This window comes from Rana temporaria, chromosome 2, assembly GCF_905171775.1.
Source record: "Rana temporaria chromosome 2, aRanTem1.1, whole genome shotgun sequence".
NCBI classification, from domain to species: domain Eukaryota; kingdom Metazoa; phylum Chordata; class Amphibia; order Anura; family Ranidae; genus Rana; species Rana temporaria.
In genome coordinates, this window is record NC_053490.1 from 154,025,456 (window position 1) to 154,602,171 (window position 576,716).

Below are 576,716 nucleotides of genomic sequence, written 5' to 3' on the forward strand. Positions count from 1 at the left end.
ATATCTGGTGCCACAGTAGCTTGAACGCATAGCAGCCAGACATAGTATCCAGGGTGGAGGGGGTGGTCAAGGGGCTTTGGGGGGCGCATCTTAGATCTGGGGGGACAAAGCCTTGCTTTAACTTCCAGTGTTCCTGATGACTGCCATTTCTTAATTACATTCCGAACAGAGGATATTGACATCTGAAAACGCTTTGCTATCTTCTTATAGCCTTCTCCAGCTTTGTGAGCGTCAACTATTTTCAGTTTCAGTTTTCTAGACAACGGCTTAGAAGAACCCATGGTGCTGATTGTTGGGGCAAGGTCAGATGAGTCTGGGCATTTAAAACCTTTGAGATTGACATCACCTGGTCTTCCCAGATGATGATTGAGAACAATCCATGACACTGGCAGGTCTCAGGCCCCGTACACACGACCGAGGAACTCGACATGCCAAACACATCGAGTTCCTCGGCGAGTTCAGTGTGGAAGCCGCCGAGGAGCTCGGCGGGCCGACTTTCCTCATTGAACAACAAGGAAATAGAGAACATGTTCTCTTTTCGGCCCGACGAGTTCCTCAACGGGTTCCTCGCTGAAAGGTGTACACACGACCGAGTTTCTCGGCAGAATCCAGCTCCGACCGAGTTTCTGGCAGAATTCTGCCGAGAAACTCGGTCGTGTGTACGGGGCCACAGCTTTGCAAAGGGGACAGTGCATGCTATAAATTCTGCAGGGTGCCCAAACGTTTGCAGACGCCATTTTTTTGTTTTCTGTAATTTTGAAAGTGTAAATGATGGAAATAAAATCTAACTTTTTTTTACATATTATAAGAATGTCTAATCTGTAATTTGATGCCTTTTGGAGTATTTTCCATCTTTCCTTGGCTTCGTTATGCACATTAATACAAATTTTTACCTGGGGTGCCCAAACTTTCAATCCCCACTGTACATGATAGGGTTATTGAATTTGAACATTATCAGGTCTCAAAACAATCATACAGTATATAAAATAACAGATTTTTACTGATTTCCTTAAGAATAGCAGTTGATACTTTCAACAAACGTAAACACACATGTGCAAACACATCTCTGGTTTAATAGGAGAGTTGGGAGATTGTTGTGGAATGAGAGCAATTGGTCTTTAACTGGCTACCCCCATATACACAGACTGGGCAGGTAAAAATGTCAGTCAAGCCTAAATTAATGGCAGTTATGTTGTACCAGTTTTAACATTTAAATAATACAACATTTCAGAGATAATTAAAGTGTTAGCATTTCGATATTGCTTAAGAAGTTGAAAGGAATAATAATAAATCAAGCTATTTGTAATATGTATTTTTTTTACGCACGAGTTATTACATTATTTTTACTTCATCTTATGTGCTTTGTGAAATATATGTTAGTTAATGGTTTAGTTTAATATTGAGCTCATTAAACAAACATTTATTTTTATTATAGAAAAATCATTCAAAGAATTAGAAATGCACTAGTTTGTATTCGTTGCAACAAATGTCTCAAAGAAAGCCTATCAGTTAAAATGATGAATTTTAACCTTTTCCAATTATTTCAGTGAAGAAGTAATTTATATTCTTCAGACTCCTGACTACTTGTTTCCCATACCGATGCAAACATTTGTACTTTTAAAAGATGTTTTAAAGGTCTGGTATACTTTTCAAGGACATTTTGCAGTCTGATTTTGGTGTAAATTGTCTACAACAATCAAGTCTTTATGGTTCACAGTGTGCAGTGTTTTTCTTTATACAGTACATGGTACGCACATATGTATCTATTTAAAAAACAAAACACTAAAATACTGTACTTAACCACTTGATCACTGGGCACTTAAACCCCCTTCCTAACTAGATACATTTTCAGCTTTCAGTGCTCTCACAATTTGAATGACAATTACTCAGTCATACAACATTATACCCATATGAAATGTCTGTCCTTTTTTTCACACAAATAGAGCTTTCTTTTGGTGGTATTTGATCACCTCTGGGTTTTTTATTTTTTGCGCTATAAAAGAAAAAAGACTGAAAATTCTGTAAAAATAAAAAAAAATTCTCGTTTGTCATATTAGCAGGTTATTTCTCACACACAGCATATGCATACCAAAATTACACCCCAAAGCACATTCTGCTATTCCTCCTGAGTATGGCTATACCACATGTGTGAGACTTTTACACAGCGTGGCCACATACAGAGGCCCAACATGCAGGGAGCACCATCAGGCATTCTGGAGCACCCAGACCAGTTCTGACATTCCTCTCCTACATGTAAAAAATCATAATTTATTTGGTAGAAAATTACATAGAACCCCAAAACATTATATATGCTTCTTTAGCAAAGACCCTAGAGAATACAATGGCGGCCATTACAACTGTTTATCTTGCACTGTATTTCCGCAACAATTTTTTGAACGCGTGTTTTTAAAAAAAAAACTGTTTTGTGCTTAAAAAAAAAACCACAAAACAGTAAAGTTAGCCCAATGTTTTTGCATAATATGAAAGATGAAGTTACGCCGAGTAAATAGATATCAAACATGTCACCCTTCAAAATTGCACACGCTGGTGGAATGGCGCCAAACTTTGCTACTTAAAAATCCCCATAGGCGACGCTTTAATTATTTTTAGTAGTTACATGTTTTTAGTTACAGAGAAGGTCTAGGGCCAAGATGATTGCTCTCACTCTAACGTTCGCAGAGAAACCTCACATGTGTAGCTTGAACACCGTTTTCATATGTGGGCGGGACTACGTGTGCTTTACACTTTTTTCCCCAAAAATACATATTTGTATCACTTTTATTCCTATTATAAGGAATGTAAACATTCCTTGTAATAGGAATATAGCATGACAGGTCCTCTTTACAGTGAGATATGGGGTCAATAAGACCCCACATCTCACCTCTAGGCTAGGAAGCCTGAAATAAAATAAAAATAAAAAATTATCCTGGCTTAGATCGTAGCGTTGTGTATTACAGGGTATTGCGGAGTATTGGCAAGGTATTGGAGTATTGCATTGTATTGCAGAGTATTGGAGTATTGCAGAGTATTGTGCAGGGTATTGCAAAGTATTGTGCAGGGTATTACAGAGTATTGGAGTATTTCAGAGTATTGTGCAGGGTATTGCAGAGTATTGCGCAGAGTATTGCACAGAGTATTGTGCAGGGAATTGCGCAGAGTATTGCGCAGGGAAATGTGCAGAGTATTGCGCAGGGAATCGTGCAGAGTATTGCGCAGGGAATCGTGCAGAGTATTGCTCAGGGAATTGTGCAAAGTATTGCGCAGGGAATTGTGCAGAGTATTGCGCAGGGAATTGTGCAGAGTATTGCGCAGGGTATTGCAGAGTATTGCTCAGGTAATTGCAGAGTATTGCGCTGGGTATTGTGCAGGGATGGATGGCTGGATCTGTGACTGCAATTGTCACAGATCCAGCCCACAGTTCGGCTGCTGCCTCCGCTGTCTCTCCCCCTCTCCTCTCACACTGTACCGATCGGTACAGAGAGGGGAGGGAGGAACCGGCGTCATCACATGACGCCGGTTTGTTTACAAGTGATCGCTCCGTCATTTGGAGCGATCACGTGGTAAACGGCCGCTATTAGCGGCAATTTACCGTGATCCGTGATGCGCCGGGTCTAGAAGATGATTCCGGGAGTGCGCCCCAGGGAGCGCGCAAGAGCAGGATTCTGGGAGGACGTCCTCCCAGAACAACTCGACCGCACTGTAGACGTCTTTTGTCTATAGCGCGGTCGGCAAAAGGTTAAAGTGGATGTACACCCCATTCATGAAATCTGACCTAGGCACATCTATCGGTAGTGCTTACTATCTCTCTCCAAAGCTCTGAGTCCCATGTCTTTTTGCTGCTTCGTTTCCTCTGTTAACAGCATAATAATGTCTCACAAGTTCTCCGACACAGGAGATAAAAGCAGCTGGGAATTTGTGTCGGAGAACTGGTCTATTTACAGCACAGCTCTGCATGTTTCTTCATTCCTTTGCCTTTCCTCTAATCAGCTATCACATGGTGTATGCATACCTCCCAACTTTTTAAGATGGGAATGAGGGACGCAGGCATAGGACACACACCTTGCCGTGCCCACTTAATGGAGAATTGTACAAAAAACAAGATTGGTTAAAGTGCTTTTTTTTACCACTACTATTCTTTATATTGGCTTTTGGAATTTACAAATGCAGCAATTTAGAAATCGGATGAAAGGTTTAGCACTGGGAAAACAAATTGATAGAAAAAAAGTGCATTTTATATGGATCAGACCAAAATGAGGGACAAATTAGGAGCAATGAGTGACAGAGGGACATTGCTCCAAATCAGGGACATTTGGGAGCTATGTGTATGCCCAGACTCCACACCCACTGCTAGAACAGGAAGAAACATTTCCAACATGATGTTCACTTTCTAAACAGTGTAGAAAGCTGAAGACAGCAGATATACAAATAAAACTTATGTAGGGAGATTTGTTTAATCTCTGTGTTTCATCTAAAGCTGTTTACTTCACGGGGTATATGTGAGGGTTTACATCCATTTTAACCACTTGCTGACCAGCTCATGCACATTTATGGTGGCAAAGCGGCTTATTCCCACAAATCGCCATACCTGAATGTCGGCACCTTTAAGAGCCATAGCAGGCGCACGTGCGCTGCATGACGGGGGATCCGATGCGCGTGGCTGGCGGCCACGATGTCCGCTGGCCACCCGTGATCACAGGCACAAGAGTCAGAATGGGGATTTGTATGTGTAAACACACAAATCCCTGTTCTGACAGGGGAAGAGAGACAGATCTTCTGTTCCTAGTAATTAGGAACAGCGATCAGTCTCCTCCTCCAGTCAGTCCCCTCCCCCTACAGTTAGAAATATTAATGAGGGAACACATTTAACCCATTGATCACCCTCTAGTGTTAACCCCTTCCCTGCCAGTGACATTTATACAGTAATCAGTGGCTATTTTTAGCTCTGGTCGCTGTTTAAGGGCACTTTTGCACTGGGGAGGACGTTAGCGGTAAAGGGCCGCTTGTTGGCTGCTAGCGGGGTGCTTGCAACCCCCACTAGGGGCCAAATAAAGGGTTAAAAGCACCTGCAAAGCACCCGAAAGATGCTGTTTGCAGGACTTTTTTTTTCGCCCTGCCAGATGCTTCCCGATGAGAACGGTCTGGTGGACCGTTTTCATCGGACCAAACCGGTGTGTGGGCCTCATCGGTTATTTATCCATAGGTTAAAAAAAAGCAATCTTGTTTTAAATTTAACCAATGGATACCTAACCGAAAATAAAAGAACTTTAGTAGGCACGACCATCAGTTAAAAATCCACGCATTCTCAGAATCAAGTCGACGCATGCTTGGAAGCATTGAACTTTGTTTTTTTCAGCACGTCGTTGTGTTTTATGTCACCGCGTTCTGACAAGATCGTTTTTTTAACCGATGGTGTGTAGGCACGACTGACCATCAGTCAGCTTCATCGGTTAACCAATGAAAACGGTCCATCAGACCGTTCTCATCGGATCGACCGATCGTGTGTAGGCGGCCTGAAAGCACTTGGACTTTTACACTGGGGCTGCAGGGGAACTATTTTTCAGGCGCTTTACAAGCGCTATTTTTTTAATTAGCCTGAAAAACGCCCCAGTGTGAAAGGGGTCTAAATATCAATGGTCCAAGAAAAGTGTCAAAAATGTCTGATCTGTCCACCACAATGTTGCAGTCCCACTAAAAATTGATGATCGCCACTATTGCCAGTAAAAAATAATAATAATAATAAAAATGCCATAACTCTATCCCCTATTTTGTAGACGCATCACCATTTTATGCAAACCAATCAAAATACACTTATTGCAATTTTTTTACCAATAAATTTGTAGAATAATACATGTTGGCCTAAACTGATGAAGAAATGTGTTTATTTTTTTAATTTTTTTTTAATTAGGATATTTATTATAGCAAAAAGTAAAAAATATTTTTTTTTCAAAATTGTCTGTCTTTTTTTGTTTATAGCGCAAAAAAATAAAACAGAGGAGATAAAATACCAAACAAAGCTCTATTTGTTGGAAAAGAGGACGTAAATTTTATTTGGGTACAGCATCACATGATCACACAATCGTCAGTTAAAGCGGCGGCAGTGCCGTATCACATAAAATGGCATGGTCATTAAGGAGGAAAATCTTCTTGGGCTGAAGTGGTTAAAGCGACAAAAGCTTCCCTCCGGCGCATAATGCGCGTCACCAGTTTCCGAAAGAAGCCGAACGTCGGTGCGCAGGCACCGTATAGCGCCGTATAGAGCCGACTCGCAGTTCGGCTTCTTTCGGAAACTGGTGACGCGAATTATGCGCCGGAGGGAAGCTTTTGTCATCACGTCAATCACTTAGGGCCAGATTCTCAGAGACTTACGTCGGCTTATCAGTAGATACGCCATCGTAAGTCCGAATCTGTGCCGTTGTATATTTAAGCGTATTCTGGAAACCAGATACGCATAAATTTGGCTAACATATGAGCGGCGTAAGTCTCCTACGCCGTCGTATCTTAGGGTGCATATTTACGCTGGCCGCTAGGTGGTGCTTCCGTTGTTTTCCACGTCGAATATGCAAATTAACAAGATACGCCGATTCACGAACGTACGTCCGTCGCAATTAGTTATGCCGTTTACGTAAGACATATGCCGGCGTAAAGATAAAGCAGGTCTCTAGGTGGCGCAGCCCATGCAAGGTATGGACGTCGGAACAAGCGTATCTTTTTACGTCGTTTACATAAGTCGTACGTGAATGGGGCTGTGCGTAGGTTACTTTCACGTCACAGGCATTGAGCCGGCGTATCTTTGGGCGTAAATACGACGTGATACTGAGCATGCGCACGCATGCGCCGTTCGTTCGGCCATGCATCCAAATGGGGTCACGCTTAATTTAAATACAACATGCCCACGACCTGCCTTCTTTGAATTACGCACGCTTACGCCGGCCAATTTACTCTACGCCGCCGTAAGTTAGGACGCAAGTGCTTTGTGAATACAGCACTTGCCTCTCTAAGTAGCGGCGGCGTATCGTAAATAAGATACGCTACGCCCGCACAACGTAAAGCCACCCTACGTGAATCTAGGCCAGAGTCTCTGAATAGGAACACCCACTCCCGCGGGATCCACTACACGGAAGCCGGGGGGGGGAAATATCTATACAGCGGTATGTACAGTGAAAAAAAAAAAAACAGCATACTGTACATGTCGACAGTATGCTGGATGGAATGGTATATATTTGTTTTTAGGGTGAACCTCCGCTTTAAAGTGATATTGCAGATTCACTATAAAAAGTACTACATATCATTTATATTACAGGGATCTTATTTCTATTCTGGAGATAGTGGGAAGGTCTAAAGGCAGATACAGTGAGATAAGAATTGAGTGAGAGAAAAATAAATATTTACCTACAGGTTAACCATTTCAGCCCCGGAAGGATTTACCCCCTTAATGACCAGGCCATTTTTTGCTATACTGCACTACGTCGATTTAACTGACAATTGCATGGGCATGCGACGTTGTACCCAAACATAATTGATGTCCTTTTTGGTTTAATGCTATCCCACTACAGCGCATGCACAAGTAACCTGCAAGGGGGACCTCAAGGTTTCAACTGCCAATGGGCCTCCATAGAGTTTAATCTGGCACTGAAAAACACCAATAAAATGGTGACCGTTGTGACAATATGGAAAATTAAAGCAGCTGGTTCCTGATGTTCTAACCTCACAGTGGAGCTTGTTTATGAAACCAATGTCACAAAAAGTTGTTTGACATTGTTCCTCTTTATAAGTGCAGTCTGGTTAAAAGCTGCTGCTGTTTAATTTTTATGCTACACGCACATTCACATAAAATATGAAAATATGTTCTATGTGCATGCGTGGGTAAACGCTGATGTACAGTAGCACAAAAGTCCCTGCGTTTACAGGCATGTATAGCTATTCACTTCTATGACCTGTTGTACACCTCACCTGCAGCTCCCCAGGTATGTGAAAATGCCATGTTATTACCCTAGGCTTATTTTATAACTGTAAACGTTCTTGTGCATGGGACATTAGGGTTCATTTTGATGGGTATTGTTTTCCTTCACTTGATTTGCCTTAAATCGATGTACAAAAACCTCTGCGTTTACACGAGTACAAGGGCATATAGCTAATTGTTATGGATGGCTGAACGCAGACACTGTGCCCAAACTCTGCCACTGTGCCCAACTTTGGTTCCCCGGGTTTTGATAAATGCAGTGTATTTTTTTTGCTTGACATATTTTTTGCTTGTAAACGTCTGTATGCATTAGTCCATAAAGCTCATTATGATGGGTATTGTTTTCCTGCATTAGATATGTGTTTGGAATGCACATCAAATGCAGGTTGACAAATGCTATTGACATAAAAGGAGCAGTATACATAGGAAGCTATGTATTTTTTTTAGACACAGCAAACCTAATTGAGCTACGTCTGACAAGAACACCATAGACCTAGACCTTTACCTAGTGTTATTTGTTTGAGGTATTATTGCTACATGTACAAAAGCTAAAAAAAAAGAGGAACACCATAGGAGCTGACAGCTGCAGTAAATTACATTTTATCAGTCTTTTTATTGTATGGGTTGGGAAACCGAAAAATGATTGATTGCCTTTGTCAGTATTTCCATTTTTCCATTTCGCCAACTTTTATACAATACCCCAGTATTGGATTTGAAGTATCACTATCAGCCTTTTCTCCCTTACTGCTGTCATAACTAGTTTGCTGGTGCCCAGTTAGGGGATTTATGCATTTGGAGTGAATAGAATTCAAATAAAGTTAATCTGATTGTTCATCTGTAAAAAATGAATTTTGATTGGTTGCTCTGGGGAGCTCTTTGCATTCTGTTTCTTTTTATATATAGCCTAGTAGTGTGTTTCGTACACTATCAGCTCTGCTACATAGCCAGATTCCATTAAGTCACGTGATGTTGTCTGTCCTCTTGCTCACTGAAATGCTGCAATGCATTGTGCCAGATATTGGTGTAGATATTTGAAGTAGGAAACAAAAATGCTTTTCCATGCCAGACAAGAGTATAAATATACTACCTAGATTAACAGAAAACAATAGCTAGAAGAGGAAGCAGCAAAACACTACTACAATGTCTACTGCCAGTGGCGACTGGTGCTCAAAATCTTGGGGGGGGCGCAAACAAACTGAAAAATTCTGAAAAAAACCCCATCACTTGCAGCCTCACTGTGCCTATCAAACACCACCACTGTGCACATCAAACACAGCCACTGTGCCCAAACGCTGCCACTGTGCCCATAAAATGCTCCCACTGTGCCATCAATTGCTCCCGCTGTGACATCAAATGCTGCTACTGTGCCCCTCTCAAATGCTCCCACGGTGCCATCAAATGCTCCCACTGTGCCCATCAAATGCTGCTACTATGCCATATCAAAGGCTCCCACTGTGCCCCATCAAATGCTCCCACTGTACCATCCAATGGTCTTACTGTGCCATCACATTCTCCCACTGTGCCCATTAAATGCTCCCACTGTGCCATCAAATGCTGCCACTGTGCCCCATCAAATGATGTCACTGTGCCATCAAATGCTCCCACTGTGCCCATCAAATGCTCCCACGGTGCCATCAAATGCTGCTACTGTGCCATATCAAAGGCTCCCACTGTGCCCATTAAATGCTCCCACAGTGCCATCAAATGCTGCTACTGTGCCATATCAAAGGCTCCCACTGTGCCCCATCAAAGGCTCCCACTGTGCCCCATCAAATGCTCCCACTGTACCATCAAATGCTCTTACTGTGCCATCAAATTCTCCCACTGTGCCCATTAAATGTTCCCACTGTGCCATCAAATGCTGCCACTGTGCTCCATCAAATGCTGTCACTGTGCCATCAAATGCTCCCACTGTGCCCATCAAATGTTGCCAGTGTGGCCCCCGCCCGCCGTCAGCAAGCAGTGTCCTCCATGCTCAATGTCTTCTCCCGTCCTCTCTTCCCATCCTCTGCTATGATTGGATGCCCGATAGGCATCCAATCACAGCACCTGTTGTCTCAGCCAATCAGGTGATGGGTAACAGACCCGAGCACCTGATTGGCGGAGAGGCGGTTCAGTGTTAAGAAAGTGAATATTCATTCGGTTTTCTAACACAGCTGGGTGAACAAGCATGGCACTTGCTGTTTACCTTTTCTGTTTATCTTTTTTTAAGTCTGCGGCTCTAATCAGGTGCTTAAAAAAGAAAACGGTGCTGTAATTCAGGCGCCTGAATAGAGGGGTGGTAGCGGCAGCCATAGATAGATTCATGCAATGCATGAATCTATCTATTAGTGATAGAGGGGGTGGCAAGAGAGAGGGGGTGGCACATGTGCTCCCTTATGGACACACTGCCACTGTCTACTGCTTCCACTTACAGGGGTCTTCTACTTGAAACTACGTGTTTTGTTTGACTAGTCAACAGCTAATATCTTATGTAAAAAGGAAAACTTTCAGGAAGCCTCTTAGGACTTCTGCTCAAACTTTACAGTTGACATATTTAATAAACAGATTTTGGAAAATGCGAAAATAGAACAGCATGATTTCAAAAAGAACATGTTAACATACCACCAAGTGATGTAAATGTTGAAAATAAGCGGGCCTATCTGCAATTACCCAACCCTGCAGTAGATTTAGGCAGCCACACACAAAGTTAACTGCTCAAATTAGTTGGCAAATCTTCAGGAGCTGTCTACTAGAGAAATCAAGCCAGCTGCTCCTGTGATCATACTGTATAACTAGCTACTGCTCAGTTCTGTTTTCTTCCTATAAATCCACACCTGCAATAGCTCCAAAGATAACAACGAGAAGTATAACTTAAAGAAAGCAAACATAAAACAAACAAGCAAAAAATATCATTTTAAAAAATCCTACTAGGCAGCACACTTCTTATTAAAAATACCTTTGTGACACTTTATTTATCATTGTCAGTATAAAAATATGAAACCCTGTTATGCTCACACTAAATGACATTTTGTTTTATATCTGGCTTATATAATAACAATGATGTGTATCGTAATTTATTAAAGGTATAACACTGTTCTGCAGACTTCTTAGTGTTTTTAGCTGTACAACAATAAAATCCATTGATAATTTACTTCTGTTAAAAGTCTGCTGACTCACTATACTGAATGACATACAAAGAGTAGTTGTATGAGTCATTTTAATGGAAGGCTGTAACTAAGGTACAAAGCAGTTTATATTTATAGTTTTTCACCGAAATATGAAAAATTCAAAGATCAAAGTCGATAGCACAATGGGAATCCAAGAAAAAGATTGCAAGTAGGAGGTAAGGAACTAGTGCAAGATTTAGTGCATATAAATCAAAATCTAATTGTATTTATATATATATATATAGATATAGATAGATATCTATATCTATACAGTATATAGCTATATATAGAGATAGATAGATAGATAGATAGATAGATAGATAGATAGATAGATAGATAGATAGATAGATAGATAGATAGGGACACCTGCCTTTACACGCACATGAACTTTAATGGCATCCCAGCCTTAGTCCGTAGGGTTCGATATCTAGTTGGCTCACCCTTTGCAGCTATAACAGCTTCAACTCTTCTGGGACGGCTGTCCACAAGGTTTAGGAGTGTGTCTATGGGAATGTTGGATCATTCTTCCAGAAGCGCATTTGGGGGTCAGGCAAGAAGGCTCGTAGTCTCCACTCTAATGCCAAAGGCATTCTATGGGTTAGAGGTCAGGACTCTGTGCAGGCCCATTCAGGTTCCTCCACCCCAAATGCACTCATACATGTTTTTATGGACCTTGTTTGTGCACTTCTGCGCAGTCATGTTGGAACGGGAAGGGGCCATCCTCAAACTGTTCCCACTAAGTTGGGAGCATGAAATTGTCCAAAATATCTTGGGATGCTGATGCCTTAAGTGTTCCTTTCACTGGAACATTCGGGCCAAGCCCAACCCCTGAAAAACAACCCCACATCATAACCCCCCTCCACCAAGTGATTTGCACCAGTGCACAAAGCAAGGCCATAAAGGCACGGATGAGCGAGTTTGGGATGGAGGACCTCTACTGGCCTGACCTCAACCTGATAGAACACCTTTCTCATTTTTTTATAATGTTTTCATTCATATATATATATATATATATATATATATATATATATATATATATATATATATATATAGAGAGAGAGAGAGAGAGAGAGAGAGAGAGAGAGAGAGAGAGAGAGAGAGAGTGACAATAGAAGGAAAAGGCACAGCAGTATGGAGCATGTTTGCTGGAAGTCGGCCATACATGTGGCACACACCCGGTGCAGTGGATGCCATTTATTATATATAAAAAATTGATGCATCTTCCAAATTGTCTGTTTATTTAACAGTGTATGACATGATCTTTCGACAGATGTACACTTAAAACAATAGCGCCTGAAAAGCGTCTCTCAAGCCTCCCAAGTGTGAAAGCCAGAGCGTTTTCACACTGGGGCGGTCGGTGCGCTTGCAGGACCAAAAAAAAGTCCTTCAAGAGGAAGAGTGTATACACCGCTCCTAAACCGCCCCTGCCATTGAAATCAATGGGCAGCGCTGCTGAAGCACCTGCAAAGTACTTCGGCAGCGGCGCTTTGCGGGCGGGTTTTAACCCTTTCTTCGGCTGCTAGCGGGGTTAAAAAAGGCCAAAAAGTGCCGCTATAACAGCAGTAAAGCGATGTTAAAACTAATAGTGGGGCCGCATTAGCGGTAAAGCGCTAGCAGTGTGAAAGGTCTCTTATGCCGCGTACATGTTCTATATCTAAAGTCCGATGGAATTCATCGGAACTTCCGATTAAAAAACTCAGATGGGGCTACACACGATCGGAAAATCGGAAAAAGGACTTTTTCCATCGGTAATTCCAATCGTGTGTACAGGGCATTAGAATGTACATTGGTGAAAATTGTACAGTAAAACCTTGGTTTGCGAGCATAATTAGTTCCAGAAACATGCTTGTAATCCAAAGCACTTGTATATCAAAGCATTTTTTTTTACAGGGTCTAAAAGAGAAGAGAGGCACCTCTAAGTGTAGCAATATGTTGCTAAATGTACCTTCATTAAATGTAACCATATTGCTACACTTAGAGGCTCCTCTCTTCTTTTTTATACTCAGTTGTGACATGACGCTACTCTTATATCAAGACATCGCTTGTATATCAAGGCAAAATGTATTAAAACATTTGTCTTGCAAAGTTTTACTGTATTTTTATCCCACATCAATTTAATGTGGAAATGTTATTGTGTGTACCGTATTTTTTATGTAAATCGAATAAAATGTTGTACTTTTTATAATTTTTTTGCATTTCTTATCCAGCACCACTCTGTAAAGTCCCATTATTTCATTATTTCATATGTTCAATTGATTTGATTGCTATATTTCTGTTTCTATTGAAAATTCATGTTCATTTTACACACAGGAATCACAAATACAAATCCACACAGAATAAGGAATACAACACTGGTACCAATAAAAACAGCAAGTTTTTTTTTAATGTAACAATAGTAAACCCAAAAATATCCCAGAAACATAAGAACGAAGCTGTATTTCACGTCAAGAGGCGCTTTATCATAATATTATTATTAAGCATCTTTTTGCATGAAACACGTTAACAGCTACTCTCTTCTCATGTTATGGTGATGTTTTTGGACTGATGTATTGATACAATAGGATGTTAGTGTTTTACCGATACCAGTGTGTGGTCATCTATGTATGATTTTCTGATACTCTCTGGTTGCGAGCTGGACCTGCAACTGTTTTATCTTATGGCTTAAACAGGGTGGACTATTTAAGGAAATCGGCATTGTATTCTATATTGATTTGTTGAACAAAGCTATGATAAGTGCAAGGCTCAAATGTATGTTATCTAGTAATATATTTATGTTCAACTTCCTTCATCATACAAACTGTAACTTTCTTAAGTCCATCTAGATTTCAGTCATGTGCTCAAACTGGGGTGCAGTTACATGATCAGTCAGACATTTTCCAAAAGCGCACTGTCCTGCTGGGCCTCTATCCATGTCATCTGCTGCTGGACTTTCTGATGTCAACTACCTTGGGTCATCTTGCACCCCAGACTCCCTTTAAGGAGCTCCAGACTTCCACTCTATACTTCTATGCACTAGACCATGCATGGAATATCTTAGCAGTATTTTGCATGTGTGGTGGATTGGATTGCTACCCATGCATCATAACATGAAGTACAGTACAACATAATACTAAATTACCAGCTTCCCAGCCAACTGTCAAAATATTTTAGGTCTAAATAGACAATGAGCACCTCCCCTTTTAATCAGGCACATGTGTCTACTTAGCTAGTGCAACAACTGAAGCGCAATAGTAATGTGGAAACTAACTCACTCTCTCTCTGCCCATGTTCCAGAGCCACCCTGGGTTAGTCTTACATTTCCTGACAAGTTTGGCTGTTTTTTTTTTTTGGACCCTTCTACCCGCAAAATTGCTAGGTCAAACATGCACCCTATCCAGTACTACCCCTGTGTCCTCCAAGGCATTTTGTCACAGCTTACAAATTTACCAAATTAAAGGCTGGCCTGTCCCTTAAAAATAAACTGCATAATTTTGGAGCAGAACATAATGGCCAAACAGATACATATCCAAAATGTAAAGAATATCCTGGTCTTTAACCACCTCCCACCCAGCCTATTATAATATGGTTAAGCTGGACCACCATTGTCCCAGATAAATGTCGTATGCTGTGTGCCTTGTGCATATCCTAGAGGTCATGTAGGGGCATGTTCTGGGTCCAGTGGACACTGCAGGATACAGATCTTTGTACCGAGCTGGCCATGGTGCCATGTAATCGCTGTAACCAATCACATAAGTCACATGTCATGGCTTCTATTCGTAGCAATTAATTATGTACTACTGTGCACTCTGTGGTTGGTGACAGTGATAACATGGTACAGGGCCAACCACAGCACACCTGTACCAAGTGATCACTGTGACCAATCACAGCCATAACAATTGTACATAATGGCACATGAATGGATGCTAGTCATAAAAGAATATTGCTTATTCAGTGATCATGACTGTAATAAGCAATCATAGTTCATCTAACACTACATTTATATCTAACACTACCCGGTGCACAGGGTGACAAAGCTGTTGTGCAATAGCACTGCTGTTAAATTAAGTGGATAAATAATGGATCTAGTGGCAGGGTCAACAGGTTATAAAACAGAGGGAACAACAAAAAAAACACTAATGTGTTACTGCTAGTGACAGACTATATCATATACAGTATAAAATCGTTACTCTTTTAATTTTACAAGGGAATTTTCCCTTGGCTTATTGAAATAGGCAAAGCTCTACAGACTTCCATCATTCAATCATGTGCAAGCACAATACTGTTTTTATGTTTTTTTCTTGCATGTGATTAGGTATTCTTTGCAAAGTGAATTTTCAACAATTCTCTAAGCTAAGTTAGGATTCCTTTAAAAAGTGAAGATTTAACCACTTCCATACCACGTCATAGGAAATGACAGCGGCAGGAACCCCTTGCCGATCCGGGTGGACGTCATATGATGTCCTGTGTTCCCGGCGATCTAGGGCGCGCGTGCACGCCGCCGACAGCGCTCGTGACCTGGCACGGGTGCCCGGCGGCCACGATTGCCGCCGGGTGCCCACGATTGCCGGTTATCACGGCAGGAGTGTGGATCTGTGTGTGTAAACACACAGATCCACCTCCTGTCAGTGGTGAGGAGACCAATGTGTGTTCCCAGTACAGAGAAACACACATCGGTCTCCTCCCCTTGAGAGTCCCCTCCCCCCTACAGTTAGAACACACCTTAGGGAACATATTAACCCCTTCAACGCCCCCTAGTGGTTAACCCCTTCCCTGCCAGTCACATTTACACAGTAATCAATGCATATTTATAGCATTAATCGCTGTATAAATGTGAATGGTCCCAAAAACGTGTCAAAAGTGTCCGATGTGTTCGCCGCAATGTCACGGTCACAGTAAAAAATCGCAAATCGCCTCCAATACTAGTAAAAACAAAAAAAAATGCCATAAATCTATCACCTATTTTGTAGACGCTATAACTTTTGCGCAAACCAATCAATATACGATTATTGCGATTTTTTTTACCAATCGGCCTAAACTGAGGAAAAAAAATGTTTTTTTTTAAAAAAAATTGATATTTATTAAATAAAAAAGTAAAAAATATTGTGTTTTTTTTTAATTGTCACTCTTCTTTTGTTTATAGCGCAAAAAATAAAAACCGCAGAAATGATCAAATACCACCAAACGAAAGCTCTATTTGTGGGGGGAAAAAAAACAAAGATTTAGTTTGGGTACAGTGTTGCATGACCACGCAATTGTCATTCAAAGTGCAACAGCGCTGAAAACTAAAAATTGGTCTGGGCAGGAAGGGGGTGAAAATGCCCTGTATGGAACGGGTTAATAAAGCGAGATCAGAAAATTCAAACACAAGAAATAAAAGAGTTGTCTAGTGTCTGAGAGTCCCCGACACCACATCCCTAAGATTAGAAATGTATGACAGGAGCAGAGATGGGATTGTAAAGGTGCCAACACAAATAAATGTATAAAACATTAAGATTTCATATAAAACTAACATGAAATATCCATATGGCTTATACAGTGATGATGCAGTAACTTCATTTCTGCATGTTTCACCAGACTATGGTTTCTTCAGGAGACTTTACTGCATACAAATAACTACAGATTCAAAAGAAATTAAATTAGTTACTATTCATACAAATGTACTTTTACATCGAAGTGTATACACTAATGAACACTTGATTACAAAAAAGTATTAAACACAATGCACACAATAAGTCATTATTGGGGGTTCACTTACCTGCCTTATAGCACTGGAGTTCATCTAAACCCACAATATGAATAAATCACAAGGACAATAATAAAGGAGATATCAGTTAGCAACAGGGAGGGAAATACATGGACCACCTATAGATCTGCTAAGGAGGAGAAGTAAATGGTAAGTAAAATCTATATGAAATGTAAACGAACCAGATAATTCTAAAATATATTATCATTACAATAACATACCTTGATGGATGGAGAGGAGCCTTGCCAAGGGGGACATCCAAAGAAAATCACCTTTTCCCCATGTTGATGAGGACAAAGGCCTCTTCCGAAAAACCCTAGCAAGTGGTGTTGGGGTCTGAGGGTGAAGGGTTTATCGGGATTTGGAAGACCCGTTTAACAACAGGAGTACATCCATATACTGTTCCCCCATGTGAATGAGTGTGGGTTACATAATACCTCTACTTGGGGCTTCTTTTTCAGGGGGAACTTGGGGGAACTCAGTTCCACCACCTTTGGCTCAGACCCTTTGGTGCCTGCTCACCACAATCACGTGTAAACACAGAAGTCTGGTTTCTGTGTTTACAAGTGACAGCTCTGTACTCTGTGTAACCCCCCTGAACTCTGCACTCTGTTTGAAATGCAATCCTGGTATTTAATGCCCCTTTAAGACCTTTCTACTGTTGGTGAAATCTGAATGGGGTCGTAGTTGAGTTCCTGCACCTATTTTCTGAGAAAAAAAGCTAAATTTGCAACCTTTAAATAGACATCCAAATGTTTTATAAGCCCTTTATTTAAAAAAAAAATCCCCAAAAAATTCCCTCATTGTAAATCCATTGTGATTCATGTAATCTAGCAATTCAGATCCACTTTAATCATAATATCTGATGACCACCAACAACCCCAAAAGAAAAAAAACATTGCCCCCAAAGACACATCCTGTGTGCTTGCTTGTTATCAACCAAATGCCAAGTGTGGGGAATGACAACTGTTATATAAAAGGCAGTAAGGTCTCCAGGATGACATAGTTGATTTTACAGTATGGTCAATGATGGCACTGATGCAGGCATGATCACAAGTAAATGTTGGGAAGTTCGTCCTAACACCTGAGCATCCAAAGTTCAGTCCATACTTGTGTTCGGAGTGAACCTTGAAATAGCATTGTCAGAAGGATATTGTCAATAACAGCATACATAATTCTTTCAATGCAGGTTTCCTTCAGTACCCAAGATGTTCATCTGAACATCTGAACAGCCAAAATTTGGTCCAAAATTATGTTTGGACTGAACTTTGAGCTCATCCCCTAGTGTTCATTTTTATAGCTTAGATCGCTGTATAAATGACAATGGTCCCAAAAAAGCGTCAAAAGTGTCTGATGTGTGCACAATAATGTCGCAGTCATGATAAAAATCACAGATCATCGTCATTACCAATAAAAAAATAATAATAAAAAAATGACATAAATCTAAACCCTATTTTGTAGACGCTATAACTTTTGCGCAAACCAATCAATATTCCCCTCTGCCCCAAAGCACCTTGTCCCCATGTGGATGGGGACAAGGGCATCTTCCCCACAACCCTGGGCTGTGGTTGTCGGGGTCTGCGGGCAGTAGGCTTATCAAAATCTGGAAGCCCCCTTCAGCAAGGGGGCCCCCAGATCCTGCCCTCCCATGTGAATGGGTATCAGGTCCATAGTACCCCTACCTATTCACCCAAAAAAATTAGTAATAACCACACAAGACAGGAGACGGAGCGTTTTAAAAAAAATTTGGGTCGGCGGGTGGCGTGATTGACAATGGATTTACATTGAGGGACACAATTTTTTTTATTTTTTTAATAAAAGATTTGCCAAAAACTGTCTTGTGTGGTTATTACTTTTAAACACTTTTTTGGTGAACGTGTAGGGGTACTATGGACCTGATACCTACAGTATTCACATCCGGGGGCCCCCTTGTTAAAGGATGCTTCCAAAATTAAAGAAGCCCCCTGCCCGCAGGCCCTGACAACCACAGCCCAGAGTTGTCAGGAGGAGGCCTTTGTCCTCGTCAACATGGGGACAAGGTGCTATGGGGTGGGGTTCCAAGATCGTGTAACGGAGCAGCAGAACGGGGAGATGCCTATGTAAACAAGGCATTTTCCTGTTCTGCCTAGTGACAGGACAATGATGTACTGCTCCCTGTCATTGGGTCCCTTGTAGCCTATCCCCCCACAGTTAGAATCACTCCCTTTGCCATACTTAACCCCTTCAGTGCCCCCTAGTGTTCATTTTTATAGCTTAGATCGCTGTATAAATGACAATGGTCCCAAAAAAGCGTCAAAAGTGTCTGATGTGTGCACCATAATGTCACAGTCATGATAAAAATCACAGATCATCGACATTACCAATAAAAAAATAATAATTAAAAAATGACATAACCCTATCCCCTATTTTGTAGACGCTATAACTTTTGTGCAAACCAATCAATATAGGCTTATTGCCATTTTTTACCAAGAATATGTAGAAGAATACATATCGGCCTAAACTGATGAAAAAATAGTTATTTTATATATTGTTGTGTGATATTTATAATAGCAAAAAATAAAAATATCACTTTTGTTTTAAATTGTGGCTTTTTTTTTTGTTTATAGCGCAAATTAAAAACTGCAGAGATGATCAAATACCACCAAAAGAAAGGTCTGTTTGTGGGGGAAAAAAGGACGACAATTTTGTTTGGATACAACGTCGCACGAATGCGCAATTGTCAGTTAAATCGGCACAGTGCCGTATTGCAAAAAGGTCAGGAAGGGGGTAAATTCTTCTGGGGCTGAAGTGGTTAAACCTTAGCTCATCCCTACCTATTAGAACACTAGAAAATGGTATTTCAGATTACTAAGTTATAAAACCTGACAGTTTTTTTTAATGAGGAAGAGGATCATGGAACATTATGCCTTTTTGTGAATGGTTCACTTTAGTGGTGCCCTTAAAAACAAATAGGTAGATTCACAAAGAGTTAGGCCGGCTTATCAGTAGATAAGCCGACCTTTCTCTGAATCTACGCCGGCGTTTGTTTAAGTGTATTCTCAAACAGAGATACACTTAAACAAAGCTAAGATAGGGCGGCTTGCGCCGTTCTATCTTAGCTTGCAATGTTTCTGTTGTCCGCTAGATGGCGCTTCCATTGCGGCCGGCGTATATTATGTAAATGAGGGGATACGCCGATTCACGAATGTACGCCAGGCCTACACCGTCGCATTACGTCGTTTACGTAAGGGATAGGCCGCCTTAAGTTATTCCACCTATGAGGTGGAATAACAATGTTAAGTATGGCCGCCGTTCCCGCCGCGAGGTTCGTATTATTTTACGCCGTTTGCGCAAGTCGTCCGCGAATCAGGATTTACGTTGTTTACGTACACGTCGAAATCAATAGGCCCGTACGGCCTACTTAGCCGCAATGCGCACTGGGAAATGTAGTCGCCCGGCGCATGCGCAGTGTCAAAAAACGTCAAAAAACATGAGGACCAGCCTTATTTCCATACAACACGCCCCCCTCCAAGTCATTTGAATTAGGCGCCCTTACGCCCGCTCGTTTTTAAGGCTACACCGCCGAAAATTAGCAGGTAAGTGGTTTGAGAATCACTACAAAATGAGCATCAATCTAATGTTAAAAAAAAAATTTGGGTGAACTCCCGCTTTAACAGGCTTGAGTTCAGGTTGTAATAGACATTCGACTTCCCACAGAAGATTGCCAGGAAATAACTGTCATGCCTCGTACACACAACCAGTTTTCCAGTTGGGAAAACTGCCATGACAGCTTTTGCCTGGGGAAACTGGCCGTCTCTATTCTCCATGGCAGTTTTCTTGACAGGAAATCTGAGAACATGTTCTCTTTTTTCCTGTCGCGATTCCCGGTGGTCTTTTTCCCAGCAGTTTCCCTATGGGAAACACTGCGGTGGAGCATACACACGGACGGGATTCCCGGCCAAATCTCTCATCTCACCGATGGAAAAACCTCTGGTGTGTACAGGGGGAAAGTGACCGAGCAGGTTCTCGGTTTTCCCCCCAGGATTCCCGGATGACTTTTTACCGCTGGGAATCCTGATTGTGTGTACGGGGCATAAGTGTAAACAGACTTTTTTTTTAGGTGAAGCTGAAATGTGTGCTTTTAAATTTAGAACCCTGTATCTCTAGATGTATCAGTCATTTGTACATGCTGTTTTCACTGTGTTAACCCCTTATCTGCAAGTTGATTTTAGGTCTATTTGACCAGAGACTCATCATAACAACATTGTAACTGATAGAGATAGATATACCTCTAAAAGCATGAAAAGCTGGAAGTTTGGCGACTTCTTAAAGACACCAGTATTTCACAATGAAGATATTATTTGATGAAGGCCTCAATATATGTATATGATCAGTTGTAGAAGCACATTGAAGCATGCATACTTCACAAGGGTTATTGCATATCTACCTTTTTCACTGGTTTTGCCTGTAGTATTGGCAGAGTTTGAGGGGTCTCAGGGGTTGCAATGGTTACCCCACCCATGGTCCAGGGGGTCCATGTGGCCTCCCTGTCACATTAGGATTTACACTGCGTCACTAGGAAAAAGCGCTTGCCTCATCACCCTGTGTAGGTAATTCAGTAAGCCCATCCAGGCCGAACCACTGGTCCTCTGAGTTTCTAGTTTCACCTACACAGGGTGTTGGGGCATGTCCTTTCCCCCAGTGGCACACTTTCTGCTCAGCGCCCCACCCAGTCCAGTACAGCCCCCTCCCTCCCCGTCCTGCTCAGTCCTGTTCAACCCTGCTCAACCCTCCATGACAATGAGCATGCACACAAGGTGGGGACAGGCAGGCGACACTCTGAGCTACCAGATGAAAGCAGTGGGCTTAGTATGTGAATCTGGAAGTCAGAAAGTTTGCTCTTTTACAACCCAGGTCAAACTTTGTATGCCTCTAGCCAGATATTTTGGAGCATTGCTTATTATTTCAGACATTTTGGGCAGAGATTTTTGCATTAAAGGGCTGGATAGAGATTGTGGAAATCCCTCTTGGGTAGAGCTTTCAATGCTGACAAAGGTGATACATGCTGGCGCTGTGTGTCGGGACCTCATGTTGATGGACTGACAAATTGATGCCACTTTATTGAGCATTGTGACCTTGTTTGTATCATACAAATAGATAAGATTTGCACGAACACTAGGTAATATTAAATTAAAGTAAAAAACAAACAATGAATTATACTGTGCTTTTTTAAAGAGCTATGGCCTATTACTTGGTTGACCTTTGGTTATACTTAAACTTTAAATGTTTTCTGTGATCTTTGTAGACTTTGGCTGCACAGTGGGAGCATATTCCCACAGAAATTAAGTATGTTTTCTAGTTCAAAGGTATGGGAGGCTCTATAAGCTTTGTAATGTTTTAACAGTAAACTTTAAGATAACTTGTATATCATGTCCCTCTTTGGAAAGTTTAAATGTATTGAACTGTAAGGGGATAATATATAGTAATGAGTCAAATGCATGGGTTTAGATTCAAGGTAAATACACAAACGTAAAGATCTGAACACTAATGAAGTCAATAGGAATTAAATGTTAAAAACAGTAATACTCTTTGTTTTTATTCTAATATACAAGGGGTTGTAAAATGAATGGCATGGGACCTTTAGCAGGGAGCAGCAATTTAAAAAAAATGCTTAAAGGGACACTAAAGGCAAAATTGTTTTTGTTTAAAAATAACAAACATGTTATACTTACCTCCGCTGTGCTGTTCGTTTTGCACAGAGTGGCTCCGATCCGTGTCTTCTGGGGTCCCTCGGCGGCTGTCTCTGCCCCTCTCGCAAAAGCTTTCCACGTTCATGCGAGCTCCCTCACATAGTGAAAAGCTTTTGCAAGCATGCTCCCGTGATACAGCGGCGGCGATAGCCGCCGACTGTATCACTCGGCCCTGCCCCCCGGCGTGCCGCGTCATCCGCTGTGATTGACAGCAGCACCAGCCAATGGCTGTGCTGCTATCAATCCGCCCAGCCTAGCCAATCAATGGCCAGGCTGGGAACCGAATAGCAAGACGAGAACGCACGCGGGACTTTCGAGTGGAGAGGTAAGTAAAACAGGGGCTTGGGGGGGGGGGGGGCGGTGCTATCGGATGTTTTTTACCTTAATGCATAGGATGCATTAAGGTAAAAAAAACTTTTACCTTTACAACCCCTTTAAATAAAAAAAAGAGCAAAATTATTTTAATTAACATTCTTGGACCCCACCTAAAAATACATACCAGACAATTATTCTTAACCACTTAAGGACCTTGGCTGCTTTTCAGATTTGGCGTTTACAAGATAAAAACTGTTTTGTTTTGCTAGAAAATTACTTAAAACCCCCAAACATTATATAGATTTTTTTCTAACACCCTAGAAAATAAAATGTCGGTCATTGCAATACTATTTGTTGCACCGTATTTGCGCAGCGGTCTTACAAGCGCACTTTTTTTGAAAAAAAATCACTTTCTTGAATTAAAAAATAAGACAACAGTAAAGTTAGCCCAATTTGTTTATATATTGTGAAAGATAATGTTACGTAGAGTAAAATGATACCCAACATGTCACGCTACAAAATTGCGCCCGCTCGTGGAATGGCGTCAAACTTTTAACCTTAAAAATCTCCATAGGCGACGTTTAAATAATTCTATAGGTTGCATCTTTTAAGCTACAGAGGAGGTCTAGGGCTAGAATTATTGCTCTCGCTCTAACGATCGCGGTGATACCTCACTTGTGTGGTTCAAACACCGTTTTCATATGTGGGCGCTACTCACGTATGTGTTCGCTTCTGCGTGCAAGCTCGTCAATAAAAATCTACTGTTAAAAAAAAAACAAATTTAATGATGTGTCAATTAATAGAGATCTGTATTAATTTGTAACTTGTATAACTGCCCAGAATTTAGCTTTCAGTGTATTTAAATTTGGTGAAATAAGTACTGTGAAGCTGATTTAGCCTCAATTATCAAATCACATGCAAGCAGAAATATATATATTTTTTATTTCTTTTGCATGAGATTGGGTATCAAAAAGCCCAAGAGCTTCAACTTAATAAGTTTGCACAGTGAGCATTCCCATTTCCTTTAGCAAATCAGCCTGGATATATCTGAGTTTTTCAATTACTGAGTAACTTATCTGAATTACATTTCTATATAAGTTATTGGTGCTATTTTTTTTACGTGCCTTTCTAAGTCTGCAAAGCAGGTATGTAACCATGCCTATTGTTAATATAGTTCAGGTGAAAACATAAGCTTCACTGTTAATCAAATTATAATTTTCTTGGCTGTAGATAATGATGTTACATGTCACAAATTTGTTTAGTATTGATTCTTTGTCACAAGAGTAAAAGATCATAAACTGTAAGTGTATTGTGTGTTGATCATACACCCCTTTTTAAAGGCTTTTATGAAAGACCTATGTCCATTGATCACTTTGCTTCATTTTTGCATAGTTTTCTTATAGCATATTCTGAATGTTTTGCTGTGAGAACGCTTGTCATATCTGTCTGGTGCCAGTTATTTGTACCAATTCAGAAGTGTCTGTATTACTGGATTGGGGGCATTAGCTTGCATGCATGGACTTATGTTAGTGGTCCATTTACTCTGCAAAACATGAAATTTGGCAGCAGTATATAAATTAACGAAATGCATTATATTGGAGGATATATGTCAAAGTTTTAATGCAAATGTTTAAGAATCACCCAACACACATTCAACTAAAGCAGTATTAATCCCAAAAGCAATACTGTATTATATTACAGCTTAACCGCTTAAGCCCCGGACCATATTGCATAAAGACCAGAGCACTTTTTGCGATTCGGCACTGCGTCGCTTTAACGGTCGTGCAACGTGGCTCCCAAACAAAATTGGCGTCCTTTTTTCCCCACAAATAGAGCTTTCTTTTGGTGGTATTCACCTCTGCGGTTTTTAGTTTTTGCGCTATAAACAAAAATAGAGCGACAATTTTAAATTTTTTTTTATATTTTTTACTTTTTACCATAATAAATATCCCCCAAAAATATATAAAAAAAAAATGTTTTACTAAGTTTAGGCCAATATGTATTCTTCTACATATCTTTCGTAAAAAAAATCGCAATAAGCATTTATTGATTGGTTTGCGCAAAAGTTATAGTGTTTACAAAATAGAGGGTAGTGTTATGTCATTTTTATTAATATATTTTTTTTACTAGTAATGGCGGCGATCAGCGTTTTTTTTTCGGTACTGCGACATTATGGCGGACACTTCTGACACATTTTTGGGACCATTGGCATTTTTATAGCGATCAGTGCTATAAAAATGCATTGATTACTATAAAAATGCTACTGGCAGGGAAGGGGTTAACACTAGGGGTCGGGGAAGGGGTTAAGTATGTTCCCTGGGTGTGTTCTAACTGTAGGGGGGGTGAACTCATTAGGGGAAATGACTGATTGCTGTTCATACATTGTATGAACAGACGGTCAGGCATTTCTCCCCTGACAGGACCGGGAGCTGTTTGTTCACACACACAGCTCCCGGTCCCCGCTCTGTAACGAGCGATCGCGGGTGCCCAATGTCACAATGTAGAGTATAAGATTTCCTATCATCTGTGCCCAGTCTTGCCACACAGAGTTAATTCAGCTCTGAGCAATCCTATTGTATTGTTCAGTGAAATAAAACGGACTTACAGAGAAAAACCTTAGTCCGTTCCGCCCCCTTGCTGTGAGTGACAGGTTATTTACATATCTAATGCACTAGCCTGGAGACAGGAATTATTTTCCTAGTTGCGCTAGATCTGAGGGGAAGCTCCGAAATAAGGAAAGCTCTGCTGATTTCTATCATCCATTCATGTGCAAGCAAAAATTCATTTTTTTTTTCATTTTCCTTGCGTGTTCCCCTCAGTCATTGGCTGCCAGCACTGATCGGATGCTGGTCTTCCAGCATGCTTATTCAACAGGAGTCAGTCATTAGCCCAGCTTTTTTTAGACAGGCTACTGTACACAACAGGCTGAATGTCGGCTGGTCTCTGTTGAACCGGCAGATTCTACCCAATATTTGGCCTGTGTGTACCAGCCATATAATTAATTAAAGTGGTGTAAACCCACTCTCATCCTTTCTAAACTACTGCCATAGTGCTGATCTATAAGGATCTATAAGGATGTATGTATCCTTACCTGTCAAATGTCTCCCTTCTGTCTATTATAAGAACTGAAAAACTGCAGATTCTGTGGGTGGATCTGTTGTCTGGAGCTCAGTGGGTGGAGTTGTGATGTCAGTAGACTCCCCGTCCACCTCTACACTACCCTTGTCAACATGCATTTTTTCCTATGTGTTCCTTACACTGAATTCTGCTATGATCACTAACATCCAGTCAAAATCCAGAAAAGTAACCACATGACTTCAGAAATGGAGTGGGGGTGGGAATTAAAAAAATAATTCCTGTCTCCAGGCTAGTGCATGAGATATGTAAATAACCTGTCACTCACAGCAAGGGGGCGGAACAGACTAAGGTTTTTCTCTGTAAGTCCGTTTTATTTCACTGAACAATAAAAGAGGATTGCTCAGAGCTGAATTAACTCTGTGTGGCAAGACTGGGCACAGATGATAGGAAATCGTATACTCTACATTGTGACATAAAAAAAATTCAGGTTTACATCCACTTTAAGTTGTATTATAATACATTATTGCTTTTGGGATTAATACTGCTTTAGTTGAATGTGTGTTGGGTGATTCTTAAACATTTGCATTAAAACTTTGACATATATCCTCAAATATAATGCATTTCGTTAATTTATATAGTGCTGCCAAATTTCATGTTTTGCAGAGTAAATGGACCACTAACATAAGTCCATGCATGCAAGCTAATGCCCCCAATCCAGTAATACAGACACTTCTGAATTGGTACAAATAACTGGCACCAGACAGATATGACAAGCGTTCACACAACAAAACATTCAGAATATGCTATATGAAAACTATACAAAAATGAAGCAAAATGATCAATGGATATAGGTCTTTCATAAAAGCCTTTAAAAAGGGGTGTATGATCAATACACTTACAGTTTATGATCTTTTACTCTTGTGACAAAGAATCAATACTAAACAAATTTGTGACATGTAACATCATTATCTACAGCCAAGAAAATGATAATTTGATTAACAGTGAAGCTTATGTTTTCACCTGAACTATACAATTTAACAATAGGCATGGTTACATACCTGCTTTGCAGACTTAGAAAGGCATGTAAAAAAATAGCACCAATAACTTATAAAGAAATGTAATTCAGATAAGGTACTCAGTAATTGAAAAACTCAGATATATCCAGGCTGATTTGCTAAAGGAAATGGGAATGCTCACCGTGCAAACTTATTAAGTTGAAGCTCTTGGGTTTTTTGATACCCAATCTCATCCAAAAGAAATAAAAAATATACATATTTCTGCTTGCATGTGATTGGATAATTGAGGCAAAATCAGCTTCACAGTACTTATTTCACCAAATTGACATACACTGAAAGCTAAATTCTGGGCAGTTATACAAGTTACAAATTAATACAGATCTATATTAATTGACACATCATTAAATGTGTTGTTTTTTTTAACAGTAGATTTTTATTGAATTTCTTACTGTGTACACAAAATATCAAGCAGTGTTCACAATGTAAAAATAGTCCAAATTGGGTATCAAGTATTAGGCCCCGTACACACGACCGAGTTTCTCGGCAGAATTCAGCCAGAAACTCGGTCGGAGCTGGATTCTGGCGAGAAACTCGGTCGTGTGTACACTTTTCAGCGTTCTCTATTTTCTCGTTAGTCAATGTGAAAAGTCCACACTGAACTCGACGAGGAACTCGATGTGTTTGGCACGTCGAGTTCCTCGGTCGTGTGTACGGGGCCTCAAACTTACTATAGTAACATTATTACAAATGCTTGAGCTACAAGTAAAGATACAGAGTCTGACCTCAACAGGAGGTGTGGCCTGTCACCCCATTTGGGTTCACACTGTGAGCAGGCTTTCTGTGAGACTAATAGGGAGTAGCCCACCTTGGACCTTGTTGAGGGTCTCTGGAGATAAGATGTACAATAAGTTCTCTTAGTGCCGGTTCACACTACAGCGACTTGGGATCCGACTTGTGTCGCCCCCAAGTCGCACAAAATGAGGAATTCCATTGAAGTCAATGAGAGCCATCTTAATGTACACTACTGAAGTCTCTCCGACTTCAGAAAAGGTTCCTGTACTACTTCAAGGCAACTTGTACCCATAGATTTCAATGGAAGATGCCTCCAAAGTCGGATCACTGTCTTAACTGGAGCAACTACAGGAAGAGAAAATAGTTTTCTCAGGCAAACCCCTCCCTCCCACAGAGCTGATTATTGTTTGATTGGTCACTGGCAAAGTCGCCAGTCCTGGAGGCAACTTGAATTTGCGTTGTAAGTCACTCTAAGTCGCGCTGAAGTCTTCTCGCAAAGTCACGCTGGAAGTCATGTTGCCCCTGTGTGAACCGGCACTTAGTGCAGTATTATCAACCAATAAACAAACAATACACTTCTCTTTTAGTACAGAGTAGTACACACATGATGATTACGCTGAGGTTATTTGCTCATGTTGTCCTTTTCGGTTCTCTGGCAAAGACCACACCTAATAATGGGTTTTACCACTAGATAGATGGTTGGGCTTACATAAGTGTCAGGAAAGACCAATCATACATCATAAATCATAAATGTGATGAGGCATAATGAGAAGTTCTCCAGGTCTCCCATTGTTTATGGAAAGCTAGAGTTCTTCTTTCTTTATAGGCAAGCATTTTTTCCATTGTATATTGAGACTTCACTCTAGAAATTACCTCTTTTTTTTCTTCAATTTTTTGGGGTGTTTGAGAGCACCATTGCTTTGCTATGGAGATACAGGCTGCGAACAGGATATGGATAACAGGATATGGAGGAAAGTTTTCAATACCGAGGCTTAATAAGGTGAGTGCAGGGTTTAAGGCATGTTTAGTTTTGGTAGTATTTTGAAAAAGGAAAGAGACATCTGTCCAGAAAGAATGTATTACTTTACAGCTCCAGAGTATGTGTAGTAGACTGCCAGTAGATTGGCAATCTCTCCAGCACAGATGTGTTATATTTGTGGCCATTTTGTTTAGGTCTAGAGGTGTGAGGTACTATTCATGCAATATCTTTTGCGCATTGTCCCAATGATCTACACACTGGGTCGGACTTACCATTGGGCTTAACTGGGCTCAAGCCCATGGGCCCCACCCAATTTGGGGGCCCCGCCCATTTACGTTACATTTTTTTCAATAATATTCCAGTCATTTATTTTTTAATTTAAATTGTGTTGATTGGTCTAGCATTTTTACCTGTTCTAGGGACATTGATCATTTTTGACCTCCGTCCAAGTAGACAAACTTTCTTTCCTTTATTAGCTATTAGCTATTTTTGCAATATTATGCCCAGTGTCTGTCCTTTTGCTGGAAGTAAAGGAAACAAAAAAGGAAAAAAAGGAGGGCGCACCGACCTAGTGTGATACTGATTGGTGGATTTTATTAAATAAATAAAAACAAATCATAATACTCACAAAAGGAGTGTTAAAAACAGGCCTTGAATCACAATGCAGCAAAGAACCAACACCATCGGCATAGCACGATATTGTTTCGATCCGTGCATCTGCACCACTTACTGAAAGCTAGTATCTATTGAGACAAGTCCTTTGGTGAGGAAGCACTGCAGACCTTTTAGCTCTGAGGAAAGGGGTTCTCCCCTGAAACGCGTCAGCCCTAGCCACGGTCACGGATCGAAACAATATCGTGCTATGCCGATGGTGTTGGTTCTTTGCTGCATTGTGATTCAAGGCCTGTTTTTAACACTCCTTTTGTGAGTATTATGATTTGTTTTTATTTATTTAATAAAATCCACCAATCAGTATCACACTAGGTCGGTGCGCCCTCCGTTTTTCCTTTTTTGTTTCCTTTAGTTTTATGAATTCCAACGATTCAGAGGAGGGCTGCAAGACTTTGGAAGATACCTTTTTATTGAGTTGCTATTGAGTTTCACCTTTTCTTCAAACATCTTCCCTAAAAATACTGGAGCGCAGGAGATTTGTCTTTGTATTGGTTTCTTTTGCTGGAAGTGGCATGTTACTTTGGCTCCAATAGCTGGATTTGCCCTTTGAAAACATTGCACTCTGACTAGTGTCAGTGCTTTTTTGTGCCCATGCGCAGTATACATCATGTCCTTCGGGACAACGCTATGTTTACTATTGATGACTACGCGTCATCATTATGCGACGCAGTCGGGATGACGTCATTATGCCTGGTCATTCTTCTGCGTATGTGCGGGCATCCGAATGACACTATTTATAGCTGTGGCGGCTACCAATGGACAGACGTGATGACTCCTACAGTGGAATTATATGACCCCTCTCCATCTGATCGTGGTCAGAATCGTGATCTCTATTTTTATTCTCAGTTTATCCAAAATTGTGTAGCTCTAATACATAGCTTGTGTATGTATAATTTTGTTCTATTTAAAGTAATATATAGAAGGTAGGGCCCGAAAGTGACTCAAGCTCAGGGGCCCCCACCACCCTAAGTCCTGCCCTGTCTACGCATGCTGAGGATCTACTATTGTATTTTATAGCTAATTGCCATTGATGCAAAGTGATTTTTTTTTGCAATTCTTGTTCCCATTTCACCATGTTGGGTAGTTTAGATTGCATATACAGGGGGTAGCAAATTTGTGAAACAGGGATATCCTCTTGTGTCATTAAATGTGTTTTTAAATGCAAGCAATGTTAGTACCTGAATTTCACCCCCTGCAACTCCAGTACAGCAGGGTTGGAATGTGAAAGGAGGAAGCAGAACAATAAGCCAATCCATTCATGTTTGCAGACAAGATGCATGCTGATAGGAAGAGAAAGCAGAGTGACAGTGAAATTATATTACTGTGCTGCTCTTTTCACTGTCCTGTCATAGGCAGAAGGTGAGTCTAGGACAACCTGGGCTCAGGGGAAGTGGGTTGAATAATGCTGGCCCTCAGAGGACATTTTGTGGTAGAAAGAAGTACTGTTCTGGAAACTGCACTGAAGGCAAATATTGCTGCAAAATTGGTTTTGTCATTATACAGTATAAAGAAAAAGTGCAGCGCAAATAGTGAAAATCTAAACTAGAATTCAGTACATTTTACTGCGATTTTAAGGCTCCGCTATAGGCGTATCCAGTGTGAAAGGGGTCTAATGAAGAAACATCAGTGGCTGTCCTAGCTTCATTCAGCAAGAGCCCACAGCGTAGCACTCGCCGCATGTCACTGGAGAGCACATTGAACACATTTTATAAGTGGTCAGAAACGTGTAAATAACTCATGAAAGAATACAGTTACGTTAAAACCAAGCACATCATTGTTTTTCTTCTGAAATTCCCAATAAGTTTGATGTGTCACATGATCCTCTTCCTATTAAAAAAACAAAAGTTGGATTCAAAATGTCCGACTTCAAAATGGCCGCCATGGTCAACACACATCTTGAAAATTTTCCCCCTCACATATACTAATGTGCCACAAACAGGAAGTTAATATCACCAACCATTCCCATTTTATTAAGGTGTATACATATAAATGGCCTACCCTGTATATTCATGGGCATTTCATTTTATCTTGTTTTTTGCTGGTGTTCTGATTTTATAACTAGTACGTTTCTCTATTTTTTTGTAAATTAAACCCATTGTTTATTTTTGTGTAGGGCTGTGAATACAGATACATAATGCATTGCATAGTATTGTAAAACCACCTTTTAAAATATACAGGGACTTTTGATTACATGCATGGATTGGATAAATCAATGGAAACGTAGCCCTTTAACACCTTTCTTGATTGATTAACTTTGGCAGGTTACAACATACAGTGTGATACATTATCTACTTCATTATTAAAATTGTGTAAAGATGCTGATGGAGATGGCAAGTGTTTTGCTCAATTTCACTAATGATTATATTTAGAATTAATTATACCCCAAAAATGTATTTTTGGGTGGGCATTAGTGGGTTGATTTTATCACCATTTTGTTATTATAGGATTCTGAGATAAACCATGTCTCTTTCCCACAGCTGGGCTCCATTCAAGAAATTGCTGTGTGATTGAACATGCCAGCAAGCACATTAAACAGAAATAATAGTTTTGAGTGGAGTTCCTCTTTAACTATCTTACATAAAAATGTAGCAGCTAAATGATTACTGAACCACAATCTCACAAAACTGATTACCTAACTACCGTAAATAAAATGAAATCACACAAATTAGCCATTCAGAGCCCGAATAGCCAATTACAGCATTTGTGCGGCTGTTCTAATAACTCTCATAAAATTGTCAGAAACAAAATAAATTAAATTATAGCCATTTTATTCTTTAATTGCCATGGTGTCATGAAATGGTATTTGTCATATAGGCTCTAATGAGCATAAAATACATTTCTCAGCACTCATAATAACATGTAACTATATAAGAGCTGCCATGTTGAATATTCGGGGAGTTAAATATAAATGGCAGTCTTATAACACGACTAATTCATCTGGTACAGCAAACAGCATGCTCAGTGGAATTAGTTTTTATAGCAATGAATATGACTATTCTCAGACAAGACTGGGGGTCATATTTAAAATAAAAATGTATTTATTAGAACATTATAGTATTATTATAGTAGTAATATAACATTTCATTTGCTAAATGGTTGTATATTATACACAAATGCTATGGCCTTTTTTTCAAAAAATATTTTTTTTAAATGTTTTTATCTTTTTATCTAAGTGCTGCTAATCTCATCCAGGTAACTCCAGCCACTTTCTGTCTCCATATATTTACTCTCATGTCAGCTGCAGATCATTGCTCTGTACCAGCTTCCTGAAGGCCATGAACCATGCCTGCAGAATGTGTGTCTGCACATCCACCTGCAAGCTCCACCAGGGGTGCATGTGACAGACTTATATTGAAGGGAGCATACATGGGAAACAGTTGTCACCCAATAGTACAAGTACTTGAACAAGGACGTTCATGACGGGGTCTCTAGGTATTATTTAAAAAGAAAAATAGTATTTAATTAAATTTCACATTATACAAAATATAAACTACTGTTCAAAATTCTCATTTATAAAAATATAATTTCCCCTATTCCCCCTCCCCTCACCTTCCCCGTCCCACATCCATTAACCACTCCAATACCAGGCACTTACACCCCCTTCCTGCCCAAGCCAATTTTCAGCTTTCTGTGCTCTTGCTGTTTAAATGACAATTGTAAGGTCATGCTACACTGTACCCAAACTAAATTTTTATGATTTTGTTCCCACAAATAGAGCTTTCTTTTGGTGGTACTTGATCACCTCTGCAGTTTTTATTTTTTGCTAAACAAACAACAAAAAGAGGGTTTCTTTTGCTATAACATTTTGTAAATAAGTATGTTTTCTCCTTCACTGATGGGCACTGAAAAGGCAGCACAGATGAGGTGTCACTGATGAGCACTGACGGGCACTGGTAGGTGGCACTGATGGGTGGCACTGATATGCAACACTGATGGGCATTGATAGGTGGCACTGATGGGCACTCATGGATGGCACTGGTGGGCACTGATCGGCACTGACAGGGACTGATAAGGCAGCACAGATGAGGTGGCACTGATGAGCGCTGACGGGCACTGACGATGGGCACTAAAAGGCTGCACTGATGGGTACTTTTGGGTGGCACTAATAGGCGTCACTGCTGGGCACTGATAGATGGCACTGATAGACATCACTGACACTGACAGACATTGCTGATGGGCACAGATTGCCATCTGCCTGGGCACTGATTGCCATCTCCCTTGTGGTCCAGGGTGGCATACATTTTGGGGTACCTTTGTGGGCATCCCTGGTGGTTTGGCGTCATCCCTGGTGGTCGTGGGTGGGCATCCACGGGGGGGCTGCGCTGATAAACAATCAGCACAGGCCCCCCTGTCGGGAGAGACACCGATCGGCTCTCCTCCACTCCTGTCTGTCAAACGCGAGTGAGGAAAAGCCGATCAGCGGCTTTTCCTGTTTACATTGTGGTCAGCCGTGATTGGACCCTGCTGATCACATGGTAAAGAGCCTCTGTCAGAGGTACAGAGGTACACCGAGATCGGTGTAGTGGTGTGTCAGACTGACATGCCTCACGGGCGCGCGTCGGCAGTTATCCTGCTGGACGTCATAAGACGCCCAGTCAGGATAACAGAACCACTGCAAGGCCATCATTCTGCTATAGGCCTGGCGGGAAGTGGTTAAACATGTGTCATAATCGTGCTTAACTTATTCCCTCCACCTCTCTTTTTTTTAATTTCCATTATCTAAGAGTATTTTTTGTACTTGCCGCGTACACACGATCGTCCTTCCGACAACAAATATTCTATGTGAGCTTTTGGTCGGATATTCCGACTGTGTGTACCCTCCATCGGACATTTGCTGTCAGAATTTTTGACAACAAATGTTTGAGAGCTGGTTCTCAATTTTTCCGACGGCAAAAGTTCCTTCGGAAATTCTGATTGTCTGTATGCAATTCCGACGCACAAAAATCCTACGCATGCTCGGAATCAATTCGATGCATGCTCAGAATCATTGAACTTCATTTTTCTCGGCTCGTCATATTGTTGTATGTGACTGCTTTTTTGGCGATCGGAATTTCCGACATTTGTGTGACCATGTGTATGCAAGACAAGTTTACGACGTTTATGTTAGGCTTTTCCCGGCGTAACGTTGCCCCTGGGTATATGAGGTGCAAACAATGTTAAGTATGGCCGTCGTTCCCGCGTCAAAATTTATAAATTTACGTTGTTTGCGTAAGTCGTTAGTGAATGGGGCTGGACGCCATTTACTTTTACGTCGAAACCAATGACGTTCTTGCGATGTCATTTGGAGCAATGCTCCCTGGGATATCTTCCGGACGGTGCATGCGCAGTACGTTCGGCGCGGGAACGCGCTTAATTTAAATGATACACACCCCCTACCCGCCTAATTTGAATTAGGCGGGCTTGCGCCGGGTGATTTACGCTACGCCGCCGCAACTTTTCAGGCAAGTTCTTTGTGAATAAAGCACTTGCCTGAAAAACTTGCGGCGGCGTAACGTAAATGAGATACGTTACGCCCGCCCTAAGTTACGCCATTCTACGAGAATCTGCCCCCAAAAGTCTATATTTTTGTATAGATTTACTAAAATTCTGATTTTAGTGCTGAAATATATTGGTTCACCTTGTCTGCTATTGGCAATGGTTATTGGATGCTTTCTTGCTTATTAAATGATTTAATCAGGTTCAAAAATATTTAAACATACAAACATGCAATGTTTTATGTATTAACCACTTGGTTACTGGCCCATAGTCAAAAGACGTCCTGTTTTTAAAGATGGATATCTCGGGAATGGCAGCAGCTGCTGCCACAACCGAGGTATCCATCTTTAGTGCCAACGGTCCTGTAAACGATAACGGCGGTCTCCGCGGCGCATTCGCCGCAAGATCGCTGTTATCCCCCCCCTAAACTGGTGCACTTAGAATCTGGTGGAGCTTCTAACTTTAACTTGTTCAATTAGGCTTTCACAATAAAACCAGGAAGCTGATTGGTTTCAGTACAGAGATGCACCAGATTTTGCACGCTTCAGTGTTAGTAAAGAACCCCCACATTAACTAGTTGCAATAAGATGTGAGCTCATTAATAGCAAGGGCCATTGCTATGTTCAACCTCTTCCTGCCCAGCGTATAGTCATATGACGTCTGCAGGAACCTTTCGTCCCTCCGGGCGGATGTCATATGACGTCCGGGGATTCCCTGCAGTGAGGAGAGCGCACGCTCGCCGCATCACCTGGGACCTGATGTGTGTGTCCCGCGACCGAGATGTCCGCCGGGCACCCCTGATTGCTCGTCACTGAGCAGGCATGTGGATCTCTGTGTATAAACACAGAGATCCACGTCCTGTCAGGGAGAGGAGACCGACGGTGTTTCTTGTACATAGGGACACCAAACGGTCACCTCCCCCAGTCAGTCTCCTCCCCCCACAGTTAGAATCCCTCCCTACGGAATACATTTAACCCCTTGATCGCCCCCCAGTGTTAACCCCTTCCCTGCCAGTCACATTATTACATTTTTTAGTGCATATTTATAGCACTGTTCGCTGTATAAATGTGAATGGTCCCAAAATACTGTCAAAAGTGTCCGATCTGCCCGCCGCAATATCGCAGTCCTGACAAAAATCGCAGATCGCCGCCATTACTAGTAAAACAAATATAATAATAAAAATTCCATAATGCTATCCCCTATTTCGTAGCCGCTATAACTATATATCAATAAACCCTTATTGCAATTTTTTTACCATATGTAGAAGAATACATATCGGCCTAAACTGAGGAAAACATTTTTTTTTTTTTTTTTTAAATTGGGATATTAGCAAAAAGTTATAAATATTGTGTTTTTTTTTTTTTTTAAATTGTCGCTAGTTTTTTCGTTTATAGCACAAAAAATAAAACCTGCAAAGGTGATCAGATACCACCAAAAGAAAGCTCTATTTGTGGGGAAAAAAAATTATCAAAATTTATTTGGGCACAACGTCCCATGACAATTCTCATTCAAAGTGTGACAGAGCTGAAAGCTGAAAATTGGCCTGGGCAGAAAGGGGGTGAAAATGCCTGGTATGGAAGTGGTTAAAGATGTATATTATACTGAATGCTCATCCTGCCAATTGTAAGCATGATGTCATGCTTTAGTGTACTTATCCATTTCTATAAAATAGTGTATCCTGTTGCTAAAAGTGTCCTGAACAGCCCGATTGATTCCTTTTTTTTTTTTTTTGCCCAGCGTCCTTTTTAACTCACACCAAAATGATGTGTGTTCTTACAATACTGATCTAATAAGCAGTAGAGGAGTACCATGTTAGCCAGAAGAAAATGCAATTTGTCAAAAGAAAACCAATAAATGGCTGTGTAAAGATGATACTTTTATTGACTGTATGATGTTATTAGATAAGAGGCTTCACAAACACTTCAGTCTACACTTCAGGCAAAAAAAAACTCTGTATCACTAGTGTTTCTATGGAACACCTTATAGTAGATAAAACAAGCGCTGCATTATCTGAATATATAAATGTCTTTAAATAAATAATCAACAACATTATAATTTATTGTGCTTACAGATAGTACGAATAGCTTTTAAATGTAGGAATTTAGAGATGTAAAATAATGTCAGCAAAGCAATTAATTCTTCTTAAAAATAAGTAGCAACAAAACTGCTTACTGATGATTCAACAAAAAAATAAGTTTTCTGACTACACAGGTTTATAGTTGTTCCATTTAGCAATTAATAATCCTAAATATAAATATGGAAAACAAAAACGTACTGATTAGTGATGGGCAAATCTGCCCCTGCTTGATTTGCCAAAGCCTTGATAATCTTGTTTAACCAGTTAAAGTGGAGGTTCACCCAAAAAAATAAATTTTTAACATTAGATTGGGCCTAATTACGGGAAGCAGAATCGGGTGTTTTGTTTAAAATCAATGCAGTACTTACCGTTTTAGAGATCGATGTTCTCCGTGGCTTCCGGGTATGGGCTGCGGGACTGGGCTTTCCTATTTGATGGACAGCCTTCCGACCGTCGCATACAGCGCGTCACCAGTTTCCAAAAGTAGCCGAACGTCGGTGCGCAGGCGCCGTATAGAGCCGCACCGACGTTCGGCAACTCGTGTCGCACTGTATGCGACCGTCGGAAGGCTGTGAATCAAATAGGAACACCCAGTCCCGCAGCCCATACCCGGAAGCGACGGAGAACATATATCTCTAAAACGGTAAGTACTGCATTGATTTTAAACAAAACACCCGATTCTGCTTTCCGTAATTAGGCCCAATCTAATGTTAAAAAAAAAATTCGGGTGAACTCCTGCTTTAAGGACCAGCCGCTGAAGTTGTACTGCAGCAGGTTGGCTCTCCTGGGTGAATCGCCATCATTTTACATGGGGCACGCACCCGGCATGATAGGATTTGCTTCAGAACCGATCAGTCTCCAGGCCCAGACCAATGATTTCTGGCCTGGACCTAGTGATTGGTTCTGGTGAATAAAATGCTTCCTCCACCTGTGTAATGTAAACACAGGCAGAGGAAGTAACGCCACCTCCATCTGTGGAACCCTTTTCGGTTCCAGAGCGTGGAGAGAGAGGACATCTAACAGTGAGTTGCACCTCACTGATCCAGTACATGTAGGCACACCTTTCACCCCCCAATCGCCCCCCCCCCAGTTAACCCCTTCACTCCCTGTCACTCCGTCACCATGCATTTTTCAGATTCTTCACTGATCACTGTACTGGTGGTACGTTAGTGAAATTACTAGTAGGCCCAGGTAAGTCTAAAGTACCCCTTATTAAACCCCTAATAAAAGCTGAACCCTTTGATCACCCCCCAGTTAACCCTTACACCCCCTGTCACCAGTATCACTAATATAGTATACACATCTCTTTTCTGATCGCCGTCGCTGACAACCAGGAGTTTTTTTGCCTGTGAGTTGCACTAGTTGTACCAGTAAATTGAGAGGCCAAAATGTCCAGACAGAGGTAAACTAGTGAAGAGGCCTACATGTTACTGAGCATGAGATGAGAGCTAAGGGGAAGCCACCTCACTGTCAGATTCAGGCTCAATATATGGACCGGTGGAGAGCAGTGGCACCCGGACACATAGCTCTGATGACAGTAGTAGTCCCTGCTAAGGTCAGGCGTACCCAACCCAGTGCCGGCCCAAGACATTGTGCTGCCTGGGACCAAGAATAAAGAGAACCTGTCATGGCTCTATACATGTATAAAGAAGTATAAAGAGGACCTGTCATGGCTCTATACATGTATATAGAGGACCTGTCGAGACTCTTTACATGTAAAAGAATATAAAGAGGACCTGTCGTGGCTCTATACATGTATAAAGAGGGCCTGTCATGGCTCTATAGATGTATAAAGAGGGCCTGTCATGGCTCTATAGATGTATAAAGAGGGTCTGTCATGGCTCTATACATGCATATAGGCGTATAAAAGGACCTGCCATGGCTCTATACATGTATCCAGGAGTATAAAGGGACCTGTGAATTGCCGGCGGCCACAATGTCTTTTGCGCAAACTAATCAATGTACGCTAATTGTGTTTTTTTTTTTTTGTACCAAAAATATGTAGAAGAATACATATTGGCCTTAACTGAAGAAAATTGTTTATTTTTCTAAATTTTGGGGATATTTATTATAGCAAAAAGTTAAATAATATATATATTTATAGCACAAAAAATAAAAACCGCAGATCAAATATCACCAAAAGAAAGCTCTATTTGTGGGAAAAAAGGACATCAATTTTATTTGGGTAGCGGAGCTGGCGGAACGGGCTGGCGGGCATCAGTATGCTGCCCCCCTAAAAGTGCTGCCTGGTACCCATGGTACCACCCGGTCCCATCATAGGGCCGGCCCTGACCCAACCCCATACTTCTGTTTAGGTGCAAGAACCGCAAGGCTCTCGTATGGAGCAGAGAGTCCGTACTAGTTGCGCTAATCCTTCTGGTGAACTGGCAAGCACCAGGGGCCTAGTACATCCTGGTCGTAGTAAAACCAGCACTGCAGTATCACTTGATGTGGCAAGTCCCATAAGTGCAGTTCAAGCTGGTGCGGTGGCTAGCACAAGTAGAGTCCCGTAGCCACCAAGAGTTTGTACACAAGCCCTTAGAGCCCATAGTGCCCTTCCTACTGCATATGCCAACCCTAATTGGAAACCCACCACTTCTGCAGCTCCCGTAATTCAGGTGGAATCAGTTGATTTTACGTCACTTGATTTTTATTCACTTTTTTTCACTGAAGCTCTCTATAGATCTATTGTGGACCAAAGAAATTTGTATGCTAGTCATTTCATCGCCGCTAATACCCACTTGACACTTGCCAGAGAATATAAAAATATTATCGTTTCCGAATTTAGGACCTTTCTAGGCCTATCCCTCCTCATGGGCATAACTAAAAAAAGTACGTTGCTGTCATATTGGTCCATGGACCTAATTCACCTTATGCCCGTGTTCTCTGCTTCCATGACCAGGATGCGATACGAGCAGATCTTGCGGTTTATGCATTTCAATGACAATGAACTCTGTCGTCCTCGGGGTTACCCTGGATACAAACGGCTCCACAAAATTCGGCCCCTCGTAAACCACTTCAACCAACAGTTTGCAGCCTTGTTTACTCCCGATCAAGTTGTCTACATTGATGAGTCCCTGATTACATTTTCTGGCCGCTGGTCTTTCTAACAGTCTCTCCCCAGCAAGCGTGTTAGATATGGGATCAAGTTGCATGAGCTCTGTGACAGGGCAACAGGCTATACATATAGTTTTATGGTTTAAAAGGGAAAAGACAGTCATGTGGAGCCCCCCAACTGCCCAGACTACATAGGGAGCACTGGCAAAATTGTTTGGGACTTGGTGTCACCCTTATTCAGAAAGGGGGACCACTTGTACGTGGACAATTATTACACAAGTGTACCGCTTTTTAGTCACCTTTTTGATTGTGGAATTGACAGTTGTTGCATCTAATCGCTTGTAGATTCCGGACTTAGATGGGGGAGAGAACCTACTTTAAGTGTAAAAATTTGCTTGCAGTGAAGTGGAGGGACACACAAAATGTTTTCGTTCTGCCCTCCCCTCAAGCAGATACGAAAGTTGAAATTCCACCGGCGACTGGTGTTATTGTGAAGCCCCTCTGTGTCCATGAATACAACCTTAACATGGGAGGGCTGGACCTCAATGACCAGATGATTGCGCCGTACTTAATTGCCCGCAAGGCCAGACGCTAGTATAAAAAAAGTGTCTGTATACTTATTCAAATTGGCTCTGCTAAATGCTTATGTGCTATACAAACCTTTAGAAAGAACTGTATCCTTCCTAAAATTTCATGAAGAGATCATCACAACCCTTCTGTTTACAGACGGTGCTGTGGCCCAACTTCCCAATGCAATGGCAAAGAGAGGCATTTTCCAGATGTCCTCCCTGGTACCCCTGCCCAAAGAACACCCCAAAGTGTCTGCAGAAAACCCAAATTTAGGCGTGACACCTGCTTTTACTGTCCCTCCTGTCCTGACAAACCTGGTCTCTGCATTGGTGAATGTTTCCATCGCTACCAAACACTAGTGGAGTATTAGCGTAGGGTAATTGGGAAAGTTTACAGTTAAAATAACAGTGCAATAAAATTGTTGTTTTATTTTTCTTCTCTATCTATTGTTCTCTCTATATTTCTCTCTCTATTGTTCTCTCTCTATTGTTACTGTATTTTATTTTATTGTATTTTCTTTGCAGGTATGTAGTTTGCACAATTTTAAAGCATGTCATGTTTGGCATCTATGTACTGGGCATAAGATAGTGTGTTTTAGTGCATTATACAGTGTAAAAAAAAAGTAAATATATAGGGCCAGATCCACAAAGCACTTACGCAGACGTATCTCGAGATGCGCGGCGTAAGTGTATATCTGCGCCGACGTAACTATGCGTCATATCCACAGAAATAGATACGTCTGAAAATCGGCTTCTTCCGACCGATGTAACTTTCCTATGCCGGCGCATCGTGGGCGTATATATACGCTGGATGCATCTGGCACTCCCATTGATTTCCTATGCAAATATGCAAATGAGGGAGATACGGCGATCCACGAACAAAACGTGCACCCGACGCCGGCTACGCACGCCCCGCGTAAGTTGTACGTCCGGCCTAAAGTTACCCCTCATAAAAGCAGGGGTAAGTCAGCAGCAGACATGCACAGGTCAGCCGGAGAGCAACTGCAGCAGCACCGTTATGGACGAGCTGAGCATCCACACTTGCAGGACAACAATCTGTATGCCAACATGCCAGGGGCATCCATGGTCATAGCTATACTACTGGCTTCACAGGCGCGTAGGAGGAGGGCATGGGAGAGGATATACCGACCGCGCATAACCGTCTTTGGCATGGGGGATTCAGAGGTGTATCGCATCTTCAGATTCAGCCCTGATGCCATCCTGGAATTAGCCACAACCCTGCATGATGACCTCACCAGCCAGACAGATCGCTCACATGCAGTGCAGCCACTGGTCAAGGTACTGGCAACACTCCATTTCCTCGCCAGCGGCTCGTTCCAGCGTACAAGTGGAGTTGTGGCTGGGATGGCACAATCCTCCATGAGCAGATGTGTGCACCAGGTTGTCCCCGCAATCCTCAGACGCATGTCCCACCACATCATCAGACCCACCCAGGAGCATCTGCGGCAGAAGGCAATGCGTGATTTCTACAGTATTGCAAGATTCCCACGCACCATCGGGGCCATTGATTGCACACATGTGGCACTGCAGCCCCCCCCCCCCGTGCCACAGAGCACATATACCATAATCAGAAGCATTGGCATTCCATCAACATACAGGTGATAGCCAATGCCAAATCCCTCATATGGCACGTCCGTGCCAAACACCCAGGGTCCAGCCATGACAGCTACATATACCATCAAAGCAACATCCCAACAGAATTTGACCAGAACGTGTATGGGGACAGCTGGCTGGTTGGTGAGTGACATGGGAGTCAGGCATGACTGTCCGACCCCATGATGCAGACATCACGAGGATCACATGCATGGCTAACATCCTCCTGTCTTTTCCCTTCCAGGTGACTCTGCATATGCATTTGGGGCCCATCTCCTGACTCCATTCCGGAATCCCCAAACCAGAGGAGAGATAAAATACAATGATGCACACATACGTACCCGTGCAGTGGTGGAACGCACATTTGGCCTCCTGAAGTCCCGTTTCCGATGCCTGAATAAGTCCGGGGGTACCCTGTTGTATTCCCCCAACTTCGTGTGCCAGATCATCGGTGCATGTTGCATGCTGCACAACTTTGCCGTGAGAAAGGGCCTGGAGCTTGACATATGTGATGACCTGACCCCAGAACCACACAGTCCCCCCCTGACCGAGGCTACCCATTCTGCTGATGGAACAGCAGTCAGGAGGTGGCTCATGGAACGCATCTTTGCACGTTAAACACACACATTTATCATGACAATGCACGCATGCACACCACTGTGGTCCCTAGCTCACACACACACCACATCCACATCACATTGGATTAGCCAAAGTTCACCATCCAGGACTTGGGAGCAGCAACGCCACGCCAAGGCCCCAATTATGTCGCTGTCCATTCATACCACATTCACACGGTCGTGGGGATAACCTCTCCCCGACGACCCAGGGTGACACACCTTAGTGGCAGGTATGTCACCCCCACACACCAGTCACACTGTAGCCTGCACTACTGACCGTGTGCTGGGTCTACAAACAAAAAAAAACATAACCTGAGCATGTAAAAAATAAAAAATAAACTCATAACCTGAGCATCCAAAAAAAGAAAACGCACTCATCTGCCCTGTCGTGGCCCACGCCTGGTGCCACGGCCCCGGCTCCTTAACTTCATGGTGGGAGCCTCAGGTGGAAGGGAATCAGGAGGAGGAGGAGAATCCCCTGGTCTCGCCAGGGCGATGCGGGTAAGAACCGCATTGGTCTCGGCCTGCAGCAGCCTTGACTGCCTCCCCTCCGCCTGGATGGCAGCAGTATTGTCCTGTACCGCCTCTGCCAGGGTCTGGACCTCTGCCACGAGGCCTTCTGTGGTGGCCTGCAGATCCCCCAGGCAGGTGACCACAGCAGCACAGTTGGCGTTGACATCCTGGATACTGTCATTGATGTTGGCAGAGGAGGCCATGCTGTCTGCCACTCGCTGCATCTGGACGGCAACCTCACCCAGATGTCAGGTCTGGCGGGCCTGTTCCCTCTTGAGATGTTCTGGGAGGAACTCAGGCACCCCCCTAGTCTTCCTGGTAGCCTTCTTGGGGCCAGGAGAGGCTTGGGGCCGTCTATAAGGGGAGCCCCTTGAGAGGGAAAACCTGTTGGGTCACTGGATGACACAAAACATTCACATGTTGGTGGAGCCACACACTTGTCACATGTTCCCTTCCACCCCCTCACATGCTACACACCAGATAGAAGATAAAACACACTTACCTGTACTCAAGGCCTCCTCAATGGAGTCAAAGCCCTCCACTCCCTCCACTTGATGCCTGTGGAGACACTGGGCAACCACCTGCTCATCAGGAGTGAGCGTCATAGTAGTGGCTGGTCCCCCTCCAGTGCCACTGGCATGACTCCTTATCTTGGCCAGCTTCCCTTGGACCAGGCGACGCAGGTCATTGATTTTTTTCTGGATGTCCTTGGAGGACCTGACCTCGTATACCAGGGCATTGACCTCTGTCACAATCTGCAACAGGATCTGAGCCTTCCTGGCCTTAGTGGTGTCGCCACTCTCTGCACCATGGATGTACACATCATACCTGGACATGGCCCTGATGATAACATCCTTCTCCTGGTCCGTAAAATTCTTCTTCCTCTTGTCCTTCTCAGTAGCTGGAGCAGACATGGCTCTAAAACAAACAGCAAACAAAAGTACCTTGCTTCAGGGGGGGGAAGAAGCGGATGTACTTTTGCACTCGACGGGCACATGTCTGGGCGTATTTAGGCCCTGGGCGTTACGCCGGGCCTAGTTGTGAGCATGCGCAGAGGGGTGCGGAACATACGTCAACCTCACGGCGCATGCGCCGTTCGTTCGGCCCTTCATTTGCATGGGGTCACCGTTCATTTAAATGGAACACGCCCACTTCCTTCCTACTTTGAATTACGCTGGCTTAGGCCTACGAATTTACGTTGCGCCGGCGCAACGTTGGAAGCAAATGCTCTGAGGATAAGGTGCTTGCCTCTCTGAGTTGAGCCGGTGTAGCAGAAATGAGATGTGCTACGCTGGCCTATATATGCGCCGATGTACGTGGATCTGGCCCATATTTTTTTTGTATAAACACAAATTGTCAGAAAGGACTTACAGTAGGGGTTCAAGTGGTTAGAAGAGTGAGTTGTGTGTGGCATAAGCTTCTAATGCTGTGCATAAAATGCCAGGACAGTTCAAAACCCCCCAAATGACCCCTTTTTGGAAAGTAGACACCCCAAGCTATTTGCTGATTTAGTCCACGAAATATTTTGCCACAATTTTTTTTTTTTTTTACACAAAGTTGTCACAAAATTAAATATTGCTCACACATGGCATGGGTATATGTGGAAATATACCCCAAAATACATTCTGCTGCTTCTCCTGATTAAGGGTATACCATATGTGTGAGAATTTTGGGAGCTTAGCCGCATACAGGATCCCGAGAACCGATTTACTGTCTTCAGGTTTTCTAAGGGTGTAAAATTGTGATTTCATTTCTTCACTACCTACTACAGTTTTGGAGGCCATGAAATGTCAAGATAGCAACCCCCCCCCCCAAATGACCCCATTTTTTAAAGTAGACACTTAAGCTATTTGCTGAGAGGCATGGTGATTCCATGGAATATTTTATAATTTGCCACAAGTTTCGGGAGAAAGTTTTGGGCATAAATGGCCAGGACAGTTCAAAACCCCCCTAATGACCCCTTTTGGAAAGTAGACACCCCAAGCTATTTGCGGATTTAGTCCATGGAATATTTTGCCACAATTTATTTTTATTTTTTTACACAAAGTTGTCACTAAATGATTTATTACTCAAACATGGCATGGGTATATGTGAAATTACACCGCAAAATACATTCTGTTGCTTCTCCTGAGTATGGGGAAACCACATGTGTGGGACTTTTTGGAGCCTACAGGACCCGGAAAACCAATCACCGCCTTCAGGCTTTGTAAGGGCGTAAAATGGTGATTTTACTTCTCATTAACCAATTACAGTTTCGGAGGCCCTGAAATGTCAAGATAGCACAAACCCCCTCAAATTACCCAATTTTGTAAGGTAGACACCCTAAGGTATTTGCTAAGCGGTAAGGTGGGTATTTTGGAGCTCTCATTTGTTTTTGAAAATTAAGAAATAAAAGGATTTTTTTTTTTTAATTTTCAAAACTTTGTGACAAAAACCGTGACCTGCTAAATACTCAACATGCCTCTCAGCAAATAGCTTGGGGTGTCTACTTTCCAAAATTGGGTCAAGTGGGGGGTTTGTGCTATCTTGGCATTTCATGGCCTCTGAAACTGTGATAGGTAGTGAGGCCTGAAATCAAAAATGTACACCCTTCGAAATCCTGAAAGCAGTGGATGGTTTTCGGGGTCCTGTACGCAGCTAGACTCCCACAAAGTCTCACACATGTGGTGTCCCCATACTCAGAAGAAGTAGCAGAATGTATTTTGGGGTGTCATTTCACATATACCCATGACATGTGTGAGCAATAAGTCATTTCAGTGACAACTGTGTATAAAAAATAAGTTTTTGTAATTTTTCAATCACTTGTGACAATTTTTTTTTATATTCAATGGGTTCAACATGCCTCTCAGAAATGTCCTTGGGTTGTCTACTTTTCAAAAATTGAGCTTATTGGATTTTTTTTATAACAAAACGTAGAAAATATAATGTTTTTATTAAAAAAATAGTCTTTCTCTTTTCAATATTTTTATTGAAGTTTTGTAGTACAATAATGACATTAACAATCCATATAAAATGTCCCCTTGCAGGCCAACATAGCCAGGCAAGAGTAATAAACTAGAAAAGAAGAGATCTCAAACAGGGAGATTAAATTAATAAGGCACAAATATATCTTCAAAATTTAACTTAATAATTCTTATGAAAAATTGGAAAAATGTTGCCTTTTTTTATTTATATATCGCAAAAAATAAAAATCTCAGAGGTGATCGAATACCACCAAATACCACCAGAAGAAAGCTCTATTTGTAGGGAAGGACGTACATTTTGTTTTGGTACAGCATTGCATGACTGCGCAATTACCAATTAAATCAGCGCAGTGCCAAATTGTAAAAAGTGCTCTGGTCATTATGGGGGCAAATCCTTCCGGTCCTTAAGTGATTAAGGTTCAACCTAAACTTAGAGAAATATCACATTGAAGTCTTGGTGTTAAATTCTGGCCATTTGTATGTCTCAATGACAGAATACACTGGTAGTGAATATCTCCATTTTTTTTTCTTTTACATTTAGCTCTTTTACAACTACTTGAAGACCAAGCCTCTTTTGTTTACAAGCTTAAAGTGGTTGTAAACCCTCACCTATACCCAGTGAAGTGAACAGCCTCAGATGATACGCAGAGATTAAATGAATTTCTACATAGGTTGTACTTGTTTATCAGCAACTGTCTGATCTCTACACCCTTTCAAAAGTGCAAATCATGTTAAAAATCTTTCTTCATCTGTCAGCAGTACATGGGGAATGGTGGAGAGACTGCATTTACAGTGTGTGAGAGCTGATTGGAGGAAAGGAACACACCCCCTCCACACAGCAGAAGAACTGTGTTGTAAATAGACAAGCTCTGTTCTGAGACCCCACCCCTCCCTCCTGACACAAATGTATCATGTCAGGAAAAATGTGTCAGGAAAACTTCTCAGAAGTGACTCATACTGCTCACAGAGGAATGAAGCACCGGAGCGAAATTACACTTAAACATTTGGAGAGAGGTAAGTAAACATTACAAATATACAGTGCTGTGAAAACAAATTTTAATATTACACAAAGATAACTTGAGTAAATCTAAGATGCAGTTCTTAAATCATTATTTCATTTATTAAGGGAAAAAAGTTGTTCAAACCTGCCTGGCCCTATGGGAAAAAAGTAATTGCCCCCTCTCATGCTGAATTACGAGTGAACTGTGATTAACCAATAACCACAATTTTTTGGAAAGCTGAGTTAGATTTCACTTGCCACACCCAGGCCTGATTACTGCCAGACCTGTTGAATCAAGAAATCACATAAATAGAAGCTGTCTGACAAAGTGAAGCACGCTAACAGATCACAAAAAGCCACACATCATGCCACATCACTAAGGATAACAAATCCCACGCATTGCCCTGCTGCAACAATGGCATATCCTGGAACCACTGGAGCAAAGACAGCACACTCGCACTTCAGGTATGCGTAACACCAGTGATTGGGGTGATTTTGACCCATCGGATGACATGACCACCTGATGCTACACAGCTTACGTGCAAGCCCTAGTTTGCTTGCTTGAGCCCAGCTTGTCAGCCTTTTATCCCCAGTATTAGTCGTGGCACAGACCGCTGAAGCAGTGTTCTGCTTTATCTCTTTTTATTACCTACCCTCCTCCCGGAAACCCTTTACCTTTGTTAATTGGCAAATACTGACTTGTTCCTATTTCTTACAGTCTAACAGTTAACACCCACTCACCATCAGCGGAGCTACTTACTACATCTTCAAACTCCTGAATCTATGAAGAATCCTTCAGGATATTTCTTCAAAAGTAAGTCTTCCAGTATATACACCAGCACCTGCACACCCACTCAGCATAGAAGACATGACCTACAGCTCATCTTCACGCTAACAGATATAACTAAACCCAACTCTACCGCCTTTACCGACACTTATAACATGCCTATGAAAATAGCGTCACTCAATGTAACAAGCTTAAATCACCCGGGGAAGAGGTACTCCCTCTGGTCCGAGGCCCCCCAAACTCCAAAGCGACATACTGTATCTCCAAGAGACTCATTTTTGTCAGGACAAAGCTCTAAATATGTCCCATAAAAACGTCCCTCAATTTTCTTTGCAAACTCCCAAAACAAAACAAAAGGAGTGCTAATAGTGATCAGAGACACAGTAGCGTTTAAATTGATACTACTGTGGATCCACAGGGGAGGTAACTTTTCCTGTTGTACAAAATGAATAACACGACCTTTACCATCGTCAATGTTAAAAAATGCCATGATCCCGTTGAGAAACAAATCCACATCATATCATGGTCGGATCATGCACCAATCTCCATGTGTTTAGGAGACAAACCCTCCACTCCTTTGCCACCAACTGGAGGAAATATCCGTACCTAAATGTGAATACCCACTAACACAACTGTAATACAAGAGCACCTGAAAAAATATTTTGACATCAATATGCCTTCAGTTAGCAACCCAACTATTATATGGACAGCCCACAAGGCATTTATTCAAGGTGTACCAATTCAAATTAATGCACAAGTGAATCGTCAAAGTACGCAGAAATTAACAGAACTGTTTAATAAACTTGAAAAATTGGAAACGATAAATAAATCAAACCCCACACAATTCACTAGCGATAAAATCTTCCAGGCCAGGAATGATCTAAGATCTCTCCTTAACGCCAAACCAAATCAAACACAAAAGAGCTCAAAATAAAATCACCCACATCTTCCATTCTAATACAAGAGACAAGATGTATCACTCCAAAGATATAGCAAATGCATTCAGGGCATTCTACCACAAAGTCGCAAGCCATGTTGTTCTTATACCATTATTATCAAACATAAAACTGCAGGAGGTATGAACTTCCCAGACACAAAAAACTACTACATAGCAGCGATACTAGTTCAAATCAGACATTGGTTTAGGCCCACATTCAACAAACAATGGCAATTTATAGAAGAAGCTTTCGTACAGAAGGCAACTTAAGCTCTCTTCTACTGGCCCAGACATCTCAACAGAAACCAAAAAAAATAGACCACCCAATGATCTCAGCCACAATTGAGGCATGAAGATTTTTATTTCAAAACACATCTCTATCAGAAAACAGCCAATCCATATACAGGTATACCCCACTTTTAAGTACACAATGGGGTTTATTTACTAAAGCTGGAAAGCGCAAAATCAGACTCACTTCTGCATAAAAACCAATGAGCTTCCAGGTTTTATTATCAAAGCTTAATTGAACAAGCTGGGGTTAGAAGCTCATTGGTTTCTATGCAGAAGTGAGCCTGATTTTGTGCTTTCCAGCTTTAGTAAATAAACCCCATTGTGTGCTTAAAAGTGGGGTATGTCTGTACCCTCCTGTAGAAGTATTCAAATTCATACTTCCCAATCCATCTCTAAAACACTGGTCACAAATACAACATCTCTCACTGCAGGAAATAATGCACAACAACCAAATAATTTCATTCCAAAATATACAATCTAGACACCTTATAACACAAGGTGTGCATATTTACAGACGCATATCCTCATACCTACAAAAAGAAAACAATCCCAACAGCTAAAATTCCTACCAAATCATGGTCTTTCTTGACATCCAACTCACCCAAAATGAAGGGAATAACTCTTGTGTACAACCTACTACAGAACACAAACTGTTTTTTTTTTAAAACATCAACGTATCAGAGATGGGAAAGAGTTTTACAGACCTCCTTCTCGGATTCCCAATGGCACAATGTCATACAACATAACCATGGGGCTTCCAAATGCATTACCTATTGGGAGTTATCACAAAAAATCCACCAAAGATGGTATCTCACCCCTGTACAAATGCACAAATTCGCAAACCTAGATGATGACTCGTGTTGGAAATGTGTTGGGGCCGAGTCCTACATTTAGCGTCTATGGACACCGAATGATGGACTTGGGAGCACGCCCGCAAGGTAACCCCCCGGGAGAGCGCTTCTCCTAGGGTGCTATCTGATGCAGGTAGAAGCCTTGAGAGCCGCAGAGGGACCCCAGAAGTCAAGGTTTGGGGCCACTCTGTGCAAAACTAACTGCACAGTGGAGGTAAGATATGCTTGTTATTTTTTTTAAATCAAACCTTTACAATCACTTTAATGTCATGGCAAGACTAAAGCCCCGTACACACGATCGGAATTTCCGATGGAAAAAGTCAGACAGACTTTTTCCATAGGAAATTCTGACTGTGTGTATGCCCCATTGGAGAAATTCCATATACTGTAACATGTTCTAAACTTTGTGCAAAAAAAAAAAAAAAAAAAGAATGTGTTCTATTTTACTCCGATGGAATTCCGTCTGAATTCTGATGTGCTTTTGACTGGGCAAAAGCCTGATCATGTGTATAAGGCATCAGAGTCTGGTCAATTGCTTAAACGTGCTTTCACTATGGTTAAACAATAAAGCTTTTCATGCAACCCTGTTGAGGCCTGGTACAGAATAGCTGGCTGTAATGTCTTACCAGTGGCCCTGGGCACTTTCTTTGGTTTTATCTGTGGTTATAGCTATTGATAGAATGATCTAAATAATATAGGTGCCTCATTTCAGACAATCCTACAATCAGTCACACTGTTAGTGGTGAAACAATCTTAATTAGAAATATTATTAGATATACAACACATTTCCAATGATTTACTTCTGCTTTGTCAGGTAAGTAGAACAGCTTTTTAAAGAGAACTTCACACTATTTCAAATAATAGTTTGTTAAAGTGAAAATAAACAGAAACGTGTTAATTGCCATAATTTATTCACATAAATCATATATATCATCGTACTGTATTTTTTTTAAATCCTCTAAGTACTTTGGCCCAGATTCACAAAAGAGATACGACGGAGTATCTCAGATACTCCGTCGTATCTCTCAGAGTATCTTTGCGACTGATTCATAGAATCAGTTACGCATAGATAGCCCTTAGATCCGACAGGTGTAATTGTTTTACACTGTCGGATCTTAGGATGCAATACCGCGGCCGCCGCTGGGGGGAGTTCGCATCGTAAACCAGCGTCGGGTATGCAAATTAGGAGTTACGGCGATCCACGACGGTTTTTCGCGTTCGCTACGTCGCTCCTAGTCTAGTTTCCCGTCGCAAAGTTAGTCGTCATTTTTGGTGCCTTAACTTTACACAGCACACGTATGTGCTGTATAAAGTATGGCCGTTGTTCCCGCGTCGAAATTTAAAAATGTTTCCTTCTTGCGTAAGACGTCCGGGAATACGGAAGTACGCTACGCACGTCGCCGTTCGAAAAAATGACGTCACAAAGCACGGCGGGAAATTCAAAAGGGAGCATGCGCAGTAGGTCCAGCGCGGGAGCGCGCCTAATTTAAATGGCACACACCCCTTTGAATTACGCGGGCTTACGCCGGAGGCCGCCGGCGTAGGTTTTCATTGCAAGTGCTTTGTGAATCAGGCACTTGCTATGAAAACTTGCGGCGGTGTAACGTATCTACGATACGTTACGCCGCCGCACTTCTACGTGAATCTGGCCCTTTATTCCTGCAGCACTGGTGTGTGGTCACATGATCTTTCCCTGTTTGACATCTTCAGGGAGGGGCTTCTATTAAGTTGCTGATGTATGCTCTTTACAGTATGAGTTTGTGTCTGGCCACTCCTGTCACATGACTAAAAAAAAGAAAAAGAGTTTTTGAAGAGCAATTCTAATTAGATTATAATTATCAAAAAACTGCTTTACAGCTAAATCTTTATTGAATGGGTTGCAGTAAAGGAATTTGCACAATTCCCTCTAATAACACTGACAGTGCTGACAGGGGAATCAGTAGTTGTCTTCTCCCAGCAGGGGTCAGGGACTGACCAGGGAAGCCATCCCTACCATCTCTGCCTGGGAGGGAAGGCACCCCCCACCGGAGAAGACAGTGATTACTGTTAGTGGCTATAGCATTAGTCACAAGAGAATCCAGCAGGCTGGTTGTACCCAAGTTGACCAATAGATCCACTTGGTACATTCTGCCTGCCCTTTAACGGGTCAAATTATTGAATTTTATTTTTGAACCTTGTATGGCCGGCCTAAGGCAGGTCCTTCATGGAAAAGCATTATTAGCAGATCAGGTCTCAGGGAAAGCAAAAAAAGCTGAAGACCATTCAGCAACTTCTCTTAGTAGTACACCAGTTTATATGCGCCCCTGGGAGCCAAGCTCAGCTCTGAGCATGCACACTAATTCTGATATGTGCCTGCCCATAACAAAATGTCTAGTGTTTCCTTTGTGTCATAACACACATAGGCATATGACTGTACCAATCTTCATTTGTTTCTAGGAATCTTGTGTTCCTTACACAGTGACATAATTAACCAAATATGCTCATGTCTATTTCTAAACAAAGATGTCACCCGCAGTACCCCACCCTTTTCTTTAGGTTTTAGTAGTCGGAAAGGAAACCTGTTCTTTGACACATGGGAAGTGGAGTGTGTTGACTTACCATGTTGCTATATTGTGTCATTTGTTTGACCTCTCACCCCTGTGGACTTATCACTTTTTGCCGTATTGTAATTATGTTTGATACTTTATTCACGTGGATTGAATATCATTCCTCTGTGTGTTTTATGATCCTCCTAGACACTGCTATGTGCATTTTAGTCATTGTCTTACCTATCTGTATTTATTTTCACCAGCTGTAGGATAATTTACCACTTAGATTGATTTCTTTGTCATATTTGTTATTCCTTTTACCGCACAGGTTTGCATTTTTATTTTAGTTTGTTTACAGCTTAGGAATGTACACACACTTTCCTTAAGTTATCCTTGAGTTATCTCCAGGTTTTTGATATTTTCAGCGCTACACATTTGTTCACAAGTGGCGTGTGTTGGCAGTTATTCATATTTTTACTTTCAGCAGATATGCAGACATTGGACATCATAATTGACATAGATATACATTGTTGGATGATGTCATCATGCTTTGAACTTGTCAAAAACTGTCTGTGTGTTTATTTACACTTAGCAAACTGTATACAGTATTGTTGTGAATTAGTAGGGGTAATATGAACCCCTTACTCACTCACCTAAGGAAGAGAGGAAATATTTTGGATACTCCCTTATTGTTAAAGCCCCCTGCCTGCAGACCTCCACAACCCTCATCAACATGAGGACAACATGATTTGCAATGTACCTTCCCTCTCCTTATCTGCCAGGCTGAAGACTCAGATAACCGTCTGGTATGGATTTTGGGGGGACTTTATGCTTTTTTAAAGTTTTTTGTGAGGGGGTTCCCCCTTAAAATCCACATCAGACTTGAAGGGTCTGCTATACAATTTGGGTGGACTTCCAACATTTTTTTTTGTATGGTGTCTTCTTATTTATACAAGACCTGAAGGGATTTTTAAAATGATCTGTGGCTTCTTTACTTATATGGCAGGAATTCCTGGCTATGTTAATGAATGGAACCAGTTACGTCACCAGTTGTTCAGGACTCAGTGGTGTGCTTAACAACCATTAACAGTGGTAAAGTGGGAAGCCAACATGTATAATAGCAGCATTATTATGCTGGTAGTAATACGGATAAACATTTGGGCATTTGACCTAACACCTGTGGTGCCAAGGTTCAGTCTTAGCTTGTTTTTGAACAAAACCTTAAGATCATCCCTACCTGGGACCAGATGACTTTGAAATGTAATAAATAGTCTTGAACTTTTAAACTTGTGCTGCTCTGGTTTCTGCCTGTATTCTCCTTAATTGCTTTCAGTGTCTATGATGGAAAAAAAATCTCTCACTTGCTCTCTTAGATATACGGAGTAAGGGAAATGCAATAGGGTCAAAAATATCTAAGACCCCGTACACACGACCGGATCTGTCCACTGGGATTTATCCGCGGATCAGTTCCAGCAGACAAATCCGGTCGTGTTCACGGCCTAGCTGACATTTTTCAGCGGACATTTGTCCAGCCGACCGTTTTCAAGCGGATAAAAATTTCTTAGCATGCTAAGAAATCTATCCGCTGGAAACCTGTCCGTCGGACTTATCCGGTCGTCTGTACAACCTCACCGGATAAGTCCGACCGATCCCCATCCCTCGCATGTGTCGAAGTGATTCGACGCATGCATGGAAGTATTTACCTTCCAGGGTCGCGCACGTCGCCGTGTCATCGTCGCGGCGACGGCGCGGCCAAGTCACCGTTTTCATCGGATATCCGCTCGTGTTTACAGGGCCTAAATGGATTCAAAACTTAACATACTTCAACCAAGCTGATTACATTTCCCTGTCTGAAACAGTTAAAAAGTGGGAAAAAATATGCTCACAATCTGCACAAGTAATGTAATAAAAACATTAATTTTGCTTAAATCTTGAATTTCTTTGCTCACTCCACAGTTTGTGTTCAGCAAAGACAAGAACCTAACCTAAATGTACTGAAAGTTTAACATATAAAGCAGTTGTTTTGTGCTACCTTATGCACCACAGCATGTACAATATTTTGAAAAACAACATATATTTGAACAAATCCAGAACAAATTAGAAACAGTTTGGAAAGATTAGTACAATTCAGTACTGAGGATAGACAGCATGTATCAATTTAAATATGGTCTATAAAAGGTATATTGCAAATGAATATTTTATAAAAAATACAAATTCTGGCAGCATTGTATGTGTAATTATGACAATGCAGCCTTCACAAAGAATATGTAATGAAATTATTAAATAAAATGTAATTAGGTACAGGAGTACTAGCTCGTTCCATGTGAAGTTAATATAGAATCATTAGAATTCTCCAGAGCATTTTGTTGCTATATCGTCCATTTAATTAGGGGCAATATGTATTACATTTTATTTTTGTTACATGTGATGACTGTCAAAAATAAACCTTTTTAAATGGCTATTTTACTGTTGTAATACATCCTGCACTCTCACTAATAAGCTGCTGTGTTTATGTAGATCACAAAAAAAAAGTAATTGTTCAATTTTCTATGTTCTGTTATTGTTCTGACCCGTGGGAGCTTAAATATAAGCTTCTTTTCAAATGAACACACAAATAATGTGGAATTACAGATGCTTGGAAATCTAAACCTTATAAATATACCTGTTTTTTTTGTTTTGTTTTCTTTTCATATTATCTTTATGCTTCTAGTCTAGCTAGTCCTATGTCTCCTCTATAATATCCAATTTAAATCTATGTGTGAATTGTATCTTTACTCTGTGGCCAAAATTGTCATCTATTGATTTTGCACTACTGGACTGGATGTTAAAACTCTGGAGTGCTACAAGCAAGCTAAATAATAGTGTGTAGTTAATTAACTGAGTATGACAAGACGATCCAGTAACTATGAAACGTTAAATGCTTCTAATCATGACTAAATGTGACCATGCAGCTTGCTCCATAGGATTAAACTGTTTTAGTTTCAGCATTCATTTACAATATTCACCTACCATTCAGGTGATTGTGGTCACGTAGATAGCACAACTATGGATTGACCACAAATGGACAATTGTCCCACTGAGAAAGGAAAGGAAGAGCTATCTGCCTCAATTCAATCAAATGCCAGTCCCCCAGTGCACACAAGAATTGTGTCATTGACTTACCAGGGTTGATTTATTAATGGAGTAGAAATCGATCATTTAAAGCAGAGGTCTCCAAACTTTTCAAACAAAGGGCCAGTATATTGTCCTTCAGACTTTAGGAGGGCCGGATTGTGGCCAGCAGGGGCAGAAAATCAGTGACAATAAATATGGCTTTAGGATTAGTTGACAAAAGGAGGAGGAGTAGTGCCCCCATTAGTAGGAGAAATAGTATCCCATCATTGGTATTGGTGGAAGAAATAGTGCCCCATTTGTTGCTGTCAGTGGGAGGAATAGTGCCTCATTAGTGGAAGGAATAGTGCCCCAAGGGCCAGATAAAGGCTAGCAAAGGGCCACATCTGGCCCTCAGGCCACAGTTTGGAGGCCCCTAAATAAAGCATGAGAGGGGAGCAGTCTTTCGAATCACAGTTTTGCAAACACATGTTTATATATTTTTTATTTTTTTACATGTTATTTAGGACTGCAAAATAAGAGGATTCCTTTCCTAATTCAACAAGGCAGCTTCAGTACCTTACCTGCCAGAAGGTTGTTTACAAGTCCTGTTTATTATTTCAACATTTCCTCTGAGCCCTTAAATTGACAAAACATGGTGCCTATAGAGTATTGGATCAGTGAAACAGATCAGGTGAGCTTCCAATGGAGTTGAAAAACCATTTTTCAAGCCAAGATAAAAGTCAGTTGAGACAATGCAGCAAACTGTCACTGATCGTCTGTTCCCTCTCATCGGAAGCAGCGATCAGTGACGGGTCACTCGTAGCCACACCCCGTAGCCACACCCCCTAATGGTTAGAATCACTCCCTAGGACACACTTAAGCCCTTCAGCGCCCCCTACAGGTTAACCCCTTCACTGCCAGTGTCATTTTTGCAGTAATCAATCAGTGCATTTTTATAGCACTGAGTGCTGTAAAAATGACAATGGTCCCAAAATGGTGTCAAAAGTGTCCGATGTATCCACCATAGTCATGTTAAAAATCGCTGATCGCCACCATTACAAAATATTAATAAAATATCATAAAACTATTTTGTAGACACTGTGGGGCAGATCCACGCACAGCGGTGCATTATTCCGCCGGGCGTAGTGTATCTAAGATGCACTACGCCGCCATAACTGACCTTTTTTTTAGAATCCTCAAAGAATTTGCGCCGTAAGTTACAGCGGCGTAGTGTATCTTTGGCGGCGTAATGGCGCGGCATTCAAATCTCTGTGATGGGGCGTGTTTTATGTAAATACGTTGTGACCCGACGTAAACAACGTTTTTTTTAACTGCGCATGCGCCGTCCGTGGGGGTATCCCAGTGCGCATGCTCAAAATTAAACCGGAACAAGCCAATGCTTCCGACGGTGACGTCATTCTACGCAAATCCCTATTCGCGAACGACTTACGCAAACGACGTAAAAAATTCAAATTTCGACGCGGGAACGACGGCCATACTTAAAGGGTCACTAAAGGAAACATTTTTTTTTGCTGAAATGACTGTTTACATGGTATAGAGACATAAAAGTTAACTGATTCCTTTTAAAAATGATTAAAAATAGATAAAAATCAATCATATAATGTGCCTCTAGTTTCACTTTCACTTTTAAACTGGTTTCATGTTTCTGTGAAGTAGAGAGAGACACAGACCAAAAAAAAAAAAATCCAGGGCAGTGTTTTGTTTTTAAAATGAATCTGATTGGTTCTGAGGAGTTTTAGACACACAGCTTGGACCACAGTGAAAAGCTGCCATGAGATTCTTCATAAGGAGCCAGACATGCAGGAAGTGTGGAGATCAGAGCAGAATTACAGCTACTTCAAAGCAAAAACAAACACTGAGGACATGAAACCAGTACTGCAGTAAGGTAAAGGAAGCTATTTAGCTAAAAAAATATTTTCCTTTAGTGATCCTTTAACATTGAGTACGCCAGCATATAGCAGCTTTAACTATAAGCCGGAAAAAGCCGAACGCAAACGGCGTAAAAAAATGCGCCGGCCGGACGTACGTTCGTGGATCGCCGTAACTAGCTAATTTGCGTACTCGACGCGGAATTCGACGGAAACGACACCTAGCGGCTGGCAAGAAAAATGCACCTAAGATCCGACGGCGTACTAAGACGTACGCCTGTCGGATCGATTCCAGATGCCGTCGTATCTTGTTTTGTAGATACAAAACAAAGATACGACGCGGGAAATTTAAAATTACGCCGGCGTATCAATAGATACGCCGGTGTAATTCTTTTGTGGATCTGCCCCTATAACTTTTGTGCAAACCTATCAAACGCTTATTGCAATTTTTTTATCAAAAATATGTAGTAAAATATGCATCGACCTAAACTGAGGAAAAAAAAATAGTTTTTTTGTATATTTTTGGGGGAGATTTATTACAGCAAAAAGTAAAAAATATAGAATTTTTTTCAAAATTGTCGCTCTATTTTTGTTTATAGCGCAAAAAATAAAAACTGAAGAGGTGATCAAATACCACCAAAGGAAAGCTCTATTTGTGAAAAAAAAGGATGTCAATTTTGTTTGGGAGCGATGTCGTGCGACCGCGCAATTGTCAGTTAAAGCGACACAGTGCCGAATTGCAAAAAGTCCTCTGGTCTTTGGCCAGCCAAATGATCTGGGGCTTAAGTGGTTGAGAGAAGTTTCAGGAAAAAATGTATTTTTAAATAAAGAACTGTGAAGCAAACTAAGGGTCAGTGCCCATCAATGCAGGCTAATCAGTGCCCATCTGCAGATTTATCATTGCCATGAATGCAGTCTCACAGGTGCCATGAATGCAGCCTCACCATTGACACGAATGCAGCCTCACCATTGCCATATATGCAGCCTCACCATTGACATGAATGCAGCCTCACCATTGCCATGAATGCAGCCTCACCATTGCCATGAATGCAGCCTCACCATTGCCATTAATGTAGACTCACTATTGCCATGAATGCAGCCTCACCATCGCCACAGTGCAGCCTGATCGATGCCCATCTGTAGCCTCGGAAGGGACAGGGAGGGGGCGGGATGAGCGCCAACAGATTACATACAGTAGAATCTCTTGTTTATTCAGTGGCCTCTTTAATACAAAGTCCCGCCTCCTATTATAGACAGAACAGTCGTCCAATGCCAACCCAGGAGATGGGACTTCCTGTTACAGAGGCCGCTGAGTAAACAGGAGATTCTCCTGTATGTAATCTGATGGCACTCGTCCCTCCCCCTCCCTGTCCCCTCCACGGCCACCAGAACGATAATTATAGTATATATCTTTTGTACTTGAAGATTCGTTGGTGGCCACAAAAGATATATACAGTATCTCACAAAAGTGAGTACACCCCTAACATTTTTGTAAATATTTTATTATATATTTTCATGTGACAACACTGAAGAAATTACATTTTGCAACAATGTATAGGAGTGAGTGTACAGCTTGTATAAAAGTGTAAATCTGCTGACGTCGGACCATAGGACGTCTATGGTGCTCCCTCGCGAAATTGTCAGAGCTCGCTGGGTTCCGCAACACGGATAACGGTAAAGGGCCAATGATATCGTTCCTTTACCACGTAATCGCTCCGTCAAATGACAGAAAGCGATCACTTGTAAACAAATCATGTGATGACGCCGGTTTCCTCTCTCTCCTCTGTGTACCGAATGGTACATTGCTAGAGGAGAGGGGAGAGAGCAGATGGCAGCAGCGCTGCTCTGTGACAATTGAAGTCACAGAGACAGCCATTCCTGCCCATACCCTGCCCATACAATGCAATACAATACCCTGCCCATACCCTGCAATACCCTGCCCATACTCTGCCATACCCTGCCCATACTCTGCCATACCCTGCCCATACTCTGCCATACCCTGCCCATACTCTGCCATACCCTGCCCATACTCTGCCATACCCTGCCCATACTCTGCCATACCCTGCCCATACTCCTCAATACTCCGCCATACCCTGCAAAACTCCGCCATACCCTGCAAAACTCCGCCATACCCTGCAATACTCCACAATACCCTGCAATACTCCACAATACCCTGCAATACTCCACAATACCCTGCAATACTCCACAATACCCTGCAATACTCCACAATACCCTGCAATACTCCACAATACCCTGCAATACTCCACAATACCCTGCAATACTCCACAATACCCTGCAATACTCTGAAATATGGGGGGTGTATAATAATAAGGGAGCGCTAATAGTAGGTGATAAATTCCAAATTCTAGCTTGAAACAATATATTAACTATAAGGTCAACAATATAATAGTGATTTAAAGTGCAAGTGCTTATATAATAACAACATCAAAAATAGGTGCAAACAGGTCCAAAAAATGCAGCAATGGTCACTAAATGTAAGCATTAGTAAGTCAATGCATCAAATGGTTGACTTGAGAGTAGACACCATCACCACGGAACAGATATCAAACTGGCGACACCCGGTAAAAGGTAGAGGTAAATGCCTACTTACCAGAGCACCATGACCCTTCGTTTGAAAAAAGGATTAGGTGGAGCTTTAGTACAGTTGGTGGCCTAAGGTCTGTACTGGTACCTGGATGGGACTGGCCAGGAATGGACTCCAACAGAAGAAATTACCATGAATAATATGAAGAAAAACGGGCCAAAGTGAAGTTCTGCGATTTATTGTAAAACAGATTAAAAACAAAAGCCAAATGGCTGCTTACTTGTGCAAGTGCGGAGACCTTGGCACTAAGGAATGAAGTGTGTTACAGCTAGATGTGACGTGGAGCACCAGCTGCACTGTGTCTCACTCTCGTGGGTAGGTGTAGCGTGTGTTCCACCATCTCTCTGTGCAAAATCTGGAAGTAGCTGAACGTGACCAGGACCGCCTTGACGTATGTTTCATCTATTGATGTAGTCAGGAAGCTTCCTGGTCACATGATGGGTGAAGTATTTATAACCCTGGGCGAGATGTGATTGGTTGTACGAACAACACAAAATAAAAGTAAAAAAAAACGGCAGAGCCATCTTGTGGACGAATTTGGCTACTGCAGGCTAAGTAAGACATAGAAATTAAAAGTAAATAAATCGTCAGAGCCATCTTGTGGACGAATTGGGTACTACAAGCTATGTAAGACATAGAAATTAAAAGTAAATAAATTGATAGAGCCATCTTGTGGACGAATTGGGTACTACAATCTATGTAAGACACAGTGGGCCAGATTCAGAGAGAGATACAACGGTGTATCTCCTGATACACCGTCGTATCTCAGAGTTAGGCCGGTCGTATCTATGCGACTGATTAATAGAATCAGTTACGCATAGATATGCCTAAGATCCGACAGGTGTAACTGGGGGAGATTCAGAAAGAGATATGACAGCGTATCTCCTGATACGCAGTCGTATCTCTGAGATCCGACGGTCGGATCTATGTGACTGATTCATAAGAATCAGTTACGCATAGATCTCCCTTAGATCCGACAGGTGTAAGTGACTTACACTGTCGGATCTTAGGCTGCAATCTCCCGCCGGCCGCTAGGTGACGCTTCGGTTTTTTATGCGACGAATATGCAAATTTCGATTTCCGCCGATTCAGAAACGAATGCCCGCCCGTCGCTTTTTTTTTTACGTTGTTTGTGTTCCGCTTTTTCAGGCGTATACTTAACCCTGCTATATGCGGCGTATCCAATGTTAAGTATGGCCGTCGTTCCCGCGCCGAGTTTTGAATTTTGACATCATTTGCGTAAGTCGGTCGCGAATACGGATAGACGTAATTTACATTCACGCCGAAAACAATGACGTTCTAGCGACGTCATTTGGAGCATGCGCACTGGGAAAAATCGCGGCCGGCGCAGGCGCAGTACGATCGGCGCGGGGACGCGCCTGATTTAAATAATACACTCCCCCTAGCCGCGGAATTTGAATTCTGCCGGGGGAGTTACGATCCGCCGGCGCAAGTTTTGAGGTAAGTGCTTTCTGAATACAGCACTTGCCTCAAAAAATTGCGCTGGCGGATCGTAAATAAGATAGATTACGCGGATCTAAAGATCCGCTGATCTATCTGAATCTAGCCCCTTGTGTTACACCGTCGGATCTTAACTGCAATTTAAAAATGGCCGCTGGGGGCGTTCTCGCTGATTTACGCAGAGAATATGTAAATCAGCGAAATTCGCCAATTCACGAACGTACGCGGGCCCGACGCAGTGTTTTTACGACGTTTACATGAGGGTTTTCCCGGCGCATAGTTACCCCTGCTTCTATGAGGTGCAGCCAATGTTAAGTATGTCCGTCGTTCCCGCGACGAAATTTTAATTTTTTACGTTGTTTGCGTAAGTTGTTCGCGAATACAGATAGACGTCATTTACGTAAGCGTCAAAACCAATGACGTTGTTGCGATGTCATTTGGAGCAATGCACGCTGGGAAAATTTCCGGACGGCGCATTCGCTATTCGATCGGCGCGGGGACGCGCCTGATTTGAATAGCACACTCCCCCTAGCCGCGGAATTTGAATTCCGCCGGAGGAATTACGATCCGCCGCCGCAAGTTTGGAGGTAAGTGTTTTGTGAATTACAGACTTGCCTCTAAAACTTGCGGCAGCGGATCTTAAATCAGATAGATTACGCGGATCTAAAGATCCGCTGATCTATCTGAATCTGGCCCTGTGAGTCTTGCTTTTCACAACATATCTGCTGGTACATAAATTATTTTAAATTGTTTATAAAACAATTATTAAAAATTAATTCTAATATAAAAAGGTGCTAATATAAAAAAGTGCCAATATAAAAAAGAAAATTAGTACCAATCCCTAAATGAATTCTCTAGAAATCAGTAAAAATTGATTACTGTACCTCAACATTAAGAACTTACTCATTAGTTAAAAAGCAGTTTAGATCAACATCTATGTTCAGGGCTGCCGGTTGGAGTGTATCTAAATTATATAACCATTTTGTTTCATTTTGCAAAATAGATTTTTTGAGGTTGGTTCCTCTCCAAAACTTTTTAACCCTATCAATCCCATAAAATGTGAGTAATGTGGGATCTTGATTGTGAAATAACCTGAAATTATTGGATATGCTATGTTTCGGACACCCTTTGACAATATTTGCGATATGCTCATTAATACTTGTACATAACTTACTATCCACCAGGTCCACCCAGACCCCCTAGAGGAGGCTATAGAGGCAACTTCATGGTGTAATGCCTCTGTCATTATTCCTCTTGTTTCTCACTTTCCCCAACATGTTCTCACTAATTCTCAGGAAGATTCTTGTTTCCAGACTTCGTTTGACCAATGCGCCGCGTCACTTCCGGTGCGCGCGTGTTTGCGTTCCACCCTGGAACGCGGAAGTGCGCCTCGGCGTTCTCCGCCTCCCTCACACGCTGGCTGCCTATTTAAACCTTCAGACATGGACGCATGGTGTTCCACTATTCTGGTAGGACGCCTGCCGCCTCCTGGATTCCTGAACCTTGCTCCATCTCCTGGATTACCAGACCCTGAACCTGGATCACGCCAGTCTTCACTTGACGTTCAGACTCATTCTACCTTGAACTCGGGTCACGCCATTACTATCTTAAAAGACTGATTCAGCTAACCGCAAGTATACTGGTTACCAGACTTATGTAGCATTTTTGCCGGCACATGATATTCTCTGACTGAACGCTAATTATTCATATATACCAGAGAGTGAAACTTTAACCTGAACATGTGTATTCACTGACAAGCCATTTACTATTGCTACAAACAGATACTGACATATGTCATTCACTTCTACCTCCTGCTGCATTAGATACATACTGATAGATCTCAATATAGTTCATAGGAGGTCTGTTTAGTCCTAACTGCCTATGAAGGAATAAGCAGTGACTCATTATTGTAATTAACTGCCTATGAAGGAATAGGCAGTACTTAATAAGATACACTTGTGTTCCAACTGAGGTTGTGATGAGCTGATTCCTGAACTCTTTTAACATTACAGAGAGTGACTAACGGGATCTTACTGAGAAACCTCTGCAGCTGTGATCCACAGTGTTATTCTTATTTTCAATATAGCGGGGTCTTTACATAATAGTGGAACCCAAAAATAAAATAAATGGATCCAGCAGAGTTAGCTAACCATATGATTGGACTTTCTCAACGAATGGACACTTTAACTGCTTCTATGAATGAGCTTAGACTCGAAAATGATGCCCTCCATAATCAAGACTTCGCCCAACCCAGGGATAGGCCAGAGCCAAAAGTTTGTGCACCAGAACCATTTTCTGGTGAAAGAAGACAATTTAGACAATTTATTAGTTCTTGTAGACTTATGTTTGAACTTTGCCCTCGGACTTACTACTCTGATAGGATAAGAATTTTTACTTTAATTTCTTACCTTAAAGGTGAACCTAGACTATGGGCTGACTCATATGTAGAAGAGCATGGAGATCTTCTTGGTACATTCAATACCTTTCTAGACGAGATGTCTCTTTTATATGAAGATTCCAATAAACAATTAACTGCAGAGAATACAATTCGTAACCTCAGGCAAGCCAAGAGACCAGTAGAAGATTATATATCTGAATTTAAATGCTGGAGTCACGATACACTATGGACTGACATCGCTCTCAGGAACCAATTCAGAATTGGCCTATCTGAGGCTCTAAAGGATGAAATAGCTCGAGTAGAGTTACCCCCCTCTTTGGAAGAATTAATGCAACTTTCCGTTTCTATAGATAGACGTCTGCGTGAAAGGAAAGCTGAACGCTCTCTCTTATACCCTACTGTTCCCTTTAAAAGATCCAAATCACCTCCCAAAGAAGTACCTATGGAGCTAGGTTCTATAAGAGGTCCTCTATCTCCCGCAGAAAGACACAGACGTAGAATAAACAACTTATGCATGTATTGTTCTGCACCAGATCATGTTGTATCCACCTGCCCTCTACTCCAGAAGAATACTCAAGGTAATCTTACTAACATTTGTATGCCCACTTCTCAAAGTTCCTTCACTAATTCCTATATTTATGTTACTCTTATTTTACAGTGGGACCAAGAAAAAATTCCTATTAAAGCCATGGTGGATACTGGGGCTTGTGGCAATTTCATTGACTTTGACATTGTACACTATAATAAAATTCCTTACATCCGTAAAGCAACACCATTGTCCGTCACCTTTATTGATGGTTCATGTGCTTCCTCTGGCCCAATATGTACACAAACCATCCCTTTAAGGGTCTCGTGTATGAGTCAACATACAGAAGAAATCTCTTTTGATATCATTTCTTCCCCTCTTTTTCCTATTGTTTTGGGGTTACCTTGGTTACATCTCCATCAACCCAAAATCAATTGGTCAACTAGATCCCTAGAGCTACAGCCTACTCATTGTAAAGAGTTCTGTTTGCCAGTTCTATCATTCTTAGAAACTAGTACACAGAACTCTAGTCTCCCTACGTATTTACATGAATTCGCAGATGTCTTTTGCAAATCTAATGCTGATGTTTTACCACCTCATCGCATTTATGATTGTCCTATAGAGCTAATTCCCGGTAGTACCTTACCTACTGCTCGTATCTATCCTCTTTCTCAACCGGAATTGGTTCATCTGAAGGAATACATAGACGAAAATCTGAAAAGAGGTTTCATCAGGCCCTCTACATCACCAGCAAGTGCTGCAATGTTTTTTGTTAAAAACAAAGATGGATCTCTACGACCCATCATAGATTATAGATCCCTAAATAATATCACGGTGAAGAACCGTTATCCTTTACCACTCATACCAGAACTCATTGAAAGACTTCAAACATCCAAGATCTTCACCAAATTAGACCTCAGGGGTGCCTACAATTTGATTCGGATTCGTCCGGGCGACGAATGGAAAACTGCATTCAAAACCCGATATGGCCTTTTTGAATATCTAGTCATGCCTTTCGGTCTCTGTAATGCACCTGCCACTTTTCAATGGTTCATCAATGATATATTCCGCGATTTACTTGATGTATGTGTCGTAATATATTTAGATGATATTCTAATCTATTCCGACACCTTGCATGATCATCAGAAACATGTCAAATGGGTTTTGGCCAGATTAAGAACACATTCCTTATATGCTAAATTGGAGAAATGCGTTTTTAGTCAAAGTACTATTTCTTTCTTGGGATATCAAATCACCCCTTCAGGTATCCAGATGGATCAGACCAAAGTTGACACTATCCTTTCTTGGCCAGTTCCTAAATCCAGAAAAGCTCTTCAACGCTTCCTGGGTTTTTCTAATTATTATCGCAAGTTTATAAAGAATTTCTCCTCTACAGTAAAACCATTGACCAGTCTTACTAGTTCAAAAGTTCAGTTTTGTTGGACCAACGACGCTCAAAGATCTTTTGATCTATTAAAACAATCATTCACCACTGCACCTATTCTTCAATTACCAGACTCTACGTGCCACTTTACTTTAGAGGTTGACGCTTCTCATTTCGCTCTAGGAGCAATATTATCTCAACGACCTTCTTTAACAGAAACTCTGCATCCTGTCGCTTTCTACTCCAGGACTCTGTCACCCTCCGAAAAGAATTACCCCATCGGGGAAAAGGAACTGCTAGCCATCAAGGATGCACTCACAAATTGGAGACACCTGCTGGAAGGAGCTCTGCACCCCATCGCTATACTCACAGATCATCGAAACCTTCAACATTTAAAAGCATGTAAGACTTTATCGGCCAGACAGGTTAGATGGAGTCTTTTTTTTGACAGATTCAACTTCTTTATAACTTATAGACCTGGTTCTCAAAACACCAAAGCAGACTCCCTTTCTCGCATGTATGAAGACCAAACAACAGAGATACCACCGGTCTCCATCATACCACCTTCTCGCTTCATCGGAGTTACAACCTCATTTAGGGACTTACTATTACGTTCCTTTGCTAATAATCCACCATCCCTACCTTATGACCTCACAAGACAACCTGATGGTGTCTACACCTTTAACGGTAAACTCTATGTTCCGCCTGACCTTCAAGTTCAAACCCTCAAACAATGCCACGACGCTCCATTAGCAGGACACCCTGGTCTCAACAAGACCCTCCATCTTCTCAAAAGAGATTACTGGTGGCCTCACATGGTGGAATCTGTTCAAGAATATGTCCGATCTTGTGTGACTTGCGCCACCAATAAGCACTCTAGGAAGCCTCCTTTCGGACTTCTTACTTCTCTTCCTGTACCAAACAGACCTTGGGAAATAGTCTCTCTAGACTTCATTGTCGATCTTCCTAAATCACAAGGTGCCAACACAATTATGGTTTCAGTCGATCTTCTGACCAAGATGGCACATTTTATACCATTAAAGAAACTACCTACATCTTTACAGACAGCAGAGGCCTTCATTAACCACATCCTCAAACTACATGGCATTCCAAGTCAGATTATCTCTGACCGAGGCACACAATTTATTTCCAAATTTTGGAAGGCTTTATGTAAATCTCTTCAAATAGACCATCGTATGTCTACCGCATACCATCCTCAAACCAACGGTCAAACTGAACGTGTAAATCAGATTCTAGAGCAATATCTTCGATGCTACTGTAGTCACCTCCAGGATGACTGGTACCAGTTGCTTCCTTGTGCTGAATTTGCCTATAATAATACTACCAGTTCTTCCTCTCAATTTTCTCCCTTCTTCGCTAACTATGGCTATCATCCCAACAGTCTACCAACCTCTATTCCATCTAATAATGTTCCAGCAGTAGAAGACTATCTCACCACCATAAAGAATACCCTCATCAAATTAAAATCAAATTTATTGGCCGCTCAGAAAAGACAGAAAATATACTATGATTCTCGTAGAACACCTCCACCTCCTTACAAGATTGGAGATTTAGTCTGGCTCTCTACAAAGAATCTACGCCTCAAAGTTCCATCAAAGAAACTCCGTAGACAGTTTACCGGTCCTTTCCCTATATCACATATAATCAACCCAAACGCTGTCAAATTAAAATTACCTACTGACTGGAGAATACATCCATCTTTTCACGTTTCACTTATAAAGCCTTATATTCCCAATTCCTTTCCTAACAGAACTCCACAACCTCCTCATCCAATTGATGTCTTAGGTGAAACGGAATATGAGATTGAAAAGATAATCAATTCAAGAAGACGTGGTTCATCACTACAATATTTAATTCGTTGGCTCGGTTATGGTGAATCAGACGACTCTTGGGAGGATTCCTCAAATATTCATGCCCCAAGATTAATTAGACAATTTCACAGCAGATATCCTCAGAGACCATCTCCACTTGATGTTACCACTAGGGCCCCCTTGAGGAGGGGAGTATGTAATGCCTCTGTCATTATTCCTCTTGTTTCTCACTTTCCCCAACATGTTCTCACTAATTCTCAGGAAGATTCTTGTTTCCAGACTTCGTTTGACCAATGCGCCGCGTCACTTCCGGTGCGCGCGTGTTTGCGTTCCACCCTGGAACGCGGAAGTGCGCCTCGGCGTTCTCCGCCTCCCTCACACGCTGGCTGCCTATTTAAACCTTCAGACATGGACGCATGGTGTTCCACTATTCTGGTAGGACGCCTGCCGCCTCCTGGATTCCTGAACCTTGCTCCATCTCCTGGATTACCAGACCCTGAACCTGGATCACGCCAGTCTTCACTTGACGTTCAGACTCATTCTACCTTGAACTCGGGTCACGCCATTACTATCTTAAAAGACTGATTCAGCTAACCGCAAGTATACTGGTTACCAGACTTATGTAGCATTTTTGCCGGCACATGATATTCTCTGACTGAACGCTAATTATTCATATATACCAGAGAGTGAAACTTTAACCTGAACATGTGTATTCACTGACAAGCCATTTACTATTGCTACAAACAGATACTGACATATGTCATTCACTTCTACCTCCTGCTGCATTAGATACATACTGATAGATCTCAATATAGTTCATAGGAGGTCTGTTTAGTCCTAACTGCCTATGAAGGAATAAGCAGTGACTCATTATTGTAATTAACTGCCTATGAAGGAATAGGCAGTACTTAATAAGATACACTTGTGTTCCAACTGAGGTTGTGATGAGCTGATTCCTGAACTCTTTTAACATTACAGAGAGTGACTAACGGGATCTTACTGAGAAACCTCTGCAGCTGTGATCCACAGTGTTATTCTTATTTTCAATATAGCGGGGTCTTTACACATGGGCAGACCAGCACCATATCAGAATCAATATCAACAGGGAAGACCGGCGCCATATCAGAATCAATACCAACAGGGGGGGCAGGGGGATGGAGGGGCTGGAGGGAGCCCTACAATATTCCACCACCTGCCCCACAGTATTACCAGAGAGACCCCTCAGAAGGAGAGGAAAGAGAGGAGGCGGTAGAAAAAAAGAGAAAAAAGACACAAATAAATGCAGGACTTTTTAATTTAGCTGCAGTAGAATTTTCAAATGAAGAAATGGAGGTTCTAGCACAGGGACTCAAGTTTGCACGAGATACATTTCTAGCTAAATTTGAAATGTATATAGATATATAAAAATGTGCCCGTAATATAAACATTAAAAAACATTTTAGTAGTCAACCTACAGTTCCCCTGCAAACTACTGAGGAAAATTAATTTAGCCATAGTGGTCTAAAAAATAATTCTGTATTCAACCCAAAAAAAGGCACACATCATTTTATTTAAGTTTTCAAACATATGGTCCAGGATGAAGTAAAAAAAAACTAAAAACCAAGAGGTATAAAAATAATACAAAAGTCTGGGAAGGAATCAAGAATTTAGAACAAAATAAAAATGTGGTGATACAGGGGGGGGGGATAGTTATATTGACCAAAGAAATGTATAACACTGAAGTTATGAGACAATTAAGTGATACCAAAACCTATAAAAAAAATTAAAAGGGGATCCCACCCCAAAACTGAAAATTGCATTATCTAACTGGGTTCAGAAAGGAACAAAATTGCATATTTTAAATAATAAAGAAGCCAAACATCTGGCACCCAAAGCACCTATCCTTCCTGTTCTATATATTGTCCCTAAAATCCACAAATACTTAGTGGGATTGGTTCTCTCTTTTCTAGGATTGGAGAATATTTAGATCTATATCTCCAACCTTTGGTTGTCCAAGGCCAATCATATCTCCAAGATAGCAAGGAACTTATTAATATACTTTCCAATACTAGTATTAATTCCAATATGTTTTTTGCTACAGTGGACGTAGATTCCCTATACAAATATCAAACAAAAAGACGGCCCTTCAGCCATAAAATGGGCCTTGAAAACACAATCTAAATGAAAATCATCAGAAATAAAAATGTTGGTGGAAAAACTAGAACTGGCCATGACTAATAACCATTTCTGGTACCAAGGGACAAACACTACGATCAAGTAAAGGGGGGCGCAATGGGGGCTCGTTATGCCCCCAGTGTGGCCAACTTGGTCCTTAATAAATGGGAACAGGAACAGATCCATAATCATGAGTGGGAAGGCCTCAAATTGTATAAAAGGTATATAGATGACATTGTACTGTTATGGGAAGGCTCTGAAACCAGCCTAGTGAATTTTGTCAGTATGATGAATTCCAACAAATATGGATTAAAATTCACAGCCATATGGAATAAAACATCAATCAATTATTTGGATTTAGTATTCACTAATACCAATGATTGTATCACCACACACACTTTTTTTAAAGAGACTGACCGTAATGGTTATGTACCTATACATAGTTGCCATCATCCCAAATGGCTTTTAGCTATCCCAAATCGACAATACATGAGGATCAGGAGAAATATCACATATGAATAGGGAAGACCTCTTGGTAAAAAAAACCCAAATTATTATTCAAAGCAGACATGGCTTTCTTGACAGGCTTTAACCGCCAGTACAAGGAAGTGGAACAAATATTTAAAAAACATTGGCCAATTTTGTTAAAAGATAAAGACTTACAATTAGTATTACCTGCAAAACCACAATTTATTTACAAAAGGGCACCTGGACTGCGAAACAGGATTGCACCCAATATCCTTGAACCTCCAAAAGCTTTGTCCACTTTTCTTGACAGAGAGGGTTTCTATTATTGTACTCGTTGTAAAGCCTGAAAAACGTCTAAAAGAACTAAAATCAGTAGTAACTAAACATAATTTAAAATTTCAAAATCAATTTGCTAATTACATGCGATTCAGACAATGTCACATGTGTTGGAGTGCCCCTGCCCTAAGCAGTATGTAGGGCGCACTACACGTAAGTTACGTACAAGAATTAATGAGCATACCACAAATATTGTCAAAGGGTTTCCGAAACATAGCATATCCAATCATTTCAGGTTATTTCACAATCAAGATCCCACATTACTCACATTTTATGGGATCGATAGGGTTAAAAAGTATTGGAGAGAAACCAACCGCAAAAAAACTATTTCGCAAAATGAAACAAAATGGTTATATAATTTAGACACACTCCAGCCGGCAGGCCTCAACATAGATGTTGATCTAAACTGCTTTTTAACCAATGAGTAAGTTACGTACAAGAATTAATGAGCATACCACAAATATTGTCAAAGGGTTTCCGAAACATAGCATATCCAATCATTTCAGGTTATTTCACAATCAAGATCCCACATTACTCACATTTTATGGGATCGATAGGGTTAAAAAGTATTGGAGAGAAACCAACCGCAAAAAAACTATTTCGCAAAATGAAACAAAATGGTTATATAATTTAGACACACTCCAGCCGGCAGGCCTCAACATAGATGTTGATCTAAACTGCTTTTTAACCAATGAGTAAGTTCTTAATGTTGAGGTACATTAATCAATTTTTACTGATTGCTAGAGAATTCATTTAGGGATTGGTACTAATTTTCTTTTTTATATTGGCACTTTTTTATATAAGCACCTTTTTATATTATAATTCATTTTTGTGTTGTGAATAGCAAGACTCACTGTGTCTTACATAGATTGTAGTACCCAATTCGTCCACAAGATGGCTCTGTCGATTTATTTACTTTTAATTTCTATGTCTTACATAGATTGTAGTACCCAATTCGTCCACAAGATGGCTCTGCCGTTTTTTTTACTTTTATTTTGTGTTGTTCATACAACCAATCACATCTCACCCAGGGTTATAAATGCGACACCCATCATGTGACCAGGAAGCTTCCTGACGACATCAATAGATGAAACGTACGTCGAGGCGTTCCTGGTCACGTTCAGCTATTTCCAGATTTGGCACAGAGAGGCGGTGAAACGCACGCTACACCTACCCACGAGAGTGAGACACAGTGCAGCTGGTGCTCCACGTCACATCTAGCTGTAACACGCTTGATTCCTTAGTGCCAAGGTCTCGGCACTTGCACAAGTAAGCAGCCATTTGGCTTTTGTTTTTAATCTGTTTTACAATAAATCACAGAACTTCACTATGGCCCGTTTTTCTTAATTTTTTTCATGGTAATTTCTTCTGTTGCAGTCCATTTCTGGCCAGTCCCATCCAGGTACCAGTACAGACCTTAGGCCACCAACAGTACTAAAGCTCCATCTGATCCTTTTTTCAAACGAAGGGTCATGGGGGTCTGGTAAGTACGCACTTACCTCTACCTTTCACCAGGTGTCGCCAGTTTGATATCTGTTCCGTGGTGATGCTGTCTACTCTCAAGTCAACCATTTGATGCATGGACTTACCAATGCTTATCGTTTAGTGACCATTGCTGCATTTTTTGGACCTGTTTGCACCTATTTTTTGATGTTGTTATTATATAAGCACTTGCACTTTAAATCACTATTATATTGTTGACCTTATAGTTAATATATTGTTTCAAGCTAGAATTTGGAATTTATTTATCACCTACTATTAGTGCCCCCTTATTATTATACACCCCCCACATTGCTAAAGTTGTTTTCACACCACTTTAGGGGAGCAGCTTCTTTAATATATTTATATTTTTATTACCATAGCGCAGAGTTCTCTATTTATTCAATAATCTGCAATACCCCGCAATACTCTACAATACCCCACAATACTCCGTAATACCCCGCAAAACCCAGCAAAACTCCGCAATACCCCGCAATACCCCGCAATACTCTGCCGTACTCTGCCGTACTCTGCCGTACTCTGCCGTACTCTGCCGTACTCTGTCATACCCAGCCATGCTCGGCCATACCCAAAGCCATAACTTTGTGTTAAAAAAAGTGTTTTAACCACTTCCCACCCGCTGGCCGTCATATGACTTCCTTGACTTTGTGCGGGGATATCTGAATGATGCCTGAAGCTACACGCATCATTCAGATATCAGCTTTTTTAGCCAGCGATTCCCTATACCATAAGAATGATCATAGCGGCTATTCCACCACTTGATCGTTCTTACGGGAGGCGAGAGGGGACACCCCCCCCCTTCCACTGCCCTTCGGTACTTTTTTTTTAAAGTGCCCCTGTCCCCGTGTGCTCGCATGCAGAAGCGAACGTATACGTAAGTCCCTCCCACATATGAAAACGGTGTTCGAACCACACATGTGAGGTATTTCTGCAAATGTTAGAGCGAGAGCAATAATTTTGGCCCTAGACCTCCTCTGTAACTCAAAACATCTAACCAGTAAAAAAAAATTAAAGCGTCGCCTATGGGGATTTTTAAGTAGCGAAGTTTGGCGCCATTCCACGAGCATGTGCAATTTTGAAGGGTGACATGTTGGGTATCTATTTACTCGGTGTAACTTCATCTTTCACATTATGCAAAAACATTGGGATAACTTTACAGTTTTTTTTTTTTCAAAGCACAAAGCTGTTTTTTTGCCCAAAAAACGCGTTCGAAAAATTGGTGGGCAAATACGGTGTGAGATAAAAACTTGCAACAAACGCCATTGTATTCTCTAGGGTCTTTGCTAAAAAAAAACATATATATATATATATATATATATATATATATATATATATATATATAATGTTTTGGGGTTCTATGCAATTTTCTAGCAAATAAATGATGATTTTTACATGTAGGAGAGAAATGTCAAAATTGACCTGGGTGCTCCAGAATGCCTGAAGCTACAGTTCATTAAGAGAACCATGAATTCCAACATGTACTGTGACATACTAAAGCAAACCATGATCCCCTCCCTTCGGAGACTAAGCCGCAGGGCAGCATTCCAACATGATAACGACCCCAAACACACCTCCAAGACAACCACTGCCTTGCTTAAGAAGCTGAGGGTAATGGTGTTGGACTTGCCAAGCATGTCTCCAGACCTAAAGCCTATTGTGTATTTGTGGAGCATTCTCAAATGGAAGGTGGAGGAGCTTAAGGTCTCTAACATCCACCAGCTCCGTGATGTCATCATGAAAGAGTGGAAGAGCACTCCAGTGACAACCTGTGAAGCTCTGGTGAACTCCATGCCCAAGAGGGTTAAGCCCAAGAGGGAGTTACAGCCTCTTTTTTATGTTTATTTAAAGTCAGCAGCTACAAAAAGTTTAGCTGCTGGCTTTTTATAAACATACACTTACCTGTTCCAAGGTCCAGTGACGTGCCGCCGGGAGCTTCGATCCGGTCCCCCTCTTCACCACTGGCGCCTCCATTGCAACTGTGGGCACCCGGCCATGACAGCTTTTGGCTTCACGGCCGGGCACTCACTGCGCATGCGTGAACGGCACATCGCTCCCTGAGTGGACAGGCCCTCGCCTGGGACCTGTCACATGTCCCAGGTGATCGCCTACAGGGAGGGGCCGCTAAAAGGCGATTTGACGTATCACCTTAGTGGTCCCTGGGCGGAAAAAGGAAGTGGGACAGGAAGTCCCACTCCTACTGAAGGGTGTACTCACTTTTGTTGCCAGCAGTTTAGACATTAATGGGTGTTGAGTTATTTTGTGGGGACAGCAAATTTGCACTGTTATACAAGTTGTAAACTCATTACTTTACATTGTAACAAATTGCAACTTCTTCAGAGTTGTCACATGAAAAAGTATAATATTTTCAAAAATGTTAGGCGAGTACTCACTTTCGTGAGATACTGTATATCCAAATTACCAGTGAGGCTGCATTAACCCAGAATGCGGGCCACACTTGGCCCACGGGCCGGACTTTAAACATGCCTACTTTACAGTAACCATAGAACAACATTAAGCAGAATTCAGAAAATGCAATTGTGTTCTATTTTGCTAAATGCATGTATTAGATAAAAATTGATGTTTTTAATAAAGCATAGACTTTCTTCTATTTCTACTTGACTTCTACAAAATTCTCTATGTTTGTAGGCTATAAGTAATAGTAAGACGTGTCCCTATGTTTATTTTTATATATATTAGGGCTGGGGAAATTAAAGATTAATTCCTCGATTAATCTTAACATTTTTTGATCGATCAAAATTCTTGATGTCACTGGACAGCCTGCACAGTGAGACTTACCCTGCTGGATGCAAGCAAACTGCACCCATTGGATTGAGGTACCTTTGCATCTGTGGAGCAGGAGGATGCATCAGGTTCCATCAGGGGAAGGGGGCAAAAAAAACCATCGTTTTCCTGTCCTTGGCAGTTTTGTGCAGACAATTCTTTGTGTATCGTCAACATCTGTTCCGTGCGAAAGACTATTCAGTTCTTCAGAATATTGTCAATAAAATGCGATCATGTCTGCTTCCAGAAAATGTAAACACTCTGGTATGTCTGCATGACTGGCTAAAGTGATGCCTACTTGCCTACTATAAAGTGACAGTCAATATACTAGATACGTTTTATAATTAAAGTTAAACTAACTTTAGACGTTTTAGAATAAGATATTAAATAAGTTTAATAAGAAAAAATTACTTACGTCAGTGCTACAATTTTAATATAAAACGTATTTGTGTGAACTGTGAAGTTAAGTCATGGATTGTGGAAACTAACTAGTGTCGGTGATTGTATATAGTGTATACCACATTTACCACTGACTAATGCAGAGTTGCAATGCATGGAGATCAGCTAAAAGTAGTTGGATCTGTATGTGCATTATATTTAATCAAAATTAGTCGATTAAACGATAAAAAAAATCGATTAATTAAACACGAAAATGTTAATCAGTAACAGCCCTAATATATATATATAACATGGTAATATATCTAACATATGCAGTCAAAAAATAGGTGTGAGTCAACAGAGCTCTACATGCTTGCATCACAGGAGGTAAGCCATGGATTAAAGGGATTATACATGAGAAGCTGTCAAGATATTACACTTTTGTGAGATCAAAGGAAGCAACCAGTGCCTTTGACTCTGCCTGTGCTCTGTCTCTCTCATGATGATCAATATTATAACTAACATAGAAAAGGGAAATTCAAAATTGTGTCTTCAAAAAAGATGTATTCACAAATGAACCCTTTCATGACCAAAGGTCATTGATGTCTAGATCCCCAAGCTAAATTTAGCATGTAACTTGACAATAACCTTATGAATAATTTGCATGCTTAAATAAATGTTATATATTTTTAAATACTTTTTTTTCATTTATTATTATTTCTTTTAACCACTTAAGGAAAGTATTTGCGCCCTTAATGACCAGGTCATTTTTTGTGATGCGGCACTGCGTACCTTTAACTGACAATTGCGTGGTCATGCGACTCTTTTTTCCCACAAGCAGAGCTTTCTTTTGGTGGTATTTGATCAGCCCTGCGTTTTTTGTTTTTTTTTTACTTTTTGCTATAATAAATATCCCCCCAAAAAATGTCAAATAACAAATGTCTTCTTCAGTTTAGGCCGACATGTATTCTTCTACATATTTTTGGTAAATCGTAATAATATATTAATTGGTTTGTGCAAACGGTTTAGCGTCTACAAAATAGGGGATAGATTTATGGAATTTTTATTATAATTTTTTTTTTTTCCTAGTAATGGCTGTGATCAGCGATTTTTAGTGGGACTGCGACATTGCAATGTACAGATCGGACACTTTTGACACATTTTTGGAACCATTGACATTTATACAGCGATCAGAGCTAAAAAAAAGGGGTTAACACTAGGGGGTGATCAAGGGGTTAAGTGTTCACTAGGGAGGTGTTTCTAACTGTGGGGGCAGTGTAGTGACTGGGGGAGGAGACAGGTCGCTCTTCCTAATCACTAGGAACAGACGATCTGTCTATCCTCCCCTGACAGAACGGAGATCTGTCTGTTTACATTGACGGATCCCCATTTTGTCTCTCTCAGGAGTGGCACACCTTGCGGCCGCCAGCCACACACCATGGCTCTAGTGTCGCACGTGCCCCCTAGTGGTCTTAAAATGGTCTTAAATTGGCTGACGTATCATGACGCTGATTCGTCCAGAAGAGCCAACTTGCCACAGTACAACTGCGGCTGCTGGTCTTTAACCACCTCAATACCGGGCACTTTCACCCCCTTCCTGCCCAAGCCATTTTTCAGCTTTCAGCGCTGTCACAATTTGAATGACAATTGCGCGGTCATGCTACACTTTACCCAAATTTTAATTTTAATCATTTTTTCCCCACAGATAGAGCTTTCTATTGGTGGTATTTGATCACCTCTGTGGTTTTTATTTTTGCTATGAACAAAAGAAGAGCAACAATTTTAAAAAAAGCAATATTTTTTACTTTTTGCTATAATAAATATCCCCAAAAATATATAGAAACGTTTTTTTTCCTCAGTTTTGGCAAATACATATTCTTCTACATATTTTTGGTAAAAAAAGTTGCAATAAGCGTATATTGATTGGTTTGCACAAACGTTATAGCGGCTACAAAATAGGGGATAGATTTATAGCATTTTTTTTTTGTTTTTTTACTAGTAATGGCGGCGATCAGCGATTTTTATTGTGACTGTGATATTGCAGGGGACACACCGGACACTTTTGACACTATTTTGTGACCATTCACATTTATACAGCGAACAGTGCTATAAATATGCACTGATTACTGTGTAAATGTGACTGGCAGGGAAGGGGTTAAGACTAGGGGCAATCAAGGGGTTTAATATGTATCCTAGTGAGTGATTATAACTGTAAGGGGAGGGGACTGACTGGGGTGGGTGACCGATCTTTGTCCCTATGTACAAGGGACACAGCATCGTCTCCTCTCCCTGACAGGACATGGATCTCTGTGTTTACACACAGTGATCCACGGTCCTGCTCAGTTACTGGACAATCGCGGGTGCTCGGCAGCCATCACGGCCGCCGTGCATGCGCATCGGGTTCCCAGTAATGCGGCGGGAGCACGCGCGCCCCCTAGTGGCTCTGCAAGGCGAGGACGTAATATGACGTCCTCTTAGAACAAGAGCACTATCGTGCCGCCGTCAATTGACAGCGGCCAGTAGTAAAGTGGTTAAGTGGTTAATATTATAATCCTATATATATGTCAATTACAAGAATTAAATACATTTAACTGCTTGATGCGGAACTGCGTCCCTATAACTGACAATTGGGTATTTTTTCCCCCCCAAATTGAGCTTTCTTTTGGTGGTATTTGATAAACTCTTCATTTTTTTTTTTTATTTTTTTTTTGGGGGGGGGGTTGTGCTATGAACAGAAAATAATAATTATTTTTTACTTTTTGCTATAATAAATAACCCACAAAAAAATGTAAAATGTTTTCATCGGTTTAGTCCTACATGTATTCTTCTACATGTTTTTGGTAAACAAAGGCCTCTCTGGATACCTTAGTTAATATTGGGGCTATCAGGTCTACATATCGGTTATGCACCTCCAGGGGTAATCATCTGGACCGGGGGATTTACTTGTTGCCAACGAACTGATCGCTTCTCTTACTTCTTCCTCCGTAATCTCCACAGCCATTCATTTTGCATTTTCTCTTGTTATTAGTACTCTGTCCTTCTCCTATCATCATCTGTATATGTTAATGAGGTGGCATACATTTTAACATAGTATGCATGGAAGCATTTCAGTATTTCTTCTAATGTACAAACTAATAACCCCTGTTCATTCTGTATCTTAGAAATAACTGAAGATGTCTGTTTGGCTATAAACGCCAGTAGTCTACTAGCCTGGTTACCCTGTTCAAAAAATTTCTGCCGTAGAATTTTTTTTTTTCCGTTTAGCTTTTGTCTTTATTTGACCTTTATATAACCTTAGCAGATTTTCCCATCTTGCCTGATTTTCACTCGAGGTGCTGGTTATAAACTCATCCTCCGCTTTTGTACACTGTTTACCCAGTTCCTCCTCTCCTTGCTTACTAACATGTTTAACATGTGATTCACGTGCTTCCCTACCGATAGGGAAGCACGTGACGTCACCCGCGGCCATCCATCGGACTTTGTTGTTTGTCTGCATACACTCCTGGCACTGGACATAGTGCCTTATCATGTGAGTTTGATATTTGTCATAAAATTTTAAATTTTTACTGCGGAGAAACACTATGTTCTGTCCTTTTTTTATTATCATCGGATTCCATGCCTGCCATCTATGCTGACCTGTCCTGAGAGATCTATCCCCCTGCCTGGTCTGTACTGGAGATGTGCCTTGTATACACCCTTGTGGGAAAGCGTATTTTGACCCTATCTAACAGAGGGTCACAGTTGTGAGGTGAGCGGCCATTGCTATTGTTGGTGGAGGTGTCCTGCTATCCCACGCTACATCACCTGCATGCTTTTTACTGTCAGTCACTTTTAAAAGGATCACCTGTATGACTTTTATTTGGACTTTATTTTAGCGCTGCACTGTCTTTTATATATATATATATATATATATATATATATATATATATATATATATATATATATATACACACATTACATCTTATAAAAATATTTGTCAAGAGTGCCCATACTCCACATCACCAACCAATGCTTGATCAGATATGTAGCAAAGAATCACTCCCAACCTCAAAACCCCCACAAAAAAAAACAACATAAAAAAGAGGATAATTAGAAGCTATATTACTCGGGAAGGGGAAATGGAGGTAGGGATCCCCCTATCCTAGCATTTAACAAAAGGATCAAAAGTAACCCCATAATTTGTCCCATCCACAATTACAACCCCACCCAATGGGCTATAGTGGAAGGGGACAAGAACAAAAAAGGACCTGGCAAGGAGAAATAGATTTAAACTATTGTTAATATGACAATTAATGTCCCATTCCACGTTGAGTCCCAGGGGACTATAACACTGAATGTCATATATCCACCTGGTCTCTCTGCGGGAGATATGTCTCTTAAGATTGTTCCCCCCTTCCAATTTGGAACACATTTTTTAATGGCTATAACCTGAAGTACAGAGGTATCCCAATGATGAAGATGGCAAAAATGCCTTGGGATACTGTGTCTTATACCTCCTATGTGACCTCCCGAACTTACCAGATCACAGAATTCATTACTTGCAGCACTGTGGGGGTCATATATCTCTTGAGGTGCCCCTGCAGGTTTCAATATGTGGGGCGTACCACCAGAGCCCTTAATGTCCACATAGGCACCTCTCTAATATTAGGAGAGGCTTTATAGGACACAGTGTCTCAAGGCATTTCCAAGCATGATCAAGTTGATCAAGCATCTGATAAAGCACTAGCTATATGTTTATAGTTTAAATACTAATAGTTGCACAGTTTAGCACAGAAAACAGCCATTTAAGGTACTTTTTTGAAGTGCCAGTAAAAAAATTGGTGCTGTATTTTTTGCCATCTTGCCAGTAAATTTCACTTGGGGGGGTTGGCAACACTGTGTGAGGTTGACCAGCCATTTGTCACTAGTTGGCGAAAAGGGCAGTGGTCTGACCCATGTTCGTCACAAGTAGCACTTGATTTCACATGTATTTTCAGTTAATGCATCATTAATAGTATTTATTGTTCTACAAAGTACTGACCCAGGAGGGATGAATACAAATGCACCCCACACTTTTCACATATGTATTTGTAAAAAATATTGAAAACCATTTATCATTTTCCTTCTACTTCACAATTAAATGCCACTTTATGTTGGTCTATCACGTAAAATCCCAATAAAATACATTTTTGGTTGTAACATGACAAAATGTGTAAAATTTCAAGGAGTATGAATACTTTTTCAAGGCACTGTATTAGAGTATTTAACGAGTGCACAAGTATTAACCATTTCAGTAGCTCTTTGTTTCACATGCATTTTCAATGAATGCATTATTAATGCATGCAAGCATAATTTATTTTAGCACAAGGTATATATTATTTTTATTTTATTTATTTTATTGTAGTAGTCTATTCCTATGGCATAGGTGTATATAATTCACTAGATACTTTATATTGTTTATTAGAGCAAGCACCACATTGGTTATAACTTTTTTCTTTCATGTGTGCACATGTGGGGACACATACAGGTAATGTGAGCAGCTGCTCGCTTTTATAGCACATTTTCAAGGATTTTCCATTAGCATCTTAATAATATTTATTCACAAACAAAAACATTTTTTGGACTCAGAGGGGGTCGTGGTAGTGCATAGTATGATCTATTCCTCTTTACACTGGTATAAACTGTAGTTTCTATAAACATTCACTTATAATCAATCTTTTCAATGACACCAGAGTGCTGATTTTCACATTCTGGAACAACATGTCCTTTGTTTAGTTGTGTATCAGACTTGGGATGTCAGTGCAGTAAAAATATAGAAGAACCTACATCCCAAGTAGACTATAGTCTTATTTCCCTTGTTAACATTTCAGAAAACATTGAATATTTACATAATTTCCATTCCTCATTTTCCTTCCAACTAGATATTTAAAGTGCCTCAGGTTTCCTTTCTTAAGTTCTTAAATGGGTAAGAGGCCAGTGATGTCACCTGGTGGCACCGCCCTATGTGACATCACCGACCCGGCATGCACAGGTATATACACATACAGTTGTGTGAAAAAGTATTTGCCTCCTTTCTGTTTTTTATTTTTTGCATGTTTGTCAAACTTAAATGACTCAGATCATAAAACTAATTTTATTATTTAACAAAGATAATCCGAGTAAATACAAAATGCAGTTTTTAAATGATGGTTTAATTTATTAAGGCAAAAAAGCTGTCCAAACCTGCCTGGCTTTATGTGAAAAAGTAATTGCCACTAAACCTAATAACTGGATTCTCCAGCCTTGGTGGCAACAACTGCAATCAAGCGTTTACGATAACTGGCAATGAGTCTTTCACATTGCTGTGGAGCAATTTTGGCCCTTCTTTGCAGAATTGTTTTAATTCAGCCACATTGGAGGGTTTTCCAGCATAAAGGGCCTGTGTAAGGTCATGATACAGCATCTCAATTGGATTTAAGTCCGGGCTTTGACTAGGCCACTCCAAAACGTAAATTCTGCTTTGCTTGAACCATTTGGAGGTTGACTTGCTTTTGTGTTTCAGATCATTGTCCTGCTGCATAACCCAAGTGCACCTGAGCTTGAGGTCACAAACTGATGGCCGGACATTCTCCTTTTAGGATTTTCTGCTAGAGCTCAGAACTCAAGGTTCCATCAATTACAGTAAGTCGTTCAGGTGCTGAAGCTGTAAAGCAGCCCCAGACCATCATGCTACCACCACCCACCATGTCTGACTGTTGGTATGATGTTCTTGATATGAAATGCTGTATTAGTTTTATGCCAGATGTCAGGGGACGCACACCTTCCAAAAAGTTACATTTTTGTCTCATCAGTCCACAGAATATTTGCCTAAAAGTCTTGGGGATAATAATGATGTTTTTTGGTAAATGTGAGGTGAGCCTTTGCGTTCTGTTTGGTCAGCAGTGGCTTTGGCCTTGGAACTCTCCCATGGATGCCATTTTTGCCCAGTCCCTTTCTTATTGTTGAATCACTGATCTTATCTGAGACAAGTGAGGCCTGCGGTTCTTTAGATTTTGTTCTGGGTTCTTTTATGACCTCCTGGATGAGTTGTCGTCATGCTCTTGGAGTAATTTTTGTAGGCTGGCCATTCCTGGGAAGGTTCAGGGCCGGATAAACAAGGGGGCTGATGGAGCTGCAGCTCCAGGCCCCTTTCTCAAGATAGGCCCATTTGCCCAAAAAAAAAAAAAAAAAAGATCGACTTTGGGGGTTGTAGCTCGACGACCAAAGGTCACAGAAACCCCACATTTGGGGGGTAGGCAGTTGAATACCTACTCCACAACTGGTCAAAATATGGGACGGCTATCATTTATGGTTCCGGAGATACGGGCCTGCTTGCACAGCCTGTCAGAAGTTACATTCAGAGCGGCCAATATAAATACAAGCTGACACACTGCAGCAGACTGATAGGATCACAAGGCTTATAATAATTATTTGTATATTACTCATGGTAATTAACCCCTTGCCACCCAGGCCAATTCTGTCACTTCTCTACTACATGTAAAAATCATAATTATTTTTTTGCTAGAAAATTACTCTATGGTGGTCTTTGCACTTTTTATGTTGCACGGTATAGAGCTGCACGATTCTGGCTAAAATGAGAATTGCAATTTTTTTGCTTAGAAGATAGATCACGATTCTCTCACCATTCTTGCGGCGTAACATCATCTTTCACATTAAAACAAAAAAAAAAAGAAATGGGCTAACTTCACTGTTTTGTTTTTATGGTTTTTATTATTCATTGAAGTGGGCAAATGCAGTGTGACATAAAATATTGCAGCAATAGCCATTGTATTCCCTAGAGTCTCTGCTAAAATATATATAATGTTTGGCGGTTCCAAGTAATTTTCTAGCAAAAAATATTGCTTTTTAACTTAAGAAACAAGTGTTGGACTTTAAGTGGTTAAATTTCCCGCATTTACACACAGAAGTTTGATCTAAGAAGGAAGTTAGTTACAATGTTTCATTTTGTTTACAAACTTGGCAGACTGCCCAGATTTTTTTCTTTACACACAGAAGTTTATCCCTTTGATCTATGAAGGAAGCGTTAGTTACAATGTTTCCTGTTAAAAACTTGGCAGACTGCCCAGATATTTTCTTTTGATAACTGAAAGTCTCTCCACTTGTTATATGAAAGAATCCGCAAACTCTGCATTGGAGATCGTCAGGGGGGTTGAATAGAGATCACAATTTTTTAAACGATTAATTGTGCAGCTCTAGCACGGTATTTGCGCAGCAATTTTTCAAACATGTTTTTTTTTTAAAAAAAACTGTTTCATTCATTAAAAAAACACTAGTTAGTTAAGTTAGCATGATTTTTTTTGGTATCCTAAGTGATGCTTTAATTTTTTTTGAGGTTACATGTTTAGAGTTACAGAGGAGGTCTAGTACTAGAATTATTTTTCTCGCTCTAATGATCATGGTGTATGTAACCTGTGTGTATCTGGCTCTGATACTACCGGTGCCTACCCAGCCACTGACTAGTATCTCTCCCCAGCCTGTCCCCACACACCCTCTCACCTGCTGACCTGTGGATGGGGGAATCACTCCTGCAGTGTTATTGTGTTCTGCCAGTGAGTACAATGATCAGTGTTGCTAACTATAGCTGGCAGCACTGATTGTTTTGGGAAAAACCTAACAGGCTGGTTGTACTCAAGTCTATTAATAGATTGGCTTGTGTAAAACCAGCTAGCCCATACATAGATCGACTATGGCTGGTCTCTGCATAATTGGCGTAATTTCAATCTATGTATGACCCGCTTAACCACTACGCAGTCCCTAAATATCCTTCCACTCCTGTACATAGTGCTCACTGTCATACTCTCCACACTCCTCTCCTGTACATAGTGCCCACTGTCATACTCTCCACACTTCTCTCCTATACATAGTGCCCACTGTCATACCCTACACACTCCTCTCCTGTACATAGTGCCCACTGTAATACCCTTCACACTCCTCTCCTGTACATAGTGCTCACTGTCATACACTTCTCTCCTGTACACAGTGCCCACTGTCGCACCCTCCACACTCCTCTCCTGTACATACTGCTCACTGTCATACCCTCCACACTCCTCTCCTATACATAGTGCCCACTGTCATACCCTCCAAACTCCTCTCCTATACATAGCGTTCACTGTCATACCCTCCACACTCCTCTACTATACATAGTGCCCACTATCATACCGTCCACATTCCTCTCCTGTACATACTGCCCACTGTCATACCCTCCACACTCCTCTCCTGTACATAATGCCCCATCATACCCTTCACACTTCTATCTGGTACGTACTACCCTCTGTCATAACCCCACACTCTTCCTGTACATACTGCCCATTGTCATACCCTTCACACTCCTCTCCTGTACATAGTGCCTTTTGCCGTACCCTTTGCACTCCTCTCCTGTACATAGTGCCCACTGTTAGACCCTCCACATTCCTCTCCCTCACCTGCACATACTTCCCACTTATATACCGTCCATACTCCTCCCCTATGTCGCTTACCCACAAAAACAGTTCTTTAAAATTATACTGAATATCCTCAATGTTACCAGCTCTAGAATGGACACACTTTTGTTAGTTCAACTAAAGGAAATCTCAGTTCTCATATTTGTTCTGCCCCATTATTAGTACTTATTTAATTTTGTGATTACTACTATGATGTATAGAGGAACATCGGGGATCTCAGCTACTCTAAATATAGCACTTATATAAAAAAGTGTCCCTGAAAATATTTTTTAAATGTTGGCAACTGTGCACTTAGGCACTGCCCAAGGGCCACTGGGTCAGTAGGGGCCCCATGAGAGGCTCCTGGGATCCTGTGATATTAAAGTGGTAGTAAACTTTCCTGACATTACTACTTTTTAATTTCAATAAATTTTTATTGAGATTTATCAAAAGGGTTACAGTCATGACATATCAGTAAACATAACCTAAGCCCCAGGAGACAAATGATACCATTGTGGGGTTACAATAAAGCGAAGTTAATAACAATCTCTTCCGGGGGGAGTAGACAGAAAATGGGGAAATCTACCTAACTAACCAGCTAGGGTACCGAAGAGGACCTAAGTGCCTCTATAGTTATTACTTAACACCCAAGGGGCCGGACCTAAGAAAGATCCGGGACCCAACCCTCGACACCCCAATTGGGAACCAACTGTGCCAAGTGAAAGGCCCCGAACCTTTATCCCCATCCCACACCTCTCACTAATGTGGGGAAGGAACAAAAAGCCCTCTAGGGATAACAACATAAAGACATTCCCCCAGAAGATAACAAAAACAAAGAGCAATAAAACTCTAGGGCTATGACCCTCAAAGAGTTGTTCAATTAAATTGTAAATAAAACTAAGTCTAATAGGGAAAGCATAAGAGGTAAAGGAGAAAGGACAGAGGAAAAGGAAACAGAGGTAAGGGGGTCAAGGGGAAGAGGGCAGTTAAATGCCTAATACCATTTAAGAGCACAATCTGACCTATACAGGTACAGGGGTAAGAGGAATGCCAACATAGTTAGCCCAAGGGGCCCAAGTCTCACGGAATGCTTCGGAGGAATCATGCAGTATGCTGGATAACTTCTCCTGAATCATGATCCATGAAACTTTTTGTTTAACCACTGAGATGAGTGGCCTGGGTTGTTTCCAAGACTTAGCAATGGCTATCTTCGCGCTCAGTAAGATAAAGTGAACCAACTTTTGTGTGGGTCTGTCAAGGCGTGGTATTTGGGCATTCAGGAGGGCCGTATTGGGAGCCCCAGTGATCCGGTACCCAGTAACTTTGGAGATAATTTTGAAGATAATTCTCCAAAAGGAGCGGATTCTAGGACATTCCCACCATATGTGGGCCATGGTGCCCCGCAGCAGACACCCCCGAAAACAGAGGGGATCCGCAGAAGGGAACATGGAGGCTAATCTGGAGGGGGTAAGATACCACCTAGTGAAAACCTTCACACTAGCCTCCATTAGGGAGGCGCTCTGAATGCCCTTGAAGGATCTGAAAAAAGCTTTGTGCCAGCTCTCTAGGCTCATATTACTTTGAAAGTCAGATTCCCAAGCCTTCATATAAGACGTTTTGTCTGTTGGGTGAGTGAGGGCCGAGTAGATCACCGAGATGCCTCCCCTCCGCCCCACGGCTTGTCTACACCAATGTTCGTATGAAGTGAAGTCAGGAGGAAGGGGTCTGGACTTCCAGATGCTATGTAGATAATCAGAAATTTCATTAAAGCGACTCCTCTCCGAGTCAGGAATTTTCAAAGTATGAGTACAGTAGTTCAGGGAGATGGGACCGCTGGAAGAAAAATAATGTCCTATCCGATATAGCCCCTTGTCCAGCCACCATTGGAACTGAGAGGGTCGCATGCCCGGTGGGAATTCAGGGTTATTGAAGATATGAGCTAGAGGATGGGCAGCTGATGTCAGTCTGGCATTGTGTCTAAGGCTATCCCACAAAGCAAATGATTGGGATAGAACTGGGGAGAGGATGGAAGGGCGGGATTTGATGGGGGACCAAAGGTGGTAGTCAAGGGGAGCCGAGGGAATAGCTAGTTGTTCTATATTTACCCAATCAGGTACATTGATCTTGGAGTACAAGGCAGAGAATTGAGCTAATCTAGCCGAGAGATAATACTTATGAAGGTCAGGTAGACCCAGACCCCCCTTGCTTCTATGGCGGATTAGTGTGTCTTGTGGCACGCGATACCCCTTTGATCCCCATATGAACTTTAGCAGTTTGCTTTGTAAAGATTTTAGGTGATTTCTTCTTATGGGGATGGGGAGTGAGCGAAACAAGTATAGTATTCTAGGGAACAGGGTCATTTTGACTGAGTTTATTCTTCCCAACCAGGAGAGATTAAATCTGGACCATATTTTAAGATCAGCCTCCATTTTCTTATATAAGGGGGGGTAATTAAGATCGTATAGAGCCTCCGTCTTTGCGGCCAGAGCAATTCCCAGATACTGGATTGAGGAGTCATTCCAGCTAAAGTTAAAGGATTGTTTAAGATCCAGAACTAGTTGTGAGGGCAGAGATATATTAAGGGCCTGTGATTTAGAAAAATTGACCGATAGGCCAGAGATTTTGGAGAAGTCGTCCAGAATGTGACATAAGTTGGGGAGGGTGGAGACAGGAGAGGTTAGGAACAGCAGTATGTCATCCGCAAAGAGGGCACATTTGTGAGTTTGATCTCCACACTGAACTCCTGAGATATTGGGATTCTGACGTATGGCTATCGCTAAAGTCTCAATTGCTATAGCGAAAACTAAAGGGGACAGGGGACAACCTTGTCTGGTACCCCTTCTAATCTCAATGGGTTTGGAGTAATGTCTGTTAATTCTAACTAAAGCTCTAGGGTTTGCGTATAGGGCCCTAATAATGCCTAGAAATCTAGGTCCAAATCCCCACATCTCAAGTAAATTAAAAAGATAGGGCCAGGAAACAGAGTCAAAGGCCTTCTGCAGGTCCAGTGACAACAAAAATCCTCTCTGGGGGGTCCCCCCCGCCCAATTGGTTTGCAAAATCGACGCTAGGTCTATTGCTCGTCTAATTTGGTCCGGGCCCTGTCTGCCAGGTATAAAACCTACCTGGTCTTTGTGTACGTACTGCCCTATGAACCCTGCTAATCTATTGGCTAGAATTTTGGTGAGGACCTTAAGGTCGTTATTAATTAGAGATATCGGGCGGTAGTTTTTAACGTCTTCTGGGTTTGTGTCCGGTTTAGGAATGACCGTTATAAAGGCTGTATTAATCTGGGAATCCAGAGGATCACCCCTGGTTTTGGAATTAAAAAACTTAGTCATGTGTGGAGCCAGGATATCCAAGAAAGTCTTGTAATAAGGGATAGACAGTCCATCTGGACCAGGGGCCGACCCAGTTCGAAGACCCTTGACTACCTCCATAACCTCCTCATCTGTGATTGGGGAATCCAAGATATCTCTGTGAGCCATTGACAGGGTCGGGATATGTAGTCCCTCTAGGAATTGTGGCGTTGAACCAGCAGTTAGCCAGGTGTGGGGTTCATAAAGGCGTGAATAATAGCCTTGGAAAGCCTCTAGGATTTTGGATGGATTGGTTGTAGGAGGATTACCCCCTATTTTTATTTTAGGCATAGAAATCAATTTAGTTTTAGGGGTAAGTTTGGCAGCAAGAAGGGGGCCTATTTTATCAGCTTGGGTGTGGAATTTATGTGTACCCCACCTAATTGATTTCTCAGCCCGGGTAGTAAGAGCGAGATTGAGCGCCAATCTAGCGTTGTCTATATCCGAAGTGGAGACTCCAGACGGGCTTTTTTTGTGTCTGGCTTTAAGGGAAATGTATTCCGCTTCCAATTTGCTTATTTCAGCAACCCTTTCTCGTTTTAGTTTCGTAGAGATCTGAATGAGCCTCCCTCTAATAAAGGCTTTGTGGGCAGCCCATATCGTTTCCTCAGAAACGTCCCCTGTATCATTAAGTTTAAAGTATTCTGTCAAGGCTAAGCCTATCTCCTTGACCCTGACTGGCTCAGACAGTAAGGACTCGTTCAGTCTCCAAAACGTACGTGATCCCTCCCAGACCCCTAATTTAAGAGATATGATTACTAAGGAGTGGTCAGATAATACAGTGTCCCTTATGGAGGCAGACAGGATCGCCGGGAGAGTGGAAGATGGGGTGAGGATATGATCAATGCGTGCATAGGACAAGTGTGGATGAGAAAAATGTGTATAATCTCGTGTAGAGGGGTTGAGTTCCCTCCAGGTATCAGCTAGGCCATTATCATGCAGAACTTTTGCGAATTTGAGGCTTTCTCTTGTAGGGCGAATCAATCTAGACCCAGGTGGTTTAGTTTTGTCTAAGCCCTGGTCCAGGGCTGTGTTAGAATCCCCTCCGAACACAATGGTGCCCTCGAGGTCAGGAGACAGGGTATCAATCATTGTCTTGAAGAATTTAGCTTGTCCCCTGTTAGGGGTATAGTAGGAAACAAGAGAGAATAACTGATCCCCTATCCTACCTTTAACCAGAATAAACCTACCCTCTGGGTCAATGACATCAGATAATTTGACAAAGGCACATTTCTTGGAGAACAGTATCGCTACTCCTTTGGTTTTGTTTTCAGCACTGGCCAGATAAAATTGAGGAAAATGTGGGTGGAGGAAAGTAGGGCTATATCGGATAGGAAGGTGGGTTTCCTGCATCATGACAATGTCAAGATGCATAGATTTGTAAAGGTCCATTACCTTCCTCCGTTTGATCTGAGAGTTCATACCCTGAACATTATGTGAGGCAATGCGAATATTAAAATCTACCTGATTAGCCATGAGGTAAAGAGTCGGCACCGCGGCTGGAGCAACCCCCACTCACCAACAGTAGTCTCGAAAAGAACGAAGTCAGGAGGGCTGTACCCCTGAAGGCAGTCAGGAGGAGTGAAGCACCTGTAGGTGAAGAAAATCTTAGGCATGTTTGTATACAATTAAGGATCATAGGGTGAGGTGAGGGAAGACAGGAAAGAAAAGAGCAAAAAGGAACTCCCTGAAAGGAGAAAGCAAGCGCTGGGGGGGAGAGGCCCCAGACGCCCAGGAAGTCAAACACAACATCAGCTCCTCTGAAATCAGAGGGAGCTGTCCACCCCTCGGAGACCATAAGGTATCCGACGGTTGGCTGGAGGCGCATTAGGACCAGGCAGGAACCAGGCGCCCAAAAATATATTATCGACCTGAATAAAATTGCAATGAACAGTACACATCAAAAAAAAGAAAAAATAATATACCACTTATGTGGAATTAACGATCCCAGGTAATCGCCCCAGACTCCCCCCCCCCCTCAAAGAGTGGGTCAAGGAAAGCCTGCGCCGACCACCAGCAGGTACTAGCTTAGGAACAGCTTGGGAGAACTAGATAGGTAATATGACCTATATATGAAATGGAGAAGGAGAAAAAAAAGACCAAAATAAGAGAACATGAGGAAAAAATCCAATCGGCCTATCAGGCCTAACCATTGCTCAAAGAGCAAGCAAAAAGGAGCTCGGTGGTGAAGCGCAAAAGTCACATTTCAGGTAGTTCCATTATCCTTGGCTTTCTTGTTCTTGTTCTTCAGCCACAGGGGGGATGGAGGGCTGGTAGGGATAGCTCTTTTGTTGGATCCATGACCCACGCTGGAAGTGTCCATGTCAGCTTCTTGAGCTATGATTTTCAGTCGCAGTAGCAGATTTTCCCCTTCTGATAGGGTGGAAAAGGCATATGGTTTGCTATTGAGAGAGAATTTGACCGCAAATGGGAAAGCCCACTTATATTTGATAGATTTCTGGGTTAACGCAAGAAGCAGGGGTTTCAGAGACCTTCGTCTTTGGATGGTGGAAGGAGATAGGTCCGCAAAAAGTTGTACTTGATGTCCCTGGCACAATATGACCTGAACCGATCTTGCTTGTCTCATGACTTCCTCCTTGACAGAAAAGTGATGTGGCTTAGCAATGATGTCCCTTGGAGAGCCATCTTTCCTAGGGGCTCCTAGGGCCCTGTGAGCTCTGTCTAGTTCCAATCGCTGAGGGGTGATGTTGGGAAGAAGATTTTTGATTAGGTCCTGCACTGCCTCAGGGACATTGATGACGGTTTCAGGCAGACCTCTAATCCTAATATTCGACCTCCGTGATCTATTTTCGAGTTCATCAATGCGATTCATGGCAACTTCCAACTGGTCTTGAAGTGTTTGCATATGACTGAAATTCTGTGAGGTAGCTGCAATTGTTTCCTCCAATTTGCCCTCAACAGCTTCTATCCTAGTGCCTAATGAGTGAAAGTCAGCCTTTAAATCACCCGTAATTTTGGCTGCTGTTTGCGACAAGCCCCTGTCTAATAAAGATGAAAATTTCAAGAATAGTTCCTCCATTAGGGTAGGCGAACCCAGTGATAGTGCGTCATGGCTGAGGGGACTATGCTGAGGTGAAACCATAGGTCCCTGAGGTGTGAGGAAATTTTCAGACATTATGGGTTGAATCTGAGCTCCATTGGTGTCTGGGGAAAGATGGTTCATATGTGGGGAAATTCCCAGGTCTTCCTGTTTGTTTTGCGGGGGGGAGAAGGGCATCACTTGCCTGAGAGATCCCTGGTCAATGAGGCTGTGCTGTTGTGCCTGTGTGAACCACGCGGCGGCCATCTTGGATTCTCCTCACAACCGTTCCACATCTCAGAACGGCAAAAGTATCCGGATTTCAGAGTACCCTGAGGTACCAAAATGTGCCCGCTGTCCTGAGGGCTGCCTGTGTGGGTTTGTAAAGCTCGGGGGCGTCTGTGTACCGAGCTACGGGCGCCGCTGTTCCTGCCTGGTGCGGAGCTCACGGCTCAGTCAGCCATCGCCGTTGCCCGCGCATGCGCACCCCGCGACATTACTACTTTTTAGAGGCCCTGGGGTAGGTTATGCCACAACGTACAAGTATGCACAGCATATTAGCACATTAGGGTACACTTAAATTTTCAGACTGAGCCCTCCAGTGCTGCGCTGTGATGAATCATCCGGGCCCGGGCACATCCATCTTCACCCGGTCTTCCTTCTGGGTTCTGTGCCTTTGGTCACTTGCCTTGGCCGGGCTGCGTTCATGTCATTACCACACATTTATTTATTATTTATAAAAGGCCCCACCAAAATCCTCAGCACCAGGCCCATGATGTTCTTAATCTGTCCCTGGGAAGGTTCACCACTGTTTGGCTTTAAACCCTTCCTATACCAATACATGTACATCAACATGTAATGTTAATGTCTAATCTGTTCTTAAATGTTTTAGATTGTGGCATGATGTGTGGATTTTTGTGATCTGTTAGCGTGCTTCACTTTGTCAGACGGCTTCTATTTATGTGATTTCTTGATTAACCACTAGCAGCGCGGCTCCCAATCTCTAACAGGCCGTCTTTTTACGGCCGCCCCTTTGCTCGTTCCCCGTGCGCGCTCCCGAGCGCGCGGCGGGGAACTGCTGTGCTGGCCGTGTCCCTTGGACACAGTCAAACACAGATCGCGGTAAATAGCCAATCGCAGCGGCTATTTACAGAGCGATCTGTGCGGCCAATGAGAGATGATCTCATATGTAAACATATGAGATCATCTCTCATTGCCGACTCTCCCCTCCTCACACAGACACCGCGTGTGAGGAGGGGAGAGCAAACGGAGAACGAGCGATTAGAAAAAAAAGTGACAAATCAGTGCCCCAGTACCACAGTGTCCCCCAGGACCACCTGTGCCCCCAGTACCACAGTGTCCCCCAGGACCACCTGTGCCCCCCAGTACCACAGTGCCCACCAGTACCACAGTGCCCACCAGTACCACCGTGTGCCCACCAGTACCACCGTGTGCCCACCAGTACCACCGTGTGCCCACCAGTACCACTGTGTGCCCACCAGTACCACCGTGCCCACCTGTGCCACCTGTGCCCAGTGCCCATCTGCCACCTCAGTGCACATCTGCAATCAGTGCCCACCTGTGCCACCTCATCAGTGCCCACCTGTGCCGCAGTCAATCAGTGCACATCAGTACCCATCCCATCAGTACCCATCTCAGTGCCATCTGTGCCGCCTCATTGGTGCCATCTGTGCCGGTTCATTAGTGCCATCTGTGCCGCTTCATTAGTGCCCACCTGTGCCGCTGCATCAGTGCCCACCAGTACACAGGCCTCATCGGTGCACATCAGTACCCATCTCATCTGTGCCGCCTCAGTGCCATCTGTGCCGCCTCAGTGCCATCTGTGCCACCTCATCAGTGCCATCTGTGGGCATTTGTACTTTACTTTCCTGGCTTGTTAGGGTCTCAACAAATTAGATAGGCCTTCAGTACATCAGGTTTGATCAGATGTGATAATTTTTTATGATTTGCACTATAGATTGTAGACTCTAAAACTTTCACACAGACCAAATAATTTCCAAAAACTTTGGGTTATTTTTATCAAAGATATGTAGCAGTATAAATTGTGGCCAAAATTTATGAAGAAAAATTAATAATTTGCTAAATTTTATCACAGAAACTAAGAAAAAATCATTTTTTTCCCAAATTTTCTGTATTTTTTCATTAATAGCGCAAAAAATAAAAAACGCAGAGGTGATCAAATACCACCAAAAGAAAGCTCTATTTGTGGGGAAAAAAGGACAAAAAAATCATTTGGGTACATTGTTGCATGACTGAGTAATTGTCATTCAAAGTGTAAGAGCACTGAAAGCTGAACATTGGTCTGGTCAGGAGGGTGTTTAAGTGCCCAGTATGGAAGTGGTTAAACAGGTCTGTCAGTAATCAGGCCTGGGTATGGCAAGTGAAATTTAACTCAGCTTTCCAAAAAAATCTGGTTAATCACAGTTCATTCATGATTCAGCATGGAAGGGGGCAATTACTTTTTCACAAAGGGCCAGGCAGGATTGGACAGATTTTTCCCTTAATAAATGAAATAATAATTTAAAAACTGCATCTTGCATTTACTCGCGTTGTGTAATATTAAAATGTGTTTGATAATCAGAATCATTTAATGCTGTGTACACACAATCGTTTTTTTCCGATAAAAAAAGTCCGACTTTTTTCTTCTGAAAAACGATCGTGTGTGGGCCCCATCTGACTTTTTTCCATCGGTGTAAAAAAATAGAACATGTTTTAAAATTTTCAGATGAAAAAAAAAACGTCTGTGTGGAACTCCATCTGAGAAAAATCCTTGCATGCTCAGAATCAAGTCGACGCATGCTCAGAAGCATTGAACTTAATTTTTCTTGGCTCGACGTAGTGTTTAACATCAACGCGTTTTGTACGTCGGAATTTAGTCTGATAGTGTATAGGCAAGACTGATGAAAGTCAGCTTCATCAGAATTCTGACGAAAAATTCCATCGGATTTTATTACATTGGAAATCCGATCGTGTGTACGCGGCATAAGTGTGAGAAATATGCAAAAAAAATAAAACAGGAAGGAGGCAAATACTTTTTCATATATACAGTGGCCCAGATTCAGGTACGACTTGCGCGGGAGCAAGTGTGATTTGCGCCGCGCAAGTACGGATTTGCTCCCAGGCAAATTTGCGGGTGACCCAGAAAGCAAGCTAAGCCTGAAATGTGCCATTTTTGCAAGGAGGCAGTTTCTCTGCCCCGGCGCAATTAAGGGGCAATTTTGCTCAGGGAGCAACTTGCGCTCTCATGGTTTTCCCTCAGCAAATATGCAAATGAGGAACTGCCACTGATTCATAAACTTGCGCGTGTGAGGAGCATTTTGCTCCCAAAGCGCGCAAGCTGTTTGGCCGGGGCAAATTTGCACTTTCTAAAAGCAGGGGCAAGTTAGCAACAGATGGCCACAGGTCAGCTGGAGAGCAACTACAGCAGCACCAAGACGGACGAGCTGAACAAGCAGAGCACCCACACTTTCTGGATCTCACATCTGTGTGCCAACATGCCAGGGGCAGCTACAAAATAAAAAAAAGCTCATAATCTGAGCATCAATAAAAAAAAAAATCAAAATCTGAGCATAACCAAAAAACAAGCTCATAATCTGAGCCACCAAAAAAAAAAAAAATGGTCATAAATTATTTTTTTCTTTTGGACATCCTTGGCCCAAGGGTGCCCCGGCTCTGGCTCCTCAGACGCCGTGGTGGAGCATGGGGTGGGGATGGAGGGGGGGGGAGCATCAACCCCTACTTCATCTCTCCTGGCAGGTGGTGCCTGCAAGCCCTCCATGGCGTTGGCCAGGCGGTTGAGGACGGTGTTGGTCTGTACCAACATCCTCATCTGCCATGTGGTGGTGATCCTCAACTGCCGTCGGGTAAGTCTCCCCTCCTCCCGCACAGCAGCAGTGTTGGCCTCCACCGCACCTGCCAACCTGCTCACCTCCGAAGTTAATAATGCAGTGGCATCCTGCTGTTCAACCAGACAGGTCACAATGGCTGCGCAGTTGCCACTAACATCCTCCAGGGTCTCATTCTGTCGGTCCCCCCGGTCAGCATGGTGGGTGAGGGCCTGCTGGACAGAGGAGGAGGAGGATGCCAGGCTGTCTGCCACCAGCCTCGGGTCTCCCATCATCTCCCCTATATGGTTGGTCTGCCGGGCCTGCTCCTCCTGCAGACCCTCACGGAGGCTGAAGGGTACACCCCTAGTTTTAGAAAGAGCCTTCCTTGGAGGAGAGGCTGGGGCATGAACTGAGGGAGCAGAAGGGGAGGGGGTCACACAGGAGGGAGTGACACTGGAGGGAGGGACACTGGAGGGAGGGACACTGGAGGGGCTTGCCCTGGAGGGGGATGATGTTATGGTCGGGGGGTGGTGGGTTGGTCAGGGATGGTGGGATCCTCCTGGAGGGACACTGCTTCCTCCAGATTGAGGATAACGGCCTCCTCCACCACTTCCTCCTCCCTAGATGGACTCTGGCCGAAATCCTCCTCCACCAACATGCCCAGGATCTGCAGAGGGCCTGACTGCACCCCATGATGTTCTGGGGATGGCGTGGGTCGCCCTACAGCCGACGACGGCCCAGCCTCATCATCAACATCTGTGGATGACACAAAACAAAAATGTTGCTGGAGCAACACACTTATCATATGTTCCCCTCTACCCCCTCCCATGATACACAGCAGATATGAGAAACAAAAACTTGTTACATGTTCCCTTCTACCCCCTCATATGTTCACTTCTACCCCCTCCCATGATACACAGCAGATATGAGAAACAAAAACTTGTTACATGTTCCCTTCTACCCCCTCATATGTTCACTTCTACCCCCTCCCATGATACACAGCAGATATGAGAAACAAAAACTTGTTACATGTTCCCTTCTACCCCCTCATATGTTCACTTCTACCCCCTCCCATGATACACAGCAGATATGAGAAACAAAAAACTTACCAGTCCCCAAGTCCCCAACAGTGGAGTCATAGCCTGGCAGTCCCTCCACCTGCTCCAGCGCTAGACTCTGAGAGATGACCTCCTCCTCCGGATTGAGTCGCACAGAACAGGCTGGTCCTCCTCCGGTGCCCCTGCTGTACTTTTTAATGAGGAAAATTTTGTCCCGGACGCGACGCCGCATGTCCGTGAACTTTTTCTGGATGTCCATCCAAGTCCGGTTCTCAAAGCCCAGGGCATTGATGTCTAAGGTTATCGCCTCAAATATTGCCCTCCTTTGGGCTACAGAAGTATTTTGGCGTTCAGCGCCATACAGAACAGCAGTATAGCGCGTCAGTGCCGCCAGCATGATCTCCATCTCCGCTGCCACAAAATTAGCCTTCCTCTTTTTTTTTTGGCCGGGAGGTGCCATCTCGCAGCAAAGGGCAAAATTACCTTGCTCAGGGGGGGGTGGAACAAGCAGGATGTAATTTTGCACAGGACCTGCGCAGGTCTGCCCCTATTTATTTGCTCAGTGCAAGCAGGTGGGCAAAATTTGCCCTGAAAATAGGCGCAAACCACTGCTGAGTGGAAAAAAGATCATTTGCATAGGGCACACCCACTTTCACTTGCGCTGCCTTAGGCCCTGATTTTTGCCTTACAAAGGAGCAAGTTAGCAGACAAAAGGAATCCTGAATCAGGTGGCAATCTTTCCAATTTGCCCCAGCGCAGAGCAAATCAGCTGCTCTTCACATGTGCAACTAATGGGCAAATCTACCTGAATCTGGGCCAGTATATATATATATATATATATATATATATATATATATATATATATATATATATATATATATATATATATATATATAGTTGTGCTCATAAGTTTACATACAGTGGCAGAATTTATGATTTCTTGGCCATTTTTCAGAGAACAGAAAAGCGTAAACACAGTTGATTGATAATAAATGGCTTCAGGCAAACACTAGGAAAAGTTTTCGTGTTATCATTCATATTCTCTGAAAAATGGACAAAAGAAATCATAAATTCTACCAGGGTGTGTAAACTTATGAGCACAACTGTATATATATATATATATATATATATATATATATATATATATATATATATAGTATCTCACAAAAGTGAGTACACCCCCAACATTTTTGCAAATATTTGATTATATCTTTTCATGTGACAACAATGAAGAAGTTACACTTTGCTACAATGTAATAGTGTCACGGTCTGGAGTCAGGCTCAGAGGCCAGTAGCTATAGCAGCAGAGCAGATTTTCACACAGGTCACCCTGGCTGATGACACAGGTTCATCTGAGGTGCGTGGTATGATTTCCTCCCTGGAGGAGTGGAAGAGGACTCCAGTGGCTATCTGTGAAGCTCTGGTGAACTCCATTCCCATGAGGGTTAAGGCAGTGCTGGAAAATAGAGACACTTTGGGCCCAATTTGGATATTTTCACTTAGGGGTGTACGCTTTTTTGCTGCCAGTGGTTTAGACATTAATGGCTGTGTGTTGAGTTATTTTGAGGGGACAGCAAATTTACACTGTTATACAAGCTATACACTCACTACTTTACATTGTAGCAAAGTGTAATTTCTTCAGTATTGTCACATGAAAAGATATAATAGAGTATTTACAAACATGTGAGGGGTGTACACATTTTTGTGAGATACTGTTGTAGCGCTACCCCCTCAGGAGCCGCTGGTTAGATTGGGACGGCATGCTATGTTACCTCTGTGATGTGACTAGGGATGATGATGATGATGATGCAATAATGTAATGTCCAAACAGCAGGGTGTCGCTCTCTGTGCTTTTATTTCTCGCCCAACATGGCAAACAACAGTTAACTTGAGATAGAAATAGGTTGGTGAAAGGAGAATTTGCAGATTCAGGCCTATGGATAACGGAAGCAGTCCTGCCTTCAATGGGACTCACGTCGCCACTCCAGCCGGAGTGGGTAAAGTGTACCTGGACAGGCCTCTCACACCGACCTGGCAGCCAGAGCACCACTCAGAACTTTTGAGAAGGAACAAGTCTCTGCCACTGACTTGGCTCTAACAGGCCCTCTACTCAGGAACGTAGATAATAGAGTGAATCCTCTCAGCGAATATAATTTGCCTGAATCTCCCTCAGGTAGACTTCTTGATTTTGGGGTCACCGACCGACAAGTTGCAGCATACACCTTCTCAGTGTCCGGTTACCCAGATCCCCGATGGATTATCTAAGCCCTATTGGATCACCTGCCTCCGGGCTCACCTCAGATCGACTCCCCACCGAACAGCACAACTCGCTTGGGATCTTCTTCATAGAATGTGGGGACCCAGTACGTCACTGGGGCCCCTCTGCAGCTTCAGTTGCTCCGGGCCATGAGGGCCCAGAACAAGAACTGGGAACTACATGTAGCACGTGCGCCCCGGCCTGGTAGGCCATCTCGCTGGGGCCCATGATGTGCGCACACCCTAAAGGTGGTGCGGCATCCGGAACCAGGAACGGGCGAAAACGAACCTCACAAAATTGCGTCTGCCTAAGAAATACCCTCCCCCAGCATGCCCCGCAAGGGAAACACTCCTCTGATTGGCTGCTGAAGAAAGGCGCCTCTGCCTGGCCTCCTCTGGTGCCACCTGCTATCCAAAGATGGAAATGTATCTTTGGAACACAAAATTAACCCACAGGACAGCCCAGCCTGGCAGAAACCCAATTTAACCAAATCAACATGGATGAGAGCAAAGTAACTCTCTCATCCCCCTCTAAATTTAACATAGCACCTGTACTGAAAGTACACAGGCGCTACACACTCCCCCCACTTGAAATGACACTGTCCCCAGTGTCCTAACTAAGGCATTCAAGCCTGAATGCCGGCCTGATCTGCATGACAGCAATAGAAAAGCAAGAAAAATGAATGTATAACTTTGAGATAGAAAATATTAGCTTCATTGAATACTACAAGAAGAACTATGGTACTATACAACACTATAATAAGAACCATGACATTACACATCTCTATCTATCTAATCTGCCCCAGTCTCCGACAGCGTTGATAGTAGGTCAGCAACCTGCAAGAAAAATAAAGAACATACACACAGCAAAAATATATATACTCTCCTATATACAATCTCTAAGGTCAGAGTTGAAACTGCACCCTCCAGCCGGAGTGTGACATTTCCCTTCCTTCCAGAGAGACATCAATAAGTGCTAGACATCTCCATCTTCCCTCTCTGAGTTGCAAGAGAAAAAAAACAAAATGTAAATATATACAGTAAGTCTCTGCAGTAGTATAAAAAAAGTTGCAGAACACTGCCCCTGGTGGTCAGTGCGCTGGTACTACACGGCAGTCCCCAGTTCAGTTCAAAATGCACAGCAAAAGAAAAGAAACACAGAACATGACATCTTATTCGCTGAACTTCTTCTTGATGCTTCAAAGAAACCGGCAAGACCCTATTCTAAATGACTGAAATAAACCCAGGCCTAAGATCTGCACATACACCAAAATGTGGATCCGGTGGGTCAAACAAAAATTAACTTGAATAGGGGCAAGGGCCCTTGTCCAGGTCTTCTTCAAAAGCAGCAAGTTGGAGGTTATAGGCATGAGGCCTATCTATAGTAACGCGGGTCAGGCAATGAGACAATGTCACCTCTTGAATTCGTGGAGGACACAGAAAATACCCGATCGTCTCTTCCAAGGCACTTTAGAACCACACGGTCACAAAAGATGTAGCGGCCTGGGCTCTACTCTCTGAGACAGCATTCAAACCTGGGGTTCAGGTGAGCAAGGTTTAAGTCTGTACTCTTGACGAGCCTGGGCACATTCAGATGAGACCATATTTCGTCATGGTACCAGCTCTCTCGTTCCCGGTCAATCTCAAAAAGCAGGGCTGGAGGCACGTACAGGTACTCCCAACCATAATTAGCAGCAACTCTGCGCATAACGACCCGCTGGAGACGGCCAATTTCGACAACACACGAGGGTCTCCGTGTCCCGGCAGCATAATAGAGTCAGGCGCCCGTCTAAGCACAGGCACTGTGGCGGGTATGGGGTTGGTGATAGTAGTAGAAGCAGGAACGGACCCACCAACTCCCCAGGTCAGCTGCGGAACACTCGGGTTTGAAGTGCTGGGCACGCTCGGTGCGCTCTGGCCTGAGCGCTTCTTCCTTCTTCTTGTTTGGAAGGCCCGAAATCCCCCATAGCCTTGGGACTCCAGGAAAACTGTCTCAAACCAGTGTTCCATTTCTCCGTCATCCGACAGGGACTTCAGTTCAGAAGAGTTGTACTCCTCCGCAGGCAGGTACTTGGACTTCTTGGACGGGACAGTAGGCCAATCCGGAAAACGGGCAGGCAGGTCTCGACCGCAGCCACGGGAGACCTGTGTAGGGCCCTCACAGGGAACAGCACGCCATACCAAGACCACATTAGCGGGGTAGCCTCAGGCACAGCTTTGGTCTGCGTGCTCGACACACCAGTAACGCAGTCACTCTTCCTCGTCTCATCAAGTTCGCTTAACTCCGGAGAACAGGATGGTGAGGTAGCTGAAAGCAAAGTCATGGTGGACGAGACAGTGAAATTTTTGGCGTCAACAGCCTCTGGCTCAACAATCTCCACGGACGGGGAGGGCTCCGGCCATGGGGTCTCCTCCTCCGCGGTCACAGTCCCGGAGATCCAGTCCACCCTGTACTCCTGGGGAGCTTCGGTGGGCGGCTGAACCTGAAACAAGTACGCCCGGCATCGGGCGAAAGGCAGAATCCGTACGGCCAGCTCCGTACAACGAGGGCAGGACAGTCCAATGGCCTCCGATCCCCCGCTGGAGTATAGCACGAACTTTCCATCGGTGTGCATCCGGATCCCCGTGTCAGTAAGGGGTACTCCGGCAGCAGAGACTCCCGGGGCAGTCATCGGGGGTCTCAATTGCTGGAAAGACGTAGATGGCACAGAGGGAGTAGACATCTTACACGTGGTCTCTCTCTCGTAGGTGGGTATCAATTGCTGGTTTGGTGCGAAACTTTGCCCTACGTCTCATGCAGGGGTGTGTTGCTCCTCCCACTTGAAGAAACTTTTTTTTTTCTTCACACGTGGCAGACGCACACGGCTTCACCGCACGTACGCCCAAGTCTCCGTTACCTGAGGTTAACTGCTTCTTCACCACACAGTAAACACCCGACAATTCCTTGCTCTCGATAATAAAGTTGAACTCACGAGCCTCCACGTGTAGCGCTACCCCCTCAGGAGCCGCTGGTTAGATTGGGACAGCATGCTATGTTACCTCCGTGATGTGTCTAGGGATGATGATGATGATGATGATGATGATGCAATAATGGAATGTCCAAACAGCAGGGTGTCGCTCTCTGTGCTTTTATTTCTCGCCCAACATGGCAAACAGTTAACTTGAGGTAGATAGAAATAGGTTGGTGAAAGGAGAATTTGCAGATTCAGGCCTATGGATAATGGAAGCAGTTCTGCCTCCAATGGGACTCTAACTCACGTCGCCACTCCAGCCGGAGTGGGTAAAGTGTACCTGGACAGGCCTCTCACACCAACCTGGCAGCCAGAGCACCACTCAGAAGGAACAAGTCTCTGCCACTGACTTGGCTCTAACAGAAATAGAATTTGGAGTGGAACCTCTGCCTTCTACTCAGGAACATAGATAATAGAGCGAATCCTCTCAGCGAATATAATTTGCCTGAATCTCCCTCAGGTAGACTTCTTGATTTTGGGGTCACCGACCGACAAGTTGCAGCATACAACTTCTCAGTGTCCGGTTACCCAGATCCCTGATGGATTGTCCAAGCCCTATTGGATCACTTGCCTCTGGGCTCACCTCAGACCGACTCCCCACCAAACAGCACAACTCGCTTGGGATCTTCTTCATAGAATGTAGGGACCCAGTAAGTCACTGGGGCCCCTCTGTAGCTTCAGTTGCTCCGGGGCATGAGGGCCCAGAACAAGAACTACGCGTAGCACGCGCGCCCCGGCCTGGTAGGCCATCTCGCCGGGGCCCGTGATGTGCGCACAACCTAAAGGTGGGTGCCGCACCCGGAACCAGGAACGGGCGAAAACGAACCTCACAAAATGGCGTCTGCCCAAGAAATACCCTCCCCCAGCATGCCCCACGAAGGAAACACTTCTCTGATTGGCTGCTGAAGAAAGGCGCCTCTGCCTGGCCTCCTCTGGTGCCACCTGCTATCCAAAGATGGAAATGTATCTTTGGAACACAAAATAAACCCACAGGACAGCTCAGCCTGGCAGAAACCCAATTTAACCAAATCAACATGGATGAGAGCAAAGTAACTCTCTCACCCCCCCCCCCCCCAAATTTAACATAGCACCTGTACTGAAAGTACACAGGCGCTACACTGTATATATATATATATGTAGCGCCTGGCAGGGCTGTCTTAATGAGAGGGCACACCTGGTCACTGCCCAGGGGCCCCAGCTGCATGGGGGGCCCCTGCCCTTTCCCCAAAGCAGCTGGCCCTTGAGCCCGGGCTGCTCCTCTACATGCCAGATATCCCCCAGGCACTCTGACCCCTCTACACCCTAGATATTCCCCACCTCATACCTACTTGATTTCTGTTTACCTGCACTGTCTCCATTGTAGGGGCCCCAGAGCATTACTTTGCCCAGGGGACCATGATGCTATTAAGACGGCCCTGGTGCCTGGTTACTTCAAAGTACCAGTGCTAGTTAAATTTAGAGGGGGATCAGAGTGTTAATTTAACTCTGATCCAGTTAATGTGTTAAATTTAGGTCTCTGTCTCAGCTTGGCTGTGCTGTGGGCTTATTCTGTTGTTCCTGGGGTGCTCTTCCCAACCCAGGACAATAGGTGGCAGTAGTGGAGTCGAGGTTTGGGTGCTCTTCCCTAGCAGCCAATCAGGAGGGAGTGCCCTCGCTGTGCATGCTGTGGGAGAGTTTTTATGGGACAGACGCCATTTGGTCTGGGTTCTTCTTCGAGTGCGGCACTCACCTTTAGAGTGACTGCATCACGCCGCCCCAGTGTTATAGCCTTCCGGGCTGGGGTGCGCGTGCCACACGGTGTTCCTGGTTATGGGACCATGTTGGTCCAGAGCATTTGAGCTGTGGCGGGGAGCCGAGTGGTCGACTGGGTTCCCAATCGTGAAGATCCCAAGCAAGATAGCTGTTCGGTGGGGAGTCCATCTGAGGAGAGCCAATGAGAGGCTGGCGATCCAATAGGGTCTCGACAAACCACCGGAGATCGAGGTATCCGGACACTGAGAGGCTGGTCACCTGTCATTCTGTACCTGAAAGCAACCTGAAGGAGATCCGTAATTCTATCGAGGAGGTTCATCTCCAGAACCACAATAAGGAGGGCATGTGGCAGAGGCTTTTCCCTGAGTACATTCCAGGAGGGTCTGTGGCAGAGACTGTTCCCTAAAGGTTCCAGTTCATTGCAGGAGGGTCTGTGGCAGAGACTTTTCCTTAAAAGTTTGAGCGATACTCTGGCTGCCAGGTCAGTGAGAGAGGCCTGTCCAGGTACGCTATTCCCACTCAAGCAGGAGTGGCTCAAAAAGTGTTACACGTGGGAGCAGGATTGTTTCCCTATTGCTACACCTGAATCTGCAATTTTCGTTCTCCTTTTAACTCTACCTTCTTCACCACAAGTTTTATTGATTTTACCCGGCTGGGTAATAAAGAGCACAGAAAATACACCTGTCGCGGACATTCCATTACTGCTATATGCACCATACACCCCTAGGAGGGCGGAAGAGCCACGAGGTAACGTGCCACCCAAAACAAACCAGCAGCTCCTCCGGGGGTCATGCTACATATATATATATATATGATTAATTGCACCCAGGTGAATAACACTCAATGCATGAAATATAAGTGCAACTGTTGATCACCAGCCTTCACCAGCTCGCACCCGAATACAGTGCGCACTTACCAAACAAATGATCTTATGAAGCATCAAGAGTGTAAATAGGGACAACCGCAGGTTTCAATGTGAGAAATTCCTCTCAAATACCTCACTTCACAGGGTAGAGCTCCATTTATATGTCCCCAAATACCAAGGACAAAACACAAAAAATGTGCCTCATAGTGCAGTATTTATTAAAAAGGGACATAGAAAAAACAGGTAAAAAATTCATAAAACAATTGTACCAAGCCGCTAAACTGACATAAAACACCCCCACCCAGACCTCCGATGTGGTAGCGCAACGTTCTGGTTCTGAAATCCTACCCATCGCAATTCACATAAAAATGCATCGTCAGGGCCTCTAACGTGTGCAATAGTGGCCATACTTATGTAGTTCAACTAGGGAATGTAAAACACCTAACTTCGAGTCCAGCGCCATTTTCTTGAAGACCGTAACATGTCATTTCTGGTCTGGCGCCATTTTATTATAGAACCAGGAAGTGCTGTGAATACATAACTATGATTGCCTATTAAGCGCTAACTTCTTATCTGAAATAATAAAAGGAAAATATTACTTGGTACCTAAGGTATCTAGGATCTTTGTTATATACTTTTTACCAAAGGTTCAGAAAGATTGTGTGAACCCACCTGGCCGCCCTATCATTAGTGGGATAGGGTAACTTACTGCCAGAGTGGGTGAGTACATAGACTCTTTTCTCCAGGTTCTAGTTATCAAAATAGCTTCCTATTTAAAAGATACAAAGCAGGTATTAAATGAACTGAGTGATATTTCGGTAACTGATAGGATGTTTCTTATAACAGCAGATGTGTCCTCACTGTATACTAGTATATCACACAGGGAGGGCATGGTGGCAGTGGAATACTATTTGAAACAAGCTACAGACATCCACCTTTTCCAACAAAGATTTATACTAGATCTGTTAAACTTTGCAACAACTCATAATTTTTGCTGGTTTTACAGACAGTGGCCCAGATTCAGGTAGATTTGCCCTTTAGTTACACCTGTGAAGAGCAACTGATTTGCTCTGCGCTGGGGCAAATTGGAAAAATTGCCACCTGATTCAGGATTCCTTTTGTCTGCTAACTTGCTCCTTTGTAAGGCAAAAATCAGGGCCTAAGGCAGCGCAAGTGAAAGTGGGTGTGCCCTATGCAAATGATCTTTTTTCCACTCAGCAGTGGTTTGCGCCTATTTTCAGGGCAAATTCTGCCCAGCTGCTTGCACTGAGCAAATAAATAGGAACAGACCTGCGCAGGTCCTGTGCAAAATTACATCCTGCTTTTCCCACCCCCCCCCCCCCCCCCCTGAGCAAGGTAATTTTGCCCTTTGCTGCAAGATGGCACCTCCCGGCCAAAAAAAAAAAGAGGAAGGCTAATTTTGTGGCAGCGGAGATGGAGATCATGCTGGAGGCACTGACGCGTCATACTGCTGTTCTGTATGGCGCTGAATGCCAAAATACTACCGTAGCCCAAAGGAGGGCAATATTTGAGGCGATAACCTTAGACATCAATGCCCTGGGCTTTGAGGACCGGACTTGGATGGACATCCAGAAAAAGTTCACGGACATGCGGCGTCGCGTCCGGGACAAAATTGTCCTCATTAAAAAGCACAGCAGGGGCACCGGAGGAGGACCAGCCTGTTCTGTGCGACTCAATCCGGAGGAGGAGGTCATCTCTCAGAGTCTAGCGCTGGAGCAGGTGGAGGGACTGCCAGGCTATGACTCCACTGTTGGGGACTTGGGGACTGGTAAGTTTTTTGTTTCTCATATCTGCTGTGTATCATGGGAGGGGGTAGAAGTGAACATATGAGGGGGTAGAAGGGAACATGTAACACGTTTTTGTTTCTCATATCTGCTGTGTATCATGGGAGGGGGTATAAGGGAACATATGAGGGGGTAGAAGGGAACATGTAACAAGTTTTTGTTTCTTATATCTGCTGTGTATCATGGGAGGGGGTAGAAGGGAACATATGAGGGGGTAGAAGGGAACATGTAACACGTTTTTGTTTCTCATATCTGCTGTGTATCATGGGAGGGGGTAGAAGGGAACATATGATAAGTGTGTTGCTCCAGCAACATTTTTGTTTTGTGTCATCCACAGATGATGAGATTGGGCCGTCGTCGGCTGTAGGGCGACCCACGCCATCCCCAGAACATCATGGGGTGCAGTCAGGCCCTCTGCAGATCCTGGGCATGTTGGTGGAGGAGGATATCGACCAGAGTCCATCTAGGGAGGAGGAAGTGGTGGAGGAGGCCGTTATCCTCAATCTGGAGGAAGCAGTGTCCCTCCAGGAGGATGGATCCCACCATCCCTGACCGACCCACCACCCCCCCGACCATAACATCATCCCCCTCCAGTGTCCCTCCCTCCAGTGTCCCTCCCTCCAGTGTCCCCCCTCCAGTGTCACTCCCTCCTGTGTGACCCCCTCCCCTTCTGCTCCCTCAGTTCGTGCCCCAGCCTCTCCTCCAAGGAAGGCTCTTTCTAAAACTAGGGGTGTACCCTCCAGCCTCCGTGAGGGTCTGCAGGAGGAGCAGGCCCGGCAGACCCACCATATAGGGGAGATGGTGGGAGACCTGAGGCGGGTGGCGGACAGCCTGGCATCCTCCTCCTCCTCTGTCCAGCAGGCCCTCACCCACCATGCTGACCTGGGGGACCGACAGAATGAGACCCTGGAGGATGTTAGTGGCAACTGCGCAGCCATTGTGACCTGTCTGGTTGAACAGCAGGATGCCACTGCATTATTAACTTCGGAGGTGAGCAGGTTGGCAGGTGCGGTGGAGGCCAACACTGCTGCTGTGAGGGAGGAGGGGAGACTTACCCGACGGCAGTTGAGGATAACCACCACATGGCAGATGAGGATGTTCGGACAGACCAACACCGTCCTCAACCGCCTGGCCAACGCCACCACCTGCCAGGAGAGATGAAGTAGGGGTTGATGCCCCCACCCCATGCTCCACCACGGCGTCTGAGGAGCCAGAGCCGGGGCAGCCTTGGGCCAAGGATGTCCAAAAGAAAAAAATAATTTATGACCATTTTTTTTTTTTTTGGTGGCTCAGATTATGAGCTTGTTTTTTGGTTATGCTCAGATTTTTTTTTTTTTTTTTTTTTTATTGATGCTCAGATTATGAGCTTTTTTTTATTTTGTAGCTGCCCCTGGCATGTTGGCACACAGATGTGAGATCCAGAAAGTGTGGGTGCTCTGCTTGTTCAGCTCGTCCGTCTTGGTGCTGCTGTAGTTGCTCTCCAGCTGACCTGTGGCCATCTGTTGCTAACTTGTCCCTGCTTTTATAAAGTGCAAATTTGCCCCGGCCAAACAGCTTGCGCGCTTTGGGAGCAAAATGCTCCTCACACGCGCAAGTTTATGAATCAGTGGCAGTTCCTCATTTGCATATTTGCTGAGGGAAAACCATGAGAGCGCAAGTTGCTCCCTGAGCAAAATTGCCCCTTAATTGCGCCGGGGCAGAGAAACTGCCTCCGTGCAAAAATGGCACATTTCAGGCTTAGCTTGCTTTCTGGGTCACTCGCAAATTTGCCTGGGAGCAAATCCGTACTTGCGCGGCGCAAATCACACTTGCTCCCGCGCAAGTCGTACCTGAATCTGGGCCAGTATTATCTTCAAATCAGTTTTCCCCAAGTTTAGATAATCTCTTAATGTCAAAGTGGGAACTTGATGGCATATATAACGCAAGATAGAAACATATTGCGTTTATAAACGGTATATACATGATATCCTGTTTATTTGGAAGGGAGGCGAGTTATCAATATTGGATTTCATGAACACTTTGAATTCTAATGATCAAAGTATTAAGCTAAAATTTACACATAGCCATAGATATAACCTTTTTGGATTTGACTTTAATGATTCGGGATGGCCACATCCACACTAATTCATACTTTAAGGCCACTGATAGGAATAGTTATATTCCGTTAGATAGCTGCCATCATCCCACATGACTTTGAAATATTCCAAAGGGCCTATTTATGAGGATGCAGCGTAATTTCCATGAAGAGTCTGATTGCATTGAACTTATCTTGAAAGAAAGGTTTATGCAAAAAGGTTATTCAGAAACTGTCATTAACAATACCATTGAACAAGTGAGACAGATGAACAGAAAACTATTATTGGCACCTAAAATTAATACCAACAACAAACGCTTGTTTTGTCCTTTTATCACCTCCTTCTTCATTCAATATATGAAGATTCAAAAGATTGTCAGTAACAGATGGGATGTGTTGAAAGCAGATCCGATTCTAGGTACATTTTTACCTGAAAATCCTGAGGTGATTTTTAGAAAAGCGAGTAACCTCAGGGATCGTTTAGCACCAAACATTGTTGATCCTCCTAAACATATTTGTTTTTTTCCTTAACATGAAAGGTTTTTTCTATTGTAATCGTTGTGTCATCTTTACAGCAGCGAGATGACGTCACAAGAAAATAGATACTTTTGCATTTTCTGTGACAAGGAAAGAATACAATATAGAAACTTTTATCTTTTGTGAAACCACGCATGTTACAGTGTACATGCCATAAACAATATGTAGGAAGGACTAAACGTAGATTAAGAGACTGCTTAAAAGTGCAAGTATACAACAGCAGAACAGGATAGACCAAACATAGCTTGTCTATGCATTTTCGTAGAAAACACAATAGAGATCGTAGCAATCTAAAATTTGTAGGCTTTGCCAAGCTATAGCCCCATTGGAGAGGACGCAACAAAATTTGAGAAATATACAAAATGGAAACATTTTAGTTAAAATCTCACGCACCCCATGGGCATAGAATGTGATGTTAATTGTTTTATAGATACAAGTTAGAGCTATAGGCCTGGATTTACAAAGCACTTACGCCGACGTATCTCGAGATACGCCACGTAAGTGTAAGTATGCGCCGTCGTATCTATGCGCCGTGCCCATAAACTGAGATACGCCTGAAAATAGGCTTCATCCGACCAACGTAACTTTCCTACGCCGGCGTATCGTGGGCGCATATTTACGCTGGCCGCAAGTGGCGCTCCCATTGATTTCCTATTCAAATATGGAAATGAGGGAGATACATTGATTCACGAACATAGTTGCGCCCGGTGCATAATATACGTGGTTTGCGTAAGTCGCACGTCTGGCGTAAAGTTATTCCCCATATATGAGGCGCAACTCATGCTAAGGTATGGACCAGGGAACACAGCCGTCGTATTTTACGTCGTTTACGTAGTACGTGAATAGGGCTGGGTGTAGGTTACGTTTACGTCGTAGGCAATGATCCGTCGTATCTTAGGGAGTAGTTCCGACATGATTCTGAGCATGCGCACTGGGATACGTCCACGGGACAACACATGCGCCGTTCGTTTTAAGTATTTGTATGGCACTCGGCCCATCATTTGCATGGGGTCACGCCTCATTAGCATGGCTCACGCCCACTTCCACCTAGGACGGCTTACGCCAAGGGAACCCAGCGCAGTTTGGGAGGCAAGTGCTTTGTGAATTCGGTGCTTGCCTCTCTGCGCTACGTCGGCGTAGCGTATATTAGATACGCTACGCCGGCATAAATATGCGCCAATGTATGTGAATCCGGGCCATATTCTTTAAATTTTTCTTCCTTTTATGCTATTTGTATCTCACTATGGGTAGACTCTTTATAGGATATATAAAAAATACATTTTTATATATAGATTTGTATCCTTTAACCCATGGGTGCTCAACCTGTGGCTCTCCAGCTGTTGCAAAACTACAATTCCCATAATGCCTCAGCCTTTGGGAGACATGCTTGTACCTGTCAGCGGCTTGCAATGCCTCATGGGAATTGTAGTTCCGCAACAGCTGGAGAGCCACAGGTTGAGCACCCATGCTTTAACCACTTGCCGACCAGCACACGACTATATACGTTGGCACAATGGCTTGGCTGGGCAGATGGACATACTTGTACGTCCCCTTTAAAAACTGGAATTGTGGGTGCACGCGCCCACCGCAAGCTCCGTGAGTCCGACCGTGGGCCCCGCTTACTCAATGTCCGTTGGGATACCCGCGATCGTCTCTCGGAGAGGAAGAATGGGGAAATGCTAATGTAAACAAGCATTTCCCCACTCTTCCTGTAGTGATCAGTGTCGTGTCATACACAGCCCACCCCCCCTACAGTTAGAAGCACTCCCTAGGACACACTTAACCCCTTCAGCACCCCCTACTGGTTAACCCCTTCACTGCCGGTGTAATTTTTACAGTAATCAGTGCATTTTTATAGCACTGATCGCTGTATCAATAAAAATGGTCCCAAAATGGCGTCAAAAGTGTCCGATGTGTCCGCTATAATATCGCAGTCCCGATAAAAATCGCAGATCACCGACATTACTAGTAAAAACAAAATATTAATAAAATGCCATAAAACTATCCCCTATTTTGTAGATGCTATAACTTTTGTGCAGACCAATCAATAAACACTTATTGCAATTTTTTTCCCCAAAAATATGTAGAAGAATACATATCGGCCTAAACTGAGGAATACAATAGTTTTTTTATATATTTTGGGGGGATTTTTATTATAGCAACAAGTTAAAAAATAGCTTTTTTTCAAAATTGCTTTTTTTCAAAATTGCTGCTCTATTTTTGTTTATAGCGCAAAAAATAAAAACTGCAGAGGTGATCAAATACCACCAAAAGAAAGCTCTATTTGTGGGGAAAAAAGGACGTCAATTTTGTTTGGGAGCCACGTTGCACGATCACGCAATTGTTAGTTAAAGCGACGTAGTGCCGAATCGCAAAAAGGGGCCTGGTCTTTGGCCAGCCAAATGGTCCGGAGCTTAAGTAGTTAATATACAATATGTAGTTCATCTTAGGTTATATTTTTAGTTGTCTGTATCAGATAGTATTCAGTCTATCATATGTATTATCCTTGTGTTTATATATGCTATTATGATAATCCATGATGGCTTTTACTATTCATATTTTTTATAGTGTTATAATCATATAGGGGAATTGCATTTATTTTATTTTTTACTTCCTGGATGTTAAGATAGTGTGGGATTGGAATTTTATATTCTGGCCTTCTAGAAAATGGCACTATCCTGTAAATTAGCCCTTAAAGTGGTTGTATAGTGTTTTTTTTTTTACTTTTACCTACAGGTAAGCCTATAATAAGGCTTACTTGTAGGTAAAAAAAACATCTCCTAAACCTTTACGGTTTAGGAGATATTCCCCTTGCAACGAGCCGCTGACTGCAGTGGCGCATGCGCACAGGGGATTCTCGGCAGACATCCAGGCCTTCCCGGAAAGAAGTCTCACGCGCGAATGCGCGGGAGTGACGACATTGCGGCTCCAGCCACTCACAGTGCTGGAGCCACGATACCCGGAAGACATGTCAGCTACCTCGGCGTGGACCAGGTGAATGTCCGACGCCTCGTTCTAAGGTAAGTATTTCATAATGAGCTAGTATGCGGTGCATACTAGCTCATTATGCCTTTTGCCTTACATAGGTAAAAAAAAAATTGTCAGCAAGTATACAACTGCTTTACTAGGCATTCATCGTTATGTTATTACAGTATTCACACCACTTCCAGGTTCTATAGTAAAAAAGCGCCGGACCTGAAATGACATGTTGCAGAAGTTAGGTGTTTTACATTTCCTAGTCGGACTACATACAGTATCTTATCAAAGTTAGTACACCCCTCACATTTTTGTAAATATTTTATTATATCTTTTCATGTAGCAACACTGAAGAAATTACACTTTGCTACAATGTAAAGTAGTGAGTGTAAAGCTTGTATAACAGTGTAAATTTGATGTCCCCTCAAAATAACTCAACACACAGCCATTAATGTCTAAACCGCTGGCAACAAAAGTGAGTACACCCCTAAGTGAAAATGTCAAAATTGGGCCCAAAGTGGTAATATTTTGTGTGCCCACCATTATTTCCCTTCCACTCCTCCATGACGACATCATGCAGCCGGTAGATGTTAGAGACCTTGCGCTCCTCCACCTTCCGTTTGAGGATGCCCCACAGATGCTCAATAGGGTTTAGGTCTGGAGACATGCTTGGCCAGCCCATCACCTTTACCCTCAGCTTCTTTAGCAAGGTAGTGGTCGTCTTGGAGGTCTGTTTGGGGTTGTTATCATGTTGGAATACTGCCCTTCGGCCCAGTCTCTAAAGGGAGGGGATCATGCTATGTTTCAGTATGTCACAGTACATGTTGGCATTTGTGGTTCCCTCAATGAACTGCAGCTCCCCAGTGCCAGCAGCACTCATGCAGCCCCAGACCATGACTTGACTGTAGGCAGGACACACTTGTCTTTGTACAACTCACCTGGTTGCAGCCACACACGATTGACACCATCTGAAACAAATAAGGTTATCTTGGTCTCATCAAACCACAGGACATGGTTCCAGTAATCCTAGTCTGCTTGTCTTCAGCAAACTGTTTGCGGGCTTTCTTGTGCATCATCTTTAGAAGAGACTTGGTTCTGGGACGACAGCCATGCAGACCAATTTCATGCAGTGTGTGGTGTATGGTCTGAGCACTGACAGGCTGACCTCTGCAGCAATGGTGACCATGGTGAGGCCTGTTCTGAGTGGAACATGTCCTGTTAAACCTGCTGTATGGTCTTGGCCACCGTGCTTCAGCTCAGTTTCAGGGTATTGGCAATCTTATTTTAGCCTAGGGCTAGGCCATCTTTATGTAAAGCAACAATTTTTTTTTTTTCAGATCCTCAGAGAGTTCTTTGCCATGAGGTGCCATGTTGAACTTCCAGTGACCAGTATGTGAGATTGAGAGCGATTACACCAAATTTAACACACCTGCTCCCCAGTCACACCTGAGACCTTGTAACACTAACAAGTCACATGACACCCTGGAGGGAAAATAGCTAATTGGGCCCAGTTTGGACATTTTCACTTAGGGGTGTACTCACTTTTTGTCATATGTGAGTTTAGCAGCTTGGTACATTGTTTTATGCATTTTATACCTGTTTATTCTATGTCCCTTTTTAAATAAATACTTCACTATGAGGCACATTTTTTGTGTTTTGCCCTTGGTATTTGGGGACATATAAATGGAGCTCTACGATGTGAAGTGAAATATTTGAAAGGAATTTCTCACATTGAAGCCTGTGTATGTCCCTATGTTACACTCTTGATGCTTCATAAGAACATTTGTTTGGTGAGTGCGCACTGCATTGGGGTAAGAGCTGGTGAAGGCTGGTGATTGGCAGTTGCACTTATATTTCATGCATTGAGTGTTATTCACCTGGTTGCAATTTATAAGAGTGGTAACAATATTAAACCATACAAGTTATTTTCTTTTTCTGGCATATCTGGAGTTTTTAGAGATAAAGAGAAAGGAGAGGATACATCACACTCCACGGGATTGGCATTATCAATACGTGTTTGCTGCACTGAATTGTGTAGCCACAAATTCTGGTAAGCCTTCAATCCTTATGGTGGTTGCATACCTTATTTTGCATTTATTGACCTTTAAGAATTATCACAGCGCTGCACATTTTATGTTTATTGCTTTGGAGGACTGAATATATTGTTGTTATTTTGTTCAGTCTATTTACTAACTTCTCCTTCTAGGTAGGCTAGTTGCCTTGCTGTCCCACCAACTTTACAGCTTCAATACTTTGAATCACTGATCAAAAATTAGTATGCAGATTGTAGTAGTATATGTGATTACTACACAGATAAGGACATTTCTCTAACGTTACTGAAACTCATACTTGTTGTGGGTCACTAAACTAGAAGGTATTGATGCCAGTGTGTGTGTGTGTGTGTGTGTGCGGCAGCATGACAGGTTAAAGTGGAAGTAAACCAGGAGTGGTTTGCCATAATATGCTAATATGCACAGCATATTAAAACATTATGGCAGAGTTATCTTACAAGTGATTTATTTTTTTTCCAGCACTGCGATTTCAGTAGTAAGTGTGATATTTTGCTGAACTCTGCTCAACCATACTGTGATCTCACTTCATATGTGACATATGCTCTGTACTTCGCTAGCAAAACTGTGACTGTTCATTAAAGCTGAACTCCAACTTTATTTTCACTGGAACTTAATGGAATGATCATTCCCAGCATAGAACATAACTCTGTACCATGTTGCTCTGTTGTCTGCAGGTCCCCTGATATTCTGAGTTGTGGTACAAAGGCATACCCTCCAACTTTCTGAGATGGGAATGAGGGACACCTATTAGCAAAAGTATGTCGGAATAGGACACACCCCTTGTCATGCCCCTTTAAAGGTAAAAAACTAAATATTGTTTGAAACCACAGGTGTTTTTTAACCACTACTATTTCTTTATACTGGTTTTTGGAAATTTCAAATGCAACAATTTAGAAATTAGATGAAAGATTTAGCAGTCCATAAAACACTTTTTTTCAAAGATAAGTGGTGCATTTTATATACAACTATATAGATCAGACCAAAATGAGGGACAAATGAGGAGGAAAGAGGGACTTTTTTCCAAATCAGGGAATGTCCCTCGAAATCAGGGACAGTTGGGAGCTATGCAAAGGTACCATGTGTGACTCTATATATCCTGCTCAGTTCCTTCCCCAGCCACTTCCTGCAGCAGCTAGAGTTTAAAACACTCCTTTGTAGTCGTTCGGTCTCTGTAAATTATGTAACTTACTTCACAGCTCTGCAGGTGGGTGGGACTCAATACATCCTAATTAGCGTTCAATCCCGCCTAGTCACACCTACAGAAAGAGTCCAGATCTCCCATGTCCCGCCTCACAGATCACAGCATTGTTCAAGAAGGAAACCCCTCCATACACAGCCTGTTCTGAATGCTAGCTGTGCAAGATTGAATGGATCACAATTAAGAGCTCCCATCAGTTAATCAGCAGGCTGTCACTTGTCAGGCTCCAGGAAGATCTGAAAACCCTTGCTTCCACTTTCCTGGCTTCCTCAGTCACTTAAAGCTTCAGCCACTTTCTGCATATCGCTTTAGAGTCGGTTCACACTGGGGCGACACGACTTTGGGGGTGACTCGGCAAGGCGTCCTGAAGATGACTTCAGAGGCGACTTGCAAAATTACTTCTGTATAGAAGTCAATGCAAGTCGCCCCGAGCCGCCCCCGAAGTCGTACAAGAACCTTTTTCTAAGTCGGAGCGACTTGCGTCGCTCCTATTAGAACGGTTCTATTGAATAGAATGGAATGCGACTTGTCGGGCGGCTGAGTCGCCTGATGAGTCGCCCCAGTGTGAACCGGCTTTTACTGCTCGCACGATGCTGGCCCTGTTTACACTAGATCTGGGTACACACTAAGGCCTTGTACACACGATAGGATAGCCAGAGGACAACGGTCTGAAGGACCGGTGTCTTAGGTTAACCTATGAAGCTGACTGATGGTCCGTCGTGCGTACACACCATCAGTTAAAAAACACGGTGACGTAAAACACAACGACGTGCAGAAAAAACAAAGTTCAATGCTTTCCAAGCATGCGCCGACTGGATTCTGAGCATGCGTGGGTTTTTAACCAATGCTTTTGCATACTAACGATCGGTTTTGACCTATCGGTTAGGCGTCCATCTGTTACATTTTAAAGCAAGTTCTCATTTTTTTGACCGAAGGTTAAATAACCTATGGGGCCTACACACGATCGGTTTGGACTGATGAAAACGGTCCTTCAGACTGTTGTCCTCTGGTGATCCTATTGTGTGTATGAGGCCTAACAGTTTTTTTTTTTGAAAAGCCTGTGGCGTGCAAAACACAACCCAAAAACTTCACCCGGTGCAGGGAAAAAGTGCACACACATAAGGAGGTGCAACAAAAACCTGTGACGGGTGCATCGTCAATAGGCCCTCCGAAGAGGGCCTGACCCTGATCCCCCGGGGCGCAAGGCTCCTGACAGGGACTGAGGTTGTCAGTGGTCCATGCAGCCGAAGCCACATGAACCCATCCAAGGCCCATGTAGCCGAAGCCAGCACGGACACAACAGTGAGGCTCCCCCGAAGGGAGACCCCATGAGAGCAGGCGAACTAAGCCAGAAGGCCATGTCCACCCACTCCCAAGACGTTCAGGGCAGGCCCGAGGACCAGCACCCTACTTATCACACATAAAGTGCAGTGCACCAAACAAAAATAAGTGACAAACTAGACAAACACGGGGAAAAATAAAAAGAAAGTGGGGAAGAAGGAAGATGGGAGAGTGAGGTAAAGTGACCAATGTGCAATACATTGGCCGGCCCTCCGGCCAGGAATCAAAAATTCCTCTGGTCCTAGCCAAAAGGCCTGGCCCTAGAGGCAGGTGCTAAAAAAGTGTGTGTGGAGATAAGTGACCAAAAAGGTGCCACACGTTGAGTGTCCCTCACACACTCAGTGCAATGTATGGCACCCCTGGACTGCCACTCCAGGGGCACTATCTCCACAGGCTTTTCAATGGACCCTGGTCCACGGCCCGGACAGCCACGGCCCCCTCCCCACCTCCACCAGAAAGGATCAGGAGCTACCGGAGGCGCACCTCTTTCGCTCCCTACCTAATTAAACCCGAGAGGTACTAGCTGCGCAGCTCCGCTTTCCCTCTCAAGGAAACTGGTAAGGCGGGTTAGGAACCGCATCAAATCCAGGCCAGAAGGCCAGGGCCCCGGCCTTCCGCTAAGATCTCATGCCTCTCTGCTCTCAATCAGGAGCACCCTTCCAGATGGCTCAGACTCGACCAGTGGCCTGCCCCCAGTACTGTCGGGTAGCAAAAGCATAGCCCCTGCTGAAACCATCCTTCCAGGTGCCTATCACATCTTTGGATTGCTTCAGCCCTCTACTAAAGAAGTACTTCAGCGCTCCTCCGAAAACTGATAAGAACAGATACTACACTTGATCTTAGCCAAAAGGCCGAGAAGCGATTATAAGGTCTTACTCACTATTGAACTTTAACTTAATGTCCATTCATGTAGCGATTCTCCCATCAATTTATTATTTGATTTTGCTATTTCACAGTTTATTCCCTAAAATAGGTCTATTTTGGCTTCACTAATTAATTTATTCCAATAACTTATGCATTTTTGAGTCACTAAATGACCACGGGTGAGAGCGCTTCTATATATATATATATGTACATGTATACACATAATAGAGAATTTTTTTATTATTATAATTATTTCTTATTTTTTAAGTGAGACTATACCTATACATATATGTTGTGGTCTGATTTTGAGAAACTTTATAAGTAATTTTATGGGTATTTCTATTTTTATATATTTGTTTATCTTCATTGTCATTTCATTTTGATTTTCATTTATACACAGGTTTTTCACAAATCAATATGTGTTTTTCACGCTTTCTCCCTTTTTTACAAAGGGACACACTTGAGGGAGGTTTAACCCATATTTCAGCTGTTTAAAGTGCCGTTTGATTTACTGCTTGATTAACTTAATTGATTCCTCCCTGCTGTAGGCAGGGCTTTTCATCACATGATTGTATGTTTTGTGTATATATTTCATTTGTAGTGTGAACCTTGCTAGCCATGACTAAGCACTGACGCCAGTGCGAAACGTTGGCCATACTGATTTTTGTGGGCTTGCAGTGACTGTATGCACAGTTGAAAATAAAGACATCTCTTTTAAAGAAAATTTTGGAGTGCGGCTGTCCAGCTTTTGTTCTTTTGTTTTTTTGCTATTACCGCATTGCCAGCACCCTGGTGGTTCAACAACCCCTGATCATCACAAAACTCACCTGGAGCGGTGAGAATTCTGTCTGTGTGTCTACTCTGGATTGTGCATCCTTGTTCACCAGCTCGGGAGCCTCTGTCAACGGGAACCTAGTGTTGACACTTTGGAACCACCAGTCTCTTCATGGAACACAGTGCACCTTCAAATGCAGCCACAGATTCGGTTTTTAGCAGAACCCTTCAACCCTCGGCCGAGAACCCGTTCCGATTGGGAACCTACACTGCCTCGGCACCCAGCCAGGATAATGGGGCTTCACTTTTGGCCATGTTCCGACTATTGGAACAATCTATGGCAAAAGAAATTAAGCTGTATTGGGACACTCACTTCCTTTCCAACTACATCACGATGCAGCAAATCCCCCGGGGACTACGAATTAAAAAATTCCCCACCACCATATTATCCAATGAGACATTACAACAAGAGTGGACGGATACCCTTAACACCTGCTCTTTTGCCTTAATGAGCATTCTCATCAAATCCAATCTTGAGCAAGTTAGCTCATTGCAAACCGAAATGTCAGCGGTTCAAAAAGATCTTACCATGCTGCAAACACATCCAGATTTTGCCGATTTGGACAGCAAATTAAATAAAAGATTGGATAAACTTGAGAAATTCGTCATCGACACAAAAAGGGGCAAGCAACTGAGAGACCGTGCCGACTACGAGAGCAATAAAGTTTATATACGCACGCATGTTCCTTTTCAGTCCAGACGCCCTCGCAAGAATAGAGCAAAGAAGGTGAGCTTTTCCGACATCGAGCACGATGTCGCATATGACACTTTGGTTACATCCGGATCCGAATCATCTCCGGACCGTCCCGCACTAACACCAAGTCCGTTGTCGGACGATGATATACAACCCAATGGACACCCTCACGGAACCAAGGACACAAAGAAGCGAAAACCCATCATAAAAAGACAAGAAGGGGAGGCAAGAGATCCAAAGGCTACACGCACCCCATACGCTTTACGGGGAAACAGAAGGAAATAACCAACAACGTTATCAACATCTCTAAAAGAGACTTAAACCCAGATGAACTCCATCTACTATCGAAAGGCTTGAACTTTTGTCCGTCCAACCATTTTAACTTGTTTGGTACCATATTGGACGTTAATAGATTTGCAAGAAAATTAACCCTTAAGAAACATTTTTTCAAGCCACCTATAGACGAAGTCAGTTCATCAGGAAGCAGCTTGGAGCTGGGTGAGTTGGTCTCTTCTCCTATTCTGTTTAAGGATGTTTGTGGTCTTCAAGACCTAACTGATTTACTCATTGAATCGGACCCCTGCCCCGTGGATCCTGTGGATGATTTGATTTCTATACCTTTCAAATTACAATCTCGATTCTATCCACTAGGGTCCAGGGGCAGTGAACTCGATCTATATCAGAAGTTAGTGGAGAGAGACCTGACTCATCTGGCTCACAGCTGCCTTAATGTCCCACACTCCTCCAACTTAACACAGCTCGAGAAAAAGGCTTTGATGTCCTTGAGCTCTGATAAGGATGTAGTGATCCGAAATGCGGATAAGGGGGGGGCGGTGGTTGTCATGGACTCTTGCCTTTATAGATCAGAAGCCATCCGACAATTATCTGACACATCCACTTACACATGTCTCAAAAGTAATCCCACTATGGAGTTTACAAAAGACTTGGTTTCTCTTCTAGACAGGGGGGTAGCCGCAGGCATTTTTTCTGAAGCTGATAGTAAAATGTTTATCCCAGCATATCCCATAATGCCGGTCTTCCACCATCTGCCAAAAATCCACAAGGGACTAGTTCCCTTAACTGGTAGACCGATTGTGGCAGGCATCGGGTCGCTCAACGAGCGCCTCGGTGAGTGGGTGGATGGCCGGCTGCAGCCACTTGTGTCTGTTCTTCCTGGTTACCTAAGAGACACCAAACATCTTTTGTGCAAATTGTCGGGGGTTCCATGGCAACATGGTTACAGATGGATGAGTTACGATGTATGCAGTCTCTACTCTAGCATCCCGCATGATCTAGGTTTACAGGCAGTATCTCACTTTTTGAAAGAGTCGGGTCACTATTCATTAGTCTTACAGGAGTTCATTGTTTTGGCTCTTAAATATTTGTTAACGCACAATTTCTTTATGTTCGACGGGGTCTTCTACCTCCAGAGGTGCGGGGCTTCCATGGGGGCTAAGTTCTCACCTTCCCTGGCCAATTTGTACATGGGATGGTGGGAAAAGTCCCGCATCTTTGGGGGTACCAGCCCCCGTCGTTCAGATACAGTCATCTACTGTCGCTACATCGACGATCTGCTCCTCGTCATTTCCGACGAGTCTGCAGATCTAGATGAGTGGCTAGTTTATCTCAATGACAATGAGCTCAATCTTCGGTTTACAGGTAACCTACAACCTACTACCATTGAATTCTTAGATCTAAAACTCACTGGGGCTGATGGTATTATTTCCACAAGTTTATTCAGAAAGAGTACTGCAGGTAATGCTCTGCTACGAGCTGACTCATCTCACCCTCCGCATACTATTAATAGTATCCCCTATGGGCAGTTCCTTCGCCTGAAAAGACTTTGCACCTCACCTGTGGATTTTACGAGTGAAGCTCTTGAAATGGCTCATAGGTTTAAAGACAGGGGATACTCTGCCACTGTGGTCAACAATGCCCTTCGTAGGGTTAATGCCATTCCAAGAGACTCACTTTTGGACAACAGGAGATCTAGATCTAGATCTCCCAACTCCATGAACAATGAGCCAGCTCCGATCTTTTCTACCTCTTACAGTATGGAATTTTACAAAATTAAGCAGATCATTATCAAATATTTGCCTGTACTGTATAGTGATGCGTCTTACACATCCATTCTGTCGAAGGGTATTAAGACGGTCAGTCGTCGAGCCCCCACATTGGGGGGGGTTCTCTCACCTAGTCTCTTTGAGTCCAAACCCACTTCTTCAACTTGGTTGGACTTTGTGGGCACCTTCAAGTGCGGCACCAATGGGTGCAGATACTGCCCCCTAATGGGAGCTGGTAAAGTCATACGGTCATGCTCCAGTGGCAGAAATTTTTACATTAAGCAATACATAAACTGCAACACTAAGTTTGTGGTTTATGTAATTACTTGCAACATCTGCAATGTCCAATATGTTGGTAGGACCATTAGAAGACTACGTGACAGACTCAGTGACCATCTGTACGACATTGACAAAAATCACAATACCAATGTAGCCAGGCACTGGAACAACGTACATGACAAAAACATTTCCAGCCTGTCCATACAGGGTATTGAGAGGATTGTGTGTCCGGTTAGAGGGGGGGACAGATTCAAACTTCTTTGTAAACGGGAGGTATATTGGATATTTCACCTCAATTCTAGACAGCCTTGGGGCCTCAACTTTGATTGGGATGTTTCCCATTTCCATGATTGAGAGTAACATCTCTCTCCCCCCCCCCCTCCCCTCTGCTTGGCATACTCACTGTTTTTGTCCTCTTTTTCTAATGTATTTATCATCACACGTACATAACCATGTTCCCACACCCAATATTATACTTGTCATCTTGTGGGAACACAAAGTGTCTTTTTTGATTTGTTGAGGCTCTATTACTTGTTCCTATGGTTTACACCCAAGTTGTTAATGGTAAACTCATTTACATTACCCACTTGCTGCTCACCTGCTGTTTATTTCGGCAGGTGGGCTACCATACGGGTTTCAGTGTAACTTCCCCAATTTAAGTTTGAGACTACATTCATATTTACATAATTATGCAATTTTGCTCACCTTTGCACTGTCCATACTTTGCATATCTCATTCACGAACAGGCGGGTCACCATATGGCTCTTGGTAATAATTTTTATCAAGACACCATAAATTAATATATGGGTTCTCGTGTGGCCTGTTAATATACAGGGTACGAGGGCTCTACGGGGGTTTTGGGAGGGGGGGGTTTTTTGTCGGGTGAACATGCAGGTTATGCATTAAACATTATTTTTAATCAGGCATTAGCGGTTGGATTGATGCCATATCTGGAGGTGATAACATATACAAGTCTTCTTCTACTGTAATTGGAGACACATTACACAGCTTCACCTTCACCAATATTATTAGTGCATCCTGCATCATTTTTCATCTACCTCTCATAATATATCCCCCCCCCACCCCTAGGTTCAATTAGCGCTTCATTATGAAGCATACACATTTCTATACAATCTATGTTACACATCCCATATTCATATGGGTATTGTATTCGTCCCTCATTATACATATACTATATAAAAACCTATTTTAGATATACCTATTCGCAATTTTGCGTTTTTATACCTCTTTAATCTTTGTTTCCTTTTTCTTTATTTTTCCCCTGGGTTTTAGGAGCAGTACGCTATACTGGTTTCATTGTATGGCTGATGAGGTACCATTATAGACAGTTTGACTTATGTCGACCCTTGTCCCTTGTCATATATAACCAGGTGCCACACCATTGCACAGGTTCTCGGGCTTTTTGCGCACTTGTTTATTTATCTGTTTGAATTTCTTTTCTATTCATGTGCTAGCCCCGTTCCTTATAAGATCCAATTGATTGTCCGGTTCGGTATAATAATCTTTTTATTTTTATTTTTAATATCGATGATTGACACCGGACTTTCATGCAGGATCATATCCATACTTGCTTGTATTCTTATTTACATTTGCCCTCGCGACTATTATGTCTTTTTAACGTATAGAGATGTCTATTCACACTCTTTACTTGTGCGAGGTCACTCACACAGTTCCTTAACCGGATAATAAATAAAAAAAAATAGTAATAAAAAAAAAAAAAAAAAAAAAAAAAACCCAACACTTATATGTATATGGTCGCTGGTCTGCTCTTTCAGAGCATAACCAGCTTCTTTATTATGTATACTCTTACATTCATGTATTAGACCTCTGAATGGATAAATATTTAGACAGATCGATTGCACATTACCACACTTGACCTCAGACTTTTGCACTAGATCATCATCTACCTAATGGTAAAATAACCGTTACCATGTTCATCACGATCACATTTATTGGGTAAGGCACCTTAACAGATGTTGTCATTACCTGCATGATGTTCACGCACATCATATCCATATGATTTTGTTTTCACTGACTCATTCATTATAAGGTCTTACTCACTATTGAACTTTAACTTAATGTCCATTCATGTAGCGATTCTCCCATCAATTTATTATTTGATTTTGCTATTTCACAGTTTATTCCCTAAAATAGGTCTATTTTGGCTTCACTAATTAATTTATTCCAATAACTTATGCATTTTTGAGTCACTAAATGACCACGGGTGAGAGCGCTTCTATATATATATATATATATGTACATGTATACACATAATAGAGAATTTTTTTATTATTATAATTATTTCTTATTTTTTAAGTGAGACTATACCTATACATATATGTTGTGGTCTGATTTTGAGAAACTTTATAAGTAATTTTATGGGTATTTCTATTTTTATATATTTGTTTATCTTCATTGTCATTTCATTTTGATTTTCATTTATACACAGGTTTTTCACAAATCAATATGTGTTTTTCACGCTTTCTCCCTTTTTTACAAAGGGACACACTTGAGGGAGGTTTAACCCATATTTCAGCTGTTTAAAGTGCCGTTTGATTTACTGCTTGATTAACTTAATTGATTCCTCCCTGCTGTAGGCAGGGCTTTTCATCACATGATTGTATGTTTTGTGTATATATTTCATTTGTAGTGTGAACCTTGCTAGCCATGACTAAGCACTGACGCCAGTGCGAAACGTTGGCCATACTGATTTTTGTGGGCTTGCAGTGACTGTATGCACAGTTGAAAATAAAGACATCTCTTTTAAAGAAAATTTTGGAGTGCGGCTGTCCAGCTTTTGTTCTTTTGTTTTTTTGCAACAGTTTTTTAGTGGGTTGCACAAAAAAAAAACCTGACAGCTCTGGTTGGAGACCCTGTACTAAGCATGCAAGGTTAGTTTAGCGATCTCCCCTGCTTAGCTATTGTGTTCTGACAGGGGGACACCCCCACGCCAGAACACTCAGATCAGCAATCTCTGCCATTGAGTTGGTCAGCTGCTGGTCAGACAGACCGACATACACATGGGCAGAATGTCTGACCTTTTTTTTAAACTGGCAAATGTCTCCAGACATTCTGTCCGTGTGTACAGGGCTTATCTCTGCCAATTGAGAAGTGTTGTGGGGCTATGTTTCACTAACTTACTGCTTTTGTTTCTTTAAATCACACCTAAACAAAACAAAATATTTTGCCACTTATAAGTTCCTAGACAGTAGTGGCTGCATACGTTTTTTTTTTTATTTGGCTTTTTCCTTTTAGTCTTATTAATCATGTGAATAACATACTTGCTGCCCCTTCATATGTACTATAATTCCTCTTTTATATCTATAGAGGCAGTCATGGTTGCCACACAGGCTGGACATGTCTGTCTTTGTTCAACTCTATTACATTGGGGATTGGAAAATTACCAGTTTATATAACAAAGATAGGGTTCTTTGTGAACGTTTGTAAGTGACAATTTCTAGAAAGATCAATCAAATATCTAGTATTTTCTGTACTGGCATGAAAAAGTTCTTAAGCCGGAAAGTGAAAATGAATACATTAACACACCTAAGAACTGGTAGACTGCAATATTTAACACTTTGGGTTTTGGGTTTAGATAGGCTTCTATAGAGCTTCTGCGATACAACATATAGACTAGAAATATACTTGTGGAAAAAGGCATACTGTACATAGGCGGACATTAGTCAATCTTTTTGGAAAATGTGTGTTTGAGCTAAACTGTTTCTAATCATTCTATAGCATGGTCCACACTTTCTAGCTTTGTGTGTATACACCATGGCATCACATAAACAGTTTGATTACAAACCTTAAATCAATCAGTTTAAGTGATATGAGGGTCCTACTGTTAATTTGTTTAAGTGACTTTTATATTGTTCATGAAATTGGTAACACTTGATCTGTGCTTTTTCTGGAATTGAAATCAATGGCTGAAAGAAAGAAAATGTATGGCTGGTATATTCCACCTACTTGTATACCTTTACAACACCATCACATCATTTTTATGCATTTTTTAACTACGGCTTTACATTTTCATTACATTATTCACATTTAGCTTTCTTTCAGATTTATTACTTTAACTTGGTGCCATAAATTCAGATTGTTTTGTCACAGTTGTAGACATTTATTATTTTTAAATATACAAGAAAAGTACTATTGAAGAAGGATAAGGCACCTAATGTGGAGTTTTCTGCTCTCTTTACAAAGTCATTCATTCCAGGTGTAAGGTTTCAAAGTCTTTCAAGTGGGTTCTTTCAAAACATGGTTTATAGCATTTGAGCCTGTGCATTAAGATGTTTCCAACACTAGCACAATTGTGCTTCCTACTTTCAAGGACTAAAAGTGGTTCAGATTACAGGTGCTCTGTATGTTGCTTGAAATGAAGCTTAAAGTGGATGTAAACCCACTCTCATCAATTATAAACTACTGCCATAGTGCTGAACTATAAGGCTATACATGCCTCCTGCATTTATCCTTACTTGTCAAATGTGTCCTGTTTATCAGTTAGAAGCCCCCAAAAACAGCAGATTCAGTGGGTGGGTCTGTTATCGGTGCTTGGTGGGCGGAGTCATGATGTCAGCAGACTCCCTGCCCACCTCTACACTCCCCTTGGTCAGAGCATGCACAGAGAGGCAAAGTGCGTTCTTGGTAAAAACCGAGCGCGCTCACGGCCCCCTGTCATTTCTGTACACACATCCATCTCCAGTGACAGTCTGGAATGATCGGTGCGACGGAGGGTAAGCTGTGAGCACCGATCCTCCCTGCATGACTTTTCATCATCTGCTTCTCTCCCTCCCGCGGCTTTCACCTGAAAAGCCATGCAGGGGGGGATCGGTGCTTACAGCTGACCCCCCCTCGCACCGATCATACCCGACTGTCCTCAGTCTTTCTTCAGCGCTGTGTCCTCCTCCGCCCCCCTCATCCCTCTCCGTGTGACCCCGCTGTGTCTTCTTCCTCCTCCACCCCCCCCCTCGTCCTGATCTATATGCCTACATCCCCCACTGCCCCACTGACACAACAACCGCCCCCCCATACTGACACGGTCCAGAGCCCCAAGACCACTAACACCAACCACTACCCCACTGACACCGACCACTACCCCACTGACATCCTCCACTGACACCGACCACTACCCCACTGACACCGACCACTACCCCACTGCCCCACTGACACCGACCACTACCCCACTGACATCATCCACTGACACCAACCACTACCCCACTGACCACTACCCCACTGACACCATCCACTGACACTGACCACTACCCCACTGCCCCACTGACACCAACCACTGCCCCACTGACACCAACCACTACCCCACTGCCACCGACCATTACCCCACTGACATCGTCCACTGACCAGTACCCCACTGACACCGTCCACTGACACCGACCACTACCCTGCTGACATCGTCCACTACGCCACTGACATCGTCCACTGACACCGACCACTACCCCACTGACACCGACCACTACCCCACTGACCACAACCCCACTGACACCGTCCACTGACACCGACCACTACCCCACTGCCCCACTGACACTGACCACTACCCCACTGACACTGACCACTACCTCACTGACATTGTCCACTACCCCACTGACCACTACCCCACTGACCACTACCCCACTGACCACTACCCCACTGACACCGTCCACTGACACCCACCTCTACCCTGCTGACATCGTCCACTACCCCACTGACATCGTCCACTGACACTGACCACTACCCCACTGACATCGTCCACTGACACCGACCACTTCCCCACTAACCACTGCCCCACTGACACCGACAACTACCCCACTGACCACTGCCCCCGACAACTACCCCACTGACATCGTCCACTGACACCGACCACTACCCCACTGGCACCGTCCACTGACACCGACCACTACCCCACTGACATCGTCCACTGACACCAACCACTGCCGCACTGACACCAACCACTACCCCACTGACATCGTCCCCTACCCCACTGACATCGTCCACTGACACCGACCACTACCCCACTGACATCGTCCACTACCCCACCAACATCGTCCACTAACACCGACCACTAACCACTGCCCCACTGACATCGTCCACTGATACCGACCACTACCCCACTGACCACTGCCCCACTGACACCAACCACTACCCAATCCCACCACCCCCTTTCCCAAAGCACTGTGAAAAAATATATTTAAAAAATAAAACCCCACCCTCTCAGCAATAGTACAAAAATAAATTGTAAAAAAAAAAAAAAAAAATGTAATTGTAAAAATTTATAAAAATAAAAAAAATCCAAAAATCCACAAAATCAAACTTTTTGGGGAAAAAAATATTAAATTGTAAAATAAAAAAATTATCTGACACTGTCCACTCTCCTGACACCATCCTGCACTTACTACCCACCACTGTACACTCCGCATTCCTGTGATTCGCACCGCATTGCTGTTCAGATCACATGCGATGTCTGTGCGATGCGATTTCAGCCATACAAACTGTATAGCTGAAATCGCATCACATTCGGACCAAACACGCACAGGACCCTTTTTTTGGTCCGCACCAGAATCGCATGAGTGTTCACACCTATGCGATCCGATTCATGTCCAAACTGTCAGTTTGCAATGCGATACGTGTCGCACAATTGCTGTCCCCGGCGATGACGTCATCTCCTCCACCGCAACCATAGCATCCCAAAGCGTGCGCTCCAACGTGCGCTCCGGCATCCCTGCGAGCACATCTGTGCACCTCCTCTCCACACCGCATCGCAAGGACAAAGCAGGTTTGATCTGCTATACAGCACAAACACCAGCGCTGTAACAGAGACCGAAGGGACATCCATTGGTTGTGCTCAGACGTATCGCTGGACATCATACTTATGCCTGAATCTACATAATTACATGTGAGTGCTTTTATTACATTTTCTAGTAAAAGTTTTGCAGTTTTACTAAGTGGCGCCTGCTTTCTCTTGTTGTTTTTTATTCTACAAATGTCACCTGACTGCTCCCACCAAGGCTCGGTTCACACTGGTGCGATTCGGGAACCCTGCAAATCCACTGCGGGTTCCCACATCGCACCCGACTCGCACAGCAGTTCACACTGCCAAATGCGAACTGCTGGGGAGTGTCATATAATGGTAATGACACCCCCATTTCAGATCACACATCGCACTGCGAACTGACAGTCAGAACATGAATCGGATTGCATGGGTGTGAACACCTATGCGATTCTGGTGTGGACCAAAAAAATGGTCCTGTGCGTGTTTGGTCCAAATGAGATGCGATTTCAGCCATACAGTTTGTATGGCTGAAATCACATCGCATGTGATCTGAACAGCAGTGCGGTGCAAATCACTTGCGATCTCGCACAGTGCACTACTGTAAACCAGCCCTAAGTTCATTCAGCCTTACTGGGTGTAAGTATAAAAAGTGAGAAATCCACCCCTCCCCCACATAACACATCCTGGTCATATAGGAATGTTGCATATGTGATCAGGTGACCTCAGACACACACACTTCAATATAACAATAAGAAGAAGAAGAAGAAGATCACTCAAGCTCGAACTAAATACATCTCCCATATCACTTGTCTATGTATATTCTGATGGCTATTCACTGGAGCATTTCCTTATGACACTGAACTGTGAATCATCCCATATTTTGAAAACATTTAATCAAAACACAATAAAGACAGCCAATCCTGGGAGATCTGCAGAGGAGAGGAGAGGAGGAGAGGGGAGGGGGATGTGAATTGTGCACATTTTACAGAAGCTGTGCATGTCTGCAAGCTAGTGCACAAGATATGTAAATAACCTGTCACTCAAGCAAGGACTTTGGTCTTTATCTGGAAGTCTGTTTTATTTCACTGAACAGTAAAAAGAGGATTGCTCAGAGATGGATTAACTCTATGTGGCAAGACTGGGCACAGATGATAGGAAATCGTATTCTCTACATTGTGACATCAAAAAAACAAACAAAGTGCAACTCCCATCCACTGCAATGTAACCTCCCTCCATGATTGCATACTTACATTGCAATCATGCTTGTGGTTTCTTGTGTTTGTTTACATTACACTGCCAATCTGTAATGTGCTTTATGCGCTTGTGCAGTAGCTTTCCATAGGGTTCTGTGGGTCATTTCCCCGAGCATCCCAAGTTAAGTTAGTAGAGTGGCAGTGGTGGTGGGCAAATAGGATAAGTGTACTATGTTTAAAACATGCACTTATCCTTTAAGTTGCTGTCTGTATGTAGGTTTGCCAGGGTCATATATATAATATTTATTGGCACTGCATGTCTGTCAGTCAGTGGGCCTGATTTACCATCTGCAAACCAGACCAGATTCTGGGTACTTGATTTTTAGTAAATGATGTACATAAGGCAAATTCACTATTGTGTACATGCTCCAGTATCTGGATGGATGCCAGGCAGTTGTGCCATACTTGGAATCAAAGCAGGATTACTTTTAATATTTACATCAGTTAGCTTTTATGGGACAATATATCATAAAGTGTGCACTGGAATTACTAAAGGTAGCTGTAAAAAAAAACACTTATGCCGCGTACACACGACAGTTTTTAATGTCCTAGACAACACAAGGTTTTTCTCTACGTGATTCTTGTCAAGCCTGCCTTGCATACACACGATCGTGAAAAAAAAATGCTTGAGCAAAGCGCGGTGACATACAACACGTACGACGGCACTATAAAGTGGAAGTTTCATTCAGATGGCGCCACCCTTTGTGCTGCTTTTGCTGATTCCGTGTTAGTAAAAGTTTGGTGAGAAACGATTCGCGTTTTTCAGTCTTCATGCTTTTCAGTCTGTTACAGCGTGACGAATGTGATATCTCCATTACAAACGCTAGTTTTACCAGAACGAGCGCTCCCGTCTTATAACTTGCTTCTGAGCATTCATGTCTTTTCCCGTCCTTAAAGCCTACACACGACCATTTTTCATGACGTGAAAAACGACGAGAAAAAATAGAGCATGTTCTAAATTTTTAATGCCCATTTTTCACGTCGAGAAAAATGCTCTGGACCGCGGACCGTTTTCATCAGACATGTCCGCTGGGATCATTTGGTCTGATGGCTGTACACACCATCAGACCAAGTTTCCCGCGGACAGGATACGCGGTGACGTGGCCGCGCCGATGACGCGGAGACGTGTGCGACCCTGGAAGGTCAATGCTTCCACGCATGCGTCAAATCACTTTGACGCATGCGAGGGCTTTCGGCCGAGCGGACATGTCCGGTGAGTCGTACAGACGACCGAACATGTCCGACGGACAGGCTTCCAGCGGACATGTTTCTTAGCATGCTAAGAAACATTTGTCCGCTGGAAACCTGTCCGCTAGGCCGGGAATCCGGTCCAGTCCGGTCGGCCGTACAGACGACCGAACATGTCCGCGGAAACTGGTCCACAGACCAGTTTCAGCAGACATGTTCAGTCGTGTGTACGAGGCCTAATGCTTCTAGCATTAGTAAACAGATCAGAAAGTATATTATATTTGTATTATATTTGCTTGCTTTAAAATGTTTTTATTTTTTTTCTCTGTCATTTTTCTGTAATTTCTTCAGTTATTCCTGCTTTCCATACCTAGGCAAATTATGTCATACATCCCAGGAGTCTTCAGGAGAGGAGGAGGGGTTTTCTCAGCTAAGCACACCCTCCTTCCTCCCTGAGCTAGGGGCAGATGGATTCCAGGAAGTAAATGCTACATGAATCATTTGCCCTTTCTTAAAATAGCCACAACCAGAAATGCTAGATGGTGCTTTTCAAAGTAATTTCTCAGCAAAATAAAGCATGGAGACATGGTTGGATGGGGGAGTTTGCTTTGAATATTAAAAATGTATCAAATATAATTTTTGGTTTGTGATGTTTAGATGCAATGTAGTTTCCATTTAAGGTAAAGCAGCGATAGTGACTGCCTGCTTTGAGGGGGAACTTAGGTGCACATACAACTGCATGCACTCTTTGTTTGTAAAAATGTACAGTATGCATAATTCCATACCCCGTTACTAATGATTGTATGTTGTCATTTTAACTCACACATACCATGCCTTTATCTGCCCTGGTTCACACTGATGTGATGCAGGAAACACAGTGAATTTTGTGCATCTCCGGCATTGTAATCGCACGTCACCCATGTGATCTGCTGCTGGTGTCAATGTTAGATTAACGACACCCCAACAGCTCACAAAATGCAGTGCGATTGTCAGAATCAGATTGCATGGGTGTGAAAACCCATGTGATGTAATCCACATCCTAGAACAAAAAGGGTCCTGCACCATTTTGGTGCAGATGCGATTTGAGCCATCCAAAATGCATGGCTCAAATTGCACCGCACAGACATCCCATGTGATGTGCACAGGAACATGGTGCGATTCCTGTGCGAATCAAATACGGTGTCCCACAATGCACACGTGTGAACCCAGGCTTAGAGGTGCATTCATCTTTTCATCTTAATTTGAGATGTTCTTGTCCCCTTATAGATTTTTGTTTTCCTTTTTTTTTTTCGTGGCAACACATTCCATTCATCAACATATCTGCATGTAATCCACAAAAACTCTTATTTGGATGTCCAGTGCTCACCACAAATACAGACTATAAAATAAGTATGGAACAAGGGTGTGGAGGCAGGTGCTTACTTGGGGTGCTGATGCTGTGGTTAGTTGCTGAGCTGCCCTGGTGGGGATGGGTACAAACGGGTTCTACATTTTCTTGTTGGTTTTTTGGGTTCTGCCCTCCACCTTGTTCTGCTTATAAAAAGAGAAAAGGTTGGGCTCAGAGAGTGAAGGGATTGCATGGAAAAGGATTGAGAAGATGTAACCTATAGCAACCCGTGAACTGCCCACACAGGAATCTACCTCACCAAGAAAAGATATGCCTGCATAGTTTGAGATTTGTTAGTTAGGAAAAAACATGATTTTCACTATGAGACTGCAATGTTGCAAAAGGTTCAGTAACATATTTTAACTGGTCTGAAGTTATTCAAAGGGGTACATGGCATATCTAGAAGAACGGTGCCTGTAAATCACACATAGGTTTGAAGGAACGAGAACGGAAGACCACCACAGGTTAACTCAGCAGGAGTTGGAGTAAGGAGAGTAGTTGCTATGGGTAATCATGGTCTGGTGGGAATGTAATAGCAGCTAGACAGTGGAGAATGTTAACATACATAGATGACAGGTCCTCCATTGGTGAGCGGATTGGTGCGCTGGCTTCCTTCCTAGTGGTCGGCTCTACTAAAAGTAATCAGGACCATGCCCACAGTACGGAGACCCCACAAACCTAGTTGCTGAAGGAGTTAATTATCTGCACACATGAGGTCCACACTAGTGCATGGTGGGACCCCATTCTGACACTGGGAGTGAGGTTGCAAGGGTAAGCTGAACTGGTGGAATAGGGCACCGGCTCAGCAGTGGCCCCCTCTAAATGCTACATTCGGGAAGATAAGGTGTGCAGTGACATTGAACAGGACGTTTCACAGCGGAGCTCTGTATGTTACACAGCTGCACACAAAGTAGTGCCTCATACACACGACTGGTTTTCCCATCGTAAAAATTGCGATGAGAGATTTTGGCCGGGAATCTCTTCTTTCCCGTCAGGAAAAAATCCTAGCGGGAAAAACGTTCGTTTGTATGCTTTTCCGACTGGAAAAAACGTGCATGCTCAGAAACAATTTGACGCATTCTCAGAAGCATAGAACTTCATTTTGTCGGCTTGTCGTAGTCTTTTATGTCACCGTGTTCTTGGTAGTCAAAAGTTCACCGGACTTTTGTGTGACCGTATATATGCAAGGCAGGCTTGAGAGGAATTCCGTCGGGAAACCCATAGTTTTCATCTTTGTCCAGGATGTCTGAATGAATAACATTTATGTTGAGCTTTACTACTCTGTTACATTACACAAAAATTTCACTTGTGTGATATCTTTTTAATTAAAAGACTATATTTTGGGCAAATTATGTAAAAGTTGCCTTTTAAACTATTACAGGAAAATGCAAGTGGATGTAAACCCAATTTTCTTATTTTTTTTTTTGCTGTCACAAGGTAGAGTATAAGATTTCCTATCATCTGTGCCCAGTCTTGCCACAAAGAGTTAATCCAGCTCTGAGCAATCATCTTTTCTTTTTTTAGTGAGATAAACGGACAAACAGGGGAAAACTTTTGTCCGTTCTTCCCCCTTGCTGTGAATGACAGGTTATTTACATATCTCATGCACTAACCAGAGACAGGCATTATTTTTTAATTCCCACCCCCACTCCTTTTCTGAAGTCATGTGGTTACTTTTCTGGATTTTGACTGGATGTTAGTGATCATAGCAGAATTTAGTGTAAGGAATACACAGGAGAAAATGCATGTTGACAAGGGGAGTGTAAAGGTGGGCAGGGAGTCTACTGACATCACGACTCCACCCATCAAGCTCCAGACAACAGACCCACCCACAGAATCTGCAGTTTTTCAGTTCTTATAACAGATAGATTTGACAGGTAAGTATTCATGCAGGAGGCATGTATATCCTTATAGATCAGCACTATGGAAGTAGTTTAGCGTGGGTTTACATCCACTTTAACTATTCTGACTAATTGAAACCTAGGAAATAAAAATGTAACCACATACAGTATGTTACCAAATTAATATGTCAGGTAATGTTTAAAAGTTAAAGGGTGCAGAATCAAGACAACTCCCAAATAAAAATGATGCTCTAGGACTCAATACATAAAGAAAAAAGGTATTGGGACTAAAATGTTTTATGTTTACGCATACCTGGCAACTCTATTAAATGGGAAAGAAGGGGCACCTCAAGAACAGACTGTAGGGCAGATCCACATACAATTAGATGGGCGCAGCGTATGTGAGATACGCTACGCCGCTGTAACTTACTTTTGGCAGCTTTGAATCCACAAAGAATTTGCGCCGTAAGTTACGGCGGCGTAGTGTATCTCTCGCGGCGTAACAGTGCCTAATTCAAATCGGCGAGTAGGGGGGGGCGTGTTTCATTTAAATGAAGCGCGTCCCCCCGCCGTCCCTAAATTTCATGCCGTGCATTGCGCTAAATGACGTCGCAAGGACGTCATTTTTTGTGACGTGGACGTAAATTACGTCCAGCCCGATTCACGGACAACTTACACAAACAAAAAAATGTTTTTTAAATTATACGCGGGAACGACGGCCATACTTAACATTGAGTACGCCACGAAATAGCAGCTTTAACTATACGCCGAAAAAAGCCGACTAGAGACGATGTAAAAAAATGCGATGGTCGCTCGTACTTTCGTGGATCGTCGGAAATAGCTAATTTGCATACTCAACGCGGAAAACGACAGGAACGCCACCCAGCGGACGCCGAAGTATTGCATCTTAGATCCAAAGGCGTATGAAGATGTACGCCTGTCGGATCTAACCCAGATGCCATTGTGTCTTGTTTTGAGGATTCAAAACAACGATACGACGCGGGAAATTTAAAAGTATGCCGGCATATCAGTAGATACGCCGGCGTACTCTTTCTGTGGATCTGCCCCTATTTATTTAAATAATAGGCCCTTACAATACCCCCAATAATGGGGACCAGGGCTTATTAATGTGCAGCAATGATCACTTTAACCCACTAAAGCATTTCTCCCTACTAATTTCCCCTTATATTAACCTTTAAAAGTAACTAATACAATAATCTAAAGCAGGGGTGTCCAACCTATGGCCCAAGACAGCCATGAATGCGGCCCAACATAAAATTATAAACATACTTTAAAATGTTGATTTTTTTTTTGGAATCGTTTTGTTAAAATGCATTTACAATTAGCGAACACATGTGTCCAAAAAAAAAATGTGACAGTGTCTCTTTACTAGACTTTTCTACGTGTTCTCTTCTTCCACGTTTCACAATCACGTCTTATTCATGTCATCAGTTTTTGGAAGCATCAATATTTGTGAGCAACTATTCTCAAGGATGAAGCACACGGAGTGAAAATTAAAACCAAAATATCTTATGAGCATCTTGAGCATTCATTGAAAATGTCTTCTATATCCATCCAACCAGATATTAATGTGTTAGCTTATCATAAACAGCATCAAATAGTGTTCTCATTTTATGTTGCCCTCTTTAACAATATGTATGCAAGCGCTAAAAGAGGGACATCTGAGGAGGGATGATGGAAAGAGTTCCAGAAGGGGGACAGTCATGTCAGACAAGGGATGACTGTGATTTAAAAGGGTAAATCCACTTTCGTTGGGGAAAAAATAGCAAATAAAGAAAAAATAATATAGCACATATAATTGCGACACTAATAATTTTGTAATTGAATGCTAGTAAAGGTTACCTTTCGTTTTCAATCTGCAGCTCTGTAATTGTCTGAGAATGTATTGCAATATGGTTACATGGAGTTGTTCTGTTAAGAATGTGTACTGACCACTCCCCAGAAACATAGGGCCAGATCCACGTACAGCGGGCGCAACTTAATTTTTGGGATTTAAGTTACACCGCCGCAAAATTTCTACCTAAGTGCCCGATCCACAAAGCACTTACCTAGAAATTTTCAGCGGTGTAACTTAAATCCGTCCGGCGCAAGGCGTGCCCAATCTAATGGGGCAAGTCCCATTTAAATTAGGCGCGCTCCCGCGCCGGATATACTGCGCATGCTCCCGATGCGATTTTCCCGACGTGCTTTGCGCGAAGTTACTTTGCACCGAGTTTTGTGAATCGCGCCGGGTAAAAAAAGAGATGCGGCGGAAAAAAAAAAATAAAAAAAAACATTTGACAGCGTCGCGGGAAAGAAGGGTCTGCTTTTACATGTTGTACTAACTTTACACTTTGTAAAAGCAGCCCTAATTTTGCGTTTGCAAACTAACAACTTACGGAGACTTCACGAAGGGAAACCGCTTCGTGGATCTCCGTAAGTGCTAATTTGCATACCCGACGCGGAATTTCGACGAGAAATGCCCCCAGCGGCGGCCGAGGTACTGCATCCTAAGATCCGACAGTGTAAAACTATTACACCTGCCGGATCTTAGGAATATCTATGCGTAACTGATTCTGTGAATCAGCCGCATAGATAGAAACAGGTATACGACGGCGTATCAGCAGATACGCCTGCGTATCCCTTTTGAGGATCTGGCCCATAATTTCCTGCTTGTGTGATTGGCTCACCAATTTTCCCAGAAATCTGCACTAGGATACAGGTCAGATTTCAGGCATCCCTTGCAACAAAAATTTCATTTTTGGAGAGATACTTTCTAAAGGGATGCAGGCCCAGCAGATTTGCTCATCAGTGCCCTGCAGCTGCACATCTGACAGCTAATTATGAAACCACTCCCATTAGACCCACTCAGAACAGAAGCAGAGACAAACACACATGGATTTCTTCAGAATAACAAAAAGTAGGAATCTGCAACAACGTTTGTTATACTCCTTGCAATGTACATCGATCACCCAGAAGGGAATGTTTTTTTCTCAAAGTTACACTTTATGCAGAATATTGGCATATTATATTTAAGCATTTGTACACCAAGCACATATATTTCCCTGTGAAATGTAGTATATACAGTACATAGGAGGTTAACGTTTTGTTCACGAGTCCAGTTGAATAACAAAACAACATCTTAAAGGTGATCCGTGTGTTTCAAATAAACCAGAATATTTTGTCTACCCTCAGATGATTATCGACAGGAGAGGAAAAGCCAGCAGGAAGCTCCTGTATGAATAGATATAAACTGAACGGCTAGGTTTATAAGACAACAGGCAACACTTCCTGTTCCTTCCTGCTACTTTTCCTCCTTTTGTTGATGTAAAACCGTGTTTACATTTGACACGAATATACATCTTGAATCAGCCTCATACATAAAATAAATAGCTGTGTTGTAGAATAACCGAATGTTGTGACAACTGATTCATTTCAGATATTATTTTAAAGCGCTTTCATTTCTATATCTATGCATTTAGACTTGCAAATAGATCAGATAAAATTCCCCTTTTCATTGTAGCATACACAATCATAACAGTCTTCATACATCAACTATGCTATCTTAAAACAGCAGGGTTCAAAATAAATGCCATAAGCTGTAATGTCTCAATAGTTTGCATTTACAGGCAAAACAGTTGCTGAAAGACAAAAACAAAATCAAGTTTTCAAAAAAGAAACATAGTGATGTAACAAGTTTTCTGCATTGTAGTCATCATAAAGTCACTTTAAATGTACTCACCTTTCTTATGACCCCCTGCCACCATGGTCCACCGACCACCTATAATGGGCACCAAGATTGTTGTGCAAGTTTGGGTTTTATGCATGTTGAAATCTGCCTGGGGGTTAAGCATGCTTCTTTTTGTCCCCAAGGAATAGTATACCTACCAACTTTCTGAAAGGAGATAGAGAGACACCTTTTAGTACAAAGTATGCAGGTGAAAGATATACCTCGGCCATGTCTCCAATTACATTTGACCATAAACAAATAATATGCAAAAAAATGGTTGGTTAGACCCAGAAGAATTTATATACTGGTTTTTCAAAATAACAAACCAAATTATATAGAGCAGTCTTTCTCCACTTGTTATTAGTCAGGATTCGTGTGAACAGAAAGTTTGGACAGAGACACAAATAAAAGAAGAAAGAATGTGGCATACTAAAGCTGGGTACACAGTGGCTAAATATTGACAAATATTAGCCAGTTCAACAGAAACCGTCTGACATTTGGCCTGTGTGTACATCAGCTTGTCCATCAGCAGCCATCTGAATGGCTGGTTTGTGTCGAATGGGCATGCTGGAAAAACAGCAGCTAATCAGCATCCAATCAGCAAAGGCAGCCAATGGTGGCAATCGCTAACTGGTGTGTTCTGGTGGGGGGTCCCTCGTCAGAGCAGAATAGCTTCAGTGGAGAGATCACTGTACTAACATTGCATAGTTTTTTACAGCAAGCACCTACTGTATGTTTTTTTTTTTTCAGTCAGCCCGCTGGGTTTAACAAAGGAAAACATACAATATGTACCAGGCTTTAGCTTATTTAACACAGAGAGATGCTCTATACAACAACATTATTATTGTTAATAACAATAATACCATTAAAGCGGTTGTAAACCCCCCCCCCCAAAAAAAAAAACTGCAAGACATAGAATACTAGCTCATTATGAATTACTTACCTTAGATCGAAGCCCCCGAAGCTGTTCTCGTCTCCCCCTCCGGCCGCAGACATCTCTCCAGAAGTTTACTTCCGGTATCGCCGCTCCGGCACTGTGATTGTCCGGAGCGGCGAAAAAATCACTCCGCGCATGCGCACAGGAGCCGGCAAAGCTAGCATTAGCCATTGAGAAAACCAACATTTTCAGTGCGCCTGCGCTGTTGTCTACGGCGCGCATGCGCCGTAGACAAGGGTGTATTCCTTTTGGCAAATATCTCCTAAACCGTGTAGAACAGAGCCTTCAAATGATGAATTATTGAGAGTTATGCAAAGGCACTTGGGCCTGGAATTTGGCTACAAAGAAACTGGGTGCTGTACTACGGGGAGGTAAGAAGAATGCAGTACATTTTAGGGGTAAAGTATGCAGTACCTCCAATTCTGGTAAGACAATAATTATATTCTGTCTCTTGCTACACAGAGATAAAATGTAGACTAAGTATCATTTTTTACTTTCTATTATCTCACTGTTTAAAGGGAAGTAAATTCATTTTTATATTTTCTGTTAACCTTTTAAATGCAAGCAAAAAAATGAAGTATTATTGTATACAGTGGGAAATGGTACGGTTTTCCACATCACTGTTGGAAAAGTAGAATTGTATGGCTCAATAAGTGTGGAAATGTGCATCGTTTGATATGTTAGTTATATGTGTAGTTTGGGGTCTGCACTGGTTTTGGAAATAGGAAGGAAGCAAAGCAATGATGAAGATAATTAGCTATGATAACACCAAGAGAACAAGATTATCCAAAATAAAACTTACTTCTAAAGTGAATGCTGTGTGAGCAGAGTTGACACTGCATGAGAAGGAGCCAAGCACTACATTAGCAAAAAGCATGAGCAAATCACATTTTACAACCCCAAATAAATCCATGGACAAGGATGCATCTTTAAAGTCAAATGGATAATGGCAAGTGCAAGGAATTATCTAAAGCTGAACTCTAGGCAGATATAAAAGACACAAATTAATGCAGCTTTATAATCATTAAGACATCACTAAATGTACTTTTTAAATGAAATAACACCAGGAAAATTAGACTACTGCTGATACGGACAATAAATATCCAAATCATTATCACCTTATGCTGGGTGTGTGTTTCAATTACAAAGAGAATATACACTGGTCTCCAACTATGAATACCTCATTCAAAAGGTAATGTATACAAGTCTGATATTATAAATATATCCAAAAACTGTTAGCTCTTTATTTGTTTAGCATACTGTTTTCGATTAAAATAACTTTAAATACACTATGTGGGGACCTGCATCAAAACCTCTATATATTCAGTGTATGAAGGTCATTGTAAACGTCAGTATTGTATTTGCCTGAAAAAAGTAATGTGCACTATTACCAGAATACAGAATACTAAACACTGGGTATAAGGCCTGTGCACATCCAGATACAACAAATATGAACATTAAGATAAACCGCCAAATACGTGTATGGGGTTGATTAACTAAAACTGCAGATTGCAGCTTGCATAGAGACCAATTAGCTTCCATTTTTTATTTATTTTTTGTCAAAACTTGAGAGCCCATTCACACAGGGGCAACACGACTTCCAGCACGACTTTGGGAGGCAACTTGGAGACGACTTGAGTATAAATCATCAGGCAACTTACAAGGCAACTTCAAGTTGTCTCCAGGACAGTACAAGGCAACTTCAAGTCACCTCCAGGACAGGAGGCTTTCCAGTGGCCAATCAAACAACAATCAGCTCTGTGGGGGGAGGGGGAGGGAGGGGTTTGCCTGAGAAAGGTATGTTATCTTCCTGTATTGTTGCTTCAGTTAAGGCAGTGATCCGACTTCTGAGATGACTTCCATTGAAATCAATGGGTACAAGTTGCCTACAAGTCGCCTAGAAGTCAGATTGAAGTAGTGCAGGAACCATTTTTGAAGTCAGAGCGACTGCAGTAGTGTGCATTAAGACGGCTCCATTTACTTACATTGATTTTCTCATGCAGCACAACTTGAGGTGACTAGGGGCGACTTGGGGTAACTTGAAGTTGGATCCAAAGTCGTCCCTCTGTGAATGGGCTCTAACCGAACAAGCTGAAGTTAGAAGCTGATTGGCTACCATGCACAGCTGCACCAGATTTTCCATTCTCCAGTTTTAGTAAATCAAATTGCAAATTATAAAAGAAAAGCTGCGCTAAAAGAAAATAAATATAAACCATTAATCGTGGTACAAAAGAAAATTACAATCAGTACACCACTAAAATTGATGAATAGTGATTGTTTCCTATGAGGAGACATTACTGGACGAAGCAGCAGAGGAGTCTGATTTACACTATGGAGAGCCCTTCTTCACTTTTTTGAGTACATGACCAATGCTAAATCTTGAATGTCCGGTGATTTGAGCCTACCTGGTCTACCTTCTGTCCAACTCCTACGAGCTGCTGCTGGATACAGATCCAGATAGTGATTGTGACAGACTCACCTGGGACAGAGGCTTTTGGAGGGACTGAATGCTAGCCTCTTGCCTTGCGATCATGGGCCCTGGCATTTGGGGGAACGGTGCTCTTTGTGAGCTGTATGCCTGCAGATACAGCACAGAGGACCAGTATCAGAGAAGGTCCTGCTGGGATGTTCTGGTTACCTCCTATTTAAACTGTATATAAGGTTGTATTCTTGGTTCTATTAAACACTCCATGTTCATCAGACAAACAAGTCTCGTCTCGTTTTGGTGCTTGTGAGCAGCTAGAATATCTGATATCTATATCCAGACTGATAGGAAGCGGTATATGACGGAAGCTCTCAAGCGGAGTGTGGGACATTCCGTTACAGTGATCAACATTACAGGCTTATCCAAGCTTGCCTTTCGGTAAGCATGCAATTCATGTGGTGGAGGTGCACGTTTGTTGGTGGTGTTTCTATTAGGCGCTCACTATCTACATTTAACAATCAGTGGTGTTTTTCATCAAGCATTTATCTCTACTTGTATGGGACAATTGGATCATTCCTCTTTGCTCCTCTGAGGACTGCTCACTATTCATCAATCTTAGTGGTGTACTGATTGTAATTTTCTTTTGGACCACGATTATTGGTTTATATAAAAAAAAAATTAGCCCAGCTTTTTTTTTATAATTTGCAATCTGTATATCTCACGTTTGATCTGCTGCTATTTTCTTTATATATTTATTTTGATAATAGGTTAGCACAATATTTTTCCATTTATATTTAGTAAATCAAACCCTGATATATTAGGTTCCTGAAGGGTTAAAAAAAATGCCAACTTGAGTGTATCATCCAGGGAGACCTCAATCCATGTAAGATATAAGAGTTGTATGTTGTCAAATAATTGGTGTGGTCTCTCAATGGATGTCTAGATCCTAGAAACAGGAAAGATTACAAAAAAAATTCAAACTCTGGTCTGTCTAAATGTATATAGTTGACACTGTGTAAGGGCAATAGTAAGGGTTGAAAAATTCCTGCATGTTAGATAGCATTTCATGAAAATTCCTTTGCATCATATATGCATCTATAAAGCTTTATACATTTTCTACTTATAGTCTATTAAAGGTAGGAAGCTGAAATCGTAAAAAAATCTCGGATTCACAATGTAAACAGCGAACAGGCTTGCCATGTGAAACTTAGAAGGACATGTCTATACAGCTCCGACAGACAACCCCACACGCACTTTGTAAGATACCTGCATGTTTTTTGTTTTTTGCTTTATCAAAGTTGATTACATCACTTGTAGCCAGCATTCGTGCCATTACATATTTTTCCGAGGACTGTTTCTGTATGTGGATTGTTTTGCATAAAGGAATCACATTTTTAACAGAGCGACAAAACTGTTTTGCATGTAAGACTAGTAGAAATCCAGAAAATATACTGTTTGCTTTAGTAGTTTCACAACTTCAGACCTCCATTTGTTTAACAGACTATATGCAGAAATTGTTTGAATTTTTATACACGCACCAGCCTGTGGAAAGAAGTATGGGTGCTAATGTTATAACCTGTGATTTATATTTTACTGGATTTCACACATGCTTGTAACTTCATATATGTTGCAAAGGTTCATTTGGCTATATACACTGTCAGATACACCATGGTTTAGTAGCAATCCTGGTTATGTTTCCTGCTTCTAGGATCCAGACATCCTACTGTATATATCCATTGAAAGACTATAAACATTTGTGAATTTACAACCTTGGGTGAAAACCCCACAGGATGACCAGGAACATTATACAGTCCTGATCAAAAGTTTAAGACCACTTGAAAAATGGCAAAAAATCATATTTTACTTTGTTGGATATTAACAAGGTTCCAAGTAGAGCTTCAACATGCAACAAGAAGAAATGAGAGTGAGACAAAACATTTTTTGAGCATTCAATTTAATGAAAACAACAAATAAACTGAAACAGGCTGTTTTTCAGCTGATCAAAAGATTAGGACCACACCTCCAAAAAAAAACCTAAACCCCCCAAAACAGAAATCCAACTTCCAAACATGAACTCAGTAATGAGTAGCTCCGCTGTTATTGTTGATCACTTCAAAAATTTGTTTCGGCATGCTTGATGCAAGTGTTTCCATGAGGTGAGTGGGAACATTTCTCCAAGTGGTGAAGACAGCCGCACGAAGGCCATCTACTGTGTGGAACTGTTGTCCATTTTTGTAAACTTCCCTTGCCATCCATCCCCAAAGGTTCTCAATTGGATTTAGATCAGGGGAACATGCAGGATGGGCCAAAAGAGTGATGTTATTCTCCTGGAAGAAGTCCCTTGTCCTGCGGGCATTGTGTACTGTAGCGTTGTCCTGTTGAAAAACCCAGTCGTAACCACACAGACGAGGGCCCTCAGTCATGAGGAATGCTCTCTGCAACATCTGGACGTTTGACGCCCCTGCACTTCCTGAAGCTCCATTGTTCCACTGAAGGAAAAAGCACCCCAGACCATTATGGTGCCCCCTCCACTGTGGCGCGTAGAAAACATCTCAGGTGGGATCTGCTTGTCATGTCAGTAACGTTGGAAACCATCAGGACCATCAAGGTTACATTTTTTCTCATCAGAGAATAAACCTCTTTTCCACCTTTAAATGTCCCATGTTTGGTGCTCTCTTGCAAAGTCCACATAAGCAGTTCTGTGGCATTCAGGGGAACAAGGTTTTTGAAGACGTTTTTTGTTTTTGAAGCCCTTCAGTCTCAGATGCCGTCTGATGGTTATGGGGCTGCAGTCAACACCAGTAAGGGCCTTAATTTGGGTCGAAGATCATCCAGTGTCTTGATGAGAGACCCTGCTTATGCAGTTCAGCAACCCGACCACGTTCAAAAATGGAGAGTTTTTTTGCCTTTGCGATCACAACGTGTGACTACCTGACAGAAAATGACAATGAATCCACATCTTTGCACAGATTTGGCCTTTTAAAGGCACGTGGTCCTAAACTTTTGATCAGCTGAAAAACAGCCTGTTTCAGTTTATTTGTTGTTTTCATTAAATTGAATGCTCAAAAAATGTTTTTTCTCACTCTAATTTCTTCTTGTTGCATGTTGAAGCTCTACTTGGAACCTTGTTAAGATCCAACAATGTAAAATAAGATTTTTTGCCATTTTTCAAGTGGCCTTAAACTTTTGATCAGGACTGTATATATATATATATATATATATATATATATACATATATATATATATACATATATATATATACATATTAGGGATGAGACATTGCCTGTTCGATTGTTCGTCGAAATTCAAACAAAACGGGTCGTTCGCACCAAATTCGAGTGACGCGTCACGGCCCATAATTCACTGCGGCATTGTGCGCTGATGATTGGCCAAGCATGCACTATGACCCGCATGCTTGGCCAATCACAGCGCGCAAAAAACGGAGAGCCATAATTGGCCAAAGCCAGGGTGGCTTTGGCCAATTATGGCTCAGGGCTTTAGCACACGCCCCACACTATAAAAGGCAGCCTGCAAGGCGACCTTGTGTAGTGTGTTGCGGCATTGTTAATGAAAAGATCAGTCAGTCAGAGAGAGAGAGAGAGAGTGTATTTTTTACTAGATAGATAGAGCAGGCAGGCTAGTCAGTTTAGTTAAGTTTACAGTGTGTAGAGGATATATGTACATCCCAGGAGTTGTACATATATTTATACACTGTATAGTTTAGCTAGATCAGCAATTCCTATTTGTCAGGCAGTAGATTGTGCTAGCTGCAGTGTTCTAACGTGTTGTATTGCCCGTATGCTGTATAGTTTGCACCTAAACATACTTGGTGTTACTGCACTTGTGCTGTATAGTTTGCACCTAAACGTACTTGGTGTTTACTGCACTTGTGCTGTTTAGTTTGCACCTAAACGTACTTGGTGTTTACTGCACTTGTGCTGTTTAGTTTGCACCTAAACATACTTGGTGTTTACTGCACTTGTGCTGTTTAGTTTGCACCTAAACTTACTTTTTGTTTACTGCACTTGTGCTGTTTAGTTTGCACCTAAACATACTTGGTGTTTACTGCACTTGTGCTGTTTAGTTTGCACCTAAACGTACTTGGTGTTACTGCACTTGTGCTGTTTAGTTTGCACCTAAACGTACTTGGTGTTTACTGCACTTGTGCTGTTTAGTTTGCACCTAAACGTACTTGGTGTTTACTGCACTTGTGCTGTTTAGTTTGCACCTAAACGTACTTGGTGTTTACTGCACTTGTGCTGTTTAGTTTGCACCTAAACTTACTTTTTGTTTACTGCACTTGTGCTGTTTAGTTTGCACCTAAACAAACTTGGTGTTTACTGCACTTGTGCTGTTTAGTTTGCACCTAAACGTACTTGGTGTTACTGCACTTGTGCTGTTTAGTTTGCACCTAAACGTACTTGTGGTTTACTCCACTTGTGCTGTTTAGTTTGCACCTAAACGTACTTGGTGTTTACTGCACTGGTGCTGTATAGTTTGCACTTAAACCTACTTAGTGTATACTGCAAGTGTGCTCTGTAGTTTGCACCTAAACCTACTTGGTGTATACTGCAAGTGTGCTTATTAGTTTGCACATAAAGGTACTTGGTGTGTACTGCACATGTCCTCTGCAGTTTGCACCTAAAGCTACGAGGTGTGTGTACTGATTTTGTCCTCTTCAGGCCATTATAATGTCTGGAAGGACAACAAAGAGAGACAGAGAGTCACGAGGGCAAGCAGGCTCTGCATCTAGAGACAACAGTGCTGGTGGTGGACACGGTGCATCCTCTTCAGCATGTGGCCGTTGCACACACTCGTCCTTCTTTTTGGGAGCTATGCCGGGTTGAGCCTCAACATGCAGACAAATTGGTAGAGTGGATGACCAAGCCATCCTCATCCTCGTCCTCATTCTCTCTCACCCAGGCTCAGGGTACTTTGTCTGGCAAATTAGCTGCCAAGGCATCCTCTTCCCTCTGCTCAATGGCATCACTTACTCCTTCCCTAGTCCTACCATGTCCTCCTGAGGAGTCCCCCGAACTGTTTCAACACAGTGTTGGGTACATGCTGCATGAAGATTCGCAGCGTTTTGAAGGCTCCGATGATGGAACACAGATAGAGGAAGGCAGTAATGTGAGCCCAGAGAGAGGGGGTGCCCGAGAGGGACAGCAATCTGGCAGTCATGTTCCCCCAACTGCAGCATACTGCCAGGTTTTCGACAGTGATGGGAGGGGATGATGAGGTCAGTAATGAGTAGCTCCGTGGGTGCCTGATAGGAGAGCGGAGGAGGAGGAGGAGGAGGAGGAAGAGGAAGAGGAGGAGGAGGAAGAGGCACAGGCACCAAAGAGGCAGGATGCCCTCCAGGGGCCAGCTTAAGGGCAGCACACCAACTGCATTACATCGCAGAGCTACGCCTGTGCAGGGCGCTGCTGTGTCTCAACGTTACTGCAAAAGTTCTTTGGTGTGGGCCTTTTTTGAGACATGTGCATCAGATCGCACCGTTGCTATTTGCAACATATGTCTCAAGCGTATCTCGCGTGGCCAAAACATCCCGCGCTTGGGCACCACATGCTTGACCAGACATATGTCGACCTGCCATGCAGTTCGTTGGCAAGCATACCTGAAAGACCCACACCAAAGAACAAAGCGGACCTCCCCTTGCCCCTCATCAGCTGGGATCTCCAACCCTACTATACTCTCAGTCCTCTCTGAAGCCTGCACTGATAGGACTGAAAGTGTAGAATTAGGTGTGTCACAACCAAGTAGTACATGCGGGCAATCTACTATCGGCACACTGATGTCAGATTTTACCAGCCAAATTTCCCTGCCCCAGATGCTGCAGCGCCGAAAGAAGTATTCTCCCAGCCACCCACATGCCCAGCGGTTGAATGCTAGCTTAGCAAAATTGCTAGCACTTCAACTGCTGCCTTTTCAGTTGGTAGATTCTGCCCCCTTCCGTGAGTTTGTGGAATGTGCGGTACCTTAGTGGCAAGTTCCCAAACGCCACTTTTTCTCACGGAAGGCGATTCCGGCTCTCTACCGCCATGTGGAAGGCAATGTCCATGCCTCGCTGGACAGGGCGGTCAGTGGTAAGGTGCATATTACTGCTGACTCATGGTCCAGCAGGCATGGATAGGGACGTTACCTCTCTTTCATGGCACATTGGGTGACTCTGCTGGCAGCTGGGAAGGACGCAGGGCAAGGTACAGTAGTGTTGGAGGTTGTTCCGCCACCACGCCTCCAAAACACTCCTACTGGTTGTGACACACCTCTCTCCTCCACCCCCTCCTCTTCTTCCTCTGTGGCCTCTTCCTGTGCTGATGTGTCCTCGGATCCAGCCGTGCTCAGTAGGCGTACGAGGGGCTATGCAGGAATGCAGGCAAAGAGATGCCATGCGGTGCTAGAGCTGGTGTGCTTGGGAGACAGGAGCCACACTGGGGCAGAGGTTCTGTCAGCTCTGCAGGGGCAGGCCAGGAAAGTCTGTGTGCATTTCCGAAGGTCATATAATGCCACTGCTCGGCTGACAGACCTCCAAAGGGAATACAACCTGCCCAAGAACCGCCTAATCTGTGACATGCCCACCAGATGGAACTCTACATTGACCATGCTGCAGTGGCTGCACACGCAGCAGAGGGCCATCAATGAGTACCTGTGCCAATATGGCAGCAGAACTGGGTCAGGGGAGCTTGGTTTTTTTCCCTACACCAGTGGGCCTTGATCAGGGATGCATGCACTGTCCTGTCACCATTTGAGGAGGCCACAAGGATGGTGAGCAGTGACAGTGCATGCATCAGTGAGACTGTCCCTCTTATTCACATGTTGGAGCACACGCTACGTAGAATAATGGACAGGGCCCTTGAGGCAGAACAGAGGGAGGAAGAGGAGGACTTCCTCACCTCTCAAGGCCCCCTTTATCCAGACAGTGGTCCTGCTTGCCCGCCTAGCACACAGGAAGGGGAGAAACAATATCAAGCAAGTGGACATTGATGGTCAGACTTTAAGGCCAAGGAAGTATGGTTTTGTAAAAATATATAATTTAATAGCATATAAATAAATTAAACAGGATATACATAAAATAAATAAGTTCAAGAAAAATTATCACAAATTCATCAACAGCAGATGACCACTGTACATTCCTCCGAAGTCGCCAACGCACGTTTCGCCGTGGGGCTTCTTCAGGGCGAGAATGAGGAATATAGAGTTAGCAGAGAGATAGAACTTCTATCTCTCTGCTAACTCTATATTCCTCATTCTCGCCCTGAAGAAGCCCCACGGCGAAACGTGCGTTGGCGACTTCGGAGGAATGTACAGTGGTCATCTGCTGTTGATGAATTTGTGATAATTTTTCTTGAACTTATTTATTTTATGTATATCCTGTTTAATTTATTTATATGCTATTAAATTATATATTTTTACAAAACCATACTTCCTTGGCCTTAAAGTCTGACCATCAATGTCCACTTGCTTGATATTGTTTCTCCCCTAATATTATTACAGATGTGGCCCATGTGAGTGCTATCCTTGTGTTTCCAACTTAATTTTCTTTTTTGTCCCCCTACGCCCTTTTTCTCTCCTTCTCTCCCTTTCCTTTCTTCTTTCTTATTTCTCTTTTTTCTCCCCTTTTCTTCTCTCCTCTCTACTCTTTCCCCAGGTTCTTTAACCAACCCCTCCCCTCCTTGAATCATAGCACACAGGAAGGAGACGAGGAGGAGGAGGAGGATTGTATCATCAGCATGGAGGTGGAGCCTATCACTCAGCATCAGCAGCAGCAGTCTTCAAGGGATCATTTACAGTCCCAAGGAACCCATGGACTTTTACATGGCTGGGATGAGGTGGCTGCGGATCCTGTCATCCTCAGTGACCCAGCGGACTGTGCCCAGAATGCCTCAGCAAACCTACGCTGTTTGGCCTCCCTGATCCTGCAAAGCCTTGGGAAATCGATGTATGAGTGCTGCCAGCATTACTGCAGAGGTTGAAGGGATGGGGGGTCAGCCTTTCAGTGCTCAGACCATACGCCGCACACTGCATCAAATTGGTCGTCCCAGAAGGAAGCCTCTTATAAAGATGATGCACAAGAAAGCCAGCAAACAGTTTGCTGAAGTCAAACAGACTAAGGACATGGTTTACTGGAACCATGGTCTAATGAGAACAAGATAAACTTATTTGGCTCAGATGGTGTATAGCAGCCCTCAAAATTTCCACTCGCCTACTAGCATTTGGCGAGTGGATTTAAGCTGGGGGCGAGTGATGACAGGGCTGCATGACCAATCTCCCTCCAATCTGTGCCTACACTTAGAGTCCCAATGAGATTGGTGGCCGAAGAGAAAAGGTGCATGCTCGGGAAAAGTAGTCTGTTGAGCCGCGCACAGGCAGAGCAGTACACATGTGCTCTCCTTAGAAATTCTCATTAAGCCATGGGACCTAACAGTATGACCTCTCTGAGCCTGCCCCCCTCCCCCAGGCCCCGACCAATGTAGCTGGAGAGCAGAAAGTAATGAGTGAGGTGGAGGATTGCAAAAATTACCACTCCGGTGCAGCGCTCACTGAAAGTTGCCCTGACATGAGAGCGGCAGCCTTCTAGTTTGCACAGTTTTCTTCTCCTTGTGCTCTATGCTCTGTGTCCAACAGTTTAGCCTGAGCACTGTGAACAGACTTGTCTCAATGTGTGCTGTGCGCTGTCAGTGTGTGCTGTGCTATGGTGTCAATGGCTGTGCAGTTGTGTGGATATCAGCGCTGGATTGTACTCCCTCCCGCTGTGCTGCAGCTCCTCTCCTCTCTGCCAGCCTGAATAAAAGGGGGAAGTGGGGACATGCAAGCGTGGAGCTGCACACACAGGCTCCTGATGATGAGATGAATGGGAGAGAGAGAGAGAGGATGGATGGGAGTTGCAGAGGAGACAGCAAGAGAATGGGGAAGAGACCCAGTTCTAGTGCCCTGTCCCTCCGGTCTGCCCCCAGTGCCCTGTCCCTCTGGTCTGCCCCCAGTGCCCTGTCCCTGTCCCTCTGGTCTGCCCCCAGTGCCCTGTCCCTCTGGTCTGCCCCCAGTGCCCTGTCCCATTTTGTTAAAGTTGTTGTTGGTAATATTTAATTTTGTAACTTGATTCTGCATAAAACATTGTCATTCCATGAGATAATCTACAAGGGCGTGTTTACGGGTGCAATTAGGCGCAGGGCAGTGTATGAATTAGGTGGGGCAACTGGTGGCGAGTAACTCTTGGCCTGGCTAGTAGCTCAGGGCTTGAAATTTTGAGCCCTGGTGTATAGTGTGTGTGGTGGCAACCAGGTGAGGAGTAAAAAGACAAGTGTGTCTTGCCTTTAGTCAAGCATGGTGGTGGGAGTGTCATGGTCTGGGGCTGCATGAGTGCTGCCGGAACTGGGGAGCTACAGTTCATTGAGGGAACCATGAATGCCAACATGTACTGTGATTTACTGAAGCAAAGCATGATCCCCTCCCTTTGGAGACTGGGCCACAGGGCAGTATTCCAACATGATAATGACCCCAAACATACCTTCAAGACGACCACTGCCTTTATAAGGAAGCTGAGGGTACTGATGGACTGGCCAAGCATGTCTCCAGACCTAAACCTTATTGAGCATCTGTGGGGCATCCTCAAATGGAAGGTGGAGGAGTGCAAGGTCTCTAACATCCGACTGCGATGTAGTCGAGTGGAAGAGGACTCCAGTGGCAACCATTGAAGCTCTGGTGAACTCCATGCCCAAGATGGTTAAGGCAGTGCTGGAAAATAATGGTGGCCACATAAAATATTGACACTTTGGGCCCATATTTTCACTGAGCGGTGTACTTACTTTTGTTGCCAGTGGTTTAGACATTAATGGCTGTGTGATGAGTTATTTTGAGGGGACAGAAAACTCCTCAGTTATTTTTTTGTAACTTACATTCTGCATCTCTGAGACAGGAATTGAAGAGAATTTTTTTTGTAGTACACAGACTACAAAATAACAACCTGGCAGGGGATTTACATATTTGGGGTGTGTGTGGGGGGGGGGGGGGTACTGTTATATCATTACAAGTCAGGCAATTGTGGCAAGCAAGATTTTAAAAAACTTTGCTCATCTTCATAGCTAACTGAATACTGTCATATATTCAGGCAGGGTGTTACGCTCAGAATGCAAGGATCAGGAGTGCGTTACGCTCAGAATGCAGGATTAAGGTGTGCGTTATGCTTAGAATGCAGGGTTCAGGACTGCGTTGTGCTCAGAATGCAGAGATCAAAAGTGAGTTACTCTCAGAATGCAGAGATCAGGACTGTGTTGCGCTCAGAATGCACAGATTAGGAGTGCGGTACAATCAGAATGCAGGGATCAGGAGTGCGTTGCGCTCAGAATGCAAGGTTAAAGAGTGTGTTATGCTCAGAAGACAGGGTTAAGGAGTGTGTTGTGCTCAGAATGCAGGGATCAGGAGTATGTTAGGCTCAGAATGCAGAGTTTAGAAGTGCGTTACTCTCAGTATGCAGAGATCAGGACTGTGTTGCGCTCAGAATGCACAGATCAGGAGTGCGGTACACTCAGAATGCAGGGATCAGGAGTGTGTTGCGCTCAGAATGCAGGGTTAAGGAGTGTGTTATGCTCAGAATGCAGAGCTTAGGAGTGTGTTATGCTCAGAATGCAGAGTTGAGAAGTGCGTTATGCTCAGAATGCAGAGATCAGGATTGTGTTACGCTCAGAATGCAGGGATCAGGAGTGGGTTACGCTCAGAATTAAGTATTGAGGGGGGTGATGTGAATGGTGGTAGAGGACACTGCTGTGGGGGTGGCCCTATCCCATCCCTCCCATAACATCCTACCTGTGCACACAGGTGGACAGGGGGCGGGGCGGGAGCTGGCAGAGTTACTTTTCATATTAACAAGCTGGTGATTGGTTGCTTAGAACCTAGCAACCAATCACCTGCTGGTTAACTTGAAAAGTAAACTTGGCCCGCTCCCCCCCCCCCCAGCTCTTCGCCCTGAGCTGTGCTGGCTCTCGCTCCTTGCTGTTCACTGATGACAGCAGCTGAGGAGGGGGGAGAGAGGAGGACACAAAGTCAAGGCAAAGGAGGCTGAGGGCAGAGAGAGAAGGCAAGGGTCGGCGGCGCAGACCCGTTCCAAGTCTACCTGTCACCTACTTGCGATTGCCAGGTAGCCCACGATCGATGGGTTGCCGACCCCGGTAATGTGCAATATGTGAATTGCTGTGAAAAACTGTAGAAAATGATGATGGATCTGCCTTTGCTGGTAGACGTGATTGTCAAGGGATTTTCATTGTGGGACTTTTTTTTATAGACTTCAACAGTCTTTTTTTTTCTTTTTGTCTAGCATGCAGCCTTGCTGGCCAAGAAAAGAGGACAGCAACAGTGCATCCCCCTCCCCTCCTGAACCATATCAGGTCATGGAAAGGGTACCTTGCAATTATTCAGACACTTCAGGGTGTCTGAATACCTGCCCCCTTGCCTCTCACTAAGGTTCCTCTTGCTGACTCATATGTCATTACAGGACACACAAGACAACAGAAGCAGGTATTAAAAAGGAAGGTGGGAGGAAATCCAACATGTTAGAGTTGACCCCAGAATAAGAAGTCTCCTTGTCGGAACACAAAAGATAAGCAGGCAAACAGTTGTACTAACTTTGCATAGTTACTACAGTGAGATCCTCAGTTATTTTTTTGTAACTTCCATCTGCATCTCAGGAATTGAAGTGAATTTTTTAAATAGTACCCAAAGTACAAAATAACAACCTGGCAGGAGATTTACGTAATGCCTCTTAAAAAGCTTAACAAAAATTATAAAAACATTTGGAATAACCACAGTGGAGAGAAGATTTCAGAAAAATGCTGATACTTTGCAAAGAAACATAAAAAATGACAAAGCGAAGAGAAGATTTAATAGAAAATGTGTATACGTTCTTTTGAAGAAACAATTTAATATTGGTGGACATCTTCGCTACGTGCTCTCTTGTTGTGTTACTTTCAGGCCCAACCCAGTGTGATTGTGTAAGAGAACTCGCAGGGGAAATTTTTACAATTATTTTTTAGACATGTGCATTTGTTTTCGTCCGAATGCGTTTTTGTCCGAATTTTCGTCCGAATTTCAGGTATTTTCGTTATCATTTTAACAAATGAAAACGAATGTGCAGAATACGAAAACCGAAAGATCCGACATAAAAAAATGCTTTATTTTCATTCTCGTTGCAACAACAGTTCGATATAGATAGGAGATTCTACATGACGCTGACAATAACAATCTGTGTCTATCGAACCTGTGGTTGAATGTGCCTAACCTTAACTCTATTAGTCCAAGATTATTCTACCTAGAGAGAAAAGATTCGACATTAGAAAAGATTCAACATTTTAGAGAGAAAAGATTTGACATTATAGAGAGAAAAGATTTGACATAGAGAAAAAAGATCGCTGCTGGAATTGGGTGGGGAAAGTAAAATACAAATAATGATGATGATGAATGTTATTGGCTGATTGTAACCAAAGAGGAGGAGCAGTAAAATAGCTAGAACTAACTTGACAATTCAACATGAACGACGAAGATTCGACAAAGCATCAAATCTGTCATTGAAGGCTTATGGTGTCTGTCGAAAGTTCTAAGAAGATTAGATGGAGCAGCTAAACTGAACAACGCCGCAAACGTACATTTCCAGTCAAATGCTCGGCCCATAGACTAAAGAAAATTTGTAATGTTGGTTGACTAGTAATAATAATTAAAAAATATATCTATTACAGTCATACAACATTAGAATTCTACTTCAGCTAGCTTGTAGGCGGAACATTCGTCCGGAAATGTATGATTGCAGCATTGTACAGTTTCGCTGCTCCGTCGAAACTTCTTTGAACTTTTGACAGACACCATAAGCCTTCAATGACAGATTCAACCTTAATTCATTCAGATTTTCAGACAAATGTAATTTCTAGCGAAAAAAATAAAAAATAAAAGCGTATTTCGTGAGTAACTAAAAAAATTCCGAAATGAAATATTTCAGTGTGCACATGTCTATTATTTTTATGATATTAAGCCTTATATATTCCTGCAAGAGTAATGCCGCGTACACACGATCATTTTTCAGCATGAAAAAAAAATTTGTTTTTCAGCATGTCCAAAAAACAACGTTTTCCCAACTTCATCATTAAAACGACGTTGCCTACACACCATCGTTTTTAAAAAATTATCTAGCAAAGCGCAGAACAATACGACGGCACTATAAAGGGGAAGTTCAATTCGCCTTTGGGCTGCTTTAGCTGATTCCGTGTTAGTAAAAGACGGTTCGCACTTTTTTGTCTGTTACAGCGTGATGAATGTGCTTACTCCATTATGAACGGTAGTTTTACCAGAACGAGCTCTCCCATCTCATAACTTGCTTCTGAGCATGTGCAGGTTTTTTACGTCGTTTTAGCCCACACACGGTCATTTTTTACAACCCGAAAAACAACATTGTTTAAAACAACGTTAAAAAATGCAGCATGTTGGAATTTTTTTTTTACGTTTTTCAGAACCTGAAAAAATATGTGTAGCCCACACACGATCATTTTAAATGACGTTTTTGAAAAACAACATTTTTTTAATTCCGAAAAATGATCGCGTGTACGCGGCATTAGTGCTTCCAAGTTTTTTTTTTTTTTGGGGGGGGGTTATATTATTATCAATCAGGCAATTGTGGCAAACAAGATTTTAAAGAACTTTGCTCACCTTCATAGCTAACTGAAGACAGTCATATACAGGCACTCATTGCAACAGGAAAAACATCTATGCCCAGGCATAAATAGTACCCTAAAAGCCTACGTAGGCAGAAAAGAACAAAGCACATGTTAAATACTGCACACTAAGTTAAGTATCTCTCTTCTCTGTCTTACAGTATCATATTTATCTGAAAGGAGGAGTTATGTTTTATTATCACAAGAACACTTTGACAGAATGAAAAGTTTTTATTTTCTTTTCTTCATCTGTGAAACTAAGAAAAAGCAGGGAACTGAACCATAAATGTCCAGACGCTTTATGATGTGCACAAAGCTGTAGGAGTTTATCTGTTGTAATGATAATCTGAACAAGCTGCTCAGCACTGCAACTGGTTATATAATTTGTTGAGGGATTTGGTGTGCAGGTTTGCTGTTCACTAAATATTACTGCTTATTTATAACAGGACTTGATTTTAGTTATTTGCCCTCAGTGGCCACTAAAGTGCAACTTCCATGGTCCTCTGTGGCTTCACTGTCTTATACACTTTATAAAAAGCAAATAAAACAGGTAATTTCAATGTAAAGATTTTTAATTCCTTATTGTATCATCCTGGTGGGCTCACATTAGGAAAAAAAAATGTATTATTATGAATAAAGTGATTTATTTCAGGTCAGTAACTCAGATGTTATGGAAGCTGGAGATGTGCATGATAACTAAAGTAGCAGTATTTTTAGAAGGAGGTCAGAAATGACAGCGATTATGAAGGACAAAAAGGGGTTAATTTACCAAATAGACTCTGCACTTTGCAAAGTGCAGTTGCACTCTGCAAGATCAGTTGCTCCAGAGCTTAGTAAATAAGCAGAAACTCTGCTGACTTCCATCATCCGATCATGTGCAAGCAAAATGCTGTTTTTTTAATTTTCCTCTCACATGATTGAGTGCTGTTTTTTTAATTTTCCTCTCACATGATTGAGTATTCTTTTCAAAGTAAAGCTTTTTGTGTTTACTAAGTCCTGAAACAACTGCACTTGCAGTGTCCAGCTGCACTTTACAAAGTGCACAGTTTTTTTTTGCCTTTAGTAAATCAACCCCAAAGTCTTTAGAAAGAAACAAGTGATACCAAATAGCTCCAACAGTGATTCTGGAGTGAACTGGAGCCCATTATGCAAATATTTTTCTGGCGTGTCATTAAATTTGTAAAATGAGTTCCAAAGGACCATCTAATTAGTTAATTTAATGGAGAGAGAAATCATTTCTGCTGCTATAGACACGCCCAAAGACAACAAGAGCTCCATCCAGTGTTGCCAACTATCATTATTTTTACTGGCAGCCAGTAAAAAAACAAGCACTTTTCTCCTGCCAGTAAATGGCAGGGACAGGAAAGGTTGCCAGTAAAAGATATGGCCTAAGTGTAGCAATTTGTTGCTAAATGTTGTACCTTCATTAAATGTAACCATATTGCTACACTTAGAGCCGGTTCACACAGGGGCAACACGACTTGCCGAGCGACTCGGTAAGGCGATCTGCACACAACATCAAAGGCGACTTGCGAAATGACTTCTGTATTGAAGTCATTGCAAGTCGCCCTGAAGTCGTCCCAAAGTCATACAGGAACCTTTTTCTAAGTCGGAGCGCCTTGAGGCACTCCTATTAGAACGGTTCCCTAGTACAGAACAGAGCGTGACTTGTCAGGCGGCTAAGTCACCTGACGTGTCGCCCCTGTGTGAACCGGCTCTTAGAGGCTCCTCTCTTCTTTTTTATACTCAGTTGTGACATGACACTACTCTTATATCAAGACATTGCTTGTATGTCAAGGCAACATTTCTTAAAACATTTTGCTTATCTTGCAAAACGCTCTCATACAAAGTTACTCTCAAACCAAGGTTTTACTGTACCAGTAAAAGCTTGGCTGTGCCAGTAAACGTTGGGTGTTGTGTCAGTAAATTTTATTCTGGTAGGTTGGCAACATTGACTCCATCCCTATGTGTGACTTGTGGTGACAGGACAGGATCCAATGATGATACCTCTACCAGTATTGCATGAAGGGCCTACTATTTGTGTGTTCCTGCTCCCTCTCTGTGTTAGAAAATAGTCAGGGGTCCACTGGACCACTTTACCCATTCACCGAACTAAACGGCTCATGCAAAGTTGTAGATTGCCTGGGTAAATCACACTTATGTTCTGACTCACTAGACCTCGTAAACATAAATTTAGGAAGGGAGTTCTGAGGAAGCACTATGCTGTGTTCAGTTCTTAAAAATTATGGTCAGCCGAATGCACTAATACATGCAAGTACTCAGCAAACTATCAGCTTCCTTATTATAATATGAGCACTGGATGTAAATCTGCCTGACTAGCTAACAAAGTTCTTATGTCTCCCACAATTCTTTTAGAGAAACTTGTAGAGCTGAAAATAATATATAGAAATGAAGCCTTTTTTTCTGTTCTACTCTTTTATAAAGTGCTCCTACATTCTGCAGCATTTTTAGAGAACACAGTACCAATCATAAAAATTCCTGACTCCAAAGGAGCTTACAATTTCATAAATATATGTTTTATTGCCATATATAAAGCAAATCTTACCATATATCTTCCTAAGAAGTATATCTTCCAAACATGCATAGCCCCAGCTTCAGTGTGTATGACTCACAAAATATTAGTACGTATGTGAGCACTGACAAGTTCCACTTGTCATCTTTAGGATCATTCATATTTCAAATGACATAACGGTAACAGCAAGCTGCTATATATTGTGTGCTCTGGTTCTTATAACCTAGCTTACTTTTAGTATTGGTGCATTTAATAAATCAATAAAATAAATGTATATGTCTTTATTCGCATATATATATTGATTTGAAGAGACCCTGTCAGGTCTCTGGAGGCCATTATACTTACCTCTTCAGCAGCCCATGTTTCCTATGTCCCTTACGTTCCAGCATTGCAAACCCCATCTGTTTCTTCAGCATTCGATGCTTTGGATGCTCCTGTCTCCCACTGTGATTGGTGGTTTCTTCCTCTGACTCCTAAGTTTCTACAATACTCGCCAGTGGCGTATGGGTTGGAAGAATGAGCCATGGGGACATAGACATCCAAATCTCCCACAAGTGTTGAATGCTAAAGATACTGATCGAAACTGCAATGCTGGAACATAGAGGGGGTATGTCAAACTGGTTGCCATAGAGGTGAGTATAATGTTTCTTCTCTTGCAAGTACCTGACAGTAAAATATCTTTAGAAACCTGGCAGGGGCATTTTTCAAAAAAGGATTTTGCCTTAGAGTACACAAACAGAAAGGTTAAACATGTCAAACTTTTTGGGGTTTGCCCACTGTCACTAACTGACATACAACAATAGGGGTCTGAAGGCCTTGCAAGGTGGCTATCTATAGTGTTAGCAACCCATATTTGAAGTACTGATTTGTATTACTGACAAAGGAGTATTTTTAATTGGTGATAAAAACCATGGGGCATTTTTATGTATCTTTTTCATTTTTGTTGCCTGTCATACACCAGTATTAATACATCAGATAATGACAAAATTATAGAATGCGTTCCTCCTGGAAGATGGTATTGCTGTATTTTCGGGAGCCTGATGCCAATTCTTCAGGTCTTTAACATTAGAGTCAGTGCAGCTGCTATACCTGCCCCTTCTCCTGCCCAATCACAGAAGACTTTGCATTATGTGAACTCATTCACAAAGGCTCCTGTGAATGGACAGCAGAGCTGCTCTGTGTGCCTCTCTCTCCTCTTTCACAGCAGAACCATAAGCCTGTCAGATATAATAAAGCTAATTTCTGGAAATTCATGCACCTCCTTGGACTTAACTCATAGGGGGAGATTTACTAAAACTGGTGCACAAAGAATCTGGTGCAGATGTGCATAGTAACTATTGTCAAAGCTTAATTGTACAAGCTGAGGTTATAAGCTGATTGGTTACTATATGCAACTGCATCAGATTCTGTGTGGATCAATTTTAGTAAATCTTCCCCATAGTGTGCCTTTTTTTTTTACAAAGTGGCTGACTTGCTGGAATTCAGCATTAACAAGTGAAGTTTGCAATAGAATTTATGCTCCAGTATCTGAATGTTTATGCTAGTCCTTGTGGGGGAGGCTAAACTGGGAGCACTGGTTCAGCCTGCATGGTAGCCAATCACCTTCTAACTTCAGTCTGTTTAATGAAGCTTTTGGCAATAAAACCTGGAAGCTGATTGGTTTCTATGCAGAGCTGCACCAGACTTTGCACGTTCCAGTTTTAGTAAACAACACCCAGTGTACCTTGAATAAAACAGTGATTATGACTTATGTTTTGGGTCTACCAAACCACTGTTAGCATTTTTGAAATACCAAGTAAAAAAATAAAACTGCATATGGCTATCAATAAAGGAGACTAAAAAAGAAAAAGAAAATGTATGTGAAAAAAAGTCTCAATGAACCACACATGTTGGGGTACAGTACTGTGCATGCACAGGTTTTCGTGCACATGCATAAAGGATCACATACCAGCTGGTGTACAAGATTCTATATGATTGTACTTGCCTGTACATATGCTGTCTTTTTCCTACAGCAGCATAACATACATTTTTCTTTATTTTTTCCAATACCATGCTGCATATACATTTTATTTCTAAGCAATTTCCTGCTTTTTATGTAATAACAAAAAAATTGTGGCAGTAGAAACATTCCAATTTGTCACCTTCTACTATAATCCAGTCTACTACCAACAACACAATATTGCCAACTTGATATGAATTTTTTTAAGACACATGTTTATTAGCTACATGACATCACAATACAGATAAAACAAAGTTTTATGGCCAAACAACATTAATCATCTTAGGAAAAAGCTACTACTCCTCCTCCGCTTCAATGAATCATGACAAACTCTATTCCCTATATGTTAAAGTGACATTAATCTCTGATTTAAAAAAATAGAAGAAAATAAAAATTCTATTCAAGTATGCCCTAGACCTGAACTCCAGGCACAGCATTTTTAATTTGAATACACATTCAGTATATTCCTCAATAGCAGTGGCATCATCACTGTTCTGTACATTGCCTGTGCAGAAAGCAAAACAGTGAAAGGTACCCAACAGGCTTCACCCACCAGAGGATGGTTGCAAAAAAATCAAGGAGGGGGCAGAGACAAGACCAGGCAACCTGCAAAAGGAGGAGGAGAGCAGCAGTGAACGGTCTTTATTACAGGAAGTTCAAGCACAGAGCCAAAGCTTCATGCTGGATTACTGCATAGATCTGGAAGAAATAGACTAAAGCAGGGGTCCCAAACCCCAGGGCCGTGGACCGGGGCCGTTCCGTGGCCTGTTGCTGACTGGGCCGCACAGCAGGAGATGAGTGGAGACCGTGGTCCGCACAGTGTTGTCACAGACCGCGGTCGCCGCTTATCTCCTGCTGCACAGCCATGCCCGTGTTTCCTCTCCCGGCTCCTCTGCCCGCCCGGCTGACAATGACATCCTATCAGCAGGGCAGGAGGTGGGAGGAGCTGCAAATCAGAATGGGGAGCCGGGGGAGGACACACATACTGTTAACAGGCTCTACCCTGCAGGTAGGAGTCCTGAGTAGGGAAGGCAATTGATGTTAGAGAGGAAAGGAGGGCATGGGCCAGACTTCAGGGGCACTGTAATGTAAAGTGGCCCTTTACAGTGTAGTACACTTTTTATCACAGTGCCTCCTTTACATTACAGTGCACCCTTTACAGTGCAGTCCATTTTATATCACAGTGACCCCTTTACATCACAGCCTCCCTTTACATTGCACTGCCCCTTTACAGTGCGGTCCCCTTTATATCACAGTGCCCCCTTTACATCACAGCCTCTTTACATTACAGTGTCCCCTTTACAGTACACTTCCCTTTATATCACAGTGACCATTTTATATCACAGTGCCCCCTTTACATCACAGCCCGCTTTACATTACATTCCCCTTTATATCACAGTGCCCCCTTTACATCACAGCCCCTTTACATTACAGTGTCCCCTTTACAGTACACTTCCCTTTATATCACAGTGACCATTTTATATCACAGTGCCCCCTTCTTTACATCACAGCCCCCTTTACATTAAGTGCCCCTTTACAGTGTGGTCACCTTTACATCACAGCCCCCTTTACATTACAATGCCCTTTACAGTGCAGTCCCCTTTATATCCCAGTGCCCCCTTTGCATCACAGTCCCCATTTACATTACAGTGCCCCTTTACAGTGCACTCCCCTTTATATAACAGTCCCCCTTTACATTACAGTGCCCCTTTACAGTGCAGTCCCCTTTACATCCCAGCTCCCTTTATATCACAGTGGCCCCTTTACATCACAGCCCCCTTTACATTACAATGCCCCCTTTACATTGCAGTCCCCTTTACATCACAGCCCTCTTTACATCACAGCCCCCTTTACATTACAGTGCCCATTTAGAGTGCAGTCTCCTTTATATCACAGTGGCCCCTTTACATCACAGTCCCCTTTACATTACAGTGCCCCCTTTACAGTGCAGCCCCCTTTACATTGCAGCCCCCCTTTACATCACAGCCCCCTTTACATTACAGCGCCCCCTTTACAGTGCAGCCCCCTTTACATTGCAGCCCCCCTTTACATCACAGTCCCCTTTACATTACAGTGCCCCTTTACAGTACAGCCCCCTTTCTATCACAGACAAATAGATTACAGAGCTATTGGGCAGTGGATGTGTATAGATTGTTTTTGAAGAATAAGGTTATTGTTTAGTTTCACTTTAACTCTGGTTTACGGTGATCGGTTTACCACAATATTCATTTCACAACTTGTGAGGCCAGGGAAAAGAAAGATAAACGCATCTGATTATAAAGTGAGCTTGCTAGGTATGTAACCATATAACTGGAAATCTAAGGGGGAAGAAATGTATTTTTTTACACATTACGATATACACATCTTAAAGGTATTGAGTACATGGTAACAGCTGCACTAGAGGCCACTGACACACTGTTATAAAATAATGACTTAACGTGAGTCTTTATGATACCGGCTTGAAGAAGAACGCAACAAAAAAAGAGAGAATTATAATCATAATCATTCTTCTATAGATAGAAAATAAAACAAGCCCGCTTCCAGCATAACCCCACACAGAAAGTTCACAATATTCTGTCTTTAAAGTCTAAACATCCTATTAAACTACTGCTTATAATCATCTGCTTTTCAAGTTGAACTCCTGGAAAAGCAAGTATTGTCTAAATACAGAGGCGTATGTATTTTTTACTGGAAGCTTGGCATGCTTTGTATATTTATTTCACATATGTGCAGTAATCCAGTGGAAAACCTTGCCTTTGTGTAAGAGCTTCCTATAAAAAGACCAGTCATTGCTGCTTGTACCAAAGGTCGGCTACTAATCCTTTCTCTACTTGTGCCCGTGTATCTGCCCTCTCTTCTAGTTTTCTGCAGGCAGCCTGTAGTGGGTGGGCCTGCTAAGTCACAAGTCACACCAACAGCCCAACATTGATGAGGTCACTACTAGTTTTATAAGATAGATATGATATAATACAAATTTGCAGCGCTAGGAAAAACATGAATATAAAAAAATATATAGTAAAGCCTAGTACTCACCAAAGGTGGCCCATCCATTAGGGGTGCACAAGCGTGCCCCCCCCCCCCCCCATCCATGCATCCAGACCTCTGATCTACCTACAGGCCACCGGACTATGGTTTCCAATGGTGGAGGATATAGGAGGATTGCTTTCAAACCAGTGGAGACCTATGTGAGCATTGGAGACAAGGGGGAATCAAGGCTAAAGCCCCATACACACTATCAGTTTTCCTGCAGGTTTTTCTCTTCAGGTGTAACAAAACCTTCTAGTGCAAGGGCCTGCCTGATTGCATACAAATTGAAACTCTTAGGCCTCGTACACACAATAGGTTAACCAGAGGACAACGGTCTGATGGACCATTTTCATTGGTCCAAACCGATCGTGTGTGGGCCCCATAGGTTATTTAACCTTAGGTTAAAAAAAATGGCAACTTGCTTTAAAATTTAACCGATGGATTGCTAACCGATAGGTCAAAACTGATCGTTAGTACTCACAACCATCGATTAAAAATCCATGCATGCTCAGAATCAAGTCGACGCATTGCGGAAGCATTGAACTTAATTTTTTCAGCACGTCGTCGTGTTTTACGTCACCGCATTCTGACACGATCAGTTTTTTAACCCCTTAACGCCCGCCGCACGACTATTTACGTCCACAAAATGGCACGGACAGGCAGATGGGCGTATATACACGTCCTTGCCTTCTAGCGGGTGGGGGGTCCGATCGTAACCCCCCCCGCTGCATGCGGCGGGCGGATTCCCTTGGGTCGCGATCCGGGACGACGGCGCGGCTATTCGTTTATAGCCGCTCCGTCGCGGTGGCTCCCCGGAGCTGAAGAACGGGGAGAGCCGTATGTAAACACGGCTTCCCCGTGCTTCACTGTGGCAGCGTATCGATCAAGTGATCCTTTTTTATAAGGGAGACTCGATCGATGACGTCAGTCCTACAGCCACACCCCCCTACAGTTGTAAACACACACTAGGTGAACCCTAACGCCTACAGCGCCCCCTGTGGTTAACTCCCAAACTGCAACTGCAATTTTCACAATAAACAATGCAATTTAAATGCATTTTTTGCTGTGAAAATGACAATGGTCCCAAAAATTTATCAAAATTGTCCGAAGTGTCCGCCATAATGTCGCAGTCATGAAAAAAATCGCTGATCGCCGCCATTAGTAGTAAAAAAAAAATAATTAATAAAAATGCAATAAAACTATCCCCTATTTTGTAAACGCTATAAATGTTGCGCAAACCAATCGATAAACGCTTATTGCGATTTTTTTTTACCAAAAATAGGTAGAAGAATACGTATCAGCCTAAACTGAGGAAATTTTTTTTTTTATATATGTTTTTGGGGGATATTTATTATAACAAATAGTAAAAAATATTGCATTTTTTTAAAAATTGTCACTCTATTTTTGTTTATAGCGCAAAAAATATAAACCGCAGAGGTGATCAAATACCACCAAAAGAAAGCTATATTTGTGGAAAAAAAAAGACGCCAATTTTGTTTGGGAGCCACGTCGCACGACCGCGCAATTGTCTGTTAAAGCAACGCAGTGCCGAATCGCAAAACCTGGCCTGGGCATTTAGCTGCCTAAAGGTCCGGGGCTTAAGTGGTTAACCGATGGTGTGTAGGCGCGACGGACCATCAGTCAGCTTCATCAGTTAACCTATGACAACGGTCCGTCGGTCCGTTCTCATCGGATGGACTGATCGTGTGTACGCGGCTTTAATGTTTGACCTCATATTAGATGGTTTTGGTAAACCTGAAGAGAAAAAAACCTGCAGGAAAACTGTATGGGGCTTCACTGTCTGCTGTGAAGTGCAATGAGGCCTCGTACACACGACCGAGTTTCTCGGCAAAAACCAGCAAGAAACTTGCTGTTTTTTTTTTGCAGAGGAAACCGGTTGTGCGCACATTTTTCGACGAGGAAACTGTCGAGGAACTTGACGAGCCAAAAAGAGAGCATGTTTTCTTTTTCCTCGACGGGAATGGAGAAAATTGGCACGTCGAGTTCCTCGACAGCCTAACAAGGAACTCGACGAGCAAAATTATGTGTTTCGTCCGTTGAGATCCTCGGTCGTGTGTACGAGGCCTCAGCGTTTGTGCTGCTTATAATCTGTCAGCCTGTCCATCTGGTGAGTGTTTTTTTTGCTTTCTTGGTGGAGGAGAGTTCACAGTGTTCCTGGTGTTTTTGAAGCACTTTAATGGTGATATGAAAGATGGATGTACATTTAGGTAAATCCTTGATTTTTGCTGTTTTGGGACATTTATTCATTAATAACTTGGGACTTTATCACTATTGCACTTTATATGTTTTTTCTAGCTTTTCAAATTTCTATTAAATTATGTCAAGGGGTAGAAGTGTATTACACCTTTGTTGCTAGCAGCTAAAATATTTTTTATTTTTTTTTGCTTTAAACGCTGACTACTATATATATTTTTTTTATAACAAGATATTAGATCTCTACTGTAGGACAGTAAGACACAAGTTGGATTCCAAGTCGCGGTATTGTGAACCGGCACTTAGGATATCAAGAAGTTTTATTTGCTACATTTTATGTCAATCATGTATGTAAATATCATCATGTACCAAGACTTTATGAATTAATTTTGTTATTGTATGAATTTTGTATATGTCAGCTCTTTTTATTCTGTCTATACATTATAACTGCAATTTGTCATTGTGTACTTTTACGATCATGGAATGTTCAATTACAACTATTTTGAATACATTTGAAATCATGTGCACCCTATGTATTATCTTAGAAGTGATTCGCCTCCTATAAAGTCCCAATGTATTTTCTCTTGTATATATATTTAGGGATGGAGGCATGTCTCTTTTGGTGCTTCAGATCACAATATCTTTTTTTTGTGTACAGGCGGGAAGTGTATTTCCTCCGGGAGGTAAAGTTCAAAGGTCTAGTAACATCAACATTTTTTATCACTTCTATTAATACCCTTGAAGCAGTATTAAACTCATACGCAAACATTTAGTATTTTGCAGCTTACCAACTCTTACTGTAGATGTGATGGCTGCATTTGTTTCCTTTTTATGCTTTCTTTCTTCTATTTTTATCTGGTGATACAAGCTTATGCTCTCAAGCAGTGTTGATGATCAGCTTTTATTTATTCATGTAAAACCTTCAAGCAAAAAGGAAAAAAAATACTCTTTGCTGTAACTGATTATAAAGTGTGAGCTGGAGTATGACTTCAATTTTTTAGTGTAATTACATCTGCTAATACATTTAACAGTGCCCCCCCCCCCCCGGACCGACAATGCTACTGTCTGCTCTGCCTCCTGTTCTCATTCCTCCAGAGTTGTGACCTCTGTGTGGGTGCATTTCCCAGAACTCACACACCATGCATTCAGGGACACACGTCTCAAGGCTGTCTCCCCAAACGCATCAGCTTGCCAGCTTAGCGGGTTGTTGTTGGAGCATGCGTATCCTGCACTGTATGGCATCTTGTGGTTCACACTCTCTTACAGGTTTTAGTTTTGTAAGTATCCATTTGTACTAGTGTCTCATCTCTCAATAAATGTGTGCTAACGCACTAGGTGCTTGCACCTTCCTGTCTGTTCTTTTGTAATGTCACATTAGATTTCCCAATCTGAGGAGGGCTGCATCGGCCAAGCCTTTTGGATTTGTTTTCTTATGCCGCGTACAGACGGTCGTTTTTTGTGATGAAAAAAAAACGACGTTTTAAAAAACGTCATTTAAAATGATCGTGTGTGGGCAAAACGTTGTTTTATGTCTTCAAAAAAATGACCAAAAAAAAATTCGAACATGCTCGAATTTTGTGTGTCGTTTTTCAAAACGTCGTTTTTGTTTCACAGAAATTGACCGTGTGTAGCAAAAAACGACGTTTAAAAAACCCGCGCATGCCCAGAAGCTAGTTATGAAGTGAGCTTCAATGGAAAAAAGTGGTGAAACGTAACCTCGCTTTGCTAGAGCATTGTGAAAAAACGATGGTGTGTAGGCAACATCGTTTTTGAAAATGATGTTTCAAAAACTTTGTTTTATTTCATGATTTAAAACGTCGTTTTTTTTCATCACAAAAAACGACCGTCTGTATGCGGCATTATAGTTCCATCCAACTGTGGAAAACCTCCGAGCTCTGGAAGTGACTGCTTCTTTTTGTGTTGCTACATTTATCATCATGGAAAGATTATAGAGAATTAGCCCCCTGTTCTCACTAAATGTAGCTTTGAAATCACGCTACTTAAGCATGATTTCAAAGCTGCCAGTCAGTGCGATTTCATGTGCAGCTTGCCGACATCTGTGCGATTTAATGCACAGATGTCAATGCAAGTTGCACATGAAATCTCAAAAAATAATGCAGGCATAGGTGTGCACAGCCTATTGCATTAGAGTGTGCACCATAAAGCGGAGTTCCACCCAAAAGTGGAACTTTTGCTTAATCCACTCCTCGCCCCCTTACATGCCACATCAGGAGGAGTGGGACTTCCTGTCCCACTTCCTCCTTCCGCCCAGGGACCACTAAGGCGTTACGTCATATCGCCTTTTAGCGGCCCCTCCCTGTAGGCGATTACCTGGGACACGTGACAGGTCCCAGGCGATCGCCTGTCCAATCAGGGAATTTGCGCATGTGCAACGGGCTGGACGCGCAGAGTGTGCAGCGGCGCGGCTTACCTTTCGCTGGATCCACAGGCAAGTTACTTACCTTGTCCCTGGATCCAGCGATGCCACCCCGCTGTGTGAGCGAGCGGGACCTCCTCGCTCGATTCACAGTCTCTCCGTGTGCTGCCGATCTCCGTTCCCTGCGACGTTACGACGCACGGGAGCGGAGAACGGCGCCAAATTCAAAAAAGTAAACAAACACTTTACATACAGTATACTGTATTCTTATAGATTACAGTACTGTATGTAAATAATACACACCCCCCTTGTCCCTAGTGGTCTGCCCAGTACCCTACATGTACTTTTATATAATAAAAAATGTTCTTTCTGCCTAAAAACTGTAGATTGTCCAAAAGTGTCCCTTTATGTCAAAAATGGTTTTAGATCAGCTAGAAAACAGCGATAATAAATTATAATCACTTGCAGAATTGTGCGATAGCGATTTGTGGGGAAATTCGTTATAAAAAAAAAATAATAATGACAGCGACAATTCTGCAACTGAGCAAAATTCAGTGATTTTGAGTTGATTAGATTATTGAATAATTTTTATTATAATTATATTATTATTTGTTATAATTATTTATAATTATTTATTATATTATAATTTATAATTTTGTTTTAAAAAAAAAAATCATACCCGGGATGCCTACAAGACTCTTGCTTGGTCAGATTTAAGTGAGTTATTTCTAAAAATTACAGGCCTACAGTATAAAACGCCAAATTTCCTTGCAAAATACTTGTACCGCTTTTGGTACGTAATTCCAGACAGAATCATACCGACCAGGGAGGTTAAAGCTCAAACACACATGCATGAGTGTGTGTCTACATATATAGGACACCGGCACATTGATCTTCCTGAAAGAGACTGTGAAAGAGAAGAGCATAGACACTTCTCTTATGGCAGAGCAGGCAAGAGGTAGATCTTTTACATGTACCTGCTGCTACACAGAGCGATAAAACTAATGCGCATGAGGTGATTAGAATGTGCCTGGGCACATCCGGCACACCCTGTGGGTGTGCCACTCATAGGCACACCATGCCTATGAGTGCAGGAACCTTTTTCAAATCGGTGCAAGTTGGAGTCGCACCGATTCGAACAGTTCCATAGGCACAAATAGGGGGTGACTTGCCATGTGATTTTGAACTAGCAAATCACAGGACAAGTCGCACCGGTGTGAATGGGGCTTTAAAGTGTAACCTTGTCCTAGACACTCTACTAAATATCAAGTATTACACATCTACTAAATCTCCAATTTTATATGTCTACTAAATTCTCAAACTGCAGGTAACTTAAAATGAAGATATGAAATAAAGAAAAATGGTACAGAATGTGAGCGCACAGCTTTAAATTAGATGGAGGCAAATTTTTGGCTTGTGGTCAGAAGCACAATACTCTCTGTGATCCTTTTGTGCAGTATGTACACACCTTTTACAAACAGCATAATTACTATATTCCTATACAATATGAAGTATACACATTCAAGATTTGTTCAGAAGCTAACATTGGTTCTGACCGTAACAAATGCCCATACATTGATTAGCAGAGATTTTGGATGGATGGTGGACATGGCATTGTGGCCACAAACTTTGCATGCAGCAGTTGGACCACAGCAGGCCATTCATTTACATTGAAAGCTAAATAAGAGGGCAAATAGCCTGGGAAGAAGAGGACAGGGGCTGGCGAGGGATGTGACCGTTGCTTCACTGAAGGATGGAGGTAAGTATTTTTCGGAATTTAGTTCAAATTTAAGAATGGCGGCTCTAGTCATTTATAGTCATGATTCCTCACATTGTCAAAGCACAATTGCAAAAGAAGAAACGTAGTTGTCCACAGCAACAAGACACAATTTACCTTGATTTATTATGCACTGCAACAATAGAATCATTATATTTCTAAGGGCAACAATCAACTCTAATTGATCCAAGCATTTTAAATAAACAATAAGGTATACAGTATACTTTTAGTGGTTACATATGAACTCAAGATGAAATCAGTACAAGATAGATTTGTCTTAAAAAGGTCACTTAATAAAAATTGTGTTGTTTAAACATACATAAAATGGCATATATAGTTTGTCACAAGACAAGCAATCACCCTGATGTGAACAAGTACCTGATAAACTCACTTGATGGTGACGTAACGCGTAGGACGTAATAGAGGCAGTAGCGTACCGGAGGTGATATAAGCGGGTGTTTAATCCCGGTCTATTATTGTATTGTGTCATTTGAACGATTTTAATCTTGTGAAGCCTCGTACACACGACCAGTTTTCCCAGCAGGAAAACTGTCAGGAGAGCTTTTTGCCAGGAAAACCGAACGTGTGTATGCTTCCTCGCAGTCAAGAAAACAGCCGGGAATCCCAGCAGGAAAATAGAGAACCTGCTCTCTATTTTCCCGGTGGGTATTTTTTTTTTCTGCCAGATCTACTACTTACTTATGGGAAACACAGCTCCATGGCAGTTTTCCTGTCGGGTTCTCGGATTTCCCCTCGGTTTTCTCAGCAGACTTTTTACCGCCGAGAAAACCGAGCTTGTGTACAGGGCTTAAGTGTAACCTTAATTTGCACAAAATCAGTATCATAATCTATACTGCACCATGGGAGGCCTTCTATACCTTTCTTCCTAACATGTACACATTTGTATGAGTAATCCTGATTCTTAAAGGGACCAGAACCATTAATACTAAGTGTATCTGAAGCTACTACTGGAAGATCCCGAGTGCACAGGAGATACCGCATAATAATCCATTATGGATGGGTGATGGTCATTTTGCACATATTATACACATGAAGGTGAGAGTTTAGCGAGCACAGAGGTGGCACGTGTGGTTATATTCAGAAGCACTTGTGTCCGTTTAAGAGGTGTGAGACTTTAACCACTTAAGGACCGCCAAATGCCGATATACGTCGGCAGAATGGCACAGCTGGGCACAATCACGTACCTGTACGTGCTTTTTAAGTGCCCAGCCGTGGGTCCCGTGGACTCGATCGCCGCCGGAGTCCCGTGATCGGTCACAGGAACTGAAGAACAGGGAGAGGTGTGTGTAAACACACCTTCCCTGTTCTTCACAGGGGCAGTGTCACTGATCGTCTGTTCCCTGATATAGGGAAAGATGATCAGTGACGTTGCAAGTCCAGCCCCGCCCCCCTACAGTTAGAAACACACATGAGGTTACACGTAACCCCTACAGCGCTCCCTAGTGGTTAACTCCTAAACGGCAATTGTCATTTTCACAATATTCAATGCATTTTTATAGCACTTTTTGCTGTGAAAATGACAATGTTTCCAAAAATATGTCAAAATTGTCCGATGTGTCCGCCATAATGTCGCAGTCACGAAAAAAATCGCTGATCGCCGCCATTAGTAGTAAAAAAAAAATATTAATACAAATGCCATAAAACTATCCCCTATTTTGTAAACGCTATAAATTTTGGGAGCCACGTTGCACGACCGCGCAATTGTCAGTTAAAGCGATGCAGTGCCGAATCGCAAAAAGGGGCCTGGTCCTTAATCTGCATATTGGTCCGGGTCTTAAGTGGTTAAGAGCACTGAAGAAACCTTGCTATTGAGGATGATTACTTACGCATTATACCTCATTGATTTATTTATGATTTGATGTATTTTTGCATCATTAGTCACATTGTTTGGATCTACCTTGTTAAATTGAATTTGATTTGTTGTGACGCATTTAAAATATGTGATTTATCTGCTCTTTTGGTTAAGGTCTTACGGGGTGTGTCTAAAAATTTTGGTGAATGGAATCAGAAAACAAACAAAACAGGTTTGCAAAACCTGCGCCTTATATGATGCTCTTTAGGCAGGGTAACAGAAACAAGTCCGGAGGTGCCAGGTCAGGGGAGTACGTGGTTGATCAAGAACAGGTATGCCCTAATGATCCAAGAATTGGTGCACACTGATTGAACAGTGCGCAGGCACGTTATCGTACAGGAACATATTGGACACACATGGAAATGAAATCTCCAGAGGTTTCCATTCGTTTTGTTTTCTGTTTATCTGTCAGCTTGTGCGGCACAAACTGGGAAAAGATCTTCAGCTTACCCAAATATTTACGGACGATGGTGCGCACCGTGTTCTTGCTAATGTCCAATTTCTCCGCCATAAATCACAGAATCAGTCACCGATCTCTTGCCAGCATTTGTCGCACTCGCTTGATCATGTCTGGGGTTCTGCTTGTCGACCGGCTGACCTGAACATGGCTCATCCTCATTTGTTTCCTTCTCGTTTTGAAAGAATTTGAACCAGTCACAAACACATTATCTGCTCACGTCTTACGTCCTGTACACTTGCACCGACGTGTCATGCGAATCCGTTGCAGTTTTCCCCAATTTGAAGCAGAACTTGATGTTCACTGATTGCTCCATTGCACTGTGACCCTATCTCTCACACTCACTACGTTTGACTGCCCACAGTGGGTTTACCCTGATGGTCACATGTACTCACATGTACTCCACGCTAGGTGGTGTTTCTCAACATGTCTCTGGATAGCGATGTGCATGTGCACACACCTGGCCCATGTTGCCATTGACATATCGGACCATTCACAAAACTATTTAGACACACCTCCTATAACAACCTCAACTTCACTAAAGATTTTACTGGCTGACAGAACTCAACAAAATAGTACAGAAGGCATGAAAACGCACATCAACGTGCATTAGATGTTCCCAAAGATGCAAAAAAATGCACATGAAAAGTTGTGAACCCATCCTTAGTGGGGGACATTTGATCCAGTGACAATTGTCTAACAGAGAAATTGCCATCACCTTGGGAGATTTCCTCTAACGTCCTGCTAGGAAGAATCACGTATACATAAGTAGGGGACATACACCGCCTGTGCACAGTGGCAGTGTATATTTATTAGCACTGATTATTGTATTAGTGTCACTGGTTCCCACAAAGTGTCAAAAGTGCCAGTTAGTGCCACATTATCAGGCGCAATAATGCAGTCCTGCTACATGTCGCCGATAGCAACTTTACCAGCTTAAAATAATTAAAAATAAATAAAAATGTCAGTATGTACACCATAGTTTGTAGATGCTATAACTTTTGCGCAACCCAATCAATATGCGCTTATGGAGATTTTTTTTAACCAAACATGTGTAGCAGAATACATATTGGCCTAAATTTATGAAACATGAAATATGATTTTTTCATTTTAATTTTATTGGATAGGTTTTATAGTAGAAAGTAGATTTTTTTTTTTTTTATCTTTTTTGGTAGCACACCCTGTGTACATCGCACTTTTTACTTTTGGTATATGGCTCTCTGCAGCACTGCAAGAATTGGAGCCCATACTTATGATCACTTGGATACCTTTTCCTTTGGGAATTATACATGTGCTCCTGGTCCTCCTAGGGGCCCCTGTTACCGCAGCTCCCGAGACAGACATTTTTAACAGCCCTCGTTCTTGAGTTTCACATATTCTACATCCAGCTGATATATTATTGATGCATCCGCCCCTGAAAAAATGAAAAAAAAAGTCCACGAAACGCATAAGTCTCATATAGATGCATCATGTTTTTATAGACGTTTCAATGTGTCCCTTTTTTCATTCAGCTCTTACTACATCATCCTACTTTTGAAGTGATTTGGGAGGACAGTTTTTATAAGCCACTCAATGCAATGTGCCATGTTCTTCATGTATACAGTATATGGTTTGCAACATGTTATTGATGTGTTTACAATCCCATGTATGTACCTACTGCTATATGTCATGTTACTCATTGTTCCAAGAGAATATATATATATATATATATATATATATATATATATATATATATATATATATATATATATACGCTTTTCAAACATTAACGTGGTTGTAAACCCATACTGACCACTTTAACCTACAGGTAAGCCTAGATTAAGGCTTACCTGTAGGTGCAACAAATATCTCCTAAACGGTTTAGGAGATATTTGCAGAAAAGACTGAACTGATGTCTATGGTGCATGCGCGCCGTAGACAACGGCGCAGGCTCTCTGAGTGTGCCGTTAGTGAAGGCGATCATGACGCCATCACGGCTCTGGCCAATCACAGTGCCGGAGCCGCGATACCTGGAAGTCACTCGCGTATCATGGCAGCGGCGGGGGAGAGGAACAAGAGTCACTTCGGGGGCTTCGATCTCAGGTAAGAAATCCATAATGAGCTAGTATGCTATGCTATGCTTTCTCTTGCAGGTTTTTTTTTAAAGAAATGTTTTAGAGGGTTTACTTCCTCTTTAACTAGCCATGCCGCATATGCCTCACTCAAAGGGGTTGATTTACTAAAGGCAAATCCACTCTGCAATTGCAGCTCTGAAATGAGGGGAAGCTCTGCTGATTTTATTATCCAATCATGTGCAAGCAAAAATACTGTTTTTTATTTTCCTTGCATGTCTCCCTCAGATCTACAGTGACTGCACTTCCAAGTGCACTTTCAATGCAAAGTGGATTTGCCTTAGTAAATAAACCCCAAAGTCGAAATCCTCCTCTTCTTATATATAGATACAGGGATGGAGGAGTATGACCCCAAACTTCTCATTTAAGATCCCCAAACTCCCCTCTTTAGTACATTTCATATATGTACAGCGATGCATGTCCGCGCCATTGTCAGTTCAATCATCGCAGTGCTGTATAGCAAAAATGGCCTGGTTACGAAGGGGGGATCATCCAGAGGGCAAGTGAATATGTACCTGCAATAAATAAATGAAAATAAATAAAAGCAGAACGATGAGCTCCTCGCTGTGCTGTTTTTTCTCCTATCACTGCCCAATCATAGTCCGGGACAGGTCCAGTACAACCTGGGCTCAGAAGAAATGAGTTGAATGATGCTGGTCAACAGACTGAGATGCATCTAATGCTAGAAAAAAAGTACTTTAGGGGAATCTCTGGATTGAAGCTGAATATTACAGCAACAGTTTGTTTCGTTATTATATCTTTTAATAGGTTATTTCTTTTTGGTATGCCTATGTTTGGCTAAAGTTTTACTTAAACTTGTATAAACACTTCCATTTTTACGTGCAGTTTATGAGTTATGTTTACATATAAATATATTTCCTTAACTTCAAAAATATCTCGTAGACCTATTTGACATCAATTTTCGTTAGTCATTCCTTAGTATGAAACATAATATTTAATAGGAAAAAATAACAAAATGCACAGTATGCTTATTTGTTATGAATGTATTTTAAATATATTTTTGCTTATTTGCTATGTGTTTACATTTACATATATTTGCAAACTTCAATTGCATCGTGTAGACCTATTTGGCATCAATTTTCTAGTGATCATTGGTTATTTCTTAGTTTAAAAGATAAATAGTATTAGAAAAAGAAAATGTTCTGCCCTCTTTAATGTATTTTTAAGTCTTGTATTGAAATGCATGAAGTGCATTTTATTGTAGTATGCTGACATCTAGTGCAAGTTTCTGGCAACTGCAACTTGTTTACTATGTGATTTTGGTTTATCCCTATGTCCCTCTCTCCTGTTCCGTGGTAGTTAGTTTAGTCCTAGCTAGACGCTCCCCACTTATTCCTGTTCCCTGAGTCAATGGGCCAGATTCACAAAGGGGATACGACGGCATATCTCCTGATACGCCGTCGTATCTCTGTTTCTATCTATGCGACTGATTCATAGAATCAGTTACGCATAGATATCCATAAGATCCGACATGTGTAATTGTTTTACACTGTCGGATCTTAGGATGCAGTACCGCGGCCGCCGCTGGGGGGAGTTTGCGTCGTAAACCAGCGTCGGGTATGCAAATTAGGAGTTACGGCGATCCACAATGGATTTTCGCGTTCGCTACGTCGCCGCTAGTCTAGTTTCTCGTCGCAAATTTAGTCGTCGTTTTGGGTGCCCTAACTTTAGTCAGCAATCGTATTGTTGTCTAAAGTATGGCCGTCATTCCCGCGTCGAAATTTAAAATTTAACGTTGTTTGCGTAACACGTCCGGGAATACGGAAGTATGCTACGCGCGTCGCCTTTCGAAAAAAGAACGTCACGCCACGCAAAGACGGGAAATGCGAAACGGAGCATGCGCAGTAGGTCCGGCGCGGGAGCGCGCCTAATTTAAATGGCACACGCCCATTTGAATTGGCCCGCCTTGCGCCGGATGCCGCCGGCGTAGTTTTCATCGCAAGTGCTTTGTGAATCAGGCACTTGCGATGAAAACTTGCGGCGGTGTAACATATCTAAGATACGTTACGCCGCTGCGATTCTACGTGAATCTGGCCCAATGTTAGCTATTGTAAGAGACGGCTCAGGGAAGTCATTGTCTTATTACACTTGAAAAACATCCTTTGCACTACACCTGTCTGAAGTAAAATTGTGTTGGATTCAACTTTTTTGTCTTTTTGAAGAGTTAAAGTGGTTGTAAAGACTGAAGGTTTTTTTTTACCGTCATGCATGCACCTTCTGTGTGTCATACCTTTTAACTTGAAGCTGAGAATGAGGGACACTTTAGGGGGAGAGCGACCTGTGGCACGCGTAGTGCGTCACAGCTAAAGTGGGCATGATTTAAAAGTGGGTGTGATTAAATGTTGATGGCTGGGAGGGGACAGTTGTGGCATGTGAGGGTTAAAGGGGGAAAACGGGTGGAGTGGAGGCGATATCAGGAACCAAGGTGCGAACAAACCATAATTAGTTATTTATTTAATTTATTAAAGTCGTTTTTTTTTTTTACATTTTTAACAGCCCTACTAGGGAAATTTGGGGAAATAGCAGGGCAAACAGAGAAGCAGGGAGCTGTGGCTGTGGGCTTGTATAGTGTGCAGCCTGGGAGAAAGAGCAGTAGAGGTGCGGGGAGTGGCAGTGGGGGAGAGGCTGACAGAGTAAAGGGAAGTGATCACCGTCCAAGTACAGGTGGAGTAGCAGGGTTTACTCACAGCTCATGGGTGCCCTCCATCAACCTGGTTTAACTGGCAGCACTGTACGTGGAACCCCTTTAACTGGCGGGAGACTATTGATGCCAACCACTGCAATCAAGCATTTGCGATAACTGGCAATGAGTCTTTCACATTGCTTTGCAGAATTGCGCTTAGTGCGCCCACCCCCCACAAAAACCACCACACTTACACGCACTCGAAATTGAGTTAACATGCACGCACTTTGACCACGCGGTCTCTAAAAAGAGAGGCGAAGGACTAACGGGGCTGGTTGAGCGGGCTAGATCCTCTCACTCCCTTATAGGGAGTCCCTCGCCCCGTTGGGCTTCAAAGCAGAGCAGGTAGGGCGGGCTGTGTGGGAGGGACCCCCTCACACACCCGCCATTGCCACCCGGGGCATGGAGAAAGGTGGCAGATTGCCTCTGGGGGAGGCCTGCCTACTCCCAACTCCTGCAGTCAGGCTCCTCTCTCGAGTACACGCACAAAATACACTTAAAAAAAAAAAAAGAAGTTGCTTTGGCCTTTGAACTCTCCAATGGATGCCATTTTTGCCCAGTCTCTTTCTTATTGTTGAATCATGAACACTGATCTTACCTGAGGCAAGTGAGGCCTGCAGTTCTTTACATGTTGTTCTGGTTTATTTTATGACCTCCTGGATGAGTCGCCGTCATGCTCTTGGGGCCATTTTTGTAGGCCGTGTGTATGCTCAGGAAAAGCCCTGCTCTCTATTTTCTCGTCGGGTTTCCCGGCAGAGTGTTTCCTGCCGAGAAAACCGGCTCGTCATAGTCGATTATGTCACCGCGTCCTTGCCATTCAAAAGAACAGCAGGTTTTTTTGTAGCCGTGTGTACACATGGCTTTTCAGGGCAAGCCTGCCAGGAATCCCGACTTTTTTTTCCAACGGGATTCCCGGTTGTGTGTACAAAGCTTCAGAAATGTCTTTGAAACCCTTCCTAGACCAATACATGTACATTACTTTGTTTCTAATCTGTTCTTGATTTGTTTTAGATTGTGGCATGATGTGTGGATTTTTGTGATCTGTTAGCGTGCTTCACTTTGTCAGAGAGGTCTGGCAGTAATCAGACCTGGATGTGGCAAGTGAAATTTTACTCAGCTTTCCTAAAAAAATTGTGAATAATCTTAGTTCATTCATGATTCATCATGGGAGGGGTAAAATTACTTTTTCACACAGCTGTTACTTAATGGGGTTGATCAACTAAAGGCAATAATACTGTGCACTGCTAGTACACTTGCCCCAGAGCTTAGTAAATGAGGTAAAGCTTCACTTTGCAAAGAATACCCAATCACACGCAAGGAAAATAAAGAATAACATTTTTACTTGTACATGATTGGATGATAGAAACTAGCCCCATCATTTCAGAGCTTCTAGAGCAGGTATATGCAATTAGCGGACCTCCAGCTGTTGCAGAACTACAAGTCCATAGAGGCATAGCAAGACTTTGACAGCCACAAGCATGACACCCACAAGCATGACACCCAGTGGCAGAGGAATGATGGGACTTGTAGTTTTGCAACAGCTGAAGGTCCGCTAATTGCATATCCCTGTTCTAGAGCAAATGCACTTAAAGTACAAAACACGATTTATTTAATTCATATTGAGTATTCAAAACAACCTTTTCAAAGTCACTTTGAAAAACACTCCCCTAGCATTTCTATTTGTGACCATTTTGAGTAAGGGCAGATGATTTATGAAACATTTACTTTCTGCAATCCATCTACCCTTAGCTCAGGTGTGCAGGCAGTAGGGCGTTCAACTTCTTAGATGAGAGAGCAACTCCTCCAACCAGCCCCCCTCCCCCCCCTATCCAGGTGAAAGAAAAATAAATGCAATGAAGACTCCTGGGATGTATGATATAATTTTGGCCTAGGTCAGCAAAAGGAAACAACTGAAGAATTGTAAAAAAATAAAAAGTTTAAAACAAGTAAATATGGTACACCTTCCTATCTTTTTTTACTATTTATAGCAGCATAAGGGTTAAAATTAAGAGTATAGGGCCAGATTCACAAAAGGGATACGACGGCGTATCTGCTGATACACCGTCGTATCCCTGTTTCTATCTATGCGACTGATTCATAGAATCAGTTACGCATAGATATCCCTAAGATCCGACAGGTGTAATAGTTTTACACTGTCGGATCTTAGGATGCAGTACCGCGGCCGCCGCTAGGGGGGAGTTTGCGCCGTAAACCAGCATCGGGTATGCAAATTAGCAGTTACGGCGATCCACAAAACTTTTTCCCTTCGTTACGTCGCCGCAAGTGTTAGTTTGCCATCGCAAAGATTGGGCACCTTTTACAAAGTGTAAAATTAGTACACCATGTGAAAGTATACCCGTCTTTCCCGTGTCGCTTTTGAATTTTTAAAAAAAAAATAATTTCTGGCGCAAGTCTTTTTTTCACGTCGCGATTCACAAAACATCGGCGCGTCGTAATTTCGCGCAAAACACGTCGGGAAATTTGCGTCGGGAGCATGCGCAGTACGTCCGGCGCGGGAGCGCGCCTAATTTAAATGGTACCCGCCCCATTTGAATTGGCCCGCCTTGCGCCGGACGGATTTAGGATACACTGCCGCAAATTTCCAGGTAAGTGCTTTGTGGTTCGGGCACTTAGACAGAAAATTTGCGGCGGTGTAACCTAAATCGGTTACGTTACGCTGCGCCCGGGCTACGTGAATCTGGCCCATAGTTCCTCTTTAACTTCAGTTTGTCTTATTTGGCATCCGTTTTTCAGTGATTATTAGTTATTCCTTAGTTTAAAACATAAAAAGTATTAGAACAAAAAAAAAATGTACTTTTATTTGCTATGCAATATAGTTATGTATAGTTGCTATGTATATATAAAAATTAAAGGATGTATATTGGCGCTAGAGGGATGTTAACAAAAGTACAAGTGCAAGCACAAAATCGTAGGCATAGTAATAGAATCAGACAATATAAAACCCTAAAGGGATGGGACATAAAAACATGATTAAAACATTAAAACACAATGTCATTCCAGTCCATGGAGGAAGTACATAAAAGTTTGTAGGCAAGCACTTGGTGGCCACATCCTGCTTACATCCAGGTCATACAGATGACACAGTCTGCACGCGAGGCAGCCACGGCACCTGGATGATCCGGAGAAGCTTTGTGACGGACGGTTCATATATTATATCATGCCCCATTGATCTACCATCTTGCAAGTTGCTAATTGTCTTGCCTTGCAATACATCTTTGCTTTTAATTCTACACTTAGTCTACACCCCTCTGTTCTCGCTATATATATATATATATATATATATATATATATATATATATATATATATATATATATATATATATATATATATATATATATATATAGGCATACCCCACTTTTAAGTACACAATGGGGTTTATTTACTATCGCTGGAGAGTGCAAAATCAGGCTCACTTCTGCACAGAAACCAATGAGCTTCCATGTTTAATTACCAAAGCTTAATTGGACAAGCTGGGTTAGAAGCCCATTGGTATATATATATATATATATATATATATATATATATATATAAAATATACCATATATACTTGAGTATAAGCCAAGTTTTTCAGCACATTTTTTGGTGCTGAAAATGCCCCCCTCGGCTATAATCACCTTTTTGCGCCTGGTCGCTCGGACTTTGGGGACCCGGTACCGGCCGGCCAGAGGTCCCCTGGACCCCAAACTTTTCACACATATAGCCCCACTCTTTCTATACCAATGTGCAAAGTTTTTTTGTCTGGGGGACCTACGGCCGGGGAGCACTGGGCCGGGGAGCACCGATTTTTCAAAGTCGGGCACCCCTTCCATAGACTCCCATGTTAAACGGTAATTTCTCTGGTAACTTTGGGGGAAAGGTACCAGCCGGCCATAGATCCCCTGGACCTGAAACTTGGCACACATGTAGCCCCAGTTCTCCTCTAGAGGTGTGCAAAGATTGCTGTCTGGGGGACCTAGTATATATATACTTTATGTACTAGGGCTCTTCAAAAAGTTTCCACATAAGTTTAATATACTGTATATATATATAACTTTGCTTAAAAAAGTGTGGAAACTTTTTAAGGAACACGCATATATTTTCTGTATATGTATATTTGTTATGTATATATCTTATGCATATGTTCTATACATATACATTATGCATATTTGAAGAGTATACTGTATATTTGTATGTATATTTGCTATGCATATATTTTATGTACCGTATTTATCGGCGTATAACGCACACTTTTTTCCCCTGAAAATATGGGGAAAATCACGGGTGCGGGTTATATGTTGATACTGTACCTCGGCTCGGAGGGGAAGGAGGGGGACGAGTGACGCCGAGCTCCGCGGGAAATTATCGCGCCGTCTCTCCTGTTTACTCAGCACACGTCACACACACATTCCCGCTTCCGCCACCGGCATTGGACCAGTGTTCTATCAATCACAGAAGCTGGTCCAATGCCGATGGCGGAGGCGGGACTGTGTGTGTGACTGCCGCCGAATGAACAGGAAATGACGGCTCGGCTCGGATGACAGCTCAGTGATTCCCACGAGAGAAGGTGAGGCTGCATTTGGGCATAGGCTGCATTTGGGCACAGGCTGCATTTGGGCACAGGCTGCATTTGGACACAGGCTGCATTTGGGCACAGGCTGCATTTGGGCACAGGCTGCATTTGGACACAGGCTGTATTTGGGCACAGGCTGCATTTGGGCACAGGCTGCATTTGGGCACAGGCTGCATTTGGGCACATGCTGTATTTGGGCACAGGCTGTATTTGGACACAGGCTGCATTTGGACACATGCTGCATTTGGGCACAGGCTGCATTTGGACACAGGCTGCATTTGGGCACAGGCTGTATTTGGGCACAGGCTGCATTTGGGCACAGGCTGCATTTGGGCACAGGCTGCATTTGGGCACAGGCTGCATTTGGACACAGGCTGCATTTGGGCACAGGCTGTATTTGGGCACAGGCTGCATTTGGGCACAGGCTGCATTTGGACACAGGCTGCATTTGGGCACAGGCTGCATTTGGGCACAGGCTGTATTTGGACACAGGCTGCATTTGGACACATGCTGCATTTGGGCACAGGCTGTATTTGGGCACAGGCTAGGCTGCATTGAGGCTGCAGATGGACACTGACCACAAAATTAAAAAAAAACATTTTTTTCCTGAAACTTCCCTCTGAAATTGGGGTGCGCGTTATACGCCGGTGCACGTTATAAACCGATAAATACGGTATACTTTTAGGTAATGTGTTTGCAATGTGTGAGTTTGTATATATATATATAAAACATGTAATTTGCTATTTATAAATAGTTATGTTTATTTTCTATGTTTATACATTTGAATATTATATATGTGTGTACATGTTATGTATATTTTGCTATGGATATATTTTAGGTATATTTACAATATATAATGTCATCTGCTATTTATAAATAGTTATGTTTATTTGCTATGTTTATATATTTAAATATTATATATGTGTACATGTTATGTATATTTTGCTATGCATATAGTTTAGGTATATTTACAATATATATATATATATATATATATAAATATATATATATATATATATATATATATATATATATATATATATAAAATGTCATTTGCTGTTTATAAATAGTTTTGTATATTTGCTGTATTTCTATTTTATGGATATTTACTTATGTATATTTGATAAGTTGAGTGCCATCTCGTAGAGTTATTATTGTAATGATTATGAGTTAGTATAAAACATAATGAATAGTGATGTGACGTTAGATGTGTGTTGTGATCCCTGCACTCTCCTCCTCCTCCTCGCAGTGAGTGTAGTAGAAGTCACCCAGTGGACTTAGAAGACAGCCTTGTCCTCTCCTCCCTCCCATGTCAGCCCTCACCGATCTAATCAATGACACAAAGCACTCCCAAAGCCTCAGACGCCCATCAAACCTTCCCTTCCCCTTGCGATTGGCGGGCGCGGCACCGGGGGCGGGCGCGTGTCGCGGGCCGAGATTGGCTGGCAGCAGAACAGTGTCAATGTTTAAGCAGCAGCGTGAGGTGAATAGAGTCAGTCAGTAAAGAGGCATTTGGAGCTGAGGCTGGACGCTAGACAATGCGGGATGTAAAGGATTAAAGCTCGCCCAGCCAACTGTTGCGTCGCTTGGTCCCGAATGGATGTATGGCTAGCGTGTCCCCGCCGTGTGAGGAGCGCCTGGGGAAAGTAGCTGTGTGCTGTCAGCTGCAATGAGTCTGCAGAGGGGAAAGCAAAGAGGCTTCTAAGAGCTGCTACTACTGCCTCCTTCTCCTCCTCCTCCTCGCTTGTCTGAGGAGAGACAGGCATGAACTGGCTAGTTTGGAAGTGACCAGGAGCTGCCCATGGTGCTGGGCTTGGCATTTGGGGGGCAAACTGGTGGTGTTGTCTGCAGAGAGGTGAGGAGACTGAGGAGAGGAGAAGAGACTGAGGAGAGGAGCCCCAGCCAGCAGTGCTCAGCCCATGTAGAGAGGAGCAGTGAGGAGCAGACACTCTGTGCTCTCTGAAAAGGTAAAAGCTTTCCTCCTTTCTCCTCATTCACCATGCTGAGCATCCTGTATGTTTGCTGCCCACCCCCCTTCTTCCCCTAACTGGATGTGACTCATGTACTTCATAAACATCTGCATTCTGTGTGTGTCATTCATATGTTAAAGGCCACCAATCCCACCTACATGTGTCATCTACTAGGTAATTACTTTATGGAAAACAAATAAAGATATAATAAAGAAAACAATTAGACCCCTAGTGGGCACCCCTTTTCAGAAGGTTTTTTTTTTTTTTTTGTATTTTTTTTATTACTATTATTTTTTGTTATATATTTCTATGTTTTTCCATCGCTCCAATGAATCCAAGGACTGGCCGTCTTGCTATGAAGTGTATTTGTCCTGTTTTCCATTTGTGCATCCAGCCATGCTTTGCCTGTTGATTTGATCTAGTGTAGGGAAGAAGGAACTGAAAATGAACTGAATAGGGCTGCCTGTAAGCCAATGCAGTGACAGCGTTTCTTGGAAATAGCCCCTATGCTGTGAAAAGATGGTATTCAAAAGGTGATGTGATAGGAGGGTATTAGACACCAGCATTGCTTCTTTTTTTTTTTTTTAAACCCTCCAGACCTGCTAATTGTCATGTGCAGGATGCATTTTTAGATTCCAGGTTTCAATGCCTTCCCTGCCCACCGGAGAGTTTATTTTTTTATTTTCGGCGTGCAGTTGTTTGGAATGATGCGAGCGGAGGTTACAATTTCAAACAAATCATGTTTATTGCAAGCCGGTTTGTGCATTAATGCATCTTTAATAGAGAATTCAAATTGCTAGTAATGATAGCAGAACAATAACGTTGAGAAGATAAGGATATTTTACCTTGATGTTCTTCTTTATGGCACAGCAGGGATATAGTATTTAAATGGTTGATTCCAATTAATATCTTATTAAAAAAAAAAAAAAGAGGAGAGAGAGAGATTGTTAGCTTTTGACAGGATTGTGAAGAATTGTCTTTCCAGCAGAAAACAATCACTGATTTAACCCTGCCAGCCTTCTCTGCCATGGTCCATTTGCTGCTTATCTAACTGCAGGTGTTTTTTTTTTCTTCAAATCAACAGGTTCAGAGAGCTGAGAAGAAAAGGAGAGTGAGGCAGAGAAGTCTCTTCACGTTTGGGGATGTACCTTTCCGTTTTATTGTTATTTTTCTTGTGGGCTCCTGCCCTGACTTTGAAAAACTTGAATTTTTCTGTACCCGAGGAGGCGGGAGCTTCCACCATCGTTGGCAACCTAGGCAACGATGTAAAGGTTGGCCTTTCGGAAAGGGGCAAAAAATCAAACTTCAGAGTCCTGGAAAACTCTGCACCAAACCTAATTGATGTGGAGCAGGATAGTGGATTGGTGTTTACCAAACAACGGATTGACCGGGAGACCCTATGTCGGAGAAATTTAAAATGTCAAGTGACCTTGGAGGTGTTTGCCAACGATAAGGAAATTTATATGGTGAAGGTGGACATAACGGACATTAATGACAATTCACCATATTTTCCTTCGGAGCAAATCGATATTGATATTTCAGAGAATGCTTTTCCAGGAACAAGGTTTCCCCTTACCAGTGCCCATGATCCAGATTCTGGGGACTATGGCTTGAAGACCTATGTTATCAACCATAATGGACTGTTTTCATTGGATGTGAAGTCCAGAGGAGATGGGACCAAATTCCCTGAGCTAGTTATAGATAAACCACTAGACAGAGAAGAGCAAAGTCACCACAACCTAATCTTGACAGCTTTAGATGGTGGCAATCCACCAAGATCAGCCACTGTGCAAATAAACGTCAAAGTGATAGATTCCAATGATAACAGCCCTGTTTTTGAAGCCCCTTCATACATGGTGGAAATCCCAGAAAACTCCCCAATTGGTAGAGTTGTCATTGACCTCAATGCTACAGATGCAGATGAAGGGTCCAATGGTGAGGTCATATACTCTTTCAGTGGCTATGCGCCAGACAGGGTTCATGAACTCTTCTCTATTGATCCCAACACAGGGGTTATCCAAGTCAAGGGGAATCTGGACTATGAGGAAAACAACCTGATTGAAATTGATGTGCAAGCACGTGATCAAGGCCCAAACCCAATCCCTGCACACTGTAAAGTTACAGTTAAAGTGATAGATAAAAATGACAATGCTCCATCTATTGGCTTTGTATCAGTCCGCCAGGGAGCAATTAGTGAGGCAGCACCCCCTGGCACTGTTATTGCCTTAGTGCGGGTCACTGACAAGGATTCGGGGAAGAATGGACAATTACAGTGCAGGGTCCTAGGCAATGTGCCTTTCAAATTAGAAGAGAACTATGATAATTTTTATACGGTCGTCACAGACAGGCCTCTTGACCGCGAGACACAGGATGAATACAATGTAACCATAATCGCCAGAGATAATGGAAACCCTCCTTTAAACTCCTCTAAATCGTTTACAGTTAAGATTCTAGATGAAAATGACAATCCACCCACTTTCAACAAAGGACTACATGTGCTACAAGTATCTGAGAACAACATACCAGGGGAATATTTAGGTTCTGTTGTAGCACATGACCCAGATCTTGGACACAATGGCACAGTTTCCTATTCTATACTGCCGTCTTATGTTGGGGATGTGTCAATTTACACCTTTGTGTCTGTAAATCCAACCAATGGTGCAGTTTACGCTCTTAGATCTTTTAATTATGAGCAAACAAAGTATTTTGAATTTAAACTTCTTGCAAAAGATTCAGGCTCTCCTCACCTGGAAAGTAATGTTACTGTGAGAGTGACTGTGCTGGATGTTAATGACAATGCACCAGTGATCTCTTTACCTATCCTGCAAAATGACACTGCAGAAATCCATGTCCCTAGAAATGTAGGTGTGGGGTACGTGGTGAGCACAGTCAGAGCCATGGACAATGATTTTGGAGAAAGTGGACGACTGACCTATGAAATTGCTTATGGGAATGAAGAGCACCTGTTTGAAATTGATCCCGTGACTGGTGAGATTAGAACTCTCAATCCATATTGGGAAGACGTTTCACCAGTTGTAGAACTGGTGATTAAAGTGACTGACAATGGGAAACCGGCACTCTCGGCTGTGGCTAAACTCATCATTAGGTCGTCTACTGGATCTCTACCAGAGGGAGAGCCCCAGGTCAATGGCAATCATCATCAGTGGGATATGTCTTTACCACTTATTGTTACGCTAAGCACAATTTCTATAATACTGTTGGCTGCCATGATCACTATAGCTGTTAAGTGTAAAAGGGAAAATAAAGAAATCAGAACTTACAACTGCAGGATTGCAGAATACAGTCACCCCCAGCTTGGGAAAAGCAAGAAGAAAAAAATCAACAAGAATGACATTATGTTAGTCCAGAGTGAAGTAGAAGAGAGAAATGCCATGAATGTTATGAATGTGGTAAGCAGCCCCTCACTTGCTACATCTCCAATGTATTTTGATTACCAGACCCGTCTCCCACTCAGTTCCCCTCGCTCAGAAGTGATGTACCTGAAACCTACATCTAACAATCTGACTGTTCCTCAAGGCCATGTTGCCTGCCACAACAGTTTTACTGGACCAGTGAGCAGCACAACTGAGACTACGTCAAATCGGATGTCTATAATTCAGGTACGGTCAACACTCATGCACATGCAGCTAAGGTTGAATAGTTTCTGCCTGCTTGAGTATGTGACAAGCTTTGTGCTACTTGGCTTCTCAAGCTTAGTTATTGAGGTCTCATCTGATAATGATTATGAAAACAAACAAGATGTACAGCCAGCATATCATTTCCCCCTCCTAATATGAAAGTTCAATTTGTGGGAAGCATTTCCAGTTATTAGCAGTATGTGTGTTGGGCATGATCCTGTTGAAAGTATTAGACTGATGCAATTTCCTGATGTGCAGTGAATATCCCTTAGATGTAAATTGTTTTCCCTTTGTTTGCTTTATAGAGAAAATAACCCCTGTTGACAGTATGTTTTGTGTTCATTCTTTGGCATTCAAACATTGAGATCCTCTGTCAGTTTTTCAAATATTATCAAAGCTTGGCTGAGTGAGGCTTTGCGGGTCCTTCTGAGTGACAACATGTGTACTGTAACTTCCGCTCTATTATCCATATATGAGAATCACAGAGATACTACAAATACATATATTTATGTTCAGGGAACTTTTATTTATAGCTTGTGTGTCAGCAACCTCTAGATAAGGCAGAAAGCAGCTAACTGCATGTAAATGACATGGCTATAGTCTGCCATGGAAACAAGGTCATCTTTAGCCTAAGCTTAAATTCCACAACTGGTAGATGTCAAGGTGAGCCGAAACAGTATACAATATTAACCTTGAGTATGTTGTGTATTTTCTTGTCAGCTTAGGTCTAGTGGTTTAAGTTCATTTTGTTGTTAATGATTAGAATCAACAACATGTCAGTAGGTGCTGGTATAGTATGCAACATGTATGTCAGACCAATCTATATGTGTTAAAGATTGTCATAGAATGCAACATGTGTGCAAAACTAATCACAGCCTTACACTTGATAACTGCCATCACCCACATCAGTGCATGCAGTATGATTGTACACTGACTGACAGACTGTATATAACAAGGCTGCCTGCAAAAGTAGCAGATCTAACATGTAGTTTTCAGGGCTGGCAGCATAACTAATAACTGTACCTGGCTACATTGTGTAATATGCAAACACATTGCATACTGTTCTTCCTCTCTGCCCATATTATTATTATTAATATGATTATTATCATGGTAATATATAATACTTGCTAAAAATATGTAACCAAATGGCTTTGATTCATAATTTTTATCTTTTTATCTATTTGTAAATATAATTTTATTCAGTTCTAAAAGTAACTGGATATCATTCCTCTCTGCCTCCATTAACTGTTAAGCTGTCTTTCTATCTTTCTGTCCACCTACCTAATTTGTCTGATTGCAACTAATTCTTATCTATCTATCTATCTATCTATCTATCTATCTATCTATCTATCTATCTATCTTACCAACTCCATCTCTCTCAACTGTCTCTCTGACACTCTCTCTCTCGTTTTATTTATATTCTCTCACTCTTGTCTCTGTGTCTGTCTCTCTTCTCTCTCTCTCTCTTTCTCTCATTCCTTCTCTCTTGTCAATTTCAAAATCAATCCAAATTCAAATATGCTTTATTGGCAGGACCAAATACATTTTAGCATTTCCAAAGCAGTGGAGTTTGTATGAGGGGGGGGGGGGGGGTGTAGCTATAGGGCTACCCGGGAGGGGGTTTGAGGGGTAATATAAATTTGGAGTCCATCTAAAGGATTATTAAGTCTATCTCTCCTTTCTCTCATACCACCCCACCCCAGAATCTATCTATCTATCTATCTATCTATCTATCTATCTATCTATCTATCTATCCCTCTTCAGGACATATATATATATATATATATATATATATATATATATATATATATATATATATATATATATATATATATATATATATATATTTGAACAACTCCAGGATTGATCGATCTGTCTATCTATACCTCTCCAGAACCCAATCTATATATCTTGCCAACCCCAGGATATGTCTATTTGTGAAGCACAGGAAAATAAATTGCCATGCACCCATATGCATTGGTCATCTTGTATGCATTGGTCATCCTGCTGACATGTTTTAAAAACAGATACAAACCCTGACATTCACTTAAATATTAAAGAACTCTCTGCACTTAATGTACAGTTAGAGCTGGAGATGCATGTAAAGTGGAACATTACTCTTTTATGGCTCTAGATAATAGTAAAGGGTCCATTTTACTTTATTAGGACAGGGATGAATCACAACATGTTGTATGCATGTCTGCATAACAAATCTCAGAAATGTGTAAAAATGCTTTATTGTACTACAAATGCATTCGGAATAGAACAGACTACAAATTTTGGAGCTAATAGTTACGAAATTGGCTATGCATTAAGCTGCTGCTCTTTTATTAATTTAATCCTTGATATTGGACTTGTGACTTATGGGTGGTATTGATCTTAATCTTAAGAGTTACGACTGTGATGGTGATTCATTCCTTTGATGATGTACTTCACTGTACCGTATGTGTAAACATTGTAACTCAATGCATTTAGACAGTTCTGTTTGCTCTAAAACCAGCCTGGCAGTCTTTTCTCATTCTATTATAATGGATAAGTAGGGGGGCTCAGGCATGAGAGCCAGTACTGACAGTTCTTATTTTATATCTAACTAATTAATTATTGACAAAAGATCCATCTGCCTGTTAATCTCTCACAGTCTCTCTGTCCATCTTTTTGTCTGTCTATTTGCCTTTATAATCTTTTTATTTGAGAATATATGTGCAGTAGCTAACAGCAACCATTCAGATTTAAAAAAAAATGCAATTCAGATTTTTTACCATATTACCTCAATTGCTTGCAATGACTTCACTTGAGCCTGATAATAAAATGTATGGTACTAGTGAAACAAAATCACAGCCCTCTTTTGTCATTGCTTATTGGTCATTTTTATATTTAGATGATGAAAGAAATGGCAAATAATGCAATTCTTCCTTCTCTAGCTAGGTAATATCATGTCTGAGATCAGTTAACTCACATCACGTGTATCATGAATGTACATATCATTTGTACTGTACCGGAGATGTAGAACAAAGTATTCAAGAGTTGTAGAAAATTCAATTTTATTCCTTTTGTAGAAAGGCAGAAAGTTATACTCATTAAGTGCTGCATTTTTCAAAAGTTATGATTGTGACACAATGTTAATGCTAATTTTAGCACACATCATAACTGGCCGGTTGTCTTTTGTTAACACTAATGATTGTTTGAATAATAAACATAGTCTTATCCCACTTGTCATTGGCACATCCTCATGTAGTCATCAGGGTGCCTGTTGCTTATGAGTTAGGCACATATCCTTGCAGGGATTTCTTAAAGGTAACCTGCATTACATGTATTTATATAGTGCCAAAAATTTACACCGGACTTTACATACTGTACATTCCCATCAGTCCACCCCTTCAAGGAGCTAACAATGCATATATATGCGCACACACATACTTGGGACAATTTGGAAAAAGAGCCAGTGAACATACCAAACCACAGCCCTTTTCTGTATGCTGTTTTTTGGTCATTATTTAAATAATAAAGGAAAAGGCAAATAAAGAAAATCTTCTCAGTCTAGCTGGATAATATTGTGTCTGAGATCAGTTAACCTACATCAAGTGTATGAACATGGGTATCATTTGTTCCAGAGATGTAGAACAAAGTATTTGAGAGTTGTAGAATATTCAGTTTTTTTGCATCCACACCAGTTTAATCTTTTGCTGATAGTCAGAAAGTTACACTGAGTACAGTATTCTTATGATATTAAAATTGTAACTCAGTGTTGTACATTTAGATAAATTTAGCCTATGAATCTACCAGCATGTCTTTGGAGAGTAGGAGGAAACCGGAGTATCATGAGGAAACCCACACAAGCACAGGTAGAACAAGCATACTCAATACAGATAGGGGTTGATTTACTGAAATTGGAGAGTGCAAAATCTGGTGCAGCTCTGCATAGAAACCAATCAGCTTCCAGGTTGTTTTGTCAAAGCTTAATTGAACACGCTGAAGTTAGAAGCTGATTGGCTGCCATGCACAGTTGCACCAGATTTTGCACTCACCAATTTTAGTAAATCAAGCCCATAGTGTCTTGATTGAGATTTAAACTGGGGACTTGAATACTGCAACCACTAAGCTGCTGTGCTGCCCTTTATTTAGAGCTCTGGTATCAAAAGCTATATTAGGTATGGAAGTTGCTGTTATTTGGAAGGTGCTTTCCAAAACCACCCTTTTCCTGACTTCCCAGAATAAAGTTGTAGATTATCTGCATGTTTGTTTCATGTTTGGGGCCTGATATGTTGAAGCCAGTGACTGTCCAATATTAGGATTTTTTGAAAGTCGTCAACTAAAGCAGCCTCCCCTTTTTTCCTTAGTAGAGGTTTTACTTTTACTACGTTTAAGGCTCTTTCACACGGAGCGGATCCGTATGGATCCGCCCCGTGTGTGTCCGTCGGCTCAGCGGGGATCATCCGTAAATCCCAGCTGAGCTGTCGGCGGACAGGGCGGTCCCCGCACACTGTGCACAGACCGCCCTGTCTTTCCTCCGCTCTCCCCTATGGGGAATCAGATGAATACGGACCGTGTGTCCGTATTCATCCGATCCGTTCCGCCAGACGGAAGAAAACTAGGGTTTTCTTCCGTCTGAAAAAGTGGATCTTTGCGGACGCGGATCATTATGGACGTAAACGGACTTGTAATAAACGGTCCGTTCGTCCGCCCGTGTGAAAGGGCCCTAAGGCTGAAGACTATTTAATCTTTTAAAAGCTTACATTTTTTTACATTGTCACTAGTGTCCATATGACACTACTGATCTGTAAAAGAACAGTGTCTGTTACTAAAATATAGCTGACTTATTTAAAATATGTTTTCCAATATCGACAATAATGCATTAACCTTAACGTGATTATTACATTTCTTGGTGTACTAGTCACCCTATTTATTATTGATTGTCATGTGTGGGTTTTGTGAATTATGATATTACAGTATATATGTTACTGTTGATTTAAACATTGCTTCTGTGTCAGATCAGCTCATATATAGTAAAAAGACAGTTTAAGCATGAACTACAAACAGACCACACATGATCATTAGAACCATTAGAACCAAGAAATAACTGGAAAATAATATTTTATATATTTTTTTCGAAGTAATATAAACTTTCATACGTTTGACTTCTGCTCATTTGTCTTGACTGCATCTTTAAATCCTTGTTAGGATTCACACTTACTGTTTAAACTAAACTTTTTTCATCTATATGAAATTATAGCATTTAATACAAAGGGCAGTAAAGCCTGGAAACCAATTTAATGTTACTGTGATGACATCAGACCAGGACATATGTGATTCTGACTGGCTGCTATAGGCATATAATTTTTAATATAGATTTTGCCCTTCCAAAAGATTTATGGATTATTCTGCTTGTTTTTGCTTAAGAAAAACTGAAAGTTGAGATGATCTGCACTGGTGTGTCTTTAGTATATTGTCATTGCATGCTATGGATATTGTTTTGGGTTTGTTCACGCCTGCATGCTAAAATGCATGTGGTCTGGTGTCCATTATGCAGAGTGTTGGTGGTTTGCATTGGTGCTAGTTACCGGTACTTTTTTCCCCCCTCTCTTTTTATTTTTTATTTTATTAAAGTGTCAAAAAATTACTCCTCATTCAAGTATATGCACTTGTCTGCAATTTTTGCAGTGCACCACAACCCACCCCAATGCATTGCTGTTGGTGTGAACCGGAGACCAAGAAAACAATTGATTGCTTATGTTCTTGTCTTGAGACAATCTATGCAGATCAGTAAAGCTCAAAAGAGATAGTGTGAACTACCCCTTGTTCATTATTCATTGAATTATATTTATAAATCTTTAGCTATACCTACAAAAATAATCATCCTAAAATAAAACAAGTGTGCTTAAAAAAATGTGCCTTTAGTTATCTGAAAACTGCCAAAATACAAAAATGATTTTCTGATGATTGTTTTTTAACTAGGTCATTGTTTACATTGTTTTGTTTTCCCATGATTTATGCATTGAATTGTGGTTTTCTGTATATTGTAACACACCCTATTGTGATTGCCCGAAATATTTGCACATTGTAAATATATAACTTCCCAATTTAAAACACTAATGCTACTTTTCCTACTCCACATCTTTTATCACTGAATTACTCTTGCACCAAAGTTAACAAAGTAAAGCCCAGTTGATTTTGGATTGAGTGGTAAGGGGTTAGAACCTTTCTAATGTTTTTTTATGCTGCCTTAATTTTGGTTAGTAAGATTTAGGCCTCCTTTACAAAGCCATTCAAGGCTGTAAATCGCCAACAATTAGCGTACTGCCATGGTGGAAACAGCCAGGTAGTCTGTAAAAATCAACGTCTCTTTGCATAAAAATGCACATCTGAGGTGTTTCATGCTGTTATGGACATATAAGCAGCCCTAAAAAAAAAGAAAAGGGGGGGGGGTATTGACCCTTAAAGTGTTACTAAACCCAGGACCCTGCATTCAATATACCTGGTCTCCCACAGTACACAGAACATGGAAATGAAATTTATTTAGTAAACATAAGTTGCTAATTACCCTTTCTCATCAGCAGTATATAGTTACAAAGTTGGTGAGGTTAAAGAAAAGACACCAGTCAATCCAGTTCAACCTGTGGTCACTGAGTGTGCTTGTGTTTATGTCAATAGTACATTGTATAACCCTGTATGTTGTAATCCTTAAGGTGCCCATCTACTAGTTTTTTTTAAACTATTGATGATCCCTGCTGATATCACTGCTTGTGGAAGAGAATTCCACATCCTTAACGCTCTGACAGTAAAGAACCCTATATAGCTGTCAGTGTCTGGCTGAGCACTGGTTAAAGCTTGCAGTAGGTGTTTTTCATTCTCCTCTGACATACCTATGAGGCTGCATGACTCCTGACCCTCTGTCTGGACATGATTGACTATGGGCAGATCAGATGCCTCCCAGCAATACACATCAAACTGAGCATGTGCAGAGTGCCTCCAAGGCTCTGTTTTATCAGCAGTTGGATTGGGGACAGTAAATGAAGGGGATTATCAGAGAAGACAGGATCAAACTGCCTTTTTACACAATGCGCATGATTAACCCCTTAGGTTCCACAGTGAGTATAACAAACATGCTTTACTGCACACATAGATTGATTTTACTGTTGTGGGTTTAGTAACACTTTAAGGTCAGGAAAGTTCTCACTCCCTTCTCACTTCTCATTAGATTGAACAGAAACTTTTAGCTCTGAGTGTTGTGGGCTTTAGGCTGACTGATTGCTGTGGTCTACATTGATTTGTCTATTGTTTAAATTATAAAGGTTTCTAAGGCCCCGTTCACACGTGCAGATACTGGGATGATCTGTTTTTGGACATCCGCTTGCTCAGCGGGGATCGCTCAGTTAATCCCCACTGAGCCAGCGCATGACTAGTCCGTCTCTGCACACTGTGCAGAAACAAACCGGTCAGATCTCCGCTTTCCTTTATGGGGGGGATCGGATGAAAACGGACCGTCTTTCAGTTTTTATCTGATCCAATCCGCAGACGGATGGAAAAATAGTGTTTACCTCCGTCATCAGTTTTGGAGCATTGCGGAGACTGATGTCATTGGATGTTCATCCGCTGACATCCGCTATCCCATAGGGATACATGTATGTCCGTTTTTCATCCAAAAACGGATTGATGAAAAATGGACATACGGTCCACCCGTGTGAAAGGAGCCTAAGTGTTCATACTGATACAGAGGTGTGCATTTACACATAGTTCATAATTCTTTACTGTACAGTAGTTAAACTATTGCAGCTAGCCTAGAATAGAACAAAGCTTTGTTACATCTATAATAATAATTAGGCATCAGAAATAGCACTGGGGGGTGGGTTCCACACAAACACATCCTGGGAATTCCTGGAAGTTCGTTGGCTTACTCCCACCATTAGCAGATTTTGTTCTTAGATATACTTTGGCTTAGGCAGCATCCCTGCAATGAATATTGCCACCTATCTGCATGGTATTTCAGAAGCAAGACAGACTCTTTAACAGAATGTTTCATTTAATGCAGCCACAATGGTGAGGAGTGATTAAAGGTGCTAGTGGGGATCAAATTGGTTACAATACGATTAACATGAAATATTTTCTATGGGAATTATACCCTAGCATATGCAGTGATATTCTGAAAAATCCATCACTATGTAAATGGTTTCCACATCACAGAACTGAAGGCATTCAGAATACTGATGTTGAAGGGAAGACAATCCTGCTTGCACTACTTGCTGCTTTCCCAGCTCTTCAGAGCTTCGATAGTCTAATACTGTTAATTTCATTACTCTTGTCCAGGAAGATAAATAGCATGTTTTGTAGAAGCTTTCCTTTAATCAATTCGAACTTCCTGTAAGTCTTCTGTCACCGGGCACCATTGTAATAAAATGCAATAAGTTTTATTTATTTTGCCATTATTGCATTAGGCTGGATATTAAAATGCATCTTATTTCATTTCCAAGATATCCTTTAGCAGCTTGTTGTATACCCTTCAGCGGCTTGGGTTATGAAACAAGAAGGATGCAGTTTAAAACAATCACTGCATCAATAACAGTGGCTAGAATGAGAGGCAGATTTGAGCATGGGACATTAAGCTTTAAGAGGAAAATTAATTGCTTGTTCTTACAACCATCCAATCCTAAACCTTCAAGCGTGAGATCAGACCGGACTACAAACCTATATGAATTTTACTGTCAGAAGGGGCTTGCAGAGTATTTATCTGCACTGCATCACAGCCCCCTTTAGCTTGCAAAAGGTTAAACAGTTAATGCACCTTGGAATTGAAATTGATCTAACCCTGCTAAGGGCACATGTGCAATTGCTTCTGATAAAAAAAAACAGATTAGGATTTAAAAGGTAGCAATGCCAACAGCAGAATGTATGGTTATATATTGGGAATTAAAAGCAAGAAGGCATCACCGTGAAAGAGTAATGAATTTGAGGTATAGTAATTTAATTACTGTAAACAAAAAAAAAAAAAGGATAATTAATGTGGGTTGTTAGTACTGTGCTGGTTTGTAATATTAATGACATATAAGATTTCAATTCACATGTGCATTGTTACTGTGTTTACTGCCATATATATATAGCGTGAATTTGTTTTGTGCAAATCCACTTTATTCTAAGGGCTTAATTGACAGTACATGTTGCTGTCTCGTATGTCAGCTGTTGAGCTGCAGCCTTTCATGTTGTAGTGCAGTCTAATGCTCCGCAGTGATGTTTCTGAGACAGTGGATATACAGGATGAGATGGTACAAATGGATTTCAGATATCTAGCTGAAGAGAATACCTTATGGCAATATGAGGTATTCTCCCAAGTATATAACTGTGTAAATGAGTGATGAAGTACTAAGGCAGTGAACTGCTATGTCAAAGCCAGTAGGTGGCAGTAACAAGCTAATCTTTTCTCTTAGACCTTCTTTAAAAAAAAAAAAAAATGAAAACGAGAGCGAGAACGAGCAAGAGAGACAAGAAATTAAGTCAGTCAAAGAGAAGAACTGAGAGTGAAGGTTGGCGTATGGCAAATGGAGGATCAGAGGATTTAAGGCACCTCTAAACTGTTGAATTTTAGCAACTTCCAATGTGTTGCGTAGCTTTGGGTCTGTTGCCGTCTTCCAAATGTAACGTTTCGTAGTGCAGATTCTTCTGTATCCTGTGAATGAACGACTGAAGTACCAGCAGAGGCAAACACAAGGGCTGCTGCAGATTGCAGAAATAGCAGCATTTTGTCTAGGACTTGGGAGGAAAATAGCAGATGGGGGAAAAAAATCAACTCGTATCCATGCCTTTTCAAAGAATTGCTTGTGCTTTTCCTGCTTAGAGCCTTCTCTATTATTTTACCTACAAGATCTGTGGCATTTATATGCACAGCAGCTAAGGAGAATTAATAATCCCGGGGACTGCTTGGATAACTGTGTTTTGTTATTCACTGCATCTCTCTTGCAAGGATGCCAGAGTAAGTAAAACCGATTCACCTTCACAACTGCAAAACATCACCATATATACTCTTACATCTTTACAGATTGCATTTTGTACAAAAAGATGGTGAATTGTCTGAGTCACGGCTGAATATCGAAAACTATAAGCTCATTGCCTTGAAATCAAGATATGGAATATTTATCTAGAAGCCAATTTGATATTGTGCATGCTATGACTACGTTCTAACTTATTTCACTAATGACAGCTGTTTTGTTGTTGGAAATGAAATTGAATTTGTAAGATGTTTAGTGCTCTTCATCCAGAATAAGCACCAGTCACTGCGGCTCTTGCTTTAATGTGGAGTCCATTGGGAATCTGCAGCTATTGATTGCTTATGTTCGCCACTCACAATAATATTTGCCGAACATACCTTAAATACTTGTGAAAATGAGGACTGCTTTAATCCTGATTTTTTTTTTAGTTTAATCGTTTGTTGAAGACTGCGGGGAGAGGAAGTAATAGCATGTCAAAGATCGGCAACAAAATGAGAGAGGAACAGTCAAAGCAAATCTGGCTATGAATGCAGTAACTGTTCTCTATTCAACTGTGATTTCAATCTTCTTTTTTTTTTCCTACCGTTTTTTTAATCTGTGCATTCAGCATGCTTTGCCTGTTGATTTGTTCCAGACTGTAGAACGAAAACTGGAATTTAACTGAATACAATTGTCGGTTGTAAGCTGATGTGGCTGTTGGCCTTAAAGAACAGAAAAAAAGTCTAAGAATGAAATGACTAAACCAAGCCGTGATTGTAATACTTAGCAATTGATGATCATCTTTGATGGGTCCTTGCATTTTGGATGTGGTCCAGATCGTCTGCAAATCCACACAGTGTTTAATATTCATGAATTTCTGCTTGCAAATATAGCTAATGTGATGCAAGTGACAGTTGTTTTAAAGGCATAGCTGAGTGACAACTTGGCATTTTGTGAGTGCATTTTTTTTTTAATAGCTTTTTTCTGTTGGAAAGTTTGCAGCCACTTTCCCAGCCTGTCCCTCTAAACAGAATGTTTTTATGCAAGGCACCACTTTTTTCCCTCAAGCTCCTCAATCATACATCAGAATAGAACGTGTAAACTGCAATCTGTCTAATCTTCTTTGGATGAGATAGTTATCATCTGCTTTAAACCGTCCAAGATTGAAATACTTGGATTTCTTGGAAAGTGAAATCAATCTCCTAATGCTGTCATAACTGCCCTCATGTGGCAGATCACTGGAGGCTTGCCTTCTCTATTAGTTTTTCATCTGACTGTGACTTTAGTGACAACAAAAAATAGCTAACTGATAAACAGCCAGTGTTTGGGATGTGCCGCTTTGTCTTTTTTTACTTTTTCTATTGGGCTTCTGTTCAAGCTTTGAAAACGTTGAATTATTCCATTTCAGAAGAAGGGGGGTCAAGAAATGCCATAGGCAATATTAACGATGCACAGCTGGAGCCACCAGAAAGAGGCAAAAGACCTAATTTTAGGGTGCTGGAGAACTCTTCTCCTCACTTATTGGATGTTGATTCGAACAGTGGGTTACTGTTCACTAAGCAACGGATTGATCGGGAAGCTTTGTGCAAAAACATTCTTAAGTGTGTACTTTCTCTAGAAGTTTTTGCAAATGAGAAGGAGATATGTATGATCAAGGTTGAAATACTTGACATAAATGACAACTCTCCTAAATTTGCATCTGATCAGATTGATATTGATATTTCAGAAAATGCCTCACCAGGTACCAGATTCCCTTTAACAACAGCACAAGACCCTGATTTAGGAAGTAATGGCCTAAGGACTTATAAGATAAGAGGTGATTCTGGCTTGTTTTCCTTGGATATTAAATCTCGAGGGGATGGTACAAAAGTTCCTGAGTTAGTTATTCAGAGAGCCCTGGATAGAGAAGAACAGTCTCATCATACACTTATTCTAACTGCCTTTGATGGAGGTAACCCTCCAAGATCAGCCAATCTGCAGATAAACATTAAGGTTATTGATGCAAATGACAACAGTCCTGTTTTTCAATCAAAATCATACACTGTTGAAATAGCTGAAAATTCACCATTGGGTAAAATGATTATTGACCTTAATGCTACAGATCCAGATGAAGGCTCAAATGCAGATATCGTCTATTCATTTAGTGGCTATGCATCTGAACAAGTATGGGACTTCTTTACTATTGATTCTCAGACTGGTGTGATACAGGTTAAGGGCAACATTGATTATGAAGAAATTCAGATGCTTGAAATTGATGTGCAGGCAGAAGACCAAGGACCAAACCCAATTCCTGTGCATTGCAAAGTGACTGTTCTAGTTACTGACATAAATGACAACTATCCATCTATTAGCTTTGTGTCTGTCCGCCAAGGAGCAATTAGTGAAGCCTCTGTTCCCGGTACTGTTATAGCCTTAGTTAGAGTTACTGATAAGGACGCTGGAAAAAATGGCCAATTCCAGTGCTGGGTCTTGGGCAATGTCCCATTTAAACTTGAAGATAATTATGACAACTTCTATACAGTCGTAACGAGTAGGCCTCTTGATCGTGAAATACAAGATGAATACAATGTAACTATCATTGCTAGAGATAATGGCAACCCCTCGCTAGATTCTACAAATTCTTTTACTGTAAGGATTTTGGATGAAAATGACAACCCTCCAAGTTTTTCCAGATCTATGTATGCATTGCAAGTTTCTGCAAATAATATCCCTGGAGAGTACCTTGGTTCAGTTCTTGCACAAGATCCAGATTTAGAGCAAAATGGAACTGTGTCTTATTCTATATTTTCCTCATATATTGATGGCGTGTCTATCTCAACATATGTGTCCATTAACCCAAGGAATGGAGCAATTTATGCCCTAAGGACTTTCTATTATGAGCTAACAAAATATTTTGAATTTAAAGTAATTGCAAAGGACCTAGGCACTCCACATTTAGAAAGCAATGCCACTGTCAGAGTATCTGTTCTAGATGTAAATAACAATGCACCAGTCATTATTCTACCCAGCTTACAGAATGACACTGCTGAAATTTATGTGCCACAAAATGTAGGCATGGGATATGTTATTAGCACTGTTAGAGCTATGGACATTGACTTTGGTGAAAGTGGGCGAGTAACTTATGAAATAATTCAGGAAAGTAAAGAGAACCTCTTTGAAATAGATACAGTGACTGGAGAGATCAGATTGATCAACCCACATTGGGAGGATATTGCCCCAGTGGTTGAACTAATAATCAAAGTCACCGATAATGGAAAACCATCACTTTCAACTGTGGCAAAACTCATCATAAAGGCAAATTCAGACTGTTTAGGGTGTTATGATGATGACAATGTAATTGGAGAACAACGGGATTGGGATATTTACTTACCTGTTTTGGTTGCTCTGAGTGCAATTTCTATAATCCTTTTTGCGGCAATGGTCACAATAGTTGTTAAATGTAAAAAGGAGAACAAAGACGTTGGATCCTACAGCGGTAGGACAGCCTACACCTCTCAGCCTAAATTGGGGAAAATGAAAAACAAGAAGATAAACAAAAATGATATTATGCTTGTCCAGAGTGAAGTGGAAGAAAAAAATGCAATGAATGTTGTGAGCTGCCCATTACTAGTCACATCTCCAATGTATTTTGATTGTCAGTCCAGACTTCCTCTCAGTTCCTCTCATTCAGGCGTTATGTATCTTACTCCTAATTCTAATGAGACTGATCCTGAAGAGAATGCAGGATGTCAAAATCAGGACAATGACACAGGCCCAACAAGAATGGCATCTGAAAATTCTTCTACCTCTACTTGGATACCATTAACTAAGGTAGGGATGAAATTATTTCATTAATTACTCATTGCCAGCATAGCTATTGATGGCCCTATAGTTCAAATACCGACTGTATGTCTGTTTTCACTACATTGAAACTGCTCAATTACATAGCAGTGGGCCTGTTACATGTATTTATTCTTTTTATTTCACAGAGAGAAAAAGCTTGTGTTATCTACTTGCAACCACATAACAGAAACTGTTACTATAAAAAAGAATCTCTTTCTTCAAAGTGAACTTGTCATGTAAGAAAACTAGTTACCCCCTTAAGGTGACTGTGCATGCCTTGTATTGTTAGCAAAACATCTTTTGTTCTCTCAGGGAGCCATCGGTTGAGAAATGCTCCTCTGTACATTATTCTTATCATGGGCACCAAGTTAGAGTTCTTGCATTGTGGAATGTCTAGGGACAGTGTTGGAACATCTAGATCAAGGAGAATGTTCAAATCAAACATACAATGTGTTGCTTACTGCTTCAAATATGTATATGCACATATTATTACATGCTCCTACAGTGTATGTATGAGGACAAAAAATAAATAAAAAATTCAGCTTGGATCTCCAATACATGCACATTTTCCTATATGCTGGTTCTGAAAATGCAGTCAGCTTCCAACTTCCTGTAATGAGCTGACAGCACTTCCACAGCTGCATTGAATTCTCAAGCAGTGTTGTCAGTCCTGCCTATTGAATTGTGTCAGCACTCCTCATCTCCATGGGTCCTCCTTGTTCAAATTCTCAGCACTCACTTCCTTGCTATACTAACTACCTGCTGTTTCTTCTCCTCTCTATTTCAGTGCAGCAAGGGCAGCGTTGCCTGTCCATTAAGTTAGCAGCTGACTGCATTTCTAATAGGATCATCTGGTATTTTTTATTACTTGCAGCATTTATAAATGAGACATAGGGGGAGATTTACTGGAGCACACAGAATCTAGAGCAACTGTGCATGGTAGCCAATCAGCTTCTAACTCCAGCTTGTTCAGTTAGGCTTTGACAATAAATCCTGGAAGCTGATTGGTTTCTATACAGAGCTGCACCAGATTTTGCAACCTTCAGTTTAAGTAAATTCCTCTCATAAGGTGGGGAAATATGCATGTATTAGAGAGCTGTGCTGATTTTTTTTTTGTTTGTTTTTTTTCTTAGATTTTGACCACACTTTAATACAAACCTATGCGTTGCCCATGCAGGGCTATTTAATCAGATTCACTTTAATGCTGACCCGCGCAGCTATTTTAACTCTGTTCGGCTGTCAGGAGTAAGGAGAAGAAGCAAATTGGAGCTTGCACAGGGCTAAGGACTCTTTCCCCGGCCCCATGTGACAGCGCTGGGATGAATGTTCATTTGGTCAACATGCGTCCGTGACATCACATCAGCATTGTCGTGCAGGAAGAAGGCCAGAGAGTCAGTCACATGACCACACCAGACCTAGAAATACTGAGTATGGCACTTCACTTCCAGAGGCCATCAATTACTCCCTTTTCATTATCTCATCTGCCATAGCAACATAAAAAAATTAAAAGCTTTATCACAGCAAAGAGGTGACACAGAGTGTTCCTTTTTTTCTAACTGAATAAACTTCTATAGAATTTAACAACTATGAAAAGAGCAACAACCCATAGCAACCAATACCTCTCCCCTTGCTAATCTGGCTAAAGCTGACCACTAGGCAAATAGACTCTACACTTTGCAAGGGAATGTTTTGCTCCTTGGTGAATATTCACTGTCTGTGTAGTCATGTGTAAGTGATATTTAAAAAGAAATAAACATTTTGCGAGCACACGTTTGGATGATGAAAGGACATTCACTAAGTTCTGGGGGAAATTTATCTTGCAAATGAACAGACTATTTGCCTTTATCAAATCAATCCCTCTGAGATGCCCAGTTGTCACACTGATCCTGTGATATCAATAATTTTCTCCAGGAAACTGGCGTTTTCAGAAGGAGGTCAGCAATGACAACCCCTGTATTTCTGCTAATACAAGTTTCTTTTAAAGAATACAAGGAGGAGAATTTTTAGACCTCATTTTAATGCTGTGGGTACTTTTATGAGAAAACCATTAAAGTGTTTGTTAATGCACACTTTGTAGTCACTGGCAGCCCCTCCAATATATTAACCTCCCTGGCGGTATCCCCGAGTGTGACTCGGGGTGGGTTTTTCTTGCTGCGATCGGTATCCCCGAGTCACGCTCGGGGTAGACATGCAGAGCCTGCAGCGTGCGCTGGCTTACCTTGTCCTGGATCCAGCGATGTCACCACGCTGTGTGAGCGAGCGGGACCTCGCTCGATTCACACAGCGTCCTCCTGTGCCGCCGATCTCCATTCCCTGCGACGTTACGACGCACGGGAGCGGAGATCGGCGCCAAATTCAAAAAAGTAAACAAACACTATACATACAGTATACTGTAATCTTATAGATTACAGTACTGTATGTAAAAAAACACTCCCCCCTTGTCCCTAGTGGTCTGCCCAGTGCCCTACATGTCATTTTATATAATAAAAACCTTTCTTTCTGCCTGAAAACTGTAGATTGTCCATAGCAACCAAAAGTGTCTTTTTATGTCAAAAATGGTTTTAGATCAGCTAGAAAACAGCGATAATAAATTATAATCACTTGCAGAATTGTGCGATAGCGATTTGCGGGGAAATTCGTCATAAAAAAATAATAATAATGACAGCAACAATTCTGCAACTGAAAAAATTTCAGTGATTTTGATTTGATTACATTATTGAATAATTTTTATTTTAATTATATTATTACTTGCTATAATTATTTATAATTATTTATTATATTATAATTTAAAATTTTGTTTTTAAAAAAATGTCATACCCGGGATGCCTATTAGATTCTTTGGTCAGATTTAAGTGAGTTATTCCTAAAAATCACAGGCCTACAGTATAAAACGCCAAATTTCCTTGCAAATAATTGTACCGCTTTTGGTAAGTAATTCCAGACAGAATCATACCGCCAGGGAGGTTAAGGCAGAGCACACTGTATATATCTTTTACAAAAACGAGCATTGTAAATACCTATTCAGATCTGTTTTCAGGCTGGTCACATGACCCGCGGCCACTTTTCAGCTCCGATGGATGGCTTCTGCAGGAGGGGCCGTGATCTCCCTCTGACGTCAGCCGGGGAGATCACATGGCCTTTTAGCCTCTCCTGCAGATGCTTTGTCTCGAAGCTGTAGAGAGGCCGCGAGTCACATGAACAACCTGAAGACAGCTCTAAATAGCCATTTACAACGCTCGTTTTAGGAAAAAATATATACAGTGTGCTGTGCCTTAATATATTGGAGATGCTGCCAGTGACCATTTAATATTTTTTGGGATATGTACTAATAGAGGCGGAGGAGGGGGCCAGGCTGGAGAATGAGACACACAGCAAGGAGCTTACAGGGAGGAACAAGGGAATGAGGGGAAGAGATGAGAGCAGAGCAGGGCTGCGTATGACAAATTGATGCACTCTGACCACGGCTCAGCAGCCCTGATTTTCATGGCCAGTCCAAAAAGGAGATACAGGAAGTGGCAGATTCAGTTTTTTTTTTACAGTTAAGAGGGGGGCAGATTACACAGCACAAGCACTGTGCTGTTTAATCTGCTTTAAAGTGGATGTAAACCCACTCTCATCCTTTCTAAACTACTGCCATAGTGCTATATGGATATACATGCCTCCTGTATGTATCCTTACCTGTCAAATGTCTCCCCTCTGTCTGTTATAATAACTGAAACAACTGCAGATTCTGTGGATGGATCTGTTGTCTGGAGCTCGGTGGGTGGAGTCGTGATGTCGGTAGACTCCCTGCCCACCTCTACACCCCCCTTGCCAACATGCATTTTCTCCTATGTATTCCTTACACTAAATTCTGCTATGATCACTAACATCCAGTCAAAATCCAGATAAGTAACCACATGACTTCAGAAAAGGAGTGGGGGTGGGAATTAAAAAATAAAGCTCAAGCTAGTGCATGCGATATGTAAAAAACCTGTCATTCACAGCAAGGGGGAAGAACAGACAAACGTTTTCTCCTGTTTGTCCATTTATCTCACTGAAAAAAGAAAAGAGGATTGCTCAGAGCTGGATTAACTCTTTGTGGCAAGACTGGGCACAGATGATAGGAACTCTTATACTCTACATTGTGACAGTAAACACATTGGGTTTACATTCACTTAAGGGACCGGGATATCATTTTGGAGTTAACAAATGCTTTAAGGCTACTATTGCTGACCTTTTCCTTTTGAAAAATGTTGGCTATAATACTGACCCCCTGGTCTCAGTACTTTGTATGGGATTTATCAATTCTGTCAAACATCAAGCCAATGTTAAAACTTGAGCAGGCAGACATATTCTGAGACAAGTATACTGTGATTTTACAAATTGAGTCAATTATTCCTCCCTCTGCTGCTTCAAAGTAGTACAGAAACAATATAAAACCTACTTCTGACCTCTTCGTAATTGGGATTTTTTTTTTTTGCAAACCTTTGTAAAATTGTCTCCATTTACTGTCTAGGATTGCAGGCATAAATACATACAATGTTGCATATACTTTGCTACACTGCTGTGCTCATATGCCAAGATCAGTGCATAGTGCTGTTCACTTTTTTTTTTACAAACTTTATTGAAATATCACACAAATATTAAGATTAAGTTCAATTGGCTGATGCATGGTGCAAGGTTGTAGACCACCTTGCATTGCACTGCGCTAAAAAGTATTGCATGCAACACTTTTTCCAGTGCACACCATCACAATGCAATGGTGTAAACCAGTGTCAAGCCAAGTGACAACTCCCTGTGTACATTTAGACATGGAGGCTGAGCCCGGCCCCGGCCCCTCTCTCTGTTGATTAGCTAGCCAACTTCGATTGACAGCAGCAGGAGCCAATGGTGCCGTTACTGTGTCTTAGCCAATGAGGAGGGACAGTCTTTAGCGGGTAAAACATTTGTGAACATTGCTGGAAAGAGAGGGGGCTCAGGTAAGTATTAGGGGGGCCGAGGGGGGGGGGGCTGCACACACAATGCCTTTTATCTTACGGACCGCCTGCCGTCATTTTACATTGCTATTTTGAAGAGGGATATCATTGTTATGGCAGCACCTAGCTACCATAACCCCAGTATCCTCTTCTTCAGCAGGCCATCCGCTTTAAGATAAAAGTGGTCCCTGCGGTGAATTCGCCACAAATTCACTTTTATCGGTGGGGCCCTCCCCCTGCTCTCTGGTGCCCTTGGCCGCTTACCAGAGCTGTCAGTAGCGGCAGAGGCGATTGGGTTCTTCTCCCTGGCTGGGTATGGAGACGAGTGAGGGGAAGATGGTCCCCACCCGTCTCCATATCATTGCGCTTGCAAGACCGTGATGACTTCACTCCCGCACAGGCATTCAGGAGCCCTTGGCTCTGGCACAGTATGCTGGACCCTTAGAGCATTTGTGCCAGTGACGTCTCTAAGGCCCCGTACACACGATAGAATCTATCCGCAGATAAATCCCATCGAATGGGTTTCTGCGGATAGATTCTATAGTGTGTACACTCTGGCGGATATTTATCCGCGGATATTTCCGAATTCCAGCAGATAAATATTTGTCGACATGCACAGAATATCTATCTGCTGGAATCGGATCCCACGGATGGATCCGCTCGTCTGTACAGACTCACCGGATCCATCCGTCCAAAGGGATTCCCCGCACGCGTCGTAATGATTTGACGCATGCGTGGAATTCCTTATATGACAGCGTCGCGCCCGTTGCCGCGTCATAATAGCGGCGAAGGCGCGACACGTCATTGCCAGAGGATTTCAGCGCGGATTTCAATGCGATGGTGTGTACACGCCATTGCATAGAAATCTGCTGAAATCCTCGAGAGGATTTATCCGCGGATACGGTCCGCTGGACCGTATCTGCGGATAAATCCTCTCGTGTGTATGGGGCCTAAGGATGCACGTTTAGGAGATATTCATTTTATCTATGGGTAGGCCTTATTATAGGCTTACCTGTAGGTAAAAATCACACAGGTGACTTTACTACCGCTTTATGAAGGAGGTAAGCAGTTCTATGCCCTTTTATAATGGTTACATTAAAGTGGACCAATTGTGAATGATTAATCCTGGAACAGAAATTCTTTACGCCACACATTTAACTGGAATAAGTATATTATGAGATGTTCATATCAGAGTTTCTGAATATGAAAGAATATGAATATTTACATCTGCCTAGATTACTGTAGGATTATGCAATATTTAAAAAGAAAAAAGGGAATTAAATAGATGTAGCACATAAAAACTAGTTACCATTATAATCTATGCAGGGCCAGATTAAGAACATCATGGGCCTGGTGCTGAGGATTTTGGTGGGGCCTTTTAGGCTGCATTCACACCTCCGCGACAAGTAACGCCGCGTACGCGGCGTATTTTGCCGCGAATAGTGTAACTTTTTTTTTACAAATCCTTCCTATTGCTTTGTATGGCCGAACACCAATGCCGCCTGAAAAAAAGGGTCCGGGACTTTTTTTCATGCCGCAGGTGTACGGCGTCTATGAGATGTGAACCATCTCATAGACAGCAATGGGAATTCTCCCCTCCAGCGGCACGAGCGGCCGGCGTCGGGCGTTTTGTCGCGGAGGTGTGAATGGGGGGTAATAAATAATAAATAAATGCGTGGGAATGACATGAACGCAGCCCAGCCAAGGCAAGTGACCAAAGGCACAGAACCCAGAAGGAAGACCGGGTGAAGATGGAAGTGTCCAGGCCCCGCCTGATTCATCGCAGCACTGGAGGGCTCAGTCTGAAAATTGAAGTGTACACTAATGTGCTAATATGCTGTGCATTCTTGTACGTTGTGGCATAACCTACCCCAGGGCCTCTAAAAAGTAGTAATGTCAGGAAAGTTTACTACCGCTTTATTATCACAGGATCCCAGGAGCCTCTCATGGGGCCCCCTACTGACCCGGTGGACGGTGGCCCTTGGGCAGTGCCTAAGTGCACAGTTGCCAACATTTAAAAAATATTTTCAGGGCCACTTTTTTATATAAGTGCTATATTTAGAGTAGCTGAGATCCCTGATGTTCCTCTATACATCATAGTAGTAATCACAAAATTAAATGAGTACTAATAATGGGGCAGAACAAATATGAGAACTGATATTTCCTTTAGTTGAACTAACAAAAGTGTGTCCATTCTAGAGCTGGTAACATTAAGGATATTCAGTATAATTTTAAAGAACTGTTTTTGTGGGTAAGCGACACAGGGGAGGAGTATGGACGGTATATAAGTGGGAAGTATGTGCAGGTGAGGGAGAGGAATGTGGAGGGTCTAACAGTGGGCACTATGTACAGGAGAGGAGTACAAAGGGTACGGAAAAAAGCACTATGTACAGGAGAGGAGTGTGAAGGGTATGACAATGGGCAGTATGTACAGGAAGAGTGAGGGGGTATGACAGAGGGTAGTACGTACCAGAGAGAAGTGTGGAGGGTATGATGGGGTAGTATGTACAGGAGAGGAGTGTGGAGGGTATGACAGTGGGCAGTATGTACAGGAGAGGAATGTAGACGGTATGATAGTGGGCTCTATGTATAGGAGAGGAGTGTGGAGGGTATGACAGTGAACACTATGTATAGGAGAGGAGTGTGGAGGGTATGACAGTGGGCACTATGTATAGGAGAGGAGTGTGGAGGGTATGACAGTGGGCACTATGTATAGGAGAGGAGTGTGGAGGGTATGACAGTGAGCAGTATGTACAGGAGAGGAGTGTGGAGGGTGCGACAGTGGGCACTAAGTACAGGAGAGAAGTGTATGACAGCAGGCACTATGTACAGGAGAGGAGTGTGAAGGGTATGACAGTGGGCGCTATGTATAGGAGAGGAGTGTGGAGGGTATGACAGTGGGCACTATGTACAGGAGAGGAGTGTGGAGAGTATGACAGTGAGCACTATGTACAGGAGTGGAAGGATATTTAGGGACTGAGTAGTGGTTAAGCGGGTCATACATGGATTGAAATTACGCCAATTATGCAGAGACCAGCCATAGTCAATCTGTGTATGGGCTAGCTGGTTTTACACAAGTCAATCTATTAATCAACTTGAGTACAACCAGCCTGTTTTTTTTTCTTAAAACAATCAGTGCTGCCAGCTAAAGTTAGCAACACTGATCATTGTACGCACTGGCAGAACACAATAACACTGACGGAGTGATTCCCCCATCCACAGGTCAGCAGGTGAGAGGGTGTGTGGGGACAGGCTGGGGAAATATACTAGTCAGTGGCTGGGTAGGCACTGGTAGTATCAGAGCCAGATACACACAGGTTACATACGCCACGATCGTCAGAGCGAGAACAATAATTCTAGTACTAGACCTCCTCTGTAACTCTAAACATGTAACCTAAAAAAAATTAAAGCATCGCTTAGGATACCAAAAAAAATTGTGCTAACTTAACTAACTAACTGTTTTTTTAATGAATGAAACATTTTTTTCCAAAAAAACATGTTTGAAAAATTGCTGCGCAAATACCGTGCTAGAGCTGCACAATTAATCGTTAAAAAAATCGTGATCTCGATTCAACCCCCTGACGATCTTCAATGCAGAGTTTGCTGATTCTTTCATATTACAAGTGGAGAGACGTTCAGCTATCAAAAGAAAATATCTGGGCAGTCTGCCAAGTTTTTAACAGGAAACATTGTAACTGACACTTCCTTCTTAGATCAAAGGGATACACTTCTGTGTGTAAAGAACAAATCTGGGCAGTCTGCGAAGTTTGTAAACAAAATGAAACATTGTAACTAACTAACATTGTAACTAAATTTAACCACTTAAAGTCCAACACTTGTTTCTTAAGTTAGAAAGCAATATTATTTGCTAGAAAATTACTTGGAACTGCCAAACATTATATATATTTTAGCAGAGACTCTAGGGAATACAATGGCAATTGCTGCAATATGTTATGTCACACTGCATTTTCCCACTTCAATGAATAATAAAAACCATAAAAACAAAACAGTGAAGTTAGCCCATTTTTTTTTTTTTTTTAATGTGAAAGATGATGTTACGCCGCAACAATCGTGAGAGAATCGTGATCTATCTTCTAAGCAAAAAAATTGCAATTCTCATTTTAGCCAGAATCGTGCAGCTCTGTACCCTGCAACATAAAAAGTGCAAAGACCACCATAGAGTAATTTTCTAGCAAAAAACAAATGATGATTTTTACATGTAGTAGAGAAGTGTCAGAATTGGCCTGGGTGGCAAGGGGTTAATTACCATGAGTAATATACAAATAATTATTATAAGCACTGTGATCCTATCAGTCTGCTGTAGTCTGTCAGCTTGTATTTATATTGGCCGCTCTAAGGCCCCGTACACACGACCAGTTTCCTCGGCAGAATTCAGCTTCCGACCGAGTTTCTGGCTGAATTCTGCCGAGAAACCCGGCCGTGTGTACAATTTTGCCGAGGAAGCCGACGAGGAGCTCGACGAGGAAATAGAGAACATGTTCTCTATTTCCTCGTTGTTCTATGGGAGCTCTCGGCCCGCCGAGCTCCTCGGCGGCTTCAGGGCTGAACTGGCCGAGGAACTCGATGTGTTTGGCACGTCGAGTTCCTCGGCCGTGTGTACGAGGCCTGAATGTAGCTTCTGACAGGCTGTGCAAGCAGGCCCGTATCTCCGGAACCTTAAATGATAGCCATCCCATATTTTAACCAGTTGTGGTGTAGCTCTTCCCATGCCTACCCCCAAATGTAGGGTTTCTGTGACCTCTGGTCATCGAGCTACAACCCCCCAAATTCGATCTTAGAAAAAAAAAATCTTAAAAAAAAAAAAAAAAAAAAAATTTTTTTTTTTTTTTTTTTTGGGCAAATGGGCCTATCTTGAGAAAGGGGCCTGGAGCTGCAGCTCCATCAGCCCCATTGTTAATCCGGCCCTGAATCTATGAAGCTATTCACATCAGTGCATTGCATTAAATGGCATTTTTTACGAATCCCACTTGCTGCGTTTTGGTAAAAAAAAAAGTATGACATTATAGTCTATAGCAAAGCATGAAAACCACACAAAAAATGCATGATGTGTTTTTAATCAGTGTGTGTGTGTGTGTGTGCACCTGTTTTTTTGTTTTTTTTTTGTCACAAGTCCAAAAAAAAAAAAAATCTTGCAAAATGCACGTAAAATTAAACTTGTGTTGTGTTACATTTAACACAATGCATTTAAAATGCACTCTGAGTAATTCTGGCCATACATTATACAGTTTTCTTACTCAATTTCCTTTGGATTTACCTTCAACTATGTAGTGCAAGAGCCTGCCTGATTGCATACAAATTGAAAAGTGTTTGGGTCTGATCTCATGTTATATGGTTTTGTTAAATCTAAAGGAAAGTTGTACAAGAAAATTTGTTTAATGCATATCCGGCCTAAAATGCATCGCACCATGGTTCACACATCTACGACCTGCTGCGGGTGTCAATGTAAAATTAATGACACCCCCAGATCAGTTTGCAGATCACTGTTTGAACTGTGAAATGGTACAGGAATTGGATTGCATAGGTGTGAAGAACCATGCAATCCGATTCCAGTGCGGGCAAATAAAAAGGGTCCTGCACAATTCTGATCTGAATGAATTAGCATCACATAGACATTGCATGTGATCTGCACAGCATGCCATGTCTGTGTTCCCACCAGTGAGACCCCAGCCATAATGGGATGGTGTAAATGGGGCCCTAGCAGGATACAACCGTGATAACGAATATACATATGTGTTGTCAAGCAGTGCAGCACTATGAAACTCCCTCTAATCTCAAATGTTTATATATAAATATAAACATATTAGGTGACAAAACCATGTGAACAAAACAAAAAAAAAAGCATAATGCAAAAAAAAAAAAATTCTCAATGCTACCTTACCTTATTATATAAAAATCTGGCATTACAAAATATGCTTGCTGTATTCTATAAAACTGTGTATCAGAATTTTAAATGTGAATTAAATTCCAATCCCAAAACTAGTACAGTAAATGAAATGTGTGAGAACAAGTGCTTCTTCCACATCCCCACGTGCCAGCACTACAGTTTACCTCCTGCTTAGTACTCCTCCATCCACCAATGCGCAAAATACTCACCAGACCTGCAGACACTTTATGTTAGTGACTGGGTCTACAATTGCTTGTTTATTGTAACATCAAGGATCCCTCTGCTCCTCTTCTTCAGCTCTGCACCAATATGCATACAATTAAGACTAGGTTCACACTGCTGCACTGCAAATTTGTTCAGTTTTTTGTCCTGTTTGAGGTGCGAATTTACCGCAAATTTACCGTGATTTTACCGCAAATTTCAGGAGTTGGACATAGCTGCAATTGATGTTCTAGCCAATGGAATCATAATATTAAAAAAAAAGTGTTAACTTCCTGTGTACTTCCTGTTTTTTTTGTGGAGAGTAGTGTGGTGGAATTCGCACATATGTGAACGGCACTAATGTAAAACAATGTTATCTAAAATGACTCGGCTCAAATTCCCAAAAGAATTCGCAGCAGTGTGAACATAGCCTCAGACAGAAAGGGGACATAGAATCTGGTATAGCTGTGCATAGTAACCAATCAGCTTCTACGTTTTTATTGTCAAAGCTTAATTGAACAAGTTAAAATTAGAAGCTGGTTACTTTGCACAGCTGCATCAAATTCTGTGTGCACCAGTTTTAGTAAATCTGCCCCCTAAGATTTAAAAAAAAAATGTCATTCTGTTTTATTGAAATATTCAGAAATAAAAGCAGTGTACACTTACATTTAAAAGCACCCTTTTACTGGCCCCCGGATGCTGCATCAAACAGACCATGGACATCTCCCCACACACTACTGTATACAAGGATGCCGGCGTGCGCTCCAAATAACAGTAATGACCTCCTGACCAAAGGCCCTCACCTTGCTTGACAGTATACTGTTCTGTATGTTAATATCTAGGGAGATATTTGTATTTAGCTACTGGAGGGGAAATCATATATCTACAGACGAAATACGTTTTTTTTAACCCCTTCACGCCTAAGGGTAAAAAAAATACTAATGCCTAAGCACAATTTTGCAACTTTGACTTGTGTTAGTAAAACCGTACATATCATCACAACTACCGTATTTATCGGCGTATACCGCGCACTTTTTCCCCCTTTAAAATAAGGGGAAACTCGTGGGTGCGCGATATACGCCGATACCCGCTTCCCGCGCTCAGTTTGAATGCCTGCGCCGACATATACCGAGTGCAGTACACTCGGATACATTCGGCCATGCTCGGCTCGTTGTGTTCCTCGTCGGGCTGGTTTTCGACGAGAAACACGTTCGTGTGTATGCTTAGAAACCCGCACATGCTCAGAAGGGTGGTGCCAGTGGAATCAAACTTCCCCTTTATAGTGCCGTCGTACGTGTTTTACGTCACCGCGTTTGAGAACGACGAGATTTTGTATTGACAGTGTGTACGCAAAGAAAGCTTGTCAAGGTTCTCGACAAGCCTAACAAGGAACTCGTCAAGGAAAACGATGTTTCATTTACGACGAGTTCCTCGGTCGTGTGTACGAGGCCTCACTTGATACTACCTGTCACTGACCTAGATCAAACTTTGATCTTGGGTTTTTTTGCTTTACTTTTTTATTATTCATTATTTACACACAGTTTTTTTTTCTGCAAGGAGAGAGAAAGATACAATGTACAATGTATCTTTCCTCTCCATTTATATTCAGTCTGCGTGTACTAGCCTTAAAGCCGTTTGTTACTCCAACATTTCATATTCCTGATATGTGCCTGCTGTACCATGTACTTGTATGGAGCAGTATACTATTCTCTTTGTATTGCTTCCTTGTATGTGATATCCGTGGTGTTCCTGACAGTCTCTCTGCTTTCTTATTAAAAACTGACCACACTAAGCAGAGAACACGTTGTGGTCAGTTCTCTAGCTATGCTGGGAACTCAGTATGCTCTCCTCCAATGATTAGACTCATCCTGACAAGCCCCCACTGCACAGCCATTCACTGGGAAGCTCAGTGTACTGCTACTTCTCACCCCAGCTCCTATGCACCTGCAGAATGTGATAATTTATAAAAAAGCAAAAAAAGGTATTCATAAGTTTTTTTTTTTGTTTATGTCTATATGCATATGTTTTGCCTTTCATTTCTATTTTAAACTGAATGGGCTGTTTTACAAGATGTTAGTTTACAATCACTTTAAAGTGGATATAAACCCAATTATTATTCTTTAATTAAGGCTTGTACCTTGTAAAGTATAGGATTTCATGCCATTTGTGCCCAGTCTTGCCACAAAGAGTTAATCCAGCTCTGATCAGTCATCTTATCTTTTTTTCAGTAAGATAAAAACTAATACACAGAGAAATAGGAGTCAGTTCTTCCCCCTTGCTGTGAGTGCCAGGTGATTTACACATCATGCACGAGTGTGAGAGAGACATAATGGGGTTTAATTACTAAAGGCAAATATACTTTTCACTACAAGTGCACTGCAAGTGAATTAGGAAGTGCAGTCGCTTTAGATCTAAAGGGGAACATGCAAGGAAAATAAAAAAAACAGCATTTTTGCTTGTACATGATTGGATGATAAAATCAGCAGAGCTTCCCCTCATTTCAGATCTTCCCCTCAGATCTACAGCAACTGCACCTCCGAGTGCACTTCCAAGTGCACTTGTAGTGCAAAGTGGATTTTCCTTTAGTAAATCAACCCCACTGTGTGTTTCAGATCCCCCTCTCATTTATTCTCCAGCTCTCCCAGGACTGGCTGCTCCACACCTCAGCATGATTGGGCATGTTGAAATCATGTGGTGACTTTTCTGGGTTTTGACTGGATGTTAGTGATCATAGCAGAAGTTTAGTATAAAGGCCCATACACACAATCACTCTTTTTGACAACAATTGTCTGACGGACCTGTTTGATCGGAAAATCCGACCATGTGTACACTTTATTGGACAAACTTTTTCACTTTTTCATTGGACAAATGTTCACTGTGCAAACAGACAAATGTCCGATGGAGGCTAATCCTATCGTGTGGACTTTAGTCCGATGGACTTGTGTACAAAGTACAAACATGCATGCTCAGAACCAATGCTAAAGATCAGCCAACAATAGCAGAAGTTGCCCACAGGGTGGCGGTAAAGAGCTGAAAAAACACGTGATTTGGTGAAAGTTGGCTGAAAAAGTCCTGCCGTTGTGTATACATACCAAGTTCATGGCCAACACCCATTCGGAGCAAAATCCACGGAAAAGTCTGATGGAAGTCCGATCGTGTGTATGAGGCTTAAGACATACACAGGAGAAAATGCATGTTAACAAGGAGTGTAGAGGTGGGCGGGGAGTCTACTGACATTACGACTCCACCCACCGAGCTCCGGAAAACAGACCTACCCACAGACTCTGCAGTTTTTCGGGTCTCATAACAGACAGAGGGGAGACATTTGACACGTAAGGATACATGCAGGAGGCATCTATATCCTTATAGATCAGCACTATGGCAGTAGTTTAGAAAGGATGCGAGTGAGTTTACACCCACTTTAAGTCTATAAGAAGCAAAAAGAATAAGTTAATAGCACTTTTAGTGAACACTGCCAGTAAACAAATGCTTTGTAAATATGGTCAGTGATGATGGTTTTAGTCAGCAGATAAGAAGGACGTTTGGCAGGCTGCACCTGTATATTTTCTGAAATGTAGACTTTATACTATTATGATGACTGATGTAAGGATGATGAAAAGTCAGATAAGACATCAAGCCCAAAAATAGCTCTGAGGTGAAGTGTCTAGCTTCAGTTGTGCTCAGATAATTATGTTTTAATCCATCCTACAATGTGTTGGCTATTGTGTGATTTATTCGGCTAAATCTGACTGGTCCTGGGATATAGTAGGAAAGCACAGCTAGACCGCTCTTTGAAACAAGTTGATTTATTAAAGGAAAATAGGCCATTCAGTTGCACTCTGCAGTTGCTCCAGAGCTTAGTAAATGAGCAGAAGCTCTGCTGACTTTCGTCATCCAATCATGTGCAAGTAAAAATGCTGTTTTTTTATTTTCCTTGCATGTGATTGGGTACTCTGCAAAGTGACGCTTTACCTCATTTACTAATTCTGGAGCAACTGCCTGTCTATTTGTCTTTAGTAAATCAACCCCAAAGTACCACAGGGCAGCCTGTTAAGCATTATCTTGAAACTAGTGTCTGAACATTTGGATATTCACAATTTGGCTACATTTTTGAAAAGCAAGTTTGTTTAAATTCATCCAAGTGCGGAATAGCTGAGCTACTCATATGTGTATACTAGAATGTCTGGTGGGTAAAATGCCTTTTTACACAACTTGTATTGAAGCCATTTAGCAAATAAATAATTTACAATTACATTCTGTAAGCATCTTACATTTTTGCTTGGAGAGAACAAACTGCTTTATAAAGTAGTATGTGTTTGGGAATTCTCTATAACTAATGTCATTTTGTTAAGTTGAATTATTACTAAGAGAGATTTTACCAATTTAAATATGTGATAACTAGCAAGCACACACTGGAATGCACTAAGATGTCAGATACACTTTTTTTTTCACCTACAAAACACGTTTATCTTAAAGATATTTTAAGCATCAGTTTATAAAATAAGAAACAAGGGGGTGATATTTCCAATGACATATGGGATGTTATTGATGTTAACTATAGATTATTTACTGATGCTTGTTTTAATTAGCGAGATGGATTAATTACCAGTGTATCACTTACAGTATCTCACAAAAGTGAGTACACCCCTCACATTTTATTATATCTTTTCATGTGACAATACTGAAGAAATGACACGTTGCTACAATGTAAAGTAGTGAGTGTACAGCTTGTATAACAGTGTAAATTTGCTGTTCCCTCAAAATAACTAAACACACAGCCATTAATGTCAAAACCACTGGCAACAAAAGTGAGTACACCCCTAAGTGAAAATGTCCAAATTGGGCCCAATTAACCATTTTGCCTACCCGGTGTCATGTGACTTCCTAGTGTTACAAGGTCTCAGGTGTGAATGGGGAGCAGGTGTGTTAAATTTTGTGTTATCGCTCTCACTCTCTCATACACAACACCTCATGGCATGAACTCTCTGAGGATCTGAAAAAAAAAGTTTTGTTGCTCTACCGAAAAATGACTCAGGCTTTAAGAAGATTGCCAAGACCCTGAAACTGAGCTGCAACAAGGTGGCCAAGACCATACAGGCGGTTTAAAAGGATAGGTTCCACGTAGAACAGGCTTTGCCATGGACAACCCAAAAAGTTTAGTGCATGTGTTTAGCATCATATCCAGAGGTTGTCTTTTGGAAATATACCTATTATTGCTGCAGAGGTTGAAGGGGTGGGGGCAGCCTGTCATTGCTCAGACCATACGCTGCACACTGCATCAAATTGGTCTGCATGGCTGTCGTCCCATAAGGAAGCATCTTCTAAAGATGATGCACAAGAAAGCCCACAGTTTGCTGAAGACAAGCAGACTAAGGACATGGATTGCTGTAACCATGTCCTGTGATCTGATGAGACCAAGATGAACTTATTTGGTTCAGATGGTGTCAAGCGTGTGTGGCGGCAACCAGGTGTGGAGTACAAAGACAAGTGTGTCTTGCCTACAGTCAAACATGGTGGTAGGAGTGTCATGGTCTGGGGCTGCATGAGTGCTACCAGCACTGGGGAGCTACAGTTCATTGACATACGGAAGCAGAGCATGATCCCCTCTTTTCGAGGCTGGGCTGCTGTTTGATCAGATTTTTTGTGCAATTATGTCACGTGTATATGTCATGCATCTTTGATGTGTTTTTGACAGGTTTTTGATACTACTGCATTTTTTTGGTAGAGGAAGGAGGCTGAATGCTGGTTGTTAAGTAGGCTTAGCAACCATCAAAAATATGTAAAAAAAAATGCATGTACATGTAGTTTTGGTGCCTTTTCATTGAAATTTACGGGGCCAAATCGCACAAAAGTATGAACCAGACCCTTTTCCAAAAACATGCTGTGCTGCATTGACGTGAACAGGTATCATAGAGAATACGTTGATTTATTCTCTCATGTGATTGTGTGCGACTCATGTATCTGAACTCGCACTACTGTAAACCAGGCCTAAATCAACGATTACACTAGGTTTATACACACACATACTTTTATGGTTTGTGTACATTATGATGCATAATTTTAAAACGTGTGTGCATTACAATGGCAGAGAAACTTGCTTTTTTATGGCGCTGCCCTTGCTGACTTGTTACCAAGGGTGTAGGCTGTCATTCTGATCGCAGCTCCACTACCTAGATTCACTGACCTGGAAAAATATGTAGCATGGCAATTTAGACTTGTCAGACTTCATGGACCACATACTGTCAGGTTTGCCTTAAAGGTAATTTATAGTGTTTTTCAGCAGAGGGGCAGAGTAATTGCCTTGAAATACAAAGCTTTCTATGGTGTTAATCTACTGTATACATCTTGATGATAATCTACTAAAGATATGGACGCTCAAGCATGTAAAAAGTGAAAGGGACATTACAATTACTTAACGCGATCTATGTACATTGCAAGGATTATAACAACCTTTGTTGCAGATTTCTACATTTTGTTATTCTGAAGTAAACCATGTGTGTTTGTCTGTGCCTCTGTATTTAGTGGGTCTAATGGGAGTGGTTTCATAAATTAACTGTCAGGTGTGCAGCTGCAGGGCACTAATAAGGGGGATCTGCTGGGCCTGCATAACTGTAGACATGCTTCTATTGGAAGTGTCCCACTAAAAATTAAATTTTTGTTGTAGCGAATGCCTGAAATCTTCGGGTACACCAGTTTCCTCCTACGCTCCAGTGACCTGCTGCTAGGTATATTGACTTTTTTCTATATTGGCCCTAGTATGTGTATGTATAAAACAATCAATAAACCAGAAAGAATGTTCTAGTTCAATATAGTGCTATATGCATATACAGTATATACCATTATTATTTTGTCACATAATACAAGACAAATATATATTGCATACAAACAATTGTGTCATATTATCTCTTCAAAACTAATAAATGATTATAAATGTGTACATAATCACCACTACAGTAATCAACAGTGTCCAGAGGAAAACTAAACTGATCACAAAGTAATAAAATGTCCAAACAAATGTAAACAATTGTAGCAAAACTTCTTCCTTCATTTCTGTGTGACAGTGACAAAATATTCCCCCCATAAAGTGGAGTTCTAGCCTGTAAAATAAATGCATAAGCTCAGCAGCTACAAATACTGTAGCTACTGTTTTTTAGTCCACTTTCACACTGAGGCATTTTACAGGCGTTTTTGCGCTAAAAATAGTGCCTGAAAAGCGCCTGTAAACTGCCTTTCCTGCAGCCCCAATGTGAAAGGCCGAGTGCTTTCACACTGGGGCGGTACGCTTGCAGGACAGGAAAAAAAGTCCCGCAAGCTGCATCTTTGGTGCGCTGCAGGAGCTCCCAAAAGCCCCTGCAATTGAAAATTTTAATCAATGGCCAGCGCTGCCGAAGTACCTGCGGGCACTTTTAACCCTTGTTCGATTGCTAGCGGGGGGTTAAAAGCGCCCCACTATCGGCAAAAAGCGCCCCTGCCAAAACGACGATAAATCACAGCTAAAATTAGCGTCGCTTTACCGCTAATGCAGCCGCTGCTTTTAGTGTGAAAATGGCCTTAATATAAGGACATTTCCCTGTCCAGGGATCCCACAATGTTGGCACCCCAAGCCAATTCGTTCATCAGCTTCGGGTGTAAGCGCCAGCATTGCAAGTAAGGGAAACTGACAACCGGTTTCCTACTGTGCATGCACGAGTCATGCTGAACTTTCTGAATGGTCCCGTCATCTTCTGGGACGCAAACAGGTCCCAGAAGGCAGGTTGGGAAAGGAGGAGGGTCCTGATATGATGTAGATGGCCGTGCGGCCATCTTACCAGGAGAGGTATCCGCTCCTCCCCTCCCACCCCACAAATGGATAGTCACTCGCCAAAGGATATTGCCACACTTTCACAAGAATGGCAGTTGCACTTATGAGATCCCAAAAGGTAAAGCCATCTCTTCAATAAGTGAACTGCCTTTAGTTCATATTATCTCTCCAACAGTGCAAAGATACAGAAAAAGCGGCTTTATTGACATATATCCATTATACTCATGTTGCACAAAAATATCAAAGGAATCCTGTACATACACAGTGGACCAAAGCAGTAAGCACTCCCTCCTGTGTCTCATACAACCGAGCCCACTGTAAGCGGAGACACTATCCGAGGCATGTCTCCATAAAGAGGACCTGTCATGCTGTAAACACAAGGGGTGTTTACACATTTCTTGTAATAAGAATAAAAATGATAAAAAAATGACAGTGTAAAAATATTTTTTAAATAAATAATTGTATGTGATGTAATGTCGTGGACATTATAACGAGAGCGATAATTTTAGCACTAGACCTCCTTTGTAACTCTAAACTGATAACCTGTAAAGCATCACCTATGGAGATGTTTAAGTATCATAGTTGTCGCCATTCCACGAGCGTGTACAATTTTTTTCTTTTCAAATGTTTTTATTAGTTTCATCAGATAAGGATAAGTAACAACAGTACATTGTTAACAGTACATTGTTAAAGTACAAAGCACCAACAATAAGATAACGCGTTGTACATACAACTACAGAGAAATTAACAAGAGTAAGGAGAACATTCCTGCTATTCTGGTTTTGTAGGGGGGACCTAGCCTCCTACCGCTAAATGTGGAGGCGTCAGTCCCTGAGTTGGGAAGAGTGCAGGCAAGAAACTCCCAAATCTATACAGATGAAGTCATTAAATGAACCTGTAATCTGACAAGCTGCTTTTCAGTGCAGAGATTGAACATACAACAATAACAACAACAACAGTTCCCATTCAGTTGAAACCTAGGCTTCAGGTGACAGTGAATGGGAAAAATAAGGAAATAGTACAAATAGTATTGTACAACAAAAAGAGAAGGTAAATAAAAATAAATAAATAATAATTTGGCAAAATGAAGTGTAGTAAAAAATACGAGCAAGAAGAACACAGGTGTACCGAGGTTAGGTGGTTAATATATATCAATAATAATTCAATAATTCAGTATAGTACGGTCATACCCTATTGGGGCACGTTTTCAAGTGAGGTCCCAATCTAAGTTGGCTAATTTAGAAGTCCATGGAGCCCATTGACTTTCAAAGGCAGGAACTGAGTGAGATTGGATGGCAAAGTGTTTCTCATAAGAATATTGTGTATTGACCCTTTGGTATACTTCAGAGATGTTTGGCGCTATAGTGGATTTCCATTTGGAGGTGATGGTAAGTCTGGCAGCAATCAATATATGAGTTATTATGTTTCTAAAGTTTCTTGGAATACTGTCAATGGTCAATGAGAGGAGGGCTAAATGAGGAGTGGGAGGCACAGAGGAGCCTGTGATGGACGACAACAGTTTGAAAACCGTGCTCCAAAAATCACGAACCACCCTGCAGTCCCATAGTATGTGCAGTATGTTGCCCTTGGAGCCACATTGTCTCCAGCATAGGTTGGTGTCTAGGTGGAAGATATTAGCAAGTCTTACTGGCGTAAGGTCGGATCTGTGAAGGATCTTTAACATGGTGTCCCAGTGATTAGTGCAATGAGAGTATCTATAACACACTTTGATTGCAGCTTTCCATTCTTCGGGGGAGTGGGTGGAGCCTATATCTCTTTCCCAATTTAACATACTAGAGGTTTTTGTAAATGTCTCGTAGCATTGGAGGATAGTGTAAAACCTCGAAAGGCCCTTAGGCCTGTGGTAGCTGGACACTAAATAGCTCCATGCACCCCCATGTAAGTTATAGGCGCAGTTGGGGTGTTTGGATCGGAAATGCGTTATCTGTGTCTTAGCATAGGAATGAGATGTAGGATTTTTAAGGATTAGGTCCCCCCAAGAATGTATACCTTCCCCTGACCATGACTGTATGTTTAGGTTTGGGATCAAGTGTTCATAAATTTTAATGTTAGTAAGTTCTTGACGCATTTTAGAATCAGGATTTGTGACCTTATGTAGTTCTTCCCACGCCGAGAGTGTTGCCACTACAGAAGGCAGTGAGGAGGAAACAAAGTGTACATTGGTCAACCTAGCCAGTAACAATGAAGGGAGGTCTCTATTTTGTAACAGGGATTTTTCTATTTGAACCCAGAGTTTAGAAGACTCCGGTTCAAACCAGGCCTTCAGTTGGTCTAGGATGGCAGCTATATAGTAGTGGCGAATATTTGGGAATCCTGTTCCCCCGTTAGATCTATGTTTCTGAGCAATGGAGTAGTTGATCCTGGGCATTTTACCTTTCCATATGAAATGCCTATAGCGTGTACAATTTTAAACCATTTACATGTTAGGTATCTATTTATTTGGCGTAACTTATTTTTTTTGTATATTACCCAAATATATAATGTTTTGGGTTTTTAAGTAACTTTCTAGCAAAAAAATAAAAAAATACTGATTAGTACATGTAAACAAAAAGTGTCAGAACAGGCCTGGTTAGTATACAATACTTCATATAAAGCAGACGGTTGATTTACTAAAGGCAAATAGACTGTGCACTTTACAAGTGTAATTGCTCCAGAGCTTACTAAATGAGCAGAAGCTCTGCTGACTTCCAGCATCCAATCATGTGCAAGCGAAAATATATTATTTTTTATTTTCTTGCAGGTGATTGGATATTCTTTGCAAATTGAAGCCTTACCCCATTTACCAAGCTCTAAAGCAACTGCAAAAAAATAAAACCAAACATGTGACTACATATGGCCAGTCTTTTTGTTTCTTTTCACTATAGATTCAAAACGAGAGCTGGAATATTTCTGCTATTTCATATGTGCATATCACAATTGGGGGGTTGTTTGGAGTAACGTCATCCTGTTTTGGCATGCTTGCTCGCAGCTTGTCACTACTTGCGGCTGGAGCTGGTAATGCTATTGGAAGTCTAAACCATTTTTCCTTGGTGTCGAGATATAAACACTGTCATGTGAGCATATCACTTTATTTTTTACTCTAATAGCATATGATTTTCCACTTTCAGTGCCCACGTTATTTCCCTTTATATGTTCTCTGAGGAAAAGGTTTTTTTGTTTATATTATGTTTGAGACAATATGATACAAGGTTTGTAAAGAGTAAAGCCTGTTGGAATATTTTCTCTGGTGAGTGAATAGTAAGACGGGTGGTAGACACCGGGTGTGGTGAAGACACAGAGGAGGATCTGAATGCACTTTTACACTTTGTGTGTTTTGCACTATATATTGCACAATATTGCACTGGACACTTTATTTATAAGAATTACGCGATATGAACATTGAAGGGTTATATTCATTGCTTAATGGGAATTGCTTTGCACTAATGAAATTGTAGATATTGCATATTTTTTTTGTTTATTTATTAATTTTGAACTTTGCACATTTTTTTTTTTTTTTGTTGTATTTTGTAGTTATTTGAGCAGTTTGAGTTTTACAAACATTATTTTAAATTTTTTTTGATCGTACTTGGTGTGAAAACATTATGGCTTTAAAACCACTGTAATAGGCAATACCTTTATACAAAGCAAACCCAGGGGTTGATTTACTAAAACTGGGGAGTGCAAAATCCGGCACATCTGTAGTGCATGGTAACCAATCAGCTTCTAAATTCAGCCTGTTCAATTAACCCTCCTGGCGGTATCCCCGAGCGTGACTCGGGGTTGATTTTTTTCTACTAAAATCGGTAACCCCGAGTCAAACTCGGGGTAGATATGCAGAGCCTGCAGCGTGCGCTGGCTTACCTTCTCCTGGATCCAGCGATGTCAACAACGCTGTGTGAGTGAGCGGGACCTCGCTCGATTCACACAGCGTCCTCCTGTGCCGCCGATCTCCGTTCCCTGCGACGTTACGACGCACGGAGCGGAGATCGGCGCCAAATTCAAAAAAGTAAACAAACACTATACATACAGTATACTGTAATCTTATAGATTACAGTACTGTATGTAAAAAAAACACACCCCCCTTGTCCCTAGTGGTCTGCCCAGTGTCCTACATGTCATTTTATATAATACAAATCTTTCTTTCTGCCTGAAAACTGTAGATTGTCCATAGCAACCAAAAGTGTCTTTTTATGTCAAAAATGGTTTTAGATCAGCTAGAAAACAGCGATAATAAATTATAATCACTTGCAGAATTGTGCGATAGCGATTTGCGGGGAAATTCGTCATAAAAAAAAAAAAATAATGACAGCAACAATTCTGCAACTGAGCAAATTTCAGTGATTTTGAGTTGATTACATTATTGAATAATTTTTATTTTAATTATATTATTACTTGCTATAATTATTTATAATTATTTATTATGTTATAATTTAAAATTTTGTTTTTAAAAAAAAATTCATACCCGGGATGCCTATTAGATTCTTGTTTGGTTAGATTTAAGTGAGTTATTCCTAAAAATCACAGGCCTACAGTATAAAACACCAAATTTCCTTGCAAATAATTGTACCGCTTTCAGCATGTTTTTTCAGAAAGAATCATACCGCCAGGGAGGTTAAGCTTTGACAAAAAAAAATTAAATAAATGGAAGCTGATTGGTTTCTATTTAGAGCTGCACCAGTTTTTCCACTCTCTAGTTTTAGTAGATCAACCACACAGTTTCATGTTCTTCCAAAACCAAGCTAATCTCTTTGTGTTCTGTAGCAGTACTATCTACGCAGCCAAATTCCATCATCCCTGGAGCAAAAGAATGAAAACAAACATGTGACTACATGTGGCCAATATTTTTGTTTCTTTTACACTACAAATGGAAAACAAGAGCTGGAATATTGCTGCTATCTAGTATGTGCATATCACAATCAATAGATCCTACCTAAAAGGGAATAAAAGAGATTTGGGGTCATTAAGATGGATTTTCTGTCCAAGAAACTACCGGTTAGGAGTTATAAATAACACATATGTTTCTATATTTGTAATATAATTATATATACAGTAATTATATATGCTGGAGTGTTACTGTTTTTTTGTTTTGCAGCTGATGATTGTAAATGGCAAATCAGCTCCTCTTGCAGGTGATGTGCGGGGTCTTCCTCTGCTCTTCTTAGCCAGCTTTCTCCTACTGCATTAGAACTGCAGGAAGCTAGTGGAGTGTCCAATCCCATCGTCAATGGTTAGGCTTCTCTGCAACATCACCCTGCTAGCAGTATCTATAGATTGCAGGTATCAGAAATAGAATAGTGTACATTCAAATGTATTTCTACTTTTGAATTTAAATTATGTTACCATTCACATAGCAGGCCAAACAAAAAATTGTAAAACATTTCTTACCTTTTGCTGCAGAGAAGGCCTCATGGTTGTCTGGAAGGATTTTTAAATAATGTCAGAGTGATTCTGTCTTAAGGACAGACTAAATCTCCTCTCAATAACATACAGAGGAGAAGATCAGCTTTAAAGAATTCCAGGAATGGTATATTTTTACATATTTACATTGGTCCAGCTTGCACCAATGTAAATAGGTACGGTATATATCATACCTGGCTAATGCCCCTGGAAGCTGGAAATCAGTGAAGTAGACACTGCTGCTCCAATAATATCCACAGGTCTCATGCTGAGCAGCCAGCCTGGTGCTTTGTGGACATAGGTGGTCAGCTGCTAAGATGGGCACCATTCATAGAATACTTTGCATTTCCTGAATGCATGCAAAACATTCTCTGATTGGACAAGGTGGAGAGGAAGGGCAGTAATGTTGCACTCCCCACCTTGTCCAATCAGAGAATGCTTTGTATTCATACTGAAAATGCAAAGGAATCTCTGAATGTCGCCTGTGCTAAGACCTGACAGCTAGGGGAGATCAGTGGAGTAGTAGTGTCTACTGTAGTGATTTCCAGCTTCCAGGGACATCGGCCAGGTATGGTATATCAGGTATCCAAGCTGGACCAATGTAACTATGTACAATTATACAAAGCCTGGAATTTGTCTTTGTCCCTTTATTAGGACAGACAGTGTTAAAAACTAGTTTACAACTGATAATGATCTGCCTGCCCTGTACAGAAAGGGTTAATCGTGGCAACAAAGCTGCCCAGCATAGGGTTTTACAGTCTTGGAATTTCCAAAAAAGAGCATCTAAAAAAAAAGCAAACCACAATATATTTTGAAGTTATGCTATGTGAATGAGAACATGTAATACATGTAAAGCAGCTCTTTTGCCAGCTTGGCTGCAAAAATTGAAATACGCATTGAGTGGATTTTTTTTTAAACTGGAGCAGACACAATCTGAACTCTGGGGCAGCTGTGCATGACAACCAATCAGTTTCAATCTTTTGCTTGGTAAGTTAAGCTTTGAAAATGAAAGATAGAAGCTGCTTGGTTGCCATGCATAGCTGCTTCAGATTCTCTCTGCTCCTGTTTTTGATAAATTATGCTCATTGTAGGTAATGTTTACCTGGCTCAGGCATTGAAATTGAACATTCCTGGGAATCAGGAAAACCTGACAGCTTGTCTTTTGCAGGTAAGCTCCAGCAAAAGTAGAAAAAGTGATTATCCGAAGTGACTGTTTTTCTCAATACGGTCTTGCTGCAGAAGAATGGTTGGGGGAGAGGGCACTTCTCCTGGGCACAGCTGACAGTGGAGGTCAGACCTACAGCTACAGTGTGAAGACATTTTTTGCCCTTTGGAATTGCACTCCAGCAGTGCCTCTTGTTGGCGCTGATGGCAAACTGTCCTGTTTGAGCACACAGGTCACATATACCTGAGGCCAACCCTGCTGACATCATATTGTCTTCAATACTACACTGCAGGTTTAGCTTTCTTAATAACCATTTTGTTTTCAAGCATTAATCATGTAACAAGGCTGGTGACAAAAGGAGTGAAGCGTGTAGAGTGTAATTATTCAGGTGTGCCTAGGCCAGCAGGAACTCTGAATACAGCCCTGAGAAAATGCGAACATGAAAGCCTCTTCTCACTAATCAACAGAGCATAATAATGCCTTCATTTGTGCAAGGAGGCCTGAAGAAAAAAGCAAGCAGAACTGAGCCCCTCCACAGCCAGGAAATTTCTTTTTTTTTCTTTCTTTTCTTTTTCTCAGCTATCCTTGTTGCTACCTCCATGCTTATTATTTATTTGGGAACCAAGCAACAGTGCAAAATGTAGTTACCTATATCTCAATATGCCTCACTGGTGCTTATTCCTGCTCCAACCTTACACAACATAACCATTCAGGTTAATTTGACAAATCTTGACTATACCATGAATGCAGCTTATTGCATTTGTTAAATCTACCGTGAATGTGGTATTTGTCATACAGATAGTGACATATTGATCAGTACTTTAGACAACTGGTATGGATGCTGTCAGCTTTCAACAAAGTGCAGAGCACATCACAAAGCATGGGCCTGTAAACCAACTGTGAATAGATAACATTAAGAGTGCTATTGTTTTACCCTTTGTTTTTATAATTCCCCTTATGTCCAACCAAACTCCTCTTGCCAATCCTATTTACTATTGGGATAATCCTCTCACAATAGAGCCTTCTAGGAATAAAAAAAAGACAAGCGTGGAGAAGCAGAGTATAAGGTCACAATGTCACTGGAATGTATTATTGTGCAGAATGCACAGTGCACATGGCAGATACGTACATAGAGGTTAATACACCAAAGGCTTGAGCTTTTGAAAATCAACTGGTAAAGGACAGGTATAGTTGATTTGATTATACTACTAGTGAAAATCACAATTGGAAATGAAATGAGAGAGAGAAATTCTTAAGATGGCCATACACTTTACAGTCTATTTTTACTGCATCTTTAACCACTTGCTTGCTGGGCACTTAAACCTTCTTGCCCAGGTCAATTTTCACTCTTTGAATGCCAATTGCGCGGTCATGCTACACTGTACCCATATGAAATTTTTATCTTTTTTTTCACACAAATAGAGCTTTTGTTTGGTAGTATTTAATCACCACAGTTTTTTTTATATTTTTGCTATAAAACGAAAAAAAGACCAATAAAATAATATAGCAATAAAATAAACAGTTTCTCATAAAATGTCAAAACAGGTAATTTTTCTCCTTCATTAATTTGCACTGATGAGGCAGCAATGATGGACACTGATGGGCACTGATGGGCACAGATAGTGCAGGCAGCTCAAGCATGGGAGGACGTCTATTGGTGGCCTCCCAGCAATTGAGGCCCGCGCTGTTGCCGTTATTCGGCTATAGCGCGGGCGAGAAGTGGTTAACTAGACCAATTTTGTGTACGGACCCTTTCACACGGTGGGACCGTTGAGGTCCGCCTGTCAGTTTTGTCGGCGGACCTGAACGGCTGCTCTATTCTTCTCTATGGAGCGTCGGATGTCAACAGAGACATGTCCGCTGAAATCCGACCCGATCCAATACGCGAAAATCAGACGGATGCCGATACGGATCGGATGAGATCTGATTAAAACAGACATGCTGTACGTTTTCATCAGATCTCTCCATAGGAGACAGCCCCTCCCCGCTCAGTGAGCAGAGAGAGACTTGTCATCCACCGGCTCAGCGGAGATCTGCAGAGAGATCTTCCGCTGGGCTGGCGGACCGCTGAAAGCGGATCCGTCCCCGTATAAAAGTGGCCTTATGTGTGGTCTTATCTAAACATTCCATTCAGTTTTATTTATGTGTTTATTACAGGTGCTTATATAGCACCACCAATTTTATGCAGTGCTTATATATAATATGCATTCACATCTGTCGTTATGAAATTAAACAGGTCCCTGCACTATATAGGCATTGTTGGTAAATATTAAAAGGATTGTACAATCAAAATGTTAAGGGGTTTGCTTCACAGATAATTGTTGTAAAGTCATCATTTATAATTATTTTTTTTTTTTTTTAAAGATGGAGATTGCACAAATGGGTTACTTCAATTGGTTTATAAGATGAATATGTTAACATTGTTAAGGGGATCAAAGACTTTAAGTATAACTATAGGCAAAACTTTTTTTTTTTCATTTTGGATAGAGTAAGGGAGGGTTATAATACCTGTCAGATTTTTCTCACTATCTGTGTGCCATTGCAGCCATTTCGCTTCACTTCCTGTCCTATAACCAAACAGAAAGTAAGAGGAAATCCCTGCAAATTAAAGGAATTACTTAGGGACTCCCAGGTCACCAGAACTAGTGTCCCAATTGTAAGATTTCCCTGTTTTTCTGGTGACAACCCAAAATTTGTGATTTTCTTTTACTTCCACTTTCAATGATAATGGTAAACGGGACAAATAGAGAGGGTGACTCTCCTTAAAGCGGATCTCCCATGCAAAGACGTTTTTTTTTTTTTTTGTGTAGTTACATAGCTAATTACAGGGCTTAAATAAACTTACTTATCTCCTCTCTGACGTCCGCTCCTCTCTCTTTCTGTGTGGAAAAAACACTTATATTACTCCGTTGCCATTTTTACTGTGGGCATTACAATCACAGCCAGGCACTTCCTGGTTCCCGAAATTGCGCAATGTTTCCTCTAACAGGCCAGAATATGATCACAAGGGAGCTATGACACAAGCTCCCAGAAGACACTGCGCGTTACAGGAAATAAAGAAATGCCTGAGAAAAACCCAAAGCCTGCAGACCGGAAGGCGAACTAATAAATCTGGTACTGTACATTTTTATTAAACTAAAATATCCGTTTGGGCATTGTTTTTTAGCAACAGTAATATTAGGATTGTCTTTAAATTCGGGTGGAGCTCCGCTTTAATGTGGGCAAAGCCAACAATAAAAACTGACGTGTTCTAATCCCTCTCCACTCTATCCAAAAAAATAAATGATTTTTTTGCCTTTAGTTATACTTTAACCTCCCTGGCGGTATGATTATGTCTGGAATTTTGTACCAAAAGCGGTAAAAAATTTTGCATGGAAATTTGGCGTTTTATATTGTAGGCCTGTAATTCTTAGGAATAACTCACTTAAATCTGTCCAAACAAGAGTCTAGTAGACATCCTGGGTATGATAAAGTTTGAAACACAAAATCATAAATTATAATATAATAAATAACTATAAATAATTATAACAAATAATAATGTAATTATAATAAAAATTATTCAATAATGGAATCAAATAAAAAAAACTGAAATTTGCTCAGTTGCAGAATTGTCACTGTCATTATTTTTATTGTTTGAATACGAATTTCCCCACAAATCGCTATCTCTCAATTCTGCAAGTGATTCTAATTTATTATCACTGTTTTCTAGCTGGTCTAAAAGCACTTTTGATGTAAATGGACACTTTTTGGTTGCTATGGACAATCTCCAGTTTCCAGGCAGAAAGAACAGTTTTTATTATATAAAAGTGGACACTGGACAGACCACTAGGGACAAAGGGGATGTGTATTTATTTCATACAGTACTGTAATCTGTAAGATTATGTGTATTGTATGTTTCACTTTTTTAATTTGGCGCCGAACTCCGTCCCCGTGCATCGTAACATCGCAGGGACCGGAGCTCGGCACTGTGAATCGAGCGAGGAGACACAGCGGAGGAGCCTGCACACACAGCGGGGACACATCGCAGGATCCAGGGACAAGGTAAGTAACTTCCCCCTGTATCCTGCAATGCAATCCCGAGTCTGGCTCGGGGATACCGCTTTTGGTATGAAAAATTCACCCCGAGCCAGACTCGGGAATACCGCTAAGGAGGTTAAGTGCCAATTCCCATCTGTGCAGAGCGTTTTTGGTGCATTGCATTTTAGGCACGTTTTACATGCATTTTAGGCGCACTACCATTGCTTTGATGAAAGAACATCAGAAATGTAGCATGTAGGACCTTTTTTTTTTTTAACATACTGCGCCTAAAATGCTCATAAAACACACAAGTGTGAATGGTACCTAAAGAGAAAACAGGGTTGATCAACTTAAAAAGGTTAAAACTGACTGTTATTGTGGCAATTTGATAGAACAGATAATTTTATTTATTTTTTGTGGCAGTGGAAAATCGCTATTTTACCGTCGGATTTGTGGTGCATTTCGGCCGCTAGCCGGGCGCTTTTAACCCCCCCGCTAGCAGCCGAGAAAGGGTTAAAACTGCCCGCAATGCACTGCTACAGCGGCGTATTTCTGGCGGTATGGCAGCGCTGCCCATTGATTTCAATGGGCAGGAGCGCATTAGCAGAGGTGAGTTCACCGCTGCTAATGCGCTCCAAAGAAGCTGCTGGCAGGACTTTTTCTGACGCCATGCCAGCACACTGGAATGTGAGGAGCAGCTGTTTAAGGGCAGATTGCATGTGCTATTTTTAACACTATAACACCTGCAAAGCGCCCTCAGTGTGAAAGGGGTCTTAAAGATATAAAATGGTGGTTTCCATCAACAAGTGCCCTGATCACTAAGATCAGATACATTTTAACAAATGATCCGTTAACTGTTGAATCTGTCAACCTATTGTACAATTTTGACCTTACAATAAACTCGATTTTGGTGGTTGGTGGAACCTGTGGGTAATAAATTGCTTTGTTTCTGGAGATCCCATAAAAAATGGCCTAATGCAAATATTCAGCTATTCAAATATTCGGATTCTTGATACAGTCATTTATTGTTAGGCAGCTAAGTGATTGTGTGACTATGGAAGATCAACTACTCAAATATGCTATTTACAATGCTTTATGTAATTGTTCACATAAAATTAAAAGCTGAACTGCAACTAATACTGTATAATCAGTTACAAGCAAACCTTTATTTTTATTCCATTTGGGATGAAGGTTTTACATGAATAAATAAAAGTTGATAATTGTTATCACCCCTGCCAGTGTTAAATGGTTTGTCTCATCCCAGAGAGCTTTTCTGCTGAAAAACAACAGGTTTACTAGCTAGATCACCAGCTGAAAATAGAAGAAAGAAAGAGCCTAAAAAGGAAACAAATACAGCCATCATATTTATGAATTGGTAAGCTGTTTACTTTTGGGCCTAGTTAGGCAACCCTTTGGATTTGTCAAAAAGGCTTGTATTTCTGAAATTGTTAGTGGGCAAGCTTGATCTGCTGTATGCAACCTTAGTCCTCATCAACACCGTATTATTTAAAGCTAAACTTCAGCCCCCCCCCTAACACCCACCCTCTTTAAGCTAATTACTAAAAAAAAACAAAATGATGCCTGGAGATGGGGTGTAATAGCCCATTCACTGCAGCCCCTTCCTATTCCTTGTAGTAGGTGTAGCACGTGGGTTTAGCTAGAATATCAGGTGCAAAGAATTCACTACAGGAGATTACAAAAGCTATACGAAGTCCATCCATGGTTTAATCTTCCTGCATCTGAAGACTAACTCTTTGTACTTTATTAAATCATTCCAGATAATATAATGTATCAGTCTCTTGATAAAATATATTACATATACATATATTACAATATTAAGTTCACATGAAGCTAGCAATGACTAAATAAATAGCACTTTATATTAAAGCACATCTGTATTTAGTCTAACACATCCATATTGTTAATTACTTTATTTTTGTTTATATCTTAATATAGCTGAAATCCCCTTTCTGAGGAGGAGGATGCTGGAACAGCAGTGTAGAAAAAATAATTGATGGAAAACTATTTTTTGCATTCATAATAGAAGCTGTTCTAGTGTAAAATTAATAATCAAGCTTTTCTTACTGAGCGAAGTGCTAGGCAGCTGCGCTTCATATTTCATTACCTTGGTAATATCCTCTGGTATTCAAGTTAAAATATGTAACCAGATTAATAAATGTACATAATGTACTATGTTTATCTGGATTTCTGCTTTGCCTTCAAATATCTGCTTCCAAAAATAGAACTGTATATAGTTTTTTATTGTTTACACGATTCCTAGTTTTATCTTTTTCTACTGCTTTCATTTACACGCATAGTTATAACCAGGGAATACAGTTTTAAGCTTTTTTTGCTAATATTCAAACAGCCATCTACAGATACCAAAAGGCAGAGGACAGGCACTTACAAAGCCATTGTAGGCTTCATACATCAGTTAGGTTTGCTTGGTAGACCCCCTGTGTTTGGAGTCCACATATATGGTTGCTAGGTTAGATGAATTACTAGTCAATGCTTTGTGAAAATGAATTCTATATTTTCTCCTTTATGTGGAATAATCAAGTCTTTATTCCCTGAAGGAGCAGCCTTAACCTTGAAACATTTCTGAAAATACTGTGTAATTGTGTCAGCAATTGCTAGCAACCAAGAATCTAATACAGTATGTGACAAATATATCTAATAATGCTTTGATGTGATATATATGTATATATGATATATTTTTAGAAGATCACAAAGGCACAATAATATATGCATGCAGCATTAGGGTCACCGGTTCAAATCTCAACCATGACACTACCTGTCTGGATTCTGCATGTTCTGCCTTGTGTGGGTTTCCTCTGGGTACTCTGGTTTCCTCCCACATTACAAATACATGCTGGAAGGTTAATTGGCTCCTGTTTAAATGGGCCCTAGCATGTGTATGTATAAATATTAGTTATAGACCTTAGATTGTAAGCTCCTAAAGGGCAGGGGTTGATGTAAATTAACAATATATATGTAAAGTTCTGCAGACTTTGTCAGCACTATAAAAGTATCTGTAATTTTGAAGCCACATATATCCCAGCAGCTAGCATTTGCAGACGTATTTCAGCAATAGCAGGCCTCCAATTTTCTTTTATTACATGTTTTCTAGAAAAAGGTGCTAATATTTTTGCATTCTATCTCATATTAAAAAAAATGCTCTGCTGCCTCTTTAATATTTACATGTTGCCTTAAAAATTGCATGACAAATTAGATACTTAAAGATTTTAGCCGCTGAATCATAAAGTAAACAAACTTGGTTTTTCAAATCTTGAAAAGTTTTCTTTCAGACAAAATAATTTGAAGAGCTTTAATTTATGAGCCTGAGGCATGCTATTGCTTGCATTTAGCTCTTTAAAGCCGACACCATATGGCTCACAAACTAAGTAGTTGTGCTGGCATTATCTGATCCTCTTATGTACTATGAGTGTGCACAAACAACATTGGATAAAGCGATTATGGGTCATATTTTAGTGTTTAAAACACACTGAAGTCTACATGTCTCTTTGCTAATCTGTGTACGTACAGAAAGACATGCTAATATATAAAAATAGCACAAAGAAATGTGCCAACATTTCTGGTTCTGCCTTAAAAGGGAATGTTATTGTTTACTTGTTTACCACATAGTCTTCAAATCAAAGAAAATGCACAATGTGCAGCATCCCATAGCATTCAATGAGGAAATTAAAACGGAATTTGTTGTTATCTAACTGCACATTATTGTTCTTTGTCTCCTGTTATAGAAAAAAAATACAGTAAAACCTTGGTTTGAGAGTAACTTGGTTTGAGAACGTTTTGCAAGACAAGCAACATTTTTTAATAAATTGTGCCTTGATATACAAGCAATGTCTTGATATACAAGTAGCGTCATGTCACAACTGTGTATAACAGAGAAGAGAGGCGCTTTTAAGTGTAGCTATATGGTTACATTTAATGAAGATACAACATTTAGAAACTCACATGGCTGATGATTAAAACAGGCACATCTAAGTATGCAGGGATCTGGGGTAAAGATGTCCACATAAACCATCCTCCTCACCGCCATTGACATCATCCCTTCCATGCTGCGCTCCACGAGCGATTCAAGCCTCGCTTTCAGATCGCTCTACTGCAGGGTTGTCTTCCCGGTCACGTTTGCAGACAGCTTTACCCAAGGGCTTGCATACTTGGATTATATTATAATCTTTATATTGTAAAGCTCTGCTCAAACTGTAGGTTCTATGTAAATCCTGAATAATAATAATAATAATTGTAATAATAATAATCGGTCCTAACCTGGCTAAAAATTGTTTTACTGATGACAGCAACAAATGCATGACTGATAACTATATAGGCCTACTGTGATTTCTGGTAAAATCATCACTGTTTACAAAATACATCAATGGCCTATAGTACTTATGTCAAAAGCAGAATGAGCATGCTTTATGCCAGTAACCAATCATCATCATTAAATGGAATCTCTGGTCATTTTATATTTCTTTTTAAATTAATCTGAACGGAATTATCTTAAAGCGGGGGTTCCGTAACCAAACTTTTTTTATTTTTTTCAAGCATTCACTGTGGTATAACAATATTAAGGTACACTCAATTCTATGGTAGCTGTATATAATCGCTATCCGTTTTCTCGGCAAAGAAGGAGTTATAAAATCTGTGTGATGGAGTTTCCAATCACTTCCTGGAAGCGGTGAATGCTGATCTCCCAGCATTCACCGCTCATTCTCTCGATAATGGCATTTTTTAACTACATGCCCTTTTTTAAAATGGCACAATTAGAGACGGCCTCGTCACGTGACCGGTGTCACGTGTCACGTGATATGTATAATCTCTCGAGATTTCGCCGCACAGAGACCCCCATGTATCTTGGGAAGCATGACACTGTGTCACACATTGCATTGCGGCGATGGGGAACGGCTTAGAAACGCCCAGTCCCGCGGGAGGGTAATCCCAGAAGTCGCTTTATAAAAGGCAATGTTAAGGTATTTACATATGGCATATGAGGCCTCGTACATATGACCTGAGTGTCTCGTCGTAAAAGAAACCTCGTTTTCCTTGACGAGTTTCTTGTCAGGCTTATCGAGAATCTTGTCAAGCTTTCTTTGCATGCACACTGTCAAGACAAAATCTTGTCATTCTCAAACGCGGTGACGAACAACACGTACGACGGCACTATAAAGGGGAAGTTCGATTCCACTGGCGACACTCTTGGGGCTGCTTTTGCTAATCTCATGTTACTGCTTGTTAGTAAAAGTTTGGTGAAAGACGATTCACGCTTTTCAGTCTGTTACAGCGTGACGAATGTGCTATCTCCATTTCGAACACTACTTTTACCGAAGGTGTGCTCCCGTCTCATACTTTATTCTGAGCATGCGTGGGTTTCTAAGCATACACACAAATGTGTTTCTCGTTGAGAGAGTTACCTTCACTTCCTGTCCCATAGCTAAACAGGAAGGGAGTTGAAATCCCAGTAAACTAAGGGAATCTCCTGGGGACCCCCAGGCTATCAGAACTAGTGTGCCCATTGAAAAGATTCCCTCTCTATTATTTTTATGGGGACAACCCGAAATGTGAGAATTTCTTTTTCTTGCACTTTCAATGATAATGGTAATAGAGTGACAGAATCTCAAGGGCACCGAGAGCAATAAATAACTTATAGGTGTTGTAACCCCTCTCCACTCTATCTAATTATTTTAAGTAGTTGTGCCTTTAGTTATACTTTAAACTTTCATGCTCCAGATCTACCCTTTTGATTATGGCTTTACTTTCTGTTGAATAGAAGTACTGGACCCTGCAATCAATGAACTCTGAAAAGTCCTAAACCCTCAGAAATGTCAAAACTTTATTATTGTGTTTTGATAGAGCTGGAAGTGTTAGAGCCTTAGATTTTTATTGCTATCTGTAGTCCAGTTGGTAGTATTTACCCTTACTTCCTGTAAAGACAGGAAGTGCTGGGAATCTGTCCACCAGGGACAATATTCTGACAATATTTTATTGTGATGTTCTTGTGATGATGATAACTCTATTTCTTAGAGAATGATGAGCGCAAACTGAAAATCTAAAAGTGAATATAAAGACAGTCCATAGGGGACTGATAACAATCAATAAAGATATGCAGTGAATTCAAAATTAGTGAAATAACCCAAAACTGATAATAAATCCAAAAATAAAAGTCCAAATATATAAATCAAAGTTTGGATAAATCAATCTAGTGTGCCAGTGATAAACAAAACTTCTGCACTTCGGGCATCAATGTGGACAATCTTGATAACTCTTTGCTTAGCCTGGGCTCGCAGTGCGCTTACCTCCAGACACTAGGTCATGCGTGTCAACGAAATCCTCCCAAAACTGGAACAGAATCCAAACAGTGGGTAACACGTGTTGCACGGAATCTTCCCAGTGCTGAGATAGAATCGAGGGGCGTTCTCTGTATCCAATACCAGTATAGGTCCAGGCGCAGCGAAGTCGACTCCACAGGATGTAAGCACATTTTTACCTTTATTAAATTTTAAAGTGCTTGCATACTTCACCATGAGAGCTTTTTATTTCTACATTTGCTCCTGATACACCTTGTGGCTATCCTGTGGAGTCGACTTCGCTGCGCCTGGACCTATACTGGTATTGGATACAGAGAACGCCCCTCGATTCTATCTCAGCACTGGGAAGATTCCGTGCAACACGTGTTACCCACTGTTTGGATTCTGTTCCAGTTTTGGGAGGATTTCGTTGACACGCATGACCTAGTGTCTGGAGGTAAGCGCACTGCGAGCCCAGGCTAAGCAAAGAGTTATCAAGATTGTCCACATTGATGCCCGAAGTGCAGAAGTTTTGTTTATCACTGGCACACTAGATTGATTTATCCAAACTTTGATTTATATATTTGGACTTTTATTTTTGGATTTATTATCAGTTTTGGGTTATTTCACTAATTTTGAATTCACTGCATATCTTTATTGATTGTTATCAGTCCCCTATGGACTGTCTTTATATTCACTTTTAGATTTTCAGTTTGCGCTCATCATTCTTTATTCAGACCTTTATTTGTTGTTAGCACATTTTAGATTTGAGCAGCATTTTGTTTTTCACTGGTCACTTTTAATTTTCACTGTTGGCTAGCGCTTTAGTCACCCACTTGTCTAACTCTATTTCTTGTTTTAATCACAGGACAGGAAGTGGGGAATTAATCTCCCCACTGATCTGAATTTTGCATGCATTTTGGTAGTTAATTTTACTATTATGTTGAATAGAGCAGGGAAGGGTTAGAATCTCAGTCACATTTTTAATGCCATCTGTGTTCCTATTACGGAGATTAATTCTGTAAGGAATAGTAATTTTCCGAAACATGGACAAAAACACATTTTATTACAGTGGGAAAAGGGTAACAACTTACAATGTCTGTGCCTTTCTGTCCTGGTGAAGACTGAAGCCCATTTCTTGCACATGTGTTGTAGAAACAGCAAGTGGGAAAAAAATCCAAATGGACTATATACTCTTTTTGATAGCTCTGACATAAAAAAAACAAGAACGAACCAAGACTGGAGAGATTCAGGGATTGCAGAGTTTTGTGTAGAAAGTTTGGACAGAGTGGAATGAGGAATATGATGACATCAGTCTTCTGAAATGTGCCTTGTCACCACAAAGTCCTTGGGATCTTATTTAATTATTTGTCTTCACGGTGTAATTTTTTTTATTATTGGTATTTATATAATGCAGATAATTCACACAGTGCTTAACATACAGTTTATTGCCCCTGACCTCAAGGAGTTTACAGTCTAAGGTCCCTAACTCACACGTCTTTGAAGTGTGGGAGTAAATCATAGTACCTGGAGGAAACCCACACAAGCACAAGGAAAATGTACAGACTCCAGACAGGTAGTGTCATGGTTGGGATTTCACCCATAGACCCTAGTGCTGCCAGGCAGATGTGCTAACCACTGCGTTACTGTACTGCCAACATAAATGCTCTGGCCACCTAGGTCTAAATGTGGAGTGCAGGGCTTGGCACCAAAGTCATTAGTGAGCATAGAGTTCTGACTTTCAAGTTTTGCATATTTGTTCCATGTCTTTGTCGCAAAGTTCTGATTTGAGACAAATGAGCAACCAGCATTTTCTAATGTAGGTCATCAGTCTTAATTGTTAGCATTTTTCTTTCTCTAAGGCTTCCTTATGCAAAGAATGCTAAACACATTTTTTGGTTTGCAGAAGGCCATAGTTCTTGCCAACTACAGTATAAATAATTTGGGGTGCGTCATATGTTTGCTGATAGAGCTAACTATATGTAGAAAGTGAATAGTTCTGGGGTGCATTACTAGAAGGCTCTGGATAGTTTATTAGTTAGACTTCTGTTAGAATACTCTCCAGTTCTGGAGGCATCGCCTACAAAAATATATTGATAAGATTGAACAAATCCAGAGGCTGGCAGCAAAAATGGTGAATGTTTGAGGAATAAAACCTCCTCAGTGTACATATCTGTTTAATATTTAGATAAAAAGGTAAACACACTTTAAATTACCTCAGTTATAGGGCACGGAATTTACAAAGCACTACAACATTTTTGAATGTAAAAATACTATCTTTATGAGCTGCTTAAGATTTAACATCATATAGTACAACTTTTCAGTTATATGTAAGCGCAAAGTCATGCCTACTTTTTGTGAATCCTATAAGCTGCTTTTAACTTAGATATACAGTACATAACTAATTTATTTAGTATTACTTCAACATGGAAAATAGGGTGGTTGTAACTCAAGTGCATTTTTTTAGTGTCTAAATTACATTTACATTACATGATTATTTAACTTTTTTAAAACTGAAGTTTAGCTAACATGTATTTTTTCACCACAGCTTTAGTAACCTAACTTACACATAGTGAAGTATATCCCATGTCGCAAGCAGAGGAGTCCTGTGCAAATATTAAGCCCGTATATACGATCGGAATTTCCGATGGAAAAAGTCAGACAGACTTTTTCCATTGGAAATTCCGACCGTAAATGCCCTATCGGAAATTCGGACCATGTGTATGCCCCATCGGATGAATTCCATCAGAGTTTACATAGAGAACATGTTATCGGAATTCTGTCGGAATTCCGATGTGAATTTGGTCAGGCAAAGGTTTGATTGCGTGTACAGGGCATTACATGCAGGGATACCAGTCCTCTTACTGTCTCTGAACTTCCAGAGATTTAATGGTCTTCAGACAGAACAGCTGTGAAGATGGCCTGATGTAGCCCCACTCCATTCTTCTCCATTGAGGAAAGCATTGCATTGTGTAAACTGCATGTAGCATGAAGTCAGAATGGGAGGAGAGTCTTGTAATTCACCAGACTTTCCCCCATTCACAGATCATGTTACATGCACAGGCTTTTCTCAATGGAAATAATAGGGAGGAGGGTCCCCTTCCTGATTTTGTGCAATTGACTTTGCCCCAGAGACCAACAAATATTAACTCTTGCAGTGCTGAAAGTTCAGAGGCAAGAAAAGGATGGGCATCTTATCACACAAAATGTCCAAAGGATCCAGCTGCCTGTATGCTCTGGAACATACTTGATTACAGGAAAGTTAGGGTGTTAATGTAATATTAAACCCCAAACCAAAATGTATTATATTGCAGTTTACTAATCATTAGATGTGGTGGCTGCATCAGTTTTCTTTTCTTTACCTGGTAATCTGGCTAGGAACACATCTTATGAATCAGTGAGACACAACTCTGGAGAAATGAGAATAGGAGGCACAGCAGACAGCAGCATTGTCACTCTGGAGAAGGGGTGTGGGGGTAATGTTAAATGTATTAAAAGATTTAGATGCACTAAAAAATTGCAGCCAAATTATAGCTCACATGTTATAAGCATTTTTCCCCAAAATAAAATAAAAGCTGGTCATTTTAATTACTCCTGTCAGTGTTTGGTGGTTTATCTCATCCATGTAAATGGATACATTCTGCTGGAGAGCTTGAGCTGTAAAGAACAACAAACTAGCTGCATGGATCACCATATGAAAATAGAAGAAAGTGCCTAAAAAGGGAAACTAATAGAGCCATCACATCTAAGAATTGGTAAGCTGCAAATAATAAATGTTTGGTTTTGGGTTTATTACTGCTTTAAGCTGTAGGGAATTTTTTTTTTACCTAAACTTCAGCTTTAAAATAATAAAAAAAATGCATTTTATTCATAACATTCATATTACTATGCAATATATTCCCCAGATATACAGTATATTAATTTCTTTCAGTGCTAGAACCATTTTAGCTGCAAAATAAATGACTACTGTCAGTATGTTTTTTTTTTCTTCTCTCAATTGATACATTGTCTCAAATAAATCAAGGGCTATTTTTCACAAATGCTATTACACATATATATGTGCTGCCCTCCAAATTACACCATGAGGGAAGTTGCTAAAGCCAACATATGCTCAAATGCTAACACACAGCTATTATAACAGTCTTGCTAGAATGCATAGAAAGACAGAAACACCTTCCGGGAGCAAAGACTGCTTCATGCTCTCCGTATGTTTGGCATTTGGTCATGTGATCTCTGCTGAAGCAGTGGTGAACTAGTAAAAAAAAGTAATTCTTACTATTTCAGCCATCTATTACTTTCAGGCCGGGTTCATACCTATGCAAATTAAATGCGCATTTCCCCGTATTCAATGCACATAGCAGGAGAATGTGACGGGGGGCTCTCTATAGAGCCGGTTCACATATCTCCGCAGCGGGTCCGGTGTGGTGTCCCAGAAAAACATGTGCGTTTTCAGGTTCTATTTCAGCTCAAAATTTGGGCTGAAATTGAACCTGAACTGGTGAACCAGCACTGGACCCCTGCTGTGAGCCGCATGCGGGGACAGTTTGAGCCTCAAAGTACGGCATTCATCCGATTAAGGCTATCATTATAGCTTTAAGGAAACAATTAATTCTAGGCCCCCGTGTGCTGCTCTGTTACCAAGAGGTGTGTGTATGGCGTAGGGTGGATAAAAATCAATGATTTAACAAAAAAAAAAAAAAATTTACATTTAAATATGATTTTTTTTAAAATTTAAATCAATGTTTTGGATTTTTATCACAATGCTTTTGGAGTAAAAATCTATCTAAATATAGTTTTATGTTTAAGATACATTAATAATTTAGTTTATTCAGCATGAAATGGAGCTTAGTTATGAGGCTGTATATTCTGCAATGATTACATTTTTGGTAAACGCATTCAATGAATCCAAGCTCTGCAACTGAGATAAAATGCACTGCAATGATGCATTCACACAATTTCACAGTAACCATGAGATAAAACAAAGATCAGGAATATTCCTTTTATTTTAAATAGGAAACCTTCATTTTGTTTGCAAATATTAAATATTCTAACTACCACCAAGAATGAGGCCTCGTACACACGACCGAGGAACTCGTTGGAAAAGACGCATAGTTTTTCTCGACGAGTTCCTTGTTAGGCTTGTCGAGGAACTCGACAAGCTTGCTTTGCGTACACACGGTCAAGACAAAATCTCCTCGTTCTCAAACGCGGTGACGTACAACACATACAATGGCAGGGGAAGTTCGATTCCACTGGCACAACCCTTGGGGCTGCTTTTGCTAATCTCATGTTACTGCGTGTTAAGTAAAAGTTTGGTAAGAGACGATTTGCACTTTTCAGTCTGTTACAGCGTGAAAAATTTGTTATCTCCAATACAAACGCTACGTTTACCGAAGGTGCACTCCCGTCTCATACTTTTTTTAGCATACACACGCTCGCGTTTCTCGTCGAAAACCAACCCGAAGAGGAACACGACGAGGAAATTGAGACTCCCGTCCCTCTTTTTTTCTCGTCGAGTTCCTCGACAGTTTCCTCGATGAAAAACGTACACACCACCGGTTTCCTCGGCAAAAAAGCTCTCCCACCAAGCTTCTTGATTGGATTCTATCGAGGAAAACGGTCGTGTGTACGAGGCCTAAGTCCTTACATTTAAGGAGCACCTTTCATTTCAGATCCATCATGGCAGCACCTGTTAGTGGGCATCCACTCACCTGCTGCCACCACGTCCCTCACCTTGTTGTATCACTGCCGCATCACCAGCCATTCCATTAAAGTGGGTCAGAGGAGGAGCCTCTGCGGGACAGAGATGATAGTTGCTCTTTAAAAATTATGATTTAAATGAAGTTGATTTAAATTAAGCCTTTTTACTAGTGATTTAAATCATTTAAATCGTGATTTAAGTAGACGTGATTTAAATCAAATCCACCCTGGTGTGGCACACTCTTTATAACAGTACTGGGCTAATTAGTGCTTTCATGCAGGGATTCCGTGGCCTTGTGTAAGCTGTGACTTTAAGGTTGATTTACTAAAGGCAAATATACTGTACACTACAAGATCTGAGTGGAAGTTCTAAAATAAGGAAAGTTTTTCTGATTTCTATCATCCAATCATGTGCAAGAAAAAAATGCTTTTTCTTTTTTTTTTTTTTGCATGTTTTCCCTCAGATTTAGACCAACTGCACTTGCAGTGCACATACTATTTGCATTTAGTAAACCAAACCCTTTGTGTCTCACAGCTTATACAAGACTTTATTTTGAGGCTTCTAGTTTTCACCAGTAATAAAAAAAAATTGTCTTGTATGGACAACACACTTGTTCACGTTGCGACTTTATGGAAAATATATAGTATGAAGTACATCATTGTAGCCAACCATAAATCACCTTTTCAATTCTCTGACTTCACCACCGTGATGAAAGCTGACCAATACGTGTGTGTTATATTTTACTAGTACATGCGTGTGTTTTTTATTAGATCTTTATCTATTATTAAACATGTAACTGACAGTCCTAATTATAATGCATGATATTGTATTCTTTTGCATGAGCACTTTTTTTTTGTTTAGTAGGTGAAAAATTAGGAATAGTAAGTATGAGTGGAACAGTAGCATTGGATATAGATAAAAATCCAGCTCCCATGCTACCTCAAACTGTTCCAATCTTCACCCAAGAAACAGATCAGGCAATCACATTGGGGCAGAATTGGGCTCAGTTTATGGCATATGCCATCTAGAGCTTACAATCTAAAAGATGGACTGTACTGCTTAAGGTAGATGTAAAACCATACATGAGCATTAACACTTTTATGTAATAATAATAATAATAATAATAATAATAATAATAATAATAATAAAAAATCTGTATTTTTAAATCTGTGGCTTTTATTAAAATAATGCTGAAGATCCTGTCTTGAAAGTCCTTGTTCAAGCACTTCCTGTAAAGTGACCATTCTCTGCCCCCCCCCCATTTTCTTTCTTACATTGTCACTCTGTAACATGGAGTTTTAAGGGAGACTACAAATGGCCACTTTAACACATTTACACAAGCATTTTCCTCTTTTGTCACCATCAGAAACCTAGCCCATGTAACATGTACATTCATAATGAAAAAAAGATGCAGAAGGTCAACAACACAACACCAAAAGATGAAAAAGGAAAAACTGTATTTACTAAAAAAAAGGACTATTGCTTTTTGATACACAGAGTTTGAGAGCCGGTTCACACTGGGGCGACTTGGGATCCGACTTGAAGTCGCTTCAAGTCGTCCCAAGTCGCGCTGTCGAGAAAAACAATGCAAGTGAATGGAAGCAGTGTTAATACACACGACTCGAGTCGCTCCGACTTCAAAATAAGTTCCTGTACTACTTCAATCCGACTTGTAGGCGATTTGTACCCATTGATTTCAATGGAAGTCGCCTCCAAGTCTGATCCAAGTCTGATCACTGTCTTAACTGAAGCGACTTTCCAGGAAGATAACATACATTTCTCAGGCAAACCTCTCCCTCCCCCTCCCTCCCCTAGAGCTGATTGTTGTTTGATTGGCCACTGGAAAGTCTCCTGTCCTGGAGACGACTTCAAGTCGTGTTGTAAATCGCCCCAGATCGCCCTGTGGTTCATGCTCAAGTCGTTTTTGGAGTCGCCTCTGAAAGTCGCGCTGGAAGTTGTGTCGCCCTAGTGTGAACCGACTCTTAGCAAATCAGTTTGGGCTTCATCTACTTTAATCTAGTTCATCTGTATTGGATTATTCGCTCAAGCAAATCTTATGCACTGAGTTCCAGACAGATCCAGAAATATGTACTGAACACTCCTTTTTGGAGCACTTGTATAAAAGGCTTAAAGCTAGATTATAATAATTTTATAATAATACCTTTCATTAGATGACTACTCTTAAAACATATGGCAGTGCACTTTTGAAAATATTTCTCTGGTTTTGTATATTAGCAATGCATTTCTGGCATTAACGTGTCAGTTCAACTTTTCAGAAAAAAATTGAAAAGGTGAACTAACACCTTACACCCTTCTGACCCCTTAGTTCCTGCTGTACTTACCTCCCATGGGTGATGTGCTGTCAACTTGTCTCCCTCTTCATTCTGCAGGGCTTCCTGGACAGTTCAGTGCACTTCTGATTTATCAACAAACTGACACAAAAACTACAGCAAGATAAAAAAAAAAATACCTATGGGCTTATTAAGGAAACAGCAAGGTGAAAGGGCAAAGCACAACAATGTTGCTATTTACAATTATGGGGATTTCACATGGTGTGTAAACAATAGTTATATTCAAACCTAAGAATTTCATATGCTTTTTAATTTGGAAATTTGTATTTCTCTTTGGCATTATTGATCATAAGTATATCCAGACTTGGCATATTCACAGAGAAGAATAGTTTTAGGTTACCAGCATTCTGTTTATACAGTATATGGACATGCAGTCCTGACCTGTTACAGTCATTTTTGGATTTACAAGTGATAAAGTAGTTAACACTAAATATAATGTCTGTTGTGAAGTAGCTGGATCTAGTTTTATCACCTGAAATGATTCTTCCAGTTCACTGATGATCTAACACAGGTCCATTTAATAGCACTGCTACTTTTTGCTTGCATGTATTGAGGAAACACAAGTGGGCAGGTATACTGTGTAATTATATGAAAGGAAATCATAACAATAAAGAACCATTTATGTTAACAAGCTTTGTGATCAAAGGTTTAATATAGGCAGATAAATGAGAGGCTGTGTTAATAATCCTTGTAATGATTAGATGCAGGATATTTTCAAATTGTGTAAGAACTCTTCTTATGTAAAGTGCATTTAGCTTACATAATACAAATGTGAACACTGTTGTGTTACAAAATGTGAGGCTTTTCCAGGAGCTGTTTTAATATTTAGAATCATTTACAAAGTGCTTTGTATTTAAAGCAGAACTACTGCAAACTCCTGAAAATACTCACCTTCACCTTTCAGTGATGTAGCAGTTACATCCCTCTCCGGTCGCTGTCATAGTGATGTACCAGTTGTATCCCTCTCCGGTCACCCATACAGCTGCACTGTTTTCAAACTGTGACAGCGGGTGTTGGGAGAAGACCCCCCTCCCCACTGTCACAATGGGGGATTGAAGGGGAGGGTGCAGGAGGGACTGCTTTAGTAACATGTTACATGTTGCACCCTGAATTAAAGGGATCCTAAATTGAATCTATTACATTTTTACATTACAGACCCTGTCACCAACCAAATCATGCAGGTTAAAGCACGGAAAAATCAAGTAATTTACAGTAAATGCTTACTTACAGCATTTTTTCCTTCAATAAGTAATTTTTTTTATTGACTTGGGGGGATCCCTCCCATGGAGTGATTTGTGTTCTTCTGGGTGGGGGAGCTGTCCCGGCCAGGAGAACGCACAGTGATTATTGCTATTGGCTTTAGCCACTGGCAATAATTCCATAAAAAATTGACAGGTTGGTTGCACCCAAGTTGTTCAATTGTTTAACTTGGTACAATAAGCCTGCCCATGCATTGTCCAAATCCCGGACGGTCCTTTCTGAATCGGCTGAGATTCAAACCATTTGTGGTCGGCTTTACGAGCAAATTTGTCTACTCCAGGAGAGTAAATTGTGTAGTACAACCCATCCATTCTTGCACATTAGAGCCCTCTCCTCTTCTGAAAGTATCCAATGTTGGCCCAGCACTCTTCTTGCACATTAGAGCCCTCTCCTCTTCTGAAAGTATCCAATGTTGGCCCAGCACTCTTCTGGAAGTGTCCAATTACTCCATGTGTTGGCCCAGCACTCTTCTGGAAGTGTGCAATTACTCCCTGTGTTGGCCCAGCACTCTTCTGGAAGTGTCCAATTGCTTTCTGTGTTGGCCCAGCACTCTTCTGGAAGTGTCCAATTACTCTCTGTCTTGGCCCAGCACTCTTCTGGAAGTGTACAATTACTCCCTGTGTTGGCCCAGCACTCTTCTGGAAGTGTCCAATTACTCTCTGTGTTGGCTCAGCACTCTTCTGGAAGTGTACAATTACTCCCTGTGTTGGCCCAGCACTCTTCTGGAAGTGTCCAATTAATCCCTGTGTTGGCTCAGCACTCTTCTGGAAGTGTACACTTACTCCCTGTGTTGGCCCAGCACTCTTCTGGAAGTGTCCAATTACTCTCTGTGTTGGCTCAGCACTCTTCTGGAAGTGTACAATTACTCCCTGTGTTGGCCCAGCACTCTTCTGGAAGTATCCAATTACTCCCTGTGTTGGCTCAGCACTCTTCTGGAAGTGTCCAATTACTCCCTGTGTTGGCCCAGCACTCTTCTGGAAGTGTACAATTACTCTCTGTGTTGGCCCAGCATCTCCATTTCTTTCCTCACCTTTCCACATACAGTACCCTAAAATGTAGGAGCCAAAGATATAAAAATATAATAAAATATCAATTTTTAATGGATCTTGGATTTTTTGTAATGACTAGATGGCTAGAAAATTTTGTATGGTTTAGTTTGTTAGATCTGCCTCCAAAATACTGTCTAGCACCTATGCGTTTTGGTGTATGTCATATTTTCAAAAAATCTATTTATTTTTTGGGTGTGATCATAGTGAAACATTATCTACAATGTTTAGGAACACAGCAGTGTCAGACTCCTGACTGCACAGCATTAGGCTTTAGAGTCAGATATTTAAATAGAAGATACCAAAACCTTGTTTTTTCTTTTGGTTACTGCTTGGCAATACCAAGGGAGTTTTAAATGATAGTTATTGCTGCATTGTTTCAGTCGGCTGTGCAACTTTGTAAAGTAATAAATTATGAATACCATAATTCTGTTATCCATATTGTTTGACTGGCAAATCTGGAGCTTCTTATCAACAACAGAAAAAAAAATAACTCTGTTGTACATGTAAGTGTTATAGTAAGTGGCAACCTCAAAGCACAAGTATTCAGTAACATTTTCTTTGGATCCTAATTAGATTTTGTAATGAAAAAAAAAAAAAAAAAGCAAAATAAAACATTAAAGAAAGCGTTTAATGGGCAATTTACTGTTCAGTGTGTTTATCAGTAAGAAGCAGTTCTTGTAGTATATGATGACATACACAGTTAAATCAGCTGTAGGACTTGAGTGAAGTTTTTTTTACATAGAGTAGAGTATAAAATAAAGGTCCTTTTTGTTTTTCTGTAGGGCACGCCTATTGTGGTGTTTTTAAATGTTGTCCTTTATTTTATGAAACTCTTTTTATTTTATATGGATTACTTCATTTCTGGCCTAATACCATATTTTTCATTGTAAGTAAACATTGTTATTGAAGCGCACTTGCGATCAATGTCTTTCTATACAATATTTCTACCCAGATCGTTGCTGATTGCTTAGCAACCACTTATGAAAAGAATCACTGTGAGAGCTGTTCAATAACATTGAATTAAATTATGCCAAAGTGTATTACAATGTGACATAAGTAGATTTTTTAAATAATGGCAGAGCTGATTATTTATGTTGGTAACAACTTTCTATACAAGTATGTTGATTTTTATGGTATTTAAATAATACATTGGCTTTTTTTTTTATGAATTGCACAGCAAGCTGTTTCTATTCTATTTCCTTCTGCATAAGAACGGTGCTGAAGCACTTAATTATCCCAATTTCTTTAGCGCTTGTGAATTCATTGTTCAAATAATAGGTTTTAATAGGGCAGAGTTGAATATAGATACTGAATGCTAGTCTATTTAGATAATCCTAATGTCTGAAAATGTAATATCTTCACAATTTTGCATAAATCTGGTGTAATTTGATATGCAGATAGAAGATCACAAAGACAATTGTGCTTTGATGATCATGAAGAAGATTAAATAGCTGAAATACAACAGAACCTTTTAGGTTCTATCAGCAATCACTTTGGGGAAAATGACAATACAACTAGAGTAAGAATTTTCAGTTACAAAATTGTGTAATAAATGTAACTAACTCTGAAAGGAGGACTTTGAAAGAAATAAAGAATTCATCAGTGATCTAATTTTCATTGCATAAAATAGATTAACTGTATGAATATTACTATGTATGATGAAAGACTAGGTGAAAAAAGAAATATTGCCTCACTTTTCTAGTTTTAGCCATAATACAAGGTTAAACATCTATCAGTTGAAAATGCCTCTTGCCCCTTTTTACCCCTAATTTTCACTTTGTGATCTGGCCAGTAACACACACTTCCAGACTTATGGTGGCTCCACTCAGTGGAGGTGCAATGTAGCCATTCTTGGACAGCAATATTATGAAACTATAGACAGGGTAGTGTTGGATGTAATAATACATTTTAATGGACTTGACTAACAGAATAAAGCATAACTCCAGCAGTTACAGTAATAGTTTACATAAATTAATTAAGCTAACTATTGTAGGCACCTATGTCACTGTTAAATGGTTTGGCTCAACCCTTTAACTGCCCTCTTTGCTGAAACAAGCCATAAATAATAATAACCTGGCTGAGCCTTAAACAACACCAATGTAATCAAAAAGCACTCAAATGAACTACCAACCAGTGAAATGCCAATGTCATACTGTAAGTAAAAATGCAAAAATTTGTATTTACATAAAAGAAAATAAGTTTTACTTAGTTCTCCGCTCCCCTAGCACATGGCTCTTTCTCATGCTCCAGTGGTGGACTGTTCCTAAAGCTGGCTATGCACTAGCAGATTTCCCAATGAATGTTCGTATGAATGTTTATGTGAAAATTATTTTTACTTTTTGATTACTGGACAAATGTCCTTTGAAAGCACTTCAACATTTTTTTTCCCTTTAACATTTTGTAATGGATGTACTTTAACCACTTCCCGACCTCCTCATGTACATTTACGTCGGCAGAATGGCACGGACAGGCACAATCACGTACCTGTACGTCCTCTGCTAGACGTGGGTGGGGGGTCCGATCGGGACCCCCCCGGTACATGCGGAGGTCGGGTCCGCTCGGGGAGCGATCCGGGACGACGGCGCGGCTATTTGTTTATAGCCGCTCCGTCGCGATCGCTCCCCGGAGCTGAAGAACGGGGAGAGCCGTGTGTAAACATGGCTTCACTGTGCATCACAGCGCATCGATCGGGTGATCCCCTTTATAGGGGAGACTCGATCGATGACGTCATTCCTACAGCCACACCCCCCACACTAGTAAACACATACACAGTGATCCCTAAATGTTACAGTGCCCCCTGTGTTTAACTCCCAAACTGCAACTGTCATTTTCACAATAAACAATGCAATTTAAATGCATTTTTTGCTGTGAAAATGACAATGGTCCCAAAAATGTGTCAAAATTGTCCGAAGTGTCCGCCATAATGTCGCAGTCACGAAAAAAATCGCTGATCGCCGCCATTACTAGTAAAAAAAATTAAAAAAATAAAAATGCAAAAAAACTATCCCCTATTTTGTAAACGCTATAAATTTTGCGCAAACCAACCGATAAACGATTATTGCGATTTTTTTTTACCAAAAATAGGTAGAAGAATACGTATCGGCCTAAACTGAGGAAATTTTTTTTTTATATATGTTTTTGGGGGATATTTATTACAGCAAAAAGTAAAAAATATTGCATTTTTTTCAAAATTGTCGCTCTATTTTTGTTTATAGCGCAAAAAAATAAAAACCGCAGAGGTGATCAAATACCACCAAAAGAAAGCTCTATTTGTGGGGAAAAAAGGACGCCAATTTTGTTTGGGAGCCACGTCGCACGACCGCGCAATTGTCTGTTAAAGCGACGCAGTCCCGAACTGTAAAAACCCCTTGGGTCTTTAGCCAGCATATTGGTCCGGGGCTTAAGTGGTTAATAAATGAAAACAACATACCATATTTTCCGGCGTACAAGACGACTTTTTGGATGCAAAAAAATGCATCCAAAGTCGGGGGTCGTCTTATACGCCGGTGACAGTCTCCATCTGCTGTGAGCGTCAATTATTAAAAAGCCGCTCCTTCTCCTCAGAGTGTCCTGTGATAGGCAGAACACAAATTTTCCCAGCAGCGCCTCTGTTCTGTGTTAGGCAGAACACAGAACAGAGGCGCTGCTGGGAAAATTTGTGTTCTGCCTATCACAGGACAGTCTGAGGAGAAGGTGCGGCTTTCAAATGTCTGTCTGTCACGGCCTGGAAGTCAAATCAGCAAAACGTGAGTGATGGCACTGTTCACACAGTGGGGGGCAAGTTCAGGCACAGTGGGGGGCAAGTTCAGGCACAGTGGGGGGCAAGTTCAGGCACAGTGGGGGCAAGTGATGGCACAGGGGGGGGCAAGTGATGGCACAGTGTGGACAAGTGATGGCACAGTGGGGGCATGTAATGTAATGGCACAGTGAGGCATGTAATGTAATGTAATGGCACAGTAAGGCATGAAATGTAATGTAATGGCACAGCGAGATTTGAAAAAGCCTGTTTCTGTCAGCGGTTCTGGCTACCCATCAGCTTCCAGAAAGACTAGTAGGAAGGGGGTAGTCTTATATGGCGAGTATATCCCAAAACCAACATTTTTCCTGGAAAATTAGGGGGTCGTCTTATACGCAAAGTCGTCTTATACGCCGGCAAATACGGTATACTGTTAGAAATTCGCCCTGCTCCCTCAAAATTTCTAACACTGTTGTCAAAAACAAATATCGCTTTGACCTCACTAGGAGGGGAGGTGGTGTTATGCGAAACCGGAAGTGACGTTCCAGTGAGGCTTTGCTTGTGAGAATTGCATCTAATTGCTGTCCTGTATCAGTATTATGTGCTAGTTTTTATTGCAACCATGTAAGTGCAATGATTGAAGTTTTATTTTTAATAAACAACATTTGAGACCCTCTAGTGAATCTTTGCTCTTTCTCCCCACACATGAGCAAACTGATGTTGAGAAGGTGGATAACGCTATATGGGATACATTAACCCAGTGTGGCTAAACTGCATTTTTGCTGAAAATGAGAATGTGAGGCAATTAGTTCCGCTGAGTTCTGTTCTATTGGGAAAGAGGCGTGTTGTTCACTAGTGGTGTGATGTAAAGAATGTCACAACTTTTGAGGACTTTTTACTACACTGTGGCATGCAGTTTTGTGGACTTGTGTCATTTAACTTTTTGAGTACTTAATTTCCTCATTTGCATGAGTGCTATCACTTGAGCGATTTTTTTTAATCATTTTTGTGTTTGAGTCATTTATCACATACATTTTGTGTTTACATTTTCAGTGTTTGTGTCTAGCAAGCACTGCTTCTAATTTATGTGTATTTAATTATAGATTTAGCACCACTGATTACCTGGAGTGTTTATTTAGGTGATAGTTTGAGACAGATTTGACCTCACTAATGATTTGAAACTTGAACAAATGTTGTTAAAAGGAAAAATAGAGTATAGCCAGATTTAGAATTCTCACATCCTGTGCAAGACTATGGAGCTTGCATCAGTCTCCATTACTTCAGGAAACCTTAAATCACAAAGCATAGGAAAGAAAAGGCTGTGGTGACCGCAGCACACAGTGGCCTGCAGTTACGAAGGCTCAGGCAAGTAAAATGCATTTCCCGGTCCCTTCTAAGGGAAGGCTATTAGGTTTCCTGGATTTTGTTTTTAAAACCAAACTCTAGGGGCCAGATCCACAGAGAGAGTACGCAGGCGTATCTACTGATACGCCGGCGTACTTTCAAATCCTTAAACCAAGATACAACGGCATCTGGGTTCGATCCGACAGGCGTACGGCTTCGTACGCCTTCGGATCGTAGATGCAATACTTCGGCGTCCGCTGGGTGGAGTTCGCGTAGTTTTCCGCATCGGGTATGCAAATTAGCTATTTCCGACGATCCACGAACGTACGCGCGGCCGTCACATTTTCTTACGTCGTCTCTAGTCGGCTTTTTCCGGCGTATAGTTAAAGCTGGTATTTTGCGGCGTATAGTTAGACTTGCCATGTTAATTATGGCCGTCGTTCCCGCATCGAAATTTGAATTTTTTTTTGCGTAAGTCGTCCGTGAATAGGGATGGACGTAATTCACGTCTAAGTTAAAAAAATGCGTCGTTGTATGTGGATCTGGCCCTAGGTTTCTTATGGCTTTAAAAAGCTGGTCCAAACTGACTATTTGTTTCACTAAAAGGTGCACCTGTTGGAAGTGCTGTATTAACTGTGCATAGCATCAACTACATTCAGTATACAGCACTGTGTTCTGCCAAGTACATCAGGCTGGGTGCTGTTCAAGCATTTACAGAAGCATTGTATTTCATGAATGAATACAAGCCTTTCTCTGTTTTTCGGAGGTAGAGAGCATCAGTACACCTCTACACCTCAGCATGCCATAATTTTGTTTCAGGAGTGGGACTAGAAGTCATGTATATTCTACGTAGCTGATGCCACATACAGTTTATACAGCATGCCCAGATATTTCCTGTGAAGGAAATGGTTTGTTTGGACCAGCTTGGTCCAAACAAACTATTTAAAGTCCCAAGAGACCTAGAGTTAGGCCCCTTTCACAAATGTGGACAATTTCACACATGTGGCTGAAGTTTACATCCGTTTGTCATCCATTTTTACATCAGTTTTTTTACATCCTCCAGCTAGAGTCCTTAACCACTTGAGTCTCTGAGCCATTTTTTCATGCAGAAATGAACCGTTTTGTCCATTGGCATTTGTTTTTAAGCTGATCTGTTTATTAACAGAAGAAAAATAGGGCTTTGATCCATTCCAAAAAACGGATGTTAACGGTAGCGGTGTAAATGGATTATCATCTATCTACATCTGTTTTTCCATAGAGAGGCATCAAGGTCAGTTTTTCATCCATCAACAAATGGAGGAAAAATGGTCCACATGTGTAAAAGGGCCCTTAGGCTTTTAGTAAATATGTGGCTTTGGTCTGCATGGGCAAAGTAAGGTTCACTTTAAAGCATATTAATGTTATTGGTGTAGCTCTACCCCCGCAGGAGCAGCTGGATAGAATAGGGATGGCGTGTTACCTTTGTGAGCATCTAGGGGTATGATGATGATGAGAGCAATAATAGAATGCCTAAACAGCAGGGTGTCGTTTTCTGTGCTTTTATTCTTGCCCAACTCGGCAAACAGTGAACTTGAGGTAGATAGAGAAAGGTTGGTGAAAAGGGAGAAGTTGCAGATTCAGGCTTGGATAGAACAGAAGCAGTCCTGCTTCAAATAACACTCTCACACTTTCGTCGCCCCTCAGCCGAGGGGGCATAGAGTACCTGGACAGGCCTCTCACACCGACCTGGCAGCCAGGGTATCACTCGGAACCTTGAGAAGGAACAAGTCTCTGCCACAGACTTGGCTGAAATGAGGATAGAAGTGGAACCTCTGCCACAGGCTCTTTTCTCTGGAACATAGATAATAAAGCGGATCCTTCTCAGTAATATAGTTTGCCTGAACCTCCCTCAGGTAGTCTCTCAAATGGTCACCGACTGACAGGTTGCCATACAAACAAACTGTCAATGTCCGGTCACCTCGATCCCTGATAGATTGTCTAGGCCCTGTTGGATCGCCTGCCTCCGGGCTCACCTCAGACTGACTCCCTACCGAACAGCACAACTCGCTTAAGATCTTCCTCACAGAAAGTGGGGACCCAGTCGATCACTGGGGCCCCTTTACAGCTTCAGTTGCTCCTGGCCAACATGGCCCAGAACTGGAAACACCGCGTAGCACGTGCGCCCTGGCCTGGTAGGCCATATCACCGGGGCCCGTGATGTGCGCACACCCTGAAGGTGGGTGCCACACCCGGAACCAGAACAGAACAGCCCACCCAATGGAATCTTCCCTAGAAGTACCCTCCCCCAGCATGCCCCGCGAGGGAGAAACTCCTCTGATTGGCTGCTGGCAAGAGGTGCCTCAGACTGAACTCCACTGCTGCCACCTGTCGCCCAGAGATGGAAAGGTATCTCTGGAACACAGAATGAACTGGCAGCACAGCCCAGCTCGGCAGAGACCCAATTTACACAGATTAACTGGATGAGAGCAAAGTAACTCTTTCATCCCCCTTCTGAATTTAACATAACACCTGGACTGAAAGTACACAGGCGCTACATTGGATTTTGTGCTTATATTTTTTTATCATAGCTGTAACATCCATGATGTGTTGTAAACAATAATATTTAGCGGACAGAATGCAGACTATTGAATAAACTGTTTACTTGAGGAATTGTAATATTTGTGATTCCTAATCCATGGGAAAGTGTTTTCATAAAAATCTGTTAATCTTTCAGTTTCAATATATTGTTTTTAGCACATCATCTTCAAGTTGCACTGTGGGAAAAATTCTTGACTAGGTTTTATATCATTAAGTATAACTGTCAACCACCCGTGGCTATTTATATTAAAGAATTTTAATTATAACAGTACAGTTGAAAAAGTTATTTAAACTTTCGCTGTAAGTGATGCATATTTCTGAACACGTCATATCAAGCACCAGGATCAGTATTTACGCAATTGAATTCAGGTGTCAGTAAGCAGAAGGTCTATTGAATAAAGGTCATTGCAAAGTTTGTGTGGCATCATCATCTTCCATCTGGCATGTACAAAACATCTCATCAGAATGAGTTTCTACCATTAAAGGCAAATAGGCTCTGTCCATGTATTCTGTCCATGTATTCTGTTATGGTAATACTCCACCACTAAGATGAGCGTCTGCTTGAGTATTGATCATATGACCTCTTCAGATGAGGGGAATCAGTGTTCAAGTAGAGTTTATGATTGGCTAGCTCCACTTGAGCACTCTTTATACAAGCTTCTTTAGGAGAGAGCATCTGTTCAAGGTTGTGGCACAGATGAAATGGCCCAGTACTGGGTGAAGCCTACATTCCAGTGATTTATAGAAGCAGGTTTTCCAATGCTTTCCCACACATAATAATTCATCCTCAGGGCAAGATATTAACGTAACCAGCAGCTCTATTTTTTCAGGGGTGAAGGGTATAAGTCTGCTTAAAGATTATAACAAGAAAAATGACTCTAAACCGGTAGCCAGGAGAAGTAAAGGGGCTTTATTGGTGCCCTCTCCTTCAAGAAAATACCCACATACATCCATGAAATCCAGTTTATTAATGTTCATGAATCAGTGCAACAAAAAGCTGGATATTCATATTTAAAAACAATGCATACAAAAAAAAGAATTGATTAAAAACAATACACTTCAGACAAGTATGAACACAATCCTTATTGTAGTACATCCCATCTACAATATACTGTATATGATGTATGTATTTATGTATATGAAGTTACATTATGTATCTAGAAAAGGGCTACTGCTACCTCCCATTAATTACATTCCAGTCCACTAGGTAATATAGCACAACATTTTTTTACAGATATATATTGTATATATACAGTATAGATTGTATAGATTGTGGAGGGGCTACAATTTCTCAATGTGTTTCGTGGGTATGTTTGTTCAGGAAAGTGGTGTTCAAAAAAGATGCTGAAAAAACATTGTTGACAAAATCCTTCTCTCTTGCGAAATGTGGTTCACTGATATAACCAGGAACTGGAGAAAAGAGAGAACAGAAAAAAAGGCAATGGATCACCAAATTTCTCAACTAATCCTAATTGTGGCTAAAATACTATATACACTGTACAGCAGAAAAAGGAGGGGAGTTATTTCACCACTCCTTGCTAAGAATGTCCTGATGCATACAGTATGGTGAAAGCACACCAACTGTCAAAGCAAATTCATGTTTTGCATTGTAGTTATGGCATTTCACTATAGTTATGGCTTCTATGAAAGGCAGAGCTGGGTGAGGGAAGGGGGGCATAGTAGGTCATTCTTGATGATGTGACAACTCCCTTTTTTTTCATCCTTTATTTAAAAAAAAAATGGTGCACTTACAAGAGATACTCCAAGTCAGAAGTGCAGATCATAAAAAAAAAAAAAAAAAAATGAGTACACTATACTGTCACAGACATATGCCGCAAACACACGATCGGTTTGGTCTGATGAAAACGGTCTGATGGACCGTTTTCATCAGACCAAACCGATCGTGTGTAGGCCCCATCGGTTATTTATCCATCGGTTAAAAAAAAAGGAACTTGCTTTAAAATTATCTGATGGATACCTAACCGATAGATAAAAACCGATCGTCTGTAGGCACGTCCATCGGTTAAAAATCCACGCATGCTCAGAATCAAGTCGACGCATGCTTGGAAGCATTTTTTTCAGGCACGTCATTGTGTTTTATGTCACCGCTTCCTGACACGATCGTTTTTTTAACTGATGGTGTGTAGGCACGACTGATCATCAGTCAGCTTCATCGGATAACTGATGGAAAAATCCATCAGACCGTTTTCATCAGACTAACCTGTCGTGTGTACACATGGGCAGTGTTCTCCCATAACAGTAGGATAGTTTAAAACAGTAAGAACAATAAAATATGATCAGAGGAAACACTAATTTACGGTATGTCCATGTCAGTAAATGTGTTACAGGTGCTTTGTTCAGATAATAGAATTAACACAGCACCTTTGTCCTGGGCCTTAGTTATTTTAACCCACGCTGCACTGGAAATCTCAGGGCATAAGTAATGTCCACTGTGCTTATTTTTTATTTAGACCCCTTTCACAATGAAGTCGTTTTTCAGGCACTAAAGGGCTAAAAATAGCACCTGTAAAGCACCTGAAAAACGCCTCCCCTGCAGCTCCAGTGTGAGAGCCTGAGTGCTTTCACACTGGAGCGGTTGTGCTTGCAGAATGTTAGAAAAAGTCATGCAAGCGGCTTAGGAGTGGTGAATACACCGCTCCTCCACTGCCCCTGCCCATGAAATGAATGGGCACCAATGCCGGAGAACCTGCGAAGCATTTCGGCAGCGGCTCTTTGTGGGCGCATTTAACCCTTTCTTTGCCGTTAGCCCCCCTGCTAGCGGCAGAAAAGCGCTTCTAAAATGGCAGTAAAGTGCTGCTAAAACTAGTGGCACTTTACTGCTAACGCAGCGTGGTACCAGTGTGAAAGGAGTTGTAGACTTTAAGAATGGTGGACTAGGACACAACAAAACATCAAGCTTCCATGAAAGTAGCCACTTGTTTCTTCTTGGGATTTTAAGTCCTGTGAATGTTTATTTTAAATGTATTGATATTTACTATGGCCATATTTCATGGAGAAATTCCTGATCTTTTTTTTTTTTATATTCTATATATAGCATGAGCAACACTGGATAGGATAGCAGTTCATCATTGCTGTGATAACAGGGCGTTAATTACACTGTTTACCAGCTTCCCTGTGATAAAATGCTTGAGAAGCACAGTGCTTATAATAATACAGATAATGGTCTGAATTGGCAAATTTATTTTAACATAAAGGGCCTGATTCTCAAAAGAGATACGCAGACTTAACTGCTGTTCAGCTTGCGTATCCCTGTGCCTAACTTTGGAAACGATTTTCAAAAGGCTTTTTCCAAAGTTAGGCAGAAAATCTGACATGTGTAAGACACTTACACGGTCAGATTTTAGGATGCAGTACCGCATCCGCCACTGGGGGCATTTCTCATTGAAATGCAGCTTTGCGTATGCAAATGAGGACTTAAGCAGATTTTCAAAGCATTTCATCACTGTGATTTCTGCTAAGTTCCCGAATTTGCCTGCGCAAAACTAGGGCTGGTTTATAATGTTGAAAGTTAGTCACACCTTGTAAAGGCCCATTCAAGCGACGGCATTTGGTAGCATTCCCGAGGAGAACTCCACGGCAATTTTTAAATTCAAAACCGGCATGGGTTCCCCCCCCCAGGAGCATACCAGGCACTTAGGTCTGGTATGGGTTGTAAGAGACCCCCCTCCGCCGAAAAATCGACGTAGGGGGTCCCCCTACAATCCATACCAGACCCGTATCCAAAGCACGCTACCCGGCCCCCCGGCCCAGGAATGGAGTGGGGACGAGCGAGCGTCCCCCCCCCCTCCTGAGCCGTGCCAGGCCGCATGCCCTCAACATGGGGGGGCTGGGTGCTCTGGGGCAGGGGGGCGCACTGCGGGCCCCCCCACCCCAGAGCACCCTGTCCCCATGTTTATGAGGACAGACCTCTTCCCGACAAACCCTTGCCGTTGGTTGTCGGGGTCTGCGGGAGGGGCTTATCGGAATCGGGGAGTCCCCTTTAATAAGGGGGCCCCAGATACCAGGCCCCCCACCCTAAGTGAATGGATATGGGGTACATCGTACCCCTATCCATTCACCCGAGGCAAAAAGTAAAAGTTAGTAAACACACAACACAAGCCTTTTTAAATAATTTATTATTCTGCTCCGGATGCCCCCCCTGTCTTCTTTATTAGCTCTATTTCCAGGGGGGGCTTCTTCTTCCACTCTCCGGGGGGGGTTTCTTCTTCCGCTCTCCGGGGGGGGGCTTCTCCGCTCTCCGGTGGGCTTCTTCCATCTTCTCCCCTCTTCCGCTGTTGACTCGGCGAACCCCGGTTCTTCTCCAGCTGTCCGGTGCCTTCTTCTTCAGCGCTGGCTGCCTGCTATGTTTGTGTGTTAGCTCAATTAGTAACAGGCAGCCGGCGCGGTCTTCTGTGACGTCAGGGTCTTCTCTTCTTCTCCCCTCTTCCGATGTTGACTCGTCGCCTGTTGTCGCTGTAATGATGGAAGCGCGCCTTGCATCCCATTTATATAGGCATCACCGTCCCATCATGCTCCGGCAGGTACCCACGTGGTGGGTGCACGTGGGTAGGCACCCACCACGTGGGTACCTACCGGAGCATGATGGGACGGTGATGCCTATATAAATGGGATGCAAGGCGCGCTTCCATCATTACAGCGACAACAGGACGAGTCAACATCGGAAGAGGGGAGAAGAACAGAAGACCCTGACGTCACAGAAGACCGCGCCGGCTGCCTGTTACTAATTGAGCTAACACACAAACATAGCAGGCAGCCAGCGCTGTGAAGAAGAAGGCACCGGACAGCTGGAGAAGAACTGGGGTTCGCCGAGTCAACAGCGGAAGAGGGGAGAAGATGGAAGAAGCCCACCGGAGAGCGGAGAAGCCCCCCCCGGAGAGCGGAGAAGACCCCCGGAGAGCGGAAGAAGAAACCCCCCCGGAGAGTGGAAGAAGAAGCCCCCCCCTGGTAATTGAGCTAATAACGAAGACAGGGGGGCATCCGGAGCAGAATAATAAATTATTTTAAAAAGCCTTGTGTTGTGTGTTTACTAACTTTTACTTTTTGCCTCCAGGTGAATGGATAGGGGTACGATGTACCCCATATCCATTCACTTAGGGTGGGGGGCCGGTATCTGGGGGCCCCCTTATTTGAGGGGACTCCCAGATTCCGATAAGCACCCCGCCCGCAGACCCCGACAACCAACGGCAAGGGTTGTCGGGAAGAGGTCCTGTCCTCATCAACATGGGGACAGGGTGCTCTGGGGTGGGGGGGCCCGCAGTGCGCCCCCCTGCCCCAGAGCACCCAACCCCCCCATGTTGAGGGCATGCGGCCTGGCACGGCTCAGGAGGGGGGGGGCGCTCGCTCGTCCCCACTCCCTTCCTGGCTGGCCGGGTAGCGTGCTTTGGATACGGGTCTGGTATGGATTGTAGGGGGACCCCCTACGTCAATTTTTCGGCGTGGGGGGGGTCTCCTTACAACCCATACCAGACCTAAGGGCCTGGTATGCTCCTGGGGGGGGAACCCATGCCGTTTTTATCTTTGAAAATTGGCATGGAGTTCTCCCTCTCAGAAATGCATGCTGAACGACGCTGTCATTTTTTTAAAATAATTATTTGTTTTCCCGGCGCGTCTTTTTTTTTCACCCGTCGCAACTTTAGTTGTCCCGTCGAAATTCTCAAAGCCGCCCCGGCGTTAATTACGTTCGCGCGCTGCACGTCGGGAAAATGACGTCGCAGCATGCGCAGTACGGCCGGCGCGGGAGCGCGCCTCATTTAAATTTTAAACGCCCCCAGGAGAGGTGGACCCGCCTTACGACGGCGGGCACTTAAGTTACACGGCCTGAAATTTCTAGGTAAGTGCTTTGACGATCGGGCACTTAGGTAGAAATTTTATGTCTGTGTAACTTAACTGCTGAAATTTAAGTTAGGCAGACTTTTTGAGAATTTGGCCCAATATAGGCAATTCAAAAGTTAATACAACAGCAGAAAGCTGGAGAAGAGGAGATCAGCTAATGCAGTCACAATTGATACATGTGAGGAATAATATTTTTTGTCTTTAACAATACCCTGTCTTGCTTTTGTACTTGTTACTGTTGTTATTAGTATTCTTATTATCAGTTGTTGTTGGTTTTCCTATTAGTTAAAGTATTACATTTTGTATTCAGTTTGGGGATAATTTAAAGGAGGACCCTTTGTCCTTTTGGACTCACTCGCTTGGAAGTACTTAAGTGTACACCCATGTGAAGGCTATGTTGTGCCCACATGAGATGCACAGGTGTTCTATGCATCTGTGTGCAGGCAGTCCAATTTATGTCAGTTGGGACGCAACGGCTGCAAAATAAAATAGCCCTCAACAAAATAACCTAACCCAGTACAAAAAAAATACTACCGGTCTAAGTGGCACTCAGCTATTTATAGGCAGCTTTGTATTCTATCAATTAATTCAAAGATTCCACTGATTTATTGAGTCAGAGATTGTGACACCATAAGCCTGTCTCTCTGACTCAGCCAATTGGGAGCAGAGCGAGTAGAACTAGTGAAAGTACATCTGCTGTAGGATATATTAGTCCACAGTGCCTACAGCTACAGAGGTCAGTGAGGGGCTTGATTTAAAGCTAATTTACAGATTGTTAAGAATATGTCAATATATCATCAGGGAGAGTAAGAAATGGGCCAGGCAATTGCAAATAGGACAGGAATACACCGATTGCAATAAAAACATTGAAAGAAGTTCTAACCTTTCACTATTCTACTAAATAGGGAAAGGTGAGATTTTCTATCATTTCCTGTGATGACAGGAAGTGAGGAGAAACGTCCCTTCTAAGGACACAGACATCAATACGAAAAATTTGTAGAGAACAGCTGAACGGATTATAATGGCACCAGAGAGGATGATAAACAGCAGTTTATATAATATTGTTTTTTATTACAAAAAATGTAAACCTATACATAACTTATTATTCATAAAACCAAAGAATTATTGGTTCAATACAGATATTATAGGCCAATCATATAGTACAATATTAACTCTATTGTTACTGTGTCAAGAGGTTGACATGTTTTGCAAAAATTGCTTCTTCATGACCTCAATGTCTTGACCACAAAATAGAGTTGGCCTATCCAAAAGAAAGCATAGCTATTAATTATACTTCATTAGACCTTAACATTACATGCATATCAGCCTCCATGGTCATGCACCCCCTATAAATAAATATATATTATATATATATATATATATATATATATATATATATATGTGTGTGTGTGTGTGTGTGTGTGTGTGTGTGTGTGTGTGTGTGTGTGTGTGTGAGAGAGAGAGAGAGAGAGAGAGAGAGAGAGAGAGAGAGAGAGAGAGACCACTTACATGCGGTTAAGGTGAACCAGTAGATGAAAAGGAAGGGATGGTGTGTCTTTCGGAAGTGGCCTAGTATGTGATGCCGTTAAGTTACAGGAATATATAACTAGATAGTCCTATTATAAAGGAAAACAAGCAAAACACTGGTTATGTGTTAGCAGCTAGGCATGTATATTACAGTACAGACCAGCCAAAGAAATATAACAATTACTAGATATTAAACCACTGAAGCATGAGGCCCAAGGCCCAGGCTAAGCAATAACTGCAAGTATCACAATATTCAGGGCTATACAGGACAGCATGACCTATAATATCCAATAAATACAAAACCAGTATTAAAATTGTATATGATATTCCTTTTGCTAAAAAAATCAAAATAGTAATACAATTCATTGACATTAGTCTATACCTAAATAATGTTCAGCATAATAACCACTGGCTGTACTGATATGTCAGGGATTAAAATCTCCCACATGTGTATAATCATGATGCAGGACAGCACCTAAAAAATGGTAATCAAATAAATAAATGTGTATATGTATGTATGTATGTATGTATATATATATATATATATATATATATATATATATATATATATATATATATATATATATATATATATAGTATAAATCCATGTTTATAGACCTATTAATCCATGCCAAACACTGCACTAAGGAATCCATGGATAAATAAACAAGCAGGATATGGCACTTACCAGAAGACTTGTGTCAGGGGCTATATAGTAACTTAATTGCAATATCAGAAATGTGTCTCCGCCTTTTATAAGCTTTCCTTTTACCAATCGAATATCTGAAAACAATATACCAAAAAAAAATCATATAGAAGCAATGTACACTATCCATATGCTCCTTTATCCTGGCTACGTCCCATCCACCATTACTCATGACCTGAATCCTAAACAATTTAAAGCCCTTTTGGTGCCAACATGACATCCTGATTGCAATCAATATCATGTGTGCCTTTTGCAGCCTTGTCCTAATCAAACACACACACACACACACACACACACACACACACAGTGCTTGCTGTGAATATGGAACAGGGGGCGTAGACTTCCCTATGTCCTCCATCCCATCCACGGCCAATGACAGGCCGGGTGACCCCAGCCTTAACAAACAACAAAACAGAAAATGTGCACATGCACAGTAGCTGCCTTTTCCCGCATTCATCGCCGCAGACAGATGGGTCCTGGCTTACATAATAAAGACAACCATACAGAGCGGCTGGACACAGCAATGGAGCTGGATTCAACCATCTTGCCCGAAGACACAGCCCCCCACTCAATATCGTGCTGGATGCATACATCATAAATACCATGAAGCAAATAGTGAGCGTCAACAATACTTTTTTTTTGTTTAATATATTTTTATTAATATAAATAGACAGTACAATAAGAGTGAATCAACTCTTTAAAGAAACATCAATACAGAGTAATAACTTGGGGAGTATAACAAATGATGCATCATAGAGAGCACAAACATTTCAATTGTCTATTAGTAGAGAAAAAGAAAAGAGACAAGAGGGCAGAGAAAAAAGATGGAGATTAAAAGGGATAGAGGATGGAAAAGCAGGGGAGGGTAGGGAAGGGGGGGGGGGCTGGAACACATGGTAGTCGTATCGAGCATATCGCTAAACTAACGTATTTAGTAGGATATCAGGAATAAGGGGGAAACATATCAGAGAGTGGGAAAAAGGGTCACAGTTTGGTGAAAAACAGCCTCATGTGGTTTCAGAGCTGAAAGGAGGCGAGGAAATAATATCTAAATAGCATTGTGTAGAGATAAATGAAGACCAGGGCGCCCATATTAAAGAGTGTTGATCGCTGGTGTCTCTTGCAACAGGAGTGAGTTCTTCCATGAGGCTAAGTTCAGAGACCTTTTGCAACCATGTTTTAATGGAAGGAGTTTCAGGTTGACCCCAGAGACGAGGGATAATGGCTTTGGCTGCATTAAGAAGGTGTGGGATGATTGAGCGTTTGTATTTGCCAATGGGTCTAGAGGTGGCATGGAAAAGAACCATCCAGGGTTCAAGGGGGATTTGCACCTCAGTGATCTGGGATATCAAGTTTAAGACTTCTGTCCAGTAAGGGCGAATGAGGTGACAAGACCACCAAATGTGGGCATGGGTGGCAATTTGACCGCAATTCCTCCAACAGAGTGGAGAATTACTAGGAAACATACGGTGAAGCTTGGCAGGAGTGTGGTGCCATCTAGTAAGGAGCTTGAAGTTAGATTCAGTCATGGAAGAAGCCAGGGAAGAGACATGCGTGAGCTTGAGCATCTTATCCTTTTGTTTATTAGTAATAGTAATTCCCAAATCCTTCTCCCACCGGGATAGATATTCTGGATACAAAGGGCATTGTAAGTCTAGAAGGGCCTTGTAGAATTGGGAGATAGAGCGTGTAGGAGGATCTCTAGGCAGGAGAATTTGTTCTATGCTGTTGAGATCTGGGATACCTCTTAAGGGACGTGGCAATGTATGGAAAAAACTACTCAATTGCTTGTATCTCCATTTATCTAAGAATGAGGGTGAATTATGACCCAGAATCTCAGACAGGGGCTTAAGGCAATTGGAGGAAACAACATGGTACAATAGGAGAGGGCCATCCGGTGACCATTTCTGAAAGCCTGAGTCAAGGAGACCCGGGGCGAAGTATCTGTGAGACATCAAGGGAGTTAATGGGGAATTATAGGACCATGTAAATTTCTTATGTAGATCATCCCAAATTTGTAGGGAAGATAATGTGAGAGGTGAGGTGGTAGGGGATAAATCTCTAAAAGAGTGTGGGATCCAAGGAGTCACAGAGAGATCAGAACCACATAAAGAATGTTCCAATTGGACCCATAATTTGGAGGCGGAGGCATATTTCCAGTCCGCTAACCGTGCTAATATAACTGCTTGATAGTAAGCTTTAACCTGCCTGGCGGTCTTCCCGAGTCTGACTCGGGGTTAGATTTTCCTGCTGCGAGCGGAAACCCCGAGTCAGACTCGGGCTTGCCTCGCTAGATCCACAGGCACAAGTTACTTACCTTGTCCCTGGATCCAGCGATGCCACCGCGCTGTGTGAGCGAGTGGGACCTCGCTCGATTCACAGTGCCTCCGTGTGACGCCGATCTCCGTTCCCTGCGACGTTACGACGCACGGGGACGGAGAACGGCGCCAAATTCAAAAAAGTAAACAAACACATTACATACAGTATACTGTAATCTTATAGATTACAGTACTGTATGTAAAAAAAACACACCCCCCTTGTCCCTAGTGGTCTGTCCTGTGTCATGCATGTCATTTTATATAATAAAAACGTTTCTTTCTCCCTGCAAACTGTAGATTGTCCATAGCAACCAAAAGTGTCCCTTTATGTCAAAAATAGTTTTAGATCAGCTAAAAAACAGCGATAATAAATTATAATCACTTGCAGAATTGTGCGATAGCGATTTGTGGGGAAATTCGTCATAAAAAAAAAAAAATAATGACAGCAACAATTCTGCAACTGAGCAAATTTCAGTGATTTTGATTTGATTACATTATTGAATAATTTTTATTATAATTATATTATTATTTGTTATAATTATTTATAATTATTTATTATATTATAATTTATAATTTTGTTTTTAAAAAAATGTCATACCTGGGATGCCTATTAGAATCTTGTTTGGTCAGATTTAAGTGAGTTATTTCTAAAAATTACAGACCTACAATATAAAACGCCAAATTTCCTTGCAAATAATGGTACCGCTTTTAGCATGTTTTTTCTGACAGAATCATACCGCCAGGGAGGTTAAAATTAGGTAAAGCCAGCCCCCCTGAACATTTGTTTCTGAAAAGAGTCTCTCTAGAAACCCTGGGACGCCCATCCCTCCATATAAAACGAGAGACCATGGTTTGTAAGAGGGTAAAAAAACCTATTGGGATCTTCAAGGGAATCATTTGCAACAAAAAAAGAATACGGGGGAGTACGTTCATCTTTATTATGCTGACCTTACCCAACCAGGAATGAGAGAGGGAAGACCACTTCCGGAGATCATCTTTAATAGCATTTAGAAGAGGGATATAGTTATGTCTAAAGAGGGAATGGAGGTGGGGAGTCAAATAAACGCCAAGATATTTCATGCGCGATGAAACCCATCGAAAGGGAAACAGGGGTCTCAGCTGATCAGCTATTCGTTGGGGAACTGTTACGTTTAAGATTTCGGATTTTGAAAGATTAATCTTAAAGTTGGAGAGACCTTGGAATGAGGAGAATTCAGACATCAGATTCGGCAGTGAAACACGTGGCTGTTGGATAAAGAATAAAATGTCATCCGCATAGGCTGCGTATTTATGTATTCTAGTGCCGACCTGGATACCATGAATTCCCCTGTTATTCCTAACAGTAGCCAAAAAGGGTTCAAGGGAGATAGCAAATAACAAGGGGGATAGAGGACAGCCCTGTCTGGTTCCGTTACGTAGCGTAAATAGATCACTTAAGCAGCCATTAATACGTACTTGTGCAGTGGGGTTGAAGTAAAGGGAGAAGATACGAGAAAACATCTTAGGACCAAGGCCAAAATGATAGAGAGTAGTTTTAAGGTATTCCCAGTCCACCCTATCAAATGCTTTTTCAGCATCGGTGGAGAGGAGAAGGGTGGGCTGGGAACACTTCCGTACATAATGGATCAGTGATAGAGTACAAAGAGAATTATCTCTCGCCTCTCTATTTGGAATGAAACCGGTTTGATCAGCCGAGACCCACTTGGGTAAAAGGGGAAGCAGTCTGTTCGCTATTACTTTAGCGAAGAGTTTGGTGTCAACATTTAAAAGGGAGATGGGTCTATAACTGCTACATAGGGTGGGGTCCTTATCAGGTTTAGGGATAACCGTGATGTGAGCGGATAATGATTCAGGGCGAAGGGGAGAGTCACGATAAACAGAATTTGCATAGGCCACAAGGTGGGGGAATAGGACATCTCTAAAGGTTTTATAATATAGGAGGGTGAAGCCATCAGGGCCCGGGGCTTTACCGGAGGAGAAGGACTTGAGTGCTACATTAAATTCCTCCACGGAGAAATCCGCTTCAAGTGCGCTAAGGGCGGACTTTGAAAGATTAGGGAGATTGGCTTGCCTAAGAAAGGCGAGGATTCGTTTACGTTTTTCGGCAAGAGATAGAGAAGCCAAACCACCCTCCACATTATATAAGTCAGCGTAAAATTCTTTAAAGGCTCGCGATATCTGGGGGGTAGTGTGTACTAAGTCTCCTGATGGCAGTTTCACTTTGGGTATAAATGATAGAGTTTTTCTGGCTGTAAGTGACCTGGCCAATAGTTTCCCCGGTTTGTTACCCCATTCATATACTTTCTGGGAAATGTGGTGAAACTTTCGTCTAGTTTCAAGGGCAAGGAGAGTTTTGAGTTCTTCTCTTTTAAGGGTAAGGGCTTTTAAGTGGGAAACGTGGAGAGAGAGTTTATGTTGTTTTTCCAGCTCAGCAATCTGATGCAAGACCTGTTTGAGCTGCTGACCATCTTCTCTTTTTTTTCTCGCACCCAATTCGATGAGATTTCCTCTTATTAGAGCCTTATGTGCCTCCCACAAAAGAGATGGAGAGGCGTCTGAGACAGAGTTTTCCTCAAAATATTGGGAAAGCGTTTTGGTTAAGGCGGATACCTCTGTTGAATTAGTGATGAGGGAATCATTGAGTTTCCAGTTATTGGGGCGGTGAGGTAAATCTGGTATAGTCAGGCATATGGAAACAGGAGCATGATCAGAGAGAGAGGCAGTGCCTATACAGGCTGAGCGAAGAAAGGGGAGGTGGAAGTGATCTAAGAAGATATTATCTATTCTGGAATAAGAGTTATGGGGTGCGGAAAAATGGGAATAATCTCTATCTGTAGGGTGCATGAGACGCCAAGCATCCATTAGTTGGAGATCAAAGAGTTTTTTCTTTACTTGCGCTAGCCGCTTGAATGGAATACCTGCCCGGCCCAGGGAAGTATCTATCGTAGGATCTAGGGGAATATTTATGTCTCCCGCAAGAACAATCAATCCTTCAGCAAATTGTGAGAGTTTTGTGAGAGTTTGTGTAAAAAAAGAGGTTTGATTATGATTGGGGCAGTAGACATTAGCCAGAGTACATTTAGTGTTACCTATGAATCCCTTGACAAAAAGATATCGACCGTGGTCATCCGTAAGCATGTCGTAAAACAAAATGATGCATTCCTACTGAAACCAATGGCCACTCCCTTGGCTTTGTTAGTGTCAGATAAGCTATAGTACCATTGCGGGAAGTGTGGTGAATAGAGTTTCACAGATGTAGCGTGGGTCAAATAAGTTTCCTGAAGGAAAGCGATAGAACAGGCAGAGCTTCGCAATTCCCGGAGGACTTGATGTCTTTTAGCGGCCACATTTAGGCCTCGTACATTATAAGAGGAGATTTTTACAGTAGCCATGGTTCCAGGAAGAAGCAAGTGAGCAAGTCATACAACCACGTGAACCAGCAAAATAGGGAGGGGGAGGAGGGGGAAGAGAGAGAAAGGGCAGAGAGAAAAGAAATAAGAGGGGAAGCGAAAGTGAAATGAAGAAAAGTACAAAAGTACATACAAAAGTATCAGAACATTTGGTAAAACGATTGGGAGTAATGTAACAATCACGCAGAAACCTGCGGTGGTCCCAGTGGGGATGAAGGGAGCGGGCGGTCAAAAAGGATTTAAAGAAAAAAAACATTAGGAGAAAAATAAAGACCACCATTTCCCAGCAACCCCAAAAGGAGAAGGGGGAGAAACAATGTCCCCGGTAAGAGTATCAACATGGAGCCAGAGGCCCCATCAGCTACCGACCTGTAAATAAAAGGTAATTATAACAGAAAGAAATTAGCAACGCATAAAACATAAACATAGCATTCTCCAAACACCAGGTTAGGCTGTCAGGTGATGTGATGTACAGTCAGCAAGGCTCAAAATAGGAAGCAATACGGTTTAAAGAAATCACATTTTCAGAAATGAGCCATCAAGTGTTCAAGGCGGCAAAGGAACTTCAGAAAAGAATGTAAAAAATAACAGACTGAAAAACACGTCTTTGCCACCATAAGGAGAATTTCTAAAAGGAAAAATGATTGGGTGCTCAGGAGTACCTCACCCATTCTTCTTGGACGAGCTCGGGGTAGAAACCTTCCGCAGCTTAGCAGGGGTCTTCTTCCATTGGGATGAACGGAGAGTGGAAAAAGTGGGAATGGGGTTCTGCCAGCCTGGGAGCTCCATGTGTGGTAAATGGAGATCTTGTAGGAAGTTAGGAAGTTCCTCAGGGAAACGCAGTGTGGACGATCGACCATTCTTGGTCGCAATCAGGCATGCTGGGAAGCCCCACCGGTAGGTAGTTCCATCACTTCTTAATTTCTCCAAGAGTGGTTTTTGGGCCCTGCGGCGATCGAGGGTTTCCTTAGCTATGTCCGGAAAGATGTGAAGAATAGCTCCATCAAAGTCAATGTTAGGGGTGTTCCGCAATTTGATCATGATAGCATTCTTATCTTCGAAGTAGTGGAGACGGCAAATCACATCTCTGGGTAGGTCAGAAGAGAGGTTACGGGGTCGAAGAGCACGGTGGACTCTGTCAAACCGCAGGGGATCCGTAGGTGGCCTGCCTAGAATGGTGTTGAGGATGCCACGGAGCGAGGGTTCCAGATCATTATCCCCAGTTGCTTCCGGCAGGCCACGAATACGCATGTTATTCCTGCGGTTACGGTTCTCGAGGTCCTCAAGTTTATATAGTGAGGCCCTATGAGCATGTGACAATTGGGTAACAGTGTCCTGTAGCTCTTTGATAGCCACTTCGTGCAAGTCTTGACGCTGTTCTGTTTCCTCAACCCTGTCGAGGAGGTGAGCCATGTCCGCTCGGACCGCAGAGATGTCTTTTTTGATCGATTTCTCCATATCATGAAACATGCCCGCCATTTCTTTTCTGAATTCAAGCAGAAAGGAGGACATTTCGGAACCAGTGGTCATCCATTATCTCCGATCCACAGGATGAGGCTGGCGAACTTTTGCGGATAGAGGCAGTGTGAGAAGCTGGCGAGATGAGAGACCTCGATGCTCTGGTTTTAGAGCTCATAGAGCCAGGGCTCGCCCTCTCAGCAGCAAGAAAGCGTTTGATGGAGTCAACAGAAGTCTGATGGACAGTTGAAGATTTAGCGGACCGTTTGTTTATCGATGAACGGGAGGCAGAGCCTTTTGCTGGCATTGCTATTTGAAATCAGGTCGGTAGTTAGACAGGGTCCGGCTTAAGCATTACCCCTTAGTGCCACATGAAGAAGAAAATAATTACAGAGGCCATGGTCAAACTTTAGAGAGAGTCAAGAATGGCGGGAGTTCAGTCACTTACAGGGAATAACCGCGTTAGAGACGTGAGAATTTGCGTAAGCAAGAGAGAGCGAGGTAAACCAAGATAACTTGGCCTTCGCCAAGCCTGGACAATTACCACTGATTAATGTTTGTGTTTAGAGATGGCAACTTATGTCTCCTGAGAAGGGGTATGTGGCAAGGGACGGCTGAATCTGTGGAGGAGAGGGCCTATAGTACTGATAATGCCTGCAGGTGGAATAAGATGGCCGCCAATGGGAGGTTAGGAAGGAAACAGGGACTGACCTGGACAGAGCTGCAGGGTCCAGGAGGCACAGGAATGGTGTCCAGAGGCAGTCTGGAGGTGATAGCTAGAGAGCCCAGGTGTTGTGGCAATAGGAAGGCCGAGGGAGTGCTCTGGATCCGCCGCTGGGTGAAGCAAGATGGCCGCCGCTTCCAGGACTAGGCCGAAGCCGCGGTCTTTCCTAGATCAGATGCCCGGACGGGGAGAATGGCGGCGCTCGCGGACGACGGGCAATGGAATGGAGGGCTCCGGAGACCAGGGGCGAGGTGTAGGGATGGTGCTGAGGTGCCGGTGCGTCCAATGTTGTGCCTTGTTCGTATCGCAACCGCGATACTCGAGCCCGGTGCTTGCGGAGGCTTTACAGGCCTCAAAATGGCGGCGGCTCGTCCGAGGGGTGATCCGGCAGCGGGACAAATTCCAAAGCAGGCGGGCGTCCAGGGGTCACCATACAGGTATGCACCTGTCTAGGAGAGGTTCAGGAACCAGGATGGTAGTTTTTTAGAAGTTTGAAACGGCCGTCCGATGCGGATGGCAAGAGATTAGGCCAGGGTTTGTGGAGCCTTGCTAGATTGCGTCTTTCTCCGCTCACTTCCGGGAACGCCCCCGGCGTCAACAATACTTACAATAGGACATGTAACAAGCAAAGGCACAACACATATAGTTGAGAATCCCCCTATTTCCTACAACTTCAACACCAACACCTTGGCTGAACAGGAGGCTAATAATTGGCCTTCCTGCCCCCAGATCTTAACCATATATGGGGCCCTACTAGTATTGAAATATGAACATCAACCAAAACCATATTTAGAGACAAGTGGTGCACCATTGAATCATATAATAAAAATAAAAACTCTTCATGGTCCATGAAAGCATGGCAGCAGCATAATGATTGCGCCAATATTACATATCATTACATGTCTAGCCTTATGTATACCAAATTAATTTGCTACATTGATATTATTTCATAATTTTAAAACCAATTGTTATACATAATTCCTTGTATCTAGACATCAATGCGCATTTAGAAGTTGTATACTTTCTCCACTCTCTCTGTAACACAGTAAGGCCCCTTTCACACCTGCGGACCGTATGTCCGCTTTTTCATCCATCCGTTTGCAGATGAAAAAGGGACATACATTGGTCCCTATGAGATTGCGGGTGTCAGCGGATGAACATCCGCTGACACCCGATCTCATCCGCCTCCGCAATGATCCGATTCTGCAGACGGAAGAAAACCCTATTTTTGGAGCATACGGAGGCGGATCATTACTGATCCGCCCCGTGTGAAAGGGGCCTAACACTTTTTGTCTGTTTAGTGAAAACCTCAATAAATTACATTGAAATATAACTAAAGGCAAAGCATTTTTTTTTACAGTAATGCAGTAATAGAGGGGAACGTTCCCAATGGTACGCTAGGTTCTGGAGACTCGAGGGATTGCTGTAATTGTAAGGGATTTCCTCTTACTTCCTGTTTTTGGCTTTTGGACAGGAAGTGAAGGTAATTCTCCAATTCTCCCCAATGGGGCAGAGATGAAAAACAGGGGCTTTACTCTATCAAAAAAAAAAAAAAAAAGTTTTGCCCCTAGTTCTACTTTTAAAAACATAATTCAAGTGTAGTTCATTTTTAGGAAAAGTTCAGATAAACAAAGTTACAATTTTTTCATGTAAAATTAATAAAATATGTCCCTTATTATTTAACCCATTTTAGTACATATAGAATGATGTGTTCATAATGTACATTCATCCGTTGAGACAGTATCTTCAGCAGCAGAGTGTCCCTAGAAACTTAAATTTGCAAGCTCTGGGAATTAATTAGTGACCTACATTAATACTGGCAACTTTACATAGAGTGATGACATTTTAAAACACATGTACACTTTTCCTAGAGGGGATAATGTGACAGTGTTATTTTCACCTTTCTAAGTAGATGATTTATTGTGATACTACACAATTTGGAACACACATTGAAAAGTAGGGGTTTATTTGCTCTTTCCATCCAAAGAGTGTAGTAGTTCCTGGTAACCTAATAAATGCATGGGAAATGCAATAAACAGGTGCAGCCATTATGATTTAAAGTAGAACGCCAGTATTTTTGTTTTCATTTTTAGATTGTCCCCTTGCATAGAAAAAAATCTCCGCCTACCCTCTCTATGCTACAGTACTGTCGCTGACTTTCTCCTTGGTCAAGCACCAGCAGTCCTCCTTGGGCACCAGGTTCATTCTGCCCATTTCCTGTGAGCCCAGCCTGTCGGTTACATACCCCCCAATGGGGCACATCATCACACAAACTGTACAACGTACTCCATGACTGAGCAGTGCTCACTTGTCGTTTATATTATAAAAAATACCTGCTGTCACAAGAAAGAGGATGCTACAGGTATATTATTAAACTGTCTAGAATTCTGCAGCAACATTTTATTTTTTACTGTGTGTGTGTGAGAGAGGAGGGGGGGTAGATCATGGAGATCTGCTTTAAAATACCAATGCAGTTACATGATACATGAAAACGGAAGATGTACCTGCACACAGGTTGTTAGGTTGTGCTCAGAGTTAAACATTACATGTATGTTATTATTGTATTATTAAAGTAAAAACATGATGGTCATCATAATGAAAGATCGTGGACAATTTTTATAACGGCATCAATCCAAAGAAATAGCTGCAGTGATTTTTCTATACAGTATGTACAAAAAGCTACCGTATTATCAATTTGTCTCTTTGCCAACCGTGTTTTGCTTGGCACAGATGTTCCGTCACGCAGGTGGAACACTTTATGTACATCCCCTAGCGTTTTGCCAATTTGTGACACACAAGGTTACTTATAGCAAGTGAACAATGTGTTGTGATAAGTGCGTATAATTTACCGCTGCCATACTGGTGGAATGCTGTTTTGTCATGTGGAGTGAACAGAATACAAAATAAATTAGTTTGACAAGTGTTATTTTAGCTTGTTGGATCCAAATTTCAGAAATGTTTGTACACCAAAGAATAAGGAGACTGCAATTTGATTTCATTTTTTATTTTATTCTTTGTCACATTTTGAGGGTAATGAGGACAGAGGAGAAAGTATTGGCAGCACAACTCCATTAACAGGATCTTGATCTGCATTATTGACAAGATATTACTGTTAATATGATCCAATGTATTAACTTGACAAGAAAACTGGAGCAGGGTGACTCTTTGTAGCAGCTCCTAATGCATTTTATTGGCAGTATATCAGTGAAATGAGATTTGATCTAAAGAGAATGATGCAAATATATTACGCTGGTAATTGTGTGTGTGATATTTTATGTCAATTATTATATCTCCACCTGACATTTAAGCTGAAGTTTAGCATTAGCTGATAAAAAAATAAATAAATGTAGCTCTGTACAGATGCAGTGTGCTGCCTCTTAAAGGCAGAATAGCTTCTTGAATGGTTTGATTATTATTTCTGAGAGCAGTTTCATTTCTGAAATACATTTATGTTGAAAACTGGCTTGAAGTGAAAAAGAAAATTCTTTCCATTATTCTCAGGTGACGGTGAACAGCACGTAATATCTCTTGCCGTTCCTGGATATCATTGTCTCCCAAGGTGGCACCTCTTTCAGAGCAGAATTGGGCTACGGCCTATGTGTTAATGAGCAGGACTGTATTCATCTGGGGTTTACATTGTTTCGATGATCATGTGGCATAGGATAACAAATTTCATTATATAAAATGTTGTGAGTATTTAGCATAATGCATAAGGTAATCCATAACCAGTCTAGCTGCTTGCTATTTTTTGCGGACATTCCAGCCATGAAGAAATCTTGTTTTATTCATTTAATAACTGTCCTTGCTTGAGAAAAGATATTTTAATGTCCAAAGTATTTCCATTATGCAATATACTCTGTAAAATTCTATGTATTACATTTATTCGTCTTGTAGATAGGAATGGCGGTGCATGCACATTCTTCTCATTTATGGTGGCACAGCTTTGTATGCCAGCTAGCGACACAGCAAAATAATTAGCGGTGAGAAGGTGTGCGGCTCCAAGCACATAAATGAAATATCACCCAATGTTTCATTGATGCCTGGGAGTTCAGCGCCAAGAAGCTTGTACTATTGTACCTTATGTCCTGTAAGTCTAGTTTGGAAGACTCACTATTTTTTAATCTTGGGTCTCCAAACTATGGCCCTCCAGGTGTTCAGGAACTATGCCTAGTCATCTGTGAATGTCAGATTACAATGCCCCATGGGACATGTAGCTCTGCAACAGCTGGAGGGCCGTAGTTTGGAGATCCCTGATTCCCCCATTTAATAAGCATACTTAGACATCACATTAGTTCTTGCTTTTAAAATTTTACTCATAGGTGTGCACAGCCTATTGCATTAGGGTGTACACCCCAAAGCTCAAACGCACTGGCTAATTGATTAGCACTTCTGCCTTGTAGCACTGCGGTCATCACTGGGGGTTTGAATACCAATCACGGCACTACCTGCCTTGGGTTTGCATGTTCTCCCAGTACCTGCGTTGACTTCCTCTCACAATGCAAAGACGTGCTGGTAGGTTATTCAGCTCCTATCTAAATAGGCCCTACTATGTGTATGTATGAATGTGAGTTAGGGACCTTAGATTGTAAGTAGGGTTGCACCGATACCACTTACTGATACTTTTTTTTTATGTCATGTGATCGTGGAACTAATATGCACCAGATTTTGCACTTTAACCACTTCCATACCAGGCTTTTATACACCTTCCTGCCCAAGCCAATTTTCAGCTTTCAGCGCTGTTGCAATCACTGATAGGTGGCACTGATGAGGCGTGGGCTGTGTCAGTATTTTTTTTTCACAATGCTTTCTTTTTTTGGCGGTGGGGGAGTGGACGGTGTCAGTGTTTTTTTTATTTTTTATTATTTTTACAAATTTACCTTTAAATATTTATTTATTACAATTTTTCCCCTGACATCTCCCCTTTGAGACAGGGAAAGGGGATGAGGATACAGATTCCCCAGTCCCTTTCGTTGCAGCCTCAGCAGCACTGAAGATGAATGGACAGGAGACAGAGGCTCCTGTTTATTCATAAACTGAAGCATCGTAAACAGTTTTTGATGCTCAGTTATGAATGGACAGTCAGTGATTACTGACTGTGCATTTGGAAAAGGAAGAAGCTGGTAAATGACAGATTCACCTGCTTTTTCCTCCGCTTTCAATCCTGGCAGGGAGGACACAGGGGACAATCAGGGGTGATTGGTGCAGCAGTGGGGTCTCTGGGGTGGGGTGTGCTGCAGCACAGAAGGTTTTTCACCTTAATGCAAAGAATGTTTTCAGGTGAGAGACCACAAGACTTTACAACCCCTTTAATTGAACAAGCTGAAGTTAGAAGCTAATTTGTTTCTATCTTCACCAGATTTTGCACTTTAACCACTTCCATACCAGGCTTTTATACACCTTCCTGCCCAAGCCAATTTTCAGCTTTCAGCGCTGTTACAATTTAAATGACAATTGTGCGGCCATGCTACACTGTACCCAAACACATTTTTTATCATTTTGTTCTCACAAATAGAGATTTCTTTTAGTGGTATTTGATCACCTGTGCGATTAGATTTTTTTGCGCACTGATGACACTGATGGGTGGAACTGATGACACTAGTGGGTTGCATTGCTGGACATCACATTTTGTTTGTGCCATGATGGTGCCAGTCGGTGCCCATTTGTGGGCACGGATTGGCATACATTATGTATACATTTGTACATGTGGATGGCCATGAGGACTTACCTGGCCATCCACATGTTGGGTGCTTCCCTGGTGGTCCTGGGCGGCATCCTGGTGGTCCAGTGTGGGCATCCGAGGGGGGGCTGTGCTGATAAACAATCAGCGCAAACTCCGCCTGTCAGGAGAGCCGCCGATCGGCTCTCCTCTACTCGCGTCTGTCAGACGCGAGTGATAAAGAGCTGATCAACGGCTCTTCCTGTTTACTTTGCGATTGGACACGACTGATCACGTAGTAAAGAGCCTCTGCCGGAGGCTCTTTACTGAGATCGGTGTTGCAGTGTGTCAGACTGACACACCACCAATCGCGGCGATGCGCGCCCCCACGGGCGCGCGGTGGCTGTTATCCTGCAGGACATCAATAGATGTCCAGTCAGGATAACACATCCACTTCCCAGACATGAATATGCTATTGACCGGGCAGGAAGTGGTTAAACTTCTTAAAACTAAAACATAATTTCAATGACATTTTGGGGACATGATGGCCCATGCTCTGAAGGTAACAGATGTCTGTTTTCTGTCACCTTGAGGAAGGGGACGCTAATGCCTCTGAAGCATTGTTAGAATGATGCTTATTTTTGTACTTTTACTTTTATAACCTCAGTAAAGTATTGACACATTTGTATCATGTTTTTTTCTTTTTGTCAGTTCTTTCATGTCTTCCTACTACCCCTGCTGTTATCACTTCATTATCAATAAAGTTGCTTTACCAGGAAAAACCAAGGTCATGGCACGTCAGCTTTTCGTACATGTGCTACATCCTCCCTTTTTTATAGACAGAGTATTACACAGAGCACATCTGAGGGCCCAGCAGTCACTGCTTTTTTTATTTTAATTACTAGAGTTCTACTTTGTCTCATCTTCTGTGTAAATCTCCATTAACCTCCCTGGCGGTATTCCAGAGTCTGGCTCGGGTGAGTTTTTTCTACCAAAAGCGGCAACCCCGAGCCAGACTTGGGATCACATCGCAGTGTCCAGGCATAGTTACTTACCTTGTCCCCTGGATCCTGCGATGTCTCCCCCCTATGTCTGCGAGCTGTCTCCTCTCTTGATTCAAAGTGCCAAGTGCCGAGCTCCGTTCCCAAGCGTTGCGACACATGGGGACGGAGTTTGGCGCCAAAAAAAAACTGCACAATACATACAGTACATTGTAATCTTACAGATTACAGTACTGTATAAAACAATTTCATATCTCCTTTGTCCCTAGTGGTCTGTCCAGTGTCCTGCATGCACTTTTATATTATAACTACTGTATTTTCTGCCTGGAAACTGGAGATTGTCCATAGCAACCAAAAAGTGTCCCTTTACGTCAAAAGTGGTTTTAGACCAGCTAGAAAACAGCGATAATAAATTAGAATCACTTGCAGAATTTAGTGATTTGTGGGAAAATTTGTCATCAAACACTAAAAGCAATGACAGCGACAATTCTGCAACCGGGCAAATTTCAGTGTTTTGATTTGATTACATTATTGAATCATTTTTATTATTATTATTATTATATTATTATTTGTTATAATTATTTATAGTTATTTATTATATTATAATTTATGATTTTGTGTTTCAAACTTTATCATACCTGGGATGTCTACTAAACTTGTTTGGACAGATCTAAGCGTGTTATTCTTAAGAATTACAGGCCTATAATATAAAACGCCAAATTTCCATGCAAAATAATGGTCCAACTTTCAGCATCAAAACTCTGACATAATCATACCGCCAGGGAGGTTAAAACACTTTAAGTCTTTTTATCTTATTCATGCATTTTTATGTTGCTGCTCTCTTCTGTATTTGACAACATCTACTGTATGAGTGCTGCATAAACAGAACTGGCAGTATCCTGAATCTCAATATTTTTGTGTTTTTGAAGACCTGAATAGTATTCTTCTTTCTGCATCCAAACTCAAAATGTCAATGGTCTTCCATTGACTTGTACACAAGATGTCTGAAACTATTGTATGACATTAGCCATACTGTAGGACTGAGTTGTCTTGGGGAAGAGGGAAAGCAATACATACACATAGGACACATAGGACGACACAGTGGATCACAGCCCCTGGCCAGGAATAATCCCTTGTATGTGATGGCACAAGCAACTATTTTATCTTCACCCATTCTAACTGTTTTGTACCAGAAAAGCATACTGTGTAAAGAACACATTTTCTATGCAGAAAGCAATGTAGACGTACATATCATATATGATCAGGTTGCTCATTTTCAAGGTTCACAGAAGGGTTAGTGACTATACAGCATTCACTTACACTTGTCATCCTATACCGTGTTTCCCCGAAAATAAGCCTGGGTCTTATATTAATTTTGGCAACCTAAAACACACTAGGGCTTATTTTCGGGGGGGGGGGGTCTTATTTAACTATGGTATGTACAATGATCCTAAAGTGGGTACCTTTCTTGCAGCTTCCCTGACTTTCCTGGCTGTCGCATGGTCTGCCTGGGCTCTTCTCTGCTCAAAGGTTCCCACTGGCGTCGGCCTGCTCCGTGCACTGGGGAGGGGGCCGCGGGCGTCGGGCGGGAGGAGAGCAGAGGAGGGGGGAGCCGGTGTAATGCTGGCGTCGGCCTTCTCTGTGCCTTCTCCGTGCACTGGAGAGGGGGCCATGGGCGTCAGGCGGTAGGAGAGCAGAGGAGGGGGGAGCCGGCATTCTTCTGGCGTCGGCCTGCTCTGTGCCTGTTCCGTGCACTTGGAAGGGGGCTGCGGGCGTCGGGCGGGAGGAGAGCAGAGGAGGGGGGAGCCGGCATCCTTCTGGCATCAGCCTGCTCCGTGCACTGGGGAGGGGGCCACGGGCGTCAGGCGGGAGGAGAGCAGAGGAGGGGGGGCCGCCATTCTTCTGGCATCAGCCTGCTCCGTGCACTGGGGAGGGGGCCATGGGCGTCGGGGCGGGAGGAGAGCAGAGGAGGGGGGAGCCGGTGTCCTGCTGGCGTCTGCCCACTTTGTACGCTTAGGAGGTAGGGGCTGCGGGAGGAGGGGGGAGCCAGTGTCCCGCTGGCATCTGCCTGCTCCATGTGCTGAGGAGGGAGGGGCTGCAGGCATCGGGCGGGAGGAGAGAGGAGAGGGGGAGCCGCTGCAATCATTCTGAAAAATGGATTAAAAAAAAATGTTAAACTAATTTTACTAGGACTTATTTTAGGGGTAGGGCTTATATTGCAGCCCTCCCCAAGAATCATCCTAGGTCTTATTATCGGGGTAGGTCTTATTTTCGGGGAAAGACGTTATTATGTATCCCAGAAATAGAACCAGAACTGTACCACAGAAAGAAAGAGTTGGCACAACGTATCCACTAATAGCACTGAATACAATAGTAAAGAGAAGGATCTGTAAATAATCACTGCTGCAGATTAATTATCACTGACAGTAATTATACTACAATGGAAGCAAAATACAATGTGACACAATATTTTTTTTTTTTTTTTTTTTTGTATAAGCTGCTTGAAGAATAACATCCATTTAAGGAAGAGAAGTAATGCACATGAACTATTACTTTTTGCTTTAGAACTACCATTATTTCTAGTTATACAAAGGATAAAAGAAAATAGAAGAAAATGCACAAGATAAAAGCCCCTGTCCTCAGGTATACGCAATGATAGAATGTGATCAAAAGGAATGAGTAAATACAGGTGTGTCTGACATAATAATAAAACGAATGAGCACCAAAGGTCCTGAAAGGAAAGACAGACAAGAGAAGAGTGTTTTTGTACTGTAGATGAATGATAAATGTGTATATTGTGTCAACATTTCATACTCCCGATATGTGCCTGCTGTACTATGTACTTGTATGCAAAATTATCCTGTTCTCTTTCTATTGCTTCCTTTGCTTGGTGTTCCTGCCAGTCCCTCTGCTTTCCCATTTCTTTCACACTGTGGCGCGAGGGCATTGTGGTATACACAAATGTTTTGCATTTCCTTTCTATTTTACACTGAATGGGTTGTTTTACAAGGTGAGGGTTCACATATACTTTAAAGGAGTTATAAGGCAGAATGTTTTTTATCTTAATGCATTCTATGCATTGACAGCCGCCATTGGCTCCTGCGGCTGTCCACCAAAGTCAATTAGCCAATCAGGAGAGAGAGAGGGTCTATATGGACACACAGCTTCTTGCTGTGGGGGCACTCGTCAGGAGGGAGGGGCCAGGAGAGCCGTGTAGAGAGACCTAAGAAGAGGAGGATCTGGGCTGCTCTGTGCAAATCCACTGCACAGAGCAAGTAAGTATAACATGTTTGTTATTTTATTTTTAAATTAGATTTTACAATCACTTTAAAGGTGTGTGCATGTATGTGTGTGTATATATATATATATATATATATATATATATATATATATATATATATATATATATATATATATATATATATATCGTACTTCCAATGCACATGGAAATGCATGCACAGATTCCTTGGTATTTACTAACTGAATGTGATTTGCTATCTGCACTTCAGCATCCAACTGTATGGCAGCTAAGCCGAGGTGTGCTTACAATCATAAAAAAAAAATACTAATGTTTTTAGGTCCATCTAACCATTCTTGCATTTCATGTAGGAACAAAACTACATGACGTTCATATTGATATAATTTAAAGACAAATGTTACAGTATCAATTACCATACATTGTGTCAAGGTAGCCTATTCATTATGGAAAAAAAACAGACGTGACCCCATTTTGCCAATGCAGTGCACTGCAATGCACAGTATATACCTGCAGTGCATTACGCTCCACTGTACAGTGTGCTGGGACACCATTTACAGGGATTGGCATCAAATTGTGTCGTCCATAGATATTGAACATTACTGTACGTTGTGGGAATGTTCAATAGTTTGTGTGTTGCTGCAACTCACAAGTGATAATGGGACCTCAAACTTTAAAGCTATGCTTCTGCTATGAGGGAATAAGTAAGGCAGATGAGGTAGAGTTAGTTACATGCCTCGATGACTTATAGCAACAATGTATGGGATCCTGGAGTGTAATGCATTTTTGGTGATAGATTTTTATTTTATCATTACATCATTGCAAAATCATATATAAATACAGAATGATAGTTTTGTTTTTTTGTCTGTTTTTGAAAACATAACAAATATTGCAATTCCTCCCCAAAAATGCTGTTAAAAGGCTTCCACTTGCCGACCGTATAACTTAAATATAAGGATGCACAGTGACACTGCTGTGCAGGATTATGTACCTGTTATGTGATCCTGCACTTCCGGGAAGGAGGTGCGCTTGTGTGCCGCCCCCGGGCCACTTCCGCTGTGATTATACATGCGTACTCAATGCAACCCTTTGATCGCCCCTGATGTTAACCCCTTCCCAGCCAGTGTCATTAGTACAGGGACAGTCCATATTTTTTAGCACTAATTGTATTAGTGTCACTGGTCCCAAAAAAAGTGTCAGTGTCCGACAGTCCCGCTATAAGTCACTGATCGCCGCCATTACTAGTAAAATATAAATAAATAAAAAATATCCCATAGTTTGGTTTTTGCAAAAGTTATAGCAATTACAATCGATATACGCTTATTGTGATCTTTTTTACCCAAAATATGTAGCAGAATACACGTTGGCCTAAATCGATGAAGAAATTTAAAAAAAAAAAAATATTTTTTTTACTGGATGTGTTTTATAGCAAAAAGTCAAAAAATATTGTTTTTTCTTTCTCAAATTTGTCTGCCCTTTTTTGTTTATAGCGCAAAAAATAAAAACCCACAGAGGTGATCAAATACCACCAAAAGAAAGTTCTATTTGTGGGAAAAGAAGGCATCATTTTTAATTGGGTACAGCGTTGCACGAGAACACAATTGTCAGTTAAAGTATTGCAGTGCCGTATCGCAAAAAATGGCCTGGTCATGAAGGGGGGTAAATCTTGTTGAGGGCAAGTGGTTAAAGCAAACTGTTTTAGCTTTAAAAAAAAATGAGAACCTTCACAGATTAACTGTTTCACATATAAATAAATAAGCAATTAAACTAATTTGAAGGTGCAAACAGCTGTCAGCTATATCCATAGCTGGACTGATTCAAATCAAGTCACGTGACTCAGAAAAGTTAATACTTGCAATTAATTTAAATCACAGTGTGAACTCCTGTGGATCAATTGCCCTCATCGGCTTTAAATATAAATGAGATTTTGCTCAGTGTTTCCCTTTTACCAACAACAGGAAAGGAAATCACATTTAATACTTTTTTTTTTTCATTACATAAGAAACATTAATCTTAACAATGTTGGTAGTTTCTTTGAATTTAATATAGCTGGTAGTTAATAGATGTGCCTATCTGAAGTATAAGAGGTAGCATAAAGGACTAAAAAGTTATTATATTTTTTTCTGTTAATCCTCTGACACATGTAAATTATATTTTATATATCAAAGCAAACAAGTAATGCATAGGTCTCCCAGAAGTCCTTACTCAGAAATGTCTCTTATTTATGCTATGTCATTATTGTGTAGTTATACAGGGACATTAGATTTTCCCTATTTTCTGCTTAGACTGAATATGTTAAAGGGCATATGCAGCAAAAATGTCCCTGGCTTCTGTAGTAAATTAAGGTAATATATTTACATGTAAAGCATAAGGTCAGAATTTGTGACTCTATTATAGTGATTGCCAACTTATGAGCTAAAGAGGGCCTCAAATGTGGTCCCTAAAATCACCAAAGGGGCGCACATAATGTTCAATATACTGTATGTAATGCTTGAGAGGACAGAAAACTGGAAGAAAATGCAGACCTCATAGAGGGAAAGAGGGTCAGAGAGTGTGGGCATGCTAAATTTTTTTGGCTAGGAATATGCTACAGAAGACAGTACGGAACTGGGAGCATGTTACGTGAGGCTAGTAGAGAGCAATGCTATTACCCAAATCAGTGTTCTCACTACAGACTGCTGAGGTCCGTGGGCCACACATCATATATCAGAGGACACTGTTTCCAGCTTGCTTGCCCATACCTCCATATAAGTAGACAGTTACAAAGCTGAAGGGAGCGTCAGTGAACTACCAGAGTACTTACCAGCGTGCAAATCATGGAGAACTATAAGCCCTCTGCCACTGTGGCAGAGAGGACTTGTAGCTCATTCATTTATTAATTGATGTGAATGAATGGCTCAGCTGTGTGGTCAGAGCCTGAAGCATGTTACACATTACACCCTAAATGTGGGTAACATGCTCCTAAAGGTGAACGTATCCTTTTGTTGAAAGTGACATCATCTACCTGACCTATGGCAGGTAAAGCTGCTCCATTGTATGTATTTTATTTGTGTATACGCACATAACCATGCATTGTACAGGAATTAGTGTATTGCGTTACTATTTCATTTCCAATAGTACTCCATGAACTGAGGCAAAGCAACTAAGTTGCAGCAGACCATGGGCCATGGTGGTTGTATTGGAAAAAAATGGTGTTTATCAAATTAATAGGCTGAATTGGGTCTCCCTCCTCAAAGGTATACTGCAGTATACAGCAAATGCCAGGGTCGTCTTTTCCCACATGGGTATGTGTAGGTGTTCCCTGCATCTTTGTGCAGGAAGTCCCTTTCATGTCAGTTGGCACACAGAAGCTGCATGGACACAGCCTCTCCCAATATGACAGCTGTGTTTGGGGCCCTGCAGTGGCTGTGTCTATGCAGTCGCTGCATCCCAATTGACGTGGATAGAATAGCCTGCATGGGGATGCATGAAACACTTCTATCCTTGTGTGGGAAAATCTAGATTTCACATGGACTTACATTAACACACCACATTGGACTGCCTTTGTGGGATAGCATTGTCCTGGGGTAACAGAGATTCAGAGCCACCCCAATTGTTGAAGCAAAATTCACTTTCCAGTTGTATTCGTTTCAGTTTAGTGCGCCATTTTTGATAGGCCCCTTTTTTGGATTTCCCCCAAAATGCAGTAACTGAAATAACTATTGCAGGTTACCCCATAATAAATATGTCATTATGATTAGATTTCCTTTCTGTATTATGTTTATCTTATACTACAATGTAATGACTGATTTCTCAAAACTGAATCCAGTTGCAGTGTTGTGCACATTTTTCGAAAGCAGCATTTGCTACAAATATGTAAGTGATCATCATAGAGTACATCTGGGCAAAGCTTATCCTCCATAGAATGATAATGCCTAATAACACTTGGCTCAAGATAAGAAATTGTAGCTTAGATGAGTTTATTCTTCCTGTGAGAAAAATAACCTACCGCTTTCTTTTTTTTTTATAAATAATGTGCCGGATTTTGGTGGACGAAGAATTTTTGTTTTCATTTTTTTTCCATTTAAAAGTAACTCTAAAGCCTAACTGAATGACATTTTCGTTTGTAAAGTATTGCATATATTTTTTTTCCAATAAATTATGTGTATCCTTTTTTTTTCTCCATCTCCATACTGTCTTTTTGCAGACAATTTCTGTCTACATGCTAACACTCCATAGATTGCTACATTACATTTCTTAAAGTGATTCTAAAGGCAGAAGATTTTTTATCTTAAAGTTCACCCTAAAACTAAAATCTGTAAATCTACTTGCATCCACAATCTAAGACTAACCTATTTAGCTCTGTAAAGAAGAAATCACTATACAGTACATACCTTTTCTGAAGCTGCTCAGGTCCAGTTCCAGTTCCACGCTGAGCTGTCAGAGGCGGCTTCTCTGTGTAGGCGGGTGCAGAGGAGGCAGCCAACAACAGAAGCCCCACAGTAACTCTATGGGTGACATCACTTTCTAGGCATTTCACAGCCGTTGTCAGCCGTGTCCTGTGTACAGATTTTAGTTTTAGGCTATAATTCCACTTTAATGCATTCTATGAATTAAGGTAAAAAACCTTCTGGATGCAGCCCCCCCCCATCCAATCTTATACTTACCTGTGTCTCATCTTGATTCAGCAATGTGCATGAGAACAGCAGCTCTCCTGGTTCTTTCTCTCTTTATTGGCTCTCACAACAGCAGGAGCCATTGTCAATCATAGCCACTGAGGCAATGAAAAGAGAGTGAGGACAGGGCCCGAGTCATGCTCTGTGTGTGAGTGGACAATGTCCATTCACAGGAATGTATCTGGGGAGCAAGCCTGCTCAAGGGGAGGAGCCAGGACCACCTTTTTTCTGTTCCTGTTGGTGACAATAGTAGACCATGCATATTTATGTAGCAATGATTACAGAGGTGCATTTATGCATGTTTTTATGGCGTTTAGCTTTAAAGGATAAGTTCACCTATGGTAACATGTTACACGCATATTTAAGGTGTAACATGTGACATGTTACGTTGGAGCAGGCAACCTCTGCCCTCTTCACCCCATTATAGCAGGCAGGGGATCCCCGCTGTCAAATTTGAAAAACAGAGCAGCTGTGGGGGGCTCTGGTCACACAGCCGCATCATTCATTAACAGCGCTCTGCAAATGAATTAACTAAAATTTCTGTCTTCCTCCATGGCAGACGTATTTTTCCAGTGAACTGTGATAGTGCTTGTGAGTGTCCTCATAGTTCACAGATTTTTCCTGTGCTTTATTAACTGTCTGCCTGTGTGGAGAGATACAGGCAGACAGCTATGCTAAGTGTCTGCAGGAGCCTGACATTGCGCCCACCATCACAGGTGTAATGCTTTGCAGACTACCTGAAAAATCATGTATTTATTTATTTATTTATTTATTTATTTATTTATTTATTTTACAAAAGGTGAACGTATCCTTTAAGACTCAGAAAAATTTCTCTCCACAATCTGAAATTGGAATGCCCCACTCTGTTAGTTGTACAAAGCTTTTTATTCAGGATCGTAAACTTCTAATTCTAGTGTAGACTGTGTGAAATGTTATCATGGACCAGGGAATCTTTTCATATTTAGGTGCCATTTCATAAAGGTATATTTTAGTAGAAATGTGCAGCCGTCTATAAAGTCTGATTCATAAGTGCCAGAGTTCAGTGCATCAATGCACAACAGTGACATAAACATACCTCATTTATCTGTGGTACACCAATTAAACTTGCTGTAGCATAATAACTTAAGGCAATCAATCAGAAATGATTTCTCTCTGGTGTGATGCTACTAGTTTTGGATTGGCCATAAATGAAAACTTGCTGTGCGTTTTAAAGTGTGTACACATTTTGACATATTAATGCATTTAAAAGTGAACTCTGGGAAAAAAATATATATTATTTACAGTTGCTTTGTGAAAATATAATTCATCTAATGATTGTTGCCCTGGCTGCTGCTATGTTCGTTAACTATTCTTACTGTCATTAATCTATTACACTAACTTCTGTCCCTGAAACTTATAGTTGCAGCTCTAGTACAGTTCTTACAGCAAGTTGCTTGTTCGCCACAGCATCCATAAAACACCTTGTATTCTTTTCACAGAAAAAAAGGCATTCTGTAAATGGACAAGAGGAAGGGGGGTGGGAATGAGCATTAAAGGAACACTAAAGGTTCGTTTTTTATTAGATCAATTGATTGCTGTAAGCTAGAGCATTTAAATATCACTTACCTCGTTTTTCCTTTTGACCTCCAAAATACAGTAATCCAGGTTTGAAAATGCCATTTCCTGTCTCTCCTCTTCTTGCTTTCCACCAGCATCTGAGCCGTTTTGCATGGTGGAAAGCAGAATGTGCTAACCCCCTCCCTATGACTACAGCCCTGCGTGAAGATGCTCTCTTATCCCTCACAGGCATGGAGGCTAAGCCTAATGGGAACTGTAGTTTCCATTAGGCCGTGATGTAGCAAGAATGAATGCGCACCGCAAACCAGGAAGTCAGTGAGAATAACGATTCAGGAGTGCTGGAGGTGAATAAAACCGCTTGATTTCAACAGGTATCAAACTAGTTATAATGCAAAACATTACTTTTTACTTTATCAGCTACTGTCAGACTTTAATTTAAGAGGAAAATATTTTTGTCTTTACAACCCCTTTAAAGTCAAAGTACATTTCCCTTGATTGTTTTTTTTTTACCTATAGGTAAGCCTATAATAAGGCTTACTTATAGGTACTGTAAATATCTCCTAAATGTGCATAGTTTAGGAGATATTCACTGCATATGCAGCCTATGACACACGCTTTGAAGGAACAGCCACCCGTGCCGTTTCTTCCGAGCCCTGTGCCGTGATCGGCGGCTATCACTTGCATGCGTTGGGGTGTAGTCTCGTGGCTCCGGCCAGTCACACAGCTGGAGTCTGCGAACCAGAAGTAAGACAGTCAAGGATGGATGCGGCCTCCAGCAGTGACAATGAGGGCTTCATTTGCAGGTACGTTTCGCATAATGTGCTAGTATGCGTTTATGCCTTTACTTTGCAGGTAAGGGAAAAAAAAGGAAGCACTTTTCTTCCTCTTTAATCTACACCTTGTAAAAATGCCAATCTCCACCTTGTCCAAACACAGACATCTTGTATTCTGTGAAAAGAATGCAAGCTCTTTTATGAATGGAGAAGGTGGAGAGCAAACAACCCCCTGTGAGAACTGTGTTAGAGCCGCGTCTCTAAGGCATAATTACGTCACTTATTTATTTGTATTTTTTTCACTCAACCATACACTCAATTAGGATGGGAGAATCACTCCCTCTTAATCTTTGTATTCTGACAGCGGGTAGACTTTCCTGCCATTAGAATACACAGATCAGTTCTGCTGGCTATAGCCTGCATCACTGATCAATCAGGAAAAAATCCAAAGGCTGGTTGTTCAGATAGCAATCTCTAGATTTGACTTCTGTACAAACAGCCTGACATAGATCGAAATTCAGCCAGTCCCTGCTGAACCGGTTGAATTTCAATCTGGGTGGCTGACTTAAGTTTCAGCAATGGAAGTTTTGTGCTTACAATGATGTACAGGAATAATGACAATAAGAAATTTACCAAATGCAGCATTCAGACAACAATCATTAGAGCTGTTTCATTTTTACAAATGAATGAATGAATGACTGAATTAATAAATAAAAACATAAAAAAAAATACTAACATGCATACATTATTGTGCTATTGGTGCTTGCAGTAATTGCAGGCACATGGCAGGACATACAATATATAAGTACTTTGCAGCAGTTATCACATTGAAGTGAAACATCTTGCTGAATTGTATAGTATAAGTGGCAACACTGTATTACTTTGCAGTTTTCTTTTTTCTGTGATTTAATTAATCTGCAAGAACATTACATATGGAGGAAAAGTAATAATTGTTTAGCCAAGGGAGAGTTCCATAGATGAAAATATTTATGTTGTACTGTTTGTACTATTTGCTACTGAAAGACAAAATTGTGAATTATCCTTCCACTGCTGAATATTGAGTGAAAGGTTGTGGATTATAGTATGTGTTTTTACATTTAGGCTTAATGTACATGGGAAATTTTTACAACCTCTCTTGAGCGATTTAACTTGACAGATAGTAACCCACGTTTAAAATGTCAATTTTGCCACGTTTACATGCAGAGTCTAGCGGCGTTTTGCTGTGTTTGCGTTTAGAAGCAGTTCTAAAAAAAAAATGGCCAACAACGAAAATCGCCTGTAAACGAAACGCAGCTGAATGCGAGTTTAGAAGCGTTTGACGCTTGAAATGCCTCTAAACTCAGCTTCTGAACCCAATTTTTTGCATTCCAAAAAAAGTCTCTAAGATAACCTAGAGGAGAGTTCAGTAGCAGTTGGAAAAAAAATGCACAACAGCTCCTAAACATCCGTTTACCAGCAGCAGCGTACATGAGGCCTTGGTCTTCATGCACACTGGACATTTTTTGACGTTTTTACAGCAACTGTTTTTGGCTGTAGACGTTTTCCTCTACAGTCATTAATTTCTCCATCATGTTATCCATGCACACATAGGCTGTTATCATCAGTTTTGGGCAGTGGCGTTTTTGAGCAGTAAAAAAAAAAACAAAAAAACAAAACAAAAAAAAAAACTAGTGGGTTCTGAGAGATGTTTTTCAGCTGTAAAAACTCTCTAACGCTCATAAACGTTGATAAAAGTCAATAAACATTGATAAAGGCTCAAATAAGTGGCTCATCTGCGTTTTTAGACATTTTGGATCGATTGAAGAAATAAAAAAAATAAAATAAAAAAACAATAAAAAAAACTATCGCTGAAAAACGCTAAAAAAACTTGTGCGGTTGTCTATTATAATATACTGAAGATCTGTAGAGCCTTCTAAGAACAGAAGTTATCCAATTCTCTCACTGTTTCTTAATTTTTGAAAACCAAGAGGTTTGTTTCTTATTTTGGGGTGGTGGATGGAGCCTTGTAAAGATTATCTTTGTGCCCCTTGTGTCAGCTGTGTATCCAGAAACACGACCTCTTGTGCGTTTTTAGCCTGATATTATATAGCTCTGTATTTGAAACTGCATGCAGTTGTTTCAGGCTTGTTGGCCTGCATTAGTGCAGTGTAAGGATTCCATGGCTTCTCTATTGAGTAAGGCTTGGTGACCAGTAAAATGAATACCCAGACAGGTTGTAGTAAACTGGACATAATGGAACCAAAAAGCTCCCAATCAAACCACTGTGAAGCACAGCAGAGACTTCTTGAAACAGAAGATATTGCATTCTTGAGGGTATCTAAAAAACATGTAAAAAGGTCAGCACAAAGGGTATACTATCAAGTTTGCCTACCTTCCCCACTCTTCCAAACTCACTTAACTGCTTATCAGGTTCTTGCCCCCACAGCCCATCACAAACTTTACATCTTGGATCTTCTGCTTGCTGTCTGTCCCTGTCTGTGGGAATCAACTGGACAGACAGAAAGAAAATCCAGACTGGTTAGATGCAAATTTTGTGGTGGGTTGCAGATGCAAGAATTTGGTAAGTATACTGCTGAATGAACTAGTCTCTTTATTCAACCTTACCAATTATGTAACTAACATAAAATGTCTCTGAAATATGCTGGTTTTCCATCTAAACATACTACACAAAAGAAAAAAAAACCTATATACCCTCATTCGGTGTGTGAGATTTTTGTCCGGTTTTGTTTCCAATAATTTATCTATTGAATAATATTATGCCTTGGTTCGGTCAAACTTAAAATGACCTAGCAATAATACATTACTGAATAAACTGGAACAGAAAGGTTTCTTTGCTGCTTTCCACAGTGTACCACAATTTTATGGCTCCTGCAGTATATCATCGGTCATTGTCTGATGAGTACATTGTAGGAAAGGAAACTAGCTATCAGCTTACTGTCTTGTCTGTATTAGCTTCATGTTTTATAAACTCCTAAAATATTTATACATAACTCATGTTTTAGGGTGAGTGGTACATTGTTTCCTTGGTCTTATCAATTGTTAACAAGGTTATGTCCTCGACTACTGGTATGTAACAGGATCCGTATTGCATTAAAGAAGCTATTGTTATAGGTGTAGACACCAAGGAGGGTAGCATGGTATACTGAGATCAGTAAACAGCAGGGTTTCTAAAGTTTCTTGTTTTGAAATACCAATATTGTCAATCACAGCCAATGCCTTCTTTCAGCAAATAAATCCTGGGACATGACCAGAGTTGAAAGATGCTGTATCTATCCATATCAAACTTAAATGTCCTATAGAAATCAATAAGTTATGCATTGCTTACAGCTTTAAAGGTCCCAGAGAGCTCAGCATTTTGTAGGTTATGATACATTTTTCCTTGGGGCCATAGTATCAATACAGCAACGAGCAATGGTTAGTTTATTTGTGACTGTTTGTCAACCTTATTGCCTCATCATGACAGGTAATATTACTGAGGCTGATTTTTTAAAGTGGTAGAGACTATTCTCTTAGCAAAGTGAATGTTCACTTAGCTTAGTGCATAAGGTCTGTTCACTTTGAATCCCCATGCTTATGGAGAGGGATAATTCTGTTACTACCATCAGTTATAGTTCCATGCCACACATTATTATTATTATTATTATTATTATTATTATTATTATTATTATTATTATACAGGATTTATATAGCACCAGTAGTTTGTGCACCGCTTTACAAAATTACACATGTAATATTGTTTATAAACAAAACCTTAGGGTTAGTGTTAAAGTGTATGTAAACCCACAACAACAACAAAAAAAACCTGCAAGACAAAGACATAATGAGCCAGTTAGCATAGTATACTAGCCCATTATGAAATACTCACCTTAGATCAAAGCCCCTGCGGTTTCGACACACTGCTCTACCCGGCGACATGTCTCCTGGAGTTATTTCCAGGTATCACAAGCTCCGGCACTGTGATTGGTTGGAGCCCCGATGACTTCACTCCCGCGCGGGTGCCACCGGTAATGTCTTGTCAGCTGAAGCAACGTCACAAATGAGCCGTTACTTCAGTGCGCATGTGCCGATGACATCGGGACATACTGATACAGAGGATATCTCCTAAACCACTGATCGCCGCCATTACTAGTAAAAAAAAAAATATTAAGAAAAATGCCATAAAACTATCCCCTATTTTGTAAACGCTAAAACTTTTGCGCAAACCAATCAGTAAACGCTTAATACGTATCGGCCTAAACTGAGGAAAAAATTTATTTTTTATATATTTTTGGGGGATATTTATTATAGCAAAAAGTAAAAAATATTCATTTTTTTCAAAATTGTTGCTCTATTTTTGTTTATAGCACAAAAACTAAAAACCGCAAAAGTGCTCAAATACCACCAAAAGAAAGCTCTATTTGTGGGGAAAAAAAGGATGCCAATTTTGTTTGGGAGCCACGTCGCACGACCGCAAAATTGTCAGTTAAAGCGACGCAGTGATGAATCGTGAAAAGTGGCCTGGTCTTTGACCAGCAATATGGGCCGGGGGTTAAGTGGTTAAGGACCAGCAGTAGGCTTAGGGATATAGGATGCACTAGGGTTAGGGATATCTTTTGGGTTAGCTTATGGGTTTGGTTTACTGAAACTGGAGAGTGCAAAATGTGGTGCAGCTGCGCAAAGAAACCAAAACTGTAATATGTGTCATGTACCCACTTTTTCCTTTTTTTTTTTCTTAGTGCATAGAAACCAATCAGCTTCCAGGTTTTTTTGTTAAAATTAATTGAACAAGCTGAAGTTAGAAGTTGATTGGCTACCATTTACAGCTGCATCAGATTTTTCACTCCAGTTTTAGTAAATCAACCCCAGTGTGCTTAAAGTGGTTGTATACCGCTGGCCTTTTTTCCCCCTGCAAGATAAAGTCGTAATGTGCCAGTATGCATCGCATACTAGCACATTATGTGAAACTTACCTTAAAACAAAGCTGTTCCAGCTCTGCGATATCAGCGCTACAGTCTATTCCATCTGCATCCGTCTTGCTTTCGGGTTCGCGGGCTTCAGCTCTGTGACTGTCTGGAGCCACAATGACCTCATGACACAGGACTCGGAAGAAACGCCATGGGTGGCGCTTCCGTTAGAGTGTATGCGCCAGTGATGTCACTGGCTGCATGCAATGTAAATATCTTCTAACTGTTGTCTGCTTAGGAGATTTTTACACTACCTATAGGTAACATTTAGAAGGATTTGTTGACACTTCCTCTTTACAAAACTGTCCCAACTCAGACACATTATTAAGATGTCTGGTATAAGCAGCTCTCTTGAGGTCATTCCACACCATCTTTTTGGGACTAAGGTCTGGGCTCTGACCGGGCCACTCCAAAATGCATATTTTCTTTTTATAAAGCCAGTCTGTGGTGGATTTACTTCATTGCTAAGTGTCATTGTCCTGCTTCATCACCCAACTTCTACTAAGCTTTGACTGGTGGACAGCCACCCTGATATTATCCTGTAATATATTATTAATTTCCACTTGATGATAACAAGTGGTCCAGGTCCAGAGGCAATAAAGCAAGCCCAAATCTACTTTGCCAGTGAAATTATGTTTTAATATTGGTAAGCTGTGCTTTTTTTTGCACAATCAAGGGCTGAGTATTCTTCCCGGACAATTCAACTTATGTTTAGTCAGTCCACAAATCATTTTCCCAGTAGTATTGCAGTTTTCTAGAGTGTTCTTTTGCAAACTTCAGGTGCACAGCAATGTTTTTATCTTTATTTTGTTTTTTAGAGCAGCTGCTATCTTTATGGTGTTCTGCCATGAACACTCTGCCTGTTCAAAGACTTAAGTATGATAGACTCATGAACAAAGATGTATGCCAGTTCCAGTGATGTCTTCAAGCCTTTGGCTGTCACTCACGGGTTCTTCTTTACCTCATTGAGGATTCTGTGTTGTACTTTGGGAGTCATCTTGGTTGGGTGCCCACTTCTAGGGAGAGTAGCCAGAGTATTACACTATCTCCATTTGCAGACAAAGGGCCAGATCCACATACAATTAGATAGGCGCAGCGTATGTGAGATACGCTACGCCGCTGTAACTTACTTTTTAATTATTTGAATCCACAAAGAATTTGCGCCGTAAGTTACGGCGGCGTAGTGTATTTCTCGGCGCGTAATTCAAATCGGCGAGTAGGGGGCGCGTTTCATTTAAATGAAGCGCGTCCCCGCGCCGAATGAACTGCGCATGCGCCGTCCCTAAATTTCCCGCCGCGCATTGCGCTAAATGACACTGCAACGATATAATTTTTTTAACTTAGACGTGAATTACGTCCATCCCTAGTCCCGGACGACTTACGCAAAAAAAAAAATTCAAATTTTGACGCGGGAACGACGGCCATACTTAACATGGCAAGTCTAACTATACGCCGCAAAATACCAGCTTTAACTATATACCGGAAAAAGCCGACTAGAGACGACATAAGAAAATGCGACGGCCGCCCGTACGTTCGTGGATCGTCGGAAATAGCTAATTTGCATACCCGACGCGGAAAACAACGCAAACTCCACCCAGCGGACGCCGAAGTATTGCATCTATGATCCGAAGGCGTACGAAGCCGTACGCCTGTCGGATTGAACCCAGATGCCGTCATATCTTGGTTTGAGGATTCAAACTAAAGATGCGACGCGGGAAATTTGCAAGTACGCCGGTGTATCAGTAGATACGCCGGCGTACTCTCTCTGTGGATCTGGCCCATTGTGTCCAACTGTATGTGATGCAGATCAACTACTCTTGATCATACATCTTCAGAGAGCTCCCAGCAGATGCTTCTTATGAATAGCAGTCTTAAAATATTTGAACTTCCTTTATCAATCAAAGTAGTTCTAAACCACACTTACAAACTCTGTTCATTATTTAAACTCCAAATGTGTAAACTACTGATGCTAATTAGCTTTCGCTGAAGTGATGTCTGGGTTTACTTACTTATTTCTCCATCATGATGAATGTTTAATGGGTGTGTTCAGTAAAGACATAAGAAATTGTTTGTGTTATCGGCTTACAATAAGCACACTGACTTTGTTGTGACTTGGATGATGAGCAGATCACATGTAATTACAAATTAGATCAGATCATATTTTATGGCACAGTGCAGAAAACCTCACTTACATTTAATGATCACCTATGATATGTGTGTTCAGTAGCCACTGACAAGAGTATGATTACGGGACAGTTGGGTGCAGGAGCACCGAGATGGGTTAGTTGTACTTCGAGAATATGTATTAACTTTCAATATGAAGTTAATTTTAATTCTGTGAGCTTAATATCAGTCACAGACTGGCCATATTTGCCTTTTAAAAGCAACATTCCGTATAGGAATTGTGTTGCCTAATTTTAGCAGCTACAAAGAATCCTTATTATGATTCCGTGTTTTTATTCATTAACTTCTTCCTAAATCCATTTTTCCTTCAACTTTAATTGGGGAGTTTTTGCATAAAAGATTAAAGTAGAAAACATTAGGCCTGCCTGAAACATTTAAATTTGAAAGATGCTTTCCAGACAAAATGATGTGGATAAGGCTCCATGCAATCAAGCAGAGAATTATTATATAAAGAATCAGAGGACACCCAAACTTCTTACATCTCATACAGTCTTGCATATGACATCATTAGATCTTCATTATTGAAACCCTCTTTAATGACACAATGCCACCAGCAAGATTAAAAAATTAACTCCTCAAAAAGAGAATAATTTTTAAGATCAGTCATTTATGTAAACACTTGCTGTGAAACATTACACATTACCTTAGGCTTTATGCTTCATTAGTTAAGTGTTTTTTCAGCAGAACTTATGTGATGTTTTTTTAACAAGAAAAAATTGTTGCTGGTGCATCATGGCATGGCATGATATATGGAACCGTCAAGCGTTTGTCAATATGTCAGCTGCAAGGGCTGTAGCCTGTTCTGATGTGCAGTGTTGATGCCTTTGCTTTTTCCCATCATCTAATTTTGTTTGCCAGTGTTCTATTGTTTATGCCTTTTGAAGCTTCCGTGATTTATACAAAGAGAATTCACATTGTAATTGGCAGAAGTCCACACAATTTGAATTCAGTAAACAACATTAGATCACTGGTTTGTAAACTAGCTGTGCTAAAAATACTTAACGGAACCATTAAGTGACATTTTTCTCTTGCTTTTGGCAACAGTAATCATTAATATTATTGTTTGCATGCAGTCGTGTTGCACAGCAACAGCTATTAATATGGATGAGACTTAATTATGAAGATTAAATTATCCATACATGCAATGCTTGCTTTTGTTCAAATTAAAAAAAAACAGTTGCCCACATGAGATTGTGTTTAGGGCTTATCTCTTAATTGTCAGACGATTTGGTTTGTTTCCTAAATGTATTTAAAAAAGAAGGGGTTATGCCAGAATCTCAGGAAATGATATACTGGAATTAATAAAAACAAACAATGTTAAATTATTTACTTCATTTGTAGGCAGACAACAGAGTTTTTTTTCCCCTCTATTCCCTTAAATATTCAATCATCATAGCCAACTAATGAAAACACATAAATAATACTTCTCTATATCTGACTAGGGGAAATGTTTTAATGTTTATTTTAACAGGTAATGTGTAAACTAGATTGATTTAATTGTCTGCAGAGCACCATTCTGTTCTTGGCTGTAATCAAAGTGTAAAAATAATATTTAATAATTAATGGCTAGGAAGCCCTGTATCTTGGCAGAATGTCTGTCCATATACAGTACTTGTTTATTTATATATCTTTCTTTTTTTTTGTTTCTTATTTTCCTCACAGACAGACAATTTCCCTGCTGAGTCCAATTACATGGGAAGCAGACAGCAATTTGTTCAAAGGTAGGGCATTTAAAATAATGGTCTATATATTACAATTTACTCTGCTTTGGATGGTCATACTTTTTCATTGTGTGACACTTAAAGTGAATTTACTTTATTTCTTTATAATAAATCAGCAGCTCAACCTTCAAGGACCCAGAAAGAGCAAGCCTAAGGGACAGTGGTCATGGAGACAGTGATCAAGCTGACAGTGATCAAGATACCAACAAAGGTTCCTGCTGTGACATGTCTGTAAGAGAGGCCCTTAAGATGAAAACCACGACAGCTAAATGCCAACCTTTGGAGCAAGGTGAGTAACCCCATCCATTGCAATGCAAAGTGAAAGGTTAAATATCATCATATACACATATCTGGCTTCAGCTACATGGCAACTAATTCCACACCGTAATGTTAAAGGAAGGGTTAAATCATGTCATAAGAATGTTTAAACGTTGGCTAAATGCCAATTGCAGCCACATAACCTTCTTTTGTAATGTTAAAGTGTATGCAAACCCTAACAATCAACTTCTCGTATGCTCTGCCTTTCGGTCTGTTAAATAATTTGAATTTTTTTTTGTTATATTTGTTTGACTAGTGCAAACAAATATCTGTTTATTCTGCCAGAAAATCAGAAAATGTTTACCTTTCTATAGTGATCTGACAATTTTCGTTGAAACCTCAAACAATGTGCTCAGGCCTAAGTTCTATCTGTGGTGTAAAGAACACCTCCACCTATGTTATGGAAATTATTAGGAGGTGGTGTTCTGTAATCCTAAAATACTTCATGTCCTAGGGTGACAATACTCCATAGCTATGGTACAGTGAGTAAGTGTTGTCATGGAACAGGAAATTTGCTACTGGCAGGCTCACCACATCTAAGGACTAGTAAGTTGCTGCATATTATATTTTAATCGTGGGTTTTCATTGAATTTAACCACTTGAGCCCCGGAAGATTTGGCTGCTCAATGACCAGGCCATTTTTTTGCGATATGGCACCACATCACTTTAACTGACAATTGCGCGGTCGTGCGACGATGTACCCCAAAAATATGGACTTCCTTTTTACCCACAAATAGAGCTTTCTTTTGGTGGTATTTGATCATCTCTGCGGTTTTTATTTGTTGCGCTATAAACAAAAAAAAGTGACAATTTTGAAAAAAAAACACAATATTTTGTACTTAAACATTTATAAGTCCTCTATTAAAACTAAATAAAGAAAAAACCTAATGCCTGCTGAGTCAGTCTGATTCTTGTGCCAAATGACATCTCCTAGCCCCCTGCTAAAATACATGGGTGAAGTCACCTGGATGACATCATTGACCAAATCTGGACTTGTCCATATTTGGTCAATGAAATCATTGTGACCCCCCACCCATTTGTTTACTTTAGTGGTAGAGACCCTGAGATGATATCCGATCCTGTTGCTTTTCTAAAGCTGAATGACATCTCGGGTCCCCACCACTAAAGTAAACAAAGGGGCCTGGTCACTTGGGTGACCAAATATTCATGTGCACATTTGGTCAATTATGTCATTGACCAGATATGGATATGGACCTTTCTTAACTTTAGTTGCCGGGACTTGTTTGGCATGAGGGAAGTGACATGATCAGATGGCTATTTCTTTCAGGAGGGTCAGCGGCCTTTGTTCTTCATGACTGACATGTACCAGCATTGCTGGATGATGTGATTGATAATGGATGCACAGGGAATTTTTTTTTAAAAAAAAAGAACTTGTCAAATTTTTGGGTGTTTTTATTTCTAGGGCTCTACTTACTCATTCACACGGGGGCAGTATTTAGGGACACCCTTATTGTTAAGGGGGCTTCCAGATGCTGATAAACCCCAGGCCCACCCCCCCACCCCCCGCTGCCACAACCACCTGGCCAGATTTTTGGGGAAGAGGCACTTGTCTTCAACACAGGGACAATGCGCTGTGCCAACCACGGGGGACCCTAATATTGATACTGGGTCAAGTCTAGTATGGATTTGTGTTTTGTCTTTTTCTTTCACTACTGACCTCGACAGCTGAAAGAGCAGTGTGGGAAGGAGTCACTGCTTGTTAGGACCCAGCAGGTTGCAGATTTCCTGACAACCATAATCCCTGTGCTGGAATGGTCACATTTAGCAGTGGAAGGACTAATCCTGCTAAATGTTTCAACTCCTAATTTATACATTTGTTGAATAGTGAGTAGATAGACCACAAGATAATTAATAAATGCAATTTTTTTAATGAATTGACTTAGTGTAATATTACTTTTTTTTAGAAAATTTACTACAGACAATTACCATATTTGTGGCATTTACATTATGAATTGACAGTTTATATATCACATGAGATATTTTGTATAAAACAAAAATATCTCATGTGATAAGTGTTAATGTATTGACCCCCACAAATTTTATTTCAGCCTAATCTCAGCTTAAACTTGAAAAGAAGATATGGACAGCCGCACACCAATAAACCTTAAAAAGGTGGCCTTTAATGGTAAAAAAGGAAAAGGCACTACAAAACACAGCAAGCAGTGGGGTATATAGCTGACATGTTTTGCATTGAAGTTCAATGCTTAGTCATAGCTAAAAACAAAATGAAATAAATTTCCAATATATAAGTCACTCTAAAAACATTGTGCGGTCCAAGCTTGCTGAGAAATTCAAGCATATTCTTATGCCATACAATGTTTCTGATTTATGTTAAATGCTACTGGATACGACCTGGTAAAATAACACCCCATTATGTTGTTAAAGTGGATGTAAACCCTCTCCTATACCCAGTGAACAGCCTCAGAAGATACACATGGATGAAACAAATCTCACTACATAAGATTTTACATGTATATCTGCAGTCTTTAGCTTGCTACATTCTTTAGAATTCTAACATCATGTGTGAATTATTACTTCCTCATTCATCAGTAGTAGTGGACTCTTGGAATACACTGTGACAGCTGATTGGTGGAAAGGCACACACCCCCTCTTCACATAGGTAGAGGAATAAAGGAATGTGTAGAGCTGTGCTGCGACAAGACAATCTCTCTGCTAATCAATGTATAGCACCCACCATGACACACATTTCAGTCTGGTTTTATATCAGTTGTAGGAGACTGTGTCAGAAGTTATCATACTGATAACAGAGGAACAAAACATCAGAAAGACACTGGACTTAGGGCTTTGGAGTGAAATAAGTAAACTCTACAGATATATGTGCCTAGGTCATGAATTGAGTTTACATACACTTTAAGGTATAAACGTCACACCTAAAGTTTGCATGAAGACATCTAAAACCGCTACTGATGCAAAGTCTAAAGCCACTTTAGTGATAACTGAAGAGTTAAATATCATATTTTATAGTTCATTTGTTTTTAAACTAAATGTCAGCTTCTGGGGAAAGGTCACTAACCACCCACACTGTAATGTTTAGCATTAAATACGTAATACAACTTATTTTATTTCAGTTAAATGCCAAGTGTTGGTGAAAGGTGAGTGACTCTACATAGAAATGTTAAAGTGTTTGTAAACCAATTCATATACCGTTATGCCAGACCCTCTATTAGAGCCTGCCATAGAACACTGTTTTAGTCTTTTATAAAAACGAGGCTTCTAAATGCCTGTTTAGAGCTGTCTTCAGGCCGGTCACATGACTCACGGCCGCTGTACAGCACAGATATATGGATACTGCAGGAGGGACCGAGATCTCCCTCTAACGTCAGCTGGGGAGGTCATATGGCCTCTCAGCCCCTCCTGTAGTAGCCCTGGAAACTGTCTGAGAGTCACGTGACAGGCCTGAAAATTGTGCTGAACAGGCATTTACAAGCCTTGACCTTATAAAAGAATAATATAGTGTGCTAAACCAGGCTATAATAGTGGGGCTGGCAGTGAGCATTGTAACTTTTTTATTTTACTAATAGCAGCGGTGGGGGGGCAGAGACATGGACACAACTAACAGGCAGGATGAGTGGGGGAGGGGAGTGCTAAGAGCAGGGCTGCGGATGATGTGGGGAAATACTATAGCCATGGTGGTCAGGGCTCAGCAGCCCTGATTATCGTGATCAGAGCAGAGAGTGGCGAAACAGGAAGTGGCAGGATCAGGGAGGTTTTTTACAGTTTAGAGGGGGGCAGACCACATAGCACAAGTCCTGTGCTGTTTAATTTGCTTTAAGAGAACAGAATCTGTGTTATTTTTAATTTTTTTGGGGGGTCAACAAACACTTTAAGATGAAAGGGTTAAGCAGTTTGTGTTGGCTACCTTGTAACTACTTGTGAAAATGTAAGTAGCTGTGCTGCATTTTAGTTTTATTAGGCTTTATTTTATTTTATAAGTGATATTTTTTTTAAATGTTGCATTCAATTTAGAACTTTACAATGTCAGAATGATTTTTTTCGCCTGCAGCTGACCCTGTTACAATATGTGACAACAGAAAGCATTTGGCTGACAGCTAAACTACACCATAGAGAGCTTCCGCAACAATGATACCTGCATGCTTTAACACAGACAAGAGAAAAAAGTATAACACAATGACATGCTTCTGTCTTATTTCAGTAGAAGTATGTTCAACAGATCCTTTCTGTATACTTTTTTCTTTTTGACTTTTTGACAAAATCCAGTCAGCCAGCTAAATAAACAGTTATCAACAAAGCAGCTAAATAAAATTCGACATAAATGTGAAAATATGTATGCTTTAAAGCTTGTAATTCTGTTCAGCCACACGTGATTCACCCAACCTTTCTACACTGCAAATGGAAATGCATCATTGTGTAACTGAGGTCCTCCCTGTAGCATTCTCCTGTAAGCCGCCTAAAGATTTCCGTAGCCAGTCTCCAGTGCCAGAAATCGTGTTAGATTGTCACTGCTATGCACATCAATAGAACAAGATTTTCTACCAGTGTTTGTTCTCTCACTCTTAGCCTAATATCTGTTATGCAGAGAATTGTGGAACAATAATATAAAACATTTATTTCAGACAGTTAGATTAGAAAAGGTTATTACACCTGTACAATTTTTTTTATAAACAAAGAACTAAACTAGAGGTTTTGTTTTTTGCCCAGAGTTCTGCTGAACTACCTTCAAATTCCATAATGTATGCAGGTTTGTTGATTTAACAGACCTGTGGTAAATGGCAGGCATGTATCTGTGTTTTGAAGTGATTCATTATTTGTTGCCATTTACAGTATACATTTATTATGGTGGTTAATTGCTACCTTTTTTGTATTCTGACTATAATTTTCCATTTTACACCCTCAAATGGCATTTGAGTTGTTAAACAGTATAAATTAGTATAAAGCCAGTAGGAAACAATTCAAATATGTATGATGCTTAAGTAGTAGTAGCAGCAGCAGTGGTAGTATTTCTTAAAGCATGGGTGCTCAACCTGTAGCCCTCCAGCTGTTGCAGAACTACAAGTCCCATTGTGCCAAGAAAGATACAAAAAAGAGAGGGCGCACCAGCCTAGCACATTATCCCAAGTACATTTATTAATAATGATGATAATTAAAAACTACTCACAAACGTGAAGAAATTAAGCTTTGTAACGAGCCACCTTATCGTGGGAATCAATCCTGAAACTGACAATCTCCAGATGACAAAAAAGATGACATCAGGGCCTCTGCTGGCTAACGTGTTTTCAAGAATTACCTTCTTCCTCAGAGCCTAGCCCCTAGGCGCGTTAGCCAGCATAGCCAGCAGAGGCCCTGATGTCATCCGGAAACTTTCGATTTCAGGATTGATTGCCATAATAAGGTGACTCTTTACAAAGCTTAATTTCTTCACACGTTTGTGAGTAGTTTTTTTTTGTATTTTTTTTGTAACTGGTAGCGCATCCCCTGCTTTGGAGGGCAGCAAGGTCTGAGAAGCCATCCCTTGAATAATTGACTACCCCGACGTCACACTAATTCTTTAGAGTGTATGTTCGCTTTTTGCTTAAGTCCCATCGTGTCTCTGCCTTTGGGAGTCGTGCTTGTAACTATCAGCCCTGCAATGCCTCATGGGACGTGTAGTTCCACAACAGTGTGAAGGACCACAGGTTGAGCACCCATGTTACATAGTTACATAGTAGGTGAGGTTTAAAAAAGAAAAAAGTCCATCAAGTCCAACCTATGTGTGTGATTATATGTGAGTATTACATTGTATATCCTTGTATGTTGCGTTCAGGTGCTTATCTAATAGTTTCTTTAAACCATCAATGCCCCCCACTGAGACCTGTGGAAAGGATTTCCACATTCTTGCCGCTCTTACAGTAAAGAACCCACTGCGTAGTTTAAGGTTAAACCTCTTTTCTTCTAATTTTAATGAGTGGCCACGTGTCTTGTTAAACTCCCTTCCGTGAAAAAGTTTTATCCCTATTGTGAGTTCACCAGTATGGTATTTTTAAATTGAAATCAAGCGTCTCTTCTCCAGTTCAAGTTCAGTGCTCGCAAACTTTCCTCATAACTAATATCCTCCCAGACCCTTTATTAGCTTTGTTGCCTTCTTTGTACTTTCTCCATTTCTAGTACATCCTTCCTGAAGTCTGGTGCCCAGAACTGGATAACATACTCTAGGTGCGGCCAGACCAGAGTCTTGTAGAGAGGGAGAATTATCGTTTTTATCTCTGGAGTCAATCCCCTTTTTAATGCATGACAATATTCTGTTTTCTTTGTTAGCAGCAGCTTGGCATTGCATGCCATTGCTGAGCCTATCATCTACTAGGACCCCCAAATCCTTTTGTATTCTAGATTCCCCCAGAGGTTCTCCCCCCAGTGTATAGCTTGCATTCATATTTTTGCCACCCAAATGCATTATTTTACATTTTTTGACAAAGGATCAATGAACCCATAAGTAATATTTCAGTTATAGTTTATGGCCACATGTTTTTATATTGTTTGGGGGAATCCATGAACACAGTTCCTCTGTCAAAAATTCCTGAATAAATATACTATAGGTAGAGTGGGACCTCCTGGTTCCATGAGGGATTCCTTTAGAACACAGGCCTCACCACAAGAGTCCTCAAGAGATATTAGAGACTGTTCGTTAATATAAAGGTCAATGCCACTTTTAGTGAAGTTGTCCTAAATGCACTCAACTCCCTCAGTATAGCCTGAACACTAAAATACTTACCTTCATCCTCACTTTATAAATCTGGGAACGACCGCACAATGAAGAACATGAGTAACAGGGATGAAGATCTGTATTTTAATGTACAGGCAACACTGAGTGGATAAGGGGGGCATATTTAAACTATGAAAAACTGTGGTATCAGTGAAAAGTGGACGCATCCATTAGGATCCCTGTTGCACGCATGGGATATATGCTATTTGGGATTGAAGACATGGTTTATCTGCACAAAATACAAGTCATGGAGTGAAAATCAGTGCTTGGTTTGATTTTAGAACATAGCAGATTACGAGTAATAGTAGGCACTATCAACAGAAGTACCTGATGATGGTGATGATGATGACTGAAGTGACTAGTGTCCAATTCATGGGTAGCATACCCATACAAGTAGTGGGGCAGTGAAGTGGCAAAGGGAAGCAAAGTAGTTAGCAATTGTGAGCAATAGGACTTCCTTAGCACGAGTGTGAGGCTAGGGAATCATATAGTGGCTGCTTCCATCAAAGGCTTTGCAGATAGGTATTCTTCCTAAAGAGATTCCCTTTATTTATTTTTTTATTAATTTATAAAAATAAAATACATCTTTATTTATAAACCAAATGCTGGCCATACCCAGGAAGCATTTTTTGTCAAAATGATTAAATATAAAACAATCACACCCCATAGCAGCTGCCATATATTCTTTAAGACACTCCACAATTATTTTAGTCAATACAGCCAGCTAGAACAAATTCATTACCATTTGAAACGGGTACAACCATTGAGCTATAAGTGATGCCATAACAGCTTTAAGCCTGATCGGCACCATCTAATATTACCCATCAAATGCAACATTCTTCTCAATGACAAAATTGTCTGTCTTTGGATTTCAAATACTTGGTAAAATGCACATTTTGCTAGGATTTATTTTCCCAAATTGAAAAATTCATTGAATATTTGAACGTAAGCAAAGTTGTAATACAAAGCCGTTTTTAAATTTTTCTCTTAAAGTCTATAATTTAAAAGAGGGACCTTTTTGCAGCCTCTTGAATTATAGATGCAAATCTAAGCGTCTTTCAGACTGTCAAATGGGCAGTGGATAACTTCTCCACAGAAGAATGTGGTTTTTGCTTAGCAGCAGGTGGAAATTCCTTGTCACCCCTTGCAATAGCACCAAAGATTGTCAGTGGTCTGGGTTGACGGCATGTGGGTGTCCAGCCTTGGTGTCCGGCTTCTCTTTAGGCGGAGAAGACATGCTGCTGTCTAGTGAAAGGTATTCGCATGGTGCTCCACACTTCCAACGCAACTCACTGCAAGTCTACAGCCGTTCAAAAGATTCCCTTTAAAAGATCATCTCTAGGCAACAAGTACAATCTTTTGTTGAACTGTGAATACTCTCCTAGAGAAACTACAGTCACTTCTTGCAGCAAGGTCCATCATTGTTCTCACACTATATCTGAGCAGGTCCACAGCCCTTTTGTTCAAACCCTTCATTTTTAGGGAGCACAGAGGAGCACTAGAAGTAAGGTAAGATTCAGGGGTATTAATAAAATAATTTTAATGGCATTCTTCAAACTTGTAGAACATCCAGATTCACAGGCACATGATGGGATTAAAGTATGCGACATATCATAAGTGATGGTGAGACCTAAATATTGTTAGTTTGATATGACATTGTGATTTCTCAAGCTTACAAACTCCAGTGATTTTGCTTATGTGAGATGTTCCCCTTGGTGGGTGCCCAGAATATGAATCAAAATGTAGAACCGCAAAGGAAGCGCTAAATCGAAATATGAGAGTCCAAAATAAGTTCATGGTGATAGTCATTTGGCAACCCCTGCTGTTTACTGCAAGGAAAATGTATTCATAGGTGCCAAATACCTGTCACATGGTGGATAGGTATTTGGCTGCTATGTTTACATTTTCCTTTCAGTTAACAGCATGAGTTGACACATGACTGTCAATTTATTGTCCTGGCCTGTTGCCAATGTCATTACTGGATGCACTTACCCACCCCATCACAGATAACATTTTTAAACAAGATGACATTGAGCTTAGTTCAGACAATTGATAAATTGTAATCTAATTGGCATTTGAACTAGAAGTGTTGTCTAAAATTTCAGCTGGGCATTAATACTGTGTGATGAATAGAATTCCTTTATTTTTTTTTTTTATTTTTTTCCTTTTTTGGAAAATTTAATTGTCTGATGATTGGCCTATGTATGCTGACTATTCTGTTCTTTTCTCCAATAAAAACATTGAAATATAAAATTTCAGCTGGGATGCAAGAAAATTTGATATAACAGTGATTACAGCCCTGATGGGGGTGTAGTATGTTGGCCCATGAAATGCATTGGCTGCCCTATGTGATCATAGTATAAATTATAACAGTTACTTCAGATGCAAATTAGGGCCCCTAATGTTAGGCTACAGTTCAAATTAATACTACATGTTATGCCATTCCTTTACTAGGAAATCTGACAGTTAAAAAAACAACAACTAAATACAGCTTCTTCCAAATCACACTTTAATCCAGTACAAGCTGTTTCTTTAGTAATCATTATCAGAGGGTAGCTGAAGACACAGTTATCTTCTCTGTTTCCCAAAGAACTCTCTTCCTTCCATTAAAGAGCAATTCCAATATTAAAGCAATATATATATATATATATATATATATATATATATATATATATATATATATATATATATATATATATATATATATATATATCGGGCTTTCTGTATAGAAGAGACAAAAAGCAGCCAATGACAATGAAAAGCAGAGATGATCTGAACATTAGATCAAACAAAACAAACTAAGGTACTGGGTTGGATTGGTGCACTACTGCAGTGGATGGAAGAACAGCAGAAGTACTGAGAAGGTAGTGCTGTGCCAGTATGCATCCCAAGGCTTAATTTTTTTTACTTTGTTTTGCATGTACATTTAACCTCAGCATTTGTGTTTTTTTTGTTTTTTTTATTGTTTTTTTATACGTTTTTTCAAGTCATACAAAAGAAGATACACAGGAATCATTAACAGAATGCAGGTATACATTGTCTTAGCGAACTACCAAGCACATACAATTTGTACAAGTAAAGGAATGGCGATGTGAATAAACAGTTACCTTGAGTGGGATAAAGAAAACCAAATTACATTTAAGAAAAGTAGAGAAAGTAAACACATAGTAAAATAAGTAAAACACAGAGATAGAAATTGAAATTGAGATACATTTGGAGCAGCCACCCGACCTGGCCTCACAGGGGTCATAGAGCGAACATAAACATACTGTAAAACCCACCAAAAAGATCTGCACATAGAGAGATATGGATAACGTATACACTCACAAGAATACGTAGGCACTTGATGATAACTAACTTGGTTCATTTCCTTTAGACCCATATACTGAATCATCCCACACTGACCATGTTTCAGAAAATGTCTGTTCCGTACCCTCCACCGTAGCCGTCAGTTGCTCCATTCTGTGTATGTCAGCTACAGTAGTGAGTAGTTGTGGGATGGTTGGGGGTCAGGTGGACAACCCCACAATCTAGGAATTACCCTTTTGGCAGCCATTAAAAGAAAAGACATCAGTCGACGTGGGGCCTTAGAAATATCAGGAAAAGGGAGACCTAACAAACAGTGCATGGGCGTCAGAGGGACGGGAATACCAACCAGATTTTCTAACAACTTCTGGATTCAAAGCCAAAATTGGTGAACAGGGGGACACTCCAAAAACATTTGGAAGTGAGTGCCCACATCACTATTACATCTCCAGCATTGTTTTGAGTTTGTTCTGTTGCGGGCATGTAAAAGCAGATGTCATACTGTAAGATCTGAGACCAATTTCTCATGTAGAGGTGGGCAGTCACAGCCATAAGAACTGCCTCATGCAATATTTTATAGATGGTAGAGATCATTTGGGGCTCATGAAGGCCTCTAGCGCACAGGGCCTTTAAAGTCAGTTGGCCTCTCCAAAGTCAAAGAAGGGGATCTGGAAGAGAAAATATTTCTAATCTGTAGGTGTGAGTGTAAGAGCTTTTGGGGAATTTGATGCTGTTTTTGCAACTCAGGAAAAGTCAGTAAATGTTGTGTCACTGGATTAACAAAATGTTGTAGTTGGAAAAGACCTGCCTGGGTCCATGGCAGCCAACGGTCATAGGAGAGGCTATCTGGGATGACTGGGTTGAATAGGACATTCAAGAGTGGTGGGCTCGGGGAAGACAAGGAATAGTGCACAGAGCAGCGTTTCCAAATAGACAATGTGAACAGCATGGGAGCTAAACAGATTTTCCGCAGTTGGGGCATATGAAGGGCAGTAGAGGGCCAGAGCATATAGCAAGGGTAGACTGGCGGCCGTGACATTCATTTCTATTTCCGCCCACCTATTCGTGGCTTTCCGGGAGGTCCATGAGGCAAGAGCTCTAGCATCTGTGTTTATTTTGATGTCAAATTCCCATTTAGTTTTAGTCAAAGTCTTTTAACTAAAATTAGATTTTAGTTTTAGTCATCTGAATTGTGTTAGTTTTAGTCTTATTTTAGTCAACTAAAATACTAAAATCTAATGAGTTAAGTTAAATTGTAATGCATTATTTAAGCATTTCTCTAGAATTGCTGAACTCATTATATACTCCTGGAGTAAAAATCAATAACATGTTATTATATATGATATTAAAGTGGTTGTAAACCCTTATAGACCACTTTTTACTACAGTAAGCCTAGAATTAAGGCTTACCTGTAGCTACCCTGGATATCTCCTAAACCTTTTTAGGGGGTATCCCCTGTATCAGCATGTGCCGACATCATCGTCATGTTTGTTCTGTTGCTTCAGCCAGTGTGCTATTACCGGGAGTGACATCATTGTGACCGTGGCCAATCACAGCACCAAAGTCCTGGAAGTAACCCCGGGAGCGATATTGTCAGCCAGAGCGGTGTTGTCTGCCTTCGATCAAAGGTGAGTATTTCATAATGAGCTAGTAAGCTATGCATACTAGCTCATTATGCCTTTGTCTTGCAGGTTTTTTAACCACTTTAAGGTTTGAATATACAATACAGACACAGATTTAGCTGCTGTGATATAAAGCGTCTTTATAATTAAAACTAAGTTTCATAAACAAAAAAAATATTGCTTTTTGACTAACAGAAGTGCAACTTAAAAAAAAAAACAACAAAAAACTGTAAACTCTATTGGCTGTAATTCCATTGCACATATTATCTGAATATATTAACAACATTAAATAAGAAAATCCTTTTTTTTATATATTTTTTTTTCTTTCAGCAGCTTAGTAGATGTCCCCTACTTATTCTTATTTAGTAGTGCAATGTTGGTTTTGACATCAAATTTTAACTTAGTTTCAGTCATAGCCTTTTAGCCTTTCAGATGAAGCGGAATCCATCCAAGCAGATTTGCTTGCTTAGCATGGGATCTTTCCAATGATGCAGGGGGTCTCCCCGATGATCCCCGCTGAGCAGGCGGATAACAGGTCCATGTCTACTTCACTATGCAGAGCGGACACTAACACAGCCCGCTGTTCTATCGATCCGATCCACTGGATGGATGTAGAATGAATCCCTATCTGTCTGTTTTTAGCGGACCAGATCGGTTACCGGTGGGTGACATAGAGAACAATGGGTGGTCTGATCGCGTACACCTAAAAAACCTGATTGGTCCGCTGGTGTGAAATGGGCCTACAATGCAGTTTTAGTCGTATTTAAGTCATCCAAATTGATTTAGTTGTAGTTTAGTCGACAAAAAAACTAATTTGCCTATGAAATTAACACTGCTCAGCAGGCTTTTCCGGTCATATCCTTCACTCTTAACTCTTTCTAATTGCTGTCCTATTTCATAAATCAGTGTGGAGAACATCAGTGATGCATGTTTTAGAGTAAGACCTGCCAACCAGTCACACTTAAGATAACCATATGTAATTTAGTAACAGATTATGTCTGGCTTGTTGATATGAATTAAACTACTTCACATAATATTTTTACTGTTTACTGTACTAAGTAAAATAAAGTATAAGTATTAGTTATTAATAAAGTCCAGCAAGGTTTCTGTCTTGTTCCCAATATTATTAACAAATGTTGCCATAAGTAATACAAAGGGAGACAGATTTCAACTGTTTATTTTTGGGGTTTGCGTTAACTATTTCACCCTAGTGATCCAGCTACATGCATTGCTCAATATCTTTCAACAGAAACTTCAAATAGAACCACAGTTCCCTTGTGTAAGATGTGGAATATAAAGAAATAAGAAAAAAACAATTCAAATGAAACAAAATCAATACATAAGAAAACATTTCACCATGATTGAGACCCAAGAGTGTTTAATATCCCAAGGTCTGTTAGTAGCTATTTATAGAGTCAGTATTACCAGACCTAAATAATTTTCCTTTTTAGTCTATCCTGGGACATCATGCTTTGTACTTTCTTGAAATGAATGGTACCATGTTTACGCTGTATATTATGTATAGAGGCCAGTTACACTTTCCTACTCCTATACAAGCTACTTGCCTTTCATCTGTAGCCAGAGAGATGTATTTTCTGTCTGCTTTCTATCCTGTAAATGGACAGTATTTCACATGCTATCTGCAGTAATAGCGGCTTTCAATTTTTAGAGCTCCATTATCAAACAATTTTAAAGTAGATCTATTATTTTCTAAGAACTAATATGCAAATGTTACTTAATAAGCTAATAGCTTATTTCAAACAAACAAATCGATCATTCTAGGTATAACTAATTAACAGCTAGTCAATCATGTAATCTTCTTTCCCCGGGTTGGCAGGAAAAAAATATTGAAAAAAGATAATGGTACTGGGAAGACTAAAGATGATGATATAATTACTAATGTTCTAAACTGGATTAAAAGCTGGTTCACATAATGAATCACACAGGAACACGCTGTGCGTTCCTGAGCAATTCATATACGATCCGGGTGCAGTGTGATTTCAGCCAATTAATTTGAATGGCGGACTGTAGAGCAATTGGATTGTGTGGTACTGGATAGCATGGTACTACTGTACTACTACATGCGATCCGATGCAGGCCAAGTGCACTGTGGGGTATCATTAACTTAAAGTGGATGTAAACCCACTCTCATCCTTTCTAAAATACTACCATAGTGCTGATCTATAAGGATATACATGCCTCCTGCATGTATCCTTACCTGTCAAATGTCTCCCTTCTGTCTGTTATGAGACCTAAACTGCAGATTCTGTGGGTGGATCTGTTGTCCGGAGCTCTGTGGGTGGAGTCATGATGTCAGTAGACTCCCCGCCCTCCTCTACACTCCTCTTGTCAGCATGCATTTTCTCTTGTGTATTTCTTACACTTAATTCTGTTATGATCACTAACATCCAGTCAAAACTCAGAAAAGTCACCACATGATTTCAGAAAAGGAGTGGGGGGTGGGAATTAAAAAAAAATGGCTGTCTCAGGCTCGTGCATGAGATATGTAAATCACCTGTCACTCATAGCAGGGGGGAAGAACGGACAAGGTTTTCTCCGTTTGTCTGTTTTATCTCACTGAAAAAAAGTGATTAGCTGGATTAACTCTTTGTGGCAAGACTGGGCACAGATGATAGGAAATTGTATACTCTACATTGTGACAGCAAAATCCACTTTAACATTGACAACTGTGTTCTGCTGTGACCTAACCCTGTTTTACGACATATGTAATTCATACAAAAAAATTAAAAATTAACCACTTAAGACCCGGACCATTATGCAGGTTAAGGACCTTGCCCCTTTTTGCGATTCGGCATTGCGTCATTTTAACTGAAAATTACGCGGTCGTGCAACGTGGCTCCCAAACAAAATTAGCGTCCTTTTTTTCCCTACAAATAGAGCTTTCTTTTGGTGGTATTTGATCACCTCTGCGGTTTTTATTTTTTGCGCTATAAACAAAAATAGAGCGACAATTTTGAAAAAAAAATTTTTTTTTACTTTTTGCTATAATAAATATCCCCCAAAAATATATAAAAACATTTTTTTCCTCAGTTTAGGCCGATACGTATTCTTCTACCTATTTTTGGTAAAAAAATCGCAATAAGCGTTTATCGATTGGTTTGCACAAAATTTATAGCGTTTACAAAATAGGGGATAGTTTTATTGCATTTTTATTAATATTTATTTTTTACTACTAATGGCGGCAATCAGCGATTTTTTTCGTGACTGTGACATTATGGGGGACACTTCGGACAATTTTGACACATTTTTTGGACCATTGTCATTTTCACAGCAAAAAGTGCTATAAAAATGCACTGTTTACTGTGAAAATGACAATTGCAGCTATGGAGTTAACGACCCCACGGCTGGGCTTAAAGAGAACGTGTCTCTTTAAGCCCAGCCGTGGGGTCGTTAACTCCATAGCTGCAATTGTCATTTTCACAGTAAACAGTGCATTTTTATAGAACTGTACGTGATTGTGCCCAGCCATGCCTTAACCACTTCCCGACCTCCTCATGTACATATACGTCAGCAGAATGGCACAGACAGGCACAAGCACGTACCTGTACGTCCTCTGCTTGACGTGGGTGGGGGTCCGATCGGGACCCCCCCCGGTACATGCGGAGGTCGGGTCCGCTCGGGGAGCGATCCGGGACGACGGCGCGGCTATTTGTTTATAGCCGCTCCGTCGCGATCGCTCCCCGGAGCTGAAGAACGGGGAAAGCCGTGTGTAAACATGGCTTCCCCGTGCTTCACTGTGGCGGCGCATCGATCGAGTGATCCCTTTTATAGGGAAGACTCGATCGATGGTGTCAGTCCTACAGCCACCCCCCCCTACACTAGTAAACAAACACAAAGTAATCCCCAAATGTTACAGCGCCCCCTGTGTTTAACTCCCAAACTGCAACTGTCATTTTCACAATAAAGAATGCAATTTAAATGCATTTTTTGCTGTGAAAATGACAATGGTCCCAAAAATGTGTCAAAATTGTCCGAAGTGTCCGCCATAATGTCGCAGTCATGAAAAAAATCGCTGATCGCCGCCATTACTAGTAAAAAAAATAAAAATGCAAAAAAACTATCCCTTATTTTGTAAACGCTATAAATTTTGTGCAAACCAACCGATAAACGATTATTTTTTTTACCAAAAATAGGTAGAAGAATACGTATCGGCCTAAACTGAGGGAAAAAATTTTTTTATATATGTTTTTGGGGGATATTTATTACAGCAAAAAGTAAAAAATATTGCATTTTTTTTTTAATTGTCGCTCTATTTTTGTTTATAGCGCAAAAAATAAAAACCGCAGAGGTGATCAAATACCACCAAAAGAAAGCTCTATTTGTGGGGAAAAAAGGACGCCAATTTTGTTTGGAAGCCACGTCGCACGACCGCGCAATTGTCTGTTAAAGCGACGCAGTCCCGAACTGTAAAAACCCCTTGGGTCTTTAGCCAGCATATTGGTCCGGGGCTTAAGTGGTTAAAATATCTTAAATAGGTTTTAGGTTTATTAGTTATGTACCTTTTAGTGTAAAAGTGCCAAGTGCATTTCAGGGAGGTATAAATAAGTAGGAACTAACTAAATTTTGAGCTTTTAATTCCTGGATATTTTAAAACCAGATCAAAAAAAAAATTAAGTCTAAATCCAAAACTGTTTTTATTATTTTGCTTAGAGCAATGAAAAGTTAAAACCCTTGCCTCCTGCGTCCTATTCGGAAGATATAATGTTGCTTCTTTTCAACAGGAAAACACTACAAAGTAATAATGAATAGTGAAAATGTCTAATACAAAATGTAACATTATACAACAAATGAATACACAAATAATAAAAATAAAAAAACACTATATACTAAGATCCCAAATGATGTAAGGTAAACAACTTCCACCAAATAAAATGATATCCTTAAAATAAAAGGAAAAAAAAATAAAAATAAATGTTCAACCAAATATCACCTAAGCAGGTCATTGAGCAAAACTGACTTTTGACTGTGACCCAAATTTTGCCAGTGCATAATTGCGTAACTGAGAGACATACAGTTTGATTTTGCATAAAAACAGGCCCCAAACCCATTATAGGTTTGGTTTTGTCAATAGGTCTCTCAGGTACAGCACACCTCACTGTGGTATTGGCGAGTAGGAGAGTAAATTTGCTCCATACCTTGAAGTTAATGTTTTCAGGGACTACCATGACCCATTAGGGTGACAGACAGGTATTAAGAAAGTAAAATATGGTACCAGAGGGAGCTTTCTTATGAGTAGTAAGGTTAGCTTGCTGTTTTAAAACACCTTAAAGTGTATGTCTTTGCAATACTTGCTCATTTCCCTGAGTTTCATCCCTTCAGAGAACTTGCAAATACAGAAATATACCTGTAAGGCCCCCTACACACGGACGGATAATCCGCTGAAAACGGTCCGCCGGACCGTTTTCAGCGGACATGTCCGCCCGGAGATTTCTGTCTGATGGTTGTACACACCATCAGACAGAAATCCGCGCGTAAACAATACTCGTGGCGTGGCCGCGCCGTCGCCGCGACGATGACGCGGCGACGTGCGCGACCCTGGAAGTTCAATGCTTCCACGCAATCAGTATGACGCATGCGAGGGATGGCGGTCGGTCGGACGTGTCCGGTGAGTCTGTACAGACGACCGAATACGTCCGACGGACAGGTTTCCAGCGGACAGATTTCTTAGCATGCTAATAAATTTTTATCCGCTGGAAACTGTCCGATCCGCCGGACAATTGTCCGCTCGGGCCTACACACGACCGGATCTGTCCGCTGGAACTGGTCCGGCGGACCAGTTTCAGCGGATCGATCCGGTCGTGTGTAGGCCCGAGCGGACAATTGTCCGGCGGATCGGACAGTTTCCAGCGGATAAAAATTTCTTAGCATGCTAAGAAATCTGTCCGCTGGAAACCTGTCCGTCGGACGTATTCGGTCGTCTGTACAGACTCACCGGACACGTTCGACCGACCGCCATCCCTCGCATGCGTCGTACTGATTTGACGTATGCGTGGAAGCATTGAACTTCCAGGGCCGCGCACGTCGCCGCGTCATTGTCGCGGCGACGGCGTGGCCACGCCCCGCCTATTCTTTACGCGCGGATTTCTGTCTGATGGTGTGTACAACCATCAGACAGAAATCTCCGTGCGGACATGTCCGCTGAAAACGATCCGGCGCTCTGTAGTGGCCGCTAAGAGAGCCAATGTTATACTATGGGCTCTCGCACAGGGGAGCCGACCTGCCGCCGTAGAATTGGTCAGCTGGTCGGCAAGTAGTTAAAGGACCAAAAGGTAGCAAATAAGAGAAGTTAACAGTCACTGTATTTCACATTGGATTGCATACGTTTGCAATATAAATTATTCTAAAATTGTAAATTTGAAATACACTCCCCACAATGAAAGAAAGTGTATGGTGCTTGCCATACAATTGTTGGACTTTCATACAATAAAAATGTTTGTTACATTGTGTCGTTTAACAGGCTGAAACAAAATCAATCTGCTGTACTATGTTAGCATCATAATAACATGAATATATTTTTAGATTTACAAAGCATTAAATGATTTGACTATTATTGATGGAAAAAAAATAAAACTACACAGAAATAAATATTTTATATTTAAAACAAGTATTTTTTGTTCATCAAACAAATATGTTTTCATTATCCCTGCATTAGCTGAATGATTTCTCATTTGCGGTGACACATAGCTGCACTATTAAACAAAAGCCAACAATATTTCTTATCAATAATTTTCTTTGATTTTACATCTGTATTTCTGTCAGTTAAGCAAGCCTTCTGCTGCACTAGCTATGGTAAATTAGGGTAATTACCAAAGCTAGAATAGCTGAATACATTTCAAAAAGATGAGTTAGTAATGCAGAAAAGCAGCTCATCTATCAGCATACCTCTCTGCCACCAGTTCTTCTTTTACTATTTTCTTTCCAAACTGCAGATTTGTGCTGTGCAGAATACTTAAAATACTGCAATGTAATTTATATTGTATATTTTGAGGGCTGACCTTGCACATAACCTTGCTTTGCAAGTAATAAATGCCAGAAAGATTATTATTTTCTGACCTTTTACCATAGTGCTTCTCTGTTTATAATTGGACATTGATCTGTATAAATATGTTCTGGCCTTTTTATAGAAGACATTTCACACTAGAGGTACCCTTTTTAATTTTAAGCAGCAGTTTATTCTAACTTACGCAAATGAAACTTCCATAGGAGAAAAAAAAAAAAAAATCGTCACAGAAATGGATTTCACAACATTATAGCTTTTACTGTGCCACTGAAAATAAATAAACCACTTAATCATGATTTCCTAGTGCATACCAGAAAGAGTGCTATTTGACCATAATCATGTGTAGTGCCACTCGGTGGGAAATTAAACATTTTAAAAGCATCTGATAGCCTCATTAGAGGGAATTTAGGCTTGATTTTTAGTGCATTTGGCCACTTCAGAATACATTAAAATACTCCCATCATCTTTCGCTTGGTTTGCAACCTATCTTTTTACATTACTGGGACTTCCGCCTCTGTAGAGACAGGATCATATCTGTTAAATGGTATGCCAAGTAAATCTCAGTCACTGGCTCCTTGCTTGCAAGAAGCAATAATTTCTCTTGCAGGCTATAACTGTCATCTTCCACAGCTCACCTTTTAGTCCTCGATACAAGGACAAACAGAGAAACAATTTACTGTAGGAAAGAGACAGCAAACCTCCAGTTATTCAGAGAGGTTCTGTGTTTTATTGGCAAAGCAATACACGTAATAAAAATGCATATACAGAATGCTCAAAAGACTTTTGACTTTTTCAAGATTCAAATGTCCTACACATTAGATTACTGTGCCCGAAATAATGTGGTATACAAAATAAAATTCAAATAATGAAAAACTGATGTTAATCTGTATATGATCTGAGAATTCCTGGCTGTACACTTATGCCACGTACACACGATCGGAATTTCCAATGGAAAAAAATCTGATGGAATTTTCCGTCGGAATTCTGATAAAGCTGACTTCCATCAGTTTTGCATACACAGACTAAATTCCGACCATCCAAAACGCGGTGACGTAAAACACTACGACGAGCCGAGAAAAATTAAGTTCAATGCTTCCGAGCATGCGTGGACTTGATTCTGAGCATGCGTGGATTTTTTCTCCGTCAGAGTTCCAAACACACGATAGGAATTTCCTATCGCTTTTTTTTTTCCATCGGAAAAAAATAAAACATGTTCTATTTCTAAACACTGATGGAAAAAAGTCAGATGGGGCCCACACACGATTGGAATTTCCATCTGACTTTTTTCATTGGAAATTCTGATTGTGTGTACGGTTGCATTAACCACTTAAGGACCGCCTCCTGCACATATACGTCGGCAGAATGGCACAGCTGGGCACAAGCACGTACAGGTACGTCCTCTTTAAGTGCCCAGCTGTGGGTCGCGGGACCAGCGGACCCGATCGCCGCTGGAGTCCCGCGATCGGTCCCCGGAGCTGAAGAACGCGGAGAGCTGTGTGTAAACACAGCTTCCCCGTTCTTCACTGTGGCGCCGTCATTGTTTGTGTGTTCCTTTTTTTATAGGGAAACACAATCAATGACGTCACACCTACAGCCACACCCCCCTACAGTTAGAAACACAAATGAGGTCACACTTAACCCCTTCAGCGCCCCCTTGTGGTTAACTCCCAAACTGCAATTGTCATTTTCACAATAAACAACAATTGTTGCTGTGAAAATGACAAATGGTCCCAAAAATGTGTCAAAATTGTCCGAAGTGTCCGCTATAATGTCGCAGTCACGGAAAAAATCGCTGATCGCCGCCATTAGTGGTAAAAAAATAATAATAATAAAAATGCAATAAAACTATCCCCTATTTTGTAAACGCTATACATTTTGCGCAAACCAATCGATAAACGCTTATTGCGATTTTTTTACCAAAAATAGGTAGAAGAATACGTATCGGCCTAAACTGAGGAAAAAAATGTTTTTATATGTTTTTGGGGGATATTTATTATAGCAAAAAGTAAAAAATATTGCATTTTTTTCAAAATTGTTGCTCTATTTTTGTTTATAGCGCAAAAAAATAAAAACCGCAGAGGTGATCAAATACCACCAAAAGAAATCTCTATTTGTGTGAAAAAAAGGACGCCAATTTTGTTTGGGAGCCACATCGCACGACCACGCAATTGTCAGTTAAAGCAACTCAGTGCCGAATCGCAAAAACTGGCCAGGTCCTTGAGCTGCCTAAAGGTCCGGGTCTTAAGTGGTTAAAGGAACTTTAACTTTTTTCCTATTGTATTCGTTTCTCAGTACTGGGTGTGTAATAACACAAAGGATTACTAAAAAAAAAAACCCTCATCTACAAGCTTCCATGTATTTGCCAGTATCACTATAGGGACTTTTTAAATATTTGCTTCAAACAATACTTTTTTATACCTTTTACCACATTTTTGCATTGTGCACAACACTGTTGTGGTACCCTTCTCACATGCCAAGCCTCTTCAGGGGTACACATCCCATGATGCCATATACACCCTTAATGCAAGAGCTGCTGTCAACCACATAAATGGTATGTGGAAGAGAAGGAGTTAATTTTAATGTAGGTCATTGATCTATGTATGGGGGCTATCAACTAAGAGGAGAAACTCTCTAAAGTCATAAGCACTTCAACTCACGTAACTGCTTGTTACATTTTAATTGATCCATGAAACATTTTCTGCATCTGTGAAGCTCAGCTTTCCAGAGCTGAGCTGTGACACATCACCTTCCCATGGTCCCTTCTGTAAAGGAAAGAGAGAGAGAGAAGGAAAGAGCAGCTTATATAAATCACAATATCAGGCTGTTTATACTGTTTATACATAGTTTATACTGGTATTATACTGGTATTCAAGGATACATATAAGGTAGCAATTTATTTGACCCGCTTTTAACATGATCTTCAACATTTTATCTATTGATCTGCCTGTATTTATTTCAGCCTTTTCTCACCATTAGCCTGGCATACTCCATAAATAGCTTGCCATATTGGTTTAAGGCTTATGCCCTTAACCTCCCTGGCGGTATGATTCTGTCTGGAATTACGTACCAAAAGCGGTACAATTATTTTGCAAGGAAATTTGGCGTTTTATACTGTGGGCCTGTAATTTTTAGAAATAACTCACTTAAATCTGACCAAGCAAGAGTCTTGTAGGCATCCCGGGTATGATTTTTTTTTTTTAAACAAAATTGTAAATTATAATATAATAAATAATTATAAATAATTATAACAAATAATAATATAATTATAATAAAAAATATTCAATAATGTAATCAACTCAAAATCACTGAAATTTGCTCAGTTGCAGAATTGTCGCTGTCATTATTTTTTTTTTTTTATGGCGAATTTCCCCACAAATCGCTATCGCACATTTCTGCAAGTGATTATAATTTATTATCGCTGTTTTCTAGCTGATCTAAAACCATTTTTGACATAAAGGGACACTTTTGGACAATCTACAGTTTTTAGGCAGAAATGACATTTTTTATTTTTATAAAAGTACATGTAGGGCACTGGGCAGACCACTAGGAACAAGGGGGGTGTGTATTTTTTACATACAGTACTGTAATCTATAAGATTACAGTATACTGTATGTAAAGTGTTTGTTTACTTTTTTGAATTTGGCGCCGTTCTCCGCTCCCGTGCATTGTAACATCGCAGGGAACGGAGATCGGCGGCACACGGGGAGTCTGTGAATCGAGCGAGGTCCCGCTCACTCACACAGCGGGGTGGCATCGCTGGATCCAGGGACAAGGTGAGTAATTTGCCTGTGGATCCAGCGAAAGGTAAGCCGCGCCGCTGCACGTCCACCCCGAGCGTGACTCGGGGATACCGATTTTAGCATTGAAAACCAACCCCGAGTCACGCTCGGGTTTACCGCCAGGGAGGTTAAAAAAAACTCGGACCTATGCTTGTCGAATAATGTTGACAAGCACAGATCCTTGCTGCACCACTTGTACCCCAAGATGCAGTGCAGAAAGGCAAGTCCCAGCCCACTGAAAAAAAGCAACCCATAGTGGCCTTAGGACCACTGTTTTGAAACACTGATCAAGTGCTAAAGGGATTAGCTAGTGTTAGCATGACACAATTTTCTTGCAGTTTTCACATATATACACACACACACACACACACAAACACTATATTACCAAGCAAATTTGTGAGGTCAGGCACTGATGTAGACGAGAAGGCCTGGCTCACAGTCTCTGGTCTAATTCATCCCAAAGGTGTTCTATCAGGTTGAGGTCAGGACTCTGTGCAGGCCAGTCAAGTTCTTCCACCCCACACTCACTCATCCGTGTCTTTATGGACCTTGCTTTGTGCACTTGTCCGCAGTCGTGTTAGAACATGAAGGGGCCATCCCCAAACTGTTCCCACAAAGTTGGGAGCATGAAATTGTCCAACATATCTTGGAATGCTGACGCCTTAAGAGTTCCCTTAACTGGAACTAAGGCAAGCCCAACCCCTGAAAAAAATTCCATAAAGACATAGTTGAGTGAGTTTGGGGGTGGAGGAACTTGACTGGCCTGCACAGAGTCCTGACCTCAACCTGATAGAACACCTTTGGGATGAATTAGACCAGAGACTGAGAGTCAGGCCTGCTTATCCACATCAGTGCCTGACCTCACAAATGTTCTTCTGGAAGAATGGTCAAACATAGACACACCCCTAAACCTTGTGGACAGTCTTTCCAGAAGAGTTGAAGCTGTTATAGCTGCAAAGGGTGGGCCAACTCAATATTTATATGTATCACATCATGTGTTTATTACATACAGACTTTCACTTTATTTTATTATGTGTTTCACTATTTATTAATAGCACTTCATTGGTTTATCCATCATTTTGTGGTTATTTTAATAGTTTACCACTCTTGATTATTTAGCGCTGCACTCCTGTTTCACATTTTGGGTTCTAGCGCAGTTTTTCTTTATTTTACAACTCAATATTTAACCCTACGGGCTAACACTGGGATACCATTAGTTCATGTGCGTGTAAAGTCAGGTGTCCCAATACTTTTGACAAATATATATATATATATATATATATATATATATATATATATATATATATATATATATATATATATATATATATATATATATATATATATATATATATATATTTTATAGATGTATATAGTCGCATGCACATAGGATGTTTTAAGTACTACTTTTGCAGGTGTTTTCTTTTTTTTGAATGCATCTAAATGCCCCTCAGTATTAGCCTATGTGTCCATGATGCACCCATAGGGCCAGATTCATAAAAGAGATACGACAGCGTATCTCCTGATACGCCGTTGTATCTCTGAGATACGATTGTCGTATCTATGCGCCTGATTCATAGAATCAGGTTACGCATAGATATCCCTAAGGCCCCGTACACACGACCAAACATGTATGCTGAAACTGGTCCGCGGACCAGTTTCAGCATACATGTTCGGTCGTGTGTAGGCGCGAGCGGGCCGAATTCCAGCAAACATTTGCCCGCCGGGCCTTTTCCCAGCAGACAAATATTCCTGGACGTGTTTTAAAACCGTCCGCTGGAATCCTGCCCGCTCGGACATGTACGGTCGTCAGTACAGACCTACCGTACATGTCCGAGCGCCCGCCGTCCCTCGCATGCGTCGAATGACTTTGACGCATGCGTGGAAGCCTTTAAATGTCAGGCCCGCCCATGTCGCCGCGTCATCGTCGCGGCGACGACGCGGACACGCCCCGCGTATTGTTTACGCGCAGACTTCTGTACGATGGTTAGTACAGCCATCGTACAGAAGCCCTCTGGCAGGCATGTACGGTGAAACCGGTCCGACGGACCGGTTTCATCGTACATGTTTGCCCGTGTGTACCGGGCCTTAGATCCGACAGGTGTAAGTGACTTACACTGCCGGATCTTGGGCTGCAATTCTAGGCCGGCCGCTAGGTGGCGATTCCATTGCGGTCGGCGTAAAATATGCAAATGACTAGTTACGCCGATTCACGAACGTACGCTTTGCCCATCGCTGTAAATTTACGTAGTTTCCGTAGAGATAGGCGGCGTAAAACTAAACCTGCCCTCTAGGTGGTCTAGCCAATGTTAAGTATGGCCGTCGTTCCCGCGTTGAAATTTGAAATTTCACGTTGTTTGCGTAAGTCGTCCATGAATGGTGCTGGACGCCATTTACGTTAACGTCGAAACCAATGACGTCCTTGCTCGGGAAATTTTAGGGACGGAGCATGCGCAGTACGTTCGGCGCGGGAACGCGCCTATTTTAAATGGTCCCCGCACCATTTGAATTAGGCGGGCTTGCTCCGGGCGGATTTACGCTACGCCACCGCAAGTTTACAGGCAAGTGCTTTGTGAATCAAGCACTTACGCTGAAAACTTGCGGCGGTGTAACGTAAATGTAATACGTTACGCCGCCGCAGCGTAGGGCGATTCTACCTGAATCTGGCCCATAGTCACTAAGAGGCAGAAGCTTTCAAGAGAGGAGTGCTTGTAATGTGCTTTAGCACTAGGTGTGTCAAACTTGGGTGTGGATTCTTTCCGATGGCCTGAATAAACAATATTCTAGCCAGTGGAGTGAATGAACACCCAAGTGCTTTACTCCCCAAATGCATTTGCAATCTCGAAATGTGTGGACAACAGGGACATTTACTGTCACCACATTTTTAGTTATCACTGAGTTGTAACCCATCGGAAACATTATTTCTTTGTGCTGTACAAATAACTCAGTGACACACATTTACCCAAAATGGGGGCCTGTCCGGATACAATTTTTTTACATTGTTGCTGTTAGATTGGATAACATAGAAAATGACAACAAGGTAACTTTAAAAAGGAACTCTAGTCTGCTCACATAATTGGTAATAAAAACACTGTTGCCATTCTGAAGCTTCCCTGAAACCACTTTGCATATTGATTTATATATACTGTGAAGCCTCGTACACACGGCCGAGGAACTCGACGTGCCAAACACATCGAGTTCCTCGGCCAGTTCAGCACTGAAGCCGCCGAGGAGCTCGGCGGGACGAGAGCTCCCATAGAACAACGAGGAAATAGAGAACATGTTCTCTATTTCCTCGTCGAGCTCCTCGTCGGCTTCCTCGGCTGAAAGTGTACACACGACCAGTTTCCTCGGCAGAATTCAGCCAGAAACTCGGTCGGAAGCTGAATTCTGCCGAGGAAACTGGTCGTGTGTACGGGGCCTGATTCTGTACTTGCCAAATATGCTGCAGAAATCTCCCTCCACTAATTCTGGCTGCATCCATTTTAACTGTTGGCAGCTGAAGCTGCTGCCTGTTCACTTCCTGGATTTACATAGACACACAGAAGCAAACCTCCAGCTCTGCAGCACTCATTTGTCCTCTTATGACTGACCCCCCTCCCTTCCTGGCAAACTCTCATGAGAGTGACCGAGAAAGCTGTGCATGATGTCATAAGCATTGGACCTTTTTACCAGAGAAGAAACAGGAAGTAGGCTGTATAAGGTAATTACTGGCAGAAAAAAAAATGTTTTACTACCCAAATGTAAAACAACAAGGGCAGAATAATTAATAGACGGAAACATAGAAAAAAACGCTGAAGTTCTGCATTAAGTAGAACGTTTCTGTTACTAAAAGGTTAAAATCTTCTATTATACTGAACCCTATAAGGTACTATCATGAGCAATGTAAAATTATATACTGAAAATCTGTACTACACTAAACCAAAATAAAATTGTCAGCTGTTGTATTGATATATGCAGGACATCCTAAGTTAATCTTCACTAATTACAGAACTTGATAACAAATGACTACAAAAAATATATATATAAATACTTATAAAGTGCTAATTTCTCATTTCTATTTCATCCACCTCTTTTGTGTCAAAATCATTTAAAGGCTACAGTGCATTTTAATAAGAATAATAAACAGTGCATTTTAATAAGAATAATAAACAGTGCATTTTAATAACCGATTAATCTTGTTTTGTTTAACAACAGTCCAAAATCTGTACAATATAAAGTCAATTTTCAACACATTCTGTGTTCTTCCACCTGAAGCCTCGTACACACGACCGAGGAACTCGACGGGCGAAACACATCGTTTTCCTCGTCGAGTTCCTTGTTAGGCTGTCGAGGAACTCGACAAGCCAATTTTCTCCATTCCCGTCAAGGAAATAGAGAACATGCTCTCTTTTTGGCTTGTCGAGTTTCTCGACGAAAATGTACACACGACCGGTTTCCTCGGCAAAAAAATATCTCCCAGCAACTCGGTCGTGTGTACGAGGCCTAAGTAATCCCAAAAAACAGGTTCCTCCTTGTGTAAAACAAATTCAGCAAATCTTTGCGACCCCTTAAACAGGTCAGAAACCTTGATTTATATTGGAAATGTTAGCACCCCTCTTCATGGTCATACAGGGATGAAGATTAGGAACTTAAAACTTAGCACTTTATAAGTATTTTTACTTAGTATTGTACAGTGGATATAAAAAAGAATCACCCCGTTTAAAATAATTAAATTTTGTTACTTTGCAGACAGAAATGAAGACAGATACAGTTTCCATTTTATCCGGCTGTATTTATTAGTGCAACTTATAACATTCAAGTGAAAAATATAACACGTCAGAAAAAATAAAACATTCAGAAACAGAAACATTGAGTTGAAAAAAGGACCCCCCCCCCCCCATGTCAGTATTTTGTTGGATCACCCTTTTGCTTTGATTGCAGCCTTTAGTCTGTTGGGATATGTCTCTACTAACTTTGCACATCTAGACTTTGCAATATGTGCCCACTCTTTTTCAAGTTCAGTTAAATTTGATGGTGACCGTTTTGTGGACTGCAGTCTTCAAGTCATTCCACTGATTTTCAATGGAGTTTAAATCTGTTTAAATCTAGTATTTTTGGTGTTGAGGCCAAATAATTTAATTTTAGTTTCATCTGACACCTTGAAGATTCTGAGGGCACATGGAAAAGGGCATTATGGTCAAATATAAAATTGAATAAAATTGAATTATTATCAACACCAAACAATATGTCTGCCGGAAATCCAATACTGTTTACCATACAAATAACATCATTCTTACAGTAAAGCATAGAGGTGGTAATATCCCGTGATATGGGTGTTTCTCTACAGCAGGGCCTGAAGCACTTGTCAGGATAGAAGAAAAATTAATGGTGAAAAATCAAATTCTTGAGGAAAATCTGCAGCCCTCTGGCAGAAACTTGTCAATGGGAAGAAGGTTTTCCCTTCCAACATGACAATGACCCAAAGCACACACCAAGTATGACCACACAGAGGCTTATGGAGACAATGGTGATGTCCTTGCATGGCCTACTCAGAGGCCGGACTTAAAGGAGTTGTAAATAAGAAAAACAATTATGCTGAAATGACTGTTTACAGGGTATAGAGACATAATAGTTAACTGATTCCTTTTAAAAATGATTAAAAATAGATACAAATCAATCATATAATGTACCTGTAGTTTCTAGTTTTGTTTTTGCATGTTGTTTCATGCCTCTGATGTACAGAGCCACAGAGCCAATACAGGGCAGTGATGGTTTGGAAAATGAAACTGATTGGTGCTGAGGGGTTTTAGACACACAGTAATCACACCTCCTTTATTAGTGACCACAGAGAGAAAGCTCCCAGCACTGTGGTTATCAGGAAACAGACAACCAGGAAGTGTGGGTATCAGAGAAGAATTACAGCAATTTGAGAGCAAAAAGGAACAATGATGACATGAAAACAGCACTGCATTAAGGTAAAGGAAGCTATTAAGATAAAAATTCCTTTACAAACCCTTTAAACCCCATTAAAACTCTGTGGAATGACTTGAAGACTGCAGTCCACAAACAGTCACTATCAAATTTAACTGAACTTGAGCAGTTCTGTAAAGAGTGGGCAAAGTTAGTAGAGACATATCCAAACAGACTAAAGGCTGTAATTAAAGCAAAAGGTGGCCCAACAAAATACTGACATAAGGAGGGGATCATTTTTCCAACTAAGTAATTTTTATTTTTATTTTTTTCTGACAGGTTGGTGTTATATCTTTCACTTGGATGTTATAAGTTGTACTAATACAGCTGGATAAAACAAAAACGGTGTATGTCTTCATTTCATGCTGTCTTGTCTATACATACTGTATGTATTCATTTGCTATCAAGCTCTGTAATTGGAGAACACGGATGTAAGGCAGGGACCATAGCCCTGTACAGTGAGGCTGATTTACTAAAGAAGTTCGGAATGTTCACCCCATAATTTGCAATAAAGATTCACTTGTCCAAACAGGGTTTCAAATTAATAATTAAAATAAATCTTCACACAATTTATTATTTGAACAATATCATATCCTTTAGTAAATCAACCTTTATACTGTATGTCTACACTGTTCAGAGGAATCAATAAAGAAGCTAGACAAGATTTAGTTAAGTACAAATGCATTAATTATTTATGTATAGTATTTTATAGTATTTAGATTCATAATATTCAGATGTAAATATATATTTTTTTCAATAATGACATTATTTGCTCTGTAAAGCTTTCATCTTTCTTTGATTGCAATATAAAAGGAAATTACAGCCAAGAATGCATATTGCTTCAATGAAATGCTCCCGGTAGCACCATAAAATCAAATAGTAAATGTTAACCAAAGATACTACACACAGTATATTATAAAATGATACAGTTAATGTAAGGCAATTTGACATTATTGGAATGGAGAAAAGTAGCAGACCATCTACACTCTCTTAAAGCTGAACTTCTTGCAGAAAACAAACAATGCAGCTACTGTATGTGTTCATTGAAGAAAACATAATAAGGGCTCATTTACGCTTGCTTCAAAATGTGGCACTGAGCACACTTTTTTAAAGCACTCTGGATGCCAATCAAAGCACCTGTCACTAAATATAATGGTTACCTGTTCACATGTTGTGTTTGCTTTGCTTCACTTCAAAAATTATACCCCATGTTGTTTTCTTGGTGCTTCAGAGTTTGAGTGAGTGAGTGAGTAACTTGTATAGCGCAACAAATGCGAACTTAATCGCCTCAAGGCGCTTGGCATCCAGAGTCGTACCAGACTTTCAGAAGAGGTGGGTCTTTAGTTTTTTCTTAAAAACCAGATGGTTTTCCTTCAAGCGGATGGTAGTGGATAGAGCATCTCCAAAACCTCCATAGAAGTCTACGACAAAGCTTTCTTACAGCACCTGAAGTTTTTAAGGGGCTTTGATTCAGCATTAGCTTCTCTTTGTTTTGGAGGTATTGCAGGTATTCAGTATCCCAGGATGCACTGGGAAGCCAACAAGGGAACCAGAAACACATTATCAGTAGTCACTTCCGGTTCATATTTATATACTCTGGAAGTGTCTGATGAAGACATTATATCTGGTGTGGAGTATTAGGAAAATGAGTGGAGTCTGGACTGGAGTGGAGCAACTGGTAGACGGCACACACAGTGTGCAACATGGGAAAGCTATAGCAGAAGATGAGTGAGGACCAGAGAGATAGGATCAGCAGAGCTGGGGGACCAGAGCAGAAGAAACAAGCAGATGTCACATGTGTCGAGCAATGTGGGAGCAATATAGTCGGAGGTGAGCGAGGACCAGAGGGAGAGGAGGATCAGCAAACCAGAGTAGCAGAAGGACTGGGGGTTACTACTGAGTGAGGTATCAGCAGAGCTGGGGGTTACTACTGAGAGGGGGTTGAGTAAAGCAGGGGATTTGCTGAACAAGAGTACTAATAAGCTGAGGATCTGCTAAACAGAGCTTAATGAGCTGGGTTTCTGCTGGGTCTCTTTTAAACAAATAGAAATCAACATACACAGGGCAATTCCAGAGCTTTATTAAAGCTTCAAAAAAGCATCACCAAAGCATTAAAAACACATCAAAAAGGCATGTTAAAGAGGTAGGCGCTTTAATATGTTTTAAAGTTGAAGCATATGTAAAAGAGCCAAATGTTGGGTGATATCAATAGAAACCAGCTGATATTCAGCCCATGTGTACTGCCGTCGGTCCGACAGAAGCCGGCCATGGGCATGACTGAAAAAGGCTCCCAATCACAGGGTTCTGGTGGGTTGGCTGTCCCCCTGTCAGAACACAATAGCGCAACAGGGGAGATTGCTGTACTAACATAGTATTGTTAGTACCGTGACTCTGAACTGATCTGTCAGGTTTTTTTGTTCAGTCCGATGGGTGGAACGAAAGAATACTATTGGTGTGTACTAGGCTTTAGGCTAGATTCACACCAACATCTAGCTGTGTGAACTACAGCACACAGTGATTAACTGCTGGAGGCTGCCCCATAAAAAGCTATGGGAAGCTGCAGGCTCATGCAACTTATTTATTTTTTTTTTATTACAGGTACTTTTATAGCTCTGTCAATTTACACAGCACTGTACATATATATTGCACATTCACATCAGTTCCAGCCCTCAAGGAATTTACAATCTTAGGTCCCTAGCTCTCATTCAACATACACATACTAGGACCAATTAACCTACCAGCATCTTTTCTGAGTATGAGAGCAAACCTACACAGGCACAGGCAGAACATTCAAAATCTGTGCAAGGAGTGCTGTGCCTGGGATTCGAGCCAACGACCCTAGTACTGCTAGGCAGAAGTGCTAACCACTTACCCACTATGCAGCTGCTTGCATGTAATCACTATGCACCAAATACAGTACCTGTGAAAGATCAGCCCTGTATGTAGACAGCCTGTTCTGTTATGTGTTCAGTGCTAATTGCTCACAGGTAATTACCACATAGAGATTACAAATGAGTGGCTGCAATTAGCTGCAGGAAAAAGCAGCCTTCCATTGCTTTCATTGGGGCTGCCTCTTGCAGCTAATCAATTGGACCCCTTCACTGGGGTTCTTGCATGTTTACACTGTCGGGCCAAAATGCAGGTGTGAATGCGGCCTTGGTGTTCTGCAATACTGCAGTACAGTGGTTCTTGGACTTGTAAAGGGGGAAGCAACACTGACAGCCAATCAGTTGTGAGGTAGCGCATATGAGCTGGAAAGGAACAGTCTGATAGAAGAAAATAGCAGAATGAGCAGAGGGATGGGTTATCATTGTGTTGTCGCTGTGCCTTAAAGCGGAGTTTCATCCTAAAAATGAACTTTCTATTAACAGCTTGCCTTTTTTTTACTCGCTTCTATCTGGCTGTTACTTGGCAGATTTCTGAATCTGCCTAGTTCCTAGTCCTAGGTGGTTCAACTTCCTGTCCTAAGACCCCATTGCCTCTTGGCATTAAGGTGCTTAAAAATGGCCCAGCATGCACCTCTCCCTGAAAACTATGAAGAAAAAGGGACTATTTAATGTGATTAATTTTAGCTTGCAAAATAAATAAAAATTATGCCCGGAATCCCACTTTAACCACTTAAGGACCCATTCACGCCGATATACGTCGACAGAATGCGTGGGGTCGCGACCTGGTCCGAAACTCTGTGATCACGCCCGCGTGACCCGATTACCGCCGGTGTCCCGCGATCGGTCACCGGAGCTAAAGAACGGGGAGAGGTGTGTGTAAACACACCTTCCCCGTTCTTCATTGTGGTGTGTCAGTGATTGTCTGTTCCCTGAAAGACGATCACTGACGTCACACGTCCAGCCACACCCCCCTACAGTTAGAAACACATATAAGGTCACACTTAACCCCTACAGTGCCCCCTAGTGATTAACTCCTAAACTGCAATTGTCATTTTCACAGTAAACAGTGCATTTTTATAGCACTTTTTGCTGTGAAAATGACAATGGTCCCAAAAATGTGTCAAAATTGTCCGATGTGTCCGCCATATTGTCGCAGTCACAAAAAAAATCGCTGATCGCCGCCATTAGTAGTAAAAAAAAATATTAATAAAAATGCAATAAAACTATCCCCTATTTTGTAAACACTATACATTTTGTGCAAACCAATCGATAAACACTTATTGCGATTTTTTTTTCAAAAAATAGGTAGAAGAATACGTATCGGCCTAAACTGAGGGGAAAAAAAAATTTTATATATATTTTTGGGGGATGTTTATTATAGCAAAAAGTAAAAAATATTGCATTTTTTTCAAAATTGTCGCTCTATTTTTGTTTATAGCGAAAAACATAAAAACCGCAGAGGTGATCAAATACCACCAAATGAAAGCTCTATTTGTGGGAAAAAAAGGACGCCAATTTTGTTTGGGAGCCACGTCGCGCGACCGCGCAATTGTCAGTCACAGGCTAGGGGTAGGGAGATGACCTGACTGTATTGCTTAACTGTAGTTGAGAAAAGTCCAGTTACCAACCTGCCTCTGATGCCTGGTAGAGCTATTTATATGTCAGGTTGGATGTACAAAAATAAGAATTATTTTGCATTCAAAACAGTTCTCATATATGTATTTAAAATATCTATTTAGCCTTTTCCCTGCAGTTTAAAACAATCCAATCAACCAATAAATAAATAAATTAATTGATCACTTTTAATTATAAGTATTATTGAGAGTTTGTTGTTTTTTGCAACAGGTATGCTAAATATTTTTGTTATCCCTTTATCATCACTCTACTATACAATGCACAATACAATTTGTCGGAAACTCCTCAGAAAAAGGCTAGGTGAACACGAATTTTTGAACAGCGTCTGAGTCCCGCATGGTACTCACGTTGCGTAGCTCAGCTTGAAGAGGTGCTAGAACAGCTCTCCCACCCGCTGACTTTGGGGTTCACTGAACCGTATGCACAGCACTCCTGCAGTGTATACTGGCACTTGCCAAGTGCTATGCAAAGCAGCAGAGTAGGATATGTTCTTCAATTTAGTCTTAACTCTTTCATGACTAAAGGTATTTTTTGCTGTCTGACTAGGGCTGTTTTTTTTATTTATTTTTTGATAGTTGAATTCTGTTTGCCACTCCTACTTGTGGCAATCTGGTTTTAGGAGGAGAAGAAAAGATTTGAATGTGCACATGCACTGAGGTGTTCACACAAATGGGAGTAGACATTGAAATATGTGTAGATCCCCACTCTGGTATTAGAAGATCTGGTCTCATTAAAGTTATTGAAGGTTAAGAAGAACTTAAAGTATATGTAGACTTAAGCACAAAAAAATCACATATAAGCTTTAACATGTTTTCAAGTTAATTTAAAAGTACATTTTCATGTTTTTATTAAATGTCTAGTTATCATGCTACAGTATGGAGAGATTGCTCAGACGCTTCCGGTACAATCCATGTTAAGACTAGCTAATATACAAGTACGTAGCCAGCTTAATAGGTTGCCTGGCTATACCGGGATGATGCCTGTAGCTACAGGCATCATCCTAATATTGTTTTTTTTATAGCCAGCGATGCCGTTTTTCATAAAATTAGTCCTGGTGGCTAATTAGCTGCTGGATTCCTTTTACAGGTGGCAGAAGAGTTTAATGCCGCGTACACACCATCACTTTATGTGATAAAAAAAAAACGTTGTTTTTAAAAACGTCAATTAAAATGACCATGTGTGGGGAAAACGTTGTTTTATGTCTTGTGAAAAACGACAAAAAAAAATTGAAGCATGCTTCAATTTTTTGTGTCGTTTTTCAAAACGTCGTTTTTTGTGTGATTTAAAATGACTGTTTATAGGCTAAAACAACGTTTAAAACAACGTTTTTAAACCCGCGCATGCTCAGAAGCAAGTTAGGACGCGAGTTTGAATGGAACAGAGTGCCGTCTTACGTGGTGAACGTAAGCACACTTTGCTAGAGCTTTTGGAAAAAACGATGGTTTGTATGCTACATCGTTTTTGAAAATGAAGTTTGAAAAACGTTTTTTTCATCACATAAAACGTTGTTTTTTTCTACCACAAAAAAACAACCCTATGTACGCGGCATAAGGGCATGTGCAGTTTTAAAGCATGACATGTTTGGTATTTATTTACTCGGCTTTTAATTATCTTTTATATTTTACACAAAATTGGGAATTCTACTGTGTTTGTGTGCACTAAAATTCATTAAAGTATAATTTTCCCCAAATATTTACGTTTGAAAAAACACTACGCAAATACTGCGTGACATAACAAATTGCAACACCCACCATTTTATTCTCTAGTTCTCTAGGGCCTCTGGTGGTTATGGCTGAGGCCTTATAGGCTGAAATGTGTCAACCTTTCCTATGGCGTTTGTCTACTGTGGCTTGTCAATTAATATGTCTATTATTTAAGAGCAACGTCCGGAGTGCGGATAATTTTTTCTTTCATTATTCTACACAGCCAGCGACTGTGGATCGAACACCCGGGAGCTCTGCTTTTCATGTGATTTGTGTGTAGTAGCACTGACTTTTTTGTTTATTCTCTAGGGCCTCTACCTAAAAAAAAAAAAGTTTATTTTTTTATTTTTTTTATGTATATGTAAAGTAGTGTCAGAATAGGCCTGGTCTTAAAGTGGGTTAACAGTGACAATGCCCTGTCCCTGTTTCTCAATCTTCCCATATGCTGATGCGTATTACTCTGTCATGCTCTTCTAGTGCCACCATCGGGAAACAAAAAAATAAATGCCAAACAGCCATCACTATAATGCTTGCTTGTAGACAGGAAGTGGCTGCAAATAGGGTACAATACATCAAATATGCTGATATGCAACAATAGTTAAAAAATGAAAACAGCATTTTATTTAGAAAATAATGTCAGTTGCTTTTAACACACAGTGCTTTAGTAGACTAGATGTTTTCAATTTGATGTTATATGTATTTTAATAACTATATGTGATCAGCCATTATTCATACAATATATCAGGGCAATAATGATTATTTGTTTATCGTTATATTTTTTTATAAAGTGTTTGCATCAAGTAATACAAACATTGCCAAAAAGGCAAAATTATAAATGTGGAAAGAAAAAAAAGAAAAGAAGTACAATGGAAGGCAGCATATGGGGACCAAATGAAATAGCAATGTTCCAACTGAATTCAAGATTCCATATGGCTTTAAAGGCCACATATTTATCCCTTCTCAATTTTTCTACATTAATATGATTGTTACATGAATCCAAAGTGCCTTTAAAGTCCAAAGGGAAAACATTGTTATTGTCTCTCGTCATTTTCTTCCATATTACCCATGGAGATGGGTAATTTTTTCCCAATGCGGCCAATGAGCCCCATGCCTATAAACACCAGAACACTGCTCCAGACAGCTACACTCAACTTATCTCAACTGAGAAAAAATATTGGTCAACTTTTAGATTTTTTGGGGGGGAGATAAGCTACAGTAGTGCTGGGGTGTCTTTTTGTTCTACTCACTCCTTCATGGATATAAAAAATTGAAGGCTTGGGTGTTGCAGATATGTATATTTAAGGTACAATTCTCAAAAAAGGTAAACATCTGAGCGATCCCTGTTGATGGGTTAAAACATTGAATCATAAATGTGATGCTTGCGGCCACCAAGATATTACATAAATTTGTAATCCTAGGTGTCAGTACGGTACATGAGGTGTTATCTTCTCATGTTTTGCAGTTCAGTAAGTTTGACTGTAATGCCGCATACACACCATCACTTTATGTGATGAAAAAAAACGACATTTTCTGTGAAGTAAAAAATGACGTTTTTGAAACTTCAATTTTCAAAGATGAAGTTGCATACACACCATCGTTTTTCTCACAATGTTCTAGCAAAGCGAGGTTACGTTCACCACGTTTTTCCATTGAAGCTTGCTTCATAAGTAGCTTCTGGGCATGCGCGGGTGAAAAAACGTCGTTTTAAACGACGTTTTTGCTACACACGGTCAATTTCTGTGAAGTAAAAGTTGACGTTTTGAAAAACGACACATAAAATTGAAGCATGCTTCAATTTTTTTTGGTCGTTTTTTAGAAGACATAAAACGACGTTTTCCCCCACACACGGTCAATTAAAGTGACGTTTTTAAAAACGTCATTTTTTTTCATCACATAAAGTGATGGTGTGTACGGGGCATAACCGATGAGTCATCGGCACAGAGCATTTCACAGTCAGATTTCTTTCAAACACATCAGAAAAACGACGGCCCCGCTCTCCCACCATTAAAACATGCCTTGCTTCACACATAAATGCAAGTAGTAAATTGGAAATCAATTGTTTTCATCTTTAGTAGCATTAGTGCAATAAAAATGCATTACTGTTTAATATAACCTTTCCTATTTAAATGTTTGACATTTCAAAATAAAATGTTGCATTTCATAAATTAAAGCAGAAATATTTCCATAGAAAGTCTGTGTGCAAAAACCCAACTAATGACTGCGGATTTCATGATAATTCTGTTGTGTCCTTTCCCTCATGACCTTTACATCACTGAGAAACCTCTTTTAATTCTATCTATTGAGTGAACATAAAAACAGTTTATATAGCATTCTGCAAAATCCCCCTGGAAATAAGTTTAAAAGAAGAAATGTTGGCTCATCCTTTTCAAGTGTCCCACATTTTATTGGCTACAAAGACGCAACCAATAATTAAGAACACTAGGGTATCGTTTAAAGGTTTACTATAAGTCAATCAAATTTTTTAACACAGGTTTTATCGACTCTTTGTTTCGATTTGGAAATCCAGATAGGTGCAGTTGTGTAGCATCGAAGGGCTTTTTTGTACTGTAATATGGTAATAAAAGCAGTGGAAAGACTGGTGTTCAATAAGTCAAAGTGTGTTTGTGTCAGCATCATTATCTGAGGCTAACAGTTGGAGCTTTAGATACTTCTTAAAACAGTAATGAATAAGAGGGCACTAAGAGATCATTTCTCATAGATGCAAGATATCATCTGAAGTGTAGCAAACAAGACGCTTAGACCACAGGGAATGATGAAAGCCGTTTCTCGACGTACCTGACGCTTGCTGGCATTGTTACTAGATAATTTGAGCTAATAGGATCCGGGCTTTGTTAAAACGTACTGGGAAAATAAATTTGTAAAGCACAGACTGCCAGAGGTGAAACCACTGATACACTATAGATTTGAGATGATCTCTGCCCATTCCAGCTGATTTTTTTAGTGATCTAACCAAATAAGTTATTAGAATGGCCATGAACAGAAAACGATTTCAGCATTTAGATTGTACCTTCATGTCCTTTAGTAGCTGTTTTAATATAACCACTATAATGTAAACTGTTGTAAAACAGTTCCCTATCCATCATGTTTTTCCATATGTTGTTTTGATAGACTTAAAGCCCAGCTTCGGACTCCAGAAGTATCTAGTGCTATTTTGCTATAAACCCTTTTTCCAGATGTCTTCAGGGCGGTCAAATGATGTGCAGTGTCTTTTTTGCCTCTTCCCCAGGGCGGGGGGGGGGGGGGATTCCCCAGTGATGCAGAGTTTATCTGCACCATTACACATTCATTTCAGGTTGCTGTGGTGAGGACATAGAACATCTTGTGACAAAAAAGCTTACTGCACAGGACGGTTCCAGATTAAAGTTGAATATTGCAGTCTAAGCTGCTGGGGGACATAAAAATGCACATGCACAATACAAGAGATTTGATCTAATGCTGCCCTCATCAACATCACTTACTCACTTTGCTTTTACTGCCCCACCACTCTGTTCAGCCCCCTGGAGCAAGGAATATACTTGTAATGTTTGGGTTAGGAGGTGCATGTGAACTACTCTTCATGCCATGTTCCAAAGCAGGTGACTTGCACGTGCTGTCTCATGGTTGCAAGGAGAGAAGCCTCACTCCTGTGTAAGCTCTGACTGAAATGACTTTCATTCCTCATTTACAGTGGCTAAATGAAGCGTCAGGTGAGTGAAGTAAGGTGTAAGTATATACTTATGGAAAGGAGACATTAAAGCTTGTATGGGCAATGTTTAAGGCCCCTTTCACACTGGTACGACTTGACAGAAATACGACTGTGGATCTGACTTTGCCCTGCGACTTGAAGTCCGACATGCGTCTGACTTCAATGAACAGGGATCTGACTTTGATCCCCAACAATACCAGGCACTGTCTGGTATGAATCTTTAGGGGGAACACACAATGTAAAAAAAAAAAAAAAACGGCATTGGTTCCCCCTCCAAGAGCATACCAAGCCCTTTGGTCTAGTATGGATTTTAAGGGGAACCCACACGCCGAAAAAATGGCATGGGATCCCCCCCAAAATCCATACTAGACCCTTATCCGAGCAGGTCAGGAAAGGGGGTGAGGACGAGCGAGCGCCCCCGAACTGTAACAGGCTGCATGCCCTTAACATGGGGGCTGGGTGATTTGGGGCAGGGGGGCCTGCCCCCCACACCAATGCACCGTGTCCCCATGTTGAACCCTGGCCGTTGGTTGTCGGGGTCTGCGGGCAGGGAGCTTATCGAAATCTGGAGCTTATCAGAACAAGGGGGCCCTCAGATCCCAGCCCCCCCACTCTATGTGAATGAGTATTGGGTACATTGTACCAGCACCCATTCACCTAAAAAAAGTGTACATTTTCTGTGTTCCCCACCTCCTTCCGCTTCCTTCCCCCATTATTTTCCTGCAGTTTCCCTCGCCCATGTACCAGATATAGCAGGGTTGTTGTCCACCTGCATATAGAAATGACCAGGTTTATAACCAATGTGCTAAATGGAAAATATGCTTATATAAATCCCTGATTGTTTGCATTCTGTTTTTCTCTCTGGTACACCATGTGATCTGATGAACATTTGTAGTTCCCAAAACCTTTTGTGTGATGTTTGAATTGAATTGAGATCGGGTGTCAGTGGATGTTTATCCGCTGACACCCGCAATCTCATAGGGACCAATGTATGTCCCTTTTTCATTCGCAAACGGATGGATGAAAAAGCGGACATACGGTCCGCACGTGTGAAAGGGGCCTAATGCTGACATAGGGTATTATTCCAGTCATGCACTACCCATTTTTTTTCCTGCTATTAATTAGTATCAGATAAGTATATCAGATAAAGTAGAAGCACAGACTAATTGACAGTGAGCATTTATTCAGATATAAAAGTGATCAATGCACCTTTAGTATCGCCTACAGTAATAGCTGGCGAGCCAGTCCTGCTCTTTATTCCTGGTAAGCATATGTTGCATCCCTCCTTTATAGTATAAAGTATAGTATAGATTTATAACAAGGGCTCACTTTTCAGTGTTTTTTTTGTTCAACCACTGGGTTAAACAAAAAAAAACTGACCCGGCTCCCCCATCCACACATTTAAGGTGGATTCCTCCTTGCTGTGTATTTGTATTGTGACAGCAGGGATACTTCCCAACCATCCACTTACACCAGTGTTTCTCAACTCCAGTCCTCAAGGCGCCCCAAAAGGTCATGTTTTCAGGCTTTCCATTATTTTGCACAGGTGGTTTGATCAGTTTCACTGCCTTAGCAGTTACCACAGGCGTTTCATCTGAGGGAAATCCTGAAAACATGACCTGTTGGGGTGCCTTGAGGACTGGAGTTGAGAAACACTGACTTACACTGCTCAGCACTGCAGTCTGTGGCCCGCAGCTTGATCGAGTGAAAAAATACAGACATGGTGGTTGACCCGAAGTTGATCAGCTGATCGACTTCTGTTCAACCTCAGAGGCCACACGTGGATCAGAATTCATACAGTCCCCGCTGAAAAGGACAAATTTTGATCCATGCATGGTCAGCTTAACCACTTAAGCCCCGCCGCATGCCTATATATGTCCTCTATTTAAAGAGGGATATCTCGGTAACGGCAGCAGCTGCTGCCACAACCGGGATATCCATATCTTCAGGCGGCGGTGCTGTAAATGATAATGGTGGTCTCTGCGGCGGATTCGCCACAAGATCACCGTTATCGGCGGCGGGATAGGTCCCCCCTCCCGTCGCTCTCCCACGCCCTCCGCTCCTTACCGGAGCCATCGGTAGCGGTGGAGGCGATCGAGTTCTTCTTCCTCTGTGGTAGGGATATGAGGGCAAGATGGCTCCCACCCGTCTCCATACCATAGCAGGGTGGACGCATCGTCAAAACGTCACTTCCGCCCATACGTCTTAAGGCACATTTTTTTGTTGCCATTTTTTTTTAAATGACAATCTTTTTTTTAATGCATTTTAGTATAAATATGAGATCTGAGGTCTTTTTGACCCCAGATCTCATATTTAAGAGGACCTGTCATGCTTTTTTCTATTACAAGGGATGTTTACAATAAAAATAAATAATCAAGTACAATAAATAAGAAAACAAACAATTTTTTTTTAAAGTGCCCCGTCCCGACGAGCTCGTGCGCAGAAGCGAACGCATACGTGAGTAGCGCCCGCATATGAAAACGGTGTTTAAACCACACATGTGAGGTATTGCCGCAATCGTTAGAGCGAGAGCAATAATTCTAGCCCTAGACCTCCTATGTAACTCAAAAGATAGAATTTTTTAAACGTCGCCTATGGAGATTTTTAAGGGTAAAAGTTTGACACCATTCCACGAGCGGGCGCAATTTTGAAGCATGACATGTTGGGTATCAATTTACTCGGCGTAACATTATCTTTCACACAATAAAAAAAATGGGCTAACTTTACTGTTGTCTTATTTTTTTATTCAAGAAAAGTGATTTTTTTCCAAAAAAAGTGCGCTTGTAAGACCGCCATTTTATTCTCTTGGGTGTTAGAAAAAAACAATATATAATGTTTGGGGTTTCTAAGTAATTTTCTAGCAAGAAAACGCGTTTTTAACGTGTAAACACTGAGTCTGAAAAACAGGCTCAGGGCTTAAGTGGTTAAGGAAACATATTTTCTTTTGTTATTGGGTCATCAGTAAAGGTTTAAAATGACCACTGGATGTTATCATAAGCATCACCTGAAAAATGTTTAGAAACTATATATTGGTTTTTTTTCTGTCATAATGATTGTTCTGTTAACCTAAATGGTTATATAATTGTGTATAAAAACAGCCTAACAAAGAAACTCCTCACAGAGAAAATGCATGCATTCAGCCATCTAACATAAAAGGAAGGATAGGAGCATGAATGCAGAACATGTCAATGAGACTTGGGTATCTATTGTTGTTTTTCTGTAGGCTAAATAATGTGAATAGGTTGGCTCTTTCATTGTTTAATGTATTACTAGATGGAAGCCAGGAATACAGTGGTAAGAATGAATTACATGAACAGTAAGAACAAAATACAGAATGGCTACAAATATGTCATTGCTTTAGGAAACATATATATCAAGTATTAATATAATCATCCCATTTAAAATCTCTTCTAATAGTTTAAGATTGCATGTGCCACCTGGGCAAATGGGAATTAGAAAATTAATATGGGCAAATGTAATTCCCTATTAATGAATTTTGGAGAGAGTTGGCACTGTTTATGAGAAATGTTGCTTGCAGAACGCAAGATGTTCCCTTGTACATGTTATGAAATCATTATTAGTTGCGGATGAAAGCTCCAAACAAATTAGATAATCATCCTTTATGTCTCATCAGTATTTGCTCCATTTGTTAGCTTTATCTGAGTGGCTAACTTCTATTAAAAGTTTACAGGACAAACAGGCCAGAAATAACTGTAAACAGCAAATATGTATAGCTGGGTGTGCTGTATATCAAATCTTAGAGCTGCAGGGCTGATTAAAGTAGAATGAGAACTGTCAGTCAAGTTTCAACTGTTATTTATTTCTTGTTTATTTGAGTATCAACGCTAACATTTACTTGTCCCAATAATGTACATGTCCTGTAGTCTGCAGCATCAGCATGTGCAAAGTGCAGTAAGCCATAGCAACTAATCATAATTTATTGTTCTGAATCAAATTGGTTATTTTAGACTATTCTGTCATCATTGCTTTTTACTGCCTACATTGCTATATAAACTCCTTTGGGAAATTTCATCATTACACACAGTAACAAGCTTGATTTTCTTGTCTGTAACTGGTAAAAAAAAATGCAAATAACCAAACATATACTCTGCTATTTTCTTGTGGTTCTATTTTCCTGTAAACTTTCCTAGTGTTTTGGAAAACTTGTAGATTCTAGGTGCCCAGGTTTTTAATTAGGTCATGATGAGAAAAAAGAAGGTATACCAAAGTACCATAAGTACTAGGTCCATGACTATGGTGCTTGTTTCTAAATTGAATATTGGGAAAATAACGTCTCATTGACAAATGGTTGCATACCTACCAAACCAGTTATTTGCATGTGAATACACAACAATAAAAATTAAATATATAACTCCAAAGTGTATTATGTTAATGTGTATAAATGCAAGTATCCCAAACCGAGTGAACAGTAAAAAAAATAAGAAATGGTAATTAGGGATAGATGCAAAAATATCCAAAGTTTATGGAAACACACAATACATATTAATAATAATCACTACATGCACAACGCCCTCAGGCTAAAAAATCCCACTATGTAGTTAAATTTGGGTTTCATGGGAATTCCCAGGGAGTGCTGACAATGTTGTCGTAATTCTAACAACATATTTTTTTTTTAGATGGGGTGTCATAAAATTGAGGATTATTATTATTATTATGCATTGTGCGTTTCAATTAAGTTTGGATAATTTTGCATCTATCCCTGATTACCATTTCTTGTTATTTTTTACTAATTGTCTCCATCTCCTCAAACCCACATCTTTCCTTTTGTTCTGTCAATCATTGTATAAAAAAAAGCAGATTATACTCAGCAGGCACAGACATCCAGTTACTAAGATTTGTCTTCTACAGACTAAATCCCCAGTAGCCTCATAAGTATTGCCAAATAAAGTACATCCTAACAGACATTTTTCATAGTACTTCAATGCCCAAAGGAGATTGCATGTGTCAAATGTTAACTACATTTTAAAATAGTAAATACAGGGAGAGATCAATTATCTGGAGTGCTTGGGAATTTCCCTATAAGGGGATTGTGTGATTCTAAGCTCTATGCCTCAATTACAATGTATTACATTTACAAATTGCCCCTATCATTCCCTACACTGCCCCTAGCATTCCACTACTTATTAAATTAGCATTATTCTTTGCAGGAGCTCTAGGAGAAAAATGAGGGTGATTATGCCAGTATGTTTGACATTTTTAATGAAAAGCTGGAATTCTTTGTTTTTAATTCCTTTCATTACACACTTTCTGCATATAGTTTCCAGAAAGTAAGTTTCTCCTGCATGTGTATATATAAATACAACTTAAAATGTTTTCACAATTTCATTTATAATGACATATTTAATAAAGCAGTACCAGGAGCAGTGATGAGTTACAAAAGTATAATAACCCAGTTAGCTACCCATAATGTCTCTGTTTGGCAGAACATTGGAGGTTGTCAGGGAATTGGCTGTTATGAGTCTCTGAACTTTGTATGTTGGAATAAGCCTTACACTTTTGTCTAAATAAATCTTTACATGATTGTCATGAGCATGCAATATTTGCACTGAAATCTGAGAAAAGCAGCCCCAACATACTTATACAGTATCTATACCTGCATCCTGAAATACAAATTAAGTTGCCTGTGGCCTCAATCAGGTGGTAAAATATTAATTCCAGTTTTATAAAGTGGAAAAATCCTTTTTGGACAGTAGAAGGCCTGGCTCGCAGTCTCCACTCTAATTCATTTCAAAGATGTTTTATTGGGTTGAGGTCAGGACTCTGTGGCCAGTCAAGTTCTTCCAACTCAAACTCATGTATGGACCTTGCTTTGTGCTCTTGTGCACAGTCATGTTTGAACAGGAAGGGGCCATCCCCAAACTGTTCCCACAAAGTTGGGAGCATGAGATTGCCCAAATGTCTTGGTATGCTGACACCTTAAGATTTCCCTTCATTGGAACTAAGGGGTCAAGCCCAACCCCTAAAAAACAACCCCACGCCATAATTCCCCCTCCACCAAATGATTTGGACCATTGCATAAAGCAAGGTCCAAAAAAGATATGGTTGAGTGAGTTTGGGGTGGAGAAACTGGCCTGCACAATATCTTGATCTTAATCTAATCAAACACCTTTGGGATGAATTGGCACGGAGACTGCGAGCCAGGCCTTCTTATCCAACATCAGTGCCTGACCTCACAAATGTGCTTCATGAAGAATGGTCAAATGTTCCCATAGACACACTCCTAAACCTTGTGGACAGCCTTCCCAGAAGAGCTGAAGCTTCAGTGTTGTCATATTTGATCCCCTACATTTAGGGGCAGATTCACAGAGCAAGTACGCCGGCGTATCTACTGATACGCCGGCGTACTTTCAAATTTCCTGCGTCGTATCTTTAGTTTGAATCCTCAAACCAAGATACGACGGCATCTGGGTAAGATCCGACAGGCGTACGGCTTTGTACGCCTTCGGATCGCAGATGCAATACTTCGGCGTCCGCTGGGTGAAGTTTGCATAGTTTTCCGTGTTGGGTATGCAAATGAGCTTTTTCCGACGATCCACGAACGTACGCATGGTTGTCGCATTCTCTGACGTTGTCTGTAGTCGGCTTTTTCCGGCGTATAGTTAAAGCTGCTATTTGGTGGCGTATAGATAGACTTGCCAAGTATGGCCGTCGTTCCCGCGTCGAAATTTGATTATTTTTTTTGCGTAAGTCGTCCGTGAATAGGGATGGACGTAAGTTAAAAAAATTACGTTGTTGCGACGTCATTTAACGCAATGCACGGCGGGAAATTTAGGAATGACGCATGCGCAGTACGTTCGGGAACGCACCTAATTTAAATGATCCACGCCCCCTACCCGGATCATTTGAATTAGGCGGGCTTGCGCCGGGGAATTTACGCTACGCCGCCGCAACTTTACAGGCAAGTGCTTTGTGAATCAAGCACTTGCCCGTAAAACTTGCGGCGGCGTAACGTAAATGCGATACGTTACGCCGCCGCAGATCTACGTGAATCTGCCCCTTAGTGACTACTTTTACACAGTGCTTGTGATCTGTATAGACTTAAAAAAAAATCTCTTGGTAAATGGTTGTACATTGTAAAATGCTTTTATGTTATCGCCTATGTATTCAGGATGCAAGGCTTTTAGGTAAGGTAATAAAATGCTGTATACTTTTAATGATGATAGTACCAAAGAAACGGCAAGCTAAGCCTGTTTCTTCTTTAATGATCCCATTTACAGTGGTTTGCTAAAGTGATGATAAAATATGTCCTTATTAAATAATGTATTTGTTGGTGTTTCTGTTTGTTAAAGCCAGTCTCCCTCCAATGGACCTTAAAAGTATGTCTTAGGAGGGCTTACCATATATTTAGGCTATTTATCTAGTTATTTCATCACTTGTGTATGTTTATATATTTCTAAACACATTAAACACACACACACATATATAAAATAATTTCTCCTTTTTAACTATTCACTTGTATCTATATGGGCTTAAAATTAATGTATTAAAAAAAAATCAAAACAACTGAGGAAAATGTCATCAGGAATGCATCCTGATCTCACATTACTATGTCTCATCCAGATCTGTCTTAACTAAATTACTTTGGTAAAGAGTTGTAGCAGTCCAAAGAAGACCTGCACTGTTGAAGCAAAAAAAAAAAAAGAAGGCATGCAGAGGACATAGAAACAAGTAGGCCAGCAGACTACCTGCAGCTGATCTATCTTTCCCCCATACTTGACTTACTATGCCTTGTTCTGAACTGTGTCTCTGTGTGGAGGTGGTCATCTTTTGTGTAGGGTTTTGCTTAAAGCGGTTGTATACCCGCATTTTTTTTTTTACACCTGTAAGGCAAAAGCCATAATGAGCTAGTATGCACCGCATATTAGCTCATTATGAAATACTTACCTTAAAACGAGGTGTAGAGAACTTACCTGGTCCACGCCGAGCGAGATGTCATCTTGCCTGACGTGTCTTCCGGGTATCACCGCTCCAGTGCTGTGATTGGCTGGAGCGGCGATGTCGTCACACCCGCGTGAGCGTCACACCCTGCATGAGCGCGGGAGATTTCATTGCGGCAAGGTCCGGCGACTGCCGGCCCTTTAGCCCGAGGATCCCCCCTGCGCATGCGCCACTGATTGCGAGGGGAATATCTCCTAAACTGTACAGGTTTAGGAGATATTCTTTATACCTACAGGTAAGCCTTATTATAGGCTTACCTGTAGGTAAAAGTGGTAGTAAAGACTTTACTACCACTTTAATGTGAGCGCTTCCCCCTGATGGCTGGTGATCTTATAACTGGTGGGATTATATTCAAGAAACTGCAGGAGAGGAAACACAGATCCATGAATGTTGGTACACTGCATTTTCTCAGTTACAACTTCCCCTCCAGCAAGCTCTCTGGAGAAAAGTGAATAATATAGTATTGAAATCGCTAAATATCCCTCAAAATCTTGCAAAACAAACATTAGGAGATAGCAGTACCTTAGATGATCTCACACTGCAGATATTCAACTATTAGCTGTTTATTCAGGGCTACATGTTGGGAAGTTTATTGTTTTTTTTTTTCAGTAGTAATTCTAGACAAAGGGTAATTGTTTTTGTGTACTGCTTAGGCAAAATGACCATTGTTCTATATTTCCTATAGGGTAGAAAAATGTCACCTTTTTAGTTTAGGTCCACTAACAGTTAATATTGAAAACTCAGTTTATTGTCGTAATGTATTTAATAAAACCTGTATATAGAGCAATGTAAGTGTTTCTACAGAACACTCTGTTTTTGAATTTTCAGATCCTTGCTGTAAAACTCTGGAAAGGTGTAATGCAAAGTCTGTATGCAAGACTGTATGCACAGGTAAGAACTGATTTGTCACAATACAATGGCTTATTTCATACTGTTTTATCCATGCTTCTCCATGTATGCAGATTTGTAACAGCTATCGGCAAATTCAAATGATACACTAGTGGACTGACACATCTTAAAGTACAAAGAAAAATAAGGATTTCCTGAAACCTAAACAAAAGAATATTTGTATACTGCAGTTAGAAATTCCCAAATATAAGATATTTTACTAAAACATGATGGCTATAAACTCCAAACAATGTCATTTACGGGTAGCAGCACTAGCAGAATAGTTCATGGTAATACGTTTTGCAATTCAACCAGGTAACAGATCACGCTGACCTAGTGCAATACCTTTTTTTGTTTATCTATTTGGTTAATACTAAGCACAAATTTGGCAGGGATCAAATCTCTTCAATGGCCATGTCTGCAATCATATTGAACAGAATGGCCTGCTCACTGGGACCAGCGGTGCGACTAAATGTCGGGATGGTCCGAAGATAGATTTGCTAGGCCCCTTGCTAAGCATGTCTAGATGAATGAACACAATTTTAAAAATTGGTCAAATAAAATTGATTTATATTTTGATTTTGTTCTAACATATTTTGTTAACAGCTGAACAGACTCTTAGCTTGAGATATCTGTGAGTTCATAAGCATCTATACAATTGAGGTTAAACAGATGGGAGATTTCTTGTATGTTAAGATCATAAGCCATATGTTATTAGACATTAGCTAGACCTCTTCTCCCCGTCTGTGTGCTGTTAGCTAGTTCTCTTTCTTTGTCACTATCTGTGACCCCTTCATTGTTCACACCCTGAGACAGGTCAGTTATACATATGAGAAGAAGGAAGGAGGGCATGTGCAGAGATAAAAGGCATTTTTTCCCATTTGTAGCTCTTTTACAGTGCATTTCACACAGGAAGATAGGTTGTGTGGTTATGCAGCTTTGTCTTAAACGCCAGGTTAAAATGTGTGTGTTGTGGCTAGTAGAGATGCAGTCAGCTAGACAATGAGAGTATTCCTGGGAGAACAGATTAAAGGAAGAGAAGCAGAACTGCTCTAAATAAATAGTCACTTTATTCTATAGATTTTTGCTTCTGGTCTTTAATAAGCAGTGACAGGAAGTGATCATCACATTTTTTTTGTTTTCCTTTCTTCTGTTCACAAAATGATTCCTTTAAACCTGTACAAATGAAGAATGGAAGTTGCTATTGCTAGCCTCTTCCCCTAAACATTCTAGTTTCTTTACTGTCATGCTGACCCAATGGCTTCATACATCTCTGAGTTATTGGCCTGGGCAAGTATGCTTGTGCTTTTTTTTTTTTTTTTATGCAATGTTTGACCTTAACTTGTAATTTATATTTTAGTCAATGACTGATGTTAGCTTATGTGCCTTCTCTAAATGTTGGTGGCACTTTAAATTAAGTTTCTAATATTTTTAGGACATCCTAAATAATGTTAATAACTCTATATACTGTACATACATTATCGGGACTACTGCTATTCACATCTTTCTGGAATTTAGGTAAAACAAGTTCACCTGCAGTCCTTTCTGCTGGTGTGTTTTCAGTTTGTTCAGTTACTTATTGCAGAATTCAGTTTGATGACCATGTACCTACGGCAAAGTTTACCAGCAGCTGCAGGAGTCAGAGTGGAGGGTTATCAGCTGTAACGCTATATGGCAACCTTGTATGTCCCAATGCCTATTTAGATTGTGTTACAGAGTGCAGAATTAAAATCTATGTGTTTTTTTAAGTGTTTGGATGTATTGCATTTAGTTAGCACTAGATATTTTTTGTTAAACTGTCCTTCCTCAAATCTCAGAGCTACAATATATAGTTTAGACTACAATTGGCTAGGTGTCTAGCTTGCAATTAGTAGTAAAACATTGCTTTAAGCAAGTATATTGTAACACTTTAAAAATGAATACACTGGGAGTGATTTCATCTATTTCTAATGGATAATTCAAACCAATTCTGACAGAATGGCACATTTTGAAATTCATATCCATTGGTATGCAGTTACAAAAATTAGAATACATTTAAATTCTCCCAAATTAACTGTACTTTAACTTTGTCATAATGGCAAATTCACTTAGTGAATATAGCAATCATTTTGTAATTCTTTCCATAAAATTGAGATACATTACTTCTTGATTGCATGAACATACAGGTCATCTTTGAAGCTTGAATTGCATAGCAAATGTTCTGACATCCGATAGTTTATTCGTTCTATGAAAAAAAAATCTTCAAAGTTTTCAAATGTAACATTAGCCTAAGGGTAGACTATGGAAACCAGAAATATCGCTAGTGAAGCTAAGCAAGTTCAAAGAGTCTTTCCTAATGAGTTTTAGTATTAAAATGCACCTGTTACCCACACACACTAAGCATATATACCTAGGTTATACTATATAACAGATAATTTTTTTTATAGTCACAGTTTGATTTGTCTAAAGTAGTTAGTTAATGTTCTAGCAGACAGTACATGTACAAATACCAGTAAGGTAACAAATTGTAGTTTTCTGCGCTTATAGCTCCACATTGATATACAGTATTTTAAAGTGGTATTAAACCCAAAACCAAAAATGTAATATATTTGCAGCTTACCAGTCATTAAATGTGGTGGCTGAATTTGTTTTCCTTTTTTAGGCTACCCCCCCCTCTGTTTTCACTTGGTGATCTGGCCAGTAACACACCTCCTGTATTGGAGTGCCCCCACTCTGGATTAAGGGTAACAGGGGGCACATTTGCACAGCAGCATTGTCAGCCTGGGTGGAGGGGGAGTGTTGTACTAACAGATTTAGATACACTAACATATTGAAGCCAAACTCCAGCTCACACTTTATACGCAGTTACAGCAATAATTGTGTTTTCCTTTTGGAATAAAGGTTATATCCAAATAAATAAAAGATGATCAGTGTAAACACACATCCGTGTTAAATGGTGTGTCTTATCCCTGTAACTGCTACATCTGCAAGAGAGCTTGTTCTTTTGAAAAACAACAAACTTACTGGCTGGATCTCCAGGTAAAAATAAAGGAAGGAGAGCCTAAAAAAGAAAACATCTAAGAATTGGCAAGCTACAATATAATACATGTTTGGTTTTGGGTGTATTACTACTTTAACATCAGCCTATGAGGATTTGGACAGCTACTGTCAGTGCACAAAGGTGAACATTTGTTTTGTTTCCCAGCAGCTTTAGTTGCTAGCTAAAGCAACGTGAAATGTTAGGTAACTTTAAATATAGGTACATGCAACTAGCTGATGTTCCTTCCAGTGCTGGGTTCCTAAAGGCCTATAAACAGGGTCAGAAAATTGTATGAAAATTCTTTCAAAGCCATTGTACGATAATCTTTTCGTTGGTACACAGCTTTCGAGAGCTGACTAAGACAATTCATATGTAATTATCCAATGGGACAAGAACAAACAAAAATTCTTGTAGGATACCAGATCGTGCGATTTTCGTTTAATCAGTACAGATGTCGTTCGAAGATGCAATACAATTATAATACAATATGTAACATCACTTCAAAACTTTATTCTGTTGCGTAACTTTGGTAACCTCTTTTATTTTCCATATGAGACTAGCATACAAAAAAAAGTCATGAGTGGCCAATAACCACGCCTGAGCACTGTCCAATGTATTGTGAAGGTGTGGTCCTTAGACCAATGTAAACTCCATATGCACACAGTAACATGCAATAAAAACTGATTTATAATGGATCTTACTGCAACATATGTTAAAACCCTGTATATGTGTTTTGAGATGCATAGATATTCATTCTGATTGGCTCCCCAAAGCACAAGTACTAGAAAAATACACCTACACTACAATGCACCACATGAGATTTAGGGGGGCTTTTAATATTACTTTAATAGTTCAATTAAACAAAGGCATAATGAGCTAGTATGTATAGTATACTAGCTCATTATGAAATACCTTAGATTGAAGCCCCCACAGCAGTCCCGTCACACCGATGTGGCTGATGACATGTCTCCCAGTGTTATTCCCAGGTATCGTCACTCCCATGTATGCACGCGGGAGGCGCCAGTAACTGCACAGCAGCTGAAGAAATGGCACGAGCAAGCCGTTTCTTCAGTGTGCATGTGCCAATGACGAATAACTCATAAATACAGTGAATACCTCATGAATGGTGCAAGTTTAGAAGATATTCATGGTACCTACAGGTAAGCCTTATTATAGGCTTACCTGTAGGTAAAAGTGGTGTGTGAGGTTTTACAACCACTTTAAGTGTCAAGGGTGTTTTGGTTCTTGGTACGTTTTAGGATTCACACATACTTTTGACAGCATGAGCTTCACACCAAAAAATTATCAGTGATGCTAAATATATGTTGTGGCACAGAGCATTCGCATCCTTCTGATTACCTTTGTGGATTAGCCTTACTTTTTTAGAATGACATAACAACAATTCTTTGACGTTTGCAGCTGGAATAGTTAATGAAAGTGTATGTTGCAGAAGCAGTACACTGAATTCAATAATTTACACATGCTTTGTTTTGAACTTTTTCAATGTTGCCAAAATCTGGCCTACAAGGGCTGTTATGTTTTTGATTGGCTTTTGGCCAAATATCTCATTTCATTGTGCCTGGACCAGCAATTTTATAGGAAACAATTTATAATTTAGTAAGTAGGAGAACAATTCCAATCAGCCTAATAATCAGGGTCATTTGTTTGCCTGTTCATCTGCTCATTATCACTATGATTAGGACAGGAACTAGGGTTTTTATGTATAGGACTTGTAGGAAATATCCCCCTCTGGTGTCAGCTCCTGGTGGCAGATACACCATGAAGCATTGTGATTGGACAGATCTGCTTCTATGGCCTCTTGGGTCATTTTTTAGAGTATTATTTTTTTCAGAGTGACATTGAAGGAATTAACCACTTAAGACCCGGACCAAAATGCAGCTAAAGGACCTTGCCCCTTTTTGCGATTCGGGACTGCTTTGTTTTAACTGACAATTGCGCGGTCGTGCGACATGGCTCCCAAACAAAATTGGCATCCTTTTTTTCCCACAAATAGAGCTTTCTTTTGGTGGTATTTGATCACCTCTGCGGTTTTTATTTTTTGCGCTATAAACAAAAATAGAGCGACAATTTTAAAAAAAAATGCAATATTTTTTCACTTTTTGCTATAATAAATATCCCCCAAAAATATATATAAAAAAAATGTTTTTCCTCAGTTTGGGCCGATACGTATTCTTCTACATATTTTTGGTAAAAAAAATCACAATAAGCATTTATCGGTTGGTTTGCGCAAAATTTATAGCGTTTACAAAACAGGGGATAGTTTTATTGCATTTTTAATATTTTTTTTTTTTTATTACTAATGGCGGCGATCAGCGATTTTTTTCATGACTGTGACATTATGGCGGACACTTCGGACAATTTTGACACATTTTTGGGACCATTGTCATTTTCACAGCAAAAAATGCATTTAAAATGCATTGTTTACTGTGGAAATGACAGTTGCAGTTTGGGAGTTAACCACAGGGGCCGCTGAAGGAGTTATGTTTCACCTAGTGTGTGTTTACAACTGTAGTGGGGTGTGGCTGTAGGAGTGACGTCATCGATTGTGTCCCCCTATAAAAGGGATGACACAATCGATGCAGCCGCCACAGTGAAGAACGGGGAAGCTGTTTTTACACACGGCTCTCCCCGTTCTTCAGCTCCGGAGACCGATCGCGGGACCCAGCGGCGATCAGGTCCCGCGGTCCCGGAGCTTCGGACCGGGTCGCGGGAGCGCGCCGCGAGCGCGCGCCCACGACCCAAGGCTGGGTACATGTACAGGACGTACCTGTATGTACATGTGCCCAGCCGTGCCATTCTGCTGACGTATATGTGCAGGAGGCGGTCCTTAAGTGGTTAAATAATGAATATTGTTAAAATTATTTAAAATGCCAGTTAAGCTTTTGTGCACTATATACCATTTAAAAAAAGAAATCCGATTTGACGTAAAGTAAAGAACTATAATATACTTAATCGTAATTTATCTTTTTGTGTAACAGTCACATTTGAACTGAGAAAAATTCCCTTCATCAGCGAGTTCACACAGTGCATCCTACACATGTACTGTACTTGCCAATGTATCTAAAGAAAAACAGACCTTATTATGATTATTAAATAAGAACAAAACCAAGTGGGCTGTTCGTCTAGTGTATATTTAGTGTTTGACTAATGATTGCTACATAATGCATTGGAAGAGATTAAAGGGGAAAGAGCAATAATTATCAAATAACAGTAAAATAAGTAGGCCTCAAGGAAAAATAAAATGTAGTTAAATATGCATTAAGAGCAAAACCATACACATTTTCACAGGGAAGAATTATATTATTGTAAAGAGGATGATTGCTTTTGTTTAAACCCTTATTTGCACATTAGTTGGAACATGGTCAGCAGTAGATATGTGCAGCCAATAAACAGGTCCAATTGTGCTGATCTGTTCTTATACATCAGCATAATGTCTCACAGCATCGCTTATGTGCTTAGGCAAAGCTCTGTTGAGTGGTTGCAGGATATTGATTATATAGTCAATAAGTTCAAAGTGTTTTGTACATTTTTACAGCTGTGGCTATCCCTGAGGGTTAGGTAATATGCATGTGTCCGTTATCTTTTTTTTTTTTTCTGTTATGATTTTCTACTCAATAATAACTGTAGTATTAACCTGTTCATGGCTACAAAAGTAACCACTTCAGGATTTAGTTTTTCATTTATTTTATAGGTGCATCACACTGCAAAGGCATCTATTGTTATAGTAGCCCCCTTTCACATGGGGCAGACTCTGTTTTGATTAGCAGGGGATCTGTCTGCTGATCTGCTGCTAATTGAATCAGAGCTGAGGGATGGCAGGTCCTTTTGCTCTATTGGCGGCTGGGTATAAATTGACTCTGCTTTCTGTTTACACCCAATTGCCCTCTGATCTGATCCGCCTAAACGGAGGGGGACCGATCCCATTATGTTTTTTTTTCTTAGCAGATCAGATCGGAGGTATGTGGGTATAAATGGGCACATGTCCGTTTACATCCACCAGACCGCAGCAGCTCCTAAACAATCCTGAAAGCCTCTGTGTGCATGGACACATAGGCTTTTATGGAGTTGAGTTTAGGAGCTTTGGCAAACAATGGCAAAAGCTCCTAAACTTTTGGCATTACAGTGCATAGCAGGCAGTCAGATATAGCTTAAAGAGTATCTCCATTTTTGTTGAGAAGAAAACAATCCGCTCTGGGTGATCAATGTACATTGCAAGGATTTTAACAAACGTTGTAGGAAAGTCCTAACTGTTTATGTTCTTAATAAAAAGCTGTGGGATTGATCTGCTAAAGCTGGAGAGTGCAAAATATGGTGCAGCTGTGCATAGCAGCCAATCATCTTCTTAATTAAGCTTGTTCAATAAAACCTGGAAGCTGATTGGTTTCTATGCTAAGCTGAACCAGATTTTGCATCTTCCAATTTTAGTAAATCAACCCCTGTGTGTCTACGTCCTAGGAATACTAATTCCTTAATGGGAGTGTCTGTGTTCAGCTGATGCACTTGTAGTGTTCTAATGAGGAAAATGTCAGTATTTATTAGAAGTAATTTACTTTTAGGGAGTATCTCACCAAAATATTGTTCCTATTGCAGAGGATGCCTAAAACTTTACTTGTACATTAGTGCAGACGTCTGGGAAAATCAGTGAACCAATCACACAAACAGGAAATTACATTTCTGGGGAAGTTCTGTACACCAGCCATGTACAGAAGGCCTGCAGATTGCCATGTTGTATTGAATTTTTACAGAAAATTGCAGGGGCTGCAGATTGAAAAGGAAATAATTTATTTGAATTACATTAAATGACGCTATGACTTGAGGGTATGCTATATTATTTTATTTTCTTATTTGCCCTATTTTTTTCACAAAAGTGGAGTTTCCCTTTTAAATTGTATGTAAATGCTTAGTCCATTTTCTGTATTTCTGGCATCATCCCTCACATATAAGTTTTTTTTTTTTTTTTTGTGAAACTATATGCAATTTTTTTTTGCCTGGAGAAACTGTCAGAATATACCCTTTTCTGTTTCAAGCTGTGATGGTAAGTCACTGCCTCACAATTAGCAGCAGTGCTGTCAGCCTTCAGTTAGTCATTAGGCTACTTATGTTATGGCACTGATAATCAGCCTTACCACCATCTGAAGCAACATACACAACAGGCTGATATGCAAAGGGGCTGTGTCTAATTTCAAGGTAATGACTTACTATTTTCAGCCTGCAAGAGGAAGTATTGCTACTGACAGGATCTCTAGATAAGAAACATTTCAATATGTTTCAACAGATTTAAATAATGTTATGTGCTTAAAAAGTAAAAAGCCCTCATTTGCAGTGGGGCTGCATCCACCCTGCAAAGGTTTAACTGCCATTTAGGCTTACAGTACCATGACAAGTGGTTTTACTTGCCTGATCCTCCATTCCTGCAGGCTCCCCTGGACTGCTAGACCAGTCCCCACAGCCTCCTCGTTCCTGAACTCTAACTATCTTGGATCCCTTGACATCATTAACCTCCCTGGCGGTCTTATTCTTTCAGAAAAAACATGCTGAAAGCGGTACCATTATTTGCAAGGAAATTTGGTGTTTTATACTGTAGGCCTGTAATTTTTAGGAATAACTCACTTAAATCTGTCCAAACCAGAGTTTAATAGGCATCCCGGGTATGACATTTTTTTAAAAACAAAATTATAAATTATAATATAATAAATAATTATAAATAATTATAACAAATAATAATATAATTCTAATACAAATTATTCAATAATGTAATCAACTCAAAATCACTGAAATTTGCTCAGTTGCAGAATTGTTGCTGTCATTATTTTTTTTTTTATGACAAATTTCCCCACAAATCGCTATCGCACAATTCTGCAAGTGATTATAATTTATTATCGCTGTTTTCTAGCTGATCTAAAACCATTTTTGACATAAAGGGACACTTTTGGTTGCTATGGACAATCTACAGTTTGCAGGCAGAAAGAAAGGTTTTTATTATATAAAAGAACATGCATGACACAGGACAGACCACTAGGGACAAGGGGGGTGTGTTTTTTTACATACAGTACTGTAATCTATAAGATTACAGTATACTGTATGTATAGTGTTTGTTTACGTTTTTGAATTTGGCACCGATCTCCGCTCCCGTGCGTCGTAACATCGCAGGGAACGGAGATCGGCGGCACAGGAGGACGCTGTGTTAATCGAGCGAGGTCCCGCTCGCTCACACAGCACGGTGACATCGCTGGATCCAGGAGAAGGTAAGCCAGCACGCGCTGCAGGCTCTGCATAGCTACCCCGAGCGTGACTCTGGGTTACCGATTTCAGCCAAAAAAATCAACCCTGAGTCACGCTCGGGGATACCGCCAGGAGGGTTAAGACCAATGCAACGCCAATAGCCCTGCATTGAATGTGACAATGCTGGGGAACAATCTACTGCAGCAGTGGGAAGCACCATTTGGCAGGGAAGTGGAGGTTCCCCTAAAATGAAATTGGCAGTTAACTGCACCCACACTGCAAGGAAAGACTTTTTAGTTTTCCAGAGTACATTGGATTACGATACTAAACACACAGGGCTTGATTTATTAAAGGCAAATAGACTGTGCACTGTGCAAGTGCAGTCGCTCCAGAGATATAGTAAATGAGGTAAAGCTTCATCTTGCAAGGGTACCCAATCACGTTCAAGGAAAATAAAAAAAACAGCATTTTTGCTTGCACATGATTGGATGATGGAAGTCAGCAGTGCTTCTGCTCATTTACTAAACTCTGGAGCAACTGCACTTTGCAAAGTGCACAGTCTATTTGCCTTTACTAAATCAAACCCACACTGTTTAATTGACATTTTCCCTTATATTTCTGTATGTGGATGATGGCACTGTAATATCCTGCCCCTATTGTGTTTAGCTAGTTAGTGGGCATGGAGGAGGAGGGAGGGAGGGAGTGGGCTATTATTTATATAAACCAACATGTATGACTCTATAGTCACATGGGCTGCTTAGATGTGATAGGGAGGAAATGCTCAGCATAGAAACTCACTGAAAACTGAGCATGTGCAGAGCTGTCACCATAGTGACATAGGGACATGAACAGAAAGAGGAGATGGTGAGCAACGGGATCAACCAGTTTTTTTGCAGAATACAGAAAATGTATCTCACAGTGACTCAGTCAGTATGAACAGTATGAAATACATCATTTAGTGATAGTTTTTTTTTTTAATGATTTGGGTTTAATGACACTTTATTTTCAGCATTACAATGGATAGTAGGTAGGTAGAAATTGCTTATAGTTCAGCACTTCTCCACTTCACTTGCTAGTATCCTGCAAGAGTGGGCATGGCTAGATAGGTTGCTCTGCACAGAGCACACCGGACTCAAAACTAAGTGAAAATAATGTGATTTATGAAGAAAACCACACAAGTGAAATTAAAAAAAAACACAGCTATCAGTCCAAACTTCAAATACAGCAATATATACAAAAAACCCAGAGAACCTACTGTATATAAAAAGGCAAACCTAACTAGTGAACGTGACACTAACTAAAGCAAAACACAGGAAAACTTACCCAAACTAACTACAAACGTTTGTGGCATAGCAAATGTTATAACACTTGTGCACCCACTACCTCAGCATTATGTTAGGATACCACACAGAATTACTAAAATTGATGCACACAAAATCTGGTGCAGATGTGCAAAGTAACCAATCAGCTTCTAGGATTTATTGTTAAAGCTTAATTGAACAAGCTGGAGTTAGAAGCTGATTGGTTACTCTGCGCAGCATTACCAGATTGACCAGATAGAGAGTGACAGTATATGTGGATCTGAACAGAAAATGTCAGACTTGGAAGAAAACAGCATTAGGCCTCTTTCACACGGGCAGACCGTTCAGGTCCGCCTGTCAATTTTTTTTTAGGCGGAAATGAATCATGGATCAGATCAGATGAAAATGGACTCTACGATCCATCTTCATCCGATCCCCCATTGAGGAGAGCGGCACTCTGAAGGTCGTTCCCTGCACAGTGTGCAGAGACAGACCTGTCATCTGCCTGCTCAGCGGGGATCGACGGAGCGATCCCTGCTGAGCCAAGCAAAACCCATACATGGACAAGTCCAAATATAGCAATAGCAATATATATATAAAATAAACTCAGTGACGCTACATAAAAAGGTGAACCTAACTAGTGAAAGTCAAACACAAGCACACCTACCTTAAACTAACTCTAAAATTTATTAAAGCTGTATAAAAAGCAGCTGGAAGAAAAAGGCAGAGCAGAATCAGGGTGGAGGAGCAAGGAACAACGGTCAGATGGGTCAGGACCAGGCTAGAATGTAGCAGATGCAGAGGGGATAGGGATCAGGATAACTGGCTCAGAAAGTAATGGCACCAGGCAAATGGGCACACAGGTAAGGTGCTGAGTTGACACAAATTGATGACTGAGAAGAAACTACTTAAGCCTGCAGCAGACGGCACCAGGTGGAGACTAATTTCTCAGACTTGCTGAGAGACACAGGAACTGCTCCCTTCAAGATTGTACACCCCAGTGCCACCAGCTCTTAACAGCACCACAGTACATTGCAAGTCAGAAATTGCTTGGCATTCAACACAACAGTATATAGCAAGCAGGCAGAAATTGCTTAGCTTTCAACATAACTGTATATAACAGACAGGCAGGCTGGAATTCCCTAACATTCAGCACTACAATGGATAGTATGCAGGGAGGAATTTCTGAACATTCAACACAATAGTACATAGCAGGCTGTCAGGAATTGCTTAGTAGTTAGGCAATGGGTAGAAATCAGGCAGAAATTGCCTAACATTCAGCATTACAATATATAGCAGTCAGTCAGAAATTGCTTAGTATTCAGCACTACAGTATATATCAGGCACTCAAGCATTGTATAGCATTCAGCATTACAGTACACAGCAGGCAGTCAGGAATTGCTTAGTATTCAGCATTACAGTATTTATCAGGTACTCAGGAACTGCATAGCATTCAACACTGCAGTACACATCAGGCATTTAGGAATTGCTTAGTATTTTCAGCATTACAATATACAGTATTAGCAGACAGACAGGAATAGCTTAGTATTCATCACTAAGATAAACTGTATATCAAACAGTCAGGAACTGTGAAGTATTCAGAATGATAGCACATAGCAGGCACAAACTGCTTATTATTTAGCACTGATCAAAACACAGATTACCCGTCTCTATGCATTATAATATGAGTTTTTTGTTTGGTATTTAAAGGAGCTCCCTAATTAATTGCAAAAAGTTAGGGCCATACCAGTGTGCTGTGGTACTGTGTGGTAAGTGTTCAATCCATTGATGTGCTGAGGTGTCATGCATTGTGAATGACACCTTAACACAACTGCTTCACACACCTGCATTTCAGCACACCAACACACTTTTACAAACTACCATGTGATGTGCTCACTAACTTTGATGTATGTTCAATTTTCAGTTTGCCTTTGGTGCATTTGGCAGCCATTTATATATAATGCTAAAAGAATTAGTGTGTGCTGTACATTGACTAAACCTATCGATCTAACAGTTTCAAAAATGTTACATTCTGCCAGGAATCCTGTGATTGCTAACTGTCACATTTTCTTGTGTCCTCAACCAAACTGTCAAACCACCAAATGCCTGGTGTCATAACTGATCACTTGTGCAGCACCATGCAGATCAAATAGAAGCAGCTTCCTTGGTTGTAAAGGAAAACAGAAAAACAAACAAGGCGCCTCTAAGTGCAGAGGTATAAAACTGTTGATATCCCCTAAAGGGGTTAAAAACAGGCATGAAACAGGCATGTAGCAGGTAAGTGTGTCCAGAAGATGTTCCAGTGACAGGGCAGTCCCAGTCTTTGATGGTAAAGCTTCCAGGGAAGTCCACAAGATAACAGCCAACTGTTATCTCGTGGACTTCCCTGGAAGCTTTACCATCAAAGACTGGGACTGCCCTGCCACTGGAACATCTTCTGGACACACTTACCTGCTACATGCCTGTTTCATCCACCATATTGTAAGTGTTTTTAACCCCTTTAGGGGATATTAACAGTTTTATACTTTTGCACTTAGGGGCGCCTTGTTTGTTTTTCTGTTTCCATTAGAGATTGCTTGTCTCCCTGAGTGCTGCCTAAAGTGTGTGAAGATTTGCTACCCTCTCCAACACAGACTTTATCTGTCAGGATTCAAGTGCTTGAAGCGCCCTGGATTTACACATTTTTCTTGGTTGTAAAGGATAGGAGGATTTCATTTAGTTTGAAGGTTGTCAGCAGATCGGCCTCTACAAACTCGACAGTGCCTAAAAGGCCTAAAAATGGAGAGCAACTGAGCATGTGCCGAGCAGGGTGAGAAGGTGTATTGATGGATTTTAAACAGCATAGGCACTTATTTTTAATGTTTTACATAGCTATACCTGCAAAATGGGCCAGCAGGACTTAATTTTCTGACTGAAATTCCACTTTAACATACACGATAAGGCACATTATTGCAATGCACACTGCAGAGGATCATCCTGGTGTAAATGGACCCTTAAACATCAGTTCTCACCCTAGCTGTTTAGGTTTTAACAGTCTATAGAATAAGAAATCATGGGGAGATCCTCTGTTGCACTAAATCCCATTGTGTACACTGTGTGTATAAAACTAATACACACAGTGAAGATTTGGTTGCTGCTACAGGCCATGAAATGAGGTAGAACAGGGCTTTCTGCCCTAAACTAAACATACAAAGTAGACTCAAGTAAATATTATTTAGTCTAGGGCTGTTACTGATTAAAATGTTCGTGTTCGATTAATCCTTTTTTTTTTTAATCGATTAATCAACTAATTTCGATTAATTATAACACACATACAGATCCATCTACTTTTAGCTGATCTCCTTGCAGGCTGATTGCCAGTGCAGCTACCAACCACTGGAAAAATGGATAGCAGGATACAAAAAACACACAAAGGCAGCGCTCGATGGGAATAGCATTAAAACTTTTATAGTCTTCAAGTAGGTAACAAAATAAATATTGCACTAGAGATAAAATCGGTGTAGCTACATAAACTGTAAAAATGGTGCTAGTAATACCAAACGGTAGCAAAAGCAGTCATAAAAACATGTAGCTAAGTATGATACTGGTATAAAAATGTGTACAATGATACCACTGCTGAATCCAGATGAGGAGGGGTTAACATCAGTCCGTCGGCATGTAGATGTCCCGTGAAGGGAACTATCACAACTCCCAGTGGATGGCTGTAGAATCCCAGGTTGATAGAGGGAAGTGATAGAGGTAAGTGTAGTAGCCCTTGCGCGTGCCAGATAATAAGGTCCCGCCGGCATGCAGATATGAAGGTACAGCAAAGGAGCCCTTCAGATGGACATGGCAAGCCCCGCCGGTGTCCGTGACGTCGACGGAACCCTCTGAAGACCCGGAAGCCAGCGGAGAGGTGAGTACCGATCAAAAGAATTTTGATTGATCAAAATTTTTTACGATTAATCGAGGAATTAATAGTTAATTTCCACAGCCCTATTATTTACCAGAATCATTTATTGTTGAATTTTATATTTTTGTCAGTAATTCTGAGTAAAGAAAATCTGCATTTAGATTTCTTTATGGTGCAGTGAGTTTTCAGTTCAGTATACTGCTAGACAATCAATAGTTGCTGGTAAACGTGCTGTTTATTCTTCAGTTTATTAGATGTGTACAGTATGTAACTTTAAAAAGAACATAACTGTCTTATACAAGTATTTGAATACCCGTTTGTCAGTTAACATAAGTCAGGGTTACCTAAGAATTACTTGTAATTGGCCTAATTATATTTACTTTGTCTGAGGATGATTCTGAGGTCACTTAAAACACACTGTTATCAGAGCAGCAACTGTCAAGCACTAGGTCAAACGGTTAAAAAAAAAGGACCTTTCACTCCTGATTCACAGAGCTAAGAGTTAGGCTAATGCTGGTTATCATTGGATTGAAATTTGGGCGGTTCAGGAGGGACCGACTGATTTTCGATCCATGGCATGGGCGTCTGCAGACTTTTTTTCAGGGGGGGGGGCATCATTTTAAGGTCACCCATGCTCCACCTCTTTTCAACAATGTCATGAAGGGGAGGGACTTAGTCTTTATTACACAAAGTGCAGGCATGCAAAGGTTTGAGAAACCTGATGCAAAAGCTTAATAGAAGGATTAAGCTGCCATTGTCTGATTAGCCATTTCTAATCTGTTTTTATGTTTACAGAGTTTTCCACTGCTGACTTTTCTTTCTGAAAATGCCAGCTCTGTTGTTCAAATATTTATATTCATTAACCCAGGGGAGGTATGCAGATAAGAATTTTTAACTGTTCTTAAACTATTCTGATGTGCATAAGGCTCTGGCTTAGAAAGCATTCAGACCCACGGGTCAGCATTACAGCCAGGTAAAGAGCGTTTTTAGTAGGTTAGCAATGATATCTCCTGCATATCTACCATGAAATAATTAGTTTAACACCTTGACCGCAATTATACAAGTAGTGCTGTTAGATGAGCTCTATAACATGGACACAGGCTGCCTCACCTCAGGCAGGTGCTGGTGAAGCTCACACTCAGCTCTTCAGGCATGCTCTCTTCCTTCCCCCAGGCTCTAAGCTGCGCTGCCTGGAGAAGATGGAGGATGTGGGTGGAATCAAATTTGACCAGGCGCGAAAAAGGTTACTCCTCCTCTCTAAAAGCTGGGGCCTCACCTCAGCCTCATGAGGTGATGTCACTAGTTGCTCTACGCCAGGTGAGTCTAGCATCCAGTGTAGAGGGCAGCAGAGAGGCCAGTGGACAGTGCAATAAGAGTGTCTAGGGAGCTGGGGCAGCACCGCTGCTGCTAAATGTAACAGTAAGTGACTGTTACAGCTTTTGCGCCCCCCTTTTGTGGCAGCTTGCGGCACCTGGTTACGGTGTCTGTGTGCGGACACCTTGCTCTGGGGGGGCACTTGCCCCCTCATGCGGATGCCCATGATCTGTGGATGGGTAGACTGGTTGTATATAAGTCGGTTTATCGATCAGCTTGTGTACAACCAGCCTGTTGGATTTTTCCCAAATGATCAGTGCCACCGGCTCTAGCCGGCAACACTGAGCATTGAATTCTGATGGCAGGGGAAGGCTCCCCACTGTCAGAATACAATGCCATAGTGGGAAGAATTTCCGCCTTCACCTCAAATTTGTGGATGGGGGAATCTGGTCACTTTTTTCCGTTCAATCTGCTGGTTGAAACAAAAAAAAATATCAAGGCATGGGCTGTATAAGGCAAAGTTAGTAAAATAATTAGGAAAGAAAAATACGTCATGTTATACATCTCTCATATAATATCATAAAACTCAGTATTCAGAATCTTGCATAAGCCCAGTAAGACTAGCACTTTTCAAAGTAAAAAACCTTTTAATATATCGCTTGACATATTGTCGTCAAAATATTCTCTAGAAACAGATTTGTTGTTTTGACCCACAGCTGTTCGATTGAGTTGCATGACTCTCAAGAGTTTTTCAGCCACTACTGATACCCACAAGAGATGGGTAGTAAAAAGTATATACCGCATCCTGAATGTGTCACTTTTTTATAATTATACTATTTGGGTGTATACATATAAGCATACAGGGGAAGGTTTAAACATAAGGGAATGATTATGAGTGCATCATACATAAAACAGTGGTTGAATCAGGAGGTCTCGGTAGTAACAAGACAACTTTAGTGCACAGCTCCAGGGATCTCCTGTTTCCATAGCAACAAGAAAATTGAACAACATTTTTGTGTATATACGGTTGCTCATACACAATTGTTTTCAGAATATGGGCAGATATTAAAAAGTAAATGCCATGAGCAGTGATATTTGAAACATCTTTTCCTCTACAGCTTAGCACAAAAATGGGATTGCAACCTAAGGTTATTTATAATGCATTTATGTTTCACTTCAAAATATGCACTACTGTTGATCAAGCTATATGTCATAAAACAGTGCATGTTTCTTGACTGTAGTTATTTGTATTCACATATGTAGATTTTAGAAGCTATATAGAGATTTTTATTTTTTATTTTGCCATGTCTACAGTCTGACAGTTTTCTGTAACATTACATGTATGGTTATGTTCAGGCCTTTAATGGTGTCAGAGGCCACACTCGAGGCGGCCTATATCAAGAAAGATCTATAGCAACATTGAATAAACAGAGCCAATGATGAACACAAAGTACAGAACACATGGCAACAGTGGACTCTATCTTAAAATTTGGACCTTGTCATACTGTTCTTGATTTTGTATAACTACATCTAGTTGTTGTGGGTTACTGTAGGTTTACTTCATTTGTGTTTTGCTGTTGCACAACTGATCTAATAAACTCTAAGTTGTCCCTGTTAATCTTGCTGGATGTGATTCTAGGCACAAAATGTCACTTGGTAGATTTTCTTTAAAGTATTACTGGGCAGGAAATTAGCAGATTATTGGAAAATATCTCACCCGTTATACTACCTTCCTTTTCAATATACACTGTTCTGATATTTTTTTTAAAATATTAAACATACAGAGGTGAGCATCAATGAAAGAGGCAATGAGAATTAGAGGATTTTAAAAGTCTATAAAGGAAATGAGTACTAAGAAAATATGGAGCCCCATCTTTGCTGACTTCACTTTTTGAAAATTCTATCTAATCAAATTCCCTCATACATTTTTGGATCATTAAACTGGAACAAGTTCTTTTTTTTCTGAATCCCTTGATCTGCATGATAATGTGTTCTGTCTCATTGACACAGAACATACTAAAGACAGAGACAGCCTGGCCACTAACATTTTCAGAAGCAGATCAAAAAGAGAAGCCTACATATTTTTTTTAGTAAGTCAGTATATTATTGTATTCACCCTTTATGCCATTTGATGTGTAGAAAATAAAGTCACACATTATTATTGATCTTAACTTGTTATTTCTTGGTTTGCATATAATGGTCACGGGGCAGAAAAATAAAGATAAAATGATAAGGTTATGGCTGTACATAATGAGATAACAACATTAGAGCCCAAGGAAAAATTAATGAAAGCAGACAAACAATGACTCTGTGTAGGTAGATAACTGGATCTAATTAAAACATTAATTCATTTATTTGATTAGGCAGAACTGGAAATGTGTGAAAATGTTTTTCTTTTGGCTCATATGTTATTTTTAAATTAAGTCTAATGCAAACGAGATATGCTCTTTTGCTGTAAATGTAAATAAGTATCACTCTGAAAATAACAGCTAATTATCTAACGGCAAAATATGTGGAATCTTCTTCAGATCATTATTTACTGTTCAAAAATGTATCTTATGGGTAAAGTTATTGCAGTGGATTTGGATACTGTCTATCTTGACCTGTGTGACTGATGTGTTAGCGTTCTGCTCCTAAAGTTATTGTTCATTATGTAACTAATGACATGGGCAGAAATACTGTAACTAATTGGTGAGTGTTAGTCTAATAAGGTGTTTTAAGTTTTAAAACTTAAATACAGGCGTAGCCCACTTTTAAGGACACAATGGGGTTTATTTACTATCGCTGGAGAGTGCAAAATCAGGCTCACTTCTGCACAAAAACCAATGCGATTCTAACCCCAGCTTGTTCAATTAAGCTTTGGTAATAAAACCTGGAAGCTCATTGGTTTCTGTGCAGAAGTGAGCCTGATTGTGCACTCTCCAGCGATAGTAAATAAACCCCATTGTGTACTTAAAAGTGGGGTATGCCTGTATCAGCAAATTCATGATTAAGACTAGCCAAATATCCATGCTAGGAATATTTACCAATTAGTGTGCAGTTCTGTTGACCATCATACACATTTTGTTGAGTGTCAGGTATTAGACTGTAAAATGCATCTAATGTAGGGGACGATTTACTAAAACTGGAGAGTGCAGAATCTGGTGCAGCTCTGCATAGAAACCAATCAGCTTCCAGTTTTTTTTTTTTGTCAAAGTCTAATTGAACAAGCTGAAGTTAGAAGCTGATTTGCAACCATGCACAGCTGCACCAGATTTTAGACTCTCCAGTTTTAGTAAATTACCCATTTACTGCTTCTAGATAACATACTGTAGACCAGAGGAAGTCTTATCATTCATCACATTTCTGAGAGCTGTCTGTGTCTTGCATAATAAATACCGTAATATTGCAATTGTCAGATAAACTACATTTTGCTTTTCTCCCTATAAATAAATTCTTGTCTGTTAGTCTGCTTTGCTCCCGGAAATGATGGGGAATTTTTCTAATGGGGATAACAACAAATGTCAGTTTATTTAGTGAATGTAGAGGGGTTAGACCCCCCACACCATCTTTTTTTCTTGACCCAATGTTACCAGAACAAGAAGTGACAGGAAGCGAGGGAAATCTTCTTGCGTAGCGTAGATAGCAATAACAACTTGAGGTTCTGAAAGAAAATTATATATATGTATATATATATATATATATATATATATACACACACACACATACATTACACACACACATTTCTTTCCCTACACAAAAACCATTTGGCTGTGTTGGCTACAAGTTTGTTTGCAGCTCATGGCTAGTTTGACAGTGTAAATTGCTGCAGCTGTGTTCTGAGTATAGTAAGATTAGTTAGGTGTAAACAGGGCTATATAGGTTTTCTAGAGTTGCATTAACTTGCTATGCCTTTTAAATCTCTTAAACCATTTTAGTAAATGACAATCAGTATAAGTCTGCAAACCAGTCTGGTCCCTGTTTATTTTTCACCCTAAATTTCTCTGCATTAGCACTAGTTCTCATTGGCTACCTTTGTCAATAATAATATTGAAAGGAATATGAAAAAAATGATAATATTGAAAGGAGAATAAAAAATAACCCACAACCAAGTTAACTAAAACACAAGTCATTGGCGCACCATAGCTGTTGATAGACAGCATTTCTTCCTATGTAATATGAGGGGTATTAACCTTTATTTCATTTTAGGAAATTAGTATGTGCTTACAGTGAAAGTATTCTTGGTATTGGTAGTCATTTTCAGGCAGCGAATTAACTCGTATCGCTTAATAGAAAAAAGATCCTCACATTTTATGAGGGATTGCAACTTTATTGTTGTCTGCAACTTTTATTTTCTGGAACAGGGTAGATGTAAACTTTTCAGCAGCAGGTCATTGCGATAAAGATGGCATTTCTTCAAACATAGTTGCAGAGTTTTATGGCAGTAACTTCAATCAACCTGCAAGAAGAACAGTATTTTAGAACCTGTTCCGAACAGATGAGAGGTTTCAGCTCAACATATATTCACTTTTACTTTTTATTTTATGTTTTATAAACTAATTATAGCTGATAAGTTGCTTTGCAGGGGATCTAAACCAATTTATTTTCTTTTAGAATAAACCATATGGCTGACAAATTCTCACACAGGGGGTCAATAATTATTTTTTTTTATCTGGATACAAGTCATTAGGCTGACACATTCCTAAATTATAATAAGGTAATAACCAAGTAAAAAATAATGGGGGAAATAGTGCATTTCTCCCTAAGGTAAGCACATATCTGTAGGGATAGGAAACTTGATTTAATAAACTGATACAGTTCACGATACAAATAATAATGCTAATACATATGATGATGTCATATGTGGTAATGTTTTATCCACTTTGACCAGATATTTTATTATTTTTTATTTTTTGGCTCATCATATTATTTTGAGTTCATTTATGGTTCTCTTGTATGGAATGTTGTTTAACTATTACCAGTATGAACTCTGGTTGCCAAACAAATAATATACTGTGCATTTGCTACATTTTATCCTAAGCCCCTCTTTTGTCTTCTAAAACATGCATAGGAATTGTAGATAAAATAGTCTTATCCAGTGTATTATTATGGACCAAACAACCAAGACATATGTGTTCTCATGAGCTTATTGCACACACTCTGCTGTACATCTTGAATTGCAATAAATCACAATACAGTTTTTACGTACATTGCACAGTTTTTTTCTTATTTTAAACTTGTTGTTATTACTATGTCCTGCAGTATTGGACTGCTTTAAGGAGCTCAGCTTCTTACGGAGCTTCAAAATTTTTAACTTTTTGACATTTAAACAGTTTTTTAGTGACCAATATATGTGTTATTAAGCCTTTAGGTATACAAGTTTGTCCAGCTCAGCAGGAAGCGTCTGAATTTCAATATTGTGTGTGACCTTGTCTGTTTAACAGAAGCCAATCATTAGACTGGCTTCTCTCAAACAGTCCTAGAAGACCAGCATCAGCTACTGTAGCTATGGGGAGGTGAGTCCCCATTGTCAGAATACAATAGCACAGTGGGGGAGATGCCTGCATCTACATCACTTCTGTGGATTCTGGGATCTGTCAGTTTTTTTAATCAAAAATGAAAAAAACCTCTTCATGTATAACCTGGATGGAGACGTGTTTTAGAAGTTTAAAGCTGGCACTTGTCATGCATACGTTATGTAATTTTTGCCATGGATTTTATTTTTATTTTAAAGTTTACATAGTAATTGAATATTTTGCAATATCAATACCTACCTTTTTTTATTTTATTTATATATCATACCATCTCCCACTTTCCCTTTCCACATACACACAAATAAATTATCCCTGGGTCTACTCATGGGATTCTGGAAGATTTTGATACGTGGAACATTTTTTCTGGGTAATGTTATTTTAATTTGATAAAAAGTTTATTTCTATTTTATCCACTGGGACTAAGCAGGGAGCTTAAGCAAATAATGTGCTCCCTATAGGCTTTCTTCCCAATAAAACCTCATTGTGTTAAAAGGTTCAGGGTTTTTTTCATCCCAAGAAGGAAAAGTAAGTATTTTTAAAGGAGATTGACATGTTCCACGTGCTAAAACTTGATTTCTTAGATATTTTTTCTTTTTTTTATCATCAAAAGGTTTATTAAGGCCAAAGATTGCGATACAAAAGGCAATATAAGGTAAACATGTTATACAGTGCTACACAGAATGGCAATGTAAATGGAATGTTGCATTCGACTCTGTTGTTATATAAGTAAACTTCCAGATCTAGTCATGACATATGCGTGACACAATGTGTTCACTCCTTCGTCCGTGGAGGCACTTAACAGTGACCAAGATTGGAGTGAAATCGAATAATCAACAATACTATTAATATGTGCCAAAGAAACATGGCATAACATGTAGTTTATTCAGCTTAAAGGAAAGAGAAAAAAGGGGGGTAGAAAGGAGAGGGGGAGGTATGAGTAGGGTGTTGGGGGGTAATTGAGGGTTGCTGTTAAGCTATAATATCTATCCAGGTAGGGTAGGTCATTTCCTGAGACCGTGGCATGAGCCAGCGGGTGTTTGATTCAGGGGGTTAGCAATAAATCATATTCTGAGGAGGCCTTAAAAGCGAACCACGCAGACCATGTTTTGTGGTAAGCATCCACTTTAAGATATTTTTTCAATTACTATTGTTATTCATTATTATTTATTTGTGTGTACATTTTGTGCGATAGGACTGTGTCTAGCTACTGTTTGAAGCATTTGCCCATTGATGAAGGACATACAGGCTTGTATAACACTTTCAAGGGCCACACACTGATGTCCCTCTGATAAGATAGTAGTCCATATACCTAGTATGCTAGGATGCTTTTTTTGAAGATGGGAAAGAAAGTAACAAAAGAGCCAAGCAGTACACTAAACATTAATTAACCTGTTATAGCTTGGATCATGGATCTGGCAAATCACTTTGCAGTGCTTGTGTTGTATAGTTTGTCACTATCTATCATCTAAAATACCTGTTGGATCCTGCCTGGTGCTGCCCACACCACTGACTATGTTTATCATGGCTGCTGAGCCCTGATACTGTGGTCAGTTTACATGCCTTTGTCATCCTGCTGTCTCTCCTTTCCCCCTTTCTGCCTGTTAGCTAATTTCAGTTCTCACCCCATTCCTCCTGCTGATATAATTACTGTGTTTTGTTAATGGAATCCCCTTGTTCCATTAAGTTATGTTCCCCAGTGTATTTTATATAAAATGTAGCTGTATACCTTATTTCAAAGTTACGCTCACGTGACTGCCCTGCTCTCCTCCTCTGCTCCCCTCCACCTGGCTGACGACAGTGGGGGATTCTCAACACCTCCCGCTGTTCTCAGAAAAGGGGAAAACAGCAGGCACATAACAAAGGGGATTCCATTAAGTAAACAAAGTGGCTTTACAACCAATTTAACTGTACTCTTATTTACAAAAGAGCATCTCAGTTCATGGGAACATATATAAGTATTTGTTTTAACTTGTTTATTTTGGTTACTATTAACTAATTTACTTTTAACTGTTGCATTCAATTTATTTTTTACAAAATTGAGTCATACTAGCTTACTACCTTACTACATAGCAAAAACAATTCACATATCACTTTTATATTGAAAAATAAATACTAATACAGACACCTTAATTGAATATGATTCTGCATAGACAGTCAAATGTAAATGCGATCTCTACTTATAATTTCTAGGACATTAATGATCATGGCATAAGTTAATCAAATAAGTCCTACATTATCCCGTAATGCCTTAAATCTGGGCCTAAAGCTATGTGAGCCATTATCAAATTGTAGCTTTGTATATTGCACACTGAACAACAGTGCATTTCCCAGATATCACAGCTGATGCCTAATTATCAAAACAAATTATTTACCACCTAATTAAACTGGTAAAGGTTAGTCTATATTTGTTCCTCTTTCCTGTCAATCTAATCACAGACATGTATTGTATTTTAATATGGATGTTTCTGTTATGCATGAAGGCCATTAGACGGCAATCATTATCTCTTTGAAACAGGATAATGTTGGGATCTCAGATTGTTTTTAATGTCCATTTACTGTGTAGGAAATATTATCTTGGAGATTAAAGCATTATCATTTATGTGCAGTTTATTTTCACTGTAATGGAATTTTTTTTATCCTGTGATAATATATATATATATATATATATATATATATATATATATATATATATATATATATATATATATGTGTATATATATATATATATATATATATATATATATATATATATATATATATATATATACACACAGTGCCTTGCGAAAGTATTCGGCCCCCTTGAACTTTGCGACCTTTTGCCACATTTCCATAGCAGGTGAATATTTATTTGAGTAAAAACATAAAAAAGTAATGTACTCACAAGCAGAGCTACATAACAGGCTTCATTAGATGTATGTTCATCCGCTGTGATCCCAGGAAAGACTGTGGCCACTCGGTGTCCAAGGGACTGGTTTAGCTCGGTTCCTTGCCTCAGATGGCAGTGACGGTGGGAGCCGAACGCTCTCGGAACACAGGAGAAAGGGAGCTTGTTTCCCGAGTGTGTTGCTAGAATGACGTCACTTCCAGGTCATAGGTGTGCGGGAGGATGTGCGCGTTTGACTTGGCCATTCTAACACCTGGATATGTTTATTTGTGAACCATTCCATTGTAGATTTTGCTTTATGTTTTGGATCATTGTCTTGTTGGAAGACAAATCTCCGTCCCAGTCTCAGGTCTTTTGCAGACTCCATCAGGTTTTCTTCCAGAATGGTCCTGTATTTGGCTCCATCCATCTTCCTATCAATTTTAACCATCTTCCATGTCCCTGCTGAAGAAAAGCAGGCCCAAACCATGATGCTGCCACCACCATTTTCGACAGTGGGGATGGTGTGTTCAGGGTGATGAGCTGTGTTGCTTTTATGCCAAACATAACGTTTTGCATTGTTGCCAAAAAGTTCGATTTTGGTTTCATCTGACCAGAGCACCTTCTTCCACATGTTTGGTGTGTCTCCCAGGTGGCTTGTGGCAAACATTAAACGACACTTTTTATGGATATCTTTAAGCAATGTCTTTCTTCTTGCCACTCTTCCATAAAGGCCAGATTTGTGCAGTATACGACTGAGTGTTGTCCTATGGACAGAGTCTCCCACCTCAGCTTTAGATCTCTGCAGTTCATCCAGAGTGATCATGGGCCTCTTGGCTGCATCTCTGATCAGTCTTCTCCTTGTATGAGCTGAAAGTTTAGAGGGACGGCCAGGTCTTCGTAGATTTGCAGTGGTCTGATACTCCTTCAATTTCAATATTATCGCTTGCACAGTGCTCCTTGGAATGTTTAAAGCTTGGGAAATCTTTTAGTATCCAAATCCAGCTTTAAACTTCTCCACAACAGTATCTCGGACCTGCCTGGTGTGTTTCTTGTTATTCATGATGCTATCTGCGCTTTAAACGGACCTCTGAGACTATCCCAGTGCAGGTGAATTTATACAGAGATTTGATTACACACAGGTGGATTCTATTTATCATCATTAGTCATTTAGGTCAACATTGGATCATTCAGAGATCCTCACTGAACTTCTGGAGAGAGTTTGCTGCACTAAAAGTAAAGGGGCTGAATAATTTTGCACGCCCAACTTTTCAGTTTTTTATTTGTTAAAAAAGTTTGAAATATCCAATAAATTTTGTTCCACTTCATGATTGTGTCCCACTTGTTGTTGATTCTTCAAAAAAAATCGCAAAGTTCAAGGGGGCCGAATACTTTCGCAAGGCACTGTATACAATAATTTTAAATTACAATATAATGCCTCACATTTACGCTTGTCACCTTAAAAATACTTTCTAGATAGGATTGTAGACATGCAATTAATGGACAGTTGTCTCCCTAAGAATGAATGCAGGGCATTTTATTTAATATATATAAAATAGCCTGATGCGCAAACCAAACAAATAAATAAATAAATTCAGAGTGGCAGCCAACATAAGCAAATGTGTCCCCACAAAATATAATATATGACACCTGTGGTGCTAACTCAATAAATGCGAATAGAATAATGCGTAAACAAATCAAAAAATCTATATTATGAATTCCACTTCAAATCAATATTAACTGTAAAAAGTGCATATGATAAATAAATAAAACTTCAAGTCCAACAAATTCTAAATTCATAAAAGTGCAGAAAAGTGCATGTGCAAACAGAATCTTCAATGTCAGTGAGACGTGCAATAAAAAGTGGAATAGTCAAAATCAGGGCTCGACAAATCCCGGTCGCCAGGTCGCCATGGCGACTAGAAATAGCATCCTGGCGACTTGGCTTGGAAGGTGGGCAAAAAAATATTACAAGTTATTACCACCAGATGTGTGAGCTGGCGCCATCTGGTGGTGGCCGTTGGTATTACAAGTTAAGCATTACAAGTTAAACAGCAATTATAATGTCATTTTTCACTATTTTCACTGCCATCTTCTTCCCTCTAATTAGAACCCCCAAACATTATATATATTTTTTATCCTAACACCTTAGAGAATAAAATGGCGATCGTTGCAATACTTTCTGTCATGCCGTATTTGCACAGCGGTCTTACAAGCGCACTTTTTTGGAAAAAAATACACTTTTTTTTATTAAAAAATAAGACACAAGTAAAGTTATCCCCATTTTTTTTATTATTAATATGAAAGAAAATGTTACGCCGAGTAAATTCATACCCAACATGTCACGCTTGAAAATTGCATCCGCTCATGGAATGCCGACAAACTTTTACCCTTTAAATTCTTCATAGGCAACGTTTAAAAAAATCTACAGGTTGCATGTTTTGAGTTACAGAGGAGGTCTAGGGCTAGAATTGTTGCTCTCGCTATACCAATCGCGGCAATACTTCACATTTGTGGTTTGAACACCATTTACATATGCGGGCGCTGCTCATGTATGTGTTCGCTTCTGCGCACAAGCTCGTCAGGACGGGGTGCGTTTTCTGGCTCCTAACTTTTTTAGCTGGCTCCTAGATTCCAAGCAAATTTGTCTAACCCTGGTCAAAATTGCAAATAAGCTTACATTTTTAATGTGTAGTCACAATCTCCTCCACCATCATCCGTAATCCACCACAGGTGTGCCCCAACCTCTCACCTCAAGTAAAGACCCCAACGGGTCTAATGACGCTTCAGGTAGATAGAAATCATGGGGATACTACCCGATTCCCAATCTTCTCTTTAGAGTGTCAGACACAGTTTAGGTATGCAGTAATGGTGGTGGATAGGAACAAGCAGTGTTCACCCTAATTATGTCCTCCTTAAACTCCTCCACTCTCCTCCATTTATAACTGTATTATGTGACTGCCAGCAGTGTCATCATAGTCCTCCCTGGCTGCAGCTTGCAAAGTCCAAAAGACTGACTTTCTGAGAGACACCTATGCACAGGAACTACCCTAGAAAGACAAATACTGTGCATGCGGTGGATTTTATTTAATGGCTACCTCACACTCTGTGGAGGTGCAAACCTCTATTTTAAAGTTTGTATAAAAAACTTACATTTTCATAGAGCTACTCTTCTGTAGGGATGTGCAGAGTTTACAGAATATAACTAACGTACAGGTGCCAAATCTAAACCTATTCAAAGTCAATGGGAGCTGAATGTTAAAAAAACAAAACAGAAATGTAGTGGTTGTTTTCTAGTCTCAGGCCTCGTACACACGACCAAGTTTTTCTGCAAAAAACAGCAAGAAACTTGCTGTTTTTTTTTTTGTAGAGGAAACCGGTCGTGTGTACATTTTTCGACGAGGAAACTGTCGAGGAACTCGTCGAGCCAAAAAGAGAGCATGTTCTCTTTTTCCCTCGACGGGAATGGAAAAAATTGGCACGTCAAATTCCTCGACAGCCAAACAAGGAACTCGACGAGCAAAACTATGTGTTTTGCCCGTCAAGTTCCTCGGTCGTGTGTACGAGGCCTCATTAACAATGAATTGTCAAATGGCATTTAGAACTGGGTACCAATTTATTATCTAGCGGTAGTCACCCTACAAACTTTTCTTGGAGAACTGGTACTATCCTGGAGGACCAAAGCAAAAACTTAAAAATAAAAAATCAGTCTGGCAGAAGTGATTGTAATATAGCTTTAAGGTCAGCATTAAACATGCTAACTTCCTTTAAATAGCATGCCTGGGGGTGCTCTTAAGCTGTCTGTGAAGAGGCACATCTGTATGATATTTACAATACACTACAGCAAAACTGACAATTACAAAGAAAAAAAATGCTGTTTAGAGTAAATGTCCAACACATGACAGCTTTGGCTGCTTTACCTTTATTTCTAAACAATGGCTAGTGATTCCTTTCATCTATACCAGACCCTTATCCTATAGATATTTATGAGGAACCCCTACCCCTTATCTAAGAAAGCAGCCTGGCAGGCAAGCAAAGAGGAAGACAAGTGTGTCCCCCTCCTAAACGATACTTGGTCATATGCCATCGACAATGGGGTATCTTGCTGCTGGAGAACCCCTCTTTGCTACAACTCTGGCCCAGTGGTTGTGTGGGTCTGTGGCCAGGGGGTTTAAAATAATCTGGAAAAAAGTGAAAGAGTAAGGTGTACAATGGTACCCCTTCTCATTCAAACAAACAAAAGTAAATAAAGACACACATTTGACAAGTCAAAAAAGTCTCATGATGTACATTTGTCTTTAATCACATCATTCAGTGATATAGATCCACAATGAAATAAAACAAATTGCCACCAACCAATAGGCACATTTGTTTTTTTCTGCTGATTATTGCCTAATTATATCTGTCATGCCCCTTGGTAAAAGTAAACAAAAAAACAGGGTCTCGTGGGTGATGCTGTTGACAAACTATGACCATGTGGCAGCCATGTAGAAGAACACAAAAGTAAATCAAAGCTGTTATGACAGTTCAAATCATTGCTGTCCAGTGGACTGAGTGGTCACAGGAATGTGGTGCTTCCAACCCAGTGGGTGCGCTGTGCGCCGCTAACCCAAAAGAGGCAGGATGGTGTACATGCTCCTGTCTGGCCGTGGCTGACTTGCTGCAGTAAATGTACTGTGGCTGGGTGGAAAGAGGTTAAATGTGTATTCAGATCACAGATCTTTGGAAAGCAGATGCTTTAAGCCCAGAATGCTGAACAATATGCTTCTGCCTATACAGTACACTATGCAAGCAGTAGTTTATATATGTGCGTGTGTTGTGATTGTAAGGCCTCGTACACACGACCGAACATGTCTGCTGAAACTGGTCCGCGGTCGTGTGTGGTCGTGTGTACGGCCAACCGGACAATTTTCCGGTGGATCGGACAGGTTTCCAGCGGACAAATGTTTCTTAGCATGCTAAGAAACATGTCTGCTGGAAGCCTGTCCGTCGGACATGTTCGGTCGTCTGTACGACTTACCGGACATGTCCGCTCGGCCGAAAGCCCTCGCATGCGTCGAAGTGATTTGACGCATGCGTGGAAGCATTGACCTTCAAGGGTCGCGCAGGTCGCCGCGCTTCGTCGCGGCGGCCACGTCACCGCGTATCCTGTCCGCGCGGATTTCGGTTTGATGGTGTGTACAACCATCAGACCGAAATCTCCGAGCGGACATGTCCGATGAAAACGGTCCGCGGACCGTTTTCATCGGACATGTCCCCTCGTGTGTACGAGGCCTCAGTGTATTAGTAAGGAAATTATAGATTTAGAGCACAAGCAAACATTATATTTATAACGTATGGGTTATATCTTCAATAAAGCTTTAAGATCCCTATTATTGATAGTTAAATACAGAGAAAATGTATTCAGGACATTCAGAGAGGGACAACCCAAGTGCAAACACCACCATTACCCTGAAGGACATATGACAGGCAAAACATAAAACAAGGCTGTTTGGTTGTCCTTTTCTGTGCAGAGGAGCATTGATAAATTGACAGTTGGCTCAATAATTATTTTAATATTTATTATCTTCTTACTGTTAAAGTGAGCAATACTCACATGATTTACTTGCTGAAACTTTGAGAAATATTGTCCTTGGCAATGCTCTTGTGTAATGTCTGAGTGAGGGTATGGATGGCCAGGATTTTGTTGAATGGAAGGCCATATAAAATGAATCACAATCTAAGTCTAGCAAAAATAAACACCCTTTTTAAGCCCATTTCAAGAACTTCTGTATGCCTAAATATTTGTGAAAGGACAACTATTAAGGTAGACATGGTACCAAAGAAAAGTATGCCAGAGATTTTAGTTCTAAAATCAAATAATGTCTACATGTAGTAAGTCTTTCTCTTCTCTAAACCTAGGTTCACACTAGATGCGATAAATTCACAGTGAATTTGCTGCGTATTTGGCACCGCATCTACTATAAATCACAACCCATCCATGTGAACCAATTTCAGAATGTATGTTAAGGTAACACACCCCACAATCAGTTTGCAGAACACAGTGTGATTTGCAGAATGGGAATGCATAGGTGTAAACACCCATACGATCTGATTCTGGTGCGGACAAAAAAAGGGTCCTGCACCAGTTTGGTGCGGATGCAGTGCAATTGGAGTCATACAAATCCATGGCTCAAATTGAATCCCAGAGACACCACATGTAATTCTCACAGGGATGTGCTGTGATTCCTGTAAGAATTGCAGAAGTATGAACCCAGGCTAAATGCGGAACAGGGAAGAATTATTCAGAAACACATGTAACTTACATTTAATTGCAACTGGGAAGGGATGTAGTATAGCATAATACAAAATCGATACAAGGTTCTGTTGATTGATTTGTGTTCAGGTTTAGCTGCAGGACACTCTAATCCACAGTGACATGAACCTGTAGAGATTAAACCTAAATAAGTTATTCTAAAATGGCTTATATTAGCCTATTCAGAATGTTCATAGTAACACTGAGGTGCCATTTCACACTGATGCATCTTTGCTGAGTTTTTAACTTGCTAAAAAGAAAAAAAAATGCAAGAAAAAAGTTTTCCTTTAAATTTTTGATGCATTTTTTCAATGGGGCAGTGTGAAAGCAGCTTTAGATTTTTTTTTTCATAAGAAATATAGCATTGTATTTAATTATGCACAGGTCACATTTGTATAATATTATACTTAATAGTGTTAGGCAAGTCCTAGGTACTGCTGCATAAATGTCTGGCTTATATACAGGTAAATATGCAAAGATTTTTTATAACACATAAACTCTTTGGAGTGACAGAACCTCAGTGGACTACAAGTGAATTATACATATGCATTTTTGTGAGATAATATGACCCAAATACATTGCTTAGCCCAAGAGAGACACTGAAGCTATATCTGATGCTCCCATAGCTTTTAAAGTTATACAATTAAGTAGATATGTCTAAAGCCAGAGTTTTTTTTTTTTTTTTTCATTTTGGATAGCATGTAGGGTATTTTTAAAACCCCTGTCAGTTTTTTTTTCTTCCCTTTGCCATCTATGTTGCATTGGGGAAATTTCACTTCCTGTCTTGTAGACGCATCCATTTTCCCTGCAGACAGTGGCTTCTTGGACAGTTAGAAAGGGTGAATCTTCCCAGGCGAGACATCAACAGCAATAAATGGACAGGGTTGGCATATTAAGCATACCTATCAGTTACTGCAAGCCTCCATGCATTTTTAATAAGTCACAATATACCACATTTTTTTTTTAACCTTTAATAAAAAGCAGCCATTCAATTCCAGTCAAGTGTCTTTAGTTTAACCTCCCTGGCGGTATGATTATTTCAGATTTCAGGTGCTGAAAGCGGTACCATTATTTTGCAAGGAAATTTGGCGTTTTACATTGTAGGCCTGTAATTCTTAGGAATAACTCACTTAAATCTGTCCAAACAAGAGTCTAGTAGACATCTCGGGTATGATAAAGTTTGAAAAACAAAATCATAAATTATAATATAATAAATAACTATAAATAATTATAACAAATATAAATATAATTATAATAAAAATTATTCAATAATGTAATCAAATCAAAAACACTGAAGTTTGCTCAGTTGCAGAATTGTTGCTGTCATTACTTTTATTTTTTTATGACAAATTTCCCCACAAATCGCTATCGCTCAATTCTGCAAGTGATTATACTTTATTATCGCTGTTTTCTAGCTGGTCTAAAACCACTTTTGACATAAAGGGACAGTTTTTGGTTGCTATGGACAATCTACAGTTTACAGGCAGAAAGAACAGTTTTTATTATACAAAAGTACATGCAGGACACTGGGCAGACCACTAGGTCAAAGGGGGTGTGTATTTTTTACATACAGTACTGTAATCTGTAAGATTACAGTATACTGTATGTATTGTGTTTATTTACTTTTTTGAATTTGGCGCCGTTCTCTGCCCCCCCGTGCGTCGTAATGTCGCAGGGAACGTAGCTCGGCGGCACACAGGCACTGTGTGAATCGAGCGAGGACACAGCTCGATCACTCAGCGGAGAGGCATCGCAGGATCCAGGGACAAGGTAAGTAAACCATGCCTGTGGATGCTGCAAGGCGATCCCGAGTCGGGCTCGGGGTTACCGCTCTTGGTTCTGAAATTCCACCCCGAGCCAGACTCGGGAATTCCACCACGGGGGTTAAGAGGTGATTGTAGCCCATTAGTGGACTTTGAACAACACGGTTGGGTAATGTATATAATGGTGTTGATTTACTAAGGCAAATAGGCTGTTCACTTTGCAAGGGCATGTTCCCTTAGCTTAGTGCAGGTGGTGAAAATTCACTTTGCAAAAAATATCCATTAATCTGCAGGGGACATTAAATAATATTTTTTTTTGCTTGCACATGGTGTTGATGTTGGAAAGTCAGCAAAGCTTTACTTCTTTCACAAAACGCATATTAACATAAAACACGCCTCCTCAGCCGAATTAGAATTTGGCGCGCTTGCGCCTGCCGCATTTACGCTACGCCGCCGTAAGTTAGGAGGCAAGTACTTTGAGAATACGGTACTTGCCTCTCTGACTTAAGGCGGCGTAGCGTAAATACGCTAAGCTACGCCGCCTTATAGTTAAGGCAATGTATGTGAATCTAGCTATAAATGTCATGTATTGCTTTTATTAGCATCCTAGGTGCTAATTGGATGATCAGATCACTTTGAGGGGTATAGACACCCACTTATGCACCCACATTAATAACTTGTTTATTAATTTTTTTCTTTCTGTATACTTATAAAAGGGATTTTAAGTAAAAAACTAAATGTATTATTTTTTAAACTATATTCTAGTGTTTTGAATTTTTGTAGGAATTTACATTCTAATTTTAGTCCTATTTCTGTGATTTGAAGTTCACCATCAGTACTATAATCTTATAAACGTTTCAGCAGAATTGGACCACTGCAGAAACATCTGTTTTGTTGTTGTTAATGGTAAATTTATAATGGTTAATTATTTGTCAGGGGATTTGTCTCCTTAACATCACGTCCCATGGGGCATTCTGCATACTATATCAAATAATCTGTATATGAGTACCTCGTACTCTGTACTCTTTACTCCTGCTATGTACTGATAGGCTATCAGTGCTGTGAATAGGTGTGCAGGTTTCATATCTCTTATGCATGTTTGGAGATGCTTAATTTAGTAATTGTTTAGGGTACTGCTTATATATATTAATGAAAAAACATACAAAAAAAACTGACATTCATTTTATATATGTATATATATATTTGTGTAATTAATGTCAGTTTTTTTTTCATTTAGTGCAATAGGTCCTCTATGTGGGCAGCACCACAAATAGTAATTTATATGAGCAACACAACACAGCAAGTACTGTAAATAATATGTTATAAATTCTAATTCTAATGTCAATTCCCCTAAGACTATTCTCATCTCTCCAACTAATCCTGGAGGGTCAAACATATTAGAGGGGCAGGTTCTTAAGGTGCAGACTTAAATGTGCACTGTCTGGCTGAATTTGGTTGAAGTAAACCACGTCATTGAAGTGCAACCTGATTTCGATGTTAATGTACTGAGTGGGAACGGGCTCTTTTGGTGGGCACCCAGCATGCCCACAGCAAGGGACAGCACATGGCATGGGAGCAGTGAGACTGGATTTCTAAATATATGAGTTGAGTAATTGGTTCAGCAGCCTGGTCCGGTTTTTGAAGATACTGCAGACTGGCTGCAATACAGCCATTATGAGGAATGTTGGTATATAAGGATTCCACATCCATGGTTGAAAGAACAATTTATTGGTACAGGGTCAATAACAGAGTTTGTTTATGAGATTGCTTGTACCAGGATTTTTTATTTATTTTCCACGCATTCTAAGAATTTTCGGTGGGCATACTATTACCTGCCTTGGGTGCCCCTCTTTATGGATTCTGGGAAGCATGTAAAAAATTCCACTTTTGATTTCTCAGGTAATGATCCAGAGATCATTTTATCTAAGCTGCCTAGTCTGGGAGATGGGCAACAGCAGTATTCAATATATGATAAGAGAGTTGCTTTTGGGGGGATGAAATGAACGTGTAGGTCTGCTTTAAAGCTGGCCTCCAGGAAACCTAAAAAATCTATCTTGCAGTGTGGATGTACTTGCACCTCAAGAGCTACCTGCACAAGTATGTCTAGAGGATTTGTAAAAGCAGGTACGCTTACCTATATGCTCCAGCAGTCCCTGCAACCTTTTCTCCCCATGTCAGATAATGGAGGGGGGGAAGTGCCTTCTACCAAGGATGCAGAGGAATAGAAAAAATGCTTTTACTGCCCCCCACTAAAAGATTAAAGGAGCCTGTAACTCTTGAAGTGCAGGTACAGCCCCACTGTAAGGGAGATTGTTTAGGTGTCCTGGAGTGGTGCTTTAAGAAGATTATTGTGTAGTTCAATTGTTGGTTTGAATCCAGCTGTAAGGCAGAGTGCGTTTATTATTTATTTTTCTAATCATATATTTTGACTATCATGTGTTCCTTTGTCTTCCTCTTATGTCAACTCTACACCCTTCACTTGATATCTTTGTACTGAATTAGTAGGCGTGAAAATAAGGTCTAATTTTACATCCCTCTTCAGATCAACATAATAAATAATTGGTCAAATGTCATGAGAGAATTAAATTAAAAGCGTGTGTAATCCCAGAAGAGGAGTCTGTTTAGCTTGCGTTTATTCCCGAAAGGAAACATTGAACCTTGAGATGTTTAGATGTTGCATAGAAGAGGTTATTTAAAGCATAATACACAGGGGACAATACACAGCATCACACACAGAAAGCATTAGCAACTTGTTCAAGGATCCTGCACACATGTGTCAGGTGTATTCAGCCCATGTGTCACAATACTAGATTCATACAGGTTTGTGATGAGATAACCTGTTTTTGAATTGAAGATACTGTCATTTTACACCCCGTTTGGTTCGGTATCCTTGCAGTAATTTACAAGCTGGCAGGATTACTTTCAAGACAACCAATTTTCCAGACATACATCAAAAGCTGCAGAGCTAACAACACCCTGATCTGTGTCAGCTGTAAAAATCGTCCATCATGACTTCCCCAGGTAGAAGCCGGGTATTTATTGCTCTATCCTTGCAGAGAGTTATCTTTTTTATCAATAAATATGTTTTTGTGTAAGTAAATATTTATTGCAATAGGATGCTGAATATTATTGGTAAAATAAACCATTGTGGAGTACATACAGTATTCGTACCAGAGAATGTTAACACTGGTTGGAAGTAAGAATCTTTCTCTGCACGATTTCATATCATTTCTCTGCTAAACATCCTGAATACATTTGCTTTTATTTTTTCTTTGTAGACGATTCTGTACACCCGTATACAGGATACAAGGGAAGTATATCATTTCTCCCCCTGTTGGATAATACCTGATATAAATATCAATCAAAGGTGTAGAAAAGGCACTTGGTAATGGTAATTTATTATCATTATCGATACACATATATTCAATAAATCAATTACCAATATGAGATGCTGTTGTCAGTCATGCAAACAAAGGAATCTCAGGTCATCTCAAATCATGTACAATTAAGCCTAGATTCCCATTTGAGATTAAGCTTCTTCATGTGTTTTTTGGAATGCTATTTGAGTATTCTTTATGTGTGTCTTTCACATCTTTCAAGCATTTTCAAGCTTGAGCGTTTTTGTTTTAGCCAATGGAAAGCTAGCTACATGGGGATGGAGAGGCAAGAAAGCGCCTCAAAAATGTGCATTATGTAAATTTTTTAGGTATTTTTCAAGTACTCCAGTTAAAGGCTATAGGAACCCAACAAGCTTTAAAACACATGACACTCAGGTGTGAATGGGCACCATATAATTCAATAGGAATCCTCATGTTAATGTTGATGCACTTCTAGAAAAAAAAAAATTCAAATTGCTCAGGTGTGCATCATGGGTTAAAGCAGATGTAGCTAATTTCAAGTAGCTTATATTCTGTGCCGTAAGTCAATTTGCTCATCACTTTTCTTGTTTCCTAGGAAGTTCCAGTCCCTTTCCTTCAATTGTTTATTTGTTTTCTTCATGCTGTGTTTCTGTAGAAACATTAATAACATGACCCCAAACATTCAATTCAGCTCTAGCTCTTCTCCTGAAGTGCTGCTGCACTTTATTTAACAAACATGTGTATTCTGATTTCTTGAGGCTTACTAAAAGCAAATGCAAGTAGAAAGTAAACACAATCTCACCTATGTTAAATTCATACATACACTAGTTGTCTCCATTAGCAATGTGCATTGAACATTGAAACTATGCACACTTTGTGCCTTATATGCAGGTATAATTGAGTGTAGATACTGCTATCTGCTCTCTGGTGGACACCCCATTGTTCACTTTACACTGTGCACTATAATTTGTGAGTCATTCATCAACTTCAGACTGTGGTGTGGATGGTTGTCAGGTGATCCATGATAGGCGAGGAGTCTGGTCATGTGATCACCGTCTTCCTCCTCTTGACACTATTTTCATTCATTAAAATAAATAGGGTTTAGCTTGCTTTAAAATCCCAACGCTAGCAAAACGAGCTGTGGTTAGAAGCTCTCTGGTTTCTATGCAGAAGTGAGCCTGATTTTTTACTTTCTAGCGATGGTAAATAAACCGCATTGTGTACTTAAGCCCAGGTTCACACTGGGTCCGATTTGGTATGATTTGAGATGCGATTTTTACATTTCGCATCTGCGGCACTGCACTGATTCCAAAAGGTAGTTCCTGTACTACTTTTTGCGATTTCGGGCCGTGATTTACATTGACATCTGTGCAGAAACCTGCACAGATGTCTCTTAAATCGTGGCCAAAATCGGGACTGCCAGTGGGAGTGAAATCGTGCGAGTTCAGCTGAACTCGCACGGCTTCACTCCCGCAGCCCAGTGTGAACCTGGGCTAAAAGTGAGGTATGCCTGTAATGCATTTGTTTAGATTTTGCATTAAAAAATATAATATATATATATAATGCTAGACTCCAAACTGTTGAGATTCCATATATTTGCAAGTGCAGTATCTCTAAGCTCCAGTGCAAATTAAAGCTTAATGGTGATGCTCACAAGTGCTGTCTTTCCTAGCATGAATTCTGACAAACTAAAAATATCAGGATTATAAAATGAATTTATAAATACATAATAATTGAATAATATATATATATATATATATATATATATATATATATATATATATATTTATTTTGAAATTAGTACAGTTTTCATTAAACATCTTCTAGTGTTAGATGTATTTAAATACATTTTATTACCAAATTAGAATTTATTGTTATATACCGACTTTGATTTTTATCCTGAAGCTACCTGCTGCTGTCCTGATCCTCTGGTGCTTTGCTCAGAAGCCGTAAATCTTTAGTTCTCTCAATGAAAACTTAGTGCTCCCTAAGGTATTGGTATAGAGAACTAAACCTCTATACCAATACTTCAGAAGCTTATGGCAAAGAATTGTGTGTGTAAAATAGTTATTGAGGAACATTGGCAGTAAGCTAATTCTGTGATTCTTCCAGTAGCTGCAGCTCCTTCCTTATTTATAAGTCGCCATGACAGCAAATTCGTCATGGGTTTGAAATGAGGCTTGTCGTGGAAAAAACATGGAGGATGTCCTTGCTGAGCTCTTTCTTAAAGTGGTTGTAAACCCAAGTCATGGAATTTGAGCAAAGCACATATATCTGTAGTGTTTACTTATCTCTCTCCAAAGCTCTAAGTGGCTTTTCTCTTTGGTGCTTTGTTTCTCTGTTATCAGCATCAGTGCCTTCTGAGAAGTTTTTCCGACACATAAGATATTTGTGTTGGGAGGGGAGGGGGAAGCTCAAAACAGAGCTTGTCAATTGAAAAGATGAAAATTAAAGATTTTTAACATGATCTGAACTTTGGAAGAGGTGTAGAGAGAAGAAGACTGCAGATATACAAGTACGGGAGATTTGTTTAATCTCTGTGTATCATCTGAGGCTGTTCACTTCACTGGATATATATGAGGGTTTACAACCACTTTAACCACTTAAGCTCCGGATCATTTTGCTGGTCAAAGACCGGGCCACTTTTTGAGATTCGGCACTGCGTGGCTTTAACTGACAATTGCGCGGACGTGCGTCACAAACAAAATTCACGTCCTTTTTTCCCACAAATATAGCGATCTTTTGGTGGTATTTGATCACCTCTGCGATTTTTTGCGCTATAAACAAAAATAGAGCGACAGTTTTTTGAAAAAAATGCTATATTTTTTACTTGTTGCTTTTATAAATATCCCCAAAAAATATATACAATTTTTTTTCCCTCAGTTTAGGCCGATACATATTCTTCTACATATTTTTGGTATAAAAAAAATATCGCAATAAGCTTTTTTATTGATCGGTTTGCACAAACCTTATAGCGTCTACAAAATAGGGGATAGTTTTATGGCATTTTTATTAATAATTTATTTTTCTACTAGTAATGGCGGCGATCATCGATTTTTATCGTGACTGCGACATTATGGTGGACACATCGGACTTTTGACACATTTTTGGGACTATTGTCATTTTTACAGCGATCAGTGCTTTAACCACTTCCCGCCCGGTCAATAAACAATTGAAGTCCGTGAAGTGGTTGTGAAATCCTGACTGGACGTCTATTGACGTCCTGCAGGATTTCATGGCGCCACGCACCCGTGGAGTCTGACACCCTGCATCTCCGATCTCAGCAAAGAGCCTCCTGCGAAGGCTCTTTACCACGTGTCCAATCACGGCTGATCACGATGTAAACAGGAAGAGCCGTCAGGGGGGGGGGTCGCGCTGACTGTTTATCAGCGCAGCCCCCCCTCGGATGCCCACACTGGACCACCAGGGAAGCCCACACTGGACCACCAGGGAAGGGGGCAGTAAAAAAAAAAAATGAGAAAGATGCCAATCAGTGCCCACAAATGGGCACTGACTGGCAACATGGGCACTGGGATAAACACGTGCCGCCTATGAGTGCCCTCAGTGCCGCCTATGAGTGCCCATCAGTGCCGCCTATGAGTGCCCATCAGTGCCGCATACCAGCGCCGCCTATCAGTGTCCATCAGTGCTGCCTATCAGTGCCCATCAGTGCCGCCTCACCGGTGCCTATCAGTGCCGCCATATCAGTGCCCGTAATCGAAGAAGAAAACTTACTTATTCACAAAAAAATAACAGAAAAAAATTAAAACTTTATTTTTTTCAAAATTTTCGGTCTTTTTTTAGTTGTTGCGCAAAAAAAAATCGCAGAGGTGATTAAATACCACCAAAAGAAAACTCTATTTGTAGGAACAAAATGATAAAAAAAATTGGGTACAGTGTAGCATGACCGCGCAATTGTCATTGTCAAGCTGAAAATTGGCTTGGGCAGGAAGGTGCGTAAGTGCCTGGTATGGAAGTGGTTAAAAATGCACTGATTACTGTGAAAATTACACTGGCAGTGAAGGGGTTTACCACTAGGTGGCGCTGTAGGGGTTAAGTGTGTCCTAGTGAGTGATTCTTACGGTAGGGGGATGGGCTGTGTGTGACAAGACAGTGATTAGTGTTATTGTCACTAGGCAGAGTGGGGAGATGCTTGTTTACATCAGCATCTCCCCGTTCTTCCTCACTGTGAGACGATCATGGGTATCTCCGCGGCGATCGAGTCTGTGGGACCCGCGGTCAGGCTCACAGAGCTTGGTGGCACACGCGCGTCCACAATGGCGTTCCTTAAAGGGGACGTATATATATATATATATATATATACGTCCTTGTGCCCAGGAGTGCCATTCTGTCAACATTTAAGTCCGTGAAGTGGTTGTGAAATCCTGACTGGACGTCTATTGACGTCCTGCAGGATTTAATGGCGCCACGCACCCGTGGAGTCTGACACCCTGCATCTCCGATCTCAGTAAAGAGCCTCCTGCGAAGGCTCTTTACCACGTGTCCAATCACGGCTGATCACGATGTAAACAGGAAGAGCCGTCAGGGGGGGGGTCGCGCTGACTGTTTATCAGCGCAGCCCCCCCTCGGATGCCCACACTGGACCACCAGGGAAGCCCACACTGGACCACCAGGGAAGGGGGCAGTAAAAAAAAAAAATGAGAAAGATGCCAATCAGTGCCCACAAATGGGCACTGACTGGCAACATGGGCACTGGGATAAACACGTGCCGCCTATGAGTGCCCTCAGTGCCGCCTATGAGTGCCCATCAGTGCCGCCTATGAGTGCCCATCAGTGCCGCATACCAGCGCCGCCTATCAGTGTCCATCAGTGCTGCCTATCAGTGCCCATCAGTGCCGCCTCACCGGTGCCTATCAGTGCCGCCATATCAGTGCCCGTAATCGAAGAAGAAAACTTACTTATTCACAAAAAAATAACAGAAAAAAATTAAAACTTTATTTTTTTCCAAATTTTCGGTCTTTTTTTAGTTGTTGCGCAAAAAAAAATCGCAGAGGTGATTAAATACCACCAAAAGAAAACTCTATTTGTAGGAACAACATGATAAAAAAAATTGGGTACAGTGTAGCATGACCGCGCAATTGTCATTGTCAAGCTGAAAATTGGCTTGGGCAGGAAGGTGCGTAAGTGCCTGGTATGGAAGTGGTTAAAAATGCACTGATTACTGTGAAAATGACACTGGCAGTGAAGGGGTTTACCACTAGGTGGCGCTGTAGGGGTTAAGTGTGTCCTAGTGAGTGATTCTTACGGTAGGGGGATGGGCTGTGTGTGACAAGACAGTGATTAGTGTTATTGTCACTAGGCAGAGTGGGGAGATGCTTGTTTACATCAGCATCTCCCCGTTCTTCCTCACTGTGAGACGATCATGGGTATCTCCGCGGCGATCGAGTCTGTGGGACCCGCGGTCAGGCTCACAGAGCTCGGTGGCACACGCGCGTCCACAATGCCGCTTCCTTAAAGGGGACGTATATATATATATATACGTCCTTGTGCCCAGGAGTTCCATTCTGTCAACATATAAGTGCGTGCGGTGGTCGGCAAGTGGTTAAGCTGCTGGTTACTACTTCTTGGAATCACTGACCCTTATATAAGTATGCAGGAAAGGACTCATGCATTTGTGCACTGATGGCATTTCTAGAAGGTTTTTTTATTTTTATTTTTTAGCTAGTGACAGGTCTTCTCCTGAAAACAACACCTCCTAATTGCTTCAATAATAATAATAATAATAAAAGAACATGGGGCCAGATTCACAGAAGAGATACGACGGCGTTTCTCTGAAACGCCGTCGTATCTCTCAGAGTATCTATGCGACTGATTCATAGAATCAGTTACGCATAGATAGCCCTTAGATCCGACAGGTGTAATTGTCTTACACCGTCGGATCTTAGGATGCAGTACCTCGGCCGCCGCTGGGTGGAGTTCGTGTTGTATTCTAGCGTCGGGTATGCAAATTAGGTTTTACGGCGATCCACAACGGTTTTTCGTGTTCGTTACGTCGTTGCTAGTATAGTTTCCCGTCGCAAAGTTAGTCGTCGTTTTCCCTGCCCTAACTTTACACAGCCCATGTTAAAGTATGGCCGTCGTTCCCGCGTTGAATTTCCCAAAAAAAAATTCTTGCGTAAGACGTCCGGGAATACGAAAGTACGCTACGCACGTCGCCGTTCGAAAAAATGATGTCACTTCGCGCAAAGCACGGCGGGAATTTCAAAACGGAGCATGCGCAGTAGGTTCGGCGCGGGAGCGCGCCTAATTTAAATGGCACACACCCCTTTGAATTACGCTGGCTTACGCTGGAGGCCGCCGGCGTAAGTTTTCACGCAAGTGCTTGGTGAATCAGGCACTTGCGATGAAAACTTGCGGCGGTGTAACGTATATACGATACGTTACGCCACCGCAATTCTATGTGAATCTGGCCCTAAGATACAAGCCCCTTTTGCTAACCTCAATCTGTGGTGATGTGATGCTCTGGGTCATGAGTCATGTATCTTTCTTCAGGTACCCATGTCCCTATCTACGCTGCCCAGTAGGGATGTCCCCTCTGGCTCCAGAAAACTACAACAGTGTGGTGAAGTCACAATGAGGGGCCTGGGTAGGGGCTTGCATGGGCTGCATCCCTAGATTGCTGGTTTCCCCCGTTGCAATACATACTGTGGTGAATCCTGAGATGATGATTGAAAAATATTGTAAAAAGGTGGTGAGTGGTAGGGATGGAGGTCATTTATATTTTGCCAAGAGATTGGGTTTAACTGAACTGAGCTATATCCTGAAAAACAGCAGCTTCTTATCTGCCTCATGTATCAAAACAGTGTGGAAGAGGAGTGTTGCAAATATAAAGCAGCTAAATGTGTGAATGTTTTGTGAACACAGCTCCTCTTCTGACACTTGGGGCCCATTGCGTGAAGTCATCAGCACATTTTGTGTTACTTTTGTCACGAGTTTAGTTTGGGGTGTCCCCTTTTGTTAGATAGACAGTTGTCCTGCTAAGAAAATCTTTAATGTATGTTTCCTGCATAGAAAAGAACATATCCCCAGCAGATTTTTCAATGCATAAAGCAATCGATCAGCGTTTATATTTCAAAATGTTCTAGAGAAAGTAAAGTACAAAATTTACATACAGCCAAAAAAGAAATAAAAAATCTGAAACAAGCGTGGGGTAGCAGTGCGAGGAGCTGTTTCATTCTTAATAATTGTGGGGAGGGTGAAAAACAACAGATGTCGCAGTTGTAAAAAAAAGAGCACTGGTAGATAATGCACAGCTTTATCACAGAATTTTCAGTCGCTTTGTCTCTAGCTTTGCACGTCTGATGTGTTAATTTTAATTGTCTTATGTTTAATGTACTATACTTAAGGGATTCAATTATTGCCGTTAACCACGTCTGGACTTGTTGGATGATGATCTCCCTTTGAAAATTGTGACAGAAAGTTATTTTCTCTATAGTCTTACAAAATATGTTTGATTTAGAGCCAGCATTTTATAACAAGTAAGACAAGATAACACTGTACGTTTTTTACAATGATTTAATAATGGATAAACAATTTTTCCTGCCTTTAGAGCATTGCCACGAATACTCGAGTAGATCATTTGTCATTTTCACTCAGTTATCACTGAGACATACAGTAAGTTATAAATCTAGCTAACTTTCTGAACAGGTCTTTCTTACATTTTCCAGCATGCCGAAAGATTTTTTACCACCAATACGATTTGGTTGAGAACAGGGAGCTGACTAATGCAGTAATGTTATCTCTCTGTAAAGTATATATGCCATGCAGTACTGGCTTATTACATTAATTAATTAGATAAAGCAGCTCACTCCATACAGTGTTAAGTGTAGTGATCTTACTGCTTGATATCATTTTTTATGTATGCAAGGTGTTATATAGCAATAATTCTGTGACTGTATGAAGCCCCCAATGTTTAGCTGACATGTACTAGTCTGCTCTTCTCCAGCGCTGGCAGGTCCCCACTCACTTCTGCTGATTTGTCACTTCCAACCTCTCTTTTACTGGTCACTGATGATGTAACTCCTGCAGATGCCCTCTGGAGTTACATTGTGCCACCCGCTGGCTCAATTTTGGGCATCTTACAGTTACTAGAAACAAGGCAGACATTTATAGCTGGATTCAGAGACGCCGCCGCAATTTTAAGAGACGCCGCCTTAAGTCAGAGAGGCAAGTACTGTATTCACAAAGTATTTGCCTCCTAACTTACGGTGGCGTAGCGTAAATGGGGCCGGCGTAAGCGCGCCTAATTCAAATTAGGATGAGGGGGCGTGTTTTATGTTAATGGAGGGTGACCTGACGTGATTGAAGTTTTTTATGAACGGCGCATGCCCCGTCCGTGTACATATCCCGATGTGCATTGCGCCAAAGTACGCCGCAAGGACGTATTGGTTTCGACGTGAACGTAAATTACGTCCAGCCCTATTCACGGAAGACTTACGCAAACGCCGTAAAATTTTCAAATTTCGACACGGGAACGAGGGCCATAATTAAAAATTGACTAGGCCAGCTATTTGATGAAATAACTTTACGCCTGAAAACGCCTTACGTAAACAGCGTATATTTACTGCAACGGGCGCACGTACGTTCGTGAATAGGCGTATCTAGTCATTTACATATTCTACGCCGAACTAAACGGAAGCGCCACCTAGCGGCCAGCCTAAATATTGAACCCTAAGATACGACGGCGCAGGCTGTCGTATCTTAGCTAGGTTTAAGTGTATCTCAGTTTGAGAATACACTTAAGCTTAGGACGGCGCAGATTCCGAGTTAGGTCGGCGTATCTACTGATGCGTCGGCCTAACTCTCTCTGAATCTAGCTATTACACTGCACTGTGCATGTACTGTGTACATTTAATTTAAAAAGGTAGTAGACGAGGAAAGATTTTGTGGAGACGGTTCTGCCATGAAAATCTACTAGCCCCTTTCACACGTGTGCGACTTTTCCTGTGACTTTGGGCATCAGAATCTCATGACAAGTCATACCCTATGATTCCCAATGATAACCATTCATATATGTGTGACTTCGAGTCACACAGACTTCAAAATAGTACTTGTGCTACTTTGGTCCGACTTTGAAGCAAGTTGAGGTCCATAGACCTCAAGTTAACACAGGCATTCCCTGAAATTCCACTTTCAAGTTGCAGCAGTGTGAAAGGAGCTTTATTGTCTGTTTTTGTTTTACTACTTCCAGCCCTGTACCCCAGTTCAATGCCAGCTGTATATTTTTTTCATCCGGCGATGGGCTTACATGTAAAAGTGATCTGAGTGTCTTTACAACCACTTTTACAGGGCTCGGAAGGGGGGCCACTCACTGATGTTCCTAGGCTCTCCTTTTCCACTGGGGAGTCCAGGATCTCCGCTGACACCAGCTGTGATTGTACATAGTAGGAGTTTGTCAGCAAGTCCTGGCCAATGATTCATGTCCGGGACCTGATGATGAGCTTTGTCCAGTCAGAGCCCAGCACCCTGTGCTGACAATCAACATAGGGCTTTGTACAAAGGGAACAATCTCTCTGAGGGATAAGCAGGGATAAGGAAAAAAAACAGATCTCTTAGTAAAATCAACATAAATTACACATATTACACATAGTTAGGCACACATTTAACCCCCAGATCGCCCTAGATGTTACCCATTCCCTAGTGATGTGAGTGGCAGTTAGTCAGTCCCCTCCAAGTATCAGTTAGCGGCAGATTTCCTGCCACACTATCGCAGCCCCATTATAAGCTGTTGTTCAACACCATTAATAGTATAAAAAAAATCCAATATATACACAATAGTTTGTAGACGCAATAACTTTCATGCAAACCAACCAATATACACTTATTTTTTTATTTTTTTTACTAAAGACATGTAGCAGAATACATGTTGGCCAAAATGTATGAAGGCATTTTATTTTTTTTATTGAATATGTTTTATAGCAGAAAATAAAAAAAATAAAAATATTCTGCCATTCATATCTGTGCGACTTCAAGTCACACCGACTTCAAAGTAGTCCTTGTACTATACTATATTAGTAATTTATATCACAAAAAAATAAAAACCCAGTGGGGATCAAGTACCATCAAAATAAATCTATATTTGTATGAAAAAATTATGTAAGTTTTGCTTGGGTACAGCAAACTTACCAGTTAAAGTGCAGTGCTAAATAGCAAAAAATGGCCTGGTCATGAAGAGGGCAAAACCTTCCGAAGCTGATGTTGTTAATTACACAACCTACAGTATGTAAACCCAATTACTAAAATATCACATACACATCAACACATCAGTCTAATTTCAAAAGTAATGTTCAATATTTTATTTTTATATTAATATATAATTAGCCAGATTCACAAATAGTTACGCCGGCGCATCAGTAGATACGCCGACGTAACTCGGAATCAGCGCCAACGTAAGTTTAAGTGTATTCTCAAACTGAGATACACTTAAACCTAGCTAAGATAGGGTGCAATATTTAGGCTGGCCGCTAGGTGGCGCTTCCGTTGAATTCGGCATAGAATATGTAAATGCCTAGATACGCCGATTCACGAACGTACGTGCGCCCGTCGCAGTAAAGATACGCCGTTTACGTAAGGCGTTTTCCGGCGTAAAGTTATTCCATCAAATAGCTGGCCTAGTCAATGTTAAGTATGGCCGTCGTTCCCGCGTCGAAATTTGAAAATTTTACGTCGTTTGCGTACGTCGTCCGTGAATAGGGTTGGACATAATTTACGTTTACGTCGAAACCAATACGTCCTTGCGGCGTACTTTGGAGCAATGCACACTGGGATATGTACACGGACGGCGCATGCGTAAAAACGTCAATCACGTCGGGTCACGAGTAATTTACATAAAACACGCCCCCCCCATCCTCATTTGAATTAGGCGCGCTTACGCCGGCCACATTTACGCTGCGCCGCCGTAATTTAGGAGGCAAGTACTTTGTGAATACAGTACTTGCCTCTCTGACTTAAGGCGGCATAGCGTAAATACGGTACGCTACGCCGCCTTAAAGATGCGCGCCCCTACCTGAATCTGGCTAAGTGTCTACATCTTTCATTACTTCTAATATCTGGTGATCCTGCCATGAAGGTTCTTATTCAGGCTCTTCTTATATAGAGAAAATATCCATCCCTGTCTCCCAATTGGACTAGCATTGTCAAACTGTCACATGTTGTTCCAATTGAGACAAGTTGCTGTTTCAACACGCATTATGCAGGCACAGTCCACTTTTGTCAGCAACATAAAAGGAGTGCATACACATAGAAAAGAAATAGCTGCAAAGAGGCTGCAATAGATTAGCAGCACTGAGGTGCAAAAAAGGATAAAATTAAGTAAAATAAGGATTATGCAGTTTTGCAATTTATTTGGAATTTTTATTTATTTTTTGCTTTTTGTGTCATCAACAAAAAAATATTGATTTTGACATAGCTGGGCTGCTGGAGGTTTAAGAGAGGAAAATAAAAAAGAGAGGATGTTTTTCTATCAGTGTATTCCATGTTTCATCTAAGAAGACAAACAGTTTGAAGCAGTACAGCAAGCAAATTATTTTAATTGGTTGGAATGAATGATTTGCTTGAATGCAGCTATTTAATACAAGGTGATACTTATTTTGCAATTTCACATAGTTTAAAGTAATAACCAGACAAGACATTTCATCAATGTGGCATCTCACTAATTTGACACTAGGAAAGATAGCACAGCAATCAGAGCAATCAATTGCATATTGCTCCTATAAAATGTGCACTGCATTTGCTAATTCTGGATGATGTCACACTTGAAAAAAAGGTAATTATCACTTTTTGTGATGTATATTGTGGGCACAAAACACTTCTAACCAGGTCAGCTTTTTGGTGAACCTAGATATTTCACACTACCGTATTTAAACTGCTACTAAACCCAGGACCCTACAATCACTATATATTGTCTCCCAGAGTACACAGAACATGGTAATTACATTATTTTAGTAAATATAAACTGCTAAATACATTTTCTTATCAGCAGTATATAGTAGTCTTGTGACTTCTATCAGTGTCTGGACGAGCACTGGTAAAAGCTTGTAGGAGGAGTTTTTATTCTCCTCTGACTGTCCTATGGGGCTGCAGGACCACTGACCTTCTCTCTGGACAGTGTTGTTTGGCCCTGTGCTGATCACATTCACCCTCCCCCAAAAAAAACTCTCTAGCAGTACACACCAAACTTAGCATGTGCAGAGTGCCTCTTAGGCCTCGTACACACGGCCGAGGAACTCGACGTGCCAAACACATTGAGTTCCTCGGCCAGTTCAGCCCTGAAGCCGCCGAGGAGCTTGGCGGGACGAGAGCTCCCATAGAACAACGAGGAAATAGAGAACATGTTCTCTATTTCCTCGCCGAGGTCCTCATCGGCTTCCTCGGCCGAAAGTGTACACACGGCCGGGTTTCTCGGCAGAATTCAGCCAGAAACTCGGTCGGAAGCTGAATTCTGCCGAGGAAACTGGTCGTGTGTACGGGGCCTAAGGCTTTGTACTATCAGCAGATGGATTGGGGACAATAAAAGAAGGGGATGATCAGAGAAGACATGATCAGCCTTTTTTACACAATGTGCAAGGTTATGGTTCCACAGTGAGTATAACACGCATATTTTGCTGCTTATACAGACTGATTTTACTGTAGTGGGCTTAGTAACACTTTAAAGTATTTCATTTATTTAGGGCCACATGATAGCAATATTTTGCCCCCTAACAGTATTTTAGCATTGGTGGCCAATTTAAAGTTTCTGTAATTTGTGTCATAAACATACCTACTTTACTGTAAGTTTAAAGCGGTTTTGATGCAAAGTCCCATTTACACAGGCCCTAAATGTCACTGTCATATCAAGTACCAATAGCTGTCTCTATGCTCGAACTCTTCTTGATCTTGACTGTTCCTGCCCCTGTATACCCAACGAGGCTAAAAATTATATTTTATTTATTTTCATATATGGAGTAGGCCAGAGTGGTGGTATTCTTTGAAAGATGTAGGTAGCACCTGAGTTTTATAACAAGTGCTTGAAGCTTCTATACTTTCTTGTTCAATATATTTATTGGGAAAGATTAAGGAAACATGGAACATACAGATGTTGTATTTGATGCCACGTACACACGATCAGTTCATCCGATGAAAAAGGACTGATGGATTTTTTCATCAGATATCCGACGAAGCTGACTTTCATCAGTCTTGCCTACACACCATCAGTTATAAATCTGTTTGTGTCAGAACGCGGTGACGTAAAACACAACGACGTGCGGAGAAAAAATGAAGTTCAATCCTTCTGAGCATGCGTCGACTTGATTCTGAGCATGCGTGGATTTTTAACCGATGGACTTGCCCACAGACGATCGTTTGTTTCTAACCATCAGATTATTTTAAAACAGGTTCTACGTTTTTTCACCGATGGGGAAAAAAAACGATGGGGCCCACACACGATCGGTTCGTCTGATGAAAACGGTCCATCGGACCATTTTCATCAGACGAACCGATCATGTGTACAGGGCATAACAATTTCCTGGGATACTGTAGCCATAGTTACAACACATAGGTTACATAAGAGGTTGCACTTACTGCGTTCTATGTTGATGACATATGACAAGATATATGAGGAAAGGAACGGTATGTGTCATGAAACTGTCATTCCAATAAGTAGCTGCAAGTCACGAGATACTGAGTAAGAACCATGTCATGACATAACCAAACTTAGGGAGTAGGATGGCTTTGTAAACTTTGAGGTGATACAATGTGGGTAAAGGATATAAAGAGAGGTTGAAAGCTTCTATACTTCCAGGTTGTAGTCTCACAATCTTGTACTTGATTTTCCCACTTTAAATAAGTACACTTACGACTCTGGACACATTGACATCTATGGAAAATCTTGGTCAGCTTGACATGGCACTGCTCCCGGTTTATCCGGTTTTGGGATCGGCCAGTTTGCCTAGGTAATCAGTTATGTCTGTAAATGACTATTGCAATGCAGTACATGCATTGAGAAGTGAAAAAAAGGTATCGCTTCACTTTAAGTACATTGTCATTTTACATACATGCTCTGGTCCCGTTGTGTACTTAAAGTGGAGTTCCATCCGCTTTTTTTTTCTTTCCTAAAAATCGTAAAATAAAAAAAAATTTAAATTGAAAATAAATGAATAAATTATACTCACCTGAAAGAGCGGTTTCTATGCGGAAGTGGCTCTTCTGCCTCTTCTTCCACCGTGGTGGATCTTCTGGCTCGTCCTACGTTGCTGTGTCTTTTTGTGAATGAGCCGCGCTGCCTTCTGGGAACTGTGTGTATACCAGGAGGCAGCCACTCATTCACAAAGCGTTGTGCAAGTCGCGCAGTAGGAAACGGGCAGTGAAGCCGTAAGGCTTCACTCCCTGTTTCCCTTAGTAAGGATGGAGGCACCAGGACCGAGCGATCACCAGCGATCGCCGTCGGGGGACCAACATCGCGGCCGACTAGGACAGGTAAGTGTCCTCATTAAAAGTCAGCAGCTACACTGTTAGTAGCTGCTGACTTTTAAGATAAAATAAAATTGCGGGTGGAATCCTGCTTTAATAGTGGCGTAAGGCCATATGCAAACAATTTTTGCAAGAAAACATATAGCGGCATTAACCTCCCTGGCGGTATGATTCTTTCAGAAAAAACATGCTAAAAGCGGTACCATTATTTGCAAGGAAATTTGGCGTTTTATATTGTAGGTCTGTAATTTTTAGGAATAACTCACTTAAATCTGACCAAACAAGATTCTAATAGGCATCCCGGGTATGACATTTTTTTAAAAACAAAATTATAAATTATAATATAATAAATAATTATAAATAATTATAACAAATAATAATATAATTATAATAAAAATTATTCAATAATGTAATCAAATTAAAATCACTGAAATTTGCTCAGTTGCAGAATTGTCGCTGTCATTATTTTTTTTTTTATGACGAATTTCCCCACAAATCGCTATCGCACAATTCTGCAAGTGATTATAATTTATTATCGCTGTTTTTTAGCTGATCTAAAACTATTTTTGACACAAAGGGACACTTTTGGTTGCTATGGACAATCTACAGTTTGCAGGGAGAAAGAAACGTTTTTATTATATAAAATGACATGCATGACACAGGACAGACCACTAGGGACAAGGGGTGTGTGTTTTTTTTACATACAGTACTGTAATCTATAAGATTACAGTATACTGTATGTATAGTGTTTGTTTACTTTTTTGAATTTGGCGCCGTTCTCCGTCCCCGTGCGTCGTAACGTCGCAGGGAACGGAGATCGGCGTCACACGGAGGCACTGTGTGAATTAAGCGAGGTCCCGCTCGCTCACACAGCGCGGTGGCATCGCTGGATCCAGGGACAAGGTAAGTAAAAAGTGCCTGTGGATCTAGCGAGGCAAGCCCGAGTCTGACTCGGGGTTACCGCTCGCAGCAGGAAAATCTAACCCCGAGTCAGACTCGGGAACACCGCCAGGCAGGTTAATACAGACCACAGTTATGTTCACATGATATATGTTTGTTGCATGCATCATAGACATATGAATAAACATATTTGTGTATTATACCTCTGAATCTAATGGAATATTATACACAAGGACTTTCATCAGACACTTCCTTTTTGCCCCTATGTCTGCTTAAAATTTAGTTGCCCACTAATTAAAGTTTTCTTTATTGACTTGAGTTCATGTTTGTCCTTCCTGACCCAGAAATATTGAACAGTGTTGGTAACTGAAGAAAACCCTGGATGTTTTCTTGCACCCTCGCTTAAAAGTCACAGATGTTCTGCGTATTTCCAGTTCAGCAGACACAAATTGCATATATAACATTTAAAGCTTCAGTTGCTTAGATTTCTTTCCTGGGCTGATAAAAATACATTCAATTTTAAAGAGCAAACAGACCAAAAGATAGGTTGTCTTTGCTGCTCAGACTTAAACCCTTACTAATTTGAAATATATCAATCAATGACATGTTTTCTTCTTATTTGTTACATCCAAGTACCTTAACATCATTGTGCACTGAGCAGAAAAAAAAACTTCTATTTTATATTGCAACATAAATAGCTTCTCTGGGGTGCTACTCATGTGTATCAACTTCTGATTGCAGATAAATCAAATATAAACTACAGAATTCCAGTTTAACCCAACTGCCTCCAAAAGATTTAATGCATTATATTATGAGCTGGGAAATATTTTTCCTGTCTTTCCCAGCTTTTGTGCTCTAACTTGATAAATAATAGCACGATGACTTATAATGGCATGTGTCATTTATTTGTACACATGTGATCGTGTGATTATATTGTAAAATGAAGAGACGCTCTCTCTTCTGACAGCTATAAATATGTTGCTTCTTTATATGAGTGCATTGAAACCTGCTAGAACAGCAGCTCCACATAGTAGTAGCAGTCTTTCTCTCTTCTCTGCATACTGAGACTTATTAGAAGTGTCCTTAACAGTTAGTAACCTAAAGCAGTGGTTCACCCGTACATAAAACTTTTTCCCCCTAGATGGATGCTCGTTTTGTCTAGGGGAATCGGCTAGTTGTTTTAAAATATGAGCATTACTTACCGTTTACGAGATGCATCTTCTCCGCCGCTTCCGGGTATGGGCTGCGGGACTGGGCGTTCCTATTTTGATTGACAGTCTTCCGAGAGGCTTCCGACGGTCGCATCCATCGCGTCACGATTTTCCGAAAGAAGCCGAACGTCGGTGCACAGGCGCAGTATAGAGCCGCACCGACGTTCGGCTTCTTTCGGCTACTAGTGACGAGATGGATGCGACCGTCGGAAGCCTCTCGGAAGACTGTCAATCAAGAAGGAACGCCCGCTCCCGAAGACCCATACCCGGAAGCGACAGAGAAGATGCATCTCGAAAACGGGTAAGTACAGCTCATATTTTAAAACAACTAGCCGATTCCCCTAGACAAAACGAGCATCCATCTAAGAGGAAAAGAGAAAAAAAAAACATCATTGGGTGAACTCCCGCTTTAAAAGATAACTCCACTTCCATGGGAAAAAATTGTAAATAAAAAAATAATAATATAGCAATTGCAACACAAGTCATATTGTAATTGAATGTTATTAAAAATTACCTTTTCTTTTCAATCTGCAGTGCTGTAATTTTCTGCAAAATGCAATGCAATATGACTACCTGGAGGTATTCTGTACACAAAATGTGTACAGAACGCCCCCCAGATATATAATTTCCTGCTTGTGTGATTGGCTCACTGATTTTCCAAGAGGTCTGCACTAAGATACAAGTCAGATTTCAGACATCCCCTGCAACAAAAATGTAATTTTTGGTGGAATACTCCCAAAAGAAATCATGTCTAAGGCCTCGTACACACGACCGAGGAACTCGTCGTAAATGAAACATTGTTTTCCTCGACGAGTTCCTTGTCAGGCTTGACGAGAATCTTGACAAGCTTTCTTTGCGTACACACTGTCAAGACCAAATCTCGTTCTCAAACGCGGTGACGTACAACACGTACGACGGCACTATAAAGGGGAAGTTTGATTCCACTGGCACGACCCTTGGGGCTGCATTTGCTAATCTCATGTTACTGTGTGTTAAGTAAAAGTTTGGTAAGAGACGATTTGCACTTTTCAGACTGTTACAGCGTGACAAATGTGCTATCTTCATTACGAACGCTACTTTTACCGAAGGTGCACTCCCGTCTCATACTTTATTCTGGGCATGCGCGGGTTTCTAAGCAAACACACAAACGTGTTTCTCTACGAAAACCAGCCCGACGAGGAACACGACGAGGAAATTGAAACTCCCGACGAGGAAAAAGAGAACTTGTTCTCTTTTTTTCTCGTCGAGTTCCACGTCAGTTTTCTTGACGAAAAACATACACACGACTGTTTTCCTCAGCAAAAAAGCTACCAAGTTACTTGATGGATTCTGTCGAGGAAAACGGTCGTGTGTACAAGGCCTAAGGGGATGCAGACCCTGTAAGTTTCTTCATTAGAGCCCTGCAGGTGTAGAAGCTGGTTGATAATTATGAAACCACTCCCATTGACTCAGTCTGGGCACAGACTAAAAACACAGGGATTTTTTCAGAATGACAAAAGGTAGGAATCAGCAACAAAGGTCGTTATAATCCTTGCAATAGATCACCCAGAGGGGAATGTTTTTTTCTCAACAAAAGTGGATTTACACTTTAAGTATGTTAAATTGCACAGGAGGCATCTTTAGAGTAAACCTGAGCTAACACATTTTGTAGCTAAACCAATACATAACTCCAATGCTTAAGAAAACAGTTTTTTTCTTTCCCTGAAAAATGCAACGGTGTACGCATACCACTAACAGTCATAATAAATTATGAAACTATAACCGTCAAAACTTCTGCTGACTTCCAATGTTCCTAAAATAAACATCAAATGTTTATTGGTTTAGGAAATGTGATACTAGCAGCCAACCTGTCTTGAAAATCTGATGACAAATTGTGAATTGGTTTTATTATGGGATTAGGCCTGTTGGCACATCTCTGCTTTTAAATGCAATTTTTGCTTGAAAGACTGTATGATCACTGGGCCTTGCATTGTGGAATACTGCAGGGGTAGTGGTGCTTAGAGGCTGATTAACTAAAGTTTTTAATCTTTACACAGTAAACTGTGTAAATATGAACTTCATATATTCAATTATGTAAAACGCAAATTTCTGTTTACTTCTTTTATATGCACATGATTGGATAATTTAAGAGAATATTCACACAATTTATTGTGTGAAGATTCTCACCTCCTTTAGTAATTTAGCCCCTGTAATCTCCACTAGGAGAAAGTGATGGTGTTCTGTGCCAAATGAACATTCAAAATTCAAAAAGTCTTCTGAAGCTTCTAGTTTACTTGCTTTGTTTTTTTCCTTTTTTCTAGAGGTGTGCCGTAAAATAATCTTGAGGTTCAGTTGCATTTCAGAAAAGTTAAATAATTTGTCAGCCTAGTAAAGTGTTCTAGGACCCATGTAGAGAGATTCCCTTCAGCCTCTTTGGTCTACTCACTAGCATTTGTAGTATGTTGGTATAGAGGTATTACCCTGTTATCAGAGGCATATTGCCCATATTGTCCCTAATTCAGGGACAATACTTAATCGCAATGAGATGTGTCCCTTGTGCTGCTGTGTCTTCCCTTCATTGAAATTTCCCTCTCGGATGCCCACCGCCCCTCTCCATAATTATTCAGTGTAGTGGGGGTTATTAGAATTAAGAAGCTGTGACAGGCACTCACTAAGAGTGCCTGAACATTCCCACCCTTTCTGCCCAGTTCCTCCATTTATAGAAGTCATTACTGCAGCTTCTATGAATAAAGCTTGATCAATGAATGGAGGGGGCGGATCTCTCAAGCATCTGCCTGTCCTCCATAAGGAAAGGGTGGGCATAGTTGGACACTCTTAATGAGTGTCTGTCAATGCCCCTTAGTTCTATTAGCCCCCACTGCACTTGAAGATAATGACAGGGGGGCAGTGGGGGATTGGGCATCGGAGGAGGAAGATGCGGGTAAAGCAGCACAAGCACACATTTCACTGAAGGTAAGTTTTATTTTTATTTATTTTTAGCTAAACTTAGGCTTTAACTCCATGCCACACCCCTGAAATACCCACCTCAGTTTTATGCTAAACAGTAGTATCACCAGGCTTGTGCTGCATATTCCTTACAGCAAGTGTTGGGTACCATAGAGATCACAACTGTTACAGGGATCTCAGAACTAATTCGAAATTGTCATTGTTATGACAGGGGGTGGGCTGTGAGAAATAGCACTTTATTTGTTTTTTCTTTACATTTTTTATTATTCCTTTTCTGAACTGTGCAATGTCAAAACAAATGAAAAATATAATAATTCAAATCTTGATTAAATTATATTGTGTAACCACTCTTCTAAAAATAAATATAATAAAAAATATATTGATTAAGCATACACACTGCGTTTATCACAAATATCCAATATTGTAATTTCTGACAGAATCTATATTAACAAGAATAATAAATAATCTTTATCCACATCAGACAGCAACCCTTAATAATCCCCAAAGCCATGCTACTAAATTAGATAACTAGATAAATGGGTAAATAAAGAGCCCCTAACATTTTTACTGTAAGAGTAACCACTTAAGACCCGGACCATTATGCAGGTTAAGGACCTTGCCCCTTTTTGGGATTCGGCACTGCGTCGCTTTAACTGACAATTGCGCAGTTTTGCAACATGGCTCCCAAACAAAATTGACGTCCTTTTTTTCACACAAATAGAGCTTTCTTTTGGTGGTATTTGATCACCTCTGCGGTTTTTATTTTTTGCGCTATAATAAATATCCCCAAAAAAGATATAAAAAAACATATTTTTTCCTCAGTTTAGGCCGATACGTATTCTTCTACCTATTTTTGGTAAAAAAAAATCACAATACACGTTTATTGATTGGTTTGCGCAAAATGTATAGCGTTTACAAAATAGGGGATAATTTTATGCCATTTTTATTAATAATTTTTCTTTTTACTACTAATGGCGGCGATCAGCGAATTCTTCGTGACTGCGACATTATGGCAGACACATTGGACAATGTTGACACATTTTTGGGACCATTGTCATTTTCACAGCGAAAAGTGCTATAAAAATGCACTGATTACTGCGAAAATGACAATGCAGTTTAGGAGTTAACCACTAGGGGGCGTTGTAGTGGGTAAGTGTGACCTCATATCTGTTTCTAACTGTAGGGGTGCGGGGCTTGACGTGTGACGTCAGTGATCGTCTTTTCCTATATTAGGGAACAGACGATCACTGACATTGCCACAATGAAGAACGGAGAAGGTGTGTTTACACACCTCTGCCTGTTCTTCAGCTCCTGTGACCGATCGCGGGACACCGGCGGCGATTGGGTCTGCGGGCGCTGTCATGGAGCTTCAGACCGGGTCGCGAGTGTGCCGGCACGCTCGCGACCCCACGGCTGGGCTCTTAAAGAGGACGTACAGGGACGTGCTTGTGCCCAGCCGTGCCCTTTTGCCAACGTATATCGGCGTGAAGGGGTCCTTAAGTGGTTAAGATTGCCCAAACTATTAGTGATATAATATTTGGTATACAGTGCCACATATTTAAATGTAACAATAAACTGTTGTATTTCCAGCAGATTTAGAGTGTAATCTTTTGGAATATATAGCATTTTTTTTATATCTGTTAATTATTCAGCCACTGTAGGAGAGGCACTAGTAATTCAGTGCCTTATAATAACTATTTGAGCTGGTAATAAATATATCTGAGTCCACTGCAGATTAGATATCTGGCTATTTATAGTGCCCATTTCTTGAAGTTTACCACAGCTGAACAATAACATCAAAGGATCTTTATAGATGGTTATATCTATAACCAAATGTATATATCCCAAGATCTTCTCCCTAAACAACGACGTCTTTGGACAATGAAAAAATTGATGTGCAAATATAGGTTTATATAATTCACATTTAGGACATGCATTCAAGAAGCAGGGATTTATTATGAATGTGCTATGCATAATATTAAATTGAGTTTCTTTACAACTGTCATTTCTAATAATTTTCCGAACTTTATATCCTTCCAATAATTTTCCACCAAAATTTCATGGGGAACATCAGTACACCAGTTTTTTTTAAGCTTGTATTTTACACTGATTTAGATAAAATGTAATTTAAGGGATGATATATGTCAGATATGAAATAACTACCTACTTCCTAACGGCTTATCCAAAAAGGTGGATCTAAAAGCATGCTTCCTATCTCAGCAGTAAGACCCTAAATAACAAGATATTTGCAGATCATAGATATACTGCTGCCTCAGAATATTAAATTCCATATAAATCCTTTCCTTTAGGTTCGTAAAGAAGGCAGAGGGTAATAATATCGCAGTGCAGTCTGCAAATTTGGGCAGGAATTGGATTGCATGGGTGTGAACACCCATGCAATCCCATTCTGCTGCAGACCAAAAAGGGTCCTGTGCGAGTTTTGTCCGAATGTGATGCAAATTTAGCAATACTGTCTGTATGGCTGTAATCGCTTTGCACAGAGATCACATGTGATTTGCACTGCAGTGCAGTTCGAATTACATCCGCTCTCGGACATCGCACTGGTGGGAACCGGCCCTTAAAGAGACATTTTCACATAAATGAACATCTAGACTTATTAGTATAAATTGCACATATATATCAGAAATTTTACATATGCTTACACAAATGTTATTTTCATAGTCAGTGCAAAGATCAGATTCAAATCATGTAAATACTTATGCATAATTGTTGTACAAATATAACATATGGTCTGTTTCCAGACAGTAATCAGATGCTAACTATTATCATCAGTCTGCTAGTTAGACTAATACAAGCTTTTATAAGGTTATCGCAGGTTATAACACATACAGATGGAATGGTTTATAGTGTAACTAATAGCATGGCCATACGGTATTGTCTTTTCAAGTATATTTATACATGCTAGTAGACATGCTGCTGGGAAATGCTAGTAGATGTGTTTTCTGACAAACATTAGATAAATTACAGTTTAACTATCTCAATACAAGGCACTCCCTGCCCTGGCCATTTTTTTTAGCTTTCAGTCCTGTCACACTTCGAATGACAATTGCTTGGTCAGAATGTTCTTCACACAAATAGAACATTTTTTTTGTGGTATTTAATCACTTCTATGTTTTTATTTTTTTCCTACAAAAAAAAAGACCAGAATTTAGAAAAAAAACATTTTTTTTATTAGTTTCTGTCAGTAAATTTTGTAAAAAAAATGATTTTTCTCCTTCACTGATGGGCGCTGATGGGGCCCATATATATATATATATATATATATATATATATATATATATATATATATATATATAATATATAATATATTATTTTTTTTTAAAGCAGAGGCCCTGGTAAGTTTGTAAGTTTTGTATTTTTTTTATGTCACACGTTTTATTTATATATATATATATATATATATATATATATATATATATATATATATATATATATATATATATATATTTTTTTAATTTATATATATATATATATATATATATATATATATATATATATATATATATATATATATATATATATATATATATATATATTTTTTTTTTTTATTGTTTAAAATGTTTACATGTGGGAGAGAAGTTTCAGAATAGGCCTGGACTTCAAATGGTTAATGGCACCCCAAAAGCAGCAAGCAGATGCATGTCTTTCCATATAGAACAACGCTCAACAAACTCATAAACTGAGCGGTTAAAAAACATGAAAAAAGCTATGTAAACTGCTTTGACACATTTGTCATGGGCAGCTCATCCATACATCCACTTTGCATTGCACATCACAATGTGAATGCGGCCTTAGAGGTACAACACACCCAATCTCAGCATGGCTTTTTCTCCTGAGCTGTGCCTAAACTGCACTGCAAGTATATGTAAAGCATTATATCACTATGGTAACATAACCAAGGACCATACAATATGTCAATGTAATACTCATGCAAATGCCATTAAATCAATGCCAATGTTAATTTACTAATATGAATAGTATTAGCGAGTCAGCAGTTCTATTCACTATTAAATCATGTGCGTATTGTTTTTAACTGCAATTTCAGACTGAGATATAAGCTGTTTGAACATGTTTTTTTTTTTTTGAACTATCTGTGTTCTCTTTCATAGTCAGTAAAGTCCACCTATTGTTTGTTGTTTTTCTATGGATGTACACTTATGGATGTGGAAATGAGTGGTATATCCTATAACATCATCCACAAGGTCACATTTTTTTTTCTGTGCCTGCACAGATTGTTTTTGTTGATACACCAAGAACTGAACAGCTGGAAGACCAGTGCAACAGTGTGCCCTGCTCTTTTAGCGGCCATTTGTAGGTATACTATTGCAGAGTATGCAGAACACCTTTATTATTCTCTCTGGGCCAGATTCACAGAACAGATACGACGGCATATCTCCTGATACACCGTCGTATCTCTTGTTCTATCTATGCGGCTGATTCATAGAATCAGTTCCACATAGATAGCCCTAAGATCCGACAAGTGTAATTGACTTACACCGTCGGATCTTAGGATGCAGTACCTCGGCCGCCGCTGGGTGGAGTTTGCGTCGTATTCCAGCGTCGGGTATGCAAATTAGCAGTTACGGCAATCCACAAAGGTTTTTCCCGTTGTTACGTCGGCGCAAGTCTTAGTTTCCCGACGCAAAGTTAGGGGTGCTATTAACAAGGTGTAAAATGACTCCACCATGTTAAAGTATGCCCGTCATTCCCGCGCCGCTTTTGAATTTTTTTTTCCCGGCGTAAGTACGTTGTGCACATCGCGATTCACAAACACGTCGGATCGCCGTAAGTTCGCGCAAAGCATGTCGGGAAAATTGCGAACGGAGCATGTGCAGTACGTCCGGCGCGGGAGCGCGCCTAATTTAAATGGTACCCGCCTCATTTGAATTGGGCGGGCTTGCGCCGGACGTGTTTACGATACACCGCCGCAAGTTTACAGGTAAGTGCTTTGTGGATCGGGCACTTACACTGAAAACTTGCGGCGGTGTAACGTAAACGGGTTACGTTACACGGCCGCAATTCTACGTGAATCTGGCCCTCTGTCCCCAGCCTCAATGTTCTATGTATGGCTATGACATCTGACGATTGTACGTGTGATACCAATGTTGAGTCACCTGGTGTTGGAGCAAAGACATTTGTCCTAGGCAAAACTTTAGCCCCAGGTGTTGCTTATTTTTACTATGTGTAAAAACTGAATAGATCATTTGCTTTTCATTTGGTGAGAGGTGAATGGGTTTTTAATTTCTTGGATAGGTTAACCAGCATGGATAGAAATCTCTGCAACCCATGCCACAGACTTTTGTAATACTAGGAAACCACCACTGCTTATATCACAACTCTATCTAATAAATGCTGGTTGTGATTCTTAGCTTTAATATGCTGTACAGTCGGAAGGAGAAGTTATAAGCTAGCTTGGTACTATAGGGTTATTGTGTTGTTATTGTTGTTTTATAAAGGGTTGTCTGTTATGCTGATCCGTTTATATACAATATTTATTTTTCTTCCTTTTTTAAAAAAAATAATACATTTTTCTTGTCTGCTAGCTCTGTATTTGCTGCATATCTCCATTTTCTTTCTCTTTTTTTAATTTTCCTTTTCAAAATGCATCGGGCTGGAAACACTATTTCTGTGTTTTCCTGTTTGACATGTAGAGATTGATTTAATGCTGTGCTTGATGTTGCATCATGGAGAGAAGAGCAGCTTCTGAGCTATTTTATACATGAAAGATGAAATCTTATGCAAAGAAGCCCAAATGATCATTGCATGATCAAACATAAAAGATTGCCTCGTGCTTTTCTTTCCCTTTGAAAGATCGATGTGCCAAGGTAAAGAAAAGTGTACATTCAGTTGTGCCAATTTTCTGTTGTCAGAGAAACAAATGTATCTTGATAATTTATTTCTATCTTGTGACTGAAAATGACCAAAATAACACTTCCGTGTTTGGAAAAATATATACAGGAGCGATGAAGCAATTCTACTTCAGTAAAATAACGACTTATTTTCAAATTTGTTTGCTTTCTTTAGCCAATATGTTGTCTTTTCCCATTTCTTTTAATCATATTGAAGAATGGTATTGCAGTCAGTAACAGTTCTTTCACTCAGTAATCAACACGTTTTCATGAGATAAGTACTGTGAGAGCAGAAATCTGTTATAAATGTTTAGGATAATTTCACTGACATTGTGCTGTGGTGACTAATGCAAAGGAAGGAATTCTCAAGATCTCATATTTGTTCATATAAACATAATCTGAGAGACCATAGAAATACATTATTTCCTTGTTATTCATGAGTCATGGAATAAGCACATATTTGAGCCTATAAAAAAATGCATGCATGTGGAAATGAAAGAAGAAGAATTATTTTATAAGGTAACACCATTTTTCATAATTATAAGCAGCTTAAATCTGGCAGGGAATGCTTTCTTGTGATTACCAATCATTATGACATACAGCTTCAATTTGCACCTCATGCAGTGAGTAGGTGTGATCCACTGGTTGGAGCTAGGAGACAGAATTTATATTCCAGTTTACTGGCCCTGATTAATATTTCAGAGCCCCTACTGCAGAATTTATTCAAGGTGGTTCAGACTGAGTAATAACATTTCATTAACATTGTATATAAAAACCCAATACTTTTCCTATTATGTCTTTGGAGGTAGTCAAATCATTGGGGATATTGAAGTATGCACTCTGATAGGAGCAACAAGACCCTGCTGATTATAGACCATATTTCAGCAACAAGGTGTTTATCATTATATTGTAATATATTTCCTATAATCCTTTGGTGATTAAAGGGGAACATAAATGAAAACTACAACATGATTTTGTAATGCTGTGTATATATATTGTTTTTAATCTTTTTTTTTTTATGTTTTACACATTAAAATTACAAGAAGTTTCAATTTTTAAAAAGCAAACACTGGGACATCAGTTCCATTTTGTTATGAATGCATTCATATGCGATTCTTTTATAAAAGCAAATCTCTAGCCTGACTTTGCATCTGGGACTGTGTAGATATAGTTAAAATGACTGTCAGTTTTCTTTTTTCTTTTTTTAAGTCTGTGTGCCATTAGGGGGCTTTCCCTTAATTCCTGTCATAGAGTCACAGCAGGAATTGGGAAGCCAACATTCCAACATAGGGGGTATATCCCATCTTACAGAGGTGCCCCCCACTTATTTTGTGGTAACAGCTGTAATGCTGCGTACACACGACAATTTTTTTTATTAATGTCATTAAAAACGATCGTGTGGGGGCTCCCGAGCATTTTTCGCGATGTTAAAAATTTAGAACATGCTAAATTTTCACATCATTTATCACGTTGTCGTTTTTAACGTCGTAAAAAATGGTCGCGTGTAGGCTTTAACGACGTGAAAATAACGCGCATGCTCAGAAGCAAGTTATGAGACGGGAGTGCTCGTTCTGGTAAAACTAGAGTTCGTAATTGAGATAGCATAATCATCACGCTGTAACAGACTGAAAAGTGTGAATCGTCTCTCACTAAACTTTTACTAACACAAAATCAGCAAAAGCAGCCCCATATGGGTGGCACCATCCAAATGGAACTTACCCTTTATAGTGCCGTCGTACGTGTTGTACGTCACCGCGCTTTGCTAGAGCATTTTTTTTTCACGATCGTGTGTAGGGAAGGCCGGCTTAACAATAATCGGGTTGAAAAAAAATGTTGTTTTTTCTAGACCATTAAAAATGGTCGTTTGTAAGCAGCATAAGATTTTAGATTCTCCATCACCTTTTATTTCAGTGACTATGGACAAAATGTACAAATTGAAAGGATGAGTCTCCCTAGCAGGGAAACTCACAACAAAGACAACTTGGAATGGGTTTCTAAACCTTCCCCACTCTATCCAATTCTAATAAAAAAGTCTAGAAATGCAATTTAAACTATAAACCACAAATGTGGGGTAATTAACTGTTATCTATATTGTAAACTGCAGTATGCAAGCACAAGGTGGATTCCCCAATATGGATATCTGGTTCTAAACCTTGCACCTGTGTTATCAACAGATTTAAATATTATAAACACAAAAAGGTAGGTTCACTAGGAGAAGCTGGAATTTAATGATGACTTGAAAATAAGCTTTAGACTTCTGATTATGGCTTGTGGTATTTTACTAGTTTCTTATTTTGGCTCCAAAGAGGCACAAAACGTTAGTCAATTAGGAGTTTTTTTCATTTTTTGTTTTATCACAGTAACAGCATTTCTTGAATAATAACAGTTCGGGTAGTAATATTGATTTACAAAAGGAATAGACATTGTTAGCAAAGTGAATGTTTACTAAGCTTATATGAAACATTCACTTTGAATGTTGAATCAAGGGGAAAAAAAAATAAAAAACAAGATTTTTTTTTGCATATGATTATATGATTGTAGTCAATGCAACTTCATCTTAGCTTCATCTAAGCACAGTGACATTCAACATGTCAACTGTTACTACTCCTTCAGTAAATCAACCCAAGTGTGGTGAGTTTCCCTTTAAAAGTTTAGTACATTAAAAAAGCACTTAAACATTGCTTGAATTTATAGAATATAGACCACTGGTACCTAAATGAGTTAATGTCAATATTGTTGTGACAGATTTCTTACAAAGTGAGAGGAACTGCAAAAACAATGTTGCCTAGAGATACAGAATCATGAATGCAAAATACATTTTTGTTCTGTCACACATGAGCAAGCTATTTAAATTCTAATTATGTTTGTAACCTATCTGGCTAACATGGCAACCAAAATGTACCCTGTTAGATCAAAGCAGCATGTTTAGAGGTGCATGTTTAACAGTTGTTACCAAAAGGAATGCACCCACCAAAGGAAGCTGTAACTTCTGCATATAGCATAAAAGTTGAATTTAGTTAAAGCGGGAGTTCACCCATTTGTAAAAAAAAAGAAAAATCTCCCCTTAGCTTCCTGCTCGTTCGGTCTAGGGGAATCGGCTATTTGTATTAAAATATGAGCAGTACTTACCCGTTTTCGAGCTGCATCTTCTTCCGTCGCTTCCGGGTATGGGTCTTCGGGAGCGGGCGTTCCTTCTTGATTGACAGTCTTCCGAAAGACTTCCGACGGTCGCATCCATCGCGTCACTCGTAGCCGAAAGAAGCCGAACGTCGGTGCGGCTCTATACTGCGCCTGCGCACCGACGTTCGGCTTCTTTCGGAAAATCGTGACGCGATGGATGCGACCGTCGGAAGCCTCTCGGAAGACTGTCAATCAAGAAGGAACGCCCATTCCCGAAGCCCATACCCGGAAGCGACGGAGAGGATGCATCTCGTAAACGGGTAAGTACTGCACATATTTTAAAATAAACAGCCGATTCCCCTAGTAAAAACGAGCAGGAAGCTAAGGGGGAAAAGTGCCCTCTAAGGGTGAACCCCCGCTTTAAAAGCTAATGTATTCTAGATTCTACATTATTTTGACAGATATCATTGTTGGCAGAAATTTGGCACTGACATGTCTTTAAAGTAGAACTTTAGTCACAAAATGATGTCCTGATAGATCACTTCATGCTTTGCAAGTATAGTTATGTAAAACATTCAAAATAAGTGCCTATACTTTTTATAATCCAGTAATATACTGTCTCACTCTGCTCTGCACATGCTCAGTTAATCTATATTTTTAGGCATTGTGTCAAATTTGTAGAGGCCAATCTGCAGACAGCCTTAACATTTACTGCTGTTCAGGGGCTCCGAGCTTCAGAAAAATGGCAGCCTCCAGCAAGAAGAGACTGGAACAGTACTGGAGGCAATTTAGTGCACACACTTATTTTAGTAGAATAATTAATAATGTGGAATGTATGTTCCTTGCTAAAGAACATTATTTGTATCAAGTTGTTTTGGGTAAAGTTTCACTTTAATAAACAAATAATGTCAACTTCTAGAGTAATAATACCTTAAAAGTAGGGTAAGTGGAGTAATGTATTCTATTCATTGAGGTTAATAATGTAGAAGGTTTGCATGGCCCAGTGAGAAAAAATGTACAGTGGCTTGGCAGTTGTAAGCTACAACTACCTTTAGGTCTGTGCAAACCTGAAAGGGGGGGGGGGTGGCGGGCATAGTTAAATTAGTGTGGTTTAGTGATATCAAGCAAAGTGAAACTGAGGATGCAGAAGTGAATACAAACCAATTATGGCTAATCAGGGGGCAATAAAATTTGAATGTATTAAAACATGTTTTTTCTTTGTACAAATAACTCTGGTTTATGAATAAAGATTGCAACTGCAGCCATTGTTCATGAATAAGCAAGAAGTAGGACCCAGCTGTTACACAGACAGTCCAGCCCTGCATCTTACACTGGGAGAGCAGCTCTGATTAGTGGTGCTCTGCTGTCACTTTCACAGCCAGTCAGGACCAGCTGTCACACTGACAGCAGATGTCCTCTAAATACACTGCAATGTTGGGTGGGTAGTCTGAGAACCTACTCCTGCAGAGTACAGGAGACAGCCAGCACAGATGCAGGAGAAACTGGTGCCACCACTGTGCCACTCAACAAAGTGTTCTATGTGGGAAACTTTCAGCTCTGTGTCAGCCTATCCCTGCTTTCTAAATTAAACTTAAAGTGGTTGTAAACTCAGTTACACCACGTGTACCTACAGGCGAACCTGTAACGAGGCTTACCTGTAGGGACTGTGAATATCTCCTAAACTTGCAGGGCCAGATCCACATACATTTGGATCAGCGCATTGTATCAGAGATACACTGCGCCGCCGTACCTTACCTGGCGTATATTCGAATCCTTAGCGAGTTCCCGCCTTAAGTTACGGCAGCGTAGTGTATTTCTGGCGGCGGATTTCGAATTGGGCGGGTTGGGGCGGGTTTCATTTAAATGAAGCGCGCCCCCGCGCCGATTGAACTGCGCATGCTCCGTTTTGAAATTTCCCGCCGTGCTTTGCGCGAAATTACGTCGCAACGACAACATTTTTTGAACTTAGACGTGAGTTACGTCCATCCCTATTCACGGACGACTTACGCAAAAAAAAAAAAATTCAAATTTCGACGCGGGAACGACGGCCATACTTAACATGGCAAGTCTATCTATACGCCGTAAAATACCAGCTTTAACTATACGCCGGAAAAAGCCGACTACAGACGACGTTAGAAAATGCGACGGCCGCGCGTATGTTCGTGGATCGTCGTAAATCGCTAATTTGCATACCCGATGCGGAAAACGACGCGAACTACACCCAGCGGGCGCCGAAGTATTGCATCTAAGATCCGAAGGCATACGAAGCCGCAGGCCTGTCGGATCTTACCCAGATGCCGTCGTATCTTGGTTTGAGGATTCAAACTAAAGATACGACGTTGGAAATTTGAAAGTACGCCCGCGTATCAGTAGATACGCCGGCGTACTTCGTCTGTGGATCTGGCCTGCATAGTTTAAAAATAGAGCAACAATTTTGAAAGAAATTATATATTTTTTACTTTTTGCTATAATAAATATCCCCCAAAAATATATATTTTCTTTTTCCCTCAGTTTAGGCCGCTACGTATTCTTCTACTTTTTTTTGGTAAAAAAATCACAATAAGCATTTATTGAACGGTTTGCACAAAAATTATAGCGTCTACAAAATAGGTGATAGTTTTATGGCAATTTTTTTTTATAATTTTTTACTAATAATGGCGGCGATCAGCATGACTGCGACATTATGGCGGACACATCGGACACTTTTTTGACACATTTTTGGGACCATTATCATTTTTACAACGATCAGTGCTATAAAAATGCACTGATTACTGTGAAAATGACACTGGCAGTGAGGGGGTTAACCACTAGGTGGCGTTGTAGGGGTTAAGTGTGCCCTAGTGAGTGGTTCTTACTGTAGGGGGGGTGGGCTGTGTGTGACAAGACTGTGATCACTGTCATTGTCACTAGGCAATGCGGGGAGATGCTTGTTTACATCAGCATCTCCCGTTCTTCCTCACCGTGAGACGATCGTAAGTATCCCCGTGGCGATCGAGTTCGCGGGACCCACGGTCGAGCTTGTGGCGGGCGCGCGCACTGCCGGCAGAGCGCACATCCACAATGCCGCTTCCTTAAAGGTGACGTAAAGGTACGTATTTTTGCCCAGGAGTGCCATTCTGTCGATGTATAAGTGTGTGCGGCGGTCGGCAAGCAGTTAAAATGTACATTAATTATATTGTTATACAGTAGTTGTACTTGTAGATCATTTAGGGCTCATTTACACTTGCTTCGGCTTTAACAAACATTAACAGATAGTTTACACTTGCTCCAAAAAAAGGCTTCGGACAGGCTTTGTTAGCTTACAGTCCTGTTTACACCTGCTTTTGCTTTGCTGTGGCTTTGCATCAAAAATGATTCCCCCATGTAGCTTTAGTGGTGCTTCAAAGCATCCTCAAAGCCTCCATAGAAGTCTATGGCACAGCTCGATTGAAGTCCAACGAAGCCTCACCGAAGCCCCGCTAAAGGCTCATGGAAGCTCCACCAAAGCCTCATCAAAGCCCCACTGAAGCCTCATCAAAGCACCAAGCAAAAGCAAGTTGTAAACAGGACTGAAAGCTAACAATTTTATTTAGTGACAGGGGCTTTGACTGGCCTTCAGAGAGCTTAAACAAACCGTGTCTGAAGCCATAAGCAAGTATAAACTAGCCCTTAGACCCACACAAAAACCATTGGGTTTCACTCCTGTGATGCTGGGAGTTGGGGTTTCCAAGTCCTAGCAACAAGGCAGGGGGCCCTAACATTTTACAAAGCTGCAGTTTTTTTTTAGCCCCAATGGTTTATCTCCAGTAACAAAGTAACAAAGCCGCCTTGTTGATTAGAGCGACAGGAACATAACAGCTTCAATTTAAATAGCTGTGTGTTCCTGGCTGCGTGCCGTCACATACAGCCCCTTCTTTTTGTCTGGGCACTTGTCCTGGGACGGGTGATCTGTCTATCAAAGTTCCCCAGACAGGGAGGTCTGTATGTAGAGGGGAACACACAGCTATTTAAATTAAAGCTGTTATGTTCCCGGCGCTCTAATCAACCAGGCGGTGGCTCTCCTCTCTCTTCTGCGCTATGCGACATCCCCGTAATTGGTGGCACCAGGGGTGGGGGGCGGAGCCCTGCCCCAATTTTCAGCTCGATTATCTGCCTTTTTTTCTCTTTTGGCATATTGCCGAAAAAAGACTATTTTTGTCCGATATGTTTCGGCGGCCGAAATTTCGGTGCATCCCTAATATCAATACTAAAAAGCTATAAACAAGGGGAACAGAAAAGCTGGGCATGACTCGGGCCTTGATATATTTAAAAAGCTGGTACACCACAAATGTATTGCTCATTTTCTCAAATTGTATATTGTATATTTGAAGTTTTTTAGAGTAGACATCCTTTGATTACACAATGCTGTAGAATGAATCTAAGATACAGCTTTAACAAAGCATGAAAGCACTATACACGTAAACACACATTAGAGCTGTTTTGCAGCTTTATACTTGTTCTTATTTTTCTTATGCTTTTTTCTTTATGGAGCACTCACATAGGCTGAATGAATATGCAACTTCAACCTGTGTTGTCTCCTGAAGTGGTCCACTGTTCATCTCATTGTGTTTCATATGAACTGACTACAATTTACCAGCCTCTGAAATTAGGTCTTTTTGACCCCTTAACTAAATAGGCTGTTGACCCTACCAGGGGGGACAATACAAGGAAAAAGTAAAAGTACCCCAAATGCAATTAGAGTTTTTTTTTTTTTTAAGGTGAGTTATGCTTTATTTTTACTTTTTTACACTGCATGCTTTAAATGGCTTTGTAAAATACTTGAAATACTGTTGATTTGAAGGTAGTCAAATCATAAGGCATATCATAGTTCATCCAATGAAGGCAGCCATCAAAAAGGTTTATGTGCAAAGTGGGGTCAGAACCAATAAGCATGATATTGTGCTGAAATTTGAAGTCTATTGATTATATCAAAATGTATTTAGTAGAAATGTTTTAATGCTCTCTGATGTTTTGCCTATATAGCTATGTTCTAGGCCATGAGTGCTCAACCTGTGGCGCTTCAGCTGTTGCGAAACTACAAGTTCCATCATGCCTCTACCTTTCTGCCTTATACCTGTCAGCCTTGCAATGCCTTATAGGACTTGTATTTTGGCAACAACAGGAGGGCCACAGGTTGAGCATCCATGTTCTAGGCCAGGGTTCACTAAACTATGGCCCTCCAGTTGTTCAGGAACTACAATTCCCATCATGCCTAGTCATGTCTTTGAATGTCAGAGTTTTACAATGCCTCCTGGAACGCATAGTTCCGCAACAGCTGGAGGACCATAGTTTGGAGATCCCTGTTAGGCAGATGAAAAATCAAGATTAAAAACTGTAATTTGTCTGTAGCTGTAGAATTTACCATATTTTTCTTCTGTTTCATTTATGGTAAAGTATAGGTTACATTAATGTATGTGTGAGTTTTATTGGATGACATTTCAAGATCAATTAGTCATTTTAGTTTATTGGCCCCTGTAAGACAAACTGAAATGTTTAAAAGTTTAATTACTGCACAGTTTATAGAACAGTGGGGATAGCATTAACATTTTATAAATTAAACTTCTGTATGATATATCTTGCCAAATGTTGCCTTGTGCTATCACTTCAAAATATATTGTTTTTGTAAAAGTTATTCAGCAGTTTCAACTTTTCTGTACAACGGCAGGTCTATATTGTAGAATGAAATTAAACTGACATTGCTTGTTTGCATTCTGCGAGAAGATGATATAATACTCTGAGCAGATAAGCTACCCCTTCCCTTTTATCATACAGTTCCTTTGTGGAAAATGGAAAGCACAAACATATAATGAATGAGGAGCCATAGATTACTTTGAAGGTTATCTTTTCTTTAAAATACAAATAAATAAAATTGCTATGCTTCTGGTTACAAACAACAAATAATAAACTACCAACTGCTTCATTGTACTGGTAAGTTTGGAGGTTTGGAAGATAGTATTAAAATAATGTTTTAACAAAACCAGCACAAAATTTATACTGACCAATTACAAATGACATATGGACAAAGAAAGAAAAATGGGAGGAGGATAATTGAAATTACTGCAATGCATATAATGCTGCAAATTTGTAGCAGTACAGTATTTTATAAAAGTGCCTGTGGATGTCAGGTTCACAATTTATATTCACTACAGTAGTTTAGCACATTTAAATTTCACCATCTTCTGCTGTTTTTCTCTGCACTATTGCAATTCATAATACTGAAAATTGGAATCTGAAAAACAAAATTGCATTAGGTAACACAGGACTATAACACCTGGCTCACACCAATGCTATTTCAGATGAATTGCAGAAAAAATAATAGAAATAACATTGCTTTCAATGGTGCCCGTTCACAATGGTGAAGTGCAATTTTGTTTCCATGGACTTTTAAATGTGTATTTTGATGCATTTTTGTGTGAGATTTGTGCTGCTTATTAGGAGCATGCACCTGATGGCATCCTAACAACCAGTCACCTACTGTGAGCGAGAATCCCTCACTGACAGCAGAATTTAAACAAAAGATCCGATAAAAAAATAACTTTGAGTCTGATATGAATTTTAAGGGGAAGCCCTCAATATGGAGGCACTTTGCCAGGGAGTTCCCCACAACCCTTTCCCTGTGGTTGTGGGGGTGCAGGGGGTAGCTTACTGGAATCTTTTAACAAAATTGTGTACCCCCATGTGAGTATGGGGTACATTCATTGTTTTTCTTTGTAGTTAAACCTTTTTAGAACTTATTACACCAGAGAGGTCACACTGTCTCCCTCCCTTTAGTACTAATTTAATACAAAATATGTATAACCCCCTCCATCCTTTATATAGCTTAAATTCTGACTCCCAGTTAAAATACTTTGTACATCCAACTTATGGGTATATTTATTAATATACATTGTATATATATATATATATATATATATATATATATATATATATATACATATATATAATTATTATAGTATAAATTAACTCCTTATAGTAGTGATTATATGCTGTTTTTGTACTATTAAGGGCTAATTTTAGTTTTGTTAACCCTATCATGACAGGTAAAAAAAAAAGCATGCTGCTACTACTAAACGTCTTTTGCTGGCCATACACGTATCGATTTTCAGACAAGAATATTCCTACGAATTCGCAAATTTTTCTTGCTTTTAACGTTCAATTTTAAAATGAATGTAAATTCTGAACTAAAGCCACATACACTGTCTGAAAATTCTTTCAACCGAAAAGTTTTCTATTTTGTGCCTTCAAATTTTCCTGTCAATATGGTTAAAAACGAATGTTGATTTGACGCCACTAATGATTAGAAAATCAAACAAACGTTCTTAAAATGAAGTTTTTCCAAGGAAAAAAATTGTTTGTGTATGGCCAGCATAAGTGACAGCAGGCACAGGTTATATCAAGCTACCTGCCTTTGACAAGGGAGTCTCTCATGCACAATAATAATAATAATAATAATAATAATAATAATAATATATTACAATCCTGTCTGAAAATCTGTAAAACAGTGTTTTATGTCTTTTTGAATAAACATTTTGATCTTGGAGCCTGATGACTTGTACCAGATTCAACCTCTAATAGAATATATATCTCTTATGTCTGTTATTTTCAGAGTAGGTTATATACGGTATATTGTTCCCTATCCTCTTGGTATATTTAAATTAACCACTGTATAGAGATATTTAAGAATAAATTGTCTTCCCTTGCAAATTGTCTTGCATATTAACTAAATTATGCACCAAACTTTGTTTATCCCATTAATCGGCCAACTAATCGATTATGAAAATAATCCTTAGTTGTGAGATCTCAGTAAGAGTAGATTTTTGTGGGGAAATACTTTAGATCAGGAAGGGGTGGGGGAAACCTTGTGTACAAGTCTCCTTAAGCCTGGTACACACTATGAGTGAATTTTCACTCATAGTGGAGGTGGAGCGTTGTGCTAGCATCATCAGAATTCCCGAAAGTGCGTGCATTGTCTGTATTTGGTCCACATAAATGCACCCATGATTTTACACTTCTTTTTTTTATATGGTTCACCTCTATAAGCGGACATTTATACAATGGTTGGCTTGGATCGCCAAACAGTGGCAAAGTTGGAGTGATTTCCACAGCAATTTCCAGGGCTTGGTGCCCTCACATATGTTCATTTGACCACTCTTTAAATAGGGTGTCACATGAAAGTTGGTAAGCATGTATTTTTTTATCGTTTTGGTGGTGGCTTCACTATTTGGATGCTTGTTGATTGGTGATGGCAGTGGAGCATTGCAATATTTAGACTTGGTACACTAAAGAGGATATTAATTTCTCACTTGGACTCTTTTTCACACTGTTGATATTTGACACAATTGGATTTGTGAGCTAATTAGCATGACACTTTTTTTTGATAGTATGAATGTTTTTCCGTTCAACCCCAGCGTGTTGAACAAAAAAAAACCTGCTTCGGTCAGCCTCTGTACTAATGTACTATGCAAAGTTAGTATAGCGATCTCCCCTGGTGAGCTGTTGTGTTCTGACAGGGGGACACCCCCCCTGAACACTCTGATCAGCGCTCTCCACCATTGGCTGAGATCGCTGATCGGGAGTCGGTTAGCTGCTGGTTTTTCAGCATGCTCTTCCGACAAAAGCCAGCTTCTATCTGACAGGGTGGCATACACGGGACGAATGTCATCCACTTTTTTTTTTAACTGGCCGATGTCTCCTGATATTCGGCCCATGTGTATAGGGTTTAAATTATCTGTGTAAGGCATGAATGGAGATAAATGTTTTTTTTTATTATTTAATCAAATTTATCTCATATTGCCATAAATTCTGTAACTATTTCCTAATAGTTACAGATCTGCTTATACATTTTACTTTAGAATAGTTCTACTTTAAAGCCCATTCATATTTATAATTATTTTAAAACAGTGGTTTAATGCCTGTGTTATCATCTGCCTGGTCTTGATTCTCCATAAAAACAGTGTGCATACTCATACTATCATTGTAAGGAGGCTACATAAAAAGTGGCAAGAGATTTTATGAACAAGACTGATGGATATTTTACTGCCTGTACTATCATAGAGTTGAATTCTTTGATGCAAGAAGCAAGGTCAAGAGTTAAGTGGCATAGTCTATTGTAAGATTATTTGATTCATAATCTTCATACCTTCCTTTTGCATATGTGCCATGAAGAAAATGTTCATTTTGATAATGATACATCATTTCTATACAGCAGTGCCCTTTGTTACAGGATACATTAGGACATTACAATGCTATTTTTACCTCTGTAATTATAATTTAGTAAGTAACTTGTTTTCTTCTTTGGATTTAGTGTTTTCGAAATAAAATGGTTCTTATTGGTTTAATACCATATTAATAGCATCAGTCATCCAATTTTGAAGTCGTTAACAAGATTAGAGAACACATTATACAACAGGATTTTTGCTACGAGTTTATCGCATTAAATGTAATTGTAATTATCTCTTTTCTTTAATAGGCAACTGAATACCCATAGACATAGCTCATTTACATTGCACTTTCTAGTTCTCATAATCAGTTGAATCACTTGCAACAATTTGGAATACATTTAGATTCTTATCTTTTTTCTTTTAAGGTAGAGTCAAAAATATCTTGACTAAGTAGTTTTCAACGGATATAGCTTTTCATGTGCTACTTCAGCTAATAAAATACAAATAAAACACAAGAACCTTTTAGGCCTATCAATTCAACAATAACTATATTATCACTTGTTACACAGAGATGAGGCTTACATTTATTTTTATTTTTATTTTTTTGGGGAAAAATATGAATTTCTTTTGGTGGTATAGTTTTCACAGATTTATTTAAAGAGGTTGTAAACACTTGATGTTTTTCACCTTAATGTATTCTATGCATTCTATGCATTAAAGTGAAACGCCTCCTGAGATTCAGCAGCCCCCCAGAGCCCCCCTTTTTCTTACCTGAACCCAGTCTTTCCAGCGACAGAGATGAGCACACCAGCTCCAGCCGGTGTCTTGGGTCCTGATTTAATAGATTGATAGCAGCGCAGCCATTGGTCTTACGCTGCAGTCAATCAATTCCAATGATGTAGGGGTGGGGCCAAGTCCTGCTGTCTGTGTCAATAGAAGCAGCAAGACACGGGAGCATGCCCGCATAAATGGCCAGAGGGAGACTTGAGAAGAGGGACCCCAAAAGAGGAGGATGGGGCCACTCTGTGCAAAACCAACTGCACAGAGGAGGTAAAAAAAAGGTTAAATAGAAAACATTTTTAGAAAGAAACAGAATTAAATATGTTTATGGTCAAAATGTAAGGTTGTATATATTAATTTCCACATTGAATACTGCCTACTCTTATTAAATTTACTGATCCTAAAGTTAAAAACTTAGTTGGAATCCTATACATTTACTTCCTTGAATGCAGCGACACATATTCACTTTGCCATGTGAATATGCACTGCCATGTCACACATTTTACAGAGCCTGCTGACCAAACAACAGAGATTGAGTAACATGCACAAATCTGGAATACTGCTGCACTTCTTGATATCTCTATTGAAGCATTACAATCACATCACAGGTATGACAGGGACATTGAAAGGTGGCGCCTTTACTCACAAGAAGATCACTAAATGCCTTGCTGCATAGCAGCCACATACACCACGATCCAGAATATAAAAGGTCCCTGAACTCTTAAGCCAAAATAGATTCCATGGAGGGTATTAAAGTACAGAGGGATCCACATAATGTACTATTTTAACAATTGATTTTAATAAAACAAGTGTAATTTCATTGTTTTATTAAAATCAATTGGTGAAATACTACAATATGTGGTTCTCACTCTGTCCCCTCCATGGAGTCTATATCAGCGTAGAAGTTCGGGGAGATTTGATATTCTGGATCGTGGTGTATGTGAAAGGCGTTTTGTGATCTCCTTGTGGGATCAGAGCAGCTGGTAAGGAGCTTATTTAACCATGTGTGGTGATTCCTTTTAGCAGCCCCTTTTTTATGGTGGTGCACATTATCATAATTTATTTTCACTGAAAGAGAGAAGAAATGCTGATGTTCTGCAATTAAGCACTTTTTGCACTTTATGACATATTTGCACAATTTTGCACATTTTTTGCACATGATAAATTTATATGGATTTGTTAATATAAGATGAGTTTCTTATATGTTTAAGAGAAAATTGAGTACTGTCTGTGATACTTTTTTTATTTGCACTAACATATAATTTTTCATGGACGAGCTTTCAGGGTGTGTCCCCTTCTTCAAGGTCCAAGCAGTACTGATTCACAAAAGTTTTAGCAGAAGGTGAACTGTTAAAACAAAAAAAACAAAAAAAAATCTCTGAGGAAAAGGGAAAGGAAAAACAAACATGTACAAATCAATGTGTATGGCAATGGTAATAAAGCTATCAGCAAGTGAGATAAGACAGAGGGAGAGCTAGACTGCAGGGGGGGGGGGGGGGGATAGTCACAGAGGGGGTCATAAAACTGTAGTATAATGGGTAAGGAAACCAATATCTAAATTTAGGCCATTGTTTTTTGTGTCAAAAAGAAGTATCATTCTTAGTTCAAATGTTTTCCTTTTCTGAATAGTTCTGAACTAAAATATTGAAGTCTTCTATAGTGTGGTCCAGTTGTTTTTGTGACTTCATAATCAGAGTGAAGTTTCCTGCTGATTAGTTGTCTGAGGTTGGGTGGTTGTCTGAAAGCCAATAATGGGGGTTGTTGGAATATTTTTTTCAGAGTTTCATCCTCTGTTATAATGGGTTGTAAATCTTTGATTAGCTTTTTGATCCCTTCTAGTGTTGGGTTCTATGTGGTGACCAGAGGTACTTGGTTATTTGATTTTTTTTCTCTGTGTATTGGAGGAGATTTTCTCTTTGGGTTTTCAAGGTTGTGTTTATGCTGTTGTTGATGGTTTTGTCTTTGTAACCTTTCTTATGGAAGTAGTCTGCCAGTGTTCTGAGATGTTTATCTCTGTCTTCTGGGTCTGAACAAATTCGGTGGTATCCCATGGCCTGACTGTGTATGATGACTCGTTTAGTGTGTTGGGGGTGAAAACTGGAATTATGGAGATAGGTGCATCGGTCAGTCGGTTTTCTGTATCTCGACGTGCGAAGCTTGTCATCCCTGATGTATACTATAGTGTCTAGGAAGTTGACATGTGTATCCGAATAATCCATTTTAAGTTTGGTAGATGGGTGAAAAGTGTTGATCAATGAGAAGAATTGTTTTAGAGCTTCACACATTGATATACAGCAAACCGACTGACCGATGCATCTAAGAAACAAATCTGAAAACTAAAAATTGGCCTGGGCAGGAAGGGGGGTGAAAATGCCCTGTATTGAAGTGGTTAAAAATAGTTTTCCTGCTATCAGTGTTTGTTCAGCAGCTCTTGTGTAAAATATAGTAGTAATCATTAACAAAAATTGAGCTATGAGTTCCCATTAATCTTTGTTTGCTAATCTTCTGTATAAGAAGCCATTGTTTTTGGGATAAGACTTGAAAGAATGTCTCCTCCAGCGAGAACACAGATGGCTCCAAAAATCAGACAGAGGTTCTTACCCTTCCTCAAAACAAAAAAGAAATCCATTCTCTTTACTTGAGTTCCATTTTAATCTGAGTTCCTAAACATGCAACATCATTAATATAGTACTGGACTAGAAGTAACTTTTTGTTACCAGTATGGTTATATACAAACCACTACATGGTTTTATTCCACTACACTAGGTAGATGCTAGTAAACGGAATATTGTGCATGACAGAGGCATCTTGTTTCCATACTGATTTTAGCAGGTAATTCAGTTATTAGTACTTTGTTGTCACTGTGCTGTTTCATTTGCTTATATGAAGGCTTTGGTAACAAACAGGGACTTAGGCCTTGTACACACGGCCGAGGAACTCGACGTGCCAAACACATCGAGTTCCTCGGCCAGTTCAGCCCTGAAGCCGCGGGAGGAGCTCGGCGGGACGAGAGCTCCAATAGAACAACGAGGAAATAGAGAACATGTTCTCTATTTCCTCGCCGAGGTCCTCGTCGGCTTCCTCGGCCGAAAGTGTACACACGGCCGGGTTTCTCGGCAGAATTCAGCCAGAAACTCGGTCGGAAGCTGAATTCTGCCGAGGAAACTGGTCGTGTGTACGGGGCCTTAGTGCGATAGAAGCATAAACTTCTTTTATGTTTTTTTTTTACGTTGTTTTTTTTGGCTACTTTTGGTTTCCAAAGTACAGAACAAATGTTTGTGTGCATTATGTAAATTAGGAATGCAATGCACACTGGATGGAAATGTGTGTCGAGTAATACAATTACCATGCTGGACATAATGCAGGAGCTAAACTACAGTCTATATATATATATATATATTACACAGATACAGTTGTGTATGCTTTAAAAATAATTAATGTATTTTTACATACAATGAGCATAAGTGCATGGATATGTCTTAATTCTACCCCCCTTGTACAGCAATGCCAGGGGACAATCAGGCTGTTTCATACTTGTCAACACAAATACTGGCAGGAGGATAGTTGGCAGATCTGATGAGTTATGGGTGTATTCCTTCTTTATTGTCCAGTCAAAAAATTGCTGGCAGGATAGAGACACCACTTTATAACTACAGCAGAGAAGGTGCTATCCACCTACTTAATTTTGCTTCTTGACAAAGGTGTACAAATCTAAAAAATTTCAATACAGAACTGCAAATCGGAGACAGTTTAACTGTGTATATAGTTGTTTGCCCACAGCTTTTCTTCAGTACAGCTATGACATATCAAAATACAACTTTTTAAACTTGGGAGAGTACAAGTGTTGACCTTGGTTTCCTGGCTGTAATGATGACTTCAGTAATTACAGACCCAGAACAAATATGCTTATCAGAAAATCAGAATAAAGGACTTATTTCAATTCATGTTTTGGGTTAGATTTACACAGCTCTGTCTGGCTGGGCAGGAGACCTGATTTTTCTCTGCTGCAGTTTAGAAACATTTAGAGTTCTCCCCATCGCCCCCACACCCCACCCACAGCCTGTAATTGGACAGGAAAAAGAGAAGCAGCAGACTGATGAGTTCAGCACCCTGGGCCAGATTCACGTAGAATTGCGGCTGTGTAACGTAACCCGTTTACGTTACACCGCCGCAAGTTTTCAGTGTAAGTGCCCGATCCACAAAGCACTTACCTGTAAACTTGCAGCGGTGTATCGTAAACACGTCCGGTGCAAGCCCGCCCAATTCAAATGGGGCGGGTACCATTTAAATTAGGCGCGCTCCCGACCGGGTGTACTGCGCATGCTCCGTTCGCAATTTTCCCGACGTGCTTTGCGCGAAATTACGGCGGCCCGACGTGTTTGTGAATCGCGACGTGCGTAACGTACTTACGCCAGGAAAAAAAAATTCAAAAGCGACGCGGGAATGACGGCATACTTTAACATGGTGGAGTCATTTTACACCATGTTAATAGCACCCCTAACTTTGCGACGGAAAACTAAGACTTGCGCCGACGTAACGACGGAAAAAACCTTTGTGGATCGCCGTAACTGCTAATTTGCATACCCGACGCTGGAATACGACGCGAACTCCACCCAGCGGCGGCCGAGGTACTGCATCCTAAGATCCGACGGTGTAAGTCAATTACACCTGTCGGATCTAAGGGCTATCTATGCGTAACTGATTCTATGAATCAGCCGCATAGATACTCTGAGAGATATGCCGTCGTATCTCTTCTGTGAATCTGGCCCTAAGTCACTGATCTATCTTCCTAACTGAATGTGGCTTGTTAGAACATGAGCACTTCATAGAATAGCAGTGCAAACAAAAATGAAGTGTTATGCACTACTTTATTTATTATCCTGATACAGCAGCAGCCTATTGAAAGTTGTGGTCAGGAGACTCAGAACTTGTGAGGCCCATAGTTACAGTAAACAGTAAAAAATATAAATTAGTTTTTGTTTTTTGTTTTTTTATTAACATTTCCTATGTTTACTTTTTACAATTTCTTTTAAACTAAATGAAAATGCATTTTCTCTAAAACAAAGCACCTAATGATTTAATAAGCCACTGTTTTATGGAGCATTTTAATGACTTTTCCAAGCATTATTACATTTTACCTTTGTTGTTTTGCTTCAGTGAATTCTCTTTTTTATAGTTTTCTGTCCAATTTCCCTTTAGGTTTTTTTTTTTTCCACCCACAGGGTATTCTACTGGCTGCCAATAGTTTCCTCACACCATGCTGTTAATATTAGTCTTAGTATTCTATCCAGTGAGTCAGCTGGGTACTGAAACATTCCCTGAAGGTGCGCAGGTGCATTAAATAGCTGGAATTGCTGGAAGAAGATACAAGCACCCAGCTGCCACTGAATTTATTTGAATTCAGTGTAAACCAGTCATCTCTTTTGCCTGCCTACAGCTGTATAATAAAAAAAAGTCTGAATGCATTAGTTGTAAGCACTGTTTAGTTTTAAACACCCTTATTAATATTAACTTTATTTAGAAATGAACAATTCCTGTTTTGTTATATGTGTAATCACCATTTTATAAGTACTGTTATATTCAGTGCATGCTGGTTTATATACTGTATGTATATTTTATTTATATACTGTACACACATGCAGATCAAGCAGAAGATTTTGAGGCAAGTATAAGTATTCCTTGGTAAATGATTGAACAACTGAAGTCAATACACATTCTTTGAGCTAAGTGAAAGATGAACTACTTTCGTAAAATGACCCAAATATCCAGAAAATAACTTCTGTAAAGCCCACTAAGATACATGTAATGAACCCAGGTTTATGAACACCAGTTGTGAGGGATAGAGCTCACAGTTGAAGAGCAACGAGACACAGCTCCCACTTCAAACCCCTGCATACTTTGGGTGTGCTCACTATGAAAATAGTAGGAGCCAGAGATAGAGCTCTCAGTTGAAGAGCAACGTGACACAGCTCCCACTTCAAACCCCTGCATACTTTGGGTGTGCTCACTATGAAAATAGTAGGAGCCAGGGATCACATGAGTGTACTGCCCCACTGGAGTCCAGAGTTTTATAACCACTGTGACCACTTCTCTTACACCACAGTCACAGCTATGTAATTATTTATCTAAAATGAGAGACTAAATACTTTGGGAATATTATTGACATAATAGAATATTATGGAAGTTCCAACTTATCTTTTTATTATTCACTATGGAGAACTATCTGAAATCGTATTAGTAATCTAGTGTTTGTTACACTTTTCTGCACTAATAGTGTTATATTAAACATACATCCAGTGTGCACATTCAATAATATAATATATTTTTTAACAGTTACTCTTCATAATATGCTCTGTCATGCGTGTTTTCTGCATTAAACAAGGGAACATTATAGTTGAGGTGTAGTCCATAGCAGCTAAAAGTATTCTCTGATTAAAACTCCATGTTAGAAATTGAATGCAATATTGGAGTGTTTGCAATAAGTAACAGCTTCACTTTATTCTAATCACTAGCCTAGAACTAGTAGTTAGGTCCCATTTTATTATATCTATCATCAGAAAATCCCTACCAAAATATGTATTTTAGTTTTAATTATGCTGGTTTTGTACAAATATATCTAATATACAGGGCAGCCATCAGGAATTATGGGGCCCCTTACACAGCTTCAGGCATCCGTGACCTCTGTGCCCTTTAATAATAATAATAAAAAAGAAACCTCTGGGCCCTTTAATAAAAAAAAATCTATATATATATATATATATAAAAAACAGTTATAAAAAAAAAAGGGGGGGGTTGCCATCCAGGGCCCTGGGGACCTCTGGGCCCTTTAATAAAAAAATTAAAAATAAATAAATAAACATTTATAAAAAAAGGGGGTTTGCCACATGGGGCCCTGGGGACCTCTGGGCCCTTTAATAATAATAATAAATGTATATATATATATATATATATATATATATATATATATATATATATATATATATATATATATATATAATAAATAAAAAAATATATAAAAAAATATATATTTTTTTATAAAAAAGGGGGGGTTGTCATCCGGGGCTCTGGGGATCTCCGGGCCCCCCGTACCCCTAAAAAAATGTATATATATATTAGAAAAAAAATATTTTTCGGGGACCTCCGGACCTCAAAAAATAAAATAAAAAAGTTGGCCCTTTAATAAAAAATTAAATAAAAATATATTTAAAAAAATATTTTTTTTATAAAAAATAAATAAAAAAAAGGGGAGTTGCCATTTGGGGCCATGTGGGACCTCCGGACCCCTAAAAAAAATAATTGTATTTATTGTATTATTATTATTTTTTTTAAAGGGGGTTGCCATCCGGGCCCCTGCCTGTACTCCCCTGATGGCGGCCCTGCTAATATATACATAATATATATATATATATATATATATATATATATATATATATATATATTTTTTATTTTATTTTTTTTTATGGAAAAGTGCAGTATGCATTGTACTCACCCCTGCCAATTAGAGCAACTTTTTATTGACCAACAACTTTAATTTTCATGCTGTAAGAGAAATAAAAAAAAAATTTCTTGTTTTTTTCTTTTTGCTATAAAGTATTCCACTTCAATGTTTTCTGTGCTTTGGTTATTAACAGTTCCCGGATATGTGTTTAATATCTGAAAGGACACTTTTTTTTTACCTGATACCATTTATATTTATTCTTACAGTATATCAAGTTTTTCTATGTTAACGGTAAATAAAAAAACAAGCTCTCCTCAAGTTGGATTTTATAACAATAATTTTAGATTACAGGATCAATGCTAGGTATTTAAAGGATGTCCATGTTCTACTATTATAAAGAGTTATTGTGCTATATTAGTGGACTTGAACATATTTTGCTTTATTAAAAGTGCCCTACATTTTGTATTACTTAATATAAACCTAGCAGAGTCGTATCACATTCATTAAAATCATCTGTATAGGGTGTAAAGGCAAACTAATGAGCCTTGTGGTTTCTTCAGTATATTTAATGAATATTTCAAGTTGTATGAATCATGTAGAGAATTGCTGCTGTTCATTAGCTTAGCATAGATACTGCATGTATGCAAATATGCCATATTCAAGCTCAGCATCTTTTTTTTTCCTTTGCAATTTTTAAGTTGTGTAGAAGTGCATCTTTTCTTAGTCATGTAGTAACATAAAGAGTGAAGAGGGTTACCACTACCTTTAGCTCTTGTTGGCCCTGCATTGGCACAGATTCAGATATGCATGTTTCTTTGCTCCACAAATGAACACTTCATCATAATATGCTTTCTAACTAATAGACTCTTTCTGGCTTATAAGTTTTACACTTGATGATGCATTTGTGTTTATGGTAAATGTTATTAATAATGAAAAGATGTTGTATTGCTCTGACTTACATTTTATTAGGGTCAAGAGGAATCTAACTACACCCCTGTCCTTTTTTAATGGAATTTTAAATTGCCAGTAAATATCCACAGACCTAAACTTACAGATGGAAGAAACATAAAGGGATTATATATTCCTTTAGAATTTGATCTTTGCAGTGATAGAAGCAATTGTATCTTTAGTGGTTCAGTCTACCATTGACTTATTTTTCTACTATAAAGCCTTGTGCATAACATGTACTAGATTTAGTTGTATTAAGTCATGGGTTATGATTTAATCATAAAAAGCCCCTCCTGCATAGGAAGGGACCTAAGTAGAAACATATTGCCTTGGGGTTTTCTTTAAGTCGAATATGACTTTGGTTCCAGAGAAAATCAAACAGCCATCCAAAAGACTGGTCTATCTGAATATTGTCCAGTTGGAAACCTTTAGATCTTGGATTATATAGTAAAAAGGTACATATTGTTAAAGCTCTGATAACCTACTGGGATCAATTGCTATAGGTGCATTGTCAACTTCAAATATGTTACCTTTGTTTGTCCATGCCATGTGAATGAGTCAAATGAAATAAATAGATCTATTGCAAAAGATGGGCATAAACAAACCATGTAAACCACTCTTCTAGTGTAGAAACAAAGTCTAATGGTTAAAAAAAAAAAAAAAAAACATTTAAATCTGTACTACATGTATTAGACATAAATGTCTCAATGCAGTGTATGGATTTGTCTGATTTTTTTTTCTTTTTGATTTCTCAGAAAAGCTGTTATATAAGTTCCTTATGATCTGTGACTTATTGAGCTTATTCCCAATTAAGACTTTATAGCCTTGTGCAGTCCTTGTCTTGGATAGACGCCTGAGCAGCATTACTATGATCCTTCCTTTGGCACATTCTGGTTCAGAATTTGTGACTCCTGCTTCGATTCATTTTCCCTTTACTCCTATCTAAATGATAAGTGTAGTGCTGTATGTTTTCAGTACATAATATGTGTAGGTGAAAACCAACAGCTATTTAAACATTAGAAAAAAAAATGTATGTGAGTTTTTTTTTTACCATGAATTTATAAAATGGATATTATCTTTGGTATAATAGTCTCTCAGTGTGGTGTACAATATGTAATCAAAATCAGCTTCCTGACTGAAAATTATATGTGAATGGACACAAATTGTGAATTATATAATGCAGTAGACACCACTGAGGAAAACGTAGTACATTTTATATCTTGCCACCTAGCATACCAAACGTGGGCGTATTTAGATACTGCCCGAGAAAGACAAATCTCTGAGGACCTCTAATTTTGCATGTGACTTGAAGGCAACGGCTACATCTGAAGCCCACTTACATTCTGTGGGGCAGATCCACAAATAAATTACGCCGGCGTATCTATTGATACGTCGCGTAATTTCAAAGTTCCCGCTTCGTATCTTTGTTTTGTATCCACAAAACAAGATATGACTGAATGAGGGATCGATCCGACAGGAGTACGTCTTAGTACGCCGTCGGATCGTAGGTGTATATTTACGCTGGCCGCTAGGTGGCGTTTCCGTCGAATTCCGCGTTGAGTATGCAAATTAGCTAGATACGGCGATCAACAAACGGTCGTCCGGGCAGCGCATTTTTTTACGTTGTTTGCGTTCGGCTTTTTCCGGCATATAGTTAAAGCTGCTATATGGTGGCGTACTCAATGTTAAGTATGGTGGTTGTTCCCACGTCGAAATTTTAATTTTTTACGTCGTTTGCGTAAGTCGTTCGCGAATAGGGATTTGCGTAGAATGACATCACCGTCGTAAGCATTGTCTTGTTCCGGTTTAATTTCGAGCATGCGCACTGGGATACCCCCACGGACGGCGCATGCGCCGTTCAAAAAAAACGTTGTTTACGTCGGGTCACGACGTATTTACATAAAACACGCCCCCATCACATCGATTTGAATTGCGCGCCCTTACGCTGCCAAAAAGACACTACGCCGCCGTAACTTACGGTGCAGATTCTTTGAGGATTGGAAAAAAAAGTAAGTTACGGCGGCGTAGTGTATCTTAGATACGCTACGCTCGGCGGAAATATTCGCTGCTGTACGTGGATCTGCCCCTGTATACCTAATATTGAAGTGGTTGTAAACCCTCACATATACTCAGATTGACCTCAGGTGATACATAGAAATAAAACAAATCTGCTGCCAAGAGGAGGTTTTAGCCACTATGTCCAATACCATTGCATAGAGCAGGTAAGTATAAACCTGTTTATTGTTTTAATACAAAAAATACTTTACAACCACTTTAAAGTGGATGTAAACCCTCACATATACCCAGTGAAGTGAACATCCTCAGATGATACACAGAGATGAAACAAATCTCCCTATATATGTTTTACTTGTATATCTGCTGTCTTCACCTTTACCTACTGTTTAGAAAGTGCACATCCTGTTTGATTTTTCACTTCCTAATTCATCTGTAGGAGGAGATCATTGCTAGACACTGTGAGAAAGCTGAGGAAACACAGGTCTGTCTCCGGGCCTCAGAGAGCTTGCCAAAAGTTATAAGGCTGATAACAGAGGAACAGGGCAGGATAGAGCTATGAGACTAAGTACTTTGAAAGAGAGAAAACAAAACACTGCAGATAGATGTGCCCAGCTCAAATTTCATGAATTGGGTTTACATCCACTTTAATGTGGTGAAGCTTGAAGCTCCAATTTGTAAACAATACCCAATCAGGTGCAGACAAAAAATTGAAAAAAACACCACTATTGCTTGCACATGATTGGATGATGAAAATCAGCAAAGCTTCATCTCAGTAACTAAGCTCTGGGGAAAATATGTGAAACTGCACTGGCAAAGTGCACAGTCTATTTGCCTCTAGTAAATCAACCCCACAGTCACCTAACAAAAAAGATTATGGATCATTAGGACCCTAGAGAATAACTTTGAATAACTATTTAAGAATTCTGCCTGGAATTTAACTTTAAAATTGAGTGAGCCTCATATATGAACTGACTAAGGACCAGTCTGTCTTAGCAAGCAATCAGTGGGTGTCCTGGCACTAGTTTAGGTTGGAACATGCAAGGGAGAAACTGGGGTTGATTTACTAAAGGCAAGAAGGCTGTTCATTTTCCAAGGAAACTTGCACTGTGCAAGGAGTTTTCCCCATAGCTTAGTGAATGTGATGCAGTTTCATTTTTACAGCAAAGAATACCCAATCACATGCAAGGAAAAAAACAGCATTTTTGCTTGTACATGATTGGATGATGGAACTCAGCAGAGCTTCACCTCATTCACTAAGCTCTGTGGATTATTCCTTTGCAAAGTGTAACTTCCCTTTTAACATGAACAGTATTATTTTTCTTGAGTAAATAACCCCCAACTATGAGGATACGACAGGCTGTTCCTCATTCAGAAACTTCTGACATGAGAATTGTTGTCTTTCTACTCTCGCTTGCTCATACTTTGTTTCTTTTTGTCATTCCCTGTCACTATTTTTTCAACTTTGTACACAGATATGTAAAAACATTTACCAGTACATTGAAATAATGGCACACTTCAGAGCAATTTCAGAGCATGAATCATTACTATTTGTAAATGTTACAAGCTTTTATTATTTATTATGAATTTTATTGGCTGCATTAGATATGCCCAATATGCTCCCTTTATTTGTCAAAAAGCAATATTATAGTTCCCCTGTGGTTTCTTTAGACAGTAATTTAAATCTAGTGAAATGCTAATAAACTAATATAACTCCATACATTTCCATACGGTATTTGTATTTTCTACATTGCTTATGTGCAGTTCCAAGTAAATGTTTATTAGATTTATTCGAGTTTTGCAAGAGTGGCTCCTAAATCGGTCTTTTGGTCTTTTTAATGCACTCAACATTTTACATTGGAATGTCTTTATCAAGTAAATGGTTTAAACAATTTACTTGAAAAGATGGCAACTAGGGCCAGGCACCTCAGTTGGTAAGTCGTGTGCTCTGATTAACTTAGATACAGGGAGTGCAGAATTATTAGGCAAGTTGTATTTTTGAGGATTCATTTTATTATTGAACAACAACCATGTTCTCAATGAACCCAAAAAACTCATTAATATCAAAGCTGAATATTTTTGGAAGTAGTTTTTAGTTTGTTTTTAGTTTTAGCTATTTTAGGGGGATATCTGTGTGTGCAGGCGACTATTACTGTGCATAATTATTAGGCAACTTAACAAAAAACAAATATATACCCATTTCAATTATTTATTTTTACCAGTGAAACCAATATAACATCTCAACATTCACAAATATACATTTCTGACATTCAAAAACAAAACAAAAACAAATCAGTGACCAATATAGCCACCTTTCTTTGCAAGGACACTCAAAAGCCTGCCATCCATGGATTCTGTCAGTGTTTTGATCTGTTCACCATCAACATTGCGTGCAGCAGCAACCACAGCCTCCCAGACACTGTTCAGAGAGGTGTACTGTTTTCCCTCCTTGTAAATCTCACATTTGATGATGGACCACAGGTTCTCAATGGGGTTCAGATCAGGTGAACAAGGAGGCCATGTCATTAGTTTTTCTTCTTTTATACCCTTTCTTGCCAGCCACGCTGTGGAGTACTTGGACGCGTGTGATGGAGCATTGTCCTGCATGAAAATCATGTTTTTCTTGAAGGATGCAGACTTCTTCCTGTACCACTGCTTGAAGAAGGTCTCTTCCAGAAACTGGCAGTAGGACTGGGAGATGAGCTTGACTCCATCCTCAACCCGAAAAGGCCCCACAAGCTCATCTTTGATGATACCAGCCCAAACCAGTACTCCACCTCCACCTTGCTGGCGTCTGAGTCGGACTGGAGCTCTCTGCCCTTTACCAATCCAGCCACGGGCCCATCCATCTGGCCCATCAAGACTCACTCTCATTTCATCAGTCCATAAAACCTTAGAAAAATCAGTCTTGAGATATTTCTTGGCCCAGTCTTGACGTTTCAGCTTGTGTGTCTTGTTCAGTGGTGGTCGTCTTTCAGCCTTTCTTACCTTGGCCATGTCTCTGAGTATTGCACACCTTGTGCTTTTGGGCACCCCAGTGATGTTGCAGCTCTGAAATATGGCCAAACTGGTGGCAAGTGGCATCTTGGCAGCTGCACGCTTGACTTTTCTCAGTTCATGGGCAGTTATTTTGCGCCTTGGTTTTTCCCACACGCTTCTTGCGACCCTGTTGACTATTTTGAATGAAACGCTTGATTGTTCGATGATCACGCTTCAGAAGCTTTGCAATTTTAAGAGTGCTGCATCCCTCTGTAAGATATCTCACTATTTTTGACTTTTCTGAGCCTGTCAAGTCCTTCTTTTGGCCCATTTTGCCAAAGGAAAGGAAGTTGCCTAATAATTATGCACACCTGATATAGGGTGTTGATGTCATTAGACCACACCCCTTCTCATTACAGAGATGTACATCACCTAATATGCTTAATTGGTAGTAGGCTTTCGAGCCTATACAGCTTGGAGTAAGACAACATGCATAAAGAGGATGATGTGGTCAAAATACTCATTTGCCTAATAATTCTGCACTCCCTGTATGGCTTTTATCTGCCCTGCTGTATAAATAAATCCATTCCTAATTACCAGTTTTAGGGAGCCTATGCAAAAGAGTAAAAGCCAAGCATTCTGGTACATTATAGCAAACTTACCTGGCTGTTTGCCCTGGCTATGACAGATCAAAGATGTCCCTTGTTGCTCCATCAGCTGCCATCTTTCCCTGGTCTTTTTCTGCCTCCCTTGCACTCCTTGTTAGCCACTGAGGTGCCCGTGATGACATATCTTCTGTATGGGTGTGCACAGGAGTTACAACTTCACTATACCTAGCTCGAGTCCTGGCATCTTACATATGCCTGAAATGTGCTGATGTGGAGGAGAAATGGTCTTTAGGCAGAATGCAAGTCTCATCTAAAACCTGTATCCCTTAGCAAGTTGTAAAAAAGTTATTTAAGATTTAAAAAAGACTTAAAATTCTTTCAGTCTACAGTCAGGATGATCATTTACAAATGAAACTCACACTTTTTGGCATCCTACAAAAACAGTATAGGGGACATGCATTATCTTCCTTTAGGCCTTTTCCACAAAGGCTGACTCCATTGCTACGGAGTCCGCCTGCTCCCGCCGGCTCAGCGGGAGATCTCTCCGCTGATCTCCGCTGAGCCGGCGGATGACAAGTCCCTCTCTGCTCACTGAGCGGGGAGGGGCTTGTGCAGCGCCGCTGTCTCATATGGGGAGATCTGATAAAAACGGACAGCATTGGATCGGGTTGGATGTCAGCGGACATGTCTCCGCTGACATCCGATGCTCCATAGGACTGCATGGAGTGGCCGTTCAGATCTGCCGTCAAAACTGACAGGCGGACCTGAACGGTCCGATCGTGTGAAAGGGGCCTTAAGTGTAAAGGAATTTTAGACTGAAGCTAGGGTGACAGACATATTTTGATACACAGAACATCTTGTGTTGACATGTCTTATGTTAGAAAAACAATAAACAATTGTGGGTTTATGGGAGGTTATTGAAAATTAAGTTGATGCTCTTCTTTTTACGTTTCTTTGGATCCATGTTCTCCACATGTTTAAAACAACTAATTTGAAGACAAGTTCATATATATTTGCCAGTAGTATTATTTATTCAAAAGTTAATTTTCAAATTAGCTTATTTTTCACAAGTCTGTTGAAAAGTCAAAGGACAGCTCACCCACTATATTGTGTTCATTATCCACATGGACCATGCATTGGTCAGTACAGCAATTCTCATATAGAAAAAAAATATTTTGTAATCCTTAAAGCATATCTAAATCCAAGAACAAAAATGGATAATATTGCATCTTACCGATGCTTAGATGTGGTGGCTGCATGTGTTTGTTTTTTTCAAACATGTTTTCCTTTATTTTAACCTGGTAATCCTATCATTGACTCCCTTCCCTTTCTAGGGTGACAACTGTACTGAGCTGCATTGTCACCCTATGACAGGGAGTGAATTACAACTACATAACCCTGTGTTAGAAATACATAATTCCTCCCTCATTCTTAACATTCCAGGGATTTAATTTGCTAAAGGCAAATAGGCTGATTACCATGCTAAGAAAGTTGCATTTTGTACTTTTCCCTTTTTTAACCTCCCTGGCGGTATGATTATTTCAGATTTTAGGTGCTGAAAGCGGTACAATTATTTTGCATGGAAATTTGGCGTTTTATATTGTAGGCCTGCAATTCTTTAGGAATTCTTTAGGTATTCTTAGGAATAACTCAAATTGAATCTAAACAAGAGTCTAGTAGATTTCCAGGGTATGATAAAGTTTGAAACACAAAATCATAAATTATAATATAAAAAATAACTATAAATAATTATAACAAATAATAATATAATAATAATAATAATAATAATAATAATAATAAAAATTCAATAATGTAATCAAATCAAAAACACTGAAATTTGCTCAGTTGCAGAATTGTCGCTGTCATTACTTTTAGTGTTTGATGACGAATTTCCCCACAAATCGCTATCGCTCAATTCTGCAAATGATTCTAATTTATTATCGCTGTTTTCTAGCTGGTCTAAAAACCACTTTTGACATAAAGGGACAGTTTTCCGTTGCTATGGACAATATCCAGTTTCCAGGCAGAAAAAACAGTGTACTGTTTGTGTACCGTGTTTTTACTTTTTTGAATTTCGCACCGATCTACGCCCCCGTGCGTCGCAACGTCACAGGGAACGGAGCTCGGCGGCACTCGGGCAGTGTGTGAATCGAGCGAGGAGACAGCTCACTCACACAGCAGGGAGACATCGCAGGATCCAGGGAAAGGGTAAAGAACTGTGCCTGAATACTGCGATGCCATCCCGTGTCTGGCTTGGGGTTACCGCTAATAGTACTGACATTTCAAGAAATTTAAAAAGCAATATACAATTTGCAGCAATGCATTGCAGACTTTAAGAACAATTTGGGTCATTGGTAAAAAAAAATATTGTACTTTTTTTATTTTTTGAATTAGCCTATAAGGCCTCATTCATGTGACAGGTTACACATGGCCACCATATTCCAATGGCAAGAATGATTGGATTCTTGCTGCTGGAATGAACAGGCCATTTGGTCAGTAGAGCTGCACTCAGAGCTGCAGTTATTGAAGGATGTCTGAGCCTGGACACAATCAGCTGCATCAAGGCTCGGACACCTGTCCATAACCACAGCTATCCACTCTGTGTGTGGCTACATGTGAACAGTGGAGGGCGCTGTCAGCCGCCATTTATTTAAATAGGTTGAGCATCCACTGCTGATTGCATACCCCAAAGAATCAAGTGAATGGCCAAGTGAAAGAGCCCTTATTTTGGAAAATCTGCAAATCAATTTGATAAAAAAAAATCAGCTCAAACCGTATATGAACACTTATCATTACAGAGCATCAGTTTTGTGCAGATCATTTTCTTTGATTGAGCTTAAAGGGTCAAAGCTTTTGTTTTGTCCATTGTAAATAAGAAAAGTTCACTGTCACTGACAGTTGGTTGTTAGGAAATGTAGTGCACAGATTATAGTTGACAATGCCAAATGAACAATTGAAATGCATTAGTTGATGAATGACATTAATAAATAAAGGATATGCATTGTGCTAGTATCTTAATTGTCTGAAATGTCATGCACTTTTCCTTCATCATCTCATATAGGAAATAAGACAAAAAACAATGAAAGATCACCATTATTATTATTTGACCATAACAATCCTTGTAATAAATAAAGTATGTATCACCCTACAGTGTATTTGATAAAATGCCACTGTGCATCTGTGCATAGTGCCTTGTTTAATAATTGTTATATTCTTTAATTTATCAGCTTGTACTGTAATTTTCTATATCAAGTTCAGTTGTTGCTATTCGGTTTTTCATTAGTTTTACAAAATCATTATAATTCTAACCAGTCTAAAAGCAAATTCTACTGCCTAATGTCTGTAATGTCTCAGTTGGATAACCCATTACAGTTAATAACATGCATGTGTATATTTCCATTATATTTTAATGTACATTTATATTTATATCCAAATGTTTACTTTGTCTTTCAGTTTTAATTCAACACTGTCTTAATTTCATCATAAAATCTGCACAGTTTATATACTGCAGCTCTTTCTGTGTTCCCATATATCAACATTATGTTATGACTGAACACATGAAAATAGAAAATGCCGCCCTTAAGTGCCAAAAAGCTTAAAAAAGAAATTGTATCGACATAAATGAACATAAACATAGCTATGTGCTGGCATTTAAAGGTCATAAAATAAGTCGTTTTGCAGTATCAGTAGGTTCACTTATGCTCTGCTTTAATATTGTTTTTGTCATAAACAGAGCAGTATATCATACACTATACATGTTGTAAACAAGATGTAAAGCAGATATAATGTAATAAAGATAATATATATATTCTTACTATACCATTACCAGCTATATTGCTGACTTATGCAGTATGTTGTGCATGCATTCTAGAGTAATCAATGTTAATTTTGCTGTGAAGATATATAGATTTATACATAGTTAGAGGTTAAGGATGGACACATTGTTGGATTTAGGCAGTCAATTCTAACAGTTAATCATTAGAAGATTTAAGTCCATTGTGCATGTGGATTGGAGAAAATTAGGAAAATGTCCCCTATTACAGTGCTTTTTGTCAGAGAAGAGGTGCAGGTACTCGCCAGGGCCTCCCTCCCCACTTTCCAGCACCTTATTCCCCTTTGTAGAGAAGACAAAACAAGTACCATGAAAATTATTTGAAAATGTTAAGGAGGCAGACCTTAAAGGTACAGAGATAAAGGTACGGTGTGGCCAGGAAGTGGGTGTTGCTTTGTTGTTTATGACTTGTAGTTTGGCCACTTTCCCTTTTGCTTTGCTACAGTATGTTTTACAAGAGAAAGTGTGAATAAAGTTTCATATTTGGTGCCAGTGGCAGCAATATTAAAACCCGGAATTAATGGCAGTGGCTGCAAAAATAACCACCATAATTGTTGTTCGGTTGTTTTACTTACTACTGCCAAACTACTGCCTTACTCTCCATTGGACCAACCCTATACTTTTACTGTTAGATGGAGATTACTCAGTTTTAAGGTACCAGTGTTATTTCAGTGCCAGATGCACTCTAGCCCAGGGCAAGGTCTCCCAGTGTGTTCACCCAATTTTCTTCTGCAGCTGGGATCCCACTCTCAGCTGCCTTTATGCTTGTCAGAAGAAATGCAGTGACATTTATCAGGCAGAGAACTTGTCACTTATGAGCCCTCTGCTGATACCTTCTAACACTCATCCCTGTTCATATCCCCTCGGACCCCCATTACTTTACCAGTTGCCCATTCCTTCTGCCATTTTGTATCATCCCCTCTGTCTCCTGACCTGGCACCCGCTGATTGTTGACTGTTGACTAGTGAGCTCTAGCCCCACCCTTGTCTTCACTACCCACACAGACAGTCATAGGTGCAAATTGCAGCTGGGGGCATGAAAAAGGGGAACAGTTCAAAAGAGAGAGAGAGAACAGGGTTCTAGGGGAGGTTGAAAACTAAAGAGGTTGTAAAGGCACAATGTTTTTTACCTTCATGCATTCTATGCATGAAGGTAAAAAACATTCTGTGTGCAGCAGCACCCCATAATACTGAGCCCCCTCTTGATCCAGCAATGTCCACGAGAGCCTTGCCTCTCCAGGGACTCTCATTCCTGTTTGGCTTTTGTCAGCAGTGGGAGTCATTGGCGGAGGTGGAGTAAAGCTGTGACGCCATGTGTGAATGGACACGCAGAGCCACGGCCCTGGAGCGTGCCTGCTTGGGTTCCCCCAGAGCAAGCTGCTTGCTTTGGGGGCACCCGGCAGGAGGTAGGATCCAGGAGCCCCGGCATGGGACCCAAAAAGAGGAGGTTCCAGGCGGCTCTGTGTAAAACGATTGCACAAAGCAGGTAAGTATAACATGTTTGTTATAAAAAAAAAACATGGCTTTAATATCGCTTTAAGGTGAGAGCATCTTGCTAGTAGATGATGGAGACAGGGACATGATGAAAAGAGCAGATAAACAAATTTGGTCAGGCCAGAAATGTCTGGGGGCCTTACCCTGCCAGGAGGTGTCGGTATACAGTACCAGCGCACTTAGGCACAAAAACGCCTACCCTATTATAATTCTGAATCCCTGTACTTCTCTGTCTGCAAATCTAAAAAAGCTGTACTGACACCAGAGTATAAAGTTACATACCATGCATATATTTTCATCTGTGGCACCATCCAGAATCTTATGGCAACTATAGCTACTGATGTATAAATACTGAAAGCTGTGGCATATACTGACACCATATGGTGACTGCTTTGATGTGCAGAGTCCATCTTTTGTGACATTTTAGTATAGCCACATATTTTCTCTAACTATGGTACTATAGTTTTGTATATTTTATTAAAATAAAGGTATGAGGAGAAACATTAACATGCAGCTGTAGCATCAGTCTATCTCTCTTTAAAAAAATATATTGTTTTTTTGCAATGCCAAAACTATGAAATACTGCTGCACAAGTTGTATTTCTGAAAGTAAAAACTCCAAAATACTGACATGTTTTACTTGAAGCTGTGAAAGTTGAGGTGTGAAGATGCAAAATGACAGAGCAGCCTTCAGGCAGGTTCCTATCTTACATACATATTGGGATTCCCATGGGAACATGTGCTACTACCAACAACTTTAAATATGACAGTATTAAACAGCAGTTATCATGTCCTAAGAAGGTATATTTATAAAATTTGGCATATAATGCAATATGCCAAAAATTAGGGGGGATGGTTCATGTTGTGTGAAATACTCAGTAGCCATAAAAATCGAAACAAAGAGGGTCCGCCATTATCTGTGCATTGTTTGAGTTCTTCATAAAGGCATTACAACACTCTGGGAGTCTCTCATAACAGTAGTTCAAATGTATTAGGCCAAACAGTACTTTTCCAATTGTGGATAATACAGTGCTAGCCCACCAAAAACTAGACAATTCGAAGGAGGAAGATCTTGTGTTTCAGCTAAGCTGAAACATGGATCTCTCTTTTTCTCCAGTATATCTGTCCCCCACACAGTTAATGAGCACCTCCCAGGGACACACTTAACCTTTTTATCGTTAACCTTTTGATCGCCCTTGGTGTTAACCCCATCCCTGCCAGTGTCATTTATACTATGGCAGTGCATTTTTTTAGCACTGATCACTGTATTAGTGTCACTGGTCCCCTAAAATTGTCACTTAGTGTCCAATTTGTCCACCGCAATGGACTAAAAAGTGCTAAAAATCACTGATCGCTGCCATTACTAGTAAAAACAATATAAAAAAATAAAAAGTCCCTGAATCTATCATATAGTTTGTAGACACTATAACTTTTGTGCAAACCAATCAATCAATTTACGCTTGTTGGGATTTTTTTTACCAAAAATATATAGCAGAATACAAATTGGCCTAAACTGATGAACAAATTTGATTTTTTTTTTCATTTTTTTTATTGTGAATGTTTTTTTAGCAGAAAGTAAGTAATGTTGGGGGTTATTTACGAAAGGCAAATCCACTTTGTACTACTAGTGCAAACTTCAAGTGCAAAGTGCACTTGAAATTGCACTAAAAGTGCACTTGGAAGCACAGTCGCTGTAGATCCGAAGGGGACATGCAAGGAAAATAAAAAACAGCATTTTAGCTTGCACATGATTGGATGATAAAATCAGCAGAGCTTCCCCTCGTTTCAGATCTATCCCTCAGATTTACAGCGACTGCACTGCTAAGTGCACTTTCAGTGCAACTTCAAGTCCACTTTCCACTTGTAGTGCAAAGTGGATTTGCCTTTTGTAAATAACCCCCACTGTTTTTTTATTCAAGATTGTTGCTCTTTTTTTGTTTATAGCGCAAACATTTTTAACCGAAGAGGTGATCAAATACCACCAAAAGAAAGCTCTTTTTGTGGGAAAACATACATTTTATTTAGGTACAGTGTTGCACGACCGCACAATTATCAGTTAAAGCAACACAGTGCCATATCGCAAAAAATGGCCTGGTCAGGAAGTGGGTAAAACCTTCCTGGAGCTGAAGTGGTTAAAGTTTGGTGTGCTTTGTATATTTCTGTCAGATCTGTGCAGTAATCCAATGTGCAACTCTGTCGTCTTTATTCTAATTTATTTGTAAGGTAGATGTTCACACAGCCATTCTGTAATGCACCTTATAGAAACAGAAATAATAAAAGCAGCATTATATGGAAGTTCAATGTGAATGACGTGCAGCTACTGCACAGTATGCTTTAAACGTTGATAGATGATCAGCAAGATAGATCCAGCAATCATGGTCATTATACATGCATACATCAAAGTGTGCATGCAAGCTTTTTATACAAATTTATCATTGTAGTTTTTCATTTGCTTTTCAAAATCAGGCCCATACTGATTGGCAGTAACTAAACAATCAGTAGCCATGTAGTCTGCAGTCTCATGAGAATGCACATCACCCATGTAGTTTTGGGATTTAGTAAGGCTCCAGGACAGCATGTCTATGGACTGTGCCTGGGGCCGGACATACAAATGAGACATTTTCATAAGATTTAATGTAAAATTTGACATTGAATGTCATCCAACATTCTAGGTACAAAACAATTACTTGCTACTGTCAGAGATTGTATAGTAATTCCCCAACTTGTAGAGAAATCATTCTTCTGGGCAGTCATCTTTGAGAAATGTTATCAATATAAACAAGAATGTAACCTCCTTGGCAGTATGATTATTTTAGATTTTAGGTGCTAAAAGTGGTACCATTATTTTGCATGGAAATTTGGCGTTTTACATTGTAGGCCTGTAATTCTTCGGAATAATTGACTTAAATCTGTCCAAACAAGAGTCTAGTAGGCATCCCAAGTATGATAAAGTTTGAAAAACAAAATCATAAATTATAATACAATAAATAACTATAAATAATTATAACAAATAATGTAATTATAATAAAAAATTATTCAAGAATATAATCAAATCTAATTTATTATCGCAGTTTTCTAGCTGCTCTAAAACCGCTTTTGATATAAAGGGACACTTTTTGGTTGCTATGGACAATCTCCAGTTTCCAGGCAGAAAGAACAGTTTTTATTATATAGAAGTGCATGTAGGACACTGGGCAGACAACTAGGGACAAAGGGGGTGTGTATTTTTTACATAAAGTACTGTAATCTATAAGATTACAGTATACTGTATGTATTGTGTGTATTTACTTTTTTGAATTTGGCGCCGATCTCCGCCCCCGTGCGTCGTAACGTCGCAGGGAACGGATCTCAGCAGCACTCGGGCACTGTGTGAATTTGAGCAAGGACACAGCTAGAACACACAGCGGGGAGGCATCACAGGATCCAGGGACAAGGTAAGTAAACTCTGCCTGTGGACACTGCGAGGCGATCCCGAGTCTGGTTTTGGTGCTGAAATTGCACCCCGAGCCTGACTCGGGAATACCGCTGAGGGGGTAAAGGACAGCTCTTTCAATAGTCAGAAATCAGCAATCAACCTAAAACCATAGCAGCCACATGCTACAATCAAAAAGTTTGTTACTAGTGTTTTTTTTAAATTATGGTCTTTCTGGAAAATAATTTTTACTGAATGGGTATTGCAATTTTGAATTCAATTTTTGGGGTGAGTAAATAATATTTCTGTATTGTTGCAAATAAAATTCAAGGCATTTTTATTTCTGTTTGCTTTTTGTAGTAGCAAATAAACATGAAATAACAAGGCAGTGCACAAACTGTATGAAGACATAACAAAAAGACATTACCAAAATAGCAACATAAAAAAATATATTTTGCAACTTGTTTGACACCCGTCATAATTCTGTATTTTATTTATTATTCATCAGTTGTTGTTTTTTTATGGCAGTACCTGTTTTGAACTTTATGTTACAACATCCCAAACATACTAATTATTTTCTTATGTTTGATGTTACCCTTTCAGACTGTCAATCTGTTAATTTTGTTTATACCTTGATAAAACTATTTTGTAAAAAAATGAAAAACGTTCTAGATTTCATTTTTTTTTCATATGTCATTACTATACATACCATTGAGATTCACTTCTACACCAGAACAATTATGGATGGTTAACAGAGGCAGATATTTATTCAGTAGTAACTCTGGAAACATACCCAAGGCATTAGTTTTACAAATACATCTGCTTCCCTTGGTGTTAGAAAATGTAAAGCTTTGGGGAGTGAATCTTTTTATGTTTCACATTTTCCCTCTGAAACAACAAATTAACTGTCTTGGATCTATCTTCCTGCAGAGCGGCAAAGAAAAGCAAAATCATTCAGCAAATGCAGGCTGCTCTTTCTCAACTCTTTGTTCAAATTGGATACAATGCTCTGAATAGAGAGAATCAAGTATCACACTAAAGAAGTGATGTTAGGAAATAATTGTTAAAGAAGGATCAAAACACTGCAAAGGAAAAAAAATCTCAAATTGTAACAATCGTATTGCTGCTTATCTTCTGTACACAGCTTTCACACTTTCTATGCAATTTTTTTGTATGTGGCCTAATCAAGTATTTACTATTTAAAGTGGACATACTGTATGTTGAACTTTTTTTTTAAACTATTTTAAAATCCTTCCACATATGGTTAAATAAGAATAATAGAATAGTTAAAACAATGTATTACCTGCAGGAAATGGTGCTCCAGACTTTCTTGTGTGTTAGTCATGTGATCAAAAGAATAAGCATTTGGTCATGTGTTGTATGTTGAAGGGCAGTATTAGCTAATGCAAATTGTTGGGGTTTGATTTTTCTAAGGCAAATAGACTGTGCACTCTTTAACCTCCCTGGCGGTATGATTCTTTCAGAAAAAACATGCTAAAAGCGGTACCATTATTTGCAAGGAAATTTGGCGTTTTATATTGTAGGTCTGTAATTTTTAGAAATAACTCACTTAAATCTGACCAAACAAGATTCTAATAGGCATCCCGTGTATTACATTTTTTTAAAAACAAAATTATAAATTATAATATATTAAATAATTATAAATAATTATAACAAATAATAATATAATTATAATAAAAATTATTCAATAATGTAATCAAATCAAAATCACTGAAATTTGCTCAGTTGCAGAATTGTCGCTGTCATTACTTTTATTTTTTTATGACGAATTTCCCCACAAATCGCTATCGCACAATTCTGCAAGTGATTATAATTTATTATCGCTGTTTTTTAGCTGATCTAAAACTATTTTTGACATAAAGGGACAGTTTTGGTTGCTATGGACAATCTACAGTTTGCAGGGAGAAAAAAAGGTTTTTATTATATAAAATGACATGCAGGACACTGGGCAGACCACTAGGGACAGGGGGGGTGTGTTTTTTTTACATACAGTACTGTAATCTATAAGATTACAGTATACTGTGTGTATAGTGTTTGTTTACGTTTTTGAATTTGGCGCCGTTCTCCGTCCCCGTGCGTCGTAACGTCGCAGGGAACGGAGATCGGCGTCACACGGAGGCACTGTGTGAATCGAGCGAGGTCCCGCTCGCTCACACAGCGCGGTGGCATCGCTGGATCCAGGGACAAGGTAAGTAAAAAGTGCCTGTGGATCTAGCGAGGCAAGCCCGAGACTGACACGGGGTTACCGATAGTAGCAAGAAAATCTAACCCCGTGTCAGTCTCGGGAAGACCGCCAGAGAGGTTAATGCAGTTGAACTAATTTCCACCCAGATCTTAGTAAATATGGTAAGGTTCTGCTAATTTCCATCATCCAATCATGTAAAAAATGCTGTTTTTCTTTTCCTTGCACCTGATTGGGTATTCTTTTCAAAGTGAAGCTTTACCACATTTACCAACAAAATTTGTGCAAAATTAGTGCAACTACACTTCCAAAGGGCACCGTCTATTTTCCTTTAGTAAATCAACCCCATGGCCTTCTCTTCACATGATGGAATGAATTTGGAAGATACTTTACACAGGGCCAAAGTGCTGAATGATCTTTTACTATTATGAATAAACAAGCAGCGCCGATTGTTCATTCATAATAGTGACAGATTACTCAGCTTAGAGAGGGCTCTGTGCTGGCTGTAAATCCCAAAGGAATGCCCATAATGTGGGCTTGAAAATGGAGTGGAGTGACAGCCAGCACTGGAAGTGCATTTTGAGGACAACAGGGGTCACTGATCAGAACAGAACCAACTGCTGTATACTATACTATACTATAGTTCTTCTTTATGAATGTGTTCACATCGTTGTGTGTGTGTGCACATCACAAGTAGAGCAGCACATTCAGTTCAGTGTGCTTTCCTACTTGTGAGAAGGGCAGGGAATGAATTCCCAGACTCTTTTTTAAATCTTGCCGCATTGAATTGCATGGTGTTAAGGCACTATGTGGTTTAGCGTTTGTGAAATCATGCTATGGTTGACAATGCATGGGGGTGCCATTAATTATTAATGGCACCCCGTGCATCTGCGCATTTCTTCAGTTTAGGAATGTGCAAACTTTGCGCATGTTCTCCATTTTTGGAAATGTGAACCTTAAACATATTGCACGTAGAGCGTGACTGGGTAATCCTAATTACACACAGAAGGAGCCGTAGTTAGATGTTTTTGCAATATCTCCAATTCCATCGGCACACTTCTATTATAGCTTGGTGTTTCTGATCTGTGAAGCCTCGTACACACGTCCGAGGAACTCGACGGGCGAAACACATCGTTTTGCTTGTCGAGTTCCTTGTGAAGCCGCCGAGGATCTCGGCAAGCCAAATTTTCCCATTCCTGTCGAGGAAAAAGGAGACATGCTTTCTTTTTGGCCTGACGAGATCCTCGACGGTTTCCTCGTCAAAAAGTGTACACACGACCGGTTTCCTCGGCAAAAAAAAAAACCCAGCAAGCTTCTTGCTGGTTTTTGCCGAGACACTCGGTCGTGTGTACAAGGCCTTAGGCCCCGTACACACGACCAAGTTTCTCGGCAGAATTCAGCCAGAAACTCGGTCGGAGCTGGATTCTGCCGAGAAACTTGGTCGTGTGTACACTTTTCAGCGAGGAACCCGTCGAGGAACTCGTCGGGCCAAAAAGAGAACATGTTCTCTATTTCCTCGTTGTTCAATGAGGAAAGTCGGCCCGCCGAGCTCCTCGGCGGCTTCCACACTGAACTCGCCGAGGAACTCGATGTGTTTGGCACGTTGAGTTCCTTGGTCGTGTGTACGGGGCCTGACAATGTAACACTTTTAGGAAAATAGAGAAAAAATGTTGTTTAAAAATTAAATGATGCAAATTACGGTACTCACCTATGACTTTTTCTTTGCTTGACTGGGCATTTAAAATGGATCAGCATAAGAATTCTCCAATGGCAAATTACTCCAATGGCAAATTACTCCACAGAATCACTAGCATTATAGCAATTGCACAAATAGTAACATTTTAAGTAATAATATAAATGTGTATTTTTAAAAAGCAAGGTACCATAACGCAAAAACAGATACAGTTACATAGTCCAAGTCACTAGACTGCATTGTATTAAATGTAATGTTCTGTAACACTTATGAAAATTTAAATCATTTATATATATATATATATATATATATATATATATAGCTCCCTTGTGCACTAGGTTACCTTTCCTATTTATGTATTCATTATGCTTAAGGTTATCATGTCAGTCATAGTTACTCCCCCGTTTTAGGAGTATTGAGAGAATTTTGCCAAGATAAAGTGGTGTTGCTGCCCTTTTATCCCTATGAGATTGTATTATATTTAAACAGATGACATAGCAGTAAAATCAGGAAAAATATCACTTTAAGTAACCTTGAACCTATTCTGCTGCCAGGTCAATGTAATGAAGAACTTAAATTGACTATAGCCAGTGCAGAGTTTAGGAATAGAAAATGATTTAGAATGTTTTTGTCTTTAGGGATATTTTTATAGGTATGTTGTTTATGACAATAACTGAATTTTTTTCCTATATAAAGTCTTACCATGCCAGACTTCATTATGTTTTACTGCCAATCAGTATGCTAATGCAAGCAATTTAAAGTGTTGACAAACGGAATTAAAGAAAATAAATAGACAAGCCAATACTGTGCATATTTCAGATGCCTCCGTTTAATATCTGCAAACAAGCACAGAGAACTATTTATTTACTCCCGATTATTTATGTCAAATCAATTGTAATTAAATAGGTACCTGCAATCACAGGCACTACTTTGCTTTATTGTTCCTATCAGAAGTGTCACATAACCTCCAATGTTTACAACAAGGCAGAAATACCATTAGTCTCATCTATATTAGAAATCTACTAATGAATGCACTTTTTATTCCAGAACATTTTTCAATCAATTCACTTTTCTTATTCAAATTGGAAACACAACACCTCAATATAAATGTTTTGATGGTCTATTTGTAAGTATAGGAGTGCACAGACATTACACTCAAAGTGACTCAGGGAAGCATAGGATTTATGAGATGTCAGATGAACTATCCATTGTCTCATATTGATTGAAGACATAGAGCGGATTGTTTAGTCCCAATCTGCTGATGCTAAGCATCACAAATGACTCTTCAGTTATCTTACAGCTTATGAAGGAAAAACTAGAAACACTTCTTCACAGTGGTTTAGATGTTTAGCCAGTCCTACAATAATGGTCTGTTTAACCACTTAAGCCCCGGACCATATTGCATATGAGCACTTTTTGCAATTCGGCACTGCGTCGCTTTAACTGACAATTGCGCGGTCGTGCGACGTGGCTCCCAAACAAAATTGGCGTCCTTTTTGTCCCACAAATAGAGCTTTCTTTTGGTGGTATTTGATCACCTCTGCGGTTTTTAGTTTTTGCGCTATAAACAAAAATAGAGCGCCAATTTTGAATTTTTTTTATATTTTTTACTTTTTACCATAATAAATATCCCCCAAAAATATATAAAAAAAAAAAAATTTCCTCAGTTTAGGCTGATACGTATTCTTCTACATATTTTTTGTTAAAAAATTCGCAATAGGTGTTTATTGATTGGTTTGCGCAAATCGTATATCGTTTACAAAATAGGGGTAGTTTTATGGCATTTTTATTAATATTTTTTTTTACTAGTAATGGTGGCGATCACCGATTTTTTTTCGGTACTGCGACATTATGACGGACACTTCAGACACTTTTGACACCATTGGCATTTTTATAGCGATCAGTGCTATAAAAATGCATTGATTGCTATAAAAATGCCACTGGCATGGAAGGGGTTAACACTAGGGGGCGGGGAAGGGGTTAAGTATGTTCCCTGGGTGTGTTCTAACTGTAGGGGGGGTGGACTCACTAGGGAAAATGACTGATCGCTGTTCATACATTGTATGAACAGATGGTCAGGCATTTCTCCCCTGACAGGACCAGGAGCTGTGTGTTTACACACACAGCTTCCAGTTCTCGCTCTGTAACGAGCGATCGTGGGTGCCCGGCGGTGATCGCGACCGCCGGGCACGCGCTCGGGAGACAGGAGAGAGCGGGGGCGCGTGTGCGCACCTCCGACGGCACGCGCACGCCCCTATTGGCTGCTGGGAGAGATGACGTATAGCTACGTGCTCTCGCCCAGCAGAGCCGAACTGCCGCCGTATAACTGCGGCTGGTCGGCAAGCAGTTAAGAAACTATTTTATACTACAATTTATTTTCTCTGCTGGATGCTATTTCCACTGGTAATCAGTAATTCTTTGCTACCTTGGATGAGACTTGTTAGCATACCTTACAATTTGAACACACTGAAAGTTTATATGAAGTGTTGGAACCAGGTTTACAGTAACACAACAAGATTTTTAGTAACACCATTTTCATTTTACAGTTATCAAAATACAACCCTGGAAAGTATTTAACCTTGAACCCAAGCTGTAAAGTGAAGTCTTAAGGCAAAGTCATCATATGTAATATAACTCTTAAACATGCTATTTATAAATGATTTCTGGCACAAATACTTTTTGTTTAATGCCAAAATACAGATTTTCTATATGTCACTTAAGAACTGATCTTCATAATACTTTGGAGTATGTAATAAATCAGAAGCCCTAATACAGTAATACCTTGGATTGCGAGTAATGTGGTTAAGGAGTGTTTCACATTATTTAAAAATAATCTTGACTCGGTAGTCACGCGAAACGAGCAGGATTCAAGCCTCTGCGGTGTGCAGTACCGCATTTGTGCAGAGGTGCGGGGGCGGCGGTAATACTCAGAGCCGCTTGGATGCACTCGAAAACACTCAGTTTCCAAGTGTTCCCGAGCCTCTCCAAGGGTTTTGGAGCACATTTAAGTGGCTCTGAGCAGTCTTCAAGTATTTCTGAGTCTCTCTGCCCCCCCCCACCTCTGGCCACATGTGGTACTGCATACAATAGAAGTCAATGTGGAACAAATTATCTTTGTTTCCATTGACTTCTATAGGGAAACTCACTTTGATATGCAAGTGCTTTGGATTACAAGCATTCTCCTGGAACAGATTATGCTTGTAATCCAAGGTTCCACTGTACCCTAACAATGTCCACTGTAACAGGTTCCCTGCACCAGAATACACAGAGTAGTACTTACACTTATACTATCTATCTTAGTGAATCATGAACAAACCTCTGCTTATATAATAGAAATTATCTGTTAATGGGTTAACCCCAAATGTGTAATTTCTTGAAGATTGATTTCTAATGTGCTAGAGAATTCCATAGAGTAATTTGTTTCAGATGGAGCCCTTTTAACAAAGCTAGTTGGTTGTTTGCTCGGGTCAGTTGCATCACTGTTACAACTTGAACACTTGACAGCTCACTGTTGGCTTGCCAGATTTACAAACATTGTGTGTTTTTATATCCCCTGCTGTTGCCAATTAATGACATACAGCGGTGGCAGCGAAACTTTTAAGGAAACTGTCTCTCAGCCCAGGTTCAAACTGGGTACGATTTGCTTCGATTTGAGAAATATGTGAAACATGTGAAATCGCATCTCAAATCGGCGGCATTTGCCAGCAATTGTTGGCAATGACACCGTAATAATCAGTGCGACGCCGCATCTGCGGCGCTGCACCGATTTCAAAAAGTAGTTCCTGTACTACTTTTTGCGATTTCGGGCCGCGATTTACATTGACATCTATGCAGAAACCTGCACAGATGTCTCTTAAATCGCAACACGAAATCGGGACTGCCAGCGGGAGTGAAGCCGTGCGAGTTCAGCTGAACTCGCACAGAATCACTCCCACAGCCCAGTGTGAACCAGGGCTCAATTTGTGAAACCAAACCAAGAAAATAAATAAAAGTTGTCTCGGACAACAAAGCACAGACAGCAATTTGTGCTCTAAACTTTCATCTACTGATCTACTGAAAAAAAGAAAGTTTAAAGTCTTACCTATCTATGATCACATGGGCAGGAAGTGTCAGAAAATCTCCAGAATAGGGACACACACAGCAATAAAATAAAATAGCAGTTGTTAATGTTTCAAAAAAATGTAAAACAAAATAAATTAAGCAGAACTGTAGGCAAAACTTGTATTTTTATTTTGGATAATGTAATGGAGGATTATGACCCCTGTCAGATTTTTTGTTCACAGATTTTTGTGTCCCATTGCAGAGTTTCCCTTAACCACTTAAGCCCCAGACCATTTTGCTGGCCAAAGACCAGTCCACTTTTTGCGATTCGGTTTCTGCATTGCTTTAACTGACAATTGCGCGGTCGTGCGATGTGGCTCACAAACAAAATTGACGTCCTTTTCCCCCCACAAATAGAGATTTATTTTCGTGGTATTTGATCACCTCTGCGTTTTATATTTTTTGCGCTATAAACATCGTCAATTAAAAAAAAATGCAATATTTTTAACTTTTTGCTAAAATAAATAACCCCAAAAAATATATACTTTTTTTTCCCTCAGTTTAGGCCGATACATATTATTCTACATATTTTTGGTATAAAAAAAAATCGCAAATAAGCGTAAATTGATTGGTTTGTGCAAAAGTTATATCGTCTATAAAATAGGGGACAGAATTATGGCATTTTTATTATTATTGTTTTTTTTTTTACTAGTAATGGCAGCGATTAATGATTTTTATCGTGACTACGACTTTATGGCGGACACACTTTTGGGACCATTGTCATTTTTACAGCAATCAGCGCTATAAAAATGCACTGATTACTGTGAAAATGACACTGGCAGTGAAGGGTTAACCACTAGGTGGCACTGAAGGGGTTAAGTGTGCCCTAGGGAGTGCTTCTAACTGTAGGGGGGTGGGCTTTGTGTGACACGACAGTGTTCACTGCTTCCGATTACAGGAAGCTGTGATCACTGTCCTGTCACTAGGAAGACTGGGGAAATGCTTGTTTACATTAGCATTTCACCATTCTTCCTCACCGTGACACGATCGTGGGTATCCCCGCGGACATCGAATCCGCGGGACCCGCAGTCGGAATCACGGACCTTGCGGTGTGCGCGTGCACAATACCAATTTATTTTGTCGTGTGGTGGATGGCAAGCAGTTAACTTCCTGTTCCATAGCCAAATTGGAAGTGAAAGGAAATCCCTGCAAATTAAGAGAATTCCTTAAGGGACCTCCAGGACAACCCAAAATTTGTGATTTTCTTTTACCTTAAGGGCCCTTTCACACGGGCGGACGAATGGACTGTTTATTACAAGTCTGTTTACGGACTTGTAATGTATCCCTATGGGATTGCAGACGTTAGCGGATGATGCATCCACTAACGTCCATAACGATCCGCGTCCGCAAAGTTCCGCTTTTTCAGACGGAAGAAAACCCTATTTTTCTTCCATCTGGCGGAACGGATCGGATGAATACGGACACACGGTCCGTATTCATCCGATTCCCCATAGGGGAGAGCAGAGCAAAGACAGGGCGGTCTCTGCACAGTGTGCGGGGACCGCCCTGTCCGCCGACAGCTCAGCGGGGATTTACGGAGGATCCCTGCTGAGTCGACGGACACACACGGGGCGGGGGCGTGAAAGGGCCCTAACTTATAATATTGGTAAACTGGACTAATAGAGAAGGTGAATCTCCATAACTGGGGCACAGACAGCAATAAAGACCTGGCAGGTGTTCTAATGCCTCTTCACTCTATCCAAAACTAAAAATAAAAGGGTTGTCTTTAATTATACTTTAACCCCTTTCCATACAGGGCATTTTCACCCCCTTCCTGCCCAGACCAATTTTTAGTTTTCAGCGCTGTTGCACTTTGAATGACAATTGCGTGGTCATGCAACACTGTACCCAAACAAAATCTTTATGTTTTTTTTCCCCACAAATAGAGCTTTCGTTTGGTGGTATTTGATTTGCGGTTTTAATTTTTTGCGCTATAAACAAAAGAGCAATAATTTTAAAAAAAACACAATATTTTTTACTTTTTTATTTAATAAATATAAAAATTAAAAAAAAAAAAAAATGTTTCCTCAGTTCAGGCCGATGCGTATTCTTCTACATATTTTTGGTAATAAAAAATCGCAATAATCGTATATTGATTGGTTCGCGCAAAAGTTATAGCGTCTACAAAATAGGTGATAGATTTATGGCATTTTAATTTTATTAATTTTTTTACTAGTATTGGCGGCGATTTGCGATTTTTTTACTGTGACATTGCGGCGAACACATCGGACACTTTTGACACGTTTTTGGGACCATTCACATTTATACTGCGATTAATGCTATAAATATGCATTGATAACTGTGTAAATGTGACTGGCAGGGAAGGGGTTAACCACTAGGGGGCGCTGAAGGGGTTAATATGTTCCCTAAGGCATGTTCTAACTGTAGGGGGGAGGGGACTCACAAGGGGAGAAGACCGATGTGTGTTCCTCTGTACTGGGAACACACATTGGTCTCCTCACCGCTGACAGGAGGAGGATCTGTGTGTTTACACACACAGATCCACACTCCTGCCGTGATTACCGGCAATCGCCGGGCACCTGCGCCGGGTCACGAGACTTGCCGCGAGCGTGCGCCGCCCTAGATCGCCGGGAACACAGGACGTCATATGACGTCCACCCGGATTGAGAGAGGGTTCATCCTGGCGTCATTTTACAATGCGCCGGTAGGGAAGTGGTTAACAAAAACAACACTTAGCATGGACCAATGGCATGCCAGGATCTCAGATATCAAATTGATGGAGCATCTCACAGCAACCTTGATGGACCGATCTGACAATCATTTTCATAACTAGGCACCTTGGATTCTATTTAGAGAATCTTTGACTTCTGATGCCTAGGCTCCTTAACTGGTCCATAATTGGGTCTGGAGGCTCAAACCCCATTTACTGGAGGGAGGAATGTCTTGTAATGTTTAAAACAAAATGTAAAAGAAATCTAAACTCTCTGCTTTTCATTATGTTCATTAATACCTAACATATGCTTTGGAGTTTAAATGGAGAAATAATTCAAACTAAATTTAAAGGTAATATAACTCATTAATAACATTCATATTTGCAAATGCATAAAAATTTAAAAGCACAATATTGTTTATAATGTTTCTTTGCAGTACAATGTAAGGCCAGCACACTGGTGGCTTTCTCCATTGATTATATCAACTTGCCATCGGGTATCTGGGCAACATTTTTTAACTATTTGTTTCTTTTGTTTACCTTATCATGCCATGCAAGTTTCAATATAACTGTAAATAATAATTTCTTTATACTATAAATAGTAATTACAGAAACCATGCTGTAAATAGTAATTAAATATAGTAATTAGATGTGCAGCGCACCATGTGTGTCTCAGTAATAAATTCACAGGAGTCCAACTGGCTTGAGTTGCATTGATCAACGCACTTTAGTTTTGTCCAATTTCTTAACAGGTCTTTTTAGCCCAGGAGCTAAAAGCTCTGAATGCTCAGTTACAAAAAAATATGGAAGGCGATCAATGAAAAATAGGAGGAAAAGCGTAGCATGTTTTTTTTTTTAGCTATGTTTTCCGTAAAGTATGTCTAAACCCAAAATGTATTTTTTTTCATTTTAGCTAAATTAGGGGTTAAAACTACTGTCAGTTTTTTTTTTTTTGCAGTCGATGGTCTTGATTTACTAAAGACAAAAAGGTTGTTCAACTGAACAACTTTCAAACTTGAAAGGGATGTATTGTGCAAGGTAATTTTCCACATAGCTTAATGAATGTGGTGCAGTTTCACTTTGAAATAAAATACCCAATCATTTGCAAACTGTATATTTGCTTGTATGTGATTAGATGTTTGTAGTTAGCAGATCTTCACCTCATACTTCTGGGGATAATTCTCCTGTGAAGTGCAACTTCCCATGTAAAGTAAACAGTCTGTGGCCTGCTGGGAGCCAGGCCATGCAGAGGGGGTTGATGGCGGGCAGAGTGAGCCAGCACAACTTGCACTGCCACCGTCCAACCACCAGAGGGCACCCAATCCCCTTCTCTTAGCACCACTACTCCCTTCCCTCTCTATGGTCATGAAGAAGGAGAAGGATATATATATATATATATATATATTTATTTATTTTTTTCTAGAGAATAAAATGGTGGTCGTTGCGATACTTTCTTTTACACTGTATTTGCCCAGCTGTCTTAAAAGTGCACTTTTTTTGAAAAAAATATTCACTTTTTTGAATAAAAAAACAAAAATCAACAGTAAAGTTAGCCCATTTTCTTTTTTATATTGTGAAAGCTGATGTTACGCCAAGTGTAATGCTTCCAAATTATGCCCGCTCGTGGAATAGCGACAAATTTTTACCCTTAAAAATCTCCATAGGCGACATTTAAAAAATTCTACCGCATGTATTGAGTTACAGAGGAGGTCTAGGCGGGACAGAACAAAATATTATAGCGCACACATGCAAAAAATTACATTTGACTCCTGCAAGGCTATTTAAAACACCTGAGCATTCTCAAAAAATATGGGGATTTGGTCACACCATATGGCTAAATGGTACTCACTGCGACAAAGTACCCCATTATAAGCGGGACAGGGCGCGTTAAGAAACAATCCAATTTATTTTCCTTTTCTTCTTTTTTTTTTTTTACACTGTTCTTTAAAAAATGAATTGTGTCACTTTTTTTCCTATTACGAGGAATGTAAACATCCCTTGTAATAGAAAAAAAAGCATGACAGGACCTCTTAAATATGAGATCTGGGGTAAAAAAGAGCTCAGATCTCATATTTACACTAAAATGTAATAAATAAAAAAATGTCCCTTTAAGAGCTATGGGTGGAAGTGACGTTTTAATGTCGCTTCCGCTCTGCAATGGTATCAAGCCGGGTGGGGGCCATCTTCCCCTCACTCCTCAGCCAGCCAAGCAGTGGACAGGATCCGATCGCCTCCGCCGGCGGCTCCAGTAAAATGCGGAGGGCACCGGAGAGCAATAAAATACACCCATAAAAGTGATCTCGTGGCAAATCTGCTGCTGAGACCACTTTTGTCTGAAAGCAGTCCGCCCACTGAAGAAGTGGATACTGGGGTTAAGGCAGTTAGCTGCTGCCATAACAACGATACTCCACTTCAAAGAGCCGACCGTATAATGACGGTGGGCGGCCTGTAAGTGGTTAAAGATGTGCTGCTATAAGAGGAAACCAAGAATATGTAGTAGTGAAGGATACATTCTCACCTCCTTATCCCCCCCCCCCCCAGTGTTCACATACATGCATCCTGGGAACAATTTTCCCCTTTCTCTCATAACCAACCCTCTGCTATGCTGGCAGGAAAAAAAAGGTTGGTGTATTTTGTGTATTATTTTTGTTTGCTTTCTTCGACAGTAACATAGAGACCATTTTACTAGACATCTGCTGCCTACTAAATGTTTTATTTATATTTTGTCTTGTGTGGTTGATAAATTAGATATATCCGTCTAATTTCATTTGTAGTGCATTTAGCCATAAGTGCGCTCATTATGACAGAAAGCCTTGTCCATTATCCAGGACCCATCTGCCAAATAATTTTTCAGTGTAGAGTTACCGGCTGTTGGAATTCATGCTACTGTGAAAGAAGGTTGTATATAATAACCTTGACTTCAGATGGCTGTCTATCATTTTGGCAAATTTATTTGTTGCTATTCGAAATTATACATTAATGTGAAGGTTAGCATATTGATTTGGCCTCGAACAAATAACTGTCATTTCCTGGTGCCAGTGACGGTAGTTATTCACCAGCTTGTTTTCATCTGTAATGCCCTACTTTTCAAGTAACACAGGGTGTGTGTATACTGTATGTGTGCATATATATATATATATATATATATATATATATATATATACACACAGTATATTTATATCTATGCATTATTGTGCAAGAGTTTTAGGCAGGTGTGAAAAATGCTGTAAATTGAGAATGCTTTCAGAGCAAGAAGTGATTTTTATCTGTTAACAAAATGTAAAGTGAATGGACAGAAGAGAAATCCAAATCAATGTTTGGTGTGACCAACCTATGCCTTCAAAACAACATACCTTTTTCTAGGTACACTTTCACACTTGCAGTTTTTGAAGGAACTCAGCAGGTAGGTTGTTCCAAACATCTTGGAGAACTAACCACAGATCTTTTGTGGATATAGGCTGCCTCAAATCATTCTGTCGCTTCATGTAATCCCAGACAGACACAGTGATGTTGAAATTGGGGCCAAACTATTGCTTTTAGCACTCCTTGTTTTTCTTTACTCTGAAGATAGTTCTAAATAACGTCTGCATATTTTGGGTAATTCTCCTACTGCAGAATACATTTGGGGCCAATCACACACCTCCCTGATGGTATTACCTGAAGGATAAAGTATCTTCTTGTATTTTTCAGCATAGGGGACTCCATTGTACCTGACCAAATCTTTCATTACATTTGCAGAAATGCAGCCCCAAACTTTCAAGGAATCTCCCATGCTTCACTGTTGCCTGCAAGGTGCAATTGTTGTACTGCTATTCAGCCTTTTAGCAAGCAAACTGCCATCTGCAGCAGCCAAATATTAGAAATTTTGACTCATCAGTCCAGAGAACTTGCTGCCATGTTTATGCACTCAGTTTCCTATGTTTTTGTGCATAGTGGCATTGCTTAGCCTTGTTTCCAAGTCAGAGGTATGGCTTTTTGTCTTTGTCTTCCTTGATTAGCTCTTTTAAGCTAACTATTCAACATGCACACATACTATATCTGTAAGAACTAATAAGTCTGTAAACCAAACAGAAATTAGTTTTATTCCTGTAATTGAAAAAAATGGCACAGAGCCATTAGCATCATGAATGCAAAAGGATAATTTTCTAAACCCCCAGAATTTTTTTCTGCCCTTTTATTTTGGTGGTACATGTTAAAATAAAAGATAGTTTGAAGAAGTCAAAAAATATAATAGTGTATATCCTACCATCAATGTGTCTGCATGTGCAACTGTAGACCTGCCTGTAAACTGACAAGTCTACACTTGTCTTTCTCATAACTACTTATATGCCTTCTAGTTTTATTTGAAGATGTTTGTTTCTGTCTTTAGAAAAAAGGTTTCTCTCCAGTATTTTTTATTTATTTATTCCAGGTACTTATATAGCGCCGTCAATTTATGCAGCGCTTTACATATACATTGTACATTCACATCAGTCCCTACCCTCAAGGAGCTTACACTCTAAGGTCCATAAATTACATTCATAGTACACATGCTAGGGAAAATTTTGACAGGATCCAATTAACCTACCAGCATGTGTTTGGAGTGTGGGAGGAAACTGGAGTACCCACACAGGCACAGGGAGAACATGCAAACTCCAGGCAGGTAGGGTTGTGGTTGGGATTCAAACCAGCATCCATGTTTACTGCTAGGCGAGAGTGCTATCCACTACACCACTGTGCCACCATTATATAAAACTATGTATTAAGACTAATAGCTGAGTGAGATGACGTTCTCCTAATCTGATTATGTGCATGTTATGCCAACTCATATTCTTTTAGTCTTCCTATTGTTTAATTTTTATTATTTTAGGAAATTTGTTATACTTGTAACAAAAAGAGTGTTGTTTTGTTGGTTAGATTTCCTGATCTGAGACTTCCAATAGGCTAAGCTACATGGATGACTTTAATCTCTTGCTAGTGAGAAATGTAACAACTTGCTGACACTCACCTTGTGCTTACACTTCTTTTAGTAGCTTAAAAGTAGCTTACTGGACCGCTCCCTAAAATGTACTCTCAATGTCTCACTGAGACATTATAAACATTAAACATAAAGTGGAACCCCCAGTACCCCACACCTAAATAACTGATTGGGCTCCACAGGTGACTTTACTATCTCATATCACACCAGGAATAAATATACATGAAGCTGCTTTGTCAAGAAAGTACTGTATACAGTTTGGATAACATTTAAATCTTCTATTCTCTATTTACACTTGTGATCTCCTGAGAGTAGTCACAGTGATCACATAGTACAGAGCCACTTTCATTGTGTCTGTACCTTTTACCTGTGATAAGATACAGAACAGATGTAAAATAAACAAATAAATGCCACTCTGTATTAATTAATACATTATTGTATTTAAATACATGCATTGTAAGTACCTGAATTTGACTTGTAGTCCTATATCAGAGCTCAGATTGAGAGATGGAGAAGTAGAACAATAATCTTTAGGTGGAAAGAGCCCAGTGGCAGAGACAGGAGTGTGTGAGTCTGTTGCATCTCTTTGTATTGTGCAGTGAAAACATGGGGAGAAGATCTTTAAGTGTTACTGAACAGGAGCAGAGAAATCAATCAGGGCTTCTGTATTGCTAAAAAGGACTGTGCTGTGTGGCAGAGCTGTGTAAATATCAGAACTAGATTTACAAATGCAATTAATTTGCATAATGCAGCTTCCATATATTTGTTTTATCTGTGTATTTAGCTATTTGTCTAGAGTTCAGCTTTAAGAAATACAGAGCCAGGATGTAAAGTGTTACTACATGGCATTTCCACAGTGTTACACATAGTTAATTAAGCGTGTCCAATTGAATAATCACTTACATGCAGCTATAAACCATGGCCATTTACACTGACAAAATCACATCATGGTAAGGTGTTTGCTTATTGCAATCAATAGATGTGACAGCAGATAACACATCCAATAGATACTTAAAAGGAACAACAAAAATAGAACGAACAGTCGGCAAATATCTACTGTTACGAAGCAGTAGTCTACTTGATATACAAATATAGTCACTTAAAATGTAGCTGGAAAGAGATCTCCAAGATGTACAGTAATTCACTTTGAAAATTGTGACTTCCCCGATATGTGGGAGACAGAGTAATATAATGACTTTATCAGTGATACCATCTGGCTAAACCAATTGTTGCTGTAATTTTAGCTCCTGAGAATTACATCCTAGTGCATCATAGCTGAAGTTGCTATATTGTTTACAATCTGTAAAAAGAGATATGGCAAAATGAAGAATAAAAATGTTTTGGAGGAAGTACACATCCTGTCGTCAAAACCCAATTACACATGTCTTTATTGTTCATGCACATGAAAGGATATTACTGTGACAAACTTTTTTTAAGTGTTACTTTTTTTCGATACAAATACCATCTGTCGCTTTTAGATGTATGCTGGTGTTTTACTCTAAGCTACAATAATAAAATGTGTACATGCTTTGTTGCCTTAGCTATACCTAAAAGTCTTATGTAGTAATAACACTGGAAAATGAAGAGACATTTCATGCTTTTATAATTTAAAATTGCCTGTTTTATACCATTGCCTTTTATTCCAAGCTGAACAATATATTTTGCAGGTGGAAGTTGTGTAGACAGACATTTACTATACAATATGAATATACCATTACAATAGTACAGGATGGTTTTGTAAGGTGCAAGAACTTTATTTAAAAATGTTTATAATACAGATACTCCCGAACTCTCCCTTTATTCTGCTGTAGCCAATGACTGGTCGACTTGGCCTTGTGTACTGGATCATTATCATGTTGGAATGTCCAAGTATGTCACATGCGCCGCTTCCTGACTGATGAATGCAAATGTTCCTCCATTATTTTTTGATAACATATTGCATTCATCTTTCCAACAGTTTTGACCAAATTTCCTGTGCCTTTGTAGCTCACACATCTCCAAAACATCAACAATCCACCTCTGTACCTTTAATCATAGGCATGGTTGACTCCACTTCAAATTTTGCATTTATGGTTGTGGCCTCACTCCAAATTACTTTGTGCCAGAAGGTTTAAGACTCCTCTCTGTGCTGTTTTGCATACTCTAAGTGGGATACTTTATGGCATTTGCGTAGTAATGGCTTTCTTCTGGTGACTCGACCATGCAGCCCATCTTTCTTCAAGTACCTCCTTATTTTGCATCATGACCGTGGTTTGGTTTCAACAGAACCCCCAATTTTCAACTTCTTGATTAGAGTTTGAACACTTCTGATTGGCATTCTCAATTTCTTGGATATCTTTTTATATCCCTTTCCTGTTTTATACAGTTTAACTACCCTTTCCTGCAAATCCTTTGACAATTCTTTTGCTTTCCCCCATGACTCAGAATCCATAAATGTCAGTGCAGCACTGGATGACAGATGCAAGGGTCTGTCAGGAGTCCAGAAATGCATTGACCTTTAATACACACACACTAATTACAAGCAAACAGATCACAGGTGAGGATACATCACATACCTGAAGGGAGACTGAAATGACAAGGTCGAACTCTCTTGCATCTCCAGCCCTGGTCCTGCTGGGAGTGGAACAGAGGAAACTGAGGGGCAAGAGGAACACGAGTGCCCCCAGAAGTAGACCCGGACACTTGTAGCAGAGGATGCGACTTCGGAGAAGCAGGAGAAGCATCAGATCAGGATAGGCAGCCATGCACCATGGATCATCAGGGGTTTAAGAAGCACTCCACTTGGACAGGGGCACTGGAACGTCAGGTGGTGTAGAGTTCCTGGCAGGCATGGAGCAAGAAGTTGCAGCAGGTCGCAAGACTACAGTTGCAGACACTCGGATGGTAGTACGGAGCCAAACAGGGAGCAGGAGCAGAGTCTCTAGGATAGCCGGGTTCGGTAGCAGGTGGGCAGCAAGGTATAAGACAGCAGGCAGAAGCAGGGTCAAATGGGAAACCGGGATCAGGAACCAGTAGTCAGAACAGAAGCAGAGTCCAGAAGCAAGGTCAAGGCAAGCCAGGTTCAGCAACGGGTATCAGGCAGGGTAATGGCAGGATTCAGGGTATCAAGGAACAGCTGAAGAGCAAACAACAATGGTCAGGGGTCAGGGCACTTCCTTAAGTAGGCCGTCTGGCGCCAATTGGCATTAGGGATGCGCTCTTGTGCATGCATGTAGTCCGCTGCACATGTGCATTAGTGCACCTAGGCATCTGCAGATGCCCATGCGTGCGCACAGGTGCACACCGGATGAAAACCAATGATTTTCTTACAGGATGGTTATCTTTAGTAGCCATTCAAACCCCTTTGTGTCAACTTGTGTGCATGTTATAAGGCCAAAATCACCTGTGTGACTTTTGATCAGGGTAATTTGGGTAGTTTATGTTGCCATTATGATTTAAAAAGAGTAAACACAGTTGATTGCTAATAAATGGCTTTAGCCAAACACTAACCATGAGCGAAAGAAATGTTTTTGTGTTATCATTCATATTCTCTGAAAAATGGCCAGGTTATGTAAACTTATGTGTACAACTGTATATATATATATATATATATATATATATATATATATATATACTGTATATACTGTACTGGGAGATAGATTTGAAGGGAGATTTGGTGATGTCAACACTGTGCTGCTCCCTGTTCTCTTTGCTGGAGGCTCTGACATGAGGAAGCAAAGCCCTGTCTCTACCAAGATGGCTATCTCTACACAGAGACAGTGCATAACAAGATATGGTATTTCAGTAATGGGGAAAATATTGGCTACAGGGAGACCACCCGTACTGGTGACTAATCCTTTGCCCCCAGCCTGCCCTTTTGCCACAGCTGCTGGTGTTCAGTTTCTCTTTAATTATTTTAAACATATAAGCATAACTGGCATGGTTATTCTTCCCAGAGAGCTGAAACAGTCAAAACTGGCCCTCACCCCAAGGCCATGTGCCTGTTACTAGTTGGTACCACTGCTTTTCATGTAACTGTACTGATTAATATGAGGCCTTTTTATTTATTTATATATATATATATATATATATATATATATATATATATATATATATATATATATATATATATATATATATATATATAAAATGTTCCCATACAAGTTATATTTGTTGTGATTCTGTGAAGTTAAACTTTAAACCTAGTAGTGAAGCAAAAAAATAAGTGCATGTCAGTGATATGACAATAAAGTATAATAAAGAAGATAGCTTGAGGAAAATAGAGTTAATATATTCTATCATCCTATGTAGAATGAATGGTCAGGATATAAAAATGTACATAGACATAGGACAATAATTATTGGTTGTCAAAGAAACTTACCGCATAACTATGGAAGGCTATTTCTTTGTGCATTTAGTTCATGAATATACTAAATCGTTTTAAAGGGCTTAATTTTTCAATTTACTAAGACTGGAGAAACCAGAATCTATAGCAGCTGTGCATGGCAACCAGTCAACTTCTATCTTTCATTTTCAAAGCTTAATTGAACATGCTGATAACAGAGGCTGATTGGTTGACTTGTGCAGCTTCTTCAGTTTCTGTCTGCTCTAGTTTTCCTAACCCCCCCCCCCCCCCCACACACACACACACACTATTTTAGGAAAATCAGAAAATCAATGTATGGTATGTAGTTAAATGTTGGATTTCTCTATTATAACTAGGTCAGCAAGTGCCCAATGTAACTGCCAATGTACATTTACATAAGGGTCTTATTAACGTTTATTTAGATCTGTTTTGCTTTTTAACTTATAACTATGTTAGCCATACTCACAAATTAAGAAAAAGGGAGAAATTATTTCGAGAATATGGGTATGAAATTATATTACTTGCAAAATGAATTAATGATACTTATTTGTATCTCCTGAGTATTTGATCAAGAAGTATCTATCCTATATAATGTTGTACAAAGTAAAATGCTGCTGGCATGAAGACTTGTATAACTTAAACAGCCACCAAGGTCATATATGACCGCCAGCATTTGTAACGTTCCTGAGAATGCAGATATAAGTCACAGCAAGTGCTGTTACGTGCACATTGTTCCATGAAAAATTTCTTTCCTTCTTTTAGATTTAAATTATAAGAGCTTCTTGAAAATGTCACAGCATGGATTATGTCTTTGCATTGGCATTCAAGATGCAAAAAGAGTGACTTGGTATAATTGTGCATTTTATTTTTATCGTGCATGTTGCTGTATTGAAAAATCACTGCTTGCCTATCCACCAAAAGTTGCATAATACAGCCTTGAGTGTATTTAGTATGTAGTTTAATTTCCTTTTTTTTTAAACATGCCTCTTTTTTTTCTTTTTGCATCTTTTTGGTGTGTGGGGGTTTAAAGATGACATTATTTGTATAATAAGGTCATGTATAAGACGTCCACCAGTGCCACTCTGTGTCTCCATGCTAATGAAATGTGCCCTCTATAAATTTAGAGTGTGTTCTATTATTTGTGATGGAATAACAAAGTAGAGAGGAGGTGTAATATGATTCAGTTATGCTTAACGTGTCATTTTCATTTTCAAGTTTTGCTCCCATCTGTGACCTAGTGATAACCTGCACGCTTGTTATGCATAAATCCCATTATACTTGCATAGTTTAGTGTTCCCATGGAGTTACTATACAACAGTGATTTTCTTTAGAATGTAACTCATCAAGGAACATACAAATGAGCATAAAAAAAGAGAAAACATTTGATGTAACCCATCGTTGTAGCTGGAGTGTTTGTCATCAAGCTAAATTAAAAACCTCAACTGAATCAAGCAGTTATAAAAAGCAGAACATGCATATCATTATTTTCTATTTTTTCCATGAATAAGAAAATTAAAGCACAATTTCTGTGCTTCTTCATTTGGTTTATTTTTTTCCCTTACACATTTTTTTCTATATTTTACTTTGCAGGCGATTTGTAAGACATAATCCATCTAGAATTTTCTAGGTTTGATTCTAGACAAATGTTTCTTTGTTAGAAATGTGCTGCCTTAATCTTTAAAGTCTCAAAAAGCCTAAACACAAACAGACCACACAGATTAAGGTCAATATAGTCTGTGCTCAAAACTGTTTCATCCTACCCATCTACTGAATTTTAGTGCAAAATTTGCATTAGGTAGTGTGTAACTATGTGGGGAATACGTAGAGGCAGTTACTTTTGTCCCTTAAAGTATAACTAAAAGCGAAAATGTTTTTTTTTTAAGTTTTGAATAGAGTGGAGAGGGATTGGAACACCTGTCAGTTTTCATTGATGCCTGTGCCCCCATTAAGGAGGTCCCTCTCTATTTGTCCTGTTTACCATTATCATTTAAAGTAAAAGAAACCCCCAAATTTTTAGTTGCCCCCAGAAAAGTAATAGAGGGGAAACCTTCCAATGGAGACACTAGGTCTGGTAGCCTGTGAATCCCCAAGGAATTTTCGGTGATTCCTCTTCACCTGTTTGACCATGGAACAGGAAGGGAAATCTCCACAATGGGGCACAGATGGCAAAAAAAGGGGTTATAATCCTCCATTGCTCTATCCAAAATGGGGAAAAAAATGTGCCTATAGTTCCACTTTAAGGCTAAAGGGCTCAAGCTTAACAGTGCTTTCCTTTCTTAACAGTGGTGTACCCCAGGTTACACTGTGTCTAGAATAAAGCAGCATCCCCTTCCTTTCTTTTTATTAATTCTCTTATTTGTAGTTTAAGACTTATAGTATTAAGGAGATTCATAAGGGTAACATTTTATCCAGATTTGAAAGGTATTCATCTAATACAAGTGCTAATGGAGGAGATTATTTTGAATGCAATATGTTAGAGGAGTAAAACAAGAATCCTGTGCTGACCCTAAACCTATAAATCTAAACGAAATCCCCAACACCAACCCAAAGCAGCTGTGTAAATTCTAAAGATAATGAAATAAATTTAAATCGAAATAACAGCAATGAATAAACTTATTACCAAACACATTAATACATAATAAAATAGTGTTCTATCTATCTATATTTATACTGTGTGCATATATATATATATATATATATATATATATATATATATATATATATATGAGTGTATAAAAAGGTGAATCAATAAAGTCAAACAAAACAGTATAAAGGGCTTCAATGAAAGAATGTAGTGAAAACTGCATTTAAAATATCCACAATGAAAGTGTGTCTCCATACACCCAGACAGTTTCAAACAATCAGAGTGTGATCCCTGCATCCAAATAGTAATCCAATTCCAAGAGTCCCCTGATCTTCTTACCATTTAATGTGGACATTGTAGTCTGATAAGGTGGTCTTAAATGGCATATGTCAATCCTCCAGTGATTCCCCATATATGTTATTTCAAATCACTGTCCTGCTCAGGAGAAAACCTCAAGATGTCATAAAAGAAGGCAGACAAAAATTCATTGTGCAACACATCTTTATTAAAAACTAAAAGCATGTATAAAAATTGCACTCACATTAGGTAGTGCTATTTCCTAGTACCAACACGAGAGCATACTCATATCCAGAGATATCCACACCGCTTTCTACTTCTGGGTGTGTGCCAGGAGAATTAAGCACCCTGTAACATTCCATGCACTATATACAGTATATCTACACTACAATCATCAACTGGGCTAAAGTATCAACACTAAAATACACCAATGACCACACTGCTTCTGACAAGCAGCAATCAATATTGTCCAAAGTTTACTGACATGTTATTCACAGATAATCACATTATTATGCTATGCAAACCAGTAATCCACTAGATATTCAACAATCCTGAACCATAGATATTCTAAAAATATTATAACAAAAAGTTTAAATTGCTGCAAATTTTAAAACCCTTTAGGACATAATGGCCTGGATTCTTAAAGCACTTACGTCAACGTATCTTTATATACGCCGTGTAAGTGCACTGATGCGCCGTCGTATCTATGCGCCTGATTCCCAAAGCTAGATACGCCTGAATTGTGGCTTCATCCGACCGACAAAAGTTTCCTACGCCGTCGGAGCCTGGGCGCATTTTTACGCTGGCCGCAAGGGGCGCTTCCATTGATTTACGCGTCGAATATGCAAATGACCGAGATACGCCGATTCACGAACGTACGTATTACAGCCCGTCGCTGTAATCTATGCCGTTTATGTAAGGTGTACGTCCGGCCTAAAGTTAAGCCTCATAAAGCAGGTGTAAGTCATGTTAGGGTATGGACCAGGGAACAGCTGTCATATTTTAAGTTGTTTACGTAAGTCGTACGTGAATGGGGCTTGGCGTAGGTTACGTTCACGTCGTAGGCATTGAGCCGTCGTATCTTATGGAGTATATGCGCCGTTCGTTCGGCCCTTCATTTGCATGGGGTCACTCTTCATTTTAATAGATCATGCCCACTTCCTTCCTACTTTGAATTAGGCGGGCTTTACGCTACGCCGGCACAACAAAGGGAGCAAGTGCTTTGTGAATACTGTTCTTGCCTCTCTATGTTACGCATATGAGATGCGCTACGCCGCTCTAAAGATGCACCTACGTGAATCCGGGCCAATGTGTTCAATAGAAATACTCTCCTTTGTTTCATTCTTTAATATTCTTTATTTATGTTTGTCCCCCTCCATTTTATGAATACCCTATCTATACAACACAATTGTAATCTCCTTGATTTCCCCTGATGTACTATTTATCAATGTGTTTATCATACCCTTTTTTATATTAATATGCTTGCTAGTTAATAACTTTCTGGTTGTGCGACCACATACTGGAGAACACATGGGCAGCTGGTAGGTCACAAGTGTAGTGGCAATTGAAACTAATTTATCAGTTTTATAAACCATAACTGTAATATTGGACTTGAATGTTTTCCTATTCCATGCATGACCACTCAGTGTTTTGCAAACATTACACCTACCACGTGTAAAATGATTTGCTATCCAGAAAGGTAATATCCATTCTGGTGAATTAATTACATTAGGGGTCAATTTTAATCCTTACAGTGAGACTCTTCTATATATAATTCGAGGTTTCTTCAGTAGGAGGGGACCAAGTATTCCATCTTTCAAAATCATAGGCCAATATTTGTTCAAAGTAGCCTCCTCTTTCTTATATTTGCTATTAAAATCTGTAATAAGTACAAATTTAAAGGTTTATATATCCTCTCTAGAATAGGGAACGCATATGTATGAGCTGTCAACACTGCACACCCCAATTTATTATATATACATTCCCTCAGGGGGGTGGTTAACAGCAAAAGATATCACTTATGTATCAATCATTTTTTGTTAAAAAATGTGCTTATTATATCAAAGAGTACTTTATAAATACATGAGAGTTATAAAAAGCAATCCTGGCTTTGACATAGAAAATGCAACCCATCAATAGTAAAAGAAACAACACATGTTACATAAAACCCATTGTATTTGCGTAGTATTTCACATGTCAAAGCCAGGATTGCTTTTTACAACTCTCATGTATTTATAAAGTACTTTTTGATATAATAAACACATTTTTTACCAAAAATTGATTGCTACATAAGTAATATTTTTTTTCTGCAAAAAAAAAACCCTGAGGGAATTTCTATTTTATCTCCATCTTCTCTAACCATCTTTTTCCTAGTTTGCACAATACTCTCCATATTGGATACTTTCTACTGGACAGACTCCAAAAATTCCTTACCATAACCTTTCTGTAAAAACCTTTGCATTATGGTATCATTTTGTGTGTAAATCCGCTTATATTATAACAGTTCCCCTGCTTGGTGAGAGCTAGAAATTGGTATAAAATTGTTTCTGGTTTCCTAAAATATTTTCTTACAAATTTTATTGGAATCTTTATATACCCTTAGATCTGGGAAATTGATGGGTTTTTCTTTACACACACACACACACACACACACACACAAAAAACTAATATTATAAACATTATTTGACACATGTTCCCAAAATCCCTTATACTTTCCTTAGACACTTGTGAAATAATAAAAAATTGTGACCACCTTATTTGTTTAAGGGATCGTTTAAGGGATCCACATATGAGTTGAGCAGAACCACTTTATATTGGTCTGATGGAATATACAGTATCTCACAAAAGTGCGTACACCCCTCACATGTTTGTAAATATTTTATTATATATTTTCATGTGACAAAACTAAAGAAATTACACTTTGCAACAATGTAAAGTAGTGAGTGTACAGCTTGTATAACAGTGTACATTTTCTGTCCCCTTACAATAACTCAACACGCAGCCATTAATGTCTAAACCGCTGGAAACAAAAGTGAGTGTCCAAAAGTGAAAATGTCCAAATTGGACCCAAAGTGTCAATATTTTGTGTGGCCACCATTATTTTCCAGCACTGCATTAACCGTCTTGGGCATGGAGTTCACCAGAGCTTCACAGGTTGCCACTGGAGTCCTCTTCCACTCGTCCATGGCCCAGTCCCTGAAGGGAGGGGATCATGCTCTGCTTCAGTATGTCACATTACATGTTGGCATTCATGGTTCCCTCAATTAACTGTAGCTCCCCAGTGTCATCAGCACTCATGCAGCCCCAAACCATGACACTCCTACCACCATGCTTGACTGTAGGCAAGACACACTTGTCTTTGTACTCCTCACCTTAAATGCCGCGACACATGCTTGACACCATTTGAACCAAATACGTTTATCTTGGTCTCATCAGACCACAGGAAATGGTTCCAGTAATTAATTTTCTTAGTCTGATTGTCTTCAGCAAACAGTTTGCAGGCTTTCTTGTGCATCATCTTTAGAAGAGGCCATGCAGACAAATTTGATGCAATGTGTGGCATATGTGACAGACTGACCCCCCAAATCTTCAACCTCTGCAAAAATGCTGGCAGCACTTATATTTCCCAAAGACAATCTCTATAAATATGATGCTGAGCATGTGCACTCAACATCTTTGGTCGACCATGGCGAGGCCTGTTCTGCGTGGAACCTGTCCTGTTAAACTGCTGTATAGCCTTGGTCACCGTGCTGCTGCTCAGTTTAAAAGTTTTGGCAGTCTTCTTATAGCCTAGGCCATCTTTATGTAAAGCAACAATTTTTTTTTAAGATCCTCAGAGATTTCTTTGCCATGAGGTGCCATGTTGAGCTTCCAGTGACCAGTATGAGAAAGTTAGAGCGATAACACCAAATTGTACACACCTGCTCCCCACTTACACCTAAAACCTTGTAGTAACACTAACGAGACACATGACAACGGGGAGGAAAAATGGCTAATTGGGCTCAATTTCGACATTTTCACTTAGAGGTGTACTCACTTTTTTTGCCAGTGGTTTAGGCATTAATGGCTGTGTGTTGAGTTATTTGGAGGGGACAGCAAATTTACACTGTTATACAAGCTGTACACTCACTACTTTACATTGTAGCAAAGTGTAATTTCTTCAGTGTTGTCACGTGAAAAGATATAATAAAATATTTACAAAAATGTGAGGGATGTACTCACTTTTGTGACATACTGTGTGAATATATACAGTATATATATATATATATATATATATATATACATACACACATATTTATTTGTGAACAGGTTTAGAGGGTAAAACATTTTTCCAGGATCCTCTGTGCGTACATATTGCCAGAGAAATTATTTTGCACAAGATCTCTTGGTGGGGAGTTGCCCCAGCCGCCAGTATGCAGAAAAAGTATGTAGCATGGACATTTGTATTGGAGGCTTCTTGTTTCTTGTATACGTCATTGTTTTAATGACAGATTTACTTTAATGTACTCAAAGGATTTGTTTTCAAACAAGACTTTTACTTGCCATTTGCTCATCTCAATGTGAAGAGTCCTAATTGGAAGCCTGGACAGCTCACAGTAGCGTGCCTTTTCAATGATTTAGGTGTTTCACCTTTCAGTAAATGTAAAATAGATTCGGACACGGGTTTTCAAATGATAGTATAATGAGTCTTTTTGATTTATAGCTATATCTACTTAGTTTAGAACACCAGCACAATTAGATGGAAAGTCTCCTTTAGTGCTATTGATAGGGAGCAGCAAAACAGGTCATGTTCCAATTAATAATGTGACACTGGGTGTGGCTGGTGACAGCTTCACTGTTGCTCCATGCTTTATTACCACTGGAAGGGAATAAAGTATCAGAAAGCTTATGTTGGAATAAATACTGTGTATACACAATAAGGTGAATTTAAGATGTTACCTAAGTACTTGAACAAAAACTAGCTGCTGCAATTTATTTCTTTGTGAAAAAATAAATGGATGGGGCTTATTGTGTTCAAAGTAATTTCCAATCTAATAACAGATTGTGGTAAAAAAAAAATTATCAAGTATTTAATAGCTCAAGACAGATCATAATGCTCATTTATTTTTGTTTAATACATTATAATTTGGTCTGTAGTACACTTTGGTGATACACACTGTGTATTGAGGCCTGGATGGTTTAAAGCCTTTGCTACAGTTGTGCTTTAAGGTAATTATTTAACTGTCTTATAGGGGTATACTGTTTATCCACTTGTAAAAATGGAAAATCAACCATGGTTTTATTTAGTTTAGTCACTGGGCTTTTTTGTTGTTTCAGTGATGTCTCTATTCCACACATTATATCTTTTAGCTTGTGTAGTCTACCATAACAAATCATGCATCATTTTTCTTTGGATAGATATGTCTTTGATAGTAGATTTGCATATATGTATATATATTAAATATAGTAAAGTGCTGAGGTATATCAATATTATAAAGTGATGCCTTCGTCCCATTAAATTATTGTAGAGAAAAGGGAGGCTTGTGGTGGACTATAATGGCATCATATGTGCAACTGATAAAACAGTTGATATTATAATTAAAAGGTTTTTATTACAAAAATAGAAACATTCCATAACATTCACAATAAAATATCAGTTGTGACAACCATGAATCAACTTATCGTTGGCATATACTACCAACAATATATACAAAGTACCAGTAATTGCGCAGTGTATGTAAATTCTACATGTCTCATGTTTCGCAGTTACTTGATGTCCGCTTCCTCAGGAGTCATACATAGGCGCATAATTGGATGAAAGGTATGTACAAGGAATATGTCACAAAACTAAAAATAAACAAATAAACATTAATATCTTTTTATATATATATATATATATATATATATATATATATATATATATATATATATATATTTATTGTCTGCCAGTAAATAACCATCACCAAAAGAACATCTCACCGTGGATGCTGTGTCAGGTAAGTGGCCAGGAGCCCAGACCATGAATGGCAACCCACCCCGGAGGACACAGAAAGTCACAGGATGGCCCAAAACATAGGTATAACCTAGATAAATATTTGAATTAGACATATGTCAGTATATTCACATTCCCCTCAGGCCCATAAACATGGCCAGGTGGCAAATTATATTAAATATAAGCATTGTCCATATATATGTATACAAAACATATACCTTCTATAAAGAGACGTCTGTTCTATCCCACTCAATGTCACTTGGTATATTATATATAAGTACCCAGAGGGGCGATTTATATATAATATATATAATATACCAAGTGACATTGATTGGGATAGAACAGACGTCTCTTTATAGAAGGTATATGTTCTGTATACATATATATGGACAATGCTTATATTTAAATATATAATTTGCCACCTGGCCACGTTTATGGGCCCTAGGGGAATGTGAATATACTGACATATGTCTAATTCAAATTTTTATCTAGATTATACCTATGTTTTGGGCCATCCTGTGACTTTCTGTGTCCTCCGGGGAGGGTTGCCATTCCTGGTCTGGGCTCCTGGCCACTTACCTGACACAGCATCCACGGTGAGATGTTCTTTTGGTGATGGTTATATACTGGCAGATGGATGCACTTTTTTCTATAGAACTGTAGCAATATATTTCCCAATATATATATATATATATATATATATATATATATATATATTAATGTTTATTTTTAGTTTCGTGACATATTCCCTCTACATACCTTTCAACCAATTATGCGCCTATGTATGACTCCTGAGGAAGCGAACATCAAGTAACCGCGAAACATGAGACATGTAGAAATTACTAGTACTTTGTATATATTGTTGGTAGTATATGCCAACGATAAGTTGATTCATGGTTGTCACAACTGATATTTTTTGTAAATGTTATGAAATGTTTCTATTTTTGTAATCAAAACCTTTTAATTATAATATCGACTGTTTTATCAGTTGCACATATGATGCCATTAAAGTCCACCACAAGCCTCCCTTTTCTCTACAATATATGTATATATATTATTATTTTTTTCATTTTCTAGGTTTTATTATCTTTTTGACACTACATTGTGATGAACACACAAAAATTCGAATCTGTGTGCCTACATTAATATAAAATTCAGATAAGATTAGCCAGGTTGGTGAGGGCACAGATTAACACAATGGCATTGTAGTGGATTTTTTTTTCTTTTTTTCTTTTTTATGGGGGGGGGGGGTGTCTGTGTCTGGTCAGTGTAGACCAGCTGTGCAGGAACAGATCACTATAGGAATGAGCTGCTGCTGCATTGAAGTGATTGTAAAAGTAAAAAAAAAAAAATCTATAAAAATAACAAACATGTTATACTTACCTGCTCTTTTGCTGTGGTTTTGCACAGAGCAGCCCAGATCCTCATCTTCTCGGTGCCTCGTCTGTGCCCCTGTTGAGTGCACACACAACTTGCTATGGGGGCACCTAAGCTGAGCTGCAGGTCCATGTGTCAATTCAGACACAGAGCTGCAGTTCAGCCCTGCCACCTTTCTCTCCTGATTGGCTAACTGGCTTTGATTGACAGCAGCGGGAGCCAATGGCACAGCTGCTGTGTCTCAGCCAGTCACAAGGGAGACAGCTGAGATATTTAAAGACATCACTGGACAGAGATGGAGCTCGGGTAAGTATTAAAGGGGTTGCTGCACACAGAAGGCTTTTTATCTCAATGCATAGAATGCATTATAGAAAAAACCTTCTGACTTTCCAAGCCTTTAAGAAGTTTCCAAAGGCAGCTTCAGCTCTGCGTGAGCCTCTGCTATGAAGTCAGAAGCATTATGCTTACAGTGATTTGCTACAAGCAATCATATGGAGCACTGTGTAGCAAGATCAGAAGCCCAGAAACGAATCATTTCAGCTCTTTGACATTATTTTAAAATGGTGCTGGGGCGCATAGCTACTGTCCCTGTGCCATTTTAAAACAGCACCTGAAACTTAGGTGGTTAACTTTTTTTTTTAATTATTTACAGAAGTCCGAGCAAGTTGTGTTTAGGTCACAGTATAACTTTAATCCAGCTTTATCAAGTCAGTACAAACTTGAGTAAACATAGTATAACTGACCAACCAGCATTGACCTTATTACTGCATTCCAATGTGTCTAGCTGATAATATTATTTGATGTGCCCTCTACCAATAACCTTCTGTGAGTGTTGCTTTCCGGTTTAAGTAAATTATGTCTCAGTGTAATATGTAAATTTTGCCTGTCTCACAAACTCTCACCAATGCTATAGTATATGTTAGACCAATGGTTAACAAACTTTTCCTCAAACTCCATTAACAGTTCATGAAAGTAGCACTATTGCAGAATTCAGTAACTGTTTCACAACACCTTCCACAATATTCATCTTTGGAAATCTCTTGAACCTACCTGTGAATTTCAACATCTTTACCTTATTTTAAAGTTAAATGCACTTTGATTTTGCTTTGTTTATATCTTATGTGCATTAAAATAAACACATATGTTTTTATTTTTCAGAGCAAGAGGAGTGTGTTAACTGTACAGATGAATGCAGAGTCCTTGGCCATTCTGACAGATGTTGGATGCCGCAGTTTCCTACAGCAAACCAGGTTGAAAATGCTGATTATCGCACAAATCTCTTTGTTCCAACTGTGGAAGCTCACGTTGAGACTGAGACTTATGAAACTGTGAATCCCACTGGAAAAAAGACATTTTGTACATTTGGGAAAGACAAACGAGAGCACACCATTCTCATTGCCAATGTAAAACCATATTTAAAAGCCAAGCGTGCCCTGAGTCCTCTGCTACAAGAGGTTCCCTCTGCCTCTAGCAGTCCAACCAAGACATGCATTGAGCCTTGTGCCTCAACTAAGGGACCATTGAATGGCTGTGAAATAAAATCAGGAGTCTTGGCAGAAACAACCAGTCCATACCTGTCTTCTGAAAGTCAGTACATATCGCCTAGTAAACAGACAAAGGACCCTCAATATATTGCATCAGACCCAATGGCTCGTGTATTTGCTGATGTACACAACAGAGTGAGCCGAGACTCAAGTGAAATGGACGCTGTCTTGGAGCACCTGGAGCATTCGAATCGCGATTTGGGCCGAGAGTCTGTGGATGCTGAGGAAGTTGTGAGAGAAATTGATAAACTCTTACAAGACTGTCGAGGCAGTGAACCTGTGGCTGTTAGAAAGTGAGATGGACAGAGAGGCTATTATGTTTGCCTTTTTTGAAGTTACATACAGTTTTCCCTTGGTACAGCACATTTTCAGGGGAGATGATGGACAGATGCTGCTTTGTGGCTAAAAGTGAACTTTTAAAGTGCCCCCAAATTCTTGTCACTGTCTTTTTTTCTGTTACTCAGATTACACTGGCTTTATTTTGGCAAAAAATACTTTTGGACAAAGTCAAGAATAATATGTTGTGGTGAAATTTGACAATCTGTTGTAAAAGGGAACAGAACTGGGACTACTTGCGAAGTTGTGCAACTTCCCACTGTAATTGGTGTGACTTTTCATTTGCCGAGGAAAAGAACCCATTAATTAACAGGGTTAACTAATATATGTGTGGATTTTAAATGAACATCACTAGCTTCTAATTAAAGTCCTAACTAATTTTTGCTGTAGTCTTAGCTGCACAAAACATCAACACCCATTTGTGGTTAACATTTCTATATAAATTATCAACATTCCAAAAACATTTCCAGTACAACCTGTCAGTGTCATGTAGTACATTTTCATGCCACACATAGTAATATATATCAACAAAATTATATAGTCGACTTACTGTGTCCTGCACTTGCATACGCTAATTCACTTTATGTACGATGAAAAGTGTTGAATTAGAATTTTAGTGTCCTACAAAAATTTACACACAGTTATCTACATAGAAATAATTATGTTTTTCAACTGCTAAAAATGGTTCTTAAAAAAAAGAGCATTGCCATCTAAAAGTAAAGTTAACCGATAGAATGGAAATATTTTTTTAAATTAATTTGTGGACACTAAAATTTGCTCAGGAAAGTAAAATGTCCCATTCATAAAAACAAAAAACAAAAAAAACAAATATCACATGACCATTTAAATGTGCAAATGTAAGAAGATTTAAATGTGTTTACATCAAAATTACATATTTTTATGATTTATTTGCAATTTTAGTGCATATGAGCCAAATTGTTGCGTGTATAAGAGCTATATTGTGTATTTTATTAAATTAATATATAGTTGTGTTGCAAAAAGAAAAAAAAAATGGGCTTATATTGTAAATGGCAAGTGTTGCCTCAGTAGCTGTCGAACTCTATGAGTTTTTGTTTTCCTGTTTCCTTTTCCCTCTGTGGATTATGGGAAGCAGTGCCTCAGAGCTACAACTCTTGTTATATGTATGGTCTTAAAACAGTAGTACATAATCTGTTCAAAATGTGTTTAAGAAGACTGTTGGAGCAAAGTTAGCAAGAAACAAACATATTCTTTAAACATGTCATTGTGGAAGTTTACATTTAAAAGTGGAACTGTGGCCAGGCATGGACATTCACATATTTACATATTCTTTACAAGCAACAAATACACATTAAAACAATACCTTACTGACCCCATGTAGCTGAAGGCAATATAGAGTATTTCATCCTCTTAATCCTAGCAGAAAAAATAAATAAAATAAAGGCCACCTTTACTTTAGATAAACACCCCACCCCCTTAAGTTTACCCTGCCTGGTAAAATAATTACTTTATTTCGAGATCCCGTAATCTTTACTGCATAATTATGTTTGATACTGTAGCGTCTTTGCAAGGAAAAGTTCTGGAGAGGTCCTCTACCTTTTTTTCTTGTTCCTTAGGTTCATTTCAGCAGCTCTGCCCACCTACCTCGCCCCTTCTATCAGTGAAATAACAGCTTGCAAACGTTCTTACTATTGCATTTTAGGATGAATTTCTCCACAGTGCCTGCATCTACATAGGTCATTGAGGGTTTGCTGTCATATTTATTGCCTGTTAAGAAAATGTTAATATGTGAATGTCCTTAGTCTGGCCACATGTTTACTTTAAGTCCATGATAGGAAACCAAATAAGGGAATATTATATATAAAGCCTTAGTAACACTTTTCCCTTCAAAACTGGCACCAGTTAAAATCATATAGCACCAATTTTGAAATCATATTAATAAAACAATAAAGGCTTATTTAATAACGTGTCTTTGATGTGGATTTCCTACATAGGGGTTCTTAAACATAAATTCTTTTTGTAGAAATGAAAATGTATAATTTGGGACATAAGTGGACCAAGATATCAGAAGGCCTGATGTCAAAGATTACAAGTGTGCCAGGTGCATCACCTGTTCCACAGCATTAACGTTAACATATTCAGCAAAAAAAAGAAGTATGTTTAGCTTTGCACAAGATTTGCACCAAAGACACATCTTAAATAAGCCACAAAATGTCATGTTTACTAAGTAGTGCATATTCCAAAAGGCAACTTCATGATGAATTTGCCATTAAGCTCAGTTTGGAATTGTGAGCTGTCTTATGGAAAGGCCTTCCTTAGCAAATATGTGCCATAATGATTTAGTATGATAATTCTAAGATTTATTTATAAGCAAAATATATGTAAAATCATATTCTTGTGTCCAGAGACATTTCTAAAGGTATAATTTTAATAATTGCATGTTTATTTGTCTTTTTAATACATCTTTATAAAATAAAAAATAAAAACAAAGGCATAAAAATACAGATTTTTATACACAGAATGATATGCACAGACATGTCGAGCTGAACAAACATTATTATCTTGTGTATGGATTGTTTACAAAATGTATCTTCACATCACAGCAGGCAAATGGGAAGTACTGTAAATTCTAATAAAAACTGACCATTGGAAGATTTACTAAAGGAATACTTTTGGTGCTAGCCCAGTTTAACAGTTTTCTTTGCAAATAGCCAATTTAATTTTGGAGAGTTTTTTATTTTTTTTAGCTTTTCCTTAATCTTATTGGGTGTTTCAACATCCATAGGTTTGCACTGCTAGTGTAAGTATTAGGACACCTGTGTGTGATCATTGCTCATTTTGGGCAGGGAGGTTGAGCTGTTAAAATCATATATCCAGTGCACCTTTCTGTATTTACAAGTAGACTTTAAGACATTTTGAGAGAACAAAATAAATTAAATGAAAAATCTGTGTTCAGCTTGCTTAAATCCACCAAACTGTACCTTATATGATTAAATACAGCTCATATTTTAATTGCATTGCACTACAGTACTTAATACCGCCCACAGCAAAAATTTACCTGGGTACATTTGCCAGTGGATTAAAGCCCATACTCCTTTAGTAAATCACCTCCTCATATACACATCTGAATTGATTTATAGTGTAATTTCCATAGTTATTTGTCAATTCATTTCTTTGTACTAATTAAATGTCAGTACATGTCTTTGTGGATGTGTGGTTAAGAATACCATGTCTTTTAATTCTCCCAGGAAATGTCTTGTGACAGCGCTTCATTGTCAATTGCCTACTGGCTACCTTGCATTGTTAACTGTATCTCATTATCATGGTACAACATGTACCACAAACAACTGACTGTACAAATGCTGCATTGCTCTGCATATTTTGGACAATTTATGTACCTAAATGTAATGTCTGTGTGTTTTGCGATGTCCCTATCCATTGGGAGGGCCAGGCTTGATTTGCTTGATAGCTGAAATTCCACAGTAAAATCCAATTTGTTTCTGGCATCTATAGAATTTTTTTTAATAGAAAAGGGAAGGTTGATGTGGGAATAGTCATAATATGCCTTTTTTTGTTTAGTATATTGACTGAACAAAATTCACAAACCCAGTTTAAACACACACAGTTTTGATTCCGCTGAGCTTAACAAGTCATCAGTATCTTGAAAACAATAGGAAAGATTTACCAAAACAATAGAGGCTGTTCAGTTAACATGTTGCGTGTTCACAAAGTTTAGTAAATAAAGTGAGCTGCATTCACTTTGAATGGCAAATCATGTGCAAGAGAAATGTAAACATTCTTTATCGGATGATTGGCGTGAACACGGCTTCATCTTAACCACTAAGCTAAGTCAACATTTACTTTGTGATGTGAAAATACACTTTGCAAAGTATGATTTTTACTTGTTTAGTAAATCAACCCAGTTCACTCCAACAGAAATCAAGACAGAAGATTCTGCCATGTTTACAACTCATTTTTAAATTTCCTAACCTTGTATATATGTTTTATTTTATTGATAACTAAAATGTAATGGTAATTTGGAAACAGTTTGTGGTTTGCTTCTGTTGGGTATAACACTGCTTTACTTGGCTATGGCAAAAGGATTCAAATCATTCCAATAACATAAGCAATCCATTAAAAAGTTAAAATAAGAGAATATTGTTTATTTTTTTTATTTTATTTTTTACGGTTAACTATTTCAGTTTGATAGTATTGTCATAATTTATTCTTTAAGGCCTTGTTCACACCATGGTCAGTTTTTCTGCACGCGTTCTGCAAGGGCTCAACAATTTTTTTTTTCTCTGTGCCTTGTTTCCACCACAAGATGCAGATTGTTTCTGTGCAGGAATCTGCAATGTTTATGCAGTTTTCTACACAGGAAAAAAACTGACATGACATCAACATTGGTATGAATAGGGTACATAACTGATGCGCATGAAAACTGATGTCAACGTGCAGAGAAACTGATGTCCATGTGCATGAAAACTGTTATAAACTGATGTGAAACTGATGTCTCTGCAAATGAAATCTGCATGGTTTTCCTATCAGTTCCCATCAGTTTTCTTGCACGCATGGTGTGAACTAGCCCTTAAAGTGGAGATAAACCCATCGATTTAACAGTTTCAAAAAATAGTTGCTTTCCTGGCACGTGCCAAGAATGTAACTGTCACATTGGTTGTGCTCTTAACCAAACTTTCAAATCATCCAATGGCTGGTGTCATAACTGATCACATGTGTGTGTGCAGCATCTTGGCAGTTGAAGCTCAAACAGAGGCCAAGATGGCAGCTTCCTTGACTGAAAGCGATAGGAGGGTTTAGTTCTGCCTTAAGCTTATTGACCCCCAGTTGTTTAATAGTCATTCAAATAATAATAGCTTTGTTGAGTTTGTTCACAGAGTTGACCATGCAAAATTCCATCACAAGCAAGATTTTTTTTAATTGAATAGATAAAGAAATCAAAGGGCTGTCTCATACATTCCAATATTTGCAGCAACATTGCAAACATCACAGCTGACTCCAAAGTATTGGAACCATTTTTTAATCCTACTAAAATTTTTACAAATTTTCTGATATAAAATAAAATTTTCACGCTATTGCACATTTCAGATTGGATAACATAATAATGGCAGGAAATTCCACCGCAATCTGGGGGCAGAAAAGGGTAATAATTTGCAACCCATCATTTTAATTAAGCATCCATACATATGTGACTACCCTGGTAAGTCATAATGCACAATGAGTACATTAATTACACCCATGAGTTAGGACAATAATATAACCTTATAATCCAAAGCTTCTGTCCAACCGAAGGGACACTATGGGCATTGTATTTTGCTAGAGAGACAGCTTATCCTAAATGTATATATACACAATAACAGAAGAGCTGCACACCGGTGTACACAATACGTTTTGGATCAAATGTCTTAACCTGCCCAAGCACAAGGCACTATAATGAGCATGGACTGCAATATTTCTATTATGGTGACTGCAAACAAATGTCTTCAGTGGCATAATTTCTATCCAGTGAACATAAGACATCTGTAAGTTCAGTGTCTACATAATAGGCAAACATGATGATGAGTGTGGACTAACCAATATGCACTTGTTCACCAGTGGATCACCAATTGAAAAATGTGGTTGCTGTCTATTAAAGTCTGGAAATGTGTGTCTATAATTCTTCTGTGTGCATAAATCACCTTCAAAGGAAATGTAAAAATAAAGCTCAAAAACAAAAATAATTTCACCTTGGCACCTGGTTTCTAAGGTGTCCTGGAGGTATGTGTGATTTCACTATGTACTGTTGCTTCCTGGGATAGCTGGGTTCTTGAAATCCCATGAGAATGCACATTGTAGTTGCTTTTTCTCACAGGATTTTGAGCACCTAACTTTCCAAGGAGGCAGCGGTAAGGCATGATGATGTCACCCACGGCTTCAAAAGGCCAGGCATAAGGTCGTTTTTTTGGTGTTTTTTTGCAGAAGCTTCATTTTTAAATTACCTTTGCAAGAGATTTGAGAGTAAGGGCTTTCAAGAGAGTGGACTTGCCATTTTCATAGTTTCCCTACTTTAAACTTTCTTGTGATGAAAAAAATTTAAAATCTTATTGGGTTTCATTTTAAAGGATGTTTTGTTATACCACATCAAATCTAAATTTACACAAAATACATTTGTTATATAATGTCAAAATCACAAGGGTAACACTCTTATTTTAATTACTTTGTATACAATAATGCTTGAAATATATATTTACTGTAAGACACAAAATTACATTTTGGTGATTTGTTTTTTAATTAGTTTTGTAGTAATCATAGTTCTACATATTTTTAAGAATGCTGTCACATATGCCTACCCCACCCCAGTGCATTTTATTCTGTAATAAAATAGTTAATGTAAAATACTGCAATCACTTACAGTCATTACATATCTTGGTGGTGAATGGTACATAGCTGGCAATTTATTGAACAATCTCTCTCAACCAAGGTTCAGTGGAATCCTTAAATGCCTCCTGAGGGGTTCCTTAAACCTACACAAACTACTAATGCTTAGGACAGTTTTCCACCGACCACCAAAGTAAAGGGCCACTTCTATACTGACCACTAATGATAGTGGGCTCCACAACCACCATTGTCTTTTTCTTCTGCTATTGGTATACATTTGTAACCTGTTAGCGACGGTGCCTCTCGGCCCTTAAAGTGTTTGTTAAGGCATTTATATAAGACTATGCCAGCCCCTTTATTAGAGGCTGGTATAGCACACTATGTAAGTTGAAAAACAAGTGTTCTAAATACTGAATTTCAGCTGTCTTCAGGCCGGCCACGTGACTTGCTGCTGCTTTACAGCTCTGATGGATGGATTCTGCGGGAGGAATCGTGATTTCCCTCTGAGGTCAGCTGGGGAGATCATGTGGCTGCTCGTCTCCTGCGTAGAATCTATCCATCAAAGCTGTAAAGCGGCCACAAGTCACATGACCGACCTGAAGACAGGCAGTATTTAGAATGCTTGTTTTTAAAAACAACTTACATAGTGTGCTATGCCAGCCTCTAATAGAGGGGCTGGCAGTGACAATTTTAGGTTTTTCTTTCACAATAATATTGGCGGGGCTGGGCCGGAGACAGACAGTGAGGGAGATGACAAGCAGGCGCAGAAAGGGCATACAGGAAGTGGCAAGTTCAGGGAGTTTTTTTTACAGTTTAGAGGGGAGCCGATTACACAGCACAAGCACTGTGATGTGTAATCTGCTTTAAGGGACCATGATCTATATATTATTTTGGGGTTAACAAATGCTTTAAAGAGGTTTATGACGCCGGGAGGCGGGTGCGGCTTAAGATCACTTGACTGTCGTAATTGGCTGTCAGGGCGGTCACATGATCCAAAACCTTTTGGTTAGCCATTCGTAGCTGTGGTGGGAGCGCACAGCACATGTCCTCTCAGCACAGGTGTATGACACAGCAATAAAAGCAAATATGCAGCCCCTCGACACTAAGGACCAGGCACTGAGCGACTGCATATTTGTGTACGGCTGGCACCAAGGGGTTAAGATTATTAGTAAAAATACAACAGGTAGATTTTACAGAGGCATTAAACCCAAATATGATGTAGTGGCTCCATACATTTTATTTATTTTTAGTCTTTTTTCCCTCTGTTTTCCCCAGGCCATCTGGCTAGTAACACACCTCTTGTATTATATAGACACTTGGATGAATGAGCACAGAAGGCAGATTTGGACAACAGAATTGTCAGTCTGGGGAGAGGGACTTGTGGGAGATGTACTAGCAGATACAGTGGGGATCAAAAGTTTGGGCACCCCAGGTAAAAATTTGTATTAATGTGCATAACGAAGCCAAGGAAAGATGGAAAAATCTCCAAAAGGCATCAAATTACAGATTAGACATTCTTATATGTTAAAAAAAGTTAGATTTTATTTACATCATTTACACTTTCAAAATTACAGAAAACAAAAAAATGGCGTGTGCAAAAGTTTGGGCACCCTGCAGAATTTATAGCATGCACTGCCCCCTTTGCAAAGCTGAGACCTGCCAGTGTCATGGATTGTTCTCAATCATCGTCTGGGAAGACCAGGTGATCTCAATCTCAAAGGTTTTAAATGCCCAGACTCATCTGACCTTGCCCCAACAATCAACACCATGGATTCTTCTAAGCAGTTGTCTAGAAAACTGAAATTAAAAATAGTTGATGCTCACAAAGCTGGAGAAGGCTAAAAGAAGATAGCAAAGCGTTTTCAGATGTCAATATCCTCTGTTCGGAATGTAATTAAGAAATGGCAGTCATCAGGAACAGTGGAAGTTAAAGCAAGATCTGGAAGACCAAGAAAAATATCAGACAGAACAGCTCGCAGGATTGTGAGAAAAGCAATTCAAAACCCACGTTTGACTGCACAATCCCTCCAGAAAGATCTGGCAGACACTGGAGTTGTGGTATACTATTCCACTATAAAGAGATACTTGTACAAATATGGTCTTCATGGAAGAGTCATCAGAAGAAAACCTCTTCTACGTCCTCACCACAAAAATCAGCATTTGAACTTTGCAAATGAACATATAGACAAGCCTGATGCATTTTGGAAACAAGTTCTGTGGCCCAATGAGGTTAAAATAGAACTTTTTGACCGGAATGAGCAAAGGTACGTTTGGAGAAGAAAGGGCACAGAATTTAATGAAAAGAACCTCGGTCCAACTGTTAAGCATGGGGGTGGATAAATCATGCTTTGGGGTTGTATTGCAGCCAGTGGCACAGGGAACATTTCACGAGTGGAAGGAGATTCAATAAAATTTCAGAAAATTTTGGATGGTAACTTGATGCCATCTGTGAAAAAGCTGAAGTTAAAGAGAGGATGGCTTCTACAAATGGATAATGTTCCTAAACACACCTCAAAATCCTAGGGGGATTACTTTAAACTGAAGGTTTTGCTATGGCCTACAAAATCTCCTGACCTCAACATAATTGAAAATCTATGGATAGACCTTAAAATAGCAGTGCGTGACAGACAGTCCAGAAATCTCAAAGAACTGGAAGAATTTTGTAAGGAAGAATGGGCAAAGATACTTCAAACAAGAATTGAAAGACTCTTGGCTGGCTACAAAAAGCGTTTACAAGCTGTGATACTTGCCAAAGAGGGCAGTACAAGATATTAACTCTGCAGGGTGCCCAAACTTTTGCAGACGCCATTTTTTTGTTTTCTGTCATTTTGAAAGTGTAAATGATGGAAATAAAATCTAACTTTTTTGACATATTATAAGAATGTCTAATCTGTAATTCGATGCCTTTTGGACATTATTCCATCTTTCCTTGGCTTTGTTATGCACATTAATACAAATTTTTACCTTGGGTGCCCAAACTTTCGATCCCCACTGTATATATGCTGTAACAAACTGAAGCTGAACTGTTTTTTAGGTTTTACATAAATAAATACAAGCTGATCACTTTGAGCACCCCTGCTAGAGTTAAATGGCCTGTCTCATTCCTGTAAACTGCAAGAGAGCTTTTCTTTTTGTAAACAACAGACTTACTGGCCAAATTACCAGATGGAAATAGAATAAAGAAAGCCTAAATAGGAAAATGAATGCAGCCATCATATATAAGAATTAGTAAGCTGTGTAAGCTTGTGTTTGCTGTAATGTTTGCATTTGGGTTTAATACTACTTTTAAAAACATGTCAAGAATTCTAGGTATACCACATTTATTTAAAACTACTACTGATTGTGCAAATTTACAGAGAGTAAAAGATTATTTTTTTATTTTTACTGGGGATTTTACAATACCTGAAAATTATTTTGTGGATTCCTCTGGGGTGAAAGGGTTAAGAAAGGCTGCTATTCCAGTCGTTCAAAATGTTTTTGTGTGTAAATGCAACTCTGTCCAAGTTTTTTTTCTTACTTTTAGATTTGGACCGGACAGGTGCTGTACATATATCCTTTGGGGTGACTTCCCCTCAAATGTTGTCACTGGGACAGATCGGGAAATCTGTCCAGAAGGGATAGAGGGTTAATAGAAAGATTGGGACACTCAACACATTTTCTTTCTAAGTCAAATGCACAGGTAGTGAGGGGGCATTTCTCCAATAGTAAGCCACCTTAAAGTGTTTGTTTAGATAAAAAAATTAAGTCATTTATAAAAAATATGCAGTATAATAGCTTACTTTAGAGCACCGTTCGGTGCTCAGCTGACTGTCCATTAATCTCCTAGCTGCAGGGGAAGGTGCTGGGAAACACCAGCTGACGTCACCCGGGAAGAGGAGGGAGGAGACCAGCAGGCAGTCACAAGAACGGCGCTCTGAAGTAAGCTATTATAGCATATATTTTTTTAAATTACATCCACTGGGGAACTTAATGTTATTTATCAGAGGGAGCTATAGAAGAAAAACACAGTTTTTTTCAGAACAGGAGGGGAGGATCGGGGAGCTGACAGGCAGGGAAGGGAGGCGGGGAGGACAAAGGGAGACACAGACACAGGAGAGCAGAGCTGCGGATGACGGAGGAAAGTATGCTGACCACGGTGTCAGGGCTCAGCAGCCCTGATATATCCTGGTCAGCATACAGAGGGCAGGGTAGAAACTGGCAGGATTAGCCATGTTTTTTTTAGGTTATACAGGGGGGGGCAAATTACACAGCACAAGCACTGTGGGGAGAGAACAGGAACCAATTTTTCATTTTTTTTAGGTCAACCACTTAAGAACCGCCGCACGACTATATACATCGGCAGGATGGCACGGCTGGGCACATGGAGGTATATATACGTCCCCTTTAAGAGCACAGCCATAGGTCGCGGTCCTTAACCTGCATAATGGTCCGGGTCTTAACCGGTTAACAAACGCTTCAACTATCAAAAACTTAACAAAATGTCTGGGATTTCACTTTTTTATGTTGTTTTTTTCTTGCACCTCCAGCTGGGTTCTTAAAGTGCTCATACATTTGCTGGATTTGGTGGAAAACTTACACTACATAAATCATATACATATGTCCAATGTTATAATGTATTTGTTTAACGCTTGTCACAGATATTTTTGATTTCTATTCTCTAGGAATTCAAGAAACTAAGATACTGAAGCTGACCATAACAACAAATCAGAGTGTAAAATGTGCTTGAATTTTCAAACTTGAAAAAAGTATCACTGCATTTCTACCTTGTAAAAAATAATGATGGTAGGCCACACAATTTTCACTGGTGTACAAAAAATGTACATTTACTGTAATGCTGATCTTATGGGAGACCACCCACCTAAAAACAAGAAATATCCTGGTTATTGAGAACAAAACTAAGAAGCAGAAGAAGTGGACACCATAGGAACCTGTGTATTTTGCAGGACATTACCATATCATGATATAGTAAATGTCAATGTGTGTATGATTGTTGGGACCTGGAAATCTTTGTTCCGTAACATTTCTTACAAAATTAAAATAATTGATTATTGAATATGTTTATCTGTCTTTTATATAAACCCTCAATAGCTGGTAGAACAATGAATTGAAGTTCACATCATAATCCATAGTTAAAAATATATCCACTAACATCTTCCGATAATTTCTCCTGTTTTTTCACCTTAATGCATCCTATGCATTAAGGTGAAAAAACATGTCAGTTACTGGCCCCCCAGCTCCCCCCGTTTTACTTACCTGAGCCCTGGAATGTCCCACGCCGAGGACACGCCGTCTCTCTGCCCGGGGTTCTTGGCTCTTGATTGGATAGATTGATAGCAGCACAGCCATTGGCTCCTGCTGCTGTCAATCAAATCCAATGACGGGGGGGGGGCGAGTACTGTAATTGGAGGCTATGGACGCCGAATACTGGACACGGGAGCGCGCCCGCAAGTTAACCCCCCGGGAGAGCGCTTCTTCTAGGGGGTTATCTGATGCAGGGAGGAGCCACGAGAGCCACCAAGGAACCCTAGAAGACGGCGTTCACGGGCCACTCTGTGCAAAACTAACTGCACAGCGGAGGTAAGTATGACATGTTTGTTATTTAACCACTTAACCCCCGGACCATATTGCTGGTCAAAGACTAGAGCACTTTTTGCGATTCGGCACTGCGTCGCTTTAACTGACAATTGCGCGGTCGTGCGACGTGGCTCCCAAACAAAATTGGCATCCTTTTTTCCCCACAAATAGAGTTTTCTTTTAGTGGTATTTGATCACCTCTGCGGTTTTTAGTTTTTGCGATATAAACAAAAATAGAGCGACAATTTTGAAAAAAATGAATATTTTTTACTTTTTACCATAATAAATATCCCCCAAAAATATATATATAAAAAAAAAATTCCTCAGTTTAGGCCGATACGTATTCTTCTACATATTTTACATATCGTTTATTGATTGGTTTGCGCAAAAGTTTTAGCGTTTACAAAATAGGGGGTAGTTTTATGGCATTTTTATTGATAATTTTTTTTACTAGTAATGGCGGCGATCAGCGAATTTTTTTCGGTACTGCGACATTATGGCGGACACTTTGGACACTTTTGACACATTTTTGGGACCATTGGCATTTTTATAGCGATCAGTGCTATAAAAATGCATTGGATTACTATAAAAATGACACTGGCAGGGAAGGGGTTAACACTAGGGTGCAGGGAAGGGGTTAAGTATGTTACCTGTGTGTGTTCTAACTGTAGGCCTCACTAGGGGAAATGACTGATCGCTGTTCATACATTGTGTCATACATGTCAGGCATTTCTCCCCCTGACAGGATTGGGAGCTGTGTGTTTACACACACAGCTCCCGGTCCCCGCTCTGTAATGAGAAATCGCGGGTGCCCGGCAGCAATCACGCCCGCACGGGAGTCACGGATGAGCAGGGGGGGCAGAGGCCCCTAGTGGCCGCAGAGAGAGCCAACGTTATTGTACGGGCTCTCGCGCAGGGGAGCCGACCTGCCGCCGTAGAACTGCGGCGGCAGGTCGGGAAGTAGTTAAAAAAAATATATATATTTGAACCTTTATATATATATATTTGAACCTTTAGTATCACTTTATACGCCCAGAGGCGATTCAGTTTGCATGTTGCTGCACTATATAAGTTTCTCACTCACTCACTTTAAGGTATAAAAACGGCATTGAGACATTATTGATTGTTTTACAAGCACAAAAGTCAACTTAACTGCATAAAGAGAACAATATCAGCATGCATTTTACTTACCATAGTTCTAGTTCTCGGTTATAGTATCTGCAAAAACAAGCAAGGATATTTTTTTTTGATTATCAGATTGCCTTGGTCCTGGAGATCCAAGCAGAGTTATATATTCAACAATCTGGTGACTCAAACAAATTGGTTCTAAAATGACATTTGGAGTATACAGAGTTAGGGCCCCTTTCTTTAATTGGTAGCTGTTTTCAGTGGTATTTGGGACATCTTGGGGCTATTATTGCTGGTAGCAGGGTCCAAACATTCCTACAAAGGGACTGTAGATATGGTAAATGCAAATATGAACACTGACTGATAAATCTAATGCTTAGGGCCCATTCACAGCTATTCATATTAATTGCAGTAATGTGTAAGTGTAAATGGTTTTATCTTTAACAGCCACCTTACAATGTATGCATTTTACTTTAGGAAAGAGACAATATAAATAGGAGAAACCTCACAAAATCTAAAGTAGTCCTAAAGCTTAAAGGGGTTGTAAAGGTACAATTTTTTTTTCCTAAATAGCTTTCTTTACCTTGGTGCAGGCCTCCTTTCCTTATTTCTTCTGAGAAATCCTCACTTCCTGTTCTTCTGTCTGTAACTCCACACAGTAATGCAAGGCTTTCTCCCTGGTGTGGAGTGTCATGCTCGCCCCCTCCCTTGGACTACAGGAGAGTCAGGATGCCCACTAACACACAGCTCCTTTCTCTATCTGCAATGTAGAGAGCGTCCTGACTCTCCTGTAGTCCAAGGGAGGGGGCGAGCACGACACCCCACACCAGGGAGAAAGCCTTGCATTACTGTGTGTAGTTACAGACAGAATAACAGGAAGTGAGGATTTCTCAGAAGAAATAAGGAGAAATAAGGACATTAAAAAAGTAAAAATGGAAGGATGAGGTAAGTGAAGGAGGACTGCACTAAGGTAAAGGAAGCTATTTAGGGGGAAAAATTGTACCTTTACAACCCCTTTAAAATGTTTTAACCTAAGGGCTTGTTCACACGTGTTAATACCATGTGTTTATGCAACAAATTCTGCATTTTTAAAGGTTCATAACCGCCCTTCAATGCCTGGCATGAATATTGCAATGGCATTGCACAGTGCTGTTTATGCAGGAACAGTAGCATTATGTTGTGTCATATTAAAAATGAAACAGTATGTTGCTTTCATTAAGCATCAACACTTGTAAGCCGCCATACTCTAAGACAGCACCTTTAAAGCACCTATAGCATTTATGGCATATTAGTGCAGCATTTATGAAGTGTTACCTGGGCATTGGGGGAGAGACATTGGATGTTCCTGTATCCCAGAATCCCCATGACTAAGCTCTGGGGGGGGGGGGGGCAGAGTGAAACGCGCTGGAACCTGGTTGGAGTCCAGGCTGTGGTTGCCACTCTATTCATCACTCCAGAACATCTAGTTGTGCGACTTCTATGGGCTAGCACTGTGTTATATGTATCCCAGAACTTACTGGGAAATTATAGAGAACTTGTACAGAGCAACTATATGGTAACACCATTTGCTTCTATGTGCAGGCAAAATCATCAGGTCAGCCAGCAATACTGGCAATGCCATGTATAAGCAGAGGCATTGAGAATTATTACCAGTTGCAAAGCTTTTGTTTTTAGAAAAGCTGAGGTGGACTAAGCCAAGTGTCAAAAAAAATCAAAGTATACAAATCTATCTTGCAGAGAATTTATTAAATGTCTGCTATCACACTAGAACCTAACTACACCTCAAAGTATCTCATTTCCTCTACATCACTTCCCCTTTAAGCACTTCCCACTATAAAAGTAACTCTTCCATGAGCATTTATTAAGCATTCTCAAAGTGTTTCCAATGCTTCATAAATACAACCAAATACAATGAGGCACAATTCCTTCTACTGACAACAAAATTGGGGCACTATTCCTCCCACTGACACCCACTATTTCTACCCCTAATACCAACGATTGGGCATCGTTTACTCCCACTGAACACAGTCTGACCCCCCTAAAGTCGGAAGGACAGTAAACTGACCCTTTTTTTCGCAAGTTTGGAGACCTCTGGTTTATATGTAATAAAGATATGCCATATTGTTTTTTCTATAATTACTTTTTTTCAATAGGAATGGGGCCCTGCTACCGTTTTTTATGTCTTGCTGGGGATTTATATGTATTTAATGTTCTTATGTTATTTATGCGTTAATAAATGTGTTGCTTATATTTAAACATGGCCTCATGCACACGGCTTATGAAAATAGGCAGCACCTTTTCTTTTTAGAATTTGGCAGAAAAAAACTCCAAAGTTACAATATGTATGCACGTATGGCATTTGAATGTAAATGCATATTTATTTATTCTGGCCTTTGGAATACATTTAAATAGAGGTGCTTTTACAGGCTGAAAAAAAAACAAAAAAACTCTGAATGCCTGCATAAGCTGTGTTTTTAAGCTCTATGTGCATGAGGCATAAAAGAGATTTACTTTGTAAATGTAACTATATACAAATAGTCATGAGAGCTATTACATAGTGACATAGTTAGTCAGGTTGAAAAAAAAAAAAAAACATGTAGTTCAACCATAAAAAAACAAATAAAATAAAAAAATATCATACAATCCCATATACCCACAGTTGATCCAGAGGAAGGTGAAAAACCCCAGCAGAGCATGATCCAATTTGCTACAGCAGGGGAAAAAATTCCTTCCTGATCCCCTGAGAGGCAATCGGATTTTCCCTAGATCAACTTTACCTATAAATGTTAGTACCCAGTTATATTATGTCCATTTAGGAAAGTATCCAGGCCTTTCTTAACCCTCCTGGTGGTATTCCCGAGTCTGGCTTGGGGTAAGATTTTTGTACCAAGAGTGGTATCCCCGAGCCAGACTCGGGCTCGCTTCGCTGCAGCCAAAGACAAAGTTACTTACCTTGTCCCTGGATCCTGTGTGAGCGAGCAGGTCCTCGCTTGATTCACACAGTGTCCCTGTGTGCCGCCGATCTCCATTCCCTGTGACGTTACGACGCACGGGGCGGAGAACAGCGCCAAATTAAAAAAAGTAAACAAACACATTACATACAGTATACTGTAATCTTATAGATTACAGTACTGTATGTAAAAAATACACACCCCCTTTGTCCCTAGTGCTCTGCCCAGTGCCCTACATGTACTTTTGTATAATGAAAACTGTTCTTTCTGCCTGCAAACTGTAGATTGTCCATAGCAACCAAAAGTGTCCCTTTATGTCAAAAGAGGTTTTAGAGCAGTTATAAAACAGCGATAATAAATTATAATCACGTGCAGAATTGAGCGATAGTGATTTGTGGGGAAATTTGTCATAAAAAAATAAAAGTAATGACAGCGACAATTCTGCAACTGAGTACATTTCAGTGATTTTGAGTTGATTACATTATTGAATAATTGTTATTATAATTATATTATTATTTGTTATAATTATTTATTATATTATAATTTATAATTTTGTTTTTCAAAAAATTTCATACCCGGGATGCCTACTAGACTTTTGTTTGGTCAGATTTAAGTGAGTTATTCCTAAGAATTACGGGCCAGATTCACAAAGCACTTACGCCGACGTATCTAGAGATGCACGGCGTAATTCAAAAATGCACCGCGCGTATCTTTGCGCCGTATCCTCAAAACGAAATACGCCTGAAAACCAGATTTTTCCGTCCGTCGTAAAACGATTACACCGGCGCATCTTGAAGCGCAAAATACGCTAGACACACCATTGATTTTCTATGCTAATATGCAAATGAAGGAGATACGGCGATCCACAAAAGTACGCTTGTGCGGCGTAGGCTACGCCCTGTGCACATCTGCTAGTTTCAGCGTGGAAAGTTACACCTTATAAAAGCTGCCCTAACTTTACACCAGCCGTGTAAATGTCAGCTAAAGCAACACCGTTAGGGAAGAGCTGAGCACACACACTTGCAGGACAACAATCTGTATGCCAACATGCCAGGGGCATCCATGCTCATAGCTATACTAGCGACTTTAGTAACCAAGGGTACCCCCTCTTCTGAGGGAACATCAGCCAGGAGATGCCTCGCAGAATGCATCTTTGCACAGTAAACACACACATTAATCATGGCACAATGAGAATGCATGCATGCACACCCACTGTGGTCCCTAGCACAGACACATCACATCCACATCGAATTGGATTAGACCGAAGTACCCCCCATGGTACTAGGGAGCAGCAACGCCCCGCCAAGGCTCCAATTATGTCACTGTGCATTCATACACCATTCACATGGACCTGGGATCACTTCTCCCTGGTCCTGGGGATCCATACTCCACCAAAACTGAGGGTGACACCCTTTTTTCATCAGGAATGTCACCCCCACATTCATACATCATTCACACACATAAAACAAATCATAATCACAGTAGAATAAAAAAAAATCAAAAGTACATCCAATATTAATGGCGGCGGCGTGAGCTACGCCTGGGCCGGCCACGGCCAACCAGGGGAGACTCATGGGGGGGTGGAGCAGGGGAAGGAGGAGCATCCCCTGGTGACTGTCCTCCTGCTGGCCTGCCCTCCAAGGCCACGGCTATCCTGTTCAGGCCCACAGTGAGGGCAGCCGTATTGGCCTGGACAGCCTGGGTATTTGCGTGGACAGCCTGGGTCAGGGCACTCACCTCCAGGGACACGCCTGCTGTGGCGGACTGCAGGTCACAAATGCAAGTTATGACCGCCAACGAGTTTGAGCTCAATTCACTGACCGAGTCCTTAATTGAGCCCAGGCTGTCCTCCATCTGGGCCAAAGTCCGGGTGACCTGACCCAGATGGTGGGTCTGCCGGGCCTGGTCCCTCCGCAGATTGGCCGGCAGAAACTCGGCTACCCCCTTGTCTTCTGGGTGGCCTTCCTGCCTGCAGCTGAGACTTGTGGCCTGGGAGGAGGGGAGAGAGAGACCCTTGGGGGGAGCCTTGTTGGGGGAGGAGTGGGAGCCACAGGGGGAGCCACAGGGGGAGCCACATCCAAAGTAAAAAGGATTTCCCTGGCAAGGTCCATCCGATCATCCCCAACCTCCCCCCTCATCCTCCTCCCCCTCATCCTCCTCCCCTTCAACGTCCTCATGATGTGAGGTGTGGCCACTCCCCTCCCCTGAGGACTCCTGCCCTTCTTGGGGCTCTTCTGCAGCCTGTTGTCCGGGGGATGGTGCAGACTGGCCTGATGGCCCAGCAACCTCCTGGCCATCTGTGGATGACACAAAACATACACAGGTTGGAGGATCCACACACTTGGCACATATTCCCTTCCCCCCACACATGCTACTCACCAGAGAGAAAAAAAACATACCTGTCCTCACAGCCACCTCGGAGTGAAAGCCAGGCAGGCCCACCACTTGTTGGCTGTGGAAGCACCGGGCCACTGCCCACTCCTCCTCAGTCAGCCTGACAGGGCGAGGTGGTCATCCGCCAGTGCCCGTGGCATGCGCTGTAATCTTGGCCACCTTCTCACGGACCAGGCTCCTGAGATCATTGATCTTCTTAGCGATCCCACTGGGGGTCCTCGTCTCCCCCCCGCATTGATCTCATCAGTAATCTGCTGAAGGATCGCCTTCTTCCTGGCCGGGGGGGGTGTCCCGGCTCTCAGGGCCATGTAAAAATGCCCATATCGGGTGATGGCCCTAGCGAGGATTTGCTTCTCACGCACTGAGAAGTTCAGCTTTCTCCTCTTGGGTGCCATAACAACACACAACAATCAGCACCAAACACACACAAAAATCAGACAGAACAAACAAACACAAAAATACACAGAACAAACAGAGACAAAAAGACACAGAACAAACAAACAAAAAAATACACAGAACAAACAAACACAAAAATCACACAGCAAAAAAAAAACTGACAGCTAATACAGACTCCAAAAACCACACAGAAAAAACAGACACAAAAAACACTCAGAACAAATAAACACCTAATACAAACTCCTCTAACACTATCCAATAACTCTTACCTACTACACTCCTACACAAACCAACACACAGCCACAGACAACAGTGCAAAAGCACCTCGCTTCAGGAAAGGGAACACAGGGATGTACTTTTGCAAAGGAAGGACGTTTGTCTGGGGCTATTTATACACAGGGCATATCTCACTAAGTCTGCTTGGCCTATTTCCTATCTCACTGATTGCGCCGGGCCGAGTTCTGAGCATGCCCAGTGAGGTGCAGATTCGTGCGCGCATGCGCAGTACGGCCGGCCCTTCATTTGCATGGGGTCACGGCTCATTTCAATGGAGCACGCCCACTTCCTTCCCACTTTCAATTACCCCGCCTTACGCCTCGGAATTTACGTTACGCTGGCACAAATACTCTGTGGATACGGCACTTACGCCACAAAATTCAGCCGCCGTAACTTAAATGACATGCGTTACGCCGATCTAAATATGCGCCGCTCTACGTGAATCTGGCCCTACAGGCCTACAGTATAAAAAATGCCAAATTTCCTTGCAAAATAATGGTACTGCTTTCAGCACCTAAAATCTGAAATAATCATACCGCCAGGGAGGTTAAAGCAATCTACTGAGCTGGCCAGAACCACCTCTGGAGGGAATCTATTCCACATGTTCACAGCTCTTACAGGGAAGAAACCTTTCCATATTTGGAGATTAAATCTCTTTTCCTCTAGATGTAAAGAATGCCCCCTTGTCCTCTATGTTGACCGTAAAGTAAATAACTCAACACCAAGTTCACTATACGGACCCCTTATATATTTGTACATGTTATTTATATCCCCCCTTAATCTCCTCTTCTCAAGAGAATAAATTCAGTTCTTCTAATCTTTCCTCATATCTGAGTTCCTCCATGCCTCTTATCAGTTTGGTTGCCCTTCTCTGCACTTTCTCCAGTTCCCCGACATCCCCGATATCCTTTTTAAGAACTGGTGCCCAGAACTGCATATTCCAGATGAGGTCTTACTAATGATTTGTACAGGGGCAAAATAATATATTTCTTCTATTTATCATTTTAATTGTTAGCAATACAAACCTTGACAGAGGTTCTAACCCCTCACTACTCTATCCAAATCTAAAAAAATTATGTTTTTACTACATGCCTTCATATTACCTAATATCCTATGTGTATGCTATAAAGCAGTGGCCTCCAACCTTTTTGGTGCAAGGGATCTGTATTTTGTTGCCAATTTTTCCAGGGACTGGCAGGGGTAATGGGAGGGGGCTTGGTGACAATGGGGGATGGGCCATATTGTTGCCACTCACTGCTAGAGTTTTAACTGGAATCTCTTTACTAATGATTTGTATTCAGGCCTGGCCCCCAACAGGTCACAGACTGGAACTGGACCGCGGCCCAGGGGTTGGGGACCCCTGGTATAAATAGCACATTATTTAATTTATCTTACATAGAATTATAAACTTTCAATTATAGCTATTATTTATTATTATACAGAAATTATGTAGTGCCAACAGTTTGCGCATCGCTTTACAATATAAAATGAGACAATAAAGCAACAATACAATTCAATACAAGAGAGTTAAGAGGGCACTGTTGCTGGTTGCTTACAATCTAAGTACTCATGGGATATTGTACTATTCCATTATCACCTCAACTATCATGTAAGTAGATTCAATTGTTGGTGTGTTTAGTAACTATTTCATTGGGATAACTTTAGTAAGCTGATTCAGGTTAAGGGCAGAGTAGCTACTGTATGGTATTGATTTACTATTATAGTCAACATTTATGTGAAGATTTTGGCAGTAGACAAATTATATTTGTTTGTATGTTCCATTATGTAGCTGTGTGGTTTTGCAAAATTAGTTCTATAAATTCTTTAGAAAAAAAATCCACAACTAATAAAGTTAAAGAAAAACTGTACTGAAATGCAGAAGCTGTCATTACTGAGCTCACAGATGTGCTGCTGCTACTTGTGGTCCTCTGAAAATACTAGTTCTCTGGCAGTTTTTGGTCTCTTATCTGATCTGATCTATCTATAACAAGCATTCATCTATTGCAGACAGAGGAAAAATCAAGATTTATGATTTGTGTATTTGTATTGTGTTAGTGATTTAGGAAGCACTGAGATTCTGAATCAGCATAAGGTAAAAAATTGGTTCCTCAAGTTGGGATTTCGAATGGACCACAAGCAGTAATTATAAAAAAAAATACAAATTTATTAATGTATATAAATGACAAATAACATAAATGACAAAAATTCACAATGGTAAAAACAAACACATAATGTGGGTGGCAGATGTAAAGCCAGATGAAAGGAAAGTCCGAAAGCTGTCAACCGACAGAGCCCCCAACAAATTTCAAAAACACACAGTGTAGATGTTCTTCAGGGACTAAATGTGCTTGAAACTTCCAGAGCTGTGGCTAAAATCCCAAATGTAAGCATTCCACCGAGAAGTAGAAATAACTCAAAAAGTGAAGAGTCAGAACCATGCATGGATACCTGCCAAAGTGTCATAGACCAAGATAGTTCCCATGTTACATAGTAAGCATTTAGGAGGAGTGCATTTGGCTACTACATTTAACTGCAGCGTATCTCAGATTTGCAGGGACTTTCAAGCAGTGGAGGGTATTTTCCATCCAAAGGTGTGTTGCGTTCGTACTAAACAATGTCTCAGTCTTTATATATACACATAAATCACCAGCCAAACGCAAAGGAGTCTACCCTATGGTTCAAATCCTCACAAAATCATTATACATGGAATGGGATCGTATGGCTCCTTCCGTCTGCCAGGTAGCAATTGTTCAGTCATGCAACCCTGTATGCAAAATGTATATAATTTTTTTCATGTAAATAGAGCTTTCTTTTGGTGCCAGTTGATCATCACTGTGGTTTGAATGGCTATTAAAGGTAACCATCCTCACCTGTGATCTGTTTGCTTGTAATTCATGTGTTTGTATATAAAAGGTTAATGTGTTTCAGGATTCCTGACCGACCCTTGCATCTTTCATCCAGTGCTGCACTGGCATTTCTGGATTCCGAGACATGGGGAAAGCAAAAGAATTGTCAAAGGATCTGCGGAAAAAGGTAGTTGAACTGTATAAAGTAGGAAGGGGGTATAAAAAGATATCCAAGGACATGAGAATGCCAATCAGCATTGTTCAAACTCTAATCAAGAAGTGGAAAATTTGGGGTTCTGTTAAAACCAAACCACAGTCAGGTAGACCAACTACAATTTTAGCTACAACTGCCAGGAAAAGTGGTTGGGATGCAAAGAAAAACCCACAAATAAATTCAGGTGAAATACAGGAATCTCTGAAAACATGTGGTGTGGCTGTTTCAAGATGCACAATAAGGAAGCACTTGAAGAAAGATGGGCTGCATGGACGAGTCGCCAGAAGAAAGCCATTACTACGCAAATTCCACAAAGTATCCCGCTTACAATATGCCAAACAGCACAGATACAAGCCTCAAACTTTTTGGCACAAAGTCATTTAGAAAGATGAGACCAAAATGTTGCTTTTTGGCCACAACCAACAAAAGCTACATTTGGAGAGGAGTCAACAAGGCCTATGATGAAAGGTACACCATTCCTACTGTGAAACCCTGCCATGTTTTAGGGATGTGTGAGCTACAAAGGCAAAGGAAATTTGGTCAAAATTGATGGCAAGATTAATGCAGTATGTTATCAAAAAGTACTGGAGGAACATTTGCATTCATAAGCCAGGAAGCTGCGCATGGGTCATACTTGGACATTCCAACATGACAATGATCCAAAGCACAAGGCCAAGTTGACCTGTCATTGGCTACAACAGAATAAAGTGAAGGTTCTGGAGTGGCCATCTCAGTCTCCTGACCTCAATATCATTGAACCACTCTGGGGAGATCTCAAACGTGCAGTTCATGCAAGACAGCCCAAGAATTTACAGGAACTGGAGGCCTTTTTCCAAGAGGAATGGGCAGCTTTACCATCTGAGAAGATAAAGAGCCTCATCCACAAATACCACAAAATTATTCAAGCTGTCATAGATGTTAAAGGGGGCAATACACAGTATTAGGAACTGGGGTATGTAAACTTATGATCAGGGTAATTTGGGTAGTTTCTGTTGTGATTATGATTTAAAAAGAGTAAACACAGTTGATTGATAATAAATGACCTTAGCCAAACACTAACCATGAGTAAAAGAAATGTTTATGTGGTATTTATATTCTCTGAAAAATGGCCAAGAAGTCATAAATTCTCCCAGGGTATGTAAACTTATGAGCATAACTGTATTTGTTCTTCTTTCTGCTATAAAACATATCCAATAAAATCTAATTTCTTCATAACTTTAGGCCAAAATGTTTTCTGCTATGTGTTGCAAGTGCTGGCAGTGATCAGGGCTGATCCTGCTAACGCTGCAATTTTTTGGGGGCACTTGATCAAGATTCTGATTCATACAAACACTATACTAGTAATAGTGGTGATCAGTGACTTATAGGGTGACTGTTATAGTGTGGGGCTAACTGACACTGGCTGGTAGTTATGCTAACGAACTAACAGATATTGATGTCGCTAGTGACACTAATACAGTGATCAGTGATAATAAGCATTTGTCTAACAAGTGTATGCAAGTGTATGTGTGCTGCTTTAACTCACTGATCATCTCGCTAGGTCTCTCCTTGTGTTCAGTTCTGAACAGTTACTGAAAGTAGGGAGAGATCCAGTCAGATCTGTGTGTTGTGTTTACCAACACAGAGATCTCTGTGCTGTGATTGGCCACAGTCAATCAGCAGGTATACATCCAAAATGATTAGCTGTAACCTGCTGACTAACTCATGCTGTGTTCAATCACAGTACAGGTCAGCAGGAGGTGCACGCATGTGCATCTCTAAACCAGGAAGTACATTGCGATGTGTGGGTACGTCGTGATGCCTAGGGCTGCCACACGCCAACAGTAAATGTACTGCTGGAAGTCAGCAAGAGGTTATCTACTATTGAGTTATTGGTCTAGTTTATTTTACTTTCTTCACTTTTAGTTTTTACAATAATATAGATTTACTTACCTTGGAATAGTCTTCCATTATTGTTGTATACCAGACACCAAGCTGATTATGTTCAAAGCGCTAAAGAAGACGGACCTTTTGCAAACCCCCAAAATGTGTTGGCTTTTCCTAGTGAATTAAGATTTTTCAGATTTTAACAATGTAGTGGAGCTTCTATTCCATTCCTACATGCATGTATCTATAAGGAATATCTACAAAATGCCTAAAAAAATAGAACTGCTATCAAACTCCCTTATAAAAACAATTAATATATAGAATGTTAAAACTAATCCAGAGCTCCTCACTATCATAGTAATGTCAATAAAGAATGAGACCATATTTTATCCAAAACTATAAAAAAAATGTTAATCTGCTCAAAACTACTACTACTAATTCAAAAAACTATTTTTAACTATTTAAACTATTTAAAAAACGACTACTACTATTCTATTAATATAAATTTAGATTTACCACTTGCTATTATGGTGTGGCACACAATGGCAGTTGTAAAAACATGGGCCAACAACAAGTGAAGAGATGTTTAATGGTCAGCGCTATAAGCAGTGGCAGGGCTCATTTTCTTTCATTTCTTTCAATGGCAAACTATTATCTGGGACAAGGAGGAGGGCTCTATTGTGAATTAAAATTTTATTTCTTATCTGACACTTACGATGTCTCTGAAACCCATCCATGGACCATCAAGTGTACTTACTAGAAGTTGTTCTCTCTTTTCTTTTTCTGCTGATAACCCAAAATGTTGGGTTCTCTCTCTCTTTCCATCCTAGAGACAATGGTCATCACTCACCAGGTCAAACTGAGATTGTAAATCCCTTCTATAGCCACACAGACAGAAATTAACTATTTGCCGACCACCCACAGCAGATATACTGCGGCAAGGTGGCTTGGCTGCACGAACCGACGTACCTGCTCGTGATCATGCGGGTGCACCCCACTGCATGCGGTGGAAGAAAGCACGGGTCCGGCGGACTCGATGCCTGCTGGCCACCCATGGTCGCTCCTCACAGAGACAGGACGGGGATCTGCCTATGTAAACTAGGCAGATCCCCATTCTGACAAGGGAGGAGAGAGAGATCTGCTGTTCCTAGTGATCATAAACAGTGATCCTTATCTACTCCCTGTTAGTCCATTCCCCCCACAGTAAAAAAGCACCTCCCTAGGGAACACTTAACCCCTTAATCGCCCCCTAGTGTTAACTCCTTCCCTACCAGTGTATTTATACAGTGATTGGTGCATTTTTATAGCACTGTTCACTGTATTGGTGTCACTGGCCCCAAAAAGTGTCAATCAGATTTGTCCATGCAGTCCTGCAGTCCATGCAGTACCTGTGTCACAACATTCTTTAAAAAAATAAATTGTATGATGCTAGACGTTTTAGCACAATAGATGTTCTTTACATATAATACTCAGAAAGAATGACCAAAACAAAGAGAGCAATTTAACATTTTTGATTCGTAGAAGTCTTCTAAATTCATAGACTCTAATCACTTCAAGAAAGTCAAGTAAATTGTGTCATCAAGTGGTAAGATGAATTTACATTTGATCATTCTAGCAAGAGATCTTACATATTTATATAATACAAATTTTCTGGTCGACGTGCTTTGATGTTTGAAAGTCTTGTAGGTTCAAACATTTTTAAAGAAAAGGTTTTAGTTAAAAATTGATATAACATATATTTTCATATGCAAAACTCATTCTAACTCAATGTTATTAAAAATTACATTTCCATTTCAATTTGCAGCAAGCTTAATTTTGTTCCACTGCACATAAAAATAATTTATCTCTTTCTCCAAACTAAGGGAACTTTAATTTGATTATAGACTAATATTCCAAATTCTGCATACCCCTCTTCTATACTTTAAGGTTCTTCTTTTTCTGCACTGCAATACATTTACATAACTAATATCCAATATTGGTATGACCAATATGTTTCAAGTATACAGCAAGTCTGGTAAGGTAAATATTGACTCAATAAATATTTTTTTTTGATAACGTGTGGAAGGGATTTAACCTCTGTCTTTGGCTTTGCTTTACAATTAAGCCTCGTACACACGACCGGTTTTCCTGGCAAGACAGATTTTGGCCGTGAAAACCGGCCGCGTGTATGCTTCTTCGCAGTTTTCCTGACACGAAAACTGCCGGGAATCCCGGCGGGAAAATAGAGAACCTGCTCTCTATTTTCCCGGCGGTTTTTAACCTGGCAGTTTTCCCAGGATTCCCGGCCAAACCTCTCGTGTGTACACAGAGAAAGTTACCGAGCAGGTTTTCGGTTTTCCCGTCGGGATTCCCGGCGGACTTTATACAGGGCTTTTGAGTTCAAACTTGGGGAGATGTCCACACTTTCTACAAGAAGAGAGAGTGATGGAAGACTTAAAGCTGTCACAAGTGTACAACATTAGATGAAACTTTCTGATAATACATTATTTTAGGTGACAGCTGTCTCATGGTGCATTACCCCTCACTTTAGGAAGATCTATTCTCTTGTGTCTGTTTGAAAGGGAAATGAACCCAATAGGAACACACATGGCAAAACAAAAGACCAAATGGGTTCAAACCAATTTCTAATCTATACCATTTACTTTGTTTAATAGAATTACTAATTTGCAAAGTTTATAAGGGTGGACAAAAAGACACAGGTCCACCCAACTGTGTGTGTATGTGTGTGTGATTTAAAACAAAACATAATTTTAGTTACAGATACACTTTAATGTATAAGCCATCTTCTGTATAAAAAAATGGTTCCCTAGCAATAATCATTAGTGTTTTTTTGATTTTCGTTTATTGGGGGGGGGGGTGATGATTGAAGAAGAGACATATTTGAGTTGTCACTTGCTGTTAAAATGTGGTACTGGGGCTCAAATGAGATCCTTGCTTAGGTACTATGTAAATTATAGACAAACCACACAGCTTTCTGTATAAAATAACATAAAACTTGGTTCTACTAGTGTTAGAAAACACACACTTCAAAGTCTATTTTAAGCTTGTGCATATTAATGTAGTAAGCAAAGTGATCAGATTGCATTGTCTATGCCATTTTCGCTTAACTTACAATGCTTGAAGCTCATTATTAATTAAAGCCTGAAATAAAAATTGAACTATGGCTCGTACAGCTAAATTGCAGAAATAATTTGTATGATTGCCAGCTATTGAACATCTACTGTTGTCAAGTGCTGTGGAACTACATAAAACCCATGGCACAACTAGAACTGTATTTCTTGGAACTAGTTAGGACTTATTCTATTTCTGGAAACAGTCCAGTTGTTAGTTCAGACACTGTTGTTAGAATTACAAATCCATTAAATCCTCATTAGAGAATGCATGTTTTGTTTTTATTGGCTTTTAAAAATAGCTGAGTTGACTGATTATTGTTGAACAGGTCTTAAGCATGTCTAAATTACTGATCTGGAGCAAGTACATTCTATTAAAAAAAAAAATGACAATTTTCTGACACGCAATAGAAGACTAAGTTTACCTTTAAGGAAAAAATAAATAAATGCACATTTGTTTGTATGAAAAGCATTGTGATCAATGGATTGTGGGTACAATGTCAGGCTTCTTCACACTCTCTCTGCCCATACCTCTGTATTCATTTGAAGTTAGAAAGCTGGAGGACGTGCACTGATTACCGCACTCATGTCCCATTGAGAACTACAAGTCCAAATGCCATTGTAACAGATGGGACTTGTAGATTATTCATTCACAGCAGCTGTGGGGAGAAGCACCCCACAACACTGTGACAGGGCAGGTGCTTAGCAACACATTACATCTTTACTAATATGTTGCTAAAGGTGGAGTTGTCCTTTAAATCATTCATGTGCTGGATCTGTGATGTAATATGTATTGCTGCTTTAGTCAGGCAACTACCATTTAAAGAAAGGAACAGCAATGGCACCCACAGTACTTCTCTCATAGCAGGGGTGACTTGAAGGACACACATTCAATTATTGGTCAAAATTTCTTAGACCATATACTAGGAAGTGTTAGGGTGGAGCCATCAGGAGCAAGAATAAATAGAATTCAAAATACTTAAATAGATTGTTGCACACAACACTGCAACTATACCACATTTACTGTAGCAACAAAACAACATCAAGGAGTTCAATGAAAAATCTTGTCTTGTTTGACATATTGAGGGTGCTGTCCATTACCAATACCTTTGTTTCCAACATCTCAATTGTATACCATATTTGTGGACTAATCCTTTAAATGTGTGGGCTATATACATAGATGTGTTCACTACAGCCCCATCCCAAAAGCAGTTACAAGACAATGTTCTTATTGCATAGAAACAGAAACACTATAGGGTTGATTTACTAAAGGAGTGGACCATTCTGAAAATGAATTTTCATTTTGAAAAGGATTTTTACTTATCTTAGCGAATAAGGTCAAAGTTGTGGCGACTTTAATCATCCAATAACACGCATTTAATTTTTTTTTTTTTTTTTTACATTTTTCTTGTAGGTGATAGGATATTATTTGCAAATTGAATTGTTATCATATTAAAAGAGAAGTTAAGTTTTCTTTTGAGAAACCATACATACTCCTTACTCCTGTCCCACACCTGCTCTAAGGCTGGGAACCGAGCGATCAAACACCACTGAACACTTGGTTCTCTGTGAGTGCTCCATGAGCAGAGAGCTAGTGACTGTCAGTTTCTGGCTCTCTGCTCTGCCCCACCCTTGCTCTTTGGAGAGTTGGGCTGTGCAGGCTGAGCCGGTTGGCTGTGCAGGCATCTGGAGGGATTCCGACCATATCGTCACAATCTTTCCCCAGCCTCGTCAACCATCATAGAGGTGCATCTCTGAAAACAGGTTACAGGAGTGCAGAATGAACTGCACTCCTCTGATCCATAAGGGGGGTACAGCCAAACAAGATTTGGCTGTACTTCTCCTTTAACTAAGCTAAGTGAAAATTCTCTTTAAAAGTTAAACTTCTCTGGCAAGTGAACATGCTCTACACCCATAGTAAATTAACCCCACTTTTTACCCGTACAGGACAAAAAGCCCACCCTGACCATTTTATAATTACCTTATGCTCTCCACAGCTCTTTAATTCATCACAACCACTTTGAAAATGGTAACATCACAACCTTATGTCATGTGCCAGTGGGCAAGCCTGGCATTTGGCTGCTAGACCCAAGCATTGCATCATGGTAGAAGGGTGCATGATTTCCCATACCCAGAAGCTCTGAGTATTTTGCAGTGACAGCCACAGGGGAATGAACAGCAGGATGACACTAGAGTAGTTAGTATAACTTGATTAGGGAGTTTGAATTATTACTCTGCCCTAGAACGTGTCAGGATTCATTTTAACACTTCTCTTTTAACACCTTGCTTTCTTTTTCTTTTACCTTTTATTCATATAGTACCGGTATATGTTTTGTATAGCCAGCACAATGAAGGTTAATATACAAATATGTTTTAACGTGTTCTGTATTGTTGGTATTATTCCTATTACCATTCTCTCAGCCTTTCATTTTATTATCCAATACTTGACATTGGTAAGATAATGACTACTATGTCATAGTGATGTCCAATCACAAAAATGTACATTCGGTTGTTTCAAGTTTGAGAGGGATTATAAAACCAAAGAAAATCACCAAGCTTGCTTATACACTAATTTCTAACTATAGAACCATTTCTGATCTTATATTTTAAGATTGAATGCTGTGAACATCACTGATTACACTGCGGATGATTATCATATGAAAGAGAAAGTCTAGTAATAGGAGAGATGCATATAAGTTGTTAAGCAAGTGTGTATCCTTAAGAGGACATGGGAATACAATTTGACACTCTGGTTTCTATGTTTTCTTACAGTTGTGACACTTCTTTTAAAATGAATTGAAATGATAAAAACAGTAATATGGTTCTACGCACATGGTTGCAATTTAAAATGCAAATTTAAACTAAAAAAAATCAGACATTTTGCGAATTGCAGAACTTGGGGTGTTGTGTATCTCATGCAGTGCCAGTGTGGTTCTTTCTACATAGGCAAAACAAACAGGAATTATGGAAACGGGTGGAGAAACATGTTCATTCATTCTGGGAAGACATGTAGCTAGATGTCATAATTATAGAATGCCCACAGACAATTTTACTGTGTTGGATAGAATCCATATTCCATTAAGGTGGTGGACTGGAACAAGGGCCTGCTCCAGCGCGAAATGCGCTGGATCAGGTACCTGAAGGCCACGACCACCCCCCCCCCATGCCTTAATAAGGCAGAAAGCTACAGATCCTTCCTAGAGGGATATAGCTCTGGCAAAACAGACTGACATGGGAATGCTTGGAGATTTTAGAGACAGGATAAATTTCTCCCTTATGGAACCCTATGTCCTTGAGACTTTATTCCCTCTTTCCCTTTTCTAAGTGGACATACTCCTGTCCTGATCCTTACGATCCGGACATGAGGGAACCCACGCTAAACATGGACCCTAACTCATCAATCATTGGAGACACATAAATGTTTTTTTTGTGTGTATATATTTTTTGTTCAGGCACCATCATTTATTGTATAGGCGCTGTGAAATTTTTGTCTTTTTCTTTTGTTTTGATTATCTAATGTATGTCATTTAGATTTTCAGGTTTTTGAAATTTGTGTTCCAGCATATGCAGATGGTATGCCTTTCCGATGATGAGTCCAGTAATGGTATTTAGGTGCTAATGTTTGAAGCCCCTTTTCCCGGCAATGGGGGGGGGGTTCCTTCTTAATCTTCCTCTTCCTTTGCATCAATTTCCTCTTACCCTTGTCCCATCCGCTGCCGGGGGGAGAGATGTAGACTTTTGCCTACCCTCTCCATGCCTATTTGGATGTTTTACATCCATTAGGGCAATCCATCAGGCAGCGGTGGTATTTGTTTTTTGTTTCTGTTTTGCCCCTAGGTTCCATCTGGGGACATAACAGCATACTCTGAGGCCTCGTACACACGACAGAGAAACTCGACGTGCCAAGCCCGTCGAGTTCCTCGTCGAGTTTTGGGATGAAGCCGCCGAGGAGCTCGGCGGGCCGGCTTCTCCCATAGAAGAACGAGGACAACGAGAAAATAGAGAACATGTTCTCTATTTTCTCGTCGAGTTCCTCGGCGGCTCCATCGAGCCAAAAGTGTACACACGACAGAGATTCTCGGCAGAATCCGGGTTTTGACCGAGTTTCTCGGCGAATTCTGCCGAGAAACTCTGAGGCCTGAGGGTGTTTACATTCTCCCTAGGGATCCTACAAGCTTTGGATTGCAAGGTTTTTCTTTGGGGGCTTTTGCGCCCCATACCTCTTGCAGATGGGTCCTCTTTCCATCATGGTTTTTGAGTTTATTTCCTCTGGTTCATTACCAGAGGACGTGATGCCAGCTTCTCAGCCTAGTTAGCCCATCATCAAAATGGCCACGAACAAACGTCCAGTGATTGGTAATCGGGGGTGATCGGGGGTGACGTGACGTGGATGTCATCGCAATCTGTGCGTGCCGTCATTGTGTCGTGATGTGGATGTCGTCGAGACGACGGCACATTTGTGTGTGCCGTCGTTTTGACGACATTCGTGTCCACCACTTTCTGATGACGCGGTGTCAGTACAGTCGGAAAGAGGCGGCGCCATCGCCTGGAATGAGGATTGGTGAGTATTTAACGCCAAGGTGGGTTTTTGGCGCCATTTCCTCTCCACCATTAGGAGGTTAGGAGGCACTGTCTCTGCTTCATCAGAAGCAAGGGGGACTGTTTGGGGAGAATTTTTGGATGATAACAGGGCGGTTTTTCCATCCATATTTTTAGGACCTTTTCCTGGTTACATCTTAGGGGATTTTTCCTTCCATTCATTGGCAAGCGATTTTTATGTTTATCCAGTTTTTGGAAACTTTTTGGTGAGTGATTATCCCCTTTTTTGAAATTTTGTTCTTTATGTCCCTTTTCTGCCTTTGCCCTGATTTAGCTGGTGTCATCTTTTTAAGCGCCATTAATTGGACATTATCGATCTGGCCAACCTATGGGACTTCAGGGATGAGGAATGTATTGAATGTAGGAGATAGAAGATAAGCACCTCCGTTTGGGGACTCCTTGGGAAATGTATCTGTAGATTCCGGGTACACATGATTTAAAAAGGAAAAGTGAGTCACCATTTTGTTCACATTTTAAGAATATGGGAATGTGATCGCTTGGTTTTCAGATGTTTAATATCAATTATTTTCGATTCATTATAGATTTGATACTTTAATATTCCTGAAGAAAAATGTTTTACATTTGAAACGCGTTGGCACATCCACCTAACCTGTCATCAGTCTATTTTGATAATCATGTATATTTTTATTCTGTACATCATGACATTTTGAATTGTATTTATACTTTGTAATAAATTATACTTTTTATAATTTTTTTCTAGTTTAATTTTGTTGCCTTACAAATCCCGCTTTTAGAGTTTTTTTTTCAATTTTTCATTAAATTTGGGATGATGGCAACCACATGCTCCCTTACATGAGTTGATTCTTTTTAAGCAATTTAAAATGCATATTCCAGGGTAAGACAGAACTTTTGGCCTGGGAAACACAACATAATATACATATTCTACATAGGAAGATTGTAAGGGATGAATTGTAAACAAGTATTTTATAGGCTGTAAATTTTTTTTTTTAAAGGATTCCCCTCTTACTTCTAGGCTTAGAAGGCTCTGTTCTCTCTCTCCTTGACCTGCTGACCTACCTATTGTTGTACTTAGTATGCTTACTTTTTTGTTGTATTTCTGTGATTGCTTCATTATTATGCTTCCCTTATTTATTTTTTTACTTTTCTGGTGCTTTATTGTATTATTGGATTGACGCATCATATGTCTTTTACTGTGCCTGAATTTGCCCCTGTTTTGTTTAAATTATATTAAACAAATTTACCAAGGAGAAAGCACAAAGTGTGTTGAGCTATAATCACATATACAGTGGGGATCGAAAGTTTGGGCACTCCAGGTAAAAATTTGTATTAATGTGCATAACGAAGCCAAGGAAAGATGGAAAAATCTCCAAAAGGCATCAAATTACAGATTAGACATTCTTATAATATGTCAAAAAAAGTTAGATTTTATTTCCATCATTTACACTTTCAAAATTACAGAAAACAAAAAAATGGCGTCTGCAAAAGTTTGGGCACCCTGCAGAGTTAATATCTTGTACTGCCCCCTTTGGCAAGTATCACAGTTTGTAAACACTTTTTGTAGCCAGCCAAGAGTCTTTCAATTCTTGTTTGAGGTATCTTTGTCCATTCTTCCTTACAAAAGTCTTCCAGTTCTTTGAGATTTCTGGGCTGTCTGTCACACACTGCTCTTTTAAGGTCTATCCATAGATTTTCAATTATGTTGAGGTCAGGAGATGGCCATGGCAAAACCTTCAGTTTACGCCTCTTGATGTAATCCCCTGTGGATTTTGAGGTGTGTTTAGGATCATTATCCATTTGTAGAAGCCATTCTCTCTTTAACTTCAGCTTTTTCACAGATGGCATCAAGTTACCATCCAAAATTTGCTGAAATTTTATTGAATCCATTTTTTCCTTCTACTCGTGAAATGTTCCCTGTGCCACTGGCTGCAATACAACCCCAAAGCATGATTGATCCACCCCCATGCTTAACAGTTGGACAGAGGTTCTTTTTATTAAATTCTGTGCCCTTTCTTCTCCAAATGTACCTTTGCTCATTCCGGCCAAAAAGATCTATTTTAACCTCATCGGTCCACAGAACTTGTTTCCAAAATGCATCAGGCTCTATATGTTCATTTGCAAAGTTCAAACACTGATTTTTGTGGTAAGGACGTAGAAGAGGTTTTCTTCTGATGACTCTTCCATGAAGACCATATTTGTACAAGTATCTCTTTATAGTGGAACAGTGTACCACAACTCCAGTGTCTGCCAGATCTTTCTGGAGGGATCGTGCAGTCAAACGTGGATTTGAATTGCTTTTCTCACAATCCTGCGAGCTGTTCTGTCTGATATTTTTCTTGGTCTTCCAGATCTTGCTTTAACTTCCATTGTTCCTGATGACTGCCATTTCTTAATTACATTCCGAACAGAGGATATTGACATCTGAAAACGTTTGCTATCTTCTTATAGCCTTCTCCAGCTTTGTGAGCGTCAACTATTTTCAGTTTCAGTTTTCTAGACAATTGCTTAGAAGAACCCATGGTGCTGATTGTTGGGGCAAGGTCAGATGAGTCTGGGCATTTAAAACCTTTGCGATTGACATCACCTGGTCTTCCCAGACAATGATTGAGAACAATCCATGACACTGGCAGGTCTCAGCTTTGCAAAGGGGGCAGTGGATGCTATAAATTCTGCAGGGTGCCCAAACTTTTGCAGACGCCATTTTTTTGTTTTCTGTCATTTTGAAAGTGTAAATGATGGAAATAAATCTAACTTTTTTGACATATTATAAGAATGTCTAATCTGTAATTTGATGCCTTTTGGAGATTTTTCCATCTTTCCTTGGCTTCGTTATGCACATAATACAAATTTTTACCTAGGGTGCCCAAACTTTCGATCCCCACTGTATACATAACACATATGCATACTATAGATGAGAAATGGGCTTGGAGATATGAGAGCATTTTTTCTCTGGGAAAGTAAAATTATTATATTCTGGGCTGGCAGCCCTGAATGAAGATACTCCCCTGGGGACCTGCAGTCAATGGCAGTTGGTGGGTCATATGCAGCATAGATATCTGCTTCCTTTTCAACTTCAATTTCTTTTACAGCTCTGTTAGAGGATTGAAAGCAGAGAGTTGCAAAGGAAGACAATGCTGGAAGAATATAAAATTGTGAATTGTGTTGTACTCATTTGTTAAAGACAACTAATTGTTAAAGCGAAGCTCCATCCAAAAGGGGAAGTTTAATTTTACGGCCTCCTCCCCTACTCCTAGTAAAGACATTTCACATTTGGGGTGAAGGTGAGGTATGGGGGGGGGAGCAGGTACCTGATTTTGACAGGTACCCGCTCCCACTTCTGCTTTGATCGCCTAAGAAGTTCTCCTTTTGCCTTCCTTCCCAAAGTCTTTTGGGACATGTGACAGGGCCTAGAAGACTAAAGAACCATTCACAATGCACAGTGCAGCTTGCGCATGCACAGTGGACAACTGGCTGTGAAGCCACAAGCTGTCACAGCTGGGTGCTCACAGTAAACATGCCGGCCCTGGGACAGACAACAGGAGATGAAAATGGCTGAGGGAGGCACACCACTGGATCTAGGAAAAGGGGGGTGGCTGTTTTTTTGAAAGTCAGCAGCTAGAGTTTTTGTAGCTCCTGACTTTGAACTTTTGCACAGGAGACTGGAGCTCCTCTTTAAAGGTATTTGTGATGTTAGCATGGCATCTCTCTTTGACAGCATGGTATCCCCTATCCCTATTTCCTTTTTTCGTTCTCTTTTTTTTCCTTTTTACTTTACTAACTACACAGCATAAAGGTATTATAGTGTCTTCTCTGAACTACCGTAACTACTTTAAGGTGTTCTTAACCATTTTATGTAGCCAATTTTAATGTATGACATTTTTATTTATTCATACAAGATCCTAATGATCTATTTTATTTGAATAATTTCCCGACCGTGAGTACACGGTCGGGAGCACGGTGCTCCTGCCAATGTTCCCCTTTGCCCAGGAAACTGAAGTTATTGTGATCTTGTCTACAGGGATGAGAGGCAGTTCTGCATTGTCCATCCACCATGGTACACTTGCTACTGCACTGCCAGAATTTAGTACACAAGGCAGAAACTGAGACAGTCTCTGGCCAGCAATTTAAGCGTATCAATTACGGGGACCTTGTGATGATCTGACAGATTTTCCTCTGTGGCAGAACGATTCTCACTGGTCTCAAATTGAAATTCATACCTAGATATTCCAACCTCTGGGAAAGCATGGGCTTGGTCTTCTGGCTGTTTAGGATCCAGCCAGACTTGTACTAAGTGTTCAGGACCATCTGTTTGTGTGGAAGAAGACATGTCCTTGTCCCTGCCAAAAGGAGAACCAGGTAATGATGGATTCTGATCGTTCATAGTCTCAAATGGTTTACCTATGCTAGCACAATCTTTAAGAAAGCCTTTGTTGGTAAGCACAGACCATATGGAAGACAGCACAATTGATCATGACTTTTACTCACTGCAAATTGGGGATTACATTGATGAGCTGCGGGCACTGGAATATGAAAGTATGCATCAGTTCAGTCCCTTTAGCAATCAGTGTAAAAGCAAAAGAAAATACTCTATGAAAAGTGTCCTAAATTAGGACAGAAAAGAAACATGAAGGGGAGGGGGGATTTGGGTTGGGTTGATGCTATGGTGAGTGGTGGTCCTATTATGTGTCAGGTTCAAAGCAACTTCTATTTGTATGCTGACAGGAGGAGAGCCAGGAAATATACATAGTCAATGCAGTTATGTGTTCATGAAAAAATTATATATTTTTTTTTATTGGAAGAAGCAATTGTGCCTCAACTTGTCATGATAACAGCCTCCTCTGCACAGCAACACTCACATTGGGACAGGGAAGGACAGCACTCTAAACATATCATGGCTCTATTCGTTTGCAACGGTGTGCTAACAGGAAGGGAATACACAGGGATGACCTTATCAGTGTGCTTTTGCTTCTTTATTGTCAAATCCCAGGCTGACACCTAACTGAAGTGTAGTCTTCAGGGGTCAAATCATTTTGCAGGTTCTCATAATACATAGTTTTAGGTGTTTGTCTGCAGTTCAGCTTTATATGAGGTCACTGAAAGATGCATTTGTATTAGTTGCTGAGTTTTACTGCACTTTTTTTTTTCCTTATATAAAATGTAAACAGGTTTTATAAGCAAAAGCAGGTAATATTGCTACTGAATGTTTCTAAGAAATTGCTGGTAAGCTGTTTCAGTGTCCATGACACTGGTAAATAGATGTGCCTTTTAAGTATTCACATGGAAAGGACAAACATATGGACTTTTAAGTTTATCTTATTGCATTACAGTGCATTAAAATATCTTTCTCCTAGAGATTCCGATAAATTTAAACCAAACCATAAAAAATTATGTTTCTGACACATTTTTTATTTGCACGCAATTATAGAAGCTATAAAAAGAATTTAGATATTATCAAGAAAACATGAACGTGCCTTAGCGGCAGGAAGCACTAGGCTAATTTTATCACATACATACATTTATTCTGTTAGTGCCACCTGGTAAATCCAAAAAGGCATACAATTTTCAAAGGGCTCAGCAAGAATTCCTTACTAAGTGGTTGATAAATGCATTTGCGTGATTCCAGGTACGTGTAAAATGTTTATCTACAGTGTTCAATTGTAAAAAAAAGTCACAGCTACAATTTTACATCAAAATATGATGCAAATAGAATTTACACGTATATGCCCATGTTATCCTTTTACAAGTAAAACATCTTCATGAAGGTTTTTTTTTCTTTGCAGATAAACAAATCAGTCCCTCTGAAATTGATGGATTCCTTTCTTTCATGATGCAGCTGCAAACATCTTCTAGCAGGTGAACCTGCTGGGATTTGGACTTCAGTGCTCCAGGGCACCATTTTTCTCTGTGGTGTTACAGTTATAGAGCATTATTTTTTTTATACCTCTCTATGAGACAATTTAAGGTTGAAACTAGAATTAATTGGCTGTTGCAACTATTTGTTATTGTTGCAACCAATCATATCTTCATGCTATTGAATGTGGAATTATCATAACTACAAACATAAGTAAAAGCAAATTAAGACAAAGCTGTCTTGTTTGGAGAAAAAAAAAGACAAAGCTGTCTAAAAGCTTTGAACGTGCACCCAGGAGTGTGATTTTTTCTTCACAACCCTAGCTATCAATCGTGGACTTGCTACCAACAATTTAATGGTGCTACCTTAGCCACTAATGTGATAAGTAGAGATGTGAGAATCCTTAGAAATTTGGTGTGCAGATAGTTTGTTAAATCTGGCCCTATGATCTGAATATTCCGTGATCTAATGACTTGAAGTGAACAGGTAAAGATGTCCAAAAGACCCCCTAATCACTTTATTTCCACACTTTGTGCTCCAATTCAGAGCACAGCTTCCCTCCTCCTATATGCTTACTGACAATAAATTACCAATAAAGACATACATTTGACATGATTATATTTAGACATCATGTTAACTATATTCTGTTCTACAAGCTCTGCTTCTTGTGTCATGTCATTAATTTAACAGAAACTACCCCAAGAATGTGCACCTTACTTAAAAGTACAAAAATGCAAGTTATTTTACTATTTTTCCCCTTAATCAGATGCAAGCTCATATCAAACAGGCAGGTGATGCTTTCTTCCAATAAAGGATATGTGTGAAAGTTAAAAAATAATACAGAGGTAGGCAAATGACTACATTGCTGCCACCTGACTGTATAAAAATATATAAAAAGATTGTTTATTAGACGTGTCTGTATCAAAGATTTGTTACAAAGGTTCCAGTTCCTCTCTTTTGCAGAATTAAGCTCTAAGCACTGGGTCATAAGTGTCTAATTATACAGTAAATACACAAAATATATTTCTAGTGAGCTGCAGAGAGAAATAATTGGTGCAGCAATCTGAAGTATTATAAGCTATAAGATGCATGTAACTTCTTTTTTTTATAATATACTCAAATCATAAACAATTTTTATATTGGTATAAGAGGGGGATGACTTGTGGTCTGAACATTGTGAGGTTGGTAAAAAACAGAGAGGAAGTGGACCAGGATCCAGATAATTCCTCTGCATTTTATTACATTTAATAGTGCTTTGTTCCAAACCCTAGGTACAACGGGATACTAGAGCATTTTAGACATATACAGAATATCATGTTCCAAGCATTACATTTCTCACAACAATTTTATTTTCATCCCTGGACACTGTCCAATTCCTTGTTTGCACCCCCCTACTGTCTTTAGCTTAGTATTAGGGATGAGCCAAATGTACTTAAGTTTGTTTTCGAAGACCATTCTGTGAACACATCATATGTTCAGCCTCGGAATCCAAACTCCAATGAAGTTAGTGGGAGCCAAATCTGTCAAAGCATATATCACCATTTTAAAGGCTAATATGCAAAGTATTAGCAAAACATGGTCTGGGTGGCTGGGCACTGAACTTGGGGCATACTGTTTACAAGGGGGCAGTACATATAAAGTGGTTGAAAAGCCTCACATATACCCATTGATGTGACTAGCATCAGATAATACACAAAAAAAAAAAATCCTCATACACAAGTTGTACCTGTTTATCTGCTCAATATTTAATTTACAGTTATTCAGAGTCAAAAATGTACACAGGATCTCTCAGCTATGAAAAGCAGGGGATGGGGATCTAAAGTCTCACAGTGCAGATTTCCGTGAGGACCGATCTGAGGCTTGATTGGTGAGAAGGGGAACACCCTGCTTTACACGGTACATGGAGAACATGCATGGCTGAGGATATCAGTCACAGGCTGTGTGCTGTAGCTCAAAAATGGAGAGAGGCGAGTAATGCCATCTAAGTGTAACGAAAAGACACCTTTATTCCAAATATAAGAAAGCAACTCACAAGATGGAGAAGTAACAGCACTTTGTATATCAGGAGATCATCCGTTTATGGAGCTGAAGTCCATGCCGCTATGCGTGTGGGACTGATGGTGCCAGTGGCTCTGGTAGCTCCAATCGCTTCCAGTGGATTCGGATACACTCCGTGGGCGGATGACATCACGTCCACGATCCAAGGTAGACAGGGGGGGCGTGCATTTAGAGCATATGTGATCCTTCTTCAAGCATTCAAAAGAGCTTTCTTAATGCCTGAAGAAGGAACACTCATGCTCTGAACACGCACCCCACCTTCTTACCTCAGACCTGAAAGTGACTCATCCTCGCCTCTGAGTGTACCCAAATCTACTAGACGTGCTGGGAGTCACCAGCACCACTGGCACTATTGGTCTCACACTCATAGAGACACAGACTCCAGCTCCATAAGCAGATGTTCTCCTGCTATACAATTCACTGTTACTTTTCCATCTTGTGAGCTGTTTTCTATTATTTGCAATAAAGGTGTCTTTTTGTTAAACATATATGGCGCTGCTCTCCTCTCCATTTTTGTCCTTTAGAGTTTCTATATAGCTCTTCTATTATCTGGCAGCCACTGAGACCAACAAAACATTTTGGACGACCTGATCCATTCATCATTCCCCATTGAACTTTATGGATTGTCCATTATTTATACACCAATGAAGGTCTCCATATGAGCCGATCCAACCTACCTCCAGTGCACCAATAACATATGTGTTTGTTTGTGTGCTGGAGCTCTCCTCCCATCACCTTTTTCTCTTTTGAAGTCAGAAAAAGCTGTCTAAATCATTCAGATAGCAGAGAAATGAGGCAGCAAAGAGAAATCACACTGAGTGCCTTGGGTAGAGGTAAGTACACAATATCGAAGGATGGTTATATTTCACGTTTGAGGTTTACAACCACTTTAATAATGTTTAACGTAAAACATTTATTATAACATTCCTTTAAATAAAATTACGGGTGTCTGACATTTACAAAAAAAAAAAAAAAAAAACGCAGCTTAAGTTACTTAGTAAAATACAGTAGTTGGTAAAGTTGAATGAAGATATCAGTCCATCCGGTTCAAGCTGTGTAGGTGTAGGTGTGAAAGTATATATGTATTTAAATCTCTAGCATTTTCCATATCCCTGTATAATGAGTTTGCTAAGATGCTCATCTAAGAGTTTTTTAGAAATTATTGGCACTTCCTGCCAACACCGCCAAGTGTGGAAGTTTGTTCCACATCCTTACCGCTCTAACAGTGAACCCCCTATATAGTTTAAAGTTTATGTATTCTGTGATCTACTAGGACCTCCAGACCCTTTTCCATCCTAGTTTCCCTCAGAGGTTCTCCCAATAGCAAATAACTTGCATTCATATTTTAGTCACCAAGTGCATTTGTTTACATGTATTAATATTAAACCTCATTTGTCATGCACTTGTCCATTCCTTTGTTTTGTTGAGGTCTTCCTGTAAGGTTTTTATGTCTTGTTGTGAGGTTTTCACCCTGCTCAGTATCATCAGCAAACTCTGTCTTGCATACCTTGGCTGGAGGCTGAGCTGATGAGAGGGCTTTTCTTTTGGCTCGAGTCCAAGCACCCCTAAATATGGTGACAGAGGAACAAAGCTCTAAGTAGCCCAGGTGTCAATGGCTAGATGACAGGTGTCAGTAGAGTAACAGGTCGGACCCCTCAGTAAAAGTTTGTGGTTGGCAGACCCCACAGTGGCACCCAAGAGAAGAACATTGGAAGCACCGTGGGAAGACATGAACAGAAGTACATTCATAAACAGATAATCACCAGGATCAGAGACATGGTCAAGGCAATCCAGGGTCATATACGGTTAAGCAAGATGAAGTGTGGATAAGTAGTAGACTGAGGTCAGTACCAGGGAAGCAGGCAAAGTATTGTCAAGTAGTGGGCCAAGGCCAGTATCAAGGAATCAGGCAAAGGACAAGCTGAGGTCAGTATCTGGGTTTCACCGAGCAAGGTCAGGAACTAGCCAGGTCAGCAACAAAAGATCAGTCAGCACGAACAGGAACACAGAAGCACAGGGAAGCTAAAAAACATCAAAGAACTAGCTCACATCAGGACCTCCTTTAAATAGGCAGCTTGGCAGCATTCATGGGATTTGGCATGCGTCTCAATCCAATGCATGCTGAGGTGCACACCAATGTGGGTTGATGCACATTGCCACACACAAATATAAAACAAGAACAAGGTGCGCCAGACTCAGTGTAGTATTTAGGGAATAATTTTAATAAGACAAACAAGCCAAATGGCTACTCACAAAGGGATGATATCAGGCACATAGGTTATAAAGGGTCCGGAGTCACAGTGCGGTCCGTAAAGCAGTCGGTGTTGTAAGGAGCTGTAAGGAGTCAGTCCCAGCAGGAATGGTGGTAAGCCGCTAGGGGATGGAACAGCGGTGAAGCCTCTGTGGAGGTCTGGAAGGCTAGCTGACCAGCATGCTGTTCTCTATGGCATTTCGGAAACCGCAAACCGGAAATGCATGTCAGCGTGGAACGCAAGCTCCACGGACCGGAAGTGACATTGGCGACCAATCAGATGACGCATTTCACAGGCTCCACTGTTTCTTCAGATCTCTTCAGAGATCTGCTGAACTGCTGGGATACGGCTTCTTACAGCTCCTTACATCACAGACTGCATTACGGACCACACTGTGACTCCGGACCCTTAATAACATATGGCCCAGATTCTCGTAGATGGGTGTAAAACTGCGGCGGCGTAACGTATGTCATTTACGTTACGCCGCCGCAAGTTTTACAGGCAAGTGCTTTATTCACAAAGAACTTGCCTGTAAAGTTGCGGCGGCGTAGCGTAAATCCCCTGGCGCAAGCCCGCCTAATTCAAATGAGCGGGGTAGGGGGCGTGGATCAGTACTGTGCCGAACGTACTGCGTTAAATGTAAATTTTTAAATTTCGACGCGGGAACGACAGCCATACTTAACATTGGTTGCCCCTCATATAGCAGGGGCAACTTTATGTGTCGCAAATCTAACGTAAACGTCGTAACTTGACTGCGTCGACCGCGCGTACGTTCGGGAATTCGCGTATTTTGCTAATTTGCATACTCGACGGGGAAAACGACGGAGGTGTCACCTAGCGGAAAAAAAAAAAATTGCATTTAAGATCCGACAGCGTAAGAGCCTTACGCCTGTCGGATCTAATGGTTATCTATGCGTAACTGATTCTAAGAATCAGTGGCATAGATACGACGGCCCAGATTAGGACTTACGACGGCGTACATTGCGTTGCACCGTCGTAAGCCCTTTGAGAATCTGGGCCTATGTGTCTGATATCATCATCCCTTTGTGAGTAGCCATTTGGCTTGTATGTCTTATTAAAATGAATCCCTAAATACTACACTGAGTCTGGCGCACATTGTTCTTGTTTGATTTTGTCTTCCAGAGTTGTACTTCCACTCCCAAGGCTGCTGCCACTAGTGTATGCTGGAACTAAATATACTTTTGAACTGATTTTACCCCTCTCCCTATATATATATTGCTTTTATGCATTTTTTGGGACTTATTTTAACTACTTAGTTGGTTCTCACGCCATCTCTCCCTTTTTCTACTATTGCACACACAAATATGTCTATGTGTCCGTGCATGCCATTTACTGACCAGAGCTCATCAAGTATGAGCATTAGTTTCCTGACACACCAAGACTGAACTATTTATCCCAACCTCTATATAATTTATATAAAGTTAAAACAGAATTGGTCCCAGGACAGATATATCCTATTTATCACCACCCTTTGGACATGCTTCTGTAACCAGTTTTCTATCCAGGTACATACACTATTGTCAATGCCAGTAGACCTCGGTTTGTAAATTAAAGTGATTGTAAATGATCGCCTTGTAAAATAACCCACTCAGTTAAAAATAGAACTGAAAGGCAACATTTTTTGTATAGATATTTAAAAAAAAAAAAAAAAACATTATAAATACTATTTCCCCCTTTTTTTTATAAGTGATCACATTCCCTCTGTTCTCAGCCGTGTAAGAGCTGGGGGAAAGAGAAGCAGCAGCACACTGAGCTTCCCAGTGAATGGCTGTGCAGCAGGGGCATGTCAGGGGAGTCTGATCATTGAAGGAGAGCACACTGAGTTCCCGGCATAGCTAGAGAAATTACCACTGTGTGCTCCCCTACTTAGTGGGGTCAGTTTTTAATAGGAAAGCAGAGGGACTGGCAGGAACACCAGGGATTTCATAAAAAGGGAGCAATACAAAGAGAACTGGATATTTTCTCGTATAAGTACATAGTACAGCAGGCATATATCAGAAAAATGAAATGTAGGGGTAACAAATGCGTTCAGTGTTTATAGGGCACTGTATCAAATATTTTGTCAAGTCCAAATACGCCATGTCCACAGGCATTGCTCTATCAAGATTACATTTTATCGCCTCATAGAATTTTAAAAGGTTGGTCTGGCAAGAATGTTCACAGAGCCACCAACAAGGGGTAGCGCTGGTTCTCCATAACCAGACCATGGTCTGCCAATTTAGCAGGAAGGCTGGAGACAGAGAGAGGACTGTCAACTTTTGGGCGCCTCTGTAATAATCCATGCTCTGCAGCAATTTAAAACAGGGGTCTCAAACTCAAATTACCTGAGGGCCACAACACAAGTTTTCATATCCCATGGGGGGCCGCATGCAAACTTTCAACCTTCAAAAACAGTACTGGTGTCAGCAGACGCATTATTAACCCCTAGTATTGGTGTCAGCAAACACATTATTAAACTCTGACCACTGCACTGCACACGGACCACTGCACACGGACCACTACACTGCACATGTACCACTACACACGGACCACTATACACTAACCTCTACACTGCATACTGACCACTACACTGCATACTGACCACTACACTGCATACTGACCACTACACTGCCGACAGACCACTACACTGCCGACAGACCACTCACCATCAGGGCACAGCACATCAGGGTACAGCACATCAAGGCACAGAGCCCAGCAAATCAGGGCACAGCAAATCAGGGCACAGGGCACAGCACATCAGGGCACAGGGCACAGCACATCAGGGTACAGGGCACAGCACATCAGGGTACAGGACACAGTGCACATCAGGACACAGCGCACATCAGAGTACAGGGCACAGCACATCAGGGTACAGGGCACAGCACATCAGGGTACAGGACACAGTACACATCAGGGCACAGCGCACATCAGGGTACAGGGCACAGCACATCAGGGTACAGGGCACAGCACATCAGGGTACAGGGCACAGCACATCAGGGTACAGGGCCCAGGACATCAGAGCACAGCACATAGGGGTACAGCACAACAGGCCACATCAGGGTACAGGGCACGACACATCAGGACAGGGCATATCAGGACAAGGCACATCAGGGTACAGGACATGGCACATCAGGACAGGGCACATGGCACATCAGGGTACAGGGCACATGAAACAGCACATCAGGGTACATGGGGCACATGGCACATCAGGGTACATGGGCCACATCAGGGCACATGGGGCATATCAGGGCACATGGAGCACACCAGAGCACAATCAGGGCACATGAGAGCATATCAGGGCACAGCACATCAGGACAGGGCACATGGCACATCAGGGTACAGGGTACCCTGATGTACAGAGCCCAGCACATCAGGGTACATGGGGCACATGAGGGTACATGGGGCACATGAGGGTACATGGGGCACATGAGGGTACATGGGGCACATGAGGGTACATGGGGCACATGGCACATCAGGGCACATCAGGGTACATGGGGCACATGGCACATCAGGGTACATGGGGCACATCAGGGTACATGGGGCACATCAGGGTACATGGGGCACATGGCACATCAGGGTAAATGGGCCACATCAGGGCACATGGGGCATATCAGGGCACATGGAGCACACCAGAGCACAATCAGGGCACATGAGAGCACATCAGGGCACAGCACATCAGGACAGGGCACATGGCACATCAGGGTACAGGGTACCCTGATGTACAGAGCCCAGCACATCAGGGTACATGGGGTACATGAGGGTACATGGGGCACATGAGAGTACATGGGGCACATCAGGGTACATGGGGCACATCAGGGTACATGGGGCACATGGCACATCAGGGTACATGGGGCACATCAGGGTACATGGGGCACATCAGGGTACATGGGGCACATGGCACATCAGGGTACATGGGGCACATGGCACATCAGGGTACATGGGGCACATGGCACATCAGGGCACATGGCACATCAGGGCACATGAGGGTACATGGGGCACATCAGGGTACATGGGGCACATGGCACATCAGGGCACATGAGGGTACATGGGGCACATCAGGATACATATGGCACATCAGGGTACATGGGGCACATCAGGATACATGGGGCACATGGCACATCAGGGCACATCAGGGTACATGGGGCACATCAGGGTACATGGGGCACAATCAGAGCACATTTTTAGATACGCCGTCGTAACTCTGAATCTAAGCCGTCGTACATTTAAGTATATTCTCAAATTGAGATTCACTTAAATTTAGCTAAGATACGATGGCCTGCGCCGTCGTATCTTAGCTGTTTAGTTCCGCCGGCCACTAGGGGCGTGAATGCTGATTTACGCCTAGAATGCGTAAATCAGCGAGATACGCCTATTCACGAACGTACGCTTGCCCGTCGCAGTAAAGATACGCCGTTTACGTAAGGCGTTTTCAGGCGTAAAGTTAGTCGAACAAAAAGCTGGCCTAGCCAATGTTGGACGTCGTTCCCGCGTTAAATTTTGAAAAATTTACGTCGTTTGCGTAAGTCGTCTGTGAATGGGGCTGGACATAATTTACGTTCACGTCAAAACCAATAAGTCCTTACGGCGTACTTTGGAGCAATGCACACTGGCATATGTCCACGGACGGCGCATGCGCCGTTCGTTAAAAACGTCAATCACGTCGGGTCACGAGTCATTAACATAAAACATGCTCCCCTGTTCCTCATTTGAATTAGGCACGCTTAGGCCGGCCCATTTACGCTACGCCGCCGTAACTTAGGAGGCAAGTGCTTTGTGAGTACAGCACTTGCCTCTCTGACTTACATCAGTGTAGCTTATATATGCGATACGCTACGCCTGCACAAAGTTAAGCCAGTCTTTCTGAATCTGGCTACATGTTTACAATCCTGTCTGAAAGTATTTTAACTGTTTGGGTGGACGGCTGGGGTCAGTAAAACTGTGACTCAGCCTACCTTTTTTTACGACCCACCTCTTGTGTTGGCCTATAAAGAGCGATCCATAGTGGATTGCTTTTCAAGTTTGACAGATGGCGATTCAAATTTCTTCCTCACCACCTGATTTAAACCCTAAAAACCTGCACCACTACAATGCTACTACCTGCATTTTATGTGGTTGCAGGGGCATCCCAGTTCAGTGGAATGGCCGCATTAAGATGAAAAAACCTTCTGTAGTGCAGCCCCCCCAGAGCCCCATTTTTACTTAATTGAACTGGATCATTCCAGTGACAGGGATGAGCACATCAGCTCCAGCCGCTGTCTAGGATCCTCATTGGCCAGATTGATAGCAGCGGGAGCCATTGGCTCCCGCTGCTGTCAATCAAATCCAGTGACACAGGAGCCAAGGGGCAGGGCTGAATGCTGCTGTCTGTGTCAATGGATGCAGCAGCAGCAGGACTCCAGGGGGCTCTCCGTGGGGGCACTCAAAAAGAGGAGGAGCCAGGAGTGCCGCTGGGGGGGGGACCCAAGAAGTGGAGGATCGGGGGGGGGGGGAGGGTGCTCTGTGAAAAACCCTTGCACAGAGGAAGTAAGTATAACATGTTTGTTATTTAAGAAAAAATAAAAACTTTCAAATCCCTTTAATGTTAGGAAGGACTATTATAGACTGGAGTTCTAACTTTGTCCTTTGCTGATGCATGTTTCATTTCAGATTAGAAACTCTGCGCGTTTGGATTTGCTGTCTAAACATCATCCTTACAAACAGAAGAATAGAGAAGGCTAAATGAAGGCTCCTTCTTCATCCTTCCCTTACCGAACCAACATAAAAAAATACTAGTAAACCATCAAACTGGAATAGCCACGTGGTTAACATAAGGATGCAGAGTACCATTTATGTTGTTCTGTAGGCTAAGTTAAATGATCACTTCCTTGTTGTAATAATGGACAGTAGTGCAGTATATTCTCAGCAATTTCTATACAGGATGAGACTATTTTCTAAGAACTACACCATCTTACATGTCATATATGTAGGATTGTTCATCCCCCACACATATAGAATAAGAACAAGAAAAACAGTGTTGTATTGCTGAGAATTGCACATAGCGTATAAAACAATAAGAGAAGTACTATGCAGCCTCCAAACATACAGAATAAGCTGAACAAAACCAGTGTACAGAACAAGAGAAGTTCTAGTGTGCGGTGATTATACTGTACATCTTATTCTCCAATGAGAATAATATGCAGCCTACCTAGAGTCGTAGTAATGTGCTATGTTCTTGCAGATTGAATAAGAATGGATAATTACATGCAGTTTATTATGTAGGTGATACTATGTAGTGCCCCATACATATACAGTGCCTTGCAAAAGTATTCACCCTCTTTGCATTTTTCGTGTTTTGTTGCCTCACAACCTGGAATTAACATGGATTGTTTGAGGCTCTGCATCATTTAATTTACAGAACATGCCCACAACTTTGAAGATTTTTTTTTATTATTGTGAAGCAAACAACAAATAGGACAAAAGTCAATGTGCATAACTATTCACCCCCCTAAAGTCAATACTTTGTAGAGCCACCTTTTGCTACTATCACAGCTACTATCACACTCCAAGTCGCTTTGGATAAGTCTCTTTGAGCTTGCCACATCTTACCACTGGGATTCTTGCCCATTCCTCCTTGCAAAACTGCTTCAGCTCCTTCAATTTGGATAGTTTGCGTTTGTGAACAGCAATTTTTATAAGCCTGACCACACATTTTCTATTGGATCGAGGTCTGGGCTTTGACTAGGCCATTCCAACACATTTACATGTTTCCCTTAAATCACTCATGTGTTGCTTTAGCAGTGTGTTTGGGGTCATTGTCCCGCTGGAAGGTGAACCTCCGTCCTAGCTTCAAATCATACACAGAGTGGCACAAGTTTTGCTCTAGAATATCCCTGTATTTAGCACCATCCATCTTTCCCCCAACTCTGACCAGTTTCCCTGAAACTGAAAAACATCCCCATAGCATGATGCTGCCACCACCATGTTTCACTGTGGAGATGGTGTTTTTTGGGTGATGTGATGTGTTGGGTTTACGCCAGACATAGCGTTTTCTTTTATGGCCAAAAAGTAAAATTTTAGTCTCATCAGACCAGAGCACCTCCTTCCATACATTTTGGGAGTCTCCCACATGCCATTTTGTTTTTTGCTGAAAGTAATGGCTTTCTTCTGGCCACTCTGCCATAAAGCCCAACTCTATGGAGCGTATGGCTTATTGTCGTCCTACGTACAGATACTCCAGTCTCTGCTGTGGAACTCTGCAGCTCCTCCACGGTTACCTTAGGTCTCTTTGCTGCCTCTCTGATTAATGCCCGCCTTGCCCGGTCCATGAGTTTTGGTGTGTGCCCGTCTGTTGGCAGGTTTGCTGTTGTGCCTTGTTCTTTCCATTTGGTCATGATAGATTTGATAGTGCTCCTAGGGATCATCAACGATTTGGATATTTTTTTATAACCTAACCCTGACTTGTACTTCTCAACAACATTGTCCCTTACTTGTTTGGAGAGTTCCTTGGTCTTCATGGCAGTGTTTGGTTAGTGGTGCCTCTTGCTTAGGTGTTGCAGCCTCTGGGGCCTTTAAAAAAGGTGTGTATATGTAATGACAGATCATGTGACACTTAGATTGCACACAGGTGGACATGATTTCATTAATTATGTGACTTCTGAAGGTAATTGGTTGCACCAGGGCTTTTTATGGGCTTCATAACACATGCAAATTATCATTTTTTTATTTCTGAAAAATAGTTTTATGTATATATTTTTTCTAATTTTACTTCACCAACTTAGACTATTGTGTTCTGATCCATCACATATAATTCAGATTAAAAAAACATTGAACTAAATGCTTTAATGTAACAAAATAGGTAAAAAGCCAAGGGGGTGAATACTTTTGCAAGGCACTGTAGTATGAGAACAGATACTGAGCATTATACCCACCATACAGGATACAAAAATGCACATGGAAAAGCTCATATGACAATTACATAGGGTTGTCACCTTTTCTTCAAACTAAACCCAAACACTTTAGTGGCACGGGGCTTTTTTTTTTTGGAGTATACGCTATAAGATTGTAAAAGAGATGGGACACTTTTGGTTGTACCAAGGAGAGCAGTAATGCGGCACGCGTGGCAATGAACAGTGGGTGTGGCCGAATTGTGAATGTTATGCATGGAATGCAAGGTCAGGAATATTTAATGTACAGAATGCAGGGGGCAGGAGTGTGTATTGCATAGGAGGAGTCATGAGTGCAAAACAAAAAGTGTACAGGAATCAGGGATGTGTAACGCACATTGTAGGAAGTGTAAGGAGAGTGCAAAATTCTCATCTAAAGTAATACTCTCTCCCACTTTACCCTTTCATCAAAAATCCCCACTCCCTCTCCTGCAAAAAATAGAATAAAAATACCTAGCACTAATCTTTATGCTCACCCTCCACCCCACCAGCAAAACATATTTTCCACCTCCCAGAACAATCCTCCCTACAAAGCAAATCCTCTTCCCCCTTCCTCAGCACAAGTCCTCCTCCACCATCCACACAACCCCCAGTCCTAGCACAATCCCCCCTTCTTCCCCTTCCCAGCACTTATCTACACCCCCTTAATTCTCTATCCTAATACAAATTATGTTCCCCACCCAGCACAAACCCTCCTTGCCCCTAATATCCCTCTCAGAATAAATAATTTTCCACTCACCAAATCCTCCCTCCAAGCACAGCCATTCCAGTACAACCCCCCCCCCAAAAAAAATACATCTCTTTTGAAGAATCAAATCTTTCTCCTCCGCCCACTTTCCCTCCCCCCCCAAAATCCCACTTCTAGCAAAAACCCTCTCCCTGAAAAATCCTTCTTCCCAGAGCAAATCTTCTTCCATCCCCCTCCCAGCACAATTCCTCATCCCAGCACAAATACTCCACCTCCACACCCCCCAAGCATGAATCACCCTACCAGTATAATTTCTCTCCCCTCATCCTCTTTAGCACACACCCTCTTTACCCTAAGCCCCTTCTACACTCCCCAGTTCTCTCACAAATCCCCCTAACCAAATCCCCCTCCCAGTACAAACCCTTCCCCCCAACAAATCCTCAACCCCCCTTTTAATACAAATCCATACCTCCCAACCATCCCAGTTTTCTTGAGCCTTTCCTGAGATTTTAAGGGTCTGGTATGGATATTTGGGGGGAACCCCACATCATTTTTTTTTATTTGGCACAGGGTTCCCCTTAATATCCATACCAGACCTGAAGGGGGACCCCCACGCATTTTTTTTTTATCAATGACTTTCAATGACTTTTCTCTGTATTGCCGGGAGCCGACAATTCATTACAGCCAGGAGTACTTTTAAATTACTTTTTTCCTTCAGAAATTACATTTTGTGCAGGGACAGTTCTAAGCACGGGAAACAAGCGCTACTTCACAGGCATACTATACACACCCCCTAGGTACAAAATTTAAAGGAATATTTGCTTTTATTGTTTCACCTTAATTTATTATATTTATTAAAATCACTGCTCCCGAAAAACACAGCCGTTTTTAAAACTTTTTTTTGCATTGATACATGTCCCCTGGGGCCCCAAAACACTAACTTGCATATAAGCCTTTAAAATTAGAACTTTAGATTTCTACCATAGACTTTTACAGGGTGTTCTGCGGCTTTTCAAATTTGCAGAGAACACCCCAAATTGTTCGCTTTTCGGCAAACGGGCAAACAGGCAATGAGTGGAAGCTCATCCCTAATGGTGGTGAAGAGAGGGAGAAGGCTTGGGGTACGGGAAGTGAGAATAAGGAGAAACATAGGGGAACTACCAGTGAAAAGGTTTGGGATGCTGGCAGAGAGGAGGAAAGGTGGGAGGTTTCAAGTTATTTTGTCACCCCTCTCAGACACATGGGGAATCTGGGGAATCAACTGCCACTATTACAGAGGGAGACCAACAATGCCCCACTTTGACAATGTTATTTGTGACAACCTCTTTGCTACTTTTCCTGGTGGTACAAGGATCTCCACACTAGAGGCATAGCTGCAGGGGGGGGGGGCAGTTGTGGTAAAGGTGACAGGCAGAGGCTATGCATTTGAAGGTGGTAGTTTAATATTTATTATATTTTTTGTTTTTATATTTTTTTCCTTTTAATTCCTGTCTGCAAAAAAAAATAAAAAAATTAGGTAGTAAAATATAATAAATATGACTTCTGAAAACACACATGCATCCCAATTGAAGTTTATTTGGACTTGGGGACAGGCCGTAAACAAAATTAAACCCAGGCAGCAAAAAATAGAAAATATGTGCCTTTAAAAAACACACTCAGCTTGTTATAATTGTAGACATAGCATATGGAGAGGCTGTGAAGAAGCTGTAGGACACACATCAGCATCATTAATATGCAATATCCTTGCCTCAACAGCTCCTGAATTCCCCTAGCTCTACACTAATTTGTCCCTATGCACTTTATCAGCAGCACTCCCTATCATTGCCTTATCACAGCTTATCACATTATCATTACAGCTGCTGGGAACCTGCCTTTTTATGTCAAGGGACATGCACATAACAAGCCCCCATTATTGGCTATTCTAAGCAACCTGATTCAAGTTCAGAAGCCAGGAAGTGCATTAGTAGTAGTTGGTTGCTATGATGGCGAGCGTCCACACTAGCTCACTTTGTCTGCGAACTGCGAACAGGTTTGCCGCAAAGCAAACCCGTGATCCAAACCTTGAAGCTTATCCTTAAAGAGGTGGCAAAGTCACAAAAAAAATCTGTTTTCCCAGCAACTTAATGGCATAATGTGCTAGTATGCGATGCATTTTCCTGAAAAATGAAGCCCTCCAGTGGCACGCTGTCACCACATACAGGGTTTCCATCTTCACCCGGTATTTTTTCCAAGTGTGCAGGCTTTGGCTATTTGAATGGCTGAGCTGCGATTACCTCACTTTACCACATGTGCATGTGAGTCACAGCCATGGTACAGAGCTCTGGATTGACACTACATTCACTGTGCCCTCAATTCAGAGCACAATGCGCATGCGCCGGTAAACAAGCAAATATCTCCTAAACTGTGCAGGTTTAGGAGATATTCATTTTACCTACAGGTTAGCTTCCTATTCAGCCCATGTACATAAACAGCATTTTTTTATAATACGGTTTTGTCAAAAACGTGTCTAGTGTTTTTATTTATTTTTGACACCTATTTTGGGGTACAATGTATTCCTACTCACTCACATAGGGGGGTTGGGATCCAAAATATGGTAAGCCCCTTGCCCGTAGAATCCCAAAACCACCGCTCAGGGTTGTCGGGAAGAAGTCTTTCTCCCATCAACATGGGGACAAGGTGCTTTAGGGTTTGAGAGGCAAAGCCCCCCCTGCCCCAAAGCACCCACCCACATATGTTGAGGTCATGTAGTCTGATATGATTCAGGTAGGGGGGGGGCCCTTTTTCCTGGCCTGCCAGGCTACCTGCTCGGATAAGGGTCTGGAATGGATTTTAGGGGGGAACCCACGCCGTTTAAAATAAATAAATTGGAGTGGAGTTCCCCTTAAATCCATACCAGACCTGGTATGGACTGGGGGAGCAGAGCCCACACTGTTTTTTTTCTTGTCTTTTAACTATAAGTGTGTTATACCTGAAGGGTTCAACATGTACTGTCACTTTAAGGCTGGCTCCACCCAGGAGTGATGACAAGGGTTTAAAGTGCATAGTAGCCATCTTGGAGAGCACATGTAAGGAAGCAGATAAGATGTACTGTCCTGAGATGCATGTTGCAGTGTACAGATGACCTGAAATAAACATCTCACACCACATGATATTACAGTGGCGACGAGGATGGGATTTACAAAGTGTCTATCAATCTGAGAAAGAGAGAGAGAGAGAGAGAGAGAGAGAGAGAGAGAGAGAGACAAAGACATTGTGGATTGTCACCTGGAAAAAAGCAATCACAGATCCCAGCAGGAAAATGTCATTAATCGGGATATTAAGGGAGTTTGATGGAGAACAGACATCCTGGAGTTCCTTGGTTGAGAGACTGGAACAGTATTTCAGTGCAAATGCCATCCCAGACAACTGGCAAGTAGCAACATTTCTGACAGTGGTTGGTGCTAAGACATATGACACTCTTAGGGATCTCCTTTCCCCCGTAAAACCAGCAACTAAAACATTGGCAGAGCTGCTGACACTGCTAAAGGATCACTTCCAGCCTAAACCACTAGAGATTGCAGAAAGATTTTGGTTCTATCAGAGGCAGCAGCAGCCAGATGAAGAAATTAAAGCTTATGTGCTCGCCCTTCGCAGACTAGCCTCTACCTGTTCTTTTGGGGAGTACCTACCTACTACACTGAGAGATAAGTTTGTCATGGGACTGAATTGTGAGGCTAGACAAAAGCGACTGTTAACAGAGAAAGACCTTACCCTTACAAAGGCAATTGAGATAGCTTCAGTGATGGAAATGGCTGTGAAAGATACAGAGGAATTGAGCCTCCAGGGCAGGGGGGAGTTTGCCGTAGCAAGAAGGTGCCAGATAAACAACCTCTGAACTTCAAGACAAAGACATATATGGTGGGAAGATATACATCATCATCTGAGTCAGAGGATGAGGAAGTGCTCCACAGATTAGACATACATCATATGCATTCAGCACCCTCCGCAATGACGGTAGATGTAACCGTTGAGGGAAAGAAACTCAAGATGGATGTAGACACAGGAGCAGCAGTTTCAATCATCACCCAGAAACAATGGAGACAACTTCAGACCTGAACAACTGTCCGTCAAACACCAATCAAACTGCACACATACTCAAAGCAGATACTCCACCCACTGGGTTACACAAAAGTAAAGCTATTGTACAAGGGTCAGACAAAGAGACTGCCATTATATATCCTAGAAAATGGGGGACCCCCTCTCTCTGGGAGAGACTGGATTGATCATTTTGGTATCGCCATAAATCCCTGTAACACCGTTACAATTCCATTAAAAGATAATTAGGTATGGGTGGTGTCCCTGAAGCAGCGGTTCCCAAAGATTTTTGATGACCAGTTGGGAAAAAGAAAGCATGACTGTGTGAGACTCAAGCTGAAACCCAACGCTCAGCCTAATGCCGCGTACACACGATCATTTTTCGCCTTCAAAAAAAACGAAGGTTTAAAAACGTCATTTAAAATAATCGTGCGTGGGCTTCACATCGTTTTTCGGCTTCTGAAGAACGACAAAAAAAAATTCGAACATGCTGCATTTTTCAACGTCGTTTTAAAAAATGAAGTTTTTCGGGTTGTAAAAAATGATCGTGTGTGGGCTAAAATGACATTTTAAACCTGCGCATGCTCAGAAGCAAGTTATAAGACAGGAGCGCGCGTTCAGGTAAAACTACTGTTCATAATGGAGTAAGCACATTCATCACGCTGTAACAGACAGAAAAGCGCGAATCGTCTTTCACTAACACGGAATCAGCTAAAGCAGCCCAAAGAATAGAACTTCCCCTTTAGAGTGCCGTCGTACGTGTTGTACGTCACCGCTCTTTTTTCATAATTTTTTAAAAACGATGGTGTGTGGGCAATGTCGTTTTTAATGATGAAGTTGGAAAAACTTCGTTTTTTTGGACATGCTGAAAAATGATCGTGTGTACGCGGCATAAGTTCTTCAAAGCTCAGGCAGTACCTTTCGCACTCCGAGCAGGTGTGGAAGCAGAATTAAGTCGGCTGGAGGAACAAGGTGTCATCTCAAAGGTAGAGCACAGCGAGTGGGCATCACCAGTTGTACCAAGGAAAGAAAGCGAATGAGGACTTGCGCATTTGTGGCGATTTCCGCATGGCACTGAACTTCCAACTGGAAATAGACCAGTATCCCCTACCCAGAGTAGATGACATGTTTGCCTCTTTTGCAGGGGTCAAACGTTCACCAAGCTTGATCTCAAACAAGCATATTTACAGTTTGAGGTCCATCCTTCTTCCTGCAAGTTTCTGCCCATCAACACCCACAAGGGACTTTATGAATACAATCGGATGGTGTTTGGGGTAGCCTCCGCCCCAGCCATTTGACAACTAAAAATGGATGAGATTTTGGTGGACATTCCTTTCACGCAGTGCCTGCTAGATGACATGCTCATCACGGGACGGACCGACCAGGAACACAAGCAGAATGTGGCTGGCAACTGTGTTTTATGGGGAGACAGACTGATCATTCCACAGACCCTCCGGAGACACATTCTGGACTTGCTACATACTGGTCATCCCGGGGGCACACATATGAAACAAAAGGCCAGAGGCTATGTGTGGTGGTCAAACCTAGACTCAGATATCACAACATATGTGAATGCTTGTGCTGGATGTGCACGAATGGCAAGATACCCTCCTTGAGGGTGCGTCCGGCCCTGGACTTGGCCCACGGTTCCTTAGTTTCGCCTACACTTGGACTTTGCAGGCCCGATCAGAAGACACACCTTCTTGATCATAGTGGACGCCCATTCAAAGTGGCCTGAGGTCATTCCTGTAACTCACCAAACGACTAAGGCAACGGTTTCCATACTGTTACATCTCGCTGCTACATTTGGATACCCCAGAGAAATCATCACAGACAACGGTGCACAATTCACCAGTCAGGAGTTTCAGCATTTCCTGACTGCCCACAACATCAAGCACAAGTTAAGCGCACATTACCACCCAGCTACAAATGGTCAAGCAGAGCGGTTTGTGCAGACTTTCAAACGCTATTTCAAAGCTACAGTGGCTGCAAGTAAATAACACTCCCTGTCACCCCAGCAGCTGGACTCCTTCCTTTCTGCTTACAGAAACACACCACATGCATCCACTGGGAAAGACAAGATGGTCAAACACAATGAGCTCCCCCGATTCACAGCCCAACAAAAGGTATGGGCCCGATCTTATGGGGCTTCCAACACTCGTTGGCTTCCTGCTGTCATTGCAGAGACTTTGGGGCCCAAGTCTCTCTCTTGTATGGTTCAGTAGAGGGGAGTACGCTCACTGCCCCTTCCTTTCCTGGCAAGCCAGGCTGAATGCTGAAATAAGGGCCTGAAATCGATTTTGGGACAAACCCCATCCGTTTGTTTTGTTATTTAACAGTAGATTCTCGAATAAAGTTCATACCGGATCCTCATGAAGGATAAGGTTGATTTTTAGGAGGAACACCACTCTATTTTTTTAAAGCAGAAGTCCACACACAAATGGAACCTCTACTTTTCGGAACCCTCCCCCCCTCCGGTGTCACATTTGGCACCTTTCAGGGTTGGAGGGGGTGCAAATACCTGTAAAATACAGGTATTTGCATCCACTTTGGGGCATTGACACCTGCGGGAGTCACGCCCCTTCCCGCTGTCTTATGGGAAACACACAGGTCCCAGAACACAGCGGGGACCAGTGGGATCACGCAGCGTGACTCACCTCAAGGCTTCATATCCTGATACCCTCGCCGAGGATGGCAGCGGGGGCAACCGAGAGCCAAGCGATTGATCTGCCTCGGCTGCCGACATCGCAGGCACCCTGGACAGGTAAGTGTGAATTTATTTAAAGTCAGCAGCTGCAGTATTTGTAGCTGCTGGTTTTTAATATATTTTTTTTAGGCGGACCTCAGCTTTAAGAACAGGGTGTGGTATAGATGTTGAAGGCAACTCTATTTACAAATGGAATGAAGGGGTCATAAATAGAATTTAGTAGCAACTGAAAATGTGTGTATATGTGTTTTTTTATGTCAATTTTGCTTTAAAGGAGTTGTAAAGGAAAAAAAATGTTTGCCTAAAATTAATGTCTGCAAGGTAGACAGACAGAATAGTGTAATGATTCTGTTAAAAAACAAGTAAATACCTATTAAATTCCTTCATCTATATCACCTCCGGCGTTCTAGTTTCTGTTCTCTCATTCACTTCCTGGTTTGCGGTGCTCGTTCATGTAAGAACTACATTTCACAGGATGCATTGCGGCATGCCCAGTAATTCACACCTCCTTGAAGTCTCTAACAGGTAGAGAGCGTCCTGCCGCACAGATGTAGTTCCCAGGAGGGGGTGAGCACGTTACTGACCACCGCAGTAAAGCCTCCCTTCACGGTGGTGAGTAAAAATCAGACAAGCAGGAAGTGAACAGAACAGAGAAGAAATAGAGCAACTTCTGAGCAAAAACAAACATTGAGGAAGTGAAAAGAGGAATGTCTGCAGGTAAAGGATGCTTATTATGAATTTTTTTTTTTTTTTACAACCCCTTTAATACATTGTTCATTGCATTATGTTCTGGGTACGTGTTTTTTCCAGTGAATTGAACTTTGCTTGGTTCGCTCATCACTAATAATAACAACAATAATATGTAAAGATTTAATTATATATTGAGAGCAATCAGTTAATAAGCATATAAGATTATCTCAACATAATTCTGTTCCAGGTCAGGATATGATGTATTTTCCATAGTTACAGTTTTGTTTTAATATTATGACAGCAGTGTTCTTTTTTCTTTGCATTGTGAGAATTATGTAGGCAAATACTTCTAGTACTTGATTTGCATGTCATTTACATACGAGATGCATTGTAAGTAAGCCCTTTTCAGTCCAGATTGTTTTCTTGAAAAAGACAAGGCCATTCTGTCTGCCCTAGGCTTTCATCTATTCTCAAACTACACAATATTGCTTTCGGCTGAATTCCAAGTATCAAATGCCTTGCCAGAATGTTCCTTATGCTGTGGAAGACCTTGTTAGACAAGGGCTTATTTTATTGTTATCAACACTATCAGACATAGATAAAGGATTGCAAAACATAAACCTTTTTAAATAAATCTCTATTCAAGGTGTTGTGCCTATTAATGTAAAGGTTAGCATACACAAGCAGATTATCTGAGGACTGCTTATTGTAGAACTTACATGCTGATAATTGGTGTGTAATTGGGTTTCTGTCAACATTTTGACCCAATAATTATCTGCATAGATATTGTTGGGTTGTGATGGAACATGAGCGAGTAGCTATTGAATCATCTATACTATAAGATGTAGACAGTTAGTTGCCAGGGATGCCCATATTCGTCAATCTGTTCATTGCAGTAAATAGGTAGTAAAATTGATGTCCACCACTGATCTGCATGCATACAGCAGCTTAATACTCATCTTCTTCATTCCATGATCGTTTTTTTTCTACATAGTGAGTGAATCTCTTAACTTTTACCTAATGTTCCTTTAATGCTATTTTCTCTGCAACCCTCAGTCTAAATTGTCTTCCAAGCAGTTGGGGTACAGTACTTCCTGTTTAGGGAACCGGTCTATCGTGTCAACACCACCTGCACCTGTGAGCATGTGTATTTAAAGTGGTTGTAAACCCTTAGGCCTGATTCGCACCTATGCATTTTTAGTGCTTTATGCATTTTGCAGATTTACACAACGGTCCATTAAACACGATTTCATAATGCAAATCTGCAAAAAGCACTAACAATGCATAGGTGTGAATCAGGCCTTAAAGGGGTTGTAAAGGTTTGTTTTTTATTTTCTAAATAGGTTCCTTTAAGCTAGTGCATTGTTGGTTCACTTACCTTTTCCTTCGATTTCCCTTCTAATTGTTTTTTTTCTTTGTCTGAATTTCTCACTTCCTGTCCCTCCTCAGTAAGCTTGCCCCCATCATCCGTGTTCACAGTGTCTCCCTGCAGGCATGTAGGCCCAAGGGAGGGGGCGAGGAGGCTGACTAACCCCCAGCCGGAACAGTTTGGATGATGGGGGCAAGCTTACTGAGGAGGAACAGGAAGTGAGAAATTCGGACAAAAAAAAAACATTTAGAAGGGAAATCAAAGGAAACGATAAGTGAACCAACAATGCACTAGTTTAAAGAAACCTATTTAGAAAATAATAAAACAAACCTTTACAACCCCTTTAAGCTGCATATACACTATACAACTTTTGTTGTTAGATTTTCTTAACATTTACCTTCAACTATGTAGTACAAGGGCCTGCCTAATTGTATACAAATTTGCCTATGGAAATTAACCCCTGTGGGCTTCATTGCAGTAAGAAAAGGACACATAGAAAACCATTGTTTTCTTTGTGCCATAGCAGTCACTGGTGTGAAGGAGTCACATTCCTATAGATTTTTTTTCTTAGAAATTGATGTCATATGATAGCGCAACCACACCCAGCTACTACGCAGGGTGTATAAATGAGGTGATTAATAAAAATTGTGAAGACAATCCATAAACACTTAGCAGTGAGTAAAATAAATGTTCATTATTATAACAGTGATTTTTGCTAGTAGATTCCACCACATCAAAATCCAAATAAAGCAAAACTCTTCTCAGTGCACGTGTCTAAATCTTCATTAGTGATAATCCAAACATCAAGCACACCACCTTGCCCTCCACCGGTCTCTATATGTGCTCACCTCACATGAAGACCCACCATAAGGTCTAATGGCACCTTCCCCTCAGGAGTATATATCCAGCAATCTTTACTTTCTCATGTCCACACCCAGGGCTCCCAACCTCTCAGACGCTGTTCCTCGTTGTGATGTCATAGGAGTGGGAAAGAACTCAACATAGTGTTTTACCATAAAAAAATGATTTTAATAAAAAACACAGTGTAAAACTCACATTTCCAAATACACTATCCTGGTGCATACAGGTAAAGCGCTTACATGATACAGATGGACAGTCCCTGGATCACTGAAACATCTGCCAAATCCCTGGCCCTGTGTCCCTAGCGGCTCGTTTATTACTTCCTGGGTGGGCTTGATGACGTCACAAGCTCTGCGGTCTTGATACAACTGCTGGCGCGATTATTAGAAAATGGAAGAAGTTCAAGATGGTCAATCTCCCTCGGTCTGGGGCTCCATGCAAGATCTCACCTCGTGGGGCATCAATTATCATGAGGAAGGTGAGGGATCAGCCCAGAACTGCATGGCAGGACCTGGTCAATGACCTGAAGAGAGCTGGGACCACAGTCTCAAAGAAAACAATTAGTAACAAACTACTTTGTCATGGATTAAAATCCTGCAGAGCACGCAAAGCCGCCCTTCTCAAGCCAGTGCATGTCCAGGCCCATCTGAAGTTTGGCAATGACCATCTGGATGATCCAGAGGAGGAATGGGAGATGGTGATGTGGTCTGATGAGACAAAAATAAAGCTTTTTGGTCTAAACTTTACTCGCCGTGTTTGGAGGAAGACGAAGGATGAGAACAACCCCAAGAACACCATCCCAACTGTAAAGCATGGAGGTGGAAACATCATTATTTGGGGATGCTATTTTGCAAAGGGGACAGGTCGACTGCACCATATTGAGGGGAGGATGGATGGGGCCATGCATCGCAAGATCTTGGCCAACAACTTCCTTCCCTCAGTAAGAGCATTGAAGATGGGTCGTGGCTTGATCTTCCAGCATGACAACGACCCGAAACACACAGCCAGGGCAACTAAGGACTGGTTCCATAAGAAGCATCTCAAGGTCCTGGAGTGGCCTAGCCAGTCTCCAGACCTGAACCCAATAGAAAATCTTTGGAGGGAGCTGAAAGTCTGTATTGCCCAGTGATAGCCCCAAAACCTGAAGGATCTGGAGAAGCTCTGTATGGAGGAGTGGGCCAAAATCCCTGCTGCAGTGTGTGCAAACCTGGTAAAGAACTACAGGAAACACGATCTCTGTAATTGCAAACAAAGGTTTCTGTATCAAATATTAGGTTTGCCTTTTCTGATGTATCAAATACTTATGTCATGCAATAAAATGCAAATTAAATTACTTAAAAATACAATACAATACAATACAATATGATTTTCCAGATTTGTGTTTTAGATTCCATTTCCCACAGTTGAAGAGTACCTAGTTTAGTGTTAGGACCAATGATCATTGCAAAATCTTGACAGCATTTATAGGACTGAATATTTTTAGGTTCAATAAAGATTTATTGAGTTTTTAAGACAGAATGAACAGAAGGGTAACATAATGCGACCGAGCGTCCGACAAAGGGCGGCTCGGTCACCAAATCAGAAGACATAAACAATCCGTATTACACCACTGAAAATGGTACAAGCAGTTATTGCAACAAAAGATACATTCAGGATATAACAATTCTTAAGAGGCACATCCTCGGCCCGTGGTGTCCTCCCCGACCTGGACGCCCCCATGGGATCCAGCTGCGTCCATGGCCCAGGGGAGTAGGGGGGGTCGAATTGCCCAAAGTAGGCATTTGACTGGGACACCCTCACTCGATATTACCATGTGCATGAGCTAGTGGCCATATACAACAATCTGATTGTGTGTAAATAAAACCCAGATGTGGCCGGAAAGAGTCAGCCAGAAGGGAAAGCGGAGAAAAGGAAGTAGAGAAAGGAAAGGGCCTGAGAAGAAGTAAGGGAGAAGGGGAAGGATAGGGTGTAGGAAGCGGTGCACTTACCCCCCATCAGGGGCCCACCCCGTTGTCCTGGACGGAGTGAGCCAGTGGGTGTCCAGTAAAATGGAAAAGTAAATGAGCAAAATAGAAACTGTTGGGCCTGGGGGCTGGTGTCCACCGGTAATCATGTGGACTGAATATTTTTAGATACAATAGATATCCCCGGTTAATTAATGCCATTATTGTCATTATCAGCCATTATTGTCATTTTGGCTGATATTTTTGTCTAGGTAAGAACAGCATCTGATTTCTACTAGGAAAAAACGTACATCCTAGTAAACATGTGCCAGCCATCTGTCGCTATCTATAGTGAGTCAAATATCTCCCTGAGAATCACAGGCATTGAAACGTCTTTTCCATCCATTTGGAAAATGTCTGGAAGTTGCAAATGATGCTTGAATTTTCTACATCATTTGCAAATAAAGGGCCATGTACGGCAATCCTAGGGCCAGCTTTAGGCAAAATGCTCTAACTTGTAAAAAACCTAACACACATTTTCTTGAAAGTCTGAAGCTTGCCAGAGCTCACATTTTATGAAGGCAGCATGAATGGATAATGGCACTTCTTGTCCTTTCCTAATTTTATGAGCCTAACAGAAAACATCTTCAAATGCCGTCTGTTGGCCTGTTCCTATAAAATGTGTCACAGAGCCTGGCTTATTAGCATGATTAATTAAACGTTTTTATTGATGGAACTGAATAGGGCTTGCAAGTGCATGATAACAACACTAGCTGTAATGCTAAAAATTATACGATTTATTTTATATAACCTCATTTTCGTTTAAAGCAAATATGAAAGAAATTATGATTTTGACACCAGTACTACTACTACAACTACTGCTCATCATCATCATCATCATCATATTCCATAGGTTTTTTTTTTTTTTTTTAGACCATAGCAAACAAGGTATATTCTACTAGACTGCAATTATTTGTGTATACTTTTTTTTTTACTTTTAATAATCTCCTATTTTTTATATATATATTTTAAATATTTATATTTTTAATGAATCCCCTGTGTATTTTTTAACTTTTTTTCTGACTTTAGTTTCTGTCAAGAATTGCTGGGTGCAGACTGGTAATTCCAGCACCAATCTATGGAAGGTACTGAAAAGAAGGGACAATATGTCCTGCCCACCGGGTTACACCTGCCACATATAATTAGACACATAGGCCCGGATTCACATACATTGGCGCAGAGAGGCAAGCACCGAATTCACAAAGCACTTGCCTCCCAAACTGCGCTGGGTTCCCTCGGCGTAAGCCGTCGTAGGTGGAAGTGGGCGTGAGCCATGCTAATGAGGCTTGACCCCATGCAAATGATGGGCCGAGTGCCATACAAGTACTTAAAACGACGTATCCCAGTTTGCATGCTCACAATCACGTCGGAACTACTCCCTAAGATATGATGGATCACTGCCTACGACGTGAACGTAACCTATGCCCAGCCCTATTTACGTACTACGTAAAACAACGTAAAATATGACGGCTGTGTTCCCTGGTCCATACCTTTGCATGGGTTGCATGGAGTAACTTTATGCCGGACGCATGACTTACGCAAACCGCGTATATTATGCGCCGGGCGCAAGTACGTTCGTGAATCGGCGTATCTCCCTCATTTGCATATGTGCATAGTAAATCAATGGGAGCGGCAAATGCGCCCAGCGTTAATATGCACCCACGATACGACGGCGTAGGCAAGTTACGTCGGTCGTAGGAAGCCTATTTTTAGGCGTATCTTAGTATGTGGGTCGGCGCATAGATACGACGGTGCACATTTGTACTTACGTCGGCGTATCTTAAGTGCTTTGTGAATCCGGGCCATAGTGGCTACAGGTAGTTCTCTCCCTGCATAGGCTGGCATAAGGGAACCCACAAAACTTTAAAGTGACACTATTCAATCCTCCTCCCAGTACTCCTGGCTCTTCCCCTTCAGCAAGTGCCACCATGAAAAACTGGACCCAAACACATTTTTTAAAATTTTCTTCACACAAATAGAGCTTTCTTTGGTGGTATTTATTCACTGCTGTTTTTTTTTTTTTTTACAAAAACAGATAAAAAATCTTTAATTAGTTTCTGTTTGTAAATTTTGTAACTAAGTAATTTTTTGCCTTCACTGATGGGCACTAATAGGCTGAACTTGTGGGCATTGATGAGGTGACACTTATAGGCACTGATGAGACGACAATTATGGGCACTGATTAGGTGGCACTGATGAGGAGGCACTAATATGCCGCACTTATGAGCACTGATTCGTGGCACTGATGAGCACTGATAGGCAGCACAGGTAGGCGGTACTAATGGGCACTGATGGGCATTGATGGTGGCACTGATGGGTGGCACTGATGGGCATTGATCGACAGCAGTGATGGGCATCGATGGGCAGCACTAATAGGCGGCATTGCTATTGGGCACTGATTTGTGGCACTTGTGGGCAGTGGTGGGTACTGATTGCTGGCACTGGTGGGCACTGATTGGTGACACTTAATTGTTATACTGTAATCAGGGCACTGATGATCAGTGCCCTGATTACATTCCTAGATGTCCCCCTGCGTGGAGATGCTTCTGATCGCGTCTCCTCGCCACACACTCTGTCAGTGTGAGGCGAAGAGAGACGATTACCTGCATGTCCGTGTTAACATGTGACTGGCTGTGATTGGACACAGTCGATCACATGGTTAAAGAGCGGCCGTTTTGGGACACCATATAATGGCGTCCCAGAATGAGAGCCGCACCATCACCGTCATTTGACGGTGGGAATGTGGCAACTAGTTAATGTGTGCCCGCTGGTGTGTGTTGTGAAGAGGCAGTGTGAAACGTTGTTACCATGCATCATCATTTTTACCTTTTTCTTTCCTTTTTTAATTTTTTTTATTTAATAAAATGTAATTTCACTTATTTACTGTAAATGCACTGCAGCTCATTGTAAAATGGTATAGTTAATTTCAACATGCTGTACTATGTATAAATTCAGCATGTCCTACTTTTAGTTTCAATTGGTTTTTATTGAAAGCAGATTTTCAAACAGTAAATATATACAGTGCCTTGAAAAAGTATTCATGCCTCCTTACTACCTGTAAATGCATTTGTAAAGTGATCTGAACGTGGATTGCTTTTCAGGAGGTATAGCAATTTAACCGCACATCTAAACCTAGCCAAAGTTCTCCCCTTTGTAGACCAAAGCCACCTGTCTTCATTGGCTAACAGTTATGAGCTCTCGAGCATGTTTTCTCTCACAGTCTCAGTCACTTCTAATGATTATCAAATCTGATTGGGTTCAATTTAAAGATAGAAAATGCCTGTGTTTCTATCCAGATTTGCACTGGTATCCTGCCATTGCCACAGTTGAAGTTATGCATTCTATTTCTACTGGAGATGACACCCCCTACCGAGCAGTGTGGTTTAAATTTGCGGTATTCTAAATATACTTGGTTGGTTCATGGATACAGTATTTCACTTCTGCGTGTATTGGGGGTTATCCACAAAAGGGATACGCCGGCGTATCTACTGATATGCCGTCGTATCCCTGTTTCTATCTATGGAACTGATCCACAGAATCAGTTTACCATAGATAGGCAGAAGATCCGACATGTGTAATTGAATTACACTGTCGGATCTTAAGGATGCAATTCTAGGCCGGCCGCTAGGTGGCGAGGCCATTGCTACCGGCCTAGAATATGCAAATGAACACTTACGGCGATCCACGCACGTTCCGACGGGCCCGTCGCGCAAAATCTATGTCGTTTACGTCGAGTTACGCCGTGTAAAAATAGAGCTAAGTCCTATTTGACTAAGCCCTATTAAGTATGGCCGTCGTTCCCGCGTCGAAATTTTAAACTCTACGTCGTTTGCGTAAGACGTCTGTGAATGGCGCTGGACACCATTTACGTTAATGTTTAAGCAAATGACGTCGGAGCGACGTCTGTTAGCGCAATGCACGTCGGGTAAGTTACCCGACGGAGCATGCGCAGCATGCCCGGCGCGGGAGCTCGCCTAATTTAAATGGGACTCGCCCCATTAGATTCGGCACGCCTTGTTACACCGCCGCAAATTTCAAGGTAAGTGCTTTGTGGATCGGGCACTTAGGTAGAAATTTTGCGGCGGTGTAACTTAAATCGGAAGATTTAAGTTACGCAGGATATTTGTGGATCTGGCCCATTGTTCCTCAGTTTTTGCCTCCTAAAACAGAACCATTTTTTTTATTATTTTTTTTTGCACTACAGGGGTTTCCCAGATCTCCTGTCTGGCTCCCCCACTGGACACTAAATTGTAACATTGATTTGTTTTGGTTTAGGGTCTAGGACCTGCTCCATTAGATTCTTGGTTCTGACTCGAGCTGAGCATGTAAAGGGTAAGTGCAGGTACCCGAGCAACATATTTTAGGCCTACTGTCATCTTGGGCAGTGGCAGCAGATCTCACGGAAGTCTGGAGGTAGAGACACCACTCCTCTACTGTAAATCATATTCATGTTTCTCTGTCACACCAGACATCATCCCATATAGACTCAGATTTTAATCAGAGAAAAATGCAGTATTTATCAAATGACAATAACCAAGAGGGTCACACATTTTAGATCAATAAGCCAGGCTAGGCAAGGCATAGTATGTATGGGCACTGTGGAGATGCGACCCCATGTCACAGGTGCATATGAGCAGTATATGCCTGATTTTGGTTGGCTTGCTAATTTCACACCTGTGTGCTGGCTTCATAATCAACCCAGTGTAGTGCTACCCCCGGAGGAGCCGCTGGTTAGATTTGGGATCGGCGTAATTAGGTTACCTCTACGATGTGTCTAGGGATGATGATGGTGGGATGAAGCAATAACGGAATGTCCAGATAGCAGGGTGACGTTTTTCAATGTTTTATTACTGGTCCAACTTGACCAACAATCCAACTGAGGTAGATAGAAGTAGGTGGGTGAAAGAAGACCATGCAGATTCAGGCCTATGGATAAACAGAGGCAGTCCTGCTTCTAATAACACATTTTTCCTCGTCGCCACTTCAGCCGAAGTGGGTAAAGTGCCCCTGGACAGGTCCCTCTCACAGGCCTGGCAGCCAGAGTGTCACTTAGAACCTCTGGGAAGGAACAAGTCTCTGCCACCGACTTGGCTCTAATGGAATTTAGATTTGTAGTGAGACCTCTGCCACAGGCCTAGTACACAAGAGCATGGAATAGTAGAGCGAATCCTCCCAGACTATAATTGGACTGAATCTTCCTCAGGTAGACTTCTTAGCTTGGGGTTACAGACTGACAGTTTGCAGCATACAACCTGTCAGTGTCCGGTCACCCAGATCCCCGATGGTTCGTTCAAGCCCTATTGGATCACATGCATCCGAGTTTTCCTCAGACCGACTCCCCACCGAACAGCACAACTCGCTTGGGATCTTCTCAATAGAGGTGGGGGACCCAGTAATTCACTGGGGTCCCTTAGCAGCATCAGTTGCTCCTGGGCATGAGGGCCCAGAGTCAGGAACTCCGCGTAGCACGTGCGCCCAGGCCTGGTAGGCCATATCGCCGGGGCCCTTGATGTGCGCACACCCTAAAGGTGGGTGCCGCACCTGGAACCAGGAACCCGCGAAGAGCCCCGAGCAATGGCCTCTGCCACAGAAATACCCCTCCCCAGCATGCTCCGTGAGGGAAAACTCCTCTAATTGGCTGCTGGGGAGAAGCGGATCCGCCTGGACCCCTCTGGCTCCACCTGCCATCCAGAGATGAAACTACATCTCTGGAGCACAGAATGACCCACAGGACAGTTCAGGGCTGGCGACAGCCAAATTTAGATAAATCAAACATGGATGAGAGCAAATAAGTCTCTCATCCTACTAAATTTAACATAGCACCTGTACAGACAAGTACACAGGCGCTACACCAGCAATAGAGGTCAGTACTCTTCCTTGGAGAAAGCTCCACCCGGCGGTAGTTTTGGCCTAGGAGTTAGGAGGGAGCCATTTCAGCACAAATCTGCAAGCACAGAGGTGCTGAGTGTCAGGTCTGGGGAAGGCGGACTAAGGCCTAAGGTGTAAGACCTGAGCAGGAGTGCTGTGTTTTAGCCAGGAAGGCTGAATGCTGTTTGTTCTGAAGCAGGACTGTAATGCTGAATACCCCTGCAAGGGAATCTGATGTTTGTTTTTGAACTTTCTTTAAAAAAAAAAAAGTGGGCAAAACCAGCCCTGAAACGTAGAAAAGCGAGTGGTGTTGTCCTTAAAGCGCAACACTTGGAGTGAACCGCTGACAGCACACATAACAATACCAACATTAATTTAAGGCATATGAGGTGGCGGCATGGGAGACCCAGAACAAATACTCGTAGACTTAAAACTGTGCAACTATATAGGACTCAAAAATATCGGGAAGCTGGGCATCTGGTGTACACAAAATGTTGATAGAGGTCCAATATGACATTACCATTGAACAATAAACAAACAATATGTATATGAATGCTGCTGTTAAGGATAACCCCAACGTGTTTCAATCTTAATATTGTATTTGATCTTCTTCAGGGGGGGGAATGTATTTGTGCTCTGGCCACTCAAACACTCTTTTTTATCAAAGATAGGACCTTTTGATATTCCGGATTCCTGTATATACAGGCTTGTCTTTTCCAAACGAGTATGATGATGATGATTGAAACACGTTGGAGTTATCCTTAACAGCATCATTCATAGACATATTGTTTGTGTATTGTAATGTCATAGTGGACATTTTGTCATTCATCTATCATGCAAAAGTTTGTGTACACCAGAGCTCTTGTTGTTGTCCCTCTTTTTCGTGTGTTCCTTCCCCTCCTTCTTTTGATATTGCTGTTTTTATTTGATGATGATTTTTTATATCAATATAAAACTAGAAAAGATACAATTTCTGGGGAAATTGTGCGGCGTGGTCTTGCCTCCACCAATACTCCTGACTGGAGACGGTGCCCCTGGAGATGTAAATGTGATCCAACAGTGTGTCGAGCCAGTTCAGTCCATTGCCCCATCAAAAACTGCTCCATTAAAAACTACCCCATCAAAACTGCACCATCCTATTTGCCCCATCAAAAACTGGTTGCTATGGAGGGTTGCTATGGACTGGTTGCTATGGAGTGGTTGCTACGGAGTGGTTGCTACGGAGTGGTTGCTATGGAGTGGTTGCTATGGACTGGTTGCTAGAGACTGGTTGCTATGGACGGTTGCTATGGTCGGGTTCCTATGGACGGTTGCTATGGACCGGTTGCTATGGACCGGTTGCTATGGACCGGTTGCTATGGATGGGTTGCTATGGAGTGGTTGCTATGGACTGGTTGCTATGGACTGGTTGCTATGGACGGTTGCTATGGACTGGTTGCTATGGACCGGTTGCTATGGACTGGTTTCTATGGACTGATGGCTATGGACGGGTTGCTATGGACGGGTTGCTATGGACAGTTGATATGGACTGGTTGCTATGGACTGGTTGCTATGGACTGGTTGCTATGGACTGGTTGCTATGGACGGTTGCTCTGGATTGATTGCTATGGACTGGTTGCTATGGACTGGTTGCTATGGACTGGTTGGTATTGACGGTTGCTCTGGATTGGTTGCTATGGACTGGTTGCTATGGACTGGTTGCTATAGACGGTTGCTATGGAGTGGTTGCTATGGAGTGGTTGCTATGGAGTGGTTGCTATGGACTGGTTGCTATGGACTGGTTGCTATGGAATGGTTGCTATGGAATGGTTGCTATGGACAGTTGCTATGGAGTGGTTGCTATGGAGTGGTTGCTAGAGACTGGTTGCTATGGACGGTTGCTATGGACTGGTTGCTATGGAGGGTTGCTATGGTCTGGTTGCTATGGACGGGTTCCTATGGACGGTTGCTATGGACTGGTTGCTATGGACGTTTGCTATGGACCGGTTGCTATGGACTGGTTGCTATGGATGGGTTGCTATGGAGTGGTTGCTATGGACTGGTTGCTATGGACTGGTTTCTATGGACGGTTGCTATGGACTGGTTGCTATGGACTGGTTGCTATGGACGGTTGCTATGGACTGGTTGCTATGGACCGGTTGCTATGGACTGGTTGCTATGGACTGGTTGCTATGGACAGTTGCTATGGACTGGTTGCTATGGACTGGTTGCTATGGACTGGTTGCTATGGACTGGTTGCTATGGATTGATTGCTATGGACTGGTTGCTATGGACTGGTTGCTATGGACTGGTTGGTATTGACGGTTGCTCTGGATTGGTTGCTATGGACTGGTTGCTATAGACGGTTGCTATGGACTGGTTGCTATGGACTGGTTGCTATGGACTGGTTGCTATGGACTGGTTGCTATGGAGGGTTGCTATGGACTGGTTGCTATGGTCTGGTTGCTATGGACTGGTTTCTATGGACTGGTTGCTATGTATGGTTGCTATATGCAGAGCATGCAGAAGTTACGCAGAGCCAAAAAAAACTGAGCCATATCACCTCACAGTGTGTGGGAGGAGCTATAGAAAGCCCTCACAGATGTGTGTATGAAGGATTTTACCTCAGCGTCTCCTAGGAAACCAATGTAAACATATGCAAACACACTCGAGTCTCAAACTGGCGGCCCTCCAGCTGTTGCAAAACTACAAGTCCAATGAGGCATTGCAAGAATGACAGTTACCAGCATGACTCCCACAGGCAGAGGCATGATGGGACTTGTAGTTTTACAACAGCTGGAGGGCCACCAGTTTGAGACCCTTGCAAGCAGAGGAAAGTTCCCTCAGCCTTGTGTGGGAGGAGCCAACTCACCTCACAGCTGTTTGGGAGGTGTTATTAAACCCCTCAGCGTCTCCTAGGAAACCAATTGTTTGGTTTGCAGGCTCTCTGTAAACACAGCAGAAATTGAGGAATTTTTTTTTAATACTTGTCCTTCAAATTAAGGTATTTACCTCACAGAAAACACCTCACAGCTACCTCACAACTGTGTGTATTAAGGTATTTACCTCACAGAAAACGCCTCACAACTACCTCACAACTGTGTGTATGAAGGTATTTACCTCACAGAAAACACCTCACAACTACCTCACAACTGTGTGTATGAAGGTATTTACCTCACAGAAAACACCTCACAACTGCCTCACAACTGTGTGTATGAAGGTATTTACCTCACAGAAAACACCTCACAACTGCCTCACAACTGTGTGGGAGGAGCTATAGAATCCCCTTACAGCTGTGCGTGAGGAGTTTTAATTACCTCAGCGTCTCCTAGGAAACCAATGTAAACATAAGCATGCAGCCTCTAAGCAGAGACTCAGATCCTGGATTTTTCTTAAATACTTGTCCTATTCAAATGGTTGTATTTTAAAAACTATGAATCGTACAGCGAATATCTTTATATTTTACGAATCACAAGACCCAGACCTACATTTTGATGTATAGTATGTCTCTGAAATAATAAAATTGAAGGCACAGTCGCAGTTTACAAATTCCAAAGATGATTTTAGTTTTCTAAACTTTGACCTCCATTGACTTCCATTGAAATAATGGATGGCGTAGGTTGCAAACAAATTATCATATTGTGAGAACGGTTTGATCAATCACTTAGCCGTGCACACGTGTGGAGGCAGCAGGGATAGCTGAACGTTTTGATATAAGATTTGTGTAGGTCGGCTTGAAAATGAGGGTGTGGTCGCAGTTTGCAAATCATGTAATGATTTTTCATTTTTAGAAATCCCACACTCTACCGCTCCCCATTCATTCCTATGGGAAAATTTTGCCGCAAAAATTACAATATTTCGCGAACGGTTCGGCGAAATTTTCCACACAGTAATAGCCCACCGATCGGAAACAATCTGCACGATTCGATATATTACTCGTCTATGTAGTGTAAAAACTGTGGGAGGAGTTAGGGGGGCAAATTTGGCTATAAGAATAATAATAATATATATGTGAGATAACAATAAGTGCTCTTGCTATGCACGACCACTTAATAATATTTTTATACAAAACAAGTAAATGTATAAATTGTAAGCTGCGCTTAGGCCCCTGGGAGTATTTTGTTTATTTACAGAGATAGCAGAATTTTTTACACAACCAGAGGAGGTGGATCCCATTTTTTTATTGAACTATCAAATAATCTTGTTCAAAACAAAGAAAAAGGGGTTTTATTGCTCAGCAAAAAAAAAAAAAATCTTTAAGCCATGCTGTTGGAACAAAAAAGTAATATGCAGGTGTTTATCAGTGTGGGTAGCAGAACATTGGAGTTTTGGTAAATCATAAGCTCAATAATAACATGCAATGCCAGGCTGCAGTTTCCAAAGTGAGCAAAGTCTTTTCTTGTATTAACCACTTGCCGCCCGCCAATGACAGATTGACGTCGGCAAAGTGGTTTCAATATCCTGAGTGGACGTCATATGACGTCCTCAGGATATTGAGCCGCTGCGTGCCCCCGCGGCGATCGTTGTTGCAGGGTGTCTGATACCCCACAACACCGATCTAGGTAAAGAGTCTCTCACGGAGACTCTTTACCACGTGATCAGCCGTGTCCAATCACAGCTGATCACGATGTAAACAGGAAAAGCCAGTAATCGGCTTTTCCTCACTCGCGTCTGTCAGACGCGAGTAGAGGAGAGCCGATCGGCTGCTCCGCTGACAGGGGGGGTTTGTGCTGATCGATTATCAGCACAGCCCCCCCGAGGATGCCCACTGGACCACCAGGGATGCCCACTGGACCACTAGGGATGTAAAACAAAGGTATGCCACCCGAGGATACCACTAGACCACCAGGGATGTATAAACAAAGGTATGCCACCCTAGACCACCAGGAAAGACACAAATAATGGATGCCAATCAGTGCCCGCAATGGATGCCAATCAGTGCCCACAATGGGCATCACTGATTGGCAGGCATTGTTTGGCACTGATTGGCATCCATTAGTACAACACATACATGCCACCCATCAGTGCCGCATATCAGTGCCCATCTATGCCCATCCGTGCCACCTATCAGTGCCCATCCATGCCGCCTATCCGTGCCCATCCATGCCACCTATCCGTGCCCATCCGTGCCGCCTATATGTGCCGCCTATCAGTGCCCATCTATGCCACCCATCAGTGCCGCATATTAGTGCCCATCATTAGTGTCCATCAATGCCACCACATCAGTGCCACCTCATCGGTGCCCAACAGTGCCGCCTTATCAGTGCCCATCAGTGCAGTACCATCAGTGCCCATCAGTGAAGGAGAAAACTTACTTATTTACAATGTTTTATAACAGAAACCATAAAAAAAAAACGTTTTTTTTTTCAAAATTTTCGGTCATTTTTTTTATTTTTTTTGAAAAAATAAAAATCCCAGAGTTGATCAAATACCACCAAAAGAAAGCTCTATTTGTGGGTACAAAATGAAAAAAATTTTGTTTGGGTACAGTGTAGCATGACCGCGCAATTGTCATTCAAAGTGCAACAGCGCTGAAAGCTGAAAATTGGTCTGGGCGGGAAGGTGTATAAGTGCCCTGTATGGAAGTGGTTAAAGGAGAAGTCCAGCCTGAGCTTGTTTGGCTGGGCTTCTCCTATGGGTCACAGGATTGCACTGACATCACTGGAATCAGTGCAGACAGCGTGTCATACCGATTTAGGAAGTCTGGATCCACCAGCTGCCTGGACTTATGGCAGTCTCAGCCTCTCAGTGAGCCGCTGTGACAGCCATTCCTCGCCCCTCCACAGTTCGGCACTCCAATGAGCGTGGAGGAGCAGAGCAGGAGAGATGCTGACTGACAGGCAGCAGCTCTCCACTCGGGGAGGTGAGAGAACCAAGCCATCGGTGATGTTCGGTGGCTCGGTTCTCAGTGAAGAGGTGATGGGGGACAGATGCAGCATCAGTCTGATGCTGCATCCACCTAGGTAAGTATGAATCTACAAAAAAACTAAAACATACTTCTCTTTTAGGAGAGGTATGGACTCCAGAGAAAGAGATATCTTTTTGCCCCTGTACAAATTATTAGTAAGACCTCATCTGGAATATGTAGTTCAGTTTTGGGCACCAGTTCACAGAAAGGATATCGGGGAACTGGAGAAAGTGCAGAAAAGGGAAACCATACTGGTAAGAGGCATGGAGGAGCTCAGCTATGAGGAAAGATTAGAGGAACTGAATTTATTCTCTCTTGAGAAGAGAAGATTAAGGGGGGATATGATCAACATGTACAAATATATAAGAGGTCCATATAGGGAACTTGAGGCTGAGTTATTCACTTTAAGGTCATCACAGAGGACAAGGGGGCACTCTTTACTTGTAGAGGAAAAAAGATTTATAGGTAGATTCACAAAGAGTTAGGCCGGCTTATCAGTAGATAAGCCGGCCTAACTCAGAATCTACGCCGCCGTATGTTTAAGCGTATGCTCAAACAGAGATACGCTTAAACATATCTTAGATATCTTAGATTGCAATTTTTCGGATGGCCGCTAGGTGGCGATTCCATTGCGGCCGGCGTAGATTATGTACATGAGGGGATACGACGATTCACGAACGTACGCCAGGCCGACGCAGTACTTTTACGCTGTTTACGTAAGAGATAGGCCACGTAAAGTTAGTGCTAGGCTCTAGTGGAATAGTAATGTTAAGTATGGCCGCCGTTCCCGCCGCGAAATTCGAAATTTTTACGTTGTTTGTGTAAGTCGTCCGCGAATTGGGATTTACATAGTTTATGTCCACGTCGAAATCAATAGGCCCGTATGGCGTACTTAGCCGCAATGCACACTGGGAAATGTAGTCGCCTGGAACATGCGCAGTGACAAAAAACGTCAAAAACGTGAGGTCAAGCCTCATTACCATGAAACACCCCCCCCAACCCATTTGAATTAGGCGCCCTTACGCCCGCTCGTTTTAGGCTACGCCGCCGTAAATTAGCAGGTAAGTAGATTGAGAATCATTACTAGCCTAGCTAATTTACGGCGGCGTAGCCTAAACAGGCTACGCTACGCCGCCGTAACTATAAGCCAATGTACCTGAATCTACCTATTAATCTCCAAATATGGAAACGTTTCTTCACAGTAAGAGATGTGAAAATGTGGAACAGACTCCCTCCAGAGGTGATTCTGCCACGCTCAGTAGATTGCTTTAAAAAATGCCTGGATTCTTTGCTAAATGTACAAAATATAACTGGATACTGACATTTATAGGTAAAGTTGATCCAAGGAAAATCCTCTCTGGGGATCAGGAAGAAATGTTCCCCTGCTGTAGCAAATTGGATCATGCTTTGCTGGGTTTTTTCGCCTTCCTCTGGATCAACTGTGGGTGAAGGATTATGTATATGGGATTGTATGATTTATTAATTTGTTTGGTTGAACTGGATGACTTTGTGTCTTTTTTTAGTTTGACTGACTATGTAATGATGAAACATGAATAAAATTCAAGTGTCAAATTCAAACCCCAATGAAGTCAAGAGGAGCAATGTTAAAAACAGTAATGGCTTAATATGTTAGCGATTGTCAAAAGGCACTGCCCTTGGGGACACATACCAAAGCAAAAAAAGTAAAGAAAGATTCCTAAAAGGGAGCCCATCAAAAAAATGGTGGGGAGCAATGATTTTAATAATGCTTAAAGTGAAACGTTAAAATCTTCATTGCATTAACTAACATGCCCGAGGGATGCCCTCATACTGCCTCTGAAGTGGTGCATCTGTGATATATATACAACCTACTGTACTGTAACAAAACTGATATACAGTACACAAAGAAAAAAAATGTGCTTAAATTGCTGGCAAAATAATGGACAGGTGTAGCTCCACATCTTTTTGTTTGTAAGCATAGTGTCTGTCGATTCCCTTCATATATACTCTTATCCTAGATGAGGGTCTCATATGGATGTTATTGGAGGACCCCTTACAAAAAAAAAACACACAACACCCTTATATGAATATGCAGCCTGGCAAGCCAAGAAAGGGGAGGATGAGTGCGTCCTCTTCTCCTGAACCATACCAGGAAACTAGGAAGGGTACCTTGTCAGGTTGGAACCCCCCTGACAAAGTCCCCTACAACCCTGACCTGGCAATTGAGTTGGTCTGTAGGTCTGTCAGAATCTGTAGCAATATGGCGGCACCCAGATACCGCTTTCTCCATGTGAATAAGTAAGGGTTACATACTACCTCCACTCATTAACAAAAAATGTAAAGTGTAAATAAAGGCAGACACAAGGCTAGATTTAGTATCAGTAGCATGTATATGTGTGAAAGTTTAACTTTTTTCCCCCCAACAAATAAACTGTAAAAATGTATTGTTAGTATGTATGTATGTAACTTGTTTTGATTAAGAACACTCAATTCAACCACTAACAAAAAGGCAGATAAAAGAAGCTGTAGAAATTGAGTTATGATAATATGTAGCATTCTAGGCTGTTTAGCTTGCAGGTAAAATGGTAGACACAATTTCACAAATTGTTGCTTGCTTTCACTAAGTAATTAAATGGAAATCCTTTAAAAAAAAAGAAAACTGCAGATAATTATACAAAAAGGGGAAAACCTGTTTGCTTATGAAGAATAGCAATTGTCAATGCTTTAAAATTTATATGACCGAAAACGTACTAATGAAATTAGGTATATGCAAATTGTCGAATGCATGACCTAGCTTCTACTCCCTTTAAATGTGTATATAAAACTTTAATTATAAATCTTTTGATTAGAGGTAATTTAATGTCCATGTGAGAACAATCTTTGAATACTGCCTGAAACATTTTGAAGTGTAAAGCGATACACCCCGAGGGCCCATTTCAATTCAGTAAATTGCAAGGTAACCTAAGCCATGATACAGCCTGCTTTCACTACAATAAGTATTATGTTGCTGGAAATATTTCTTAGTACTAATTCTTTTTTTGTCTTGTAAACGCCTGTAAAGGCTTCCTAAAACATTTATAAGTTTTAGCCCTATGAAAGTGAGAACGTGGAAGAAGGCATTTTCCGGGGACTCTCAAGGTCAAGAGTAAATGGAGTGTCAAAAGAGCAGTGCTTGTTTATTGTTATAAATAATTAAGGAGAGCACATTCTCCTTTTTGAGATGTATCTGTTCTTTTAAAGGTTCTGTTATTCTGGGGATACTTTATCTATATATATAAAACTCAACATGTGTGTGTGTATGTATGTATGTTCCAGCATCACGTCCAAATGGCTAAAGATATTAACATGAAACTTGGCACACATGTTACTTATATGTCAGCAACAAACATAGGATAGGTGGTTTAACCCTTACCCACCCCCATTTGCCATGGTCGGGGTTTTTCTTTAAAGTCCCATTCAACTCTATGGGAAATACATGTTACTTCATGTTCCAGCATCACGTCCAAACGGCTAAAGATATTAACATGAAACTTGGCACACATGTTACTTATATGTCAGCAACAAACATAGGATAGGTGGTTTAACCCTTACCCACCCCCATTTGCCATGGTCGTGGTTTTTCTTTAAAGTCTCATTCAACTCTATGGGAAATACATGTTACTTCATGTTCCAGCATCACGTCTAAACGGCTAAAGATATTAACATGAAACTTGGCACACATGTTACTTATATGTCGGCAACAAACATAGGATAGGTGGTTTAACCCTTACCCACCCCCATTTGCCATGGTCGGGGTTTTCCTTTAAAGTCCCATTCAACTCTATGGGAAATACATGTTACTTCATAACTTCCAAACGGCTGTAGATATTTCGATAACACTTGGTCACATGTTACTTATATGTCCACTTAAACTATAGGATAGTTAATTTATCCCTTAACTACCCCCATTTGTGAGGGTCGGGGTTTTTGTTTAAAGTCCCATGCAAATCAATGGGAAATGTATGTTCCCACATAACTTCTGTACGCCTGGAGATATTTCAATAATACCTGGTACACATATTACTTATATGCCAAATAAAAATATATGACAGTTAAATTAACCCTTACCTACACCCTTATCTAAATGATGGGTATATTTATATTACTATGATTTTCCTCCCCAAAAGGTTAAGATAGGAAGACCGGGCAATGCCGGGTATTCAGCTAGTTGTCAATAAAAGAAAACGATATGATTAATTATAATACACTGTAGCCTAGTGGTTAAGGGAGGATTTTTACTCATGTCTGTTTCTTTTTGCCATCTGTGTTCTATTGGGGAGATTTCTCTTTACTTCCTATCCCACTGCCAAAACAGTATTTCCTCCAAAGTGAGGGGATGTCTGGTTGTCACCAGGGTCACCAGAACTAGTGTCCCCATTGGAACATTTCCCCTCTATTCCTGTTCTGTTGACAATTAAAAAATGTGGAATTTCTTTCATTTTTATTTTCACCTTCAGTGATAATGATATACAGGACAAATTGAAAGGGTGAATCTCCCTAATGGGTGCAAAGACAGCAATACAAATCTGACGCTTGTTCAAATCCCTCTCCACTTGATCCGAAACTGAAATAAAAGTTTTGCATTTTATACTTTAATCCACTTCCTTTGAGCCCAGGCTGTCATGGATCCACCACCTGTGGGAACCCCGGCTTACACTACTGAACTGAGCAATTCTTCCAACTCAATAATCCTACCACTGCCACTGCCAAGGAAGAAGAGGAAGAACCTTTGACCTGAAGATGGCAGAAAAACTTTATGCATTGGAAATTAAATAAATCTAGTTGGGCTACAGGGAGGGAAAGGATGGAGGTAAAGCTATAATTCTGCTCCGAGTCTAGCTTAAATCTGAATTCTAGCCTTACCTTTTTTTTCTGGTATAGGCAGCCTGTCCACATCAGTGTTCACACTTGCTTCTATGTCTTTCCTGCAGACTTTCCTGCTTGCATTACTTGAGTGAGAAGAAGGAACCACCATCAGTACTGCCCCATTCTTCTCCCCCCAACAACTTCCAATCATAAGAAGTTGTGTGCTGTACTAAGCTCTTGATGACAGTCAGCCCCTCACTCCCACTAACTGCATCCATTTGACAATCTTTTCCTCTTTGTTGCTTGAGTAGGTGGACCTAATTAGCATGAACCGACACACGAGTCAGTTCACTGACTGTGCATGCTCTTGGGGAAAAGAAATGACAAAAAACAGCCAAGGAAAAATCCAAGAAAAATATTGGTGAATAAAAGCTGCAGTGATGTTTGGGCTTTGTTGTGGCTTCTCACACAAACAGGGCTTTAAAATAACACATGTATTGCTGCGAGCCTGTAATTATATCACTAGGGCTGAAAAAATTTAAATTTGTAACCACTTACTGACTATCCTATAGCAGTTTAACTGCTACAGGGTGGCCGCGATGCACAGGATCACATATATATAGCTAATCCTGCATTTCTGGATATCGGGTGCGAATGCATGCTGCCGTAGACTCACTCCCACTGTGATTCCACACAACAGGAGCTGATCAGCAGGTGCCGTGGACCCGATAAACTAAAAAAGAAAGAGAGGACGCACCACCCTTGTGCATTATCGCTGATCGCCGCCATTACTAGTAAAAAAAAAATATATTAATAAAAGTGCCATAAAACCATCCCCTATTTTGTAAACGCTATAACTTTTGCGCAAACCAATCAATAAACGCTTATTGCGATTTTTTTTACCAAAAATAAGTAGAAGAATACGTATCGGCCTAAACTGAGGAAAAACATTTTTTTTTATATATTTTTGGGGGATATTTATAATACCAAAAAGTAAAAAATATTGAATTTTTTTCAAAATTGTCGCTCTATTTTTGTTTATAGCGCAAAAAATAAAATGATCAAATACCACCAAAATAAAGCTCTATTTGTGGGGAAAAAAGGACAACAATTTTATTTGGGTACAGTGTCGTACGACCGCACAATTGTTATTGAAGAAAAATGCAGTGCTGTATTGCAAAAAATTGCAATTGGATGTAACTGTATGTCCTCCAGCTTTTGCGTCTCATGCATGCCCTCTAGGGGCTGGAAAAAAGCTGGAAACTGCAAAATCAGTCTCACTTCTGCATAGAAACCAATCAGCTTTCAGATTTTATTGCAAAAGCTTAATTGAAAAAGCTGTGGTTATAAGTAGATTGGTTTCTCTGTAGAGGAGAGACTGATTTTGCTCTCTCCAGCTTTAATAAATAAACCCCAATGGATCACAGATTGGACTACAGGGCCAATAAAACTACTTCACATGGGGCAACAATTTGTCCCATTTGAGGCCAACTTATGTGATATTATTTTCAAAAAGCATGACCTCCTATTTCCCGTTAGCTAATCGCTCACAGTAAACTATACCGACTACCACTTAAATGGGGGAAGTTGGTTTGAATTTCGTACTTAACGCCACATACATTTTATCTTGTTTTTTTAATGCCCAAAGCAAATGATCCTGAACTGTATTTAAAGTGGAAGTCCACCCTAACACTAAAATTCTCCCCTGCAATCATTAACGTGAGATAAGTTCAGCCTTATGCCTCAAAATGAAAAAATCCCAGTTTTTCTACCTTTATTTTGCAGAATCCAGTGCTGTCACATGACTTTGAATCTACTTCCTTCTGAGACTAAAATCAGCCAGTAGGTGTGGTTACTGAAAGTTGGTGGCATCACTTCCTGGGGGGGACACTGTTCCTGTGTAGGCGGTAGGCGTATACAGTATGGGAGGAGCTAATCATAGGTTCCTGCCCAATGTTCTCTCATTGTACATCCTAATACATGAGAAAATTAAGAAATAAAAAGCCCCATCCACACAGGAGGGGTGGGGGGATGTGAGGTGCAGGGTACATATACAGTATAGCTGTGCACAGGAGAAGTGAGCTGGACATGGGAGGGGGGAAGTGTAGCTGGAAGTGCAGCTGTAAGTGCTCTGGGGTCTCGGCTCACAGTCTACAACGATCATAGTACAGAGAACCACATTAAGGCTCTGTTTCCACTAGTGCATCTTGTCATGATTATTATGTTCATAAAGATCCCATTATACTGCATCAAACATACCACATCGATCTGTAAATTAATAAAAAACTTGCCTTGTTTGTTGTGCAGTACGATGTGGCCGTTTTCATTCTCTGTGTGGGCAATTGAAGCCCAGTACATTTGTTTTACTCTGCCCGGGGAGATGTGCATGCTGGGTAAGCTTTAAATCTCGCGTGTGCGCATTAGAGCGCCGCTGGTAGCGGCAATTGTTTGTGCCGTTGTCATAACAACGGGCGGCGGAGGAGGAACGTCCCACCCCGTTGTTATGACAATGAAGATAACAGAATCCCCACACTGCTCGCTCTCTCGTCCTGCAGATGAATGAAAAGTAAGGGCTTTGTGCCCTTATTAAACATGGCACTGTAAACAGCACCTGTACTGTCCTAAGAAGCGCACAGACTCCTGGGAAATTATGACACTACAATCCCAGGAGTCTGTGCGGTGAAGGCTAGAAAGCACAAGGACCGCGGTGCAGGAAGAAGGAAGATTAACAATTCTGCCTAGCAACAACCGTTTTAAGGCATGTGAAAAAAAAATTGTTAATGGGTTAATAATTTTTTTTTTAAAAGTACTGATGTAGAGTTATATTTGAGGGTGTAGCTCCACTTTAAAGCGGATGTGCCATGGGGAAAAAATATTAAAAGCCAACAGCTACAAATACTGCAGCTGCTGACTTTTAATATTCGGACACTTACCTGTCCTGGAGTCCAGCGCTGATCGCAGCAGAGCACGAGCGATCGCTCGTCTCTCTGCTGCTCCCCCGCCATCCACGCTGAGGGAACCAGGAAGTGAAGCGCTGCGGCTTCACTGCCCGGTTCCCTACGGCGCATGCGCGAGTCGCGCTGCGCCCGCCGATTGGCTCACACGCTGTGTGCTGGGAGCCGAGTGTTTCCAGCACACAACGGGCGACAGACGGGAAGTCAGAAAAACCTGTCTTTCGCCCGTAGCGTGTGGCCGGAAGTGGGTGCAAATACCTGTCTTTAGACAGGTATTTGCACCCCCCTCCCCCCTGAAAGGTGTCAAATGTGACACCGGAGGGGGGGCGGGTTCCGATCAGCGGGACTCCACTTTAGGGTGGAGAACCGCTTTAAGTAATGCCTATATAGCTAGCTTCCTCCTAATGTTTTTAGGTAGCTTTAGTCATGGAAATGATTTGCATTCCTCCATAACCTGCAAAAAGAGATCCTAGAATGGAATGCAACAATTCTTGTGAATCATGTTAGTTTGAGTGCAAAGTGATAAAATGTCTTGACCATTTTAGGAAATAATACTGAGAATATGTAAACATAACTTTGAACGGCGTAATATCTTGGGTCTATCTGCATATATTAACCAGGATATGGCATTTTATTCATGTTCAGTCACTTTGTCTATGATGTTTACAGATTTTGATTTTACAAGGCAGCTGCCTTTTTCAAAGGTGCTTTTGCTCTTTGTGTCTAACCTACAACAGATGGAAATTTTGCTTTTTCATGAGAGACAGTAATATATTTGAAGTTTTAATACCTTTTAATCATTTTGCAAAAGTTACAGACATCTGCCACTTACCCTGCTCAACAATGTTAATAACTTACTAATTAGAGAATAATAAGGAAATGCATTGTTCATGGAACGCTGAACTCTCCATCAAATTCTAGAATGCAGAGCATAAATGCTTTTGCAAATATATTTTTTCAAGCAAAACATGATATGGAACAATATTTCAAAATCTCCTGACAGAAAACCAATCTCTTTTCCACACAGAGAATGTTTTGACCATAACTCTTGATAATAGATCTTTTTAATTTTGAGCATGTGTGATGAAATATGAAAATGTAGTATCACAAATAAAAGATGTACGAAGTCTTTCAATCTTTTGCCTAGAAATCAAAGCTTTTGGTGGTCAAATGTTGCATTGCAAAGTCACAAAGTGGCAGCTGGCACCACACAGCTCTTCTATAATGAAAACACGAGGTGGTTGCCATTACACAGTCCTGCACTAATGAAAACAGTAGGAGGAAAGCATTACATTGCTCTAATGAAAACAGGAAATGACTGGCAGTACACTGGTATAATGAAAACAGGAGGTGGCTTGTATTATACTGGTACAACGAAGAAATTAAATGTATGGCATAACCAGTTTCATCATTTTCAATTTGAATTAGACCCCGCTGTTGGTAAAACAAGTTGCAACATTGTAGTTCATCTTTGATATATGATGGAAATTAAAATATTGCATCATTCTTGTGTAAAATACATTTTACTTGTCAACAGGAGGCTTCCATAATTAAAAAATATAGCTGGAGAAAAATGGAGCTGCTTCTTATCCGTGTTGTGTTTGGATGCGTCGAGAACGCACTGGATCTTTGCCCAGGGTTCTCGGCCCTTCAATGGATAGATTAATAGCAGCGCAGCCATTGGCTCCCACTGCTGTCAAACAAACCCAATGATGCAGGCGTTAGGGGGCGGGGACGAGTCCTGTACTCGGCGGCTATGAACGCTGAATGCAGGACTCTGGAGCGCGCCCACAAGGTAACCCCCTTTGGGAGAGTGCTTCCCATAGGGGGTTATCTGAAGTGGTAAGGAGCCATGAGAGCCACAAAGGGACCACAGAAAACGGTGTTTGGGGTCACTCTGGGCGAAATTAACTGCACAGTGGAAAAAAAAAACGAACCTATAGTACCACTATGCCCGCCTTTCTGCCTTCACCCTCTCTTGCAGTCATAGAAGCTGTACTATAGTGTCCATGAATAAACAATTATCTATTAATGGAGAACAGGTAGCTGAATATAAGGTCTGCCTCCTCCATTCATAGATGCCATGTATTCCCTATAGTACAGCTTCAATGAATGTAGGAGGGGGGTAGAATAGGTTGGCTTAATTGGCACTCATGATGAGTGCATTACACAGGTCCCTCAGCCCTATTAACAACTGCAGCATCAGAGTATTACAGCTGTAGGGGTAGGGTGAAATTGAAGAATGGAAGATTACAACTAAAACAACAGCAATCAGAACACTTACTGGATTGACAGTAAGTACTGTGCCTTGTGCAGATTTATTTTTTATTTTTATGTTTGACTACACTTATGCCGCGTACAGACGGTCGTATTTTGTGATCAAAAAAACGTTGTTTTTGAAAACATCATTTAAAATGACCGTGTGTGGGGAAAACGTTGTTTTATGTCTTCTGAAAAACGACAAAAAAAAATTCGAACATGCTTGAATTTTTGGTGTCCTTTTTAAAAACGTCGTTTTTTGTGTCAATTAAAATAATAGTGTGTGGGCAAAACAACGTTTAAAACGACGTTTTTAAACCCGCGCATGCTCAGAAGCAAGTTATGAAGCTAGCTTCAATGGAAAAGAGTGCTGAACGTAACCGCGCTTTGCTAGAGCATTTTGAAAAAACGATGGTGTGTAGGCAACGTCGTTTTTGAAAATGAAGTTTCAAAAACGTCGTTTTATTTCATGATTTAAAACGTCGTTTTATTTCATGATTTAAAACGTTGTTTTTTTTCATCACAAAAAACGACCGTCTATACGCTGCATTAGACTTTAATAAAAACTGGATTATACCATAAAATGCTTTTTGTTTTGTTTGAGCCCATTAAACTAATTCTGAATAAATTAGCAGCTAATGACTGGAACAAAAATCTTAGCCAATTTGTTTCTGAGGGAGGAAATGATTTGATTTATTTGACCTACCTATAGTTTGGAGGTCAAATAGGAAGTTTGATCAAGGGGGATACACCCTTGAAAAGCATTGCCTTTGTTACTATAAGGAAGTGAGAGGATATACATGGCTCATGCGTTCTGGTTACTATTTGAGCAGAGCGCATACCTACTAAATGTGAATTAAATATAATAATTGCTGTTTTATATGGTTACCATATATACTCGAGTATAAGCCAAGTTTTTCAGCACATTTTCTTGTGCTGAAAATGCCCCCCTCGTCTTATACTCGAGTCACCTTTTTGTGCCTGATCTCCCAGACTTTGGGGACCCGGTACAGGCTGGACCCCAAACTTGGCAAACATGTAGCCCCACTCTTCCTTTACAAGTGTGCAAAGCTTGTTGTCCAGGAGACCTACGGCCGGTCACCCCTTCCATAGACTCCCATGTTAAACAGTAATTTTTATGGTGACTTTGGGGACCCATTACTGGCCGGTCGTAGGTCCCCTGGACCCGAAACTTAGCACACATGTAGCCCCTTTTCTCCTCTACAAGTGTGCATAATTTATTGTCTGGAAGACCTACGGTTGGGGAGCACCGATTTTTCAAATCCGGGCACCCCTTCCATAGATTCCTATGTTAAACATCAGTCTAGTCATGAACACAGTGAGGCATGGGCACAGTGAGGCATGGGCACAGTGAGGCATGCACATGGACACAGTGAGGCAAAGTGAGGCATGCAGATACCCTAGGCTTATACTCGAGTCAATAAGTTTTCCCATTTGTTTGTGGTAATATTAGGTGCCTCGGCTTATACTCGGCTTATACTCGAGTATATACAGTAATTGATCATTGACAGATCAGTGTGCTCTCTTCTGCTTGTATACTGTATGTTTTTAAGGTTCTTTTGGGCATTTCTTCTGCCGTTTTTTTTTAGAAGACTGAAAGATCATGTTGTACAATCTGATAACTGGAATCCGATTGTTTAACCCCCTAGAATATCTAAGTGTGGGCCTTTTTGAAGTTTAGTTCAAATAATGTTGGTGAGTGTTGGTCCAAGAGTAGGAGATCGATGTCACTCTCAGTGTAATGTTGTAAACTTTGTGCTATTATTTTGTAATCTTATTTATATATTTTTAGGAGTAACAGGAAAAATATCCAACTACAGATAAAAGCAACACATATATGCCAGTAATAATGAGAAGTGTCATACAGAAAGGGGAGACACAATCATAATAGCAAGAAGAAGTAATGGGTAAATAATTAATATGAATGTCATCAGAGCACCAATCATTTTTGACAGCGGATCGTTTTCTAGGTATAACAAGGTGTAATGATTGTCAAGTCAGAATGACATTACTCTGTGGACTAGAAAGTCAACAAGGTCTGCCTCCCATCACAATGAACTAAATGTGCTTGTGCACATGACACCAAAACTACAAAGGATTAGAAGACCGTAAAAAATAAAAGAATGTAGAAAAAATTGGGTAAGAAGAAAAAGTAAAGCGGATACAAAGATACACTGGGCAGAGTGGACAGCAGAATTATCCCAAGCTAATGGAGGGAGTATAGGAGCAGAAATTAGTCAATAAAAGCCACATCAGCCTGTTAAAATGCATTTGAATTATTTTGAGAAAGAGTATGCATTCCAATAAAACCATCTTTTTGCATTGTTCTTCCCTACCCTTCAGTGAACTTTTTAATTCCTCGATATCACTGATGTCCTCCACTCTATGAAACCGTTGTTGTATTGATGGGGGAGAGGTTGGTATCCACTTTGTGGGAATACATGAGCATGTTGCAGCCCCAGAAGGATTTACCCCCTTAACGACCTGGCCATTTTTTGCGCTACGGCACTGCGTCGCTTTAACTGACAATTGTGCTGGCTTGTGAATTTGTACCCAATAAAAATGTATGTAATTTTTTACCCCACAAATAGAGCTTTCTTTTGGTGGTAATGATCTTTTTTTTTTTTTTTTTGCACTATAAACAAAAAAGAGCAAAAGTTTTGAAAAAATAAAACAATTTTTTTTTTTATTTCTGCTATAATACATATACAAAAAAATATATTAAAACAAATAATGTATTCACCAGTTCAGGCCAATATGTATTCTGCTTTGGTATTTGTGGTAAAAAAAAAATCACAATAAGTGTAAATTGATTGGGTTGTGCACATAGGTGTGCGCAGCCTATTGCATTAGGGTGTGCACCCCAAAGACCAAACACACACTACCGATCACTTACAATGTTTATTCAGAAGGGGAAGGGGCAGGTAAATTACATATTTACTGGCCCCCTTCCCCACTTCCCCACTAAAACATCCCAGCAGCAACAGCCGATAGGAGAGGAGGGAAGCTGGCAGCGCTATGGGGGGAAGATAGGAGCCAGGGCAGTAGGGGGAATCTGTGCTGCACAGGATGATTAGGGTGTGCCTGGGCACACCCTGTGCGCACGCCTATGGTTGTGCAAAAGTTATAACGTCTCCAATATAGGGGATAGATTTATGGACTTATATTTTTTTATGTTTTTACTGGTAATGGTGGCGATCTGCGATTTTTAGCAGGACTGCAACATTGCGGAAAAAAAATCTGACCCCAAGAGACACTTTTTGGGGATCAGTGCACTTGGATTGGAGTGTGTTAAGAGGGAATGTGGCCTCTCCTAATGCTCATTCTTATTCAGTCAGTCAGTCAGACAGGACGCTCTCCAACGAGTCTGCTCTCACTCACCTCCCAGGGCTTCCCAGACAGGCAGGGTTCCTCCAACTCCCTGCCACAGGACCAGAGGACCAGCGTTTCTCCTTTCCCCCACTGGCCTCCCTCCTTACCACGCCGGCTTCACTTCCAGGGTGCATCTTAAAGGTAAGTCCCTGACTCCCAGGGCTATTCCAGGGCATTTTACACCTTCCTGGAACAGTTTGCGGCTGTCCTTTTTAGGACAAGCCGCGGCGGCGGCCTAAACACAGCGGGTAAAACAGGCCTGCTCTACCCCACCATCAGCTCCAGCCATCCATCACCCTCCACAATCCGTCACACCCCCAGCCCAACCTCGTGGGAAGATTTGCGGCGGCCGCGTTCAGGAAAGTCTGTGGCTTCAGTCGTGGCCTAGCGGCGCGCCGCACACACTCCCAATCAACCCCCCCACCTCAAACTACACTAAACCCCTCGGCCCCAGAAGGATCCCCAGTCTTTCCCCAGATTCCCTGGACCTGCCTCCGCTGGCTGCGCGGACCCCCCAGACTCACAGCCCCTAGCTTACCCCTGATTATCAGCTGGTGGCCATCTTGGTACACCCAAGGGGCTAGCTCACTGTCAGTGTCATCCCCAATTAGCCAGCCAGTGAAGCAGGACACTCTCAAACAAGTCTGCTGTCACTCCCACCCCCCCTAGGGCCCCCAGTTAGGCAGGTTTCTTACAATTCCCCAGGTTCCCACCTGAGAACTCAGGAGGGAGTACTCCCCCCCCATTTTTCTGCCCTAAACAGTTATTTCACCACCATTCAGCACTTGATCCAGGGCTTGCCCGATCGCCCCTGGGGGGTCAGGAAGGAATTTTTTCCCCTGTTCGCTGCATATTGGCATAGCACTACGAGGGTTCTTTTTTCGCCTTCCTCTGGATCAAACAGGGAGGGAGGATTCAGCAAGTTGGGGCGACACGCTTCAAATCTTTCTCTCCCATCATCATCGAAAAACCCTCCGGTTAAACAACACCCCCCCCAGACGTTTCTGCGACTATGGCTAATCTGAAATACTCTGCAGAAACCATTTGGGGTCTAAAGCCATTTGCCTTAATACTACCGGCCCCCACCAAAAAAGATCTAAGAGCTGAGCAACTGTTCAGAATCAATCGACTATTGACAGTCAAAAATCACAGCCATTTGCCCCAGCCAAAGCGCATATCGTGCGCTTTGATCAACACTAGATCAGCAGTGAGACATCGGCAAGAAATCCATGATTTCATCCTGGTACACGATCTAGACTGCCTCTTTATCACAGAAAGCTGGTTAACTGCCGGCTGCAACACCATTCTAGGTGAACTGGTGCCAGTAAATTACCGCATTCAAACGGAAAACAGAGTGGGGCAAAGAGGAGGAGGCCTGGCGGTGATCCATAAGACTCACCTCTCGATCACCAAACCAGACATTCAAAACTCCCTTCCATTCATGGAAACACTCACTCTGCAACTGCAAACAAATCCCCAGGACACTGTCCATATTTTTCTCTGTTATAGACCACCCGGTCCAAAAACGCACCTTCTCACGGCACTGACGGAATTCATCTCCACCTATTCCCTAAACATTAAACACCTCTTGCTGCTCGGCGATTTCAACCTTTGGGCCAACTCCGCACTGGACCCCATCGTCGACGCCTGCATCGACCAACTGGAAGGATTAGGTCTGCAGCAACTAGTACAGGGGCCCACTCATGCCTCAGGTCACACACTTGATCTCATTTTCAAACAAGATCTGGAAATCGACATTATGGAGATTTAGCCACAACCTTGGACAGATCACCATGCCATTAAATTCACAATGACTAAAAATGCCCCCTCAGAACAAACGATAAAACCAGTGACAACTCACTGGACTAGATCTCTGAAGAAGCTCCACTCGGAACTCTTCAAAACTACATTAGGGAAAAAAATAAAAACAAGCCAACAAAATCTAACAGCCACAGAAACACTACACGCCATCAACAAGGCGCTACTACAGTCAGACGACTTGGTAGCACCAAAACGCGAAACTTGCATCTGGAAAAACAACTCCAGCTGGTTTAATGACCAACTGTCGTTGCTAAAGCAAGAGCGCAGAAGAGCGGAAGCAGCTTGGAAAATAAGCTCTTCAGAGGAAAATCACACCATTTATAAGATAATAACTAAGAAATACCACAAAGAAATCTTTTTGGCCAAAAAAAAAATCATGTTTCCAACATCATTGCAAATGCCCTAAACCGCTCCCGAGAACTCTTCAAACTAGTCCTTTAGACCAGTGTTTCTCAACTCCAGTCCTCAAGGCGCCCCAACAGGTCATGTTTTCAGGTTTTCCATTTTTTTGCACAGGGGATTTAATCACTTTCACTGCCTTAGTAATTACCACAGCCATTTCATCTGAGGGAAATCCTGAAAACATGACCTGTTGGTGCGCCTTGAGGACTGGAGTTGAGAAACACTGCTTTAGACTATGAACCCAGTCTGCTTAGAGGCCCCCAATTCCGATTCACAAGAATTTTGCAACAAAGTATCAGATTATTTCATTAATAAAATTGAAAAAATCTGAGAAAGTATTCAGTAAAATAGAACCGTCATCAACCCCTCTCCAAATCGCAAACCGAATGCCCATACAAAATCGCTGCAAACAACCAATTTCACTCTAAAACCTGTTTCCATCGATGCCACTAAAAATATCATCGCGACTCTGCGAAACAGCACAGCACCCAATGATATAATCCCAACCAAACTGCTGAAAGAATGTGCCGATATTCTGGCACCAGCTATCATGCAGCTCATAAACCAGTCGTTCAAGGAGGGCAAGGTGCCAACCTTGCTGAAACAAGGCATAATTAAACTAATCTTAAAAAAACACACCATTGACCCCAAAGACCCTAACCACCGTCGACCCATAACAGGCCTAAATGTCTTCTCCAAGATAATGGAGAAAGAAGTTGTATAACAGCTACAACAGCATCTAGACCACCATAAATTACTCGATCCGTTCCAATCGGGTTTCCGTCCATGTCACGGAACAGAAACGGCACTGCTCAAAATATGGGACGACGCTCTCGAGGCAGCAGACGAAGGAGAATCTTGTCTTCTAGTTCTGTTGGACCTAAGTGCTGCTTTTGATACTGTTGACCACAAAATATTACTGACTCGCAGAATGTGATTTACCATGGTTCTCCTCCTTTGTGGAAAACCGATCACAAATAGTAAAACTGGGGCCTTTCACTTCTGAAGAACGCTCGGTGTCATGCGGAGTCCCTCAGGGATCCCCTTTGTCGCCTGTTCTGTTCAACATCTATCTCCGCCCTCTTTTTAAAATCATCAGTAACCAGAAGTTACTTTACCATTCTTATGCAGATGACACACAACTGTATTTTCGGATCTGCAACAATAAGGATCATGGGGGCAAATCCACAAAAACGTAGCCTAACTTAACTTTTACCATTTAAGTTACACTGGCGGAAAATTTCTACCTAAGTGCCCGATCCACAAAGCACTTACCTAGAAATTTTCAGCCGTGTAACGTAAATGTCTCCGGCGCAAGGCGGTCCTCTTCTGCAGGGGGCGATGACAATTTAAATGAGGCGCACTCCCACGCCGGCCGTACTGCGCATGCTCGTGACGTCATTTTCCCAACGGGCAGCGCGCGAAATTACGTTACGCCGGGCTTTGTGGATTGCGACGGGGACAATAAAGTTGCGTCGGGTAAAAAAAAAGTTACGCGCCGAAAAATAAAATCCAAAATTAAAAAAAATAGCGGCGATCGAAAAAAAGGTCTGTTTTTACAAGGTGTAACTAGTTTCAACGCAAAATGCCCCCAGCGGCGGATGCGGTACTGCATCCTAAGATCTGACAGTGTAAGTGTCTTACAGATGTAAGATCTTCTGCCTATCTTTGGAAAACTGCTTCTGAGGATCAATTCCAAAGATAGGCACAGGGATACGCAGGCTGAACAGCAGTTCCGCCTGCGTATCCCTTTTGAGGATTTGGCCCCTTGTTTTTGACTAGAGAAATGCCTTACTATGATAGAAAACTGGATGACGCAGAGTTATCTTAAACTCAACAGCTCAAAAACAGAACTTCTCCTGTTTCACGCCAACCGGAAAATCATTTAGTAACAACATTGACACCACCGCCCATTCTGGGTAAAACCATCACCCCTAGCACCAAAGTCAAAAGTCTCAGAGTCATTTTCGACACCAACATGACAATGGATGCACAAATAGGGTCAGTGGTCAGTGGATTGCACCATCTGCTGCGCCTACTACGCAGACTCACCCCTTTTATCCCAAAAGAAGACATAGCAGTCATAGTGGGTACAATTATCAACTCCAGACTGTACTATGCAAATGCCCTCTATCTTGGACTCCCCAAATACCAAATCGCTCGTCTGCAAGTCGTTCAAAATACGGCCGCTCGACTAGTGACTGGGAAAAAAACATGGGAATCAATCTCACCCTCTCTGAGATCCCTTCATTGGCTCCCAGTAAAAGACAGAATCATTTTCAAAGCACTCTGCTTAACGCATAAGTGTATCCAAGGAAACGCCCCTCAATATCTATGCGAAAAAATAAAAGCTCACAAACCCAATCGCATTCTGCGATCCACCCACCAGAATCTATACCAGATACCCAAAGCCAGATACAAGTCCAAAGGAGAATGAAGATTTGCAGTCCAAGGACCGAGACTGTGGAACGCTCTGCCAACCACCATCCGATTGGAGGTGAACCATTTGGCCTTCAGAAGAAAGATCAAAACCCATCTCTTCTGAAGATCCAAGGGTTCACTCAGGGAATGCATACTGAGCGCCCAGAGGCAATTCAGTTTGCATGTGTTGCACTATATAAGTCTCTCACTCACTCACTCAGTGCCATTATTACATTGATCAGTGCTAAAAAAAATGCACTGATCAATGTATAAATGACACTGGCAGGGAAGGGGTTAACACTAGGGGTGATCAAGGGGTTAACTATGTTCCCTTGGTTTGTTCTAACTGTGTGGGGGCTGGGCTCGCTGGGACAACACAGAGTTCGCTGTTCCTGATACCCATGCTGTCCCCTGTCAGAACGGCAATCCGCCTTGTTTGTGTAGCGCTTGGCAACTTTCATAGCAGGTGCTATTTTAAATTTAGAAGGGGGTCAGAGATTTAATTGGCTTTGACCATATTAATTTAGCCACATTTTAAAGGCTTCTGTTCCAGCCCTGGCTGTGCTGTGTGCCTATCCTTTTGTCTGGGGACTTCAGTCACCCCCAGACGGCAGGGGGCAGCAGTATAATCAGGGTACTGTGGAGGCTTCTTCTCGGCAGCCAATCAGGAGGGTTGATCGCCTCGATGTGCATGCTGGGGAGGGGTATTTAAGGGGGAGACACCATTGGTTCGTCGTCGTCGCCTCACACCTTCCACCTGGGCAGTCGTCCCACCACCCCGTGTGTGGCCCTCCTGGCTGGGGTGTGTGTAAGTGTTGCAGTGTTCCTGGCTCTGGGACCATGTTGGTCCGGAGCATTAATCTACCTCGTAGGCTCAGTAAGCAGACTGGGTCTACAGATTTACAAGTGGTCCTGTGCTGTCCATCCAAAGTGGAGGAAGTCGGTCGATGGAGAACCTGTCTGAGGGACACCAAGCACGAGGCTGGTGTCGCAGGAGAAGCTTATCTGCTCATCGAAGGACACTTACCTGAGAGGCTGGACGGTGGTCGCCTGTCAGTTATTGATGCAATTGAAGCTGTTTTGAAGGAGATCCGGGTGCTGAATTGAGTTGAGAGGGATTTCGGACCGAGATTATCTCCACCTTTGGGAGGGTCTATGGCAGAGACTTTAACCTAAAGTTCTGAGTGACACTCTGGCTGCTAGGCTGGTGAGAGAGGCCTATCCAGGTGCGATGTAGCCACCTGCATGAATGTATGTTATTTTCAGTGGCGGTGCGGAGCCAGAGGGGGCGGCGCTCCAGCGCCCTCTATGGACGGACCGCCGCTGGAACTGACACCGAGATATGTTTAAAGAATGTCATTTGAACAATAGCCACTGTAGAGTGAGGTGAGAACGAACAATTCATTCAACACCACATCATAAAGATGTTCTACAAAAAGAGTCCATGCGTATGGTAGTAAGAAGAAGAAAGTGAACGAATGCCATAGTAGGCCCTTCAGGTCTGCAGCAATATAGACTAAAGATACTAAACATTAATGCCATTTGTGTCTGGATAGGAGTATCGTAAACAGAAATTCCCCTTTTGGGGAGCCCTCATGCAAACGCACCCAGGTGTCTCAAAGTTGTGTGCTGAGATATAAAGGTATGATGTTGCAGAAAACATTTTCATAGTAATTGATTAGGACGTACCTATATGATTGGTCATGCTTTTTCGACATACCATGTAAGTGGAAATTGAACTCGGTAGGCAGGGCCGCTAATAGGGCAGTACAACCAGCCCTGTTGTACCGGGCCTGGCCAGCAGGGGGGGGCCCGAACAGATTTCTATCTAAAAAAAAAAAAAACGAATTAGCTAAATAACTTTATTAAATAACTTCTATGCATCAGTGTACCTTGTGCTCACTTTCTTTGTATACTTTCCCTTGGTGGGTGAATTCAATTGTAATAAAGCTCCCTTCTCTCAGTAAGTGCCGTGCTGCAGCCTGAGAGAGACAGAGACTGATCACTGAGGAGGCAGAAAGAAAGTGTAATCCCGACGCTGGTCCACAGGCAAGCAATCCCCCTGCACACACACACTGACACATCACACAGGCTGAGGCTCAGTCGCCTGACTCCCCATTGTGTGCTCATGGTCATTATTATTATGATGATCAGAGCACAGCAGTTGCTGTATGGCTCTGCCAGTGTAACATGCTGTTAGGTGCTGACTTTCTTAATATTTGGCTGTAATGTGTGTTACAGACTATAAGACAGCCATAACAAAGTCAGCACCACACAGCATGTTACACTGACAGAGCCATACAGCACTTGATGTGCTCTGATCATCATAATAATGACCATGAGTAGTGTTGCTCACGAATATTGGCATTGCGAATATTCGTTATGAATATGGCATATTCGAATATTCACGAATAACTCGAATTTCGCGGCCAAAATTCGCTATTCCGAATATTCGTATTTTTTCAAATTTATTTTTAAAACAGATCACATCCTAGTGATCTCCATTGACGTCTAAAAGCATTGCTGGTATGATTAGAGACCCTGGGCAGAGTAGCTAAGCTGAGGCGATCCTTTTATGTTGCCGAATATTCGCAATCGCGAATATTCGTATTACGAATATTCGCGAATACTTTCTCCGCTCTTCTTTTGCATCAGAGCCAATCAGAGTTCTCCTACCACAGTTGTCATAGGAGAGAGTGGAGTGTTTCTGTGCGTTTTTCCAGTGTATCACATCTTCAAAGAATTTTCCATCTTTTGAGAATAATAACTGTTTAACATAAAGACATTTAAGAGATGTCAACGTAAACGGTTTACTTGGCTTTTTTTTAACTCAACAGAATCAGGGGCCCCAGTGTGCGGTTGATCTTTACCTAACTCAATACAGGTCAGTCTAGAGGAGAGATCTGTATTTTCCAAATCTATGGTTATTCAATATTTATTAAACTAATCAATATACAAATTGGTCAAAGTAAACCCTCAAATCTATATAATAATGTATTTATTTTATTAATACCTTGTTGTTAGTTGCAGGGTCCATTACGTAAAACCACACTTTTTCCAAAGGGCAGGTGAAATTTCGCAATCAATTTCGCATTCGCATTAGCGAAATTTCGCAATCAATTTCGCATTCGCATTAGCGAAATTTCTCAAATTTTTTTTTTTTTATAAAATATCACGAATATTCGATTTTAGCGAATATTTCACGAATATTCGTCTATATATTCGTGATATATCGCGAAATCGAATATGGCGTATTCCGCTCAACACTAACCATGAGCACACAATAAGATGCTACTTTACACATGTGATGGGGGAAGGTACAGTAAAAACACACAGCCAAGCTGCATTGTTACCACCCCCCAAACCATTCCCCTTTGAGAATTTTTCACCCAAGCTTTGCAATCAGTAAGGATGAGCTCCGGCGTGTTCCCATGCCCCACGTGCAGAGCCCGCCAGGAAGTCAGCACTAAGCTGCGCTAATCACAGGCAGTGAGACATTGTCCCGATGCGTGGCTGCAGAGATCAGGAAATATCTCACTGCCTGCGATTAGCGCAGCTCAGTGCCAACTTTCTGGTGGGCTCTGCATGTAGGGCTTGCGAACACGCCAGAGCTCATCCTTAGCAATCAGGTCCGCCTGTCAGTTTTTCCTGTAGATCAGTGGGTACAGTAGGTGTGTATGATGGCACAGTAGCTGTGTTTGATGGCACAGTGGCTGCAATTGTTGAGCACAGTGGCTGCAATTGATGGGCACAATAGCTGCATTTGATGGCACAGTAGCTGTGTTTGATGGCACAGTGGCAGAAATTGACAGTAGCTGTGTTTGATGGCACAGTGGCGGCAATTGATGGAACACTAGCTGTATTTGATGGCACAGTGGCGGCAATTGATGGGCACAGTAGCTATGTTTTGATGGCACAGTGGCGGCAATTGATGGCACAATAGCTGTGTTTGATGGCACAGTGGTAGAAATTGATGGCACAGTAGCTGTGTTTGATGGCACAGTAGCTGTGTTTGATGGCACAGTGGCGGCAATTGATGGCACAGTAGCTGTGTTTGATGGCACAGTGGTGGAAATTGATGGCACAGTAGCTGTGTTTGATGGCACAGTGGCAGCAATTGATGTTTTTTCTTCAACATTTTTCAGTTTGTTTGCGCCCCCCAAATAATTTTGAGCACCAGCCGCCACTGATGTGGACCCGAGTGAAAGCTCCATGTAGGTCTACAGGAATCCAGATATGGATTGACTTGTGGGCATTCAGGTCAAAAATAAATAAATGGAAAAGAACTTCCTTTTCTATTTTTCCAGACCTAAATGTGACAGATCAGAGGTAGCCTGATATAAATGGACACAAGTCTGTGGTGTATGAGGACACAAACTGAATGGGCACAGATGTCAAAACACTGACATCTCTCCCATTCAGATCCAGTTATGATTGGTGGGCTGCTGTAAAGGTTCCTGGTGGTAAAGCTAAGGTGGGTTCAGACTATGGTCCAAACACGCCTGAGCTCATCCCAACTAATTCGTCTTTGTCAAAAAAGTTCTAAAATAAGACATCTCTGCTGCTTTATGATAGTGTAAAACGTTTAGAATAATAATGTTTATTAAAAGTTCTCCTTTTGGAACATGTTACATGTTTCAGCTCCTGCCACCATTCCCCCAGATTTTGAGACAGCATGGGGTCAGGGGTGGAGCCAGGGGTGGGGTTGTGGGCAGGACCAAGGGGCTCTGTCAGATACGCGGTACGGGGCCCCATGATTTCTAACAGCAGCCCTGTTGGTAGCCCTAACCCTAGGGTCCATAACCGCAGGACCATTAAGACGGGCCCTCCCAGCCCAATGGGGAATAGCTGATAAGACAAATCTTCAACCTGAAGGCTGATGGGTCTAGTAAGTGCCAGAAGGAAAAAAAGATGTTAAGTAGAAAAAGAAGATGGAAATTAGGAAAGGGTGGAGAGATATAGGGGAGTTAATAGTGTAAAGGCCTAATGTTAAAGGCCTAGTATTTCCTTAGGGCTATAATTTACGCCAATATGTCAGGCCCAGGGGTCCCAGATCCATTTGAATTTCTCTGAGGTGTCTAGGATAATGTTGGAGATCTTTTCCTGGGACATAATCAAGGAAATGTTTTGTTTGGTTAGGTGATAAGAAACTGAAGGGCATTTCCAAGCATGTGCAATTGTCAATTTGGCCTCTAGAAATATATATTGAATTAGGGTCTGGGAATGTTTTGGGATCCTGAGACAAACTGTTGGTTAAGGAGGGATGTAGAAGGGTCTTGGTTAACAGCGATCCCAGTGGTTTTGTGGATTAAATTTAAAATGTTATTCCAGTATCCCCTAATTCTAGGACAAAGTGTGCCCAGGTGACCACATCCTCTGAAACAGAGGGGGGAGGACTGTGGATAAAATTTAGCAAGGTGGGAACCAGGTACCAGCAAGACATGACCTTGAGATTGGCTTCAATCAGAGAAATGTTATGAATCCCCTTAAAGGATCGAGAGAATCAAAAATGCCATGTGTCCCAATTTATCTCAAGGTAATGTTCCCAGCTCAGCACAGTTGCTCTCTATTTTTAGGCATTTTTAGTTTTGTTTGGTATGCTGATGCCCAACCCCTGAAAAACAACCCCACACCATATTCTCCCCTCCACCAAATTATTTGGACCAGTGCATAAAGCAAGGTCCATAAAGACATGGATGAGCGAGTTGGGGTGGAGGAACTTGAGTGGCCTGCACAAAGTCCTGACCTCAACCCGATAGAACATCTTTGGGATGAATTAGAGCAGAGACTGTGAACCAAGCCTTCTCGTCCATATCAGTATCTGACCTCACAAATGCACTTTTGGAAATATGGCCAAACATTCCCATAGACGTACTACTAAACCTTATGGACAGCCTTCCCAGAAGAGTTGAAGCTGTTATAGCTGCAAAAGGGTGGGCCAACTGATACATTTCTACTTTGAAGGGGAATACCGTTGTTATCCTCTTCAAGAGCGGCCGGTCCGGTTTCAGATAAAAGTGGTCTCTGCGGCGTATATTTAGGAGGACCTGTCATGCTTTTTTCTATTACAAGGGATGTTTATATTTCTTGTAATAGAAATAAAAGTGACACCTTTTTTTTAAAGAAAAGTGTAAAATGTAAAATAATAATAATAAAAAAATTAAATGCGCCCCGTCCGGATGAGCTTGCGTGCAGAAGCGAACACATACGTGAGTATCGCCTTCATATGAAAACGGTGTTCAAACCACACATGTGAGGCATCGCTGCGATTGTTAGAGCAAGAGCAATAATTCTAGCTGTAACTCAAAACATGCAACCTGTAGAGTTTTTTAAACGTTGCATAAGGGGATTTTTAAGGGTAAAAGTCTGTCGCCATTCCACGAGCGGGTGCAACTTTTAAGTGTGACATGTTGGTTATCAATTTACTCGGTGTAACATTATTATTCACAATAGAAAAAAAAAACGTTGTCTTATTTTTAAATATAAAAATACCAAAAAAGTGCGCCTGTAAGACCGCTGCGCAAATACGATGTAACAAAAACGACCGCCATTTTATTATCTAGGGTATTAGAAAAAAAATAATGTTTAGGGGTTCTAAGTAATTTTCTAGCAAAAAAAAAAACGTTTTTAACTTGTAAACACCAAATCTCAGAAAGAGGCTTGGCCCTTAACCACTTGCCGACTGCCACACACACACATATACGTTGGCAGAATGGCACAGGCAGGCAAATGGGCATACAGGCGACCCGCAAACCTTTGAATTTGCCACCTTGCGGGAATCCAAACATCGCAGATGGTGCCTGAGTGCGCCCGCCGCGGGAGTGTGCCCACGGGTCCCGCAAACTCGATGTTCACCAGGGGCCCGCTATCGTGAGACCGAGAGGCAGAACGGGGAGATGCCTTTGTAAACAAGGCATTTCCCTGTTCTGCCTAGTGGCATGGCAGTGATCTACTGCTCCCTGTCACTGGGAGCAGTGATCGCTGTCATGTCAGTGGTAGCCTATCCCCCCACAGTTAGAATTACTCCCTAGGACACACTTAACCCCTTGATCGCCCCATAGTGTTTAATCCCTTCCCTGTCAGTGTAATTTACAAAGTAATCAGTGCATTTTTATAGCACTGATCGCTGTATAAATGACAATGGTCCCAAAATAGTGTTAAAGGTGTCCGATGTGTCCGCCATAATGTCACAGTCATGATAAAAATTGCAGATCGTCACCATTACTAATAAAAAAAAATAACAAAAAATGCCATAAATCTATTCCCTATAATGGAGACACTATAACAGTGATTGCGAACCTTGGCACAACGTCCCACGACCACGCAGTTGTGAGTTAAACGGCGCAGTGCTGTATCGCAAAAAAGTGCTCTGGTCAGGAGGGGGGTAAAGTCTTCCGGGGCTGAAGTGGTTATGTGGTTAATTATCCAAAGTGTGGTGATTAAGGAGATTCCTTTGTTATTTTTTTTCCTAGCCACACCTCTGTCACTGCATCATGTCTAGATATTTTTGTAGGTTCAAAGAAAAGTTCTTGAAACACAACACTTCATCTTATTTCACAATCTGTGCCTAAAAAGTTCTGTTCCCAAGGGAATTTTTTTTATTGATATATTAGCTAAAAAACATAGTGGCTGTTGACTTATGGGTGATTTTGATTGCGAGTGCCTTCCTTTATATCTTGTTTGCATTAGGAAAAATGTTAATCGTAGTGTGATGGCAAGATGTGGCGGGCACTATTTAAAGTGAATGCATTGCATCTTCTTTCATCCATTACCATGTGGGAAAAAAATCATTTTTACAGCATGTTACAACAGACCCAAATATTAGCACAATGGGTTCCTCAAAGTTGCTTGCAAGTAGGTATTTGTGGTAGGACTCCCTTTGTATTACTCAATGGGGAACAGGTTTCCTACCTAGACAAAAGTCGTCACTTTTCGTGGAAATGTTTGCCAAAGACAGGGATGGAAGTGAACATAGATAGGTCTCAGCCGATCTTAGCCTCGGGGGTGTGTCAACACAGGCAAATGCTATTATATTTTACATTGTATTCTAGTTATTTTCTAGAGCCTTATGTCGCGTACACATGGTCGTTTTTCGGCATGGAAAAAAAACAAAGTTTTTCCAACTTCATCATTAAAAATGACATTGCCCACACACCATCGTTTTGGAAAAATGATGAACAAAGCGCGGTGACGTACAACACGTACGACGGAACTTGTACACACGAGGGGATATCCGATGAAAACGGTCCGCCGGACCGTTTCCATCGGATATGTCCGCTGGCGGATTTTGATCTGATGGCTGTACACACCATCAGATCAAAATCCCAGCGGAAAACATCCGCGGTGACGTGTCCGCGCCGTCCCCGCGACAATGACGCGGCGACGTGCGCAACCCTGGAAGGTAAGTACTTCCACGCATGCGTCAAATCATTTCGACGCATGCGAGGGATGGGGATCGGACGGACTTATCCGGTGAGTCTGTACAGACGACCGGATCAGTCCGACGGACAGGTTTCCAGCGGATAGATTTCTTAGCATGCTAAGAGATTTTTATCCGCTTGAAAACCGTCGGCTGGAGAAATCTCCGCCGAAAAATGTCCGCTAGGCCCTACACACAACCGGATTTGTCTGCTGGAACTGATCCGCGGATAGATCCCAACGGACAGATCCGTTCGTGTGTACGAGGCCTAAAGGGGAAGTACTATTCGCCTTTGGCCTGCTTTTAGCTGATTCCTTGTTAGCAAAAGACGATTTGCGTTTTTTTTGTCTGTTACAGCGTGATGAATTTGCTTACTCCATTATGAATGGTAGTTTTACCTAAAACGAGCGCTCCCGTCTCATAACTTGCTTCTGGGCATGCGCGGGTTTAAAACGTCATTTTTGCCCACACAGGATAATTTTTTACATCACGAAAAACAACATTTTACAAAACGACATTAAAAAAATGCAGCATGTTTGAATTTTTTTTGGTCGTTTTTCAGAAGCCGAAAAACGATGTGAAGCCCACACACGATCATTTTAAATTACATTTTAAAAAAAATTGTTTTCTTTCATGCCGAAAAACGACCGTGTGTAATAAATAAATAATATAGGATAAATAATAATAAATAAATAATAAATAAATAATATAGGATTGGTAAAATAGACCTTTATGGTCTATTCTACAATGTAACCCCTGTTTATGTACAACAACTTAACCTTTAACTCTGATGACTATTATCATTCTATAAAACATCATAGTACATGAATACAGGGAGGTGTGAGTTAGAGCGAATTATGGGAATCACAAAAAAATAATGAGATACAAAGAAACATTGTTTAAAACAGGAAAGGTCATGGCAAAAGAGAGAAATAATGACACTAAAGGGAGCATATAATGATACTTAGAGGGGAAAATAGACATACAGTAAGATAAACTCATTAGAAATATATTTGGTCAGTCAATGTATCAGTTAATATGCACTGACCCCAGAGTAGAAGAGAAAAGGTCAGAAGTTAGCTGCCAAGACAACCAAAATAAATCAAATAAAAAAGAGCATTCAAAACCTTACACTTAGTAAAGAAATATTTTATTTCAAATGGGAAATACAATGTAGCAGCAAAATGCACTACTTCTTTGATGCTAACAAAATTAAATCATTTAATGAGACAAACGTATTTGAACTGCCATTTTAGTACTGTTTTAAATTAAATTTTTTTAAGAGCCAGAAGAATTAAATTATTGTGCTCTTTAACGAATTAACACTACAGTAACAATTTACAGTGCATGCTAGTTCATGGCTAGAGAAATCCATTGTGGAAAGAAATGTTTGGACAGCCGCACTCTGGAAAAACCTTCTCGGTTGCCTTTTATTAATACAAGTTATCAAACACCATACATCACAGCAAAGACAGGGGCATACAGCTGATGTTTCACACTACAATCAGTGCTTACTCATAGCTAGCATGTAAGAAAATGCACAAACAATATATAGTATCAAACAAAACACCATGTGATCAACATCAACCAATAATACAGACTTCCCAATTGAATGAGAATCCATTGTGTGTATCTATTGATTGGATACCACTTATGGGTGTGGACACACTTAAAAACCATACTACACCAGCTTAACCCTTTGAAACAAAAGACTGTGAACTAGATATGAAAAAGAAAAGAAAAATCCTATTAATGTGTGCATGGAAGGTGAATGGGCCACTTATGGATGTGGACACACTTGAAAACCATACTACACCAGCTTAACCCTTTGAAACAAAGGATTGTGAACTACATATGAAAAAGAAAAGAAAAATCCTTTTAATGTGTGCATGGAAGGTGAATGGGCCACTTATGGGTGTGGACACACTTGGAAACCATACTACATCAGCTTAACCCTTTGAAACAAAGGACTGCGAACTAGATGTGAAAAGAAAGGAAAAATCAGTTTAATGTGTGCATGGGAAATTGATAAAATGTGAAGGTAAAGTGATAAAAATAAAAATAAATGAACTGTGTTGATATTATAGTGACATAGTGTAATGAAATTAAATTCAGTTAAATTAAATTAGATTATATCCAAATATATGTGATAGTCAATTTATACAAAAAGAGTAGAGTATATATAGGTAAAAATGGAGGTCTGTCCCATAGGGACAATATAGACACACTAATACTTGGAGAAGTGATACTTGTTAGAAATCTATATATGTGTGTTTTATTATCCAAAAAAAAAACATGTATAACAATATAAATATAAGTAGTGATGGTGAGAATGTGAGGAAATATATATATATATATATATATATATATATATATATATATCTGTGTGTGACAATTAGCGACAGTGCCACTATAGTTTATATGTAAGTGTCATCAAAAGCCTCTATAGATACAATAGGCGTGTCAATTTGTGAACTAAACTTATAAAAAGATATATGTTTACATAAGAAATGAACAAATTCATGATGTATTGTGTGAGAGATTGGCTGGAAATTGGTTAGATGGCTATGTTTTCCCTGTGTATGTTTGCTATATGCAATGCATTATATTATATTATGTGTGGTATGGACATCATTTCTAAAATATAATAGTTTTTAGTCATAAACACTGGTATATAATTCATACATAAAATTCATACATGAAATTAAAATAGGTACAAAGGAGTAAGATGTTACCAATATATTAATCTCTGTATGAATGAATGAATGACTTGTATAGCGCAACGCATGCGAACTGAATCGCCTCTGGGCGCTTTTTCCAGCCAGTATCAGCTTGGCTGGTGCGGTCATTTTTACCCCGTAGGATCATGATCAAATCACCCCATTATCAATGATCATGGTGGGTGTAATTTCATTGTAACCATAAATTCTCCATTTGCAACCCAACTTTGGGATTACCTATGGGATATTAGCCAAATATCAATAATATATACATCAATCCCATCAGTTAAAAGAAAATACATCAAATACAAAAAAATAAAAATAAAAATATATTCATTATCTCAATGTTTATAGCATAATGCATATTCATGCACATATGGATAAAAGTGCATAAAGAAACAACATATTGGGCCAGATCCACAAAGAAGTTACACTGGCGTATCCTATTGATACGCCGCGTAACTTCTAGGTTGCTCCGGCGTATCTTTGTTTTGTATCCACAAAACAAGATACGCCTGAAGCTGGGCCAGATCCAACTGGCGTGCGTCTTAGTACGCCGTTGGATCTAAGGTGCATATTTAGGCTGGCCGCTAGGTGGCGCTTCCGTCGATTTCCGCGTTGAGTATGCAAATTAGCTAGATACGCCAATCCACAAACGTACGTCCGGCCGGTGCATTTTTTTATGTCGTTTCCGTATGGCTTTTATCGGCGTAACGTTACCCCTGCTATATGAGGCGTAGCCAATGTTAAGTATGGACGTCGGGCCAGCGTCGAATTTTCCGCTGTGTTCGTCGTTTGCGTAAAAAGTTTGCGAATAGGGCTTTGCATAGAATGACGTTCACGTCGAAAGCATTGGCTTGTTGCAGGTTAATTTGGAGCATGCGCACTGGGATACCCCTCACGGACGGCGCATGCACTGTTCAGAAAAACATAATTTACGTCGGGTCAAGACGTATTAACATAAAACACGCCCACATCTTATCTATTTGAATTGCGCGCCCTTACGCCGACACAGTTACACTACGCCACTGTAACTTATGACGCAAATTCTTTCAGGATACGGAAAATATGCTGAAAGTTACGGCGGTGTAGTGTATCTGAGATACGATACGTCGGACGGAAAAATGCGTGGAGGTACGTGGATCTTGCCCTTTGTGTTTAGTGTAATGGCCTTTAGTGTAAAGACTCAGGGACAGACTATACGATCACCTATATGATATAGAAAAGAATCACAAAACCAATGTAGCACATCATTGGAACGCTGTACATTCAAAGGACATATCCAGCCTATCCATCCAAGGCATGGAAAAAATTATTGTTCCTACAAGAGGAGGGGATAGGTTCAGGAGTCTGTGCAGGCGCGAGGTCTATTAGATATTCTCCTTGGATACTCGTATACCAAGGGGGTTGAACTTTGATTGGGATGTCTTCCACTATTATGACTAAGGATCACATGCACCTCGCGCCTGCGCTGCCTCATGGGACCTTCCCCTTCTCTCCACACAGTTTTTCTGTTTTCCCAAAAAAATCTCTTTTCCATTTGTCGATCTGTTCCTGTATATTCTCCTTCATGTCCTTTCGCCTTCTGAACATAGGGTTGTTTTTAAATATAGATACGTGTATCTTTAACTTATCAATACATACCAACCATGTTGCGAGTACCATCAATAACCTATAACAAACAACCAAATATAAAGAAATATATTTTTATATTTCTTTTTTTTCCTTGGATTATTTTATTTATAATTTTTTACTTTTCATTTTTTGTTTAGGGTCATTGAGCCAGCACTGTTCTCCGCACAGACATATCATCCTATATAGGTCACACAGTATTAATACATTGCATACATTTGGGCTCTGGTCTGTGCGTTTGTTCATTGGCAGTCTCAATGATCTCATAAAATAAAATAAAACCAATAATAAAAATAAAAATACTAACATTGAGGGCCTTGTTCTCAGAATAGAAACAACATTGAGTAAAAATAAGTGTTATTAAGTCTTTTTTTTCTGTTCTGTTTTCTTTCTTTTTCTATTATAGTTTTCACATTCTCCATAATGGAACAGAAAAGACTAGCCACATTGGACAATATATATATATATATATATATATATATATATATATATATATATATATATATATATATATATAGGTAACATCTTACTCCTTTGTACCTATTTTAATTTCATGTATGAATTATATACCAGTGTTTATGACTAAATCTATTATATTTTAGAAATGATGTCCATACCACACATAATATAATATAATGCATTGCACATAGCAAACATACACAGGGAAAACATAGCCATCTAACCAATTTCCAGCCAATCTCTCACACAATAAATCATGAATTTGTTCATTTCTTATGTAAACATATATCTTTTTATAAGTTTAGTTGACACGCCTATTGTATCTATAGAGGCTTTTGATGACACTAAGGCCGGGTACTCACGACCAAACATGTATGGTGAAAGCGGTCCGTCGGTCCGTTTTCACCATACATGTCTGCCAGAGGGCTTCTGTACGATGGTTGTACACACCATCGTACAGAAGTCCGCGCGTAAACAATACGCGGGGCGTGTCCGCGGTGTCGCCGCGACAATGACG

At 40.8% G+C, this 576,716-nt stretch overlaps 1 protein-coding gene and 1 pseudogene across 6 annotated transcripts; one reads left to right on the top strand and one right to left on the bottom strand.

The window, feature by feature from the left end:
* Positions 1-116,884: 116,884 nt before the first annotated feature.
* On the bottom strand, positions 116,885-116,988 carry LOC120929913 (annotated as a pseudogene).
* Positions 116,989-181,195: 64,207 nt separating this feature from the next.
* PCDH17 (protocadherin 17) lies at positions 181,196-475,110 on the top strand. Of its 6 annotated transcripts, none has more exons than XM_040341339.1 (6): positions 181,196-181,699; positions 182,787-185,322; positions 294,569-294,627; positions 294,747-294,916; positions 342,084-342,146; positions 470,257-475,110. In XM_040341339.1, the coding sequence occupies exons 2-6, from the start codon at positions 182,845-182,847 to the stop codon at positions 470,937-470,939; spliced, it is 3,453 nt and encodes a 1,150-aa protein (XP_040197273.1). In that variant the 5' UTR covers positions 181,196-181,699; positions 182,787-182,844; the 3' UTR covers positions 470,940-475,110. The 6 variants fall into 6 exon arrangements, with proteins under 6 accessions (XP_040197273.1, XP_040197271.1, XP_040197272.1 ...); XM_040341337.1 differs by having other exon boundaries at positions 181,197-181,699; positions 294,744-294,916; XM_040341336.1 differs by lacking the exons at positions 181,196-181,699; positions 182,787-185,322 and adding exons at positions 194,533-195,298; positions 195,743-199,103 and having other exon boundaries at positions 294,744-294,916.
* Positions 475,111-576,716: the final 101,606 nt, after the last annotated feature.

What these genes read in the sequence shown, in the direction of transcription:
- PCDH17 (XM_040341335.1), top strand. Translation starts at nt 196,623, where the DNA reads ATGTGCCGCTTTGTCTTTTTTTACTTTTTCTATTGGGCTTCTGTTCAA. An exon ending in CTTGGATACCATTAACTAAG is followed by an intron (nt 199,104 to 294,568) that starts GTAGGGATGAAA and finishes TTTTCCTCACAG; the next exon opens with ACAGACAATTTCCCTGCTGA. An exon ending in AGACAGCAATTTGTTCAAAG is followed by an intron (nt 294,628 to 294,743) that starts GTAGGGCATTTA and finishes ATAATAAATCAG; the next exon opens with CAGCTCAACCTTCAAGGACC.